Here is a 566,042-nt window from a genome sequence, read left to right on the forward strand (position 1 = left end):
TAATTGACTGATCAGTACTGAAATGCAATGTACCTTAGTAAGCCCTTAGAAGCTTCATACATCTTCTTGGTGTCTTCCTCAATGGCAGAGAATGAGGTTTCCTCCTGTGCTTCTGATGAGGAACACCACCAAGAAACTTCTCCCAGCATGGGGCTGGAAGAAGACTAGTGAAGTCTCCCAGGCAATGTGCAAAGATATAATTTCTTAAATCTATACATACAGAAAATCTGTTTCATAAACTTGTTTAAAACTAAACAGTTCTAAGGAGTTTAATGCATTCATAGTCACTGCTAGCTTTACTGTGCTTCATCTACTAGATGCTTCTCAAAGACCAGCTCCCCATAGCCTTTGCTGTAGCTGAATAGCATCTTATATAAGACTCTGCTGGAAGAAAGACTCTTACAGAACAGTGTCTTTGAGGTTTAGACAAATTCAGAAACCAATTTCTTTCTGGGCTAGATCCTACCTGACATAAGAAATGCACAGTACAATTTCTGATATAATTTTTAAGGGATGGAACTCAGTAGAATAATTCATTTCAGAACAAGGCCATGCCTTACGCCTTTGTGAAGGCTATTCCCATACTGTATTTCAGTTCTCAACTACTTTGTTTGCTCCTAGAAAAAATAAGACAGGATTTGGTCCATAATAGGAAATATGCCCTTTTTAAAAAACCACAGGCCATTTCATCAAAACTGCAGAAAAGACAAACAGGCCAAAATAACACCCTATGTTTGGGCAAAGAATGGAAAGTTTTAGCCTGAAAGGTGAATGCTGCTGAGAACTGTAGTCAAGTGAGAACAGAAGGCTTGGGATGGAGAATGTCACCTTTGTAATGACACAAACATGTCATTAAGAAAGAGGGCCTGGAAAACACGCACAAGAGGCACCAAAGCTGCGTTACAGACACACTGTCACAAGAGAAGTCCCCAGGTACATGCCTTTACACCTTGTTCCCAGCATGTATCACAAGCAGCTGGGGGCAAATAGGGGCACTCCCATCTCGAGGTTATTTTCTTACTCCACCTATGCACACTTGGAGGCAGCAGTGAACTCGAGTCTTTAGGCCCTCTACCTACCTCATATTTGCATCCAAAAAGCAAGTGTATGAAAGGAGCCTGTTGAAAAGCAGTTAGCGCCTTCCATTCTCCCCAGTCCGTCAGACAGCTTGTTATAACAAGGGTATTCGCTGCTGGTTCTCCATGGAATTAGTGTGCTCTAAAAAATCTCTGTGAAGACTGGGGAATAAACCAATACATTTAGCTGAAATTTGCAGTATGTCTCACTGAGATAATTTTTTCAGGAGCTGAAATACAATGAAGATCCTGTCTTGGGTATATTGGATATCATCAAGAAAACTTGGATCAATACAATGCTCAATTTTCTCCAGGATCTCCAACCTTGAAGAGACAGCTTTTCATAAGGCCTCAGATCTTGTTTAGGCTCATAAAATACGTGGGCAGATTTTCACGAAAAAAGCAAAAGTGCAGAGGGGAAAAAAGTTGGGTAGGAGCTACAGGATAATGAGCATTGCTGAGTATCTGATCATTCTTGAAATTCCCTCACACCCTAGGAGAACAGTTAACAGTTCCTGAAGAAAAAAAAAAAAAAAAAAAAAAGGAAAGAGAAATGTTTTTGCTGGTTAGGGCTATGTATTCTACTGTAACATAGCTATATTTCACATACCATGTGAATACCATGGAAAAATACCATGTTAGATACAAATTGTTTCATAGGGCATTAGACTGTTGCTAATATAAGATCTTTTACTGTGAGAGGTATATTGCAGTGGACATTTGTCCATCATTACGAACAAAATTAAATGAGGGTCTGTTTTAAAAATTACGTTGTGACGGGCTTAGCAACATGCAAAAGTGTAACAGGAAAGTTTGAACAGAATGCAAAGAAAGTAGAGGCATCTAGCAGAGTTTCAGAATCATTAAACTTTTGCTATTTTGGCAGAGATTTATTTTACACTTTATTTAGAGATTGTAATTATAATGTAAAGGCAGTACAGTCCTCAAGTTCCAGATATCCCTCAGGCTGGAGGAAAGATATTCCTGTAGGGTTTCTCTATCTTTCCGCTGTTACATTTAGCTTACATTTGGCATATAAGCTGTTAGCTCAGACAGTTTTTAAAAGATGTGCAAGAGGTAATATAAATATGCTCTGTTCTTAATTGAAAATGCAAAAGGCAGTAAAACATTTAGAGCTCTAAAAATGTAAAAGCTGGAACAAGAATAAATCCATTCATGTCATATAACATAAAAATGATCTCAAACCTGATATGTCAGTTAAAGTATCTGTCAAGGTGCCAAATACTTCAGGAGACATAGCACAAACTACACACGACAGTTCAACAGATACATACTTGGGGGAAAAAGTGGGGTCACATGCGCTTTTCTCCCATGCTTCTCAAGCTTGAACCCTCCAGGCAAGGAATAAAGACCGACCAAAATCCTGTTTGTTGCTATTTAATGGAAATGTAAGTGATGGAGTGAGTAGGAGGCTTCTGTTGGAAGATATGGAGATTAGTCTGCATAACCATAGGTGAATATCCTTTGGTGGGACCCATCACTGCACAGAAGTGAAATGCAGCAGCAACCTGTGCTGCACCTCCACTTTTGCCCAAGGACCTCCCACACAGGCTGGATGTCAACATCTGCTGCGCTGGTCACCACAGCTGTCTGTGAGACCACCACAAAGACTGAGGCATTAGTCCTGTTCTCTCTCTGCCCTCCAGACCACTCACGATCTATCTAATCTGAATTAATTTTTACAACTTTACTTCTATAGCTCCTGCCTCTCCCAGGCATAAAGGACAGCACCAGCCACACGTGTACCTTCCCTGCCCCCTCCAAAGGGGCTCAACTACAAATCCAGAACAGGACGAATTGGTCTGTCTTCTTCATTAAAAACATCCACCTAAGAACAGAAATGGCGACGTAACCTAATGCATCCAAAGCAGGGCCGTCACGCTGCTTTCATTCGCCTTGTTCAGAATTTCCCGTGTTTATTTGGAATCAGTATGTGGCCCATCCTTCCTGAAATGCCAGGCATCGAGATCTGCCTCACACTGCTCCCATCCTTCTCTAAGGTCAAACAAAGAGCTAGTGTTCACCAACGCATATCATTTTGTATTTTGCAGTAAGCGTGCAAGTTGGTTTCCAGCCACTCCACCCAAATGAAGCACATGGGCTTCCAGTTGTACAGAGTTTTATTGTGTGCTTTGTTATATAGACTGACATGTACTTCAAACTGCTGTGTTTTGCCTGGTTTTGCTAGGAAAACATGAGGGCTTGTGGGGTTTACAGGCAAACCTATCAACTGCCACATGTTGGCTGGAAAGGATTTAGAATCACAGCAAACCTTTGATGAACCTGGATTGAATTTCGAGTTTGCAATAAAACCTGTGAGTTTCCAGTGGTTTCAGGTTCTGTTGCAATCATTACATAACATCTCTAATTACAAGCTGCCATGCAAAAAAGAAAAACAAATTCAAAAATAGTTTAAAATACTTGGAGGAAATTATACTTATTTAAACAAAAATTCCAGCACTGGTGGCTTTATCTGTTATTCTAAGTACGCTTTTTAGAGTCCTAAGCCTCTGTAAATGGACGGACATTCGATGCTTTTACCGGTGCAGAATGTGGCCTTTATTAAATTGCATACCTTAAGCCTGGATCCGGCGAGAAGATCCTGCCTCGCAACGCGTGGCTGTCTGAATTGTGTATCTGCATACAGACCTGTTTGAAAGGTCAGGTTTATTACATGTGGAAATAATAGTGTAAACGGTAAGACTGTTTATTACAATTTCAGTTCCAATCAATGAGACTTTACTGGCATTATGAGCCAGACAAGTGTTGCTAAAGAGAGGGAAGGGTAAAAAAAAAAAAAAAAAAAAAAAAAAAAAAATCCGGGCTCGAAGATACAGCCAGCCTGTTTGATGCACGATGATAATGCAATGCTTGCAAGCCGATCTATCACGCGTATTTTTTTTTTTTTTTTTTTAAGCAGAAACAGCGAGCAAAACAAACCCTGGGCGGCTGGACTTTCCCCTTGCAAACAGTCCTGCCCGGGACGACCCCGACCCGCCGGCTCCCTGCCCCGGCCTGCCCGGCCGTGCCCTCCCCGCCCCGCAAGCGCTCCGAGGCTTCTCCTTTCCCGGCGGCGGCGGCGGCGGCGGCGGCGCGGCCTGCCGGGGCCGGGAGGCTGCGAGCGGCGGAGCCCCGCGCCCCTGCGCGCCGCGCCGAGCGGAGCCGAGCGGTGCCGAGCGGTGCCGGCTCCCGCGCCTGCAGCAGGAGGCGCTGCCGGGCGCCGCTCCGCCTGCGCCTGGGCTGCGGGCCGGAGTCCCACATTCCCCCTGCGAGGTGCCGGGGAGCGGGAGGGCTGGACGTGCGCGCTCGGCTCCTCCCTCCCCTGGCGCCCGGCAGCAAAGTAACTCCGGAGTACGCGGGAGGCTGCCGCGGCTGCTGCGCCCGTCGCGCCGCGGACGGCTGCCCGAGCGGGGCGCGGGGCGGGCGCGCAGCCCCGGGGCGCGGGGCGGCCCCTCTGCGCCGGGGGGCTCCCTGGCGAGGTGCCGCGGCGGGAGGGGCGGGCGAGGCGAGCTCCGCCCGCCGCCGCGGCGGCTCGGGGCAGCCGCGGCCTCTTTCCGAAACTTCTCCGCAAGTCGGCATGGGCGCGGGGGCCGGCGCCGCGGCCTCGCTGCCGCTCCTGGCGGCGCTCGCCCTGCTGGCCGGCTGCTCGCCCGCGCTGCTCGGCGCGGCGCGGGCCCAGCTCTCCGCAGGTGAGTTGCCGCTGGGCGGCGGGGCGGGCGGCGGCTGCCAGGTGAGGACGGGGCCGAGCGCGGCGGGGTCGGGGCCGGGGCCGGGGCGCGCTCCCGACCGGCCCCGCCGAGCGGCCGCGGTGCTGGCGGGGACGGCAGGCGCCTCGCAAACTCTTCTTCCTCCTCCTTCTCCTCCTCCCCTTCTCCTTCTCCTCCTCCTCCTCCAGCCCCGGCCCGCCTGCCAGGTAGCGTCGGTGCTCGCGGCGGGGCCGGAGCCGCTGCCGCCCCTTCTGCGCCCACCACCGTGTAACTTCTCCCCTGTCCGCGCTCGCCCCCGGCTGAGGGCCGCCGGCGCGTAGCTCCCCGCCGCCCCGAGGTGCGGGCGCCGGGCGGGCGGGCGGGCGGGGGCCGGGCCGCCCCCGGGCCCCCCGCAATCCTCCCCTGAAAGTAGGAGAGCGGGGAGGAGGCAGCCTGTGGGGCCGGCGTGTGTTTTGTTCGAAAGCCACCGATTCCTCGGCCCTTCCTGCCACCGCTCCGCGGAGACGGTGCGGGGATGCCCGCGGGGCCGGGCGGTGGGAGCGGGGGGCCGGGCCGGGGCGCGGCGCGGCGGTGACTTGGGTGCCGCTGGGACGCACCTGGATGCTGCCGCCTCGGTAGTTTATTCGCACTTTGTCTGCTCAGTACGAAACCGTAGGGCGTGCATGATTTTTTATTTTATTGTTTTTTTTAATCGTCTGTGGTGCACGAAGGAGTAGCTCAAATAGACTTCGGGCTCTTCTCTGCCGCTGTTCGGCTTTTTCGTAGCACTTGCGATTGCGCCGAGTGTGTCAGTTGGACGCGCTTTTTCATCCCTTTATCTTAGGAGATCGGTTGGAAAACTTGAGCTAGAAAGCTGCCGTTAATCAAAATATATGCGCTCGTGAGAGTTGGAAAGACTGTTTTCAGAAGGGCTGATGTGCAGTTAGGAGACGTTCTTTCTGGCCCTCCTGTAAATTAATTTTTAATTGAGAAGTTTGAGATGTGTCATTGTCAATTAAGAAATGTGCTGAAGCAATAAAAGAAATTGTGCTGGTCCAAACAGATTGCCTCTCTCCTATGTGGCTGACTTCAGTGTGTATAATTTAATATCTGCGTATCAGAATTGCAAGATTACGTAAGCATCTACAAGCCTTTTACCAGGGGAAAGGAAGGGTACCATATATACAGCTAGTGTGTTGTAGGAACAAATACAATGAAATATGCCAAAGTGTGTTTCAACTCTTTATTCAAAAAACATAAAAATGAGACCAGTGACTTTGTGTCACCGTAACTTGTCAGACTAATGTTAATGCCAAAGGTAACTCTTACGTGTAGATTTTTTACAAGCTTGTTTTCTAGCATAAAAAGGGTGGGAAGTTCTAATAAGTTGTACAGTCCATGATATTTCATGCTCCAAAATTGGAATGCAGCCCTTTTTGGAAATGAAAGTACAAAAAGTAAGGTTTGTACCTTGAGGTATGTGTTAAATTAAAAGGAGTGCTCAAGATCAGTCTGACCAGAGTAGGTGAAGCTTGTGAATGAGTTGAACAATAGTATCCAGGAAACAAGAGCTTTTTAAATTTTATTTATTTATTTTTCTTGTATGGCATGTCAGCAGCTAAAGACTCTTTTTTCTAAAAGAGTCCCAACAACCTTTTACTGGTCAGAGCTTTATTAATTGCAGGCTTGCTCAGACTTTGTTGAAGCTTTGGAGAAATATGTTTGTTGGTAGCTGATGCTGTCAGTATACTCAGTTTAAGGTATGATGCTCAGACTCTTTAGACCTTTTAAATCTGTTCTCTATCTATGTGTTAAAGAAGGGCTGTGTCCTACTGAACATTTACTTATGCTTAGACTTGAATGCTTTGCATTTAATAAGCAATATGAACTTTGTTTACTTGTTTTAAGCCAATCCCTGCCCTGTGTGTGGTCCCCCCCTTCCCCCCAAATGTCTGCTGATTAAATAACATCATCTTGATGTTAGGGGGTGCAGGGTGCAAAGGTTGGGGTCTGTATGCCCTTTACAGAGGGGGCCTCTCTGTAGCCTAGCATGAGATGTTTCTGTAGAAACTGCACACAGGAGCATTTATTTTCTTCATAGTAAGCTCCTCCGCTTTTAACAGGGCTACTGTTTTCCAAGCATTCTCCTTTGACTACCTTCCCCCCTCACCCGTCATACAAAAGCCTGTATGTTTCCACATTAAACTTAATCTAATTTGTTTGAGTATTCTTACTGTTTGAATCATAAGAATTTAAAACTGTATTAATTTTTCTTGTTCATTAACAAAGATGTTGATTCAATCCGAACCTTTCAAAAGTACTTCTCTTTCCAAGACTGCAATTTGATTTTCTTTCCTTGTTATGTTTTTTAATGATTTCATTTCTATTTTCCTTTTTTTATACCACTGAAACTGTGAATGTTGGTCAGGTCCAAGATTGTTCATATAGATTTTGATGTGTTTATTAAGGATCCAATCAACTTACAGAGTACAAGTGCTTTTAAAAGGTGACTGCCTTCCTAGTGTGTATGAGCTGGTTGTTACCTATTCTTCCTCATAACTTATTCTATGAAAGCAAATGCTACAGCAAGAGGGGGAACAGCAAATCAGGAGAAGGAGCAAGATCTTGCAGTTTGTTGCTATCTTAAAAATTGTGCATCATCTCCACCTCTCTGGCAAACAGTTGAAACACTGTGTATTTTCTCTTCCCCTACAGGTCTTAGAAAAAGCAAGCACACATCTTCCCCCCCCCCCCCCAAAAAAAAAAAAAAAAAAAAAAAGAGAAAAAGAAAAAAAAAAAAAAGAAAAGAGAGAAAGCAACTCCTAACCAGAACCCAGAGTGTAGTGTTTTCTGGTCTCTGTGTGGTGTTTCTTTACACTGCTTCTTTCCATGACCCTTCGACTTGGGTGTGTGCTTGTCAGAATCTAGGCCAAAATGTTTTGGCAGTGCCTACTTTGTCGAAGTCTAGCTATTCCTTATATAGCACGTTCTTTCATCTGTAACTCCTACAGTTTGATAAAGAACAAGTTCAGCTTGTTTTCACAAATTAATCATTCTAAACTTCTAACTTTTTTAGTATTATTTTGAGCAATTTCCATGTTTTCAAATGTAGAAGAGTGAAAAGTTTTTTTTTGTGTGTGTGTTTTTTTGTTGTTTTTTTTTTTTTTTTTTTTTTGAAAAACGCTGCCTGCTTGTCACCTAGCTCTGGTAGAAATCTTATGCGTTGCACTGCCTCAGGTGGTATCTTTGCAAGTGTGTGTGTGTGTTTAATATATTAAATAAAGGATATGAGAGTAAAAATCCTGGAAATGGCCCAGGCTATCTGAAGTTCTTTGTGCGATATTTCACAATACATGGATAAATAAGCATAAAAAGGAGGAGTGTATGTTTTGGTCCTTAAAGCCCTTGTATTACTGTAGTTATTTCTCAGACTTTCTCGGGCAAAGCAGTTCTTGCAACTCGTGGTGCCACAAATGAACAGGCAGGAGTTTTTTTGGATTAATCTCTTCTCCCCCTCCATGACAAAGGCAGAGGTACCCTAACTCAGAAATTTGATATTAGAAAATGGAAAATATTATTTGTTTTATAAAGATTTTGTAGTCTGATGTTTTTACCCATAGAAACATACCAAAATCATAATCAGTGTATCTCTATATTTTTTTAAAAATCATGTAATAGAAGAGATTCGGGAAATTAAGAAAATGTTGAAAAAAACCCCTAAGTGATTAAACTTAAATTAACCCTTTACTGCCAGAACAGCAAAAGTTATATCAGTCATATTTCATTCCTGAATGTGCTACAGTTTGTGTTATACAAGAGATGCTGGTGCAGGTAGGTGTATATGTATAAGAGACTTCTCAGTAGCTTTCCCCCACTCTTCATTCCAAGCTGTTAAAATGTATTGACAAATCATAAGGATGAGTGGAATTAAAAGCGAAGTTAGTTTCTCACTCTCACACCCTCCCCCCCAAATGTTTTACTTTCCTTCCTGCATTTAATTCTCTTTCATAGCACTAATAGTTCAGAGCTCGCTTGTCTACCTGTATTTCCAGGAATAGTACTGTTACAATTCTGAAATGTATATTAACTTTCAAAATGGAATTTAACTAGGAAAATGGCGTTGCAAGCACCCAGAACTCGGCAACCTTGGGAGTCCTGTTTAGTCCTCGTCATCTGAGAAATCGTGGTGTTGCTTGATCAATTGGCCAGCAATATGAACAGTGCATCTAAAACCAGGTAGATTTCTTGCCCCTATTTAAGATCTGCTTTAGATCTTTTTTTAGAAAAAAGCAGAGAGGGAAAAGAATAAAAAAGAAAACCTGCAGTGGAATGATCAAGTCAGAGGTGCACCTGGGCCAGTATCTGGTTTCTGAGTGAAGACACTGATTGGAGAGTGTAGATTTGGGCAAGTTGACAATGACTCCCCTTGCCTCTGCGGATAATATTCAATGCGTTGGTATTTAATGCCGTTAGTGGATTTGTTTTATCATGATTGTGCCTAGTAACGTCCTGAGCCTGTACAGCTTTTAGCATTCACATCATCCTGCGAAAAGGAATCTGCGTTGTGTGAAAAAACTATGGTCCTTTGTTTTCTGAATTTGCTAGTTTTAATTAATGTCTCCCAGCTCTTGTATTGAAAGGAATAGTTAATAATTGTTTCCAATTTACCGTCTTCATGCCACTCAATTTTTTCCTTTTCCATTCCACCCTCTCTCAACTATTCTTTTTCTAGTTTAAAAAGTCCAGTTACAGCCATTTTTTATAAATGCTACCATTTCATATATATATATGTATATAAATCTTTTATCAGCCTTCTCTTTCTTTTTCAGGTCTACTATATTGTGCAGAGTATCCAAGAGACAGCTGCCTGATGGGTTTATATAGTGCATAATGATGATTTTTATTATATTCTCCATCCATGTTGTGATCATTTCTGGCATTTGCTTTGCTTTTTTTGATTGATTTGAACCATTCCTAGTTGTGAGCTCTCATTTTTATGGAAGTATCTATTTTACTGATGGAGAGTTGAGATCTTTGGGTAAATTGATGGCCTCTGAGGTGGCTATATCAGTGGGCAGCAGGAGCTCCTGGAAGGGGAAGAGTCTTTAGCCAGTCCCTTTGGGGGATATAACTTCTAAACAAGGCTCTTGAAGGACCCGTATCCTTGTTTTGGTTGTTTGGGAAAGTTAATCTGTTTAATGCTTACCACTGTGGTTTCTCTCCTGTTTCTGAAAAGCTCATGATACAAGTGAGGTAAAAAGAGTTTATCCTCTTAAATGTAAGGAGCTGACAATATTTGGAGTAAAATACAGGAAATCTGGAACAGTGTTGCTTCTTGCTCAGGAGTCATTGTGAAGTCTGTGTATGTCCTCTTTAGCTGGAAGACCTTCAGATCCTGACTCTCAGGAAATGAGTGCATCACTAAGCTTTAGCTTTCTTTTACAATGGTGTCTATTTTGGGGGAATTCCTCCTCCTCCTCTTTTCCAGTACAGGTCCATAGTGCGTGTAACAGGAAACTTCCAAAACCATTGCTTCAGTCCTGATAACCGAGTCAGTCAGGAGGCCTCTCGTGTTTTCATGTGCTAATAGGATCCCTTCTGTCAAAGTTTATTATTGTCATGGGAAGACACCTTTGCAGTGCTGCTCCTGGAAGTGTACGCTCCGAATTGGAGCTTCAGGTGTGATCTCATGATTCCCTGAAGCCAACTGATGTCCAGCTGCAGCAGAGAGGGGCGCTTCCGTCGTTAGGATGGATCTCGCACACTTTTCCTGTGTTGGATCAGTAGGTTTAGCTTTATCTGAAACCTCCTGGGGCGAAGGCAGGGTTTGGGATTAGTTTCCCATTAATCTGTGGGTTTAACTGGTTTACGGATGTGTGACTGCATGAATTTGGTGTGTGGGAAGGTGAGGGGTGATGCTGGGGCCACCCTGCTTGGCAACCAGCTGTAATTGCAGCACAGCTGGCATAAAGTGAACGGCGCTCCGTTTTCAGCCGCGTTGGTGCCCCACGCGACTCACTGCGCAGCGCCTCCTGCGCTGGGGCAAATGCAAAGAAGGCCCCGAGAGGGATGGGAAACGAGGGCTGTCGCCGCCTCCAAAACGGCATGGGTTAGACGGGTGAAAGCACTTGGCGCTGCCTTCTATGTCATTGCTTTGTATACAGTCAGCCAGAGGTACGTCCAGGAGAGAAACCTTAATGCTTTAGGTAAACTGACCTTACATATGTTCTTTCATTATAACAGATGACTAGGCAGTTCATTGTATAAATGTATAAGCAAGAAGTGACTTATGAGCAGAGAGCAGGCACCGAGCAGAAGAGGGCTTGGAGGAGGTGACACATGCTAGAAGTAACCCATGCGCCGCCCCGCTTGGGCGGCAGCCTGACGGCTGCTGGAGCTGGTATTGGGCCCAGGCCCGTGCCTTCCCTGTCGTCTTTCTCCCGCGAGATCTGCGCTCGCCCCTTCCCGAGCGCCTGCGGCGGCGAGCGACCTGCCGTGACGGGAAGCTGCCGCGGGCTGCGCGGTGCCGGCCGGCCCGCGGGGAAGGGGCGTAAGCTGCCCTCTGCCCCTTGGTGTGCCGCTGGCTGAGCACTGGGGCAAGGGGGACGGGGGACCCCGCTGCTGCGCTGGCGGCTGCTTGGGTGGGCGCTGGGGCGCGCAGAGCGGGCGCGCGAGGAGTCAGCCTGCGAGCAGGCTCGTGGGGCTCCTTCGAAGCCTGCGGCGTTCACGCGCAGTTGTCCGTGAGATGCCTGGGTGTGGGTAGAAGAGAAAAATAACTATGGTTTCTAAAGCACAGCTGAGAGAGTAGAAGAGGAGGGGATGACAAGAATGCGAATTTTTTTTTGCTTGCAGCATCTCCTAAACGCGTTGTAGGACTTCACCAAGGCCTTGCTGCACCTCATTTTGTGAATCAGACAATCCACTACCTCGTGTTGCTTCCTAGTTAAGCATAGACGGTAGATGACTTTCAACTACATAGTTTAATACTATGCAAACTACATTGTTCAAAGTCACCTACAGTCAGTGCTTACCATATAGTTTAAAGTCATCTACTGTCTATGCTTACTGGGAAACTGTATAGTTGAAAGTCATATTTGTATTGCTAGAAGTTTTATAAATATTATTAGTTAACAAAATCATGCTGAATGCTTTTCCTAAACAATAAGTTATTAATATTTGTTTCAGCTCAATGCTATTAAGAAAACCCTGATGTAATAATAGCTGTTTGTTGTAGTTTTTTTAAATACACGCACACACAACCTCAAGTTTGGATTGTCAGCACTGGTTGCACGTGAAACTATTTTTAATCATTCTTTTTTTCCTTCTGAGTACTTAGCTGCTCTATAGTCATTAAAATTGTGGAAATAAGGTTATAGTTAACCATTATGAAGAATGTTTACACATTTAAGGAGCTAATTTTAGTTGATTTAGTATCTGATGTATTTCTGTAAATGAGTTGCATTTATCTGTTCAAAGGTAGAATAATCACAGGATAAAAGCTAAATGTTGATCTGTGCATTTGAAACAAGATAAATAGTTTGCTTTTGGTTCCTGAAATTTAATTTCCATAAAAGTTGGAATTTTTATTAATAAATTTCTACTTGGATTTCATTTAAGAATGTTTATTTGTTAATCCAATCAAATCTATTTTTTTTGTTGCTGTCACAGCCAAATCTTCGTCTGAGTCACCAGTGTCTTATTTTAAACAGTTTTAAAATACTGAACAGAATCTAATATACTGTCTAATATGAAAGCAATGAACTGTTGGCACAATACTGTTACATGTTTTATCTGAAGGGCCGTAGATCAAGGGTTTTGTAAAGTTGTTAATCAAGATAATTTCTATTGTTCATATATAAAATGGCTCTAGAACTGAAGCTAGTGAATTGAACCTTACCAAAGGGAATATATCCTTAAACTATTGGCTGAGTGGATAATCAGGCATGTGAGTCAATCTATTTGTTGAAAAACCCATAATATTTAACTGTATTCTGGAGTAAGTGCTATGTAGTAATAACATGAAGTATAAATGATGAAGTAGTCCCTGCTTAACAAACATCTGGGTTTCCATATAGGGGAGTACAGTGCTGGGCCCCGTCAAAAGGAAGGAAGGTCCCCCAAAATGACAGCAGACCTTAGAGCAGTTAGGCAACCTTGTACCAATATCTCTGAACCACTTTCTCAAGGAGAAGGAGTGATGGTGGGACCGTCACCATAATGGTGAACTTGTTCTTCTATGAGTACAAAGCTGGTCCGCATGAGGATTTTTGCTGGCGTAGCTGTATCTCTTAATATGTTTATATGCTTGTTTTTTCTAATACCTCTCTCACACCATTTTTAAGTGTAGATGAGGACTGAAAGAGATGCCTTGGTCTAGTTGTCAGGATTTTTTTTTTTTAATATGTGTGTTTTCCAGAAATTAGCTTTAATGTGTAGAAACTTCTTTTAAGTGAGAAGGTACTGTGCATAGGCTTGTCAGACATTTGTTCTCTTTAAGATCACATGTATATGGAGTTGGTTGATGCTTACCGAGTATATACCTCAGTAAGATTTGAGTGATTTAATTTATTGAGGATCAGTGCTGTGAAAAGATTAAGTTTTGTGCTCGATACTACAGAGAGTATGAAGTTATTTTTGTTAGCCAATGTGTGAAGGATTGGCTCCTTCAATCTGCCAGAATGTCATTTGCTTCTGCTACAATTTACTGAAAAAATGTGATTAGAAAGATTAATTGAATAGCAAAAGAAGCCTTTTTTCAACTACCATGTTGTGAACTTAATTTTACTGATTTATGAGGCACCATTGTATACTTTAAAACCAAGTTATGCTGCAATTAAATTATGGTATGTTCATTGTAATTATTACATACTGGTTACTATATTTATATTGAGGTTGAGTTGTATGCTTTTTTTGAAGTATATATAGTTATTCTGTAATAATAAAACTGGCTGGTGAATGTTAATCAGAAGAGGAAAAAGTCATGAAAAACAAATATGGTTGTATTTCATTTGAACTCAGAACAGCTTAAAACCATTCAGAGTGGATAGCTGACTTTTTAAATTGTTTATAAATACTATTTTTTTTGTTATTTTCAAACATAACTCATGTTTATTTGTGAATTTTGTAGTGTGACTTAGGATTCTTGTTGTTTTTTAAAAAAAATTACGTTTTCAAGCAATAAGCAGCAATATCTTGAAACTCTGAAATTTTAGGTTGTTTTTGTCATCTTAACTACAGTGAAAAATGAAAATTATAAGACCCGATTGAAACCTATTCTACAGCTATTGATTATAATTAAATGATAAAATATCAGATCAGAGCGTTCTTTTATCTGTATCATCTCTATGGTATTAGACAAGAGTAAGATTGAAATGGGGAATATATTGTCTAGATGTTTTTGAAATTACCCTATTTGCCCGTTCTTTGTAAATGTGAAAGCACTTATCAAATATGAGAACATTGAAGAAATTTGGCAGAGTTCATGAGTTCATAAAGCAGAGATAAGTACCGACTGCCGTCACAGTACTCTAAAAATGTTTTAAAAGGAAAACTTGTTAAAACCTACTAATCCAAATTACTGAGGGGAGTTTTATGGCTTATTCAACTTCTGACTCCTTTGCAGATGGAGTTTTTTGTACTTTTAGAGAAGAGATTTCCTCCGATTTCTCTCAAATTATTATGCTGAATCTGAGTGTTGTATATATTTTAAGTGGGTGATAAGTATATTAAAACATTGGCGTTATATCTTTTGCAGTGGTTTTCGTCACATCTTTTTCAGAAGAATGTAATGTTGATGGTATAAAAACTGAAGCATCCCAGGATCTCTGCCCACTCCCTCCAGAAGCAGGTTGTCGCATTCCCACTGCTCTTCTCTCATTCGCTCCCCATCTCTTTAAAAAAGAAATACTTGGCTTTCCTTGTTTTTGCTGGAAGAGTTCTTTGGTGACGTTAGTGGCTTTCATACCATAATAGCAGTGAGGCAAGGTATATATGAGTCCTTGTTCCAAAATGGATGTAAATATCATCAGACTTCTCAGCGGAAGTATTCCGTGCTGTATCTGTCTTTGTTCACTTGACAGTGTTTGTTGCATTCATTTTTCAGTTTTTTTAGGCTAGAAAATTTCCAGTGAAAGAGGCTTTCCTCTTGCCAAAGCAGAAATCTAATGAAATGGTCTTTTCAGTCTTTCCTTATTCAATTCAAAAAAGCCAAACAACAAATCCTTTTTGCAGTTAGTTTTTACTAGTAATCCATCCTGACCTACCTTGTGAAAATATTAAAAATTGCGAACTAATTCCACAGTCCTGCCAACTCTTCAGCATACGAATACTTTGTGTGTGTGGTCTTGTTTGGTGCAAAAGGTCTATTTATATTAAGCTTCTTGCATTTGTAAATCTCTGTGGGATTGGCTTTCCTCTTCCTTGGTGCATTTCCTTTCAAATAATAAAACAAATTATTAACAATACCCACCCCCAAGAAAGCTCTTCATCACCCTGCCACATACATATGTAACTATATAATGTACATGCCTATATAGCTGTAAAAAAAGGAGAAACTAGTTCCAAGTGAAAGCAAAATATTTGGAGCATAATGATCAGATTTTTGAATCAGTTGGAACAAAGCCAAGTAATGAAAAGGAATATAATTTCCTTGGTAAACACACACTAAATAAATGGGTGTGATGTAGTGTGATAACCAGAAAAATCCTCTTAGCTTTCTATGGTTTGACTGGAACCTGGCAGTGAGAAGTTGTCAGTCAACTTACATTACTTATAATATTTCTATTTTTTTTTAAACAATTATGTTGGTAGTTACTGAGTTCAGATGCTTTTGATAGCCAAGCTGTTCAGCTTTTATATTTTCCTTGACAAAGTGAGTTTAATTTGTTGATGCATCTTGCCTAAGTGGGGAGGTGTTGCATTCTAAGGTGCTGTGTTATTCTTGGTACTTTTTTGGTCTTGAAACATTGCTTTGAAATCCCTGTATGCTGATTTGGTTAAATACTAGGGGCTAGGTTAGGAGCTCTGGCTGAGTCACAGCGAAGGCATGAAGCGCTTCCCTGCCTGCAGTCCTTTCCAAGGACGAGCGAGTTCCTCGCCGCTTTGTATATCCCAAGTCTACACGGCAGCGGTTAAGCTACCAGCCTCAGTTTATAGTTTGTTTTAAACACATTCAAGTAGATAAACTAAACAGCTTTTTTCGGGGATGGTGTATGTTCCCTCTGTCTCACTTATCTGTGTTTCTTTGAGTTTATACTTCAAATATGCATTTCTTCTAGTGATTTATTGGCATTTCTGTCAACTCTTGGACAAGGAATTGTGTTAAGTGACCAGCATTTGGAAAGGGCAAGATTATGTTCTCATTTAGTGAGACTGCCCAGATGTGCTTTATGATCATTCAGAAGAGGAGAGGCTGTACATTACTTTCAAATTGACAGAAACCATGTATTTGAAAATCTTTAGTCTCAGTTTTATGGGCTACAGGATGAGGCTGTGAATCTGAAAGAGTAGCATTTGTGATTATTAATGACATTTGCAGACCTTGGAAATACTGAAATAATCTGTGCATGGCTTTGCATGGTGATAATATCCAGATGCTAACTATAAACATCTCTTTGCTGTTTGCTTGAGCATGGAAATGGAAATGAAAACAAGTATTAGATAGTTTGTGTTTCAGGGAAAGAGTCTTGGCCATCCGTCTCTTTAAACATGTCTTTTTCACTTGCCACATAAAGGTTGTCTTAAATAATATATAGGTTAGCCTTATTCTATGGTGTTAAATTTGAGAGAATTAGAAAAAAATCTATTTAATGGAACAGAACACATGATTTTGAAAAAAATCTGCACTGGGATGTGAAGTGCATATGCATTGCGAGTCTACACCTAAGGAACATTAGGTAACCAGGAACTGAAGCAAATGCCAAAGAAAATGCTCAGATTTAATTAGTTTAATATATTAGATAATCCCTAGGGGATACAGGAACAAGTGAATGAAGTTGGTAAATGCTTAGTTGTCTGAAAAATGAAATAAAAATCTGATTCACTTTTGAGGTGCTACTGCAATACAGATGTTGATTACATAATAGGTACTTAATCTGTTCTTACTAGATACTGCTCTCTTAGCACTGCATGTGTAGTGCTTGTAGCAAAATAACAAAAGTGTAGTGCATAATAGATTTTGAGGAGTTCTTAGCCTGAATGCCACTTTGAAAATAGGGAAAACATAGCAGAACCTTGCTGTGATTTACGAAGTATTGCATCGCTTTTTTCTTAATATGTCGAAATATGTATGATTATTTTTAATGCAATTTTTACTAATGCACTTCTGTCATAAGAAGAAAAACTGCTCATGTGTGTGTTGGAGGAGAAATTGTCTTGGGATCACACTTTTACAGTTTAAAACAAAGATCTTAAGCCGTAAAGGTCCCAGATCCTCTGCCGTGTTCTTCCAAGGGATCGTTTTACAGTTGTTTAGTTGAAGATTCAGTCCTGAGACAGTATTAATCTTGCAGCTATGCGAATAAAGCAAAGGAAGGGTTTGGAGGAGAAAGCGTAATATTAGAGAGAGGTAGAAGGAACTTTAAAGCTCTTATGAAAGCCCTGAAGTTGAGTTTCTTCGGTAAAGTGCCAGCGATCAATGGGCAGGAGAGTTGTCTTCTTTATAAGATGTGAAAGGTGGACTGGGAGTCGGAAGAATTCTCTGCTTGTTCCTGCTTTTCTAAGTATGTCAGGAATAACTCATGTGTTACCTGTCCTCTTGTTACACTGAGAGTTGTAGGTGAGTAGGCAGTAATATGTAAAATTCCAAACCATTCCAGTCATGCTATATGTTGATTTTTATTGCCAGATTAAACAGAACAGAAAAACAAACCAGTGTACTTGCATATGGGATGACAGGCTTCTTGCTTAAGGCTTCATTTCCTGTCTCCAAGTCCAGGGGTGTTTCAGTAACTTCCCTGATAGTTTCTCAGTTTCTTTCTGGCTTGTGCTCGGCCTTTGTTTTATTGGTATTTTTTGCTTTCGAATTAGAATATTTCTAGCCTCCAGCTTACTATATTAAAATGTCCTTGTCAAGGAGGAATCCAGGTAGAACTGGTTTTACTTTCTCATTCTTGTCTGAGAAATTTTGCATCTGAGAGTACTTGTCTCCTTTGTCACAGAATAATTCATTCCCTTCTTTTACATCCTCTCTTCCCTAACTATTTGTTTACAGTATCCCAACTTTAGTAATCAGGCATCTGATTAAATTTACATTTCTTTCTATTTATATGGGAGAAGAAAGAAAGAAAAGCAATAGATGACCTAAGCATTTAAACAAAATGGAGCCTTCTTATGTAAAAGATTACTTTAGCTCTGTTTAGGCCCGGAGAAGTTGCCACTTCTTCATACTTTTGAGGTTCAAAATACCATTAAAAAAAAAAAAAAAAAAGAAAGCCTAGACTTCAGAATTTCTCATGTCTTGGGGGAAGGGAAAAGTGGAGAAAGTATAATGACTTTAAGAAAACTCAAATTGTACATATGGAAAAATTGAAAGTTACAATTAGGAGGATTTGCCTTTAGCAATCTGTAAGTTAAAGTAAAAGTGATTGAATTTTCTATAAAAATATTTAGTAATGGATGTATAGCTCATAAATGGACCCAGTTGCTACTTGAGGAATGTGTTTTTACCTGGTAAAAAATATAAATACTATATTCTAGGTTTCCCTGGAGTATTTTTAATTTCTTTCAAATATGATTGATCCGGTCATGTAAAAAATAAAGTAGTTTGTTCTCAGACACAGTTCACGGATTCCGACATGAAGAAGTCTTGCAAGAGCAGCAGATGATAAAGTGTGTAGGAAAAGATGATATTCTTAATGGAGTGCTATAATCAGTGTTTGAAAACTGGCTAATGTATTACAGAAGATAGTGGCCTAGCAGATAGACAGCCATAAGGACCACGTATAAAAGTGTAGATGCATACTAAAATGAAATTCAAAGCTAGTACAAATGCTGTAAGGTATAATACTGTTTGTTTTTCAAAAATTTTATATGGAAGACTTGGAAAAACCACACACCAGGATAATAGTAGAAAGGCGTCCTTTTTAATTTAAGCTTTTAATTTCAATAGCTGTGAACTGAAACTTTTTGAAAAAAAAATTCCCAAGACAAAATAAGGGTATGTTTGGGTTGTCTGCACACTTACCTGCTAAGGCTTTTAGGCTCGAGCCGTTACAAGCTGCTACAGAGAGAAGAAGAAACATTTTGGCATTTTTAACTGTGAAACTAGTAACTGTCAAGGCAATTGGGTGTTGCTGTGCCTTAGGAAAAAGATGGCTGTATCTATACTGGCAAGTAATTTGGTGCTATAGATGCTGGGCACTAAATTAAAGTGATTTGAGATGCAAGGATCTGAGAACCATTATATGTGGTTTAGCTGAATAGGGTTATTCCAGATTAGATTTAGTCTTTTTCTGTGGGACTGAATGTCTCTAGTACACACTTAATTTGAAGTTTTCCAAAGGAGAAGCAGTGGTGTGCATTTCTGCAGATCTTGGGGGTATGACCCCGTGGCTGTGCCTGAGCTTCCCCGTGAAATGTTGGCACACTTAAGAAGCGGATCTCCAGAGCCGTTTTCCTCCGAATGTGGTCTAGTTCCTGTGTGCAAAACTATGTTGAGAAGCAAACTAATGCTTGGTAAGTGGAGGTAATCGTGGGATTTACTTTTCAGTGCTGTTTTGGACTGAGTTACTGATGTAGATATAGCTATTAATAACTGTTAGGGAGGGCTCTAGAAAGACCCCGTACAAGAGTGTATAAAAAATCAATGGGTCAAAAAGATGAAGAGAAATATGCTGTTAAGGAGTAGTAATAACTTGAAATAATAGAACTCTTACTCTTTCTATAAACATGCATCTATTTGTGTTTTGGATTTAACTGTTTGTCTAGAAAGGTGTAGGCAAGATTTTTCAAGTGGTGAGTAAAGGGGAGATGAAGATGGTGAAGTAAGAAGGCTTGTGCGTGTGGTATATATTATGGGTGTCACTAATTTGGTAGTGAGAATGTGATTATGTTTTCAGGACTGAGAAGCAAACCTTGCAGGGAAAACTGGAAGCTTGTTTAGATAGTGGAATTAAGGCCTCTGTTTGTACAAGGCTCTGTATTCAGTGGGAAGGGTGAAGATGAGGTCTTAAAATATTTGAGGCCAAATATAGTGCAAGTTTTTCTCCGATTCTGCTTTCCTCCTCTATGATTCTGATGTCCCCTATGATGGTAATATTTGAGAGACTTGAAATCTTAACTTTAGCTTCCGGATGTTCTTGGGGGGCATGTTGTTACCATAACCCTTATTTTGCAGAGGCACTGCACACTCGGAAACCGAGTTGATTGTTGTCAGTCAGAAAGTCTGTAGTAAGGCATTATACTTGAATTTCTTACGTTCTAACATATATTCTAACTTATGTGCTAGTTCATTGTCTAGTTAGAAGGTTATCCTGTCCTGAAGTGTGCAAATGAAAGTTAATATAAGGCAGGGCTGCATAAAATTAAACCTGATTGAGAAATTAATCCTTAATAAGGCAAGCATTATCAGTATGTCTGCAAACAGCAATGATGGCAGTGATGTCTATCTGTACAACTATGATTTTAAAAGAAATGGTTGGTAAAAGGGACAAAGCCAATAGTTTTTCTGCAAAAACATCTGTAAAGAGGAGGAGGAGGAAGAGAGAAGGGAGGTGGGTGAAGTAGAATACATTAAACTTGAAAGAGGAATATAAATCACAGGAAATTAGAATTAAAATAAGAATTGACCAAAAAGGGGGGAGCTGTGAGGTAGGGCCAGCTGAGATGTCTGCCTCTATAGAGATTAATATCTCACTATGTATGGAGACTCAGTTCTGGAAATGAGATTAAAACAAGAATTGACCAGAACCAAGAGATGAACCATTGCACCTTCACAGAGGTGTCCACCCCCGTGGAGATTAATATCACACAGAATAAGGAAAATTTGATTTGGAAGGAGGATAAACATGCATTTTCCATATTGAGGGGCTGATCTTATACCACTTGCATAGTAAATAGTCTGGATTTTCAGAGACTAACACTTTGTTGTCAAATAGGTTCTTCGAAGGCCATTTGAACTTCAGCAGGCTTAGCAACAAAAACTACTCTTTCGTATTTTATTAATGTTGCAAAGCAAATCACAGCAACTTCAGTCTTCTTATATTTAATCCTTTTTCTTATACAGTAAGTAATAAGCAGATCAGGTTTCTGCTTAAGCGATGAAAGATCGATGTCATTATTGACATATCAAACAGTTCTTTGTGTCTTTGTCATTTCGACAGCTCCTGAAAGCATGGAGTGTTTCAGAAGTTAGAGCTCTCTTGGGAAGGAGAGAAGTGAAAACTTCCCATAGTCTCTGTTTATCTGTTAGACAACCGTGTGATATATTTTATATTTAAAACTTTTAATATTAAACAACCTTTTTAAAAAAAGATAGGTAGGTTTGTGCTTATGCTTAGTTCCACTTTAACTTTATTCTGATTTATTAGGATGAATGTGTTCCTTTGACACTTCTCCTTCAATGTCTGCAGAAACTGAATTTCAGTCAACTCTTACTCAAAATTTGAGTATTCTCATTCATATTATTATGCACGAATCTGGGGAAAATTACATCTCAGGTGAAAGACTTTTTTTCCCTCCCCAGTTCCAAACTCTAAAGAGTAGTTGTTTCTTAGAATTCTCAAGCATACTCTTTTACTGAAGAAGTAAGAAGTAAGTCATCAGACTAGTGATCTCAAAGTAAAATTCTAGATGAGGTATAGCTAGTTGCACATTGGGGAAATTTAAAGGTGGAAAAAAAAATCAAATATTGCCCCCCAATTTTTTAAACTGTAGAACTGTCAGATGCATAGCTGGAAATCGTGCTGCTTTTGTTAATAAAGTAACTCTCAAAGGCATGCATTTTATCATTTTACTGGGCTCTCAATACAAGAGCATAATTGTAGTTCATACTATAGTAACGATATCTACTTTGCCGCCTGCTGCTGCCTTTTCATTTTCAATGCCAATTTTGTAACAGAGGATGGCCAGTGCCCCTAACTGTTTCTGACAGACACTGTCTGTTGTTGAAATGGCACGATTTTGCAGAGTAGATTGTGGCATCCCTTCATTCAATGGTAGCTGTGGCACGTGGTATCTTATTGCAAGCCCAAATTCTTTGGGGCAGATCATTTTATTTTGAATGGTGTCATGAAGAACATCAGTGCAAAGACAAGTCCTGGCAGAAGGAGTAATTGCAACCCATGCCTGGTTCAGGCTGGATAGCGGTCGAGTGGCCGCCCTGCTGAAAAGGACCTGGGCTGGATGGTTGGTTGAATATGAGCCAGAAGTTGTTGTGAATAAAGCAAGCTACATAGTGGGCTGTATTGAAGGAGTGTGGTCAGCAGATTGGGAGGAGATGTTGCCCCCTTCTCTTCAGCTATGGTGAAGTATGTTTGGAATATTGTGTCTGGTTTTGGGGTTCTTCCCCTGCTCAATTCAAGAGGGATGTAGAGAAACTGGAGAGTATTGACAGGAAGAGGAATTGGAGAGAAGAGAGCTGCCCCAGGTCAGGGACCTGAATGACGTGACCTATTCCTTCAGCAGCTGAAGGGAGCTGGGCTTGTTTAGTCTTCAGGATGAAGAGAGAGGGGATAATTTAATGGGAGTTTACAGTAACATGAAGGACAGTTATAAAGATGACAGAGACAAATTCTTTTTGATAATAGCAAATAATACAGTGAGGAGAAACAGCCACAAATTGCAGCTTGGGAGACTCAGATTGGATGTTAGCTAAAGTGGCTCACGTGGAGGGTGATGGAGCAGGAAAATGGGCTGGGAATTCCTATTCTCAAAGCCTCAGTTGGACAAAGCCACAGCCACCAGTGATCCATGTTGGTGATAGTCCTGCCCTGGGTGGGTGTTTGGCCTGGATGACCTCCAGAGGTGCCTTACAACCGACTTTCCTTTGATTCTAGGAAGAGGGGTGTAGACTGCAATTTCTTGGGGTGTGAGGACAGGTGGGCTGGCGTTCAAAATTCTCTGGCCTGGCAGAATGGCTGTTTGAGCTCTGCTCTTACCAGAGAGACTTTGTTCATAACGCTCTTTCCTGTTTCTTTGAACAGTCAAAATTTTCTTTTTTTTCCCTTCTAATGAGGTCATGCATTCTGCCTGCTAGCCCAGTATCAGAGGACTTTCTAAAAGTTGTTTTTGGAGATGGAGTGTGGGTTTGCAGAAATATCTGTGTCCATTCCCTCCCCCTCCCCCCAAAAAACAGTCAATTGATCAAGATTTTTGGTTCTTAAGTGATGCAGACTCATCTTACTCACAAATTTAAGTTGTGCTGGAAATTAAGCATGAGGACAGCTAGAGTTTGCAGTTGAACTGGCTGCTTCTGTTCTTTAGTAAGCATTTTGCTACTACGAAAGGATATTTGCAAGTTTTTCCATAAAATCTCCACTGTTGCACACAAAGAAATCCTTCAGTTGTATCCAATGGCACATTTTGAGGTGAAACCCTTCACATTATTAAAAGAGATGGCCAAGTGAAAGGCTGCCTTTCTGACTGAGTTTTCTGACTGATGCAGCAGTGACCTTAGATACATTGCATACTATTAGGCCCAGCCACAGTATTTCACATGACCTTTTTCCAAAGCACAGGTGAAGGTGACTTGTGTGTCTATTGACAATAAGGTTAGCTAATTCAAATTAAAAATGAATTTAAAACAGTTTAGTTAAATCATGTTAAACTGCTGTGTGGGCTGCTCTCATTCAGTATTAAAATCATTTTAATTCAGTTTAGCCTAATTCACCTTAGGAATAAATTAGGGTAAATCGGATTAAAGTAGACTTAATTCTGAAAAAGTAGCTACACGAGTTTTTCAAAGTGAAATAAATGACTTTAAAGTTAATTCAGACTAATTTTCATTATGTCCAGTGTGTCATCCTGAGGCACTTACACCTTGCCCTGAGAAGATTTTCATCTTAGTGAAGGAGCATTTCTTATATCCAAAGGGGGCAAGGAAGGGCAGGATTCACACATCTGAAGTCCCCCTTTTAATGTATGTGTGTGTGTGTGTCTGTATATACACACACATAGATGCACAGACACACATACAGAGCCTCTGTCTTGTCCTGCTGGGAAGCCTCTGAAGGCCATGTTGAGCCTTCTTCCTCAGTGAATCAGGGAGGTACATTTTAGTGTTCTCCGAATAGGTTACATCAGGCGAAGAAACTAGTTGGTATCTTTTGCTCAGTCAGATACGTGAGCAAAAGTGCATTATTACAAAAATGCATTATTTATTTGTGTGTATATATACATATATATGTATATATATATATATATATATATATACACACATTTTTTTTCTCCCCGGAAGACTTGGTGGGCTTTATCTTCAGTCTCAAAAATAGTTCAGATAGCTAATTAAAGTCTCTGATGATGTGATGATTTGCTTTGGGGCAATTCAGGGAGTAGTTAGGCTCAGCTGCCTGCTCCAGTAAGGCACAATGGAGGCTGTAACTGAGCCCGGGATGGCAGGGCGGGAAGTGTGTCCGCGCCTTTGTCACTCAATTTACAGCCTTGCTTCTGCTCAGATTGATGATGGCTAAAGATAATGTGCTGGGCTGTGACCTCCCTGGCTTAGGGCTCTGCTTCACAGTTTCTGTTGGCATTTGTTCAGCCAAGGGGGGAGTTAACTCTTTCAGCTGCTTTAACCAAGTCCAGTGGGAGCTGCAGTGTTAAATGCGCTGTATAGGCAGATTCTGAAAGGGATTAGTTTAAATCTGTTTGGAGCAGTATGCTCTGAAGTTATTACAGGAAACCTTTTCGTGGTGAAAAGCAAAAACCAAGCTACTGCTTACCAAAGAAAACATTCCCTGCATCTCCCAAACCTTCAAAGCCAAATAACCTACAAAATAACACCTTTGTGTGACACATTTGATGTGATGTATATTTGGGAAGTTAGCTTTATTCATAGTATCAATAATTTTTGTGTTTGAATATATTCAGAGTTTTTCATATTTGGGAAGGAAGTTTATATCTGCTTGTATTAGGTTTAATTTACTCTGAATTGAATCATTTTGGTGATGTTAGAAATGGAACATGCAACAGAAACGGCTTGTGTTCGAAGTGTGGGCTTTTAAAGAAAACCCCTTTCGTTGTCAGTGTAAAGCTTAAACGTGCATTTAGTGTGTTTTAAGGTAGTGATATCTTGTTCAGTTCCCTGGTGGTGTAAGTCACTAGTACAGACAGAATCATAGAATCAGTAAAGTTGGAAGGGACCTCTGGAGATCATCTAGTCCAACCCCCTTGCGCAGCAGGGTCACCAAGAGCATGTTAGACAGGGTTACATCCAGGCAGGCCTTGAGTATCTCCAGAGAAGGAGACTCCACAACCTCTCTGGGCAACCTGTTCCAGTGCTCCGTCACTCTCACAGGGAAGAAATTCCCCCTCACGGTCAGGCAGAACTTCCTGTGCCTCAACTTCTGCCCATTGCCTCTTGTTCTGTCAATCGGGACGACTGAAAAGAGTTTGTCCCCGTCCCCTGGACACCCTCCCTTCAGGTACTTGTACACATTGATAAGATCCCCCCTCAGTCTTCTCTTCCCCAGGCTGAAGAGGCTCAGCTCTCGCAGCCGTTCCTCGTAGGGCAGATGCTCCAGCCCTCTGATCATCTTTGTAGCCCTTTGCTGGACTCTCTCCAGTAGCTCCATGTCCCTCTTGTCCTGGGGAGCCCAGAACTGGACACAGGACTCGAGATGAGGCCTCCCCAGGGCTGAGTGGAGGGGCAGGATCACCTCCCTCGACCTGCTGGCAACAGTCATAGAATCACAGTAAGGTTGGAAGGGACCTCTGGAGATCCAACCCCCCTGCTCAAGCAGGGTCACCTACAGCATGTTCGACAGGGTTGTATCCAGGTGGGCCTTGAATATCTCCAGAGGAGACTCCACAACCTCCCTGGGCAGCCTGTTCCAGTGCTAAACAGTCTTCCTAGTGCACCCCAGGATACGATTGGCCTTCTTGGCCACAAGGGCACATTGCTGGCTCATGGTCAACTTGTCATCCACCAACACTCCCAGGTCCTTCTCTGCACAGCTGCTCTCCAGAAGGTCAGCCCCCAGCTTGTACTGGTGCCTGGGTTTTTTTTTTTCCCTAGGTGCGGGACTTTGCACTTGCCCTTGTTGAACCTCAGGAGGTTCCTCTCCGCCCAGCTCTCCAAGCTGTCCAGGTCTCTCTGAATGGCAGCACAGCCCTCAGTTGTATCAGCCGCTCCTCCCAGCTTGGTATCATCAGCAAACTTGCTGAGGAGGCACTCTGTCCCCTCATCCAGGTCACTGATGAAGAAGTTGAACAGGATGGGACCCAGTCCTGAGCCGTGGTTGATGCCACTAGCCACAGGCCTCCAACTAGACTCCATGCCACTTATGATGACCCCCTGAGCTCTGCCTTTCAGCCAGTTCTCAATCCACCTCACTGTCCACTCATCTAACCCACACTTCCTGAGCTTCCTATCCTTTTCTAAATGGTATCATAGCAATGACTTAATTATTTCACAGTGGTTTTTTTTTGATTTTAGCAGAAGCAATCTGCCTATATCTGTTCTACAATCCTAAAATACTGTCCTTGTACCAAAACCATGAGATGCTCTCAGACCAACCAGAGCTTTGGTCTTTCAGACAGGATCATTACAAAATTTTGTGGAAAATAGACCATTTAGTGCAGATTCACTGTAAAATTTTACAGAAGAGGAAATAATTTTGACTGGTTATGGTCTTGCTTGGTGTTTAGTTGGATGAACAGCAGATTAAAACTTCTTTTTTGCTTAAGCTGTCACAGAATTTGTCAGCGATTTCAATGGAGAAGTGCCGTGTTCGTTTACATGTAAAGATCACTCAATGTTGTTAAGACCACATTTAATATCATATTTAGTATATATGGAGGAATAGTCCTTGGTTTAAAATGTATTCAGTTCAGGATTGCGTAAGTCTAATGTTTGAGACTTCAGAGACTGTTGCGTTTTGCTCCCACCTTTATGTCCCCTGTATGTGTTACGTATTTTCTTGCTCTGTCACCCTCTGAACTGTCAGGTAAGCATCAAAGCCCGCTCCTTATTTACATGCTGCATTTTCAGTCTGATGAGGAATTTGATAGTGTTCTGAAAAACTGCAGTCTTTGCAACCTGTTGTTATAAAAATATACTCTGAAAGCAAATATGTAGAGAACTGCAAAATACTTGCTTCAAAATGCTTGAGAAACACCAGGAGCTTTGGCTCCTTCAGCTGTTTTATATGTGGAAAAACCCACCTCCCACTGATTGCTGCTGCACAACTCCCATTGAAGTGTTAGTACAGTTGACCCAGATCTGCTTTAGAGATTTTTGTACAGTACATCACTCCTGGTGATTCCTTGCCATGCAAAATTCCAGGAATAATGGCAGTTGAATAAGTTTACCCCTTTTACATTTATCAAATAAGGAAAACGCAGTTAATGAAAATGAAGAATGAATGAGAAGCCCACGAGCAAATGGAAGCACTGAAGCAAAGAGATTGCATTTAGTAAATTTTCCTCACAATTAAAAAAAAAAACAGTATTAATGCAGACAGTGCTCAAATTCAGCTCAGATATAGTATTCATTAGAGCTTGTTTTTTTTTAATGATGGCAGTGTATATATATATATATATATATATATATATATGTATATATAAACATGGAAATTCAAACTCTATTTTTAAATACTATCAGTGCTGCGTCTCATTGAACCTACTTGGAACTTCTTTCACAGTCCTTTGAATTTCTGGGAAAATACTTTTAATTTTAATGGTTGTTTCTTAGTCTTTTTGAACTGGCTGTTCTTAGAAAAGTTAAGCAAACCCTTTTCAGAAGACACTACGAGACTAGCCAAAGCAGTCAGAATAAATTTTGCGGTTTCCAGTTAAAACTTCTCTTCACGTTCCTGAAGAAATCTATCCCATTTTTGGCTTACTATTTTGAATGACACAAAAATTTCACAAGCTTTCAAGACTGTGTTTGTAAAACAATTCTGAATGCACTGGGTAGGCTCCCAGCTCACTAAAGCTGGGTTTGTTTAGAAAGAGGTCAAAACTAATTAAATGAAATTAAATTCTGTGTGGTTTTGTGTATTGGAGAATGTTCCATGTAGGATCCTGGAGCTTTCCCTGAATTCTGCAGTGGCAATATGTGCTGCTTGAACGAGCTGATTAACACTGCTGGCAGCACAAGTAGAGAGAAAACCTGAGGAGAAATTACGTTCAAGTGTGTAGCCAGTTTGCAATATGATACCAGTCTTTAAATTCCTCGAGCCAGATTAGTGTGATGTGCTTTATTCTTACAGATACGGGCCTTGGGGCTTTCTTCATTGTCAAGTAGCATGCGGGAGCCACAGTTCACTGGTGAGCCGTATGTGTTACGCGGATTACATACCTCTAGCTGGACAAGGAGGGGGGAAAAATGAGAAGCGTGAAGATTTTCGGTTTCCAGCAAGGTTCACGAAAGATCTTAATGTACAGAGTGGCAATTTTAAAGAGCGTTTGGCACTGTTAGATGAAGAAGAAAGAAAAAAAAGTCTGCTTACGTTTAGAAAGATTTGTACTTTCCTTCCCCTCTGTGTTTTCAGGAATGCTTTAATTAAACAAGAAATAGGCACTGACTATTTTAAGCTGTTACACCTGTTTTCACTTAAGCTATAGTTTCCTCTTTCTACTAGCAAGTCTGTGAATTAAACATAACTCTTGCTCTCTTTTATGGGAGACAACAATTTTAAAAGTCAACTGTAAAGTGCATGTATGTATACATATATAATAAAAACTTATAGTTTTCAGTATATTATTAAAAACAAACTTTTCTGATTCTTAGGCACTTTTTTGATTGCTTAACTCATGCAAACAGAAGGGGAACCAGAAGACAAAGCATGAGTAAATTGAAAAAGTTGGTTTCCGTGCTGGCAGATTGAAATGGCTGTTGTATTCCAGGGCTGCGTTTCTGTGTTTCTCAGACGGTCAGCTGCAGGCTGTACTCAACTGCAGATCTGTCTGATCTAGCATGTAGTTTGCAGCAGGTTTTATAGTGCTTTGGGGGGCGGGGGGGACTGGTGGGAAGGTGACTTACAGCCCAGCCAAAGTTTTGCAGCACCTGGAGGCAGGCGCTTAGGAGTCCTGGGGTTGCCCTCAACCAGAGACTGCAGCAGACAGGAGATGGCCCCAGGAGCGAACAAAGTTGCCCCTTTTGGCCGTCTCCTTCCCTTGCTGCTCATCCTGCCCAGGGGCTGCTCACAAATCCCCTGCAAAGGTCCTGGAAAAAAGGTGGGAAGAGACAGGCTGAGTCTTCTGACTTCGGAGCTACAGAGCACGGTATTGCTCACGGCGCCTTGAGGCTGCTGGGGGATCTGGTTTGGCCTCAACTTTTACATATAGATTTTGTGCTCTGGAAAGTAGGTGTTTATGGTAATTGTGTCTCCAGGCCAACTGCATTGCTATGAATGGAATGTGGAAGGAAGGTTATTTTTAGCTTTTCCGTATGCTTGAATAGACTTTGACTATTGTCTAAATAACTTCAAAATCTTAATAACGCGGTTGGCTTAAAAAGGTAAGCGGTTTGTTTTTGGTGTTTTCAGCAGCTATCTGAGGGATGAGTGATGAAGGGAACAAAGAAAATGTCTCATCTTCAGCTTTTAGGCAGCATCTGAAAGCGCATCCCAAGTAGATGTTACACCTAATTTGGTCTAATGGCAAGTTAGTCCTGTTTTTCTCCCTTGTATTGCACGTTTCCATTCCCTCTGGTCTGTGGCTATGGTAATCTGGGTAAGGCAACTACACTAGCAGATCTATGGGGTTTTTTTGTTTGTTTGTTGGGGGGGGAGGGGGAAGGGGAGTTGGTGAGGTGAGAAGTCAGAGCTTTGATGGCTTTAAGCTGGCCTGAAGTGATGCTCGCATGGCCTGTCCTTTCTCCTGTTCTCCTGGCACGAACCCACCTGTTCCTGGCTTGCCAGTTCAGCCTGACAGCCCAGCGGGAGAGCAGCGCCTGCGGCACAGGGGCGAGCAGGGGGAGGAAGGCCCGGCCACGGCGGGCACCGTGAGGGAGGAGGGGGGGACAAGGGGCTGCTTTGATGCTTTAACACCTGGTTTGAGCGTCTCAAAAAAGCTGTAATGTTACCTTAAAGGATTCTGCACGCGAGTGGTTGTGGTGAGGTTTTTGCTTAAAGCGATTAAAAGTAATTAAATCTGCGTCCCTTTCTTGACACAAAATGGCTATTTTTCCAGTTATAAATTATCTAGTAGTAGTTAGGCAGTGGTAACTTTCCTTGGGTAGCATGTCGAAACCTTCTTCTAAACATGAGCACAATATAGTTAGTAAGTCTGAGCAGCTTGGATGTGTTTTTCCTATTGCAATTTTTTTCCCCTCCATAGTCCTTTAGTGTTAGGCAAACGGGGAGGCAGTCTGCTGCTGAGGTTATTAACTTCATGCTGGAAGACTTGGAAAGGGAAGGCTAAGAAAATGATTGAAAAGAAATAATTTTATTTTTTGCTCAAGGTAACTGTGAAATCCCTTTTGATGGCATCAGTCCCATCTGAAGGTTTCTACGGTGCTATCTGTTCAGGAGTTAGATAGCAGCGCATGATAAGAGCGGGTCCGTAGGTTACTACGTGGTTAGTTAGAACCTTCTTTTTCTTAAACTGCTGGAAGTGCTGCTTATTCTAGATACATCATCCTAATTATAGCCTTCACTGTAATTACATATGTAGTATTATTAGGTGACATTAAAGATGCAAATGATCAACATTTATTATCTGCAAATTATTCTTTTTATCGTGGTTCTGTGGCTCTGTTTTCTGAATTCTTGGTCCTGTCACTGTTGTGGGGGGTATAGTTTGCTTCTGCTAATCATACTTTAATTTGATGGGTTCTTTGTGCCTTTTGGTGTGGATGCAAACAGGGGGACGATTATAACACTTTGAGCAGATCTGTACTTTTTTTGGAGAGAGTGAGGAAGGGTAGTGTTATAAAAACCCTAGAATTTATTAACTACGTAGTACAAAAAATATGCCTGTCTCTAACTATAGAGTTTTTATCTGTGATGCTCTGTTTTTTTTGGAGGAGTTCAATGCAGACAAGTGATGCTATTTAAGGTAATTCGGATAGTCCTATTAACAGGAATGTGCAGTTAGGAATGCTCTGTACTACCTTTTGGTGTTACCAGCAGCAGTATAATCCATTAACACGCTACCACATTTGTATTTACTAGAGTTGTTACTTAAAAAAATTAAAAAAAAATCACCAATGGCCTTTAAGGTTTATTTATAGAAGATTAGTCAGGAAATAACTTTTCTCATATTCAGTCCTGACCTTGGGAATGTAAACACCTGCTAGTATTTGGTTTTGACAGGCCACTCCTGCAGAAAATTATTATTTTTATCTCAAACTTCTTTCACTTGCATGTTAGCATTTTATGTTCCTATACCTAAGCTCAAAATCAGACTTCAGGCTTCAACGGCATTTAGAAAAGAGTCCTTATATAGAAAAGTACTCAGTGATCTTGCAAATGTGGGAAAGGAGTTGTAAAGTACAAACTTGATTTCTCCCCCCGCCCCATAGTGTTGCGACTATAACTAAAACAAAAATGAAAAGTTTTTGTGTTCCTGTTCTACGTGGTGCACATTAACCAGAATCTGCGTGGTGGTGTCTGATTCTCATAGCTGAGTCATTCATCTCCAGTTTGCAGCTGTGAAAAATTAAGGGGTTCTCGGAGATGTGAGAAGTGTACCTTAGAGAGGTTGCTGTGCTTGTAAGTAGAGTCTGGATTTGGGATTATGTCTTGATTATGTACAAGATAATGTACAAGAAAGGCCGAGTTATTGTCAGCTCTGTGTTAATTAGAGCAAATAGCTATTGAACAAGAGAGTTTTAAAAGAAAATGGGATCTCTGCCAGGAGACTATAACCTTTGGCAAGATGGTTGCAGAGGGGTTGGGAAGCAGGCAAGGTCAGTGTCTTTATAGACAGAGCAGCAAACATTCTAAATATGAGATTTTTAATTAACATTTTGCTACAAAATTACTGCTAGAGCTAAATTTCTGTACTTTCTTTTGAAACTTGCTGAAAGTTCGGAATGGGTTCTAGATCTCATAAGATGTTTGATTTTTTGCAGTCTTTTCCACTATTATGTAAGGCAGTACTTTAAGGCTTCTGGAGCATCTTGGAATAGATGCCTGCATTTTCTTATCCTTCCTTTTTAATTCATTTTTGTTACTCATTAAATCTATATAGGTCCCTTTGTTCAAGTCATGGACAGAAGATGAGACCAGTAGGACTTATTTAAACTATTTTTAATATTCCTGTGGCCATCAATACATTAGCTGAGTGCTTTATGAAAGCTAAGAAATTTGATGTTATAACCTCTCTGTTTTTCAATAATATTTGTGAGATTTAACACATTCTCTCAATGTGGGCAAATGAGGAACAGAATGCACATCAGAGGGAAAAAGAAGTAAAGTTGATCACATTTTACGTAATATAAATGCATTGTGAAATCTTGCACGTTACCAGTCAAAATACCTGTGTTGGAGGTAGTAGAAAAGTAGAAAACACAAAATTGCGGGTACTTATACACCATGTTTACAAACAACCTTTTGGAATTTAGAAGAGTGGCAATTGGTCCTTCTGGAAAAGTGGTTGTTTTAAGTTACCTAATTCTGATTAATACAGTTTCATCACAGGTAGACTTGCTTTCTCCCTTTTGGGTTTTGCAGTGGAGAAGAACCTCTAGCCATGATAAGCAAAGGTTATTTTCTTCTTCACTGACAACTGTCCTTTATCTGTGGAGGAAGCCTTTTGAGAACTTGCTGCTTGTGTTTCTCTTAACTGTATATCTTTCACTTCATCCATTTGACTTCTGTTTTTGCAAATAATGGAATAAAACTTTCAGGTTTTTCTAAACAGAAACTCAGTCTTAACTGCCTTTCTCTGAAGAGCTTATGATCTGAAACATCAGGCAAGCTGTGGATAAGTTGCTCAAATAAAGGAGGTTAAAAAAAAAAAAAAAAAGGATGAGCAGGGAAGAAAGTAGAATCTGCATCATGAAAACTCCTGATTTTAATTTCACATTTTAAATCATTTTTTATAAAACAAAGTTTAGTAGAAAACCTCTACTTGCCCATTGTAAGTAGTAATTTTTATGAGAAATAGGAAAGCTATACATACTGCAGGTTATGAATCAGTAATTTATGTCCAATGTGCATGCATATATGGATGGAATAACATAAATTAGTAGAGGAGATGAAAGTGCCGTTTTTCGTGGAGGTTGACTCTACAGGAGAGCGTTAATTTGGTAAACATTCTAGTCAAAGTCAACGCTAAGTCAAGCAGTAATTTATAAGAAACGGTCTCGTTTTTTGGAGAACGCCTAAAATGGGGTTTGACTTCCATCCCTCTTTGATTATTGCTGGTTTATGTTTCTTCCAGTCCCCCTTCACTCCCCCCCAGCAAGCATTCCAAAGATAGTCCAAAAATACTCTTGGGTAAAATCAACTTCAAGGCTCTAGAACACTTGCTGTAAGGAAGAGATTAGATTTGTTTGGACAGGAATGTAGAGTTGAGTTGCTTGTAGCGTGGTGTCATGCAAGTGCATGTAAATCGTTCTAACAAAAAGAGGTGGTCGCATTCTATGTGAGATGCGATGTTATAAAATCTATTTACATAGAGCAGCCTGTGTTGGAGATAGCTTGCAAGCATCTGAAATTTTATGATATTTTCTATTATGCTTATAAATTCCAAAAGTGTTTGTTGTAAGAATAGCAGTTGATTTTTACGGAGAATAAGTTCTTCTCTGTAATTGCTGTAAACTAATTATAAATGCAACATTATTCTGGATTGGACCACATAATAAATATTTTTTGCCAGATGTTTAAATGGTGTGATTTCACAGGTGTTGCACATATGGATTTTGTTTACGTACGGTCTTGGGTGGTAGTTCTAAGTTTGGTTAGGTACAACCAAAAGAAATGTGTCAGAAAAATGCCATTTGCTGTTTTTGAAAATGTAGTGTATTACTTTTCTAACTTAGAGCTTTCATTCTCTTGAAATGTAATGCTTTGTGTATGTAGTAACTTACACCTTTAAAGGTGTATCAGGCTTGTTTGCAGAAGTATATTTCTTTTGTAAATAATAAGTGACCAACTACAAGGAAATAAAATGATTAAAACAAAGTGGAGAAAAAGCTTTAAAGGCTTGAAGTAAATGCTTTACTCTTTCCTGCTTGTAGAATTGTAGAAAAGCACTTTTTTTTCTTTTTTTCTTTTCCTCTCTAATTGTTTGAGCATGGGCTTGAAGGAGGAATTTGTGTGTGTGTGTGTGTGTGTGTGTGTGTGTGTGTGTGTGTTTGTTTCCAAAATTTTTTGCTGTTTTCTGACTACCTGTAACCTATCTTAATGGCAGTTGGGGGAGATTCTGCCTGCTTTGCTTGCCACAGAGATGTTTAAACTCTGTGCTAGATTAGCTCATATAAAGTAGCTATAAAGTTGATCGAAAGCTGTAGACATCGTCACTCCTATGACCATCGAATATCTCTTGGTAGTGCAACCCATGATGGCTACTTTTGGGACCTTCAGGAAAGAGGGTGGCATGAAGAGCTCAGCAGATAGCTATATGTTCAGGTGAGCTTTCTCTGGCTTGCAGAGTCTAGACTCTTACTCTTGCTGTGGAGCAGGAGTTTTGTAGATAGTTGGTGTTTGACATGTAGAAACCTGCTTTATCCTTTCCCATTTCAGTAGAAATTAGTACAGCTTGGAAGAGATTCTTTTGTAGTATTGTGCTTTGCTTTCTTGCTGTGCTTCTGGAAACCAGTTGTCCTTAGCTTGTCAGACTTTAGATCCTTAATCTCTCTGAAGCCACAGTAGTATTATGTTACCACTTGTTTTGATTAAGCCTTTTTTCCTCCTTTGTGAAGGAAGTCAAAAAAGTTTAAGAAAGTATCCTTCACAATTGGTGAGTTTTTGATTTGTTGTTGGATTTTTTTTCAAGACAATCCTTTAATTTTCCTCTCTTTCCTGTGTCTCAAGTGAAAAACCTTCAAAATATTTTAGATTTAAATTTGTGTGTGCTTTAGTAGGTCTAACTGTGGCCAGGAGGTGGCAGTAAAAAACATATACAAAAACTATGTAAATTAAAACAAAGAAATCCAGGTATTCCATACTCCCTTTCCCTCTCTTTACACAGTCTGTGGACTTACTATTTTAAAATGTGTTTGTCTTCGTAATTGTGAGTTCATTTGCTTTAGTTCCTGGGGTTAGCTCTTTAAAATGCTGTATGTATTTAAGTGTTATTTTATTTATATTTTTGTTTTGTTTTGTTTCTTTTGAGCTCTTAGCCCGGACTAGAAAGAAGAGGGGTAAATACACATTACCAATGTGGATATTCTTTTAAATGAGGAGTATGTTACAGAGACAGCAAGTGACTGACTTATTTAAGATTGTTCAAGCTTTTTGATTCTAAATTCTGTATCTGTTGCCTGCAAAACTGGAACCTTTTTGGTTCAATTTTACCAGCCCTCCTCTCTTTGCAGAGGTTTACAGAAATTAATAAATGCTTGAGGTAGTGTGGAGTTGGAAAAATTTTTAAATTTATGGAAAACATGTTAGTTTCAGCCATTTTTTTTTAAAAAAGCTGGGAATTTGGAAGGTGAAATACCTTTTCTGTTCCTCCTAAGTCTTTCTGATTTTCTTTTCTTTTGCGTGGAGGAGGGGGAATGAAAATGTAATTTTTATTTGGCAAATTAATGAACCTCTGCAGCTAACTTTTGCTGCGCCTGAGTGGTGTTTCTCGCACTCTGTTTTATTAAGCCCACAGCATGTTTAGGAGGAACGATCTGGCCTACAGCTTTTCCCGCCGACGCTGGTGTTCCTCCACCAGGAGACTGCAGAGGTGCCCAGCGTGCAGTAGGATCTCCCTAGCGAAACATGCCTGATGCAAGCGGAAGAGAACGTGGTGCTCCTATTAAGTTCCAAAACTTCCCTTTGGAAAATACCCAGATCCTCCAATCTCAGTTCTTACCCTCTCCATCACAAAGTGCGGCTTGAACGTTTGAGCTGTCGGTCGAGCAAGCCCCTTTCCTGCGGCGCTGCGCTCCGCGGGAGCAGGCTTCTGCGGCGCGTCCAGGGAAGGGCCGGCGAAGCAAAGCGTGCCGGTGTTCGTACCAAACCCTGCCCTGTTTTGGGGAGGGAAGCTCCTTAGGTGCGTGCGCGTCGGTGCTTTCAGAGCGCGCGGGGAGGCTAGAGCGGGTCTCAGCCGCCTTCGGTGGCTGGGTGGCCCAAGGGGTGCTGCAGCCCTCCGCGTGCTGCGGGAGGAGAGGCTCGTGTGTGGGAAGGTACCTCCTGCAGTCAAGAACAACGTTATAGCGGGAGTGCAGAGTTAAGCGTGCGTGCTATCCCAATTCTTACATATTGGGACTATGCAGACTCTTTAAAAAATTTTGTCTATCAAAAAATTTTATCTGTCTAGTCACACCCAAAATGCTGTGATTCGGTAGCTTAAAATCACTTAAAACCAATATATGCAGAGAAACTTCAGTGCTAACTTTGACAGAAGTGCTCTGTATTTTGAATGGTATGTCTAGTGTTTAACTCCTGGGATTTTGGAAATTATTTCCAAGTCAGAGCCATAATTTGCATAATTCATTATTATTTAATAATTTTAATGCTTTATGTCTGTCACCTTCAGCTAGTGTTGAATGGTTTAACTACAGAAGAGCACAGCACTTTGGTTTTTGCTAGTTTTCCTCTTCTGCCTCTTTCCCTCCATTTTGATGTTTTGAAATACTCTTGAAAAGCTGGTCTGGAAAATTGATTTGCTGTTTGCGTTGGTTTAATACTTAACACTTGCTGTTTGTCCTGTGTGCTGCTAGCTGTGGAATGTTCTGCTGCAGTCAAGCTTGTGTTTTTTGACATGCGAAATACAGTGAGAAACTTCGTGAGAGAAGAGGATTTCCGTGTTTTTTTTCAGTATTTACTTTTTTGAAAGACGCTTTAACTTCAAGAGTAACGTTTCAGTACTTACATACGTAAGTGCTTTCTGTGACCTGGTATAACTTTCAAGGATTTCAAACTTGATAATTAATTGTATGTTCCACTTTATTAAGTTAAAACCAGTTTAGAACAATTAGAAACAAAAGTACTACTGCATTATTTTTGCTGCTTGCCTGCTATATTGCAGGAGAACCCAAGGTAGGATGGGTTATAAACTGAAGCATGCTAGGTATTGTAAAATCTAAGCAATTTGATTTATTGTCTTAACTGTTTTTTTTTCCCCTCTCCTTTTCCCTACGCTGTAGGGCAGAGTAAGTTACTTTCCTGCAAATTTGTTAGTTAATACTTTTATATTCACTATGCTATAATAAGGCTGACAGGCCTCCTAGGGAACTTGCTGCTTATTGCTAGTATATATTCTTAGGTGACTTGCAGTTATAGAGGCTCCTTCGTCAGAAGTGAGTAAAGGAAGTTCAGAGACGTATTTGGAACATTACTTGGTTATCTTGTGCTACAGGCATTATTTCTCTTTTAAAATAAGTCCTCTAAGGTTTTTTTATGCTGTTTTTAGCTGTTAAACTTGTTTTTCAGAAACAGAAAAAAATTATCTAGCAGCATTTTTTTTTAAAGTGTAACTTTATCAGCAGCTTCCAAGTATAAATCTTATTGATAATGTCACAAGGACCAGAGAATACTTTGAAGTGTTACTGTCCCTTTGAAACCTGTACCAAGAGTGCTGAGTTAGGAGACAAGAAGAGAAGGGAGCTTGGTAGTTGTTTGCGTGGATCTTCGGACTTGCCATGCTGAGTCTGGGAGAGACAAATGCCTAGTGGTAGGGCTTTGGAAGAAGTGAGTTGGTAAATGGAACTTTATTTGGGACTTAATAGGGGCAATTCACAATCTGTTGATGAAAAAGAAAATGTGGGGCTTAGAGCTTTGGACTGGGTGGTGTGCAAAATTACAAGTGTAGAATAAAATTTATATTTTTTAAAAAATTGAAAACTAACTCTGAGGCTCATAGCAACTGCTTTAAGAAATTGTTACTAAAATTGCAGACATACTCCCATTTTTGAGAGTCTGGGAGACATACAGAGTGTAAGCTACTTAAAGAAGTTCTGTGGGTCAGAGATAGTTTCCTAAGTGGTCTTAGGTCAATTGAAGCTTGTAGCAAGTGTAGAAGCAAACACCTTAAAGACAAAATTACCAACAGAGAAGTCACACCAGTAAATTATGTTGATGGGCTAAGGGCTATCATCAGTGGTTATTAACAGGATCAAAGAGTTCTCCAGGTATGTATTGGAGAGTTCTGACTGGGAATTAATAGTGTTATTGGATCTAGAATCTTAAAAACTGTCTTTTTGAAAATCCTTATATGGAAACTGCGGGAGGGAGGGGGAGTGCAAGAAACACCAGTTGGTTTCATTGGAGTCTGCGGTAGACAATGCAAAGCTTGGGTCCTCCTTGTGCTAGTAATGACTGTTATTTTTCAGCCTTTTACTGGGAGTGCATGTCATCCAGCACATGCAAAAGGTTATGAATGGAACGAATGCGTTCCTCAGTAGTATTGAGGCAGAGCTGGATGCTAATAAGGGCACGGACTTTGGAGGACAGTTTTTGTGACCTCTGCTGTGCCTGTAGGGCAACAGAGAGGATTTACTCCTGCAGCGTTTCTGAAATAATCTGATATGTCCAATAATACCACAAAAGCAATACGTTGCTGAAGGGAGCCTGCCAGAACGTCTCAGTCCACAAATTGCCTCATCAGCATTGTCTAGCTGAGCTCTACTGCCAGGAGAAAAACAGGTTTTGGCTGAGAGCAATTATAATGTAGTTAACAAGGAGGGTGCAGCTTAAAATCAGGCCTTGAGGGTAAAGTCCACTGTAAAAAGATTTTCAAAGTTTGTCAGAAGCGATGAGATAAAAAGATATCCTCTCGATAGAGGCATTCAGTGCAGTTAATCAAAGGAAGTAGTTACTATGAGGAGCAGCTGCTTCTGCCGAGTGATTTCAGAGACAAATGAAGAGTCGGAGTTGTGTGCTGAGGATAATGCTGCATTGCCCTCTAAGCAAGGGGCTTGTTTCCTCAAGACATTACCGAAATTCCTTCTGGTGTCACATAGCAGAGGAAAAAAGTGCTAAACCAAAGATGGTCTCACTGAACAATCTTAGTCATATTCACACACTTGTTTGTAATTTGAAAAGAAAAAAAAATCCCAAAGAATTACCCTGAAACAAAACAACCTCCCCCCTCCTCTTCAGTGGTGACTTGGGATGTATATTGACTGCAAACTGATTTCTAGGTACCTTGCCCTGAAGACATAGTGCATAAAATGCCAGGAGCAAAATATTTAGCAGGTTTTTGTTTAACTTGATTTGGAATATCCCCAGATGCTTTTTGATAATTACGGAGGCGGAATGCCTCATCAGTATTTTATTTATTATTTCTGCAAGAACTCAAGTTGTCTTTGTGTATTCAATGACTTCATTTGTTTGTGTATGACATAGGATAAACAACAATTTTTTGAGGATTTATGGTGCATGTAAATTATGAGTTGCCACAGTCTTTTCTCACTGTTAGTGAGACAGGCTTAGAGTCTTATCCCCAAAATAGGATGTTAGAAAGCTTTGTTTCCCTGCAAACCTGGAGAAATTGTAGCGGTTAGTGGACTCTGAAATCAGTACAGCATTTCAGCTTGTAGCAGAAAAGTTGGCGCAGAGGAACACTGAAAGACTTTCACTGCTGTTGGGGAGGACTTCAGTGCGGTCTTCGCTGTGCTTGGATTTGGTCCATTCATAGTAATCAGTGGTGTCTTCAAGGCTACTGAATACATGTGGCACAGATTTTAATGAGGTCATAAATTAAATGAGGCAAAGTTATATCTGGAATCAATTGTGAAGGCCTTGTGGGCCTATAAGGTGCATCTACTAGAGAAGGAAATTCGTGGCAGTTGTAGACCAGAGTGTTTCCTGTGGTGCATAGGGCCAAGCAAAATGCCTTTTCAGCTCTCAGAGGAACCAGAGCTAAATGATAAATTTAGAAGTACAGTGTGGTTACAGATCCTTTTAACTGTGGGAATTCAGCTGCATGAAAACAATGAGAAGAGGCATCTTCTGATGGCATCTGGTGGTAACAGGAATGGAAATTGGCACCTCAGGATAAAGGCCTGGCATGGGGTGATGCAGGGTAGTCCTAGAAAAATTACTGTTAGTGCATTAATTGTATAACGTCCACATTCTTGTTATTTCAACTACTGTTGAAATAGAAAAGGTAAGTTCAGTATTCTTGAAGAAATATTTTCAATGTATCTAAAAATAATTGTTACTAGGCTGGCTCTAGATTTAAACCTTCGATACTGGAAATTGGATTTTATTTTGGGTTATCTGCTGTCATCTTGGCCCAGAATACAGAGAACATCATATGTTTAAACTTGCAGTGCAGTCAGACTAATTACTACATTCTGTAGTTGGTTGTGTTGCATTCTTCTGTGGTTGTGACAGTGTCAGCACTGGCAGTGCATCTTTCTGTATACTTAAACTTCTCAAATGCTTGCTGTGTGTAACATAATATGTGAGCAGAACAGACTACCGGAATAATTTCATCAGGAGCTGATAACATATGTCAGTATAAGAATAAATTTTGGGGATTATTGTACTAGTTGCTATGGAAAATATGGAAAAAGAATATGGTGCTAAGTAGCCAAACAAGATAAAGTTGTCATCCTGTCATGTGTACTTTGATCCGTTATATAAATCGGTTGATTGTGATAGCAAATGAAATACCAGTTTTCAAATTCAGCTCCCATAGAGGCTGTGTGTGTACCAAAGATGAGCTTTAAGAATTGCCAGCTCCCCTACGCGCACAGCTGAAAGAACAACCAATGTAATGACATAACCAATCACAGAAAAGATGTGCCATTTTCAGCTGTGCCTCAGACCATGGAAATATGAAGAGGTTTGTGGTAGTCTTTGAAAGGGAAGAATTAACTGCTTAATTTTAAAGAGTATTAAATTATATTTAAAAAAGGTCAAGGTTAAATTTTTTTGAATTGGACCAACAATCACTTATCAGGTAATAGTGTAGTGTTTAATGTTTAGTTGTTTTTTTTTTTTTTTTTTTTTTTTTTTTTTAAGGAGATACTACCCTGTCTACAAATTAATGGAAACTAACAATTCATATTTGCTTTCAGTAAATAAGACTGTCATCTACTGCATAGTACGGGAAAACATGCTGCAGAGTAGTCAACCTTTGCTGGTGAATTACAGGAGATGCACTGCTTTTGTCAGTCTTGAATGCCTGGCAATGTTGAGGCTGTAAGTACCCTGCAATTGAAAGGTTCTTATTAGATAGTTCAGACACCAGTTACTTTTGTGCTTTATAGGAGATGCTTCCAATTATGGCTGTTAACCATCTTAAATAAAAAAAAAAAAAAAAGAATGACATGGGAATAATAGGTAGAAAATTTGAATGACTGAGTACTACTATTTTATTATTATTACAGTGCACTAGCGTTATGAAGTCTTACATGATCAGGTTATTGTTTGTGTACTAGAACAAAGTATACAAAGCTTGCTGCTTGTGTTACCTGAGAGGGGGAACAAGTGATTAAATCACAAATGTAACTATTCTGTCATGCTGTGTTCTCAAGATAAAATAAAAAAAGGAGGAAGAGGGCTCATCAGTAAAATCAATTGGCTTTGATATAACTGATGTCATGGTTTGATTCCAGTAAACAAAACTACTATAACCTCATTCAGTCACTTCCTAGGAACAATTTTTTTATTAGATGCATTATTGAAGGGCAGAAACCTGATACAGATCTAGATATGGATTTTTGGAGTGATATTGGGAGACTCACTAAAATGTTCATGCAGCCTTCAAAACTCATGAGAAATAGCTTTATGTTCAGATATTCTATCCAGATATTACTACTATTAATTTATCATATCCTTTTTCTGCTGTGAATACATCAGTCAAAATTTGTGTGGAAAGGCATTAGAGGAGACTACAGTAGTCTGTAATTTATAGATTAAGGTTTAGCTTCAAGTTGCTGTTGATTTTTAAAGAGATAAAACTTTTTTTTTAAATAGGTAAATTGAAATGCACAGGTGTTTATGTTTATCACTATATATTGTACATCTTTACCATTTTCAGAGATATACATGTTAAGCCAGGAAAAATGGTGTTTCCAGGATACACTTGTTACAGGGAAAAAAGTTCTTGTTCTAATGATTATCCTTTCTCTCTTTTTAAAGATTTATCTACCAGCATGTTAATATATAAAAGTAATGGCTTGTATGCAAATTGCAGACAGCACTTTGCCCATGATGTAGCAGTGGGCATTCTTGAGGGGGAAGACACCTAAAAAGATTCAAGTTCAGGTTTCATATTCAAGTCAGCTTCAAACTGGGTTGAGATTTTAATGAGTTGCTCTGAATTTTACTTAATTATGTTAATCAGAGGAATAGCTGAACAACAGCTATCTATTAAGCCATCCTAATGGCCATCATGTTAATAGCTAAAGGTTAAAGTACCAGGTAGTTTGTAGGTTTTATCGTTTTCCAAACTCTGTCTGTTGGTCTAGTAACAGGTTTTGTCTTTTCCCGGTGTACCTTGCGTTTCTTGAACTATGTACATGGCCTGTCCCACTGACTGTGTGCAGACGCTAACAGAAAGAGAATAAAGCATTTCCTACCAATTACTGATAGTACTCACGTAACGATATATTTGTTTTATGAAACATGCTTCTAGCTATATTCAACTTTCTTCTATTTTTGAATGTAGTGCTTAGAACGTTTCAAGTAAGTGTAGAACCATGCTTCTTCCCTGAATATTGTATAACTCAACCCTTTAACTGAGTATTTTCCAGTGAAATTGAAATATCCATGGTGATTGCCTGATAGAATGCCTGTAAGGATGAGTGTATATGCCTATCTCTCTCTTAAAAAAAAAAAAAAAAAAAAAAATCAGGATATAGGTCAAAAATACTCATATATCTATGTCCGTGATTTGTGCAGCTGTAGTAACAAGGACAAAGCGTAGAAATGTATGAGAAATATTATTGATTTGTCTTCTCAAATACAGAGTTTTCTCTTTCAATTTCTTAGCCCTTTGTTAGATTTCTGTTGTTTATAAGCAAAAGATTCTCTTTCTATACTTAAGCTAAAAGTTTGGAAGCTAAGAAAAGTAATCTTTCAGTAGGCCACTAATGTAGTTGTGCTTCCTACAGATGCCTTAAAAATGCCATCTTAAACTTCATGGAAGCAAGGAAGTTATCTGATTCTATTTGTAAAATAGCTGTGACTAGATGTATTCTTTTGGGGAAAGGTTAAAAAATCTTTTGTGGAAGGAGATGTATCATTCCACATAGGATATAATATTTACTTAAAGGAAATTTCTAGTGGAATCCCCAGGCAGATTAAGTCCACTCATTCTTGTTATATTAAGGTGGAGTCAGACTAATCTGGCTGCTACTCATCATGGTTAGGTGGTTATGGCCTCCAGCAGCTTGTTCTGCCTTGCAGCTCCTCTGCTTATACCTGGATGCTGTTACACTGGGTATTTAAAGTAAAATTTTTCTTCATCTTCCTTTTTTATTAAAAAAAAAAAAAAAAAAAAAAAAAACAGTGACACTTTTTTCTTCCTGTTTTATAGATGAGGAAATGGGAGAAGGAGGGTAAGGGACTCAGTAATGGTCATGAAAGGACCAGTGACAGAGGTAGGGTGGGTAGTGCACAATATAGGTCTAGAAGTGTGTTGAATTTGCATCATCTTCCTTTCTAAAACTTACTGAAGATTCATTTCCTTTCAGTATTCTGGAAGATTATAAAAGTGTTTACTTGCTCGTATGTGACCTGTGTTTTTCTCTCAATGAACAGGGCCCAGTGAGCAGAAGTGAACCTGTACAGCTACAGAAGGAAAGATTTAAGCTGTCTGTAAACAGATCTTTCCTCTTTTGCTTTATAGCAACAACAACAACAAATCCTGGCATCAATTTCGTATGATAGTAGGTTTATGAGAGTAGGAGGTTTTGCTAGGGAAATGGTGGTCTTGGAGAAGATGTCTGAATAATGTATTCTGTGTTTGCTACGTCATAAAAATCAGTTGTGTGCGCGTATTGCATATTGGTGCCAAAAAGGGAGGTTACTGTTTTGTGTCCAGTTCATTCATCATCTCTGGTGCTGGTGGAAGGAAGAAAGTGCAAGGGCAGGGACCACCTTTTTGGTGATGGTACCTGTTTGTGTGTATTGGCTTCGGCAGGGTTGCATATATAGATCTTGACAGACTTGAACACCTGTCAGTGTTGTTCTCCTGTATTCAAATTTAGCAACTAATACATTAGAAGATACGTTGGAAGATTGCCTAATTGCTAGTTTTATTTGCTTAGTTAGAAAGATTTGATTAAAATAGGATACGCTTAACTGAGTGGTTGCATACCTCTTCAAGGGAGGGGTGCCATTATCAGCTATTTATATAACAGTGAGAGTACATAGGAGAGTTGTAAATGCTGATATTTTTATTTTTTCCCCCAGGCTTTCAGATTAATAAGGATTTAAGCTGTCATCTCAGACAGATGATAAAAAGGATGCTATTGGTACTTTTCTGATAAAATGGGTAATAAAATTATTCAGCTCTGTAGTCACTGTTAAGTTTAACCTACCACTTGGGTATTTTGTGCTCAGGGTGAATGAGTATTGCAAACTGGAAATTGGAAGTGGGTAAATAGAGGGATTTTCATGGTTTTATTCATAGTTTGTGAGTGCATTGTAGAGATGTTCATAACTTGTTGTCTAAAATGATTTGATTACATTTCAGCTTGATGGCGAGTTCAGTGGAGTTTGGGTGCTGTTTGAGGAATAAGATGAATAGCCTGAGCAAACTCCTTTGGAGGTAGAATCTTTCTTGTATAGACTGCAGTTGTTTCAATTTTGCTGCACAGTTTCCAAGGAGAATCCCTATGTGATTCTTAGCTTGACGACCGGTTACTTGTTCATGTAGGATTGCTAAGAAAAGCTGGCTGTTAATGGAGCTACTTTTTCTTGCCTATGTGTTGCAGTTTCTGTGTAAAAACTGTTGCAGGTAGTTTGGGATAGTTAATTCTAGTAATGAATACATTTAAATATGAAGATATTTGCCTTCTTGCTTGGGATGTTGTCAGGCTTTTCAGAAACAAGTTTTTTGGCAATCCTATGTGTTAAAAAGGCAGATGTATGTAAAGCTACCTTGTATAAATTTGAGATTAATGTTTTGGTGGACAAAGGAAGTTGACAAAGCTATTGTGAGTTTAATTTTCTGTGAAGTATACCTATGGTAAATTCATCAAAAACTTGCTTCTGTGATACAGGTAACGGGTTAGCAGGATTTTCACTTTTACTATCACAACTTCTTAAATGGTTCTACTTCAGTAGTTTGAAAGTCATTAATATATGACTCTCTTGGTTGATAAGTGGAAAATGAGATGATGGAAGATGCTGGTTTGATTAATCCAAATTTATGTTCAGTTGCAGAAAAATTAAAGGATGAATACATGAAGGGTGGCTGAATCATCCTCTTGGCTTTGTAGGTTGTCTTCAGAAGAAACCATAGGGAACGATCACATGTGGAACTTTCCTCTCCTTGTTCCCATGTTGTTTTAGACCTTAAGGAGTAAATGAATGAATTGTCACCGTTACTCTCACAACTAGGAATATTAAATGTTAATTAAAAATGCTGCTTGTATAAACAAAACTTGATCCTAGTGGCTAATGCTATGTCCAATCTTATATAAACTTCTGTCATAGATTTAAAAAGTATTGATTGAATACCTTAGCTTTTTCTCACAAGACACCTATTATGAATTATTAAAAGTTAGGTTGTTTTCTTCTGGTTTCCTCTTTTCCAGCTTAAGAGGAAGAAATAATTAATGATCACATGCTGTCAAAAAATATCAGGCAGAATGCAAATAGGAAACATATATATATCTTTAAAGAGGGAAGAGGAACTAACCTTAACTCACAAACAGAAAAATCATGCAGTGTAAATTTCCTCTTTCTTTACACCCCCCGTTACGTTTAGGAGACATGTTGGTATCATGGGAGTGCTAAGTGTAAGATCAGAATAAATGAACCAAAGTCAGTGAGAGCAGAATCCAGTTCTAAATATTTAAAAATGAGTTCTAAGAGTGTTGATTTTATTCTTTTTATTGAGATGACTTAATACACAGAAGAGCTTATTGGGCCAAAATGTGGGTTTGAGAGTGAGAGAAATAAATTAGGGCTCTGAGAATTAGATTTTTTTTTTTTTTTAAATAAATATTCTGGCTTGTTAACTGTAACAGTTAAAGTAATACTTTGGTAACACAAAAATTATTACAGGAGTTTAGATGTCAGAGAGTGAAAGTACTACCAGATATAGTGTTACTTCATTTTTTTTTATGTCATTTTGGAAGAGGAAAAGGCCAATTCAGATAGAAATCCTGGATATTTAGAAGATTGTTTATTTAAGGGGGGGGAATAAGTTAGGATGGGAGAGAGAATTGTGTCTTGAACTTGCATTTGATATTTGAGCGTCCTTCTAGCAACTACTGTATACAGTTAGACTAGGTAACATCCCATCTATTTAAAGATACATGATGATTTATATCGGAGAGTTCTGGTGGTTCTGGTTTGGATTGCTTTCAGTATTTAGGCATCAGAGAAATGCAAGTCAACCACATTTTTCTCACCAGGAAGTCTTCTATACAGAAGATGTAAAGCTTGTTTCCCAACCTACCTTTTGCAGCCTGAAGGACTGAAAGGAGCTGTTGTGGGTGAGGGCAGCATCTGTCACGCATGGTGGCTCCGGATATTTTTGCTAACTGTTGTGATGGATGAGAACAGCATGGATTCTGCTATACCTTCCTTAGCGATAGAATAAAGAAAATAAGTACTATATTAATGTTTTTAATCTACTTCCTTCTCAGCTGTACTTTTTTTTTTTTTTTTTTTTTTTAATAAAAACTTCCCTGTATAACTAAAGGTATAGGTATTTGAACAAGTTGTCACAGGATAAGGTAGGGCATGAACGTGAAGCATGCCAATAACCGTAGCGCCTGTGTACTCAGTGTGTGCTGTGGTAAATATGAAACGACTGTAGCTCCTACTGGGTTATGTTGAAAAGGATTTAACGGATAGTCAAGGGAGTAGGTTCAGAAGGAGCAGGGACTGTTTTTTCCTTGTAATGTAGCGTATGCATGAAGAGGAGCTACTGGGGAGCAGCAACAGCTAGAAAGAAGAGGAAGCCCTGACTGGGTACTCACTGTGTCTGGTCCTGCACAGGAGGGAGATGATCCTGCACAAGACCTGTGCTGTTTTGATTGCAGAATATTCTTTTTTTCTATTTGGTGGTTCACTGAGAGACTTCAGTACTTTACAGTTCCTATACAGTTGACAGAAGTAACCCTCTGTTACTTCTGCTGTGAAATGGGGAGATATTTGAAAATATTGGTGTAAGAACAGCGAGCCACTTCCATAGTCAAATACCAAGCTGCATTGCATCTGTGATCCTCTAAGGAAAGGGTTTGAGAAAAAGATTTGTAAGATGGAAACTAATCTGGATAATGCATTTGTGAAATTGTTTGGGATGTTTTGACAATGAAGGGAGAAAAATTATATGAGTTTATGCGAGATAGTTATATGTGTAGGATTACTGAAGCAGCATCAGAAGGAAGGTTCTTATAGCTGTTCTCTTGTACTCAATATTCAGATGTGTGATGGTATTAGAGTACAAAGATGAATATTTTTTTTGGCTATGTTTTACAAATCAGGGTGATCATTAACACACCATTTCTAGTGAGCTGTAATCTGTCTTTTATTTGATCAGCTTGTTTATATCTGTAAGCTAGCTCTACAGGAGCTCTGCAGCTCTGATATGTTAGACAAGGCAAGGTGTAAAGAAATAGATGTGGTGGTGAAAGTGGAAGGGGGTGGTGCATGGTTTTAAAAAATTCAGTCTCATGAGGAACCTGTAACGTGTGTGGAAAAACTCGGTGTTGTGATGTCTTGGTGAAGCTAGACCTGTGATATAAATTCAGACTTCTCAGAAGATGATTCAAATCAATCAGCCTTGGATCTGGATTGTATTTCATGTAATGATTTGGTTCTACAGCATAAATTCACATGTTTTTGTCACACTTGTCATGTTGTTTTTTCACCAGATTACTGGAGGATGATTTTGACTGTAGTTACTTCTTGGGAAAGGCTATACGCTTAGCTGTCTGTCCTTTTTTTTTTTTTTCTTTTTTTGCTTTCTTTTTTTTTTCCTAAGCCTTTTGAGAGTATTATACTGCTGCCAGTAGCAAAAGCTTAGAGATTTTTTTTTTCACTCTAGAAGCCTAACCTAACTTAGGAGAACAATAAGAAATTGGATTTCATCTTTTTCGTCACACACTACCAGTGTACCCTGTGTCCTTTCACCTCTCCAGTGGTCCCTAATCAGTTCTATGACAAGTCTCCTGCCTTGTTTTAATTTCGTTCTTTACCAGAAGTTCTGGCTAGCAACTAATCTGAATGTTGATACAGGTACAAGAAGTGTCTTTTTTTTTTTTTTTTTTTTTTTAATGGTAGTAATGTATGTTTGAATTCTGCTAAGGACTCTTGAAATTGGGAAGGATAGTACTATGTTCTACTTGAACACTACAGGAACTTTTTGCACCCATTTGTGAAAGAAATCTTAGTGAAAGATTCAGTGATGTGGTAGCAGAAAGATGCTGAATGAAAACTTGCTGTTGAATTGTTCAGAATTTTGCTTTATGTGCATGATCTTGAAAAAGCAGCAAGACTTGTGCTGTTTTGATTGCAGAATATTTTTCTTTTCTATTTTGTGGTTCACTGAGAGAATTCAGTACTTTACAGTTCCTGTACCGTTGGCATATTTCATTTGTTTTTAGAGTCTGGAGTTCTGTTTTAAATCATTTCAAATTTTGATGGATGCTGGCTTTCAAAATTAAAATATGCAAGATAGGGCTGTATCTGATACAAAAGTGCTCTTTGCAAAGGAGATTATGAAATACAAAATAGGTGCTTTGCCTTCCATGTAAACTTGCTTAATCAGACTGGATGACTCTGCCAAATGCTTCAAGGAAGTCATCACTCAAACTTTGACTTTTTTGTTGGGGTGCGGGAAATGATCTGTGTTGTTACTCATTCTACTTAAGGCATAGATGTATCTCTTCGCAAGCCAACACCAGAATGACTGTACATAGAGGTATAATGTCCATAGGAGCTCATGGAGGTTGAATGCCAGCATTTTTCTACACTTGGTGAACAGGAGCTAACTAACAGTTAGAAGGAAGACTAGTTTTATGGATACAAAAAGCAGTGATGGTGATTTTCATGCTATGTGTAACAGAAGGCGTTTAATTAGGTTGCGAGTTTGCAGCGAGGTTTTTCTCAGTTTGTTTTTCATCAAGCCATAAATACCTTTATTCATGTAAAGATAGTTCTATTTGTACTTTAAGGAGCTAGTTTATGGAATAACAAAGCTGCCTGGGCTCATTTATATCTGGATGAGAGTGTGAGAATGTTCTTGGAGGGGAGAGAGGAGGCTTCTGTGGGTGGTTTTGTAGAATTACCAGCATTGGGTACTTAGTTTGTACCAACTGTATATTGGGATACCAGTGTTTTGTGTTGACTTTTTTTGTGAACAGATAGGTAGTACATATAGGAAAGAGTGACTGTTGCAGGAACCTGTCTCTTAAGCATAGAAATGTTATTTTACTAGTAAAATGTGAATCTTTTATTAACATTTAGATGTTAAATTTGTTATAGATTGAGGTAAGAGAAAACAGGAGGCTGGTTAGTAGAGTTTCTTTGACATTATTGAACATATTTGTTTTGGCAACATTTATCATCTCTCAGGGATCATCAAGCAAACTTTTCAAGCTTGCTGTATCAAAGTAACCTTGAAAAGGAAAAGATTCTAATAAATGGCCCTTCAGAAATGGTAACTACAAATGAAATACTTTGTCCTTCAATTCAAGTTAATGGATTACCTAGTTAATAAAGTTACCTAGTGACTTACCCTGGCTTGCTGTTGACCATGAGTGGGAAGGGAACATGTTAATGACAGCTATCGTTGTGTGTGAGATCGTCCTCTGTCCAGGCTAGGGTTGATGCTTGGTATTTTTCCATTAGCTGAAGGGGCAGATAGGGCTGTCGTAGTACTGAATGCTTGGTCTTGCATTTTATCGCCATGGTTGGGGAATGCCTCAGAGAATAGAAACACACTGTGGCACATGGTGTCTTGTCTGGTGTATTCCCTGCCTTAATGACTAGGAGCCCCTAATGCTGAATCTGAGCCAGCCCATTGCTCAAGTCGTTTCGCTGAGCTGTATTAACATTTTCTGTACAGGCAGGGCTTTTGTAAAGAACTTCCAAATAGTTGGATGCAGTCTGGGTGTTTTCAGCCGTATGTTACAAATACTTGATTGAGGAGTTTACCACTAGATTTCTTTTTTCTTGTTTCCTTTTTGAATAATGTAGTGACTGAAAAGATCAGGAGAAATATATTAATGAAAACACGTCTAATTTCTGTATGCAACATTAAGAATATCTGCGTAATATGTTGGTAGATAAGAAATGATAAGCAAAGCTACAGAGAGAATACTTTAGTAAGAAATACCTGTGGTATTTGTTTTGTTTTTTATTTTACCCTAGCCCCACCTGTGTAATATATAGGATGTTCACTGTTGATGAGATTGAGGGCAGAGATATTAAACTGTGGTATATAGCAGAAAGAGGAATCTATAAATAATCTATGTGTCTGAGCAATGCAAAGTGATGTTAAATGTCTAAGCATTTTCCTTTCACCTTTAGTGTAATCTTAAAGGTTATCTGTAACAAAGAGTATTTTCCAATGGAAACAAAATTTCTAAGCTGGAATATGTCCCTGTAGTAGTGTTTTTTCTACAAATGTGAAAGTGCTTCTACAAGGAGGGAGGGAAATGTGAAGAATCCAGGTGCTTTCAAGGTTAAGTACAAGTTTTCTAACTTTTCGGGCTGTAGAAGAAAATTGGTAAGGATTGCAAGGGCACAGACAAATGTTCTCTTCTGGCTGCAGCTTTCCTGACTGCTTTTGTAACTGCTGCCTACCGGGGACGATCGCCTTCTCGCCTCCTCTCCCTCCGCAGTTCACGTGTTTAGCCTTTGCCCCGTGCACCAGACCAGCTGGGCAGTTGCAGAGTGTGACAGTTTCCATAGTGAATCTCTGCCAGCTACATAATTTTATCTGAAAGAAGAAAGAATAGGAAGAGATAAAGTGAGCTGATCCCCCAGCAGCTGTAGGTGGGAGTGGGGAGGGATAGTCTCCGGTGGAAAGGTGCAAACTCTTGAACCCATGCTGCTGAAATTGGGCAAGATAGTGCAGCCTTACATAGGCTGCTGCAGTGCCTGCCTCAGCGTAGCAGCTGAACCGGTTCACACCCCAAAATCAGGGGTTTTCTAATTAGGACTAACTTAAATAAGGTATTTGAAATGGCAGCATTCTCTAAATGCTTTGGTTTATTTCAAGGATTGGAGAAATAAAGAGGAGGAGGGGTTGAGGGAAGGAGGAAGACAGGAAGTTATGGCTCTGGTGAGTCTACTGGTGTACGTCATGCACAGCCGGGGTCTCCCTCTCTGGGGAGAACTTGCGGCTGTGAGCTGTGTGTAGACTTGATGGCGAGATAGGATGTGTTTGCTTCAGAGATGCGGAAAGGGTTAGAGGGGTCTTTTTCTCCAAAAGTTGGAAAAATACTGCATCTTTTGTTCCTGAGGAAGGCTCCAGCTTTAGATTCAGTGATCTCTTTGACCACCGTGGAGAGAGCCAGCTTACGTGATATGACAAGTGCTGCAAACTTGCATAGACTCTTCCTCCTCTTTTGTGTGCGGGTGCGTGATTGATGCTTTTCATTGCTGATTCAGACAGCTGGCACTGTGGTGCTGAGGTGAGCTGGAGGGAGATTGTCAGGTTGCTTAAATCCCTCCGAAGCCTGGCGGCAGAGCTGTGCTGGAGGGAGAGGCAGTACAAATAGCGTGCAGCTGATTTTCCTTCCTTCTGCCCAGCCTGTGTCTTTGGGAGTCTGAAGGAGTTTGAGGGCAACACAAAGCAGTTCCGTGTGGGACAGTTAAGGAGTTAATGTGCTATATCTTAGTGTTACTATACTGGGGCTAAACAGATGGTGTAATTAGCCTACAGCGGTGAAGAGCTGTTTTTCTGTTAAGATAAAAGGAAGTAGTTGTGGGTGGTGGAAGAGTAGTTTTTTTAAATTGGCAGAGCCTAGAATATATTTATACAAATTCATGCATTTATACAAATATATGGAATGTATGGTTATGATAGTTCATTTCCAATTGCAATCTTTTTCTCTTTATATTTTTGTTTATTTAGTAGCTCTTAAGGGGAAAATATTTTGTTGAACTATTTTTCAACATTTTTACTAAGCACATCTGGAAGAGTTGAAGGAATTGAAAACAGACATTCCTTTTCTTGGCTAACAGTGATGCTATTGCTCTGCAGTGATGGCCAGGGAAATCCCACTTCCCTTTGTGTCTCCACAGCCTCCGTGGTGGGCTGTCAGTGATTTGGGAGGTTCTGTTCTTGATCGACCCATGTTACGGGTTTTTAACTCGCTCATTTTTCATTTCTGTTTGTGCTCCCTTTAACTTTTGGTTAGGATAGTTTAAAAAGGACAGGAACTATATATATATATTTATATATGTATATATATATATGTATATACACACACATACAGGAACAAAAAAAAAATATATATATATATATTTTTGTGTGTGTATATATATGTGTGTGTGTATATATATATTTGTATAGTTAATAAGACGAAGCAAGACAAATTTTGCAAACTACTTATTTGGAGTTATACAACTTCAAAAAGAAAACATCTAAATGAAAAAAAATAGTGGAATAAAATAAAAGAATGGCAACAGGAAGACAAAACAGGTTCCTGTTGGGAGAAAACGCAACTACAATTGATCAAGGTTCAGATTTGTTTTTTCTTCTAAGTAGTTTGGATCAGTTTTTCTTGCTTGTTAACAGGCATTAAGTCAGACATTGCTTTTCAAGCCCAGCTTGAATCCTAGATTGGTAGTGTCCTGATCTAGTTAATTCTGATTTTGGATGTTCTAGTAAAAAGGGTTCCTCAAATATCTTTTACAAAAGACAGTGTTGCTGAATTGAAAATGGGACAAAAATCATTGCTTTAGAGAATTTTTTTTTCCCCTTCTCCCTAGATTGTAGTTAGGTTTAGTGCATTTGCTAAAAGGAGGTGATTCTCTGTTATAGCTGTGGTAGCTTCTGCCAATCTTTAGAGATTTTAGTTTCTGCTGTTTACTCTCAGGAATCTGTGCCCTGCTTTATCCACCTGAGAATGTAATGTTTTTCTTCCCCTTCCCCCCAGTCTAAATTAAAGCATTATTTTATGAGTTTCCATTTTGTCTCATCTTTCTTGAGAGAGGAGGTGGGTGGGAAGGCTGTATTTTGGGTTTGTTCTGTCTTGTACCTTAAAATTTTGCTTCAGATGTGTCCAGTGGAATTATTTTTTGCTCAGCTTGTGATCTAAATGGCACCAGAAGATAGTCCACAAAATGATTATAAACTTCCTCCTATGAAAACTGCACATGTGTGTTTCCTTACATGGAAGAAATAAAAAAAAAAAGGGGGGGGGGGAAGGAAATAATAAATGAATATAAAAGCTTTATGTGCTAATCTATATTTAGATGTAAACAAACATCATTATAGCAACAGGACTAGATCCTTTCAGGGATAGTCGTCTTCTAAAAAAGATTGGTCTTTCCTTTGAAAGTCGTTGAGAAACACCGTACTAAAAATGATTTTCATGACATTACTGGATGTTTTTGTCCCCATGAATATCATGAATATCAGCCAGGTTTCTAATGCAAGAGTGTAGTGCTTTCTCTTGGTAGATAACCAGTATTATAGAACTTGCCATTTCTATGCAAAAATGGGAAATGGATATGTATAAGTGGATGAAGCCTCTTGGCACAATTTACTGCATAATTTTCATCTAGTTTTGTGTGTTCTAAACTGGCAAAGTTCAAACCGTAGCCCATTTCTGTTGCCTGATGTCAGATGTCTGCTCTCCTGGTCTTGGTTATATTCTCTGGACAGCTTGCTTGTGGGCAACAATGGCTCGGGTTGCCTGTTGCCCAGGCTGGGCTGCAGAGCTACTCCGGTGTGACAGGTGAAAGCACCTGAGGATAGTGAGAGAGGATTACAAAATCTACTACTGTTCTTATACTGACTCTTACTACTTCAAGGAGGACTATAGAATTACAGTCTTATAATTAATTATTATTTAATTTATTAAATATTATATATTTATGCATTTATTTATATTTATATATTTATTAGTAAATATTTATTAAATGTTATTAATTATAATTAATATATACAATCTTATTATTAATAATTATTATAATTATTGGGGGCAGGTTTAGCTCAGTTGGTTAGAGTGTGGTGCTGCTAATGCCAAGGTTGCGGGTTCAGTCCCTGTATGGGCTACGCTGAGGGTTGGACTAGATGATCTCCAGAGGTCCCTTCCAACCTTACCATCCTATGATCCTATGAATTAAGCGATACAGAGAGAGGAAGGGAAAAGGAATAGGAAGGCTTTTTTTCTTCCCTGGAATATTTCTGGTGTTCAGAGATGCACATGGAATATAATGTATCTTGTAGATGTTTTTGAAAGTTCACTTATATCCTACTTTTGAGAGAGATTTTCACAGTGTTTGAGATTTAGAGAGACAGACAGAGACAGAGACAGCTCTGGGTTTAGGCAAATGTTATTCCAAGTCACCTTTTCCCTCAGTTAAAAAAAAAAATAAAATAAAAGCGTGTGGAAGGATGTACACTTCTTCAGCTAGCTTTCTCCTTTTGTGAGGTTAGAAACCTGAGGAATAGTGATGACATTCATATTTATTTGGGAAAAGTATATTAGAAGATTTAAATAGACTTTTATCACAACTTTTTCTGGCATTGGAAAGTAGAGGTGTTCAATTGTCTTGCTGGTAGTCTGGATATTCTAGCAAGAGTTCTCATGTCAGGTATCACCACTACAGGCATCCTGGTGAACTGCAGATGGGGAGTCTGTCCTTCTGTTGCTGTCATGATTGCAAGCATGCTGTTCTTACTGCTAAATCTGCAGTTGTGTAACTGCAGGGCAAACTCGGAGTAGAGATTATTTATTTATTTATTCTTTTTTAAATTAAGGTCTAGGTTAAAATTTATTAGATAAAAATTGTTGTGCCACTGCTTCAGCTATTGAATTTTATAGTCTGCTGGCTTAATGTGTGTAATTTTCAGTTTTAAATGAAGATTTTTCTCAATACAAATAGATTTTTCATCTAAAGCCTTGCCTTGAATGTATTTTTGAGTTTAAAAAAATTGCAATTGGGAAAAAGTGTTTTTATGAGTTACAATTCTCCTGTATTGAGACTTACTGGAAAAACTCAGTGGCATTGCTTTTCTTGCTTGAAGATACATGGACTAGAGGCTTATGGATAGATAATGGATATGTAGTAAAAAGAAATCTATTTGTATCTGAATTGTCTCTAAAGAATGTATTTTTCTGCTTAATATACACTTCAGTCCCAAACAGTCTCCCTGATGCCCTAGAATAAGCACTTTGTTTATTTGCCAGAGTTACTCAATGTTCATATGTTGATACTCAAACTACGAAAGATTTTGCACTAGTTTCTTTCTACTAAGAGGAAGTACTTAGAAGGGACTAACAAATGTGGTAGTCTCTATTACACTTCTTTGCAGCTGAACAAATTCTTTAATTCACTGGAAGCTGTCTTCGATCTTCTTAAAACTCTCCATATAATCTTTCATCACTCCTTGAGGAACAGGAGAACTGTACTTTTTTTTTGTTTTTTTTTTTTTTTACTTTTGTATATTTTTATTTTTTCCGTGAAACAATTCCTAACAGTAGTTAGAAAATCTGAAGCTGAATCTTGAAGACTGAGGGAGCAACAGGAAGACAAGAAATTGTGCTTTTTGGTATATAACTCAACTGTCTCAAAGAATTTATGGCTGGTGAGTCATGCAGTATCTTACCTCCTTATCAATAAGAGCTAGTGCAGGTGAACTGTAGTCATGTTTTATGAGGGAATATAAAGATTTTTTTCCTCTAGAAAACCATAGTTTTACCAATGGTTAAATTAAATATTTATCTTTTTCAAGCACTAACTTTTGCAATAACTGTGTTACTGTGTTGTTTATTCAGTATAAAAGCCAGGTGTCTGTTTTGACAAACTGAAAAAAATCCAGGTAAATTTTCAAGGTTGAAACGCTGAACTTGATCTGTTCTGCTTTTTGTTCCTCCACAGTGGCATGTATATGAAACCAACTCTCAGCTTTTGGGGAACTGAGGTTGTGTCTTTGAAAAAAACAAGTTGCTTTATGAATAATACCTTGTAATATGATTCTTGAGATTCTGAAGGGCAATTCCAAGTCACTTCTGTTGAATTTATTTTTATCTTTAAATAAAGAGATTGTATTATGAAAATAAATAGACTGTTAGTGGCAAGAGCTCTATGCTGGAAACTTTCACTGGAAAACTTATATTATACCATAGTTAAAGACAATGTATTTTTTTTTTAGTAGCTAATGCTTACTCTTAAGCATATATGTGTGAGTTATTTTATAACAAAAATGTCACCAGTTACTGTTTTGAAATAGTTATCGTTGCTTAGTTTCCCAACTTGTTGAGTCTATCTTCCCTTCTTTTTTAACATGGCAATAAAATATGATCACACTAGCATTTTTCTAGTTAAAGATATTTGCTCTTATAGGAGGTGAGTTGAATAAAGTGCACTAACAGTATCCATTTATGTTTAGCTATGTTTAGATAGATTTCTGTGGCCACATTCAAGCTTCATTCAAGTTAGTGGAGCTATGTGAGGAAGCCAGAGTGGTCTTGCACAAAATTAGAGGTCGTCATCTGCTGCTGACGTGTGTAGATGTGCTTTTTTTAGTATTATACAGCTGCTTTACGGTAACATACAGTAACAATAGGTAGTGTTGAGACTTTTAATTTGCACCTTGTCCCCTCTCCCAAAGTGCACCTACACTGCCTAACTGGCTGAAGTTCCCCAGTAGACTGGGTAATATTTTAGTCCAGGTTATTCATGTAACTTTTATCCAGAGCTGCTCTCTCACTTCGACATGCCAGTGCTCCTTGCTGTTTTTATATCTGGGGACCTACCACAGTGATCTATCACTGTTTCCCAAGAGATTGGGAAAGTTGTACGGGATTGGAGTTCTTGCAAAAATCTGGAAAATATTAGCTGGCTGTAATCTGGGATGGAGGTTTGACAAAATTTTCAGGGTCCAAATGATATGAGCCATTTGAATAACTCTGATTTAAAAACAGTTAATGCGCTTTAAAATGTTTTCTATCTTAAGACCAATTCATGTTTTCCAAAGAAAACGTTCCTCCCATCTATTGCTCCTCCTCCCGTAGTCGGATCTCAAGCTTAAATCCTCTGAAAAATCAGAAGACCAGACTGGTTATTTAACATCATATGTTGACACCAAACTGCCATCCTTGATGTTGACACTCTTTTGGCATATAAATGTTACATAACCTTTCAATCCAGTGTTGATACTCTTAATTTCATAAATGAAAGAGCTGATGGGTGATGGAGAGCATGTGTGATAGTACATGTCTGGGGTTCTGGAGAGAAGGGAATGAGGATAATATTTTGGCCAGAACTCTGGGAATGTGGAGAACTGAGAGAATGTATTTTCTGGAACAGTTAAGAGGAGGATGATTCATAGGTGATGGTGTCTGGAATAGATAGTGAAAAGGATGAATCAGGAGGAAAAAGAAAAGTAATGAGGTTTATGGAGACCCTAGTTTAAGAGGGAGTATGAAAAGGATTACAAGGAAGTTTGGGCTGGGAGGGAGAAGGAGTAATATAAGAGAGCAGGTGTATAGCATTGATTTTTACTAGCAGAAACTATGAAAGAATGTTCTATGCTTGTAAACACTCAGATGAACTATCATCCTATTTTTATAGCACAGAAAAATGAACACTTCTCCTCCCTAACTTACTCCTGTTGTCTTTGCTAATTCTGCGTTCAGCTTTCAGTCACCTCTAGTGACTAGCAGGATGTCAGAATTTCCTTAGGAACTTTAATAGTGATTTCACAGAGACTTGTAAATGAATATACCTATTTATGGAAATTTTGAAACATTCTCAGGGCTTGACAAAGGGAAGTTTGTCATTTAAATTAATGTGTGTTGCCTTCAGGCTGAACAAACAATAAAGTGCTTTAACCTTGCGTGTTCTTATTTGGTACTAAAAGGCTTTTGTGAACTTAATTTAGACAAGTACTTAATGCTTGAGCTAATGCCACTTCAGACTTGTGGAAGTATCTGTACACATTTAATTTATTTAAGATTTACATTTGTAATAATGCACTCCATTTTCCATAGAACCACAGAACAGCAGAGGTTAGAAGGGACCTCTGGAGATCATGTCCCCCTATTGCAGGTTACTCAGGACCCTGTCCATACAGCTTTCAAATATCTCCAGAGAAGGAGACTCCACAACCTCTGTGGGCAACCTGTTCCAGTCCTCTGTCACCCTCATAGTAATGAAGTTTTTCCTTGTGTTCAGGTGGAGCTTCCTGTGCTTCAGTTTGTGCCCGTTGCCTCTCGTCCTGTCACTGGGCACCACCGAGAAGAGTCTGGCCCCATCTTCTTTTACGACTCTCCCTTCAGATATTTACACACGTTGGTGAGATTCCTCCCTGTCCATTCCTGAGTCTTCTATTTTCCAGGCTGTGCAGTTGCAGCTCTTTGTTCACCTGTGCAGGTCTCCTGCCTCTTCTGCTTGACTTCTTGCTCATTGGGATGGGCTATTCTTGAACTTGGAGGAGGTGATTCTTGAGTATCAACCAGCTTTCTTGGACCTCTCCTCCTTTTATGACCCTAACCTGTGAGTTTCCTCCAAGTAGGTTCCTGAAAAGGCCAAAGTTTGCTCTCTTGAAGGTCCAGGGTTGCAATGTTACTTATTGCCCTGCTTCCTCCGTGTAGGATCCTGAACTCCACCATCTCATGGTCACTGCAGCCAAGGCTGCCCCCAACCTTCGCATCTCCAACCAGCCCTTCCTTTTTTGTTAGTACAAGGTCCCGCAGCACACCTCTCCTCATTGGCTTCATCACCTGTATCAGGAAGTAACATCAGTGCTCTCTAGAAACCTCCTGGATTGCTCGTGGCTTACTATTTTGTGCTTCCAGTAGATAAAGTACCCCATGAGAACCAGGGCCTGTGACTGTGAGGCTACTTTCAACTGTTGGTAGAAGGCCTCATCAACTTCTTCCTGATCAAGTGGCTTGTAACAAATACAATAGTGTCACCCACCTTAGTTAGTTAATCCTTACCAATAAGCACGCTCATTCCCTCTCTCCCTCTCTCACTCCAAATATTTTGAGTTAGCCTGATAGGTGGACAGAGTATAGTTAGTAAGCTTGATTTGAATGACCATATAGTTTGCAGTGATGCTCTTGCTGTTTTTAGCTGAAGGCAGATTTCTGTAAAACTAACTTAAAGTACAACATTGCACATGTTCACATTGTGAGTGCTGTTTGCACTGTTCATATTCTTTTTATATTGCCTTCTATTTTGCAAAATTAAATGCTTTCTCTCTTTTCAGAGTATAGAGAAAAACTATTTTTAAGACTTATTTTCCATCTGTTGATTTATCTTATTAACAGAGATGAGGCACAGTGAGTGAGGTGGCAAGAAATACAGCAGTGCAAGATGGTATTTAATTCAGCTCAACAAATAAGAAAATTTTTAATTACCAATACATAGCTACTTCATTGAAAATTCTTAGGACTTAAACAAAAGCATCCTTCAATATTTATCTTAGTACTGATGTGCTTGGACAATTCTATCTGGAAGTATATTAGTAATTGTTAAAAATGAGAGGTGAGACTACCCTGTTGGTGATTTTTTTTTTTCTCCCCCTCTGCCTTACTATGGCAAAATGAAAACAAAAATTGTTCTTAATTATTCAGAATTTTTCTTCTTAAAGGTCTTTTTACATAACATTTCACTACAATTTAAACTGAGTTAATTGCTAAATGTTCTCTTTATAGGTATTTTCTGGCACAGTTTTGGAACACTATTTAAAAGCAGTGGAAAAAAGTCTCTACGTTTTTCTAGCTAAAATTGGCTCATACTGATTTCTCTGGATCTTAAACCAATATGCACATGAACACAAGGAAGAAGCAATATTTGTGGGTTTACCCATTCTGAAGAGAGATGGACTTCCTTAAATTACTGTAATTTCAGTGAGTTGTCCAACACCCAACCATCTCAGCCTTGTTTAACTTTTTCCACTGTTAAATCAACTTAATTGCATACTTGTCAATGTTTCCTCAGTGCACTACGGTAGTATTAACTCTTGTTGGTGTTGGTGTGCGGGTTTGCTTGGTTTAGGGAAGCAATACAGTCATTTGAGCTCTCTGGTCATCTGGAGAGCTGAAGCACCACAGTTTCCTGGGATATTTACAGGTTGACATGTTTTCATATTTTTAGACATGTAGGAGAAAATGGGGTACACCTAGAAAGTTGATTTCCTGACAGCAACGAAGTAGATGTGGTTTGCAACAAGAGCTATCTCTTTTCTGTAATGGCAGTGGGTTATCCTCGTCATCTCTGCTGCTGGAGTTTACTGGCAGGAATTTAATAGCCTACTTCTGGAATAGTGAAATTTTAGACCAGGAATGTTTCTTTCTCAATGCAACCACTGAGCAGAGCTGTGTATGCACAGAGTGGGGCAATGACTGCATTAGGTCAAGTCAAAAAGCCTGTCTTGCCCAGAGGTTATCTCTAAATGGTTATTGAAAGTGGATGCCCAGCAGAGAGTAAGAGCTAGTCAAGAGTGAGAAGAGCTATTCTCCCCCCTCTCCTGCAATACTATTTTCTTACATTCCAGTTATTTTCAGCTCATGGATTTCTGGAATCATATGTGGTTTCTATGTATTTAGAAAACTTCTGTGGATTTCTCCTCAGTGAACTTGTGTTGTGGTACATGTGTAAGCTTTTTCTGTTCATAGTGTTCTTAGGTAAGGAGTTTCAAAAGTTACTTCCCATGGTTTAGAGAACCTCCTCCGCTGGGTTGTTTTGAACCTGACACCACTGACTTTAACTGATATCTTGTAGCTCTTGTGTAAGAGAGAGTATACACTTTTATGTTGCTCCTAATTTTTGTAGATGTGTTACGTTCTATTTGCCAGACTAAGGAATCCTGGTTTTATTAGTAGTTCCTCATCAGAAACTGTTCCACACTTTTGACCTACTTCTTTTAACCTTCTGTACTGTTGTCTTTTTGAGATGGAGGGCTGAAACTGCACATTGGGCAGATGTGGGCAGATTCTGGGTTTGTAAGAAAGATGTTCTTTGTCTTGATCTTCACTTCTTTCCTAACAAATCCTAACATTTGATTTGCTTTTCTTTGAGTCTTCTTCAGCATTAACCCAATATTTTCTTAGAACTGTGTCTTACTGTGGATCTCACTGCTGATCAGAAGTAGTCAGCCCATATGAGTGCACTGTATTATACGAGAAGTTAGGATTGTAATTTGGATGCATATAATTTTCATTTCCCTCCACTGAGCCGTTAGTGGTCTAAAAGCTTGTGGAAACTGGCAACCCAGGCTGTTGTATTTGTGCTGGTCACCATTTTACGCAGGAAAATTTGAGTTGGCCCAAATTTGAAATTGAAATTTGCAAAACAAAAGATATTAAGTTGTCAATGTGTTAAAAAAATGTGTTAAAAAAGAAAAAAAAATACTAAAATAGCCAGAGTTTTTGAATGAATGGGTTGCCTGATCTGTAGTGGTCTCTCCAAGCATACATACGTACTCTTTGTAAGGTAGCTATTGCATGTAAGAGTCTTTAATTGAAAAAGATGTTGGGTCACCCTAGCAAGGGCTTATGACTAGTGTGAGAGTCCTCGTGTGCATTAAAGGGAGGCTGATGCTAGAACACCCTGGAAGCCTGTTCTTTCAAAATGTCCAGGATTTCACAGAATCACAGAATGGTTGAGATTGGAAGGAACCTCTGGAGATCATCTAGTCCAACCCCCTGCCCAAGCAGGGTCACCTAGAGCATGTTAGACCTGATCGTGTCCAGGTGAGTTCTGAATATCTCCAGAGAAGGAGACTCCACAGTCTCTCCGGACAACCTGTTCCAGTGCTCTGTCACTCTCACAGTGAAGAAGTTTTTCCTCATGTTCAGGTGGAACTTCCTGTGTTTCAGTTTGTGCCCATTGCTTCTTGTCGCCCTGTGTTGGACTCTCTCCAGTAGCTCCATGTCTCTCTCATGCTGGGGAGCCCAGAACTAGATGCAGTACTGGAGATGAGGCCTCTCCAGGGCTGAGCAGAGGAGCAGGATCACCTCCCTCGGCCTGCTGGCAACACTCTTCCTAATGCACCCAAGTTTCTCAGTTGTTTTCAGTAGGGTGACAGTATCTGTGACAACTGTGATTTAAGGTGAGTGGAAATCATTCATGTTCTTGTAGGTGAAAGTTTTGCTGATATTCTTCAACAAGTCAAGAAGTGGCTTAACTGACCAACTGCAAAAAAGTTTTGGAGTACATCTTTTCCAGCACAGACGTAAAGTAAGAACAATACTGTAGCACTGTTTCCTCATAGAGTTCAGTAATTCTTTGCATACAGTGCTCCCTATATACCTTTTTCCTTCTTTCCTCTTGTTTTGCTGTCTAATTTTGATTCAAGTCAGGCGGACTTGTGAAAGGATGGTATTGGTATCAGATGTCACACAGAGTGGATTTCTAGTGCTGTTGGCTCCTGGACAGATAATGAGCTGATTAAGTTGACCCTCAGAGTATTGGGCCAGCTCAACCTATGGATACTTTCTGTGAAGACATAAAAAGGGGGGTGTCCATTTCACTTCCTTAACCAGTAAGTCTTTCCTATATGCAAGTTACTACCCCTGTTCTGAATAAATACATTCAGTCAGCTGGAAATATGAAGTCTTGTCATTCACCACTGTGCTGTGACTTGAGAGAATGGTAGATGAAGAAGAGGATTAATACAGAATTTTAGAGGGACCTTAAACATGGGAACCTGCATAGCTGCATGTGCAAATCACCCTTTTTCTCTTTAAAGGACTTACTGAGGAACAATAAATAGTTATTTTGCCATTCAGCTATACGAAAAGATCCTATTTTTTGGGTAGGTTAGCAAGGCCATCCTTTGGAAGACATAACTTCAGTGGTAAGCACTGGTGTTCTAGACTTATAGCTATCAATGTTTTATTGCTTAAGATAGTTAAACAGAACAGTTCAGAGCTTGGGATGGAATTCTTAAGGTATGAGAAGTTATACATCTTGTGATTAAAAATTGATCATATTGGCTCATATTTGGAAACTACAGTGGTGACAGAGAAAGGTCTGTTCTTCCATGGAATTCTTGAAGCCACTTAAAAAATTTAGCAATTTTTCTCTTATCTCCATTGAGAGTTTCAGTTCTAGTGTCTGGGAACTTTGACATGCAGGTGGTTAATGTTGCAGTGTGTATGACTGGGTATGTTTTATTCCAGCAACTTATATTTAGTCAAAATATTTCAGAGGAGCACTAAGTTTAAAATTACATGCCTCTCTCCAAACCAGTATGGAAACTTTTTACACACGCTGCTATCAGAAGGTGAATTTTAGTTTTATTCCCTGCCTGTCCACGGCCTTTGAATAGCGCACCTGGGAGATAAATGGGAAGAGGGCAAATGAGAGACAGAGGACTGGGTCACGTCAGTTTACATCTGAAGCAGAAGCTGCAAGAACACTTTCCTGGAAATGCTTTTGCAGGATTCTTTGTAACAGTAACAATGATGGAAGACTCTTCTTGTTCGAGATCCAGAATCCTTGCTGTGATAATGGGGAGCAGCTTCTGCGACGTGTAGGAAACTGGAACCCTAGCCTAGGGTTTCTTCCATTTTTTTTTCCTGTCTGTGTGTCGTTGTCCAGTAGGAACTGGGTTATGCCTCTGTAAATGTTGCTGTTTCAAACTGTATCCGTTCTGGCACTGTAATGAAGCCATACTCTAACGAGACTGTCTGCTCAGGCGCTGCCTGAACACTCTCTTCTCTGTTTTGTTGCGATAAAGTCATGGCACTACCAGTTTTCGTATTATTCTTTGATCTTTATCTGATTCACTTTGGATGTCTTCACTGTATTCTGTATTACTGTCTGTTCAGCTCAGTGCTTGGATTGCCCAGAAGCTAGTGAAGCAGTACGTGTCGTGACACAGGAAAGATAAGTGTATTAAGTTGTAAAGATGCAGTTAAATGTCTGCCTGCTCTTCCCCACCTCCCCCCAGATTTTTTTTTTCCTTTCTAATTTTTTGCAATTGAAAGCCTAAAGCCCATCAGAGTGGGTGCTTATGGAGTACTGAAGTGTAGGGTATGAAGAAGGACCAATTCAGGTCAGGTCACAGTTTACAATACAGTATACAGATTACTGTAGTAGACTGGATGTTTGCTTACAGCTGGGTAGTTTCACAAACTTTAATTAAAAAGTGAGCAGGTGGTCGGCCCCGTCATTTACAGCATAGTGGTTTCTACATAGAACATCCTTTTTAAGGAGAACAAGCTGAGTGAGAGATTAGTGTTCAGTGAAGATGGAGGTTGTGAAATCCCTGCTCACCTCTGCTTACCCATTTGATGCTCTTTGTCTAGCTTAACCTGTTCTGTCTGGCCAAAACATGTCAAGATATTTTTTTACAGAACTTTGTTTAGAAAGCATTTATGTGGCGTACTCTTTCTATTATGGAATGACTATACTGGAAATAAAACTTCATGTAATAGTGTCTGTGACAGATTGAGAGGATTTGTAAACTTACAATTTTCCTCCAGTTTTGTGCGATTCTGTCATTGTCTGACGGCAGAATAGATTTCTGTGTGTTAGGCAAAACAAGACCTCTCTTTAAGACCTTTCTGTGAGAGGTCTTGCATTCAGCTGCTTGCAAGCTGCAACAGGTATTAGAGTTGATGGGGGGAAGGGAAAAAGTAGCTTAGGGGTCATGAAACAGTGCTAATTTCAAACCTTGTAATTTAGTTAAATTGAAACTTAACTACATTTAAATAGATGGGCTGTCAATTTATTTTCTATCCCAGACATACCAGCCTTCTGCTATTTGTTGTCTGTATTAAAGCCTTCTCAGTACTTGAGTTTGACAGCTTGCACGTGACTAGCATAGTGCAGCATTCCTTGGTTACAAGCTTTTCTTACTGGTGCTACACAGATGAAATATTATATGTGTATTCAGTAATTTGGAATTTGGGTTCTGTGGAATTAATTGACAAAATTAGACAAAATTAGACAAAACATGTGCAGGCCTGAATTTTGAATTTTTCTGTATTGTTTTTAGTCAAGTGACAATCCTATCTGAAGGAGCGGGAAGATGGTATAGTTAGGTGGATGCAGGAAAAAGTCGTGAGGAGAAGCCAGAGACGAGGGAACACATTATACCCACAGTGTAGCTGCTGCTTGCCCAGAAGGGTTTAGAGGGCCTTTGGGAACTGCATACCGTAAGCTGGTACCGCATCAGTGGAAGAGGCTGGTGGAGTCCTGTGTTTCTATTTATTTATTTATTTATTTATCTTTTCCTGGGTATTCAGGAATGTGTGAGGATTGCACATCATAGACCAAGTCTGGTGTGTTCAGCAGGGAGATTACAGAAGTGCTGGAGCTGTGCTAGCACTTCTTGCAAAGTTTTTGCAGATACAGCTCCAGTGATTGCAGCGGTACCCTAGATCGCAGTATTTCCCCCACAATGGTGAAGCTGGAAAAAAAAATTTTTTTGCAAGTGGCCTGGCTCTCAGTGGGGCTCTTCAGGGTGATTGGAGAGGAAATGTGAAGCAAAATGCTATTGTAGATGATCTTTATGCACATGAAGAGTGGTGGGGTTGAATGCGTGTTTAGAGGGAAGGAGTATTGTGCAGAAAAAGAGTTTTCTTTAGAGCCAGTAGGTTTAGACATCATGATTTCAGGTATTTTTTATCCTCATTTTAGAACTGTCTTTCCTTAAGTTTGTTTGCTTACTGTATAAAGATGAAGAGATGGCATTTTCCAAACAAAGGTGATTCTCCAAAATAAAGGAAAAAAAAAAAAAAGGTATTTCTAGGTACTTACTATAGTAAAGTATGATTTTCTTTTTGGTATTTATTGTCCTCAAGAGTATTTTCTCCTATTGGAGTTTGTGAGCGCTTGCTCCTTCTGGCTGATTTTGAATTAAAAATACATGTTCGAATATATTAAAAATAGAGGTGGAAAATAATTCTAATGCTTGCTAACTTCGTATTTAAAAATACTGGAATAGTGAAGAATACCTATACTGCCTGTGTGTACATGTACTTTACTTTTGCAGCATTTTCTAATTGACAGACTTGAAGTTATGATGAGCCTTTAAGGTTATTTTAAGTGTGCATTCTTCTCTGAAAATGCCACAGATCATACCCAACTGGTATGAATTTTTATTGGTGGTGGTTGCTTGCTAACAGTATTGTTTCTTCCTGTACAAAAATAAGGATGCCTTAGTTTGGCTTAATTTGTGAGTTATGATATTCACACTAATTCATTTTTTTAATTGACTGTTTTTAAAGCAGCCTGAGAGTAAAACCAGTCTCAATTTTATGCAGACTAAAAACCTTTGCATTCTTTTGTGTTTCCCTTTCTCTCTCCCTTTGTCCACGCTGGCGATTCAGAGCTTTGTTCTGTGCTTCATGGGAACGCACAGAAAACTCTTCATAGTGTTTTGTATGCTTTCCCTCCGTTTCCTCCCATTGCCTCCAGACTTGTATCAGTTCTTCTGTTCTCTACTACTTGCTCGAATGTCTTCCTTTTGGCTGCTTTGCCACTGTTGTCAGAGTAGCAGCTGCTAGTATTTCTCTGTTGTCATTTAAAAAAACCCCAGTTATATAATGTATTAAGTACTTAATTACGTTTGTCATTTGATTTTTATTGTAAAATCAATCTTAAAAGTATTTTAGTGGGGAAAAAACACTCCTCAGGAGGACAGCTGTAAATATATATATCTATATATATATATAAATATATAGATATATATATTTTGTGTGTGTGTGTCACAGTCACGAGGATTGAGCTAACTGGAAAAGGTAGTCTCAAAGCTTCTTGCATATTGAGGGTCAATCAGTCTGATATCCTCTACTAGATGAATTAAGGATGATATTTTTCTGGGCATGCTTCTAGTTCGTATTTGCTTTTAGCAGCAGGGGATCATCCTGGGATTCAGTTTTCTTTCCCTGCTAGTTAAAACTCTGTTTCAGTTGAGAGTTGTGTAGCCTTCTTTAATAAGCAGAGTAGCAATTATTCCTGTCTTTTTTTTCTTTTTTGAGTAATACGTTCTCCTTTAATATTTTTCTTCTTTTTATGATTTCTTTATTGTAGATATGTGCTGGATGGTGCCCTTTGTCAGGGCTTTTTTTGCTAATCTGTCAGAAAGAAAAAATACAGTCTGTGAGGACATGATTGCGTATACAATTTGTTGGAAGATTTCTCTTCATTTTAAGGGAGCGTGATGTAGGTTTTACCTGATGGCAGTTAAATTGTTTAGAGACTGCAGGCTTGTTTACATGCACCTCTATTTTTTTTCCCAATTACTCTTTAGAGTAAAATTTTACAAGTTGAACATCGATTATGTATTATTACACCAACGCAGACGACATGGTCTCTTGGCTTCCAGGTGGATCTTCATTAAAGGCATGCACACTTGTGTGTGCAGTGGTGGTGGGTGGTATCTTCTGGGGTGTTCCACCATACCAATACCCACATATAGTGCTGATGTTAAGGTGCTGCTCCCCCTGCTAGGTGAGGAGATGCTAGGAAGAGGGATGAGACGTGAAGGCCTGCGCCACTAATAATCTTGGAGGTTGATGGCAGAGGCCATTCTGCAACGGGCCCATGAAGAGCATCTCCTCATTTCCCACTGGTTGCCTTCCTCCCTGGTGTCCTCGCTCTCCTCTCAGGGCAAACGCCCCCGCTGTGACCACTCGTGCAATGGTCGTGTTTTGCTTCAGTGCTTTTCTTGAGGATTGGACAGTGAGGGTGTCTTACTCCTGTTCCCTACCCTCGCGCCTGGGAGCTGGAAGTGGTGACAGCAGGGGCACAGGTACACACGGCGGCTGGAGGGACGGGGTTCAGCGGAGCCACTCTAGGGCAGCTGTGTTGCAGATCCTTGGGTAGTTTTGGTATCCTTTAAATCCTGAATCATGCCGGTGCAGTGGTACTGATGGCTCCCACACCTAGTGCAAAAAATGGAAGTAGCCAAAATGTTAATGTTTATTGGCTTTGTCTTTACTTGGTTTGTTCATACCAATGCTTATCTATAATGTAGCATGCATAAAGACATAAAAATCTGTCATGATTACTGAACATCTGTACAGGCTGCTTTTGAGCACTTTTTTGATAAGACTCTTTGAAATGCTTGTTGACTATTTAAAATACCCCCAAAGGAATTTTGTATTCTGGAGATGTTTTATAAAACCAGTCCCAAATGTTTGAAGACAATGCTGGGCTTTGCAAAGCAGCTGTAGTGCCACTCTTGAGTCTGAAATATTATTTGTGCTCCTTTGCTTCCAGTAGGCATGTTGTGTGAGAGAGAAGCGAGCTGGAATCGTTATATATTAACTGTAAGTGATAAAATACATGTTAAATAAGCAGCACGTTAAGTATTCTCCCTTTGTATTGATGCTGACTTGAATTTGAATGCCTTCGACCATAAATCTTTTTTTTTTCCAGTTAGCCATTAGAGTTACAAATCGTTATTTAATGGATGGTGTATTAATGGACTTCACACCCTAATTACTGAAATTAGTGCCTTGCAAATGCAGTAGTCAATCAATGAATGAATGAGCTCGGTGGATCTTGAACTCTCTTCCATCCCTTTCACTGAACTGCCTCTGCTGTTCAGAACGTATCTCTCTTACAGATCTTTCTCTGGGTGTAAGTCCTACCTGTAATGCCATGTAGATATACCAGCTGTAAATACTTTGTCAGTGAACTCAACCTTGTTATGCAGTTGTTATCTTTAATTACTCTTTCGATGCTAATGGGAGAGTTTGTATAGTATAGATCTCTCTCCTTCACACCAGTACATACACACACCAGTGTATTTTTTTTCAGCGTACTCAGGGGTCCAGCTTTGCCATGTGTTGATTCTTGACAAACCCTGCTCTTTTTCGACTCTGGTCTTCCCTATCTTTATGTTGCATTACTGTAAAATCCTTACCCTATTTCACTACTATAAACTAGAATAAGAAACACCACTTAGCGGTAGTAGGAACTGGTAAAACCTTGTTTTCACCTGGATCTTCACTGCTGAACCAGTCGTCACAAATGTTGTATGTGTTAAGTCACTGAACACTTGCTTTCTTTTTATGTCTTTTTATGTCATTGCTTAAAATGTTCTGAATCATTGCTGAAAGTTTTTTTTTTCTCTTTTTTTAAAAAAAATCCAAGCCAGATAGACTTGAATGGGTGTTCAGTAAGGCAATATAATGCCTTCAAAAGACATCCATTTTCATAGAATCATAGAATCAGTAAGGCTGGAACGGACCTCTGGAGATCATCTAGTCCAGCCTCCCTCAGGTTGGGTCAGCAGGGTCACCTAGAGCATGTTAGACGGGGTTGCGTCCAGGCGAGTCCTGAAGATCTCCGGAGAAGGGGACTCCACAACCTCTCTGGGCAACCTGTGCCAGTGCTCCGTCACTCTCACAGGGAAGAAATTCCCCTTCACGGTCAGGCGGAACTTCCTGTGCCTCAATTTCTGCCCATTGCCTCTTGTCCTGTCACATGGGACAACTGAAAGAGTTTGTCCCCGTCCCCTTGACACCCTCCCTTCAGGTACTTGTACACATTGATAAGATCCCCCCTCAGTCTTCTCTTCCCCAGGCTGAAGAGGCCCAGCTCTCGCAGCCGTTCCTCATAGGGCAGGTGCTCCAGCCCTCTGATCATCTTTGTAGCCCTACGCTGGACTCTTTCCAATAGCTCCATGTCTCTCTTGTCCTGGGGAGCCCAGAACTGGACACAGTACTGCAGATGAGGCCTCTCCAGGGCTGAGTGGAGGGGCAGGATCACCTCCCTCGACCTGCTGGCAACACTCTGTCCAATGCACCCCAGGAGACCATTTGCCTTCTTGGCCACAAGGGCACATTGCTGGCTCATGGTCAACTTGTCATCCACCAGCACTCCCAGGTCCTTCTCTGCACAGCTGCTCTCCAGCAGGTCAGCCCCCAGCTTGTACTGGTGCCTTGGGTTATTTTTCCCTAGGTGCAGGACTCTGCACTTGCCCCTGTTGAACCTCATGAGGTTCCTCTCTGCCCGGCTCTCCAGCTTGTCCAGGTCTCTCTGAATGGCAGCACAGCTGTCTGCTGTGTCAGCCACTCCTCCCAGCTTGGGATCATCAGCAAACTTGCTGAGGAGGCACTCTGTCCCCTCATCCAGGTTACTGATGAAGAAGTTGGACAGGATGGGACCCAGCACTGAGCCCTGGGGGATGCCACTAGCCGCAGGCCTCCAACTGGACTCCATGCCACCGATGATGATGCTCTGAGCTCTGCCTTCCAGCCAGTTCTCAATCCACCTCACTGTCCACTTGTCTAACCCACACTTCCTGAGCTTATCTAGGAGGATGCTGTGGGAGACCGTGTCAAGCCTTGCTGAAGTCAAGGTACACAACATCCACTGCTCTTCTTCCCTCATCTACCCAGCCAGTTATGCCATCATTGAAGGCTATCAGATTGGTTAAACAGGATTCTCCCTTGGTGAATCCATGCTGGCTACTCCTGATCACCTTCTTCTCCTCCATATGTCTGGAGATGACATCCAGAATGAGCTGTTCCATCACCTTTCCAGGGATGGAGGTGAGGCTGACTGGCCTGTAGTTGTCTGGGTCCTCCTGCTTGCCCTTTTTGAAGACTGAAGTGACATTGGCTTTCTTCCACTCCTCAGGCACCTCTCCAGTTCTCCATGACCTTTCAAAGATGGTGGAGAGTGGCCTAGCAACAGCATCTGCCAGCTTCCTCCGTACCCGTGGGTGCATCCCATCTGGGCCCATGGATTTGTGGACGTCTAGCCTGCCCAGAAGGTCTTTAATCCTATCCTCCTCAACCAAAGGAAAGTCTTCCCTTCTCTAGACTCTCCCTCACGTCCAGTCTATGGGATTCCTGGGGGCTGCCCTTAGCAGTGAAGACTCAAGCAAAGAAGGCATTCGGTAATTCTGCCTTCTCTGTATCCCTTGTCACCGGGGCCCCCGCCCCTTTCAGTAGCAGGCCCACATTTTCCCTAGTCCTTCTCTTGCTGCTGATGTATTTGGAGAAGCCCTTCCTGTTGTCCTTGACATCCCTTGCCAGACTCAATTCCAGCTGGGCCTTAGCCTTCCTCGCCGCATCTCTGCATATTCTGACTGCATTCCTATAATTCTCCCAAGTTTCCTGTCCCTTCTTCCACAGTCTGTGTGCTTTCTTCTTCTGTCTGAATTTGGCCAAGAGCTCCTTGCTCACCCATGCAGGTCTCCTGCCCCTTTTGGTGCACTTCTTACTCATAGGGATGCACCGCTCTTGAGCTTGGAGGAAGTGATGTTTGAATACCAGCCAGCTCTCCTGGACCCCCCTTCCCTCTAGGGCCTTAACCCATGAGATTCCTCCAAGGAGGTCTCTGAAGAGCCCAACGTCTGCTCTTCTGAAGTCCAGGGTTGCAATCCTGCTTGTTGCCTTAATTCTTTCCTGCAGGATCCTGAACACCAGCATCTCATAGTCACTGCAGCCAAGGCTGCCCCCAACCTTCACATCTCTAATCAGTCCCTCTCTGTTGGTAAGGACAAGGTCCAGCAGGACACCCTTCCTCGTAGGTTCCTCCACCACTGGTGACAAGAAGTTATTATCAGTGCATTGCAGGAGCCTCCTGGACTGTTTGTGCCTTGCTGTGTAGCCCCTCCAGCAGATGTCAGGGTGGTTGAAGACCCCCATGAGAACCAGGGCCTGTGATCCTGAGGCTACTTCCAGCTGTCTATAGAAGGCCTCATCAACTTCCTCTTCCTGGCCTGTAGTAGACACCCACCACAGTGTCCCCCATGGTAGCCTGCCCTTTGATCTTTACCCATAAGCTCTCAACTGCCTCCTCCTCCTCCACCCTTAGGCAGAGCTCGATGCATTCCAGTTGTTCTCTCACATAAAGAGCAACTCCACCACCTCGCCTTCCTGGCCTGTTTCTCCTGAAAAGCACATAGCCATCCATGGCAGCATTCCAGTCATGTGAACTATCCCACCGTGTCTCTGTGATTGTAATGAGATCACGGCCCTGCGATCGCACACACATCTCCAGCTCCTCCTGTTTGTTCCCCATGCTGCGTGCATTGGTGTACAGGCATTGCAGAGAGGTGGTCATGCCTGCAGGTTTCCCAGGAAGGGTGTACGGGGGTCGCCCATAGCCATGTCCCAAACGCACATCCCCAGCTGCATGCACCCATCGGAGGCCCCCCAGCCCAACTTGTGTTTTGTTGTCTACCCTGTCTCTATGACACCTCCTCCCCCCTCCTGCCTAGTTTAAAGCCCTCTTTACTAGGCTGGCCAACATGTTTGCAAAGGCAAATGTGTCCTGCTTGGTGAGGTGAATCCCATCTCTCCCCACCAGTTGTTGGTCTTCAAACCATGTTCCATGGTCACAGAATCCAAAATCCCGTTGCCAACACCAGCGGTGTAGCCAGGTGTTGATTTGGAAAATCTTCCTACTCCTCCTCCCATGCCTCCCCCTAATTGGTAGGACCGATAAGAAGACCACCTGGGCTCCCAGACCCTTAACCGCTGTGCCCAAGGCCTTGAAGTCTTCTTTGATCGTTTCTGGTTTGTTCTCTGTATCGTTAGCACCCACATGAATTTTCATCCCTTCCCATGCGAATTGATCTAAATGTGCTGAGTAGCTTTTTAATGAGCCATAGGTTGTAGCCCATGCTGTGGTGTGTGTGTAACCCTCCTTCTCTCTTTGGCCAGTTTATCACAGAGCTGACACAACATCACTTTTTTAACATAGCTTCCAGTCAGTTGTTTTAAGGCCTTGGAAAAAGTCAGTACCAAGAGATACTGATAAGAAGGCAGGCTTTGCAAAAATGTTAGTGATAGATAGGAGTGCATTTGTACCCCTTTAGGCAAGCAGTCTCCTTGAATCACTGCAGTCTGCTCCAAGCGGGATGGAAAAAATGACCCTTGTAAATTAACTTTGTCTTGTCTTTTCTTTCTTTCTTTCTTTCTTTTTTTTTTTTTTTTTTTTTTTTTTTTAGCTAAAGCTATGTTTTTGCATTTGATTTTTTTAGCAGAGCCTTTGAATTTAGAACAAGCAAATGTGCTAGTGTTTCAAACGTGGGCTTCAAAGACCATGCTGGTTTTAGAAGTGAAATGTTTGTTGCCAGTATTTGGATGTTCTATATGCTTTGAGTCTGTGCTCTGAAATGATTGTATCTGCCATGGCCAGCTGTAGGTAGGTCAGATGCATCTATCAGCAAAACCATGGCTTTTTAAAGGAAGATATTAATACTTGATACCTATTAATATTATTAAGAGTTTATATCTCTGTATCTGTAAATGTATATGCGATAACCAATTTTATTAGCTTTGATAGGATATTAAAAAATGCGTGTAGCATAGTGCAATAAAACTATGATGCATATAGCTACATACTCTAAGAAACTATAAGAGAAAATTTTCAGTATTGCAGTAATTAATTAGTTACTGGTTCACTAATTTATCATTTCAAAATGAAGAATTTGTGTGTATGTGAAACAAGCAGAGTTGTAATGAAGAATTGAAACTGTTGTAAAAGCTAGTCATTGGTCTGAAGTTTTGTTAAAGGAAATAGCTAGTAAATCTGTATAAGTGAAAAATAGCGTTAACATAATGTGAAACCGATATAAAGCTGAAGATGAGTTATGTGCATATGTAAAGCAAAGAAGTTTACTGCAGAAGAATTTTGTGGGAGAAGTTTAACTTTTGATGTTATATACTGACCATGATGCCAGGATAAAGCATAGTTTGGCAGAACTTTCTTCTTCTTTTTTTTTTTTTTTTTTTTTTTTTTTTTTTTTTTTAAAAAAAAAAAAGAAATCTGTTGTGATTCCAGGTTGGCATTTGCATTTGTGAACCTTTTGGCATGGACAATTATTTCTGCTGCAGTGGATGTTTCTAGAAGTCTAGGTTTTGTTATGGGTTGTGCTGTCATATGATCATTTAACTGTCTTCTCCAGCTGCTATTGTAAATAGGTCTTGTGGTATGAGGCAGACTCTTATACCGGCAGTAATATACCAAATATGAAAAACCCAAAGCTTGCACAGTTGCAATGTAGAGATTTGACATGTGAAGGTGATCATCATTTTAGAATGATATTTAATCTCCATAGGTTATCTTTTATAGTCTTCTTCGTGCCTTAATCTGAATCTTTCCTATTGCATTCCTGCACTTATATGAAGGATGCTCAGTTTACTTACAAGTAAAGTAGATGATGGTCCTTGATTGTGAATTGATGTAATAATTAAATATTTCCAAAGTGTTTTGATACGGGGGAAAAAAAAATAAACTAAAAATCTTTTCCATGTCTTTTCTGCATCCTTCTTTCAGCCATATCTTGGCTCTGCTTTGAAATTTGATGAGCTGCTGGAAAAGTGGTCTTTGCTTTGCTTTGAAGCAATCTGCTATGAGACTTGTATTGACAGCACTTCGGACAAGAGACTGTCAGCTGTGCAGGCTCCAGTTTAGTAACTGTTTCTGAGGTTCTACAATTCTAGATATGATATTTAAGAAAAACTAGAAAAAGCATGGAAAGGCAGCTTTTTAAAATCATGATGAAGTCCAAAAATTACGCGCTTCAGATTTTTTTTGTTGCCAACAGGGCATTATTAATCTTTTTAAAATTGAATTCTTCTATGTAAAAAGCTGTTATTCATATCCTGTCTCTCCTGCCCTCCTCTTTTTTCCTTTTTCCTTTTTTTTTAAAAAAAGGATAAATGGTTGTTCTCAGGTGTAGAAGTTAGGTATCCTGTTTTTATTTATTTTTTTTAATTAAAATGTCTTTTTAAAGATGCTTAGGTACAGGTTTATTTCTTGCTGTTCAATCTGTTAAGGTGATTTTTGTCCTTTGTTTCTTTATAGTCTCATCAAAACTTTTATTGATGGTCATTAGAATTTTTATTTCTCCGTTTTCATGAAATGGACAGATAGGGCTGGATTCTGTAATCTCTGACTGATGCCAAGAGAAGGAGCAGCTGGAATGTCATGTTTCCATTTCTTCCAGGGCATTTAAAGTGGATTATTTTGCTTTTAGGGCAGTGTATGTTGAGAATTTTCTAACCGGTTTTAAAACTGGTTGGAGCAGTAGCATACATTGTGCTCTCTTTTCTTTCGTATAATGCTGCTTTGTCCAACCTGTTTACTGTAGAAATAATTAAGTAAAATGCCCCAAACTGTACAGTTATTACACTGCCTACTGCTTATCAAAGTCATTAGGAAATTTCTTGTTTTACTTGGAGCCCTCCCTATACAGTGGTACATTTAAAATAACTTTTGCGTTTATTTCTTCTTGTTTCAGTACAGCAGGTTGTTGTCAAGCACGCCTCCTTAAAGACCAGAGTGATTTGTAGGTATAAAAAAGACCTCCAAATTTGAGAGTTTTAATTTGAGGAACATTGAATGTAGGAGATAAAGTCTATTTGATGCATTTAGCTACTATTAAATTTAGTCCTAGTTGTCTTATATTGTGTATTAAGTTGGAGTTTTTTTTTTTTTCTTTAGCGAGAAACTACAAAAGAATGTTTTATGACTCTGAGCAGAGTATCTTAAGTCTTTGGGCCTCCTGCTGAAAGGGAAAGGATAATTATCTTCAAGTCCTAACACTGAGGAAGCCTTGTAATTTTTGTTGGCATTTTTCTTAATCTCTTCTCTCTAAAAACGTTTGACTGGAAACTTTTTGGCTAGACCTGGTGTAAAAACATTATTTTTTATTGCTTTTACAGTTTCCTTTTAGGTGCTCAAATCGTGTCTTATTTTGACAAGTGTTTAACATACAGCATACCAACACAACGTTTCTTCCTCCCTTTTTTTTTTTTTTAATAGGCTGTTACGGTCATGCTTTTCAGAGCTGATGACAGCTCTCAGCTGCAGTTCCTCCATCCGTATCACTTGTCCGGGATATGACCATACGGTATTTTTGCAAGAGGCACAAAGGAGCTTGCTCTGAATCTGAGGAGGTCCGGTTAGCTCTCGTCCAGGGGCCGTGCCGAGCAGCGCTGGGACTGGGCTAATTTGATCCCTTACCGGGGAGGCCTTGGCAGTTCGGGCCGGCCACCGCGTTGACGTCGGTACAAAGCTCTTCTCCGGCCCAGAGCATCCTCGAGGCAGATTTCTGCCAGCTTTGGAGCTGGGGCGAAGCGAGTCCTTGCCTGCCCCATGCAGCTACGCTTAGGTGCTGACAAAAGGCCGCTTTACCTTAACCCTGGTGGTTCGTGGTTGCACCAAATGGCAGAGCCTGGGAGGAGGCACTCGGCCTCCGCGTGCGTGGCTTCAGCGCCAGCTGCGATTTCGTCCCTCCGGTGAGGAGGAGCCCGCTCGCTCCGAGGAGCAGAGATTGCCGTTGTGTTTGCTGCTCGGGATGCCGTAGCTGGGACAGCTGCCTGGTGACGGCAGGATGGCTTGTCGTGTTAGAAAAGGGGACATTTCATGTTAGAGAGAGTCTTTGCTGTCCCCCCCCCGCCCCATAGAGTTAATTTTGTTCCTTCAGAGAAGGGATTGTAGATTTCCGTAACAGGCGGGATTTGCACATGGCTGTGAAACAAGACCGTTTCCAGCTAACTGGGGCAAACTGGAGTATGTTTTGAATCAGGGTGTAAGTGGGCTCAGTGTTCAGTACTCCATTAGCTGGATTCTAGCCTCAGAAACTAAAACAACTAAATTTTTCAAATGTCAGGTCAAAGAGAAAAAAAATGTATTAGAAACATAACAAGTTATAACCACAGTTCTTTTACCAGATGCTTTTATTGTTGTGGCTTCTAGAGTTTTTTAGATATAGGAGTCTGAATACTTTCTGGCAAAATGTTAATTAAAAAAAAAAAAAAAGAAAGAAGAAATATGAGGATGGTAAGGGAAGACTTCCAAATTTTAAGAGACTTATTTGAAGTTTAAAACTTTACTGTGGCATTTTTCCAGTTGTAAAAGTGGCATCGCTGAGAGGCTGAAGTGCCTTTTCATCTCAGGACAGAGTACAAAAATGTCTTCTGGAGGGAAAAGATAAATATCAGTGAAGACCTTTATAGTTCACAGAGAGTTGTAAAAACCCGTTGTGTAGATGTGGACTCGTTTGTTTGTCCTGCATGACAAATCTATCTGTCTGGTTGCTATTTGTTAGCTGTAGGCCTTTTAGGCTGCATCTATACTATCTTTATCAAAAGGCTGTTTAATCAAAAGGGCAAACTCAACGTTTTGTAGTCCTGAAGCAGTACTTTCTTCAGTGTTGTTCCTCCAGCGTTTAACTACGTCCAAGTCACAGGGAGCTCAGGCAAACTTTTTTTTTTTTAAGTCAACTTATGAATAATTAGTGTTTCTTTTCTGCTGGAAAAAAAGTAGAAATAATTGATTCTACTATCCGTTACCCACTGGTTGCTACTTAGGAGAAGTCTAAATCTAGTACGCAGATTTACCAAAGGTCTATGAATATGTTTTTAAGGAGTTAGAGAATATGAAGTATTAAGTCATATGTGAACTTTAGTGTTTTGCTTAGTTGCAAGTCCATTGGAATTGTTAAAATAGCAATAAAAATGTTCTGTGTCCCATAGGTGACCTTTGGTGGATGCATAGTGTAAAACAGCTTAGTTGAGTGACTTAAACAAACACAGGTATGTTCCACAAAAGCTGAACACGGGGGTTGTGAGTGTTGGTGGCACTGAAGCTGAAAGTCGTTTCTTGCCATCTGAAGGAAGAGCAGGGCTAGTGGGGACCTTATAATGCTGTCTAGCTTTGTCATACTCTGAGATAGGACTAAATACATCTGGGCTGCTTATGCCAAACACTTGTTCAATTTAATCTTAGAGTTTACAGAAAGGGCGATTCCTTGGTCCTTGCAGGGGGCTCCTGCCCTCCTGCACAGTCCCGCCTGCATCCCCATGCTGCAGGTGTGGCTTGTTGCTTTTTGCCCTAGCCTTTTTGCTTGGGGAAATCATTCTCCATGCTTTGAAATGCTGTATTGAGGCTACCCAGGCAAACCCAAGTTTTTAAGCTCTGTTGTGACTATCATGTCATTCTTGTTATTTTTCCCTGGCTGCATTTCCTTAATTCAACCAATTTCTTGAAATAATGGCACTTTAAAAAGCCCAGGCTGAGGCCATGCCTTGGCTAATGCCAACTGCTAATACCTTCTCAAATGGAAAAGTGCTGTTCTAAACATGCACATTTAGTTTGTAGGGCAGAATAAGCCTAGGGTTCTAATACTCTCCATTTTGGATTTTTGCTCTGATTAAAGAGTAAATTGTAGATGGAAAATTACAATTATTAGCATATAGACTCATAAGATGAAAGGCAAATGCAAAGGCTACATTTGGAAGAGGAAAATCTTATTGGAGAAATTTCCGTGGATTTACATTCAAAGCTTTGTGGTCCACTATTGCTGTGCATGTTATAGGGGAGAGATTCAGAAAGTGCTGGAAATTACTAGCTACTTCCTGTTACCCACTTTCCTACCTTTTTTGATTCTTCCCTCTCTATTTAGTCAGGAAAAAGGAGGTCTTAAGTGTAGAGTAAATTGCGTTTGAATCCCTATTGACCAGTCTATAAAATGATGACCATTGTGATTTATTATATTTTTAATTTGTTTTTGTTTGTTTTTTTAACTATTATTGCTTTTACTTATCAGTTAAAAGGATGAGTGATAAAGTAGGTGATAATATTGATGCTTATGTACATAGTGGAAGCTGCATGTTCTTAGTTTCTTCTAGAAAGTTTTTATACTTTCTGCATGATATCCAAGTATGCTGAACAGCTTTAGAATATAGAGTAGTTTTATGTAATTCTAGAAAAATAGAAATTTCAAAAATATTTTTGGCCTAGTTTTTGTACCAGCTTAAAGCTGACGATGTGCTGCGCTTTTCTCAGCTAGCAAATTGTGAAGCTGTGTAATAAATCACTGATGCATAACCAAAAGCGTGGCAGTGACCATCATCTCGGGAAGTTTAATGTTCTGACCCTCCAAAAAGCTTGATTGGTAGCAGCAGTGGCCCAGCGAGTAGCTGCTGCAGTCGTCGAAGGCAGCGAACCTTATGATGTATGGCGAGTTCGGAGAGGAATGGAGACAAGCCGCTGATTGATTGTTTATGAATTGTTAATCCACCCGATACTATCGCTTCTCGGAAAGCAGGCGCTGTGTACCACCTATTTCTCAGGAGAGATTTTGAAAACAAATGAACCTATAAGGATTCTTTTATTTTAATTTTTTTAAAAAAGCACAGCGCTGTAATATTGAGGAATAACCACCTGTGGTACAAAAAGGTGAAAGCTGGAACTGTTCTAGTTTTTACTGCACTCGGTTCTCATGAAAATACAATAGAGTACAAAGAAATGGAGTGGAATACTTTAAATAGAATAGGTGACATTTTTCAAGCCTTTTACTGTTAAAACAAAATAAGAGAAAACTGCCATATAGCACCAAAGCAGTAGCTGCTCCTATCTGATCACCAACCCTCCCTATATATAACAGAACAAGAGCAAGTGAAATGCTGAGCAGTGGCATGTATCAGGGCTGCAAAAAGTATCTTACTACTAGTGCCCCTGGGGGTATCATATTTTACTGAGTGCATTAGCTGTAAGTGTATTTGCTAATGTTTTGATTAATCCTAATATTGTTCATTTAATTAACCAAAATGATGCAGAAATTTACCTACTATTTGTTCCTCTGTTAGTATGATAATTAAAGTATTTTTTTCTGCAGAACAGTACTTAAAGGTTTCTTTGTGTAAATGAGTCAGCCTGGAGTTGACTAAAGCTTTTTATTTCTTGTGTAATTGGTATCTTTAGGCAGTGTCTTTGCATTGAGTGGCTGAAAACTTGCATCTTGAATTGGAAGTTTGACAGTGTATCTTTGATAATTTGTCACCAACTCATTAGCAACGGTGATTCTAACCACAAAATATTCTTTATTGACTTTTAGTTTTCAAACGTGCATTTGCTTTGATATCTATTGATGGCTTAGATAAAAAGAATTAAGTATGGTTTTGGATTTTTTTTTTTTGCTTGAAATTTTTTTTAAAAAAATACTAGTGTAACATCCAATGCACATTCACTAGTATGCTGCCCTTTCACATTTGAATATTTGTTCTTCAGTTCTCCTTGCCTTCTTTACTCCTGTTAATTTGAAGTAGGATGCTACTGATAAAGAGGAGCATCTCCTCTCCTACCTCTATTTTCATTTTAAGAGCCTGTTTTGAGGAAGGCTGCTGCTTTAAAAACATTATGAATAGCCCTGTATGCACAACTTTGTGCCTCAACAAAAATCTCCGTTAAAAAGTTCTTGTAAATTTAGCATTAGTCTGCACTTACGCCTACTGTGAGTATTTAATCCTGAGTAACATCTAAAGCTTATTTCACATTGTTTTTACATCTTTCAGCCCCAGGTGGTAGGAGAACTCTGAGGCAGACATCTGTCCTAAGGCACAACGGTGGTATTAGTGTAGTATTCCTTCACTTTTTATTCCTCTTCAGCTGACATTTTCTCTTTCTTAGAATTTTTTACATCAGCAGCGATGTTCAAGGCTCCTTCCCATAGGCTAAGTTGTATATTTATCAAAATGATGATGACTCTCTTCCTCTTAGCTAGCTGCTTAAATACGAGAATGGCAGTGTTTGCATCTTGTAGAAATGTAAGAGAATTTAATTTTCATGATGAAATGGCATTGTGAAAAGTGCACTTGTAAGTGTTCTTCAGCAGAAGTATGTCTGTGGTTACCTCAAACCATGACTACTTTATTGTCATAAAGCTAACTAATGAGTTTTGGACCTCAGTGAGGTGGCAGTTGTTTGGACTGATATTCACTGGGCAACTGTAATAATTTATTTTCTGCTGCTCCCTATGTGGGATTTGATGATGATAATGTCATTTCTAATTCCTAAATAACGGCTACTTTAATGGATTTTTTCCTCATTAGATATGATATTTGTTTTGCCTAGAGGTACTTAAAAGTATTATTGACTGTAATTTTTTTAATTGTAATTTTGGGGGTGAATACACAAAACTAGAAAACTTGACATACTACATTTGTTTTGTTTTTTTTTTCCTAGAAGCACCTTTTCTGAATAATACAAACTGAACACTATTTTTTGAAACTTAAAAAAAAACTCCCCAAAACAAAACAAGAATGTTCTTCTTTCTCCTTTTCTTCAAGGTCTACAGCTAGGAATATGAATTTCTTTAGAGGAAAGGAAAATGAAACTCAAGCAATTAGTGCAGCATATGAATTGGTACCAGGAGATCTAAAGGTGACCTGAAAATGTTGATTGAATGAACATAATCTTAACTCCTTTACAGCTGGTCAATTTAGAAACAACTAAAATCAGATGCTACTTCACTTTCTTTCTGAAATTTGAGTTACGGATTTTTGTTTTGCTACACCTGAAAGTGTGAAAGAAGTGACGGTGTCAAAGGATGAAGATGTCCACTTTTTCCTGTGGAGGAGAAAACACAAAGCTTTTTTAATGCTTATCAGACTAACATTTATACTGAAAAATATTTGGCCTAGTGTAAAGTATATGTAGTCCTTTTTTTTCTCTCCTGCCACGTTAACAGTTTCGAAATATCTTTCAATACTTTTAAAATACGTGTTTGGTTTTTTTTGCTTTTTCCCCCTGAGCTAGGTGGGAGGTCTGGGAATTTGACCCAGATTATTAAAGACCATCATATCCTAGCTGCATATTCTATTCTGCTATCCTATATCTTTATCCTTAAGTATACATTAAAAAAAAAAAATAAACACTCTCATCCATCATTATACTTTGTAAACAGACAGAATGTTAGGGTAGATAACTGGTCTCAACTCATTCAAGACATGCAACTTTCTGATCATATTACAATTATGCAGTTAATAGTAATAAAATAAACAGTAAATATAATAATAAAAAAGTGTTTTCTGGCAGTCAATCCCTTTCATTTTGTGTGTTCCCTGTTAACTAGCAATTTAACACTTTTCATTTCTAAAACTTTTCCTCTTTTTCAGAGATTTTTAGTATTCCAGTTTATAGATTGAATGTGGGAAAAACAATTATGATTTCAGATTTCTAAGGTAGATTGATTAGGAAAATGGAGGTAGAAAAACTTTTCTGGTAACATCAATACCAGTGTGACTGGTAGATGTACAGAAATCAAACCTGAGCAATTCTGGAAAAGAAATGTCTTGGGTTAGTGCCTGACCTCTTTGGGCTGGGGGCTGCCTTGTGTGAGGCTGCCACTTGCCTTGTTGGGGCTGGGAGCCACCATTCCTCCCTTGCACCCGGGCCTACTACAGTGCCTCTGTACCCAGGGGGCTGCCTGTGACCCCTGCGGAAATGGTCCAGGAGGATCCAGAAGGGACCAGCAAGGTAAGAACCTGGTTGCTGAATGCCATCTTGCCCTCTTCCAGCATGTCCCGTTATTCCTTCCAGTTAAGTTGGTTGTGTCTGACAAAGAGCAGTGTGACAAAGCCGTCAGTAAGAGATCTGGGTACAAAAAGTCAGATGAGCTTTCAGTCTTTGTGACAATTTTAGCTAATGTATTTTCAAAGTGAGCACATGGCAGAGCAGTGTGACTCAGCAGTGGCAGCTGGGGTAGAGATGCCATCTGTAGTCTGAAATGACACTCATAGTAAAGCAGAGTTGCATGATAGCTAACTACGGGTAGGGTAGGTGGACCCAAAATGGTACGTGGTACTCAGCTGTTTAGTAGCAGAGATCGAGAGCAGATGTCCAGAGAACGTGAGTGATCCCTAGGTAGATCCAATACTCCTGCCATGTAGACAATTAGGATGTGTTTTGGTTTGGGCAGAGGGGATTGCATTCAGTTTTAGCAGATAGCTGTGGTAAATGAGACCTGCTGAGAGAGAACAGATGTGGGTTGTTTTGGTAGAGTCCTTTTTTGGAAATGCTCAGCGACCAAGGCCCCAAAGCATTGCTAGAGATGGAAAATGTGCCAACTGCAGTACAACTCAGCTGTAGCTGCCAGTCTGGATTTCCTGGTGCCCTCTGGGTTAGAAAAGGATAAAGATTAGGTACCCAAACAGATGTCATCAGTGTAGTTATCTGTGCTGATGTACTGTACGGAGTTAAGGGTAACATTGATTAATGGTTAAAAAAAAAAAAAAAAGGAGCGTTAGACCTCATATAGACTTAAGATCTATTCAGTAGAGTTGTTCTTGTAGGCACTGCAAACTGACAGGTTACAAGCATGTTTCACAGCTGAAATAAATTACCTAGGGATTATTGTGTATAGGTTTGTTAGTAGACTCTCTTGATACACTGTCTGAGTAGAACAACAGCATATCAGTCATGAATACTTGCCAGTAAATATTTGTGAAATGGGTTGTCAAAATGAGAAGTTCAACAAAAAGCCAGTGCTAAAACTTAGCTCTGTCTTGTTGGCTACTGAATGAGGTTGATTATTTGAGTACCTTAGAGCAAATTCTGAACAGAGATTTGGTTCTACACAATATATTTTTAAGGTTTTAAAGGGTTTTAAATATTTTAAAGGGTATTGTTTATGTCAGTAGAAGATAATTGTTTTCCTTTGTGAAAATGTTGTGGACAAGCAAAAAGCTGAATTTATAGGACCAAGATAGTATTGATGTGGCTCAATGCCACCTGCATATCAGTGAATACTGTACTGCAGCATGCATCTCCTTCTAGATCGCAGTGTATTTGTAGATACATTGATTTTAAAAAGAAGCTTTGCTATATGAATAGGTTCCAAAACTGTTGCAAAATCAAGGCACTCTCTCAGAACTTAATACAATTGCATTTGTACTGCTTTGTCTGCCAAGACAACTCTGGATAAAACTAATTTGGACTGTAGAATCAAGCCTGTTTTCTATGAAACTGGACTATATGAAGAGCAGCCCAAAGGTGAATGAGCACCCCAGTTCATGCAAGACAAAAGACTCTACCTGCAATCCAAAGGAGGGCTGGTCTCCACCGAATTGTATTTTCCCTGCAATTTGATATATGAGAATAAAGTGCATGTAAATGTTGCAAGGAATTGTCTGCGATGAAAAGTACTGACAAAGTCCAGCTCTTTCTATTTTAGTAGAGAAGAAGCACTAGCAAAGTCTGTCTGTCTGTCTGTCTCTCTCTCTCTCTCTCTTTTATTCTATTCTCTCTTCGACTGGTGCAAGCAGCGTAAGACTGTAGGTGGAATAAGACTATTGGCCACTTGATTTGGCTTTACTAATCTTCAGCTAAGCTAGCAGTTCGTGCTCAATCCCTGAGATGGCATCGGAGCAGCTGTAGCTGGACTCTCTTTTTAAGGACCAATTGTAGCTTGTTAACTGACTCCGCTTTTGTGCCTTGCCAGGTGGGCCATTCTGACCTTAAGCAGATGCTTTGGCAATTTAATTTTTGCAGTGGAGACCTGGGCAGCTGAAAGCAGTATTCTTAGCCAACCAAATGGTGTGCCTGCTGATAGTTGACATTGGACGCTCCAGCGCCTTGCTCTATGCATGTCTACACACCTTATTCCTGATGACAAACTCCTGTCACTTCATTTCCCTGGTGCTTGTTTGACCCCTCAATCCCATCCCTGCACTCAGATTGTTTAAATGGGCTAAAACTGAGAAAAACAAATCCAGCAGCAACCAAAATGGGTAGTTCTCTTAACAGTTACTGCTGCTAGTTTTGTTGAGTTGAATTGGCTGGCTTTCTGTAAGTGGGCTTAAGCAGTGAATGGTTACAAAAATATGTTACTTATGTTAAAATGGAGAGAGGAAGTGAAAGTGGAATGCAGCCAAATCGATGGGCTGTAAAAAGAGTCTTTTTAGTAGAACCATGAATAGATAACAGTGGGAGAAGATGCATTTGTGAAGGGCATAGAGGATTTGCTGAAGTGATTGGGTTAAGGAGAGATGAAAGCTGGAAGAGAGTTACGCTTATTACTTATTCTTCAAAAATCAGACATACCTGAAGGAAAGGGCATAGAAAGAGGCCTAAATGTAGACGAGAGCAATGGACGGCAATGTCTGCAGTGCTTGAGAAAAGAGGTGCTGACCTGAGATCAAGACTGGAGAAAAGCAGAGTAAAAGGCTTTTGTAGCTGTTTTGCGCTGCTCATGATAGCCTGATGTTGTCAGAAGGACATGCTGAGATGTGGTTTAGGTGGATAGAGAGGACTTTGGAATAAGGACTTTGGTAGGTTGAAAGCAGTTGTATGGAGATAATGTTTGCAAATGTGCTTTTTTTGGTGAAGTTGTCCAGAGATGAGATGTAGCTGAGAAGACCTGGAGCCTGTCTTTGTCCCTTTGAAGAGTCCATAGACATTCAGAGTTACAGGATGAAAATCTAAAGAAGACAATCTTATACTGCCCAGTGGGTGACATGAATTTGTGCTTTAAATTTAAAAAGCAATTTTTAATAATCTGCCACTTATTTTTCATTCCTTGTAAAAGTGAGGTTGACCTGCTGATATGAATAGTATGAATAAAGCTCCCCCTCTCCCTCTGCACCATTGTATATGTGTATGGGATGGGCTGTGATATGCCAAAAATTGGTAGGAGGAACCATGTGCTGTTGATCACATCTGGAGGCTGTTGTTTTATTGCAAATTATGTATATCCCTCTGGTACTGAAGTGTTTCAATTTAAAACCAGCAAAATTTTATTATGCTTGTTGCTTTATTCATTGCATCCACATTATATGTTGGTTATTAAATATTGATTTTTATATTGTATTAAACATTATGATAGTTTCCTTGGTTTTTGTTCCCTATGAAGCAAGTTTTTTCTGACTGTATTGCTATGCATTATGTTCTGTATTTTAACCTTGAAATGATAGCTTGATAATGCAGAGCCATTTTTTAGCTTTTTTTAAGCTATAGTATTTAATTTTTAGGTAATTTTTAGCTTTCTTTAAGCTATAGTACAGAAAAATAAGAAACTTATTGTCCACTGAAATAGTTTACATTTATTCTCTCAGGTTAAAAGAAAAATTAAACATGAAGCTCTTCAGACCTTTTCTTTATTTATTTATTCCCTCCCCTTTCCCCGGAGGTTTTCACTGTCTGTTGAGAAATAGTATGACTTCTAACTCATTCTTGGTCTCCTGATACTTTTGGAAGTCTATCCAGCTGCCTCACATCCTTCCTCTCCTTAGCAGGCTGCCTCTTTTTAGGTACAGGCATGCCAAAAAGTGAAGATTTTCTTTCATACACCCTTTTCTGCCATCTTTATCTTTTACCAGTGTATTCACAAGAAAGATATTGTGAATACAAAGGTATGCAATATTTGCACAAATTCTGGTTGGATGTGTAAATGCTTTGTCTATTTTGAAGTGTGAAGCTAGTATGAAGAGCAAATCTTGACAGTTTTTAAATAGGAATGGAGAGAAGGGAAGATATTTTGTATTCTTAGGAGTGGACCATATGGAAGACTTGAAACGCAGCGTCCTTTTCAGAGTCTAGCTGGGGTTGTGATTGCAGCCTCAGTTACCAAGTTGTCAGTGCTATTTGGTGGAAAAAAAAGTTACTGCAGGATTATACATATACATACGTGGTTGATAATTACTGAGCAAAACGTGTGTGCCTTTTATGTTACAAAGTCAGGACTACATCGACATCATGAACTTATTCTCAGAACCATCTGTAGCTGTTCCCTTGTAGAGGCCTGTTCATATAGACTCCTCTGCCCTGGCCAGTACATCAAGGATTGCACATGACAAGAAAGACTGATAGGGAATTACCAGCAGAAACCTTCAGATATTAGGCTACTTAAAACAGTGCATACTTAGGATAAAATTTCTTCCAATTTCTTTGCTATTGATCTATGTTGCAGTATACTAATACTCTTTCTATCTTATTCTCTTCCGTTCAACAAAATATCCTTCCCTCCCTTTCTCCTTAATTTGTTGTGTCTCGTTTTTGCTCCCTGAGATAGTTAATCCTCAAAATAAAATCAAGTAGTTACAGCTTAATTTTGTTGAAGAAGGGGAAAATAGTTGGAATATACAATAGCGTATGTTGGACCAAAGACTGATTTAGCCCAGTATCTTTTCTCCAAATGCGATTGACTAGAAAAAAGTATAAGAACAGGGCAAATCTGAAGGTGTGCTTCCCCAAAATACTGTCTCAGCTCCAATATGTGTTGTTATTTTTTTGAGCTAAAAGTACTCTCTGTGTATTTAGTAGCTCTCAGCTGATATCAGCCTCTCCTTGACTCTCTGTAGGCTTCAAGCAACTATATATCCTGTGGCAGGGAGTCCCACAGCTTGAAACTGCAGTGTTCGGTCTTGATCCAGATACCTCAAAACTTGGTTGGAAGCCCTGTAATATTTGTATAGAAGAAGGGTGGTTGATCTCTATTCTCCTCGATGTGTCACTAAGCAGACGTCTGTCATATCTCCTCTGTCATCTCTGGCTGAAAAATCATAGTCCATTAAATTATGCCTAATACTTTGAACATCCTATGATTATTTATATTGACTCTTTGCAAAGTCTTTTCCGTTTCTACTATAAACCTTATGAGATGGGAGACCAGAACTAGACATCATGTATGGATGTGGCTGCTCCACAAGTTTATATTGTTGCAAAGAGATGTTTTCAATCTTCTTTTCATTCTGTATCATTCCTAACTTTTGAATTGTCTTTTTGACTAATATTAAGCATCAAACTGATGCTTTCATGAAAAAGATTTATTTCAGCCCTAAAACCTTATGCCTGAATGGTAATTTGGCATAGGCACTCCAAGCCTGTTATTGGTAGGCTATCAGTGCCTACTAAGAGTTTTCAGTCATAGTTTTTCTTGTACTTGACTTCTGTGCAACATATAGCATAGAGTTCATAGAATCATAGAGTTAGTAAGATTGGAAAGGACCTCTGCAGATCATCTAGTCCAACCCTCAAGCGAGTGTCGCCTATAGGGATTGAACCTGTGACCTTGGCATTAGTAGCACCACACTCTAACCAACTGAGTTAAACCTAACCCCCCATAAAGAGACACATTTTATTTACGTGCTGAAACTGTAAGAGTGTGGGGCTTATGCTTCTCTGCTCTCTTTATTGTGCTGTGAGCACTATGGCATCAGGACATGGGCAAATGATTGGCTATGAAATGCTGCTGCTTCACTGCATGGTCGAGGGTAGGATTCGTCTAATCTTTAGGTTTACCTATTATATATATATATCTACGTATATATTAGATATCTATTGTTTCACAATGAATATTTCTCAATTTAACTAGGGCATTAACTGCAAAGGTGCTGTGTATTTCTGATGCAAAAAGATTTAACTTTCAGTTTAGCAGTGATTGTGTGCGTGTGAAGATAATCTTTTGATCTCAGTATCACACGTTACCTTCTCTCATTCATTTGCCTGAGTTTTATGATTCACTGCTTGCATAATTCTTCATGTACCTTGATGTCATTTCTTGAAGGATCTCTTCTGAGAGGTCCTTGTCATCCTCCTCCTATGACTGGATTTATTCCATGACTGAACTCTTCAATCATCTCTCCTCTTTCTCGGACTTACCTCCTTCTGCAGCTTCAGAAATGACCTTCTGTAATAGCTTATGTTGCTTTCAGTATCAGAGCTTTTCCCACATCCTTGTGTTTAATTTGATCTCTCTTTTTCCAAGACCATTTACGATTTTATACATAGTCTTATCAAAAAATTCATTTTTAAAATAAAAACACTATGCATAATATGCATAAATATAGTTTTCCAGTAACTTTTTTTAACAATTATAATTTGCTACCTGAGTCTCCTGCTTTGTCAAAACTTCCTTTTTTTTTCCTTTTCTTCCCTACTGCTTACACCATCCCCATTTTCCTTTTCCTTAGAAAGGTCGGTGAAAGGCCGGTAAATATCTGTCTGCCCAACCCTGTCAATGGCAGAAATGGGGAGTAATCTTCCTGTACTAGTGCTCACCTCCTCCTGTGAAATCCTCTGCTTTCTTGTTTGCCATAATCTCATGTGAGGACTTTGTTCTCGTGTTCCTTGAGCTCTCTTTATGATCCGGTCTGTATAACTTGCACACTCTTCCCCTTTTGCTCATTTGTTTGTCTTGCTTCTGCAGTGATACTGTAATAATTTACGATAGTCTCTGCTTTCCTCAGATAAGAATCTTCACTGTGTTTGAGTGGCTGCTCCTACTCTCCAGCTGGAAACTCTCATTTTCATCTGTTGAGCAAAATTTTGACACCTGTATCAGCTCTTGATATAGGATGTTTTTTAAAACACATTTTTAAAATAACTTATTTTTTCCCTGTCAACATATTTTAAGGTTACACTGTCAAAGTTTTAAAAGGGTAGCTAGTGTAGTTGGTCTTACTTTTCCCATTGAATATCTGACATGAATAGTATAGCTAAAATTTTACCTGTAAACCTTTTTTTTTCTTCTTCCAAGTCCTTCCTTCAGCTTTTTTATTGGAAAACAGAATACAAATGCTACTGCTCTGAATCTACAGAAAATTTTGTCATTTAATGTAATGACTGTAGAGTTGTCTTCGTTCAGTCTACTGAGTTTAATCTTCTTCTTCTCCATTAACGTTCAACAGTGTGTTGTGAGAACATTTAGGAGAAATGCTGGAGACTGCAGTATCTATATAATGTTTTTTTATAAATAAGTACTAATAGTGTCTTGAGGAAAGGGATTTTTTTCAGAAATAGAAATGTAAGGCTACTTCACTTATCCATAAATAATCAACGTGTTTAATTTCATTTTGGACCTTTCAGTTGTGTCTTCCTTGAAGTCATAGAATTTGCATGCTGGCATTTTAATGACTATCAGTGTAGTCGTGAGAATATTTATTAACATAAAGTACATGATTTTTCCCCCCACTTATTTGTATTCAAATGATGAGATTGCTTGTCACCAGTGTAACTGGTCAAAAGTCTGCTCAGTGCACAGCAGGAATACTAAAGTTTCAAGCTTTTGAGCCAAAATATCAAATGGCTTTGGTATTTTGCAGATGTTGACTTTTTTTTATTATTCCATGAAATTATGAAGACTTCTAAACATAACTATAATCAGTTATGTTTTAGGTAATGAATTCTAGTACTATGAAATAAGATACTTTCACGAAGAATAAAAATATTGTTAGTATTTAGTATGATTTCTCTGTAATAAAGGATGACCTGTAGTTTTCCTTGAGTACTGCTGTTTTCATGGTAATATTTTAATTAAATAGTGTCTCAGAACTTCTACCTTTTTAGATGCCCTAGGTTAATTTAGATTATGTCTTAGTAGGTAGTACTGAACATAAAGACTTTAAGATAAATCATTATATTTTATTCTCAAATAGCGATAATGGCAATTCACAGTATATTCCTATTAGGTATCTGAATGCTCTGTAATCAGGGTGCTTTAAAATAGTTGTAACGTAAAGAAATAATGTAACACCTGTGGAAGATAAAGAGGCATGCTGTGATAGATGCAAGTAAATTAATGTGGTAGGTGGGTGATTTTAAAAGCAAACCCTGTTCCTGGATGTATGTCTGACAAAAGACCTGATATAGCACGTTTATCCTCTTTAAGCCTTAAATTCACCAATCAGTATTAGGAGAAAATTTTTCTTGGGACTTTTATCTGACACCCTAGATAAACATAATTTTGTACCAGGTTCTTACCATGGAGCTATCTACTTTGATAGATTTAGAGCTAGTCATTATGCTTTTACAGCAGGTGGTGGAAAAAAAATAAAAGCATGCTGTTGAATAAAAAGAGCAGATTGTTCCAACTAGTTATTTGCACTGGATGAGAAGAGAGTATTTCATTCTTGATGTGACACCTTCATACATATGAGTCCCCAAGAAGCCATCGGTAACTGATTCCTTTATAAAGGGAAAGTTATGGTGGAGAAAGTTTGTTGTGTGATCATAGTACAACTGTTTTCTCCATACTTAAATTTTTTCCCACTAAACATTTTACTATTTGAATTTCTGGGTTCATAACCAGCTTTCTAAAATACAGGAGCATGAATGAAATTTAAGATGCTACCAGTATATTTTGGATTTTGCATAGTACCAGTAGTAGTCAGTTGCAATAATACTTCTCTGAAATAAACTGTAAAGATGTCTTATTTCTACCACCGTTCTATTTATGCTATTTTATGTCAGAAAAAAATCCTTTACAATGCTGATTGATTTTAGAAATCATCTTCATTTCCATAGCCTAGTTATTAAAAAAAATAAAACAAAACAAAAAAAAACCCCAAGTACTCCCGTTTTCCCTCTCCATCCCTACCCCAACACCAGACTGCAGCTTTCTTTTGTTACTTTCTGCTATTAGAAACTTAGTGTCAGGTCTTGGTGAGAATGTGCTTGGGAGTTCTAGTGGATAATGACGGTTACTATAGGAGACTTCATAATAAGGTCTTCATTCCTTTCATTCTTTTTCATTCCATTCACTTTTTTATACTCATTTTTTTGGTCTTTATTTTTAGTATTCTAGAAGGGTGACATCAGACAAAGTAACATGTTCAGTCTCTGGACTTCAGAAAGTATTTCAGCCTTTCCCTTTCCCAACGCGTGACGCTTTTCTTTGAAGATAGGATAAAGCATGGCCGTTAAATATATGCTATTCTTCACCAGCCAGTTTTACCAACTAGTATTCATTTTATTACTATTTAATATATATATATATGTATTTTTTAGCATTTGGAACAGGTTGCCCAGAGAGGTTGTGGAGACCCACCTGGACATGATCCTGTCTAACATGTTCTAGGTGACCCTGCTTGAGCAGGAGGGAGTTGGACTAGATGATCTCCAGAGGTCCCTTCCAACCTCAACTATGCTGTGATTTGAAATACTTTTAGTGCTGTTGTTTTTTTGAGTATATTTTAAAGGGCATTGGAATTGTTAGGGTCTAATTAAATATGAAAACTGACTTACAGAGTTTTTAGGTGGTATGTGGGAATATAGCTTGTTTTATCTAATAGGTGATAGATCTCTAGTATAGCATCCCTATAATGCCATTCTTAATAACTTTTCCAGGTGTGTGAAATTTTGGTATACAGAAGAGATGCCACTGGCTGCTTCTATTATAATTGGTAAAACTGGCATAAAGGTTTCTAGAAACCGTATGACTGTAATGAGAACCCTTGTGTCATTAGATCAAGATGATTAGTTTGAAATTTGAGTCTGTTTTTTTTTCTTCTTCTGAGTTGTTGATTTGGGAGGCCACAGGAAAGTTGTACTGGTCTTCTGCATTATCAGTGGGAGTTACTGATGCACGCTTGTCTTCCAGTCTTTAGCATATCCATGTTTTAACCTGATGGAAAACTAGTTCTACTGTTCTTTCCTGGATTGATATGCAAGGATGTAAAAGAAATCAAAATCCCAGAGTGGTGCCAGAACTGAGTATTGCTGCTAAAGAAATATCACAGTAATGTTTTAAAAAAAAAAAAAGTGCAATTTGTATCTTTTAAATAGCTTTTTATAGGTGATGTGTAAACCTGACCATGTCATCTGTGTTAAATTTAAGTTAATCTTAAGGATTTTAAGATTAATTTTAAAATTAAATTTAGGTAAATCTTAATGACCTTGCCATTTAGTGGAGCTTTAATTTCTTTCTGTAGGGTTTAGCATAGGATATTCATCTCCTTATAATGAACATGTAAGATTCTGTCTTTTATAAATGAAAATGGACACGTACTCAGGAAATTTTTATGAGGCTAGCATGATTTATCATATCTCTTTTAGAAGGATGTTGGGAAGGAATGTGTGAGTATCCTAGGTGTTTTTAAGCTGAAGCGAGTAACACAGTGAAGCTTTAGGAAAAAAGATATTAGAAACAGCAAACTGTTGATTTGTTTGGTTTTTGTGGAATGTAAATGCTTCCCAAATGCTTCCTCAAGAACTGAATAAATTTGATTGACCAAAAATGCAGTTCACCATTTAGCAAAACAAGTGTCTGGATTTAAAACTCCTTCCATTTTACTAGATTATGATAGCTGTAGGTCCAATTCTGCTGTTAAGATGTTTGCTCCTGATGGACTTCACTTTTGCGAAGCCATCAGCACTTCCTCGCGGGTGGCTGTGGCCTCGGTCAGCCCAGGCTGCTGTATCGCTTTGGTCCCCGCTGCTGTCTTGACCTCAAGAACGATGGTAGAAACCTGGGGGAGGCTCGAGTAGTTGGTGTAGGCTTAGGTACCGCGCGGTCCAAGGGCGCTTGAGTGTCGGTGTTGCGTGTGTGGAAGCTGCACAGGGATGTGCAAGTTGGTGTTTGTAGCGTTGGTAGGTCTGTGCAAATACCAGCAGCAGAGTGCTGTTGGAGATAAACTAGTTGCAGGCTAAGCATCAGGTAAAGGAATGCCATGGGTGTAGGTGGTGGGGCAGTGGTTGGTGGTGAGATACGTTTGACTGAGATGTTTTGGGGAAAGTTGCAGTTGCCTGAGTTGGAGGTTTGTAGACTATTAGCAAATTAGCCTCAAAGAACTGGGCAGCAAGTATCACGGAAGTGCAGTTGATTTCAGCTGCTGCATTCCACTGGCAGATACTGATCCTTCACCAAGGGAGTCCACTTTCTGCTTCGAGCAATACTATTACATTATTTTGAGTACTGGCAAAATAGTCACATTAGGGTGCTGAGAATCCTTACCTACAGTGCATTTTTTGTCAAATTTATTTTTATGTTTGACTGGTTAAAGATTGATGTGTCTACAATGTATATATGTATATAGTAATCTATAAATGTAATACATGTATGTATGTATATAGTTTTGAATCAATGATTGGGAACAGAACATCAGTTCTGCAGATTTCATCCACCTATCATCTCTTGTCTTTGTGTGCTCCATGCGACATATTATGATGAGTTTATCGCTTAGTACCCTGAGTTACTGAAATAGCCCTGTTAAATCAGAGAAGGGGAGATCCAAATTTGTTCATACTTGGAGTCACAGAAAATCTGCAAAGGATTTACAAATGCTTAGTCTGTCTCATAATATTACATTGGATAAATGGCTACAGCACTGGCTTTTACTTTACTTACCTTGAAATGTCCTGTATTTGTGGCTAAGAAGAGGAAGTGTAGCTGATGAGAGGAAGTGTGTTGGTTTAAGCAGTTCTCATATAAGGCGGATTTTTGTAGCAGGTCAATAATTCACCTTGATAAACTTTGTTTGTGTGCATGCGATGCGTGGCCCTTGCTTGCTTTGCTGATACAGTAGGGATGTGCTACCCGCGGCGCGGGTGGGATTAACAGGCTCGTTGTTATTACTAATCAGAACCATGGTAAGTAAAATTAATAGTGGGCACAAAGATGAGCAATTAAGAGCATTCATCTTCCAAATGAATCTACAAGATCCATTGGTAGTTTAAATTTATATACTGAGGGCACTTAGACCATTAAAAAGGGTAATGGGTGCCCTGCAGGCATGTGTTGCAAAGCCGTATGTCATTTTGGTGCTCTGACAGCAGACAGTGATAGCTTCCCTTTAAGGGAAACTGCTATTCATTTATCAATTAAATGTCTAAGGAAATGTACAGTTTTGCTGTAGAATGATCATAGCAGTGTATTGTAAGTTAAATCAAAGGACAAGATTTATGTTTTAAGCCTTTCTGGCTTTATCATGATGGATGTTAATTAGAAAAGTCTCTTGGTGGTAATAGGGCATTGGAACTGGAACTTTTAAAGGCATAAATGATTCTCTGGCACACAAATATTTCTCCTTTTTGTGCTTTGTGATCTTGGACAGTGACGCTGATGTAGCAGTCAGCTTGGTGCAGGACATGAAATGTTGGTTCGATGGTTTTGTTGTTGTGCTTCTGTTGTTGCAGCAAAATGTATGAGAAGGTTTTGCTGAAGTGGGAATAGAGCTGAATATGAAGTTTTAAGATTTTTTTGGGGTACAGGGAGTTAACTGGAAAGTTTAGAATATATTTTTTCCTCATTGTGTTCTCCTTACTAGCTAAAACTGCTTAACCCTTAGTCCTAGCAGTGTCCTGGAATGAGTATCTGACAATGGTTTTGTAGAAGCAGAATTAGCTAAAACTTACGCTGTTTTTTCGGTTGTTCAAAATGACAAATACTCGGAACTGTGGGAATTAAGTTGTCTCTTTCTGAATGTGGTATATAATCTCAATTTTGGAACAGAGTTTCTCCTGAATTTTTTTAGTAAAAAAAGACTTTTCCTTCCTCAAATATGAATACTTTAGTTTTTCAGGCAATCTGTGTCTTAGGTAAAATTTGAGTACCCGTTTTGAGCAGGTAAAAATATTTTATGCTCAATTTGAAATGTGTGTCCAGTCCTTATTCTCTGAGCACGGACTGAAACTTTGTGTTCATTCTCCTCCTTTTCCACCTCCACCACGGTTTTCTCTGAGTTTATCGTGGATTGGCGAGACCCTTTCAGGCTGGTGCAAGTATTCTCTGTTGCTGCAACAGAGGTGACTCATTCTATAGTTAAACTTGAATTTGCTATAATAAGGATTTTTTGTGTGTGTGTTTGTTTTGATCTGTAATAGTTGTCCTGTATTTTGCGTTTAAAAATATGAGATAGGCAGTGAAGTTGAAACAAATGATCTTCTAGAAAGACTTCTCGAAAGACCTGGCTTACTTAACAACATGATTTTTGGTTGTAACAGCGGCAGTAGTCAGTTGGATTAATGTGCCCAAACTACTGAGAACAGGGAGGAGAAGGTGCAAGAAATATCCTTCCCCCTCCTTACTTCTGAGAGCTATTTATAATCCCAAGGACAATTTACCAAGAGTTGGGGATAACAGATGCTACTAAGCTGTATGCATTACATCTGTATTTTCTTGTGTTTACACTGTACTTTTTCTTCCACCAGACTGTCTTGATTCCTTTTTTTTTCTGTCTCTGTCATTGATCTCTTTCTCTGATCATTGTATTTCCTTCTCCTTTTTTACCTAGAGTGGAGAATGTAATTAATTTACTGAATGAGGCACAGTAGATATTACTGCATTACAAAGGATTTTTTTTTGTTTAACTCTCTTTAACCTTCCTCTTTCTCCCTGTCACTTTTCTTAACAACTTTTGTTGAAAGATTTTTATATCTGTTATTTATGTAACCCTGAAAAAGAGCCTTTAGTTGGTGTTCTGTTATGCTGGATTGATTTAATAAAGTAAGATCATCAAATTCATTCTGCAGTAATTATTTCATTTCTGAGTAATTTTAATTACATTGTCTGAGTGCTTTTCTTTTGGGGACAGCCTTTATTCCCTTAGGAGGTGTTCAAACTTCTTATGGTACATCAGGGGTGTTGATTTACACCTTTTCTAGTCTAGTCCATTTGTTTTTCTGTTTTGTTCCCCTTGGTCTAGGTAACCTGTTGCTTTTTGTTGCGCGGACACTGGACCAGGTTTCATGTAGGCCTCCGTGCCTCAACCTGTGATTTTTTTGCTCTGAGGGAACTTGGCTGTGTAAAGCAGAGAGGTTTTAGAGAGAAGAACGTGGATGAGGTGCCGGAGGAGCTCAGCTTTGCGCAGGCAAGCTTGCGAACTGGGCCGTAGGCTATGCGGGCTCCACAGTCGTCGTTGCAGTACCCAGGAGGAACACCTCTGTTTGAGTCTTGGAAGACCTTTGCTTTTAAATAAATGTAGAATTTGTAACTAACAACAAGTTTCTCTCCTAGGGGGATGTACATTTGATGATGGTCCAGGACCCTGTGATTACCACCAAGACCTGTATGATGACTTTGACTGGGTACACGTCAGTGCTCAAGAGCCTCACTATTTGCCACCCGAGATGCCTCAAGGTGAGAAACGGCACACGCTGAAGTGTTTCTCTTTTAAGGAAACCTTGCTGAGTACGGTGTCAAGGCCATACTCTCTGCTTTTCCCTTCCAGCTTGATAACAGAGATAATAAAATTGAATAGAAAGCGGTAAATGTAATCACAATTCTTGGTAATTGAGAAACCTTCTTAGGAAAAATCCCCTCTTAAGGATGGGGGAATGGGGAAGGGAGAAAGGTAGTAGTAATCTGTTTTTTATTTCATGTGGAATTCCTATTGACTCATAATGAAATTTTACATCTTAAATGGCAACTGATACAGTGATTGAATCATCAAGGTATTTATAAAACAAATGGGAGAAAAAAAGTTACATAGAAAAAAACCTATACTGAACCACCCTTCCATCTCCACCCTACCTGCTCATCATCTGAAGATAATCAGGAAAGCTTTGATTTATGGAAATATTGTCATTGTTAATTACTATTTAGGACAGGTAATGAATATCTGAAGAGGTACAGCCTACAATGACCTTGTCTGCTCACCTTTGATGAATAGCTTAATCGGTGCTTCCCAGACAGCATGATATGCTGGGAAAATGAAAGCGTTTGAAATTCAACTACACTTTCCAATTAATAGTACATTAAGTAATTAATCATGCAGAGGAGGAAAAAAGGTCATGGCTATTTTATTTGTATCTAAAAGGGTTTGTAGAGTGAGGTATGTGTGGAGAAGTAGTAGGAAATGTTGCCACACAGAAGCAACCTAACCTCTTCACCATTTCTTCCCCTGCTTTTTATACATTGTTGTGCATTATTAATGGTTGTTAGTGTGTATAATTTTACTTTTTGACTACTAATTAGCCAGTTTCTCCCTACTGTGGTGTCACTGATATAAGTGACTGTTACCAACCCCCATGTTTTACAAGTGCCACGCTTTATTTGATGGACTGCTTAGTGACTCAAGTTTGCATGTGGAAGAGTAAGTTTTAGCCCTGAAATATCTGCATTTCATGATGATGGTGGTCTTGTATTAAATAATTCAAAATGAGCTCTCCCCTAGGAAGGCAGAAATTGGTTACTTTTCAGGTCACATTTTTCAGAGTCTACGTGTTTGTTAAAATGATGTGGGTATTTTAATTACAGTGGAAGCACTATTTTGTAAAAATTTTGTATTCTCAGATTTCAGGTGCACCTTGTATAGAGGAACAGCAATTTGAGGAATTTTGTTTTGAATGAATCTAAATGACAAGATAGCTTTTTATTGCATCACCCAAATAACTTACCTGTCATCCTTAGGCAATTTTCAGCATGAAATGACACAGTGCTCTCTGACTTTGACACCTAATTTCTGTTCAGTTCTGCTGCAGCCCCATTTCCTGGTGCCGCTCGCTCTTTGTTTGGGGTGTACTTTCCTCTCTTGAGTGTAGTGTGCATGTGTATTCTTCTGGAGGAAACTGTTTTTTAACATATATATGTAAAATCGTAGTTGCTTAATCAAATTCAGCAGAGCAAATGGATGTGTAGGAGATATTCCAAAGCAAATACAAAATAGGCTTCCTTTTTCTTTTTCCTTTTTTTTTAATTGAAATATTATACTTTTTGGATTACTGTTTAAAACTTAATATTTGATTGTTGTGATTCTAGACTCAGAGTGAGCAGACTGTCTTGTCTGATGAGATGCCATTAAAAAGTTTAGAGACTTCAGACTCTGAAGATCCATGCCGTGTCCAAATGCTTAAGCTCTTGTGTGTTTGAAATAGCACAGTCCTCAAATTTAAATCAACTGTAGGAATGTAACACAGTTCAAATATAAACACTGAATTCCGTCAGTGGGTCGAAAGAGGTGGAGCAGTTTCAAGCTAAAGCACAGGAGATACTATGTGTGGTAATCTGCCTTGTGTTTTTCTAACACGGCAGACTCAAGCTGACTGTGGTTGAAACGGGGCTAGGAAGCAGTCTGCCGCTTGGGAAGAAGTTATCAAAGTAGAATAAGATGTGGTAATGAAGGTATATGTAAAGTTAAAATATTACTACTTTCACTTTGAAAAAATCTGTCTTTCTAAGCTGTTAATACAAGTCAGAAATCTCTTAGCATCCAGTTTTTACTGTGCAGTCTGAGAGCTGGAGAAAGGAAGGGGTGCACAGGAAAAGCCGATCAGGGCAGAAAATGAAACACTAGACTAGGGGCTGTTTTCTGTCTGCTTGTTCTTCTCAGACTTTGTTATCCTCTGAAAAGTGACAAAGCTCTTTAATCTGTACATTGAAGTCCTTCGGGGATGTCCTTTGTGGTATTTGCTGTAAAGCACCCCTCATCTTGCATGTCTCTTTGGAATCTTATACAGTGCCTTGGCCTTAGTGTGAAGACTACATATAGCCCTGTACAGCTTTATTCTGGAAAAAGCACTGCTACTACCAGTTTTTTAAAAGGTCATACCCTTAAGCTGAGTATGCAGCTTTCAGAGCTCTAACTTGATCAGATTTGCCCAGAACCATTATAATCGAGAGGACTCAAATTTCAAATGTCAATTTTCAGTCTTCAGTAGCTTCAGAAGGTCTTTTTTTTTGAAAAAAAAAAAAGATAAAAATGGAAAAAGGGACGAATTTGAACAAACTTGTGTTTTTCTTTTGATTCAAGCGTAGAAAGCTTTAACTCAATGTTTTGTTTTGGAGAAGGATGAATGATGGGAAGTTTCAGACCTAAAGGCAGATGTTTTGGAGTGCTATGAAAAATGTGAAAACTGGTCATAATGGAAAGCATTTCTCATTTAGAAACAGTCATCCTTAGTGGTAGGGACAAGTATAATTACCTCTGAGTAATTAACCAACTTCAGAATTCCTTTTATATTGGCCTACATTTTATTTCTCAAATTTTGAGCAAAGGCAAAAGACACACATCTTCTGATATTTTATTTTCTGGGAAAAATGAGTGCAGTGCATGATGATTAATTTAGAAATAAGAGTACTTAGAGCAGGTTCTTGTAAATTGTTTGAACTGCAGCTCACATGATAAAATCTTTGGATTACTTACTGGAAAACAATCGATATCCAACTTTCAGTTTATACGATGATGTAAAAATGACTGTGCTAGATCAGACTGTATGTCTACTGTTTCTAAGAGTGACCATTGCCAGTTGCAGAGAAAAATATAAAAGTAGGACAAATTACTAATGATAATTCCATAGAATATTCTCCCAGTTTCTAGCTATTTGGTGTTTAGGAATTTCCTCGAGCAGAAGTAGTCTGTATCGTTAACATCCTCAATAAATTGATACTTTGCCCCTATCAGTTTTGTCTTACTGCATCTAGATCTCTTGAAGACTTCTAGTATCTACCATGTCCTGTGGCAGAGTGCCAGCATATGCTACAAATCCTGTAAAGAAGTGGCTCCTCATACTTCTTTTGAACCTGCTCATGCTATTTCTGTTTGATACATGTTGGCCTCTTGTAGTGTAATGGCAAGTGAGCAAAGCTGATTCGTACTTGCCTTCTGCATGCCATTTTATTTTTATACATTTTAGCAAAATATAACCCCCTTCTCTCACCAGCATTTGTTCTAGATTGAATGGTCCAAGGCTATTTAGTTGTTCCTTATGTAGAAGCTATTCTGTAATTCTTAATTTTCATTTTGTGTGGGGCAGAGTTGGTGACCAAGCATTCTATTTTTGTAGACATGGTAACAAAAATGAATTCCAAGTATTTACTTGATATCTTTGTATGTGTGAAAAGAGACATCTCCTGTATGTTGAAGCAAATCCTTTAGAGCACGCATGTGTTATCAGATATATAACTGATATACATTATACAATACAGGATAGAAATTAGAGAATGCTGCTAAGATGAAATCTAGTTTTGGCTGTGGATCTTCCCTGTTATTTTAGGGACTGTTCATTACATGTGGATAACTTCTGTTTTGTAGAATACTTTCTAAATGAATAATAGTGCCCTCTTATTAGTATGGTGGGGGATATGTGAAGGGGTGATTTTATCCATATTAATGTATTTACTGTTGCTTTTACCCTTAGATAAAGAATATAGTTTATTTACCTTGTTTGTTTTTCCCTTTAAAAGCAGCACTACTTTGAGGCTATACAAGGTTAGGGCATGAGAGCCTGTAATAGGTTGCATGATGGGGAGCCACTTAATGAAGGACTTTTTTTAATGTAAGGGCTATTACCCTCCTGGATACAAATGCAATTTGAAGAATGTCTAAATTGTAATGGTCAACAGGGACATGCTGAGATGAACATCTTGTTTCTGATCTTTCAGATGGATGATGTGTCTAGGTTGAGTGTGTGCTAATTTTTTTTGAATTAGTCTTCTAAAAATAAAGGGAAATACTTAGGAAAATAAAGTAACAGTAGTGGGGAATTCCTCAGTTGCACTTGATGTCTAACATGAATAAAAGAGAAGAATACAGATTAAATCTCTAAAGATGTGCCTTAATGTTAGAGTACGTTTCACAAATGCGATATCTATTTTTTTTTTTTACAGTGAAGAATATTACTGAAATTAATTTTGACTTTGCAGAAATTTCTTAAGATTTTACATGTTACCCAATTTTAAAGAACAAAAGTAAATTCACCGCTGTTTTGGAGAAAAGAATAATGAACCTAACAGTCCTGAACACTAAAACTTGGCAGATTCTAGTTTAGGCTGATGCTCTGGATTCTGTAGCTAAAAACTGCACAGTTAGTTTAGAACTGAGAACACGCACTAGGAAGGGCAATGCAAGTGAGAGGAAGTGTGTTGATGAGTAATGTTAGATCATACTTTCACAGTATTTTCGTTTATGTGGCTCTTGGGCAGAACGTCCTTGGCTGCTGGTTTCCCATTCCCTATCATGTCCTTTACAGGGACATTCTCATGTTGTTCCCTGCGCTCTCAGTTGCTCAGATATGCATGTGGTTATGCAGTACGTCAGGTTAGGGAACTAGAGTGGGTTAAAAATAATAACCCAGAAGAAGAATGAAGCATTTAGCACAGATCCATTCATTGTGCAGCTGTAAAAAGAGTTGTTAAGCTGGTGCAGCCAATGAGGTGGCATGGGAACCGGTGGTGTGGGTGGGTACAGGGGTTGTGTAAACCTCTGAGGCTTGGGAAAAAAATACACATCAGAATTACACCCCTAGATTTACATGCAGCTTTAATTTTCCCATACAGATAGCACTGTGATATTTGTTATGATCTGGAAGGTCAGTTATGTGCTATTTAAGTTCTCCCTTTTACAGAAAGGAAATAGCTTTTGTGTCACCTGCATGACCCAAAATGAGTTTCTGCACAGGACCGGTGTAAGTGTTTATGAAGTGTATAAATGAGAAAGGGGAGCCAACATGTCATGAAATTTGTGCTTTAATACAGATTTTGTATGAACATGGCTCGGGAAGGAGAGCTGTAATGTGAAGATCATACAGATAAGACTTTTGGCCTTTTACTTCACTTAAAACTGTATTTTCTCCTGTAGAAATGAAACTACCTTAAATTGTGTGGTTATGTATGGGTAAAGTAAGACAAGTGTTACTCTGAAACAGTATCGGGGAAAGCTGGATATTTGGGGGGGGGGGGCTGTTGAAAAAGAGATTTCTACAAGTAGCAGGATGACACTCAGCATATTACAAATTACTAAACCTTTTCTTGGAGACATTGATCAACAAATGATGCGCTAGCTTGCTATTTTGCACTACAGAAGAGTAGTTTGAAAGGGAATACTTTTGGGGAGAACAGGTGTTTTTTCAGTAGACAAACTAAAAAAGTTTACGAGCCTGCTAAACGGTTGACAAGTGACTTCCTGTGTTTTTACTGCTGTATGGCTAGCATTACCAGTCTAAAGATAAAAGATCAGAGAAACGATGCATAAAGATGTATATATTATATATATATATATCCTATATATATATAAAAGATATATATATTTTATATATATATCCTATATATATATTTTTTTTTTTTTCTAATCCTTAGATTGGCAGATGCAGTAAGGGAAGTTAGTCATTTCAATCTATAAGTGATCATAGGAAGCTTATCTGGGTCATTAAGCTGTGAAGTAAATTGTAAAAGCTTGGGATCTGTGTTTGGGACTGTCAAGAAGTTTTGTTTGCATCTCCTTTTAAATTTCTGCGTGTGATAGGGTAGGTATGTTTTCTGTAAACTGAAAGAATTATTTTCTTATTTACAAGCTTCAGTCTTTTCATAAACTCCTTGGCCCTGTAAGTTAACTAATGCTTGTTTCCTCTTTGACTTACCAGTATACTACAGAGCTGAAATTTTTGATATACTTTCTTTAAGTTTGATCATAAAAATATCTTTTACTCCTTTTCTTAAGAAATCATCCCTCTCGGGGTTATTGAATGTTTGTCTTACTTGAGAGTAGCATCTTTAACAGAAAGAAGCCTTCCCTGTTAGAGCAGTGCAATTAATGTCTACCAAAAGAACACCTGTAAGCATCCTGATCCTATTTCCCTAGCTTAGTACAGTATGTTAATCAATCTATTGACCAACTCCAAGGATTCCCTGTTGTTCTCAAGCACACTTAACTTAGAATAAAGTGAAGAGAGAAGCAGTGCAAAGAAGGCTTTGTGGGTAATGCAAAGTGTAGCCGTGCTTTTGTGCGTTTAGGTAAGCCTTCCCCTACCCCCAGAGATGCAGACATGGGATTAAGAATAAGGTTTCAGTAGAAATAACCTTCACAAATGGATGAAGTATACATACTGATTTCTCATTCATTGAAACAAATGGATTTATTCTGTTTTCTTTGGATAGTAAAAGAAGGAACACTTAATCTTTTTATTTGCTATGTTTCACCTTCATGACCAGCTGCTATCTCTGTTTGAATGTAGAGCTGTTGGTAACAGCGTATGTGTTTTTTTTTTTTTTTTAATTTTTCCTTAAAGTTATAATACTCTTTTGTTCAGCCATACCTCTGTGGTGTGATATGGATTACCATTAAGCTTATTTGGTCTAGCATAATTTATTTTTTTACTTGCATGTATCTGTCAAATGATATATTTACCTGTATCAATTACGTTTTAGAATCTGTTAGATTGTAACTTATAACCAAATTCCAATGGAAGCTGTCGGAAATGCTACTTTCTGAGGGACTGTTTCTTCTCTTCCTTCTTTTCTTCTCTTTTCCCCCTTCAATATTTGAAGTTTATTAGTTTTGATTGTCTCTGCAGCTAGAGTAATAAATTAAGATGAGAATTTTGTTTGCTACAGATAGAATTCTGAAGAAGTTCATTAATCTTGGGCAAATCTACCTTTCCATGCTGGTATCAAAAGTTAGAGGAATTATCATGTGCCAGTTGCTTTCACAGCATTGATAATAGTATTCTTGCTCTTGATGCAGGTTAGCCCTTTTCTCTCCTTCTGATATCAGTATTACGAGAGGTTCAAATGTTATTGATCATCTCTGCAACGCTGTGGGGAAGAAATGACCAGTTCTTGTCAGCTCGTACCACTATTACTTAGAAGTCCTGGGTGTAAGTGAAGCTGTTTCTTTGGCTTATGTTCAGTCAGCTGCTACTTAGGGGAGCTGTAAAAGGAATTAGTTGAAGCTACTATCTTGATAGCCTTGTATAGGGTGAACAAAAGGCAAAATGGTCCTGTTCCAGCCTTTCAGAGTTGATGAGAAAACATTATTAGCTTGGAAGGACTTCTAAATGATTTCAGATATTTAGTGCCCAAAGTGTGCAAGATAGGAAGCCCAAAGCACAACTGAGGAAGAGCACTTGATGACTTCTCACTACTTTTCCACATGGCCCGTCTTAGTTTTGAGTACTTGTCTTTGCCTGTTGTTATCGTGTCATTGTCCTATCATCGCTTTCTCTCTGTGCTTGCATATATATATATATATATATATATATATATATATATATATATATATGTATTTATGTATATATGTATGTATATGTTTCTGAAAGTAACATTTGCTTGGCCTTTACATTTTTTTTGTTTATCTTGGCGTGTAGCGGAGTGCCACATCTGAACTAATGTATGGTGCTTCTCATGTGGCTTCATTTAGCTCAAAGCATGGGCATGACTCGCTCACTTCTGCCCACTAAGCATGGTGCAAGTATATCTGGTAGTTTTGTACCTTCTCTGATTGACATACTTTGGCTGGACTCTTTAATGGAAAAGATAGAAAGAGGGCAAATATTATATGTGAACTTATTTTGTATTTATAGGGCCATTTCAATTTTCTGTAAGTCTAGGTGGACTCTTTCCTTCCCTTCTTTCCACCGGTCACGTGTTTCTGGCTGCTTCTGCTCATTACTCTGGTATTGCTGTAGGTTGACCTGCCTGGGAACCCTATTGCTCTGCTTCTCCCTCCACCCACCCAAGTATAATTTTTAGCAGCCCGAATGAATGTCAGATTCAAGTAACTGTGTAATGACAGCCTCTACTGTAGGAGGAGATGTGGAAGAAGCTAGGCTAGAAGTAGGAGAAAGAGGTAAAACAATTTTACTGCAGCGAGCAGAGAAAGTAAAAACAGGGTCTGGGAACTATTTGGGGAAAGAGTGAAGGAATAACACCATGATATATGAAAAAGAATAGTGTGAAGATGAGAAGGATGAGGACCTAAAATAAGCATGATTAATGTACAGTAGTTTATAGTGATGCAAACTGGTCAACTGACATTTTTTACCAATAATCTTCAGAAATACCACGTACAAGCAGAGGTAAAGGTGTTAGAGTGACCCTTTGCCTGGGTACCTCATGATCTGAGGGGCTATCTCCCCTTTCCCATGGTAACTTCTCACTTTCATACATCAGTGAAGAAGCTGCTTGGAAGTGTAAGCAAAGCTGTGAGCTACTTTCAATTCACAGCCCACCTCCCCTTCTAATACAAGACCTGTTATGCTACTGGAAATTAATGTCTAAATAACCTGTGTACCCATAACCAGAAAAGTGGTAACAAAGGAATGGTAGAAGTAATGCCTATGACAAGATTAACAAATGAGCAAGATGAGGTAAAATTCAGAAGGCTGCATAATAGCAACAAAACAGTGAAAAGCAATACATTTTCCTCCACTTTTTTTTTTCCACATACACTGAGATTTTACTGTCTGCTTAAATATTGATTTCTGAGCTCTAACTCTTTTGCAGCTCAGTAAGTAATTTATGTCCCTTTGTGCTTTTGCTGCAAGTTGGTGCTGATGCAGCATTCGTTGATGTTTGTTAATGGTAACTAAAGCCACAGTAATTATGAAACTGTATTATTGTACAGAACTGATTTTGAATAAATTGAGAAGATCTGAAAAATTTTTCTTAGGTCACGGTGGACCAAAGAAACAACTGTATTCAGGAAATGGTGAGATTTTTAATTTGGGTGTTTTCATCATTAGTTTGTATAGCTAGATACCTGTTCAAATTTCCATTACCAAGCTAACCAAGAGGCTTGTTGTATCCTTTTATTTCCCCTTTTTTTTTTTTTTCCATGCCTGCTGGTAATATTTTGTTCTCTTTCTCACCTTTTATATATAGATATTTTGAAAAAGCAAATCCCTCATATTGAGGGTCACACAAACCTCATTTGCAAGCATGTAGGCTGCAAAGAGGCTGCTGCTTAGGTGGATTTATTTGTGAAGGAACAGGGTTATGTCAAGTATAGGAACAGATTCCGTGGTATGTTGGTTTGACTGATGCAATGCGTTTTTTCGGAATGTACTGGATCTGAATCTTGCTTGATCATTAGCTTGGGTGATATTGATGCCTTAGATATGGTGACATCCAAAACTATCTTCCTTTCTTCCTATCCCCTCCTGAACTTGGAAGCCTAAGTCCCTTTTCATTCTGTTTTAGTGCAGATTACAGAATGTTATTCAGAAACTATATCTATGAAGAACATGAACCACTAGAAAAAAATGTTGCTTTTAAAAAGCAGTGCAGGTTTTCATGCCAAAATGTGGTTGCTTCTGTCCAAAGGTGGGTGGATTTCAATCAGATTTAAACTGTAGTTTAAATTAACGAGTAAGAAGCCTTGAATTAGATCATACATTTTTAACTTGCATTTGCATTTTACGTAGTTAGTGTCTATTTTGGAAAAGAAAGAAAAAAAATCTAAATATATATATTGCCCTGTACCCTTTCAAAGGACTGCTGCCCTGTTCAAGAAGCCCCAGATCTGTCAGTTGTGTCACAGGTTGCCTGTGTACCAAAAACTACTTGAACTCTAGGAAGAGTGATGTTTGAGTTTTGTAATGCACAGTGAGAAGCTGAATTTTCCTGGGAAGTATTTGAAATCCCTAGCTTTTCCTTTCCTAAGGAGGTACGACTGGGAACATGCATAGCAGGGAGGGCCAGTACTTGCTTCTGCCCAAAGAGAGAGGAGAGGTGTGTTACAGGGCGGCACTTTGCATGCTTAAGGAAGTGATAAGCCCTTCTCCCCATCCCCTCTTTTCAGTGCATATGCTTGCAGTTTGTTTGGCTTACTCCCATTTCAGTGCAAGAGCTTGAGCCTCATTTGATACCCATACAGCACAGGTGCTGGTTTCTTAGGACCTATTTCTGAAGCATGCTGGCTGGTCTGTTCTAAGAAGAAACTTGCAGGCAGGTGCTGAGAGCTTTCTGTAGATAGGCAGGTAATGGCCATGTTTCTTCAAGTCTGGTGTTACCCAAATGGGACAAACCTCTGACACTATTGCTTCTGGGCAAGTGTCCTTCAGTGTCCCCTCAGTCCCACACCTCATGACGCATGTGTGCTGAGGCATTATGCTATAATTGTATCTCTTTGGTGGATGCAGAATATCCCTTTTATTATTTCCAATAGCTTGTACTGAAGAAAAAATGCATGTGGGCAGTGGTAGTCAGCAGAGGTACGGAGGGAAATTGGACTGCAAACAGGACAGTGTGGGTATAAGCCTGTGTGCTCAGGTGGATGCTGAGCCTGGTTACATGGACAAAGCAAGTTGTCACCAGTTCCCTCAGAGGTTGAGATTCACTTGCTGTGCTACTCGTAAAGATAGGGATAGACACAGTGATGCAGAATCAAAGCAAGAGTTTCTAAGTGTAAGCAGAAAGAAAAGAGATTCCTGTGAAGTCTTGAAATCCACAGGCTGATAGGTCACTTGTAGCAGAGTAGTGCATCAGTAGAAGAGTGTACAGAAGACAAATATCCTGCCAGACAGCTATGAAAACTCCAGTCCATGTTTTCACTGAATGTTTTAAATCTGTCCTACCAGACTCGGAAAAAAATGCTGGGTATCAGGATGCTACTTTGTCTGGGAAGGTAGAATTAAGAAATACTTTGAACTAATAAAAGCCCAAGGGCTAGATTCCTTTCCTCATTTTTTTTATGTACTTCTGTTTTTTCCCTTTATTTCATGAAGGGAAGATGCATTTAGTTCTTGTTTTGTTTCCAGGGAAGTAGCTTTTAAAGCTCTCAACTGTCTACAGTCTCAGCTGTCTGCAGTTTAAAATCACAGTTTCAGAAAAAATGGATAAAAATACAAGTCTTACAGGTACACTTACAATGCACAGTCCAGAACTATCCAGAGACACTCTAGGTAATCCTGAGCTCCAGAAGGAGCAAGGTCATCCAGGCTCTCTCCCTGCTATCAAGTTAGCTTGGGTGTATGTTGCCCTGGGGCTGCTGTACTGGTTCAGGGACATGTGCACAGCACAGTGCTGGGAAGACGTGCTTGTTTTCATGCATCTACTAGGTTGTGTGGAAAGTGTATGTACCAAAATACTGATTGCCAGGGGTTCCTTGAGTATTTTGTTAATGCTTCAGTATTTTGCAGTTTGAAAAGAGAACAAAACCAAATAAAAGAACTTCCTCTATTTCTTTTGTCTGTCTAAAAAGCAGCTGTCAGGATGTAAGAACTGTTTACTGTAGTTTGGATCAAACCATTTTTTACTCCCTTGAGGGAGAAAAACTAGCCATATTTAAACAGGAGTCAGACAAACTGTACTGTTTTAGAGAAAGACAACAAACAGTATGAACTAAGCTTTTCTGTTGTGCTTTTGTTTTTTTTTTCTTAACTACTTCCCATGAATGAGAAATCAACAAATGCCTCACATTCAGACATAAGAAACTATCCTTCTAATTCGTTTTTCCTCTTTGATATAGCTCATGTCTGCTAGACCAGCTTTTACCTTCCATCTGCTTCTCCCACCGTGTGTGTATGCGTGTGTGTGTGTGAGAGAGAGAGAGATCTAACTTGTGGACTTTCTTTAAACAAAGAAAGAAAAACTGCAACTGAATGACATCTGCAGTGCCCGTAGTGAGTTTCCCACGTTGCTTCCTATGCTCTTTGTGTGAATTCTGTTGATTACAGTGGTTGGGAGCAAGTTGCTTTAGCAGCAGGTTTGGTGGGTGGGCTCCTCTTATGAGTTTACTCCTGATACAGGGAGAGCTCTGCTTTCTAGTGAGATTGCAGTTGCAGGTAGATTTTAAGCTGATATAAGCCTAATTGCAAAATTAGACTGCACTTTCACAGGTTATAGTGAGCTAGTCTTAATACCTTACTGTTGCTGAAACGGGATTATTCTGCTCCCCTCCCTTTCCTTCCTGGACTCTATGTTTCAGCTAGCTTTCATAGCTGACTTTATTCATCAGATCTCACTGAGGGCTGATATAACTCATTATCCCAGAGAAAATGGTGTTGTTTTTCTGGATTCAGCTGGCTTAGTGAACTGAGTTGACTCATGGAAAGGTCTGTCAAGCACCAGAGCCAGCAGCACAAGAGGATGAAGGAGCTGGGAGGAGGAAAGCCATAAAAAGGAGAAAAGAAGCAGGCAGGGAGCTGTTAGGTTATGCCACTGGTTTGTGAACGGCAGTTTGTGTTTTCAGTTTAATGATAAATATAATCTTAATTTCTACCCTCTGAGCCCAGACTTTTGCATTGCTCACTTCTGTCAGTGCCATTGTATTGAATCATGTATGAAACCAAGAGATGAGTAGGTTCAGCTTGTTGATCTGTTAGACGATGGATTCATGCCCTTGCCCTCCCCAGATAGAGTATGCGTTATGTGGAAAACCAGATAAAAGCTGCTTTGGAGATTTGAGCCGGGTATGTATTCCAAAACTTTGAATGTATTGATAATTTGATTTGATGCAAAACATTCTCCATTGGACTTCATTAAATACATTAAAAAGTGATGGTTACCTGGGAGCAGGTGACTGTAAAGAGCAAAGTGCAGTGTCAAAGAAATGCAGTTTACTCAGTAAAAAGGCTAGTATTACATAGCTTGAAGTAATTGTGGGCAATAGTATACAATGAACACTTTAGACATAAATATATGGATAATCTTCACATGATCCCCTCCAGAATAAACAAATTTTTCAATCCTAGGAAAGTTCATCTAATATTAAAAGAAAAAAAAGAATTATCGTGTGCATTTATTTTTATATAAAACTCATTTTGCTCATAGTATACATAATTAGATTCATATATACTTTATTTATGTAGAATTATATTCAGATAATCCTGTAAAATTTATTTAAAAGATTTGATTAAGGAGGTTAGAGAACAGCAACAAAACAGTAGATTACTTGTGGCTGATGTGATTGTATGGCTGTTTTGTGTCACCTTCAAAAGGTTGTGCCACCTGGAGGAGGTTTCTCCAGACTGGAAAAAGGGAAATATTGCACCCATCCTTGAGAAGGGCAAGAAGGAGAATCCGGGGATCTACAGACTGGCCAGCCTCACTGCAGCTGCTGGGAAGATGATGAAGCAAATCCTTCTGGAAATAATTTGCAAATATGTGGAGGAATGAGTAGGGGATTTGGAGCAGCTGACATAGGTTTATCAATGACAAATCATGCCTGACCAGCCTCTCTGCTTTTTCTGATGCTGCTGTGTGTACAAGAGGAGGGAGGCGGATGTTGACTTTATCTATGCTTTGACACTTTGACACAGTCTCCCATAATTTCCTTATCACCAGACTGGTGAGATATGGGCTGTTTAAGTGAACGATAAGGTGGATGAAAAATTAATTGAGTTGCCAGCTCAGAGAATTGTGATCAAGGGTGCAAAGTCCAACTGGTGGCCAGGAACTTCTGGGATCCCTCAGGGACAAATACTATTCAACGTCCTCAATAGCTAGAGGGCAGGGCTACTACTTGGAAGGACTTGGACAGGCTAGAGAGATGGGCTGACAGGAATCTCATGCAGTTCATGAAAGGGAAATGCCAAGTCCTGCACCTGGGGAAGAGTGACACTGTGCTGCAGTACAGTCTGGGGGCCAAATGCTGGAAAGCAACTTTGCAGAAAAGGCCATGATGGACACCAAGTTGACCATGAGCCAGCAGTGTGCCTTGCAGCTAGGAAGGCCAACAGCATCCTGGGCTGCATCATGAACAGCGTTGCCAGCAGGTCAAGGGAGGTGGTCCAGCACTTGGAGTGTTGGATGCAGGTCTGGGCTCCCAGTACAAGAGAGGGATGGATATACCGGAATGGGTCTGGGAAAGGCTATGAAACTGGTGAGTGTGTGGGGCACAGGATGTCTGAGGAGAGGCTGAGGGAGATCTGCTCAGCCTGGAGAAAAGATGGCTTGGGGAGACCATATCTAAAACTACTCAGTTGGAAGATATAGAAAAGGTGGTGTCAGATGCTTCTTAGAGGTGCACAACGATGGGATGAGAGACAGTGGACACAAGTTGGTACTTGGGAAATTCCAACTGGATGTTAGGAGAGAGTTTTTACCATGAGGCTGGTCAAATAGAGATGCTTGGAGGCTGTGTGGGATCCCTGACCTTGAAGATGTTCAAGGCATGGTTAGCTTGCTCTAGTTGATCCTGATTTGTGCAAGGGTTAGGACTAGAAGGAGCTTCAGACATTCCTACCAACCTAAACTATTTTGTGATTCTATGAAAGGATGTATATGAAGCTGCTGATAAAAATGAGTATAAATCAGAGATTAGAAAATAAAGATGGTACAAACAAAAAAAATTGAGATGAGCAATAGAGAAAGTTATGTGAGTATCTGTCTGCCATAGGTCAGTATTAGGCAATGGTAATATAGCAGAAGACAAAAGTATTCAGTTCAAAGTTTTGCTTAGAAACAGGCAGGAGGCAATACTCTGTGCTCAACAGCATACTTTATTCTCCCCCTAGTAATTGGGATATCAAACAACAACTGGTGAAAATAAATACATTTTTGATCTGTAGGACATTATAATTTGCATGCGGGACCCTTTAACCTTTGGATAAAACTTCTGATTGTAAACTTTTCCTAGCCATTGATATTAATATTTAAAGGTAGCTAGGAGTTTTTAGAAGACTATAGATTATTCAAATTTTTGTGCTTTTTTTGATTGTGAGTTAGTTATATGAGTTAGGATTTTTTGGAAGATTAAAAATGAATCAAAACATTTTTTACCATTAAAAAAATATGCTTGTGAACTAGCTGATGTAATATTGTCATTGTAACAGCATAATGGGAAAAATGATGCAAATGCAGTCAGTGTAAGTGGAAATACAAAGGTGGTAGCATAACCACATTTCTTTATGAAGAATATGTTTGTAAATAGAATAATCCTTGTTTTGATGCCTCTGTATACAGTTAGACAGTTATGACCAAAGCATATTTGTGGGACTGTGGCTTGAAAAGCAATGATTGACAGGATTTTGAGGGTCATAGACCATTTTACAGCCATGCATGGATGTAAATACTGTTGGAGTATAAACTTTTGGTGGACAGATACTATTGCATCTGCAGTGAGTGTTTGTCCTGCACTATTGTCCATTAAAAAAAAAAAATGCTGACATTGGAAAGGTATAGAACAGAGCTGTAGGGAAGGTTAAGAATTTTGGAAAGGTGATATTAAAGCAGCATGAACTTTTCAATAAATCTAAGAAATTTGAGCTCACATGAGGATGGCCAGAATGTAGCTGCATTAGGAAAAGATTGAATTGGTGACAGCTATTTAATACAGCCAATGAACACGTTACATCTAGTGACTGGAATTAGAAGTTACATAAATTTTCTCTACCGCTGTATTTTTTTCTCAGCAAGGAAAGTTGATACTTAAAAATTTTGGTTGGCATAGGTTTTGTTTGCTGCTTGTTTTTATCTTACTTTAGTTTTCAGTGACTCTGATTTTCAGACCTTGTTTTTATAGTTGGTTTACATATTTATCAATCTCCACGTATGTGGTAGCAAACCACAGAAATAGCTGTTCAAAGTGGAGAAGTGATTTTATGTACCTGTGCTATGAGGGTGCAAAATGAGTAAACAGGTGGAAGACAGCTCCTTGCCTTTCTTGAGAAGAATTTATTTAGTATTTGTTTCCAGGAAGTTGCTTGGAGGAAAGGCTTTATTTTTAGATATGTAGAGCCTGTAACGGGGGTGGCCAAAGCTTTCAGGTTTCAAGCTGGGAAATTATGATGTGGCACTGTGTTTCCTTGAGCTGGGATCATTGCTGCCTCCCACCCCAAGAGCCCACTTCTCCTCCGCTCTACTGCTTTCTCCCATTTTATTTCCTCAAACCAACTCTCCACCCATACCACTTGCCCACTGCACTGAGATAGGTTTTCCTTGACTCCAAGCCTGATTTGGCGGTGAGGTCTCGGTTGATGACCACGTGTGCTTCATCATGTCTGTCAGCAAACAGGTCCTCAGAGTGGCAGTGGGACCTGATGGTACAGCTAGAGTCGTGCTTCAAACACATTGGTAGTGCTTCAGCATCTGCCTTTTCCTTGGCAACTGGTTGTTAGATGTGTGATTCCCCCGGTGTGGGAGGTGGCAGCAGTGTGACATGGGGAGAGGTGTGTCTCCTCCAGGCACCCGCGATGGGGCTTGCTTGCTGGGACTGTGCCTCTGCCCACTGGGTGCCCAGCACAGGCCCTAAGAAATGGAGAGGAGACTCTGCGGGGCTACAGGGGATGATAAGATGTAGTATAGCTATTCCATATGCTACCATTACGTGTGTATTTAAGAAGTATTTTGATAAGGCTTTAATAAGAAAACAGCTTATCAAACAATCTGAAATTGCTCAAACAGTACAGCCAGTTTCCTCACTCGGCGGTCTCATGTGCAAGAAGCAGGTCTGTTTTAGAGGTAGTAATATTTTGCAGTTTCAACCTCTTTAAGATAGAGGAGCAAGCAGAGTGTTTTCCCTGCCATCTTGACAGCTCTGGCAGGTAGGTGTTTTGGTGAGCAGGCTTTTCATTAAAACATGAGTTTGAGCAGATCCCTCCAGCAGCTTTCCCAGTGTCAGTTAATGAATTACAAGAAGGCAAGTGAGAATCGCAGTTAAGGGTTGGTGAAGCTTTCGTTCTTTCCATGAGTAAATTGGAAATGGTAGCTTTTTGGGGAGAGCAACATGTTGTCTCAATACAGCATGCAGTGTTTTCTGGTTACTGTGAGCAACAAATAATGATGGTATGAAGGGGAACAGGTAAGCAAGGCATGGTTCAGGTCTTTGCTAAGTGCTTCCTATTGACTTTTGAAAGGGCAACTAGGAGAAACCTACTCTGCTTTTTTAAGTAAGTCATGTGCTGGCCATTACTGGATTGCTTGGAGACATTGGGAGACTTTCCTGCTGGGAGAAACTTTCAAGTATATCTGATTTTAAATACGTGCATATTTACCTTCCATGTGCTTTGATAGCTTTTCTTAACATGCTTCCTGTTAACAAAGATATTTGCATTTAAATGTTTGTCTCTTTGCCTCCCATCTGCTCTGTTTCTTTGATCTTTAACTGAAATCCCAGTTATGACAGCGTTTGTGACTGTATCACTTTCATTCCCGAAGGAAATTGTGGTTTCACTCGTACAGCATCTGACTTCACTGCAACAATGTACAAAAAGATGCAGTTTAAGTTTTAACTAACTTCTTGTAGCTACCTGATCTGTGCAAAGAATCAGATTTCACATTTGAGAATGTAAGTGGGGAACAGGAAAGCATTACTGTTTTGAGCCTGCTTGAGCAGGGAGGTTGGACTAGATGATCTCCAGAAATGCCTTCCAACCTTGCCAATTCTGTGATTCCCTATCTTTATTCAACCTGTTATTGAACTGGAAGGAGATGCGTGATGAAGTGTTTTCTACATCGTTTAAGTCTCCAGTACTAGTTGCCATAAGAAGTAGGTACTGAGTTTAACAGATGGATGAAATTTGGTAATTACAAATCTTACGTTTTTCAAGTATGGAGAGGCTATGTTGTTTTATCTTTTACTCAGGTGTACTCCATTGAGCTTTACTAAGAAATTTTGTTTAAACCAGAAAGAATATAAACTAGTTGTAAAATCAAACAAACAAACAAGAAAACCCCCAAACCTTTGTTTCTTGGAGGAAAAAAAAAATCTGCAGGCCAGAATCTGATGGAAATAAAACATGCTATTTTAAAAGTAGGCTAGAAAATGATGATTTCTTTAAAGGTTTAAGGGTTTCTGTAATTTGCTTCCTCCCAATTGTGTAGATATTGCCCAGGATACCGTAGTATGTTCATGGAAGAAGTTATGCATAATCTGTTAAAATACAGATTTGGAGGAGGGAGAGGAGATGTGTCAGGACGGTAGTCCTACTGAACATAAACATTACCACCACCACCACCCCCAAAAATAAAAAAGCCCTAACAATATATTGTTTTACATGTCCATGACTTGTCTTCTTTCAATTAAAAGTGCAACGTGACTTGCTAGAAAGTCTACTTAAATTTTTTAGGCGTGTGAGAGTTACAATGGAGAAAACTGACTTAAGGAAACTGAAGACTGAATATTAGCTGAAAGTGAAAATCTGTAATGTATTTTCCCTTCTAGCTTCATCCTTCTCAAATATAAACTATTAATGTGGAACTCAAAAATTAATTTCATGATTTACTTGCCTTAAAATTCTAAGGGAGATTGGATATTTAAATAGAAAGGCAAATCCAGAATTAACTAATCTACAACTGGAAGTAATAGTCAGTATCTTTTCTTCAATACATTTAATCTATTCTATTAAACAGTAGATGGGAGTTTTATTGACAGGATTACAAGCCCTCGAAGGCGAGGGGTGGAACGTATAAAATGTTTATGAAAACTGCCCCAAAAAGTTGAAATTTTGTTTATAAGTTCTTTTGAAATCAAATTTGAGAAATTAAAATAGGAAGGAGTGTTTTTAGCATGGACTGCTGCATTTTTGTATTTTCCATTACTGAGTTCAGCTCCTATACTGTTCTGTCCTCAGATCCTTTCCAAAAATACTAGAGAAAGTGTTTCATGCTAAACATTAATCAAAAGTTAATTTTAATTCATGATTTACTGCAACAAAGGCTTCATTCTGTAAAGTCATCAGCATATTAGTTTTATATAAGATCTAAAATGCTATAGATCTTAAAAAAGGAAAAAAAAAAAAAGAAAAATACTTTGATCAAAGATCTGAACTTGAAACATGTATACTAATTTTTCCCATGTCTGGAGTTGATAGGAAGGAGAAGAGTTTTCCGCATTAAATAAGCATGTGAATTTTAATGTTTTTAAAAACCTACCCTATTTTGTATACTTCTCTAGCTCCTTTGTACTTGATTGAAATTTGTAATAGGAAGAAAAATTACATATAATGATGTTTGTCTTTGACCTTCTATGTTAATTAAAATGATAACTATCTTTATTTCATCACCTAAATGATGAAAAATGTTGATTTTTGTACTTTATGATTTCTTAGCCATCCTCTACCCTTTTTTTTCTCTCTTTTCCCATCCCTCTCCTGCTCTCTTGAAATGCTTTAAACTCACCTTATGTATGTAGGCACAAGGTCATATGGTAAAAGGACATCCAAAATTGCTGCGAGATGACTTCGGTGTTTGCAATCTGTTTGTTTGCTTACATTACTGCGTATGTACAAGCTCTTTAGGATTGTAGTATCCCCTTCCTGTCATTCCCTCCCCCAAGTACCTTCATATGTGCTAAATGAGACTGATGAGACTTTGCTGCACTAAGGAAGCCTAAGGCAACAGAACAGCCAAGCATTTTTCATACATATTTGCTCTGCATATCAAAAAAATTAATGACTCAAGTTTTAATCTTCTCTCAATCTGATGAGATGCCAACCATTTGCAGAATTCTTAATTGACCTTTGAAATATAAATCAAGGAGTTATTCACCAAATTAATTCTAGTGAAAGCATCCTTGAAGACCAAAGTCTTCATGAATAGGTGAACATGTGGGAACACAATGTAAATAAAATGACCTAGAGTTTGCTGGATGATTTTTGGCTCTTTATTTACAGAAGACTGACTAATATCTAATGATTAAGAATTGTACCTATTGCTTTATAAGCAAAAGCATAAAAAAAGTTAATGTTATTGTGATATACGGCCAAATTTGAGTTGGCAGTGTATTTGATCTTGGATTTGTTGTCCCATCATAATGAAGGAGAACAGAGACATTCAATGAATTTCTGGCTCAGATTTTCTTCTGGTAAAATCAATGCAGTGCCAGAACTGGTTCTCAGTATTTGTTACTGGCTTTTGCTGAAAACTGTATGTGTATGCTTGTTGAAGATAACATATAAATTTTTATTTTACGTTATTCTAAGTTAAGAAATGTAGGCCAAGTCTCTTGATGCTGGTCGCTTCGTAAGATAATGGCCTATCTTTGAATTTTGAATAAAATGAAAGGCTAGATCACCAACAGAAATAATTAGATTTTTTTTTTTTTTTTTTTTTTTTTTTTTTTTAACCAAGAACAGATATTTTGCTCTTAAAAGATTCTTGCTGTGCTCAAGAGTTCTCTCTTGGGCGCCTGCTTAAATATGCAACTCTTACTTGATGCTTCATTTTTAGTGTTGGTCTCTCTTTGATCTGGTGGGTTGCATGCTTAACATGAGCACTGTGTTACTTTTCTCCACATCTGACCAAATGAACAATCCTAGGCACCAGTGAACGAGGAAGGCTTGAATCTACTTTTCTCATCCTCCATAACAGGAGGCTCTTTTAAAAAAGATTTGCTGCCTTTTCTCACAGCAAGGCAAGGGAATTAGGAGCTTTTACATCTCTGAAAGTACTGTCAGGCTCTTTCAGATTGTGGTCTCTGTGTATGGAAACAGATTTGGTTTTGTCTAGACCTCAACTGGGAGCAAGACTAGAATCTCACTGGAAAAATTATTTTGCTCTTAAATGTTCCATAGCTGTTACGACTCTTGTGTTACTTTTCCCATCTGATACAGGCAATGTTACTCACAGTTAGGCTGACTCAGGCAAAGTGTGTTCATCTCGATGTCAGTTTTTTTTTTTAATCACAATTTTAGCATGATTTTTTCTGATGGATTTCTCATGTTGGCATTGTTAATTTATTTAGTTTCCTGGGGCAACACAGACAGTTTTATTACTGTTACTGCTTTTCATTATAATGAAAATCCTACAAAGTAGCGTGCATGTCAATATTGGAGATTTATAGGAGACAGAGAGGAGAGAAGGGTGGGTTTGTTCAAAATTTCTTCATTCTTTGTCTAAGCTTTTTAATTTAAAGATAACTGTAAAAGTAGATCATTTTATGTGATTTAATCTACTCTGAGATGGTACAAGTTTGTAGATTGTAGAAGGTAAGTATAATTTTATTTTAGTGTTTTTGGAGTTTGAGGTTTATGACTTGCCATATTGTATTAAGTGTATGCATAAATTGCAGTGCATTGTGCAGTTAACTTGCATGATGTAGTAATTTCAAGTCTTTAAGCAGTTTATTAAGGAACTGAGAAATTGGAGATTTTTTACTATCCAAGAGAAGAGAACATAATTAAAGGAGGCAGAAACCCACATTTATAAGATATATGGCACATCTGGCTTGGGTGAGGATAATATGTTTGTTTGGCTGTGGGAATGCCTGCAATTGTATCTGCGAATCTGACACAGTAGGAGTTTAGCTAATGAGGTTGCCTAGCAAAAAGTGCATCAGGAGGAAGTCAGGGTTAAAAATAAGCATACATATGAAGAGAGAGCAAAAGATTTATAATGGATGTAGAAGTGTTCCAAGTTGCTATGGCAACTAACATTTTAGACCCATAATTACATGATAACAATGCTGCCAATCCTAAATAGATTGCTTTTTTGTTATGATTTTTCTTACATATCTTTTCAAAAAAATGTATCTTGAAATATTTTCAAAAATATTCAATATTTTAAATACTCCTTAAATGATCATGTAAGGTCTATGTATTTTCCCTTATGTAGAACTACAGTAAACTAGAAAATAAAACTTAATAACATAAATCTGAAAAATAAAACACAGGAAGATCTTGTGTGATTTTGATATCAAAGCTAACTTTTGTTTGTTTAAACCTGCAAAATAGATATAAAAATCCTAGCTTAGACTTAATTCATGGGGTTTTCTAACTTTTCAAGGCAAGTTACTCATGCTGTTTCCCACTAAATTTTCCCCAGAGAATAAAACCTTTGAAAAGACACAGAAATAATGACCAGAACGTGTTGTGTAGGGAAAGTAGATCTGTTTTGTTCCTGCTATCTGTTGAAGCCAAGTGTTTCAGAAATTCTCTATAATAGATGGTATGAGAAATTAAATACAGTTAGCTTGGAGTTACAACTCTTCCAGGAGTGAAGAAAACTTTTAAATAGGAGCCTTTCTCATAACCAGATTTGACTATGTTTTGGCTCTTGAAAACTTAATATGGCATGTCGTTGTTTTAAGATTTGGCATAAAAATTTGATAATTTTTGATAATAAAACAGTAACTGTGACATATACATTTACTATTTATAAGCTGTACTGGAGTGGGTATTATTTGTCATAGCCTAACTTAAGGCAATTATTTTAGTCTCTCTCCTTTTTTTTTTTTTTTTAATAAAATGGGCTGCACCAAAGCGATGGTAGTTCTGTAATCTGAGAAGAGTGTGAAGGTGTTGAAGTCAACCCCAGGAAATTAAACTGCTCTAAGTGTGTGGTAAAGTACTGCCCTCTAACTTTCCTTCAGGAAGAGCTTTGGTAGGGCACTGAGGTTTAGGGCAAGGTGTCATTCTGCCCCTCTCAAAAATGGTGAAATTGTTATCTCAGCTCAATTAAGCGCTTTCGTGACACTTAGAGCGCACTGTCTTGCTCCCTGGCTGACAAGTTTTTCCTGATCAAGAAGCAAGTAATGCAGGTGTACTGAATTCTTCTCCCTGCTCAGATTACTCTGCAATGTGGTGTCTTCACTCATCCAACCCTTCAATTTATTTCACAGATGTGGAAAGATTGAGCTGTACAATTTGCTTGGAAATCAGTGAAACTTAAATTATTCAAGTTTTACGTGAAATTCTAGTGGTGTTGCAGAAGACTGAATTATGTTCTCCCATAATTTATGAAAGTTTCTGCTATTATCACGAAATTGTAGGATTTGTATTCCCACCGTGGCAAAGACAAGCAGTTGCTTAACATTTCTGAGCCTGGGTTCATAAGTATTACTTGGAATAATGTGATCAAAACTATTTACTCCCCAATTTTTCTATTAATTACATATTTTAGAACAGTATAAAAATAATTGCTCTTGGGATATGTTTATTATATAATATGAGTATGTGTGTAAAGTGGTCACATTATTTTTTTCTCACAGTTTGAAGAGTAGGGAATTAAGCTGGAAAGAAAGGTGACATCCTGACAGTCTGACAGGAATGGCTTTAGTTGTGAATTCAAGCTTGGTTAGCCATAACTGGAGAGTGAGGTTACTGGTAATGCTTAAGGATTTATTTTTTTTATAGAATGTAGTAAATCATGCCCCAGTGAGAAAAATAGGAAAGACAACAAACCCTGGAACATTAAATGTAATATTGCAATAAGCTGTCCAAGACAGATTTTTAGTAGTAGCTTGCTAAAAGCATAGAAGTTAATTAAAACCCTCCACTATTTGAGGGATGTCAGAAGGTAAGAGCTTGTTGGGGAGAATAATTCAAGGAATAAAAGGCCGATTCCAGATAACCTTATTGCAGGGAAGCTGAATTATTTGAGTTATTTGAGTGTGTATAAATGATAGAGGTGATCATGGATTTTTTTTCATATCAGAACTGTTGTTTACAGCTCTGTTTGTAGGAAGTGTCAGCAGTGTATACTATCAATTGTAAGGAATCAGCAGCAACAGAGAGTAATGCTCCAAGAAATTGAAAGAAACTTCAATTTGAAATTATGGAAAAAAGAGTCTTGACCACTGCTAACACTGCAGCGTGAGAGAACTGCAAGGTGGCAAATCATATGCTAGCCTTAAAAAAGGACTAGAATATCTTGGATATAAAACAGCTAATGATCACAGTGGGAGAAGTTATCAGTAAGACTTCCTAAGTGTATGTCCCGTAACCTTTGCTTTCTGTATCAGAAGTGTCTTGTAAAGTGGGGCATATTCTGGGATTAAAAAGATTTCCATGTGAAGTAAAGTTATCCAGAATGGTGAAAACTGTTGCTTATTCCGGACAGCTGTAGAAGACTCTCATTGAGTGACTAGATGTTAAATAGTAAGCTCGGCTAAGTATTAAAGTGTGGAAAGCACAGTACTCCAAATGAGTGTCACAACTCAGGAATAAGTCTTAGTTTGCTGTAAAACGTGCTTGGCAAGTGGTGAGCAAAGTATTATGTGTCTGTCACTGGGAAATATACTGCATGGGAAAACAAAAAGCATTTATTAAGTTGAAACAAGAAATTTTCAGCCTTGTACTGTATGTGGATTCTGCCCAGTGGAAAGAGCAGGAAGAGACTGGTCTTAGTACATCCGTTACAAAATAGGGGAAAAAAAGATTGACAGTGGCTAGCACTCCCTTGTCCTAAGCAATTGCTGGCAACGCTTAAATGTGCGTTGCACATCACTGTGCCTGCGCAGCCAAGTACTGATTAAGGGAGGAGCTGGTCTGAGAGTGATGGGTCCTTGCTAAGGTTCTTCCACTCCAGCCTGGTTTTACTAGAATTCCTTTTGCAGAGCTATAGCTGTATGTGCACTGCTGTTCAGTAACAGCTAAAATACTGTTCTAGGAAAGAGCAGTAGCTTTGCAACTGTTTTTAAATCTCTTTCCATAGCATTCACTTTCACTAATTTGCTCTGTTACTGTGACCCAACAGGCCATGTATTACTCGCTTTAGGAGATTGTGGTCAGGGTGGTGGCGGGCGTGGGTTGACGGAATTTTTGTGTCCAAAGTGGCTGTATAAATCCACGGTGTTTTCATCTTTCAGCATGATTAGAACTGAAATAAGTATTATCTGAAAGGATATAACAGATCTAAAAAGATAAAGAAGAAAAAATGAAAGAGAAATAGAGTGATAACTTTGTGTTCCTACTTTTACTTGAAGATGGTGAATTTTGGAAAATAGTAATTGGACAAGAAAGGCAAGAGAGCTTGTGTGTTAGAGATTATATAAAGTTCGTGAAAGATACAGACTATAGGAATACAGAACAATTGATAGCTTTTTCTCAGAATATCAGAAGTAGGGTGAGACAGAGAAATTGCACAGCAGGTCACAGCAAACATGTTTTCACATAATAAAACATTTTGATGGACATATGTATAGCTGGATTAAAACAAATGCTGGATAAGTTCATGAACAATAGGATTCTTAGCACAATAATTGATTTATAAAGTGTGGCTCCTGGAGTTCCTGATCTACTTGATGAAAGCTGGGAGAATGAACAAGGGAAATCATTACTTCTTTTCCTGTGCTGCTCCTTATGCATCTAAAGTGGCTGTTGTCACATTTTTTATGTTCTTTTAATGTTTCATTAAAGAATATGAGAGGTGATTTTCAGATTTTCCACTTCTTTCTCTGGCTGTATCAAGGCAAGACATGGAGAGAATGCTGCTTTGGGGGGTAATGTCTTTGTAATTGTGTCTGACTTTAAAGTGCCTTTGGGAAGCACAGTCATTGGCATGCTAGGCCAATATTCAGTTTTTGATTTTACTGGGAGGTGGGCTGGGTATGGAGTGGTAAGGGATCAAAGGTGAGGAAAAAATAGCCTTAAAGCAGCTGGTGAAGCTGCTGTCTTTAAGTGGCTCCCTGCAACTTTCACTCCTTTCCAAGCAATAGGTATGGAAATTACCTAAAAGCTGTGGCTGTTTCTGTGGTTGGTAGTAACAGGAGTAAGAGGACCTAATTATTCTCAATTTTATACTGAATGGCTTAGAGAAGCTTAACTAGAAGGACAAAGAGGTGCACAGAACTAGTTTTTGGGGTAGCTTTATCACTGATGTTACTGAAAAAAGATTATTGTACTTAAGGAGAGTAGACTCAGAATTGGTTCTTTAGAAGAAATGTGGATTATTACAGGACTATTGTTACTCAGATACTACCTTCCGAAGGGTGTAGGGCCTTTTGGGGTTAATGGTCCTGTTCGTTTGTACAACACCTTCAGCATTTTGGATTAAGGATTTTTGCACAAGAAACTCAGATGGGAATGAGGAGGCTGCATTGCTTTTATGAAGCAGAATCTGATTTTATTTATTTTCTGTGCATGTTGCATAGTTCTGTGGTATCTTCAAATTTATAGAAATCTCAGTAATCAGAAAAGTATAAATCACTGATTAGCTTTTTTATGTAGATGAGACTACTGTTTTCTGCTTAGAATTGCTTAAAATGTATTTTTATGATAACAAGATGCAACTGAAACAATATAATTTAAAAATGCTTTTAAGGTAATCATTCTCTCTCTTTTTCTCTTTTCCTTTTTTTTTTTTAATTTTCCTTCCTTTCTCTTCACTGGAGAGAAAAAATGGGCAAAGTAAGAGAAAGTGAAAGGCAGGAAAGCAACACCCATTTTTTTCATTCATTCAAGAAATGAATTTTGATTCAGATTAAAATAGTTTGTGAAAAAATAAAAACAAAAGTGTTGGCAAGATGCCTAACTGTAAATGGATAAACGTGTTTTGCATCCCTTTCCTCTAGACAGAGGATTGGATTTGACAGTTTCGCAGAGAGTTAGTTTATGAGCAAAGACTCTGGCCATTTTTCTTGCCATGAATATCTTCTCCATCTCGTTGAAAATTTAGGCAATGACAGACAGGTTCTGAAATCAGTGATGTAAGAGAGATGCACCTCCAAACACAACAGGGTTAGCACCTCCAGGAGAGCATTAACAGGGGAGAAGAAACTGGTAGCCAGCTTCTAGGAAGTCATGCACCCCAGAGTTAACTTATTATATACCGTATAGGCTTTCAAAATAGTAACGTATTTCTGTATATGCTACCTGTTGTTTTGCACCTGAAAAGTAAACTTACAAGTAACTTAGGAAAAGAATATAGTCTGTTTTTATGCCACTATGTGATCTTTCTGAAGAACATCTTTCTTTCTTGTTTCTCTGCATTGTTTTTCCTGTTACGAAGTTTCTAAGTTTAGATCGTAGTCCTTCAGGTTAAGGCACAAGTTTGTTTGTACAGAAATAGCCATGCTCACTCAGATTCTCCTATAATTCCTTTTCTAAATAAATATTTTTAAGCTGAGAGTAGCATGGGCTCCTTGGGTTACGTGTGGGAAACTATGGGTAGAGCTGAGGTGTGGAACTAACAAGCTGAGCTGGAGCTCGATGAGGATGGGTCTCCAGCAAGTGTCTTCAGTACCTGTGAGCTCAGGCAGCTCACTGTTTTTAGAGTATGTTCATATATGTTTTGAGGGATTTGTCTTGTTTCTTAACTACTAAAATATATCGATCGGCCAACTGGAAGTAATAAATCATAGTAAAAGTAGATTGAAAAATACAGTCGTAGTTTTTATGTTGTGTGAGTGCTTGGAAGCTTGAGTGAAAGCTCGAGCATGTATCCTTCCTTGTCACTGGAAGTGGTCTGGAGAGCGTTCATGCTAAAGAGAAGAATAACTTTTTTACAAGTTGTAATTTCACAAGTTCTTAGTTTAGCATTTTGCACTATTTTTTTGCAAAAAGAATTTATCCAGTAATAAAATTAAGCTGTAATCAGTTGCTCTATTAGATTGAAATGACAAATCTCATAGCTACGTGGGTTTTTATTTTTTGTTCTTTTTAAGACTTTATCAATGACTGGTCTCATGAAATACTGGTCAAAATTGTTTTTAGTGTATTACTGACAGCCTTTGTTGATGTATTTCCCGTCTTCCTCACACTTTTGCTTTCTGCAAACTTTTACTGAGAATGCAAATTCTTAGGTATTTTTCAGAAGGAGTTGAGATTCACCTGGGAGTCCAGACTTGCGAAAACTAGCTTGAGGTCTCGTATGAATAGTCTTTTGTGTATTATATAGCTGGGGTGGGAGATGGGTAAATACTTGATATATTTAAGGTAACACATAAGACCAAATTCAGCCTCATGTTGCATTTGCCTACGTGAGTAGAGTGTTGTGTATTGAGCAGATTATGTTAGTGAAGCATTGTGCGTGGAAAAATACTGTTCTCTGGCTTGTTGAGGAAGACTCTAGATTTGCACGGATGCCTCTGATTTAAACCCACAAAGACATGTTACAGGCTTTCTCCATCTGTGTATCTGAGCAAGTAGATCAGAGATTCATAATAGAACTAGAAATTAAAGTGGGAAGGAAAATAATACAAAAGAGAATCTCCAGTCTTCATTGTACTAATTCCACGGTCTTTATAACCTGACAAATGTTGTATTTTGCTTAACCATCTGTTTCTTTAGAAAAAGCTGGCAACATTGTTGACTGTGTTGTTGTACCTTTAAAATGTTAACGTGTTTGAGAAGCTTGTACTTTACAAAAATATCGGTAGCATTGATAGGACTGCTAATTTGTTTGGGAGTTGAATATCATGCACTGGTATGCATTTTGAGATGTGAGAAACGGCAAAGCAAGCTTGGCATTGTTTTCAGTTCTTTCCTCAGCTCTTCCATAAGGACTCGGAGAGGAACAAAGAACATTTAGAAGAATTGAGTCAAAGCCTAGATGCGTCCTTCTCCCTTCAGTCCTTCCTTGGGGGGAGGAGGGGAGGGCTGGAGGAGAGACTGGAGCTAGCTTGTAAAATTGAGTGTTTTAAGGTTACTTTTACTGCTCCTGACGCATCTGAGGTTGTTAATAGTACTGAGGTTTAGGTATGTAGCTGTCAACTAAGACTGAAGGAGTTGGTCCCAGTGTAGTCTTCTGTGTTGCTTATGCATCTATTTACGTAGAACAAAAACCTTTAAGTACTTTGTTTTTACTGCTTTTCACTTAATAGCTTCTCTACTGAAATTAAAGCAATATGAGAGTGTTTTGTATGATGCAGATATTACCTTTAAGTGCACTGAAGTCACTGAATTGATGTTATTCACCAAAGAATTATATTGCTAAATATTTGCTATCACTGCAGTCCTGAATTTGAATTGCTAGCCTACGGGTGGAAGGCTTCACTTCCTGAACATGGGTGAGATTTGTGCATAAATGAATGTATCTTGAAACTGTTGAAGTAATGTCTCAAGGATGTGTTATTTTTGGGGAAAAAATGATGCTTTTCCAGATCAAGGCCTGCCTGGATGCAACCCTGTCTAACCTTGCTGAGCGGGGAGGTTGGACTAGATGATCTCCAGAGGTCCCTTCCAACCTTATTGATTCTATGATTCTATGATTTAATGTGCAAAATCATTTAGCTTAAACTCTGTTTCAGGAGAGCTGTAGGATCATGCATCATTGTCTTTGATTATTTTATTATATAAAAAGGTTTCGATGTGTGCAGTGGGTTTGGAGGGGAACCAGTTCAACATATGGGTTTCCAGGACGTAGAGTTGATGAGTTTGTCTAGTTCCCTAAGGAATCTGGATTTTTTTTTTTAATGAACTGCTGGTGTACCATTAACAAATGTCTGACCCATCCAGGGTATTTCAGATTGTGTATCTGTTCAAGAAATATTTAAAATTCATACTCATCAAAGTATAGCTGAGTCGCAAACAGGTACCAAATCCTGTCCATGAGGATTTTCCAAACGCTTCTGAGTCTATGATTATGCCTTCCTCTTATGTTTTCCTCACCTTTCTTGTTACCTTCTCCCAAGCTAACATAAATCTTGTATACTCTGTTCTTTTGATTTAGTAAACTCATTGCAACACAGAAATCGTTCAGTAATTTTAATGGTACTTTTAATGTAATTTCCAGAAACAAATCAATTAATGATTACTTACTTGAAGTATCAAGCTCTGTTTTTTTGAGCAGGTAAGTATAATAGAAAACAGATCACATCTCTGTTTTGTACAAAGTGGTATAAACTACTCACAATGTGTAACTGGATTAGTGAAGTTTTGTACTGCTTAGCACTAGTTGAAGTATAACTGTCTCTCTTGAACCTCTTTCTTCCTCCTCCTCTGTCATTTTAACAGCTGGAATCTTACATGCAACTCTTTAATTCTTGCCAATTCATGTTTTATAACTGCACTGCAACCTTTTCTATTACTCTCCTCTCCTTTGATATCCCTTTTTTGCATGTAACGCTCTTGTTCTCCATGGCTTTGAGATGCCTCTCAGCATTGTGTCCTAAGCAGTCTCACAGAGTGTTACTAACTGCCCCACTGATAAATTAAAGATGACTGTCTTCTAGGGCTGATTACGTGAACTGTTGCTGAGCGTGCCCCAGCCTGATGGCTGCTGCCCTTTTAACAAAGCCCATCTGGCTTTTTGTTTGTTTGGTTTGTTGTTTTTTCCATTCAATTGTGCCTTTCCTCTCACATTTTTATATTCATTTTCATCTTTACTATTTCATCTGGTTTTGTGATACTTCTTTCCCTAGCATGTTTGGTCTGATTTTGTGATTAGCTTCAGGATGATGAAAGCTATATTTATGCGTTAGTTTTTAGTGAATTTACTTTCACTAAGTACCCCTGCACTTTGCTGGTCCTGGGCAATAATGTTCTTGCCATAGGAGTGTGAAGTAAGTAGCGGAACAGAGCTCACATGTAAGGAGAAGCACGTACTCCTGTAGTGCCTCATCCCTTCGTGATGAGTGGGAACGAGTAGAAGCAAACAAGGCTAACAGAGAACTGTGTAGTATTAAATGTATCTATTAAATTGTTTGGCTAACTTATAGAAATAATTAGTAACAATATTGGAAATGTCCAGCTGTATAATTATACGTGTGTGTGCATGTTACTGTTTTGTTCCTACCTCAGCTTAATTATACAGCACCTAAAACAGTTCCTACAAGGCAAAGATGGTTTCTGACGGGGCAGTGAAGGGTTCTGAGATGACACGGGGTTGCCGCAGCTCCTTTCGTTACGGCGGGTACCTCACGTTCGTGTGTTACACGGCTCAGTTTGGGATGAGAGGCTAACAGTGGGAGCCGTGCTACGTGAGTCAATGGAAATGCTGCAATACGCTGCTGAATGCGAGTCTGTCTTCCTTCTGCCAGCATGGCACCTCCGGTAGTGGTATGATTTATCGGCGTAGAATTCTCTTGCTTTATCGGTGTGATGCCCCTGTCAGTCTAGAATAAATAATCACATTTTTAAGGCTTTCATTGAAGGTGAAACTTTGTAGCTTTTGCTTTTCTGAAGATGAGAGGAATTTTTTAATTGTTAAAAATGATTAAAATAACTATCCAAATAATTTTATGTTATGATAACAGTAAGGCACTGATCACTAAGAGTAGCAAGTGTGCTGGCTGACCTTTGAATTAAAGGATAAGTTGTGGCAGATATTAAAATTTTGTTCCAGTGATAGTTTTCCATCCTCAGAATTATACCAACCTGTAGCTTTGAACTTAAGTATAATATGATTTGGATAAAATTATCATTCCTTTTTTCTTTCCTTTTTTCCTTCCCCTCCCCCCCCCCCTTGGAATCTTCCAATACATTAGGTATAGTGTAATTTGGAAGCTTTAGCATTCCCAAGCAAATGTTAATTTGTCAGAAATTAATATGTTCACTGAATATAAACTACAAAAATAAATGATGACTATTAGTTGCTATGAGACATGTAGAATAGAATAAGTTCTGGCAAAAGAGAGAAGCGTGAAATGAAAGAGATTGGAGTGATTGTCCTAGACTGTGGGCATCTGGCTTTAGATAGGTGTAGGTATTATGTGTATTTGATATATTCTTTCCTTAGCTTCAGCCTCCCGTGTTCCTGTACACCCACAGTCTCTGAAGGTGCCTTTTGTGTAGAGCTATTGAGTCTTGTAGCAGAGAGGCATTTCTCTTGATAATTCTAGCAGTATGCGTCATTTTATATGCTGATTTTTATCACATATTGTTCAATTTGGTTCATTAAAATTAAACATCGTTGAATACTTTCATAACCACCTGCACTGCTTTAATTCCTGTTTTGCGAAATGACTGAGCCATAAGTCTTGCTGCAAGTCTTGCCTCTCCTTTGATATGTTGCACATTACAAAAATGTTGATTATATTAAAGAGGAAAAAAATGTATCCTGCTTCCAAAATACATCTTACATTTATCTATGTATTATTTTTACTCTGATCAAGTTTCTTAAGAGATTTGTGACTAAAATGGTAATTAGTACCTGACATCAAAAGAAATGAATGTTTTTATTAGCTGTATACACTTTGAAAATTATTTTTAGTTTCTGAAACTATTTAAGGTTTTACGTTTTGCTTTTTGTTCAGACGAGTAGTTAAAACAGCCCAAGCTCTACAATTCATTTGTTCATTTGAGTCACTGTCTCTTCCCCCCCCCCCCCCCATTTATTTATATTTCATACAGTAATGAGAGCATTGTAGAAAGGAATGGGGGAAATTGAGATTGGAGATGTATAGAGCTGGAATGACTTTTTGCACTTATGTTCAGTGGATCCCTTTTTCAGAGGAGGACCTCATTTCCTCTCCATCTCCAGTCACGCCTTCAGTTACTAGCCACTTTACAAATGACTAAACAAAAAAGTCTCCAAACCATTGATTCTTATACAAATCACAAGAACATTTGTAAGTCATTTCTATTGTATTTAATTTGTAGTTGATGAATTAACACACCAAAAGAAAAGAGCTGTGTTACACTAGACTTTGTGTTAATATGGACAACTTTTCCAGAGCTATGAGTTTCTCTGTTTACCTACCATAGCTGATATTTTAATAGGTTGTACCCAAAGAAAACCTGGTGCTTTTTCTCAGTTAATTGATGATCTCATTTGCTCTTGGGTCCCGTTTGCCTGGCCATTGGTGTGCCCATGTGTGTTATTTTATTCCCAAGTTGTTATTGGGGTGAACCATGTAGTTGCTTCCTTCCAAGACAAAGCCGGCGGTATCTCTGAGCCCTGCCCTTGACTGGCAGAGCAGATACTGCTCTGTTTGAGTTTGGGCCGCACATGGTCCACCAGTACCATTTCAGCCTGAAATGTCAGGCTTGGGCATGCATCAACATCTTTGGTGTCATGCTATAAAAGCCACTAAAATGTGGCCCCTTTTCCCCCAGCCCCCAGCGTGCTGAACTGGAAAAGCACCAGGAAGGCAGTGGGGGAAGGTCTCAGAGCTGTGGAAGTGGTGCTCAGGCTTGGGGGAGAGCGAACCGAGTGTGACAACGTGGGTGACCCGTAGCTGCAGAGGCTGGCTGCCCAGTCTGATGGAGATACCTGTGAGTGCCGTGGGTGCAGGCTGGTCACTGAGCCCCAAGGCTGGGGGTTAGTTGCAGGTTTGGTTGACTGTGGCAGCGCAGCTATAGTCATTGAAACGGAGCCTCCTTTGTTCTGCAGTGATGGTCTTCCATTTTCTTCAGCTACTTAACTGTCTTTTAACATGACAGTAAATTATATGTGGTAGTGAGCAAAGGTATGTGTGTTGGAGAGTATGGAGAACAACCTTTGGAAGCTGAAAACCAAATGTCATGTATTTAATGAAATGCGAATTCGTTTCTCTGAATATTAGAGGTGAAAAGAATGAAGCAGTATATATCATGTGTCTTAACCTATGACACTTATTCTGTTAAACTTCAGGGGGAAAAGAAAGTCCTGATGAAACTGCCGTGCAGTAGATGAAAAGCTGTTTGGAAAACCAATAGTGGCCAGTTGTTCTTAATGTTTTCATTAGTGTCACGGTTGATGGAATACCAAGTGTGTTCTATGAAATTGCTGAGGATGGCCAGGTTACCAAGCCTGCTCGCCTGTTTGAGGAAAGGTGTAGAGTTCAAAATGATTATGACAGATTGGAGTATTAATCAAGGGGAAATGAAAAACAAAAAAAAAAAAAATATAATTCAGCAAAATTGGCTGTGCATGCAACTCCACCATTGGGTGGAATAATCAGCAGCATGAATACAAGATGAAGTTGTAGATCTGCACATGCAGTTTTCATTAATTGTTGTGAATTACTAGTTAAATGTGAGTCAATATTGTTGAACTGTTATCCAAAAGACAGCCCATCAGATTGGTTTGTATAGGACATTGCACGTTAAAAAAAAATATATATATATATATATAATATATATATATATATATAAAAATGTATAATTATGTGATATTTTATATATATATATAAATATAATAGACACACACAGATATCTATCTATCTATCTATATATATATATAAATAGTCTCTTTTTTCCCCAGAGGCCTCATCTGGTACTTGTATTCAAGCTGGAGCATGGAAGGGTGACAGAGGGCTGGACATATCCTTTGTGGGAAGACTGAGAAAATTAGGATTGTCATTTTTTTATAGGAGGGAAAACTTAAAGGAAGTAGAAATCTTCATGAAGTAAAGCATTACTACAGAGAGGAAGGTGGTAACTCATTCTTCATGTCAGCTGGTGATAGGTTTAAAAAGTAATAATCTTAAATTGCAATGAGAAAGATCCGGGTTAGAGTTTAGCAAAAACATTAATTAAATTCTGGATTTGACTGCTTAATAGCTGTGTCATAAAGATTCTGCTAACTACTGTCACTGTTAACTTTTTTTCCCCTAAAATCTCTCTATGTGTATAAATGCCAGGAGAAGTCTTCTGTGTGTGAGAAAAGAACCTGTCAGCTAACAGTACACAGACTCTCTTTCCTGTATTTTTAATCTATTTGGGGGGGGGGGGGGGAAGAGTCTAAACTCTTCCTCCTCCACCCCTTTACTGTGAATTTCCATTCTGTATAGGGAAGATTATGCTTAGCTCTTGGTCAGTCTTATAAGGAATGATAATTAAAGAATAAGAGTAAATAAAACTGTATTTTTTAGAAATTGCTTTGTCTCGATTAACAGTTATGCTGTGTGCCAGATTTGTTTGATTTCACTTCGTAGAAATGTGCATTTTTAGAAAAAGTTTAGTATTAAAAGACTTGATATTATACTATAGTCTATTATTAATTTATCTTCATTTCCTGAGATATTTCTTGATGCTTGATTCTGAGTATCTTATTTGGAAATTCAGAGTATTTTAAGGCAGAATTAAGATTCATAATTGTTAACAATTTTGAAGTTTCTATATGGTTTAAGCTAATTCCAAGTTTGAAGGAAAAGTTTTAGACACTAAAATTGTACTCTCTTCATTACTACATCGTCTTAGTTCAGTATAAATTATACATTCCCTTAGGAAGTACAAGGACAAAAAACTTTATTTAAAAGCTTAATTGCAATTTAAAGAAAAGAAAATTAAATAGATCCTTTAACAACTTAATACAGTGGTACCATACTCCATAGCTGAAGGAACCAGAATGTGGAAGTGAAATAACTTAATCACAAAAGAAATTTGCGTGAAATTAGGTTTGAAACACGGGTTCAGTTGCTAGTCTTAATGATTAAGTGTGCTGTTTGATTTATGAATATTGATATTAAAAAAAAATCACTAATTGTCTGAAACTGAGACCAGATTCTGGTCCCTCAGATGATACATTTTTGAGTGGAATTCTCCATTTCTGTGTTCTTTAGAACTTCAGGTTAGTAGCTGCAACATCAGCTGGTACCAGACAGTAGCTGGTAACCTCATGCAATGAGAAGAATGTTTTAAGGGCTCAGGCAAGTGTATTAGTATATTTTGTTGGTGTTGTGAGCTTTAGTATTCAAAATAAAGGAGAATTTAAATAGCATTCGCATATATAGGATAGTTGTTTGGAGAGAAAATTTGATTTCAAATTTTAATTAATTGGAAAGTGAGTATTAAGAGGAAAGGTCTTATAAACTGACATTTCTTTGTTTCAAACCTTGCTTCTGAGAACAAAATAAAAACCGTCCAAACTCCATTAATAGCTCTGAATTTAGTTTTCTCTAAAACAGCAATACTAGTTTACATGCAGTCTTTCTTGTTGATGTCCCTTCCATTGCTGAATGCCCAATTATTTCTTTCAGAATAGTGTCAAAAATACTAGAATGTTAGCATGTATGATTTTTATAATAGATAGGGTTGTTTCCCTCCATCACAAAAGCATTTCACTGTAGAAGAAACACGGTGTGGACTTGCGTGTAAAACCAATTGAGCTGCTAATATAATTTGAGAGGCAAGGCTTATAGGGAGGAAATTCTTTTTTATAAGAACAACTGGTTCATATGGAAAATGTGATGAGCTCTCAGGCATGCTAGCTGCTATCTTAGAGATGCAGCAAACATAAAAACTAAGTACAGGTTATAATCGTTACTCTGGATGTAATGTATTAATGCTAATCAGTTTAAATATTAGGGAAGGAAGAGTAGTTGACATCTGTGAAATGGAGAGCAGTTAGCAAGAGGTGAAGCATAAGGAAAATTGTCACACATCGTAAAACCCATGTGTCTGTTTTAGCTACGAGTTTCAGGACCTACCTAGAAATTCCAATCTTTGAACTTAGGTTTTTAATGTATTTCGTAGGCCTCCCTTGGGTATTAAGGCAAATGTTTTAACTATGTTTTGAGGGTTTTTGGCCTGTGCATTTTTCTGTCCTTTTTATTGTCTATATAAGTTAATTTGCATGACAAAGTTTGTTTGTTTGTTTGGTATTTTTTAATTTAATCTGTTATCCATGGCATTTAATATGGCAGATTATGCATCTCATATTCTTGGATAGTATTCCTCAATATTATTATTATTTTTTTTTTAGTATGTAGGATCTGTAGATTTGTGTGTCTTCTTTTTAGATTGTGTGTGGTTATTTATTATGGTTATCACAGAAATACATTATAGAGCTTTTTGCACTTGTTATTCATAATTAAACTAGGCTTTGCAAGACCAGCATCACAGTCAGTAACTGAAAAATGAAAATAAATTCTAGAAGTAGCTGTTTGTAGACATACCTTTTTAGCTTTTTCCTTCTGTCTTTTCCTGTCTATGCAAAATTTAGAACTTTATTGAGCTTTCAGTATTAATGTACCATGCTTGTTACATCCCTTAAAATTTTATTTATTATTTGTTACAAATACATACACCTGTCAGTGGTTGATGGTCCAAAGGCAATCTAAAACTATTCCTTTGAAATAATAAACCTTAAGTGTTATGATATATTTCCTTAAGCAACTAGTTAAGTTCACTAAATAGTATTGCAATTGATGGAGACATGACTTCTGGTTATTCTGAACTGGAACATGAATTGCTACAAAGTAGGTACTTCAGAGTGGAGGATAGATGGTATTTTGAAGAGTGGGTAACAGAAGAAGGTCTATCTTCTAAATATATAGATAAGCATTTTTCAGAGATCTATTTTATTTGTTTCTGAAATAGGTATCACCAGTAGTAAAATTGGATCTTAATTCATATTTTGCATCTAATAAAACTCTACACAAGTAAAACGAAGTAAAAAGAAACTGAACATAAAAGGTGATTCTTCAGTTAGCTGTCTGCAGCCTGATGTTGCATATGGTAATGATTAAGGCTTCTGAGCTTTCATTTAACTCTTTTAAGAAAAGTGACTTCATTTCTGTACGAGTAGCAGCTTCTGCTTTCTCTCGTGTCTTGAGTTGGCTCCGGTGCTTGTTGGACCGTTCCAGGAGTCGATTCCTTTCAGTCACCTAGAATGAAAGAAATCAAATTTTGTCATCTGCGGCCCTCGCCCTGGTCGAGGGCCGGGAATGGGGGGTAGTTTTCTGCTGGGTTGGTTGGAGGGTTGATTTGGCTGATGCGAGGGTGCAGGGAGCCCAGGAGAAGAGGGGACGGGGCATGCCTGCGCCCCGGGAGGAGCAAGACCCGTGCGCGCAGCGGCAAGGAGCTTTAGCTCTCCTCAGCGGGCTTGGGCGAATTCTGGGTAAGGCCGTTTCCGTGTCCCTTAGCGAAGTTATGGTTTGAACCTCAATTTAAGGCCACGTAATATACCAAAGAACTACAAAAATGCCTGGCTTTCATGATTTCTATAACGCTGCCTGTCTTAGCATCCTTTCAATGCTTTCAAGTTTCTCTTTAATTTCATTTCAAGTAAGTAATGTCCAGCAAAGGAAGTGGATTGATTTGATCTCTCTCTGCTTATAACCTGGTCGGTAAAGAAGAGCGTGGCTCTTTCGTTAACATGTGAAAATCCAAATGCCCTGTAGCCTGAGGACCTGAGCGTTCAGTTTGTGTTCAGCAGGGGTGGTAACACGGTGTTGTTGCAGCGTGTGGTCCCATAGGTGGGCGCACAGTAGTGGACACTGGTCATTTATCCCCAAGCGCCTGTCATAAAAAAAATTGCGTGGAACCAAACCGATGCTTAAGGGAGGCATTTGTCTGTTTAATCAACTGTCGTGGCTAATCTTATCCGGCCAGTTAAAAATAGAGCAATTAATAGCAATGGCAAAACAAAACTTATTCCAGCTGTTTTTGGCACCTGTATTTCATATGATGAAGTTTGTTGTAGGTGCCTGTGTGTGGTTGGAGGTGTGTGCGCTCACAGGGACGACGTTTTGCCAGGAGTTACGGAGTGCAGTCGCTGCTTGTCCTGGAACAGCCGCTACTTAAACACCTTTCTCGTCGTCTGTAGGCTATGCAGGCGTGAATGGCTCCTGCTTCTGTGATATCCCAGTTAGATGACTTAATGCTGGGTTGATACTATTCTAGAATTGGAAGTTTCTTGGTGTTTGTGTTTACTTTCTTCCAGACAAGATAGCTGGGCCAATGCATGCTGCTGCTTGTGCAATCAGATCAGCAATTTGATGACGGAGAAGATGAAGAGCCATCGTGCCACTGTCCCTGGCATATTTATGATTTTAAAACAGAACCTCAGACAACTCAGTAAGCCAGTTACTGTTATGTTCATCCTAGCCACCTGTTCATGGATGCTGACTTTAAAAATTCATGACTGAGCGCCTTGTTTAACTCCCAAATAAGATGCAACGATGCCACTTGCCTTTCGGTTACATAGACACAGTTTACTGTTCAGTAACACTACTCATCCATAAGTTTGCTTGATGCACCGTAACAAATACCATTTTCTGTATGCTTTGTTGGAAGAGGCTGTTCAAGGGAGCATGTCTTAAGATAAATGTTCTTTTGTACAGACCCTGCAAGCTTCCATCACAGATTTCGGTTGCTGCCATTTTTTCGACTCAGATCTTTGGAATACTCAGATTTTTCGAATACTTAGAGCCTATGTATTCCTTAAAAACCCGTAATAAGAAAAGGTGGAGTGAAAAGACAAATTGTTGTACCTCAAAAAGTGGTATCCGATCATGTTTTGTTTCTCTGCATCAGTACAAACAAATCCAGAGGAAGTTGATTTTATGTGCAAGAAAAATAGGATTTCAGAAACTACAAGAGTGTATATTTCTCATGTATATTTGTATGTAAAATGTTGATAAGGCGACTGGAACTTTTGTAGCTGTTATAGCTGTTAGGCTGAGCAATGATTTTTTCAGTCCAAACTTTCGAGTTTTGCTCCAAAGTGGTTCTGGGAAATAGGCTTCATACCTTCAAAAGCACTCTTCTTTCTATTTTTTTTTGATTAGTAGATTTTTTTCTTAGTGTGGTAATGGAGCAGAGAAGCCGTTAGTGGTGGTGGTGTCATGCTGAAAGTTACTAGGTGATGATACTGTCACAGAGCTGTGGTTCCCATGATGCTAATTCTGCCTCTAACGCGGAGCTGCTTTGATCCACCTTGCCTGGCTCAGTGTTACTCTGTGTTGCCTGGGCATGCTGTCTCGCTGTTGCTTTACCCCTGGCCTTGAGGAAACTGGGGGAATGCCAGTTATGTGACCTTGCCGCAGACAGTGCTTTTGGCCTGATACTGTACGAGATGAGGGACAGAGCACCGTTTCCCGTGGTATGAGGTTGAAGTGCCTTTGCAGCAAGATCGGGAAGCTTGTTAGTCCGTAAGAGCAAGTTGCTGTGTTTGAATGAGTACTCCCTGGCTTTATTTAGACGGTGTAATTTTATAACCCGTTTCGGTTTGGTTCTTTTAATAATTTTTGGTATATTTGGAAAAAAGGATGGGTCACGTCTCCAAAAATCTCTACTCTGTCTTCCCACCTGACTTTTTTTTTTTTTTTTTTTTTTTTTGTCTTTGCAGTAGTAAATTCAGACGTTTAGTCTTGTCCTGACTTGCATCTGAGCTGTGGAGTCTTGGCAGCGAGCCATGTGGTGAAGCTGAAATCAGTAATCCTAATTTTTTTTTTTCCTCTCTCTTTCATTTTTGACAGTTTGTAAAGAAATTGAGACAGGCTTCAACAATTTGAGTGCTGTGTAGGGGAACAGTACACCAAGCAAGTGGAAGTGTGTGGAAAGATACCTCTGATTCATAAACATTTGAAGAAATTTTGGGGACTTCTTGTGCTGTTTCAGTAATAATGTTATTGACGTAAACTTTTTTTTTTTTTTTAACAAAAGCAGCTGACTGTCAGATACATCAGGATATAATGATATAGAATACTTTGAACATGTTTTAAGAGGGATTTAAAGTTATTTCTAGTAACACTCCTTCTGTGAGCCAATCAAAACTGTTTCCCAGTTAAATTGTTCATAGATTCTTACCAATGTCAGTTATTCAAATCTGAATATTAAGGCGTGAAACCAAACTATGGGGACAGTGCATCAATATTAAAGAAGATATATTGTCTGTAGTTTTTCTTCATAATTTTATTTCATACTGCTTTTCTCTGTATTCAGATGGAGCAGATCATTAACTAAAATGGTATTTTATTTTTTTTAATCCCAGGGAAAATGATTATCTAGAATACGTTTGATTTATTCATTGGAATTTTTAAAATGTAAATATGTGTAAGCAAAATGTGTGGGAAGTGTGCATTTTCTGTGAATTAATGTACAAGCTTATGAACTTTTCTGTTCAATCTACTTCCAGATGCAAACCTGTTTCTGTATTTCATTGAGGATTATAATGTTGTGTAGCAGTTATTGAAAAATGAATTCAAAAGGTCATGTAGTTCTGAGCCTTAGGATAGTGCACGTATGTATATGCCTTACATGAAGTGAATGAAATCTCTTCTTTTGACTCAATGGGGTAGACTTTCTTTACCTTTTTATTTATTTATTTATATTTTTGTGAATCTATTTAAACTTTTTATTACTTCCTATTATAGTAGAAATATATCACCTTCTTTCCATCAGCAGACTGCAAAGTTGAATCCAATTCTGTCTCCATAAATCTAGTTGCATATGAAATTTAGAACTTCCTAATTATTATGTTCACCTGAAGGAGACACAGTAATGTCAGAAGAATTGAAGGAGCGCAGGAGCGAGCAGAGGAGTTACCAGAGAGTGCCCTCCAAACGGAGATTGTCTGATGATGACGAAGGGAAGAGGATTTACAGGAGTTGAAGACCAGACTGCTGAAAATAGCAAGTTTCACACTTGACAAAGAAGCTCGATTTTTAGGGAGCAAGAAAGTGGGAGAAAATAATTTGATCAGAAAACTGATCTGCCATGTTTGGTACATTGCAGCAGGCGTATTTTATTTAAGGATACTTTTTGGTCTTAGCCTGATTTCTGACTTGGACTTAACTGTCAGATGATAAGAAAGCTTGGTTTTCAGTGGGGGATAAAACTAAGGCTTTTCCCAATTAATTAGTTACATAATGAATTTATTCTGAAATAGTCTGAAATAATCTGTGCTGGCCACTGAGCTAGGATGTTGAGGTCAATTGTTATCAAAGTAGATTAAATGTAATGAAAGAAATGAGATATATACAACTATATTTAATAATGTGACTAGGAAGTAGTCTGATATCCCTCATTCTGTGCCTATGCAGGTGCCTTCTAGAGAGTTAATGATGAAGGTTTAAATGGTGTGCTGAACGTGCATCAAAATTTCCCTGAAACTTAGCTGCTAAAGTTGAATTCTTGGCATGAGCTCACCAAAGGTTGAGGAGGCAATATTATTTAAATATTTCATAAGTTGAGGCTTCTGTTCCATGTGGCAGAGACTTGTATTGACCTTTTTGCTGTTATTACATCGATAATATTAGGGGCTATTAATTTGCAAATAAATGGCAGGGACTTCAGAGGAGAAAAGCAAAAAGTAGACAGTGGAGTTTGATATAGAGAAATGCAAAAATGTCTATAAATAGGAAAAATAAGACCAAGTTTTCTGTGAGAAAGAAAACTTTTCAAATGCATTTTAAAGAATGTAAACTCTATTGATGGAGAAGACTCTTGGGAGTTACTAAAAGGAGAATGAAGAAACATAAATGTCAAACTACATGTTGCGAGGAAAATTGTACTGATGAGTTGTGATAAATTTTCTGTTCGTTCTACTGTCAGAGTAGCTAAAGTCTTCTCTCTTGGGCTCTGTGAGAAGAGGCAGAGAAAGCAACAAGTAGGAGCAGTGGCTCTTCACCCAGGTGTAAAGGATGACTTTGGATATTTTTTTTTACAATAATTACTTTTTTTTTCTAATTTCTTACAGCATCACCCAAAGATGAAATCCTTCCTTGTGGGAAATGGATTCTGACTTGCAGGGAAAAAAAATGAACTTGTTTTTTCATGCTAAGCTTCTGTGCCTTCAGGGTGCAAAATATGTAGTGAGGCAACTCACTTGCATTGATTTGCTTCTTGTAAAGTCCTAGTGGAGATAGAGCACAAGTCCGTTTGTATTTGGTTGTATGTGGTTCTCCCCCTCTGCCCCCCTTCTTGTCTGTAAGGGATGTATGCGTATATAGTGTTTTGCTTCTGCTTGTGCTTGACCTGACAGGGCAACGTGATGGTAAAAATCACAGAGCATGTCTCCATTGGGATTTAAGAAAATAAATATTATATGCAGCGCCTAACTGAAGTTACATGGCAGTAGCTAACTGCTAATGTTTACCTTTTTGGCAGTGAAGACAGCCAAATTTCGTTAATGAAAATGTATTACATTCTAAATATTTAGCTCTAACAGCTGCCCTAAATTCTCACCGAGAATCTCAAGTAGTGTTTGTTTAATCTTAGGGATTAATAAGCGTGTGAATATCTCCCTTGCTTATACTTAGCATTTCTGCCAAGTTCAATAATGTCTCTTGCATAACTTTTGATCTGCTGTCGTCTCATTATTTCTCTCTGTTTTAATGTTAAATATCTGGGTAGTCATTCCCTGTTGTTTAAAGTGGCTTTCTGAAGTATGCTTACCACCTCTTGCTTTTGTACTTTGCCCATATTACAGCTAAAAATATTCCAAGTTATTGGTTAGCTCTGTTAAGTAGCCTGTTGGCTGTATTGTCATCGCTTTATTAAATACAGTTATTAATTGAAGGTTTTTGACTTGGTAATAATATATTATTGTGGACTTGTTTCCTGGGTATATGATTTTTTTTAATTCATTTATGTCTAAATTTCAGAATTCCTACATTTCTACATAAATGTTATCTGCCAATTTGCATGGTCAGTTGAGCATTATATTGCAATTCTGCTGTATGTAGGAAAAGGTCACGTGTTTGCCTGACTTCACCTGGGGTTTCTGTGTGCTCATATCTGCATGTACACTTGAGTGTAGGTCACCTTTGAAAATTTTTTTCTTAATATTACATATTTCCATGCTTGTTTGAGTATTGTTGAGACACTTTCAAAATTTATGATTTTGTAGTTTCTTCTCATAAACTCTATGCTATCTGAGTTTTCATTAGACTTATAATTCGAAAACTTTTGTTTGGAACACTATTATTTCTATAATTTCTATTATTCATGTTAACGTGGCCTCTTTTAAAGCATGTCATGAAAATTTGTATTACATACATCTTACTACTATATATTATTTGTAATGCTAAAGGCACTGTATAAAAAAAATCTAGAAAAAAATATCTAGGACTTAAGTTTTACCATAGACTTAATAGAGTAACGTATTACTAGCATGTATAGATGGAGGATAAAAAAAAAAAAAAGACAAAAAGACCTTTTACTCTCATTCTAATGTATAACATATACTTATAAAAAACCCTACTTTTCTTATAAAAGGTGTAAGAAGATATTTCCTGTGTTTTCCAAAGATACAAATTTGATGGATAGTTTACTTTGGCGTTGGTTTCTGATTTTCTTGGAGTAGGCGGAGGGCTGAGGAGGCAGTGAGGCTGTGCACATTCATGGGATATAGCCTGTTAAGAAGCTTGAAAAGGGGAGAGAGGAGAAATAGTTTGCAAAATGCTGAACAGATGCCTTGGCTTTGAGACAAATAGTTTACGAATGCTGTCTGGAGCATTTCATGAAATCCTGTAGGACTAATGTATGTAGATAGATATATGCAAATTTACTCTTAAGTGTTTTGAAATGCTGAAAAATAAAGTCGAAAAAATAGAGTGCTATTAAATGTGTTGGTATGTTGAAAAATGTAGGTGGTTGAAGCTTCCAAAGGCTATGGCAGATTATCTTAGTATAAGAGCAAGATCTCAAAATATTTTTGGTTTGTTTATTGTTGTTTGGTTTGCGATTTTCTTTTCTTCCTAATAGTTTTTTCTCAAGAAAAAAAAATCAAAAATTCTGCCCAATTCAATTCTTCCTTCTGCTTCTTCGCTCCCCTACTTGGCCTCCTCCAGAATAAATTGGAGGATTTATCTGTTTCCCAGGCTTAGCTTTAAAAATGTTATAATAAATACATATTTTGTTTGGGGAAAAATCATTGCTTATTGTCTGTTGCTTAAAAGCAACAGAAGCCTAGAGGAAGTGTAGATGGCTAAAGAGAATCTGAGCTCTTGTATAAACCGGTCTTTGTTAACTTCTCACTGAGCCTTTTCCAGCTCTCATGTAGAAAACAAAAATTGTCAACATGTAACTTCCTCCACCTCAAATGTACAGTATTTATTGCCAAAATTATGAAAATGTTATTTTGTATTGTGTTAATCATGAATAATCAGGTGCTTATGATAAAGACTACAAACAAGCTTGTAACTAAATTTATTCTGGAGTCAAGTGTCACAACAGCTGTACACCAGTGGAGATGGTTTAGAAATACTTTTTTGAACGGCTGATATGCAGTTATCGATTAATAGATATTTATTTTTTTCTTACACTCTAATCATTAAAGGTTCCTAATAACAGCAAACCTAAATAGCCTAAAGCAATTCTTCTATGTCTTTGTAAATGAATATTAGTTGCGAAGAGATGGTGATAGTGTCAGATTCTCTGTTAAAAAAAAAAAAATCCAATAATGGGTTTTGTGGGGCTATCTAAATACTAACTAGGTGCTTGGTTGTGTTGTATAGTGGTTTTCTTTACACTCTTTTTATTTTTATTTCAAGATTAATATGAAGAAAAGATACCAGCCCTACACAAAGTGATTTCATTCTATAGTGTTGTCTACTTTCTCTTCTGTTAGAAATTTTTTTAGCACAGCGTTGTTTTACAAGCTGGTAACTTGGAGTGTCACATAGATGACTTAAAAATAGATTTGTTTATTCTTTTTCTTTTTTTAACTACTTATATTGAAATGTTCATCTTTTTTTGAACAATTACTTGTCGATAATCTTGACAATACCTCGAACATATTTTCAAAATGGTTAGTACAACTGTTTAGGATGTGTTAGAACACAAGATTTCCTTGTTGCATAGAAATCAAAAGATGAAATAAAAAAGATGTACATAAAAGTAATAAATCATACAAATACATACATCACAGAAGGTTTTCCATCAATAATATACTTATTCCTGCACGTATTTCTCAGGACTGATGTAGGATTGCTCATTCGGACAAGTGCCAAAAATGTAAGATTATTTTTTTTTGATTTAGTTGAATTTTCAGGTGGATTTCTGTAGTTCTGATGGATTTCATCAGGTGTATGTCACAGGAAGAAGGGTTCTGTACAACTGTGCTCTTTAAGATTGGAAGTTGAAGCAAAACCTGTCAATGTGAAGCTCCGGAGTCATTAGGCAAGGGTGAATATAATTCTGGGTTAGGAAATTTTCCTGTGGCCAGGACTAAGATTCTGGACTGTGCTGGATTTTATGTTGGCTGGTTGCAAAGTTTCACCGAACACTGGGTGTTCTTGGTTCCTTCACTGGCTGCCCTGATGATAGGGTGTTGCTGTTCTTAAAGTGAAGCTGGTATAGGGACAGGAGACACTAAAATAGGCAGGTGGTTCTCTCTTTACTGTCCGTTCTACAGAGCAGCAAGACAAACTGTCTTAGGATTGTGTCTTGTACCACCTTTTCTGACTTCTGATTTTCACTTTCTGCCAGTGTAGCTAGATATGCTCAGTTTTTTTCTGTCTTCTATGTACTTGTAAGATAAATGTACAAGATGGGACCCTTTCCAGCAATAGAAACCTCTGTTATCCCCTTCTTGTCCCTCAAACTGATTGACAAGTGAAGCGACAAACCCAGCTTTTCAAGACTTCTAATGTGGCTCACACCACACTGGGAAGAAAGTGAGCTTTTGTTTCTATTGCGTACCAATTTTGCATACCAAAATTCAAGTTTACTTCTTGATCTGGATAATGTTGAGCAAGGTCTTGTAAAGCAGTACTGAGAAGTATGGATCTTATTATTCCTTATTTGTCATTTAGAGGACACTGGTGGAGCCAGATAGGAGATTTTTGGCCTCAGCATCCTCAGAATAATGATGATTTCATGCTTCTGCCATTACATTTAGGAAGAAGATACAATGGTCACGCAAACACGCTTGAGCTGCAATTTGCTTTTGAATTCGAAGCAAATACGCACAGACATTTACTCAGTCCCTCTGTGGTCTTATTCCCAACTGATTCCAATCTGACGCTAAAATAGGAGCCAGAAATGTTTGTAGGTAGAAGCAGAGAGGTCTTCAAAGATACATGATGTCTTCTGTGTGCATCACTATTCTGTTTATATGAGCTCCTGTAATATCACTTCAGTGATACTGTAGGTGTTTTATAGCCTGCTGGATTTCTTGCTACCTCTGTATATTCTGTACTTTGTTTGGAATTTTATTAGAGAATTTGGAACCTGAAGTTTGAACATTTTCCATCCTTTTCACAGTGAACAGTCTATTGCCTGGTATTTTTCTGTGTTCTTACTCCTGTTTGGTTTTGTTTTTCTCCTCTCCTCCCCTTTAGGATCATACATGATCGTGATTTCATCAGACCATGACCCTGGAGAAAAGACTCGACTCCAGCTTCCGACGATGAAGGAAAATGATACTCACTGTATCGATTTCAGCTACCTTTTGTATAGCAAGAACGGAGCAAACCCAGGAACGCTGAACATTCTCGTCCGAGTGAACAAAGGGCCCCTGGCTAATCCCATCTGGAACGTCACCGGCTCCACCGGCAAAGACTGGCTTCGAGCAGAGCTGGCTGTCAGCACTTTCTGGCCAAATGAGTATCAGGTAAGCCTGTAATAATTGTCACCTCATCATAAGGTCAACAGTTAGGTCCTATACACTTGTTTGCGTTTGTGTTGGTCTCTTCTTCTTGAGTATTTTTCCAGTGTCCTTAAAAAAAAAAAAAGATTGTTCTGTTTGGAATAAATACTTACTTGGGGATGAGCATTTTTTTAAAAGATGTAATTGTTCAAAGATATCTATTATTGTATAGTAGAACAAGTGACCAGTAAAAGAGCCTCATTAAAAGAAATGGAAAGGTTTAAGTACAGGAACATCACAAATGATAAACTCCAAAAGATGAATTGCCCCTGGAACTGTAATTTGTACCTGTCTTCCTTCCTCTTTTGGATATGCCTGTGATACTGTATCTAATTACATGACTGTAAACTGTTTTTTCCACATGATATTTGCTTCATTTGCCGTGCAGACGGGATGGTGCTCACCTAATGAGCAGCTGCTCAGGATGTGTTTTTTTTTCTTTTTCTGTGTTTGTTCACTATGGGACAAAACCACCTGCAGTGTAGGGCTGTTGTTTAGCGAGCAAAATCATCTTGTTATTACTAGATGTTGTTATTTGATTTGTTTGATTAACCTTCGAAAGCAACTGCAGCTGTTTCACTTGGTGGGCATTTGATGTGAAGGATGAATCACATACCCAGGCATTTCTGTCCTTGTGTGGAAGGAGGGGAAGAGCTGTATTAGCTGCGCTAGCGTAAACTGGCTGGTAAATCATGAGGCGTTATCTCGAAATTGTACAGAGCGCTTACGGGCCTCCGTCTAACGATGGTTCAGGTGATTAGAGCTCTTGCAAACAGTTTGGATGTCTAGACTGATTCTCTAATGAAGCAAAATGGTCTCTTTACTAATGGTTTGCTTGAAGAGGGGTATTGTAGGAATGTTTCTTAAAATACCTTGTCTAAGGTTCTCTGCAATTGCTCACCATCAAAATAATCTCCATGAAAAATTGACATGAGTGCAATTGCTAGCAATCTTATTTATAAGGTAAAACCTGTTACCTTTCAGCATTTTAATTTTTTTCTTCAGTTTTCATTTCCCTGTTTTATAATATTTTTATATATAAAGGAATTTAAATTCCCAGTGACACTGAAACTATGTGAAATTTGATTTAAAGATCTGAAACCTAATTTCATAAAGCTTCCTTCTGATGAGGTTTTTTTATTAACCCTTTTCCATTCCTAGATAGTAGCTTTTGGTGTGCTAAAAAAAGGAAGAAAAATCTGGTGCCTTTTATAGCAGTCTAGTAGTAATCACGTATAGCAGTATTGTGTGCAGTAAATCAGGTTTCTGCTGACAGATGGCTGGGCTTGACAATGAGATTGGTGGTTGGGGCCTTATCTTAGCAACATAGCCATTTTTCACTTACGTTATAGACTTTACATTATCCCTCTACGGACTGTGCTTAAACTTGTTCTTTTCCTTGCTCAGTCATCCAGTGGAATATTAAAACCATGTGTAATACAGTTAATTTGTAAATTAAGAACAAATCTGGAGTACGGCTGGATTCCTGTTGGTGCAAACTGCCATGGTTTGTGTACAACTTGCAGTTGTTTTATAAACAGGAGAGAAAATATGCACGCTGTTTGCGCACGGCTGCGTCTTTGCTCAGATCATGTTGATATTTTTGTGGTCCTGAGTGGTCCTTTGAGGCCTCAAAGATAACACAGCTCTTTGTGTGTGTGTGTGTGTGTGTGTGTGTGTGTGTGTGTTCCCCACCCCTTAATACGAGTTTTGAGTTGAGTTATTCTGCAGCGTGGAACTCTTCCTTTTCCTTATGGATATTCTTTGTTACAGAGCTTTAGCTCGTAGCCTTGTCACTTGCTGATCTGCCTCTTGGTCTGTGCAAGCAGCGAAGGAAAATATGCAACAATTTTAAAACAAGGTAAAAGATGTTCTTGGACTAAAACTGAAATGGGATCGCTGCCCATACAAGCAAGGTCACTTTTGCTGAAGTTCATTGAGGAGCAGAGCTGTTTACATAGACTTTGTTAATCAGGTCAGCTTCGGTATGATGTCCTTCATTTTTGAGTGAGGGAAGAGTGCAGCGATTATAAGGGAGTGACTGACACAGGCTATGTTCTAAGAAGTCCTCTATGGCGAGTTGGCAGTTAGCAGAATGATTGTGTTAATAATGTTAATTTGGAGTTGCACCTGGGTTAATTAGCTCCTAGAAAGCATTTCTGTGCTCTGCTGTGCTGGTCCAGCTTTATTGCTTCCTGTTCAACTAGCTCCGTGTTTTTGCATGTCACTGTATTCCTCCATATAGATACAGCTTAGGCATTTTTGGATGGAGTGAGTATATCTTCTTACTTTAGGGAATTTTTAAAATAATCCCTTTACTTGCCTGCCTTTATATTCTCTCAAGTGATATTTTCTGGCAAAACATAGTAATGTTTATTATGATAGCTTAACTGGATCAACCTGAACTTTCATTTAACTTTTTAACCTGTGTCTGACAGTAGGTAGCAGTGGAAGCTTATAGAAGAGTTCATGAACAGGCCAAACTCGCAGTGATGCTTCCCCAGAATAGACTTCCAGTCTGGAGCTAATTTATGGTCAAGAAATTTGAGCTTGAGAGCTGAGGGTAATGCCTTTGTGTACTTTAATTCTGTTTCAGTCCAGTTGCATTTTTGCACTCGTATAAGCTTTGGGTAGCTGCACTATGTGTGACGTGAAAGTCTACACGTTAACTACGCATTTGGCCTGTTCCCATGCATTTCTACAGTGCGGGGCCTGTGGTTTTTCTGTTGTCATATTTGGTACTCAGGAAGTTTCTGCAGTCCTGTAATGATACAATCTGCCTTCTCTGTCCTGCTAGCAGGGCATCAGCGTCTTTTATCTGTTTGTTTAACATGTAGATGAACTGTCTAGGAAAAGTGTTTAGTTACAGAATCCCTTGGGACTGAAGACATGACTTGATTTTGATCTTTGTTAGCTCTGGATCTTATTTTATCATTCTATTGGAAATATGCCACCTTTGACCTGACCAAAGTCTACTTTAAAGGAAATATATATTGGGATTTTTATTATTTAAATTTTGTGTGGGAGTTTTGTCTCTTTTTTTGTTCTTGTTCATTGCTACTGTAGCTAATTAGTTTATGTTAGTGAAGATGTTTATTCCTTTCTGGATTCATTGCTTTGTCTAATGCTTCTGTTCGTTTTTCTAAGTTCCCTCCCACTTTGTACAGTAGGAATTGCCCAGCTGCTGATGACTGTCTGCTGCTCCTGTCGCAGTCATTTCCCAATTTGAGGCTCTCCTCCCCTCCCTTTTCTCCCCCCCCCCCTTTTTTTTTCTCTAATTGAAGACTATTTTACAGGATTCCCTTATTCGTTCTTTGCTCTGCGTGCATGCATGCGTGTGTGTGTCTTCTTCATCCCCCGAGCAAATTTGTTTTGCTCCCGTAGTTCTGAAATCCTTGCTAAGTCTCCACCCATGAAGCCCACTTTGCAATGTGAGCCATAGACTTTGGGGTTTCAGTTTTATATTACGTCTTTCTAGTTTGTATAACTTTTGATCAGAAATTGATAAAGACAGCTCTTAACTTGGAACTACAAATATCAAACTTGGTAAAAATGAATTATTTGCTTTCTTTATGCATCTTTAAAACTTAATTACACAATAATGTTGCTCTATAATTTCATTAACAGACTGGCTAAGATATATGCTTGATAGGAGTGATCGTTACACTTGGAAGTAACGATCCCACTGACAAACTAAAAATACCGAAGTGCTCTAAACAGAAGTTTTTTCATCAGTTCAGGAAGACTGGTAATGCATTGCCATTAATAAAGTGCAGGAAAACTCTAGAAAGCTAAACGATCTCATTGCTGAATTGTGAATGCTGATTTGGATAATGAATCTGTCTTTTATTTTAATATTGGTAATTTATAGGATTTATGAGAGTTTAAATAGCTTAGAGATCTTGGAGAATTATTTTCCTTTATGATCTTAAAAGGTCTTGAAACAATAACAGGTTTATAACAGGAGGTTGGCAAACTGATTGAAGATTCACTAATAGTATATACATCTGGACCAAATGCCAGGTAAGGGAAGAAACAGATTTCCTGTGAAATATAAAACTGGTTGCCTTTTTGGATGTAGTAAAATCAGATTCCTTGGTTTATTCCATGCTTGCAGAGTGCTATGAACAAGCTGCACGTGGAAAAGATTAGGAAAGCAGGGAACTTCATCTGATTTTAGTCGGTTGGTGCAGCTGAAGAAGGGAAAGCAGTGAGTGAAATGCTAGTAGAAAATAAAGAACAACATGCTGCCTGTGCAAACTACAGAGAACCAAGAATTCACAATATTACAAACCTACCAAAAAAAAAAGAAAAAAAAAATCAAGCCAGCGCCTCTTCCCCCCACCAAAACTCCCGCTTCCTATGTGTAAGACCGTTCCTCTTCATTCTGTGCAGCCTCCAACCTTGAAATATGTAGAATAAAGAAAGTCTGAAGAAAAACAAAAGCATTCCAAAGAATTAGTATTTCAAATGATTTTATTGAAAATATTAGGATACAGAAAGTGACTTAATACTGCAAAGATAGTGCACGAGCAAAACATGTCAATAATGTAATTTTGTTGACTTAATGGGTTAGAATTGTACAGAAAGTCTTATGCTTGGCATTTTTAAGAAACACTTACAGGTAGCCAGTCAGTTTAGAGATAGAGCTTGCCCTAAGTCTTGGACATTAAGCTGTGTGAAACTCAAAGTCTTGTTGTGGGAGCCTCGGCACGAACAAGGGTTCAGTGCCAGAAGAATCAGAGCTGTAGGTATGTGTAAGGGAAATGCTCAAGCTTCTTTGACCTGCCAAAAGAATCAAGGGAATACAGTAAAGGTATGCAAAACCCGTGCTTGGCATGAAGAGGAGGAGTAGGAATTCACTGTTGACATCCTCTTTCAACACAAGAATTTGGGACCAGAAAACGAGGCTGGTGGTCACCAGACTGAAGGGAAACAACAGGAGGCGGCTTATGGAGGAGGAGGAAGAAGGAGGTAGACATGCAAAAGCCTGTGTCAGAAGCGGCTGTTGTGAATGCCAGAAGAGTATATGGGTTTAAGGAGACACTGGGAAAGTTTTTGGAAGAGATCTGTTGGAAATCAGTAACTAGTCAGACAAGCACAGACAACCCATTGAGCTGAAAGGCATAGCTGAAGATGTGAAAACTGCTTTGGGGAATGAGAAAGTATTGTGTATTCTTGCCCTGTTCTTACTGTGTGTGTGACGTGTGTGTATCTAATTGCTAATAAAAATCTGCATCACCATTTAGCAATTGGATGCTTTCTTAATTTGTCTCCATTTTCTTAGGCAGAATAGATGTCCTTTTTACGTTCTGTAGTTACCTAGACCAGTCTGATCTTATTCTGTTACATTTTTTGTTCTGACTGTAAAAATAATAATAAAAAAAAAAACATTTCCTCTACCATGACCAGCCCGTTTCTTTATTCCTGTTGTTAATGCCTTTCAATCTAAGTTGGACTAACAGACTTTTGTTAGAGAAAACTTAATTTTTAAATTCTAATGAAAGTCTACAGCAGTCTATCAGCATTACAATATATTCTCTGTCATTCTCTGATCTATTTTTGAGATAAAAAGTCTTTTTACTTTTGTTTTATAAAGCCCCTCATCCAGTGATGTTTTTGTCCATGACTTGGCATTCTAGATACTACTAAAGATTTATAGTAGGCCAGCTGAACAGTGTTGTAAAATGAATCAGCAAAAGCCATGCTGTTATTTTGAAGCAAGACTGGCTCAATTAACTTTTACAAGAGTAGATTAGACTTTAAAAATGAAATTCTGGAATCATTGTGATGGACACCGTCAAATATCTGTATCGACTGGATTTCGCTCTTGAGAAATCTTTTGGAAAATTTTCATGGGGAAGCAAAAGTACTAATGTGAGAGGCAGTCAGATGGAAAATAATCTCTCAGTAGGAATGTCTTAATGAGCAAGTGTTAGATAAAGATACAGGCATAGCAATCAGAGAAAAGGGAAGAGTCAACTTTGTTGGCATAAGTAAAAGGAGTTCCACTTAAGGTGATGGATGATGTATTAACTGAGCTTGAGCTACCAGAGCCATAGGTGGGAGGAGAAATCCAAGGTATGAAGAAATTCTTCACATATGTATTTTATCTTTTCCCTTGACTGTTGACTTGTATTCAGGCCTTTAAATTTAGACATTAGCATATTCCTTTAAGGATTTTATACATTGTCTCTTTTGTAACTTCTAGAAAGAATGTTATTAAGCCATGTCAGCACCATTATCAATTATATAAAATACCACACATTCCATTTGGGACTTTTATTTACTTTTCACTTGTTTTTGAGTTTGTGGAAGAACTGTTTTTGATATGTGCAAATTACATAGCTTGGTTGTATTTGTATAGGCTTTTCACGTTCCACCTTTACGATCATTAGAATGACTCTGAGCACAGGTTTCTTCATTCATAAATTTGCCTCATGTGAATCTGTACCATGATGGTTTCTTCCAGTTTCTAAGTATTCTAACAAATAGAAAATTATTCAGAACTGTTGTTTTGGTAAATGGCTAAAATTTTTTCTAGCAGAGGTTAAAAGAATGGCTTAGTAAAATGAGATTGTTGATCCAATAAAGCTAGTCAACTTTGTAAGTAAAGAAAATAGCATTAAGATTTATTAATCTGAGACAGATAGCTTTTGTTCTTAAACCTGCAACTGCTTATTTGATAAGTAGTGTTAAGTCAGTGAAATGCTTTTTATATAGGTGCATCATTTTCTAGTATCCTTTTTTTTTTTGGAATAATTTCATTGAGAATACTTCTTGGCTCTTAAGAATTTAAGATGACTGGCTGTAACTTATTTTTTTCCTAGTTCATCAATATACTATATGGATCTTTTTTTTTCTTAACTGTTGAAGCTTTCATCAATTAAAAGCTTGGTTAACTATCTTGGCATTTTATTACTACTGTAATAATGATGCAAAATTGGACTCCTTTAGAATTATAACGAAATATGAACAAAGTTGCTTTTTTCTCAGAAATGTGTTGCAAACCACTAAGTGTTTTCCCGACTGTTACTTCCTAGATAATGCTTCATCAAAAGACTTTTTTCCTTTATACGGTTTATTGAAGACTTACTCCAAAAAATGCATTTTGTAATGAATGTTCTTGCTACTTCTCAAATGCTTGTAAGTACAAACAAAGTATCTTCTTATTTAAGCATTAGGATACACATAAAAGTGTGCAAGCCTATCTATCATATTTCGGTCTTACTTCTTATAAGTTGTTTATCAGTTTGGTGAGGACAAAGAAAGATTAAGTTCCAACAGAGAGATTACCAGCAACATTTTAATAATTTAGTTCTGTAGATCACAAAGCACTTTCAGCTTTCAAAGGCCTCCAGCTAGTCTTCAAACTGGAGAATTCGAGTGCTCAGAGTCGAAGTGAACATTGCCCGGACAAGCACAGCCATGACAGTGGGATGCTGGTCTCCAGGTCTGCAGTTGCACTGTAAGCATTGGAGATGTCGTGGAAGCCCTTTCTAAGTCTTTTTTTCTTAGAACTTACAATGCTGGTTTTGGCTGTTTGTTCAGATATAGGGGGAATTTCAGAAATATCTGTTCTGCTGGCTAGCCATAATGTGTTTTGTGTCATTCTGGGATAACTGATTGGTAAGCGTAGGACTGAGCTGAAGTTTAGTAGCTGATGCTGGTAGAGGAGAGAAGAACTGGTGGTAGTATATGATCTCCCTTCTGCCCACCCCCCTTTCCCTTTTTAGGAATGTTTTTAGTTATCAGCATGTTAGAACTTTTTAATTGTCATATGAAAGATGTAAATAGTAACTTTCTTAGCTTGATGAGTTTAATTTGCTTAGCCTATTTTGGAGATAACTAATTTGTTTTTGGGCATGCTACATTAAAAAAGAAAAAATATGAGAATTCAGTATCAAAAAAATTTTACAATTTAAGATAGAAAAAGAGAGGATGTTGTTTAGCAAATGAAGGCTATCAAACTTGACTAAATCTTTGCCCCAAGATGTAGTTCTCCATCATAGGCAAAGAAGGCTCTGTCTCCACAACATGCTGAAATCCCACTTCAGTAGTCAGAATAAGAAATGAGTTTAGTTTTCTTGCTTTTTGCAAGCTAAGGTTTCTGAACAGTAATTTACATTGCTCTGTCCTTAGTCCTGTGCTAAGGAAAGAATGAACATACAGCATTTAAAGCCAGAGTTACTGTATGTCTCAAAAAGACAATTTTAGCAACTTAGCTCTTCACCAATAGCAGCAAATAGCACACTTACCAAGGTTTACTCCTCCTCTTTTCTTTTTCTTTCTTTGAGCTTTTCAGTGTTGTCTTTTCCACTGCTTTGCTTTCTGTTATATTATAGATTAGGGGTAGCTTTCTTTTGTTGCACTGTGCTCTGGCTTTCTTCTGCTAAATATATCATCTGAACTTAAAACTAGTGTAGAATGTCTGGACAGCAGTGGAGTACTCTGAGAAATTGTGTGGCTGTACATACAAGACATATATATTTTTTCCCCCTTCTTCCTGTGAATAACCCAGCTTCCATGAAGTTGATGAGTATTTTGACTTTTTTCACTCTTTGCTACAAGATAATGAATATCTGCACAGCAAGGTGACCAAAATTTAGTGGATGGTTCTGAAGGCAATGAAAAATTTTGGATGCTAATGTACTGTATGAACGAATGTCTTAAATTAACTGTAGTTGTCTTAAAGTCTCAGATGGAGAACTAGCTGTCTGTAAATTCACGGACTTACTTTGGAGATAAATATGCCGTGTGTTTAGCCAGCTAAGGCTGATGAAATATGTGGCTTTAACACCAATGTTTTTCCAGAAAGCATTCCACTTGTCAGTAAAATGGTATGCAAATTTTATTTTAACCCTGATTACAAAGATTATGAAAAGCCTGTACTCCCAGTTGTACGGAAGGATCTGTCAAGCAGTCAAATATAAAATACACTATTGCTAATCAGCTACCTTTGAGTACCTGATTCGATTTTTCAGAATTACAGAATTAACTTAAATTCTGATATGTAAATAAATAGGTTTTGGGTGGTTCTTTTTGTCAAGAGTTTTCTTTTTTTTTAGGATTTTTGTCTATACGTCTATACTTCGGAGACATAATCGCTTGTTACATGAGAAGCTCAAATTTTGTCATCTTTTTAACAGTGTTTTGCAAGGTCTTGTCCTTTTCTAAGAAAAATTGTGAATATCACACTATCAGGGGAGCTGGCAATGATATACTTTCCCACCCCACTGCTCTTAAAATACATTTTTATTCACATGAGAAGTGAAATGAATGAAAAAGCTCTATGACAGAAATCGGTGATATATGCTTGAAGTAGATGATTAAAGGAAAACAGAAACTGGTATTACTTTATTTCATTATATAGGTTCTGAAAGGGTTCAGAGTAATAAATTGTGCTCTGCTAGGGATTTCCAGGCTACTCATAAGTGAAAATAAATAAAATAAAAATTATGAAATAAAATATTGAATCTGTATCAAAAGGCTCATTCAAATCTCTGAGGTTCAAAAACTGGGACCCAATCAGCCTCCAAATTTATGTGCCTGGAACAGTCAGTGACAGCAAAACTTCGACTTAAAAGCCTGAACTCATCAATGGTAAGATACATTGTCAGGTATTTTTTTCCTATGAAACATTGTATACTTCTAGGTGTCTGGATTTTTTTTTCCCCTAATGATGCCTGTGTTGAAAAAAATATTGAGAATTGTGAAGCTACATATCCCCTTTTTTTGTCCTTTTTCTGCCTTTCATCATTTAGAGCAAGGTGAAGTTCTCTAGAGGAAACTTGTTTTCAGTTTATAGCATGGTGTGCACAATGTGTGTGTGTTTTTTTTTTTTTGTTTTTTTTTTTTTTTTTTTTTTTTTCCCCCCCAATGTTTTCTTTTTCCAGTGCTAAATGGTGAACAGGCCTGGGGCTTGAAGTAAAGTCCAAAAGATTTTTTTTCTATCCAGAGAAGTATCTAATATGAATCCCTTGCTGACTGGTGTTATGACCTCTTCACAGGGAGATAAATACCTCATATGTTTTTAATTCTCTCTGCCCTGTATGTACTTCTCTTCTATCGTTTAGACTTTTTTCGAGGTGACATTGACAAACCAACGGAGATTGTTGCTCTGAAGGAAAAAGTATTTAAAATTCAACTGGGGGGGGGGGAGTGTATGAATTCTAAGATCATGCTGCAATCAATTATATTCAAGGTCCCTGTATTTAAAAAGAGGAAATCAACCCCTGCAGAGCTGAATTTTCCTCTTTTCTAAAAGATGTTACAGAGGAGTTTAAAGAGCATCCTGTTCCCCCGGTCTTGCCCCTTACCCCTTCCCTTGCCCCCCTTTGCACAGCCCAGCAGGTAACGCTCCAGGCTCAAAGCCAGAGCTGTTGCACTGTCGCCTTTGTGGACATCTTGTTTTGTTCTATGAGAAATCAGTCTTATCCTCGGTCAGTTGTGCATCTCCTTCCCTGTTTTTTTTTTCTTTTTCTTTTTTTTTTTTTTTTAATATATCTTTATGTGCAACTCTTAGAAGGTCTATAGACACAGTGTAAAATATGTTGGAGTGGATTGCTTCAGCAAAGTACCTGGTCGAGCTAGGCGAAACCCTGTGCAACCCTCTAAGTCAAACTGTATTATTATTTTTTTTTCCTGTTTTTTAATATCCTCAGGGTCTACTAGTCCTGTGGTCCACAAGACTTTTTCACATATCATTTGCTTTTGGGGCTATGGCTCTGCAGCTGGAACCTTTTCTGTTTTAAGGTTTACAGGTGCTTGCTGTGATTTTGTTGGTGGGCACACCGGGGTTACAGCTTCTCTGCCTGTGTCTCAACTGAGTCACCATGAACAGAAACCAGAACAGTAGCTCTTCCCTTGCACTGAGCTGGGACAGTTCGTTAATGCTTGTCAACTGCAAGGCAAAGAAATATTTTCCGTTCTGGTGGAGAGGTCAGGTTTTGCGGCTATCTCTGCTAATGCAGAATAGAGGAATTCAAAGTTGTGGCAGTGTCATGCCGCTTCTGCGGTTGCTTGCAGTGCGACGGTTGTTGTCTTTACAAGGGGATTTGTATTGTGCCTATGTGAGTGAGCTTTGGAAATTTCATAACATCAGTTTTTAGGTTTAAGTCATCAGCTTTTTGGCGAGGAGAACAAATTTGACAGTTATGGCAAAATGTTGGCAGATAGTGAATTTGTCTCACAGAACCTGTATTTTTCAGTAGATCTTGTCTGTTGAAGGCAGATTTTTTTTTCAATTCTCTTTATTATTTATTTATTTATGTATTTTTATTATTTTTGTTTTTATTGTGCTACATAGATGTGCACCAAGACTGAAATTTCATTGCAGAAGATTTTAGATATTCAAATGCAACAGATACAAGGTTATCACCTGGAGGGAGTAGAGGTTTTCTGCTGTTTAAAGAATAAAATCATTTGCAAGCAAGGAAAGCATATTTTTTCAATCTGAATGACTTTATGAAAAGCCTTTTTTTTGTTTGTTTGTTTTTTTTGTTCTTATAGCGCTAGCCTTCCCTATGCAATTTTGAAGTACTGGAAGAGGTGTCAAATGTCAGGGATTTTGTGTTGGCAAAAATGGCATTCCTGAACATTAAGGCAGAATGAAAAAGGCTTTGTGACTCAGTGGAGATGCTGGTTTACAGGGGCTCTTCCTATCTCACTGCTTTTGGGGGAAGGGAGAAGAAATGGGTAGAGGCTGGGGTTTTCTGGGGCAGCTGCATGCTAGAGTATGTCCAGCCTGCTCTGCCAGCAAGAGAAGAAAAAAGAGAGAGGCACGAGAGAGTATATGGTATCCTTCAGCTGCCAAACTTCAGCAACAAAATACCTTGTGTCTAGAGCATGGCTGTGACTGATGGCTGCCCTTGGAGCTTATACTGTGTTCACATCATACGGTAATTTTGATGATTAATTGACTTGGCTGGACTTGATGAACTTCAGAATCAGTTATTTCCTAGCTTTAAATAGTAATATTGGTGTTTTTAGTCATTAAAGTCTGATGCCAAATAGCAGCAGTGAAGAAATTTGGTATTTTATCTGAAAATGTTTAAAAAATAAAAACAAACCTACCAGTACTCTCAGTAGCTTTGTGGACTTTAAGGCGGGAATGGATGTAATCTTTCTTTTTTTTTTTTCCTTTTTTCTTTCTTTCTTTCTTTTTTTCTGTGAGTTTAAAGGCATGCATGCTCACGTGTGCACCATCATGACTCTACCTCCATTTGCCTTTACCATGGCTTTGTGTGTGCACAGAGCAGTAAAACGAAGACACTGGTGCGGGGTCCTTGCTCTGCTCTCTGTGCACGGGTGAAGGCCAGGAGGACGGCGAAGCTGCTGCCTCGTGCCCCCTCCCACGCGGTGCTCTTCCCGCTGCCCGAGCACAGCTCCCGGCCCTTGTGGGATCGCGCGTTTCCAGCGTGGCATTTGGGCTTCTCCTTCGGCAGAACAAATCTGCGCTGCCCATTACTCTGTGCTCTCGAAGAGCAAACCCAAACATCGATAGGCTTCTTGAAAATGCAGGTGGGAGAAAAGAAAACAAGATCCATGTCTTTCTACCCTGATAAAGCAGAGGGACAACAAGATCCTGGTACCATCTTTGTAGGGTTAATTTTTTTTCTATCAATCCTAAAAACAGACTAACAGTCGATTGCTCAGTTTTCCACTGCTACTAGTGAGGGTAGTATGAAGTTACCATGTCAGTCAACAATTTCTCGTACGCATCAACTGAATTCTTAAGCTATTTAGTAATATATCAAAAACTGATAAGTTATCAATGTGTCAATGTTTTCTTTATTTCTTTTCTTTCTCATATGGGTTAAAATGTCAAGCAACTTGCATTGGAGTCAGGTTTGTATGTTAGGAATGAATACCTTTCTGGTAGATACTAGATCGTAGCACTAGGCAAGTTGTGTTTTGTATAAGTTAACATTTAGAACATTTAGAAATCACAAAGTTGGAATTTGTGTGTTTGGCATATTTCTGTATTAAAATCAAAACTGACACAGACCAAATCTGGTAACGGGTCTGCCTGTACATGCATGCATGTATGTGCGTGCATGTGTCTGCTCTTTTTTTTTAAGGATTAAAATTTTTTAAGGATTTTCTTTTTAAGGATTTAAAAAAAAAGAAGCTTAAAGTAAACCATGATCTTTGCTTGTGGACTGGCTTGTGAGATGCTTAGCACCACAGATATTTGAACAATGAAAGGAACAAAGTCGAACCATAGTTAGTTGTCTGTTTTTATTTTTTTTTTTTTTCCCTTAAGGAGCCGCAAAATCAGATGTACTTATCTTTTTATAGCATCGAATTCAGTCTGAATTACATTGCTCGAGTGTTGATTTATTACTAACTTGCCCAAAGCATAACATGTGGAATAACTAATTTATTTCAAAAAGCTATGTGGCTCTTCCAGTTTTACGTCTATCTCGATTAAGATATCTTGGAGAAATAGAACATGGCTTGCATTTCAATATATTATTTGTTTACATATGTTAGATAAATATTGTATAATGCTTTGAAGGAGAAAAATACGTTAAGTAGATGTTTTGTCACAACAAAAAAGTCAAACTAGACACAGTTGCTTTGGCTGCAGCTTCATAGAATTGTTTGTTAGGTTCAATATGTTTGATTGAAGAAGTACCCCAAAACTAGCAATTTTTTTCCTTTTCAAAATTTGAACAATTCATGATTTTAGTAAATTTCTATTTTTATTGAAGTTTATTTTTCATTACTATTTCTGTCAATGGTGCTTTGTGTGGTGAAGCAATATTAAAAAATGTGCTTGCTTCAAGACCTCGTTGACCTGTGCTCTGATACAAAGTGGAGAAGTCTGTTAAAATACAGATGTTTGATTCAAGAGTATTTTATTTTGATTCCCCTTTTGATTCAAGAGTGTTTTATTTTGAGCATGTGTATTTGTTACTCATTCTCAAAATGGAGTGGCAACATCGGTAGTATAAACATTAAGCCTAGAGGTTTTGTCCTGTATGAATCTGAAAATTTCAATTTAGTATAGGTACAGATAGCTTTTTATAACCTTATTTAGAGTTATAATTTTGCTCAAGGTAAAGGTATAACTAAAGTAAGTGATTTTCTCAATTTAATTAGATTTTTAATAGTATTAGATAAACTAACCACCCATCTTTAAGTAATAATAATAATAATTTTGCTGCAGTAAGACTGCTACAGTGTTAAAACTGGTTCTGCAAGTGCTGTGTACAGTTAAGATTGCAATCCATTCCGTAGAACTCAACCTCTGTGGAAACCACATATTGGTAACTTTACTTAATGGACATTATTTGACTAACACTCATTTCAAATTGTTTTGCTTTCATAATAGTCTTTTATGGTAAGTTTGAGGCTTCTTCCAAAGGAAATTCTCCCCCAAACTAACCCAGCAGCAAGAAAACAAAGGCGTTTTGTGCCAGACGAGCGGGCTGATGGGGCGCGTTGGAAAGTCTGCCGGTTCCCTGAATGGGTGCGAGAGAGGAGCAGGGTTGGAAGCCGGGGCGGGAGGAAGTGAGCGAGTGGTTTGGTTTGGGGGCGAGGGGGCTTCAGCACTGTTGAACCCATGGCTCAGCTCTCCGATGTCTTCAGCACCATGGCCCGCGCACGCTTGCTTGACTGAGGCCACAGCAAAGCTACCCGAGACTTGTAACTTGACCCGTCACTCAGCAAGTCATCATAGCAATTTGCACTAAAACAAAAGGATTATTTTCTGCTTAAGATTTGAGAGATTACTTTCTCAGGTGTGGTTTGTAGAAAGGCTTGTGCTAGTGCTGTTAGAGGTTCAGGCAGATCTCCAGTCTTCTTGCTGGGAGAAAGAATTTTCTAAACCTGAAACAAGTGCAAGCTGCTGCAGGCGTTTTCCTCAGAAACCTGCAGGCAGATGCAGAAGTGATTAAATCTCCGGGAAGGCTCTGAACGTGCGTGGTGGCGGAGCGCGAACTGTGGGCACCGGACACCTTGTCCGGGATCAGAGCCGCGCTCAGAGCCTCGTCGGCTAACGGCCCGTCCCATCCTCTCTGCCGGGCAGAGAGGAAGTTTCACAATTTGAATATTTTTTCATAGACTCAGTTTATTCCAGAGGGAGAATAGAGCCATATTTTCAAAGGCTGCACAGGTAAAGTCTGTTGCTGGGAATTCAACTTGTCTGTATAAAAGCGTTGAGTTCAAATAAATTTTTTGCATTTCTTGGAGATTGCAAGGTCAAGATAAATCTGAGCATACAAAAAATGATTCAAGCCTAATAGATAATAAAGGTGAACTTTCCGTTGACATCTCCTTTATAGTTTAGAATCAGCATAGTTTATTAAAGAAGGTGACATAGTTTGTATTTAATTTAAAACATGATTTAATTTAACTGCTCCACTTTCATTAGTTTAATTATTATAATTATAAATGTAGTAAATTTTCATGGTGTAGAAAGGAGCATTATAGTAGATCTTAACTGCTTCTCTAAATTCTTTGTTTTCATGTAAATATTGTGATTCCAGTTGATGCACTTTTTATGATTATTGTTTAATGCTTAGATTTTTATAGGTATTTCCTCAGTTAGTGGCATAGTGATGATATTTAAGTGATAATTAAAGTTTACAATTAAGTACTGTAGAAGCTGTTTTATCTCTGTTCTAGTATAGTTACAACATGAAGTTAACAATTTAGGGGATGAGGAAAAAGTTTGGTTATAAAGCTGACAAAAAATTTCTGCAGAAATATGCATTGCATTTGGGAAGAAAAGCTTTTGTAGGTTTATTCTTTTTTTCCTGCAACATTTTCAATAAATCATGAAGATTGGTTGCTGAGTGATTGTTCTAGAGTTAAGTTTTTCAGAAAAAGTTTAATATTCTTCTGACATGTTCCAGAAAGAATATTCACAGATCCTATTTAAAATAAAACTAGGATCTGCAGGTTTTATTGGCAAATCCAGATGTGATTATTGGTGTACTTTTAATCTGTTTTCATTTATTGTTGTTTCCTTTGCCAGCTAATATACTTAAGCCTTGATTTTCTTTGTATTAGGAGGACATATCAAGTACCTGCCATTTAATGCAAATTCCCACATAGCAGCTTGAAATAATTCCTATTTACTTACCCACATTCCCATGGCAGGTAGGAGTAATTAAAGTCGCCTTTAAAGATGATGTTTTAGTTTCTCCTTTAGGCTTTCTTCCCCAAGCCAATTAAAATGAAAAATACCTTCTTTGTCGTGCCCCCCTCCTGCCCGAGTTGCTGTGTTATCCCTTCTCCTTCCTCCTTTCTTGGCAGTAGCTTCATACACAGCCTAAGACACATCTTCTGCCAAATTACACAAGATTCAAACTTCTGGCAGCCGCCTTCTGCCTTCTCCTCCTCTTTGTCTTGTACTTAATTCACAGATTTGTCATCTGTATTACGGTGCTCAGTATTTTAATATTTCAAATGAATCCTCGCTGTTTGTCTCAGCTGAGAAATTTCTTGCTCCAGACTTGCCTATTTTTCTGTAAAAGGGTTCTTCTTACTGTGCTTATTTCTAAGGTGTCTTTTTAAGAATGATCCGTACTGAATCAATGTGCTACTGCTTGGTACAGACCAAGCAAAAACACGGTCCCCGAATCCGGTAGGAATGCCGGCTGGGTCACGAATTGCTCCGTTTGTTCTGGTTAGCTGCAGCATCCCAGAACATCTGTTTCCTGGACTGAAATGCAAACTGTTTCTAAGAACTGTTCCTTGATAGCCCATTTAGATATTTTATAAACTGTTATTTTAGTCATGTCTTGCAGGCCTAGACGCATTACGGAAACTAGCCCTTTAGATTGTTTGGTAACATATATTTGATATTTAAATGCTTCACCGCACTGGCTCTCAGTTGTCAGTTTTACACAGGAAAAAAAAAAGATGAGGTCTGCCATAGAGGTAATGATCATCAGTACCTTCCCAGTGAAATCAAACCTGACACAGCTGTATAAACCCAAGTTAGGAATAAAACACGGTCAAAACACAGTATAGCTTGGTCTCTGACAGACAACTAAATTGATAGGGTGGAACTACAAGTTTCAGAAGTGCCTGTAGCCAGCTGTGCGAATGGTGTTACAAAAGCAGAAGGACGCAGTCTGAGCTCGGCTGTTCAAAGGGGTGACACAGTCGACATGCAAGTTTGGTGAGCAGAGCACTGGGGGACGGACTCACGGTCCCTGTGCGTCATCTTAGCGCACCAAAGGACTCATATGCAGTTACAGTGAGCTCGATACGTAGCTGGAAGATAAAGGATTATTCATAATTCTAAGCAACTTGCATGCTGAAAAAGATTTTTGTTGCAAACTGTTTCAACTTAACGTGCATTTTCATGCAATGAACCATGAGAATTAATGAGAGTTTATTTAAAAATAGCATAATGAGTATATTTCATAAGTGTATCTGCTGTATGAAACTGGAGTCCATAGCACTAAGTTAATGTGCCATATGTAATGCCATTTCACAGCTGTGAGACTTAAAACAATTTTTTCACCAATTATGAGCAGTGTAGATCAACTTAAGTTGCATTTAGCATCTATATGCCTTTAAACTGCTATATATTCTGATGTTCTTATGTGCCCTTTGAATGTGCACTTGGAAAAAATAGCAAACTATTGTTGCCTTGTGGGCCAGATGGCCAGCTGGTACTTAGGGTTTTTCTGGGCTCCTTTCAGGAGAAATTGCCTTTCACAAGTCAGGGCCATACTGACTAGCTTCCTGCAGGATTGACTTCAGTGGAGTCCAGTGTGTTGTATTTTTGTTTGGTTTTCAGTTTGCTGAACAGGAGTCTTTGGCTGCTCTTTGTTTTCTCTTAAAAAAATCTCACAGGGTAGCAGTTGACATCTTTCATTTTACAATCTCCTCCATGAGCAAAAAAAAATCATTACTCCAAGCGTGTGGATGTAAGTAGCGTGCGATCATGTCATTTTGGTTCAGATTATTTTCACTTACTCAAGAGGCCAAGGCAGGAAAGGTCTGAGACGACAGTAGCGCTGAACTGAGAGCTCATCTAGGCTGCAAACAGTTTACAGTTTGTCATTCAAAAAGGCAATTGAACTACAGTGAAAAAGCAGATACTTTTCTCAAGATAAAAGAAACCCATTTAGTAGCAATGCCATTCTTTTTCCAATAGGTTTAATCTGATTTCCTAACTAATGTGAAGCATACCAGTAGAAAGACTCTGCTAATGGCTATGTGTATCTGCCCACGTAGCTACACTTGCTGGACATGTAGTTTCTGCTCCCTCCAATTCCTGAAGGACAAAGCCATCCTGGCAGGTTTTAGAGCGTGTAGACAATGGTAAATACATAAGGAGATTCTTTTCTGATGAAGACAGTGGATGGGTCTATATTTAGTTATTCAAGAAAACCCATTATTATGTGGCTCTTTATATGGGCATTCTTATTTCAGAATATGGTATTTCTGCACGCTTTCACCATTAGTTCAGAGTGAATGCCCTCACCTTGTGTCCCGAGTACCTCTCCATGTAGACAAGACTGTAGTATTTCCTGATGAGTGTAAATACATATTTATCCAAGTATCTGAAGATGTTAACAGATGGCAGATGGAAGTAAAAACATACTGTGTGTGCTGCTGCTTCTTCCTGCAGTCTTCCTTCCTTTTCCATTTTGGGAAACCAGACAGAGAATTATCATATGTTCTTGAAGAGTGGATAAAACTGCTCTGCCAATGAACTTTCGAACACCATGCTTTCAGCACAAGAGTTTTAATGTTCTCATGGCTTTGCAGATTTGGAAAATCTTAAATAACAATTTTAAGAAAAACATTATAGCAACCTCTTGTCAGCTATTCAAAGTAGATTATAGATAAAATTCACAAGACGATGTCAATCAGTGTTCAAATGATTTTTTTGTCCATTTGAGTAGAGAAGTACTTAGTTCTCCTGATGTTGTAAAGATGTTAAAATACTGTATAGAACAGTGATTTTTTTAAAAGCAATTTTGAGGGAGTTGTGGGTTCTTGAATCCCTAGTTATTTTTCAGAGGGGACAAGGGAAAAACTTCTACAATTGAAGCATATTGAATAATTTTTGTTTTTTACATTTAAAGTTTATCTAAGACAATGGGTCATTTGAAAGTACTTGTGCTTCTTTTTTAATATGAAAAACTTTTCAGGAGATTGAGGGTGATAGTAATTTGAAAGGTAAAACACTTTTGACATTTTATTTATTCCCATCTCTTAAAGTTAGTGTGAGCTGCAGCTGTTCTTGAGCAACTTGCCTAGGAGTAGCTTCCCTGTATGTTCAACTTTTCTGGTTTGCTGGGGACCTGTTTGCTTTTTTGAAGTATTTCAGTCTTATATTACTTTATTATTATTCTGTTCACATGAAAACTTTCTTTTTTCATTTGAAAGAAAGGTTTAGTGAACATTGCATAAAGATGATAGGAATGGTTCAGTGATTTCATTGTTCTGCATCTTCCCTAAGTTAGAACGTCTCTTCAGAGAAGTAACTCTTCAGCTTTTTCTATGAGAAAGCTTCATGCACCCACTTACCTGGTCTAAGGAGCTGGAAACCCCATGGGTGCAATTTGAAAGAGGAGAATAGCACAGGCAGATTAGAATTGATAGAGAACTGATGTTCAGAAATTCTAGAAATTACTGTTTGGAGATAATAACTGGAGATAACAACTTCACTTACTGAGGAAGTAGGAAAACTGTTAGGGTCATTGCTGTAAAAGGAGGAAGTTGAACCTACCTCGAGTTTCTTATAAGTTTACATGTTCCCCTAAACATGATCCTCAGTATGGGTCAGCTACAGTCATCTTAGCCATAGATAGAAGTCAGCATTTCCCAGTGTTTAGTAGGGAAGTATTACCTGCTCAGAGGGAAATATGCGGTTGCTTTGTTTGTAATTCCAATCTTGTTATTGTCCTGGAAAGATAAATATATCAAAGTTGTAAAAATTCAACAGAAGTTTTTTTTTCTGCTTGCTAGAAATGAGGGCAGTGTTACTAGCTCAAGAGCCCAGCAAGCTGTATTTGTAACTGTGCAGTGCCACTGCTTACTGTGTGCTCACTTTGGCATTCATAGGACCAGCAAGCCGATTTAACTCATCGGACTGGCAATTTGATTTGGCGTCTGGTAAGATTTGATGAGTTTTTACGCTGGCAGTAATGCAGGGAGTGGACTGCGCAGGCAGGAGCATTGAGATCAAAGAGTGAAGCCAGCCCTTGCTGATGTCAGGAAGGTGCTATTTGGGTCAGCTGCTTGTTAAGAGGTTGCCAAAGTTATCCAAACTTGAGGAAAGCTCTTTTTCTTTGGCTTTGAAGTTTGTGTGTTAGAATTCATTAGTCCATTTAAAGAGATGTATTTTAGCTTGTCTGCAAATTGCGAACGTTTCTTAACATGATCAAAAGCTGAAAACTCTACACTTGTTGCAATCATGATGCTTGTTAAGCCTATGAAGGATCTAAAATTACCTCCATGAATAGCATGTGTATTCTTCAGTATTTCTTTCCTCTGTTTTATGGAGCAAGTAACAATCTACTCTTGGGGCTCTAAAAGAAGTACTGTTTCATATTTTTATATCTTAAAAATTAAACGTTCTGTGTTAACAGGTGACACTTTTGTAGTGTGTGCTGTCTTACAGAGATCCCTTAATAAACATCAGACAGTGTCTTAAGCTGTTCACTTTAAGAACCTTGCCCCATGTTAAAAAGGGCTTTAAAATGCAGATGGGCTGGTTGCTCTCAGAAAATTTCAGAAAGGTCATTTAAATCTGATGCATCAAAATAATACCAAATTGTATATGTTGATCTGGAAAAAATAAATTTTTGCTGTATGTCATACCAATATGCTTTTAAACATAATCTCCACTTTTTACTTCTTCAAGGCTTTGACACTCAAATTATTATTTTACAGCATTACTATTACTCTCTAAAGTAATAGTAACTACTACTATCTAAGATTTCTTTTCAAAAAACCTTAAACCTTTAAAAGCATTTGGAAGTAGCACTTACCATGTAGTAAGGATGGGAAAGCTGATATGTAATAAACTACAATTAGCAGCTTCCTTCATAAGTTTTCAAAAGACAGCTTTAAGTGTGCTTTTTATATTTAGAATGTAAAAAGAGAGAACTCCCGTGCTGAAGCCTGTTTATTAAGTGTGGGGCAATTGCATTCTTGTCCCTCCTTGAAGAATGCTGAAGAACTGAAAATGGAGTGTTGCAGTAGACAACTGCTGTGGCTTGCTTGTGGCAGAGGAAATGTCAAGTCCATAGTTTAGATTAAGCATCACTTTCGATTCAACGAACATTAGAGAATACAACAACTGAAAACCAGTTTCTCTTGGGACCTTTCAGAGATTTTAATTATTATCAGCCACAGTATCTAATGACGTTCTATCACTATGCCCTGTTCTACTTTCTCCAATGCACAGAAGCTTTTACTCTGGTGTCTGACCATATTAAATATAATCATCTTTGTCATAGTAACCAAGCCTTTATAATATTTTATTGCTAAGGGTTTTGTTAAAATGAAGATAAAGTACACTTAATTATTTTTTTAAATGAAGATGAACTACACGTAATTAGTATTTTTTTTTAATTAGTATGTCTTCTCATGAGCTTGTTTCCCCCCACTTCCCTGGTTTTCTGACGCACAATTTTGTGTTGAATCCATAGGTTCATTTCCACATTATATTTCCTCTACTAACATTTTAATAAAGTGTGAAAAGTTCAGAAGAAAAAAAATACAAATCTCTTTGAGAAATATTCCAGTAATATTCTGTCTTTTCATAAGAAGATATTGGCAGAATCTTTTGTTCACAAACAAATAGCTCACTGTAGGGGCTGTAACTAGGTGCAAGGGATGTGCACCAATTCATTTAGGGTGGCATCAGGCTTTCAAAAACTTGATTCATTCTCCTAAAAGCATGACATGATGATTTTCAAAGAAGCCCCCTTGAAAAGTGAAACACACTGTGAGCCTGATTAGGTGAAGTATTACGCTAGAACTTTGCTCCTGACCTGACCAGGGTAGTGACTACTAATAGTATCTGCTATGCTAATAATACTGGCAAATGGAGTAAATATTAATGTGCAATGCAAATTGCACTCCTATAAATGGTTATTTCTTGAGGTAACTAGTCAGAAAACCTACTGAACAGAAACCTAAGCCTAGCAGAGGACCGAATTTGAAATATTATCATCTGCCTAGTTATTCTGTAGGAGTGTTCCTGTTGTGTTCAGTTCAGCATCCTTGGGGGTTAGGTTTAGCTTGGTTGGTTACAGCGTGGTGCTAATAGTGCCAAGGTTGTGGGTTCAATCCCCGTATGGGCCACTCGCTTGAGAGTTGGACTAGATGATCTCCAGAGGTCCCTTCCAACCTTATCGTTTCTGTGGTTCTATGATTCTCACTGGAGTGGACGTATCTCCTTTCTGCAACTACGATGAAGGCAAGATTGTACATTGAAAGGAGCAGCTAAAGGTTAAAGCAATTGCAGGGGATGTCGACCAACCCTCTTGTGTAAGAGAGGTCAAGAATAAGCGTAAGAGGAACAGGAATTTCCTGATGCCACTAAAACCTAAAGCTGTTACGGTTTTAAGACAGAGTAAAGGTGGCTGTTACAAGAAAAATGACATCTTTTAAATAGCGGAGTTCATGTCCTAATGAGAGTAATAAAAAAAGGAATGAGATTTGACAAGTTAAATGTAAAACACAGCAGGCCCCAAATGTTAAAGACTAAATTAAAAATAAAATCACTGCCCACCTCTCCCCCCCATGTCAATCAAAAATGGAAAGCCTGACAGAACTTAAGAGCCACAAAGGATTTAGATGTAGTAGGAGTTCTCAGGAAGGGCAAAATCATTGCAAGTTAAATTTTTGCATTAGTATTTCTTGTAGAGCGGCTTGTGAGGGTCTATACATTGGAGATCTATTTTACAGGGGGAGGTCAGAAGAGTTGTGTCAAATTTAAATAGAGGAGAAGAGCTAATAGAGAAAAGTAATAGCATGAACATTGGCTTGCTAAGACCAGATAGAATTCATCTTAACTCACATATCAAATTTCTGCACTGATGGTGCTTAAATCAACCTCTGTATCAGAGAAGTAGAAAGGAATGCATGTAATACTGATCTTCCTCTTTTCCTTGAAAATTGAAAAGCTCTAGATTATAGGTTTCTTTGTTTAACAAGTTGGTGGAAACAAAATTAAAAGAAGTAGAATTAGCTGAGAGGTAAGTGTACAGAAATGGGATATACTGAAGCTGGCATGGCTTTTATAGAAAGATATTATGCCTTTTAGATTTTTGATTTCCTTGAAAGGAATCATGGATTGATGGATGAAATGGGTAAGGATGATTCAGTTGATATTTCTGTGGATTAGATAAAAAAAAAAAAAATTGAATAAGATTATTTGCCAAGACTTTTATTTACTTACTGTGAAATAGGACAAAAGGACAACTAAGACTTTAGTTGCTTATAAAATAGGAAGTTATGCGTAGGAATAAAATTTACCACCATATGATGGGAAGGTGCGGGGAAGAACTGCTACTGGAGTTTCAAAGGGATCTGTTCTGGAAGCTCTGCTGTTCAGCATCATCACGGATGAATTAGAAAAGGAGATAGTTAAGGAAGAGGCAAGCTTCTTCGGATAATTCAAAATTATTTTCGATACTGAAAACCAAGATTGTCTGTGAAGAGCTCCAGAAATGTCTCTTCCAGACAGACAAGAACCTGCTGGATAAAATATAATGTCAAAAACATGGTGAAATAGATGATGGACGGGAGAAAGAACTCCCAAGTCTTAATTTGTCATGATGATCACAGTGACATGCCAGCTGATGCCAGCAGAAAAGAAGTAGAAGGACCTGGGAGTGCTGGTGGATGACAAATTGACCATGAGCCAGCAATGTGCCCGTGTGGCCAAGAAGGCCAACGGTCTCCTGGGGTGCATTAGGAAGAGTGTTGCCAACAGGTTGAGGGTGGTGGTCCTGCCCCTCTAGTCAGCCTTGGGGAAGCCTCATCTGGAGTCCTGTGTCCAGTTCTGGGCTCCCCACGACAAGAGAGACATGGAGCTACTGGAGAGAGTCCAGCGTAGGGCTACAAAGATGATCAGAGGGCTGGAGCATCTGCCCTATGAGGGACGGCTGCGAGAGCTGGGCCTCTTCAGCCTGGGGAAGAGAAGACTGAGGGGGGATCTCATCAATGTGTACAAGTATCTGAAGGGAAGGTGTTGAGGGGACAGGGACAAACTGTTTTCCGTTGTCCCGTGTGACAGGACAAGAGGCAATGGGCAGAAATTGAAGCACAGGAAGTTCTGCCAGACCGTGAGGGGGAATTTCTTCCCTGTGAGAGTGATGGAGCACTGGCACAGGTTGCCCAGAGAGGTTGTGGAGTCTCCTTCTCTGGAGATCTTCAAGGCCTGCCTGGACGCAGCCCTGTCTACCATGCTCTAGGTGACCCTGCTGAGCAGGGAGGTTGGACTAGATGGTCTCCAGAGGTCCCTTCCAACCTTACCCATTCTGTGATTCTGTGATACTCTCTTATGTCAGATGCTTTCCCATTTTTCTTTAAAAATCTGTCAGTAGTCTTGTATACGAGTTGTCTTGGTTCTTCATGAATGAAGTAGAGCAGTTTAAATGGGAGGAATCAAATTACTATCCTTGAAGAGTTTTTCAGAGAACAGCAAAAGGTACTTTACCCTTTGCAGAAAGGATAAGAGAGGCAGGTAGGAGGCTGGGGAAACCTGTTTTTTCTAAAAAAAAAAAAAAAAAAAAAAAAAAAAAAGAGGAAAGATAAAAGCCCATGATAGGTTTAGGAAGTAGTTAAAAAAAAAAAAAAAAAAAAAGTCTTGTACATCTACCTTCATGTGCAGCTTGACTTGATTTGAAATGAGAATAATTAGACTCAAAGACATCATCTTAAATGTGATGGATACTTCTGTTATGAAATGTCTTTCTTATGAAGTTACTTAATAAAACTGATTTGGCCGCTAACCTGTGAAGAGGACACTACCCTTTGGTTTGTTGGTGATGCTTAATTGTCAAGTGACCTGACCTCATTTTATTGCTGAAACTATTTGTTAATGGTCTAGGTGTTTGTTCCCCCCACCCCTCCCTAGACTTTGGTCTTACTAGTCAAAAGGGCAGCTAAGTCAAGAAAGACACCAAATGAGTAGCTGTACAAATTCTTCTGAGTTCACTATAAAAATTGTTCATTTTCAACTGTCTTTAGATTGGATTTAAATTTTAAAAATAACATCTGGTAGTCCTTGTTATAAACAGGGGAATTAAAATGGTGTTTTTCTTGACTTTATATGTATAAGGCCATATCATATGTTTGTATAGCTCTTATCTAACATATGAATAATACTGTTATTCACATTTTGGTGTTGGAATACAGTTTTCAATGGTTAGTTTTTGGAGATGACATGGAAATCTCTATATGCCATTTCTTCTCTGTTTACACTTTCTTCAGGCCATGTTCACTAAGAAACTTAACTTCCGCAAACTACTGTAAGCATGATTTAACCCTGCACCAATTTTAAGATCTGTTATAGCACTGACAATTTTGATGTGGGCCTCTCATTGTCTTTTTCAGTAAAAGCACTGCTGGAAAATGAAAAAATACTTTGTTTTTGTTTTTGTTTTTTAAGCTGAGTAGATTTTCTGTTACATGAATTGATTAATTTGTCTGCTCTTCACTGAGTGTAAGGGACTTGAAAGTAAATAAAAACTGAATGATCCTACATAGAAGTATTCTCGATTTAGTAGTTTTGATATATGGATATTTAAGAGTGAATGTTTGAGGATACACTGGACTACAAAGTATCTTCAGAATCAGTGGGCTTTTTTTAGCACGCTAGTGAGAGTAATAGTTTGCATTAGAGCTCTGTAAAGTGGTGCAAGCATGAGATGCTCTACTGATAAAATCATTCAGATACAGAGTGCCCTGCTGAAGAAAAGCCATGTGGAAGTAAGCACACTGTGTCAGGAGCAGTCCCTTTAATAATACTGCTGTTTTTTTTCCTTTCAAATAAAAATGTGTAGTAATTATAAAGTAGCCCTTTATTGCATTTATTGTGTATTTACAGTTATGTAATATTCTGCATCAGTAATTGACTATATTTGGTTCCTGAGGATGAGTACGTGTTTAGTTACTTAATTTCTTAAGGATAAAGGATTAACATTGGCCCAGCTAATCTTTTTTCGTATTTACTTGATCCGTAATAGAGGCAGAAAGGCATTTGAAGAAAGATTTATAGTGAGATGCTGCTATGTCTTGGGGTTGTACAGTCTGTAGAGGTATGTTTCAAGACTTAATGATTATTTAGCATAAACCGGGTACCCTAGTCTTTCCTTCTGGTAAGAAGATAAAAAGTCATGAAAAGTCTTTTTTGGATATGAGATGCAGAGCTTTTTGTATGTTGCACTAAGACTTACCTAAAAAGTTCCACTATGCATTTTACTTTACTGAATTTTATATGCTACCTGTTAATTTGTATCGTTATATTCAGAAAGTTAATTGTAATGAAAATAGTACGCTTTCTTTTGTCCTGAGGACCCCCAAATGGGGTGTAGCTGATATTAGTGCGAATACAGGAATACAGGAATCTTAAAACTGTCTTATAGTGTCTTGAAATCTTTCATTTTGCCAGAGATGGTGGTAGTAAGACAATAAACGGAAAAAACTATGTGTGCGATGTCTGTTTAGACCCAGGCACATTCATAGTAAATTACTGAGTTCACACTGAAAGCATTTTCCATAGAAGTGCATCCTGGATTTAAGAACTGAGGCATTCAGCTGCTTACAGTATGGCAGTAAATGAAAGATAAACAGGAAGGGGGAAGAGAAGTCCAGACTGTTAGCAAGGGCTTGTTCTGCATACCTCTCGGGCCCAGGATGAATGGCACCCGAGCTGCCAGGATACTCTGACATCCACTGAACTTGCTGTTCTGCAAATGCCTTGCATTTTTTACACCTCCAAAGCCCTCTTTACAGCGCAGAGATGGATTGCACAGTTTTTCCTCCTCTTAGTTTGCATTGTCCTTATTCATCACTTACTTTTGTCAGGGCCGTGATGTTTGGCTTTGTTTTTTGTGCACAGGATTGACTAAGCTTAAGCCAAGGATAGCTGGATGTGCCGAAGGACAACACGACTATTACTCAATATGTCGTGTTCACCGTTATGAAATGGTAATCATTGTAGAACAGAAATGCTTTTGACTAGGCCTGACGTATCACTGCTTGCCATGATCAAAATGAAAGCCAGCTATTGCCAAGCCACGTTGGTTATTTCACATTCAAAATATAGAGGAGAAACTGTCCTCTGAGGTATCATTAAGTTATAGCTATCAGCAAATGCTGTTCTTTTAAAGGTAATCTCTGAATATTTATAATATGCTGGGAGAGGTGTTACACTTAGTTAATGAAATATTTTCCTTTTACCACCTGTGAACATAGGAGCTGACTGAAAAAAATCACTGATTCATCTTTCTATTTCTCTAAGCAAGGTGTGCAAGAGTGCAAAGGTAGTTTTAGTAAATGTTAGGAAATATATTAAAAAGAATAGCTTTTGTGTGATGTTTGTTTTTAAAGAATTTAATCTGGGTACAGCTGCTGTGTTCAAATGTCAGGAGCTGAGGTATAAAGTAAACCCAGGCAAAGAACTAAATCTACTGTTCAGATTTACAGTTCCAGATTGCTTTTCAGAAGTAATAAAGTCTTGATGCTTTTGCTGACAGATGATTGACTGATACTCTCTAGAGCATCACACCATTGTGAAACAGAAGATGTAATCACACAAGTTTTCTTAAAAGCTCCTAAGTCCCCTTTATTTAATATTTTATTGGTGTTGGTTATTCTTCAGGTTATTTTTCACGTCAGTTGCACAAAAATAACTCATACTTGCCTGAGTGATTAAATACAAAATTCAGTGTTTGGTGTTTCAGTTTAGGATAGTGAGAAAAAGGCAGAGCATCAGACAGCGCATCTTTGCCTGTGTGTGTGTATTCTGGTATCTGGTTTCAAAGCCTGATAACATGTGGACTTTCATCAGGCTTTTGCAATTGGTAAGTCTCCTGCCCCGGGTTTGTGGCAGATTGGTGACTGCAAAAACAGGCCTGTCACACTTCACTGAGAAAACACAATCATTGGTGCTGTGCAAACACCTCGAGAGACAAGATCTACCCGGAACCTTTGGAATCCGAATAGCCGGGGTATGTAACCAGGAATCCTGGAAACCGTGGGCTGAGGTTTGGGTAACAAAAGGTCTCTTATCTGTTCCCACACCTACTTGCAGCTGCGAGGAGGTCAGGGTCTGAAACACGCAGTTGAAGTCTTGGAAGCAAAGAGAAATCCTGGATTTCAAGTTATTTTCAGGAGATCACTTATGCTAAGTTTTCTTTGTGCAGCCTGTTCATATCAAGTGAGAGTGGAAATTGCCCGCTTCGTGTGAAGTGCATATGTGCGTGTCCGGGGGTGGGAAGAGAGTTGAATTTACAGCTGTAGGTGGAACAGAAATGGAAAAGGGCAGAATAACTTAGAAAAATATTAGCAGTTGGGAGAGCACCAGCAAAGAAGCAACCAAGAAAAATACGGATCTCCAGTTTCTAAGCTGATTAGAGACAAAATGTTAGAAGAGCATCTGAGAGACATGACCAATACAAAAAACTAATGAAATCTGTGATTTGTATCTTCTGAAAATTTTTGATACTAACTATCGTATTAATGGATGCTGAGTAAAACCTTGTTCTTTCGGAAGGTGATCTGAGGGTAATGAGTGTGTGTTTTTTCCTCCCTGTTTGGTGATGCCCATTTTCATGTTTGGTTCATGAGGCAGAGTAGAATCAGCGGAAGCAGGATTAGTACTGACTGCCTCTTACTCTGCTGTCTGTGCTGCCTTCTGATATATTCAATATCTTGTTTACCAGCCTTATTGTTGTATTTATTTCATTCATGTCCTGATCTTTCATTTTCATTCAGCTGCCCAAACTGTAAAAACTTGCCTACTGCACCAGAAGTTTACCCACTATTTTACATTTCTATATCAAAAAGCAGTAGAAGCATGTTTGAGTGTCCAGCTTTTAGGACGTTGTCATAAATGACATCTGGTGCTTTTTTTTCCCTGAATTTTCATTTTTCCACAAAATTCTTTGAAAATATGAAAAAAAAATTACCTTTTTTGGGGTGTGAATAAGCAGGTTCCTTACGAAGTTTGACCAAAGTTTTTCACAATGTGACCAAAGGGAGTCCTTAAAAGATTAAAAATAAAAGATAAATAAAAATGATACTTTATCCAACCTTAAAATGTTGGCCTGTATGCCTTTATGACTGTTTTAGTGCCTAGCATTGCCAGCAGTGTAAAACAGAACTGCTCTGGTTGTTTCTTTGGGTATTCCAGGCTCTGTGGTCCAACTGTGGCAGAGCACATCGCTCTGCACTTGTGACCAACCTCAAGGGACATCCTGAGGGAAGATCTAGAAAAACATAGTGCTGAGGAAGTCAAGTGCAGTCAATTTGTAAAAAGGACAATAAGATGACTTGCCAGGTGAAGTTGGAAGTGGTTCTTAGTTTTGTCTGAGAGTAGAATTTGGGGAATGTAGTTTTGCTTGGACTCAAGGAGTGGAAGACAAATCAGGGAAATGGAAGTGGGAAATTTCAAACTGGGAAACATCTTTGTTGAAATTAGGTTTGAAAATGAGAGTTATGAAAGATGGAGTTATAGTCAGAGGGAGTATTGTTTAAAATCTGTGGGCTGAGCATATTCTGTTGGGTGAGGTAGGAAAAACAGGGAGATGAGAGAGGCTGGAATACAAAAAGCTGTTAAGAAACATCTAATAGAGGGAAATAATGTGAGAAGGAAAGGAAGGGCAAAGAGAAGTTTGTATATTCTCTTGCATGAGGGGGAGATTGTACTTCTTTTTTTCTGAAATTATCTTATTTTCTTTCTTTTTTTCCTTTGGAAAGCTGTTAAAGTGTTATTTAAAGACATGTGGAGGAGCTGTTAAGGGATATCTGTATTAAAATAAAGGATGCACTAAAGTTAGTTTAAAAGTGTCATGTATAATTTAGGTAGAATGTTGTGCAGATATACCTTGAGTTACATTTTTCTTTTTGTGGAATAAAAGAGCACGTTCAGCACTGTAGGTCAGGTGCTGGTATAAAAATGTGCAGTTGATAGTTATTAATCAGATGCTGCCAGAAAGTGTGGGAAGGAGAGCCAACAGTTAGGTGGAAAGAGTGGGGAAATGAGAGGGAGAGAAGAGAGGAATCTGGTATTTTCATGTGAATCAGTTGAGCAATTAAAGAAAACTTTATTTTGACAACTCTTCACAAGACATTTCTGTATAATCCAGATTACTGGCTCCAAATGCTTTGCTGCTGTATGTGTAAGAAAATATCTGAAAGTGCTAGTGCTGCAAATAGCATCCAAGAGTTTGACAGTTTTTCTGCATTTGCTTGATAAACCTAATTAGTGTAAACAAGACACAAAGCCCTATTTATTGTGTGTGATTCGTATCTCTTCTAAATTCCGTGTATAGGCACAAATAAACAGATTGATGCATACATCTATATGTAAGTTACTAAATAAAGAGGTGTTTTACTATCATACCATTAGACTCATTGTTTTCTTCTTAAGACTAGCTCAAAGATCTCCTAAAAGACCTATTTTTATGTTGTAGTTAAAAAAAAAACATGAGTTTTTCATGGACAGTTTTTAGATTGAAGTTGTTAAACTTTGTGTTAATGCAAATTAATTTGCTAAGGAAAGCATCAGTAGATGTTTGAAGATACCTTTTGTGATTTCACCAGGGCTGCTAAGAAAAGACGTACAATTTTATATTTTATTTTTCTCTGTTAGCTGATGTAGTACATGTAGTGAGTAATGATACTTGTTTCTAGCTTGTGGTTGACTCCGGTGATGTTTGTTGTTGAAATATGTTGTATATATCATGTTGAACTTTGCATTACAGTTTCAACCTTGTGATTTTATTTAAATATTCAGTGAAACTTGATGTCTAGAAGAAAAATTCTAACTAGACATCAAAACTGTAGCTTTTTATAGAGATAAATTTTCATTAATTTTTGTAACTCTTTAGGATTGTGAAAATAAATATTTTTGAGTGTGAGCATAAAGTAAATGTAAATTCCTTGGTGATCTTTGTGAATATAAATTTACATGGACATTCTAGTAAGAATTTTACCTAATGCTAGAGAATTTACTGCAGGGACACTGGCACTTCCTTCAGTATCTCTAGTATGGTGGAGTATTATACTCTTGGCTTCTGGCTTGGATTTGTCTGGGGTTCTTAAGGTTGTTTTTTGATGTTGAGAATGATTTCTGGCCTGCGGTAAGAGTAAAAGATCGTCCACAAACATCTGTAAACTGAACAAGATAATAATTGCCTGTGGCTACAGAAGCCTGAATCTGGTGACTTGGTATCACGTACGTGAAATGCCCCACGTGGAACACAATGCAGCATAGTAGATACAGGCATAACCAGATCCACTGGTAGGACAGTGCCTTCTCTTTTCCTTCCTCCTGCCGCGAGGGGAAAAGAGCAGCTGAAATACAGGTTTTGACTTTCCTGTAATTGCCAATGGCACATTCCTTAATAACTTACAGTGGCTTACAATAATGAAAGATGAACCTTGAGAGCAGAGATTATAAAATGTGTTTGTTTTGGGATAAAAGTTTATCTTGAGAAGGTTACTAGTAAGGACGTCCTTCTCCGTTTTCTGCTTATTGTAGATATAGTTTGTAATTTTATGAGGTAAAAGGTTAATATTCATCTATGCAATCTTTTCCTGCCATTTAGTAACCCATCTATTACAAAACAAATTTATAGGAGCATTAAAAATATGTGCTTCAAATTAAAAGAAACTATGGTAGAATGTTTGTTCTGTTAGTTATAAAACTTAAGCTATTTGAAGAATAATAATTGCTTGGTGCTTCATAGCTGTTTTTCAGAACTAATTAAAAAAAGTTGGTGCTTTATCTTTGTTGTTCTGAAAAAGTTCAAAGGATGTGAGTATGAATGGTGCTTAGTTTCTTCTGGCTTTCAAGAGACAATATTCTTTCTGATTGCGTACTATGGTTGTGAATATTTTTGTCCTCTCCTTTCTATGGAGAAAAATGAAAGTATTCATGCACAGTACCAGAGATCATGAGCATTACTCATTTTGGTAGCAAAAATCACTGAAACAGTGGCTTATGAGGGACGCATATAGAGGAAACAAAGAATATTGGCTCAGTATTAATCTTCAACACTTAAAATTAAAACTGATTTTGTTTCAGAATGAAGGATGGGCCCTTTTCTCTTGAATTTAAGGATTCATTATTCTTTTTTTTGTTTGTTCATTTTGTTTGCTTAAAGGCTTGTTGTTCTAGGAGTTGCCTTTGCAGATTGATCAGTAGAGGGGAGGTAGAAGACAAAAGGATAAATAAGAATTTAGCAGGTATTTTCAAGAAAAGGTTTTAAGGGTGGCTGAGGGAGGTTCTCCTCCTCGGTCAGGATCTTTCTTTTCTTGTTAACTAGTGTATTTCTCTGATGTGCCTAATTTTATCTGTCAGTAACTCATCTTCTCCACTTTGATTCCCTTTCATTTGCTTAGCTACTTAACACCATCTTGATGTTCCATACTTCTTGCAAACTTAGAATATAAAGTGAATAAGCTGTAGCTTTCAGTTCCAAATAAATGGAAAAACCTGAAAGGATTCTGTATTTAATCCTCTTATTAATGACACTGTGTCTGAAAGCCCTAACAATATCTAAGAAAAATATGGCTGGAAGAGCCCTTCCCATTTATTATAACATTTGCCTTTGGCCCTTGATAGGGAGAAATATATCTGTATCATTCCTGAGAGGCGTTCATCTTCCTAATTTCATAGATGTTCCATGGCAGACTCCACAGCCGTCTCTTCCAGATCTTTACAACTCATTTGTGACTTAAAACTACTTTTTAAAGGGAATGCTTCCTTGTCACTGTCTCAAATGCAAGTTCTTGCTTTAACTAGGAAATTAGGAAATTAATCTGACTTGTCTGGTTTCATTAAGCAAGGCATATGAAATTGCACAGAACCAAGTAATAGTGACAGTTTAAATGATTTCAACTTTACTAGTCTAGTATTTTGAGAAATGGAAGACAATTTTCAGAGAAAGAGTTATTCAAATGGAATCTATAAAATTCCTTTTAAGGACAATGGGGTTGTGAATTTAACATCTGGTTTATCTTGAATTCCTTTTTTAATGGCTTTTCTCCTCAATCATACATCCTGTCTCACTGAAGCCAAAAGAGAATACTTGTCAAAATCATCAAAAGTTGGTCCCAAGTGTATACCCGAGATGTGACATGCAATTCCAGTGTACAGGGAGGTCGGTTGATATACTTGGAAAGCTTCAGTTGAGGTCATTTTTTGTATATATATTTATAAGGTTTTTGTACAGCTGGCTGTCATCTTCTGTGTTTGTCGAGCACCTGTATGTTGTGGTTAATGCAAAAATTCAGAGAATAAAATAACAATATCTGCAGAGTTTTGATGTGGAATGCTGTTGTCGCATCTGGAAATACATTTTGTGAAGAACATGCTAGGGTAATCTATTACACAAATAGTGCTATTTCTCAAATCAGTATAGGCTGCTTCTTACTCAGTGAGTATCTCCCTGGCACTGTTAGGCGTAACCTGTCAAACCTGTCAACCTGTCGCGAGTTAGTTGCCTTTCCTTTTATATGAAGTTTCCTTCCTTGGTGTTTTTTGTTCTGTATTTATTAAACAGGTGGAAATCTGCCCCTGACTTGCAACGGAACGTGTTTGGGTCCCAGCTTTCCTGAGTTAAGCCCCGTCAGGCTTATGCCGCGTGCTCTTCCTGGAGAGCCGGAGCAGGGGCATAGCGCAGGCTGGGCTCTTAGGGGCCTGTGGTTGCTCCTGTGCCGTGGGTGGCTGTCGTGATTCAGGACAACCAGGTGTCCTTCCCCACTGACTTCTGCCGGCAGCTCTTCTCCGTGCTCATGTGAGCAGCATCCTATGGTCAGGCCTCATCTGACTTTTTTTTTTTTTTTTTTTTTGAGTTTTTTTCTCTGAAATAAGCTAAGTATCCCCCTCACACACACACTCTTCCCCCCCCAAAAGGCCAATACTGTTCTACACTTTGCTGTAAATAGATCTCTCACAAGAACCACCATTTGTTCAAAAATACATGTTTTCATTTTGTGTTTTTACACTTCAGTTGCTTTTTGGGTGGAACCAATTTTCAAGCAAGCTGAATATGAACCTTCTCTAAGGAAGTGGCAAAGGATGATGGTTTTATATTTTCATTTATTTGAGTTTTACTGTAGAGAAGCAGTATTGAAAAGAAACAAGAGAGCAAGTTATGTACCAGTTAGCAGTCTGAGTGGTGGATAGTGGATTTAGAAAGTGGTTTTGAACAGCATCTTAGCTGGGAGCAAGCCGACTGCATGGTTATAGGTTTGACATGCAAGGCTGTTATATTGGCTGGTATTCTGAAAATAAGAATTTTAGATATTATTCTTTTTTTTCAGTATTTTCTAGAAGAAATTGTTTTAGGCAGCAGTATGTGGATGCAACTTGAACCTATGAATTTTGTCTGTTGGTATCTTTCTTTTTTGTTGGCTTGTTTTTTTGCTGCTCGTCATACACTAGTTCTGTGATGGTGTCATTTTGTTGATTGGATATGGAAAATATCCAGTGGTTGGAAAACTGAGCATTTTATTCATCTATATAGTAATCATGTAGCTAGTACTTCCAGCATTAAAAGGTTCTGATTACTGACTGTTTTTGGATAAATAAGCTTTGAGAAAGAGCTTTGTAACAAAATCTTTTTTCCTCCAGGATAGGGATTCCCAAAGGACCCTGAAAGGCTAAACATGCCAGTCTCTATACCCTACTCCAAGCTTAGGAAAGTATAGTGGCATCACGCCAAACTTGTACAGCCTCTTGTATAGCCAGCCTCTTTTTCCAGTAGCTACCCATGTCTAGAAGGACTGCTTCTGTCCTCCTGGAAAACTTTTTTGGAAGATGTGTATTTTCTCAGAGTTTTGGTCTATCATGACAAAAAGTGAAGTATTGTGTACTTTTTGCGGTTCTTAGCTTGTGGTGGCTCTTATCTCTGTCGTCCCGGTTTGAGGCTTTAAATGTCATGATTTACAATACTAGCAATGGTTCTGTTGCCCGTGGCTAAAGGTTCAAAGTATCCTGCTTTTCATGTAGTACTATTTTTATTTTTAAATCTCAATAATTAAGACATCTCACCCTTAGTTTATTGAAGATCTTATATCTACAGACTATTAAGCATAGTTTTTCAATTTTTTTCAACTATTTCAGTCAAGTGTGGAATGGATTTTTTTTTCCTAAGACCATAAGTATTCTAAGGTGATAAACTGCTAGTGCTCCAAAGCCCAAAGAGCTGCAATTCTTTTGTGTGTGATACTTCATCCAGACGTTCTCCAGGCATGACCCTGGAAATGTTTAGCTTAAGCAATTTAGGAGAAATAAGCATAGATAAATGGAAAGATGTGATGTTTTTTGCAGTCTTCCTAACTTTCAAAACAGGGACCTCCAGGGTCCCTGTTACATCTCTATCTTCTCCTGCATGAGATAATTCTGCCATAGAGTCCCTTTTAAAGGTTTATTATACCCCGTCATAATTATGTGTTTTGCTGCAGTGTGTTTGTCGTTGGTGGAGGTAGCTCTCCTCTTGTTCACATCAGCTCACCTAAAGGTCACCTACAGTACTTCACATGTAAGAGGTACTGTGAGGGTTTTATTGCTGGTATTGAGTAGATGAGCTGCACAAAAGAGTAAGAGAGAAGCTGGCTTACAACTAGAAAATTCTCTGAGGATTACCCTTTGGGGACCCCCGATGTGTTTGGTATTGGAAGCATCCCTGGCTTCTGCTTCTCAAGGTGCCCTGCAGTGCTGCTTTATGACCTCTGGCAGGGTCCCCTGGCAGAGCTGGTGGGCACGTTTCCTAGGAGGTTCCTGGCCAGAGAAGGTGAGCTGAGATGAATCTTGGTGTATAGGTTTCCCAGTCTTTGGGGGACCTTATATACATATTTGGAGGTGAGAGCTGGTGTGTAGGTCAAGGTTCCCTTTGAACGACTGAGACAGTTGAAGAATCTGTGAACATTTGCTGACCAGCTCCGTTGGTAAGGTGAGAACAAGAACCTGGCCTTTACTCCTTTGTTTTTAAACCTCAGAAGATGCATTAGTGGGCAACAAGAAGTAATAGGGTGTTATCTAACCAGCAGAATTTAGATTCCAAAGTTTTCACTGTAGTGTTTTATTTACTGTGTTGAAAATCCTCCTGGGCCCTGTCAGCTGAGAAGCCTGCCTCACAGCATTACTAAAGCATTCAAATGGAAGTAATTATGTTTTCATGGTTTCTAAATTAGTTCAGCAAAATTATCTATAACTTTCAGAAGGGAAATACGTCCTATATTAACAACATTTTTTAAATATGAGGTAAAAATTCTAGATATCCCTTCCACCTGTTTGTTTTCAGCTAGCTTTCGTTAAGCCTTTTTTTGTTCAATATATATTATTTTCATGTTTAGGTTTTTATTGTATTAGTAGTTAAAATTTTTGTTTAATGTTTAAGATCATCTTTAACACTGCAGAAACATTAGATAGAATTAAAAGCTTGTCAATTAATATAATTTGTTAATATTGTATCATTTTATATATAGTTGGTCTTCCTGTTCATGGTTTTTCATCTGCAGAGGGTTGTTTTGTTGCAAAACTTCATTGTTTAATCTTTGCCGATTTTGACTGGACTGTATGTGGAGTTGCTGTACTGCACTTTCACAAAAATTAAAATAACAAAGAAATGTATAAGGTCAAAAAAGTAAAACATTTAAAATTTTACATTTTAGATTCTTATGAAAGATTTTTCAGAGTTTTCTAAAACTGGTGACGTTAATAATACTCCCACTGCTTCATTTGGCTCTTTTAAATTCATTTCTTCTTCATTTGGTTTATTCACCAGCTGAATAGAAATGGTGTGGGAGCTGCCAAGAATAGATCAAAATACGTACTATCAGGATTTTGAGTACTGAAACAGGGAGAGGAGACCGCGGTTTCAAGTCATTTTGGCCTCAAGTTGAGGTTCTTTTTTTACTGTAGTCTGTCCCAAACATGATACCTTCTATTTCCATATAGTTCTCTAATGCACCTTTCCAATGTGCATTGGAATTAATCCATTTAAAAGTGTTATTTCAGGTAATTAAGCTGGTAGAAGCCCTCCTATAGCTGGACAGATGTGAATTGAATGCTTTGTGAAGACTACAAAGGTCTTTACTAATTGTGGAAACCCATCCCAAATTTCTTTTCAGCTCTTTTTAATTAGAGGCTATTTTGCTGTATTCTAATTAATGTATGGAAGTTTGTTTCATAAATATGATTACCTGAGAAGACTCTCATCAAAACTTTGGGAGATTCAGGCATTCATCTGTATCGCAAGTAGTCAGATCAGTCGAGTATCAAAGGAACAATGAAATTCTCTGAATTTATACTTAAATGCCCTGTTTTGTGGTGATGGTGGTGTCTGGTTTATATTGGGTAAATCACTTTTACAAAATCCGCAGAGAATTCTATTCTATGGCCAGGTAGGCATCACATAAAGCAACAAATGGCATGTTGAATTGCTGAATCTAGGGCTGTGGAAATTAACTATGAATGGATTTTTTTTAGAAAATAGGTATGAGAGCCAAAAATAGAGGGAGGCAGAGGAACTGTTGTGCAGAGTAGCCCCAGAGGTGGTGTATTTTTCTGAAAGATGGAAGATCTATTCTTTGCTCTCATGGCTGCTGGAGCAGGGCTGTAAAGCCAGGTGGTTAGCCTCCGTGGAGCATAGCCTAGTTATGACAGTTTTGGGTTTTTCATGTGAATCTTTCTTCTCTGCTGTGTGCACACAAAGAAGTTTGATGTAAAACATGCATTGGAGCAAGACTCCAGTCTGACCTTCCCATAACCAGGTTGAGCTCTGTAAGCATTGGGCTATAGAGACGTTGTTCCTCTTCCTCAGCTCCCTTTCTTGCTTTTACTCACTAGGGATTCTTTGGAAATGCTTATTTGGATCACTGACTCAAACATGATAATAAGGAAAATACCTACATTTTGGATCTTGCTAAGACTAAGGTACTTAGGAGTTTGATGAGCCTGTCCTTAGGTAGTTTTGCACGTGCTTGTGAGGGCAGGCTTAGTCTTTATAGAGATCATAAGATACTATGTTAGATCTGTACAGGAATGTGGAGATTTGAGCAGTTCTTAAGTACCAAACTTTAGCAGCTAAATCCCTTTATGGGTCTCTATTACAATAATTAATAATTTTTTTTGCATTCAAATTCTGTTAAACTGTTATTCACAAATGTTTATTTCTGGAATAATACTAGGTGAAGAGTGGTTGTCACCATTTGCATTTTAGAACTGGGATGTGAAAGCAAAGTATGTGCTATTTTGAACTACCTTATCTGAGATAACTAAAATCATCTGGATTTTTTGCTGCACGTTGTATATCATATATTCAAGGTGACCTCAGGCTGAGTGTCAAACTTGGAGCCCTTTAAAAGGGGTCAGCAAGTGTTTACATAAGGGTGATCTGGTTGATACAGGCAACTTGCATTTCCAAAAGACTTTTGACAACGTCCCTCAGCAAAAGCTTATAGTGAAACTAAGCTGCCATTCCATGAAAAGAAAGATACTTCCCTAGACAGATAATTGTTTAAAAGAGAAGGTAAGAATAAATGGTCAATGTGCCCAGAAGAAAATGCCAGGGGAATCCTGTAAAGATTTGTGTTTTTCAACATGTTCATAAATGATCAGAGTAGGTGCAGAGAATAGTGAAATGAGAAAACTTGCAGGTGAAAGTGACTTTAGGCTAGCGAGAACAGTAGCTGATTGTGAAGACCTGCAGAAGGACCATAGAAGAATGAGAGTCTGCATAGTAAAATGGCAGGCATATTTTAATGTAGAGATATAAAATAGTGCACGTTGAATAAAATCCTAATTTTGCACACAGAATGGTGGGCTCTGAGTTTACCATTAGCACTCAGCAGCAAGATCATAGGATTCATAAAAACGTCAGCTGAAAGCCCAGTGATGATCAAAAAAAGCAAGTTAAGTGTTAGGAATTGTGAAGGATGGAGTACAGAATAAATTGAATAATGATATTACGCTGTTGTATAAATCCGTGATTCACCTCCATCTTGATTACTGTGTACCAGTTCCACTCTTGTTATCCTGAGAGATCCTGAATTATCCTGAGTTAGGAGGAGGTTCGGAGATGGATAATGAGGATAACTGAAGAAAGGGAGTATCTTCTATATGCAGACTGACCAAGTGATCCAGGACTTCTCAAACTTAAACAAAACAGCTTGGGAACATACAAGAGAAGTCTACAAAGTCATGAATAATATAGCAGCATGATTTGTCACTGATTTGAGTAATTAAAGACAGCCACATAGAAAACAGACAAATAGTGTTGGCTTTTGATGCTGTCAATAAGAGATCTGTGGATTTGCCCAAATGACCCTGTAGTTTCTAAACGTTTGCATGGCTTTTGTGGGAAAATTAGCAAATATATGGATGAGAGATGCATTGCAGGTTGCTAAATACACAAAAGCATGTTCAGTACAGGGACTTTGACATATTTTTGTTTGCATCTGAATTTAGGCACTTCAAAAACAAGGATACAATTTTATTTGGAAAAGGTCAGTGTAGGAAACTATTCAAGCATCACATAGGAACTCAGTAGAAAATTCAGGGATCAAGACTAATTCCTCTGAGTAGCATATAGCTTACTTGAGTTTTCAGCATTACCCATTCTCATTCATTGCACTGACTCCTGTATCAAATGAGACAAGATAACTGTCTCCAGAACTCTTCTGTATAGAAGTCTGATTGATCACCAGAGAACAGTCTATCCTAACCATTAAATGAAGCAAATGTCTCAAAATATACTGTATGAGGATGCAATTAAATTTATAATAAGAGAAAGGACGTTTCTGGTTGCATAGGGAACTCGTGTTGTTGACTAGAGTGATAATCTGAATTATTTTTCAGCTAAAATACAAGCATTTTTGTCATTATTTATAGAACTGTAAACTGAACAGCAGTTCAGACTAGCTGGCAGGATTCACTCCCAAGTTTATCCATTAGGATAAACTTACTCTGGTGAAAAAGTAGTTGAACTCTCTGTTCTTTTCTCAAATGCTATGTGTGCATGTGAGAAAGAGAGAACTACCTCAGTTTCTGATCTAACTTCTCAGCGTTTTAATTTGCTGTCTTTTTCTATATAAGCAATTTCTTTTTTCCATTTCCCATTCTAAATGTGAGGAGGTATTATCAAATTAAAACATGAAGAGAATCTCATAACTTAGCTACATCTTTTACAATATAGTGTCTGTAGTTATGAATGCTTCACATCTGTATTTAGACTGCTTATGGATATTAATAAAAATAATGTAGCACCCCATGTGTGAAATCTCAGCTCTCTAATCTCTCTCTCCTTCTAATCACTCTATTTTCCTTGGTCTTGCTTTGTAAGCATTACTCCCTACAGCGCTCTGTAGGTTTCTCACCTTTTCCCATTTTTCAGTGCTCTCTTCTCGTGGGTCTCTCCATTCCTCCCAGTGAACTTTACTTCTTTTGATAGCTTTTCACTCTTGAAGAGGTGGTGGTGAGGAGCAAGTTACCTTTCTTGGAACATAGGACCTTTAATCTGGAGGAGGCAGAAAAAAAAAGTATATTCCCACCCATGTCCCAAAGAAGGTAATTGCTCTGTGTCTATCCTCCTTTCCCCTCCTCCCAGAGTAGGAAGCTATCAACATACAGAGGAAGGATGGATGCATATTTACATGATGTTAAGGTTCCCTGGGAGCTGGATCAAAGTTATTGCCAAATGAATTAGTAACAACCCTATTCAGAACTAGATATAAATTTAATCTACTGTGTTTAATATTTCTTAGTTGAGCTTTGAAAAGCAAAGACTTTTCAGAGTTTATTCATGTATGTGATAGGATTTTTTTTTTTTTTTTTTTTTTTTTTAATGTAGTAAAGCAGTATGAATCTTGACAATAAATTTGTTCTGGTCAATTTGACATTGTTTTGCCACTTCTGTAGCAACAGACAGCTCCGTCCTCAAGAGCAACCCAAAACCAATTCTTACTACTGCTTGTCTGAAGTGAGACAAGAAGTTGGGATATGAACATGATCTCTTCATTTGCACCACACAGCAATTTCCCTATTGCCTTACCAGAATAAAGAATGAAGTTAACTGCTACTACATAAATCTTATGCTATAGCTCTTTTCATTGCCACTGGGGAGTGCTGAACTATTTTTGTGCTGCTGCATCTTTTTTGGTTTTTTTTTGGCAGTTATACTGTAGAAGATTACAGGAGAAAGTGGACTACTCATACAAGAATACAAATTTTGTTAAAATTGTTGGTCATTTGTGTAGTGTGATGTTGAAACTATCTGAAAGTAAAGGGTTTTTTTCAGAATTGAATCATATTTATATGTTTAGTGCAGTGAAAATAGTATGCAATTAATGAGGTAATAAACATACTTTTCTGATGTACCATAAGCAGCAAATCCAAAATCTTGTGTTTGAATGGTATGGAACTACAATACATTTAAGTAATAAATATTCTGTTCAGTTGTCAAACCCAGTAGCAACTTCAACTAAATGAAAAAGCAGTGTGTCTTATATCTACACGCTTGCCATTGTGGGAATTCTGTAGAAATGAGTGTTGTAAACATTTTTTCTTTCATTTTGACAGGTAATATTTGAAGCTGAAGTCTCAGATGGGAGAAATGGCTACATTGCCATTGATGACATCCAGGTTCTGAGTTACCCTTGTGGTAAGTAATGATTAAGAGCTGCATTTTTCTCTGTCTTTTCAGAACACATTTGATAGTGCTGTAGACTGCTGAGTTTTCATCACTTGATCACTGATGTCCTTTGTTCCTTCAGTCGTATTTCTATTGCAACTTCCAGGGGAAAATGTAGTATTGCGGTAGTGATTTACCTAGGTAAAATCTTTTTCTGCCATAAAGTATTCCATGAATACAAAAGCCTAAAGCTTTTATTCAGCACTAGTCTTTATTTGTAAGTAGTTGGCGTGCATAATCAAAATAGGTTTTAATATTAATGTGTAATTCACTGATTACAGCAAGCTTACTTGGCAGGTGCATGTTGCAGGTTTGTTAGGTTTCATGCCCCTGTTCTTTTCTTCTCTTTTTTCATCAAATTTTTTTTTCGTGGACAAAACAGGTTGAAAGAAAAATACTGCTTCCAGCTACTGAAGGGTTGATCTTTTTGAGACATGCTTCAGGCATTTACATTTGCTTTTCTGTGCTTAATCTCAAGGAAGAACTACACACATGCAAACACAAGTTGTATGAATTCTAATGTGGTACTAATGGAAAGGTGTGAGGAAGAAATCAATATGTGTACTTCAGTCATTTGTTACCACCATTCTGTTTGTTAATTTGGTTCTATTCCGCTCTTCCTTACTTTGCCCTAGATGTCCCCTTTCTAAAATAATTTTATTGTAGTGTTTTTTTAAAAAATTAAAAACCTCGTGGTTTTTAATTTAATTGCTTTCCAAAAAGACGATAGTACAATAAAACCCACAAAATTGGCTGAAATATGCCAAATAATAAAGTTGCAAGTACAATCTCACATTTTATTATCTTCTCCCTCTAAATCTCTCATTGGCTCCCAAGCTGAAGGGGATGTTTGAGCTATCTACCTTTTTGTATTTCAGCCAACATGGTTATATGATTTCTGTACTCAGCAAAACTCTGCTTCAGTATCTGGTTTTTGTTTTGTGTGAAATAAGTGACAAAACAAAAGGCACTTGACTACAGCCATGAGAGCAGATTATCAGAATGATGCAGTATTCAGATAAGCTCTTTTTTTGTTAATGATGTTTAAACCCTATTCTTTCCAAATTGCTGCCACTTTTTTGTTTCTTTGTTTGTAAGCACCAGTTAATGGTAGTTCTACTACTGTTTTAGCTAGTAGTTTTTGAGAAAGGGACATGTGAGAGCTATGTAGCATATCTTTCCCTCCAATTTGTCTGTTGACTTTTTTACCTCTGAAAAATCCTTCAGGTGATTGTGCCACAGAGCTTTCCTAGGGGCTTTGCCAATATAGGGAACAGATTTGTACCGAAATGGCACAAGTAGTTTCATTAAGTAAAATAATAGAGCTCAAAGTTACGTTGCATGTAATCTGGATAATATCTACCTTTTTACCTGAGCCCTATCCTGCTAATTGGCTTCTTCTCAGTATGACAGATTTCATATAATAGAAATACTTTGGGATAATTTTTGTAATGTGCTACTGGCATTTTGGCATTTGATCTCCTCCTTTTGGCTTTGATTTGTAAAAGACTTTATAATAACTCATGTACGACATAAAGTAGTAGAATCACCGGGGAGAAGGGAAAGAACTAGAAGCACTCTTTCTTCTTGAACTGAGATGAAACAAATCATTTTCTTTCTTCTGTTTCTGTTTTTAACCAAAAGTTGTTATAATATGCATCTTTGGGGAGATAATAACATTGCTGAGACTTTTAAAAAAAGATAATAAGCATTGTTTGTAATTTTTGTTTTCCACATCTGCAGATAAATCTCCACATTTCTTGAGGCTGGGGGATGTAGAGGTCAATGCCGGGCAGAACGCTACATTTCAATGCATTGCTACGGGGAGGGATGCAGTGAATAACAAGTTATGGCTCCAGGTAAGGCCAACTCATCCCAGGCTATCCAGCTGGAGGACAAGCTTGTTTCTGGAAGTGAAATATTTAAATTCCTAAGCCTTTTTTCTTCTGCATGTAAACTGCTTAGTTGAAGTAAAATTTTAATTTGATTAAATGGAGAAACATATAAACAATTTTCTTGGTTTAAAATTAGAAAACTGGAATGGACAATGGATAAAGGTTTTTCTTTAAGCCTTTGTGGTCCTTCTCTACCTGCAATCAACACCATTGTGTCAAAATTTGTTAGCAGCAAATACATATAATCAGCATTTGATATCTAGTTAAACACAGATGTAATAATAAGCTGTCATAATTTTGAGAATGATTTCATCATAAAAATTATAATGGGTGCCTTGGCCAAGCAGGTGGCAGAAGGAATGTGACTGTGTGTGTTATGTGCATGTGTAAGTGTATCTCATTTTCTCAACAGCACTTTTAATACGACAGCATAAAAGTAACTGCTACATGCTGCCTGTGTGTGTGTCTCACCATAGTGGCAGGGGGGAGGACTTCAATTTCTATCATTATGTAATTATTAGAAGTATGTATATTTAACCTGAGGTGACTAAAGCCAGATTTGTTTTTCCTCACTGCAGAAAATTTTAAGCTTTTTTGAGGATTTGTGGGGCAGATTGCTTATAGTTAAGTAGATTGGTTAGAAGGATTGCAGAGGTTTGTGCTTACCACTTTAAAACTGTTACTTTGCAGCTTGACATAGATAAAAATTCAGTTTAGTTGCATGTATGCCTTTATGTGTGCAGTTCAGAGAGTCGATGCTTAAGGCATACGTAAAACCTATCTGATTTGTAATGGTTTTCAGATATGGCCTTTAGAACAGAACTCTTGTTTTCTTTCAAAAAATGTGTATTTCAATACACTTTCAGACCTTCATAATATATGTATTTTTGCCAAACTTAATGCTTTGAAGTGAACTATAATCAGTTCTTCCCAATCTGTTTGAATTCTTTTTTAAGAAATAATGGAGCTGACAGATCTTGAGCAACAGTTGCATATAGGCATGTGAGAAACTTGGAGTTTCAAAGGGAGAGTCTTTTAAATGGATAGAATGAGATGGGAAAAAATTGGATGGTAGGTAAAATACTTTGCTGGACAAATATGCTACAATACCAAACCTCACACAAATCTAGCAGTAACTGCATTTTATTTAGTAAAAAGGGATCTTATCGGTAGGAATTACCTGTTTTTCATGTCTTTGAGTAGCACCTTGTTTAAACAGAGCAAATATAAAATGCATTCTTTGAGGAAGAGGAATCCAATTGCAAGCCCTTGCCTAACTGAGTGCATAAAGCATGCAAAATGAACCTGGATTAATATATCAAAGGCAAGGCTATAACAATAGGAGCATGCAAGAAACAAGGTAAAGCACCACCTTGGACAATTGGTCAGAAAGGCCTGGGGGAGGCAGGCAGCTGGAATTCTTCCATACCACTCGCGCCTCGCAGGCAGGTAACTTTGACGGATTACCCTGTCTAACTTTCCCTCCCTCGAGGAGCCCAGTTAGCAGCCAGAACAACTCAGAAAACATATGTTTTGTCCCTTCTTGGGGTTTTGTATGCGTGCACATGTCACAGAAATGGGTGCTTTCTAATAGCATAAAAGATGACGATTCTTTTGCTGGATGAGGAATGGACGTTCCCTTTGACCTTCGGGTAATTCTACTCTTATGAAGCGCGCTGATATTCTTGAAGATAACTTGCTACTGAGTGTGTATGCTTGGGTTTAGATTCCTGTTTTCCCTTAAACGGTGCCAAATATTCACCAGTTTAAAGGTGACACGTATTTCTTCTTCCTTCCTCATAATTCCAAGCCTCTGTTTTATTTTCCCAACGTAAGTGCAAATTCTCAACTTTAGCTATCTGAACTTCCTTCACTAAACAGGTAACATAGCAAGTTACTGCTCCTGTTGTGCACAACTAGTAGTGAATAGAGTCTCTTAATGAAAACCCGAGGGGAGGTTCACTTTAACCTTTGACCAAACCAGAGATTCAAAGTCTGAGCACCCAGGAAGAAACAACCATCAGATCAAATCAAATGCCTAAGTAATTGTTTTTGAGAGCCCTGAGCTGAAACATTCCAGGAATGTATTTTTCTCATAACAACAAAAGCTACTACAAGAAAACATAAAATAAAATGAAATGCGAAAAAAGATGCTTTCAAAGTACACTATGCTAAAGAAAATAACTTTTTGTGATGTTTTTATTGAAAGAGAAGAGATATTTCCTTTAAAAAACAGCAAAAAATGCTAGTAAAATGTATTCTTTGGTAAGTAAAGATCCAAAGTGCAATCTGGGACACTGGGACTTTTTATGTCTGCAATTATCTAAGATCCCATTTGCTTGCATTGAAATAATAGAGTTTTACAGTGAGAGCCTTCATTAGCAGATGTGCTGGTGCTCTCTGGCTGTCTCAGTCCTCTCTTTAGAGAGGGCTAGAGTAAAGCAGGCAGTGGGAAACAAAAACCAGGTGCCTGGCTCTGCCTTGCCAATCGTGCTGTCAGGCTGCGAGGGAAGTCCCACAGCTGTGCAAGCCAGGCTTAGGCTGAGCTGCCACAATCTGAGCTTGTCTCTCCCTGCCCCTTCTGCCTACTAACCCTGGAGCTTTTTCAGCTGTCCAGTAAGTCAGTTCAGGAAACTGAGCTGGCTGAAAAAGAATTCGAGTGGGGTTTTTTTAGGGGGGGGAGAGGCAAGGAGAGAAGAGAATTGGTGTTTTTTTTTAATTTATTTTTTATCTTAATTTTCGCCTGCATCACTGAACTATATAAGCAGTGTTGACATGTAGGAGAAGGTGAGAATGACCGGTCAGAAGCAGGAAGGAAGACTTGCTGCAGTGTGAACTTAAGTAAAAGTCATCCCAGTAGCATGACCTGTTGCAGTGTCCTGTGTCAACTTTAATTTTCTAGTTGTTGGGGAAAAGCCCTAATAGTACATCGAATGATCTGTGTAGACGCACATTTGCATGTTTCCGTTTCTCTCTGTTTAAATAAGTGCACATACCTTTGTGCGGCTGAAACTAAAAATAGATGAGAATAGGTACAGCATTTCAATACACTGATTCTTTTGTGTTTATTACTGTAACATGAGTCTTTTCATCAGCTCAGATGATATTCTGTAAATGTATTTCTATAAACATTTCAGACAAATAGAAATTAACATTGAATTAAACTTCCGCTGGCCTTCATGCGCTTAGATTTTGTTCTTGCTTGTTTGCTTTTAGATTGTATCTGGTCTCATGTCCCCTTTCATATCCCCCCCACTCCGCCCTACATTTTGCAGCCACTGGACCACGGTCTGGGACAGCCAGAGTTCTGACACTGAAAGATAAGCAGTAAAGATAACACAAGTTTTTTTAAAAGTTGCACCTGCATTAATAGAAAACAAATATTTGCATAGATAAAGAAATCTAACTGGCTGAATAAGAGGATCTGAAACATACCTTTCGTGAGAGGGCGAATACTAGATGTGGGAGCAGAAGGACAGACATGCAGCTCAATTTTTTTTTTTGCTTTACAACATAATATAATATCAAATCTGTCGCACTTTTTTACTGAAGCATTTTCTTTGTGCTCCCTAATTATTGACAAATTCTGAAAGAGATTCAAAATCCATAGGTTTTGTTTGAAGTATTGATTTTTTTTTCCTTTTAAAATAGATTAAGTCTTGGTGTGTATCCTCCTTTTGCCAACCCACAGATCTTTTGATTGTAATGCTGCTGTTTCTCCCGCCTCCCCCCCTACATATCTTTTTCCCTCTTCTTAAAATTTCTACTGTGGAGAGAAAATAACATTTGTAGTTCAGTGCCACCATATGCACTGAGGCATTTGGGTTGTATGATAGGAACCTACAAGCCAGAGGTGGTAACCCTACATTTCTACATGCACAAAAGGGACATTTTCAAGTGAAAATGTATGCCTTTTGGTGCTTCAGTTTGCTTTGTCTTTAAAATTTCAGAAGTTAACAGTAATACTTGCTGAAAATGCTTTAATACAAGAAATGAACATAAGTGTGTGTGAATGTATTTATAATCTTAAATGGTTTGATGTAGCGTATGAGAAAAAGTTGATCAGTTGTTGCCTACTTCTGCTAATTTTCTCTTATTTTTTCAGTATATGAATTGCCTTTCTTTGAAAGGACACTTTTCTCTGGAATAACATTTATTTCATTTATTAAATTTTGTGCACCTTGCTTCTTTGTTCATTTGTTCTTTGTTGATTTGTTGAATTAGTATAATTAGAATCCCTTTTGATTCTGCTTTTTTTTTTTCCTTTGAAATACCATGCATTCCAGTGGAGTTATGTGAATAAATAACTTTGCAAACAAGAGTCACATTAATCCTGGCTTCTGGATGGATACATGTTAAATATTAAATATTTGAAAGAGTAGTGCACATAGAGAACATTCTAACATTGAAATGCAAACATGGCGGGGGGAATCTGTTTGATTATTTGATTTTCCTATTGTGTGAAGAAAGCTTCCACAGTTTTAAGCTTCATTTCATTATTACTAGGTGTGGAAATAGAATCGCCTGAGTAGAATAAATAATGTTTCAGTACGCAAAGAGCCTAGAAAGCATTGTGCGTATTGTCCGGCGTGTGTTCTGTGACTCTAATAGGAATATCAGAGCAATAGGGTTTTTTGCATAATGGGGCTGTGTTTTAACTGCTTCCTGAGCTGGGAACAATTGTGACTCCCACAAGCCCGGTACGATTTGCAGTGTCTTATCGGTGTCCAGTTTAACTGGACACTTGCACAGTGCAGAGAATAGAGCCCTTTGCTAGAACATCTGCTAAACCATATGTCTTGGCACCTGGTTCAGTAGGAGATAACTGCAGAGCTAATGAGTCCATCCATCATTGCTGAGCTTCGCATTAACGTGGCATTGGATTAGGGAAAGCGGCTTGTTCTGGCTTTGCAGGCGAGCGTGTTTTGCCACGGTCTCTGGTGGTGCCATTTGCTTTGGCGAATCTCAAATCGGAAGGGGGTACGACACGCGTTTAAAAGTTTAAAACGCCACTGGTAATCCCGGGGAGACTGTCATCAGAGCCGTGGAAGGGGGCCGATCTGTCGGTGATAGCGGTAGGTGCTGGCTAAGGGCCGCACCGCCGGGCTGCCAAGGCTGGCGAGGCGGCGCTGCCTTCGCCCGCGGAGAGGCTTATCAGCGTTAATGCAGCGTGATGCATCTCCTCGCGCAGCCAGAGGAAAATGCCGTTCCTTGTGGAACAACACAGAATTAAAGCAATTGCCTGAAAGCAATAATTGAAAAAGTGAAGTTAAAAAGCATTATGGAAAATAAAATGCAAATTGCTGTAAAAACAATGGAGTGAGGCTGACCTCCCAGCAATACTAACTGTTACCGGGTGATGAAGGATCGCCTGTGCCACTGGGCCAGGACGGCTCAAACAAATGGCTGTATAACGCTCCCTTTCTGCAGGAAACTCTTGTAACCCCGAAGGCCTTGTTTGCCAGGATGGCGAGTTTTGGTATTGTTTTAGAATCGGATGGGTAGCTGTCATGGCTCTTTCAATGTTTTTCTTGCGAAGTACGGCGTATATGCACTCTGTAAAAGGTCTTTGGATGGAGCCCTTGTAAATGGTATGCTGAGATGTTGCCTTGAAGTAGATCATTGTATGGGACTAATACGCTATTAAGAAATTCAAAGTGGAGAGTGCATGCGAGAACTTCTGCTTGTAGCAGCGGATTGAGGGACACAGCGTTGCATGTGTTTTTCTTTGTTTTGCTTTTTTTTTTTTTTTTTTTTTTTTTTTTGAAAGGGTGGTGTTTCCTCTAATAGGATGGAAGTTGTGCCATGCTATTCCATGGGAAAAGAGGTTTTTTGGTTTGCTTTTATGAAATGAACATTAAAAAATAGTAATTTAGGGATCAAAATGAAAGATTTTGGTTTTTAGATTTTTTAGTCCTCTTGTTTTAAACGGAAGTTGAATTCAGACTGCAACTTTTCCCTTCTGAACATAAATATTTTCAGAAATTTTTGCTTTTTTCACAACATTGTTATGCCTAAGCAGAATCCAGCCTGAATTTACAAGTAGCTTTGCAGAAATTATATATTTTGGAGAACTTTCTATTTGCTTGCTCTTTCTTCTGTATTGAGAAGTTGAATGTGTGGATCATTATTCAGCACTGGGGTTTTGGGAGAGGACCTCGGGCCTCAGGCATAAACCATTTAGCTGCAGGCAAGTGTTTGGAATCTCTCAAATATATATATTTATGTAATAGGAGGTCATGTCAAATTTAATTTTATTTTGTTCTAATTAGCGTATTTTTACTTAGAGTTTTTCATAATTTTCTAATCTAACTTTACATTTTGAGGTCCCATTACATTATGATGCAGTTAATTCGTTAAGATATTGTCTTTAATTTGATGATGAAGCATTTGCTCTTAAATTGCACCTGCTGCTCACAATTTTCGTGACTTTTGAAGAATGATTTTTGTTAGTTTGAATAGATTTTTTACAACTGCTGAAAGTTGAGGGAGAACTGAGGAGACTTTTGAGTGTTGTATATATAATATGTACATATGATCTAAAGAAAGTTCAGAAAAGGTGTATTCAAACACCTTGTTAGCCCCCTCGGGATTTCAGCTGAGGAGTATGATGTAGATTTTTGGTAACTCCCTGGTTTGCTTTTTGCTGTTGCCATTAAAGTGAATGAAGTTAGTTAGGCCAACGTGTCTTGAGGAGAAATCAAAGCTGCAATGTCTTATGGAGGCTTTGGGGTGGAGGGGGACAACCCCTCCCGGTGGCCTGTCCTTGTAGACTGAAAGCTGCTCCGGAGCGGTATACTTCTGAGGAGTTACTGCATGCCCACCCCTCGCCTTCGTGACACGGGGTGCAGCGGACTTGTATCATCAGTGTCATCCTCGTAAAACACCTGCTGACTTGTGACAATAAATATTATTGAACACGGATACTGAACCTTACTTTCTAAGTTAGTAAAAAGCCACTCAAGTCTAGGTGATCCTACCTGTATCTTGATTACTAACAATGGTAAATGGCATATAAGTTCTCCTTTTGTTAGACTTAAGGATTGCACAGAAACTTTGCTTCCCTGATTTTTCTCATTCTTAGTTGCTTTTACTTATGGAAATGTGCTTTTGAAAGTGAGCCACAGATTCTGGTAGCATAGAGGGCAGCACTCATCTTTTACAGTGGCTCGTCTGTCTGATCCACACTTTTGCCTCAGCACATTTGCTCTCTGATAGACATTGTTTTTTAAAACATTTTTCGAAGATGCGTGAAAAGATGTCTTAAAGTCATATACATAGCTACTTTTAAATGATTAAGGTGATTTAACATACACTTATTCTGTCACACGCTGCTGACTCCTCCACTGCTATAAAGAATATCCACCAGTGAAAATACAGTATTCATAAGTTCATATTTGATATTCTTCTGCTAACTTGTTTCACAAATGCTTTTTTTTTTTTTTTTTTTTTAATCTTTCACTCTGTATTCATCTTTGATGTGATCTATGGCATTTAACCCTGTATGAACCGTTCTCCCTCTCTCCCTCCTTTATTTATTAACCTCTTGGATAAATATGGCAATTTCTTCTAGGTCCCCAGTCATTTTACCTTTCAGCAACACCCCATACCATAATTCTGCCCTAGTTAATTTAGTCCTCCAGCCTTTGTAGCTACCAGTCATTTAGTTTACGCTGGAGTCTTTGGAGTCATCATCCATGTAGGTCTTCCCTACGGATGCTGGTGTAGCTGAGGTTGGAGCATCAGCCCTTGGCGAGCTGTGCTGCAGGATCCTCTGGGATGCTGCTGGAGGTCAGGTCGTGACCATATGTAACATGCGGGATCTTTTTTCTCCTGCTGCCATTTTGCAGTTTGCTGTTACAACAACTGCTGCGGGAATTTTATTTCAACTTGAAATGTTTTGGATTTTGCTCTCTGTGCAAAGTCCTGGTAGTATTTCTTGAAGCATTTAGCAGCTTAAACCCGTGAAAATCAGATACATGAAATCAGTACATGCTCATAAAAATGTACTGTTATAAATCCTCTGATCACTGGGTCCTTTAAGTCTATTAATCAGTGCATTCAGGTTGTCTCCTTCTCAGCAGTGTGAAGCGCTATAAGGAGCCCCATGCCCTAATTTGCTCAAATAGCTGTGAGATTTTAGGAATTACTAAAGGATAAAATCATCTACGATATGTGGCTCCTTTTAGAGAAGGGTAAAAGTACCTGCTAAGAAATTTTTGAAGAACTTTGTGATATGGGTCTTCTGTAATTTTTTGGCAAATTCTTCCTGCCACTGTCCTTTCCTAACTAATCAGTTTTTTTTTAGACTGACGAGATGAATGCTGTAGTTTAGTGTGCTCTACTCAAGGTGATACGGACTTTCAGTCATTGTAGTCAGCATTTGAATTTCAGTGTATACTGTTATTTTAAAGGAAATTCTTCATTCATAAACCATAACTTTTTGAAAAAATCTTTTTAAATATATATTTTGTTGCATGTGTTGGATTAGATTGAAAATAAACTATCTCTAAACTGTCCAGAGAAAACAAATATGGATTTTATTTGTGTAATGGAATTGCTGGGGACACTGTAGAATAGATTTTGCTATTCTGTCTCCATTGGATTTTATTATCTTAAAGTAAGTTAGGATTGCCACCTATGAAGGGCCAGATGGCTCTGAATTAGATTACTTCAGGAGAACCATTACTTTCTTCAGTAGGAAGTTCAGTGCAGCATGGGGGGAATTGAGCTACTCCTAAGTGAGTAAGACAGAGCAACAGAAGTGTGTGTGCAAATCTAAGGCATTAAAAGTGATCCTGAATTTTTCTTTATGGTTGTAGTGTGCAGGATAGAATTCGTCTCATCATATTTATTCAAAATCTTCAGTGTATATTTTCATATATTTTCATGAGAAAAAGCTGTGTTGCTTTTTCTACAAAGAAGTGAATGCATGGTTCTTTGGAAAGTAGGATCTTCCTCTTTTTTTTTATATTTGGGAAGACCAGCAAGTTAAAGCAGGTTATATTATATTTGTACTTAAAAAAAAAAAAAAGTATTTCATACTTTCTTCTTAAAAAAAAAAAAGTTCACCACCTCGGACTGTATACTAAGGAAAAGATTGGACTATCTAGGCATATTTATCAAACAGGTACACTTCCATTTTTCGTTCCTTTTAAATACAGATTGCTTAGGCTAAAATCACGTATTTGTGAATAAAATCAGCTGCAAAAATCCCGCTTGTTTGGTCATTTTCTCTTTTGTAAGTGAGGAAAAATTTTTCTTTGTTTTCTCCGTATAGTAAGTTTTAAAGACTCAAGAATGCACGAAGACATTTGTGAAGAACATTGTATTGAAACAGGTTTTTCTGGCGGTTCTGCTTTCTATAAGGTGGCCTTGGTTTGGAGATTATATTCTAAATGCTGCAAAAACATATTCTGTGTGTGTCATAAAGTGCCAGATAGCAACACACAGGTGAAATAAAGGAAGCCTGGCTGTTATTTGTGTTGTTTCTTCTTTTTTCCTTCATGATTATTTTTGTTTTATTTTTCCAAGACATCTTTTGGCAGAGACCGTGCATTACTGCTGGCCTCCAAAATGTCCTCATTCAACCCTTCTCCCTCTTGAAAAAAAAAAAAAAAAAAAACAAAACCAAAGCTAAACAGCGTGTCTCACTTCGCGCGCGGTGGGTGAGCCTCTGAGGGTCTGGGGAGCGTATTCTTTGCAAATCCGCATGTCCGCGGGCCGTCAGCGGGTGCGAGCCCCCCGAGCCGTGCCGCTCTGCTGCCCTCGAGCCGAGCCGCGATCCCACCGCTGGGGCGGCGGGGGGCTGCCGAAGCCACGCGGGGGTAGCTGCAGCCCCAGCGCTGACGGCTCTTGCTCTCCGGAGGCCTCCCAGCGCCGAGCGGAGAGGCGAGGAGGAGACGCAGCGTCAGCCGTGCTTGTTAGCGCTGGAAAAAAACTTGTTTCAAGGTGTTTACGCTAAGAAAGGGACGGGGATGTGTGAGGTTGAACTGTCCGGGCTGATAAAAATCACTGGCATGAAGAGGGAAAAGGGAGGAAAAAAAAAATCGAGGTTAGACATCAACATGGAAATTTATGGCATGTTATTGTCACTTAAAATAAAAAAAAGAAAAACTTTTTAACTGGAAAAATTGAGAGAAGTAAATAGGTTTTAAATCTATATTATGAAATTAGAAATGCAACTGAATTCTAGCAGGTAAATAAGTTGTTCAAATTCTACAAGATCCACTCACGTTTCATTTCATGTTTATTAAATGCTTAATTTCTTTCCTGAGAGAGAAGAGAGAAATTTTAAGCTAGTTGTTAGTTTACCTGCTTGTTTTTTAAACAGAGTAGACTTTAGTGTCTGGTTTTTAGTACAGATGTTCTTAAAATAAATTACTGCCTGAAAATAAATATAGATGTTAAATAATTTTTATAAAATCATATTCCTATGAAACTAAAAATAACCCCAGAGCCTTAGATCGTAGAGCCTTAGGTTTGAAGTTATACCTTTAAAAGCCTGAAATGCCAGAGATAAGGGAGATTTTTTTTTACGTGCTCATGTATCTTTTAATCAACTGTTTACTGCATGTAGTTCTCTGTGAGGCCCACAGTTATTTTTTAAGAAAGGAAAAAGATCTGACTGGTGACCTCTTCTAAATGAGCAATTCAGGGTTATCAAATCAGACAGCAAGGGACTGGAGGAACCAAGGATAACACAGGGTACAGCCATTACCTATTAGTATAACTCCACATTAATTTTAAATTGAATTTTTAAAACCTAATTGAGCAGCATTTTCAAGCTCTGTTCAGTGTGAGCAGGACATAAATTGAAACAAGTATCTGCCAGAAGCCCTCTAATAAGCAGAGAGCACTGCTGCCTTTCTTCCCTTTCTTTTAAAATCAGCAGTAGTGCCCCGACATTACAAAGAAAAGTTTAATTAAAAGATCATGGCAGTGCAGCTGGGCTCGGACTGCCTAATGGCTCACCAGTGTAAGACAGACGTACTGAAATGAATGCAGGGCATTTTCTTCAGCGTGTATTTTTAGGTGAGAAATCTCTTCTGCTTGAACTTCTGATCATTTTAATGACTGAAAAATACTTTAATGGGTAAACTTTACGTGAAGATAGACTTTGAAGACGTGATTGCACAGTTGGATTCACAAGCAAAATCGTAATACAGAGAAATTTGAGCCAGAACTCTAAGTCTTGTAAGATAAAGGAGTAGGAAATCACTAGTGTAAATAGCAAAGAAAATCCTAGGTCTTGTTGTTGGAGTAGAGCTGTGAAGCTGTTTAAATTTCTTTTTTGATTAATTGCTCTAAAAGCACTTCATTATTTTGTTTAAAATTAGAAGCCCAGTTCACTTTACTTCTCTGGCATTAAGCATGTAAACTAGCTGAAGTAAGCAATTTTCAGCTTGGGAAAGTAAATTATTTTACAAAACAAGCTTTCTGATACGCTTCTCCGCTGCTGGCCGAGAGCTTTACAAGGAGAGTTAAAGCACTGGACTTAATGAAGGGAGGGCCTTAATTTTAGAAAAATGTCTCTGATGCTTATTTTTCTGTCTTCATGGTAGGACAAACAAGGATCGTTGTACTACCTGAGTTACTGCGATCGTTCCTCATACGGCATCCGATGTAACAGTGTGCCTCTATTTAGTATCTTTTGCTGGGCCGCGCTAACAATTTTGTGCCAAGTTTGTGTCTCCTGGAAGAACGGCCACTTCCCAGGTTTCTTCATGCTGTAAGGATCAGAGCATGCACGGTGGCAGAGCACAAGAGGCAGGAAGGGAAGGGAAGGAAGTGCCATGGGCTTTTATGTATTTTACTTCTTTTAGGGCAGCAGAGCCAGGTTTTATATTAAGTTACCATGCTGGAGAGTTCAGGTGATGACTTGTTTAAGCCTCTGATCAAAACTAAGGGGGAAAGGTAGCTAGAAAAATCCTGCTTTCAAATCGAGCTTTCGCTCTCAGGGGCTGCTAGCCAAGGGGAGGAGAGAGGCGTTTCTTACAAAAGCGGTGTGATGGGGCAGCGTTTCAGAATCTCATTGCACCTTGAGGTCCCAGTAAGGCCTCTCGTTTGTACCAGTCTTTAAAAATGGTAACAAACTTCCTTGGCTCTGCGGTTATGAGATGGAGGAGGGAGCCCGTACGGGCCCGGGGTACCTTGGCTGAGCTGCGGTGGATGCCCGCTCGCAAATGCCTAACCTTCGCTGCTTTTGCCGTGCAAACACCACTTTGGATAACATCCACGTCATGAGTGGGCTTTTGACAGTTGAGGGCAAGTGGTTTTGGTTTAGGGAGGAGCTGTCTGAGTACCCTTTGGAAGCATCTCGTATTTTCTTTCTGGGATCTTTTCTCACTTTTTTGCATCTGACTATTTTCTGGTTCAGTCCCATGGGCTCAGCACATCTCTGGACATAGTGACAGTCCTTGGTGGCTCCCTGCCATTTCTGACAAAACAGCAAAAAGAAAGAAAGGGGGAAAAAAAAAAAAAAAAGACAAGGGGACCTGGGTAGGTCTTTCCAACCATCATGAAATAAGGAAGACTCGAACCGACACAACTGCTGTTGATAAGGGCGACGGCATGGTCCATGTGGTGGAGTATCAGTAGGGTGAAGGAGGCTGAAATCTGCCAGTCTTACTAATGAGCATGTTCACACAAGGGCTGCAAGGAAGTGCTCTGTGACCGCTGCAAGAAAGACAGCAGAAGCTAAAAATCACCCGCTTAAGCTTTCTTACTAGTTAAAAGGAATACTGCGTAGAGTGAGCGTGAAGCAGCACTGACTCCCGCACTAGTCTACAGCAAAAGTATTTAAAGTGATTAACTGACGCTACGATCACAAACGGTAGATGTAAAATAAGGTGTTTTAGTATTATGAATTACTCCTGACTGTGATGGTTAAAGACCGGTTAATATACACGTGCAGCATAACTCATTTCCCTTTTCTCCCCTCTGTATTTTGCCACAGGCTTTCAGGTTATTAAACTCTGTGGCTCAGTCGTACTGGTTCTTGTATTAGACAGAAAGCTCCGAGTTTAAGACCTCAGTGATGTTCCTCATTTCAGGGGTTGATTAGAGCTAAAAATCTCCGTGGGAGGTCACGTTTTGCTGCAGATGGAGCAGAGCAGGCAATGTAGTTACAGAGGGACATTACAGTGGCTTTCTGGTGACTGCACAAAGCTGAGCATCCAGAAGCAGTATTCTGGTCTGGGAATAGCATGTAGTTGATCCACAGGGGAGAGAAGGGAAGTTGTTTATAGACAGTGGTGGGCGTTTCTTTATTTTATTGTTTTTTCTTACATTAATTTTGGGGGGAGGGTCTGGTTTTTTTTGATTAAAATTAAAATTCAGCTCATACGGGTCGAGATGAGGAGAAGGTGTCATATAAATGGCAAATCTGTTTCTGCTCTAATGACACATACCCCAATCAACTCTAGAAGAACTGAATTTTTCAGTGATTTTTGGTAGTTATGATTTTTTCAGAACTCTGCAAGCCCTTGCTAAATTAAATGTATCATTTCCCTTTTAGCAGTTCCTTTCCCTCCTCTTTTTATTTCAACTGGCTTTAGATAGATGGTGCATTGTATAAGAAAGGTACAGTTTCAGAAGGTATTGAATTTGGATAGATAAAAGGTAAGCATTAGTAAGGAAACATTGGCTAGTTAATAAAAAATAGCTGGTGGAAACTTGTGGAATCCCTCTATGCCAAGTTTATTTTTTTTTAATTATTATTTTATTTAATTTTTTTTATGATGCACCAATATATCTCTTGTAATTTTATTCTAAAGTTGAATGAATTTTCTCAGGATTGCAGCTGCTCCTCCTAGGCTCTCGTAGGCAGTTGAGTAAGGTGTGCTCAGGCTTGTGTGGCAGTGTGAACCTCTGACCATGGTTTCCTCCTCGAAACTTGATTCTGAAACGCTTTTGAATACCTGCCTGTCTCTTCATTGGCCCTCATTGCTGTGCAATTCTACCAGGGGAAGGTGGCACTGGGAGATGCATCTGGGGTCTTTTTACATGCTGTTTGTATGATAATCCTGATAAATGTCTTTGTGTTCTTACAAGATACCTCTGCATTGGTTTCTCTTATTTTCAGAGAAGAAATGGGGAAGATATTCCAGTTGCTCAGACTAAAAATATCAATCACAGAAGATTTGCTGCTACCTTTAAGTTGCAAGAAGTGACAAAAACTGACCAGGATTTATACCGCTGTGTAACTCAGTCAGAGAGAGGTTCTGGAGTGTCAAATTTTGCTCAACTTATTGTTCGAGGTAAAGTTTTAATTTTATCCAATTAAATGGTCTTAATGCTAATGCTTTCTACTTACACCTTCATCTGAACTTATTATACAAATGTAGCAGTACAAGGCTCCTGAAACGGTCATAAAACAGGACTACGGTTAGCTTAATTTCTAACTTTTAAAATATAGAATGCCTCCGTATAAAACCCCTAATCTTTTAATGCATGCAACTTGCCCATATGCAATTCAGCAGATGTTGTTTGTTGAACTTAAGGTGAAAACTGATTAACATTTCATAAATATTTTTACAGATATGAGAGAATCCACTGTAGGTAGGTTCCCTTTTAAAATCCATTGCCTTGAGCAGACTGGTAGTACAGCAAATAACACATTGTTCTGTTACCTGGGAGACAGGTATATGAAAATAGTTTTAAACTTTCCCCTTACCCAAGGATTAAAAGCATTATGGAGATTTTCCTGTGATGACTTCTGACCTGTGGAGTAGGAGGAAAGGAAAAGGAAAGGAAAACTTGCTTTTCCACTCCAAAGATTTTTTTCATTGCAGTTCGTTCAGAAGTCTGTTGGAGTGCAACCATGGCTTAAGCATGGAGATGTGGAGCTGGCCATATATTTTATTCCTTTTGTGTCCTTGAAGCAGGAAAACTGACTGGCAAAGGATGTGGTTGAATATAAGAACATGCAGTTCAGTTCTCATTTCTGAAATGCACTTGCTCTTTTCCCTGGGATAAATCATTAAGCCTCCCTGTACCTAATTGTATCACCTGTAAAATTACCCTCTTCACCTACCTCGTAGGTTTGTAGTGAAGCTTAATGTTTTCAAGTGTGTAGGGGAAGTTCAATGGTGTGCAAAATCGGACTGTGCTGCTGCTGCCTGGTGTGGGGCAGTTTTGGCCAGGCAAGTTATATGCCTATATTTGGCCTATAATGCAGGTATAAGGTGTCCTAACAGGCTCTCACTTGACCCATTGGTCCAGCAAGAGGCGATTTATTCTGTAGTCATCTGGGATCAGCTATTGTATCTGCAACTGGGACAGGGAATCCATCCTCAGCTTGTATAAGTAAAGAAAACACAGTAAATGCTCTAAGATATTTGATTTTTGATTTTGACTGGCAGATGTCTCTCTTCCTGAGAGACCAGTTGATTGAAGTCAAGTAGGTTTTATAGCTTCAGTGTAGCACCAGTAAAAAATGGCCCTGTTGAACATACATGGGTTTAGACAATACGTTAACAGGTTGTTTTGTTCTGTAGATGTACTCTTTTGTCTAGCAAAGTGCAAGAAAATCTTCAACCTAACATAATAAAATGAGTCCTGTTGAAATATGAAAATTGACTTTCTCACTTACTGCCAGGAAAGCAAGACAATTGGATGTATTTATCCAGTAAATGACAGATTTTTTAATTAAAAAAGAGCAATAAAGCAGTGTTAGAAATAGTATTTCTTTCAGAAAGCAGGTAACAATATTGAACTTCAGAGTGCTGTCTTTTTAAATGGAGAATATTGTCCAGCTGAGAAGCTTGGGTCATTTAATAGAGAATACCATCTTTATAGCTTAAGACATAACTTGTTAGCTAGCTCTACACAGAGCAGCTACATAGGTTTTATATTTTAAGGCTGATTTTAATTTACTACTGTGTGTTATTTCTGCATTAGAAACACAAATATTTTAACTTTTTTTATATCTCAAGGGAAAAAATAGTGTTCCAGAAACATTTTCATATATTCAACATCATGGTAAAGAAAAAAGATATATGTTTTATAGTAGGAATTATTGGTTGCTATTCTATTTGAAAAGCAATATACAGTAATATATTTTCTTGTTTGTCTGGATAACCACTAAATAAATCTTGTTAGCCAAAAAAACATACCCTCAGGGATCAGCTACCCTGGTGTTAAAACTGTACTGAAAATTAACCATAATGACAGGTCCTATATCTCAGTGGCACTTTAAAGCTGACATCCTGCTACATGGATACAAAAGATGGTAATTTTAAAGGAAATTTTTGGGCCACTGATATGAATTGCCTTTAATAAGAGCTGGCATAGTATTGCCCATTGTCAAAGATGACCCAGGGGTAAGAGTTTATTAGTGCATTTCCGTCTAAACCAAAAGTGACAGGGCATGCTTGGGGCCTTTTTGTTGCTGTTTGTAGCAAATGAAAATTTCACTGCAGAATTCTCATGCTGAAGAGTATTGATCTGTGTGTTCTCGCAGCCAGAGGAGGAAAAAAATGCGCTGAGACACAATTTACTTTGTCATGGCTTTAGTATTGCTTCCAGATCATTTTGAGTAATGATCAGGTCTTTGGTTTGTAGAAGCCAAACATTATTGACAAGAGTTGTTATTAAATAGCGAGAAATGAAGAACAGCAGTTGTTGCTCAATAACTCAAAGTTTTAAAGTTACCTGGCAGAGAACTTTGTGTATTCCATGTCTGTACAGACATGTGGTGGTGTAGTACAGGCGCAGAGGCATCTGACAATTTTCTGATGAAGAGTCTGTAAGTTAGCCTTAGTAATGAAAATTTCCACTTGCATTATTTACATCATATTGAAGCATCATTATTTTATTTTGAACAAAGCAAGCAGGAGAATTGCTTTCTGTTGAGTTCTGAACTTTATCATAGAGGTAGGGACCAGCGAGGTATGGTATACTATCAAAGGTCCAGAAAGGCATGCCTTGGCTACTTCAACTCTAATTTCTGCTACAAAAAAATAAGACTAGCACGGGATTTGTAATTCAATTGCAACATTTTACCAAACCTAGTTTCAGTCAGTAGTTTAATGTCTCACCCTTACTTTGACAATCCTCAGCTTTCAGCTCAGTGGCTACGTTGTATTGATTTTTAGAGGGTTTCTATGGCATTGCTATCATTCCTGGATACATGTAGAAGGAGCTCTCCCTTTCCTCTACCCTTCTTTTTACCAGGAGCTTGCTACTGTTGTTACTGTTGGTTGACTTACCCTCTTGAATAGGTCCTTCAGCTTAATCCTCTGTTATATTTTCCTGTGCCTGGTGAATTGGCAATTTCTGGGAAGACAATTTGTTGAAGTCTTGGCAGTTGTCTTCACTGGAGCTTTAGGGAGATGATGGGAGGAAAAATAGCTGTGATGTATGTAAAAAGTAAACAAGAAGAGACTGACAGTTTCTTTCTTTTAATTGCTTTGAGAGCAGATATATCATGCTCTCAAAGTCCTTCTGCTCCTTTTACTACTTATCATAGAATCATAGAAAATAAGTGCCCCAAAAACATCACCTCTGCCAATGGCTGGTGTACGTGTGTGGTGTATATAAGGGTATAGATACCCCAATACCAGGTGGCATTGCCCTCTTTACTCAGTAGAGATCTTTGCACTGTAACAAATTCTTATCCTGTATCATAGCTTGGAATATTTAGTCTACTGAAGTTTTGCCAACTTGAGTTTTCTGCATCAGAAAGCAAGCTAGTTTTCATCACAGCAGTTGTGGTCAAGTTCTTAGTTGACTTTGCATGTTAAAAGCAGCTATCAGGAGGAGCTAAAACTAGTGCTGCTTTCTGCTTGAAATGTCTCCGCTCTGTCCTAAAACATCTTTGAGATGATGTCCCAAACAATGCTATTATTAATTACACTTTGTTTAAAGTGTTTGCATGCTTTTCTGAGTTTGTTTTCCTTTAAAATAGCTATGTGTCCCTAGCAGAATAATTGTGCAGAAGTTCTTGTATGCTGTCAAATACTGCAAAATCATCAGGAAATCCAGTGCATTTTATTTCATGTAATGAATCTTGCACAGATTACTTTGAAGAAAATGTAGGTTATTGTATCCTGAATATGGACATGACATGGAAGAAATATCAGCAAAAAGCTCAGAATATTTGCATCAGCTGTAATGTTCATTAATAATCTATGACTACCTCCATATATGTCTGGTTCTGCTAATATGTTCTTAAGTTTTATTGAAGTTATAACAAATGTTGATGTTCTCACTGGGTGAATGTAGGATTCTTTTCTCTCTCTCTCTCTCTCTCTCTCTTTTTTAATCCAACCCAAACTACATCTACCTTAATTTATAGCTCCAATATGGGATTGTCTTCATGTCCCTAATATCTCCAAATTAGAAGACAAAAGAAAGGCCGCTTTCCTCCAGATATTTTCCTCTTCCATGTTCTGACCATTCTCCTAGGAATCGGAATAACTTTTGGTAAACTGACCTAAGTGTGTATCTGTGTGTTAATTAATGAGGTTATTTTATTTCTGGTATTTGCTTTGACTTTGTAAGTGGTCTCTCTTCCAAGTATTTTAGTGGGAAATTTGGAGGAGTTTGTGGCGATGCTCGACTTTGTTACCCTTCCTGGGCTTTATTTACCATCAGGAGCAGTTCTTACAGTGGAAGTAAGTCTGTCTCTGGTATTTTTGCCTCTCTTATCTGTAATCTTTTAAAGGATTTTTTTAAAAATCCAGTAAATTTAAATGATCCGCTGCTTATGCCAGAACATTTTGAAGATGGAGTTGGTACCTGGCAAATACTTCTCATGAGGGTATTTTTTTTCTCTTACAAGAAAACTCCTTCTGTTTGAGAAAGCTGTTGTGGATTGAAATTCTGCTTTCCAAATTTTATTAGTACTTGTTTTATTTATCTGAAAAACATGAAATATTTGGACATGTTAACAGTGTGTGTCCTGATTATTGCCACCTGTTTTAGTTATTCAGTACAGTAGTGGGCTTAAAAATATGCATATCTAATGACGTGAAGAGCAGTAGCTGGCAGACTGAGGAAAATGCATTATGTACCCTGAATGTTGTTTATGTACTCCCTGCTTGCAAACAGGTTAACTCTTTTTGTACAAATTGTGTGCAGTGACCCATACCTCTGTCTCACAGTATTAAGTTCTCTCAGTCTTTTGAATAGTAGATTTTTTTTTTGCCTCTGGGCATACCACCATCAGTTCCTTAAATACTAGACAAATCAGCTTTGTTAGCTGTGCTTTGTAATGTGTTCAAAATTCAATTCCACATGAGGCAGGGTGGCCACTTGTATAGGACTTTGTGCAGTAACTTTGAGGAGTCACCTCATCTTGAGCAGGGTCTTTGGGTGTGTGTTTCACTGACTTGCAGAGCAGGGGGGGAAATAGGGAGAGAGATTCAGCAGTCTGAGATGCTGAAATATGTGGGCTTTACATTGTTATCTTGGCTAAATGCCCTTGTGGACTGCCGTAGTTTTTGGCAAATTTTTTAGTTGTGTGAATCAAGAGTCATGTGGCTACTATGCCTGCTTCATAAGTCATGTCTCTGGAGATTATTAGTACTGTTATTCTGTCTTAATCTGGAGAGCCTCAGCTCATCTTCAAGACTGCCTTTTATCTCACGTTTCCCAGCCCCGCTTTCATAGTTGTATCCTTGTAGGAAAAGCAGATCTATGTAATCTATGAATGACCTTGCAGATATAAGAAGTCATTTAGCATCTTTTTTTCTAAAGATCTTTCTAAACCTCATTGATAAAACAGGAGATGTATGTTGGCTGAATATTTCATCCTTCAAGGATTCCAGGATGCATTTAACTTCCTTTTTTTTGTGATAGCCTCTAATTTTAATTTCTTTGCCATATTTATCTACCTTAAGCAGGTCTAACACAGGATTTTTTCTGTTCTAAATCCTGTTTCTTACAGTAGATGAACAGGAGCAGTCACCTTGAAGCCAAATCCTGCCTCTTTTACACAAGAAAATGGAACAAGAACATAGGAAAAACCTCAGTAAGTCAATAAATTGAGGTCAATAAATACCTCAACATCAATAAATTGAGCTAGATAAGAGTCTCAAGCTCATCACGTATTTACCATATCAAAAAGAGTAGGATTTCTGAAAGGCTTTCTCATCGGGCAAGTCTTTTGTACAGGAAGCTCTATTCATCTCCTTCATTAAGCCAATATTTGACTCCAATTTGTGTTCTTAGGTGCACTGTCCTTTTTCTTTAGAAAGCTGTTGGAAAGTTGCTTCTCCTGGAGAAGCAGGACAAAAGTAGCTTTGACTTCATTTTTAAAAGCAGCCAAAGAGACTTAGATTCCTAAAAGCTAACAGGAACATGTGTCATTTGGAACAGGCCTAATGCTGTCTTTCCATTTGAAGGATCCTGGCTGGGTAGGGGTATATTTGAAATACCTAGATTTTTTGTAACAGTCGGTTTAATTGCAGTTATTCATTTTTATTTCTGTCTTTTGAGAGAGGTGCATCTGGTTCAAAATCTTTTACCTGCGTACATGATTTTTAAAGATTTTTTAGTTCTTTAGCAAAGCCTTGTGTTCTTGACATTTGGGCATTGTGTCCAGTGTTCTGGACACAGCTATCCCATTGCTTCGTCCTAGTGTTGGCATAGTTTGGATGGAAGGTGTTTCTATTTCCTTATAATCTTGAAATCCTTCTACAGTAAACTATTACTTTGTTGTAGTTCTCTGATTTGCTCTTCAGGGAGATCTGAAACATATAAGGAAAATCACGTTTTGCTTTTATCTCTCAAGAGATGAGTTTTGTACTGCTTGACATCATCTGGATTAATATTCTCATTTGGCAAAAGCTACATTTTCCTGTACTGATACACATTTTTTTATTGTTTTTGCTTGAACTTTGAGCTGATGAAATTGAGTCAGAGCAGAGGTCTGACAGCTTCATGGTCTGCTTGCAGCTGGGCTCAGTAGCTGGTGCTTGGAGAAAAGTACTGGAGAAGAGTGAGCATAAGGGTGCGCTGCACTTACATTGGATCTTAGCTTCCACGTGTCTTCTGCTTCTGGACATTATGGTGTCATGCCTTAGTTTCTCATTCACGGAGAAAATGTCCACATATAGAGCAGAGGGGTAAAATATAGAGATACAGGGAGAATACTGCTAGTATTCTGTAAAACAGAGATACTGCTAGTCTCTTTTTTTTTTCTTGAAAGTATGCTGTTTGCTTTTAAGGCAAATTGTAAAGGCACAATGCCAGTCCTGAGAGTTTATCAGATATTAGCAAAATAGAAAATTAATGGCTATGTTAAAGAAGCTGTTGACTGTGCAAGGTGCTGAAGCCCATATAAGGTCTTTTTCTTATCACTGGTTTAATTATATAATTCCTAACTTATCAAATTCAATTCTGTCTCACTACTCATGGATAAGAATGGCTCAAGTATAACCACTTGTGCCAAAGTACAGCTTTAAAACTTCTGTAGGGTTGGGCATACTTGCTAAATATCTTTATATGAGTCAGAGTTAACTTAAAAATCACCTATGAAAATATGCATTCAGGAACCAAGAGAGATTAGTGAAACAATCTGTTACTCTTTTCCTTTGCTGTTAACCTTGCACATTAGAAAGCATTCTGTATATCATTTGATTTGCTATCTCTGTATGTGTTCTGTTAGTTCCTTCTGTTTGAGTACCTTATCCTAGTAGAAACAGAAGATATGGAGAACATAAAAACAAAACAAAACACTCTCCCCTCGCACACCCACCTGTCAAATCACAAGAAGGAGAAAAGGAGCATGAGGAGACTGGAGTATGGGAGATTAAGTTTACTGAATTAATTCTGTGCAAGAGGCACTGTCTGTAGTTTTCATTGCCTGGCATATATTTTTACCTGTCCTCTGTGGTGGCCTCTGGCTTAGATTTCTAAGTGGAAACTATCAGGGTAAAGCAAGTAGGAGGAGGAGGAGAAAGAGAAGAAGGCCAAGGATGCTTGTAATTAGCCAGACTGATTATTGACTATGGACATTTTTATTTATTTTGAGCATTGCTCTCATATATTTGAAGCTAATAAAGCCTTAGACAGTTGATCACTTCCAGAACTATAAGATGTTTTTCCTGTATCTTTACTATTAGATGTGACATTATTTTGTGTACCATTAAGTCGAATCCTACTTCCATAATGCGTACTTGGCAAAGCTGTCTGTGGAAAGGAACTTGTACTGTCTCTGGTTCTCTGAAGGTTGCTTCCAACTGTGTACATGTAAATATTTTAGTCTGGATCAGGAATGTGCTTTGAAAGCAAATCTCCGGATTGTCCCCCCTTTACTGGGCCTTTGTTTACATCAGAAAATGTAAACTGTAAATGTAGGTGAAAGTAAAATCAAAGATATCCACCTAATACACCCAAGTTGCCAGCAGGCATTCACTCTGTGGGACCAGAATAGTGCTCCTCCAAAATAAAGCTGCCTGAAGTGCGTATAGAGGGACCGTTGGGTACTCCACAGTGACTACCTCTTTCTACACACCTGCTGCAGTTGTGCTGAACTGCTTGCCAGCACAGTATACAGCAATGCTGTCAGTCTGTGAACCATTTTTTCGGTCCACTAAGATTGGGAAAGGTGTGCTTGAAGGTACTGATGACTCCGAACTTCTGGGTTTTCTGGGGATTCTCTCCAGTAGCTCCATGTCTCTCTCGTCCTGGGGAGCCCAGAACTGGACACAGGACTCCAGATGTGTCCTCTCCAGGGCTGAGTAGAGGGGCAGGATCACTTCCCTCCAGCTGCTGGCAACACTCTTCCTAATGCACCCCGGATGCCATTGGCCTTCTTGGCCACAAGGGCACATTGCTGGCTCATGGTCAACTTGTCATCCACCAGCACTCCCGGGTCCTTCTCTGCAGAGCTGCTCTCCAGCAGGTCAGCCCCCAGCTTGTACTGGTGCCTGGGGTTATTTTTCCCTAGGTGCGGGACTCTGCACTTGCCCCTGTTGAACCTCAGGAGGTTCCTCTCTGCCCAGCTCTCCAGCCTGTCCAGGTCTCTCTGAATGGCAGCACAGCCCCCAGGTGTGTCAGCCACTCCTCCCAGCTTGGTATCACCAGCAAACTTGCTGAGGAGGCACTCTGTCCCCTCATCCAGGTCATTGATGAACAGGTTGAACAAGACTGGCTCTAGTACTGAGCCCTGGGGAACACCACTAGCTACAGGCCTCAGTAAACCTCAAGCTAGGGTGCTAGTGAGGGCTGAGTTATTCAAGTCCCTTGCCTTTTGACTTGGAGGTTTTTCTCCTCCTGCGTAGCTGCCAGTGGCATTAGATGCTAGACCTCTTTCTGAAGTTGCAACGTCTCTCTCTCACTAGTAAAGCCAGCTATTTCTCCCCTCATAAAATTAAGGCAGCAGACACTTGCAGTGCTGATGATGCTGTTGGTGATTTTGTGTGTTAATAACTTTTAAAAAATGAGGGAAGATTAAGGAGAATTGCAAACATGACATTGGGCAGCTGAAGCTTGGTTGTCGTATATATGATTCTGGTTTTACCATATAGGGTCAGAACAGAATTGAATTCCTTGTCCAGTTTTTAAAAATATTTCATGTTACTTTCACGAAACAGTGCTGATCCACAGAAGCTAAAAATAATGTTGTAAATGTAATGTTGTAAAATGCTATTAAATGTGTTTAGGAAGGCAGCTGTCTTTGGATTTTAGAGATACAGCTTTAAATCAGTTGGTGTATTCTTGTGTGTCTGTTAAGCCGGAGAACCAAGACAGTGCTGCAATTTATATATGTATAAACAGCTTATCAGGCAGTTCATGAAAAAGTTACCTTATACCATCGATGCACTTCAGACAGTAGGCTGCTGCCGAAAGAAAATACTTCCCATCTGTCTTCTGACCCTTGCTCCTTGTGCCAGTGTAAGTACTCCTGCTGCAGTGCTCCATCGCTGTGTCCCTGATTTAACACATGAAAAGGGTATGGAGGGTACCCCCCCACACACACCCTGTCTTGGACACTTTTCTGCCTTGTTAGAGAGTTAAATCAGCTCACAGAGGTGTCCGAGTGCTAGAGTGGGCCCAGGGTAAGTGACAGGAGCTCAGAGCATGGAGGAGGGCAGGAGGTGGGACCTCTCCTTCTTAGCAGGAAATGAGCTATTTTTCTTCTTGCTGGATCTTATGGAAACCTCACTGATATTTGGCAATAAAATAAATACAGCCTTAGGGTCCCTATTACTGGATCAAAAACACCTGAAGCCCCATAATGCATAGTGCTGACCTGGGATGAACTCAGCCTGTGGCAGTCACAGAAAAGTTAGCTGTATGCCAGCAGGCTCAACGCCGGGTCTGGGAAATGTTTATTGGTGGCATTCTCCCTTTATGGCAGATTAGGTATTATTTGCCCTCTTACAGGCAGCATTAGCTGTGTAGCATGTGCTCTGCCTAATACAGCAAAAGCAAGATATGATGCAGCCTCGCTTAGCCCAGATCAAAATTGCATTTCTGGTGATGCTACAGATGTGGTATTAATGACCGTGTAAGTGTGGTCTCACTGCCTGGGTGTTGTCCTATGCCTCAGTCATTTTCTCATAGTGCTGCATATTGGGAAGTTGCTTAGGTAAATTCTAAACAGCGGATACAAAACATTCGAAAACTTAAAAGTGGAATTCATGTGAATAGTGGAATCCCTATTCGCCTTTAGACTGTGGGAAACCCAGTACAAAGGAAAAGAAAAATGCAGGAATAAAACTCTCACACAGGTAAAACTTTAGAGTGGAAATAAGGAGGATTTGTTTGTATCTTTGTGTCTGTATTTTATCCAGGTATAATGACATAAAGATCATCTGCAAATAACTTAATTTTCTCATCTTAATCTGAGATGTCTTCAGACTGCCCCACCATACTAGTATTGTATTTCACTTGGTTAATTCCCCTTACAGTGTCTGGTCTGCCTGCACATTTATTTAAATCAAATGTTTCATTTGAATACTGCAGCTCAGGATAGTCTGTCTCAGTTTAAATGCCACTGACGTTAGCAGGAAGGTTAAGACAATATTTACTTAGGGGTAGACAAAGTTCCCTTACCTGCCATCATTTTACAGTCTGGGGGAGGGGAGAAGCCCCTCCAGATTTGACATCTCTATGTATTGTGCAAGGCTGTTAAAAAGCGTGCTGATGACTAGATGCATGGTAATGATGAAAAGGAGTGCATTTGGAATTCAACATAGATGGTATAAAATGCAAGGTGTCACAGAAGCCATATATTAAAGGGAATTTGAATTGGAAACTGAATCCCAACCTGCCACTGGGGGCATTTTGATCATTTTGATTTATTAAACTTTTATAACAGCATTCAGATGAAGCTGAATTAAAACGCTTAGTCTTGGGTGGTTTACGATACCCAAGTCATCATACTAGTGAAGTCTTGCCATGATCAATGTAGAGTTAATCTAAGTTTCTTCCTGAATGCAGAGTACCCCTTTGTGCTTTTAGCATGTATTTAAAAAATCTACTAGCGTTCTAATACTGAATCACTTAACAAAAATACAAAGTCAAGCGACTCCTGGCATTAATTTTCAATTGCATTTGAGTAAATCTTACAATTAAATTGTAGCTGTATGAGTAGCAATTGCATATATATTTTCACATACTTATTTTATATATTGATAAATTTAAATGCATTGCAAAATAGCTATCAATGGAAATAGAGCATTTTTTCCTTGAAAATGGGTCATATTCCAAAAAGGTACAAGACCCTTGCATTGCAGTGCTGATCATCTCCCTGCTTCAGCAACCATACATAGCCTTACTGAGCACTGGCTCTGCAATAAAAAGAAATCAATTACTGTTAGTGTGGCACTGTAGGTTAAAGGCATTACAGGTTCACACTCAGTTTTGCAGCAGGGAGATGATACTTAGCTACAAATGGGGAATGATGCAAAAGATGGATGAGACAGAGTTCAAGGAGCAGTAATGTGAGGGTCTGGCACTATCATTCCAAGCTGTCTCAGAAACATGATGGATGGCTTGGTGGCAAGAAGCAAAGTAGCACATGATGAGAGATTCATCTCCAGATTTTGAGCTGCTGCATGCTGTCTACCTGTTGGTATTCTTGTGGCATAATGATTCCTGATGTGTTATGAAGAGCTAAATTACTGTACTTATGCAACTAAACTGGTATGTTGAATTTAGTAACCTGGATTTTTGGCAGCTGCTAAAACAGCAAGTAGCGTATCAAACACTCCTGCACATTGTAAATTTAATTACCTCATATTTATGCATAGTAGTTGGTGACAGGATCTTGTAAGCTATGCTAATATGGTAGGTAATTTGTTACCTCCAGAAATCACTTTCCATGTGCCTTCTGATCATTATCATGAAACATGATAAACGATCTAGCCCATGAGGTGTAAATGAAAATGAAATAGATAATTGGATTCTATGTCTAAATTGTGGCTAGAATAGTTGTTGCAATTATAATTGAATTTATCTCATAAAAATATGCTTTGCAAGGTACCAGTGACCTTTAATCATCTTGGTTGAGGTGTTATTTGAGAATAATTTTAAAAAGATTACAAAAAGTTTACTCAGAATAGTTTGAATAGAAGTTTTTTTTTCTTTCCTAAACATTTTAAGTATTTGTCTGTTTAATAGTTCATCGTGGAAATCAGAACAGGATTATCCTTCAGTCTTAACTGCTGGAAGATAGTATATTTGTAGAATTATGTAGAATATAATGAGAAACATAACTGCCTTTCTTGAAGAGCAGGGAAGCTTAGCTAAATACAGAAAGGAAGATTTCTTCCTGCTGAGATAGTGTTGAATTTGGATGTACTGGTTTGGTAGAGAGGTTGGCCTTGAGACTGATAAGCAGCTGAAACAGGCAGGTCTTGAAGAAGATTTAGAGAGAGTGTTGTAAGGAAAATGAATGTGTTTCCCCCAGTTACATGTGTGCTGCTAATGGCACAACCAGTTGGACAACTGAAGAGGAAGAGGTGAGACTGTTTTGTTGGGACTGAATTTTTAGCTCTTCCCTAAACTTTGTGTAATTTGGAGGAAAATTGTTTTGTGTGAAGGACCTCATCTTCATCAGCACATTCCTTATATATATTTGTGTCCTTTTTCTTACCTATTTAAAAGCTTTTTTTTTTTTTTTTTTACCTTGTAAAAACTGCAGTGCCAAACATTTTGAGTTTGCTATCCCAGATGATGTCTAGACATGCTAAAAAAATGCAATTTTTTATTATCTGGATTCTTTACTGGTAAGTGAAAGAGAAGATTCCCACTGTTGAGCTCATGGTCTAAACTGAGATGAACCTTAGTGAATTTGTGTTAGTGAAAGTTAGTTAAAGTACCTCCCTAGATACAAAAAATTGTCAAGAAGTGACTTAGAAAAACTATGAGTCTTTTCTAGTTTTAGGGAAAAAAGAGAGCCAAATAAAAATTACGAGGAGGAGGAGTGGTAAGGAAAAATCTCTCAATGATCAGGGCATATGCATGCGCTTCCAGAATGCTCCTTTGACTCTCCGAGAAGGGTTATGGTAGGACTTCTTACAGAATGTATGTTGAATAGATACTATTTGAAAGGCTTAAACTTGACATGCTGTTGATTGAAGGCTCATTAAATGGTCAGATGAGGGATGGTATTATTATTCAGAATGAAAGTCCTAACTTTGTCTTGTTTAATTTGAGTACATAAATAAAAGTAAAAAGTAATTTGAAATATTTTAGAGGTTATGTTTAGATTTTTTCCCAAATAAGCAGATCACAACTTAACTGAACTTAAGCTTTATTTGAAATTGCCAAGCATTGCATAAAATAATTTCTGTAACTTTTTTTCCCATGTTTTTGACCATTCGTATTAATTTTTTCTCCTTGTATATATTTTATGGTGGATTCCATAAGCCACGTGGAATTGTACCTGTTAACTGGACACTAGAGAGCAGTTTACATTGCTCATGTCATATGAAAGTGTGTTTGTTTAGTCAATCAGGATTAGTGTATCCTATTGCTTATTTGATCTATTTTGCTAAACATAAGAATTAATTCTTACAAAATTTACTGCTTTTTTTTACTTGAGTTTGGAAGTTCACAATAGACAAGAAAATTTCAGACTTTAGTCTTACACTGGCATCCTCATTATAACAATTGTTTTTTAAAGCTTGAGTTATAAAGGCTACTGCTTTGGAAGGGAGATTCAAGTCAGCCAAGTGCTATTCTTTGGCTTAAAAACTGAGATTTCAGTGTTTTAATTTTTAATGCTTTATATATATATATATATATATATATTTACTTCATTATAACTTTGCAATATGCTGACAGAATATGCAAATATCTGGAGTAGTCACTTACTCTGACTTTCTGTTTCTCTGGGATGAGCTGACTTACACATCCTGGAGTAAACAAAATACATCGAGTGTGGTAAAGCTGGTGATTTCTTGTTACACCTCCAGGCCACAGGAATATTTTCTCCTCCTCTTTTCTTCAGGATAGAAAAGAGCAGTATATAAAACACTGCTTCATGCTGGCAGCTGGGCTGGGTATTTTCAAACAAGTGGATACATTAGTAGCGGGTTTTTTTGTTTTTTGTTTGTTTTTTTAAGTGGAATGGTGCCGCACTTCTTTCACGTAAGTGTAGCATGGCACTTGGTCAGCTTAGTGGACTAAGGAGGAGGAGAGCTCTCTGATGTTCCAGCAGGTGGTAGCTGATAGGCTCATGTCAACCTTCATACAGCCTACAGTTTCCTCTTGAAAAACATCCTCTAATATTTCTATGCCTTTCTATGCCTTTTTTATTTTTCTATTTTTGTAGAGTGGGGATGGGATTATTACTTAGCTCACAGTGATGGGAAAGGCATGAGTTCAGACTCTGGGGAGAAGAAATGCAGCATATCTACAGATGACTTTCCAGTGTCCTCAGACCAACTTTTGCGGACTTCTGGGATGTCTGATCACAAGAGAAAGCGAAACCCTCCACAGTTTTCCCCAGTATAATAATGACTGGAGCAACAATTCTTGCTAAGCTTTTGAACCAGTTAAAGTAGCTTAGATCAAATTAATGGAACTCAGCATTTTGCTAGTGGATAAGCCAAAGTCCTTGCTTGTCTGTGATGTTTTTCTTCATTTTGCTTTTACTCGGGTGAAACAAGGCACATGTTCCAAGAAGCTGATAAAATAGACAATTCTGGAAAAAACCTTGCTACAAACTTGTATCAGCATTTCTACAGAGATATTTTTCTTCTACTTGTTCCAGGAGAAGCTTTAGCCTATTATTTAAAGCAAGTGGCTTGAACCTTACTACCGTGATGATTCTGGCAACTCACTGACTGTTGCCCTCTAAGTTGCATTGTACGTCCTCTAAAACCAAGCTGTCTGGCCTGTGCTCTTACCCAAGAAAATAAAACCAAATTAGCTTTGCTTCTAATTTTCAGTGAGCCTTACAAGGCTGCTTAAAGCAGCACTGAGAATATGTGGCTCTCCTTGCAGTCACTGCAGCAGAGGGATTTGTCTCACTAGTTTTCTCACGCTTCTTAACTCCTTGTGTTGGCTGTCCTTCAGCAAGTAGCCAAGTGATGTGGCACATGCTGGCAGCGTGCAGTTAATTCCCTTCTCTGCTAGGTTTCATGAGTATGGTATGCTGCAATCCTCAGTTTTACCACGGCCTTCTCTCTTTACCTTTCTTTGGGTTCCTCTGTTTGACATTCTGCACTGTGATTTACCTTGGTCATCTTTTGTGTCCCATCTGCCGGTAGCTGCTTTTATTAGTGAAGCCGAGCAACTGAGAAAATGCTGACAGTTTGCATGTGCCAAAGAAAAGACAATCAAGTCATTGAAAGGTAGTTAAAAAGTGTATTTTGGTAGAAACAATAGTTCCTTTTCTGAAGGATTTCATAAAGAGAATGTAATTGGACACTTCAGGAAAAATACAGGACTATATCTGCCTGGCTGCAAACATATTTAAAATATATTCTGGGTTTAGGCCCAGTAACTCTTCTTCTTTTCTGAGATTTGTCATTGTTCCATATTAAAATGTACCCCCACCTCTTCATTTTTCCTTTTTACAACCTAAGAAACAGTTGAAGTTAAAGAACTTAATACCATTTCAGGAATCTGTTTGATCTTTCTTTGGTATTTCTCATTCAACGTGGTTGCCTGATGAAATATTTGATGAATTTTATTATTCTTAGGAATGTCTCAAATACTTGACCCACAAGTAGGTGGATTTTGCAGCGGAAAGAATTATGCCCCAGTGACATTTCTTTCCTCTCTGAATTTCCCTCATTATCAATGACGTTTTCACAATTAGAAACAAAGTGATCCTCCTGTTTTACATATATTAAAGAACTGTTTGGGGAAGCACAGGTAGGCTCTTTTCAAGCCAGGCTAAGTGGCTACTTCAAAAAGTTCACCAACCAACTTTCTAGAGTTGCAAACAGATAAGAATGGCTTACTTTAAGTTTTAATTCAACAGTTGCCATTTTTGTAAAAAAACAAAAATAGGATATGAATGTTATGCTTTCCAGCTGGAACCAGAAAGTGTTAAAATCCGTAATGAAAGGAGGAGGATATTCTTTCTTTGAAGCTGAACATTTTGAACAGCTGCTACTACTTACTTAAAAAAAAGAGAAAAAAATGTGTGCTAAGCACTATATGGTAGGTGCAAACTGTCTCTTCATTAAGGAAACCCTGTCTCTTAAGACATTTGCACCATTAGGACTTCCAGTAATTAAGACAAACTATATTTCAGCAAAAAGACAGCCTTCTGCCAACTGACTAAGCAGATGCCAAGTGGAAGCAAATGAAACTAAGCTGAGCTCTCAAGCAGCTAGCAGAAATTAATGCACCAGGTACCTGCAGTCTGTTTCCTGCATATGTCAATTCAGTGTCCTTGCATTTCCTGCACTTCCAGTTCTTCAGACTTTCAGGATTTTGGCACCTGAGGGTGCTTTCTTGAAACCTGCAGGGGTTTATCATCTACCTGGAAATGTTCATGGAATTCCTCTGTGAGATGACAAATCATGGAGTTCTGGAATTTCAGGCAATTGCAAGAGAAACACTAAAGTGATCCTAAAGGCAAGAATCGTTTTCTGATTCAACACTTTGGGGTACAGTGGAGTCCTTCCCTAGGACCTGTTCTCAGCAAAGATCTGGCACTAATCAATCATCAAATTTCCTCTGATTTCAACCCAGTTTCTTAAAGGTGTGTCTCCATACTGCCATAATTAGTGAAACTTCCTGATATGTGAAGGAGTTTTCCGGACATTTTATTTTTGATTTTTATATGATTTGTAAACATGTTCAAATACAGATTTTCTTTCACCCTCCTTGGAATAAGTAGGCATGGCCAAAGCTTGCATATATGCCTCAGTGTCTGATGTTAAAGCAGAGGTACCAAATGAGGTGGACCTACTCCTCGTTCCTCTCTCTGGCTCACAGTTGTGTGCTATTACTGCTTTCTTCCACTAGTACTGTGCTCATCTAATGCTGCTGTGCACTGGCTGGAGAGCTCAATTAACAAAAAACAAATACAGTAGAATGAAGTGGATAGTTTTATGGCAGGACAGTTTTCTAACAGTAGAACCATCAGTCTGGGAAAGATGAAAAGACTACAAAGGAGGCACCTCCTAACAGTGTGGTCATCTATGTTTGCTTAGCTGTAATGTGAAATCTCACCCTCAGTTTGCTTTGGAAGCGGATTAAACTCAACTGCAAAAATCTTTGTGCCTACAGGGAAATTTGGTGTGGAATGGTTCTCAAAAGAAATGCCACTGGTTATTTTTCAGTAGCTGCTTTGTATGAACGTGCCCACTGAAGACTTTATAAAACAGAGAGGGGCTGACAGGAGATACTAGTATGTAGTATCATGTATATGTGTGACAAGCCCACATATCTTGTCATAGAAGAGGAGATAGACAGATACCTGAATGATGGCCTGTAGTGTTAAAGCCAGCCTTAAATAGAAAAATCCATGGTAAAATGTGGATAACACAAATAACAACCTAAAATCTTAGGTTGTTAAGAAAAGGAAGAATTGGACTTGGTATGGAAGAAGAAGGAATTCACTCACACAGACTTTGAAAGAAAGAGAAATGTTTCGCTTAAACTGAATGCCAAAATCAATTCAAGTTTAGAATACTAATCAGTAAAGAGCATAAGTACAGTAATGTTTGTAGTGGCTTTTCCACAATATCCTAATGAAGTAAACCTTGAAGTAAGTTAATATGCTTTATATACAACCATAGTACCTGAATATGGGTATGACTGCAGTGTGGAAAAGCAAACATATCTGGGTTATACCACAGTAATAAATCATGAGTAACAAAATAAAGTTATGAACACATCACTGCACTGTTATAAAGTATATGTGAAATTTTCATCTACACCAAATCCTTAAAAAAAGAAAAAGAAAGTGTCTGGTTATGGTGTTAGGTGTAATTCAAGTCACTCAAAAAGACAGGGACATTTGAAAGGAAGCAGGTAAACAGCAAGCATGGTTAAAGTGAGTATAATTCAAAGGAGAAGGGAAAAGGCAATACAAAGGCAGTAGTATTACACTGAAGAATAAAAGTGTATGAAAATGGTTGAAATAAGGTCCAGACTAAAGACACAACTGCCTTTTGTTGTTCCAAACTGCAGTTGTTTTGTTTTGTTTTGTTCTTTTTACAGCCAGTTAATATACGGTATAAGTGACACAGGGCATTAGCAGAACAGCCTATTAAATAATTTGAGAAAAATTAGACAACATTTCAAAGAAAATATTTGGGTGCTCTAGTGTTTTCAAGGTAGCTTGTGCTTCAGGGATGTTACAGGCCCCCTTCCATTATACACTTTTATCTTTCACTGAGAGAGAAGTGATAAATAATTTAGGCCGCCAAAAGTATAAACACCACAGGGTTAGAATACTTACCGGTGGGGGAACTATTTTATCCTAACTGTGAAACAAAGGCTGACAGCAGGGCAAAACATTTTGCCTTGGCAATAGTGGCTGTAGACAAGTGACAATTTTATCTTCTTTTAAGGTATTTATCAAATCTAAGCCCCAGTTATACTCTGGGATTACTGGACTGAGTTGGCCTGCAGTGAGAAGAAATGTCAAAGGAGTTCATACAAGCTATTTTACTTGCTGACTTTATTTACCTTAGCTGTTTATTTTTTCCCACGTTAAAGAGATGTTGGGATGGGAGAAAAACAGTGTTTCATGTGTGTTAGGTACGTGGGATAACAGTGTAGGTATAACACAAGCACATTCTTCTTACTAATTCTTTATATAACATTAACCACTGAAGTATGTAAATGAAGAGAAAATTATTCTCTCTCTCTCTCTCTCTCTTTTTTTTTTTTTTTTTTTTTTAGGCTAGTTTTCACTATTTTAACTCCTCAAAGTAGCTTTGTTTTAAAATCCAAAGCTTTCTAGTCAAGCATTAGAAAGAAACTTCACCATTTATAATAAAATGGGAAGGAAGTGCATCTACCATTCACATTTTGAAAGAAGAGAAAGGGTAAGTTGGTACATTTGTAGTTTTAGGCAGAGGGCACTCGTCTGGAATTGGTTGAAGCCCATATTCACATCTTGTCCAATGCTCAATCAGTAAGTTGAGCACTACTGGTCTTTCTCTGGACAACATGACAACAATTTAAGGCAGTACTAATACTGGGCCAAAAATCCACTTTGTTTAGTATTTAAGCTTAGCAGAATATGCAAGAATGGATGTTATGTACCTTCATTTTTCATTGCGAGAACTAGCAGGTCATTCTATATTCATCTTTTTTGTGCCACTTGCACTTTTAAACCTCTAGCATGCATTGCCTCAATCATCTTTCTTTCATGTTGAATAATCCAGATTTATTTAATATCTCCATGCATAAATGTTGCCCTAAGTCTCTGATAACCTCCTTGCCCTTTTCTATTTCTTCTCTTCTAGCCCATCCTGTAGGACATATGAAGACCCGATCTGTATGCATAGTTAAAGATGTGAGCATCTTTATGGGTTTATACAGTGGCATATGGTGTTATGCTTTGTTTTATGTTCTTTTCCTAAAAATTCCCTTTGTCTTAGCAGGCTTTTTGTCTGATGATGAGCACTGAGGTGATATTTTCATGAAATTCTCTACAGGGATATTATTTCTGTCTGATTATACTATTTCAGAGTGCCTATGGGATCTCCTCTGTCATGCACTTCTTTGTATTTATCAACTTCAAGTTCATTTACCATTTTATTTCCCAACACTTTAGTATCTTAAGGAAAATGAGACATGCTGGATGTATCTATCTGCCAAAATATTGCCACCATAAATTGAAATACAGCTGTGCTAATTGGAGCCATGACTAAAGACCGTGTGTTCTTCCTGACCTTCTCGGTAGACATATGACTTAATGAATGTGCTGTAGCAACTGGTTCAGCTTCAAAAGCAGTAACCGAGAGACTCTTCTGAGAGTGCCTGTAGCCTGGAGGCTAAAACACTCCCCTGGGAAATGGGAACTCTTTGCTCGAGTCCTTGCTCTGTTTCAGTCAGACAAGAGGAATGAATATGGAACTTCCTTTTCTGAGAGATTAAATGAGCCACTTCTCTACAGACACAATCCTGAATGGTGTTCTGAATGTTAGGTAAATGTTATCTATCTGTGGATGCAGTCACGTGAGTCTGACATGAAAAGTCAAAACTTTTGGTTATGAAAATACTAATATAAATATTTCTGATTTTTTTGTGTATGTGTATGTCTTTTCAGCTATTTGCTGAATTTGGACCAATTTTCTTTCTTTTCCCCCCTCCTTTCTTAACACAAAACATTCTTTCCTTTTATTGTTTTGCTCTCTCAGAATGCCCAAGCCCATAACTCAGCTATCTGTCCTGTTCCATTCTCAAAGGGAAGGAAGATTTTTGTATGAGGAGTTACTCTGTTTTCAGTTTCTAAGCTCCTGCATTTAGGAAACCATAGAGGTGTGTGTGTGATTAGCATGTGGTGCCTCTATATACTTGGCTGTAACTGAAGTTAATACTTGTTTCCTGCACTTGTGTGGCATACTTGGGGAATATTTGAGGATTGGAGAAGAATTAGCTTTGTACTCATGGTCACCTCCCCTCCGAATTTGCACTGGACATGAGCACTAAGGGGAAGCATTTGTACCCTGCGAGGGAGCCTCACAAGTGAGGAAAAGATGCTGTGCCAAACTGTTGACACAGAGGCCTTAGAGAGAAGTGTCTAATGTTTCAGTTCCATAGCAAAACTGATAATTTCTTGAAGTAAAGCAGTCTTTGAACAGAAATGCTGTTTTGAACAAAAGAGGTAAGGTCTGGGGGATATATTTAAATGTCAAAATGCAACATTGGGACTTGTTATGCTTGGAAAGAAGCTTACCAAGTTACATACACATATAGTGATACAGCAGCTGAAGTAGGGTTCAGTGGGGCAACTTGATCAGTCTTCTGACTGAGTGGACAAAACTATTTTTTCCAAGTCCACCTTTAAGACAAGGGTAGCAAGTTGCATGAGAAAGATTTCCTCGTACTTGCAGTTATAATTAAGGGGGGAAAAAGTATACGTATATACATTTTCATATGTGTGTGTGTGTTTCTATACATACATGTGTGTACACACACACACACACTCATGTATATGTTTGTATACATAGATACATACATATGTATTTCCTCCAAAGGGAACTGAAATATCAGAAGGCTGAAGCAGGGTTCTGGAATCTGGCAGGAAGAATCGTGATTTTCTTTGTCTTCATGAAAATCTGTTCTGATTTGCAGTATTTAAAATATTTGGAAGAAAAGTTACTAGCTTTATGTATTATGGCCAACAAAGTTTGCTGATAAAATTATACAACATTTTTCCTCATGGTGACATCCTTTTGTTACAGATATCTATGTAAAGTTTTTTTAAAGTACTGCTCCTTTTTGTTTAATTGTTAATGCAGTGGCATCTGATTTTGATTTTTGTCTCCAAGTGCTGCTGTAGTATGCTCCTAGCAGCTTGGTTCAGCATGCAGAACCAAACACAGACGAAATGTCTGTATGCACAGGCAATCTAAATTTAATAAATAACATAGTTTTCTTGTGTAGTCTTTGAAGGTAGCAATCTCCATAATAGTGTATATTATTATAAACTATATTATTAACCGTAGGTCTTGTGTTTGGAGAGGAAAGCTGTACCATCCAATTTCTGCCCTAGTAATTTTTTCTCTTCTCATTATTTCTGTAGTATGGTTGATTTTGTTTGCCTTTCTTATGTGAATACACAATCCTAGTTACTGAACTTCCAGTGTGCTAGCTCAGGCTGAAGAGCTGTTGATTAGCATCATATTCAGGAATTAAAACTTTCAGCAGAAGAATAATAAGCTCTAACTTTCTCAGGTTTACTCATCTAATACTTAATAGACTTACAGCGATTAAAATAAAGTAACCAAAATGAATGAAAATTATGTTCTTGTAACTTAGCCATTAAATATAAGCTTATTTATTTCAAGTATTAAAGCTGTGAATAGGTGGAATTCAGCTTAGCTAACTGAGTGAAGGCAGTATATAGAAATTGTTGTTTGTCTTGCTCTGTATTTGAGATCCACAGCTTCAGTTCAGCTTTCAGTATCAAAATTCCTGTCTGTTAAAACACTGAATTTAAACAGAGAGATAGGTTAACAAAATGTAAAAACACAACGGTACAAGGTCACCCCTGTTCAAATTCTAAGAATCCATCTAAGTTGGGATTCTTTATCAACAAGTGCCCATAAGAAGAAATATAGGGAAGAGGAAGAGCATGATAAGCACATATAACATTTCCTCTGATTTCCCACTCTTAGTTTCTCATTCCTTTCAGCGATGGAGAGTGCCTGAGCTTGGTTTGTTTTGTCTGATAAGTCATTTTCTTGTAGCCACAGCATCCTTTGGCAAAGAGTTCCATGAGTCTAGTGCCTTCCTATGCATGAAGACCACTTTCTTTAGTCTATTTATGAATCTGCCTTCTGCTAGCTTCATTTCATGACCTCTGTTTGCTGCGTTAGGATTCAATTATTCTGTCTTTTCCAACATTTGTCTCCAATAACTTGTGATTTTGTAGAGCTCTGTTTTATGACAGATCATTTTTTCAGGCTGAAGAGGCCTAGCCTACTCAGTTGTTCCTCATCTGAGTGCTGTTCCATGATTACAATCACTCTTGTTGCCCTTTTCTGAATCATTTCCATTTGCCTTCTTTTTCAAAGACAAATATTATATAATCCAATTTTGCTAGACCAACTAAAAAAGCCCCTAACCCAGCTTGTCCTCTCAGCAGTTAATTTGTTCTCATACTGTAAATGAAATGCTCACCTCTCTCAGTTAGATCTAAATAAAAATTTCATCCATTCATCCATTCATTCATCCATTTCTACTTTATGTGCCTGTGTTATCAAAACTCTTCGTAAGTCATCATATTTTGTTCGTACTATTAAAGAAGCATACATCATAATGTATGTCTCATTAGCCTGCAGATGAAGCAGTGAGGATTTTTGTTCTGTTTCGTTTTCCTAGAAAGCTCTTCTAGTTGCGGAAGAACTCTCTTAATCGTGGTCAGAATCCATATGGCGTTGAGGAGGTGGGCAGCTGCTTCCTTTGCATCATTTTGTAGGTGTTTCTTACTGTCTGCTTGGGCAATGTAGTTGCTTCCTTTTGATCACCTCTTTCTCCCCTTTTAGAAGGTTAGTTTTCAGCAGAAAGCTGTGCAGATTTAATATCTAGCATCTGCTGAAAAGGCAGTCTCAATCCTTGCCCTCCCTTTTCCACTCTCTCAAGCACCTGGACTTGTGCTCATGCTGCTGCTTCTGTGCCGACTCTGACTCTTGTCTGAATCCACTGGGAGCACCTTCAGGGACCTAGAAAAGCAGGAAACCTTCTCATTCCCCCTCAACACACCCAAGTGACTAGTTTAAGCCTAAATTGGCTTAGCTCTGATGAGCATAGATGTGTGGCACTGCAAGGGAGAGGGCAGGATGCATAGCTGATGGTGAGGAGGGGAGGAGCATCTATAGCAAGAAACCGTGGTGTAAGATTTAACCAAGCGTGTTTCCATTTTGGTGTCTGTTGGTTCATTGCGTAGTTTGAAGTAAGCTTTCTGAAATTAGCCCTCCTTTTCTGTCATTCCAGTGGGCTGCCTTCTGGCATTTTTGGCAAGAAATATTTGGACATGCTGTAATAAGAAATGTAAAGACATTGCTGGTAGGAACATCCAAACATGTCTTGAAGAAAGGTTATGAATAGAAATAGATGTGTTTGAATGAGAAAAGAATTCCTCAAAAATAGAATAAGTTTGCTCAAGAATGATAGAGTCTCTCTTTTTTTTTTTCCTTAGACTTGAATAGTCTGAGTACACACACAGTTTCTAGGTCATGATTACCCCATAACCCATATAGTAAATTGTATCCATTCTTCCTTTTATGGTAGCATAGAAATGCTGATGGAAAATGTTTTAACTAATAGCCTAATAAAATGGGATACCCGAGGAAGAACTTTGGAGAAGTTTTATTTTTTATCTTCTATAAATACTAAAGTGGAAGTTTCTAAGTTTGTCTTGGTTCCTTCTGCATTTTTAAGAATCGTGGTGCATCTTACCTTGGCAATATGGTGTGTGAGCTGCTTTACTTTCTTCTCCCACCTCCATGAGTCAAGGTCTAGGGCTGGGGTTGTGTTTGCAGAAAAAATTCAATCTATGCTTATGATGCATAGCTTTCTACATTGGGTGGATGAAGTAACCCAAAACAGGAAGAAAGAGAAACAGTGGAGGAGGAACATGGGCCCCAGGATGCTGCTGGGGCGATGAAGTGGAAGGGAGAAGAGTGCAAGGCTAGGCCAGGTAGCAGCCTTGAGCATGTAATGTGACATATAACCTTGGGAATGTACAAACAGCCTGCAGGCAGCTGGCAGTCATATGTAAAGACTTAAGTAGGTACTACATGGCAGTAGCAAGTCTGGGAATACTAATGGAATCTCAGGGACCAGTGGCTTGTCAGGATGGGAAAGGTGAGCAGGTATATGACAGAATATGGGAGGACTGGAGAGGTGAGAAATGCATGACTCACTTTTTACATGCTTCTGTAATCACTATTAAATGAAACTGCGAATGTTTGGAAACCTAAGTCATGTCAGTGATCTCCCTCAACTACAGGCTTTTTGTATTTCGGCTCCCTTGTGGTATAGCGATGTATGCAGCTCAGCGCACTTAGAGTATGATACAGTTCTGAACTCCCTGACCATAATATTGTCCCAGTAACATGTGGAACATTTCTCTATCATTTAAAAGGCATGCAGGGAAGTGGGGAAAAAATTTTGGATTAGTTATGGCCAAATGTAGTGCATCTTTCTGAGTGAGACGTACTGAAGTGTTTCCGGACATGCAAGTCCCGAACAGGAGGGTTGATCGATACCAGGCAATGTGCAGTTCCCTCAGCTGGCACTGTAGTGTGATCAGTTAGGTGCTAAACTGCTCCACATACCACTTCCCTATTAAAAAAGAAAGTTCCACCTCATCTAAGAAGTGCAGCTAGACTGCATATCTGTGGTAGGACAGAAGGCATACACTGAATTCCAGGAGTCTTGAGTGCTTATTTATTGATTTATTTATTAGCTTTAAGTTTTATAGAGGAGTAAGTTAGTAAGGCATAACTTGGTGACAGTGAGTTTTCTTTATATGTGTGGGTGTGTCACTGATTTATACTGAAATGCTCCATTTTACTGCAGATGTTTGAAGTAATTTAATAATTCTTTTTGTTAGATATAAATATGTCACTCTGACTTTTTTAGTATATATACCTTTCAGAGTTTCTATACCTAGTTTGTATTGGTAATAAACTAAATGTAAGCATGACTAGCATCAACAGATATAAAAGCAATGCAAAAATCTTAATTTTTTTGGCCTAGCTAGACTTGAAATTAAAAAAAATAGTAGTTGAGAGGAAGGAAGGAAGAGAAAATAATATTCCTATTACATAACTATGGATATAGAAGAAAATCCTGGTGTTCCTAGAAGAATATTTTGTCATTCTTCAGGTAGTCTTTCCCTAATGTCTTGTTCTACTTCTTCTGTTTATTCACGGCATGTAGAGAAGCACAGAGGTTGCAGTATTGTCAAATATCCCATTGCAAAGCCTTGTAGAGGTGAGAGTAATGCTTTCTGGGGTGGTACCAATTTTTGAAGGTGGCATTCAATTGTTCTTAACCTGCTGGTTCCTGATAATGAAGCAGATAAAGTATTTCCTATCAAAAATAATCTCGATGTTGAGAGCTCAAGGAAATTGCTGATACGTGTGGATAATAAAGTTGTAATAATCAAGTCTTTGCATCAAACATATCTATAGCTGACTCAATTACACTGAGCTTTTTTTTTCCTTAAGGTTCGAATGTCTTCTCACTACAGGCACCACTTTTTCTTATATGTCATATTTATTTCTGTGTGAATGTACTGCATAAATGTCTTTACCATAATGCAGTCTGACAAAATATGTCATACTCTTTTAATTGATTCCCATGGTAGCATGACCTACTATCACTTAATAAATAGGCATGTGTTTTGTTTAAAAGTTGTGTAGAGAGATGACATGCTTCAGTTTTTAGGATGACTTTTTGTGTAAGCTGAGCATGAGCTTAACCTTGTTTACAGTTTCTGCTGACAATACTAAAGCTGCACACTGTTCTTTTTATTTAAAGGAAGATAATAAAATGAATGCAGTGGTATTTCAAATCAAGGTGAATAAAATGCCATGGTGATGCATAGGATATGAAATCGCTGTGCAGAAGTTAGCAGTTTTCACTGTTGAAATAATTCTTCTTATTTCAGCACTTTAGGTGGTCAGTAACTGCCGTGTCACTTAGATTAAATACATTTTAGCTGCATGAGCTTGCACACTTTGTACTTGATACATAGACTTGATATATTATGCAGGTGCTCAAAGACAAATCTGCAGGTTGGTGAACTTGTGACGTAGTATCCCCATTTGCAGACTCAAAATTAGACATGATATGGTCAAATATGTCAGTATCCTAACTAAGCCATTGTCCTGAGCTCGCCGCTCCATTTGCCATTTCTGTTGTGTTTTTCTACTGATTCCTTATATAATATCCTGAATTTTACTGTTACAGATATTTATTTTTGAATGTTTAAAACATTATTTCAGTTTCTCCATTTCAAGTAGTAAAAGACAATGAAAATTTTTTGTGGGTCAGATAAATCACTTGATACAACCTGGTCACCAAGCTATTGCTTAGAAAGAATTCTTTTGTTCCGGACAACTAACTCTTTTAATTAAATAGTAACATTTTGTAGGTATTCTCTATCAACATCATGACTATCAACCTGTGCCAGATGCTGGATCGTTGTGATGAATTGTATTTTAAAGCCACACAGAGAATATTTCTTGGGTCTTAGAAAATAACTCTGTATAAGAATTCAGGTGCTGGAAAAATAGTTGAAGGTTTGTGGGAGAATGCTAGATCACAAGCTGTTCAAGTTTCTCCACACAGTTACCATCATTTATGGTCCCAGGACAGCAGCTGAGATAAGTCTGAATTAGCTTTTTATTATCTTTGGAAACATGTAATAGGAAGCTTGCAGTAATTTAGAATGCTTACCTGTGAAAGCCTACAAATTTCTACCTGATTTTATGAAATTGTTTTATGGTATAATATACTATAAGCCAGTTACTTGCTAATGAAAGTTTTTGCTGGCTTCTCCTCAATATACTTATGAGGGGAGAAGTTGTTAACCTGCATAAGCAATAGGAAACCACAGTGACTGCTGTTCTCTGAGTTGCCTCTGGAAGGCAGAGATGGGAGCAATTGAAACTCTTCTATTAGAAAAAATAACAGAGTAGAAAAATAACGCTGTTGTTAAAATGAGTTAAACTTGAGAGAGAAGCTTCTGATGATTGCAAAAAGGAAGGGAAAATTTGTTGCAGGAGCTATAGGTAAGTTCAAGAGCAAATAGAGAAGCCAATAAATGGCTTTGGGAGGTATCCATTAAAGCCTGAAGAATACCCAGGGCTTGTGAACACTGCAAGGGATTGAATTGCAGCCGGTGTGAGGTTTGTTGTATGAATCTCTAACTAGTGCGTTTAGACTTGGAGTGGTGTAGATGTTTTAAAAATGCCTCTGAGATCTCTGCTTATTATTTCAGCCATTGTGGACAGGTTAAGCAAGTGTGCCCTATCTGCTGTCCTGAGAGTCCCCCTCAGCCAAGTCTTGGCTGCCTTTGCCTCTGGGCACTCGTGATGGCCAGGATCAGCACAGTGGTTCGGTGGTGGCAGCTTACACCCCACTGGCAGTGCACAACCAGTAGCCCACTGAGGTGACGGTGTAGGAAGGTGGTAGACAGACGTGCTACCCTTGAGAAAGAAGAGCTTGGGAGCAGGCTGGGAACAGCAAGCCAGATTGAGGTGGCAGCTGCCTCTAACCCCTCTATTTTTTCACAGGCAACACGGAAGCAACTGAAAACTGCCTTGTGCATGTGCTCGGTTATTCTGGCAGTTTTCAGAAGCGTCAGATCTCTTGTGCAGGAGTGGATCTGCGTTGCTGATGCGTAATATGCCTGGCAAAGATAAGCTTAGGCTTACTCTCCTCCTCTGCCACAGAATAAGGCAAACTACCAAGATGCAAAAATTGAGCACGACTGGGTTGAAAGCATAAGCTAAAATCCCATGAGCTAAGCCTGTAACAACGGCATTTCTCTACTTAAGGATACTCATATGCATGCATCTTTGAATTGATTAATTAGGACTGCCCCATTCCAGCTTTTGTTTATTGGATTTCCCGTGTGTATTTTTGACTAGTGGCTAGAAGGTCTCAAAGTAATGTACATCTAGGCATGTATTGTCAGTAATGCAGAAAAGTAAAATATAAATTAGAAGTGTCAGCTGTTTTTTTATTTTATTTTATTTTATTTTATTTTTTTCCCTGAAGCCCAGTAGAGTTTTCAGTTTTCATTAATGAACTACCCTCAGTGCACTGGGAGATCTCTTTGATGCGTACCTTGTTATTTTTTTTTAAATCTGTTTGTCTTCTGTGTATTATATAACAAAGCCAGTAAGGACTTAAATGCTCACTAGAGGAGGTATATACAGGGTGAGAGACTGAACTGTGGGTATTGTCTAGGTTATTGCTGCAAGAAAGTGAAAACTTGGCCTTGTTGGGAATTTGGAAATAAACTGTAGAGATTTTCTGTGCTTCACAGGTTCATGATACCTCTACTTTTAGTCGGCTCTTGGAATCCCTAAATCCCTGCATTAACCTTTTTTTTAATTGGTAGAAAAGTTGGTAGAAGGCTATCTCATAAGGTAAGTGCTTCTTTCTGTAATGCTACTCCTACGATATGGCATAGCTCTCTGTTTGTAACAGTGCAGCATAGGTTTTGTTGGCACAGAGGGCAAGAGATCTTGATAGGGTGTCAAATCAGTATCTTTGACAGCTCTTTAGAAGACTGCCAGCATATCTTCCAGGCAGGTATAAGTCTAAAAGAATTTATTTTCTTAAACTTCTTTTTTTCCTAACAGAGCAGTACTTCATACCCATTTAAGAAAGTTGAATGAAAATATTTCTATTACATATTAAAGATATCATGTGCAATAATTTTTCTTTTAAAAAAGAAGTGCAATATTTTTGCTGAAAAGTCTCCATTTGTTCTAATACTTAAACTTTTCATAGCTCATTTTATGTGACCTTCTTCATGACCACATAATTTCATCCAGTTGTGCTTCTTTGGAGCCTTACATATTATTATTGTCTTCTATTTTATCCTTGAAGTATAATTTATAAGAAGGCATCCGACCCTGAGTGAAAACTCTCATAGAATATAGACTTTCCTATAATATTAGTAGCTATTATTATTCAGTTATTATTCTCACTCTTAAATTTATGGCTCAACACCATATTTGAATTTAAGCCTTCAGTCACTGCTTCCTGTTAATGCTTTTTTTTCCCTTGGATTAACCAACTTTTCAGACTGAGAATTTTATTTCCTTGCAAGTACTTGACTGCTGTAATTCCTTCTGCTAAATCTCATACATTTTCTCTAACTTTTAAACAAACGTTCATGCTTCTTCAGTTTTTCAATATTTTTTAAAATGTGTGAATCCTAAAACCATATGTAATCTTCCAGGATAGGAATAGTATTGAAACAGTATTCATGGCACCTAAAATTGGAAGCCTGCTTGTGCATGCTGTTCCAGCTCAGCGCCGTGGGCCTTATGCTGCAGCTTTGCCGCAACATTGCTTGGTGCCACTTGGAGCATGTGGCAGAGCCACCAGAATAGTTGTGCATAGGGTTATGCTCATCTTAATAATAGCTAATAGTTAATAATAGTTATGCTTATGGCATACAGGGATCTTCACTTGGGCCTCTACCCTTCAAGAAACCTTAGGTGTCCCAAACTGTATTCCCTAGTGTCCCAGGTCCCAGGAAGCTTATTGTTGCCAAGCTCATGCTCTAAATATATGTGGCCAGTGTGAGTAAGGTGCTGGACCCAGAGCTCTTACAAGCAACATCTGGACATACCTGAACAGCTTTGTAGGAAATAACTGTTTCCCTGGGGGAAAAGGAAAAAAAAAAAAGGTCTTTGATCCAGGTGGGAGTTGAATCAATGTTGAGTCACCTGCAAAGGCATCTCCATTGTGCTCCCCAGTGCATTCAGTATTGTCTATATTTCTCTGATTTTTTCTGTTTCCGTAAGTTAAGAAAAAATTAAAGATAATTTTGGATTTCTTTTTTTATTTACCCACTTTCTTGGTAGCTTAAGGTTTTATTAAGACATCCAGATTTTAACTTCTGGAGGGATGAGGCTGATATTGTTGGGCATTTTAACTAAATGAATACTTTGTCATTAAATGTAGAAGCTATGCCTTTTATAAATAATTCCTATTATATGCATTAGATTAAATAGATGATGCTCATCATCATACCAGCTGCATTACTTCATGTAAGGTATTTGACAGAGAAGATGGAACATGTGCTGTGACTGGAACAAGGCCACATTGAACACGTGAGCAGAGGAACTTTGCAGGACATTGGTGTGTGCGAGAGGGGGAATGGAAAGTCCTGGGAATGAAAGGCTATGCCTGTCTTGAATGTTCGGGCTGTGTGGTGACCCCCAAAACCTCCAAAATCTTTGTGCTCTGAGCAAGAAAAGTGTCTTCTGTGTTTGATTCATTTTATGCTCAGTAACACATGACTTTATAGAAATCAGATTTTATCAGGCATGCCTCCAGTGTCAGCCTTTCCTTCTAAGTGGAAGAAGCTGTAGGATTCTGTTTTAGTTTGAGTATTCTTTTTTTGCTTTGAACTGATCATTAATGGAATAGGATTACCACTAAAATACTAATGAAATTTTCTTCCTCTATTTTAAATTTAGGATATGGTTAGTTTCAGAGGAGCACATAGTAGTGCCCTTGTCATGCAGACTGGCTAAATAATTTTAAGCAACATCATATGTATACATTATTTGACAATTTAGGAAATTTTATGCATACTAGTTAGTATACTAATAACACTACTGGCTTTTTCTGGGTGTTTATTCTGTCTATGAATATATAGCTATTTACATGCAATGTTTAATATTAAGAATATGACACAACTATTTAACTGTAAGAAAACTTATAGCAGGGGTTGATGCTGCATGCTCACTCTAGTCATCAGTGCCTAAATATCACAGTACATTTAATACATAATGTCATACACATACTGATGTGAGCATAATGTACTGCTAGTAGCTCAGCAGAATAGGAACTTTGTACTGATGAAATGTCAGTCTTAATTTTTGATTAACTTAGCCGTGGGCATTTTATGTCAAAACCAGAATTGGCCAAATACTGCAAAATGCTATGCATGAAAATACTTTCATGTCTTTAATATCTTGTAGATGTACAAGTGCTCTTTTTATATAGTCTTTCAGATGTGTTAGTGGCCATGCATACTGGCAGGGATTTCATCAGATTTGCTAACTTTAAGCAGAGTCTAAAAATATAGTCAGAAAATGAGTCTGTAATTAAACAAGTCACACTTGAAACGAGTTTCTAAAGTTTGTGCTTAGCAAAGGAAGAAATATAACTTACCATGCAGGGAGTTCATTTGAACTATTTGCATCTGTGTTTGAAATATCTATTGAAACAGTGACTCTCCTGACTGACTAATAAGCCATCCATAGGTTGAAACATTTTTGCATATAAGATTGCTCTGAACTTTTGTGGTTATTCTGAAACAGCTCATGGTCAAGAAAAGTAGAACTATATTCACTGAAAATTGCTTACTAGGAACACTGCTTGCCTTGGCTGTGAATAGACTTCATGCATCTTTTTTCTTTTCATACCATGCATAACAGGATTTTAATTCTAGACAGGCTGTCTTTCCAGGACACTCCATAACTGTGTTATTTATTTGGTGGAGCCAGATTATTAGGATGAAAAGCCAGAAACATCATTTCCTTGAAGGATCTGAATTGTGCTGAAAACCCACCGATAGAGTAGTATTGTGTACATGTGATATTTGCTATGGAGATGGTAACCAAAGCATTAATGATGGCTTTGATCTTATTTCTAATTTTATTAGTGGTATTTTTTAAGCGATAAAAGTTTCAAGTTACTGTATATATAAAAAAGAAATTATGCAATTTGAAATTATAATTTGGAAATATTTGATGGATCTGGTTATAGAATAATGAATGAGCATAATTAATAGAAAGTTAATTGGTAACATCGGAAAAGTTTATCTGGTAGATTGGGATTGCATGCTTCAGTTGATACTTAGTGTACTTTTGGGATTTCTGGTTGCACCACACCTCTAGTTGTGATAGTATATTATATTATGAAGAATATTAATAATGCTGCAGAACAATTACTTGTTCATTTGCTAACTGATTAAAATTCATGCATAATTTATTGGAACAGGGAGAGACTATATAAATAAGTCTCCTTGTCCTCAAGAGCTTAAAAACAAAATACATATGCTAATATAAGAATATGCTTTACTTCTAACATAAAAATTTAATATGCAATGGTATATTAGTCTCATTAATGTGAGGTTTTATTTGTAATAATCATGCGCTTAATCAAAGTATATACTTCTAAACATAGCCTCATGTTTAATAGGTTTCGAACTCAGAGTTGGTACTGTATCATCCTCATCAACATTTATATTTTCTGCTATAATATACACTGACCTTAGAATTCATTAGTTTGACATTTAATGTGTTAGTTCCACAGCAAATAAACTGCCCTCATTAAGCCTGGTTGCATTGCTGAGCTTTGATTCAGGCAGGGGTCTAAATTAGTTCATATGCTTTTTCTTTCCTTATTTTTTTTTCTTTTTTTTTGGCCAAAACAGAGTAAACTATGTTAATAATTAATGGAGATACTTTATGAAGTACTGTATATCCAAAGTGAGAAACTGGGACATCTAGAAGCATTCACATTTTTACTCTAGGAGAACAAAATGAAATCCAGAGGTGGGCCATCATAGAAAATTCACAGATTCCCTTGTATCCAAACTGAGTAGTTTGATATGCAACTAATTTAGAAGAAAAGTCAGTAAGAAATGCTTTTGTGGCAAAATGTGGGAAGTTGATAAATTTACTGTTGGGAGCCAATTCTTGCAAGAAATCTTTACTGCTGGACCCAGAGAACCAGGGAGTTCTCACTCAAAACTTCACCGTGAAGTGATGGCAGGACCTAACAGGAGGTCTGGAGGCCATCAGAGGGCCCTTCTAGGTCATGACTCATCCTACACTATTTAAATGACATTGGTACGGTCTTTCCTGAGAAGCAGAAGACGTGCAATGCTTGTGTTCATTAGCTTCTGTTGCAGAGGGAGATAGTGGGGAGAATGGTGATGAGAAAGGCTCACGTCTAGGGAAATCTTAAGGTCTGGGATTAGATGTTATTTTTATGTGCTGGCCATCAGCTCTCTCTACCTGCTTAGAATTGCCACGTTGTTAGTTCTGCATCGCTACTGTGTGAAACCCCTCTGTGCATTGAATTTAGCATTGTTGCCTAATTAACTGAAACAAATTAGTTGAAATATGAGCCATCTGGAATGAAAATGAACCTTCCATGTTTATCAGTGGATTCATTTTATTAGAAAAGTACATGATGCTTGTGATTATTTCTTAAAATAAATCGCACTTAGGCAATGTGCTACTTTAGGCAAATGTTTCTCAGGGTAAGGGAGATTTTACCTTCCCCATTTGGCCTCTTTCGTTACCTTTTCACTTGCAGATGTGCTGAAATACTTGGGGGTAGGCTGACTGGAACAGAGGAAGACAAAAGGCATCGTGCATCCTATTGTTTGAGTTGCTAAATCAGTAGCAAGTTATATAAGAATAAAGTATTTTTTGTATTATTGCTATGTATCTTTATTGTGTCATTCTCCAGCAAATTTTGCTCAGTTTTGAGTTATTCTGAATGCCTTTGATGTATGTCCATATCTTTTACTGTAATTGCATCTGATGGATTTCAAGTGAACTGCGGTGATACTCATTTTAAAAATACTCTTTACAGGATTAGCATATAATGCTATTGGCAACTATTTCTGTACGTGACTTTCAATAAAGCGAGTTTCGTCTCTCAACATCTTGAATTATTGGCCTATTAAAATACATGTATGAACGTTAACCTGGACTTTTTTTCAGAAAATGTGTTACAAAATAGGAATTTATAAGTCAGATCAGGGTTTCTTTGGGTCCCCAACCCAGATTTTTAAATGGGAGAAATAACATTGCTGAGGTGCTGGCGGTGCTCCACTCATTCCCGTCAACTGAAATATTTCTCAGCTTGTCTTAAGTTGATATAGCTTTGATTTTTTACTTTCAAGTTTTTAGATCTCTGCTGATGAAAACCTGACAACTTTATGCTGAAAGAGTTCTCCTCTTAATGAGTTTTCAGCTTTTGTTTTATTGACGGCGTTTTTTTGTATTTATTTCCCCACAGAGCCCCCTCGGCCAATAGCACCCCCCCAGCTGCTTGGTGTTGGGCCTACGTATCTGCTAATACAGCTCAATGCAAACTCAATCATTGGCGATGGACCTATTATTCTGAAAGAAGTGGAGTACCGCATGACGTCTGGGACCTGGACAGAAACCCATGCTGTCAACGCACCGACTTACAAGCTCTGGCACTTGGACCCAGACACTGAATATGAGATTCGGGTCCTGCTCACCAGACCAGGAGAAGGTGGAACTGGACAGCCGGGGCCTCCACTCATCACCAGAACCAAATGTGCAGGTAAGTTTGCTCTTTCGCGCTCTCTCCTATTTAGTGGTTTTGTGAGTTTGTCAGCTGTGCGTGGGCCAACGCACATTTGTTTTTTCTGTGTCTCCTGGTTTGCCTTGTTACTCTCTTGGTTCCCATTTGCTGTTCATAACAAATGGGACTGTAGAAAGCTTAAGAAAGTCTTTTACTTCTCTTTAGGAAAAGATAGACACCTCATGATTTCTGGAAAGGACAAGCTGCCCGTTTTTCATTTCATGTTTACACTTGCATTTTAAATTCTACTTAAAAGAACTCACATAGAAAAATAATCTGTTTAAGAAACAGAATTTTACAAAAATGTAGTGTCCTTTGGTGTTTACTTTTTCTTTTGCAGAGAGGGTATGCGTGGCCTGCCAGAGGCCGTGGCCAGCTTCTAAAGTGCAAATATTAATAGAGTTTTCTCCCTTCTCCATCTTCTATTTACCACCAGCGCAGTTACGAGTGTTGCAGAAACTTGCTGTCTGCTTCTGGTTTTTAGAGTGCCCCTTTATGGCCAGCACCAAGAAGTTTAAGCTGTGTCAGTTTGCGTTAGATGCTGTGCTTTGTAATGCTACTTATTTTAATCTCAACTTTCATAAAAAAAGAAATACAATACCTGCCTCTCATAGTTGCAGAAGAAAAAAATTGTAGACTTGAACATCAAACCAGGAGACAAATAAAAGGAAATTAAATTGTGATTTTTTTTTTTCTAATCTAAAGATGTTTAGGGCCTGATTTCTGATATTTGAAAGTCTGCACTATGTTTGATATAGCAAAGAGTGCTGATAAGCACCTATTCAAAACTACTTTAAAGTAGTAAGAAGGAAGAACTGCAATGGTGCTCAGTTCCGTGCACTGTTTGTGTGTGCATGTATGTATATATAAAATAGAAATATAAATATTTTTTTTTCACACACTTGTCTCAGACCTCAGTTGGACATCTATTTAATTCGTATCTAAGCTTATATGATCACTCATTTTGTTTACTTAGAGAAAAGGCTGGTGTCTGGATGGCAGGCTGATACTGCAAGTGTCCTCTATACTTGATACTGCAAGTGGGCTATAGCAATAAGTATAAATCCCTGAAAATTAGCCAGTCCATTTTGTTATTTTGTTTTGAATTGGGCATAATTCTGTTGGAAGCTGAAGCACACTACTCATTTAATCCTTTAACCAGTAGCTGTCAGCTGGGGCAATTCTGTAACCAAAGGCAGTTTTGAAATTTGTGATCTTATTTATAATTTAGTCTTTCTCTCCTGTGAAATGAAAAGATTTTTGTGTCCATCTCAGTTCAGATCACAGCTGTTGAGATCTGAGTAAGGTTAAAGCACTGATTTATGGTTCTGAATCGTATTAGCCGTTGTTCTGAAAAAGTACATTAGAAATTTGAAACAATTTCTGTTTTAAAAAGAGTGAGCCAAAGCTAACAAATCCAAAATGCTTTTTTCCCAGTGCTAGAAAAATATAATTTTATTTATGCAGTGTTTATGACAGACTCAAGCTTTCTAATGGGAAAGGGAAAGAAAGGAGGTCATGATTTATGTGAAGTTTTGACATCTTTTTAGCAAACAGGGGAAACAAAGAGTTGTGAGTGTGATTGGATGTGATTTTAAAAAATATTTATTTTATTTTTTTTTTAACACTCACATATAAAGCACCCAAATCTAATCTGATTTGAGACAAAATTTCAACTCAATTCACTATGAATTAAACTACATTAAAAAAAAAACTTTTAAAGAAAAAGTCCAAACTTTTGTGACAATGTTAGTTGCATAATAAAATCTCAAGCTGTTTACCTTGCAGTAAGACTAGTTCATCTTATTCCAGAAAAGTGGAGGTAAATATATACTATTATTAACCATTTTCTATTTAGAGCAAATGAATCAGCAAGGGTTTAGGGAGACTGAAGAATTTTGCTTAACATCAGGGAATGGGTCCTTGATGGGATCAGGCCGAATAGCAGATCTCTGTTCTTCCTTGTCACCTGTCTGACTGTGAAGACTGATGCTCCTTGTCCTCCCAGGACTTTTGTAAGGCAACAGCAAGGGCCCTCAAAGCAATATGAAATTGAAACCAGTGCTTTGCTTTTCCTTTTTCTTTTTTTTTCCTTTTTCTTTTTTTTTTTTTTGTATTTACTCTTTGAAGGCAAACCACAAACAAAACTTAGTGTCTTCAGAAAGATTTATAAGAAAAGGTAAAGCTAATAATGAAATACCTAACACTGCAATCTCTTTTGCTACTGGTATTGTGCTAGTGACTGGCAGGTGATTTGCTCTACAATATTAGATGACATCTCAGCAGCAATATCTACTTTCTGAAGGTTCTTCAATTATTCCTAATTCTTGCTACTGACAAGATCACTTATTTTTCAGACAGATATCCTTATTCTCTTTCCTGTCAATGTTCTTCGTCAATTTTGTCTTTCCATAAGTTTTGTGAGTATTAGTTCAAATTTTGAAACAAATTATAATTGATTATCTGTTCAGTGTCAAATGGAGTGATGGGGAAAAAATGAATTTTCAGAGTGAATTTTGACTGCTCTCTATATGGATTAAAAAGCACACATTACTGAACATTGATCTGATGAATTTTTAATGTTTATGTGCCAACTGCCAGTGATAGCTACCTCACAGACACATCAATAAGAGTAGGTTAGTATTCTACTTTCTGTTTATTTTATATCTAGTGTAGATATTAGCGTTATTGTGGAATGAAGATTAAAAATGATTTTTCACATAATTCATTTAGTATTTATAATTTCATGACATTTCATAACAACATACTATTGCTCTGTTAGCCTGTGTTTTGCTGGAGCTGTATCCTACCTTTAAGCAATTTGAGCAATGACTGTACTCATCTCGATATCAGACACGCACTTTTATTATTAGGTATTGAGAGTATTTCTGTCTTCCTAATAGCAAAAACAACGTCTGGAGACTTGTTTAGTAAATGTTTCCAATAATGCTAAACCCAGCTGATTTCTAACAAAGGGATAATTCTTTCATTAGTTAAAAGTCTTGCAAAAATCCGTTTAGGTAACTGGAATTTCCTGGGTAATCTTTCCTGTGCTGAAGTGAAGCGACTGCGCTTTACTGAAACACTTGTAGGTGGTTTTGTCATTTTGCAGGCATATATATGCCATTAAAGACAGTTCGGAGCAGCGGGGTATACGATACAACGGAGCGTTTCTGAACAACTGAGCTGAGGCTAAAACGCGCTGAGCAAAACGTTACTTTCCTCCCGTATCCCCCAGCCTGCTGCATCCTCTTTGCTGCTGTTCGGAGGCGCAGCCGAAGCATTTGCTGAGCGCACCGGGGTGTCGCAGGGTGCCTGGGCGTGTGCAGCCCCCCATCGCGGGCGCCAGAGGCTCCTGGCATGGCACGGCACGGCACGGGCGCGCGTGGCCGCGCAGCTGCGTGTCCTGCTGGAAATACCTCGTGGAGCCGGGTCGTCCGCTTCGTCAGCTCCAAGTTGGAAGTTGTTCAGTCGTGTTGGCTGCTGCCTCTGGGTAACAGCTCAGGTTTTCATCAGTTTTATGATTCACTGCTGTTTTAGTGGCAGAGGAGGTCAATAGCTCAGCCTCTCCAGAGCTTATTGTATGTGCGTGGCAGAACCGATCTCGCCTGCTTCACTGAAGTTCAACGCCAGGATGTGATCTCCAGTGAAACCTGAAGATTTGCAGAGCAGTCGCAGAAAAAGTGCTGTGTCTTTCCCCACAGATATTATGATTTTTGTAAACTTTTGTCTATATTTTATTTGTTTGGCAATAAAATGAGTAAGGTGGAGAGTAGGCTTTACACTGCTGGTTACAGCTTTCTCAGAGCTGAGAACGGAACAAAATATATTGATATTGCTGCTGCTGCTGCGGTTAGTGTTTTACTGCTGTCCCGAATAGTTATCGGTCCCAAAGACCTGCTTTATCGGTAGCAGTCAGTGGTGAGGCTCAGAGCGGAGAGTCTTGCTCCGTGGTGCCCTGCTGCCTTACGGCTTGCCTTCGGTTAAGCGCTCGGGAGCTGCATTGCTCTCTGGTCTTTTTTGGGAGGTGGAATGTCGGTTTGCAGTTTGCACATTTATTAATTTTGAAAAACAAAACAAAACAAAACAAACAAAAAAAAAACAGGACAGTCCTGAGTTCCCCTGCAGCATGGAAAAGTAAAACATGGGGAAATGTTCAAAAACAAAAATAAGCTTAAGTGTTTTTTTCATTTTCTTAGGAATTTTAACAGAGGGACCCCAGCGATGTTGACACTGAGAAATGCGCTTTGCATGGCCATCTGGAGAATTAGTGTTGTTCAGGTTACATAAAAATTGTATTTGTTTTTGAAAACAAGTGGAGTGACAGGGGACAGTGCAGTGCAAAATTTGCTTGTGCTGATGTGGGATGCCCGCAGTGGTACTCTGCTTGGCATTGCTCGCCCTGTAATGGGATGTTCAAGGTGGGGAGCTTAAGTTACACATTTTACTGTGTGCTGTACAGGAAAATGTAGTATGTTGGTGTGTAAGGCGTGGGGCTTGTAAAACTGAATGTAGTCAAAATCACAGAGCAGTTTTGGAAGCTCCAGGGTGTCAGAGGTAGTAAGAAAATACGGCAATGAATGTATAAGCTGTGCGCTTCCCTTGCGACTGTTGAAGTAGTGCATCTTAAATTCTTATTTAAATCTTTGGGAGCTAATAAAAGTGCAGATAAATGTATAATTCTCAGTAGTTTAAATCAAACACAATTTTTCACAAAGTTGAGTGGTCAGGGAGCAAATATTTACCTGTATAGCAAAATCTTAAGGTTTCAAAGAAAATCTTTACCCTTTTCTCTTGAAGTAAATGATATTCAGGTAGAGAGTTACAACATAATTGAAAAAGGAGCCTAAATACATTTTGAACACTTAAATTACATATTTTTATTATTCATATTTCTGTTGTTTATAACTTGAGCACTTTGTTAGAATAAACTAAAATGAAGAATGACTTGAAACTAAACAAATATGTCTTTTTTTTTAATTACTTTACATTTGTCATTGCAGAAGTGCCCACGTTACACCAATATTTATAAGTTGCTGTTGTTTTTACGAATGTGTTTGGCACTCATAACCATTTCTGGGCTTTTGGCCATGTGGTAATTGGAAGCATTTTAGATCTCACTAGAAGATGCCGAGTGACCTTTTCTCTTGTTCCATGTAGGTTTACCAGTTGGCCGTGATACGGAAAAGGTATTTAAACGCTTGAGCAAGTCTGGGCTAAGGAGCTTAATCATACTGCTGTTGGGACTGGATAGCAGAACGAGACACTTGTTGCTGAGAGGGCGTCTCACAGAGCAGCGACGCTTTCTGTGCTGCTTGCCCCTGTTGGGATAGCCATGCCGCGCGTAGCGTCCTACCGATGCGCGTGCCCGTAGGAAGGGACCGTAGCGCAGCGGAGTCACCTGGCAGGAGAGCAGTCGCGTTGCCTCGCCAAACTCTTGGCCGGGTCCTGGTTGTGTGGGGTCACGGTCAGCAGTAAATCGTGTCCCGCCGTGGCGCGGGGGCGGGAGAGCCGTTTCTGCGCGCGGTGACCTCTCCCTCCTCAGCGGCCGCGGGGCCGCGGCGCGGGTCGTCGCCGTACAGCGACTCGGTGGCTCAGCGCGAAGCTCCCTCCGCTGCGTCTTCCCGGTAACGCTAGCGGACCAGCCCAGGGTCCCGCGTGGGAGGACGGCTGCCCTGCGGGCCGGGGGAGGAAGGGAGCGGCTGCGGCTCCCCGCAGCTCCCGCCTGGCAGCGCCCCGTCCCGCGGCCGGTTCCTTCTCGTCTCCCGACTCACCTGGGGCTGTTCGGCCGCCTTTGCCGGAGCAGAGAGCGCCGCAGCGCTGCGACCTCGGCGATTTATCCAAAGCGCGCGCGCGAGGCTAGTCGATAGATCACGTTTCGGAGAGGAGCACTGTCTGCGGCAAGCAAACGTATTGCAGTGCATTAATCCACGGCCACCGTTCCCGCCGTAAACGAGCGGACGTGGGTAGTAATTCATCCTGCAGCAATGGAAAATGCTAGGCGTGCACCCTGGCCAGATAATGCAGGTCCTGCTTGTAATTTCTCCAGAGTTTGGGCATTCATATTTGCAAGTTTTGCAGTCTGCGTTTGCTTCTGAAGAACGTGTCTGCAGGTTAAAATAATCTCCTTTCAAAGACTGTAGCTCTTTCCTGAACTATGACTTTTAATTTCAACTGGAAAAAAAAAAAAAAGCTTTTTTGAATATGATTCATTAGTGTGCTCAATATGTTAATTTAGATTGCCTTCATATTTAAAGTACCTCAGTTTTTAAGGGTATAATATTCCTGTTACAGTGATTGAGGATTGGTAAGTACCTAAATAAAACTGGGTTTTGACACCTGCAGTTTTAAAGGACTGGCTTTTGTTGTGCTCTCATTTTTTCACGCTATTAAAAATTAAACAGGGAATATTTTAATAGGGTGTTAGAAGCTGCTGTGGTCACTGCAGCATTTCAGCGTGCAGTTTTGGAAGCACGGTGCAGCTGAGGGGCCGTTAGCAGAGCGGTGCGGCGCCCGGGGCTGCGGAGGAAAGCAGGGCTGGCCGGCTGTGCTGGGGCGGGGATGGCGATGAGACTTCCCAGAGGTATTCACTGCTCTCCGTCCCTCTCTCTGTCCGGCTGTGTGGCCTTCTCCTCCCAGGCTAGTACAGAGAGATGCCATGCCATCCACGCTGGTGTGAGATCTGGATAAAGCTCCAGGTAACATCCCCCCAGGATTAGGAAGAGGCTTCCCAAAAGCCCTCGTTCGTATTCGCGTTGGCTCTTTTGGCCTTATTTTGCAAGATGCGTCTTTATTCTGCTCTGAGATTTTCTTCTTTCTTCTTGCAACTTTGTTTTACAAAAATGCAGGTAGTACTGTTCTTTCCTCCTAAATTGAACCTGGACTGACTGAGACAGAACTGAATGCATTTTGTTTTCTTCATTTTAATTTCTCAGTAAATCTTCCTGCTGGCACTGAGAGGAGGAACAGGCCAGATGATGTTTTTGTGTGGTATGATAATGAAATAGCTTCCATTGCAACAATAGATTGAGGAGGATATTAAACAACAGCTGTTGTCAAGTCACACATCAGGAAATCAGTAGGTCTGATCAGTAGATTTTAGAACGGCTTGTCAAGGCTCTTATTGTGACCTGTTTTCGTTTCCTAGATTGAAAACAAAAAAAGCCCAAACATCAGACAGCTGGGGAAGTCTTGGGATGTTCCAAAAGATTGGAAAAGTATCATTAACAAAACTCTTATAACGGATCAGGCTCACCCAGTTAATTAAAGGCTTGTCATCTTGACTTGAATTCTAAACAGAAAAATTGGACAGCCAATACAAGGGTTGATTAATGAAGAATTAAGAAAGTAACATAATTAGAGACAGACATCAGGTTTATGGAATACTGATCTTGTCAGAATAACTTGTTTTTTTAAAAATTAGGTTGCAGATCTTGTTAATAAAGGCAATATAGTTCTTCTGTAATGCATTTAATTTGATATAAAACATTTTGATTAAGAAAACAAACTCAAATGGATGGCTGATGTGTGATGATGGCTGATCTAAAACATACTGATAGATGAACATTTCTATTTCAGTCATATCAGGATCAATTTTATGCTATTTATGAAGAAAATATAACTACTGTTCAACTTGGCAGATGGCAAAAGACTATGAAAATGGTAAATAACAAAGAATTGAGATACTAATTTACAGTAGTTTGACTCGGCTGCTGTTAATCTACATTTCAGGTTGGCCAGTTGTAGTATTACAAAAATAGACTGTATTTATAGAGTAGGAGAAGTAGAAACTCAATCACAAAGCGCAGGGATAACTGAACTGTCAGTTGGGTGCTGAAGCTGAAACAGCTAATGCTGTCCTTGGTTGTATAACTGGAGCAAAGCTTCTCACCCTCACTTTAATTTTGGAGAATGTTTTAAAGCTTTTGAAGTTGCGTATTTGAAATAGCCTGCCAAATTGGTTTACTTCTGACTTAGGCCCTACTCTTTCTCTACCCCCTCAAGTCTGTGTCGCATCCCATTCTGTGGAGTTGAAAATATGTTATTACACAAGAGGTTATTGTTAGGATGAATAAGAAAGGAAAATAAAGGAACTCTAAAGAAAGAAACTTTAAAACTTAAAATCCTGAAACGATACCTTGCTGTGAAGGAGGTGATGGGACCACAACTAAGACTGCTTTTGTAGCTGCAGATGTGATTGTAGGCAATGATTTGTCATGTGAGTGAAAATCATACCTAGGTTTTCCTTGTTGCACATCTCCAACCCTGTTCTATGAATATGGGCATGCCATTTCTTTTGTATACTAATATATTTCATCTCGAATTATCTTTTTCAATTATTTCATGTTATGTGTTTCATTTTTCAGGCCATTATTAAATGCTGAAATCTATTTCATTACTCTTGGAAATGGCAGCACATTTAAATATCATTCAGATAATTAAACATTTCAGATATTAACAGTACCACAAGCACGGATTTTGCAGTTTATTACCTTTATTCTACGGAATTATGCTCAATGCAAGGGAGCGGTGAACATATATTTGGGAATGTGCCCTCTTTTCTCTGCCAAGTGAACTTTACCAATTAAGCCAAAATGTCAGAGCCTGGTTATGGCACAGAATAGAAAGTGCTGCATTCTCCGTTTAGGACTTGGAGCAGTTCAGGTGGTTACAATTAAGTAGACTATTTCAGTCACACCACACTTCCTCCAAGTCATGATCTTAGGACGTAGCCCTGAACTGCCATTCAAGAAATCTGAATTCAGTTTGGGGCTTTTTTGCCACATTTAACAAATCAGTCAACTTCGTATCAGTGCCGTTTAGAAAGTGGGATTAATATGCACATTTTGCCAGGAATGTCCGTCATATTAATTTACCTTACATGTTCTTTTCAGAAAAACAGGTCTCTTACTGTTATTGTGCTTGCTGAGGTGAGATCTTGATTTCATCTCAATACTTTCCACGGATAAATAGTATATAATCAGAGTTTAGTACAATAAAGATCATATGTTGGAAAGTAAATTTTTATTGATTCAGTAACAAATTTTGTAGCTGATGTAATTTTATGGTCTTGTGGAGCTAACCCCCTTGAAAATGGACTAGTACCACTGCTTTGCCTTCAACCAACATTTCTTTGTGTCAGTACATGCAGGTTCTACTCTCAGTGTACAGTTTATATGACAAGAGAAAAAAATATAACAATCATGTATAGAAATGAGTTGAGATCAACTTTTTCCTGAAGTAAATATCTTCTGTGACTGTTCTTGCACTTGCCTCCTATCCTCTGAATGGCTGTAATTAAGGAGCCTGCTCGCTGCACACGTTCCTTTCTTTCTGTGTCACTTCACCTCTAAGACATCTTGCGTTGCCATTGCCAAGTTTTCTTTTTCTGTTGCTCAGGATTTTGGAACACAACCTCTGAACCCGGCTTGCTTTCTTTCCCTTCCATTCTCTTCCTTCCCTTCAGCCAAGAAACAAAATGAAAAGTTGGAAAAAAATATACAGATATTTCTGTCTAAGCAATGGATGGGGGAATGACTAATACATTATAGAAACTATTCATGTTGTATAAATGTTCTTGAGAAGGTGCATAGATCCCATGGTAATGCATACAATATAAGAACCTGTACAGAACAGAATCAAGAAAATTTTTCATTGTTATAAATGATCTTATCTAGCTGTAATCGGAAGGTGTAGTGATGCATATTTGGAAGCTAAATAAAGAAGGTAGACATTTTTCACTGCTGTTTTACTGATGAGTAAAACATATACCCTTAGTTTCTACAGTGAGGGAAAAATGCAGAACAGTAATATTGAATAGAAATCAATAAACATATATATCCATAGTCTTTATATCTTAGGTGAATTATTTAGTCCTAGATTTACTGGTTGTTGTGTTCTTTAAAGTCAGTTGACAAATGTAAAAAAGTACTTGTTTTTTTCCTCCTTCCCCATAGTGGAAGCAAAAGTGCTGCCACACTTCAGCATTGCCCTCACAAGTCAGCTTACTGTCTCAATGTTTGAGAAAGGATCTGCGAATTTGAGATCGGAATTCTGCCTGAGTCTCTGTGTTACTATCTGTAATGGTTGCTGGACTCCAGGTGATCTGAATATCTCTTCAAAATACATTTTCGTTTCCAACGTGTGATGTTTCAGCTAGGCTATTACAATCCGCACAGATCGGAGTCTGTAGAAGGCGCACTCTGTATTTTAATTATTTTAATTTGAAAATATTCCTTGTGGACAGACTTAAATTGGGAAATGTTGGTTGTTTTGGTTGCACACTTTGTTCTCCTAAAATTAATCTCTTAGATGCTTTGCATATTCTCTCAGCATATACATATGTACCCATGTATATGTTCTTTTTTCTCCCTCTGAAGAGCAGCATTCTGCACCAGCATGTTTGGGGGGGGCTCTCAGGTGTTTTGGGCATACCTCCTTCCACCAATGGAGACAATCATACAGGACTGGAAATAAATTAGCAGGAGTTGTAATAAATGACCAAAAAAAAAAAAAAAAAAAAGACAAAAAACCCCCAACACCCTCTTAGCTTTTACAGTATGATCTTTCATCCTCAGTTGGCAAAAATCTGCTTTCAAGTCACCTACTCTTACTCTCACCTTCCTTATTGCCATGTTTCATCGTATGCTTTATCAGGTCTACCTGGGCTTGGGGTGAGGGTTACATATTGCATAATGCTGACACTTCATGGAAGAAACTGTCTTTTGTCTCAGGTACTGGAGGTCTGTATTTTGGAGTGGAGTTTGCTGAGTTATTTTCTGCTTAAGCTCTACATGCACAGAATAATCATTAGAAAAAATGAGACTTTCAGTGCATCTTCCCTAATAGAAAGAGGTTCTTCTCAGCGGATGTGATGTCATTTAAAAAAATGTGAAAATTGTTTCATATGCTTTGGGGGCTTGAAACTGTAATAATTCTCTTTATTGAGAGATTGTAATCTATCTCTGCATTTAGCCACATCAGGAAATACTCTCCTTTTTGAGGAATGAGAACATAGAAGAGTACAGCTCTGACCTGGGGAGACTGAGCATTCATGTGCAGATGTGCAACGTTATGAAGTAGAGCTCCCACGTAGCAGTTGGCCTGTAGTGTTTTAATTTCTTTGGGTAAAGTGTAACTTCATGCTTTGTAAAGTGAGTGTCTTGCTATTTAGCAAGGGACAAAGCGTAATGTCATCACTTGAGAGATGTATTCGCAGCTTGGACAGGTGATATTTAAGGAGCCTGAAGAGAGAGATGACCTGGCAGTGTAACAAGACATATCACAAGTGACTGTCTCAGAAAGAATGAGAACAAGATAGACAATTTCCATTACTCCTCAGTGTTAAGGTGAGCTAGCGTTATCCCCTAAACAGCCACATGCTCCAAGCAATAATCATGCACTGTCTTCTTCTATACTAATATGAAAGTGGAATTCAATCTCTTTGACACATATTGCTTCAGCTTCGGACTTGTCAAGTTGTTTCTCTGCTGGTACTCAGCTAATATATAGTGAATGGGCTTTGTATACTGACTGAAATGGGAAAATAGTTATCCAGTTTCCTTTGAGGCTTGCTGCAGAGGTGTCTGGAATATACTTTTTGGTACCCTATGTGTTACTGTAGATTGTAAAAACCGTGAAGCTTCAAGGCCCTTCTTCAAACTGGCTACTCTTTTGGTTCTGCAGTCTGAGCAGAGAAGCCTGTTTAGGTATGTGCTAATTCCCATAATTGTTTGGAGAAAGGCAATCCTTTTCCCCTGTCTCCCCAGTGGTGCATATGTATGCACTGTTTTTTATTGCAGAGTTTCACAGGTTTTTTAACTTCTTAGTAGGAATATGTTTTTGCAATAGCTGATAAGAGGCTGCACATTTCCTGTATCAGTCAAATGCTGCCTTTCTCGAATCAAAAGATGATGGTATTCACTGTCATTGATACTCTGCAATATTGATGAAAAATATTTCATAGTAAACTTGCTTTAATTTTGAATGTATAAAATACTACTATTGCAACTGTTGTATTTCTGCTTATATAAGAAGAAATTAAATTAGTAATTGAGAGTATCTGTGAAAATGAGGAATTGCTTTTCTCTGTGATATAAAAAAGCTGCAGTAATAATAAGAGCAGTCCAATTGCTTGCTGCTTTCTCTTTACCTTGGCCTGGAACCAACCCATTATTCCCATATTTGAAGGATCTAAAAACTTCAAATACCAGTTTTGAACTGAATATAAATGAAATTTTAAAATATCGACATCTTCTGCATAAGCAGAATGGGTTTTTTAGCAACTGAACATGTGCTCAATGTGTTTGTTTATGTGTTTCTGTTCTGCCTTTTTTTTTTTTTTTTTTTTTTACATTCACGGAGCAGTATGTAGCATGTCTGTATTTCTGTATTAGTACAGAAATCTGGCAGATAAGTACCCTAGCATGTGCTGATTCAAACAATAAATTGTAAAGCTAACTATTACAACAAGCTTCTATAGCTTGTAAGTCAGGAAAATGTTCAGCGTTGTTCTCTGGAGAATGTCTACTTGACTGTTTCTCCATATAAAATCTATCTGAGGATCATGCAGCAATACATAGAGATGCTGCACTTCATTATTTTCTGCAGCTGTCAGTAAAAAAATATTCTCTGATATGTCTTTTATGATTTAGTATAATTGTGTAAACAATATATATAAGGATTGCAGGCAAGGTGCATGCACAGTTGCATTTCTTACAGAAGAAATTTCTTATTCAGACTTTGCCACCTACATTTATCTGCATTATATTTTTATGCCTATATTATTCCATATTGCCTTAAGGAAAGTGGAATTAGATCATGTGTTTAAATGTAGTATCATAATGAGTAAGTAAATTGAATTAAGCTTGTTACTGATATTTCAAAGGTAGAATTTCTAACCCAGATACTTGCTTTTGCTCTCTTTACTATAATGTAACTTTTGTGCATATAATTTGCTAAAAACAACAACAGACAAAAAATCCTTTAAATCTTTCATTTGAAAGTTTCTACTGGCAGATAGAGAAGAAGAAAATGCATAAAAAATGCATTTTGACATTAAAAAGAGAATTATTTGCCTTAAAATGCATAAAACATACACAAACTTAAATTGCTTGAATTTGCACATTTTAAAGCATTATTCCGTGACTGATGCTTATTAGCTAAGGTAGAGCATTGCTTCAGTGTAGTAGGCTTCACCTTTATTTGTTTAGTAAGCAAAATCACTTTAGAACAATTATCCCGTCCAACCCTGAAAAGACCTGAGAGATTTTCTTTTGTTGAGGGAAGGGTTAGCAAGAGATTTCTGATTTACTTTCTATGACACATGTATTTCATCTCTCTCCTAAGATCTTGGATGCAAAGCAAGTCAGAAACGACCAGTTCTGTTTCCTTGTGACTTCTCGTCTTTTGGACTGTGTAGTCTACGTCCACCTCTTCAGTCTCTAGGACTGTGTGTGTGTGTGTATTGTTTTGTTGTGGTTTTGGTGCATCTTTAAATCAATTTCTTTCTGGCAGTGGGTAGCCTTTGGATTTGTGCTCGTAGTATTGCTGTGTAAATACTGAGACTTACTAGAATGCCTGCTAAATCTCTGGAAGTGCTGACCCTCAGGCCTTTTGCTTTGTCTGAAGGGTTCTTCTGCTCCCTTGACAGTTGCACACTGACAGAGCAAATCTCAGAAAAGGCGAGATCAGCATTTGCTTACCAAAACTATTCCTCCCCATCTTCTTCTTTGTCAGCATCATCTGAAGTGCTTATACAAGAGGACAGCCTTTTCTACTTTAAAAATAAATAGATAGAAAGAGTGAGATGGAGAGAGATCTTGAAATGCTATCTTGAAATCCTATCCCTCCTATCTTTTAGATTCTCTCAGGAATAGACTCTTTGATGGATTTTTACCCTTAGATAGCTACTAAAGCTCTCCTCTGTCAGCCTCGAGGCTTTGTCACGCAGCTTGTGTTGTCTGGCAAGGTTATAGATTCTGTTTTTTTTTTTCCTTTACAAGGTCACTAATGCGAGGAGGTAATTTGTGGCCTCCCAGCTCTTTCAGGAGACGGTCTGTGGAGCAGACACTATTCTGGGCTGGAGGGAGCAGAGGACACCAAGAAGGTGATGAGAAGATCCTGAGGTGGACCCAATTTTAGCAACTGAGATCCACTGGGTTGAAAAGCTGGGGAAGAGATTAAGGCACTGCAGGGCACAAGAACCAACTGATTTTAACCTGTCCCTTGCAAATGCTTGCTCTTCCCCTTGGGCAGCAGGAAGTCTGGCATGCACTCCTGGCACTAACTGCATGGGAGGACTAGACAGAGAGTAACTCATCCTCAAAGCCTTGGTCGGGAAGCAGCCTGTGGGAATGAGGTGTAGTGTATCTTATCTGCTCCATGCCTTTTGTGTGGAAGACTGTTGGAAGCCATGGATGGTAGAACCAACAATAGTTCCTGAAGGAGTCATGGTGAAATACATGTTTCAAAATCAGACGTTTTTACCTACCTGCTTAGCAAAACAAAACAAAACAAAACAGAGCAGACCAATATCCTCTGCTATGTGTAAGGATGGGAAGAGAGCTAGCTTTGTTTGGAAGCTTTTGCATTGAACTAAAATTTTGAGATACCTGTTTCTTTCCACCAGTTGCTTGTGAATGGTACTCACCCTTCATAGGTGTTGTTGGACATGATTTCTGTGAAAAGGTCTGGAAGAAATGGAGACAGCTTTGTTTTGAGATGGAATACCATATATAGAGATATGCAAACACATAGGGATGTGTTAATATATGTATTTATAATTAAGAATATGCTGATTTCAAGAAAAATACTCTAAGAGCTTTGTTAAAGATTATTTCAGTACACTGGAACATTTCTGTTCATTGTTGTAACATCTTTAATAGCTGGTTAGGTTGTTAAAACCATTTTTTCTCCCTGTGGGTGTATTACAGTAGATACGAAGGAAAAAATCCACCCTTCCAGTATTGTATGTACTTGAAAAAATAGACCAAGCTATACCTGTAGCTGCCAGCTATAATTTGTAAAGTAGTGATTTATTTTCAACTGCATTTTCCAAATGATCCTCTCTCTGGCACTGCTCATAGTCATGTATGGATCTTAATCAGTCGTGAGTTCAGCTTGCTGTCTAGAGGCAGAAGGATGGAGTTGTGGGTATGGTTATTTTTAGAGGTAAGATACTTTGATTGTTACGTAAATAAGGTGTCTTCCACTGAAGAGAGCTCTGTGAACAGTGGGAGAGCATTAACATACAAAGGTATGAAAATCTGAAGGAACTACAAGCCATTTGATAATGCATTTTGGTGCTTAGATTTGCTTACCGGTATCAGAATTACAGTCTGAGGGTCATGGGCAGATCTTGCATGCAGATTTCAGCTCTTACCATATGGCAATGTTGTGTCATACCCTCTTAGATACTATAATGTGTCTTTATAAATGCATTTAAATTAAAAATGCTGTTGAGAGAAAGGAATGTTTAATTTAAACATTTGTGTCAGAGAATTCTATCAATCCTAAGGTGCCTATCCAACATCTTCTGGGTTAAGCTGGTCTCCAGATTTATGGTCAAAAGGGAATCCTCTCTTCTGGTCAAAGTGGCAAAGCTTTTAAGAGGAGACTTGTATATTCGTTGGTATACTTTATATATACCAGTTCCTTTGATATAGCATTGGTAGTTCATGAAAACTTCCTGAATAGCATTTTGTTCTGACTGGAGTATAACTGAGTAGATACATGCCAGCTGAGTTATTGTCGTTATTGAAATTGCAGGTAATTTCAGTTTTCCAAGTACATGTTTAATGATGTTTCCCTTGTGAGCGATGTTTAGTGATCTTTTCAAAACCAAGCTCCTACTGAGGCATGGCTAGTGAAACCTGACCTTGAAATGATAATGCAAGCCCTGCCGAAGATTAATTGCTGTTAGTGTTTTCTCTGCTATTTGATTTTTAATGAATAAAGATCTGTTATGAGTTTCTATGTTTTTTGTAGACAGGATGCAAGTTTGTTCTTTTTTAATTTTTCACAGATTTATAATTTGACTGCTTATGGTGCAGATTATTGAAGACATCCTTTAAGGACTGTTTTGTTTTGTAAAGACTCATTATAAAACAAATAGGAAATACAGTGGTGTAATAGCATTTAGGAGCTTACTTCATCAGTTCTGTATTATATTTGTAAGACACATAAACAGAATACCATTTTTGCATTAGTTTAATTTAATGATGTTCTTATGGAAAAAACTGTGCAAGGCTAATTTATGTTGACAAAGGCAATATAGAAGTATTTTATAATAAGAAAGGCACTAATACAGCATACAAGAAATCAATTTCATATTACATTTTTGTATAATTAAGTAAAGTGCTTGCTTCCATTTTTTCTTATGACAGCCTGTAAGGCTGTATTTTTTGCACTCTTGTAGTTGGTGTTTAAATTGAAAAGCATATTTGATTAAAAAAATGTTTGCTACCAAGTATACTAATAAAATTGGCAATAAAGTAATTTAGCTTTATATATTTTACTATTAAGTAGAAATAATTCTTGTATTGATTTTGTTTCCTTGTTGCTGTTATTTTAATTACAATATTGGATATATTTCCACATTTGAAACATAAGATTACTTAACTTTATTTAGTCTAAAGTTAAGGGATATTAGATAAAACTGAAAGCACTTAGTTTCATCTCATATTCCACTTAAGCATTTACATCTATGGATGTAGTCTACATGAATCAAAGGAAAGCTGTAGTTGTGTTCTTTGCATGAAGAACCCAAACTGCGCTAGTAATATACATAATAATTTTACAACTATGATTTTCATGTCTTTATATAGTTTTTGTCCTCTGCTGACATGGTAAAAGAAACACACTATTGAAAGAAGAGGGTTCCTACCATTCCCTGTCTTGTTAATAAACTCATAGTGGAAAAGAAACGAGAAACCACCATATTCAGAATTGTCTTACTTAAAGTAGCAGCCTATGATTGACTGTTTCAGTTCAATGTTCAGTTCAAGAATCTTCAGCTGTGCCTGATTTTTAAAGGGCGTGTTCAGCACTTTCTGAAAATAAAGAGAAGGAGCTCTCTAAATCACAGCTTCCTGAGCTTTTTCTGTTTTGTGATTTTTATGATTTTATCCTTTGCTTTAAGCATAAATAGAATGAAACCGCACGCTTGGCTTAAAATAGAACATAAATCCATCAAATACCTTGTGCTATGAAACAGCTTTACAACTCTAGATATAACCAAACCTTTAGATAATTGGGTGTGCAGAACAGTCTCACTGGGTATGATCTGTTTGTTTCAAAAGTTTATTTGGAAATGTTGTCTCGTTATATTTGGACTCACTAGAAAACTTTGCATTTGGAGAATATTGTATTTCTTTGGTAGAATGTTCAGCCTAGTGCTAAAGATTTATTATTAATACTCAAAAATGTGCAAGCAGTTCCGCTTTCAACATGCAAAACTGAGGTCATGAAATGCTCAGGGAATTACATACACTTTCAAAATGTAGAGACTCCGCTGCCATGATTATTCTTGAGAGGTATTGTCTTACGATTCCTATTAGGGAGAATACAATTTATAATTGTATGAATTTTACTTCTGTTTTGTTTCTATATTTGTGCTGTGAAGAACTTTGCTTCAGTATACTTTTATAAAGTCATTGGCTGTGCTAGTTATAATTGTAAAAATACTTCTTGTCAAATTCGTAAGTTCCAAAAAGCTGGTTTTTGTCTTTCTAAATAATACAGTTCAGGCAGTTGAAGGCAGTTTAATCATGAAGGTAACTAGTTTGTTTTTCCACCAGTTCCTATTCTTGCAGTGTAATTTCCACAGAAAATAAGAATTGAAGCAAGGGTATAGAATACCATTAGATTTCAGTTATCTCAAGGAACTAAGATGTGGATTGATCGAAAGAGAGCAGATTGAATTACTGTAAATGTGATAGAGGTAATAAACGAATGCAGTAATTTCCTGTAAAAGAAGCCTACTTTTTGAAAGGTGAAGTTTGCTCATTCTACTGAAATGTGAAAACAGCAAAATTTAAATAACACTTTGAGTTTTATTCCTTTTGCGTCAAAAATGGAAAAAAGTGCCAGAAAAAAAAAAACTAATTGAAATAATCAACTTCTGAGATGTTAACAGTACCAAATAGCAAGAAATACCAATGTTTGCTACCTAGAGTGCCTGGAAAATCACCAATAATGTACTGTATGATATTATGGAAAGCACAGTCCCTATGTATCTCATGTCTGTAGATCTTAAATACTATGATAATTTGGGTTTTTATCAGAAAGATTTCCTTTTTCTTTTCTATGCTTTCAATCCTAAAGAGCTATAGTGCTTGCAAAGCTTTATGACAGCAGGTGATCCAGGTCATAGTAAGTGGTCCCCCAGTTCTGAAAAACAAGCAGTAATATGGGATCTGCCATGTGAATGGCTGAGACAGCCTCACTCAGACCAACAAGAAAATAAAATCAATCTGGGTAGACTACTGAATGTGATTTTTCAAAAGTGTGGAGGAACTTCACTCGTAAGGACATAAATCAGAATTGTGTCTCAGTGCTTCTGAAAAGCCCATTGAGTTCCGTTTTTATCTTGGAGTGTTTTTTCCTGAATACTGGTGGTCTTCTCTTTAAAAACAAACATGCAAAGCTTAAATTCCTTGCCTAGTTCTAATAATTTTACCGTATTTCATTACTGTATTTTGATTGCAAACTTTGCCATACATATAGATGGCTTGAGGCACTAGTGTTCCTCGTCATCTTACCATTATCCCTCCCTGAGGTAGGATCTCCTCTCCTTCCCTAGCCTTCCTTACAGTGGAGATAGCAGAAAAGATCACATAAGGTCTCTTTGCCTACTGCAACACAGAGTCAGCCATGTGCATTAACGTGAACCCACCTTGTTGGTGATTTAATTGAAGCTGCTAGATTTTTTTCGGTGACAAAAATGAGATCTGTTCATTGTGCTGGTTGAGATTGGGGTGGGGGGGGAGAAAATTGCTGGCTGACAAGCACTAGCTAACTGCTGGAGTGGAAATACTTTCAGTTGCTGTACCAAAAAAATTGATTATACGTCTTTCCTTCCACTTGGACATATATCTGCAAGGGTGTGTTCTGTCTAGATCTTAAAATATGTGTATTTTAAAATTATTTGTTGCTAGGGATGAAGTAGGGGATGATATTAAAATTATTTGTGATGGAGCTGGCCTGGAGAGAGTAATACATGCCAACGAGCACAAGCAGTAAAACTAGCATGAAAAGTCAAGCTCCTGGTTTCCAGCTTCATGCTCAGTCCTCTAGTAAAACTGGTGATATCATTGTTAATATAATGCAGTAGGTCAAATTCTTTCATAACCATGAACTACTGTGCTGGATTTTTGATGTGTTCTAAATGTTACAGTGATGCCAAGAATCCTATCGTAAAGTAACTGTGCAGTCTTCCCAGGGCATAACACATAATTAATTGAGCTAGAGTTTTTGCTTGCGCTTCAAAAATAAGAAAATCGTTGCACTGAGAAAAGAAATGTCATGATCATTTAACAGGATCTGTTGCCTAAGCTGTAGACATCAGGCCCTTATCAACCCATCTGATTTAGTCTGTAAACCAGCTATTGCCCCCAAACGGTTCAACATTAATTACTGCTTGTAATTTTTTTTACTGCTAATTTGAAAATAATGAACATACAGTGCTTAGAAACAATTAACTGTGTAACACCAGTCTTTACTGTTTTCATTTCTGTAGCATGTAGGAGTTGATTTGGCTTTTTCTTGAGCAGAATTGTCCTGCCGTAGAGGTCTATAACAGAACTAATTTGCTTGAGATGTGGTTAGATTTACCCCAGCCACCACAGACTTGTATGTGTTTTCTTCCTGTTCTGAATTCACAGATACAACAGAAAACAAAAATTACTCTTCTCCTTCCTCTCCTCCCTCCCTCTTTCCTCCTCCCCTCCAAAAAAAAACCCATATGTCTTTTGGAATAGGTTCTGAATTCACGTTAGCAATGTGACTTAACCTGTGCCTTATGCTTTTGAATAGGTTGGGCCAAGAAGGAGGAGTGTGGGTGGGTGTCTCGTGCTTTTTGTGTCTTTTATTTACCTAGGAAAGAAGCTATGAAGGCTTGCTTTCAGCTCTCCCGTGTTGCAACGTCGGGTGCGGTGTGAAGAGCGGCGACGAGGCAAGGCTCCCCCGTGTTTCTTTGAGCAGCGGTCTGAGGGTGCCTGTCGTTCAGCTATCTAACCTGCTCCCCCTTCTCTCTCTAGGCATTAACCTTAAGTGTTTAGAAGTTAATGGCCTGTTTTACAAGTCTAAGTGTTCATAGAGATGGGATATTAAGTTATTAAATGTACTTCGCTGTTACAACTAAACCTCAAGTTGTGCTCAATAAATAACCACACAATTTGTTAGTTTAAATTAAATGCCTCTATGTTTCTTCTGCCTCTGCAGTGCTTGTTATGTTAGGAATTGTGCTGAAATGTGAATCCAGTAAACATCAGCATAAATCTCTCGCCTTCCACTTGAGAGAGTGGAAGAAGTACAGATCATCAGGTTTTTTCCTTGAAAACAGAAATTTCAGAATTAACAGATTAAAGAAGATATGTTCAATAACAGTGAGTTCTGGCAAGACCCTTGTATGCCCCTGTCAAGCCTCACTGAATTTCATCTTACGTTTTAAAATTTTCTAAGAGTTAAATTTGAATTGAAGCTAATGTTACTGACAAGAGGAAAATAGAAGCAATTGGTTTGCACTAAACAAGTTTGAATGGTTGTTAATGTGAATGACTTTCAGGCAGTGAATGTCAGAGAACAGTAGATTACTTTCTTTACCTCGGGCATTTTAAACCATCTCCTGTGGTAGGCCTGACATTATTATTATTTTTTTTTTTTTCCTCCTCTTGAACACGGGAAGCAAAGTAATTGGAGTCTGGTAATTTCAGCCCATGGCTGATGAAGATAAATCATAACGAGCCGCTGGAATACGCGCTGACAATCCACATAGGGCTCCTGGAGCACGAACCCGCCGCGCTCATGCATTATTCAGGTTTTGTTTCCTTCGGATTCGTATTCCGGAAGGCCCCTGGAAGTGTTAATTACGAAGCCAGCCACCGTTTGTTTGCTCCGAAGAAATTCCGCGCGGTAAAGCGGCTGTTTCCGAGCGCGTTAGCGCCGCTCCTCCGTCTCGCTCGCCGCTCCTCGGGGAAGCGCCCCCCGCTCCCGGACCTGCCGCCGGCAGCGGGGGTTCGGCCGGAGACCGGCCTGGGCTGCGGGGAGGGGGGGACCGCGGGGGGACCGCCGCGTGGCTGCCCCAGCTTCTGCCCTTGAATCCGAGCAGGCACGGAGTTTTCCTCCCACAGCAAATTACCCAGCAGGCAGATTGACTCACTTCTGTGGTCTCAATTGCACTCGTAGTAGCGCTTGATGAAATTGTTTATGCAAATAGTGTATTAAGTGAAAGACACTGTATTGATCAAAGCTATTTTCTTGTTTTGATGCAATTCATCCAGTAGTGTCAGCGGAGGAAAAATATTGGGAGCCTAAATATTTAATTTGGCGGTTTCAAAATGAAATGGCTCCTCTTCTTTGATTTTGAAACAATGTTTTGTTTTAAAATTGAGCTAAGTTAAATTTTTAAAAGGATTTAAAAAAACTACCAGGCAACAAATATATTGTGTCACATCTAGGGAAAAGTTTTACTGAATTATAAACTTTTTTCTTCTTTTGAATTGAAAATATCTCACAGCTCTATCTGAGTATTCCTTGGGGTCGTACGCAGCATCATTTCATTTGAAACCTTTATACTTTGTTTTCTTCCATCTTTTTTTCACATGCAGGGAATAGTTCACTGCCACTCATAATTTTCAGGGGACCTGAAAATACAAAGCAAGAGAGTGAGCATTTTTCTCCAGTGGGGGAAGCCTTCTCCTCTTCTGATTCTGGACCAAGCTACTCAGTGTTTCTGTTTGAAGTTTTCAACTCATTACCCACTTGTTGTCAAACGCCCTTACTATATTTATAAGGGGTGTTTACGTGAAGAAAAGCCCCTCTGCTTGCAAGGAAAGGAGGGAATCACTTATCCTGTTGTGTAGTAGGGAAAAAAAACAAACTAAAAAACCCCAAAGAAGTGATTCACAGCTCTTCTGGCCTCCCCATTCAGCACTACCAAATTCAGTGTTCAACTGTGTTTGGCCTTCTGAATTTTTGCTGCAAGAGCTGTGGAAAGACGACTCTCAGTTTGTCAGGCCCTCTCTAAAACTGCCGTTTTGTGCCTGGAAGGCTCCATTTGGTTTTGAATTCTTGGACTGGTCTGCAAAATCAGCGTATTTGGCTCTACTGTTGCCGTCTATTTGAAAGGACTGTTTGCACATACCCAAGCCTTTATTTTGGGGCTAGCTCAGTGGAGATGATGTAGCCGTCTGTGATCTCTGCCAACCAAACCAAGTTTAACTGGCAGTCGGAAATTGGTGCTGGCATGTAGATTTAACATTGTCGTGTGAGCGACTGGTGATTACTCGATAGCTTCATCTAATGTACCTTTCAAGAATTGTTGGTATTCCAGTATATGCAGTCTGGTAAGTTAGAATAAGGGATTCTGACCCGAAGCAAATTTGATCTTAACGTTTGCATCTGTTTTTTTACAGAGTTCTTAGAACCCGATAAGTGTTGTGATTTTTAGCTCTCTTGGTTGAATCACATTGTTTGACATCTCAGAACTTTACATTTTTGTGAGGGACTGGTAGTTGCTAGGAAGAACCAATATATTTAATAAAAAGTAGTTCAGCCACTGCTTTGGAAAAAAAAATAGTTATCTGAAACTAGAAGAGTGAAAGTCCAGTTTCAAAATGTTAGTCATCAGGAAGAAAATCTATGTCATAAATTCCAAATCTGCTTTTTTCTGGCCACTGAATTCATCACAATTTGTCATTACATCACATTGAAAAGAAGACTGTGTTTTAAGTAGTATGTACTGGCAAAACTGACCACTTTATAGAAAGGTTTTAAAGGTATTTTTGAAGTTCTTTCTGATACGTGCCTTTTAAAATGATTTGCTATGTAAAGTTGTAAAAGTTTGGGAAAATACATATATTATGTTTGAAGATATGCATTAATGTGAATTGCAGTGCCAGACTCATATATAATAAGCCTGTATTGTTTCATGCTTGGCCAAATACTTTTATGTTGGAGAACAATATGCCAGTGAACATAAAAACAAATGAAAGGGGAAGAAGCAAGAGGAAATACATATATTTAATGAACAAGAGATAGGTCTCATGTCAATTCAGTTAAGTAATGGATCCACTGTTTCTAATGGTTGGTACTAAACCAAATACTTAAACAGACCTCAGCAGGCAATGAGGACATGATATGACTTTAAATAAGCATTAAACTATAGTATTTTAAATGGTTTGCTGCTATAATCATAAAATATAGGATTATCTGTTAGGACTATGTGGAGAAATAGAGTGAGTGAGAACAGACTGAAATGTATTTGCTTGCATCTGTGTACAAACTGGGAGTTTCTAATATCTCTCATACTAATTGTCAGCATTCAAAAGGAGACTTTTGTCATAAGACCTACTGCTCACACACACGAAAGTTGGTGAGATTATTATAGTCTTTTTTTTGTATCCTGTTTTTCCAAAATACTGTTACGAATAAGAGAACTTGTTTTCTTTTGTTTTTTTATGAGTATCCTGGTCTCTTCTACTGTATAAATTTAGCTGTGACGTGAGACTTTTGCATTTGATCTCTCAATCTATTGTCATTGAAATGAAGGGTATACCACAAATTCTTGCTTTTGGCATTTGATGACTGTTTCAGAAGGAAAGAGAGGTGAAAAAGAAACATCTTTGAAGCAGATCAAAAAAAAAGCATGTTGGAATTGTTGTACTAGGGAAGCTGTTTTACAAGTACTTAAAAAGATTATTGCATTAAATTCCATAAATAGGTTCATTAGTGCTATATATAATAACAATTCTAACTAGTTTTAGTTACATTTTTAACATGATCTAAGAATGGAACTTCAGCATTAATTGTGCCCTCATTTATTACTTCTAATACATGGTTAACTTCTTTGCTAATACCCAAGTCAGCATTTGAGTCAGCAAAAATATTAATGATTAATAATATATGGCTTTTAAGATGATCTTGTGACAAATAGTTAAAATTAAATGTGTGGTATGTGTTCTTAAGTTAGGCAGCGCTTCAGTTAAACTTTAGCTCTCATTGAAACCTGTTTCACAGTCTTTGATTCTAAGCTATTTCTGGATACAATGTGAAATCATGAATGGAATAAGTCTGTATTGGGAAAAAGAAGAATTCACATCTTGAAAACTCAGCCTGAGTTGTAACCTGATGGAAAAGGGGACAACTAACAGGTGTTTCAAGCCCTTCCTTCTATAACTGCAGCAAAGAGTTACAAACAGTAGGAAAGTAGTCACAAAGTAGCTTTATTTTTAGAGTAGCTCATTCTGGAGCGTGTTGATGGTCTTCACATTTTTTGTTTACTTCTGAAATGGAATCTGTGGATAAAACTACATTCCAGAGATGTGAAGTATGCAGCACTCACATAAGACATGTGAGTGACAAATTAATCAGGAAAAGAGCTCAAGATGAAGGTAAAAACATGGAATAATTTGTGATTTTTCTGAGCTGTCTACATTTTTTTTTTCTTTTTGGGGGTAGAGGAGGGAGTGTCCCAGGATGAGGAGAGGATTTTGAATAGAGTCTTGATTAGAGACCAAATGGCTTAAATTTATCTGACAAACTACTTGGATAAACTACTAGGAGATCCACAATTTACCACAGATAAAACAGTAAATGTGTCGGATAAGATACAATATTGGGAGCAGACTTAAATTTCTGGAGAAGAAAAAGCTCCGATGGGGAGTATTAGAGAAAATCCAAAGTAGTGACATTCTTAAGATGGAAAAGCAAGCAGAACTCATCAGTACAATCTATGGAAAACACAAAGACTGTGGTGCACAAGATGGGTTATCTACAAAGGTACTTGTAGACTAGAAATATGGTTGTGGAGCCATCCTGGAACGTTTCTCCAAAGCGTTTTTGGAGCGCTGATGGTCTATGGGATACTGCAAGGGGCGCTTCAGACAATAATGACAAAATAGAAGAAGGAAACACAACCATGTATACATATGTGCTGCCTCACACATGGACTAGCAAACAAAAAAATAAGGAGAAAATAATAACAGTTTCCAAAAGTTAGCCTACTTTGTATTTGGGAATCAGCAAAAGTCATAGAGCCAACACAGTGCAAAGCAGTCTTTTCCCTGTCTGCCTGTCTGCTCCCAGGCTAAGCAATTCTTCAGATACTACAAAGTGAAAAACTTGAGCCTTAATCTGGAGCATTTGATGAAAATGCAGGAAAGCGAAGGCTGAACTTAAAATGACATACAACCCAAAGAAAAACAGCTAATATCTTAATAAATCTGTAAAGAGCTATGATTTCTCAGGAGTGATTTCTCTCAAATGGTTGCCGATCATTTTCTTTTGTAATGTCAACAGTTAGGACTTTCCAGGGCAATCTCTATGATGCAGGAAGCTGCGGGTGGAGGAATGGTCTCACAAGATGCATGCTGAAACTAGATGCTACCTTCTAAATAGATCAGTAAGTAGTTGAATGAGTGTGGAAGAGCTTGGGTGATTTCTGAGCAGCGCCTGTTACTGAGCAAGCCGGCCAGAGCGTTCCAAAAGAGGCTTTCCTCAGGGAGCAACCTTATTGCTAGGAAATGCCTGTCTAATGCTGTTTGAGAGGTTTCGTTCCTTGCCTGTTCTTTTTGTCATTGTGTGTATCTTTTGCTCTCCAGCCAGGGAATTATTGTGAATAAAGGGTCATAAGAGAGGAGAACCTAATTTGCTCTGCCCTCAAGAGATGCTCTGTGTAAATAAAGAGAGATAATGGAAAACTACCTCCTGTCCTGAAAAGTTAATATGAATGACTCATGGGTGGAGGCACAACCAGTATTTGAAGGAGAATTTTGTGACAGTGACTAATCTTCTTTTCTTTGTAAGAAGGCAGAGGTGCCATGCAGAATACTGAGGCTCCCTCAGATTTCTTTTTCCTTTATTTAATTCTAAAAGTAAGGAGAGTTGGAGCAGAATTCTTTCATAAACTCTTGTGCCTTGGAAAAGTGCTATTTTAACATTGCTGCTGCTTCTTTCTAAAATTCAGTGTATCTTGTCTCAGAGCTCTACCCTGTCTGTCTTCCCTGAGGAATAAGAAATAAATGGGGAACTTGCAAGGTCAAAGACTCCACAGTATAGAAATCTGCTTCTTTTGTTTAATAATCCAAGTATATATTTCCTGCCTCTTTCGATATTCAGTGAAGATACATAAAGGCTAAATGCAGTGGAAATGGAGCTTACAGCAAGTTTCTAAGGTAAAAACATGTGTACATATAACAGAACTTGGAAGGTGAATATTATCTTTCATCCAGAGATCACAATCTACTATGTGTACATTTGGGATTGCAGCTGAGGCTAGCTGGACAGTGAGATTCAAAGTTCCTGTCTGTCTGTCCTCTTTTTTTAAAAAAAGTCCTCATCATTTTGATTGCTTTGGCTTGGGGGTGTGTGGGGATGGAGGGAGTTGTGAAAATGCCCTTTTGGCGGGGGGGGGGGGGGGGGGGGGGAGGGGGAGGGGGACATTGGAAGAAAGGTGAGTGACTACATCGCTTGCATTTAAAGAAACAAGGAAGGGAGTGAATCTCACTTGCTCCAAACCAAGTGCATCAGGCAGTCATAGAGTCCAGTTTCTTCTAGTGCTGTTATGACCATTCGGTGCCTACACTTTTGTATCTTTTAAATTCATGTGAACAACTTGTTTGATGTAGCAGCAGAAAGCTGCCGTTCTTAGGTCAGTGCAGAGCAAAATGCTACTGATAGAGCTGCTTTATACTTAGCAAAAAATACCTTACATTATTTGCAAAGCAGCAGTTGCTGTAAGCTGTGTTTTTCTGGAGATCTGTCTTTTGTCCAGCTTTACATTTATAGTTCTGATGTTCACTTGCGCCACACAGTATGTTTATTGTTGTCTTGGAGGCTACTGATCTTGAATTGAGCAAAGAAAAACTTTCTGTGGGTTTTTGGCTCCCAGGCATGATTTTTTAAGAGAATTTCTAATTTCTAAATATGTACATATTGATAACTGATCTTGATCTACATGCCTTAACTGATACGCCCTTCACTGACCTTTCTAAAGTTTTATAGCTCATCTGTAGAAGTTTCCCGCAGATTCCTTAGACGATATTATTTGAATGGTCTGCTAAGTTTCCCTGCCCCTAGCAGTTGATTTAGAAATCTTTGACTTTCAGCAGGGAGGCGGAGAAGAGCGGCTTGGCCTGTGTATGAGTGCTGATCAAAAGCAAGTTGGCTGCTCACGGACACGCATGCTCTGCCAAGTGGAACTGAGCTTTTGAGTCCTGCCAGACCTCGTCTATCCTCGTAGGGAGAGCAGGGACTGTGTTTTCTTTGTTTTGGTTGGCCTTCATATGAAGCTGTCTGAAACTGCGTTGTGTTTATTAGCATGTACTCAGACTAATTTTAGCAAGCATATGAATTAATACTTGAAAATTGTTAACGCAGTATGTTTTTTGGCTTTCGTCAGAGTATTTTATCGGAATTTTGCTCCTGCCAAAGGACATCAAGCTTCAAAACAATCGATATACGCTGTACATTGGTACAAATTACTGAAGAAACCACCAGGAGAAAATTATTTCTTTTATCCTATATTACAGTTGCATCTTAAGTGATTATTCTCTGCCTCGGTGATCCAAGAATTTAGTGATGAGTCTGCAATATTTTGATGGTATTGTATTTTTCATTAGAATACATTATTAAAGGATAAGAATTTAGAGACCAGCCTGTGATTCAAATGCCATCTTTGGTTGGCAATGTTATAAAAATACTGTTTAGAGACTTTTCAGCCAGTGTTGTGCAATATTGGTTTTGCTGGCTGTGAAATAATTGACTTCTGCAGTAGTTCTTGTGTATGTACTCCATGGGCTTGCTTATGTGGGACTTCTTCAAGAAGTCCTTTATAATTACAAGCCATTATCCCCCTCAGCAAATGGTTATGAAGCAGTTTTTAGACTAGGAGACCAGTTTATGAATGAATAAATAATATCCGTTTGGTTTGAGGAGGGAGAAAGACTCAAAGTGGGAGTAGGACAGTCAGGCAGAAAGTAAAACTAGAATCCCCCCCAGTCCCTTGCGATATTTATACTGTCTAAGAGAATGGAAGCCCCATCTGCCATTATCATTGTTAAATATTCTATCCTGAGACCAAAATGTGTACATTTTGGCCTGACGTTTTCTCTATAGAATATGCAAAGTAGGTGGGGAGCTGTAAGTGAAAATATATACATGTGTATGTATACACACACATAAATGTATTTATACACATATATACACACACACATACACATTAGGGTTTTTCTAGTGAGCAAATAAATACTCAGTTTCTGAAAATCAGATTGTTCTGTATGTGGCAGATGGTGCATTTTAAGGAGCACGTCATTTATTCCAGGAACGTTAGGACAAAGAATAGTTTGATGTTCATGTCTAAATTGTAATGGAATTTAACATCTGCACCGTGTGCTTTTTGGGAAGGGTTAGTGGGGAAGATCTCTCAACTCTGATTGATATTGTGCTGGATTACTGAGGGATATGAACATCACATAGCTTCGGAATCATATCTTGGGAGCTTGTAAACTGAACGCAAGGATAATTTTTATGCTTCCCAGTAATCATGTATATGTGGGCAAAAGTTAACTGACGGACAAATAATGCAGAAGGCAGCCTGACATTGGTTTCACAGCAGTATTTAGTGTCAACACTCTTTAAGCTAACTTTGTGTGGAGTTTCCTGCTGGCTGGTTTTTGAAAGCCAGATAAGTTCCTTGACTGGGTTCACAGCACAACGTGTATGAACGCAGTTATGTCCATGCCACTGTGGAAGTAATGTCGAAAAACCAGGAGCCACAGTGGGTGACCATGTGTGCAGTCGAGATCTCTCGTGCCAGTTTGGAAGCCCTTGTATCATTTCACCCAGAGTGTGGAGAAACAGAGTGAGAGCATACTTACACAAATCTAGTGGGAAAGAGAAATAGGTGCTGCTTAAAATTCCCAGTTAGCTTTTTGTTTCAATAATAATCAAGAGATACTGAATCCGTGATGTCCACAAAACTCTTGCTGGAAGAAAAGCAGCCTTTCTATTGGGCAGGGGAGTTTAAGAATAGAGATCAGAATATAATTAGAACAGTAGAAAATGTTAATAGTTCTTTGCTTGCAGTTTTTGGAACAAGCTTTTAGAAATGGTTCTACATAACAAAAGAATTTGTTGAAAATGTGGGAATTCACAAATTGGTTCCTAAGTCATTAAAAAAGCATGGTTAACTCATGTTGCAGAAGCAGTGACTGTTGCATAGGTGGGTATCTCATGATGCATTTTTTAAGTGACTAAAGACTTCACAATTAAGCTGAACAATGAACTACTAAAGCATCAGTGCAGACGGGTTATTCACAGAAATACCCAGTGAAACTGTATTCCACAGTATAGAAAATTGCGTTTTGTTTTGCTCAGAGGCCCCTTACTCTGAGAGGAGCATGATCTTATTTAAAAGAGGACATTTTAGAGTGTTGCTATTGTAATATTATTGCAGCTTGCTCTTCATCTGGTTAGGAATTACTTTTTGTTCAGGAACATGCCCCAGCTACAGAAGCTTAAAACTAAATTTTAACTTACAAAGTAATAACTTTGCAGTTGAATATAAATTGTTGGAGTTATAATAAACAATTGCTGCTCACTTGTAACAAATGTAGCTCCAAGGCATGGCACAAAACATATTTTAAAAAGAAAGTGCCTAACCATTGTTTTCATAGTTTCGGTGGTACCCACAGAGAAAACATTGTTTTGTTTTCCTGTCTGCAGTGTGGTAGGCTGCCCATCTGCTGCTTGGGGAGTCACAAAATGATTACAGGAGGGGACAGAGGACTTTTCAACCATAAAAATACGTCAGTGCATGTTTAGTTTCATCACCAACAGCACCTAATTTAATAAAAAGATTACGGAGAGATCTCAACAGAGAAGATTTTCTCTTTTGGATAGTTCTCAAAACTGGCCTTTATTTATACAAGAAAAAAAGTAATTAAGGATTTATATGATATGATTTGATGTAGATTTATACAGATCTACAACAGAGTGAATATATACTGTGCATGCTTAGTGTAGCAGTTGGACAGCTGTGCAAACTGCGATAAGTAACAAATAAACCATGAGTGTGTTTTGTTAAAATTTGTGGTGTTTTCTGATTGCTCAGAAACTAATGCCTACCTTAAATATATCCTGTTGGTTGATTTACAGTGCACACAACCTGATCCTGGAAAGCAGCATTCTTTCAGAATGATGATGTGTTCTTTACCCTCGGTAAATCTTTGAATTTTGTCAGAAAGTTAGCATGGGCTGTTTTTGCTCTCTTTAATTTGACCTTGTAAAAAATTAAGAAGTTTTTATTTTAGTTTTGTTTTAGGGGTGGAGCTTCTCCTGTCAAGTTGTCGTCTATTTAAAGCCCTTAAAAGCCCTGAACAAATTTAATTACATATCTCTCTGTGACTGTTCATTTCCAGCAAGCTAGTGTCAGCTTTCCTTTTTGAACTTTAATAAGGGGGATTGCTCTGTAATCTCATGCTGTTTGTTCCCCCTCTGGCTGAGTGGTCAACCTCTTACAGCTGTAACCCCTTCTCTGCTGGATCTTCTGAGGAGATTTTGAATAAGTGTGACATTAAGGAGGACCACTTAGTTCCTTGTAAAACAGTTACTTGAGTGCCAAGAGTCATAATGCCTTTAATAGGAGTTTTAGTAGCATTTAGAAGCTTCTGAGTCATTTATTGGATATTAAAGGGTACTTCTGAGGCTACCAGCAGTGTGGACAATAAGGGCATCTTTTGTGGAAAGGCCTTTCATGAAAGTTAAATATAACTAGACTAGCTGATATATTCCACAGTCTATTTTCTTTCAGGTCTCTTATTAATGCTCAGTTGGTTCGCGTGAGATGAGTTTCCGACAACGTTTAGAAGACTGTTACAGAAAAAGTCGTTCAGAAACCCCCCTCTGAATGTGGTACACACTGCAGGGATATGACATCTCTTTTGTATTGTTTGTTTTCGAATATCTCACTCTTCACTAACTGATCTTGTTTTTCATGGCACAGGCAACTTTGAAGTAGTCTTTGTCATATAAAACAAAGGTATAGAATTTAATACAAAAGCTGTAAGATAGCATTTCTGAAAAAGCACCTTAGTGACTCTCAAGCCCCGAGGGTCTGAACTGCTTTTTAATTATTTTTTTGTGCATTTGTCAGAATTTCTCTGGTTTGGATTGTGATCATTCTAAAAAATTCAAATGACATTATCATTAAATCCCAACCCTGCAAAGAAAAATGTCTGTAGCTATTCATTTGAGTAGCCCCAGCAGAATTACCAGAAATTTAAATGAGTTCTGTGTTTATGTAAGGTTAAGACCAAGGAGACCAAAGATGTTGCTAGCCATGTTGAATGGAGTATTTTATGGATACAGAAATGGTTTCTGAAAGGGTAAACCTTTAGTAGTCATCCTGTCAGAGTTGTCTGAATGCAGTAACAAAATAAAGAAGAAAAGATACATGCCATTTATTTTAACTTCCAGTAGGTTCTTAATAAAGTCTCTCCCAAGGTGTGCTGAAAGAAACTGGTAAAAGTGAAGGGTAGGACTACTACGATGAAATAGCAAGCGGTGAGTAAACTAAATGGCCAGTTCTTACCATGGAAAGAAATGGACACCCTTAACGTTTAAAGGCAACAGTAATATGTATAAATTGTATGTTCTATCTCCTTTTTAAAAGAAGAATTTTAAGCAGAAATCTTTACGAGGACTACTTCTGATATTGAACATTATGAAGTGAAATGCTCTGAAACAGCATATTCCATGTTGGTTTTCTGCAGTGACAGAAGTTGTTCAAAAGAGACCTGCCTTCTCAGTCATGCCCATCTACTTCCTTGTCCGATGGTAGTGTTCAATAAATGCCCTAAGTAAACCAGTGTAAGCTGACACTTTTGCCAAAAGAGGTCCCTCTCCTACTGCTTTTCCTGCCCAATCCTGTTCCTCTGTTAAGCTGCGCAGGTCTCAGGGTGGCAAAGCAGATCAGAGCAATATAACTCCTCTTGACAGTCTGACCCTTCCAGTGAGATCATCTCCCTGAACTAGCTCACCATGTCGTCTGTGCTTGCCCTAGCATCCCCATCAGCAAGACCAAGTTACTTAGGTTTGAAGTCTTTGCCTGAGACAGTGCATTTAGCCTGGGTCCACCTGCCTTCAAAAAGCAAAGCTTCATAAATAGATTGGAACTGAAAAGGCAACAGGAAATATTAATGAACAAAAGGATCGATTACTAATCTATTTTTTAATCTGCGACACTGACTTTTGATTACCATCCTTGGCTGTCCTAACCTACCAGTCTGGTAAGTTTATCACAGTTAGCCTTATTTTGCACATGAAACAGTGACTAAAGGTATCCAAAATAACTAGTGACTAATGAATAACTTTATTCAAAGAAAAAAATCTCTGTTTTGTAACATGACTTCCCTAAAATATCCCAATGATTGTTATTTTTAAAGACAGTGGGCGGTATTTGAGAGACAGCAAAGAGCACCTGCACCAAGTCAGGAACCCCATGGGATTTTCACTTTTCCTCCTGTGCTGCTGCTCCCAGAGAACAGAAAATCTATGCTGAAGTTTTAGTGGTAAAAGGAAGAGCTGGATCTTTTTACCTGAATTGGCCGATGTTTGCATGATGGAATTGTCTGTAAGCCCTCAAAGGGGTGAGATTCAGTTTACATAAGGAAGTATGAAGTAAAATTGTGTTATGCCTAGCTTGTCCGTGATGAACACCTAGAACATGTTCTCTTCTTGCTTTGAAAAATATCTTTTGAGTTGTTACTCCTGAAGTGGTTGTAGTAAGCTCAGGTAAGCTTAAAGAGGCAGAGTTGGATGTTGTACATGGGATTATGGAGCTCAGGCTTAGGAGGGAAGCTGTAGCTCTTGTCTTCTCTCCACTCTGCTCTGCCTGCCTCCTTTACATGACATTTATCGTCCTTTCCACGGGATATTTGGGAAGAGCCATGCTGCCAGGTTGCTGCTGGGGGAGATGGAGAAATATGCCTCGCTGCTTGGTAGCACCCTCAGCCTTTTTGGTTTTGGAGCCCCCTGGTCAGATCTGGCTGGTTAATAGGCTAATCAGTGTGTGAAGCAAGAGAGTGAAGAGAACGAGCGACTACTTGTGCTCTGGCAAGAGGCTAGGAAATCAGACCTAAGGGAAGGCTAAACTCCCTGTGTTAAATTCATGCCTGATTTGGATTACACGGTTTAATGGTTCAGGCTTAAGGTTCAGTGAGTTTGTAGTTTCTAGTCTAGTAGAGTTCAAAAGCAGAGTGAGATTTTGTGTGCTACTGAGAGTGAACTATCCAAAGAGGACAGAATTATTGTTTTCTGGACATAAAAATTGAACAATCTTTCTGATAAATACAACTGCTATTGTGTGCAGTGTTTCCATAAATCAAAATACCACTAGGGACAGAACAGGACATTATTGAAAGGATTTAAATACTTTTTACATTGATTTTCCTAAGTTGTCCGCTTAAGAGCAAAAAGCAATAGAGAAAGAAATATAGCACTTAATGGATATTTAGACCATTTAACCTATTCTGTAGATTGACTACTGAAGAAACTTCTCTGTGCTAATCAGAGATATGTAATTTGAACACTTCTCTCCCGTACTTTTTGTTATCTTGGAATATGGTTTACGGTGATGCTTTTGACTCTGTAGCTGCAAACAGGTCCAGAGAAAGAAATCAGGTGTAGTATTTGTTCAGAAATGTTACTAGTTCTGCAGATGGTTACCATAACAGGAAGAAACTCTGAGAAGGTAGATGAGTCTGTCTGTCATTTCTCTCCTTTTTTCCCGTGTTATCCCCTATGAAACATACCCTTTCCACCTCAGCCTTTGACAGCTCACTCTTGTGTGTGTTTTTTTTAATTTTTAGTATTTAGTGATCCACTAAGTATCTTCTTACTGTCTTCTTGTCCTTTCCCTTGTAAATCACAGCTTTCTAAATGGCTATGCACTCCCCTAGTTGTTGATCAGGCCACACTGCAGTCCAGCTTTGGCCAAACCTCCCACAGTCCCACAGTTGCTGTTGGCCAACCCAGTTAGATTCCTTGTCTCTTTAGTTCTGAAATGCCTTGCTTCTTTAACACAACCAGAGGTGATGAGCACCCTGATTTTGTATCACCTGGTTCTCCTGAGATTACATTTTAAGTTAGTTTCTTGGCCTCTTTTGACTTGAACTCTCAAGAAGAGCAGCAGCAAAATCTGAGCTCACTTTAGGGAGAAAGAGCATGCTAATATCCTGGCACTCACATGGGCAGGTGGTACAAAGAAGAGCTTATGCCTTTGAGTAGCATTTTGGATATCCTGGTCCCACAAAGGAAGCGAGGATAGTAGTCCAAGATTGTTCTACAGGAAAAGGATATAGTAGATCTCAGATTTAGGAAATCTGAGAGAAATCATAGGTTATCAGCACTATCCCTGTGCCCTTTTGCAGAAGCCAGCTACCTGCAAATAATTTGCTTTGATGGAGGGGATGGATACACTTGAAAGGGTAAATATGGAGCTATGGAGACTATTCACCATGACTGGTCCTGTGAACTAATCCTAAGGTGTGTGCAAAAGAGTACATTAGAACATCAAACCCCATTAGAAGAGAAAGGTGGGCTGGATCCTCGGTAGAAATATATTGTGTACCCCTACCAACCACACTATGTTTCAGGGTAAGCATGAAGATTTGGGAATGCTTAGAAGTATTGATTTTTTTTTTAATAGGGAGAATTTCTTAACCTACATATTAAAGGAGACTGTAGCATGTTCAAATGAGTGTTTTACTTAACTACGTATGTTACTTAATCATACTTAAGTGTGATTAACACCCTTTGAAGGATTTCTCTCCAGGTTCCTATTCATATTATGTCTGCGCAACAGACATGATCTGGTAAACCTGGGCAAGTTTAAACCAGCCAGTTTGTGTCCTGATGGGAAAGGGTATTGCTGAAGGAGCAGGGTGGTCTACAACTGCTGCAAAACCTCTTATATATCTGGGAAAATTCTGAGGGTTCCTACTTGTGCTGATGTCTCTGCTGCCCCTGGTCTTACAGAAGTACCTGTGCTTAAAAACAAGATGTAGTCAAGCACCATCACATGTTGGACCACGGCATGGATATCACCTGAGTTTTCAAATAAAGCGAGCTGTTATGAATGCTTTATGTGAAAATAAATGAGCAAACTTGAGGCCCTAAAAAAAAAACTTCACATTCCAAATCTCCCATCAACAGCTTCAGAATCCTAAAAATGTCTTTTCTGTCAGGCTCACTAAATCCTTTCTCTTGGAATGAGAACAGTCTTCAAGTTTATTACTCTCCCCCCCCCAACTATCTACTGTTTGTCTATTCTGCATTTTACAGGGAGCAATACCATTCTTATTGGTATTTATTACAGGTATTTACCTTTCCATTAAATTATGTCTAATTTGGAGAAGAAAAAGGGCAAGTGATGAGTGTAATGAAAGTTGTGAATCTGTGCTAAAACAGAATTGCTTCAGAGCTGAGAATCTGAAAGCCAAATCTGTTCCTTCAGTGCACTTCTGGCATTTTTGCTAATTTGCATACAAGAGTTAAAATTTAGCCTAGACTGAAGAAACACAGAAGCTATAACTCAAAAGATAACAATGAGACTGAGTGAAGCAAGAGATTTGCTAATTATAACAAAACAGGGAGAATATTTCCATTTTTGGCCCTCCAGTGGATGTATTTTACGCTGTTCATTTGTACTGAAAAATGTTCCTGTTCGAAGCAATTGCACGGCGCTTGTAGATTTTGCAAACAAGATATGAAACTAGCTAAAGAAAGAATATTAAAGTATTAATTCTACATCTTGTCATTGCCTCAGCAAACATTTGCAAATGCAACAGTTAAGAAGCACTAGTTTACTGTGAATTTGTCCATATGTTGTAATTCCAAAAAAAACAAATTTAATGGAGCAGAATTACAACCAATGCTAATTTCCACTCCAGCTCACTTACCATATAATTTTTTCCTGAAATTGTATTCCTATTTCTGAAATAGTATTAGAATGTCAAAGTACTTTATGATACTTGCTAATATGCTGTGAATTATCACTGTGAACAACACTAATACTAATATTCACTAATATTTATTCCAGCTAATTATACTGGTACATGTTTTTCTTCATTTTTAAGTCATTGACTTCTTGTTCGCAGATTGACAATGGCTTTCTTCTGTATTGCAGAAAAAAATCATCTTTTTTTTTTTTTCTCTCTTAAATGCAATAGGGCTCCTCTGTGCTATACCCAGAGCAAATGTGAGGAAAAGAGGCTAGTCCTTACTGCAAAGAATTTAGAAACTTCCGTTTAAAATAAGACATTGTTAGAGGTACACGTGAAAATGCAAGGAACCATGGAAACATTGTTGGCTCGACCATCTTAGCTTAATGGTTATATATATTTTTTGGAGGCTTTGTGACCAGGAAGGTTTTTGGATGAGGAATAAGAAGGCTTTTATTTGTTATGGGGACCTGGACCAAAGCCACCTGGAGAAAGCACAGAGGAACTTGGATAACGCTATTACCTATTTCATGGTTGTGGCCCTATCAGAGGTGGAGCCAACATGGGACCGGATGAGGTGGGAGAAGGGAGGGCTGAGTTGAGGAGGGGAGATGTGAAGGGAAATACACCAGAATACAAACCAGTCCAACCCTTGTGACAGCTGAGTTTCTGACTCATAGGAGATGATCAAATTTCTCTGCTTTTGTTGCCAGCTGCCAAAGCTTTTTCAATATGTCTTTGGTGGAATCAATGTTCAGCTGACAAAGTAGCCTCACTACACGACGTAATTTAAAAGTGGCTTTTGTGAATTCATGTCAGTTCTATGGAAGAGGAAATAGATATGAGTATTCATTCCATAATTCCACTCCAGTCCATTCTGCTTTTTAAGAGCTTGCTGTAGTACCTTTCGCTCTGATGTTGATTTGACAAAAGACATGATCGATAAATATTGCAAAATTTAGCATGTTTTTAATATCAAGAACATTTCAATTCATTAACATTTAGTCTTTTTGTCGTGCTACTACAAACCCACAAAGAAGTGGTGTTTATTAAAGTATCTGTTGATTTAACTCTTCACTAAAACTACTATTTTTGTCTTGGAAAATAGTGTGTGAACATACATAGTAAGACAGTCTTGGCTTTGACTGTACTGATAACAACCAGCAGTATGTTCTTGAGGTTACTTGATGAATCAGAATGCCCCTATAATTCTTTTACAATGGACTGTAAATATAAAGTTTTCTATTGTCAAACCATGGTAATCTATTAGTAAAAATAAATACATGGAAATACAGCAACTGACACAGTCCTTTGTTTAGATTAAAATCTTTTTTTTTTGTGTGTGTGTGTGTGTGTGTATGTGCATTGGGATACATAATAGTCTTTTTATGAGCTAAACTCTGATACAACTTCCAGATTTTTATGGTGCAAAGAAGTCTAGTGCATTGACAAGTAATAATATGGTACCTGGTAACTATATAGAAAGAATATTGATATTTCTTTGATTGCTGTGGGCTATCCTATTATCTGTATTGAAAAAAGTCATGCATTTTTATTTCATTTTGCAGCTAGGTCATGTCTAAAATGTGAATATAAACACCAATTCTGAAGAAATCGATTGTTTCAAAATGAAGAAGAATAACTGATTTATTCTGGTGACAGCTCTGAAGATAAATGCTGTGCAGAAGTCACATGAATGCATAGTATTACATTTGGTTGGCTAATGGACCTTTCATAAAATAGGGAGGATGACTGCCTCTTTCTCCTGTTTGATTTTTTTTTCCTTAAATAATTTTTATTTTTGAAAATTGGGGAAATTTGTGCTTCTTAGCTTTTCTCCTTCTTGGATTTCCTTCCTGCTTCTGGTAACTCCTTGTTAACCTCACAGTTGAAGAAAAAATCTGCTTAGTTTCTGCTTTATATTCTCCTAAAAATTTATAATGTATATCATATTTTACTCAGAACTCTAAGGCACATTCTTGTAAATGTAATATTTATGTACTCTTTGAGATATTTATATTCATAACTCTGGCTGTGTTTTGTGCTTTGTTTTGCTTGCATGGGTAAGAGTAGTGATGGATTCGCTCACCCTAGATGATATTTATTCCTTTTACTTCATTACACGTAATCCACCTGTGCTAGATCTTAAGGTCTGTGTACACTTTATACTCTACTAGAGAGCTTATCAGCCTCTCTGCAGGCAGCTCGATTTGAATTTTAAAACTGAAAATGAATGAATTTGTGCTGCTTTTTGAGCTTATACACAGAGCTACTCCTGCACCCTCCTATCGGTGTGGTAACTGGAGGATGGAGCTCAAGGTTGTGGGTTGTTGGTGATTGCAGCTGAAGGGTTTGTGATTTCATTCTGATCAGCAGCTACCTCTACTATTATTTTCTCTGCCCTTCCCTGACCTCTTCTTCCCCCTTATGAGAAAGTCTGAGATTCTTTGGATAGGATAAAGACATCAGGAAGTACAAGAGAAATCAGTACTTTTAGTTTTAAACAGTCGAAGTCCAGGCCAAACTGTATGAGGTACAAATACTGTTCATGTAAATCGTTTGCTTCATTATCCTCACGCTCAGCTTCCAAGTCAAAGAGCTGTTCAGGAAGCTGTCAAACATCACTGGACTTTCTTAGGTGTAGCCTAAATTTCTATATTTTCTTTATGATGCATGCACAGGGTCATGGTAACATACAAGTTTTTGAAAATCAAGTCAAATTCAACTTCTAATGCATTTAGCCTGTAACTTCATCAGTTATAGTGCAATAATGCGCTCAAGCTAACCAACACTGAGGCATTTTAGGGATGGTATTTATTCTAGAATTCTAAAGCACATAGAGGTACTTTTGCTGATTAAATTAGCTGTTTAAAGAAAGGAACAATTCATCAAAACTATACTCAGTTTCTTAATATAATGGATTTTCTCTACCAAAAGACATTGCACGTGAGGTATGTTGACATATAAGGTAAAATATGACTTAATTGGACATGTAAGGCACTTGCTCAATTCTAAGAAAATGCTACTAATATACCTGATCTTTCACTCTGTAAATGAGGCTACATAGCAGTGCAAGGCAGCTGATTGTTCTTGAGCTCTTTTTTTTTTTTTTTTTTTTTTTTTTAAAAAAAAATGTTTCTAGTCTGCTAGCTAGCTGTCCAGAGTTTAGGCTGATATCCTTGATGGACTGGATTATTGGTACTTCCTTCCGTACTCTCATGGGCTTCGTAGGGTTTATGAAGAGAATTTCCACTGCAGTCTTTAAGCAAGGGAGAAATAAGTCTGCTGCAAAACATTTTTAAGTATTCTTCAGTATCTCTAATAACTGAGCTGCAAGCATTATCTTCCGTGCCTGGTTTGCTTTAACACCACTTGAGTGACTGTCAAGTCAGAGAATGCCATCTCCTTTGTGTCATCCTCCTCTCTGGGTACTGAAGGAGCTGCTTGCAAACTCTTCTTCCTCCTGTGGAATTGAGGCTGCCTTTCTTCCTGCAGAAATTTTAAGCAGCATAAAGGACAAGCATGGTATTAAAGCAGAAATTTTTTTTAGTCCCTTATTCTGACTTTTTTGATCAAGGAAGATGCTTTATAAAATGTTGAGTAGACAGAGCAGCCAGAGCCAGAGAGGAGAGAACACAAGAATGACGCGTATATGCTACTTATCATCCAGTGCTTTTCTTACCAAATTGTGATTTCTTGATGAATTGCACAGGTAGAGATCATTCATTTTTTGTTCAAGAAGAAATAGTTTGTCTTCAAAAATTCTCTCCAATATGTTTCAATATTGTAAAACTCATAGCTTTATATTTCCAGTTTTGTCAAATAGAATATCCATTATTTTGGAATACATTTTTATTTTCATGTTCTTCATATTTATTCTTTAATGCACCTAAAGCTTTATTAAATACAGATCTGACTGTGACCTATGCTATTTTTCATGAAGGGTAACTTAATCTGTTGTGTTTTATTGAAATTAATTGAATTAATACTACTTTTTGCTTAACTGGCCTCATATTAGTCTTGCAAGAGAGGTGGAAGTGAGAAGAAATTTCTTGAAAATTATCATCAATTCTTTCTTAAACAGACATGATAGTTATGTTGCTTCACCCCAGATTGAGGTCCCCCTCCTGTGGAAATAGGCCTTCTTAAAAAAAAAATAATAAATAAATAAATAAAATAAAATAAAATAAAAATACAGAATTTTGTATGTTTCCCTTCTTTTTTATCTTGGTGCTCAACTAATTTCTCCTTAAATTTTTTAACTTGCTTTGTAGTCACAAGTACATTTTCATATGATAAACAATGATATCCTCTTTCTTCTTCTTCTTCTTCTTCTTTTTTTTTTTTTTTTTTTGGTCATTTCAAGATCAAAGCAGGCAGTAATAGCAAAAAAGTTAACTCATTTGATAGAGCACCCTTAGCTTTACTTCTTGAGCATTTGTGTGTGTGTATGTAGGTATAATTAACATAATGTAATATGTTTTTTATGATAGAAATACCAGTCTCTTTAGTTAGTATGTGTGTGGGTGGGGAAGGCATGGTTAGTTGTTGGTTGGTTTCCCTGCCATTATATTTGATCTCCAAGAAATAGTTACCTTGCTCTAAGTTTCTAGTTTTATAGTCCAGAAAATAAAATGTGCTGCAAAACTGAGGTACAGAAATGGGTTGGGGTATATTAATCTTAATGCCTAGAAGAGTTTTTATGTAGCATAAATTTTGTCTTAAGTGGCTAATGATTTGAAGGAGTCTTGAATAAATGAAGAAAAGTCATTAGCTTATTGGTGCACTCGTACTGGGTTAAGTGATAGGATACTTTCCATTCTGTACAGCATAATTTTGTTGAGGAGAGAAATTGCAGGGTACGTTTTGCCATGTTGTGTTTTTGTGGTAGCTGATTGTAATTATTGTTCATGGGGTTAGTGAAGTTAATTTTTATACGAAGGAGATATGTAATCTTCCTAGCTATATAATGCAAGACATGTTCGGCTGTCACTGATGCATTTAAGTTTCATTAGAGGGAATTGTTTATCCTGATTGGATAGAACTGTGACATGCTTGAAAGGAAAGCAGAGGGGTAAGGCTGTGTGCTTATGGCAGCACACTCCACATTCATGCAGGGTTTTAAAAAGGAAACAGTCTGCAAAGTTGTGCTTTGATTGGTATTTTCCTTTGCCTCCTCATTTCATTTTGGCTCCTAGCTACCAGTTGCTTCCCATGACATTCATAGTAGGAAGAAGAGACTTTAGTTCTTTGGCATTCCCAGAGTTGGTAGCTTCTCATGCCATTCGTTTCTCAGCCCTGTGACTTCTGTCATCTAATAGTGAATCCGTAGGACTTGACTACTAAACTCTGTGGCTATTAATAAAATAAATTAAGTGTGACACAGGCTGCAAGTAAGATGTCTTTTCTAGACTGAAAGGGAAGAGGAACCTCTAAAGTACTTGTTCCTCCAAGTAAAATACTGAGCAGCCTTTTGGAAAATACCAAGCCTGGTTCTCAGAGCGAGCAGTAAAACTGAATTGGATTAGCCAATGTTAACGGCAGTTGTTAATGGATACATATCATTTGCACAACCACAGCATTTGGGAATCCTGGTGGGTGTCTGTCTTGCTACTTGCTGTACAAGCAAGTGAACGACAGCGTATGTTCTTCAAAAGTGAAACGAAGGATGAATCTGGCTTCTGCTCCTCCCAGTACACTCACGTTTATCCCTTGAACATGCAGACACACAGTTTAACTGAGCAAAGCAAACATCCTTACATGCTAAGAAAAAGCAGCTACTAAGGGCTGTTCTGATGGAGATGCTGATATGAATAACTCTGAAAATGTAGCGGACTTCGATGGCATTAATTTTTTTGGAAGCCTATTTATCTATCTTCTAGCCTAGAATTTAGATTTTGGAATTGGCCTTGTAATGAGTCAGTTTTATATTGGAGAAATTCTTCCTGTCCAGTAATTAGTTAAAAAAAGTTTAAAAAGAAAAAAAAAGAAAAAAAACACTGATTCTCTTTTTCTGTAGGTAACATTTTCATTAAAAAGAATCATGTTTGTATCACTATGTAAAAAGTGCTTTGAAAGGAGCATTTCAAATGTGCACAAAAGTGTAGTAGAGCTATATAGTTTATTGATGTTTTCGGGCAACAGGGAAAGCTCCACAGGCACTTTAAATGTCACATGTTACATTTATCTCTTAAATAGTAGGTTAAGGGAGAAAGGAGACATCTTACCTTCTTTCTCATGAACCTTTGTATAATTTCACTTTTTCCTAGCTCATTGGTATTTTAGAAATAAGGTAGTTTGTTAGCTGACCTGTGGGACTCCAAGATCAAAAAGCTAAATGGTCCTTTCAAAAATTTGCCATTTTTTTTCCTCAAGAACATTGAGATAAGGAAATGCAAACTCGGTTGTTCTGGTCAGAATAATTACAAACGTTATTTTATCAATCCATCAACACTAATTTGTTATACTTGCCCAGTAAATATCAGCAAAGAGCTATTCAGTTATTCTTTCTGCACTCTTGTCTTGACTCTGCATCTAGTTATAGACCTGTTTCTTCTTTATTAGCCATGCAGTGACATTGAAAATAAATTAGTGTTAAAATTCAGAGCAGTCTGGTGTCAAACATTAACTTTAAGGAAAACCACATGTATTCTCTTTAATCAGTAAGTCAGCTTAAATATTAGCCAGCATTCCCCCTGTCCTTCCTTACCCCTAACTAAAATTGTGCAGTCATGATTTATTTTTTCACAGTCTTCAAATTCTATGTGGAAACAGCCATACCTTTGAAAAAAAATAATTTTTAAGTCCGTAGAATTTTGAAACATCTATAACATTACTTTTTAACATTGCACAATTTCTTTTTATTGCTTATCTTAAGATACCATGCTGAGTTATAATGAAGTACTTTGTCATTTTTGGCTGCATTTTTGAGCTTTAAAGAAAGAATGCATATGCACGAATGAACCTAATTTATTTAAATGTTTTGTATATGTTCTATTCTGCAGGATAATATTTTACTTTGTGCAAAAGATCAGAGTAAACAAGAGCAGCTAATAACGCTTCTGAATCCAGCTGTGAAACTTCACCACATCAGTTACCTCTAATTTAATGTAATTAAGCCAAGCTAGAGATATATTCTTTGTGTTTAAATGGTCAACTATACTTTATTCGTAAGACAAGAAGAAGGACGTTTCTCCTGCTTCTCAGTTACTTACGTGCATATTTCTTATGTATACAGTATGTACTTTTTGATCAAAAAATTCTGCTGTGGCACCTAAGGGATGACTTTATATTTCCTGCCTGATTCCTTCTTTTTTGAGAAAAGTACACTCTTCAGCTATAACTTCAATGAGGTAGGAGTGCTGTTATCTGTTACAGAGGTCAATGTTGAGAGAAACTTTCAAGAGGAAAACAGCTAGTTTCACCACTGACGCCTAGTTAATTGATTATGAGCATCCAAATGACTCTGCCTCATGCACATATCCAGCAGAGTGCATTCGTAATCTGCCAGAGTTTCCTATTGATCGCCGTTAGGTCAGGTTTCCCTTCAAACCCTCACCATTAGCAGTTCATGTTTAGTTACCAAGGAAAGGAGTTATTCCTGTCTGGCACATCTCAGATTTGGAAACTTGCCATAATTGAAAACACCCACTTGTCTTCCAGTGCTTGAAAAAATGCCAGAGTTAGAACTGCTTTTAATTATACAAAGGCTGCCGCTATTACTTGATCTTTTGCATAACATATCCATTGTGGGTTTCTACTTTTATGTAGGATGGATTTTCTCCAAAGAGAAGATCTTACTAATCACTGTATTTTGTCATTTGTCCATGCAGAGCAGCATTCGGTCCATAAATATAAGTGAAAATTTAACAGTAGACAACTGATAATGAAAGTTTCTGTTATTGTAAGACTTGCTCTTGCAAAATAGATACAGATTTCCTAAGAAATTTAACTAAAGCAATGCTACATTTTTCCAATGAGAAGAGAAAATGTGCAGTGATGTATATTTTACGATGTATTATTCCTGCTGTTTCATTAACTTTAGGACTGGATCCCCTCAACATCAGCGTAATTGTGTTGGATTCTGCTGTAGTCCATTTCAGTGTAAAGTATCAACAAATTTCTGTATGCAGGTTTGAAGGAATCTGGAAACTAACGGTTTGTGTAACATCTATTCTTAAAATTCTGCTTCTGCCTCTAGTCCCATGAAAAACTATGGTTTATGAATCTCTACAGTTATATAAGAGGATAAAGATTAGTAAAAATCTTGCTATTTCTCTTTAAGAAATATTCCATGAAGAATCATCCCTGTTCTAACAAGGCTAGAGCTTTGACTTCAGCATATATTTTAAAAGCAAACTTTGGATTTATATTCTCACTGTTCTGAATTTTCTTCCTTTTGCTTGCTTTGTGCATTTTGTTCTAATGTTGAGTTGAGAAAGTGACTTGTGGGATAATCCGTCCTGTACTTTTGGGGGGGTGATATTGGAAAGTATCTTTCCACTGATCAAATTACACCCATAAAAGCAGTCCTTTGGGATGTGCTACATGAGCTAGAAATGGATTCTCTCTGGTTTACCTGCATGGTAAAAAAAACAGACAAAAAAAAAGTTCCTATCCTCAAATATACTCAAGGAACTTATTATCTAAAGATAATTTTTTAATGAAAGTCTTTTCTGGACTTCATTTCATATTACAGTTGTCTGTCCATGTCAAAGGTTAGTCTATGTTATAAGCATGTGAACAAAGACAAAATTTGAAGTATGAGGTAAAATTCTCAGCTAAGTCTTGTGTTTCTGGTCAAAGCTGAATATATTGTCCATTTAATGTGGATAATATCCACATGTAGGTGCATCTTTTGTCAAAATATATTGCCAAGAGATGCGTGCACATAGAAGGCAGAGAATAAGGGTGAATGACATTCTTTGAAATTAATGGAACATGCTTTGTTATTACAAAGATACCCAAAGCTTTTGACTTAGGTATCAGTGTGATACCAATACATAAATACCAATAGGTCTCAATAGGTCTGAGACAACAGATCTTACTGATTAAAAACCATGCTGCATTGAAAAAGGCACCATCCTAACGGAATTGTTATAACCTCTTGCTATGCAGTAGATGTTGAGCTGTATATTCAGGATTGTTAGGACAGCTGGCTGGATGTGACATTATCTGATGACACTCAGAAAACACTTGAACATAAAAAGATATGGAGAAATGCTTCATTGATTTCCTTGGATGGCTTTTTTTTTCCTTTCTTTCACAGTATAACCATGATTAATATACTCAACTAACTTGTCTTTTATCAGGACACATAAAGACTAAAGGGAAGATGCCTGTGGAGGAAGGAAGTATAAGAAATCCTAATAAAACATACAGATTTTTCCTAGCACTCTTATCTTTTACTGAAGATCATAAAATTTAATTTAGAATTATATTTGGTAGTATATGTGCTTGAGAAGTTTAGTTCTTGACTGAACTTCATAAAACTCCATTTTTAAGTGGAAATTGTGTCTTTTAACAAAACTAATACAGAGTAAAAGTAAGCAGGAATTACTGTATGAGATTATGTTTACCAAAATGACTGGCAGTTTCCATTTTTTACAGGAAAGTTTATTTGCCCTGTTTCTGGTTGCATTTAATGTTGGATTTAAATCTTCTATGCAGCCAAAAGAAGTTAGAGATTTTCTGAAAAGAATGCTAAAGGGTATAGGTTTTGTCTACATTAAAAATATAGAATATGGTGCCTCTGAGCTTTCTAGCAAGGACTTGACTCTTTGCAAAGGATTTGTCCAGGGAGTGGCTTTTTCTTTTCCTTTGAGAATGTTGTTGTGAGTCTTTAAAATACCACATCTCAGTAGGGATGTCTCTTAGCAGAGACTCACTGAAAACTTAAAATCTACATTACATTAGGCATGATGCTGGTCAGTACTGTAAGGGGCTGAACAGATCTCTATTACTGGAAACAGTTTCCATCTAGATATTGAAGAAGAGTAGGACAGGCCTGCAGCCCCCTGTGCTCTTCACAGCCCAGTAGTTTCCTGGCATCATGGGAAAGTAGTAGAAAGAGGAACAAGGGTTCAGCCTGGAAAATGGGGAGAAAACTGTGGCAGAAAACATGTATAAAGGGGAACAGAGACTGAAGATTATTTAATGTCAATAGAGCATATGTTGAACAAGTTTTGAAAGGCAGCGACTCAAAGGATCCAACGGTAGGGGCTGGAAATAGATGGGCAAGAGATGAGGGGAGTGGGGTCTACTAAGAGGGGAAAAGATGGGCAAGGTTAGAGAGTTGGAGCAGAAACAGCAAATACTGGAGAGAGGAATCTAGAGGCATGACCAGGGCCACAAAGATGATTAAGAAGTTATAGTATCTCTCAGATGAGAAGAGGCTGAAAGACTTGGGACTATTTAGTCTGGAGAAGAGAAGGATCCGGAGAAGGATCTTTTCAGTGTGTACCTGATTGAGGGAGATTAAAGATAGAGACAAACTCTGCTAACAGAGTTTGCAGGTTTACAGTGACGGGACAAGAGGTAATGGCCACAAATTGAAATACTGGAACTTCCATTTAAACATAAGAAAAGTTTTTTATTATGAAACACTGGGTCAAGCACTGAAACAGATTTCCAAGGGATAGTAGAGTCTCCATCCTTGAAGATATTCAAAACCTGACTCAGCATGGTCCTGAGCAGCTTCCTCTAGCTGACCCTGCTCTGAGCAGAGGGGTCAGACTAGATGACCTCCAGAGGTCCCTTCCAACCTCAGCTATTCTGCAATTTGGTGGCTAAGGCAAACTGAAAAGCTAGGGCTATGAAGAGAAGCTTGGATTCAGAGCAGAAGAGGCTATGCAGGAGAAATAGAACTGGAAAGAGGAGTGAAGCCAGTGAAAAAGTCAGGGGAAAAAATAGATTTGGGTGATGGATAGCCTAGAGGATAGATAAGAAAGGATCAGATTTAGGGAAAACTTGAGAAGTGAGCCTGAAACATTGTCCAGGGTTGCTGCATGTCACCATTCTTCAAATGCCAGCAAGAATTACAAACTCCTGACATTAGAATGTCTTGTCCCACCAAAGTGATAGTCCATAAAATCGTCACTGAGTCTTCACTCCCTCCCTATTGCCCCATTGATTCAAAGCTACAAGTGTCTCTGCTGAGGAATTGAAAGCTCAAAAACTACTGATGATTCTAGTGGATATCTGCATAATGGCACAAATTGTTCTTTGAAGAAAAAAAAGTTGTGAAAGTCAAGCCTTCATTAGTTAGAAAATGCCAGATTTTGATTGCCAGTGCAATCTCTTACTTGTTCCTCTTCAGGGTCTGCACTGAGATAATGTGCAATTGTCCCATTAGGAGCAATCTTTAGCTCATTCACTGAAGAGGATGATTGGGCTCTGGGGTGTCTACTAAAGGAATCAGTTATTTAGTGAAGGGGTCTCTTGGAAGTAGGACTCTTACTGGATTTGTAGAAAGTTGAAGCTTACTAGCAAATAAGGCAAAAGATTTCAGGAAGAGAAAGAATAGCTTTTGGTATGAGAACTTGAGTACTGCTCTCAAAAACCTGGATTCTCTGGAAATTTCTGTGTGATGCTAGGTAGGTCTTGCTTAAAGCAGATGTTTCACAAGTGAATGTTAATAAAGTGTCATGTGGGCCCCTGCACTGGGATCCTAAGGAGTAACCTAGAGAAGTGCTGATTTTTCTCAGCTGCAACTATAGTCGACGGCAACTTCACGCTCGATGTAAGGAAAACTGCAAAATATTTAGCAGCAGTAGCGCTGTTGCGTTTGTGATGGCTAGTCATATAGTGAGGTAGATTTATGAGAAAAAAATGATGTAATTTATTAGACCTACTAGTATACCTGGAAAAAACTAGCAAACCTTTGGGTGTGCAAGCCCTTGCTCAGAAGGAAAAGCTCTGTCTTTGCAAAAGCACTTAGCTTGTAGGCTAATGAGGCTTGTTGAGAACAAGGCTAAAATACCTGCTCATTCACCTAGCACTTCTCATCCTGTCTTTTGAAAGAGGGAGGCATATTCTGGGGAAGAATGGGTTCTTGACTTAAAAAATGAATAAAGTTGCTGTAACTTGTTTTCTGTCCATATAATACAGTATTTATATCTTTAGTTATGCACCAACATGACATGCAAATAGGAAAATAATGCATAGTTATCTATTTTGGCATATGGAAGGAAATAATAGGAACTAAGAAGGCTAGCATCAAATTTATCTATTAATTACTAAAATGTCTTAAGTGAATGTAGTTCAATTCTAAGCTTGATAACTTTCCTGAATTCATTTTCAGTCTTACTGTCTTTAACGATATGAAAAATTCCTGTGGTGATTGGTAATGAAAACTTTTATTCTTTTAGCTGAGCTAGTTTTACATACTGTAAGCAAGCATGTTTAAAAGCATTTTTCTGGCTCTATTCATACCAGACTGAGTTTTGCCAATTTCTTCACTGAATCTCTAGTTTCAGACTAGTTTTCTCTGTCCTCCTTTTGAATCAGTGTTTAGTCCACTACCTTTTTCTCAGCTACCTCTGAGCATTTGGTTCTTGGCAGAGTGCCCATCAGTGCTTGTTCTCACCAAATTCAATTCATCCAGCTTTAAAGTGACACTTACGTGAGAAAAAGAGAAAACTAGTATCAAAATAAGTGGTAAGAGCAATAGAAGCATAGCTAGAAAGTTAAAGCTTGAGCACATAGTTGTTGGTGATATATTTTTGATACTCACTGAAATCCCCTTAATTTTTTAAAACCTTGCTGAAAGAGTCCCAGCGTGTGACTTCAATTTCTTTTTCTTTTCTTTAGCAAAAGTTTCATCCTTTAGCAAGCTGTCTTTACACAGGGAGTCTCTGAGTAATGGGGAGAGTCCTTTACAATTATGGTCCAGGGCTTGCTTTGTTTGTACGTTTAGGCATCCTTTTAACGTATTGTTAATTATGGGGTGACTCCCTTATAAATTGCAGTACTTAATTAAATTTATAATTGATCCAAATAAAAGGTATTTATTTTTCTCCTAATTTGTATGAAAGCATTATTTGCAAATTTCGGGAAGATTTTGGAGGCATCTGATATCTTTGTGGTGTGTACAAGCAGATAGCATTGGCATGCTTAGATTTGGTGATCAACCTTCACATGAGTATGGTAAGCTTTTACCTAACCCATTGCATTACTGTCTGAGCAGGCTTTTCTCCCATCAGAGCTTAGCTGTGCGAGCTCAAAGCCAGCACTGAGTTGACAGCCGATGGGGGTCCCATCCCATCAGGGACCCTGGGGAGAGGCTCCCAGACAGCTGCAGGGAAGCCCCCACCTGTGGCCCCCACCTACCATGACCACCCATCCCACCCCCGCAGCAGTGCCTAACGCCTGGGGCTGGGGCTGCCCCAACTACCTCCCTCCTGTGCTCTGCTCCCGCATGGGTGATGGGATGGGTGTGGGAGCCTCTAGCCCGCACGGCACCCTGATACAACCACTGGAAAGTTTTCATTGACTTTTCAAAGGGAGCCATTCCCTATCCTGCCTTCTTTAGCCACTTTTCCTCTAGGAGGATGGAAGCCTATTTCAAGTGATCTTAGCAGGACAACTCACATTTCTAGCTCAGCTCTTTCAGGAAGCGCTGCAGTACTTGGGCTGCAGGCTGTGCACCACCTTTCGCCCTGGAAACTGTGATGGGGTATTGCAGCCAAGAGAGGTGAGGAAGCTTAAGAAATGCAGGATCTCTACTAGAAATGAGGACGACATTACCTGCCTATTTACCAGCCTGAATCCAGGAAGAATGTTGCAGTCCAGATCTAGACTAGATTTTTTTTTTGTAGCTGCTTTCTCAGAATTATGGGCAATATAATAACTCGCTATAGTTTGTCAACCAATAAAAATACAGAGTAGCTGCAAATTAGAGTAAGTGGATTTGTCTGAATTTATTTCTTCAGATTTTGAGTTGAATTGTTAGAAAAAAAACCTACTTTTATGTTACATCTCAGCATGTATCCAGTATAAGGATGCTACTGATTTTCTTTAAGTTGAGTTTACGTTCGTCATTAAAAATACCAACATTTGCCTGATATCTAGAGCTGCTGTCTTGCAGGGGGGAGATTAACATTAGTCGTACCTGTCCCATATTTCCTGGGCTTTTGGGGCCCACCAGGTTATATTCCATATGCCTGTGCAGCTGCTATCCTTCACCACACTGGGTTAGAAACACTGTTCCAGCTCTTTGAACTTGATCGCCAACAGAGTTCAACTGCAAATTCCAGATTAATGTTCAAGCAGCTGGGGAAATTTTTAGGCAGAGAAAGGTCAGCAGTTTTGAACAGTGTGGAATATAGCCAGCTGTGAAGATGGAGGAGATAAAGATGGGACTGACTTTATTGTACCATCTTATAAATTGATTTCTGTGAGATGACAACTATCCTCACACTTGCATGAATCTTTTATGCATATTTCTTGCCTACTGTTTGTTTTAATGATATATTTATACAAGAGTTTTTTTAAAGTTAAATTTCCCTTCAATTAAAGTTCAGGATTTTTCTCCAAGATAGAAAAAAGTGAAATTATGTCCATATTTAATTTCAGTGAATGCAAATATTACTAGTTAAAATAATAATTTAAATGTTCAAATGATGAGAACCTATTTTATATTTCAATATTACATTCTGCCTGGGGACAACTTTTCCTGCAGTGCTGGGTTAGCAGCAGCACTTTGGTTTGCATTGTAATGGCTGCTTATTTGCAATGGAAAGTCAGAGAGGTAATCTTAGAAACATGAAAATCTGCATTAAAAGTTTCAGAATAATTTAGGATGCTGTTCTCCAAAATATGCACACACAGCACCATTTTCTCCTGTCCCTGATACTAAAGCATTTTCAGGAGAGTTTTGCTCTGTGTTTCAGTAAGACATTTTATTTTTCCTCATTTCATTTTTCTTAGATTCTCTGTAGTAGGATGCAGTTTGCTAGGGACAAGGTGACTGTATGTGTGTGCAGAGTAGGAAGCCATGTGAGATGTCTGAAGACCTGGAGTAGGCGTACATTTACTGCCTTCATGCCCTCAGTTTCTGCTACTAAGGCTGTGAGCATGAGCAGCTCAGCAAGGGGAAGCTTGCCTTACTGCCAGCCTTTGCCCTTTACCTCTCCTAGAGCAAGGGCAGAGGGAGGCTGGAGACAAGCCATAGTAGAGTGTTCCTGCCTTGCTCCTGCTTTTAGTAGCACCAGGAGCAGGAGGGAGTTCCATTCTGAACTTGTTTGGGCTGGGATGCTGATGTCAGGTCAGTAAACCCTCGGAGGCCATGGGAAACTAGCTCTGAGGTGTGTGGGCAGGTGATCGCTAAAGATCCCCTCCAAAGCCCCCTCTACCACTTTACCTTTTTCTGGAATCCTGTAGGTTTCTTCTGAGCATGACTCGCTGATACATACCTGGAACTTGTCCTGTCTCTGCCATATTTATTTTGTATTTTGGTCACAACCACCAAAGACAATGTAAGTTATATCTTCTGTTATCCTTGGAGAGCAGCAAAATTCAATTTTCTGCAAAATATTAAAACAGCCCAAACTGGGTGTCATTGGTAGGTGATTTAGAAGGATTACATAACTCTCCTCCACATCTTCCAACTAAATAGCTCCCTCCATATCTTCCAACTCATCAGCTTCCTTTCTTTTCCCCTATCCAGCTGTGCCTGTTGCTGACAGATGATGCATGTGCCTCTACTGGAATCATCCCATTTGGCTTTATTGCTGTTATCCAGCATGTACAGGCTGAGGAGGTGGCTAGTGCTAACTGGCTTTTCATCTTGTTGAGCTGCTACAAAAATCTGGCCTCATGCACAACCACGTTGTTGCGTTGTGGGACGCATCAACAGTGGCTTCGTTCTGCCCGAACACAAGCATAGCGTTTTTGAAAGCTATTAAAAAGTTTTTAGATGTCAAGTAAATGTATATGATTAAATAAGTGATTCAACTGGTATAATTAACAGATGGCAGAAACAATTATATATTCATATTTCAGGCCAACAACATTTGGTAGATATAATTACTATACAGGTGTTAACTGCCCTTGTATCACGAAATGAGATGTCTCTAAACACTAGAGGTACTCTGCAAAGTGACTTGTGCTTATAAACTTACAAGGAGGTTAACGGCTCTCCTTTCACATGTGGTGAAATTCTAAATTCAGCTCCTCAGTCTGATGCCGAATCCAAGAAATGGAAGCGAAGGGGAAGAGCAGGTGCTATATAATCTCTACACTGATTTCTGGGAAAAGACACCAAACATTACAGTGTGTTTAAAATTCACTTTGACGTTTTGAGAGATACAAAGTCCAAATAGGCAGTCATTCAGGGAGGGAGAGACAGCTGGTATGAAAAATTCCTTTGAATTTTTCAAAATTACTTTTCTTTCCCCTCATATGTAGAAGAGTAAATTGCATGTAATTTGGATTGGATTCTAGTGCAGATTGTGATGACTTGTAGCCAGGAGAAGAGCAAAAATGAATAAGTAGGTTGTAAGTTTATGGCCATTTTGTAACTCATTTTTTTAATACAAATGAAAAGTATTAACACACTATGAGTTTTATGTAATAAAGTTTGGCAAAGCTGAGAAATTGCATATGTAGAAGCACTTATAGAAGAAACAGTTTCTCTTTCTTGAAGATTCTTTGTTTTATGGGTTAAATATAACATTATTAATGAAAAAGAACTACAAAAATCTATGGAAAATTAAATATTTTTCATTTGCACATAAATATGAAATTAATAAAAACGTTACAATTTCCATGGATGAAGGGGATAAGTAATACAGTCAAGAGCAGGAGTGGATCCTTAATTTTTGCCTTTCCTGATTTTTGGTAGTAAGAACTATCAAAAAGCAGGATTTATTTCCATACTCTCATTTCAGCATTGTGTAATGTTAGATTAAGGCAATTAGCTAAAACTTGTTTTGGTTTTGTGTCAATCATTGGTATTTATTAAACAGTTTTAGATCGCTTAAACCCTAACTTAGAAGTTTGCATTTAATATGTGCCCATTCAAAGGAGTATGCTTACAGGCACAGCTTGAGCTTGGGTTGGCGCTGGTCGCGGTTTTCAGCTGTGTTTGGGCGCGCAGTAGTGGTCCTCTTGGAGGAGGGGGTAGGGGGGAGAGGGAGTGGAAGCGCTGTTGAAGGGGGAGGAAACGAGTACGTGAACTTTGCAACATCAACTGAAGTGCATGTAGAGTGAGAAATCCTAGTGTTTGGCGGCACTACCAGCTGAGCGCTGTAACACGGCTGGTGTATTTTTGTGCAGTATAAAAGCCTGCTCCTCTGCCTTAAAATGTTTCTTTCTTTGGTAAGCTTTGCAGTGCTAAAAATGCCACTTACCTTACTCTTGTTATGCAGAGGTGCAGCAAACAGCAGAAGGTCAACAGTGGCTGTCAAGAATATCAAGAGAATAATTGTAGCAGCTTCATGGTGTATCAGATGTGAAGGCTTTTATTTAATAAGTGTGTATGTGGGGTAGCTGGGAAGTAAATACCAAATGCAAAACAAATGCCTCGTGAAAGGCATGTAAGAGGCCTTGTTTTATTTTTACTCTTTTGGGTTTGTTGCTCTTACTAGCTCAATTGTTTTTTGGGGTTCATCTGTTGCAGCAGTAGGTGTTTCATCTCTTCTATCTCTGATTATATATTTTTGGCAGTTTTGAAATATCTGAACATCTGAGTTGGTTAGAAATCACCTTAATTTCTTTCATAACCTTAAATAGTATTTTTTTTTATTTTTATTCTAGCCAAACAGCACAGAAAAGTAGCATTTCAGGAAGAAGGCATTCTATGCCCAAGTGGTTTTAGAGTGTAACATAGTCCAAAACTGCAAGGCTGTCCTCAGCATGCAGTGTTAGATCTTCTTTGAACTGGTTTGATGAATGCTGTTTGACTTACTAGTTTTATGTTAGTGGCAAACAGGATTGCTGATAGTTTACTGTTTTCTTGTTATATATGAGAAGATAAAATAATGCTATGGACTTGATCCTGTGTGTCTGGGGAAGGGGAAGAAATGTTTGTTATGTACTAGAAAGCTTGAAAATGTAAGGCAATATGAAATAAAAGTAAAAAAAAATGAAATCTGACTAAAAAAACACTACACTCCAAATTTTGGAAGAGGTTAAAACAGACAATTTTTTCTCTGCTTTTAATTTTTTGTTAAGGGAATGTGAAACTAAATGTTTGGATTGCTTTTTTTATCATTTGTTATCATCAACTATAATAAACTTTTCAGGGCAACTGCTTGTAACAAAGTTTCATTATGCAATGAGAACATAACGAAATTAACTAATTAAAGCTTGAATTGAGCAATCCAGATAACTATGTAATTTAATGCTAAATGAAAATTGTTTTCTAACATCTTAGCATTAAGAGGATCTGCTGAATCTACCTTCAGGGTTAGGAAGCACCTACTGATTTTTAACTACTGTATATCCTGAAATACAGCTTTCTTATATGGACTTGTGTTTTTATTTCTTTTATACTTCCAGTAATTATGGCTAAAAATCCTAACTTGCACTAGCTGTAGGAAGCAAAATTGACTTCTGTTATGATTTCTTTAGGGTTCTTTTCCTTAATAAAGACATTATGATATTTCTTAGTGAATAAATGTAAAGTGTAGAGCTGTGTACGTGCATTGGGATGTTGTTTATAAACAGAATATGAATCAGCTGAAAATATGTCAGCTATTGTTTAAGTAAAGCTAAGATTACTTGCAATACAAAATAGCATTCTGCCATTTGCCTGTTTGGCTTTATCGGACTGGCATTCAGAGATAGAATGGGCTAAAAAAACAGGCAATTTTGGAAACAAAGTATGAGAGCATTTATATTTCTTAATTATGCACTATCCTAGAGAATGAATGAATTTTCTATAAAGGTAATTTAATTTAAATTATTCCATATTTACATTACATTATTACCTATTTATTAGATATTTGCCTTATTTACATTGCCATTTTGCAAAGCATTAATTTGTTCTAACTGTGTTTTGGGGAAAAAAATAAGTTAGTTCAGTATTTTTCTCATACAGCAAGTTACACTGTGGATAGCACACCTGTGCAATGTTCGTATACCAAACTGGTGTTTGATATTGCTAATAGCATATAAAATGGCATCAGAGAAGGCTTTTCAGGAAACTTGGTAACTGTAATGTGAGAGATAGTACCTATTAAATAGCTGCATGATACAGATGGAAATAAATATCTCATTCTTCAAATGGTTTGATTCTGAAATGGGATCGTTAATAAGTGTTCAATATACTGACTATCTACTGGAGGAGGTGAATTAGAAGGTTGGCTAAATTGACCACTGAATAATTCCTTCATTTAGTAAAAAGTAAAAATGTTCAGAGGAATTTATAGAAGCTGCTTTATAAAGGTTAGTTGATTATCAATATATCGACAAATGAAGTTCTAAGTGGGTGAGATAAAGTACAAGGAATAATTTAAAGTACTTGTACACTGGATTGTGGATTAGCTGTAACCTTAGCTCATAGGATTTTTTCTGAGGTGTTTGGAAAGTTCAGCAGTATGCCGTTATTAGATATTTTGTCTTGATTTACCTAGAATTCAGCGTGAAGTTGGAGAGGTTGAAGTCTTGGGAAATCTTTTAAATGTGTTAATTCAGGTCAGACTCTGAAATTTCCTCTGCTGGAATTTTATTTTATTTAAGGCTTATTTAATTCAGCATCTAGTATGTTGACAAAAAATCAATTTAACAGCGTGTGTATTGATTTATAATATCTGTTTGTAAGAGTAAAGGAGAGAGGATGAGTAGACCAGCCACTTGTTCATGCAGCGCAGCCTTAAGATTGTCTGAAGCTAAAGTGCATTTCCTGTCTGCGTGGGGTGTCTTATTTTGGTGCAGGAGGGGAGCGGGAGGCAGAAACCCTCCTGGTGTCTCAGTCATAATCCTCAGAGCAGTGTAATGTCCTGCCTGGTTTTATCCTTGAGAGACGTGAACTTTCCCAAGATCACAGAATCACAGAATGGTTGAGGTTGGAAGGCGCCTCTGGAGATCACCTAGTCCAACCCTCCTACTCAAGCAGGGTCACCTAGAGCCCGGGATTGTGTCCAGTCAGGTTTTGAATATCTCTGGGCAACCTGTTCCAGTGTTGCCCCTTTTAGACCAAATCCCTGCAAACGTGGCAGAGGCAGGAGAGGTCGTGGTGCCGGGCCCTGGGATTTGACTCGGGGACCTGAGTTAGGGGCTGTTTTCCCATCAAAAGACCTGATGCTGACTATATTCCCTGGCGTCCAACCTCCTGTGCAACAACATAATGCGGAGGGAGTCCTCCATGTGATTTTTGAGGACAATTGATCACCCTTCCTGATGAAAGTGAGCCAGACGGCGGAGAGACTGAAGTACATTGTTGCTAATTTTTAAAATGCTTTTCTGATTGTTGTGAAGAATATAAACGTATTTTGTGATATTTTTATGTTCACCATGCGTGTCTCTGCTCCCTATTTTTTATTTGTGAATCAAAATGGAAAATACATTAAAATTTTGCCTTGCTCAGAGAAACAAGGCATCTGAAATTGCTGGCAACTTTGTTAGATCAGATCAAGGCAGAGAAGTGTTTTTTGTCCAGCTGCAGTACTAGAATCCAAGGCACCTTTGCCTCTAATGTGGGACATGTTTGGAGCGTGAGGACTGAGGGAGCCAAGTGGGGCAGGAGAAAGAGGAAGCAGAAAGACATGGGGTGCCAGGGTCTACTGGAGACTCCAACGAGCTGTCCAGCACCACCACTCGCAGAAAGACTCTGAGCACCATCACTGATGACGACTTTGCTAAAATAGTATTACAAAGGAAAACTTATTGTATTTATCCAAAAGGTTAAGAAATGTGGGCCTGGATCTAATTTTGTACTGCTTATTTTGTTGTGCAAAGCTAATTTCAGAACAAGTTTGGCTGGTTCTCTTGGGCTAGTAGGCTTCACAAAGGTACTGCACTTTCAGGCTCAGTCCAAGTCTAAAAAGACCTAGGGCTCATTGCTGTGCCTAACTCACATCTGGGCTAAGGAAGACAGGGAAAAGCAAGCAACTAGGGTTAAGAAACCCCCTTTGTCTGAACCCACAGCGGTAACCTGTAAATTTCTAATGCATTTTTGTCTTCTAAGCACTGAAATGATGATTATGCCAGGAGATAGGTTGGAAAGGCAAAAAAGCTACTGTAGATGAGTGAAAGGAGATTAGCTGAACCCCTCTACTTTTATTTTAGTTGTGTTGATATTCATTTAGATATTCGAGTTACTTGGCTTTGAAAACACTGAAGAAAAACAAACAAAACTGCTAGTGAAATCCCAATAGTCTCTCTCTCTCTCTCTTTTTTTTTTTTTTTTTTTTTTTTTTTCCTCCTGATTGGAAACTGCAGGGACATTTGAAATGGGCAAGGGGATTAGGTTTTGGAGAGGTGTCTGTATGTTTGGCCTCTGACTCTAATTCAAGTTGTCCTTGGGGAAACTTTGGTGTCCTTCAGTAAGACACTGGTCTTTAGGAAAGAATTGTATGATTGTTTTTTGCACTCAAGCCTGACTTCTTTTTTGTGTTGTTTATATAGGGACGCAGCACGCCCCACTCTCCTGCTGCATTGACACTCTCTGCTGTTTTTGTTTTTGAGGAGTTTTGTGCAGTTGTTAATTATGCCATATTTTAATTCATCTATACATACATATTCGTAATTTAGGGCTCTGAGCAAAGCAAACTAGTGAAAATGTTTGCAGATAAGATCAGCTGACCTTTATTTGAGCCTGTCCTTTAGTTTTACAGCGTTGCAGTATTATGGTAGTGTTTTGAGCTATTGCATTATTTTGTGAAATGCTGCTTGTCCGAATTTTGTAAACGTTTTTTATGAAATTGCTTTGAGATTTAAGCTTGTTTTGAGTTTTTTTTTTTTTTTTTTTTGCTTTTTTTCGTTTTCCCCTCTAGTTGTTTAAAATACAGATTTTGTATAGATACTATGGGCTACTATTTGCATATAAATACAAATAAATGCAATATTTGTACAATATTTGTTACAATATTTGAAAGTTGTACAGCAAAATCGAAAAGAATTTGGGGGACGTAGATAAGCAGTCAACAATAGTTCTTGGTATAATACTACACCACAAAAGTGAGTAGCAGCTAGAAGGAAAGATGTCATTTTATGGGTGTCACTAGTACTGATATATCACATGCAGATCAGGTGTACATGCTTTGAAAAGACTGATGAAAATGGAGGAATGCAGAGAAGAGCCACAACAGGAGTCAAGTGTTTAAAATACAGTCTTATAGTCACTGATTTAAAAGAGCTCAATCATTTAAGACTATAAGAGGAAAGGTTGGGAGGTGATGACTGCAGCTGTAGAGTATATAAGGGGAAAGAATATCAGGTTCAAAAGGTCTCTCTAACCTAGAGGAGGAAAAATATAAGAATCACTAATGCTGCATGCTGACACCAAGCTCATTCAAATTAGAAGTAAGGCGCACTTATTTATCTTTAACAGTGAGGCTATTAATCATTGGAACAAATTACTAAGGAAAGTGGTAGAAACAGACAATTGCCATAAATTATAACTCCCTTAGGAATTATTATTGGATTCAGTTATTGGTTTTACCAAAGAGGCATTTTATGGAATCCAAATACATTATCTGAAGGAAATTGAAGTCAAGCAGTAGCACAAGCCACATAATGCTAGGATATTATCAGCTATGCAATATCAAAGCATAATCATAATTGTAATCATAGCTAGACATAGCTCAGGCATAGCTCAGACATTTGCTTTTACTTCATACTTCATAACAGTATCGTTAAAGTGATTTCTCAACCTCATCTATTTTTCCCCCTTTTTCTTTCAAAGAAAATTAAAGTAGTTGGGTTTTCGTACTGAAATGGAGATGAGGGTAATAGATGCTTTAAAACTTTACCTACCTTTGCTAGTAGAATATATTTTTCTGTTGCCAACATAATCTGGCATCTTTTGGCTTTGTTACTTGTCCTCCCCTAGCACTAAATGTTATAATCAGACTTTTAGTCCGCTGTATAAAAGTCAGATTCCAACCAGTTCTGTTAAAGTCAAAGCCATTTCCTTTGCAGGCCATTGTATTTAAACTATTTTTTTTACTAGTCTATGGATAACCTGCCCTTCAGATATTTTATATTTAGATAAATTTGGATTGATGTAGGATCTATTAGACATAATAAAAACAAAGATACATGAAATAATTAAAATCAACTCGGAAAGTATTTTGGACACTTTCCATGATAGCAGTTTTCTCAACACATTATTCTGTCATGGTCTAATCAAGATAACTAGGCAAAGATGAGTGTTCAGAGCCAACAACAGCAAAGAAATCAACCAGACATTTCAGAAAAATTTCCTTGAGGCTTTTTGTATCTAGGAAGAAATATAAATTAAAATTTAAAGTAGTTTAGAGAAAGAAAAAAAAAAAAGGACTAACAAACACTTCAGCAAATGAAAGCAACTTCATTTCATAAGCTGTGTTTCAGTTAGGCAATACCATTTGTGTCTAAAAGAAGACAAGCAATCTGTTGTCCACTTGGAACAAATAGCTACCAGTTGTTGGACTTCTGCAATGCCTTGTATATATTTCTTTTCAGTCACTCAGTACTTGTTAGAGCATGGATTATATTCTTTGCTTTGAAATTCCTATAGCCCTAGTGACTTTTAATCTAAAACAATGCAGGAATTATGCTAGAAATACAACTTGTGCTCCTTCTTTTCAGACTCTCCTTCCTGTGAACCGTGTGTCACTTAGGTAAGCCTAAGTGCCTATTGTAGCCTGGCAGAAATAACTGATGAGAGAATTCATTACAAAATGGGCTAGTTCTCTGTCTCAGCTAACTGGCTCGATTTAAATGGTTACTGTGAAAGTCATATCTTCTATCAGTCTCTTGAATCTCTGTATAAAAACCTTTGCTAAAAACCAATTAGTGCTGGTTACTTGTTCTGTTATAATGCTGAAAAGAGTAGCATAATAGTGTAGCAGGTAAAAAAGGGACCAAGAACATGTATTCCATTAATCATAGTAGTGATTATAATGGTAGAACAGATCAGAAAAGAAGGATATTAACCAGTTCCTCAGAAGACTCTGATGTGTGATTTTGTCTGTAAATTTAAACATTGGCTTAAGTGCCATATACATTTAGTTTTAAAATGTTGGCCTTTCCCATCATTTTTTTTTTCAATTTCATTAAGAAACAAAGTCAATGGACTTAGCTGTCTCACTGAACACTTGTGGTGATTGAGTAAAAACCAACCCAATTTCTCCAAAAACAAAAAGCAGCATATTTCTAGCAACTAGATACAGTAATCTAATGGTTGGACAAGACGACCCACGTCTGTTTTTGTTTAGACAACTGCTCCTTGCCAAACTTTTCAAAATAATGAAAGAATATATGCAGACTAGAGAACAGTGAATTGATCAGTTCTGTTCTCTAGCATCAGGAGCTGTGGGAAGATGAAAGCTAAATTATTCTAACATTTTTTTGCACATTTAACTAAATACCACAGTTAAAATAGTGTCTTCTTCATAATAAGTAATGCTTCTGATATTCTGGGAAATGCGAAGTTGTATATCAAATTATATAGCAAGATGAAATTTAAGTGAAGTGCTTGTGGTGCAGCCATGTAACAGAGTCTGGTGCCAAATGCTGTGAAGGCAGATTCAAAACAACTTATGAGTTTCTTTAGGGAACCATGAAATTCTTTGCTCTTCTGAAGTCTTGTTCCAAACATCAAATAGTTAGAAGTCAGCCCAAGCCTTGAAGTTGCATTTATATCTTCTATCTACAGGTATATGTATTTTCCATACAGGTTGCCCTGAAAGGAAGTAAAATCTCCATCCTTGGAGATATTCAGTAGTAGTCTGGACACGTCCTTGAGCAACCTGGTAGAATTGCTTTGGGTAGGGCATTGAGGTAGTTGACCTCCGGAGGTCCCTTCCAACCTAAATTGCTCTATGATGCTGTAATTCAGTATCCCTCCCAGATATCCAACTCAAAGGCAACAAATGAAGGAGTGTGGAGAAAGCTAACAGGTATTTATTGTTTTGTTCCTCCTAGCACGTCATTGTTGTATCTCAAATTATTATTAATTTCACCTAGGTATTAAAGTAGCAGTTGGTTGTAGGAAGGCAATAGCTGCCATAGGCTTAAGGTTCAATTCAAGGAGAAAGTCAGAAGTCGATTATGGGGAAGATGGCCATTGTGAGATGAAGGCTGCCATTGCTAGCAAGGCGGGCATGAATATGAATAGAGTGATCGTGAAAGGGAATGACAAAGCTGTCAAGAATCAGGCATATTTGGAATGTAAGTCAAAAAAATCATTTCATTACCAGTCATGAAAGTTTACAAGCCAACTCTGAGGAGTTTTGTAATTTTGGAGGTACGGGAAATTTTTAATCCTGCAAATTTTCTAAGTTGTTGATACAAATTGTGAACTGGTAGATGGATTGTAGTGAGAGGAGGAGATGGTTGTAGATTTTCGATACATTATGCCGGTCTCCAAGAGGTTAACATACAGAAGAAAAAATTATATAGGAAAGGAGCTCTAAAAAATGCCTGATACATACTCAGCAGAATTTTAAAGCCTTTCAGCAATAAGTTGAGAGGAAGGAATTGTTCTTTTTTTTTTTTCTTAGACATTTATTGCACTCAACAATAAATCTGTTATAAGTGACATAATGCTGGTGTCCAGCAATTAGCCCACACATCCGAATTATACTATGTGTGCCAGTGTGGCCTTGACTTGACTAGCTGGCAGCCTTTCCCTTTTGTATTCTATTGTGATTGTATGATGACAGTGATTCAGCATGTACAATGTGGGCATAAAAAAATAATTTAATGCTCTACTTACTCAGCAAGCATGATTGACACTCTCTTGGGTGACTGTTAGAGTAGTGCTGGTCTGAATGTAACATCAGCAGTTGTTCGGTTGTAAGAGTGAAGCCAATACAACTGTGCTAATACAGTACCTTTTTGAGAGGTAAAATGTGGTAAAATTATTGAGTATGATTGGCAGCTTGAACTAGATAGCTATCTGGATAGATATCTAGAATAACAAAGCACATAGTAAACTGTGGTGATTCCTTTTGCAAGTGAGGAACTAATCCTTTATGTTTGCCTGTGAATAGAAACTAAGTTTGTTGGTTTTGCATTTAATGACACCACCTGTTCCATGTAAAGCAAGATCAATTGCTCATTAATTAATCACATTATTTTTACAAAGCATCCCATTTTAAAATCACTATAAGTTGCCATCAACAGCATCTAAAATTATTTTTCTTTTGCTCCTTCGACAAAAAGTTTGTCTACTTTTTATTTTGTCACTGATCTCATTTTACAGTTGGTGATTTTTCAGTAGTATTTCAGTATCGTGGGATCATGGAATGAAACAGAAGTGTTCAGAGTAAGTTTGAAAAGAGAAAATTATATTTCTAAAATAAATTACTTTGTTTTGTTGTAGGATGAGCTGTTTTATATTTTCCAAATTTCTGCTTAGAGAGAAAACAATAGCTTTGAGAAACACTGGCTAACTGAAAGTAAAGCAGCAGGAGATTTTTCTTAGAGTATTTTATGCAACTAAATGTTAAAAAGAAATACATTATTTAGATTTCACAGCATACTTTAGCAAGCACTTCCCCAGCATGCCAGTGCCTCCATTTGTGAGTCGGCTTTTCGTTGCTTTGGCATTCTTTGCAGCAAGGTCCCCATTTCGTGATACAGGAAAGGTGCTTGTGAATTCAGTTCTGCAGGCCTTCCTCCTTGTGAGCAAAGGCATCTCTGGTAACAAAAAGCTCTGCGGGAGTAGGTCCCAATTCCCCAAATGGCCTTGCAAACATTTGTAGCCAAATGATGGTAGAAAAGAGAATTGATACCATATGAATTCTGCTCAGAGAGTGCAAGTCAACATAAAAAAACAAATATTCCTTATAATCTTTTTCCTTGTTAAAAACAAACGTTTTAAAGAACTACTCAGACAAATCGCCTTCCCTTGGAAATTAACAAGATTAGACTATTTTAAATGAGTATTTCACATTAGGAAATCATGAACAGCACTTTCCCTGTTTACTCAAGAATAGTTTTTTTTTCTTGATTTCATGAAGGGACGGTTGAATTGAAATTCTTGTGTGCTTAAATTGCACAGAAACTTGGTGGTATAAAATATTTGTTAAACAATATCAGCTTGCGATGTGCTGGAGACATGAAGAAAAAGGACTTTACATTTAAAATAATGGGCTCCTTAAACTGGGAGACGTGTTACATTCTGTTAGTGAATTGTCATTGGTCGTTGACCAAGGTTTTCAGAAGTTTTCTAGGTGCATTTAGTAGGGTTTTCACGGGTGCCTGAGTGACCTTAGGTGCCACTGGATTGAAATTCAAAGGTGTTAAAATTCATAGGAGTCAAGTAACTAACTTCAAAAATAATTTGCCTGTTTGGATCTTACCTGCAAAAGAGAGTTCTAAGTACCTCTGAAAATAATTCTTTATCTTCTTCAAGATTTTAATGTCAGAAGAACTCATTTTTATCAACCTACTTTATTTTTGTCCACATTGAAGAAGAAAACAAGCTTGCTTAAATTTTCAACTTGGAATCTTGATTTTAGTGAACCAAGAAAAAAATGAAGCTAGATGGCTAAATAAATTTGAAAATATTTAAGGAAAACCTTTTCAGTACAACAGAAGCTAAAAGTTTTGACATTTAGAAGGAAAAAAGATAAAAATCAGTATTGTTTCCTTGGAAGGACCAGACACAGGCAACAAATACATTAGATGACATTGTGATAGATTTATGAAGTTTCTGTTGATTTTATTTTTTCCTGTTCATCCTGCTTATAATTTTAAAATCATCATGCCTTAATTCATGTGCATTTCCAGAGAGTTCATTTGCATTTTTTAAAATCGTTTAAATCTGTAACTGTAACTTTAGACCTTAATGTAGTTCTACAATATTTTAACAATATATCTTAAGTAACTCTGTTTTTAAGAAGAACAATAATTTTAAAGGTGTTTGTCCCTGAGTTTTATAAATCTATCTTTTATTCACATCACAGTGAGACTTCAGTAGATCAGAATCTCCAGCTCAGATCTTTATAGTAGACTGATAGCAACTATTGTTGAATATATCTTGTTCATCTATAATTTAAATGCGAGAACCATATCAGCAATAGATGAACAGTGTTCCGGGAGGGGAAGACTGAGATATGCTGTAGAACCGAGTACCATCTACAGATGATAAAGAACTGATAAATTCTGATTTACTTGAAAACAGACGTGTATGACACAGCTGAGTAGGACTCAGAAATAATATAACAAGGTGTGTTGTTAGCAACATTGTGTGTCATTTATGCTATAGTTTTAAGCCACTTCTTTGGGAATTTTTGATTTTATCAGGTTTTATCATATAAATCACATTTACATATATATATATATATATATAATTTAGTTTCACTAAGTGTACAGACAGGGGACGCTAGGTGCATTTTATCAGATGACGAGTTTTATATGAATGCAGGGAGTGGCATAATGAGCTAAACATTATGACAGCAGGCTAAAAAATGTCTGCTATAAGACTCCATGTGATATATGCATATGAATGTGTCTGCATATGTGTGTGTGTGTGTGTATATATATATATATATGTATCTATCTATCTACCTATCTTTCTTTCTAAACAGTTTTAAGACAGTTTCATGATTATTCCTTGCAGTTTTCAAATTCTTAGTCATCTGAAATGAACATGATGAATTCAATATCTGGATCTCTCTTGTGTGTAACTGTTTATTTATTATTACAACCTGTGGTCTGTATTTGGCCACATTATCTCATAGGATGCTTTCTTCGTAGTGCTGAATGGTTAGGTTCATTGTTAAGGAGGGTAAAATCTGAATATCTGTGTGTATAAATACATATTTATTTTGTGTGTGTGTGTGTGTATATATATATATATGTATATATACATATATATTATATGTATAAAATTATTTCCAGATTAGGTCTTCTGTTCTGTTTTATTGTATCCATGCATCTAATTTTTAAGTTGAAGGTTCATTTTTGCCATTATTGTTAGTTTTGTAATTCAGAAATTACTTTAGACAATTAATCTTTTCAACTGGAGTCCTGGACAGATTTCCTTGGAATTTTGTAATGTTTTATGTCAGGCTTTCCCTATGTTTACTGCTCTAGCTTGATGCTTGTCGACATGCTGATTCCTGTTTAACAGCACTAGAGATGTTTTGTTCGTCTAGAGGAATGAGTTTAAAGAGGTCACACCAGCATTTCCTCTCTCCTCCTTGGCTATATATCTCCTTTTAATTTAAACTCAAAATAAAAAAAATGAAGTGGGATTTCTGCAGCTAAGCTAAATTGGAGAAATCGATGGAATTTATTATCAAGGGATATCTAATCTCTAAAGCTAATACAAGAGTTCACAGCTATTGATTACATGTGAAGGATATACAAACCGTTAATCATGCATGGAGGCAATAGAATAAACATAACATCAAGAGGGAACGGACAAGTAATTGTCAGTAGTGCAGTTATATTTCATCTATTTACTATACCTCTGAAGCAAAGGACAGCTATATTTTGCATCCAAGAAGGTATGTCCTAAAATATATTGAATATCTTCTCATTGCTACTGAAACTACTGTAGTACAGCTGATTATCTGTGTAATAATTCAGATGTTTTCTTCAGCTTCCAGAAGTATGTGTTCAATAAGAAATTTGTAAGTTGACTTAATAAGTCAGTCACTAGATTAAATGAAAGGAGAAAAAGCTCACGGATTTTCCTGCAGTCACGTTATAGCCTTCATTTGCAACAAAATAAATCCATGGTGCCATTGCTCCTTTTATTCTGGCTGCATATTTTATATGAGGAATAGAAGAATGTACTAGATATATGGAAGGCATTTTTTGTGTTTACGTATGTATTTGTTTTTTACTGTGTATGTTTACTGGGTAAAGGAGATGCCCAGAAATCCCTTCTGTTTTTACAGTGGAAATACATCCCTGTTAATTTTTCAGTTTCTGTTGTCTAACTGCTGAAATTACTTCAAATTGTACTCTTTCTTTCAACTTCATTTGAATTCTCTTTCTTTGATGTTGACTATTTCTTAATGCTTCCAACTTTTAAAAGATTAAAGACCTGACTTTTCAAATTTGGCTGCCTAAAGTCAGGGAATCACTGACATAGCACAAGGTACTTCAGTTAGACCTTCCAACCTGCATTTACATCTATGACAGGTGTCCTGATATTTTATGTTCTGAGTATGAGGGGTAAACTGTGTATCTAGAATAAAAATATTATTCCAATAACTTAGGAAAACTCTGCATTGTCCCAGTTAGTAATAGGATTTTTATGTGATTTTTGCACTTGCACACGAGTGGGCATTTTTTTTACCTTTAACTTGAACTGGCCTTTAACTCTAACTTGAAATGAATGAAATCTGCCTAAGTTAGAGCGATGAGACTTGAATAGGATTTACAGGATTTTTTCCCTCATAAGAGAAAGAGGTATTCAAGGAAATTAAACTGAAATGCATGACATTCTTGGGATGTCTGAATAAATTGGATCTTCCTGTATTACCATCATACTGTTAAATAACATATGCTCTTATGTCAGCTTCAGGATCCGTTTTCTCTAGAAGTTTCTGGAGAAACTCACCTTTCTTTTAGAAGTTTTACAGCTATTAAGTTTTTCCACCCCCACAACCATATTCAAACAGGTGAATTTCTACCCTACCACCTATACCTGGTTTCAGGTTGAGTTGCTGTAGGTAGTTCCCTGGCAAGGGCTTCACTTACGCAGGCGCAATCATCTCAGAAGGGCGTAGGTTCTCCACATGGGATTTGCAGTGAAATTTAGGCATTTTGAGTATGGCTTGGATTCGTTAGGGGTTGAGTCTGAGCTAAGTTCTTCTGGATTTGTAGAGTAATAATCCCTGAAATTCAGTGTCTTCATCATGTATGTTATAAAACAGATCACTTTACCTAGCAATCCTTTAACTTTGTTGATAACCTGTCTTATCAGGATGCTACTTTTGTTTCTTGCCCTCTTGTAAATGACTTGGCCTAGATTTTTCTAGTGGAGGCTGTGAGATACTGCATCAGTGCTTTAGCTTTGGTAACAAGCACATTTTCACAGAAAATCTCTTCATTGTCTCCAGTTACTACAGTTTGATTTGCAATGCAGAGATGTCTCTGTATTGCAGACACGTTGCCATGAAACCAAACTGCAAAATATGTCCCAGGGGTGTATCCAGCATGCTCCAACCACTAAAGGACATTCCATTCAAGGGTCCAAACTACGGCTAGTAAAAGACTACGTAATGTTTATAGCATGGATGTCAAATCCCAAGCACCAACAGGTTTATTGTACACATGCACTGCCATTACAGCATGTCTCTTGCTGATGTAGATGCAGCCACTGGGTGAGAGTCATCTGAGCAGCGGTAGATGTCCACCTCTGAGTTGTCACCGCTGCCTTCTTGGTCAGAGGAGAACTGCATGATTTTAAGGAACAATTTCTCCCCTCCTAAAGTAGATATGTAAGTTAGCTGAATCATGCTCCACACATGCTTTTTAAAATCCCTCTAACCATAAATGGAGTTTCGATGGCTAATTTAAAAGTACATACCTATATACTAGATATTTAAAATCAAGAGACTGATGCTCAAGGGTACCTTAACAGACAGTAGATCACCCACAGAAATACAGAAGTGATTATGGTTGATGTACTTTCTTGTTCAGACTTTAATCTTCTTTTGAAATTTATGCTAGTTCTAGTCCAGTCCTTTTCGACAAATGATACGCTTTTATATAAAGCAATCTTAACTGAATTTATGGCGTGAGGGAACATAATCAGTATCTATACAAAATCTTTTTTCATGATTGATTGCTAACTAATAACAAAAGTAGTAATTGAGAATAATGCAATTGAAATGGGCTAGTGAGGTAACGTTGTTTATTTGTTTCTTCTTATTGTGCTTTTGACAGCTGTTCTGTTCTTGATGATTTATGCTTTGTCTAGTGCTTTTCACTCATACCACTCTTATATGCTCTTATCAGCAGTCTTTTTAGAAGCGATTCTTTACAGCAGCAGGACTGTAACATTTTTTGAATTTTGGGAACATTTTGTTTTTGAAGGACCTTGCATGAAGCAAGGAAGCAGCAGGAGCAACAGTGACATCGAAGAATAATCCTCTTTTATTTCCCACATGCCGAGGTGAGACCCATCCTGGAAAGGTCAGGAGAAGCCACAGGACAGAGTGGAGTGGCTCATTTTCTCCTAAAGTAAAGTCTAGGGAATTCCAGTGGCTGTTCAGACAGAATATTTGCAGAAGAATGAGGGCATATTTTTCCTATGTCATTTTTATTTTAGAATGTCAGGGCAAGATAATTAAAAGAGCCTCTGTCAGAAACACTTGTTTTAAATTACAAGACTGCTGTCTGAAATCAAATTGACTCTACTCTTTTAATATTTGTCATACATTTGCTTTTGTATATCAGAGTCTTTATTTAATATAACCCTCATATCCCTCTACTGTTCCCTCAAAACATACATGAATTTATGCAATGCATCTCACCCTCCAAGACCTAAGTTTCTTGCAGTTAGTTTTCTCCTTCTGTGTCACCAATCAAATTGACCTGGGTTGCTGTTAAAATTAACATGAGTTTCAGTCAGTGTAGTTAAAATAGAAATACGAAGTCAGCTCCTGAGGGTAATGCCGTACTAGAAAGAGTTCAAGAGAAGAGAATCAAAAAATCAACCTTGATTAAAGAGTTATATACACTGACAGTATACACTGAATGACAGTATATGCTGGTATTCAAGGAGCACTGCCTTTTTATCTGAAGAGTGTTCTCGTGCTTTAAAATTTGTCTTATTGTTTTCCATTTCTACAGTGTTTTATCTACTGGTCAGTAAACCTATTCCCTTTCCCCCACCGATAAATGGAATTGAAACTGCATTGCAATCAACATTTAGGATTTCTGATGAAAGGTAGCAAAAGCAGAGGAACTTGCCAGACTTTGGTATCCTGATTCTATGGGCTTTTTGTCACAGCACTGGGACATCTGTTTTTCTCTGACTGACAGGAGGGTAATAAGTTTTATCATTAAAAATTGGTTCTGAGGAAATGCATACTCTGGCCTTATTTCTTTTGTATCTATGAGGGCTTTTGTTTTCACTGCCATCTCTGTATAAATGAAGATAATCGCTACACAGAGGCTCAGATATTGACCTGTCATATCACGTGTTGCTTATCAAGCAGTGAAGAAATTGAATTTCATTTTATCTGCTATCTGGAGCTTCATATTAAATTATCCTGCAGTTGAGAGGTGGTATGGGGTCAATAGGTTCTGTCTCTTTTGCCATCTATCCCTGGATTATTAACCTTTGGAGAATTACTAAAGCTGTTCTTTATTTTATCCTGTAAAGTTAGGTTAAATTTTCTTGATCCATAAATTGTTGCAAGTGAATGCCACAAGCATGTAATGCACTAGTTAGTGCAGTTCCTGAATAGGGAATGAGGAACTGGTATAAATGTAGAGATCTCATCGGTTATTCTGGTTTCTTTTCTATTCTTTTGAATTCCTTGTAGCGCTTCTACTTTTTTAATTGGTTCAGGAAATGTAACAACAGTCAGACTGGGTGACAGGTCTGAGTTAGAGAGTGATAGCCAGTGTTCATGTGCCAAGAGATAAAGGGGATGAGGAGGAAGATAACTGAGTTCAGTTTTCCCAGCTGTTGGGAGCTGAAGGCAGAGAGAGAGGCCGGCTGTAAGCAGAGGCGGGAGTTTCTGGAGATCCGCGGGGAGGTTGTAGCAGCAGCAGCGTGGGCAGGAGGTGTTAGAGGTGAGTATGCTCTGAGGAGAGGTTAAAGAGGATGATGCTGTGGGTTTGATAGGGAAAATCATTATTGATGATTAACCAGTGTGACTACAGTGAAGGAGGAAAAGACATAAGGTGAAGCAAGGAGATATATTGATACAGATATATATAATTCAGTAAACAGATGCTGACATTACCAACATGGGTGTCAGAAAAGGAGCACTAGCTAGCTAAACTGGAAAGTGGCAGAGCTGCAGGGAAAAGAAGTTAATTCTCATTAAGATCATCTGCAGAGCTCTCTCCCTATGAAGTCAGTGGAAGTTGTTGTGGAGGACCCTGTGATAATGAATTAAAGCATGTGGATATTGGTGAAGTGGTGGTCAAGGAAGGACAAAAGGAGGGAAGTTGAAGAAGGCAAAGGTATTTGTTGGGGGTGATATATGAAAAAAAAAAGATTTTTCGTTCATTTAGCCTAACCTAAATTACTGTGTAACTACCATATTACCCAGTTGGCCCCTTCAGTCTGCATCTAGAACTGGGTTGAACTCTTCCTCCCTCAATCTCTCATATGAACACTGAATTACATGTTCTCACTGATTCAAAGACCAAAAACCAAAACCTCCCAAGCCCTCCACATGGCTTGTTGCCATGTTTCTCTTGGAGGACATGACTCTGCCAGTCAGGATGTTCCTGTTTAAGACTCTGAAATAGTCATGGAGTACTGAGTTTCTCTCAACAGCAGAAGTGCTTAAGCACTTTCTGCTGCCACCACGAAGAAGTGCCTCCAGTGTTAAATGCATTTTCTATTGGAGAGGAAGACTTGAAAAAATAGATTCTGAATAAACCCCCAAATTTTAAATGAAAAAAAAGATTTGATGTAAAAATTAATCCTCAAATGTGTTGCTTCACTCTAATTCAAAACTCAAAATCAAGAAACCTTTAAAAATGTTCCCCTCATTAAAACAGATTCAGACCGTGAATCTTGGGTGTGGGCAAGTCACACAATTGTTTTTCAAATAACTTGTCCTTGTGCTCAGCTATTCACCTTTTACCTGGGCAGAGTTATCCTTTCAAGCTTGTTCTGCTAAAATCAGTGTAAACTTCTTTAAGAACAAGCTGGAGCTGAGTTGCTGGCAGGGGAGCGAAGGACGCGAAGCGCAAAGGCGATCTCCGAGCTGCCGGGGCCGATAGCCAGTGCTGTCCGGTGGCGGAAGCACCAGTGGCCTGGGAGCTGCCGGGCGCTGCTTAGTTTCGGCTTTGGCAGTAAATTGCCCTGTGGCTTTGTGCAAGCTGTTGACCTTTCTGTGTCTTTTCCTCAGCGCTGAGAAGGATTAAAAAACGCTTACCTTTCTCAGGGAGGCAATTGGTAAATTAACAACTGGAAAACATCAAGTGCTTTCTGCCATTGTTAGTGCTGTTGAAACTCCTGCAGATAGGTTAAGAAATGAGTAGATACCTTGAGGGAGTCCTATTTCTTTCCTCTTTGGAAGGGGAGGTACTGGTTTTGTATAGATTAATTCAACAAGGCAGTGAGAAGTCGTGAGTTTGGATAGCTATGTGCTTTAGATGCAAGTTCTAGATATGAGTGAAATAGGAAAGGTGGGGAAAAAGCAAGTGGGAAGGTGGAATGTAGGTGAATTTACCAGAATTAGTAGTTTTGAAAGAATATCCATAGATCAGAAAAAAGTTGAAATGAAGTCAAAATAGGATGAAGAAAATGTTTCAATAAAATGCAATCCCTTAAGTGTTACGGGGGAAAGGGAGAAATGTCAAGTGAGCTCTTCCTTTTGTCCCCATCCAGAATAAAATTATTACTAATGACATGCTGAGATTTTTGGGAAACCTACTAAAAAATTCAGCAGCCTTTCCTCAAGAAAAATAATTACTGGGAGATTGCTTTCTACTGAGGTCTTACAGATGGAGGCTTTGCGGTGTGATAGTTTAAAACAATTAGACTTTACCTCCAGAGATCCCTGAGATGAAGGTTGTCCAAAGGCAAGGGTAAAATTTTGTTTTTAAAGCATCATTTTAGCAGCAGTGGGACAGTTGGCAGAGTTTACTCTGCAGACTATAATTACCATCTCAATATTGCAGAAGTTGGTTAATTTCTGCCAAAGAACGGAATAGTTGTGAGAAAGTGCGATCACGCTCTGTCTTTCATTCTTTCCTTTTTGACACGTGAATAAAGGATGCTTTTCAATATCTCCTCTGATACTGTCATACATTTGTAAAGTTTGCATAGAATTGTAAAATAATTTTTCTGCAAGATTACCAAAGCTCTTTTTTTTTTTGTTCTTTTTTGAAAATCCTGTATGGCATAGTGGGAATGCATTTTAAGTCTTGATGTGAAAAAAGTGAGATGAAATTCAGTGCATTTTCTGTTACTGATGAAACTAATCTTAAGACATTGGTTTAGAATTATTAATTTAGAAATTAATAGTTTAAAACCTCACAGCCAAATATCTGTTTTGAATTTCTAGTAAATTTTAAATTCAGGTTGGAATTCTGTCTGTAATAGAGTGGGGGGTTGGAGACATAACCTGGATTAGTAGAATAAAGAGGGAATTATTAAATGAAGGATCAGTCGCTTTTAGAAAGAAAAATAAGCACACCGTACAATACTTCCTTGGCGAAGGAGATATATTTACTCTTCTAGGCCTCAAATTATAACCATTTCTTTTAGTGTCATTCGTATCAAAAAAGGCCAGTAAATTTTTCCTGTTCAGTGCTGCTCTTCCTCTGAGACACCTGAATTTGTTTTTTTTTTCTGTGCACTTGCAGTGGCTAAAGGAACGCTGATTGTCTGAAGACTCTTATTAGATCCTTCAGAAGACCTTCTATGTTGCTACTTTTTTTATGACTACCACACACTTATGTCTGTACTTGCTAAAGCACTACCCATCTTTTACTTTATAAAACTCCTTCTTTCTCCTTCTCTTCACGCCTCTTCTCTCTCAAGGACCTATTCAGTGGTATCTTTCAGCTTTCAATCTTTATTGTCACAATGTAGAATACGTTCAGAAACCTACTGCCCAGCAAGTCTGTTTTTCCATTTGTATTTTTCACCATGTGTGTGGTTAATCAGCACTTAGGGCAAAGGAGGCATACATGTTCAAAATTCGGAAAGAGAAGGACTGCTCATGGAAACAAACAAGCCTGATTTTTAATCCTTAACAGTCGTTGTGTTTCTAGAAATACCTTTATCCTATATTTAGAATTTTTTTGTTTTGGTGCTTGAAACTAAATGTTTGTGGTTTGTCTTGCAAACTGCATCCTGACTAGATTACACTGATTCACGTTTCCTCATTCCAAGATACCATCTGTGCTTTTGGCTGATTGTTAGCTTGGTTGGGACTCTCATTTCATAAATGCAAGTTACACGGGAGAGTTAATCCTAGAAAGAGAAATCCTTTATTTCACTTGCTTGGATAATCTCAATTGGTCTGACCTTACACCAGCAAGGGCACGAAGCTGAAGCTGTACCTCAAGGAGGCTTTATTTTCTCTGGCAAACAACTATATGATAGTTAGGTAGCAGGATATAGGGATTCTCTCGGTATAATCTAGTGAAACTCTAGTATATATAGTCATGGTCATGATTTTCATTGTGTAATCATTTTAATTAAGTTCAACAATAAAAGTTAGTCTTGCATGAGGAATGAATGTACTACAGAGACAATGAAAGATTGACGACAGCTTGGGGAGTATCACATATTCTGCTGGTGGAAATCCAACAGTGGAGAGCAGTTGAGCTTGGCTCAGTGATCACCAGCACAGAGAAAATCCGTGAAAAGTTATGGTGTTTGAAAGAAGGCAGGATACAACAGGAATATCCAAAAGCATTTTTGTAATATTTCTGAAGTTTTTTGTTTGGGTGAATTACCTTATTACTAAAATGATAAACATTGATTAATATCTGCATCATTTTTGTGACTGTTAGTTTAGTAAGGTAATTAGTGTAATTAGAATACAGCATTGCTTGGTGGTATCATAAATCATAGCGCAGTGAATGTTGGTTCTTCACGACTGTGATATATTATCTAATTTACTCAGGTAAAAAAAAGTTAAGGAGAAATCAAGAAAGGAAGCTAGGGAGCTCTTGGCTCTTGGTCACTCTTCTGGCATCTGCTGTCTGTGTTTTCAATTGCTTTGAATTGCTGCATTGTTAATTAAAAGTTCCTTTTTTTTTTTTTTTTTTTTTTTTAATGAAGTCTTAATCCTTGGTTGAAACCTGCAAAGAAATGTTTCAGAAGAATGAAGTAAAAACATAGAGACTGTGACATTTTTTTTTCTTTTCCCCCTTCAGGGTACCTTGTACAAAGCATCCAGTTTGTGAATGGGTTTGTGTAAGTTTGTGTTTATTGAGTGTCTGCTTTGCTTCCATGTTTCTCTGCATATTACCTAACAATTTACAGCTCAGTACAAGCATGAAGAACATTAACAACACTTTTCCTCATTATAATCTGTTTTCTAGAGCCTATGAGAACACCAAAAACCTTAAAGATCGCTGAAATCCAGGCCAGACACATTGCTGTGGACTGGGAATCACTGGGGTACAACATCACTCGGTGCCACACTTTCAACGTCACCATATGCTACCACTACTTCTGTGGGCACAACGAGAGCAAGGCTGACTGCTTGGACATGGACCCCAAAGCACCCCAGCACGTTGTGGATCACCTGCCTCCTTACACCAATGTCAGCCTCAAAATGATCTTAACCAACCCCGAAGGGAGGAAGGAAAGCGAGGAGACTATTATTCAGACAGATGAAGATGGTATGTGTAAATACTATTATGGAAATTATGTCTAAGTCTGCTCCAGACAGGTGGAAGGAAATGACTTTGTGTGTTATAATATGTCTCCCAAAGGTTGGAAGTTCTGTTCTATTAGTGTATTAATTAGCCCACAACAGTAGCTTTAAAAATATTTCAGCTGTCACTCTGCATATATTGCCCAAACTGACCATGTAGCTCAAGTCATACTGAGTATCTCTTGCAGGAAAGAGGAGGATGGGATCTCTTTCATTCAAAAAATATGCTATTACAGGTAACAAGAAACATGTGATGGTGTTACCTGAAGGCTTTTGCAGAATATTAGGTATACTATTTGAAAATGGAATTAATTTCTGTAGATGATATTTAAGTATTCAGTTTGATGTTAAGATTCTGTTCTATAAAACCCAATATATTTGAGCAATAATTTTATTTTAGATTGCATTATGTAGTATTTGTTAACTGTTTGAAAACACCTGGCAGATTAAAGTAATATTTTGACAACTCATCTTTAACTGCTCTTGATAAAATTTCATTGACAAGACAGCTTAACTTGCCTTAGTTGGAGAAAAATAAAGAATAGATGTAGATCTTGATGATGATATTCAATGATTAAACTATGAATCTTGATATAAAAGAAGCAAAAAGAGATATTTACCCTAACAGCGTTAAACCTGTGGAAGTAAAGAGCCATTTTAGTTTCCATATTTTTTATTTATATTTCATTGAAATATTGACAACAACAAAATGAGAAAAGACACTGCTATAGGTTAAAAAAAAAAAAGATGATGATGAGTGTTTGGACTAATATAACATGTAGATGCCTAAAAAGACAAAACTGAAACAAATACAGTGTGTTTACTTGCCTTAAAAAAAAGGAGGGATGGGAGGAGTGAGAATAGGTGTTTGCTTATGGGTAACAACCAAGGTTAGAATCTGGTGGCACTTTTTTATCATGCATTCAATATTACAAGAAATGAAAGAAGAATATGTTCACTGTTGCAATAAACGAGGGTGAACAGCTTATTAAATAGCCAGGGTATGAGGAGCTGTAGAGAACTACTGAGATGTAGAGAGATGTAGATGCATCATGTGAGGATTTATTGACAAATACAGAATTAGAGTATTTCATGCAAATCAAATTTTAGCATTAGTCTTTATAAGGAAGTGCTGAATATAAGCCATAATGAATTCTTACTATATCTAGACATATATTCTAGATATTTATGGTTGCTATTTTCCATGAGTTTAAAAAAAAAAGTAATATTGCTAGGTCTATAAATAATGGCTTTCTTTTTCTTTTTAACTGTATTTTAAGAAAGATCGGGGTTTCTGATAACCTTCATCCAGTTAGATGTGCAGAAATGGTGGCTGGTCATTACTGTAGTGTTTGTCAAGATCAGAGTCAAGTGCATATTCTTTGTCTTCTGTTTTTATTTTGGATTACTCATGGAAAATGATACTCACTAAGCAGGTTTTGGTCTCAGGCCAATATACCAGTGTGGTGTCTGTAAACTTGTCTAGACATAGTTTTGCTATTAGAGGTGTTTCCCTCGTAGTTTAAAAGAAATCTCACACAATGAGCAGAAGTTGCTACAGTAAACTATTTTAAGCAGATGTTGTTTTCAAGGAAGAATTAATACATTTTAAAAGGCATCTATATTTAGACATGCTGCTGATAATGATGCTCATGAGCTGAAAATAACCTCTTGTGAGTCTCAGTAATACTATTGGGAATAAGACACATTTTTTTTACAACTGTGCAGTCTAGTTTATGACTATAAAATATATGTCCATTTTGTGATGTGTTTCAAGATGCAGCTCAAGATCGCATGCAGGCAATTAACAATAGCGAGGGCTCCTAACCGCTGTTTTCTTTTCTCATCTTCTGTCTTTTCCATTTTGCCCTTAATCTCTGTTGCTTTATCTGTCTTCCCCATACCTTTCGTCTTCCTGTTGCTTCTCCTCTTCTTTGCAGCTCTCTCCTTGTGTTATCTCCCCTCCTCTTTTCTTCTCTTTCTTCGTTCCAGTCATCTGGTTTCATCATGCTTTTTAGGTGTTCTGCAAGGAGCTTTACACATTTTTGAACTTTTGGGATTCCCCAAACACAGAAGATTGTGTACTTTTGTGGGGCTCTGGTGTGGGACACTGGATTTCTGGTTGTGTTTCACAAAGGTTCACAATTACATGATGCTGAGCAGCTGAGTTGGGGGCTTCCAGAAATGGTCAGACCTGTCAGACCTCTGAGCAGTAACTGAGCAGTGTGTGGCACCAGGAGCAGAATTAACTCAGGAAACAGTTAGTAGAAGGACCGAATACTTTTCTCAAGCTCTGCATCAGACCTTTGGCACTGTGAGTGACAACTGAAGAAAGGCTTTAATAGTGTTTAATTCAGTATCTGCAAGAAAGCAAAGCCAGAAAAAATCAGACAATCTGAAACTAGTGAAAAAATAGAAACTAAAAAAGAACCCGAAAAACAAAATTTCTGACTACAGCTAGCTTGGTAAATTTAAGTATTTTTATTTAAGTTGGATAGATGGAATTAATTTTTAAAGTATATTATAGTAATTTGAGAAGACCTGCATTCCACATAAAACGAAACGCTTGAGTGATGTATTATTAAGCAGCTTGTACAGAAGGAAAAGCAGAGAATTTTGTGACTGATTTACAAGTCTTTCACTTTCTCACAGTCTTTCAATTTTGGGAGACTGCACATCGCTACTAAGATTTGGAACAAAGCTCTTTGTGAGTCCCCAAAGACTCAGGATTATCTGTGCCATGACAAGCACTCACCTGTTTGTAGTGCATTATGTAGGAGGCCGACAGTGTTTGGAGGACTTGATAAAGGAAGACGAGAGGAGGGCTTGCACAGCCTGGGGAGCCGTACGTGCTGGGCAAAGACCACGTTTGGCGTTTTGAAGCTATGCAAACGGCACTTTCATTCACTTTGCATGAATGAGCAGAGCGTACACGTTCTTGAGGTAGTATGTTGACAAGGGTACTCCCGACTCAATGGGATCCTTTTTAAGAGCAGAGGAAGGTAAATAGAATTAAAGCAAATAAATGGTTCTTTAATTTTTAATCGAGAAACAGATGCAAAGGACTCTGGATTAACAGGAGCGGTGACATTAGCTCTGTGAAAGCAGCTACAGAGAAAGCAAATGCTGAAACTCATGATATTCAATGATGATTTTATAACTAGTAAGGGAGTCTGTAAGGTAGCAGCAGGCAAAAAACTAATTGAAAAAGCTCACTTGTAATAGGATAAGTACCCATTACTGGTTTAAAGTATACCAGAGCTTTGGTCTCAACCAAAGGACATACTCATTGAACACAAATCAGGCTTCCTGATGTTTCAGAGCGGATGGCTCATTCGGCTCTGTGTAAAGATATCTAGAGATAAATGTAGGGTTTTAAACACCAAGTGTCCCACTCCTGGGAAAACTGCAGATATGTCATCAATCTAGTAAACAGCAGAGAAAAGAAGTAAAAGTTACAGTGATAGGACAAAAACTAAAAAATTAAAACGCTTTGTATACTGTCCAAAGGTGTGAAAAGGTAATACCTTCAAGCAAATGCAAGAGGGAACATTTTATGGAAGTAGTTGACATCCACTATTTTTCCATGTTTGAAAGCAGGGCTGTAAGTTGCCCTTAGAAAAAAGTAGAATATATATGTTTTTTTCACATTCAGTTCATCATTTGCTATGAGAAGCATTGTTTCCTTTATGTTTTTTCAAGCTGTTCTGGCACCCCAGGAAAATACTGGGGGGAAAAAAGTAGAAAAAATGTTTTGATCTAAGGAGGTAAACAAACAAAAAAATGCTTCCGGGAGCTTTGGAAAAAGATAGATGTAGAACTCTACTAGTAACATTGTAAAAGTAACAAAAATAGCACACCTGGGAGAAAAGTTAATGCAGCAAGATGAACAGGCAGTACGTCTGATGCAGTAAAGGAGAGCTACAAAGATTTCTTGAAATGGCAAACTGTCTCAAAAAATATGTAACTAATCGAGCTGAGTGACAAGTACATGGATGTCAAGTGGATGTGGTATACTAATTTTATTGGAAAGAAAATGACATATGGATACAGTTGATAAAGAGAAACCGATGACTTAAAAACTCTGGTAAAAGATACAGTTTTAAATTGTCCATAAGTGCCTCCACTCAAGACATTGACCTCAGCCCTTGATCAAAAAGGGAGACTAGTGACCTACATGCCATGAGCAGTGGCAAAATCTAATATCAACATAGTCAAATAAGGAAGGAAGCTTTACATCGTTAGCACTAGCAAATGGAAACTCATCATAAATGACCTTCTGCCATTGAGAAATGAGCCAGTAAAACCTATTTCTCTTTCAGTTCATGAAAATAACCTCAATTATTTTTTTCAGATGCGTAGGTAAGATTTGCTAAGGAAATACATTTCTGAGAGATAAAAAAGCGATTGCAGAAGGACGCTCGAGCACTTCAAAAATACAGTGGAGCAAAGTCAAGAGCTACTTCAATCACATGCTAGTTTGAATTCATTCTTCTTTTTCTGCCTTGCAAAATATCTGTTTGGTCTCACACTGCTAAGGACGATCTCTGCAGAAAATGTTCATTGAGACAGCTCAGTAGCTATCCTCCACTATCAGTTTAAGACAGAGTAAACAAGTTTTTTTTAAAGACATCAGAAAAGATGGCTTGAGAGAAATTAAGGAAAACATTGAAATTATTAGTTATTCAAGTCAGTCAGAGATTTACTTTAAGCTTACACTGAATGAACAACAAATTAAATAAGCTGCTTAAACATATTGTAGACACTGGAAATACAATCTAGGTTTTATATTAATAGCTCAGGGAAAATTGGCCGTGCTACACAATTATTTACACTGACTGAAACAACTTCATACTTTCATTTCCGTTAAACACCTAACTAGACTCTTTATGGCTGAAAAAAGTGATACTGCTCATGAGATTCTTTTTGGAAGTGGTGTGTTTGAGGTAGTAGTGCCTGAAAGTAGGCTGAATTAGTGGCTATTTGTTTAAGCAGTTTGCAATGGAATAGAGGTTACACTTGTGCCTACTAGTTACCACTGCGCCCAACCTCTGCGCGGGTTGAAAACAGCAGCCGCATATTGAACTGCGTATTGCTATGGAAGTCGTAGGTTGCCATCTTGTGAGTGTGCGATGTTATCTTGCCCCTAAGTGGCTAAACGTTTCCAAATTCAGGGAAAGAGGAGGACAGAAACCAGCATTTAGTAGGAAACGGCTTTAAGCAAAAATCTACATTCAGACGTAGGCGATCCAGCCCTGGAATTCAGCAGACCCAAAGCTGACTAATTTATCCCTGTTTGACATTTTGCACTGGTGTCTGTGGTGAGTCCTGGCACCTCTGAGACTAATTAACCACTGTCAATTAGCTTCGTTAGTAGCTTCGTTGCAAACGTTTAAGCATCTATATTCGCTACGTTAATAATTTTATGTTGGATGGGAGGTCCTAGAGCCTGAAAAGCCGCAGGCGCGAGCCAGTCGCGGCAGGTTTCCGTAAGGCAGATGATAACGTGGGGCACCGCTGGCGGGCTCGAGCGGCGTCCCCGCACGCCAGCAGCCTCCGCCGGGCTCTGGGCTTTCCCTGCGCCGGTGCTGCGGGAGGAAGAGCCTCAGCTACCCAGCCGGTACCGGAGAGCAGCGGGGCCGTGTGCGAGACTATCGATACTCCATCGGCTTGCTTCTCGGTAGCGTAGTACTTCACTGCAGATGGTGTAAATCGAGTGTTTTCTGAAGAACTCACTTTTATGACCTCCTCTGGTATAAATACAGTAAAGACTAGTAATTTCTGACAGAGCCGTTCTGAATTTATTCTTTTTTTTTTATTATTATTATTACACGGCATACAGGTACAATGGTAAATCTTAGCCTGTTTTCCCCCTGGATAGAGTAAATGTAATGGTGAGCCATTTTAATTGCTTGTAACACTTAAATACGAGAACAGATTGACTTTTACCTTCTCCTGAAAGTGAACATCTACCTTTAGAGGAGGACTGTAAGTTTCTTGCTGATGCACTTTACTTTTTGAGTACCACAGAGGAATTTTTCCCACTATAACTATGAATATATCTCCTTAAAGCCTTCGCTGTAGAGCATAATAATACTCTGCATGGCTTTCACAGTGCATAATAATAATAAAAATACTCTGTTTACATGCACTTTCATTATTTTGTAGCAGGAAAACTAAAGCAATATAAATCCATTTTTATAGTGCTTGGTGTCAGTTAATACATTGTTCTTCCAGAAGTAATGTACTGTAATATAAATTCCCTGTTAAGTTGGTGCAGAACATGGTTTAACTGACACTATTTATGAATAACAATTTATTTGTGGCTGTGACATAATTTAATGCAAAAATTTATTGCTATAAAATGAATTGGTCTAATGTCAGATTGATGGATTGTGATTTTATTATGCATAATATTTGTAAAAGTTTGCCATACTACCTGTACATAGAAGAAAAGATTATCAGCTATTCACGATACAAATATATAGCTTCATTAAAAGGGCCCTGGAGATGCATGTAAATCCTGAAAGAAGAGCTTGTGATGTTTTCACTATAAATCCTTGCTGAAATTCCCCTTGAATTTGTTTTATGTTACTTCCGTATGTGTCTTACATCTCATATACACACATATATATATTTCTTTAGGAAAAAACATTTTTTGCTTAAGCTACAGGTCTCCTGTGAAAATCATTGTCCGGTTAAAACTGCCTAACTGATTTCACTTCTTTAGGTATGTGTAAATCTTGACTTGCTGGAAGTTTAACATAGAATAATGTATATCAAAGCAAGAACATGCCCTGTTAGTGTTGCTGAAAGCCACGCTTCGTAAGATCGATAGGTGGAAAGAAAATCAATGGGACCAGAATCTTTTTAAAGAAATGTTTCAGAGGCCAAATTTGAGATTCCAACTCCTGTAAAAGCTACTTACGTTTTTTAAATTACTCTGGAAACTGGCCATTCATAGGGAATCTTAAGTAATGTACTTCGCTTTAATATACACTTGCGGGAGTCTTTCGTGGTTTAATTTAGTATTTCCTATTCATAGCTACGAAGGGCGAAGCGAGAGCTTGCTTGGAAAGTGGGAGCTGACAAGGCAGCTAAGAAGTACGGTAGTGAGCTCTCGGGGCTTGGGGCAGGCGTGTACGAGCTTCTAGAAAAGCTATTTCGTCTTTTGGGCTGTTTGTGATGAGGCTTCTGAAAGCTGTTAGCAACAGAAAGATAACATTTACCTAACTGCGTGTCACCTGAGTGCTTGCTAAATATTATATAAAAGGGAAGGCTTTTAACGCTGCTTTTGAAAGAAGCAGCTTGAAGTTTTTCCTAAGACCTTAGGGTCTCTCCAAGAGTCTTAAGGAACAGACGGGAAAGTGGCAGCCTAAGTGGAAAGATGCGTTTTGAGTTTTCAAATTAATGTTGCCTGGAGGTTTGGTTTGTTTTCTTTTGTTTAATACTTTAACTCTTTTTTCTTATTATTTCAATGTCTAATACGGGCCCTGAGGACTAAGACGTTCTATGATAAAATCACAAATGTGTCAGTGTGCTTGTTACTCGGACTAACCTAACCGATGAGTTTGTGCACTTGCCCACAGACACTGTGTTCTGCGAGGAAATTCCTTTACTTCTTTTTCTCTCTTTCCTCCCTTCCCTTTGTCCCTTTGCTGAAATTGTGCAAATAAAAGGCATTTTACTTCAGTTGAACTGGAAAATGGAAGGGAGGAGATAATTTCAGACCCACCAAAATACGTCCTTCAAAATAAAACGAAACTTTTCATTCCCTTTTCTAGGCATTTGGAGTTTTGTTTGTAATTCCAACAGGATTCTTGAATAGTTGCAGTTGATCCCAAGCTTCATTTTTGGATGAATTTGTGGGTTGTGGTGAGGTGTGTGGTAATTACTGTTCTCTGTTTCTGGGCACTTGCTCTCCTTCGCGTTCTGACCTTGTTTTTCCCAGAATTGCCAGCAAGATGATCGTTGCCGTGCTGGCTTTTGTTCTTGTGCCCTTCTTATGCCAGTGGGAAGAGAAGCATGAAACTAAGTGGGATCGTGTAGTTCCAGTCAGTTTAACATTGCTGCTGCCACAAGCAAAGAATTTTATGGCGCAGGAGAAGAGAACACGATCGTGTGATGCGATGAGCCTGTAGGCTTCCCCCACCGGGAGACTGAAACAGAAATACAGCCTTCACGCAACGCAAAGCCCTACACAGCCCTGCACCCAGTTTTAGCTGAATAGAAAGCAACACAGAGTGTTTTTGCGGGTTTTTGAGAATTGGGTCTATTTTCTTTTTACTTCAAATGCTTTAACATGCTTTAATAGCGAATTCCTTGTTCTGTGTGCATGCCCCAGTGCCATCGTGTGCTCTCACACGCAGACGCGTGCGTGCACACGCAAACGTGTACCCATCCTCTGGGGAAAAAGCCCATGCATCGGAGTGTGTTCATACCCCGTTAGCGACGCAGAGAGGAAAACGGTAGGGCGTTCCCACGGAAAACAAAGCGATGCCTCCAGCAAAGCTGTGAAGGCGGCAGACAGCACAGAGGGGCTGTCGTGGCTTATCAGCCCTTACCCACTACCCGCTCTGCGTCAGTGCGCTGAAGCAAAACAGTACTGTATGATTTTAGTTAACTTCTCCTAAGTCTTTGCTTAACAGATGGACGAACAGTTTCTATGAAGCTCTCATCTGTTTATTTGTGGGCTTCTTTGACTCCATGAATTTGTTATTAATGTACCAAATTATGTTGCTTGTACCAGGGGTCAGCTCATCATTTATAGTTTCTTGCAGATGGAAATAAATCCTACTACTGGGACAGACCACTCAGTCCTTGGTGCTGCTAATACAGTGCCTTCCACTTCCTTTCATCCAGTAATTTTTAATTTATTTTTCGTCTGTGTAAATCTTCAATATGCTTTGAAAATTATTATACAGGAAATGTCATGTGTGAGGCTCAGTGAATGTTGCATTGAAGAAAATAAACTAATTAAGAAGGGAAGAGAAATATATATCCTCATATTTAAATAGAGGTGACAGGTTGAAAGACTGCAGGTTTGACAAGTTTGGCTTTTGGGGGAAGGGATTTATTGTGTTGGTTTTGTTAGTTATTTTCTGGAAATGCACTTAGCCTTATCCCTCTCTTTCAAAATGTATGTCTCCAAATCTAGGCGAGTTTCTGTGGTTAAAAAGGAACCATATGTATAGGGAGAAATATTCTGTAAGCTGAAACAGGAGATAGCAAAGTGCTCGCATCTGGTGTTGACGAGATTACCAGGTACTGTGAATCACTCAGGCAAAGGGGCCTGAGATGACATTTTAAACTTTTTATTACAGCAGGGACATTGGTTACATTACAATAAGAAAGTAGGGTCATCTTAATATGGTTCAGTTCAAAGCTTTGAAAATATCTTTTATTGGAAAGGTTTGAAGTAAGCGGTTTTGATCCTTCTGCCGCATGAACGTTTTAGTCCTTGAAAGAAGTGGCAGCTGAGCTGCTGCGCTTTCCCCATTCCCAGCCCCCTTTTTAAACAAAGATTTCTTTTTAATACAATGGATCATAAGGTGATGTGGCTGAAAACTGTTTTGTGAGCATCTCTCTCATTTGGAAGATGGTGTATAACATATGCTGTCCTGACCTTTGATTTTCCTTTTTAAAAGGATTTTAAAACCATGTAGTCCATGTCCTTAGATGTGCTTATTACAGAATTCAGTGATGTTCCCTGAACACCTGAAGTCAGAATCTAGCTTGAACTATTTCCCCCGGCAGTATTACAAGACACTTTGACTTTGCATAAGGTCTTTGAAAACCATATTTGGGGATAGCATTCCAACTTCTTGCTCTGTCTGCTCTGTGAATGACAAAATCCTCTTTGAAGTGCATTTTCATACTCTCTACCCCTCTCTTTTACATGTGACTGGATGTTAATAAGAATTGCTCCATGTTGGCTTTTGGTTTTCATAGGATGGTCTGCCATCTCTTTAGTAGGTCTGTCTCTTGAATTTCCTATTTTACTAAAGTTTTGTTTTGTTTGTAGTGCCAGGCCCCATCCCTGCCAAGTCAGTGAAGGGAACTCCTTTTGAAGATAAGATCTTCCTCAACTGGAAGGAACCCATGGATCCGAATGGCATCATTACTCAGTATGAGGTAACTGCCCAGGAGCATGGGGTAGAGCTGGGAATGGGAGAAGAAGGGTGGCTGATGGTAGGCTTCTGCTCTGTAAGCAGCTGTTATATGCTACTACCATTTAGAGAGGACTGGAATTCCCTAGTGACTAAGATTTCAAAATTCATAATTACAATGCAGACATTGTTGGCTGACTTGTAAAGTAGCTTTAGCATCGGAGTGTATCGGATGTTGCTACCCACGTGTGAGTTGCTCATTTTAAAAGCCTGTATTATTAGTATACATCCTTCCAAAGCCAAGACAGCCATGATCTGTGGAACTTGCTTGTTGCAAGAGAAGATTACACAAAAAGTAAGATGATTATTACATTTTTAAGCATTGCGAGATATTCAGATATCAGTCTTGAAGGAAACCTGCATATGTATTCTATTTAAAGTGTATTTAGTGTGTGAGCCTTCTGGGGACCTGTGCAGGAGACTCACAGGAAACATTTTTAAAATGAACAGGTTGAGGAGCAATCACCATCCTCTCTATCACTCCTTTTTTAAGGAAACAGAATAATTTTGTGTAGCAGTGACTTACAGGAAAAAGACAAACCAACTGACACTAGACTGTTTTGGACAGCATTTAAGCATGATTATTAGAACACGAGGGCAAGGTATTACAGGAAGTGAAAAATAAAGGGTTTTTGGTGGAGGTTGGGAGGATTGGGGCAGGGGCTAACTTAAATGCTACACTAAAAATTTCTATATATGAACTAAAATCAGGAGGAAAGAGAAGATAGGAGGAGTATGTGTATGCCCTCACAAGTGAAGCGGACTATACAGCAATACATACCAAGTTCTCTTGGTATCCCCAAGATAGTTGTGAAACTTGGTGAACATACGACTTTTCTGTCCTTTCCATCTTAACAAACTTAATCATTGTGCCAAAAACTGCAATAAAATTTGAGGAACTTTCATTTTCACAGGTCAGCTATAGCAGTATACGGTCATTTGATCCTGCAGTTCCAGTTGCAGGACCTCCACAAACCGTGTCAAAGCTCTGGAACAGTACACACCATGTCTTCTCACACTTGCACCCTGGTACTACTTACCAGTTCTTTATCCGTGCAAGCACTGTCAAAGGGTTTGGACCAGCCACCACAATCAATGTAACAACCAACATTTCAGGTAAATAAATAAATAAAGGAAATATATAAAGCTGGGAGATGGGGAGAATGTTCACTGGTTTTACAAACTTTTCTGGTAAGACTTGAAAAATCAGGTGATTTTAGAAAAAGCCTGTCATATTCTGAAAGCAATTTTAACGTTAGTGAAAATGTTTTTGGGTGCATTTTCCTAACAGTAGTATAAATTCTGGGATAAACTCTTGCATCAGGTGGAAACTATACACCCACAGTTTTTGAATGTTTGATTTTGTATTATACTGTGTTTTCATCCAAAGATTTAAAAGGGCTTTACAAACCTTAACTAACTGAGCCTTATAGCACTCCATAAGCTACTAAATACTATGTTTGTTTTGCAGATTAGTAAAGTGAGATGCAGAAAATTAACAGACTTACTCAAAGTGACACCACTTAACAGCAAACAGCTGTAACAGAATTTATTTACTCACTCTTCTTGCTTTATGCTATACAGCTGTCTCGTGCCATTCTGCACAACTGATACTTTTTACAAAGCAATGTGTACATTTGTGCATCAAGATTGATGCTGCACACAAATGTACTGAAAATTCTAGGGAAAAAAAAGTCATGTGGAACGTGTTAGTATTTTTATTTTGTTAAATTTCTGTATTCTCAAAGAATAAGCTGGTATCTTATGTATTTGATAGCAGTAGATAAGTCAATGCCATATCTAGAGAGACTGCTGATCTGACAGAGAGACAGGATGACTCCAGAACTTAGCAGAGAGTGGAGAAGGAAGTCATTTAAAAAAGTGAAATAGCACAAAGTATGCTATTTCCCTTATTACCTACAATAATGAGACTTAAATTTTTCTAGAAAGAGAGATTAGTACTGTGTTGGAGTATATCTAGCATTTCAGTGGGAAACCCTACTCACCCGGTCAACTTACCCAGTTTTCAAAAACATCCACATAAATCAAAATGTGAGAAAACTGAAAGCACAGCTTTCTGAATTGAACTGTGCAGCAAGTTAAAATCTACAGTTGTAGCTGCCTGGAACAATTTGTGGAGTTCCATCATGGCCTGTCATGGCCTATTAGTTTTTCTTCTCTCAATTAATTCCACATACACACACACACACACAAAAAAAAAACCCCAAAAACAAAAACAAAAAAAACTAAAAACCGAGCATTTCTTTTCACTGAGCTATTAGACTATTTTGAAATCTAGTATATTACTCTGATTTTTGTCAGGTCTTTCTGTTTCTTCACAGCAAATTCCAGATCACAAGCTCTTGGGGAAAGTCCAATTAATGGCGTACATGTGTACATGTCATCTAATTATGAAGTTGACCCTCTTTGTAGGGGAAAACAATGTAACTGTGTAGTATCTTGATAATATGTCTATTGCCCAGATGTATCACTATTTTGAGAAATAAGCACCTTCACATGTTTGGATTATTCAACGTGTTGAGGTTTCCTTAGATATGTCCTCACTTTCCAACCAGAAATTTTAGGGATTTGATATGTTTTTCTAGAATCCAGTCTGCTGCATTTCCCAGACACAATAAGGGGCCATACTAGTTGGTAAAATACAATTATTAGCAAAGCTTAAAAGAGGGCTATGACATTCTTCCTGTCTGAATTTCACCCTGTTATTTATCTTCCTTTATGCAAAACTGTTGTCTAGTATTGCTCCGCACAAATGATACTTTTTACAAAGCAATGTATGTGTTTCAGAAATTCTTTATTTCAATGAGGAATGAAGAGATTCCTTTCAACCAAACTTACAAGTGATTACCATGATCCCAGTGATCATGGGGTAAATAGTAATTTATAAGTGAAAATTCAATAAATAATAAGATTCTCTAAGAAAAGAGCAATATTTTTGTGTGTCTGGGATCTGGGACTAATGAAACACTGCTTTTAATCTTCAATTGTTCTTCTTTTGATATATTATCTTAAAATTATTATGACTTAAATGATTGATATCCTGCTAGTAAACATCTTTAATGTGATAATTCATTTTAAAATACACTGATATTATTTAATAAGGGTACATCTACATGTTAAAAAAATGCAGTTAGTTTTCAAACTTTTTGAAAATCAGTATTCAAAAGAAATCTATTATTTTCAGAATCACAGAAAATCCTCTTTCTTTCCTTGCACTAGAGCTGCCATTAGCAACAGCATTACCAGTAAGGTCTGTGACAGGCTTGTGGAGGTGGATTAAAATTCGGTGACTGAAGCTATCGTCTACCCCAGCCATCCAGCCCAGAACAAATATTGCTGCCCTGAAAGCCTAACAGCCTTTCCATTAGCGTGTTAGTTCCTGATGCTTCTAATTTGGCTTTGATTTTATTTATTTTTTTTAACACGCTGGGCTGAAAACTGCAGTGGTTTAGAAACTGGTTCGTGAATGGATCAGTTGTCCGTGGTTAGAGCAGGAAGGAGAAATGGGCCTGGGAGCAGACTCACCCATCTAGTTTTAATCCACAGATTCACATCTGTTACTGCCTAATTCTCCTGCAGTCTAGTTAGTATTGGTCTGGTCTCTCTTGAGAGCTAAAAGGAGATGTTAAAGGCTGCTAAATTGTTGGAGAATCCAAAATGGAGGAAATAGAGGTGGCTCTTGAAGACATACTTGCTTGAGAGGTACCCAGAGAGAGGCAAAAGGGGATTTTATAGTTTCAGGTTTCCTCCCTCTGTTCCTATCCTTCTTGAATAACCCTGTCTAATTGAATAAGTGTAATGATTTGAGTGGGAGTAGTTAGGGATAAGGGTTATCAATTGCTTGTGAAGTCCCAGCTATGCACTTCTGAAAGACTGTGCCTGCCTGGAAAATTGTTAAAAAGACTCATATAGCTAGTGAAGATCATGGCTTTGTACAATTCCGTGAACAACCAAAATCTCATGAAAATTCAAAATGTTTTCACTGATTTCTCATTCTTTTCCTTCCCACTCACCATTAACCAGCTCCCACTTTACCGGATTATGAAGGCATCGACGCATCCCTCAATGAAACTGCTACCACAATTACGGTACTGTTGAGACCAGCACAGGCCAAAGGTGCTCCTATCAGGTAAAAAATGCAGGAAGAGATTCTGTATTTGATCATATGTTGCTTAGCAGCTAATAAAGCTGTTCATTTCCAAGCAACATTCCTTTGACATTGCTGTTGTTTTACTTACCTAGACTGAGTCTACCAATAGACCTGTAATTAATAAGAGAATATTCTTTATGGTTTTTTAAAGATATTCATGACTTGAGTCATCTGGCTGGCTGTCCTGCTTAATGTAAGGGCCCCAGGACCACCTTCTATGCATTATCATTTCATTTTACTTTCTCTTGGTGTCTCTGAAATACGAGGTTAAAGGTATTTGTCAGAAAGTGGATTTGAAAATAACACTTCCTCTGCAGTACTTCAAATCAGCTATTTTATAGCATATATGTATGATTGGAAAATTGGAAGCTCTGAGGAAGTGGGGGAATAATAGTCAGGAATACAAACTATTTGACCTTTCTTCTCTCGGAGTGCTTCTTATTAGAAATCACATAGCAAGCTATTAAATTTTATTTGGTGCATCCCATAATCATGTTTAAATGTTTCATTTATGTTAACTTTGAGGGGTCTTTCCCTTTCTGCTCTCTATTGAGAGATAATATAATTCTGTTTGCAAAGAATAATCTATATCAAAATTTTTGTGATGTTATTTGATTCCATTTGTGTTTTACCGATACTGCTGCATCAGGAAGATTCCGCCACAGGATGGACTAATTGGGGGTTCATTAACTGCAGAGTATTGGAACATTTTCATGCTCTTAGCCTTGTGACACTTCAGAGAAATACAGGCTAATGCATTTCATCCTGTGTTATGTAAGTCAGTTGTTATGGCTCAGCTGATGTTGAGTAATGTGCCCAAGCCCTAAAAGTACAGGAAAATAAACTGTTCCTCAACTCTCATTTTATTAACATGTTTTCCCTGGATATCATAGGATTGAGTCACATACCCATAGTCATTTCTGTACGCTCACCCTACATTGTCATAGGTCAACATTTCAGTATTTCAGGTGCCTAGGTACAGAGGCACTCAAAGTGGAGCATAAGGAGGTTTCCCTTGAGAGATCCTTATGATTGATAGGACCAAGTTATTTATTTTTATCCTTTGTTAAGTGATCATCCAGATTCATCCCCCTATAGGAGATACTGAGTTGTTATATTCATAAATAAAATGCCCATAAATGCCCATACATCGTTAGTTTCTGACAGATTGCCTGAGAGGAAACCTAAGATCCTTTTTTTGGTGGGAAGAATGCTAAAATGATTGCATTCAGTATAGGACTTAGAATCCTAAAATAGAGTTTATGTGGAGGTGATACAGTAGTAACCAGACCTATGATCTGAAAGTGGTCCCAAGTTATGCAGCTGCTTAAACTCACTACTCAAATACTACGTTTTTGTGCCTGGTTCCCTGAGGGGGCTGATCTGGTAGCCTCCAACCGTGACTGGGATCTGCTGAGGGTGGTGCGTGCAGATCTTTTCTGCACGCGCTGGAGTGCAGCGAATGTGTGCGGGGAGCAGTGGTTTCCTGCCTTTGGTCCCGTGGCTGCCCCCGAGGAGGGTTAATCGCACGTCCCAGGTTTCTGCCCCGGGGATTTCTCTCACGGGCTGGTGGAAGGATGAGATGTGGCTAGACACTTGCATGTACCTAGCGCAGTGAGCTCCGGTGCCGCCCCGTTGTACTTGCCAGCAAGTTACTGACTGCAGAGCAGACCTGCACCACAACACCCCACATTTAGGCTCTCAAAATGTTCCTTACAGCCTCCTCCTCAGTTGTATAGCCTGACTTTGTCATTGCGACCTAGGGAAGCAGTAGAAAGGACCTATGAATTAACAATTAACTGATAATTTAATAGGGAGAGTTTGATAGATTATTAATAACTGTTGTTTTGAGTATGTTGTCAAAGAGGCATGCATCTTTCTTTCTGTCTCCCTTCTTTCCGCTTTAATTAGTTCCTAAGAGATTCCATTAACATACTAACATCAGGAGACCAAGGAAATAAGCCCTTCACCAAAACCAGAGAGCTGAGTTTTATTCTTAAAACAAATACTATAATGAATTGCAGCTAGTTTTAGAACTAAATTAGATTGGAGAGTGGACAGCTCTGTGTTAAATTAGAGGCACCGTGGGCAATCCAGAGACTGTCGTGGTGGCCATGAACTTCTGAATGCTTGATGTGATGGAGGTGCTGTTCAGACATATAATATGTGGAAAGGGGATCACTGTGTGCAGAGAAAGAGCCAGAATTAAAACCAGAGTTGCATTATGGTCCTCCTGAGTTGCTAGTCTTACAGTCACATTCATTTTATATATAAAATACACTGTATTCAGTAAAACATTGTTTTTTATAAATACTATTATCAGTTGGTTGGAAAAAAATAATAGAACTTCTTTCACTGACTTTTTGATCGTTACTGCTCAGGAATAATGTGATGGTGATGAAATAATAATAGCACATGATATTTAGTTGGCTCTATACTGACCTATGCTCAATAAAGAGAATTGAAACAAAATAGTAAAGCTAAATATATGATACACTAAGAGGAAAAAGAGAATGATGTATTCCTTGCCAAAGATGTAAGAATTGACTTTAGTATAAAAGTGAGGGAGAGTAATACTTAATACACAACTCTACATTAGTGGCCTGTGAACTTCATATACTCATACCAAGTGCCCCAGGTGCAAAGCCAGCCAGGAAAGATTTTTTTTCGTTGTTTCTCAGCAACAATGTATAGTGAAGACTGATATGATATACCACAGGCAGATACTATACAAAATTACAGTTTATATATACATTTTACAAACTTAAATGAAAATAGCAGCATAAAAGTTTTCTCTTTTAGAATATTGCCAAATGTTGTTAACCCATATAGTGTGCTGGTTACTGTAAACATGTGTAGCCAAATCCCCAAATAAAAAGGTTGGTTTTCAGATCTGAAGTTTAACTGATGTGCATCAAAGCTTGGTGAACCTTTTCTGTCCTCATCAAAATAATGTCAAAAGTAATTATGGAATAAAGAAATTAAAACCTGTAGCTTACATTGCGAGCTCTTTATCTGACTAAAGCAGTGCAAAAGCAAGCTAGCCAATGTCATCACTTTTATGACCACCATTCATGGTTTGGATTGGTTTTCAGTTTAAATAATGACCTTAATCCAGAAAGATTCTGCAAATCCAGCCCGTGATTTGCAGCTGTTTTATTCCTTGTTCCAAAGGAGAAGTATTCTCCAGGGAATGCACAGGACATTATCTTGTCCCCTTTGATGATGTTATGGATACTGCAACCCATTACATTTCAGCAGCATTTCAATGGGGGTATGAAATGTAGCCCACTGAAATTCTGAATTGATTCAATGGGTTTCACTGAACTTTATGACCAGTTTTAGCGAAACGTTACTCCAGTCACACTGCAGTAGCGTTTCCATAACAAGCCTGTCTTGCCATCTTAATGAATGCTACTAGGCAGGTGGGAAGAAACACGTCTCCTTGCCTGCTGCTGTGATCGAGCAGAGAAGGGACTCAGATCTTGGTCTCTAACATCAAACTGAAGAGGCTGGCTTATTGAAGGGGGTTTGTTTGTACCCCATCCTCTAATACCGCAAGCTGTAGAAAGTTAAAAGATCACTTTGTCTCATAGCAGTAGGTCCATATTAAACCAGACAAACAGAAAGCTTATAGTCTTTTATACCATTTTGCTTTTACAAACAGAATTATACTGTAATCAGGTTTTTTTGTACCTCTGCATCAAGACAGCCCCCAGGAAACAGATGTTCCTTAACCTAAGTGAAACCTACGGGTGACTGTCAATCGCTTCTTTAAGACACTCCATGCCATTGTCATCACCATTGTAAACCTGACGATAATCATATTTTGCCTGTCAAATGTTATTTTGTAATCTGTGGTTTTCTTTATGACCTCCTGAAGTTTCAAACCAAGTTACAAATGAGAAATGCAAAGGGAGGCTGAGCTGGTGGCTCATCATGAAGCATGTGCTGTGCCACTATCAATCTAGTGGAGTAGATCCCAGTCAGGGGCATCAGCGGTGCTTCAGTGATTCATTTGAAGACATGATTTGTCACTGCAGTTTTTCTAAAGCATCCCAGTGGAGCACCAGCAAAACAATCTTTCATGCATTCTGCTTTCGAATTCTAAATTTATATGCAAAATATGAAGAACTTGTTTCAGAATCAGTTTAGGCAACTTTTTAAAAATAAGAGTTTTTTTTGTTTGTTTGTTTTTTTTTTTTTTTTTTTTAATCCATTTGGGAATGTGTTTCCTATACCTCAGTATATGTAAATTCAGTCTGTTTTCATTTTACAGCAAGTCTAATTATGGGAATCATAGGAGAGAGAAACTAAAACGTAGTTGTCAGTTGGACCTCCAGGAGTTCAGCTTGTAACTTGGGTTGTTGGTTGGTCTGGCACATGTCAAAGGAGAAGGTGCTGCATCTTTGCTGGACGTGTAGAAAGAAATCTGGTATAAAGCCTGGTCAGAATAAGGCTAAAGGATGAACAATTTGTGTTCACCACTGCAGTCCCCACTTGAGAGTCTGGGTTTTTAGAGAGGGGTGAAAAGAAGGGGTTAAGATTTGTTGGCAGGGGCCTCTTAGATTGTTCTTGATCATTTTGGTCAACAGAGAAGTCCTGTTCAGGTTCTCCTAAGTAAAGAAAAACATTTTGACATCAGAAAAGTAATTTATTCATGCCAAATCTCAACTCAAGAGCTCCTAACTCTTCAACACTTTCTCCACTTTCCTGGCAGTCTTAGACAACTGTTCAGAGTTTATGTTCACAACGACTTATGTAACAGGTCCTGAAACTTGTATTACTCTTTAAAATAGTTCAAGATTTTTTTATAGTCATCTGGGAAAAGGAATATTGTCATCCAGGTTTTCCACCCCTCCCTTTTTCTTTCTCTCTCATTTGTTCCTCCTTTTGGTGAACTGCAAGAACTTTGGCTTCTTTTTTTCGCATTCTCTTACACTAGAGTATCCTTATCCTAACACTGTTATGTGTAGGTATGGTAACAGTGTTGCTTTGGAACCCCTATCGTGTTAGTAAATGGATTTAAGCAGATGGCATCGCAAAGGTCCCCTTATGTAAATGATTGTATTCCTATATGCTTGTTAGCAAATAACGTTGCATGAAAAACACTGCCAGAGCCCCTTTCCAAAGAGAGTAGATGTTACTTTTATTTAACATTTTACATGAAAAATTAAATAATGACTACTTGGAGACTTTGAAGATTTTCTCTTTCTTTGCTCATTATGGAGCATAAAATTTATTTAGGAAGAATGCTATTTTCCTTCACTAAAAATAATTATATAGCTGCAGATATCTAAAATAGGCACATTTATTTTGCATTTTTCACATTTTGTAGTGTTTTCAATTTTAGGCACCAAAAGGCATTATTTTGGAAGTTTTTTTTTTCTTTCCTTTTTTTTATGAGATCTCATTTAAATTATGGAAGTTACTCTGTTTGAAAAATTTTCAAAACATTCACATTTTACTGAGATCTCCTGCTGAAAATTTACAATTTATGTCAGATTCATAAAATGCTGCAATATTTTCAAAGATACTTACCTAATATTTAATTTTTCTCATGGGCTTCATCTTTTATTTTTGGTTTGTTTCAGTCTTTAAAGAGATATGCCCCATTAAAAAAAAAAGATTCCCCTACCCTATAAAATGGGGGAAAAAAGGATTGATTTTGAAACTGTGCTAAATCTCAGCTTTTGAGCTGAATGACAAACCAGGATATTCCAGAGGATGCTTGCCTCAGACACGTGTGACTATTGCACTGTCCTTCCGCTCTCCCTGCAGGCTTTATTCTTGTAAGTTGGCAGGGTATTGCAGATGACAAGTTTCCTGCTCCCCTGGCACTTCAGAGAGTAGAATTTGTGTCAATCCGAGTCCTTTGGCAGCTCACAAGAAAAAGACTGCAGAATAGATGGAGTAAAAACACAATGTCTGCATTCCCAGTACACTAAATTGGTTGGTTGCCCAGTCCAGGAGCTGTGATTTTAACCCTGTCTGGTTCCAGGGCAGGCTGTCTCTGGCACACCAGTTGTAATTTCTTGCCTTGGAACATTAGAAAGAAAAAAAAAATTTTTTTGTATATTACATCCTGTCAAGTTTGTAGAATATTGATGCTTTTATGTTTTTTACTAGTACATTAATTTTTGAAGCATAAAGAAAGATTCTGGGTACACAAGGGTCATGCGGAAGTGATTTGTTGTTGCAGGCTACATTAACTGGACGTAGTTAATACATAGAGGTTACCGCAGAAGATGATTTATGGCCCAGCTCAGCTCTCAGACAGTTTATGAGAACCAGAGATCTCTGGAACTAAGTCATTATTTTTTTTTTTTTAACATTCTTCTTTTTTCCTAGAGTTACAAAATTGAGGTGACTTTGTGGAATTCCTCTTGGACACTTTTGAAGGGAAGACACTTTTGACACTTTTCTCCTTAATTTTTTAGTTGGTAGGAAAGGGTAATGCTAACCTCCTCTTTCAGCCTGAGAAAGAAGTGAGACCAGAATCTTTTTTCAGATTTTTTTTCTTTTTTTTTCTTCTGTCCTTTCTTCCATTCCTCAGAATCATACTTCATCTTTGCCACTGCAGTTATTAGGTTTTCTGGAACAGTAGTAACAGAGAAAATTGACAAAATAATTTAACGCTGCCCCATAAGTTCTGATAGAAGGACTGTCTTTGCCTTTGCCTGTAGGGCTCCCTGCAGCAATGCAGTGACACTTCCAGAACTTTGGTCAATTTTACTTTTTCTGTTTAGAAAGCTTTAAAACAAAACCAAAACAGGCAGTTCTGTCAATTTAATTGAATTCCTCCAGGTCTTGTCTGCATGCATATTTTCCTACTAATCCTGGTAACAAGGTGATTGTTTTGATAATGTCCTCCAATATATCTGCATATAAATGAGAAATTGTGTGTGTGTGTACATACACATACATACTTTTTCTAAAACCTGAAAAGATCTGGGGTGAAGGGGGGGGGAGGTTCTTTCCTTATAAACTGAAAAATTCCCTCCTGTTCTCAGTATGTATGTTCTGCAGAGCAGTGAAAGCTGGTAATGAGTTGGTAACATAGCGCAGTTATGTAGTTCCCCTGAAGGAGCAAGAGAAATTATAATTACCCCTTCTATTTCGAGAAGGTGATTTTGAAAAGTGACCAAGCTGTGGACCATTTCAAGATAGGTATGGGGGGAGAGGGGAGGCTTAGGATGGTGTTTTAATAGTCCGAATGCCATCTGCTTCAGCAATTTGTAACATTTTATCATTGACAACTGCAGAGGAATGAGGCAGTCTATTTTGGTGGAGTGGACAGATTTCTGTCCATCTGTGCTTGCATTACAGCATGTCACTTGTACTTTGGATCTGCCTAGCTTTGAGCCAAGATAGAAGCCACAGCAAGGTCAAGAGGTGGAGAAGCCTGTCAGCACGTTCTGTCTCTAATGATATGACAACTGCAAATTGGTGCTTCAAGAGCAGCCTCGAGGCAGTCATTATGTTGGGCCTTGAAGCTGAGGTTTCTCTAATATCAAAGGAAAATGCTACCTTCGGATGCTTCCGATTAGCAAAGAGTTTAATTTGTTGTAATTTAAAGTCAGATTCATTCCTAGGTTTCTTTAAAGGAAAAAAAAAAGTCCAAATTGTTGTTAGGAGGTTTTGGCTCATGCTGTTGTTCCAGGAAAAAATGGGTGCTGCTGCTTTCCCACGTCTAAATTAATAGCTCTGCTATACTTCAGACCACCTTCTCTGCGTCTTTTTCTTCGCAGTTTACACAAAGCAGTTGGGTTAATGTTTTTATGGGACCTGAGAGTTGACCGTAACGGGTGACCTTACAGACCTCCTTTTCCTCTGTTCCGGTAGTGCCTACCAGATTGTTGTTGAGGAGCTGCACCCACACCGAACAAAGCGAGAAACAGGTGCGATGGAGTGCTACCAAGTCCCTGTCACTTACCAAACTGCTCTTAGCGGAGGATCGCCGTACTATTTTGCTGCTGAACTGCCTCCTGGAAACCTGCCCGAACCAGCCCCTTTCACCGTGGGTGACAACAGGACTTACCAGGGTTTCTGGAACCCACCGCTGGCTCCTCGGAAAGGCTACAACATCTATTTCCAGGCCATGAGCAGCGTTGAGAAGGTAAGCGTCAGCCCGTCGCTTTCTCCTGGACGGAGTCAGACATGCCTGTGGTGACAATTAGGACTGTCAGAATTAGGCACAGTCGGTGCTGGCAAGAGCAGCGTGCTAACCCCTGCGCTGGCTTCGGCACGGGAACAACGTGGCAGCGTGCCATTCATATTTCACACTACTCCTGTATCATAGTAACTGTTACTAGATGAGAATTTAATGCATCTCATAGTAATAGTCTTTTACAGCGCTGAAATAATTCCGGTGTTGTGATTCTGCCTCCTCACTAAATAACATCCACAATCCTTTCCCCGATTCTCAGTACTTGCACACTTCAGAAGATTAAATTACGGCAGGATAAGCAGAACAGGGGCTGCTCGGCAGGCTAATAAGCCGTTATAACTTCCTGAGACTCTCACACCAAACATCAAAAAAAAAAAAAAAAAAGGAAAAAAAATCATTGAGCAAAAGTAACCCCAGACCCACAGTGCGTTCGAGAGAGTCTTTACAAAAAGGTCTGCTTCAGCACCGTGCTACCGCTGCGCAACGCAGGTGTGGCTGTCGCTCACCTTCATTACCTCCTTAGCGTTTCGTTTTTAACTGTGTGCTTGAGTAGCGCCGCTGACTCTGTATGTATATGGCAGGGAAAAAAAGCTGCAGGAAGTTAAATACCGCAGTGGGCTCCAGGGGTGAAAAACAACGTGGCTCTGCAAGCTCCGTGCTTCTGCTCTTGAACCATTTTTTCTCTTGTAAATGAAAAATGGGTGAGTGAACTGTGAGGGGAGAAAAGGTGGCAGGCACAGGAATTTGAGATATTTAAAAATGTAAATTTTACATGTATATTTTAGATAACTGAAGGAAATTGCCCTATTATGTCTATAAGAGTCCCGGTATGAAGTATCCAGGCAGGTTAGAAAGGAGCTGCCTGATACACAGATAGATTGATAGCAGGCGATACTCACCAGAGCCATCTGAAAGAAATAGAAGCCATTTTTATCCTTATATTTGGATTTCTGCTGTGACTAAACAAATCATAGCTAAAAAATGGCTTTGCCATTGAGCCCTTTGAATATAATCTCACCTTATACCTATGGTTATGAAAATTGCACATGCCTCCAATAAGAATGGGCAAAAAAAGCAGTAACAAATGAAACTGTATACTGGAGCTGCTTGAACACAGGGGACTTTATCGAATGGGAGAGACTATTTCCTATTTCTAGTTCTTACCTGCAGACCTGCATGAAACAAAGGAAAATAAAAGGCAGCTGTCAGATACTCGATCATATTTCCCTCGCTTTCTACCTGTAATTCCTTTAGCTTTTGCTGGCTTCCTGCAGACTAAATTGTACAGAAATAGATGTTTCATTCAGCAAGAAACAAATGCGGGGAGGGGGGAGATAGAGAGGAGCAAAATGAAAAATATTAAACACAAGAATAGATCTTTGTTTTGCCTTTTACATTTTGACAGATAAGTAAAAGTTGAGAGAAGAACGAAATATTTTTATCTTTAACTTGATTGCAGTTTGTGGAAGAGTTTTAATCTAAAACGTTTCTCTCTGGTGTGATTCAAAACTTTGGATCAGATTTCTGCTTCCAGGGAGGCTTCGGGGAAGGTTGTGCCGGGAGGAGTTTTGCACAGCCGTCTGCGAGGACGTGGATATAGCAGTTGTGAGCCAGCCTCTGAGCTACAGAATATTTAAGCATGGGCTTGACTGTAAGCCAGTGTGATCATTGAAATATTCAAGGGGAAGTAAAGTGTGTTCTGTGAAATAATCTGTTGGGATTGGGATGAGGGTTAGAGTATGATCTTCACAGACATTTTAAAAAGAAGTGGGCAAGTAAATCCAATAACTGAGGAGGGTGCTAGTTAGGTAAGATTATCGTGGTAAATGTTGCAGGGCTTTTGTTTAGGTTGAAAGATCCATCTTCATGGAATATTTATGTTAAGTCTCAACTCACAATTTTGCATATTCTTTACGTACTGTGTTTACAAAACACCATAGACATATTTGAATTATTATTCAGAAATCTTCAAGAGGAGAGAGATCCCAGGAAATGTATCTGGGGAGGCAATGCTTGGGGGCTGGAAGGATTAGAAGCACATTTTATAGAATGAAACTGTCATTATCAATTTTCTAATTACATGCTAATATTGTTTAGAATGATCTAATACAGCAGCAGCTGCATCCTCTCACGCAACCTTATGCGATTCCTGTTTGCCTTTAAAACGATTACACATTGTGCAAAAAGATCAGAAAGCCCATTTGTGCCTGAACCTCTTTTTTGAAGTTGCCCCCACTGTGCATAATGAAATTGTTTCTCTATTTGTTGATTTGTTTCACTTGCTGCCCAAACCTGTGGCGGAGGGGGAAGGAAAACATACAAAAATTGTCTTTCGATCTTTCGAAGTGCACTACAGTCATTTTTCCTGGGGAGATTATATAGGCTGTAGATTAACTATGTCACATGTGAGGAGCTACCTGAGCTGGTTCTAAGCTAGTGCCAAACCTGGCTGCGCAGGGGAGCACATTGCGGACACGCTTGGGGTGGCTCCATTCAAGACGGTCTGGATGCAGCAGGACAAATTAGTTTGGACACAGTGCTGAACAAATGTATCTTCTTTGTGGCACGGCGCTGCTTGAGGTCGACACTGGCGCAGAATTTCAGTGCCATGGAATAAATAGGATCCCTAATTCTCCCCTTTTCTCCACTGCACCCTTTCTCTGTGTTCGAATGGGCATAATTTCCATTTGATTTGAACTAGCTGTAATTTTGCTGTGTCTGGAATGTCCTGCACCTTTTCTCCCCTTCATTATCCTGGATAGTACAGATCAATGTCTAGAAAGGTATCATCCAGCTTACAGCTTTTGTCAAGGCAAGATTACTCAGCTTTCCTCACTAGTAAGCCCCAGACCTTGAGCTGCTTTGTTCAATTGCCCCCAGTTCTAGGACTGATTTGTGAAATGGGAAGGGGGAGAAAAACAAACATGGTCTGACTGTATTTTCTTTAATTTTCCCTTCTCAACAGGAAACCAAAACTCAGTGCGTTCGAATAGCTACGAAAGGTAAGAGGCTTGTCCCTCCAAGCAAAGGTTTCATGGTAGCTTGCTTTGGAACTAATAAAATGTAATGTGGGGGAGTTTCTGTTAAATGTGTGAACCAGAGCCAGTACTGTCCCAGTATTTTGAACCACTTGATTGTCCGGAGATGTAATGGGCTATTACTGTTCTTTCGTATTAGGCCAAGACAGTACTGTTCTGGCAATACGCAGAATTTAGACAAATAAGTAGTGCCTTTTCTTTTGTTTGTGTGTTTGAGGATCTCATTTTTAGCAGCTTGAACACTGTAGGCAGCAGATAGGCGGATTGAGTACTAGAAAGCACCTACGGTTAAACTATCTGTTATGCTAACAAATTGTTTCCAAGCATCGGTGATGTAGACTTTTCCTGGGTTTTTTTTGCATGTGAATCAAGACACAATAGTTAATTTTCATAGGTAAGAGCCCAGACTGTAGGATAGGCATGGGAGAGAGCTGATTTGAGGAAGGCCAGCATTTTTAACAGCGAGCGAGGCCCAGGGCTAAGATGACTGCATAGCTGTGAGAACAAATCATATTGACCCCATATACAGCAGGTTAATCACATACTGTTCGCTCAAAAACACTGCTTCATCTTCAAATGAGGATTTAGCTGTTCTGCTTATTGCTGTCTCTTGCTCGGACTGTATTTGTAGCCATTCCTTTCGGTTGCTTGATCGTGTCAACATTAGAGTTGTTTGACAGACTGCAGTGGCATAAAGAAGCCAGGACCCTACAGATGCTGGGGCAGTGTGCCACGGAGACCCAGCACGGCTCGCAGTGTCTGCTTCTAATTCTGTATTGATATTCAGCATAAGAACAACTTGGAGATTCAAGCAGGCAGGCATTTGAAGTACTGCTGCGGCACATCGGCATCATCTTTTCAATTATTTCTTTCAATTTAAAACTTGTTCCAATTAAAAGCTGATGCCTCTAACAAGATGGTGGCAACAAAATGTTTTCTGGAAAAACTGGAAAGTAAAATGTACATCTCAAGATTGGTTAATGTTTTCATCAAGTGAGCTAAGCTTAATAAAAACAGGGAGTTCAAATGGTGAGCTGGCTTCTGTGAAAAGTACATCAGCATTATCTTTCTTATGTTCACCTGACAAAATTAAATGTTTGAATTAAATTTATTCACATGAACAAATATTTATGTACCATAAGCATATAGTGCTAGGATTTGAGGCAAGGGAGAGTCTTAAAAGGATCTGAAATACCCTAAGATACTGCAGAAATGTGGAGTGACAGATGGGAGAGCAGTGGTCTCTTCCATCATGAATGAACTGGATAGTAATAACAAAATGCGGAAGTAATTCACCTGGCTTATGAGAAAATTACTTTTTACTTAGCCATATTCTGTCCACTGATCACAAAGCAGTGTTTGCGAGAGCATGAGCCCTGGTGGTAGTTGCGTATGAGCCTTTCCGTGCCGTAACAGCCCCGTGCGCCCGAGTGCCTGGGGAGTCAGAAGGAACGGGGAAATCGGGAGCAAGTTTCCTTCCGTAGTGATATAAATCTTGGCTTTGCCAGCATCGCTAAAGACAAGTTTTCCTGAAGTATCTCCGTTGCTTTGTATGGCAGTACTTCAGTGTGGACCTGAAGAACAGTGTGTTTTCTCTGAGTTTATTTTAATTGATAAATGTGGAAGGTGGGCAAAGGCAGCCCCGTAAAATAATCTCTTCTCTTGCTCAGAAGAAACGCTTTTAGCGGGGCAGTGTCACTTCAAAGTTGCATATATTCACACATCTTCAGCTGAGTTATGTTCATATATTCTAAATGGCTTTTTGAAAACTGATACTGAAGTCTTTTCCTGTGTTTTCATCATAAAAATAATGCTATAATTTGCTGTCCTTGAAGAAAAGCATACTTACTGTATTGTTTCATTTATATATTTATCTGGTTACCTTTAGTGACATTTTTAGTTTGCTTTCAGTCATTGACCGAGGAGAACTCTGGCTATGTTTGTTTGGCCTCTCCGTTAAGAATATTTTGTTTCATGGAATAAATATATTCATAGGGAAACAGGAACTATTTCACTTTGTCTAGTGCCCTCCTAGTAAATCTAAGTTATTCTTTCAAAATCTAGTTAATTAACTAAACTATGGATTCGGTTATAAAAGTTGTGCCTAGCTCTGTGTCATGTCCTGTGACTTGAAGCAGACCACAGTTAGCCAATCAAAATGAAATTTTGCTTTGAACTTGTTGAAAAGGCATTTAAAAGACATAAAGACCTTGTGAGGGGAGGATTAAAAGTGCACTTAAAGGCAAGAAAAAAAATTCCCTGGTAGTGAAATTCAGGATTAAAACCAATGTTAGGAATATAGTCAATCATTCTCATCTCTTACTTCATAGAAAGGCCTGGTTTGAACTAATTTTTCTATTATGTCTCGTAGTTGAATAGTCTGTATTTTACAACTCCTGTTTCACACTGATAAGATATAGAGACGGAAAAAAATATAGTAGTAGTGTCATGGTTTGGTGCTGAGGAAGTTCATATCCCTGAAAATGTAATCTTGATAATTTAACTTTCTTAGATGTGCTATTTCCCTGACTAATTTTTTTGCTTGGCCAATTCCCATTAACATAATCTATGTATTCTTTAATGCACTAAGGGCTTTGCCCATATCATTCCCAAAGGTTGCCATATACCTTTGAGAATTGATTCAATAGTTTATTCATTGGTATCAAACTAATGAAAGTCAGCAAATTTAACTTGGAGCTCTCATATTTTTTTCGCTCAGCAAGTTCTGGGTGCAGTGTTCTCTTACACTGCTGATAACAAAATGCACTGAAATGTGAACTCATCTAAAAGATGGTGCCAAATCATGGCTAAAGCATGTTGCTACTTTCGATGCATCTTAAAAAACATTTTCATCATAAGCTGAGTCTTACTGGTGTCTGATATAGATACACTGAGTTAATTTTTCATGGAAGCAAATACTGGAATAGCAACAGTTCTGAGCAGTTCCTGTGTACTTCCACCTCACGGATGAATGCCCGTGTGATCTGCTGATGACCTTGATTTAGGGTGATGGTAGGATTCCCCCTTCTCTGGACACCTGTTCTCACAAAGCTTGTAAGAATTAAATGACTTTGTGACTATTGCCCTTGTGCCAATAGGACTGACTGGGCCAGAGAGAGTCCCGTGTTTCTAAATGTGGTGGAAAGGGTGTGGAAATTGCACATGTACACAATCTGACCACATAAGCTTTGATTCTTTGGGAAACCAGGCTAAAAGTAATCCCTTGTGACCCAGGCGGGGAGTAGAACATGCCTAGAGCACCATTTCCATTACAAGTATAGCACCATAGATTTATGAAATAAACTATTTTAATTCCTTGGATACTTTCAGTCAATATTGCCCTCCTCTGTCAACCTTAATTTCCTTCCCATTCAAATTCTTTTAGTAACCAATGATCAGCATCAATTTCTTTAACAAAAGGGTTCATAGTTCTCTACCTCATTACTTTTTAAATCTAAGTAGTAGCATTGTCGTGCCTCCAGGAATCTGGTTTCTTACTCATGTAGTAGCTGAGGAAGAAGAAAAAAGAATCTTGCTTTCCTAAGTGCAGAGAAGGATAAAGAAACTAAGGTAGTAGGTCAGATATTCATAAGGAACTGAAGGATGGCAATATTGCTAGGAAATGTGTGTTATTCAGCAGCCTTGCATGTAATTTCCTAAAGAAAATTCTCAAACTTACTAAAATTAATTTGAGAAGGCAGAGTTCAGTGCGAAGTATGCCTATGTTGTAATGAATAGGTGACAACTGAACCTGCCTGACCGATGTATTGCCAAACAAGTGAGTAACAGATATACCATTTCTATAACAGACTGAAAACATTTCAAACTAACACATTACGTTGATGACTGATCAGTCACATCTTCGAGTTGAGTTTGAAAGTATAAAAATTTGAATGGATTTCCACTAGCGCACTACATTGGCATTTCATTTTACAATCTTAAATTTTTATTGACTGCAAAGGGAACGAAACTAGATTAATATGGTTGTAGAAGAGGGATGCTTCAAAATATTTAACTTGTAAATAGACATTTAAGAGGACAGAAGGGACAGCAGAGCTGTTATTAGGCAGAGAATTATGAAGTTGACATTTGAGGCTAACACTAATTTGTTTGTATTTTTTAGGATTTTTTTTTTTTTGTTGTTTAGAAGATCAGAGAAAAATATTGAAAAATTAATTAGAGAAAAACCTAGTATGGCAGTAAATAAGTAAGTGATGAGACTGGCTGCGTTATCCCGAAGTATTTAGAAAGAATAAATGTAATCCACGGCTTCTCCCCCACTTTTGCAATGTGAACTTCATCGCTTCCAAAATTATTTTCCCCTGTGGTTTTCATTTGTATTACTAGTTGAGGCAAAGTAGAAACTCTTCATCTCTATGCACGCTTGGTTCATGCAGATGGATGAAAATGCCATTTGAGATGATGTGCATCTGGAAGTAATTGTGAAGTAGTATAAAATGACTTTTTAATCTGATTTGAGAAATAAAAAGGTCTGGGTGGTAACGTTTCAACTGCAAGTGTGTATTTAGTCCACCATCATTATTGCTCTGAATTCATTCCCACAGCACTTGGGGATAGATCCAAGGGGTTTAGATGTCAATTGGAGTCTTTTCACTGACATTAATGTGCTTTGGATTAGGTCTTTAGAAGTCATAAATTTGTCTAGACCATAATTATTTCCTTGAGATTGTTCCTGACGATGTTTCTGCTCCTAAGGGAAATTTCCTAAAAGGGAAATTTGTGAAAGTCAAATTGTCTCATGTAACAGGATGCTCAGATATGCCTGTGTTACTGATTAATACACAAACAAGAGAAACAAGGGAAGATATCAGATGCTAAACATACATGAAATGAAAGTCCTTTTATTTTTCTTTTTATGTTTGGGTCAGCATTCCTAAAATGATTTTTAGCTATACCACCATTGAGACCTAAATAGTGATCTAAATTTAGAAAAGAATGTAGATGTTGCCTGAATCATGTTTTTACTTTCGTTCATTCATAGCAAAAAAACCCCCCAAAACTAGGATAATTAAATTTCCATGGTCTTTTATGTAATATCTGTGAGTTGAAGAACTCTCACAGAGGAAATTTTTACTGATTTGCTGAGATTTCCAGAGATGGAAACAGAATTTTTGCATTGCATGTTTTCCTTTTCTCTATATGAAAAAGCAATAAATCACTGTAGCCACATCTGCCAATTTTGGTAAGTGATGATCTTGTTGGCAAATAAAAAGAAATAATTGTTTGATGGAATATTTGGTAACGATTATAAAAATGCAGTAATTGAGGGATATTTCCAGCAATCCAGAAGGAAGGCCTAAAATGTGCATAAATTCACATATGTGAGGATAGTAACACAACTGTGGAGTTGAAGTTACTAAAATTTGATTTAAATAAAAAGGGATTTAATATTTTTAAATGTAACAGTAGAATTGAAGTGAAGCAACATGACTGATAGGCATGGAGAAAAATTTTAAGAGAATGTGCATCCCATTCTTAATTATAAGACATTGAAGACAAGTATTCTTTTTTGCATGTTGCTTGACATCTCTAAGAAATGAGGGTTCCTTCTAGGGGAAGAGCAAAAGAAATCTAAATTACTTCCTTTCTTTTTCATGTCTGAGGCATTGCTTGAGGTTATGAAAATTCAGTTATCTTGATAGAAGACACATATAAGAAAAACAGCAAAGAGAAATGTCTAAAAATTACCTTGTATGCATTTACAGGGAGAAAAAAAAAAAAAGCCAACATTCTGCAATCTGTTACTTTCCCTGTTCCTAGCTAAACAGTTCTAGAAAGATACAGAATTTATTCCTATTTATAATCCTCTGTAGTAGCTTCTGAACCATTTATTTTAACTATATTTGAAAGTAACTATGAACAGAAATAGTTTCAAGTCTCCTAGCCACTTTCCTAAGCATTCAAGAATATGGGTTTATTCCTATGTTTTGGAAGAGGAGTGGACTGATTTTAGAAACAAAAGTTTCGTAGATCAATAAATCTAATAAGTATATTGAATAAATCTAGTAGCTTTTATAGAAAACATTGTTTTTAAGCATGTTGTAAATGAATGGGTTTATTACAGTATTAAGTTAGTATTAAATTTTATTTCAGTTTGAATGTATTAGTCTTTTTAAAATAAGTAAATTTGTAAGAAGAAACACGAATGATAAGAATTTAGCATGTTAAAAGTAGCAACCACTAGAATGAAGAAATCTTGTGTCCAAAGATTTGATAAATACTAGTTTTCCTTGGTTTTGAAATGTTTCAATATTTTGGGATAGATTCTTAATATTTAACTTTTCAATCTTCTTATAGTATTTGCAGGGTCTTAGGAACCTTAATGGAACAAAGAATAAGACTTCAGGTAGAGTATTCTAGTTTATATATAAACATTAGAGAATGAATGTTAATATAATTCCTACTTTTAAGTGGGGGAGCAGCATCTCAGCATATATGCTCTTCTAGCAAGTGCCCGGCTTCTCAGGTCTCTTCAGCTTCTATGAACATTACTTCATAAATCAGATTTTGGGCGTTGAATATGTTGCATCCATTGTTAAAGAATATGGAGACGTAAACGTAAAAATTTACAGTTCTTACTAAAATTATTAAACTTTTAACTCCAATAAAAAACCCTAATTCCCTGTGTAGTAGACATGCAATTAAAATGACCTTTCGCTTTTCCATTTGCTAGTACTGCAATTTTTTTGCTTTGATTTTATCTCACCTTTCTTCTGTTCCTTTTCTTTCATCATTTATTACCTACCTTTTCTTGTATCTTTATATTCTTTGTGTCATAGTTAAGGTAATTTTTTGGACTTAAGTAATTCTACAAGCAGTTAGAGAAGGCAAACTCTTGTCATCAGCTGATAGAACGGCACTTATCAGCCCTATTCCACCCAGACAGTCTGTGTCCACTTTCATTTTACATTGCGATTAGCTGTACCATTGGGCAGGACAGTCTTGCGATGCCAGGGCTTGAAGAACATGTGAGATGGAGCGGATAGAGATTGCAGCTCGTGACATCCAGCCACAGGTATCTGGTGCACACGTTTGGCCCAGGAGTGGCTGTAGTGTGGCTTATCTGGGCCACAGTGGATCATTAGAGCAGCTCCGAAAAGGGACGATGCTGTTTCTTCAAAGAAGGGAGGAGAAAAGGGTCTCGAAGAATTACTGATTCTGTTTTCATCTGGTCAGTGTTCTTCAGCAAGAACAAAGTTTCTCTGCATGAGTGGGCATGTCAGAAGAAAAAGGCTGACAATCCAGAATAGGCTTTACTGTACACATCATTGACATGCAAGTTGAGCTCTATACCCAATAAAACAAACAATTGCTGATGCTCAAAATATCCCTACATACAATTATCATGACACCATTGTTAGTGCCAGGGCAGAAATGCAATTCAAATTAATTCAAAATCAGTCATACTTGAAGCCGTTTCCATGAAACGATACACTATATTGGGAGAATTTAATATGTATGTTTATTGTATTTGAAAGTTTACAGGCAAGTCCTAGGTTATTTTGGAAGTGGTAATGAAAACTTGAATGGCACTCTAGTAGCGATGTTATGCTGTGAACACTAGCTAGTTGTCAGTATCCCAGAGCTCTGACATGCAATCATACAGAAGACATGGTAGATACATTCAGTTTTGAAATAGTAGCATCTTCCTTACTATGCTATAGCATGACAATGCAGCATTGGGGAAGTAAAAGTATTATCGAAGTCTTGTGTGTGGCAGATTGAGGATATTATCATTAATAATGAGGAGTTGATGTCTGTAGATCACGCTGATAAGCCAACTCTGGGAAAGAATCAAATTCACTGAAAGACTATATGACTGATGGTCACAGAGCTGGTGGAAAAGTGACAGCCAGCCACTCATTGCTATCCCTGCTAGAAGTTTCTGATCTCATTTAGATTACCCAAAATAAACAATCTTAACATAGTCAATCAAACTAATGTAAAATGATTCCTAGGTTTGAAAAATTGCACAAGCAGTTGTGAAAGCAGAGCAGAAGTGACAGTATATGCTTGTGAGAAGTGATGAAGGGTGAGGGGTGGTAATGCCTTCACCAACTTCAAGTGCAGCCAGAAGGTCTACACAGAGATCATATGATTTAAAACTCCTAGAATAAATTGAAGCTCAAGATCAAAGCTGCTTTAATCTAAATACAAAAAAGTCCCTAAAATATTTTATCAGTATGCAACATCTCAGTGCAGAGATGGCCATCTTTACAGTTACTGATCATCATATTAACAGCTACCTAACAACGAGATATTTTGAAACAAGATAAAATATTTTGGAGCAGTCAAGCTGCTTACTGTGCATCTGGACAGGAAATATGGGCAGGGCTTTGTGTCAGAAAAAAGTGATGCGCAAGGAACAGCAGAAGAACTGTAGCAACATCTGAATCAGAAATGTGCTTATCAATCGTTGAAAACAGTGTATGGCCCTGACATCAGCATCACCGTGCTTCTGTGTTACTAATCAAGCATTTTTAACTAAACAAAAGGAAATTCCTCATCATTGTCTTGAACATTACAACAGCTTATTAAACTGTTTGCTTGTCATCTCTGACAAAGTGCTAAATGAAGTTCTACAGCTAATTGTCTTGAAACAAGGAACAGCATTGCCAAGTGTAGTAGCGCTTCTTAAACACTGTTAAATGTGTTTCAGAGCAAGTCAGTATGCTTGAATGGCAACACTGCCAAATTACTCAAATGCAGAGACTGATGCTTTGTCAGCTGTGCGAGGAGCTGATTGCTCTGGAGTTCACAAGTACAAACTTTGCTTTCTTCTCTGACAGGAAATTGTATGATAACCAAAACATTTTCCAAAAGGCCCTCCATTCTGGAAGGTCCATCTGCATATCCATCTGGTCAAGGTACTGCTGAAGTGATTTTTGTAGCCAGGTAATTTCGAAGTGTGTAGAGTGGAATTACAACCCTTTATGTGGTTTTCAATCCTGTCAGCTTTGGAAGTGTGTAGAGGTTTTGTGCAAATTCAGCAATCGGAAAAGGATTATGAATATTCTCTGCATTTCACAGCAATGTGGTGATAAAGGTTCTTGATCAGGATGGGCTTCCAGAACCCATTACTGTTGAAGAGGTCACAAAACAAATTGCATCCTTTGCCACTTTTGATTAACATTTGATTTGTTTAGTCAACAGGAAAGGTATCCGCATTCAATACCATATAGCTGGCAGAATATTTAACCTGAACATTAAATCAAAGGTCACATATCTGCTGACTTGTGTTACTTACTCTTTGCTGATGACTGAGTATTGGTTATTCCCACATATGTAAGCAGACAACACATATTGACTATTTCAGCCCCTCTGCCAAGTGATTTGGCCAGGCCATTAACATAGAAAAGACCTGCTCTAACCTTCTTGTGGTGGAAAATACCCTGAGGTAGTAGCGTGCACTGACAATATATCACTGAAATTTGTGAGAACAGCTCTGCTACTTCAGCAGCTTGTTTTCAGAACACCACAGTTGTCAGCAGTCATGCAAGCCAATACAGCATTTAGGACTTTAAAACAGCATGTCTGAGATAAGAGGCATCTGGCTTCAAACAAAAGTAGAAGTCCATTGTGCAGTAGTTGTTGCCACTCTTTGTATGGCTGCAAAACTTGGACCAGTTATGGTCTCTGCATCAAGCACCCCAGCCATTTCCAATGGGCTGCTTTTGTGCACTTGTAGCTAGAAAACTGCAGGATGTTACCTTGAATGCTGCGCTCTTAAATTGCTGTCAGCAATTTAAGCTCTGAATGTCAGCTCTGAAGCAAAACTACAATAGGTCCAGTTACACCAAACTGAGTTCTGACGTTGGACAACAGATTGCCTTAAGCCAGATTCTATGGCCAGTTAAAATGCAGAAAAAGCTCAGAGGTAGGATAATGAGATGTTTAATGGGCAAGTTTAAGGCAAATCCTAGGTTACGTATCATCAGTTTCACAGTATGTGAGATTATGGCTGAAGATTTTCTGCTCTGACAGAGAATAGGTACCTATGCCATCATATCTTGCAACCAAAACCAGAATGACGCTGTATGGCGTAAGTGGATATGGTGGTGAAAGAGATGACATCTGTACACTTTGCAATGCCAAGAAAATGAGACACTTTTTGTGAAAATAAAACTAAATCCTTATCTATTTACGTTAAGAGGCTTCATAATTGCTCACTTTCTATCCCTGATTCTGTCTTAATTTGTGAATTTGCCATTTCAAAGTGCTAATTTTGGGAGGTTTAAGTCATATTTTTTGTAAGTCAGGTGAGGTAAAGGTTTTTTTTAATATCTTTGACAGTAAATCTTATTGTTGGGACTACTAGACAATAATAAGAAAAACAGATTGTGACTATTTTCAAGAACTTTTGAAGGTGCTTTTGCTCATATGTTCATGTTTGTAACAACAGTGGAAGGAGTCCTCTCTTTCCTCTCTTTCCATATGAGGTGCTATATAATTACTGCTGTTAAAATTGCCTAAATGTATGGAAGGCAATTGATTTGTACAAGTACAGACATTTTTTAACGTGTACCTTAGTTTTTATGCACACTATCACCATCCAGATTTTCTAAATTGTCTACCACATTCATTGACAAATTACAGTAGAAAATCTGTTTGTGCCTTTGCTGTTACCAACTATTTGTATTTTTCAGCTTGGGTCATGCCACAAATGTAGAGGGGAATGGATGGTAGCTGTTTGCAACAGGCTCTACCCATTTGTAAATCTACTGACTTCTTATTTTGCTTTTGGACAGAATTTAGAAAACTTCGTTCTGAGTGCCTGGTGATTTAAGGACTAAGAGATGGCAAGCTGAATCTCGTTATATGATTGTCCAAATATGAAAGCTGGTAATTTGGATTCTGTTGTGTAAAAGGTTATTGCTTACTATGCATAAGCTCTGGGGTGTGATGTTGTTTAGCCAAATCAAACAGCTTTATTAATATAGGTAGAATTCAAGCCTTACTGAGAAGCTTTATCAGTCTCAGAAAGTGAAGTCAATTTGCGTATGCAGGGAATTGAGCAACAGAAATTACAGCCTCTTGCATGCTCATCTGAATAGTAGTGATGAAATTCAGAGAATGTAATTTTGTAGCCATGGAACAGAAACAGCTGAAAAATGAAGTATTACCCATAACATTTTGAGAAGTACAAATCTTTTATACTTTATTGTTAAGTAACAGTTTTAGAAAAATACAATTACTTATGTAAAACAATTTGTTTTGGTGGAGGAGGAGATCTGTGGTGTGTGAATAGAACATAATCTATCATCTTGATAGATCACGGATGTGCAGTGCTGCAGCATTTACGGCCCCGTTGTCTGACTTGCAGAACCTGAACTGCAGGGCAGCGTGTTCTGTTGCTCGTGCCAGGACACCTGCATCTTCTTGTGTCTGTGATAAGAAGAGCTTAGTAGAACCATTGTTCTTCAGGGACAGGGTAGTTGCATCGTGTTTTGAATATGGTTTGAGGAAATCGGGCTACTTCTAGATTTAATAGCGGACTGATGGCCCAGCTGTTGAAGCTGGGCTGGACAGACTTCTTGCCCATAGCTTGGTGGAGACAAGGAGCAGCAGCCTGGGTCCAAGTGCTACCTGCTGCATACAACGAGTGTGCACTGCCTCATCCGCCAGCCAGTCCATAGAACTGGCAAGTGGTTTGGGCAGATATGTAGCACGTCTTGTGTAGCTGGGCCCTCAGAATAAACCTGTGCGAGGGAGTCCGATCTTGGGATCTAACCTGTGTTGCTGCTGAGATAAGGTCAAGCTGCTAGAATGATAGAACGGTGACAGCTCCAATCCTCAGACTGGGAATAATTAGGAAGCATCCATCTGCCTAAGGGGACACTTTACTAGTTTTTCAAAATGACAAGACTGAGTGACGACTGCTTTTATCAAGTGATAAAACTTCTTAAAATACTACTACTTTCATGTTTAAACTGCTTCCTCAACCTCTCTCTTTCTCTCTCTCTCTCTCTTCAAAGCAAAACATAAAGGCTATACTGCATATTTAGTTCAGCCATGGATGGAGGGTCTTTGAGCCCTGTATTTAGTTGTATTTCATCAAGCTAAATTTTGCCATTACCATCACTGACCACTACATAGTAAGAAATAAAAGATTTTCAACAAATCATCTTAAAGATACCTGCCATACTTGATTTGAGTAGATGGAGTATTGAAAGCTCTGACAGTAACATTCTTCAATTATCATCATCATTGATTCTGATCATTGACTTCATCACTGAAGTTTGACAGTTTTAAGGTCTTACTTTGTTAAAAATATAACTTTAGCTTTTTTGAGGCATTCAGAGGGTAATTTTGAAGACTGATTTTTCTAGAAAAACAGACATGGTAATAGCAGTAGATATTTAAATGTATTGCTTTATCAGTTTAGTCAACATCATTTTGGTGTGAATAAGCTAGAGCAGTTCTGTATCCCAACTCTAATCCAAGTGTTTCTTGGAGACCACCTTTAGAGATAACAGGAAATGCACTGGTACTGATTTCATCCTGCTACATAGCACATAATAGTCATTCAGTGTGTAATTTTCTATGAAATGGATGTGCGGTTAAGAAGGTAGCATACAATTGTCATTGCTCATTTGTTCAGCTAAGAGAAAGAAATACAATAATGCAGGATAAGCTGACTGTAAGACTTTAAGACTTTATCTTTTTTCCTCCCCTCTCAAGATGTAGCTGTTTCCTGTTTGACTATGGTTAAGGTAGTTAGAACTGATTTATACTGTGTGGTGAATTCTATCTAACCAGAAAAAAAAAAAAAAAAAAAAAAAAACCAGTGCAGATTTGTTAACTCGAGAAACATAACAGAAACATAAATGAAAAATCCTGAAATAGAAACTAAATATGGATTTAGGATTGTTAGCCAACAAAAAAGTTTTTTTTATCATGCCAATGTTTATGTAATATTAGTTTTGAGAAGCATCGTATTTATTTTGAGAAATCTAGTCGTCTTTATCTCCAGACTGGATGCCTAACTAGATGTTTTACAGCAAAGTAAGAGAAGATGTCATCATAATGAACACTAAAAACAATACTTACATGATCTGGTAAGCGTGAACTGGCTGGAGTTTAGCTTTTGATGTTTACATTTCTCTAACCTATTTTTAACTTGGTTAAAATCTTTGAAGACGTGTTTCTATTTTTGCATGAGAAATATGAAATACAAATGTGTGCTTTCTGCTCGTACTGTCTTTTTCAAAAGCATTGTGTTCTTTATGAATATATTGTTGTTATTGATACCTAGTTTAAACATGATGTATTTCTCGTGGAAGTTATTTATTACAAAAAAAAAAAAAAGTTCTTGTTTCCATTATGATACTGTTTTCATTATGCCTGTGTTCTTTGCATGGTATATCAAGAGCTTCTTTTCTGTGAACAAAACAGCTTGTTTCTTTAACAACACGTTGTTAAAGTAATAAAAATTAGCATTGTAACTTGATTTTCAGCAAACAAGCAATGCAAATCAAAAATTGTCAGGATACAGAGGAGCACGTATTTTCTTGTACCTGAATGGTTTCCTACATTTCTTGAGATACAAATTCAAGGCTGAAACCTGGAACTATCTTAGTTCATTTTGCTGTCTAGATATAGAGTCCTCCTTTGGAAGTGGACATCTATCTCATCAGAATCAGTTTGGGGGGCTTTGGATGGAGGATTGCTGTGCTGTGTTTTTTAAATTAAGGAACAAAACAAAAATGCAGGTATTTTGCCCATTTAAAGTGAGCATATTATTATTGCAGTTGTGTGCATGTTGGACAGTAACTTAAAAAATAATAATAGGCACCTACTGTTTTTTTAATACTCTGAGGACTTTCCTTTTAAGATCTGGCTTTTATTGCATATACTTAGTTTCTCCACTTTCTAGTAATGTGATTATTAGTAAATCCTCACGGGTAGTATTGAAGAAAGATGCTGTCTTATGGATACTTTGAGATTTTTGAGACAAAAAAGGGTGCAATATCAGAATTGGTAATAATCCAGTCACCATAAAGTGCACACGCATCACAATAGGAATGTAAGAAAGTAACATATTTAAGTTAAAAGAAATTTCATATTTAAAAAGTATATACAGTGAAATACTTTTCTTACGAGTGAGTCTGCAGTGCTTACTTGATATGGTCACTGTAAAGATGTTTTCTGTTTTTCTCCTTAGAGTGAATGTGAACACATCAACATTGAACTTAACCACAAGTAGTATATGGATTGCATTTAACCCCAGATATGTTTTAGACTTTGTGTGTTTTTTATCATGATGATACAAATTTATAAATCCTTAATGTTCTTAATGCCACCCATATGTTCTTCTGAAATCCTCAGAAATCTGTAAAAATAAAAATCAAGAAGATAGTTATGAGGTCAGAAAGCCGAAAACAACCCTAAGCCAGTCTAACAGCTAAAGATCTGTTGGCTGGATCCTAATATTCCTAAACCTCTGGCATAACAATTACTGCCTTTTAGAACTCATCCCATCATATCTGGGCATCTTAAATCACTTTACAGAAATAAAATAAAATAAAATGAAATGCTCTACTGCTAAATAGAAGGCATGACTCTGGCATCTGTGCTACTGCCCCAAGTGCTACCCTTCTGTGCCACACTCAGCAGGAGCTTTTCTTAGATTTGTGCTTCTGGGCATAAGGACAATTGGAAGTCATTTGGAGATGCCAGTTGTCCTCGTTTTTTCTTTTATCCATATCCACTGTCAGTTGCTAGGAATAATACTAGTTTTACTCCTAAGTCAGATTGCATCATGTGTATTTTAGAGTTTTGGAAGGCAACCGAGGGAAGCCATGACAAGCATTAGCATGTGTGCATATACGTGTGTTTTCCCCTGACAGAAGGTGCTCTTATCTGATCCTCAGCCTGCACAAAAGCTCTGTCTCAGGCTGTTACATACACTTGCCTTGTACATGGCTGAAGACTAGGCAGAGGCAATCTGATGCTCTCTTGGTTTATAGGCTTTCCATTTCCATTTGAAAACTAAGATCTTTAAAAAGTGCAGGTCAGTGCTAGTTTTGAGGCTACTATGCCAGTGGGAGCAAGGATTTCTGCTAGTCCTTCTCTCTTTTGTCGTTAGCCTTTTGTTAGGCAGCAATTGCTTTCCGCCTTTCACACCAACTATTCATGTTGCTGGGTTTTATTTTTCCATCCACTGTAAGTAAACTGATGCACCAGTACAGCATTATAATGAATTTCTATTTGGTTAGGCAAAAGTTGGATTGTCGTGAGTAATCGAATTACTCCTCTGGAGACAGGACTTCTAAGTAAAGTGATGAGGTGAAGCGATTACAGCTGTAACCCTTACAAGCATAAAAAGATGTGTTATGCTAATCCTTTGTGAATGGCTTGAATTGAAAGTGAGGGGAATAAAAGGAGTGCTCTTGGAAGAAGAAGGGGGTATGAAAGGACTACTGTGACATTTATTCCCCTTTCATTCATATTCTGTTGCTATAGAAGAAAAGTAGCGGTAAACTGGAGTGCTTTACCTTTCAAGTCTGTCATTCAAATCATTTAATCTTAAGCTGCCTGAACTACTGTGCAAAAATAATAAAAAAAATAGAAAGAGGAAGGATGGGTGTAGCAAAAAGAAATGTGTGAAGAAGTACCAATAAGTGTTGGTTGCTTTTCTTTAGGTTGTTAAACCTGGTCTGACCTTATCTTACCTTGGTGTAAAAACAGCAGAGTGGAAAGGAAGCAGTGAGGAAAGTATAATTTACACAAAACATTACCTTTATGTGAAAATATTTACAGTCCAAGTGTAAGAACCTTGTTACCCCCAGGCTAGTTTCAAACTTGACAAGCTTGAGTTATTTTCTTTTTAGTTTTTTTTTCTCCTGTTTAACTCCTGTAAACAGGAGTGTTTTAAATAGGTCTACTCTGTCTCAAATTAATACCTGAAAAGACTTCTGAAGGATCATCTAGAAGGAGAGAGAGCATGTGAATTATTGTAGTGATTAGCTGAATAGAGCAGTGTAAACAGCTTTTGGTTAACTGAAGAAGAAATAATAACTTTTAGTTTTTAGATGACCAAGCTGAATGTAAATGGCCAATGGTATAAAGGTATGTTATTGGGCTTTTTTAGCTTCTTTCAGGATTTCAAACAGTTTTCGTGGTTGCTCACTTTTTCTATCCCTCTATTATTCTCTAAGAATATTTCCATTTTATGGCCATAGTTGTCAGCATACTATCTTTCCAAGAAGAACTTTGGAGAAAGTATGGGCAAAATTCCTGTGTTTGCCCACGGGGATGATTCAAATACAGTGTTCTGAAAGTTTCGTATAAATGAAATCCTCCAATAACTCTAAGGTGGGAAGAAACACTGATGAATGCAGGGCGTGTAGCTGTTTATTTTTCTCTATCAAGCACCTGAAACTACGGGGAGTTTAACAGCAGAGTCTTTGAAGGAAAAGGGAAAAATTAACAATTTCCAGAGCTACTTTGTGCTTGCATCCCTCTAAATTCCTTGAGTTCAGGCTCCTTGGAAAGATGCCTTTCCTCACTCTTTTACCATTTGGCCCACATCCTACTTGAACTTTCATAGTTACTAACCAAGGTGAAAGACCTATTTTCACTTTAGAAGTGGTTTTCAAATGATTCTTGTTTGTTGGTCATGGCTGGAGTTGACCCTTTTGTACAGAGACCCCAGTTGGAAAATGAAGTGGTAGCCCACGGCTGAACCTAACTTGGACTCATTCTAATCTAAACTGTAGTCTTCACTCATCTAACATTAGACAGTAACAAAATCCCAGTTAAACCTTTGTCAGAAGAACATTCGATAGGCCAAAGCTGTGGGAAAGGGCTTTGCAAAATGCAGAGCGGGGATCTCTTGTTATTGCCATCCAACTGCAGTAAGGCACGTATGACAGCAAGGCTATGGGAGGGACTCTTCATGCAAATATGTCATATGATATACAATATGTAATAACTTTTTCAGGGTACTAGTTACATTCACTTTATGAATTATATTGATACTTACCGGATTTTGGAGCAAGCGTCTGGCTCTTCAAGTCAGTCCGCTTTCTCATGTTTATTAATGAGTGCTTTTTACATAATTCATCATACTTAATTAGTTTCTGCTGAGAGAATCAGCTTCTTCCTGTGTAAGGGCTTCCGCGAAAGCTTTCTGACTCTCTTCCGCAGCACTTCTGGTTTCCCTGGCAGGGAGAGTCGACTTCTGCCAGCCTGCAGGGATTCAGGGCGCTGCTGCTCAGCTGACGGGCGGCTTCGGATCTGTCTGCTCTAGTCCTGGCATTTCGCACAGCAGCATGTGGAGACTTCAAAAAGCATTTAAAACTGCTTTAGTCACCAGGACATTAGCCTTAACTTGCTGGTACCTGTCTGAAAGAACACACCGCTTTAAAAAGCTTAATCTTTTAGGGCTACGAGATGAAGACAGTTAGGCTTCTAGCAAATATAGAGTTTGAATTTGGCTCTTGCTTCCTCTGAGTTTTTCGATCACCAAGTACAATCACCAAATCTTAAATATTAATGGTATTTTTAACCTTGCCAAGAGTTAAGATCAGTGTAAAAGGGTTCGAGGCAATGAGCATTATTTTGAATCAAAGTTAACTTAGTAAATACTATTAAGTCAATGACCTGGGTGAGAATAAAATTTGGTTAGTGTATTACTGTGTAGTAAAATGTAATTTCCAGTGTTTTACTCTTTCTTGAAAAAGGCTTTACGAGCTCTCAGTAAAGAGATATACAATTGCTGTTATATAGAAAGTATCATCTGGTGGTGGTACTGATTTAATAAATATATACAATATCTTTGAAGGAGTAATCAAGTATTTTTTGGTTAGTGTGAGCAAATACATCTTGCTGTAAATGAATGTAGATAAGATATTTTTGCATAAGGTTTTACTGGGAGCGTAGAGCCAGTACATTGAAATAACTGAGGAGCAATTTTGCAATAAGTATTGCTTTTATGTGTGATAGTCCTTAAGTTGTCATGTTTGTTCACTATATTTGATGAAGCAGAAAATGAAGAGATTTGATGTGATCCTTTCTTTTATTTGTTTGGTTTTTTTAGACTAGTTGGACCACTCTGTCTATACTGACATAGCCCCACTGATTTCAACTGAAGATCTATTCTCAGATGCATAGGTAGCTGTTTGGTTTCCCAGATCTCAAAGGAGTAATTGATTGTAAAAAAAAAAAAAAAAAAAAAGTGAAGCAAACTGGAATATACTGGTTTTAAAAAATAGTTCACTAGTATGCGAGTGTAAACTCCTCTGGTGTTCACATTACAAATAACAACAATTTTAAAATAAGTAAACAGACTCTAAAATTTGATCCTCACTTTACTTGCATAAAGGCTTAATCTCATTTTGATGTGTGCATTTGGTCAGTGAAGATTACCTTAAGAAATAAATTCTTAATGCTGAGAAGAAAAGTAAGTATACAGGCTTAAAAAGCTTGTAAAAAGTAGCAGGATTAAAACAGTATAGAAATTGAGGGTTTAGGTGCAGGAGTTTGGGGGAAGGAAAGCTAAATGGTAAGGTCTGCAGCGATATTTTTCTGCTAAGTAGAAGTTTTTTAGAAGGTATTTTGCTCACTTCAGTTCCTTCTTTGTTTTTTTTAAACTGCAAAGTAAGAGAGAAAGAAAGAGAAGGGTGACTATTTGTTACATATAGCGTTGAAGAAAAAGTAGCAGTGACCAGAGTAATACATATCACAAGGAGGTTGATCTGTAAATCACTACACACAGAGCTGACAGCGCATTGTAGCCATGATTTGTAGTGCTATTTGTGTTCTTGTTCTGCCTATCTCACAAAAAGGCAGACAATTTATGTATGCAGAGTTATGTGGCGGTGCACAGTTAGGTGGTAGTAGTGGTGTGGGAGAATGTGTAGAGCATCTTGAACTCTCATTGCTGCCCAGCCCAAAAAATGACCTTTCTAAAATGCACAAAGCGGTGTTTTTAACAGGCCAGTGACCATGCCTTTTGAAAGAGGATGAGAAAGAAGCCTTCTCTTTTCCTCACAGAGATCCATGTTTGGTTTCACTTCTCTGCCTATCTGTTTTCCAGGCATTTCTTTCTTTTCTGGTTTCCCTTGCTGTTAAATTTATCATGTTTCTGTTTTTCCATTCTATATTTTCATTCTTCTGTCAGACAAAAGGCAGCTCCTTTAACTGCAAGGTGTCTCTCCACTGCTAAACCCTAAATCATTGCTATCTTGTCTCCACGCTCACTTTGTTATGGTAAGGTATCTCCCAACCTGGGAGGCTCCTGGAGAGAAGTCCACAGGAAAATGAGAGCAATCCAGGGAAGAACTCAATCAAGTGCTATAGCAAATATATATATATGTGTGTATATATATATATATATATATATATATATATATATATTTTTTTAAGTAGGAAGTAGGCATATAAATTGAAGCCTAGAACAATGCTTTTTATCCTATTCCCCAGTATATGCAGCTTCAGTACATCAAGATGTTTGCTGGTGAGGAAGGATGAACTCAGCTGTTGTCCCTTCTCTGCTATTTGTAGACATTGCCATTTCGCAGGTTGGCTAATATGTTTCCTCAGGTGCATGTTTTGTTATAAACATGGTCAACAAATACAATAGTAGGTCAGAGTTTTCACAGTTGCTCAAGTCACCTGAAGATTGGTTTTGGTTGCTGTTTTGGTTACTGTGGCTGAATGTGGCAGAGTGACTTCCCATATGTAAGTAAGTCTGAAAATTTGGCTGGCTGTCTCTAAAAAACCTGATAGATAGCATTGTCCTTTCTTCGCTGATCTTTAAGTAAGAAAAAGCTAAAGTGATTCATTCATTAAAATCATATCAAATCGGTCACAAAGCGAAGCCATTTTTGACTTACTTGAAGAAAGGAAAGGCCAATTTCACTGTGGCTAACCAGGAATATCTGCTTATAGAATCATAGAATCAGTAAGGTAGGAAGGGACCTCTGGAGACCATCTAGTCCAACCTCCCTGCTCAGCAGGGTCACCTCGAGCATGTTAGACAGGGTTGCATCCAGGCAGGCCTTGAAAATCTCCAGAGAAGGAGACTCCACAACCTCTCTGGGCAACCTGGTCCAGTGCTCCGTCACTCTCACAGGGAAGAAATTCCCCCTCACGGTCAGGTGGAACTTCCTGTGCTTCAATTCCTGCCCATTGCCTCTTGTCCTGTCACACGGGACAACTGAAAAGAGTTTGTCCCCGTCCCCTTGACACCCTTCCTTCAGGTACTTGTACACATTGATAAGATCCCCCCTCAGTCTTCTCTTCCCCAGGCTGAAGAGACCCAGCTCTCACAGCCGTTCCTCACAGGGCAGGTGCTCCAGCCCTCTGATCATCTTTGTAGCCCTACGCTGGACTCTCTCCAGTAGCTCCATGTCTCTCTTGTCCTGGGGAGCCCAGAACTGGACACAGGACTCGAGATGAGTACTTGAGATGAGTTATAAGTGGTAGCTCACACACTGGAGTGATCTGTGTGTTTTCGAGTCACATTTTGCCTAAGATAAGATTTAGATGAGATATAAATGAGTCCCTTGGTCTGCGTCTCTGAACACTGGAGCACATTGTTTTCATGCTATTCTTTAATTTGGTTTTCAATCTTGGTTTAAAATGCAAATTTGTTTTTGCTCAGTGTTAGACAAAGCATATATTGATGTCTCAATATAGGTATTTTTGCCACCTCATCTGCGAGAGTTCTTTGTACTCCTTCAGTCTAAGGTGATTTTCTTCTCTGAATCAGACATGTTTTAATCAGATCACAACTAGTTAAAAACTCTAAAACCAGATTTAAAGCATAAATGTCAGTACTGTAATCTTCTTTGCCAGCAACCCATTATATAAATCACAATACAATATTTGTGTGTTATAGTTAGCTTCATTTATTTTGGTTTCCTTGTGGGTTTGAAACTTCTACTAGATATATTTTTTTTCTTTTTTTTTTTCATTTGATTCAGCTGTATTTTCCCTAGGAAGCTAGTTGGGAAAGCAACAGCCCAAGGCATTTCCAATACAGAGCATCTAATTTCATCCTCTGGATAAAAACAACTAAATGCTCCACTACCTACAAAACATGCAACCAAGGGGACCACAAATCCACTTTCAAACTGATATCTCTTAGTTCTGCATACTGCACAATAGAGTATTACTTTTCATACAGCCTGACTGCCTTTTGTCATGGTAAGCTTTGTGCAATTAAAAACTGATTCATCTTTACTTTTTATGAACCAGTGTAATACCAGATATGAGAAATTCATCTGACTTTAATCATCTAGGCTCCTTATTACATTTAGTTCCCCTATCACTGTATTTTGTGAGTATTTTCCTGATTAATGGAAATAACAAAATGCCTCTTATTTCTTTTGGAACAGATTGATTACAGTTTAAGATTTGAAGGCAACAAGGATTATGTATGAAAAGAAAAAAAGAGGAATCAATGAAGCCAAATGATCAGAAAGTGGCAGTACACATTAACAGTCGTCTGTCTTGCAAGAGTGTGTTCTCTCCTGCAGTCCTCCTGACTGCCTCCTCTTTCTCCTGGTTAAAAGTTTCTTTGAAATATTACTAACAAAGGGAGATGTGGCTGTGGAAAGAGAGGCAATGATATAGTACAACAGGCTTTTAATGTCATTACAGGTCCTGGTTTGAGCTGACTGGCCAATGGTAATCAACCTAGAGTTGGTTAGTGTACATCAATGTATTTTTTCGTACAGCCCTCTTTTCATTATGTGAATGTTTTCACAGTGCTTATGACTCCAACTCTAGATGTCAGATGCAGTAAACAAGCCTGTAAACAGGCTTGCCACTTCTTAGAAGGCGTTTGAGGCTTAGGCATATGTTTGTTTTGGTTCGAGGAGCTGAAGATGTGAGAGCTTCCATGCAGCCTATTGAAGGCTATCATCGTCTTCAGAGCACATAGACTAGAGTATGCAATCAGTACATCTTTGATGTTTTGGTGCAAAATCAGCTGGCCTAGCTTAAAGTACTGACATAAGACCTTTCAAGTTTGTTTGGATCGGGAGATTTATGAGCAATTGGATAGTTAAGGTAATGACTGAGACAGAGCTTGCAGCCTGCTGTGCTGTAGTGGGAGGCTCAGTAATATCTTCAGCTAGTCCAGCTAGATTTGGAAGCAGGTATTTGCCTTTCCCTTAAATTTCCAGACATCCAGCTATTTGGAGAACTGTTAGAGCTAGGGAGTTCAGGAGAACCTCAAGAGGTTTGATCATAGAATCACAGAATCAGTAAGGTTGGAAGGGACCTCTGGAGATCATCTAGTCCAACCTCCCTGCTCAAGCAGGGTCACCTAGAGCATGTTAGACAGGGTTGCATCCAGGCGAGCCTTGAGTATCTCCAGAGAAGGAGACTCCACAACCTCTCTGGGCAACCTGGTCCAGTGCTCCGTCACTCTCACAGGGAAGAAATTCCCCCTCACGGTCAGGCGGAACTTCCTGTGCTTCAATTTCTGCCCATTGCCTCTTGTCCTGTCACACGGGACAACTGAAAAGAGTTTGTCCCCGTCCCCTTGACACCCTCCCTTCAGGTACTTGTACACATTGATGAGATCCCCCCTCAGTCTTCTCTTCCCCAGGCTGAAGAGGCCCAGCTCTCACAGCCGTTCCTCAGAGGGCAGGTGCTCCAGCCCTCTGATCATCCTCGTAGCCCTACGCTGGACTCTCTCCAGTAGCTCCATGTCCCTCTTGTCCTGGGGAGCCCAGAACTGGACACAGGACTCCAGATGAGGCTTCCTCAGGGCAGAGTAGAGGGGCAGGATTACCTCCCTCAACCTGCTGGCAACACTCTGCCCAATGCACCCCAGGAGACCATTGGCCTTCTTGGCCACAAGGGCACATTGCTGGCTCACGGTAACCTTATCATCCTGCAGCACTCCCAGGTCCTTCTCTGCAGAGCTGCTCTCCAGCAGGTCAGCCCCCAGCTTGTACTGGTGCCTAGGGTTATTTCTCCCTAGGTGCAGGACTCTGCACTTGCCCTTGTTGAACCTCAGGAGGTTCCTCCCCAGCCATATCTTCAGCCTGTCCAGGTCTCTCTGAATGGCACCACAGCCCCCTGGTGTGTCAGCCGCTCCTCCCAGCTTGGTATCATCAGCAAACTTGCCTAGGAGGCACTCTGTCCCCTCATCAGTACTGAGCCCTGGGGGACGCCACTAGCCACAGGCCTCCAACTAGACTCCACGCCACTGATGACGACCCTCTGAGCTCTGCCTTTCAGCCAGTTCTCAATCCACCTCACTGTCCACTTGTCTAACCCACACTTCCTGAGCTAACCTACACTTCCTGAGCTTGATGGATCTAACCATGAGAGCTGATGCCCTTCAAAGACAAGATTTTAAAGAAAAGGAAAGCTTTCTGACACCATTGTTGTGCTTCACATCCTATGTTGTTTCTCACCTTTCCCAGTGGATTCATAGGGATGCTGAATAATTTAAGGAAAGTATTGTATTAGCTGAAGAAGCTGCAAAAATTTTTTATAGGTAGAAGAGTAGAATTCGTGTGAAAGATGCCATCTTTGAATACTTAGGGTATTTATATTTACCTTTTTACTTTGTTTGAAGAAGTACCAAATATTATAGGAATCATGATAAAATCCTGAAGGCTGGCAGTAGTGACAGTATCAAATGTAGTTGCAGTATGCTGTATATTGAAGTTCAACTGAGAAGAATCTGGGATGCTAATAACTAATGCGTACTATTAAAGACTAGTTTTGGACAAGGTACTTGATTAAAACTATGAGGGGTTGGATATAGGATGCCTCTTTGTTCTGTTCCTAGCACTGTATAGTCTTTAGTCTATGTGGTTTTGGAAAGACCTAATTTCAAAGAAAGAATTAATAATTAATTTTAATAGAGCTTCTATGTGTTTTATCACCTTTTTTTGAAGGGAAAAGGGAAACACTTCATTTCTGTTCCTTCTCATTGCCTTTGTCTTTTGATACTGTCCTAGATGTTATTAGTATTGCATTTGCTCTAAGAATTTTTTATCACAGGAAAATTCTGTATTTTGATCTAATGTAGGTTGTAGGAGTGTAGGCTGAGGTAAGACTTTGCAATTTTGTGGGGAAGGAGAGGTGAGCTATCCTTTCTTTCTTCGTGTAATTGCATAGGTCTTTAGTAAATCTGCAGTTCATATACTGCTGGTAAATTATCACTTACAATTTTTATAGTTTCTTAAATTAACTGAAGGTATTCACAGAATGTTGTTTTTTCCAATAAAAATTGCAAAATAGAGCATTAGATATTTGATAGTAATATTTTTTCCCATAAAACATATTGTGTGCAAAATATGTTTGTATATAATGGTTATCATTATGTACTTTCTTTATTAGATTTCTTATGTTACATTCCACAGATTTCCAGCAGAGTGGAAAGGCGCATAAAGATGTGCTATTTTGTTTTATAATAAATTTATTTCCAAGTTTAATTCTGAGCTAACAGGCTATGTAAGAGTAATTGTTAAAAACGTAGGATTTCTTATATTCTTTTGCATAACTGGAATTTTAGAATTAGCCATTTGAAAATTGATTTTAAAATGTTTTTGAAAGCAGGCTTTTATTTTAGGTTAGAACTTAAAAGTTGATTAATTTGTAATGTACTCTATTTCTAACAATGTTTTTCTGAAAAGTTAATATACGGCTGTATTAACAAAAGACCAGCTGTCTTTATATGTTTTCAATTAAATAAATACTGTAACAGTTCCAGCAGCAGACTCCATTATGTAAAGGCAGTAATCACAGTGACCTTAGGAAATGATAGCAGTCCATCCAACAAATCCATGTTTAAAGGTCTATTAGAACATTAGGGGACCTTTCTCATCCTTTTCCAAGGAAAAAAAAAAAAAAAAAAAAAAAAGGAAAAACAGTATTTTAGACTACATTTTGTAAGGCTAATACTTTGTAGTGTTCATGTTATGTATTTCCCTAACTTCTTTTAGGTAACCTTTTCAAGATCTATTAACTTACACTAATTAATTGCATTTGCTCTAAGAATTTTTGTGAGTGGTGGGTTTGGGGGAGTTGTTTGTTCGTTTTTTTCTGCTGTCAAACTTTACCTCCCAAAAACTATTTGAACAGGATTTTTTTAATATAAATCTCAAGATTTGATTTGAGTCCATTGGCTACTGAAAGAACTGCACCTAATGGCTCAAGAGAATCATATTCTGAAAAACTGATTTTTTTGAAGACACAGAAATCAACCTGATTTTTTTTCTTAAAAAAAAAAAAAAAGCAAAGAAAAGAATTAAGTCTCTCTCTTAATGTTTCCAGCATTCAAAATGTACAGTTGTTATTGAATGAGAGCTGATACTTTGAGAAATGCGCTTAGTATTGCCAGCTTCTTGGATTTTAGTAGATCTTGTAGCTTTCCAAAACCTGAGTTCTAGAACATATTAGAATCTTCATTTTTTCAGGTTAAGAGTTTAGTCATTGTGATGTTGGTGACAATTTTGAAGTGATGACCTGAGAGAACCCACACTTGCACAATCCTAGAATGTGTTACAGGTTGGGTTGTTTGTTTGTCTTTTACTGAAAGATTTGTTCTCATTCGTTTTGGAGGTAATGTAGGACAGAAGAGAAGGAAGAAAGAAGGCATGGATTTTAAAGAAAGACTTTAGTTTTTCCATGGGATATATTTTGACTGTGTAAACATAGCTGTAGTTTAAGATCATTTGTTCTGTGTTTTGGAGGTGAAAATCCCAGAGGAAGGCAAAGCCCTGACTGGACCTAATAATGTACCATGGCCGAAAAGGGTCTCCCGTCCCATCTCTTCGCCAGAGATGCTGCAGCATGCTAAAAGGTTGCTTTCATCTGCCCTTGGAGTTTGCTGCTCCAGTGTGCTTTGAGAGGTGGCATTTCAGAAGCCCATTTTATCATCTCATGTCCTGTCCTGGTTGAAAAAACTGAGCTAGAAACTGACAGCTGACAGTGTAACTTCGACTCATCTCCCTGTGTAAAATCTTTGTCATGATCACCATTCATATTAACCCAGAGCTTTTTATTTCCTTATTCTGTGGATTTAGCATGGGCTTTTAATATTCCATAAGCAATACGACTGAAGTTTTCAGCTACAGACGAAGTGGTTGTTCCTTCCATTACCATTTGAGCTATTCTGAATCTTGGGCAAAACGTTTGTTGTGACAGTGCTGGGCAAACGGCACTTCGAAGGTTCTCCACAGTCCCTGCAGAATCTACTTTGGTTAGTAGTATAGCCATGATGCCATATAGTGCTGTGGCTACCTAAAAAACACACTTACTTCCCAGGTTTTTGAGCCGGTCCTACCAAGCCCAATCCACTTTTGCATCAGTGAGCCAGCTCACTCAAAACCAACTTAGTTATGTCTACATCAACTGCTGTCTCTTGCATTAGGATAATAAATTGCAAACTGACAGCTGTACAACCTGTATAACCTGTATATTTTAAGTTGCACTGAAGATCTTCATTCCCTATACCTGAGTCCTGTCCTTGCAGTATTGTGAAAGATATCCAAGTATTCACAAAGTACAAGTGCAAGTGGCAGATGTAGGAGAAATGTGCTGAAGGCAGTGATCTGTTCATTTAATATGACCTGAGGAGCAGCAGGGTAGAGATCGTGGCTGGAACATTGTCTCCTCAGCATTGTTCCTGGTTTAGTTCTGTTCATCTGCACATGTCCAAGGTTTCACACTTTGTGAGACAAGCCAGTTCAGCACTTTTTCGCTCGATACTTCCTCAGTCTTTTAAGGTCAGCTCTTTCATAATTGGTTATAAATTTGTGGACGTTACCGTTTTCAAAGTAATCATTGTGAATTTAAAATGCTTCTCCTTGTAAGAACCTTGTTGGAACCTTGTGAGTCTTCTTTAACTCTAGTACTGTTCTCTAGTAGCCAAAGATACCTGATTCCCTTGCCTCTGTTTTCCTTGTAGCTTCCTACTAAAGTAGTACCAGTCAATCAGTGGGCTGATTTGAAAGTCCAGAGAGTAGGAAAGATGAGACTGATTTTTTGTGATTGTAAGTGGCATATCAAAACAATATGTATCTACATTTGTGAAGGCTTACTAATGCCAGTCAGGAGACCAGTCCTTTATATACATATATATGTAAAACATGTATAGAACATATTGGAATTTCCAGGTAGCATTCTCATTATTATATGGCATGATATGCTGTGCTAGTTTGCTTAATTAAAGTAACAGTGCATATAAATATTTATAAGCTGCATGTTGATTGTTTAACAATCATCAAATAACATGAGCTCAGGGTGTTTTTCTGTTATCTGGAAGCAGGGTGTGTAAGCAGGTGGCCAGCTGTTTACATGGTACCGTATTTGTATGTGGACCACCTGTGGGACTCTGTGCTTACCTTCTCTGAACACCTTATGCCATCTCAAATCTAACCAAACGTTAGCCTGAAGCTGTAGTTACTTTATCTTTGCACATGGAGGCATGTTTTGGGAAGGGTAAGAAATCTCGTTTGGGAGGAGCTGGAGGCACCCATGGAGCAGTGTCTGTAGGCTCCATTTCTGCAGTGATGACCTTTTACGGAGAGAACAGCAATACCTGCTGTTTTCGATACGGGGGCTAATCTTATAATACCACAAAGCTTCGGGGTCTAGGCATAGCTGTTAGCTTTGGTAAGGCTTTCGCCCTTGCCCGTGCACAGGAGCACACGTGAGGACGAGGTCTGGCCTCTCGATGTTGCAACAGCAAGTGAGGCAGCAGCCCCCAATTTTTCCATTGGCGTCACCTCATTCTGCCTCTCTTTGAGCACTGGTGTGGAGCAGGGAAGCTGCTCCTGGCCGGGCTTCCCCTTCGGCTCTGGATCCAGAGGAACTGACCGAACTCTTTTCCCTGGGGCTACTGCAGACCCTGGTTTCCATGGTGATACAGATGTGCCTGACACTTCAAAGCACAGTGCAGGGAACCATGTTTTTGGTTCAGAAACAAATTTTTGTTGTTAATTCTGCTGCCCTATGAAGAAATAATTCAGAGTCCTCAAAGCAACAGCTTAGATATACCCAAGCTCTAGCAAATGCATAGCATCGCTTCACCTTCCAGAAGAGGAGCTCATTGGAAGACATTGTGGGGACTCCTCTGTTCCCAGTAAATGCTTCCAGCTGTGCATCCAGCTTGTGACTTCTTCTTTCCAAAAGGCAGGCCAGCTGTCTAGCAAGCTGTGACTCACATGGGCCTGGAAGATCCTATGAGCTGTGGGCACTGGTCACTAGAACAAGTGGCACCTCTCATTCCCATTCCCTGCTCCCTGTAGGAAAACGTTCGAGTCTTTTCGTCAGGTTGAATCAGTTGAGACTTTTTTTTTTTTTTTTTTTTTTTTTTTTTAACGAGAGTTAGAGTGAAAGGGATTAAGAATCTTCTCTCTCTAAACTTGAATTCATTAACTGACTTTCAGGCTTTTAAAAATATCTTCAGTTATGCAATGATTAGCATTGTGGCAAAGCAATAGCAAACCAAAACTGATATAGGCAGAATGGTCTTTTGGGCAGATGATTAAAACACAAGGCAGACCAATCTGAAAAAATATTTACCAGAGAATCTCTCTGTCTCCTCAAAGAGCCCTTTTCTCAGGTGGTAGACTGACGTATTGCCAGAGCGGGATGGAGCACCAGTTTCATTTGATGTTATCCTGACGCTACCTTGTCTTTTCTGTTTTTAATTAAAAGTTTTTGAAAGCCACGTAACAAAAGTGCAGAACAGATTATCTTGAACAGACTTATTTTGAATATCAAGCTATGCAGCAATGACACTAGTTTGCGAGAATTCAAAGATCTGCCACAAACAGAAATTAGCATTCAAAGAAAATACAGTGTAATAAAATAGCAGCTTTAATCTTGTATAAAACAGAGTTTCTCCCCTAACTCAGACAAAGGAAACCTGGTGTAAAATGCTGTGGATGTTAAGAGTCAGGCAGTATTTTGAGGAGGTTATGTGTAAAATCTTGTTCAAAATCTCTGATTTAAAAACTGGCTATTCACGAAATTGTGCCATACAAGCAGCCCTGCAAAATCCTTCCAGAATTTTCTACTTGAATAATTTTGTTTGGATGAGAGAGTAGAATATCATTATCTTTATTCCAACAGCATCTCCATAGGAAGGTGTAGGTGAACAGATTTTATGCTGAGTCTCATAAATTTTCTGACAATTTCGCAAGGCTGTGCGTAAATTCTGAGCTACAGAAGGAAGGAGAAGACAGGAAAGCAATATGTGCCGTGACTGGATTCCTTATTCTAGGGTTTACTTTAAGAATTAAGTATAGTTATTAAGCAAACACTCAATTTTAGAAGGGAGGGTTGGATTTTTTTAACATAGGTTCAATTAAAAACTTTATAAAAATTTTAGAGGAAATAAGTACATTAGAAATTTATGCAAATAAAATGTATTCAGTTTGCTGATTGGTTTTAAGTGGAGGACTCTAACTCACTGATTTTTTAGAATTTTATTATCCTTGGGAGAGTTACACCAATCCTACTCTAATTTAGTGCTCTTCACAGTTGAAGTTCATAGTGCTGTTATGGAAGTCAACGGCCTAGATTTTTTCCTTTAGGATTTATAAAACTGAGGAAAACTGGTTTTTATGTGGTAATGATTATTGGCAATCCACAGAGCCAAAATCGCTTGATGAGGTATTTTCTAAATTTTGTGAATGGGACTGTGTAATATGATCGCTGTTATTGTTCAGTAGAGAATGAATATGTTGCTGAATCAAATTAATCTCTCCCAATCCAGCTGATAAATCATTTGAATAGACAGGTATACCTATAGAGGGGAAAACAGTGTAGTCGCCCTCAATTCAGATTAGAAACTTATATTTCAAATTTTTATGCAAGATGCCTTTGCACTCTTTCAAAACAGCAGGAATATCTCTATTGGTAAAGATTTATAGGACCAAATTGTGAAAAATATAGTAACAGAAAGAAGTGCAAGGATGTTGTAAAGATGACCAGTTGACCTTTTATATGCCTTATTAGAGTAAGCCTGGCCAAAGGAATGGCCGATACAGTGTCTATTTTTCTAGAATCATCTTCCTGTTGCTAAATTATATTCTTTTTTCAAGTTGATAAAGCCTCTTTTAATACAGCCTGCTGCTCAGTGTATAAAAAAATTCCAACACTAGATTACTGGAAAGAAATGTTAGGAATGAGGAAAGCAGATTTTTTTAAAAAATATTTTTAATAATTCTAATGAATTTTTACATTATCTAGAAATACATGCTTGAAAATTGAATTATTTTTATATTCAGATTCACAGAAGAGAGACTGTGAAGTCATTATCTAGTCTTACATGGGATGCTTTGTTAGCATTAATCTAGGAAAGTCATTTTCCATGAAAAAATGGAGAAAAATGGATGAAAAAATTTTAAATATTTTTAACATACAGTGAAAAAGAGGTGCATCATAAAGGAAAGTGTTATGAGTGAAAAGACAGATCTAGCTGACTGGCCCTTAGGAATCTACATGAAATTTCAAACCAATGAATTTTCAAAAATGAAAAAAGAAATGGTTTGTGTTTTCATTGAATTCATGAAGAATAACACACACTCAGATGAGAACCAACATGAAAATCTTAACCTGAAAACTGTAGTGGTATTCGTATAGTTGAGTTGCTTTTGTATGGCAAAAACACTCTTGTGTTCAGCCTATAAAAGAATGACGTCAGTGAAAGGAAAATCCTACCAATCTAGAGCAAATAGTTTAGAAGATACAGAGATCAAATTTTCAACTAAGCAGAATTTCTGCTGCAACTCTAGTCCCTTGAACAGTTAGGAACAAGAAGACACTATCTTACAGCAGCAGTTTAACATATAAGCACAAGGTTTCTATATTCTTATCCTTTGCACGTACGTATACATGTGCACTCACACGTGCCTGTTGTGATACCCTCAAGTCTGGAACGTGGTGCTGTGTCTCTAGCAGGGCTGCATGATTCTAAGTCTGCATATGCTCCTACCCAACCAAAATTTTTGCAGTTGCCACAATTGCAGGAACACTGCTGCACAAGCACCACCTAAGTAACTCAATTATATACACAGATTTAAAAAATTTTCTGTGTAAATTTTATTCTTCATATATTTCATTTTGTTGCGGGCACAGGTACTTTCTTAGCCCAGAAGAAGGAATGGATCAATGAAATAATAAAATTAATAAATCAATAATAAAATAAGCTATCAAAATAAAACACAAATGATATGAAATACTTTCAGATTCCTAAATTTCATTAAATTGGTCTGTTACATTCACTGACATCCTTAAAACACCACACCATGTTGCATACAGTGCACACACATGCACAAATAATATGTGATTTTAGATCTATAATTGCTTTGAATTATATCCAGATGTAACAGAGAATGCATACATTGTTTGTGTTGGAAAGGTAGAGAGTAGAATGCTGGCTTAATTTAAGTCAAAGGAATTGTACTGTTGATATCTGAGAAAGGGGTAGCATTTTGCCCATAGCTTTTAGCATTTTGGATAGATGAGACTCAGCCACTGGTTATATGCTTGCTTAGTCTGTTGCTTTGCAATATCATTTCTCTCGCCTGCTTTAAGACTTTGTGTTATGTTTCCAATGGGCAGTAGGTTTATCTCCTAGCAGTATTAAAGCGGTGTGAGTTATTGTGATTTTAGATCTATAATTGCTTTGAATTATATCCAGATGTAACAGAGAATGCATACATTGTTTGTGTTGGAAAGGTAGAGAGTAGAATGCTGGCTTAATTTAAGTCAAAGGAATTGTACTGTTGATACCTGAGAAAGGGGTAGCATTTTGCCCATAGCTTTTAGCATTTTGGATAGATGAGACTCAGCCACTGGTTATATGCTTGCTTAGTCTGTTGCTTTGCAATATCATTTCTCTCGCCTGCTTTAAGACTTTGTGTTATGTTTCCAATGGGCAGTAGGTTTATCTCCTAGCAGTATTAAAGCGGTGTGAGTTATTGCCTCTTATTTCATAGCCCTTAATGTAATAAAACTGCAGTAAATGAACAAGCAGTTGATATTCTCCCGGCTCTCAGCTGTTGTTCTGAACACCTGGACAGAAAGCTCTATTTTGAACATTTACCAAAAATCTGAACCCAATTATTTTGTACAGAATATTTAATAAAACACTGCTGCCTAAGTTAGGAGAATAACTGAACTCCTTTAGTTACCTTTCTTAAAGATTTACACAGATGAATATATCTGTGTAAAGTAAGGTAATTTCTCTGAATGAAATAACATCATGAGTGGCCAAGAAGTATTTTGAAACAATATTCTGAGAAACACCTATATTACAACTTGATGTAATAAGTAATAAACATTGTATTGTTCTCTCCAAAGATGTATGTTACAAATCTCTAATTTTTTACCCTGTACTCCCTCAGCTGTCACTAATATTCCCATGAAAACACGACCATCCTTATCGTGGCCCAAAGCCTGTTCTTTGGTTGTATTTGAGTATACAAGTTCTGAAGTGCATGTTCAGGTTACATCTAAGCCTTGTGATTCATATTTTTTTGTCTCTCAAAGACCTGACCTTAAACCTCGATCGGCACAACTGCCTTATTCAGGCCTTTGCTTTTGCAGCTTGGCTAGTTTTTACCTTTCCTTGGCCAAAGCTACCCTCTTATACTCATGTTGCACCCGTGGCGATTCAGAATACAGTAACTATTGCTGTGTTCCAGCATGCTCCTCTCTCTACCCTTCCCAGGTCCTCACTGTTTCTCAGTATCCTGTGTCAAATGTGATTTTTCCCATTGACATTTAAGACCATTTATAGTTTAGCTTTGATTGGCCTTTGATTCTACTTGTTATCAAATGTTCATGTTTAGCATATCCAACCCAGCTAACCATGGATTGCCCCTTGATTCATTTTTACTGTTGAGGACCTTGAACGTCACCTTCTTTCAGTTACACCTCAAAAGTCATTCCTGCCGTTTCCTCTCTGAGCAGTCTTGTGTGTTTGTCTGACATTAATTCTAGTTTGCAGGTGTACGTATGTGTGCGCAGGTACGCATGCACCCGCTCCTTATCTGATCCTTACTCAATGACACATGTAATATCAGCAAAATATCTAGTACTGTGTCCACGCTGGTTTTGTATGCAAATGTGCATACAGGCATGTATTTACACAAAGGAGGAAGCAGTTAGTATTTCTCAATGGATGTAGTTCAAGCTGTAAGGAAGAAAGATGGTTATGATGATGAAGTCTGATGATGATGACGATGGTGATTAAAGCACTGCCTGAGCTCTAGCTTTCTAATTAGCGGAAGATAGCACATGCCTAACTCAGAAAGCTGTTCTGAGGATAGACTGTTAGTAAGCAGTCAGATAGTGCTGAGATGGAGAATACAGAAACAAGTAACAATTATTTAAAACAGCAGCACGATCCTTCTCCCAAGAGGAATTAGTCATGCTGCACGTTGAACCACAGGCAGAAACTTTCTGAGTAAGAGGGTCAAATCAGAAAGTATTAAGTAATATTTGTCATTGGGATTAGCTTATGCTACTTTTCTGAAGGGAATGTTAAGCGTATTTTTAAGGGGGTGATAGTCTTTCTCTGGTGCGGCTTTCCCTAGTTTTTCGTTTTATTTTTTTTGATTGTTTATTGAGAAGCTTTTTAGTTTCAGGGTAAAGAATATTTTGTGTGCAATGACGTAGGCATGATACCAACAACTTTTAACTACAACATGTGCAGCTGCCGTGAGGTTAAGCGGAATCTCCTACGTTCCAGCTGGGGAATAGGAAGGGAACAGGTCAGAAACAGAGGGGAGAAGAAGTGCGTGTGCTCACGCCTCCTAGCAGGGGAAAGACAAAATACTAAGCCACAGGGTTAGAAAGTAAGAAAGAACTGGAAAACTGAAGAGCTGTCTGCTGTTTTACAGGTAAACTCCTCATGGGATTTTACCCCTGGCTGAAACTTATATGTACTCCTAGATGTTTTCACTAGGCTGAAAAATCCCATGTTCCTAATCCTTTGTATATTAGACTGTGAAGAAAAAAGGTGTAGACTGAATGACTGTGCACTTTGAAATACTGTTTTCCTCTCTACTGTAACCTGTGGCCTCAGCCCACTTCGCTGTGTTACAGTGGTTTCATTTCTGCAAAGAACAGTGATTTTTTTTCAGGATTTATAAACAGAAATAAAGCTACTGCTGGCTCGAAGCTTGGATTTGTGCGTGGCCTTATACGGAGGATCAAATTTCCATGTCAGACTTATGACAAAAGAGATTTACAATGCAGAATGCAGATCTCAGGCTAGATGCTATAAGGTAGATTATAAGGGTGGACTGAAATTGGGTAGAAGAGAGAAGAAGGACTGGAGTTTAGGGTGCTAGCTGGGACTGGGAGAACTTGGTTATCTCCTTCACTATTCCATTTTAGGTATTCCATCTTTAATATGTGAAAAATAACAGTAAAGGAAGGGATGATGATTGAGTTGATCGGATCACCTCTATAAAAGCATGCTTCCACTTCATAATGCCACAACTTGTTTGGAAATCTAGATGCATATACACTTCTTATTTACATACATGATTTTTTTCTATATATATGCACACACAAGTATAAATAAATTATACACACACACACACACTCTATACCTGTATATACACATGTCTATACTTGGTATTGCAAATGTGTATGGTGTGTATATTGAAATTTATAGTATGTTCATATGCATATACATACATGTATAAACATATGATGCATGTGTCTGTTGTTTGGCTGCTTTTAGCATACATACATTTTTGGAAATTATTGCCAATAATAATTTTCAAGTCTCTAGTACTCACACGTTTAAGCAACTTCTTTTCTGATTCATTTAGCAGCAGCAACAGAAGAACCGGAGGTGATTCCAGATCCTGCTAAACAGACAGATCGAGTGGTGAAAATAGCAGGAATAAGCGCTGGAATTCTAGTGTTCATCCTACTTCTCCTCGTTGTCGTATTGATTGTCAAAAAAAGGTAAGAAAATTATCTGTGCTGATATCTCGTCCTTTCCCCATGTTGAACAGTGATAACTAAATGGTTGGTTTTTTACAGGTCATTTAAAAAAAAGTTTCAGGAGCAATAACTGACATCTAGGTTTTGGATGGGTTCGTTGTATTTCCTGTTGTTTCTCCTCTGATTCTTGTAATGGATATATGGAGAGGATTATTTTATATTTGGGATCTAATAGCTATCCATTTTTCTCACATTTACTCACTTCCAGGTAGTTTTAAATTGGAGTTGGGTGAATGTACATTAAATGGGTGGAATTAAATGGATCCTCTTTTTTTTTTTTTTTTTTTTTTTTAGGGAAAAAAAAAGAATTTACTGCACTTTTCATGTTGTAATCACCTAATGAATTTGATGTTTTGTATGAGTTATTTGTATCTGTATGTTGTCCAGCTTGCAAAATACTGTAATTTTATACCTTTCTGTTCTTGTGAACCTACACTTTTTTCTTAAAAATCATACTATATCACTATAAAATTATGTAGTGAGTCCTTAATGCATGAAATTGTTTAAAAGTGTATTAATATGAATGAATTTTAGTTTTAATTCATTCTTAGAAAATAATCAATGGCGCCATCTTCTGGGATTCTAAAATGTTAACTCAGCACTAAACGCTAATATGTAGATTGTGCTCCGCTGTTGCTTGTTCAATTTTTAAAAGAATGTTGACTTTCCAGTACTTATGACCCTTTTAACCTGCCATAAAATTTCATAATCCAGTTCTATAAATCTGTATTCATAGCACTGTAGCTACTAATATAAACAGATTTCTGTGCATCCTTTCTCTGCCCAGTCCCTTTCACAATGCCCAAACTGATTCATCTTGGAGTGAGAGAGACCTTTGTCTTCCAGTGGTTTGTGCACTGCATTCCTTTTCTTTTTGCAGATTTCTTAATAAACAATATATTTGTAAATGTTGCAATATGTTGCTTAGAAATGTAGCTTTCTATGATTTTTAAAGATTAAGAAAACATTAAAATTGTGCCTAAGATCATACTATATGTTGTAATTACTGGTTACCATTAGATTTTTTTAATTTATTGCCTCTTTACAATTATCCCTGGAGATATATAACTTGGAGAAGAAACGTCTGCATTAGAAACATTAGGTATGCCTATAGTGTTCTGTGTTAGTTAGCTACATATGTGATTTTTCCCAAAAGTGCTTTTACTTTTCTCTGTTGTTTACCTTTGTGGTTGAGAACTGACACATATGCAAAAGGTCCAGCTCATCATATGCAAAAAGCCATACAATCAGGCGATTTGTTTGCACAACTTCTGAAGAACAAAAACAACAAGAAGTTGTTTTTCAGCTTTCAAGAGGAAATATCTATTTTATGTAATTATTGCAAGATATGGGCTGGCGAGTATCATCTTCTCACTGTATGTTGCAGAGGTCCCCTCATGTTCAATAAAAGACTGTGTGTGAGTGTGTGTGACTGCCACTATATATATATATATATGTCAGTCACTTCCACTTGGGATTGACTGGCTTTGCAGGTTAAAAAAGAAAATGTAAACATTCATTGCGTTCTTGTTTACTTTCCTTTTTACTTCTTGCATTCAGAGTCCTTTTAGACTTGTACTTTCACTGTTGAATTGTTTGATGAAAGTAATTATATCAGTGAACTGATACTTTAAAAATTTCCATTTCTCCCCCCACTCCTGTCTCTGAACCAGGCAGTACCCTGTTAGAAACTCTATTTGATCATCTTTCTAAAGTACATAACATACCTAAACTCCTATTTTGCATTCAGAGTACTTGGAAAATTAACCTGTTTAATGAATCTTTAATGTTTGGTGATTTTTCATCATGATAGTTTAATTAGTTGTCTATTGAGTATATTATAGGTGTGTCATTTTCCCCCCCTTAGGGAAAGTGGGCAATTTTTTTGTATTAGCTTTAGTCAAGGTCACTTATGAAAAGTGTAGAAAACCTTTGTATACCAGAGTTAATTCAGTCCATCTGGAGAATCAGAGCAAAATCTATAATAAGGCCAGGAGCAGTTGTACTAACACGGACACGTTCACACATACATAAACACACTTCAGTTAGTTGTGGCGGGACTGAAAACTGACCAGTTTTGATCATCTTTGGTAGCGTTCATATCCACTGATCCATAATGTAGTATCCCTTTTGGTATCTGAATTGACCACAACTTATTACATGGAAAAGTCAATAAAAAGATGGTTTATGCATTTTCATTGGTTTATTAAGTCTCATGCACAGACATAGATACTTAAATCTGATTAAATGTGGCATTACATTTTATTGAAAAATGGAGTACTAAGCAGTTTTATTCATGAGCTTGAGATGTTTTATGCTTTGCCTGATCATTTTGTACAAATTGGTTTAAAGTTCTACTGAATGAGACTCTTACTGGCTCTTACAGAGATTTCCTTGAGTAATCAAACCAGCTAAGAAAAGGGATACTGCATCTTTAATGAGCAATGCCATTTTTATTTTTTAATCATTGTTGGACTATTTCCAAGTGTACTTCATTTCCTTCTGTTTGTTTACCTTCCATATTTTTAATGCTCAGCATGAATACATCATCATTTTCAATTGTAAGATTTTAAAATATAAAACATATATTTGCATTCAGGAAATGTGTGGTATATATGTCAGTACACACATGTATCAGTTGTAAATGTGCATTCTCTATAATGTGTGTACTCATATAGCTACATACAATACATATACGAACATATATGTATGCACCTGTGTACTGATAAAGAATTTAAAATGAATGATATGAAATTTAGCTGTTCTCTGATTAAGTGTATTTATTAATTTAATCTTTATTTTTGTAACTGAAAAGTAAAAAGCATCATTTACTGCACAAGATTTGTACACAGCTGTTCATTTGTCATGACATTTAGGTGGTAGTCATTATATTATGCTGAACTGCATGTTGAAAATACACGATCCATTTAATTTTCAAATTTTTGGCAATAAATGAAATCTCAGCATGTAATTTTCTCAAGTGATCTTTCTAAAAACCAAACCATTTTTATATGCTAGTGTCTTTTTTTTTTTTTTTTTATTGCATGGCAAAGTAAGGCTAGTTAATGCATGAGCAAGTTGAAATGCTAACCAAAGAAACATGAATTTTTTCAATTTTTTTTTAAACGCACATTTCTCTGCTTTATTGAATGTGACAGAGTCACGCTTTTCATTCACCATTGCTTCTCTTTTTCCACTGTCTGTGATTTGCTTGCCAGGAGGAGCTACTATTCTTACTCCTACTATCTGTAAGTAGAATACGGGTGACTTACTATTTTACGTGTTTTAAAGATGCAGTATCCCTTTTTAAAAAAGAAAAATAGTCTTTATAGTTTTCCTAGAGCTTTATTGATAGTTACCTTTCATTAGTGTCAGGTTTGAAAAAGTTGCTTGTGTCATTGTTTCTGTTATTCTTACCTTTTTTTTTTTTTTAAAGGGATATTGTATTTATTATTGTATATTGAGAGTTTTGCTTTTTGCAAGTTTTCCCCATAACTATCATTTTATTTGATTGTAATCATGATTTAATTTACATTATGATTCACAGTGACACATCACACAAAAAAATCTATTATAATGGCTACCCCATTTATTAAGTAGATAACTGCTTGTAAATCACACATTATTCTTCCTGAACGTGTCAGTTGAGAAGTGATCCTGCTCAGCACTTTTTTTTATGCAAATCATAGTCAGGTGTCAGTCCTTTACAAATATGTCTCTGTCCTATCAGTGGAAGAGCAGCATGTTTGCTGCTCTAGGTAGCAACATTTGGGGATTTTTATTCTTTACAGGAAGGTCTTCTGTACAGAGATCTTCATCTGTTGCTTGCGAGGTGCCCTGCACACACATTTTAAAGCAGTGATCTCGATTGTATAGCACTGGTTTGCAGACAGTTTTGCTTCAGTGTAGCAAAATTGATTTGTTTGTATGTGTTGACTAAATGAGTTTTTGTGAGGGCTGCAATTGCTTCAGCTGTGACTGAGCAAAGCAGTTGCACACATTCTTAAATTTAAATAAATGCATAAAGCCCTTGACTTCAGAGAAGGATCTAAGAATGCACTCAAGTACTTTGATGAGCTGGTGGTGTCTGATAATGATGCTCGTCCACATTTTGAAGCAGATTTGTTGACTTCTTTAAATAAACTTAAAACTAAAAAAAGCTAAGATGGCTTAGCTAACTGCCAGTCCCTGGTTTATTGTAACAAATTATAATTTCCTTGTTAAATAACAATTGCTTCAGCTAGAGATAATTAGCTGCACAGTTTGGTACTGTGATAGAGCACTTTTCCCCTCTAGCTCCCACTGAACCACCCACCTGCCCAGGTTCGTGCAACCGGATCCTTTAGCACATACTGAGAATCATTTACACTTCTGTCAGCCGCGAGTACTTGCATAATGATTTGCCTAGTTATCCTGAAGGGTAGACTGCATGTGCCTTTAGCTGGGTGAGGGAAGAAAAAAAAACCCTTAAAAAGAAAGAAAGAAAGAAAAGTCAAACCTACAGGGAAGTCAGGAGCTGTTAAACAATAAAACTGTCCTTACCCTTCCCAGCTTTGGGTTGTGGTGCTCAAACACAATAGGCCTCTTCAGAAGTTGAAGCAGAGCGTAAGAATTAGAAACTAACTACTGTAATAAGCTAATAACTTGAAAGCATTAATGGCTGTTGATTTATTTAGCATAGCTAGCAGGTTTTGTTACAAAGTGATGCTTCAAAGAGGGGCTTAATATAGTTGAGAGATGAGATGTAATAGTCTTTTTGTTCCATTCCTGAGGTGGCTTTAGAAAAATAGGATCTTTCCAAGCAAGAGAAGCTTTCAGTGTATGGAGAATATTTGAAGGGCTTTGAAACTTAAAGAACAGTCTGAACTAGAAATGCCAGTTTTGTGAAAGCTTTGATAGTATTAGAACCCAGTTATAAAGCGCAAGCAGTTTTGGATTGGGAACTTCTATTTGTATTCATTTAAAACATTTGTTCAACCAGAGTACTGTTTAAACCAACTTTTGTTAAGTATTCTAAAGATGAACATGTGGAGTAAACATTATAAAATACAGCATTTTAGGGGGACATCCAACTGCTGCTCATTTTTATTTTTCAGTGAACAACTAGCATATACAAAATTCTCATGTACAACACAAGGCTTTGATGAAAAATAATAAGTTTAGAAACCACCTTTGATATTTCTGTAACAAGGGTGTTATTAAGTAGTAATTAACCAAGTAGTCAATCTATAAAACGTAGGGGAAAAAAATCAAGATGAGGAGTTTGATTAATGAAAGAATATTCGTTGTTCTCAGTCGTGTCTTACTTTGTCCATCTGTAGTCTGGTTTGTGGCCCCCGTGTTGAATCAAGACTGTTAAATCAAGAAACAGCCCTCTAACACAGGGGAAGAAAATGTGCAAAACAAAGTGCTCCCTCCCCCAGAAAACAGCACAAGTCGTTTCCCTGTTTTTTCTGTGGATGTCCCAGGATGTAAGAAATGTATGAATTCGTAATTCATCCTAGCATGCTTTTTGTCAACTATTAGAATGCAGCACAAAACATTAGAAGTTATCAGAGAATACAAGAAAGAGGTGGCAGTCCTTTTATCCAGAGAAATGTAAGATAAACACTGTAAAAACTCTTACCGGGATATTTGATTCTGTTTTATGCATAAGAAGCTCATGAAGCTAAGCTGTGTTTTAAAGATATATTTTTGAGAATGCATTATTTTCAGTGAAGAATGTCTGTTATGTGGTGTCCAGTTTACCCAAATAAGCAAGTTGGTTATCTATTATATTGCAGTCAGAGCTTCAGAAAAGAATAGGAAGAAGAGATTAAGAGTACAAAATAATGTAACGTATGTTACAGATTCTTAAAGAACTAAGGTGCACTTTACGCTAATATTTCTCTGACGAATACTTCATACTACTTCAGATGAATGCATCGAGAGCATTAGGCTTAAAATAATTATTAAAGTCTACTGCCTGCTTCCACCTGATTTCTGAGGACAGTGAAAGTCACTTCCAGTTCTTCATCAAAAGGAAAGAATTGAGAGATATTTCCTAAGAGTGCACTTTAAGGGCACTGGCTGTTAATTTGGGGATTTAGTTATACAGCTTAGCATGGTACTGATGTAGGTGTGATAAATTCAGTGTATAGTTTGTTAATGCCAAAATTTAAAATGTTCCCAAACTGCATTGTAGACATTTAAAAAAATATTTTTGTAAGAACAAAATCTTAGGATCAGGAACAAAATTGATGTGATATCATGTAGTATCTTACATGCTAGATGGGAGGAACAGTTTTAATGTAAAAGGTAATATGTATCCACACTGAATAATTACATTTGTTTTATTGTTTCACAGTATTTTTTGACTAACAAAGTAATTTAGATGGTTAAATGGTTTCTTCCTAACAAGGAAAGCAAGTGCAATGAATTACCTATTTATAAGATCAAAACACAGATTTAAATGGAGATGGTTGATAAAACTGTATGCACAGATGCTTATTTATAATTTCAGTTAAAATGTAATTATATTCTCTAATTTGTTTATATTAGTATAATTACTCTACAGGAGCAAAAATATTGCCAGGGTACAGTTAGAACTTCCCTTACAACATTTGTGAGTGTAAAACACATGATCATGAACTCTTCTATAGCAGGATGCATAATTTATAAATCTCACACTGGAAAATGTGTGCTTATGAAAATCAGCCAGACTTTGCAGTCCCTCTTGCTCACTCAGGACCTTAGATGATTATTATTGTAAGCATTGACATTTCATCAAAAATTAAGGTGCCTTGGGTTTTTTTTTTTGGCTGGGCAGCAAACTTGCTAAGAAGCGCAAAGATGCTATGGGGACCACCCGACAAGAGATGACACACATGGTGAATGCGATGGATAGGAGTTATGCTGACCAGAGCACCTTGCATGCCGAAGATCCCCTTTCAATCACATTTATGGACTCTCATAACTTCAGCCCCAGATGTAAGTACAGCAATGATAGATCTTCCAGAGTGTAGTTGCATGTAGGAACGGGAAAGCAATTTATTCTACTTTTTCAGGAAAATTATTCTAAACTCTACATATTCTAGGAGCTCTGGTAAACATGGAGGTTGAATTTGAGTGTTCATATATTATCTTTATTGGGGTATGGCCAATTATTTAAATGTATAGAAGTAATTTGGATATGCATTGGTACTGTTTCCGGAAACTTTCTGTTATATGTCAATTAAATTCTGAAGTATAGTTTTTCCTTATGAGGATATTTAGTATCAATATATTAAATATTGCTAGTTTAAACAATGTCTGTAATGAATGATAATATAAGATCCAAATTAATTTATTTCTTTTGGCAGTCGGGATATTGTAACAGAATGAAGCTGCCAATTTTTGTTGCTATTTTCTGAAGTTTTAGAATAAGCTTGATACATCTTCAGATTTGCTCTGTATTTTATTTCTTTGTTGTAGACTTGCCAGATGTCTGGTTTTGACAAAGGCAATTTGGGTTTCTGAATGTTAAATGTCTGGCTTAGAGCTACCATTAAGAATTCCAGCTACGCTGGGTCCACAGCATCCGCAGTATGGCTTGTGCAAAAGCAAGATACTCCACTGACAAACGCTGAGTATCTCAGGCACAGGGTGTGAGTTACGGAGGGGACATGACTCTGCCATGAAGGGGGCAGGAATCAGGCCTTCTGAAAGCAGCGTGGACTTCTGAGTTTGGCTTTAATCAGATCTATCTAGCCTGGGCAGCTTCTAAATTGCACAGTTTTGGGAACACCACCCTCCTCCCATCTCCCTTCTCCTCCTTCACATCCTACCTGCAGTCTTCACATAAGGTTCCTTCCCTTAAAGTTAAGTTCTTTCCTAATCGCTATACTGTTATAAGAGAAACAGAGTTTGGAGGAGTGTTATTCTCCAGGTTATCGAAGCTTAGAAGGCTACAGAGTGGTAGCTTTTTAAGTATTGTGTAACCAGTTATAAATGGGAGTTTAGTATCAGCCTGTGTTGACCAGATGAGTTTAAGTTCTCCTAATAGTTTTTGTGCACAGTTTTGGCTAGAACTGTTTGAAAATTCTCCAAAGTTTGATGTCTCGTTGGCATTGAAATTTGTGGAGACAGCTTTACAAAGCCAGTTTGATTTGGATTAAGCTGTGGTGGATCCCAGGCAAAGTATCCATCGGGAACCACCGTGGCTATTAGTGAGCCGGGGCTACCAGGCACTTGGGCAGCCTTCTGCACGGACTGACGTGAAGCCAAGAGCTCGTGAGCCTCAGCCACCACAGCTATCCTGGTTGGCTGGCAAAGAAGTTTGGCATCACTGTTTTCCAGCTTCCTAGGTACGTGATTTTTTGGGATGTTTGAGGATTCAGTTCTCTTGACCATCATCTATTCTGGGGCAAGGAGCCCTTCAGGCTTCCAGGGCTTCCTGCTCTGGGACAAACTATGATGCGGAGTGCCTGAGAAATGAAGCTCAATGTTGTCTCACAGAGCCTTTGACATTTTAATTTTTTTGTTCCAGGTTGGAACAAAACTGTATTCTGGATTCTGTCATTCCTGTCTAAAACAGCATATTTTTCTCTACATGGTTCTAGTTGTGATACAAATGATAAAATTCTATGAATTTTATTCAGACATCTGCATCTGTATATCGGTGTTTTTCCTACATTCATCAAGAGAAATATCTTTCGTATTACACATAGAAAAGCTATTAAATGTAAATATGAATATAATTTTCTGAATTACTTGGAAGACTTTAAAGGAATACCATTTTATTTAGAGCTGAATTTTTCAAATATTATACGAGAGCATGGGTTGAAAAAGAAAGGGGTCGGTTCTATGAATGTGAACCTTTATTGTGAAGCAAAAGAACAATAAGTAAAGGAGGAGAGCTTTCAAAAACTGAAGTGTATGTGATGTCTTTTTTATTTCATTTCAATAAGAATCCCTTTGCCATTTCTGAAGTCCAAAATCACTGCCTTTCATTCTTCTTTTATTCAGGATGCATTCTTGAACTCTGTATTCATTCTATTTTTCTGTTGTAACAAAATTAATGGGATTTAGTTATCACTTGGAATTTCATTCTAAGTATATTGTTTTTATGGTTAAAATACACACATTGAGGGTAATGTATTTCTTCATGAGCTTTGTTTTCCTACAGTGCCCAATGATCCACTTGTGCCGACAGCTGTGTTAGGTGAGGACCCTAGTCCTTCATTACCCATTCCTGCATGAGTTTCATCTCCTTGCATGGTTGAATGTTGAAACAGCTTGTTCTATGTAAAAGATAGCTATGCTGTTACCAGACAATATTCAACTCTACACTCAGTTTATCAATTCCAAATTAAACTTGAATGTTTTATTTTAAAAACAGTATATATTCTCATTAAGAAATTATTCGTGGTCTGTGCTAATTGAAGAATAAATGAGGAAATAGGTAGATCTGACATACTAAAATATTTAATCTTGAAGCATTCAAAGTAATTCCAAATGAACTGACACATGAAAGTAAAACTCTCCTAAAAGATAGATATAAATAAAGTACAGTTCCATGTTATTATTCGGCACCCAAAGCTCAAATTTCTAAAGTAATGAGAATGAAAAGTAAGAAGAAAAAGAAGAAAATCCTGTAGTGTCTAAGAAGAAGTAACTCTATTTGCAGCTTCTTTACAAATATTCCTCTACTGGTATGTTAATTTTGTATTTTAATTGGCTGTAATTAGGAAAGTTTCTCAACTTTGTGATTACTTTAAAAAGAAGAACAGATGTTGGAAATGGCCGGTCTCTTTATTACTGTGTCACATGTGACATTGAATGAATTTGCTTTAAGAGGTAAAACAACAACAACAAAAAAAAGGTGAAAATGTAGTTTATACTAAGATTCTTGGTGTCATAAATATAATGAATAGTATATAATGAAATTTTAAATTTCAGAAAGTTGCTGAGGTTATTTTAGGGTAAGAAATAAATGCCAAGAAGTGGACGTGAATATAAGCTGAGATTGAAAATTAGAGTCCTAGAGATAAAGCTTAAAGAGACGTTGAGACAACTTCATCCATCCTCTGATTTGAGATGAGGTAGTATACCTATAACCCAGACTGTTCCTGAAATTTATCTAAGTGGTTTTAAAAATTTTCAGTGAAGAGAATTCTGCTCTTGCAGTGGCATGTTCTAGTGCCTTACTCCTAAAAGCTTCTCCTAACTAGACTAATCTAGACTAAATCTTCATTGCTGTAAATTGAACCGTTTTCTTTTGACAGACTCATACAAAATGTGGAGAACAACACATTGCTGTCCTTTTAAGTCTTTCACACCTTGAAAGGCTTTCATGTTCTCTTCTTAACTGGCTCTCTCTCAGTTGAACTAAAGAAAATTCTTTTAGCCATTATCTTATAGCTGATGTTTTTTCTAAACATTTTATCATTCTTTTGCTCTGAACACTTTCTAACTTGTAGCTCTAAGTCTTAAATTATGATGTCCCAGATCATGTGCATTTCTCCAGGAGAAGTCTCAGTACTGAGTAGAGTGGAATAGTTACCCCTCGTGTCCTGCCTATAACACCCCCTCTTACCTGAAACGTATTTTGTCCTTTTTACTGCAGTCATGTTGCTGACTCGTACTGAGCTTGTGATCCACTAAAATCCCAGTTGTCGTTAAGTAGTCTGTTACTCCATTTTGTAGTTATATGTTTGAGTTATTTCTCTTTCCTGTACGCATCACGTTGCATTCTTTGTTTAATTCACCCTCTTGATTTTTGCATTGTTTCTCAAATAATCAAGACAGCTTTTATATCTGATCTTGTACTTCCAAAGCACTTGTGGTGCCTTCCCACTCGGTACATTCGGCTTATCACTGAATCTTCTATCTTGTTGTCCAAATTACAGGTAAAAATATTAATGTAAAGTAGACCCAGGAGGAGCTTCTGGAGAGCTTTGTTTTAAAGTGTCCCCTAGGACTGACAGCAAATCATTTTTTGTTACTTTGTGAATGGTCTTTTGGTCCTTTTCAAACAGGTGTATACTCACCATGTGGAAATTCTATTAAGTCTGTACGCCACTCGTTTCTTTTTGATAATGTTGCAAATTATGTTCTCACGACTGTAATAGATGTCAGGTATGTTAGTGCATTAGAAAGTTTATAACCATCAGAGCAGTTAGATGCTGGAGCATTCATGTTTGAGGCCCCAAAACACCCAACTAGGAAGTTTAAGAAGAGTTTATGAAGAAATGAAATGACATGGTTGCATGAAAGAGCAAAGGATTAGATTCTGAATACTTACCAGAATTAATTATTAATCAAGTGAATAATAGTTTATTTTAAAATAGTTTTTTTTTCCTGAAATGCTTTAAGGCTTCTCATATCCTTTAGTATTGTTTCAATCTCCTAAAATCGGCATTAGTAATGATGTCCAGTGATACTTGTAATGCTATTCCTAGGTTACGTTTAGGCTAAGTATGTTTTCTGATATCCAAAAGTTAATCTGTTGGCTCTGCGTTGTGACAGACAACTGTGAATAGCAAGCCCTAGGAGTTAAGTGAAGAACAGTTTAATAGTTCCTCTTTGTGTTTCCAGGTGTTGGTGATGGTGGTGTTTTGTGTGTGATAGTCTACTGATGCAGGCAAAGCATTGCTCATTGGAAGAGAGAAATTTTTTCATTAGGTTTACTGAAATAGTGGAGAGAAGCAGACAAGCTTTTGGGCACCCCATAAAGAAGGGGTTGGGTGTCTTTAAGTTCATTCCTTTTGAAGTAGATCAGTGGGCCTGTTCCTTCTCCGTATAAACTTTACTTTGTTTAACACCACAGTACAGTTTCCTTCTGTTTTTATATTTACACATGAGCAAAATTTTATGGGCCCTTAATTATAGCAAATGTTATTTTATATGAAACTGTTATTGCTTTGTAACTGTACTAGATTTCATTTTCTTCATTTTTAGGTTATTAATGTTGCACTCCATTACGTGTGCATTAGCATTAAGCTAGTATGACAATTTTGCTTTTCTCAATTCCCTATCATTACATTGATGGCATAATTTGGCCCTTACATTTTTAAATCTGATTTCATTGTTACCTATTGTGAAGCTTTAACAACTTTTAATGTCATTTTTCTTTTAGTCTTTTTTTTAATATCGCCTAAAATAAATTTCTTATGTTTTGTTCATGTTATTTTTTGCTGCTTCAATGGGTTAAAGTGCCTATTACTGGTAAGTATACTGCAAGGAATGGGGAGAACTGTTTGAAACGTGTATGGTTTCATATACGTAACATTACTATAAAAAGTTACTGGTACATGTCACTCACATTATTAGGCAGTTTAATGAGGCATAAATGTACTCAATTTAGCAGCTTGCGTGACAGTTCAAAGAGCCAGGTTACTTACTAGGAGCTCCCACTTCTTACAGCATTAACAAGTTTTGCATTTTTGGCAGAATTGTAGAAAATCCATTCTTGGGTTTTCCATTTTCTTCCTAGAGTGTTTTACTTTCTACTCTGAACTCTTTGGAAGGAAAACGATGAACTGATTGCAGAATCAGTAGCGTATGAGTAGAAGCACCTGAGGGGTCAGATACTCACTTCTCACTTCTGTAGTTTTTTTCCAAAAAAGTTTTCAATGAGATGTTTTTTCCCTGTGTAAAGCCATTTGAATTGCTGATTGCTAGTATTAAAAAAAATGCTTCACTCAAGGGATTGACTAAATGTGATCACTTCATGCAGTTTTGAAGTTTAGTTTTGATAAAAAGGATTATTATAAAATAGGACATTGGAGGGGAGTTTGTTCTTCATGCAGAGTAAAAACCATAGCTGAACTCAACACACTTTTTCTATTTTAGTCTCTATATTTTCTCCACTTATTCTTTACTTAGTTTTTCTATTAAAGCATTAAAATGACAACTCTGAAGTGTTGATTCTTCTTTCCAAATAGAGATAGTGTTCTGAAGTCCTAGCATAATTGCTTCTGTTTTTCACTGTGATCTCAATTTACTGTTTGTTGGCGTTAGACAAATAATGTGCTGATACTGCTATGGAGTTTTTCTAATTTATTGTTTAAGATGCAGTATTGCTGTTGATACATACTACCTGTAAAAAAGTTACTTTGAGGTGATAGAGACTGGAGTTCCCAAGTACATGAATGTCGTAAAGTTCTGTATTTTCAAATAAAATGCCCTTCAGACATCTTTATTGCAGGATGAGAAATTGCAAACTTTTGTATGTGTTTGCAGTTAAATTGCTTTATGCACATTACAGTATTTATGTGCAGGATAGTAGTTTGCATTCTCAGAAATCAGAAAATTTGAAGGAAAAGGCTTGAGAGTAGATGTTGACGTGAGTATGTCAGTGGGTGCTATTGCCATGCTGGTACCTAATTCATCCATTTCTTGTAAACACAGATGAAAACCACAGTGCAACAGCAGAGTCCAGTCGCCTTCTGGACGTCCCTCGTTACCTCTGCGAAGGCACAGAATCCCCATACCAGACTGGGCAGCTGCACCCTGCCATCAGGGTGGCTGATTTACTGCAGCATATTAACCTAATGAAGACCTCTGACAGCTACGGGTTTAAAGAGGAATATGAGGTGAGATCTTCAGCAGTTTACTTGCAAAACATTTTGCAAGGAAAAATCCCTTTGAAAGGTACTGCATTTTGTTTGCATTGAGTTACAAAAGAATGGAACTAAACGTAATGGGATGAATTAAAAAATAAAGATAAGTAGGCATTAGATTCTCAAATGTATCCCAAAAGTGAAAAAGTGAGTGAAGTCCCAATGGTTTGCACTACTGCAGGTTACAATTGCCTGGAAAAAAAACCTAACTATATTCTTTAAGGCATAGGAGACATGCTGCTGAATCTTTTTAAAGTATTACAAGAAGTTGCCACTGTTTTGTTGGCACTCCTAGTGATTTATTACAACATCTTGGTTGGGCAACAGTGGAACTGAGAGTCCATCTGAGAAGCAGAAAAGAAGTACCAATGGCAGTAGCTTCTTTAACAGTTCTAATGAGACCTGTCTGAGCATGTCTACTTACATCCTTAATTTAAAAGTGAAAACAAAAATTTCCCAGCACTGAAGGTGAAAGATGAGTTCAGACTCATTTCACCTCTGATCTCTGAATCTGTTGAGATTCTGTGGGGTTAGGATATGAGGCAGTACACATGGTAAAACGTGAATGATACCACCAAAGTCACATGCAATACAGCTAGGTTTAAAATGAGTTTTATCTGAGTAGGTCATCTGTTGTGATTCAATTTTGAACTTTCTGTTCTTCCTAAAGCTGTGTCTCCTGTAACATAACAGCCAGATTAAATAAATATATTTTTTTTAAATAAAGTTATTTTCTTTTCCTCTGTTTACTTAAATACCTTTTCTTATGCTCTGCCTAACTTTAGGGCTGAGTGCAAGTATCAACTGCAGGGAAGTATCAAGCTGGGGGAAAAGTTGTCCCTGATTCCATTTAAAGTGTTGCCTGTTCTCTATTTCTTATATAATTATACATGTCATCTTTGCCCTTATTGGGCTCCTGAAGGCACATTTAAGTTTTGTTCCTATGGCTATTGTGTACTTTCTGAAATTAGCCTACCTGAGTAGAGAGAGTACCTGCACCATCTGTAAAATATCTATGGATGATGAATTAAAAACTGAGGAGGAATAAAAGCTTCCTCTATCATTACTAGGGCATAAAACTCTTAAGAAGAGTTAGAAAATGTAAAATAATTTTGCTACTGGCTGGAGGAAGGGGTGTATAGGAAAACAACATATTTGCAGAGGAGGTTTCCTAATTGCTATATGGGAAGAAATGTCATTGTATCATTGTATGAAGCAATATGAGGAAAGTAATGCAGTATTGTAGTAAACAGGCTAATGTATTGTGATGTCTTGTAAGAAGGGTCTACCTGTGTTTTCTCAGCTTACTGTTGTTCCACCATAACAGGGACATCCATGCATGTCCACCCTTCCAGGGTTTGAAATCCCCCTGTAGTCCATCACCGACTTACCCATTGACCTTAGCAGTCCCAATGAGAGAGAAAGTCTCCCTTTTGCTCTAGATACATTTCTATATCGTAGTGCAGCCTGGGTGACCAGTGCAGACAAGCAAAACTGAACTTCCTTTGTGGAAGAGAAGTTATTTTAACCTATGGATTAATTTTAATGAAAAGTTAATGGTCCCACTGATTTCTTTTGGAACATTTTTCTTTACAGAGTTTTTTTGAGGGACAGTCGGCTTCTTGGGATGTTGCTAAGAAGGATCAAAACAGAACAAAGAACCGCTATGGAAACATCATAGCATGTAAGTATCAGCACGCTTGCTTTTAGTGACAAACGTAGTCATGTATTACTTGAGCACTGTTCTCTTTCTTGAAAAATGTATGGGGGCATACCCAGCTCTCGCAGCCGTTCCTCATAGGGCAGGTACTCCAGCCCTCTGTTCATCTTTGTAGCCCTACGCTGGACTCTCTCCAGTAGCTCCATGTCTCTCTTGTCCCGGGGAGCCCAGAACTGGACACAGGACTCGAGATGAGGCCTCCCCGGGGCTGAGTAGAGGGGCAGGATCACCTCCCTCAACCTGCTGGCAACACTCTGCCTAATGCACTCCAGGATGCCATTGGCCTTCTTGGCCACAAGGGCACATTGCTGGCTCAAATTCTGTGGTAGTTTTCTACAGGTATAATTTATTTCAGATTATTCTGACTGCTTCAAAACTTTTTTACATCTCGTGATTTATAGCTGATACCTCTGAACTGCAGTTGTTTAAAAGTGGTGCATTTTACAGAGGTGATTAAGGTCAGAGAGTTCTGACTCCTGTCTTTAGGCATAAAGTGTCAATAGTTCAGATTCATCCTCTGGGATAATGCAGTTTATTACTATTTTACAAAGGCTATTGAACATGTAGGAACGAGGTTACTGGAGAAGCCGTTGAACAGATGGTGCTACCTGTTATTCGGATCCAGGTGGTAGAAGGTGTGTTGCTGATGGCTACACTGTGACTTTCTTTTTTCTTGTGTTTCAATATGAACTTAAGCAGGCTGAGGTGGAAGTAAAGAAGCAGTAACCAGGACTTTGGGATTTCTGGATTGCCATCGGTGCAGCTGATTTTGAAAGAGACTTTGAGCAAGTGACATGGATTCTTGTTGTCTGTTAACCACATGTAATGATGTGGCACCTGTCAGCTAGACTTAATGAAGCTTAATTCATGTTTTTGAAGTAATTGAAGCCCTCAGACAAAATGGTTCTTTGCAATTCTGTGTGAATACTTACCATTTAAGGGTTGTAAATAATTAGGTGCTTGTGCCAGCTGATTTTGGCTTTCTAGACAACTTTCTGTGGTATCTCACTTAAAAATCATGCTTAAAAGAAACACCATAACCACTTTTGGTTTTTGCAGATGACCACTCCCGGGTGATTTTGCAACCTGTTGAGGATGATCCGTCTTCAGATTACATTAATGCCAACTACATAGATGTGAGTGGATTGTGCAGCTTTTTCTCTTTCATTTTACCACCTTCTCTCTACGTGAAACTTTCTGCATGTTCTACCTAGAAATTTATTGAAAGCTTTCTTTTATTAAGAACAAAATGTACACTTTCCTTGTTCTGCGTCCTAGTACTCACTGACATTGTTGTGCTTTCTTTCACATCTGACTTTGGTTTGGGCTGTAGATTTGGCTGTACAGGGATGTAAGTACCACTATATGTGAATAACAGCATCCTATTGTAAATATTTAATATAGATATTGTTATTAATTACTTTATTCTTCTATTTTTATCACTAGATATCTATGCATGCCTCATCTAATTTCTCATCTGTTCCTTTAAAAAACGTCCTTTTGTGTGAATATTTTTGTACCTGTTTTGAAAAGATAATTTAGACTTTTAACATAGCTTTGAATATTCTTAAATAAATGAGGCATACCTGTGTGTTAAAGAAAAATTGCTGTTCACTTTTTTTTTTTTTTTTTTTTGATGGTTTGGTTACAAGCTTTTATTTTCCCCCTCCCATTTTTGTGTGAGAAACTGGATAGTATGCTGTACTGTAGTTGTTTTGAAAATGTATCTTGTGAAGTAGTTTTAATATATGTTTGGGAATAGGAAGGGGTTGATGGCCTTTTGGCTGTTGTCTGTTTTGTTGAAAGGGTTTAGCAGTGTAGACAAACTTTATGTTTAGCTGATGTTTGTCTTCAGGCACCAATTTGGTTATTATAGTGTGTATACACAAACATATATATAAATATTTTGAAGTAAGAGAAGTTTCCTCACTTCTGCTCCAGAAAACTCTTCTCAAATTTGAAATTCCATACTTCAATTAAAATGTGAATTAAAATAAAATTTGATAGGAACAGGAAATTTGAACAATTTCTGCTCTGTTATGATTAACAAAATACAACTTTATTTAACTGCAGAATTCCAAGTAGTTTGAAAAATACTGAAATAGCTAGTGCAAGTGTTCTAAAACACATGTCTTTGGTTACTTTTCTTTATAATTGCACCTTACTAATTTGTCATGTCCACTGTTAGTTTATAAATTATTTAAGACCCTCTAGATCTTTCAGAATATAAAAGTTTAGCTACAGGTATTGTCTTTTTATTTTGATGTTTTTATATGGCAATCTCTGTGATGTGTAGGCCCATGATGTTTTGCCTGGGGCTTTAAACAAGAAAAGTCTCCCTGATTTGTAATAATTCCAGATCCCTGAGAACATTGTTTTTCCTATTCAGAAGTAAATAGGATCTCATTATAACCAGAGAAGAAGGCTACAAGTTAAAACTGGCACTTTGCAATTTTAAAGTGATACTTTTATCTTGTTCTGGGAAGCATTACTGAGTGTAAAAAAGCATAGCCCAGTATTCCACTTTCATAATTTGAAGTTGGGCTTGATCTAAAGAACTCTAGGAGACAGTTTTTAGTAATTTGATGTAATCTTGGCCTCTTCTAAAGTCAAGGATAAAATACACAGAAGTCTTTTCGTAAGCCCCAGAGGAAGATGTTCTCACTCTACACAGGATAATGAAGCAGTCCATGGAAAAGGGGTATAAACACCTTGGGTACAGTGAAATCCTTCAGTTTAGTAGCAGCAAATGAATGCTAGGAATACAAGGACTCAAGATCCCCTGTAATGCAATACTTGAATCAAACTGTAACCTAATAAATAATTGGCGTTATTTCTCTCATTGTGAAATTCTGTATTGTTTTCTCACCAGCAATACTCAAGTTTCCTTGTCTTCATGGCTACCATTATGTTGCTGCTGGTCAAAATATATTCTCAATGATTTCATCAAGGGCAGAATCTCTTTGTCTTGTAGTTTGTATGCGGGTGATTGACACTTAAATGTGTGCAATATAGCTAGCCGTGGAATATGTCCCGCTAACTGTAAAGGCTTGGTTGTGCAGGGTTATCTATATATATGTATGTGTATATTCATGTGTGTGTTTGTGTATCATGTAGAGTATAATACATGCACACTCTATATAGTCTTGCAAATATGTTGCAGAAGATTCTGTTTCTGTAGGACCCTGATTTAGTGCCCATATCACACTGTTCAGCTCTAGCATTGGAAAGATCTGTCCTTGCTATTTATGGCTTGGGTATATACCTCTTTGTGCCTTGCAATCATTACTTATTTATAAGAAAACAAAAGATGTGTATTCATTTCACATTTGTATGAGTTGGGAATGATGATTGACTATTGAGATAATCTGGAGGCAAAGATAATTTGTACTAAATTTTAAATAAATGACCCAATGTATTGAGCTGGGGAGATAATGTGAATACAAGACTAATTTATAGGGCTAGTGACCTGTCTAGAATTCCCCTTCCTGGTATACTACAATGTCTGTTCCAGTGAGATGTTATTTCCATTTTATCTGTTACCATTCAAACCTTTTCAGCATTAACAGTCTTTTTTTGCTTTTGAGCTTCATGCTGCTCTTAAATATTGGTTTGTTCTGAAAAGGTTGTCTAGAGCTAACAATTCTGTAGTACGTTATGCTTTTATTTTCCCCTCTCTGTTAGTATTATGATATTCAAACCAACTTATATTGCTGTTCTAGGGATATCAGAGACCAAGTCACTACATTGCAACCCAAGGTAAGAATCTGCCAGCATAAGTCAAATCTAAAACACGTTCATGGTGATGTTCAGCAGAGTTTTGGTAAAATGGGAGTAGGTGAAAATAAAGCATATCCAATATTGTGATTTGTTGTCTTGTGTTATGATAAATCAGCATACCATGTTCAGATAGAATGTGAATAAATGCAAAAATTGCACTAATTTGTCATGTTAATTAGATATTGAGTAACTCTTTCAGTGATAAATTCAGTTGATAAAGTCAATAGCTACAACTGTAAATTCCAATTACGAAGATGAATAGAGAATTGAGGCAGTGGACAGAGAAGAGAAGTTTCAAGCTGCCTTGAGGCATTTTTGTTTCCATATTACAATGTATTATTTTACTGTTTAGGATTTAGTCCAAGATTCAGACTGTGAAGATAGTAAGGATAAATTAAAAACTATCTCAGCAAATCTAGGTTAAAAAAAGGACAAAGAGGAGCAAAGCCTTTTTGTAGAAATAAGAGAAGAAAATCTTTATAGTATAACTGCTAAAAAAAAAAAAGGTGTGTGTGGGAGGGGAGTAGAAGAAGAAAAAGTTACATTTGGAAGTTAGTCATTTTGTATTTCTGATTGATCTTCTCAAAATGAGGAAAAACAGCCTGGTCTGTGATTGCACTGAAGTATCAGAGGCTATGAATTACAGTAGGAATAATTAGATTTAGATGTGTCATTACTTGGTGTGTGAGTATAATCAGATAGCTGGCTGCTAATCTCTTGTAATGTGTGCCTTCGGTTGACCGGGGGGTGCTCACAAAAAGGCAGACTAAAAGCCTGTCGTGAAACAGGATGTTTACAACTCTGTCCACATTTTCTTTATTTTTGTCTAAGTGCTCTCTAGAACAGCCTCTTTCTGTGGCAGTTCAGTCCGCAGTTGTAGTCTGAGAGCTGTTTCAGCATGGGAAGCGGTTACGTGCCCTGCACACACCGTAACGTGCAACTTGATCACTGCCTGACTTTGCAGCCTGTGATCTGGCGTAAGGAGGAGCGTGTCTGAGTCTTCGGACGTGCGTGTCCTACCCGCGCTACAGCTGACGGTACCGCTGCGCTGTGGTCAGGGACCCTTTCCTGAAAGGGTTACGGCCGTATAAAAGCCACTGCCCCTCGCGTGGACGTTTCACGCCTCGGCAGCAGAGCAGGAGGCAAAGCTGACATGAATACTTCCCATTTGCTCCTCAGAAAAGTAGTGAAGTTAGTTTAAGCGCCCTTTGGTGGCAAGTTTAAATGCCCTTCAGTGACAATTTTGCCTGCACGCTTTGCAGGGAGCGAGGTGGGAAGTGCCCGCAACCTTTTCCACCAGCCTTTCTCGCTGATATTTCGCTCCAGTGCAGGTACACCTTCAGGGGCCATCTGAAGAAACTCGCGCTTGGCACGTTATTTAACAAACGTAAAACAAAATTAGAAATTTAACAGTGTGTGACTACATCTACAGTTGTGTTCCTGTACTTTTCAAGCTGCTTCTGGTGTTTTCCTGTGTAAAACACCTGCTTTTAATATCTTTCAAGTGGCAATTCAGTTAAACTGAGAAGCTTCAGCATTGGTTAGAAATAACAGTACAATTTAGAAACTGGGATGGTGGTATGATTATGTGGTTTTGTGAAGCTTTCATCTTTGAGCAAATGCATTTGTGTATGTCAGCTCCACAAAGTACCGATTTTTATTTTTATTGCTTGTTTTGACTGTTCTGTTATTACATAATATTAGCTGGCATTTTTCTTTCAGGTCCAGTTCACGAGACTGTATATGATTTTTGGAGAATGATATGGCAGGAGCAATCAGCTTGTGTTGTGATGGTCACAAATTTAGTTGAAGTTGGGAGAGTAAGTTTTCTTCTTTTTTCCCTGCTTTTTTATGCTACTCTTCAAAAGAAAAACCTACTGACAAATGATAGTATTAGCAGAATGTGGGAGTGTCTTGCGAAGCACAGCCCTAGTATCCTAAAAGGAGAAAAAAGAGGGAAGCTCGTAGCCCACACGTTCTTGAGGGTTAGAGTAGTGTGTAAAAACAAAGCAAACTTTTGAAGAGCCACCACAGAAGACTGATGCAGTGTTACTTTATGAGTAGTGAGTCTGAATCCAGAATTCATAATTCAGCAAAAAGGTTTTGTACATTAGGTCACTCAAATGAGCCTAGCAAGTGGATGAGAGATGTTTCAATATCAATGGCTAGAAATCAGCAAGTTATTTACAGTTTAGCATTGACTCATGCCTTGGAGAGTAATCTAAAATATACAAGATTACTTACAACAGTTTGATTACTGGTGTGAAATGCATCCCATTTTAATAGAAGTGGAAAATGTCTTCCATAGCTCAGCACTAAAAAGCGCTCATTTAGAAATGAATTTGGCATCTGAGTGCAGCTGTGTAAAATGGCATAAACTCCTTGCAAAATAGCACTTAACTTGATAGAACAACTATTAGACTTGAGCCATGACAAGTCACTTGAATGCAGGATCATTTTGGAAATAAGGACATAAGTGTGATATAATGCAAAACATGCAATAACGCTTTCTCAAGCTTTTATTACTCTTCGGTGTAAGATGCCTTTGTGTTTTGTGTTTAGGTCAAGTGCTACAAGTATTGGCCTGACGACACAGAAGTTTATGGCGACTTTAAAGTGACTTGCGTAGAGATGGAGCCACTTGCAGAGTACGTCGTCAGGACGTTCACTCTAGGAAGGGTAAGCACATTTCCGAAGGCATCAGTGAAATACCATTCCCTCTTAACAAGGCGTATGCAGGAGAGTATGTTTGGACAGGATCCCGTAGAAGAACAAATCCCTCTGTCTACTTAAGAGGTCCACAGCATAGGCAGCCTTACCTCAGTGTGGGAGTAATGCACTGCCTCAGGGCTGTCCAGACATGCACATCACTGTGGAATTCAGAATTGCCAAAAAGTGTTGACAGCTGCCCTCCCCTCTCCTGTATTTGCCTCTCCTCTGTCCACGAGCTTCCAGCTTGGCTGAGGTACTGCACTGTGAACTGTTGTGCCTATCATTCCCCTCCGCCTGTGCTGCTTTGACACAAGTGATTGCAGCTCAGTCAATCGCACTCGATCAAAGAATGAAATGAGTCAATATAAGATCTGTGATACAGTTGTAGTCTTCTGGTAAATCATTGTACCTGCCTGCAAAAGTTGCAGACCATTGCCTTAACCGGCAAAACTTGTGAAAATCTGTGTAAATTTTATGTAAGTATGGGGGGGGGGCGGAGAATCTAGTGGTGCAAAAGTAACATAGTCTTATAGCAACTGTAAGAATGATGAATTTCAAAAGCGAAAAAAAAAATACAGTAACACCTTTAAGCCTTGTATGTAAAGCTTTATGTGAAAGCCTCATGTTAAAAGATAGCAGGAAAGGTAGTTTCTGCTCTTGATAAAGGATGTCTGGCAGTTTTGGAGCCAGATTGATATTCTGTTGTAAAAGATGTCTTCTTTTAAAGCTGGAATGCTGTGTTCTTTGCTTTAAGTATTTGTTGAAAGCTGAAATGATGAAGACGGCATGCAGATTCTAACAGTGTTATCACTGTTTGATTCAGAGGAAGTATTTTGAATTTTGTAACTTTTTTTTTTTTTTTTTTTGCCTTTTACAGAGGGGTTACAATGAAATCCGTGAAGTTAAACAGTTTCATTTCACTGGCTGGCCAGATCATGGAGTTCCTTACAATGCCACAGGCCTACTTTCATTTATACGGAGAGTCAAATTATCTAACCCTCCTAGTGCAGGGCCTATTGTTGTACATTGCAGGTGTGTACAGAAGAGGTAGATTCATTTTCCACAGTTTCATATGTGAGCCTTTATACTAGTCTGTTGTGAAACATTCCTCATTTTTGAAGTGTTTTGTTTTTGTTGTTCTGGTTTTGAATTGCCTAATTCACACTGCAAGCAGTAGGATTAGGCTGTCTACAGCAACATTCAAAAATAATTTGATTCTAGTCCAGCCTTTCTAAATAGAATAGTTGGAGATGTTCTTTCTTCCTGCAAGAGCTGCATTAGCTAAATCATGGGCTTCAGGCTATCGTTTTATGACAGCACTCTAGAATGAAGTGTAGTTACAGCTACTTTGATAGTTTGGTGTTATATATAATGTTTAAGCAGATTATTAATTTAAATCTAAGTAAACAAGTAGATGAATGAAGATGCAGTGAGGATAATGGCAGCAAATACAGCATATTGTTTCCATGTAAGCTTTGCACGGTTTGTATTTTGGGACAGAATCCAAATAGAATTTTCTACCAGAACCATCAAATGTTTAATTACATTCTGCAGACAGAATTACTAATCTTGTTCAGATTTTAAGATTTCACTCTGAAAAAACTGTCTATAGCTTTATATAAAAACAAAATAAATCAAGAGAAAATCTTTTGCATGACAGCAAATGTGCTGCCTAGACTGATTTAGTGTTTGACTGTAAACTTGAGTTTCATACTGTAGTATTTCACTTTAAAATTATCCTTAGTCTTATCAAATAAAGAGAAGATCTGCTGTATTTTGAACTATATAAGCTTAATCATCCTCCTAATTTCAGCTTAACTAACAATTTTTTTTTACTGTAAGTATTGATCTGGATGATAAATTTTTTGCTATTACTTAGTGGATGAAAACTGGTTCACCTCGAAAGATTTAAAAGACATTATGAAGAAGAGGAGAGAAGATAAAAGATTAGGTAACGGTTGTGATGAAAGAAGATTGAATGGCTTTATGAAAGATCTTTTTTTATGAAAGGCAAATGTATAAAGTTTGTGGATGTTTTCATGGGAATATTCTTAACGATATTTACTGATTATTTTTAGTGCTGGTGCTGGACGAACAGGCTGTTATATTGTCATTGATATCATGTTAGATATGGCAGAAAGAGAAGGTGTTGTGGACATCTACAACTGTGTCAAAGCCTTACGGTCCCGTCGCATCAACATGGTACAGACAGAGGTACGGCGCTTTCCCTTCCCGCACCTGGTGCTTTTGCAAATTGACTAGATCAGAATTTTGCTGCCACTTTGAAAACGGCAAACTCCTGGCAGTGGGCTTGATGGGGGGTTACCTCCGTTAGGAGGCATTCCTGATTGCAAACAGCTCCCAGAACCAGGACGCTGCAGCAAACCTGCCAGCTCTTTCTGTCTTCATGCACGAGTACCTGCCTAACTTTGTAATGAAAGGAAAAGCAAAGGGAGATTATTTTTTAGGCAAGGCCCTACCATAGGTCTGTCTGGCATATCTACCCCAGCCCCAGAACCTGTAATTCCAGGAAGGTAATTCCAAAGTTGGAATTTCACCGTATTGCTACCAGTTTTAAATCCACTTTATCTGTAATTTTGATTTGCCTCTGGGCCCTTTTATCTGCTTCATCCTCCCTTTTCAACTTAGTTCTAACTTGCTTTATTAACTTCCTTGCCAAACCCTTTTCTTTTCTACCCTTTTTGTCTTTTCTCTTGCTTCCAGCAACCCCACTGAAAAACATTGCCCTAGTTATGAATCTGTAATAGCTCCCATTCTGCCACTTCAATATCATTGAGCTGCCACAGAAACTTAGATTGCCATCTCCCTTTCCTGTCCTTGGTGTGGACATATTTCCCTCAAAAATAACCATTTGCAGATCCCTGCAGTTGGCACTCAGGCATGTCAATGTAATTTGGTGCAGTTTTTACTCCATGCTGCAAACTGTGGCAGTTCAGGAATTAATAAATGTTCCCATTCAACTCTCCCTTCTGCAGGGTCAATAACCTTTGGGAAATGTGTGGAGTGGACTGTTTCAGTGTGACTGCTTCAACTATCCCAGTTTAATCTGCTGTTGCGTGTGAATCATTTCCTTCCTGTTTCTCTCTCTCCCTTTGCCTCTTATTTCTCATCTTGTCTCATAGGTTCAAACCTATGCAACAAAACAGAGCTGTAATTGCAGCACGTTTTCGTGGTGGTAATCTAGACGACAGCAACAGCAACAGCTAGGGATGTGTGTAAAGCAGCACAGGCTATATAGCCAGGATACAACCATGATCCTTGCACGTGGACTTTTGTTACAGGCACACGTTAAAGTTTGTGGTGTTTTAGCCTCATTGTTGTCCATAGTATTTAGAGGAAGCTGGCACAGTTCACACAGTTTGCTATACAGACAAAACAGATACCTATTCTTAACTTCTGAGGCAAGTTAATAGCATATGTGCAGTGCAAAGAATGACAGGAGACCTGGTTGAAAGAAGGACTCAGAATATCTCAAGATAGGCCAGGAAAAAATCGTGACACTGTCCCTATTGGGATGCACTTGAGTTTATTACTAACCTAGAGCCAGCTGTCAGAAAATTGATGTACTAGCTTGCATACATGTAAGGAGAATGCAGCATGCCAAATAATTGCTAATCACAGGTAGTTCTTGCAGCATTTTACACTTTCTGCTGAAAGACTGAAAGCTATTTTAAAGAAGAAAATGAGTAAGGATAGCAAGTCCCTGGCATACACACAGAAACCCAAAAGCACCACAAGAAAACTGAAAACGCCCCATTAAGTAAATTGCTTAACTTGTGTTCCTAAGTTTTACTGAGCTTAAATTACCTCTGAAGAAAACATCCTGACTAACTGTGTCCCAGGTACGACGAGAGTTTGTTATACTAAATCATTATTTAATGGTTGATGGACACCACCTTGAATGAAATCAATAATGTAGCAAGTGATGTGCATATCTTAAAGGAAGGAAAGATCCTTTGTTTCTCAATGGCATTAATTTTGTTTTTCTCTTCATAATTTGGTAGGAGCAGTACATCTTTATTCATGACGCCATTCTAGAAGCTTGCCTGTGTGGAGAAACTGCCATTCCTGTCTGTGAATTCAAAGCTGCGTATTTTGATATGATTAGAATAGACTCTCAGACAAACTCTTCACATCTCAAAGATGAATTTCAGGTATTTGCAGTTCCTCCTAACTCTTCATGTAACAACAACTTTACCGCCCCTGGCTACATTTAACTTATTTTAAGGGAAAGGCTTTTCATATCACATATATGTAATGTTTCATCCCTTTCTTTTGTTCCACAAAATAAAGCACCCATGTTTACATACTTTGCAGTCGTTTTTAAACATGGAATACCTTTCTCTGAATAAAATTGAAATAATTATCTGGCTAGAATAAAGAGCACTGACTAGGGAACTGAGAGAGTTTTAGCTTGCATTTGCACAGCAAAGGCACAATCCTTTGGGGCTCCAAAACATCCTCTTTGCTTTTTTCCTTTTGGAAGGCATGGTGGCACCCATTCAGTAGCACAGGCAGTGCCTTTTGCACATGCAGTGTCAATCCTCTTGAAAAACCCAAGCCAATCTAGCAAAAAGACCAAAGCTCTTATTTGCTAATGATTCTTTGTGGTTTCCCACTTTGCAACGTTTAAAATTAATAACTCGATGAATGCTGAGACCGTTGCTTCTGAGTTAGACGTGCTGGAGCGTGACGTCGGCCTCCTCTGTTCCCTAGACGCTGAATTCGGTGACCCCTCGCCTGCAAGCTGAGGACTGCAGCATAGCCTGCTTGCCAAGGAATCACGACAAGAACCGCTTCATGGATATGCTGCCACCTGACAGATGTCTGCCTTTCTTAATTACTATTGATGGGGAGAGCAGCAACTATATCAATGCTGCTCTTATGGACGTAAGAGACTATCTCCTTTGTCTGCATAGTGTGCCGTGAAAAGCTGTGTAATAGGAGAGAGAGCGCTTGCGGGTTTAAGAAAGGGGAATTCTTTCTTACTGTAGTGCCCATTAAAACAGTCTTAAGGAAGGGCAGGAGGGGGGAATGGGTAACCTCCCCCCTCCCCAGCCCCCCACCAGCTTGTGTTGCTTCATCAGAAGGTTTGATATCTTAGTATTCTGCATCCTCGTGTGACTCGCTGGAAATCTCTTCTTTTTCAATAGCATTGTAGAAAGCCCTGGTCTCCAGCCCTCCGAATCTCAGATCTCAGCAGGATCTCATAAATCTGCTGTTTGTTGGAAAATAGAGGCTACCCACCTGAGCCTTAGGTTACCGTTGTTATTTTAGGAAAAAGGCTATGTGTGTTGAGGGAGGAAAGATAGAGGAAGAGGAAAAATACATTTCTTTGGCAGATTTAGAGACAGGGGATTTTTTGGTGCTCATATTTTAAACTGTAGCTTTTAAAGATTCTTGGAGTTTGAGTGATGGTGATACCATTAGGGAAAAAGGTGAATTAATGGAAAGAGCAGAGATGAACTCGTTTATAGGTGTCTGATCAATAATACAGTGCATCACACAGGTGCTGTCATGTGTCTTTACCATTAGCATTTCCAAATGCTCCTAAAGCCATGTTTACAGTAAACATCCAAAAAAGTGGCCTGATTTTCAGAGTATCTCACTTTCCTCAAAAAAAGAATTACTTTCAGAAACTGAGGTGTCAAGAAGAGATGCTGAAATGAAATGGGAACTAGCAGTAGCAGTCATCAGGACTAAATGGTATTAGTCCTGGAGGTTCTGTCTGAGCGAGGAGACACTTAAACCGCTAGCAAAATGCAGTCCCTGATCTCACAATTAGCTATTGTGCCAGGAAAATAGAGAAGTAGCATGTGTGAGTCCAATCTATTAGAGAGTCACTGGGGCTGAATGGATGAATTACAGAGCAGCGAGCAGAATTTTGGTAGCAACTAAACTGTTCAAAATTGCAGTTAAAATTACATTAAACACCTGGACAAAGTGGATGTGATATGGAGCAAGCACCTCAGCTGCGCAGAGGAGCGTACTTTGGGGAGAAAGGGAGACAACGCAGGCTGAAAGGCTGCGTGGCAGGAAGATGCTGAGTGTGTGAGAGAAACAAAAAGCAAAAGCAATTTATTAATGGATGAACAATCAGCAGCAAGTATGGAAAGACAGAAATGGTAGTAACATAAAAAGAGACCAGCACTGCTTGTAGTTCTAAAAGGAATAAAAAGCAGCAAAATTAAGCATATGCATTACCGTAAGGGAACATAACACGGCTATAAATGCAGGGTAAAAATTGTGGGTAATAGAAGCTTTTTCTTACCCTTTTTGTTCTGTTTTTATAATGCTCTTTTATTCAGAGAGTAGGACCCTAGAGCTGGGCGAGAAGAGGAGGATTTACAAAGCAAAAGAGAAATTGAAACCTTTCTTTTTCCTCAGTGTACTGTGTCCCTATCTTTCCCCATAAAGGTGTTTGCTTCCCAGTGTGACAGCAGATATCCTGTGTGTTCTTTTTGAAAACCTATCAGAACCTCAGTACATTCTCTTGTCTCCAGAAGGTCCAGAAATGGGGAAGAGGGCTAGGAAAGCATCAGCTAATACATGTTTTATTCCTTTAAAATATAAGGGAAGAATTTAGAGTAGCTGTCCATCTTCTCTCTTTGCTCCCTGGACAGATCTAGGAAGTAGGACACAGGCTGCATGCCCACACTGCTATCTGGACTTGCTTCCTGCATTAGAGAAAGGTAGCAAATTATAAGGGGTAAAAATTTGCCATCCTCCTTACTCTCTTGTCAAATAAGGACTGATCCTAAAGACATCATTTGGTTAATTTGTTATCTTCACAATTTATAGCAAGTGAAGGGTGAATAAAAGTTGGGTTTTTCTTTCTTTCTTTCTGGGCCTCAAACTGTGCTCTTCAAGGATATGTCAGTATACTACACGTGAAAATCCCTGATCTCCTCTGTTATTAGTTAATCTGAACCAACCTGTGTAGGGCTGAAAATCCCTATTTGCAGTTATGTATACTGCAGTGTACAGAAAATAGAATTGGCTATCATGAGAGAAAAATGGTACTTTTGCCTAAGCACATCATCCAGGTATTTAACTTCTGCTCTCTGGAGCAGAAGTTAAAGTGGAAATTAGCCCCAGTAATCTTGGTGCTCAGTTCTTCAGTCCAGTAAAAGTTGTCATAAGGTAGGCATCTAGTCCCAGTACATTGTCAGCCAATGCACTGCTGCTTTCCTCTCTGACTTTGTTATTCCTGTAGCCTCCTTCTTTCAAAACAGCAGTACTGCTTACAGATAGGGACCATAAAATGTGAAGAGTTCTAGCAGAGGAATTAAAAGGTTTTTGTTTGATGGTAGAGCTTTGGAGAGCTTTCTTGAAAGTCTGCTTGATATTATCTCAAAGATAAAGCTTTACTGAACAGTGAGAACTGTTCAGACCTCCTAAGAAAAAGGTGGTGATCCTGTGGTTGTGGCACTGAAGTAGAACTAGAGATTGAGCTTAATCCCCAGTTCAGTAACAGAGTTCATGTGTAACCTGGTGCAAATTTGCTAATCTTCTGAGACCTCTGTATCCCTCGCTATAACACAGGGAGCAAGCTTTCTGTTAGGTCTCCCTGACGCAGTGATAAAAGCCAAATTACCCAAGTCTCAGCTCAGCAAAGCCTGAAGAGCCTCTTCAGTGTCATGTGCGTGTCTGAACTTAAACAGAACTTAGGCCTATAACAAAGCAGAACACAGACCCGAGCGGAGCAGCCTCTTTGTTCTTGCTTGAGACGACAATGTATTTTTAACAACAGCTTTGATGATATCTGGTGTATTTGATGTCACAGCTTTGTTCCGTTTATGTTATTTCTGTTGCAGAGTTTGCATGGAAGTCATGAAGTACTTCTTCTACCAGTGCTAATAAAATCATTTGCTTTTACAGAGCTACAGGCAGCCAGCAGCTTTTATTGTCACGCAACATCCTTTACCAAACACTGTGAAAGATTTCTGGAGATTAGTGTATGACTATGGCTGTACTTCTCTTGTGATGTTAAATGAAGTCGACTTAGCACAGGTTAGTCTGCAGTTTGATTTTGCCACCTACAGTGGTATGCATAAATCACTTCGGACGCTCTACCCCATCGAAGTGTAGAGCAGCGCACTTACTGTACAGTTACCCTGCTGCTCTGCTTCAGAGACTAACATTAGATGCTCAGTGAGGTGCGATGTCTGCAGTGGAATAAGACAGTGCTGATGTTGTAACTTAGCTTTTGATTGTGCTCATTTTGCTCTGGCGCAGGGCTGCCCACAATACTGGCCTGAAGAGGGAATGCTGAGGTACGGCCCCATTCAAGTGGAGTGCATGTCTTGTTCCATGGATTGCGATGTAGTAAACCGAATTTTCAGGATATGCAATCTAACAAGAGTAAGCTTTATCATAACAATATTTAACTGTTTTTAATACTATCTAGGGTATTGAGGTTTTTTCTTTTAAATGGTATTAACATTCTTAAGACATTAACCAGAAAAGAGTTGAGCATTGATGTCTAATGCTGGCTTCTAGTACTTTTCTTCAGCTACGTAGTAAGCAAAGAGAGCATTAAAGTGAATGGCTGTAGTTCTATAATGTTATCTGGTGGCCACAAGATGTATTAGAAGTATTCTAAGTTTGTTCTCTGTGCAGTGAAAGAAAAATCCTGGTAATGAACATATAACGCCTGGTATTTAATTCGTAGCTTTCATAAGACATTGTGTGTGATGAATCAGGAACTGAAGGACCTACGGTGCCTATATAACCAGCACCTTCTTCATTTTAAGGTGCAAGAACCACAGCCTAGAAGACTGTGACACTCTACAAAAGAGTGTGAAAAAACTCTGAAAGTTCATCTAGCTCTAAAGGCTTCTGCATCGCTTTGCCTCAGCCTACATTTACCATCATTTCCTCAGCTTCAGTAACCATGCCAGTCCTGCATGCTTCGTAGTTCTTTCACACATTACACCCTGTGTCTTTTTGCTGGCCTACATTGCTTCACTTTCAGCGTCTCCTCAAACCCTGTTTGGCAGACAGTGTCACCTTCTCCAGATCACCTCTGTAAATCACTTTTTTATGTTGTCAACAGGTACAGAGTTATAGTTGTACATGGCACAACTATACAGTTATCTGTACAGTTAACCAGCAGTCTGGTTAAATTACCCTTGCTCCTTATATCTGTCATTTAATTCTGAACTTGTAGACCACCAATTGTGACTTTCAGTATGCTTTTAACTTTCATTAATGTTGAAAGGTAGCCATGAGGAAAGCAGAAATTGCTGTATTTACAAAGTTTCCCCCCCCCCCTTTTGGTAATACTTTGATTTTTCCAACACCAAAGGTCAGTTTGCATGCAGCTAATATTTTATCCAAACCTGTTATTCATTTATGTTCAAAGCTAAGAAAAATCTTTCCAGCTTTTCTTACTCTATTTCAAAACTACAGGAGGTTAAGGTGTAGGTACACTGGTAAATATTATGCCATAACACATTTTCTGTTTTATGTTGAGATTTCCTCGTTTCTTTTAGATTCACTTCTTATTTTCTCTTTTCCTGTAATTTAACAGTGATGCTTTTAATAGATTATTGATGCTAAGGGTGAATACGCAGAACTGAGGGAATTTATCCATTTACAGGAAGTCAGGATGAGTTACATTACTGATTGATAAACTATGATGTTGTTTCAATGTTGTTATTATTTTTTTTAAGCTTTAATTCTGTTCCTTGAGTCCGAGTTGTATGAATTCACAGAGAGCCTGCCATGCAACATATATACATGTTGGAATCTGTCCATAATGTAAACACTTAAGTTTCAAGTTAATTTTCTATTTTAGTTTTCTAAACCTACCTGTGAAGGTGCTATATTGACCTAAAGCCCTTTCTTTTCCCTCAGCCACAAGAGGGCTATCTGATGGTCCAGCAGTTCCAGTATTTGGGATGGGCTTCTCATAGAGATGTGCCAGCTTCCAAGAGATCCTTCTTGAAGCTAATTCTCCAAGTTGAAAAATGGCAAGAGGAATGTGAAGAGGGTGAGGGCCGGACCATCATTCATTGCCTGTAAGTAGTTTTGGCAAAGTCAGTTGCTGCTCCTCAAACCAATGCTTATATACTAGTTCTTATTTTAAGCTCCAGCAGTATTCTAATAGCTACATTCTTTTGCATATGTCCTTGTATCTTAAAAATAATAAAAAATAATAACAAAAAAGTACCTTTAGTGTTGTAGATCAGCCTTTGGTCAACTTTCAGGTCTATGTCAAGTCAAAGTACCATGGGAAGGAGTATTGTGGATATGATACTGCAGTGATAATGTGTATTGTTTCCTTCTGTATATAATAGCATGCTTTCCAAGTACCAAATGTGTACAGATTAATTTCTTCTGTACAGTTTAATTTGTTTTTTGCAAGTTGTCAGTGCTGAATGCCAATTGATTATTTTTCATGTACCTCTTGCATATCTTCTGTTTTTTCCAAAAAGGCTGTTATATTTTGAGTTTTTTTAGATTGAAATCTATGGCTGTGTGAAATCAGAGAAATGTTCTGTAATGTAGTAAGTGATCCTAAAATATTGTTGGCAAATGACCAGTGGCTGCTTATTTAGTCTGATATTTAAGTACTCAGTTCATTAAACATGTTACCAGCAAAATTGCATCTAAAAAAGAGTTGGCTTGGGGGTTGAAAAGGCAATATCTTTTCCTCCCTGAACAGAGAATGACCAGTCTCTTTCACACCTTACTTAAAATTTAAAACTTAGAAATTGAACATTCCTACTTCCTTTAAAAAAGGCTTCTATTTAAATGCTCAGAATTACCTTGTGACTGCAGTAACATTTGGGAACCCTTTCTGCCCACCCTTTCACAGTATCCATGAGACCATCTGGCTAATTTAAACTTAACAAGAAAAAGTGCCTATCCTAATTTCTTTGAAGTGAAGTTTAAGACAGTTTGGAAGTTTTCCCAGAGGTCAACAAGATATCAAATCAGTGATGCCCCAGCATTACTCTGGCTTCATAATCCTGCTACCTGAGGGTGATTTAAATGAGTCTCCTAAAATTAAATGGAAAATGTTGCACTTGCAGTTGAATTTGGGTTTTAATTTTGAATGCCTATGTAAACTAGGCTATAGCATAGCTGGGTGGAGTGGTGGACTTCAAGGGCAGAGTTCATAGTAAGTTATTGAGTGCAAGGTCGGAAATAGCAAATGTCTCAGTTCGAACCCACTGGAGCTTCAAGGAGATAGCTGAGGATTGATCTCCTTCTGGAAGTCATGCTTACAAAATGAAAGAACTGGTATACCTATCAAGTGTTCTTCTATGCAGTTGTGATATTTAATCAGTTATTTTCCTTGTGCATAGAAATGGTGGTGGCCGCAGCGGGATGTTCTGTGCCATAGGCATCGTGGTCGAAATGGTAAAAAGACAGAACGTGGTTGATGTTTTCCATGCTGTGAAGACTTTGCGGAACAGCAAGCCCAACATGGTCGAAACTCCGGTAAGTGCAGCTCGCTGAGGTTAACTCGGAGAACTGAGCAGCCAGAGGACTACGGAGCTCGGTGCCCAGTGTTGGCTCCTGCGGGAGCGCTCCTGCCTGTGCCCGAAGCTCTTTGGGCTGCTGTGTGAGCGATGCACTGAGTCCCGCATTCACAAAACAGCACAACCTACCTTGGACTTCAGTTGAAACGGACCTGTTTCTTGGGTTTTTAGTCTGCTATTGCAGTATATACTCAACAGAGGCTGGTTATGATTCTTACCATAAGCATAATGTTGGGATATGTTACATCCTGTTGTGGAAATTTATTGTATGTACCACTAGTTAGCATCGTAAGAAGCTACGTTACTTTTTTTGTAGTGGTTCAGCGCTTTTCACAGAAAACATTCTGAATTAACAGAATGCACTTTAGTGTCTCAAAATAACTTGGAGTATTTGAAGCGAAGTTGCAGCATGTTCCGTTCACACAAACCATCTTGAAATTTTACAAAGCTTTTCCCTTCTTCGTAGGAGTAAGCTGTAAAGTCCAGATGAGTAGCTGGAGATATGAATATTTTACTTCTTAATAACAGCTGCTGTTTTGGAAGCTGAATAACGATATATGTCTTGTCATTCAGATTTCCTGTAGTTGAAATAATATCTCAGAACTTTAAAATCAAAGACATTGTGTCTAGTGTGTTGGAGATTAATATATAAGCAATATAAACCTGAATTAGCAAAGCAATGAGACTAAATGTAATATTTTTATGTGCGCTACTGGAACTCAAAATCACCTTCTGATGATTCTTTTTACCTAGAGTATGAACACTTATCAATCCATGTGATCGCTTCAGTCACCCAAACTGAAAGTTGTGGAAAGTCCTTTAAAAAAATCATTAATCTCTTGAGTGGATTTTTCCCTTCTGATAGCTGAATGTGAAAGCAGGTTAGACAGTGTTTTGGTGTTTCTGCCATTTGACTCTCACGCTGCCAGCAGCCAGTGTCACTTTTCAGCCAGATGGCTGCCTGCAGCATAAAATTCGGAGATGCCAATTGAAATTAAAAATGTTTTGCAGTTTATACATAGTGAAAATTGCTTCTGACCTTGTGAACTTGCATAGTGAAGCAAAGTGGCTGTAGCTGCCTTTTCACATACTGCCCTTTTTCCAGGTGTCAGCATTTGCTAAGGATCAAGTAGATTCTGTGGCATGATTTGCTTAATTATTGTTTATCACTTCCATCCATTGGCACTAGATAAATTTAAAAGATAGATAGTTAAAATATTAACAGCTCATCCTGTAGCAGCAGTAGTATCAGTCTAGTTATTGCTGGGTTTGCTGCAAATACGTTACACTCTGCTGTGCTGTAGACGTCTGAGACACAGCATATTGAATTGCTGCCTGGATTTCAGTTTACTGCTGTGAGGAAAACGGGTCAGAGCACATGGAAAATTACTTGTGTTGCTGTAAAGAGAAGCCAAGGTATATTGTGTATGTTTCTGATAAATGATCTGTAAACTCGTATTTAGTTTCAAAATGGTCCTGAATTCCATTGTAGCTTTAATCTGTAGTTACTGAATTTCTGTAGCTAGGTGCTTCTGTGTTGTATGGGGTTTTATTCAGAACTCTTGAACAGCAGCAGCTGTTGAGTCGTTAGTTAGAAAACAAACCAGGAAAACCAATATAACATTGTCATGTGCCCTACATTCAGCAAGATGATCAGATAACAAAAATGAGCAGCGCAATAAAACCTTTAAGATATCCCCACCACTTCCTGCCAATGGATCACACTGGCTTACTTTGCAAGCACAAATAAATCACGAGAGCGGGTTCATTTTGTTTAATTGTAAGGGCAGCAGGGATGGAATTCATTTCGTTGTTTTTTCCTCTCCTTACTGCCTTCTCCTCTCTCCTTCCCCCTTCCTGTCCCCAGGTACCGGCTCTGCACAGCCGTCTTATTAAGGAGAAATATTAAGCACGAGGAGGTTTGGAGCTTTACTGCTTTTAACTCCTCTTTTAAATGTGTGTTGCAATCTCTGCCATTACGTTAGCTCCACTGTAAAAGTGGGCTGCGGGCCCAGAGCAGCTTTGTATCATAGCTCAGTATTCCCAAGCTATTAGCATCAAGCAGCAGTCACTAGTGGTAGCTACTAAATATCGGCTAACGTAAACATAAATTAGGGTTGAGGTTCTTCACGGCAAGAATGCTCTGGCTGATAACAAGAACTTCTCGAGCTCGATAACTAGTTCAGAAGCTGAAAAAAAAATCAGGGAAGGAAATCATTGCATTTCGTAGTCAGTTTTTCTTTCCACATTGTTGGTTAGGTTAAGTTTTTAAATCAGAACTAGTAATATAGCTGTGTAATAGAAAAAAATAAAAAACCCAAGTATGTCAGACTTGAAGAAGAAATTGCACAGCAGTTAACAGAGTATTCTTGTTTGCAGATATCACTGCTCTTTACTATTTTAGAAATGTGATTTAATTTTTTTCTGTTTTTTTTTTTTCTTTTTTTTCCTTTTTCTCCTTATAGGAGCAATATCGTTTCTGCTACGATGTGGCACTGGAGTACCTGGAATCTTCTTAGTTAGAATGGATGTGATAAAGTTCACCAAATATATGAATCTCAATAAGCTGTTTTGACAACAGTTCTTGATCCTGTGAAGAAAGATTTTAGGGGAAGAGGGGGGAGGGGGATTTTAAATTTTAAATGCAAAGTATTTTTCATATGAAGTTGTGTATCTTAATAAAAGAACTCAATCTGTTTCTATGCCTGTATACAGTATCAACATTTAGTGCCACATAAATACTGTTTAATGAAAAACAGAGTCAGAAGAGATTTGCGCAAATTAGGACTTTTCAGTGTTTGTATATGCAGCCGTCTCTCAATTATGGTAGAGCGACCATCTGTTGCATGTATCAATATTTCCTATATGGTATTAATTTTCTTTCTTTTTCTTTTGATACATTGTTAAAGTAAAATAACAGTGCAGATTGATAGTAAGGTTCATTCTTTATACGTTTCAAGTGTTGCATATATATATATATTATATATAGTAAAAAACTGGCTTATTTTGTTTTAATGTGCAATGATGGCTGGATCACATAAAGATCTTTATAAAGAAACTTAAACATAAGCCAAAGACTCAAGTGTAAATATGTCTATATGGAGAAAGCACATGTATTTATTGTTTACTTGCATTCCTTTTTTGATGGCTGAAAAAAGAAAAATCATTTTTCTTGAAGAAAGCTTTTTTTGCTGAAATCAAGTGTAAACAATTTTTGTAGTTTATTTTTTGTATGTTTTAGTGTAAGTAGGAGACATACTTTTTATGCATAGACCAAGAAACATTGGTATAGTGGTTTTGTTGTGTACATGCTTGTGATTCAGATCCATGTAAACAACTCACTTATAGAAGGTCTTTAACTGCAGGACCAAAATCAAAACATTTTGCTGAAAATGTATAGTTTTTCACAGTTGCATTAGTTAAATACTGATCAAAAGACTCTAAATGGAAGGACACACATCAGAATGGCCTTGCCTATGACTTGCACAATATTGGAAGTAATTTTTAAGCACCATTATGATTTTAAGAGAACCAATTGTTTAAAAAAAATATTCAAGCACAGATCAAAAGGACAACTACCAGGCAACAAGATGGCACTAGGTATGCCCTTCAGGGTAAAGGGGATTTGTTTAGCAAATTGTAAAATTAAGCAATGTTTATTTTGATGTTTACAAACATGTAAGCGCTGCTTCCCGAGAAAGCAAAATTTGAATAAAACAATGCCAGATTCTGATTATGGTGATGGTGTACAAGGTATTACTGTGCTTTTGCTTAGTTTGTATCCATTTGTTCACAAGTTTTCATACATTTTGCCAACCAGAATCGTTCCAGCCACTTGTTGGTCTTTTTTTAGAAATGATAGTAAAAATAATATGGTGCTTATAAATATTATGTAAAGTAAGAGTGAATTAAACTTTTATTTAAAGATTATTTTATATCATTTCCTATTTTGATAACTTCTTACTTATTGTCATTGATAAGGAATCGTTCTTGTCTTGAAAGAGCTACATGTTTGGATAAGGAAGATCTGAAAAAAAAATCATACTTTTTTTTCACTTCAGTTTTTCACTTCAGTATTTCAAAGAGTATGTGGAAAGTATCCATTTCATCTCCATGAAAACAAGACCCAAACATAAAGTTTCTTTCTTTACTTTGGATATATGGACCAGTCCAATACTGTAAATGGCTGAGAGGAAATGTTTAAACAGTTATTACTTTTCAGATTTTTTCAGTGCCCCTATCCATATTGTATATATTGTATACAAAGCTTCCAGAGCTTAAAAAAAAAAAAAACAAAAAAAACAAAAAAAAACAGAAAATTAGATTATTTTCTTACCAGTGCTAGTTCCTGCCTGAGAAAAGCAAGCTAAACAAGTCAGGTATGAAAACATTTACTAGATTTGTCATCTTAATATTAAAGAAAAGAGAATTATAAGTAAGTTGCATGCAATAGAATTGTAACATCCCCCATCTTTTATTATGAGGCCTTGGAACTTTAAATGGCATTCAGCTAAATTGGTTATCATAATGTTATATATGTCATCTGAAGCTACCTGTCTGCTCCCCATAATCAGTGGAGGCAAAACAGCACCTCCACAGACTGATTCATCCCACCTGTTAGGCATCTGCTTGGAATTAAGTGAATTAGACTCTCAAAGAGCCTTCCTCCTTTGACTGTAAAGGATGTTGAAAAGATTACACTAGTCTAAAAGTTTTGTCTAATTTTGCAATAGTAAGATGGGGTGGATAGCTCTTAGGACTGCGAAATGCGAAAGCTAGAATTCTGTACTGACCAGAACATTTTGTTACTATTTCTTTCTTGACCAGAAATGTGACATTATTTGTTATTTGGCTGAATTAATAGTTATTTGCAAGGACACCATCCATCTTGGGGATGGTGGTGTCCATCCCTGCCAGAATTCATAGTGTTCAACAAGGTCTTTGGGTCTGATTTCCCTTGTGCATCGAGCACAAATAGTACAAATGCCAGCACCGACCGTGGTATCACAGCACACTGGAACAGAAAGGATACTGTGCCTACACAGGAACTCTGCCTAGTTATTCGGGTATTTTGACAGTCACGTAGTTTCTGTAACTCAAGAGATCCTGGCAACTGAATGAGCTTTGCAGTAGCTAATAATTGAAAAACTTGTGGGAAATTTCTCTTTGCAAGGCCTGGGAAAAGTATGAGGAGGAAATGGACTGTGGTACATGAGAAGCACCTCAGAAATAGCCACCTCCAGTAATCATATATCTTGGTGTCCTTTAGGCAAAACATAATATTAAAAGCAGCTACTTAGAACAAATTCAGAAAGAGGCAGGCTGCTTTCATCACGCCAGTTCTTTCCCTTCTCTTATCTCACGCAGTGGCAACAAATATCAGCTTTGTTTTCTGGGAGCATCAACTCTGTTCCCCAGGGTAGATGCTGCTCCAGTATCCTTTTCTTGTGCCTATTCAAGACACAAGAACAAAAGGTGGGGAGACTATGCAAATCTGCCTGGGAGGTAGAAGAGGCATTTCTCATAAACAGAGTGTGTAGTGGAGGGAGAAAAGGATTCCCTCCTTTGGGCCCTTGAAGAAGGAAATGTTTACTCCTTGAGGCAGTGAAAAGCAACCAGTGCCAGTATCAGGACCCACCAACAGCTGCTGTCCTAGAGGAATCCATGGATTTCAAGACTTCTTCTCAAAATCTTTCTGTTGGCTACCATCCTTATTGAAATATTAGTATAGACATGGCCATGTGGTGACAAGCTGCAAGCTCCTGCATTCTGCTTTCCTCAGGACCAATATATAAATGGTTCGTACAAGGTGAGCAAATGGGCACCAAGTCAGAATACAAAGAAGAGCCACAAAGGACGTCATCCATGGAGGAGTGTGTGGTGATTCAAATTTGAAATGAGTGAAGTTGAAACTGATTTAATGTCACATAGTGAAAGAGGAATTAAGAGAGTGTGGAAGTTCCCCCAAATGTGACTGTTCTGTGCGAGAAGTTATTCTTTGCTCTAAAACTGAGAAGTGATGATTGCAGTGTCCTCTCTGTAGCTGGTAGTGAAAGAAATTTTGAATGTTATTTTGATAGCTTTGGGCACTTTCCTATCAAACAGTAACCAAAGAGGGGTGTGTTCAAACTACCTGGATACTCCTTAAATAGATATATTTTAGGATCCAACACTGAAGGACTATATCAGGCCTCAAGCACCCTAAGTCTTTGGGAGTGCCTAAAACTGAGTGATACCCCTGTCTTAAAGAGTGAAGTTCAACAAGAGCTACTAAATATCTGCAGCCTGTATGAAGGAAGAGAGAGCCTTTCTTTTTACTTTAGCTCTGTGAGTTTGCCTTCCCGAGTTCATAGTGACCCAGCTCCAGCAGAAGAAGGTGTGAAGAGACCCGGTTTTTGAAATCTTCTCCAGGAGCTGACAGATCACCCCTTGGCTGGTTGATGAGGTCCTAGAATTTTCATTTCCTTCTTTCTGGGTAAATGCTGTCATCAAGAAACAATGGTATTGAAAGAGGCTTCACCTTCCTGGAAAGCTGCCACAGGCATTAGCTTGAAGCTTAGTATCCTTAGTGTATGCAAGCAGTTAATGGGATTTATTGCATTCAAGATAAAAGAATTATGTAGCTTATGGTATGTCTTCACCCTGCCCAAGGTACTACATTAAGAAACAACATTCCTTAGTGAAACATGAAAGTAAAAGCTACTACAGGAGTTTACTTATGTGCTGTTTCAAATAGTTTAACAATTTCCAAAATGTAAGCTCTAAAAAGGTGAGGCGAGGAAGCAACAGTAGGCAAGTGCTGTGTCATTGAACCTCCAAAGTGAATTGAAATGACGAGAAAGGGGCAGTCTAAGAGAAATTGTTGCAGAATCACTGCATGGCCAGGACACCTGGACTGATAAGCGACTACACAAAGGGCCTTTTTTAAGCTTCATCCTGCTGTGTCAGAAGAAACCCTGAGATCTTGAAATAAATGTAAAAGCTGCTTTTATAGTGCCCTGCTCTGTTCTGAAAAGTAACTCATTTTCTGCTGTACTTTCCTGTATCATGTAGAGGTCTGAATTGAGTTAAGTGATCCTAATCTCACAAAGAAACCTTTGTGGTGGTTTATTGCTAGTGCTCTTCCTTTGTTAACTAGGCAAAGTCTTGTAGCCTTTGCAGATCCAGGATACGCAAATCTGATACCTGTGCATATTCACTCATGTCTTTACCCTCTTGAGTTAAGTAATCTGTTAAAAGCAGTTTCTGTACATTGAGATTTTCCGAGTATTCATAGATTTAGTCCCATAAACTTCAATTAAATGCAGCAAAACTTTGCCTTTATTATTTTTAAATTTAATAATAAGGGCTTGGTTTAAACAAAATCCGGGACAGAGACAATATAGAAGAGGTGTTTCTGGATTATTTTAAATTTCCGGGATGTTTCTCTCTTTAAACTTGACTGAAAGAACAATGTGCGATGGTGGTTGCTGGCTGGCATATGTATTATTTTGGCTGCTTTTTTCAGAAATGCATTATTTCCCTACTGCTGGGTTTGGATTCCTAATTTATGCAGAGATGATTGACAGGTATGATGACAGGCACAATAGGATGCTTAGCTAATAATAATGTTTATTAACTATGTCTTGGCCAACAAAGAACAGATGTTTTTTGTGCCTTGTTGAGATTCAAAAGCTTGGTTTCAGTAGTCTTTTGTAACCCCTTCCAGCTTTCATCTGGGTCAGAAAATAGTCCTTGACTTTACAAATTATATCAAGATAAGTAAAATCCCCATATGCTGAGTGATTTTTCACCTTCCCACTAAGTAAGCTGAAAAAAAAATGAAGACTACGTTAAAAAAAGCAGCAGTAAACCCTCTCTTTTGGATAAAACAACACTGAACCAAAACATGTATTTTTGCAAGCTTTGGAATATCATGGAGCTTTTTGGAAATGAGCACAAAATGGCATCTGGCAAAACACAATACCTCCAGCCTGTGAGAGTACGTGCATGTTTTTCTGCCAGGTGCACGGCAGTGTGAGCTCTCTCCATTTTAATGTGGAAAACTTTTGTCTTTCTTTTGTGTACCTAATCATCTGTAGAACAACAGTAACTGAAATGACAGGGTATTTAGCCGAGTCCTAAAATTTTGAAGAAAGTTACTGTCTTTTTCTACTGTGATGGCAAACGTGAAACTAGAGATTATAAAAATCATAGATATAGGAAGCAGTGGTACTGCTACAACTTTTTCAGGTGCACAAAATTGCATTATTGAAACGTCGGCTGATGCAGTTTAAACTGTTAAATAGGTGGCTACTTAGTTTTATCTTCTGAAATGATCAAGGTTTCCAGTTTACCTGCCCTGAAGAAATACGGCAGTGTTTGAACAGTACTTCTCACAGGTCAGACAGCTTCAGGGATAAGGATGAGAACAGAAAGCACTAAGCATAGCATAGGTTCATTTAATATTTCTCTTCCAGCAAGATGAGCTGGTTCAGCTAGTGTGACAGCGAGCTGTAATTACAGCTGTGAGAAAATAACTGTGTGGTTTTGTCTGTGGCAAAGGCTTTTAAAATTTTCTTAAAAAAAAAAAAAAAAAAAAAAAAAAAAAAAGTAGTGCTGGCTTTGTTTCTGCTTTACTGTGCCTTCCTTTCAGGTACTTGTTTACTTCAAATAATATCCTTGCTTAATACAGACCCTTTCTATGATGACAGTGCTTTAAAAAGTCAGACACACAGTCTGTAGCACCCTCTATTTCAAATACGAGTAAACTGTTTGTATGACTTAAAGGTATCACATAGAGATATGATAGATGCTATAGTGCATTCAGGAAAGAATTGGAATGGGCAGAGGCCTAGGGAATAGATCTTGTGCTTTTGCCCAGGAGGATTTATAAGCTTTGTGCAAGAGAAAGAGAATAAAATAACCAGTTAATTGATCAGGTCAAGCATGATTATAGGGACCATCACCAGTTCTCTGGTTACTTGGATAACAGCAGAGAAGGTACTGGTATTGAACATAAGCATGGGCAGGATGGAGAGTATCCAAAATTTAGACCAAGTGGGGTTTTCCCAAAAGTTTTTCTCCAAAAATATTTTTCAGTTTAGATGGTACAGTAGTCCTTGTATGTCTCTGCTCTCCTACTCTTTCTTCAGATTCTATGTCTTAGCCCAGGCCAAAGTGAAGCAGGCAAGCATGGGACATATAGTATTATCTCCACAATGCATTCCAACCTTTTAGCAGAAATATTTCACATTTCTAATAGCTGGACCCAACACATCCCATCCTCTGGTCTGACATTAGCCAAGATCTCTTGGCATCTCTGAAAGCAGGTGCCTTGCTGTTTGTCATTTAACATCTGATAAGAGTGTTAAGCAGGATGACAATAAATTAATTACAAAGGGGAATAAATGCAGCTGCTCCTTTGCCCTTTTGATTGCTCTTCTGGGTGGGGAGGAGGTGTAAAAGCCTATTCCTTCCCAATTCTTAAGAAAGAGGTCTGTGGGCTTCAAAAGCAATGTGAAACAGCACAGGAAAAGGTTTGGTTAGTGTTGTGTTTAGGTGTGTTTGATTAGAAGAAAAAGATTAACACAAAAATGTATAGGAGGGGTTTGTTAACTCAGTAGAAGATCCTAGGCTAAGGGAAGAGAAGTAGAAATATTTGGGGTTTAGGTAATCAGAACACAGGTAAAACTGGTATTTCTGTTGTAGTGGTTGCTGAATGTGCTGTGCTGCAGTAAAGTTATTTGAAAATACAACTTAAACATTAATGAGTGAAGGGAGATGTGGCAAAAATCAATTTCCATGCCCCTAGCTTCCAGTAGTGCTATGCTAGCAGGCATCTGCGTGGGAACGAGGAGGTTTGCTTTTGTCTCTTTGCCATAATGCTGAGTTAAAACACCCAGCCCAGAGGACAGGATTCAGAAATACAGTGTGTTAGGAAGACGGTAACTGTCCAAATGAGGGGAGGGCCAGCCTGACTGCAGGCATCTCTTGAATTGACTGCTCTTTTAGCTACTGTCCAAGGGAGGAGAGAACCATGGTACAGACAGTGTCCTCCTGTGAAGCAGGAATACCACAGGTTGCAGCATACTGGTGGGGGCTGATCATAGGGTGGAGCTGGATGAGCAAGAGGTTCTGGTTATCTGCTAGTTTTAAGAGGCTGTACAGCATCCTCAACTGCACATTAAAAAAATAAATCAGCAAATTTTCTTTTTTTTTTTTTTTCTTTTTTTTTTTTTTTTTTTCAACCTTTGGGCTGTTTCTGCTGTAACGCTTCTTGCTTTGGTTTTATTTTATCCTCTCTTTGATTAAGACTTTCAGTGTTTGGATTTCATTTCTTTTTTTTTTCTTTTTTTTCTTTTTAAAAAGTGCCCTCCTTTATATGATGTACTTAAATTTTCTGTGGCAAGCATGTCTTCAGCTACATTATGTTGGTGGGCAGAATACAGAAAAAGAAATAAGCAAAATATGTTATTTGTAAAAGTGGACTTTGCTGTAAGTGATGGCTTTGCAAATTTAAAATGTTATCCCATAACCATGGGAAGTCTGTTTGAATTAATATGTTGACATAATTCTACAAGAACACTTACAAATGCATTCCTCAAAGAGATATGAAGGGAGCTGCCGACTGTCATTGCTCAAGATGTGTCTAGCTATTCGTGCCGGCTGTTCGTTAGATCTTATAGGGTGCTCAGCACCAGGATGCCCATAGCAGGCGTGAGGGGCCAAGGGTGCTGAGCAGCCCCACAGGCTCTCAGCACCTGCCAGCTTCGGGCCGCTGAAGCAGCACAGGAAGGAGCAGTGAGGAAAAGTGTCCAACTGCTGTGCTGTGTATTTCACCCATGAGAACATGTGCTATGAACACATTGAAGGAGATGCCCAAGGGTCACAAATGCTCTTGGATGTCAAATGAATGTGGATGCAACAAACTGAAAATGAGATGAAACGCTGGCAGAAGGACTTAAACTCTGACGTGAGAGCCCCAGGATGTTTCCTTACAGACTGTTTGAAATCTCAGATAATTTAAATTAAGTCTGTAGAGAAGGATGAGGGGAAAGGGCCTTGGCAGGATCTCAGCATATGTTCCATATTGCAGATTATCTATGAGAAGAAATGGATGCAGTATATGCTACTCAGTAACTTACCACTACATGTGAACTGTAATGAGATTTATTAAGCATTGGAAGGGCAGACAGGAGAGATGGTGAAGCTTTGGGATTGAGTAGCTTAATAGAAAAGGGTTAAAACACACACCAGAGAAGTTAAAGCAAATGCTACCTGTGGGTTCTTCAAGAAAAAAGATGGGTTTTGGAGTCTTTTTATAGGTTGTTCTTGAGAAGAGACCCTGTGTTTCTTCCTCCTCCACAGCTGAGAAGACAGGCTCATTGGCCAATTTGATTAGAAAATACAGTTGTGTTCCAGCAGTTCTTTTCTTCCCAAATTAGTCTCTGAAAGCTAACCCTCTCTCAGTCAGAAGTGTGCTGCATGCTGTTAGTGAACTTCTCATTTCTAGTAGTTTACCACAAAAAATGACATAGAGCGTAGCATTGGAAAAAGGTGTCTTTTGCCAACTATTAGTCATTAAAAGTACATGTTTCTCTGTTGTGTGAGGCAGAAAATGGCACATGCTGCCAGTGAGGATGTTAGAGTGGTTTTGGTGACAAACCAGCTTGTAGACAACACTATTCTTGAACAGGGAGAAGTGGGGTGGGAAAACAGTAGGGTGCTGGGGCTTCTCTTTGCTTGCCCCAAAGCAAAGATACTTTCTTTAGCATAGTCCCAGATTTTTGCATGACCAAATTTACCTGATTTTGCATTATTTCGAAAACTAAAGTCTAATTGCACTGGGACCATTACCTGAAGCCAGATAACTCTATAACTGATAAGTAAAAATAAGCGTATGACAACAAAATAGAGCATTAGCATTAGCTTATGCCAAAATGCAGACACGTCTCGCCACCTCCCCAGGATCTGGTCTAATGAGAACAGACTGAGAGCTCCCTTGGCTCCCTGCTCTCTGCACTGGCTGAAGTTCTGGCAGGTGCCAGGCAGCGAGTCTACTGCCTGTTCCCATAAAATGAGTCTTCAGCTGTTCTTTATTTCAGAACTCAGTTTTCCACAGCTTAGACTTTTTCAAATCCCTTCATCTATGTTTAGTTCCCTGGTGTATTTCCAAAAAAAACTGTGGGAGCAAGGGTCACCAATTACTAAAAAAAAATCTTTATACTACTTCTTCCTAAGAAAGAGCAAGGGACATCTGGCACGTGGCCATAGGGTGCAGATCAGTCGAGCAGCAAATGCAACTAAAGCTTTTATACGGCAAAGCAGTACTAACCAATATGCCTTGCAGCAGAGTAATAGCAATGCCTTGAAAAAGGTAGGAGACTAGAATCAATTTAACTGACATGTTGGCAAGCGTTAACTGCTCTTTCTGTGGAGCCTTGATTCCTTGATGAATACCCAGTTCTGCTGTGGAAATGGTATGCTTTTAGACTGAGCTTTGTAAACAGAGTGGAAATAATCGCAATTAATATTTTTCTCAAACTTTCAAAGCTCTGTTCATATTCAGGCCAATAAAATGGTGTGCTTGCTGAATTGCATCTTTCTCTGCACCATTTTTTAGAAAAATTCCCATTAATGGTTAAAAAACTTGCTTGTTTTTGTAGGCATTTTTAAATGGCAGCTGATATTCCTGTTGAATAAAAATGGGCAAATATCTTCAGTGCCACCGCTTCACAATTAATTTGAAAGTCAGACAAGTTTGTCATTTAAGATAAATATTGAGCATGACAAAAAAAATCGAGGTAACTATTATTAAAATAGTATCTTTGTTTATTTCTTGGCTATTTAGACTAAACTCTGGGTTCTAATGCTCACATAAAAATCAGTTATTAGTGTTCTTTCTTTCTATAAAGGAGACATTAGAGAGGGAGGAAGTGTGAGATGCCAGTTTTCATTCTAGTTTTGTTAAAGCTCTTTGCTGTCAGGGAAAGTCAAACAGTTTTGCTTCCCTTCTGTAGAAAATTGTCAGTTGATAGGTGAAACTTCAGGAATAATTAGTGAAAGTAGATGTGTAAATTCCACTGGGGAAATCAATCTTTCACAAATATATTTAAATGAATTCAGTGTCCTTTTCTTTGAACAGTGGCAGGGTGCAAAAATTTATTTTGGATTCCTTTAACAGCATCTAGAAGCCTACATTGCCTCTTTAAAAATAAATTACAGCACACCCCACTCAAGAAACCACAAAGGGAGGGAGTGATATTTAAAATTAATTCAAAAAATTTCTCCAACATGTCTCCAGCTGTCAAAAATGCATTGAAGATATGCCAAACATATTTCAAAACACTCTTTTGTAATTTTAAGGTATCTCTAGTAATTTTTACTGCCAAAGTAAATCTTTAATGGTCCTGTACTTCTCTCTAAAACTGTGATGTCGTCGTCGTCTTTTTTTTTTAAAAAACTCACACTTTCCTTCTCCCCACAAGAAAACAATGCACAGAAAGCAGATGAAATCCGCAGGGGTGGTTGGGGTTGTTGCTGTTGTTGCTGTGTTTTTTTTTTTTTTTTTTTTTTTTTTAAGAAAGAATAGAAAACTAGTTCTGTGGTGGCAGCACTCAGGTTAGAGAGAGCTGGGCTATGGAGAGGGCATTGGAGATCTGGACACAATTCATGGCTCTGCCATAGATTTTCCTTACAACCTTGGATAAGTCATAATTTCTCTGCTTTGGGTCTCCCCTGCAAAGCAATGTCTCAGAGTGAGTACAGAAGTTAGAAGCTAGAAATGTGTGATATTTGCTTAGCTATAGAAATGTTGGTAATTAAAAAAAAAAAAAAAAAAAGGGGGGTCCCAAGTATGGCCCATTTTGTATGAACATTAACCATTTTGACAGGTGGTTCTTTGTACTGGAAAGGCCCAGAATGCCTGATATATTAAAATTTGCATTCTACTTTATCTTCAAATTATTTTCTAAATGTGTAGAAATCTATCCTCTTGAAGGCAGGTAACATTAATTAATATCTGTCAATAGATGGAGGAATTTTTAGCTTGAGATTTTGAGTCAATACAAATGCAGGGCTTAGAAATTTCAGTCACACCAGTCTCTTTGTGGTTGACTAATATGTTAACAGAACTGCCTCTGCAGCACTTGAACCTTCCAAGGTTTTTTCAATGTCAAATTCCTACACAGTGCCAAAACTCAAAATATTTTTATTAAGATCATGATGCTAATTGACTTACCAAGAGAAGGAGAGAGGGTCCTGGAGATATGTTTTCCATAGTTTACTGATGTACTCAAAGCAATTAATCCTTGTTTAAGAAACTTTGAGAAATGCATGTCAGTATTCTTTACAGGAGTGTAACTTAAAACAGCACTATCAGCAAAGTGTTTCTATGGGAAGCTGTAACCAATGGAAAGCTATAAATTCCTTATTAAGAATATACTCCAACCTCTATTAAAATCAATGGAAAGACCTTTCTGACTCCAGTAGGTATAGAATCAGTCAATTAAATGTAGGAAATACCCACAGGTTATTATTGTTCAGTCCATAAAAATAGTCAGCCAAAAACTTATTATTTTTTCAGAAGGTGATGTTTGTGCATATGTTTCAGTTCTTTTAAAAGCACTGGGGGATCTTGGTTCTTCAATAGACTGTTCACTAGAGTCATGCATTGGCAAACATCCCTCTAGGCTCAGGAGCTTTTACTAGCAGGCATTGTTCCACATCTACTAAGCCACTTAAATTTCATACTAAGAGCATGTCTAAGATCTCTCTGCTGAGCCATAGGGCAATGTCGAAGAACCCAAAATGGGTTCTTTTTGGTCTTGAAAACAAAGAGAAGTTCACAATACAATCACAGGATATTAAAATGTTCCAAGTTTTTAAGACCAGAAGAAGCCATCGCAATTCCGCATAGCTTTGTCTGCATAGCAAAGGTGTTAGCATTTTCATCCAGTCATTTCTATATCAACTCAAAAATTTGGAGCTGAGCAAGACAGTATCTTTAGAAGGGCAAATTTTATCTTTGTCTAAGGGCTTTGACTAACAGTGAAGTAGTATAAAGCCCAGTGGTTAACCATCCATGTTCTTAAATATGGCTACTTATTTCAAGTTTTAGCTTCTGCAGGATCTTGCTATGTCTTTGTATGCAGAATTGAAAAGCCCTCTACGAAAAGCAAATCATCCAAAGGTGAATATCAGCAGGGCTGCATGTAGAAGTTGGAATGTTAAAAAACAAACAAACAAACAAAAAAAAAACCCTCCTTTTTGATTACTGAAGTATGAGGTATTTCACAAAGGTGGAAATTAGAAGCAATTGTTGCAGATGCCATAGGATAAATTACTTAAACGTTATGCTATCAAGAGCTTATGTTTCTTTGGAAGGAATGATTTCAGTCTTTTGGAGGTGACAGTCCAGCTTTACTGAGGAAGCGAGCCTCCCCTATACATAGGGAAAGCTTGCGCACAGAGATCCATTATCATGTTGTAGCTCTGCATTGGCAATTAGATCTTTAGCTGATTCAAACCCTGGCTCTCTGGGACTTCCAACAGGCAAGGCATTGTATGGTTTGGACTTTTTGTGTATGATGGGGGCAAGTGATGAAAAAGCAATCATCTACTGAGATCATCAGTTTATGCTATACAGGCTGTTGTGAAGAAACTGCTGTTGGCTGAGTGTCCATTACTGCTCAAATGGGCTATAAAAAACCTGTGAGATCCTGCCAGAGCTGGTGCTGCCTGAGAGGGGAACGTCCCAGACACTGAAATCTCTGATTCGTGCCGGCTTCCTCTCTGAAGTGGCCTCACTGTGATACTGTTCAGCCCTACTTAGCTATTGAGCCAGTCGACTCACATAAACGATGGTGACATTACAGCTGATCTCCTCCTATGGGAATGGATGTCCTATCTCTTTTTCTTTATCTGAACTGCTCTTGATGGTGTTTTACAGTGCTATATTTAGTCTCGACCTAAATGCCCCAAGTGTCCACTTGTTCCCTTGGGAGATTATTTCACAGCTCAATGCACTTGTGTCAAGGAGAATTCCCTACAGTTTAGTCCGACTTTATCTTTAATGACAGGTGGAGTTTCCACCTTACACTGGGAAAAAAAAGTGCACACACACACACACACACACACACACTGAACTTCCTGTAATACCGTCAGTTTGATTCAAGTGGTAGAATAACTGTTCAATATAAATCTCCGTCACATCTGCCTCCCAAGTCTTAACTGTTCCCAGTTACCCTGAAGCATCCACCTCTTTGGAATTATTGTTCTGCCAGCTCAAATATCAAACACATTTCCCTTGTTATAAACACAAGAGAAACACAACTCAATAAATTGGGCATATCTCCCTGCCGACTTACATTCCCAGGAGAAACTTGATGCCTGGTTTCATATTTACAGGATCATTTTAAAAAGATTCCCTTCAGCCAGCTCAGCTAATGCTGTGGTTATACTGAGAATGGGCTAAGCTTAAAAACAAGAGAGTCACAAAAATTCACAAATTTGGTATTGATTTTATCTGAAAACTTCAAACATTATTTTGGCTTCATGAAAATGGGTACGTAAAACAAATGAGTGTTGTCAGCATTCTGGAAAAATATTCCTGGGAACAGTTTTGCAGCTTCTGTACTTTATCCACTCTTCTGAGTTAGCTAACCACTACTTTTTAGGCTTATTCCCCTACAGCTAGTTCATGGCCACCCCCAAGGGCACAACATGAGGAGTTACATATGTGGTGAAGAGGGCATGCTGCCCTGCAGCCCCAGTTCCTGTCCATGCACGTGTCCTGCATGGCCTAAGAGGCTGCCCATGGCTGCATGGTGACTCCCAGCTGCTTTGGCACTTGCAGGTCTCAGTGCTGGGGTCGACCTTCAGCTTGGTGTTCGCTGGAGGGGGTGGAGTGACCAAACGAAATACTGCTTCCCTGCAGGACCTAGGGAATGGGGAGGTGCCTATAAACTCTTTGATTATGCAGAAGTCTGAAAAGGAGGTGTGATAAGGAGAGATTTGTGACCTCTGTTCTTTCAGTATGGGAAGAACATGTTCAGATTTTGCCTCCTCTCAGTCCAGTCTACATGGATTTTACCCAGTTTATCTTCAGTATTGAAACTACAGTTGAGTGAAATGAATTTTTCCAAGTCAAGATCCTCCTGCAAATTTAATCTCTGATATGATAACTCAAAAAAGTGACCTCTTTTTACCAGCAGTTCAGGATGATGCTGTGACAGTCTTCCACTTCAGGATGAAAGATGATTTGAAAATGGCAGATGATTTTTCCCCCCTACACTTTGCATTGCACACCAAACTGGAAAAAGTTCCTGCAGAGCACTGAGGAAAACAGATCACTGTTTCTCATTTGCCACTTTAGGTGCTAACAGAGATTAGGGATCCTCTGGTAACACATGAACAGTGGGTGGCATTACTGATTTGGATTGCAATTTTGGAAGAGCGTACATACATATTTATATATAGACGTTCTCTCATAGCAACTAAGTGGGTTTTGTTAGATTTTGTGGCGAAAAGCTGGTCTTCACACACCTGGAGGAGCCCCAAGGAGCAATGGCAGGTGGAGGGACCCCAGTCACATCCAGGCCTGTCTCAAGGGAGGTCTCAGCCCCAAAAGGCTCCCATCTGCACCCGAGGGGGTACACAGAGTACAGAGGGTACACATATATATATATATATATGTGTGTGTGTGTGTATATATATATACATATATGTATATATATATATATATATACATACATAGTATATGTGTGTTTTGCATTTGTGCCTCCTGGGAATACAAGCTCAGGCTCACTGCTGGTTGGACCTGGGGTCATGGAGCTTTGGCAACCTCATCTCTGTTGTGTTACCAGACTTGGCAACCCCAACAGGTTTTGTTTTGATTTTTCTTGTACAAGATGCCATACCTCTTTGTACATTTGCTTTCCTGGGGTCAAGCAATTTTGAAACTAGTTGCTAATTTTTACATCTATTTGCAGTCCATGATAAATGGTATTTGTGGTGGTGTTCTTGGCAGTCTTATCGAGTCAAAGTGCCAAATAATATAAGTGAATTTAGGACCATTAAAAAGTGGCCTTAAGACATCTTTTTCCATAGATAAAAACCGTGTGGATAGGTGAAGTCCACCTCCTAGTAATGACAAAATATCTGACCACCTGAGTAGGAGTACAGTAAAAAACTGCCTTTGATTTGTCAGAATTGCTCACTTTTGGTTTTTAATCATATAAAGCTGTCCCACCTAAATAGCTGAAACCAGTCATGCACTTCAGTGCTTTGCACCCTAAAAGAACAAGCTTTTTACAGTGTGGCTCTTCTGATTACCACAATACCACCAAATGTGAGTAATATTTCCTCTGCTCTCTCCCACATAAATTAGATTTGCTTAATTTTAGGCGTGTGTTGTTGGGAGGAAGGAAGGAAGGGTCTTTTGTGTTGAAACAGTCAACGAGTAGTTGGCTGTGCATATTCTCCTGTCGCTCCTCGACCCACAGTCTTGCTTGGCTGCAGCACCTGCAAAGTTAACAACTGGCAGTAGTGAGCTCTGCACCTGCAGCCTCCCTGCTCAACCCCCTCTTCGCTCTCTCTAGAGCAACATTTGCTAAGATCAAGTAACAAACTCTGCCCAGCTCCCGCCTTGCGCCTTAGAAACCTGGGTGCCTGCTGTTAGCATTTTATCTTTCAATATATGAGCAAGCTTATATTCTCTCCTGTACATATAGATGTAACACAGCTAAAGAGCCGTTAGAAAATACGCAACTGGTTTTCACGCTCCCCATTTTGTCCTCATGCTTCCTGCTTTCCCTGACACCTTTGGGAGCCAGGCGAGCAGCTGTAGGGACCATGCAATCACAGTCACTTCAGTTTTTGTGGTGACCTGATTCTGCTGCTTGTTTGCTGCACGGTCTTGCTCTTCTGAGGAGTCTTGCTGAAATAACAGCACTTGATAAGGCTGATAATAGTGGAGCAGGGAGCAGATCTGGGGGTTTGCCCTCCATGCAGTCTGATTTTCGCATGGTACTGAGTGGTAGCCTCCTAAAATTCATTCCTTATTGCAGCATCTCAGATTTGAACCTCTCTCCCCAAAAAATCATTGGTCTCATTAGAAAAATCATGACCATCTTGCATAACTGCATTCTTGTTTAATGCCCATTTGCATGACAAAAAGTAATTTGTATTCTATTTTTATTTCTTAAACCCAGCTACAATATTTAACACAGCAAAAAGCATCAGAACAAAAGGGTTTCATTTTGTCTCTTCTTAAGGTGTTTGTGGTTTTGAAGAGAATAAATAGTAAACTATTTTGTTCTGTTCCCCCCCCCCCAAAAAAAAAAAAGTGATGGTTTTTCCTGCTTTAGGCAGGGTTGATATAGCCGATATAGCTTCTTTTCATGAGATCAGTATTTCCAGGCAGCGAATCAATAGCCGTCATCAATGAGATGGAGTTCTGTAGCAAATCCTCCTGCCCTCGCTGAAGTTCAGTATCCGTACTGAACAGTATCCATAGCAACCCCCGGCACTTCTCAGAGCCCGCCGCGGCACCTGCACAGGCACAGGTAGCGAACGCCTCCCGGCTGGCGGCCGCTCTCGGAGTTTCGCTCGCGCGGTGTCTTGCCTCCCACCTAACCCTCCGACTCTCAGCCTGAGCAAGAGGCCACCAAAGTGAAACACCAGAAGTACCTCCCTCGTCCTCTTTACCCCTCCCTCCCCTCGGTGACGGAGCCTGATGGCTCTCCCAGGCGCAGCATGTAGGAAGCTGTCAGTGTTGCTACCTTGACAAGTTTTTTCCTGGTCTTTAAGTACTAAACTCACATGTTGCCTTGCTGCGGACCATGGCATCTACTCTGGAGAAGTTCATTCATTCCTTGGACCCCAGAGCCCTCCCCAGGGTCCTCCAAATCCAGTCAGGCATCTATTTCCAAGGTGAGCTTTGGTTGCATTTTGGCAAGGATTTTAGAGTCTGTCTTTGACATTAGGGCCCTCTTGAGACAAGGATGAGGGGGATATGCAGAGGGATGGTGCTGCTGATCTGCTGTCCTTGCAGTTTCCCACCAGTTGCAAATTCCCCTTTGAAGAAAGAACTGTGATGATCAGTGCCTTTGGAGGTGTCTTTGTATGGAGTACACCTCACCTTCTCATAGGCAGAGAGGAGAGCAGGCTTTCCTATAGCTGTAGACAGTCCTCAACGTATCCTGGAAAGAGTCCTGGAATGAGTCATAAACTGGCTTTGTACTTGCACAGAGCTGTCAGTCTAGCAGTCTCACATCACATCACAGAGGTTAGTTGATTAAGTCTAGCACTGGTCTTCTGGGATTGGCAAGGAGCAGTGCTCTCTGTATTAGAAACAGAGAAACTGAGAGACTGGAACGTGACTGTGAGGGACAAGAAGGAAAAGCATTTTCCTGAAGTTCTGCCCTGCGTATAAGGGTCCTTCTCAGTGGCAACAATAGAAAGGGATGTGTTTGAGCCAGACATGAGCATCGCAGGGGCGATGTTTTGCTAGATTTGCCTTATCTATCTCCATGAGATTGTTTTATGCTATTTTTATTGTTGGGCTCTGCTTGTACATGAGGCGCAGTGAAAGGATAGAAAAGAGGCTTGCACTGGAGGGAAAAATTTTTGAACTTGTTCAGGGTGTGGACTGACAGTAAAAATGCCATGTAGTGTTTAGTCAAGCCTATCTATCAATTAAGGAAAAAAGTTATCTCCCTTCCAGTGCAGCTCAGTGGCTTGAGGAAGGACTAGGCAAGAACCCTATGCAAATAGGACTATGCAATGAATAAGCATTATAAATTCCTGCCAGCCAGAGGTGAGAAAGGGAAACTTAGAGCTGCACGAGATAAAACAGAGAGGGCTTTACGAAATGAGCTAAAGCTATATCTGCTTCAGGATTCGCAATATCTGCCTTTATGTTAATCTAAAATTCTCATGCTTCTCTGCAGCAGGAGAGACAATGTGGCTACCATTAACTGTGGCCATGGAAAATCTGCAACCACTGAGCTTACCTGTGGTTGGAGTGGGTAGATTCCTTCTCTCCAGCACTCACAACTACAGTCCTCTTGAGGAGGGAAATAAAACCTAAGCTGCTATCATAGTGCTCCTAATTGCCTGTCCTGGCTGCTTTAGAAACTGCCTAGGACATGCAGTTCTTACTGATGTGCCACTGAAGTAGCATTCTGGGAAACAAACTTGACCAAAATTACTAATAACTTCTGAAAATGTGATTTTCTGCCCTTTCCTCATTTTGAAATGTGACCTGTTTATATTTTCCATTTTAAAATGGGCCAAGAATTTGATTTCAACCTGAAAGGAATTAAAATCTTGCTGAAAATATTACTGTGTAAGGGAGGAAGAATGGAATTTATTTCAACTAAAAGCCAGAAGAAAATTTCTTAAGTTAGAGTAGCCATCATATTTACCTCTTTCCATACACCTACGCAGCAGAAGGAATATAAATTGTGTGTGGCTATACGTAAGTATATGTACATATGAAAACAAAATACCATGATGAATTCGTAGTAGCCCAGCTGTTGGCAGGTTGTATATCCAGAGTTGCTTCAGTTTGTGTCCTGCTGCTAATGGATGTAAAGCTCAGACCACTTTGTCTTCAGAGTTGAGGTATTTCAGTACATGCTTCAATTTACTGTGCAGGCATATGCCACGCTTGAGAACAAGTAAACAACCGAGACTCCAGTGTAGGATATGAGCCATTCTGTGATAGCCTCCTCTCATTCCCTTGACGAGGAAAAGGCTATTGCTGATAACTGCCTGTAGTAAAAGAGCCTGTGCAGCCTTGGGAAGGGGTGGTAGTGTGCCGTGCAGACCCAGAAATGTTTGCACTAAAAGCTGGACCCCTTGTGCTGCTCTTGTGCTTCTTAAACCTTCGGCAGTGCAAACTCTTCTGCCCTCTGCTCTAGGGGCTTCCACTCTGTTATGCTTGTACACTTTTCCAACAGCAAGCTATATGCAATGCTAATACGCCTCCAGATATTTCTTGCTTATACAGTGAGCAGGTCACTGATAAAGAAGTGCTACTTGGCTCCCTCTTCTAACAAAATGACCTATCCCTAAACGCCTAGAAACACTGATGTCCGCTAATATGCTTGTATTTTTTCCTCTCTCTTCTTTGCTTTCATGGAAGTTTGAGTTGCTGTCTGCCTGAAAGGTTTGCAGGATCTAGGGCTACAAAGGTCTTCTTGGGCCTACCTCTCCCAGATCTTTCCTGAGTGCTTTGCTTCCCTCTGTGCCTTGCAGCAGAAGTGAACACAGTGTTCTGTGATTGCATTATGATTTATATTGCCTTTTCTGAAGCGAGAGCAGTGCTTCAGACAGAGTCAGAAGTAGCTTTTTCCTCTTATATTACTAAACAGGAGAGTGCACCACTTTGTACAGTCTGAATTTCCATTAGGACAACCATTCTTTAGTCCTTCCTTGGATAGTTTTTTCCGCTTAACAACCTTTTTGCTTTCTCTTATCACATCCAATATACCAGCACTCACATTCTGGATAATGGCAGGTCTATTGACAGGGAACATGGGTTTATTGCTTAGTTGCAGGGATCAAATCAGAGCATTTGTGTGCTGATTTTACTAGCTGCCAACCCTCTATGAAATCAGCCTAGCCAGCTGATTCTTGCTTGGATTAGCTATTTTATGCTTCAGGTTTCAGTGACTCTTAACGCATTCTTAGTAGACCATGCAGATAGGAAGGCAAGAGATTTATTTTTAAAGCATTACAGTGTTGGGTCTGTTTGAAACTGATCAATCACAAGGGATGAATAAGCTTCTAGGATAAAAAAAAAATTAAAATAATGAGAATCTACACATTGGGGATGCTATGTGTGTTGTCCTCTCCACACCAAAAAATGCAGGGTTTCTTAATGTCAGGTTGAGCAGCTACTCAACAGAGTGTCAAATGCAATAAATAAATAACTAATAAATCCGTTGGAGCTGTCAAATCAAAGCTGTACCAACCAACCAATGAAGGCTGTGGTAAGGAGACAGCAGAGAGCTTAATTTATTCTGTAGCCTTATGAGATGATACACTGGTATGCTATGGAGATGAACCTTCCTTTATTCAATCTGCAAGCAACGTTATCTTTAAACTGCATTTAGTTTTAGATGATTCTGCAAACACACAACTTGCAAATTTGCCTCGCTGCTTTTGAGAGAGTTTCAGTAGCTCTGAAAGTATGAGCCTTTAGAAGGATAGATGTACTTTTTCCATGCGAGGAGATCCTTTAGAAGCTGCCCTGTCAGGCTCCAGGGTGAGAGTGGAATTTGCTTGCCCTTGGGCAGAAGTGATTAAAACAAGTGAAAGTTGTAGAAGATCCCATTCTGCCTTCATACCTATGTAGCACCAAATACTATCTAGGTGTCTGTTTTTAGATGTGGGCCCACCTATTGCAACCCACAGAGGAGAATAACTTGGAAACTTGTGCTGTTTGCACCCACTCAACCAATAGTTTCTCTGTAGGCCTATACAAAATGATGTTCCTGCTACTGTTAAAGAATTTATGATTCATTTAACTGTAGTTGCCAAAAATGCAAATGGGCTGGAATACATAGACCCTGTTTCAATTCAAAATACTTTATTCTAGAGAGGCTAAAGGTGATTGAACTTGGACTTTGTATATCTTTTGCCATTGGTGATGAACGCTGAGATCTAGCCACCTCTCTGAGGAACAGCTCTTCTCTGTTCCTGGCTTGAAACACAAGATCTGTTTTCCCTGAGATAATACCAGTTGTGAAACTGCAGCATTTTTCACACTGTGTCTGGACTTTGGAGTGAGCTGAAGTGCTACCCTGTTTGCCTCGGGCTTGATAGCTAAGATTTGAGGAGCTTGGGCATACCCCCATGTTCGTAGCCTCCTTTCCTTCCACTAGCGTGCGGTGGCGTAGTCAGAGACCCGGTCTATAGTCACTATCTACAACTGTTTGTGCCATTGCACACAGGACTGAATGCAAAAATAGCACTTGCCTTACATGGCTTATCTCCTTAGAACGAACATGTTTGGGTTTTTCAGCAATAACCCGAGTTCTTCCGAAGTGTTTTTGCTTCATCACACTCAAAGGGTCATACAGAAGTGGGGAAATGGTCATCATCCCCCTTTTGGAAACAGGAGGATAGGTGAGAGGAAAGGGTGGCTCTGCCAAGCCCAGGGATGTCACTCCAGGCAGTTTTTTGGGGCTCTGCTGTTCACTGTTCTTGTCCTAACATTTACTGCTACAGAAACTGGGTAGCTGAATAACTGAAGGAAATGGGAAGGTTGATTATAAAATGAGAGCAAGTTTGTCGGATACAAATATCTTGGTAATCAGCAGTGATTAGAAAGAAACTATAATACAGACTGAAGTACATGACAATTTAATAGTTCATTAAAATATGTTATTAGAAAATTAAACTACTGAAACTCCACTGGAAACTGGTTTGATTGACTGAATGTCTTTCTTTGAATATGTTAGTAAATATTGATGCTTAGTGAGCTGAGTACTGTATTGCCGGTGGTTTTTACAGATAGCGGGCAAGTATGGGCTTTCATCTTTATGTTGCAAAAATTATGTCTGTTTTAATACTGATATAATTATTTTATGGATAATTGAATTTAATATTCTTCAGGCTTAATTTAACCAGTGGTAGGATAGTAAAAAGTGCCAAACTTTAATAGTGAAAAATGTGGACCTAATCAAGACAGCTACTCTGTCGGTGTTTCGTGCCGCTCACTATGTTCTCTACCTGCAGTCTCACCATTTTTGTTTTGCCTGACCACAGATCCCACACTGCCTTGTTTTATTCCCCAGAAGCCAAATGCACACATCAGTGATGTGATTAGGGCCCCAAGGATTGGAATTTGTCCAGTACAAAGTAGCTCCTCAGTGCAGTTTGGGTGTTCAAAAGCAGTATGTGTGTTGCGTAAGCCGCAGTGCCAGAATGCCTCCTCTTTACGGCTGACCCGTGAGACTTGTCAGGAAGCTTTATGCTGTCTGCTTTTTTATGGTCAGAAGGACTTTTTAAGCCAGCAGCCTCCAACTCTGCAGGTTGGGAGTGCAATGAAGAAGCAGGCTATAAATGCAATGCTGCTCTCTGTGCTCCCTTTCAAGGGGATCTGGAAAGCGCCAGTCCTGTCATTGCTAGGATAAAAGTGGTGGGAAAAGACAACAGTAGGGTCACGTATACATCCACGGTTAACATCCTCTGAGCCTGATCCTTCTAGACCCAGAATTAAGATGCTCAACATTGCCAGGTGCAAATGCTGTCTCTGAGTGGTAGTTTGCTACTCTGACAGCCGTATATAGAGGCAATGCTAAACAAAGCACTTGGGGATGCACTGATTCTTTGAAGAATGTGAATAGCTCCATTTAAAAACTCTCTTAGGTGAGCCATAAAGCACATGAACATGCTTAGGCTCATGGTTCCTCTTGGTTTTCCTTTGCTTGTTGCAAATCTATGCCTGCTTGCTGTCTCTGCAGTTTCAATTTCACCCTTTCTGCTTCTGTTACTGGGAAACAGCATCTTTCCAGAGTGCAATTCTGTGAGCCTTTCAGGGCAGTGATGGATTCAGCTGGCCATCAGCAGAGCCCTGGAACCAATTATGAAAAGTCTTGTTAATCCTGTAACAGCAGTTAGGCAAACTAAATACAAGAAGAAACCGTGTATGTCAAGCCTCAGCTGCTCAAGTTCTAATTTAGACAAGAAATAACTCTCAACACTAGTAGTTAGAAAATGATCATGTAGGATGGAGTACTTTTTTTTTAAAAAAAAACTAATTTCACAACAACCTAGAAGGAACAAATCCTGCTTTCCTTATCAGTGTGAAAAGCCAATAAGTCAATGAAAATGGAAGGTTATGTCATCTGTAATACATATGAATTAAATAAGCAAGCTGCCTCTTCATGGCTATCAAAGGTGCTTTTTCTTTAGAAAATACAATTTAAATAGGGGCTAAAACAAGAACAACATTTAACAGCTTTGATGAAGGCAATTAGAGTTGTACATCTTAGAGGTGGAGGATCAATACGAATAACCTCTGCATTTACTGGGTGGAGTCTTATCTGAGTGAAAGCCAAAAGGAAAATTATACATGAAATAGTAGAAATACATTGTACAGTGCTTGCCCTTGCTAATTTGACCCATTTTTACAGATATAGAAGCCAAATTTGTCTGTGAAAGTCGAAGAGTTTTTTTTTTTTACCGTGAACATTGTTGCTTCCCTTCTCCTTGATTCAGCAGTTAAGAGCCAGATCCCTAGGTGCAGCAGGAGTAACAGACTGTATGACTTCTCTTCAGTGGTCAGTAGTCAGAGCATGTTGGTACATTTTCTCTTTCTATTAATATGTACCACTGAAACTCTCCTGTACTTGTTCAGACTGCTTCGAAAACATGTTTTATTCTGAACAAGAAGGAAAGTGCCTTTCAGTGAATGTAATATGAGAACAAAACCTAACTTTTATGGGTCAAATATTGCTCATTTTATTCACATCACTGCCCTCAGTGGGATGACTCATCCCAATACAGCGAGAAAAATCTGACCCTCTGTAGCTGGAATTCATGGGGAAGCTGTTTTGAGTGTCTTCTTGTGGGCTTTTTCTTTCAGCAACATTCAGCCTTTCTGTGGATGGCATAGGGGGTGGATACAATATCCAAATTGTCTGGCCTATTTCACGAAGCAGAGATCAATCCCCTGCCTTAAGTTGCCCTCGAAGTGCTGGTTCACTGCAGCAAAGAGCAGTGCCCCTGCTTGTTCTTGCACTCAGACCTCAAGGGATGAAGGAACGAGGTCTGTGGGAGCAGGACCCATGTTCCCCTACACATAAACCTTCCTCCTTTAAAAATGCCAAGACACCTTTCACAAACTCAGAGACAGTGGGCTCTGGGGAGAGGAGGAGACAGCCATAGGAAGTTAGAGGGGAGGGAAGATGCTGGGATAAATGTCTCATGATATGCTGGTCCATGACCATGTTGCTGAAGTAGTTTTTCCTTTTTTTTTTCCCTCCCAAGTAACTAGTGATCAGTGCATGGGAAAACATGGTGTTAGTTTCTATTAGCTGTTTCTCATTAGCTGCATTGGACTGAGGTTGATGGGACAACGGGGCTGTCATCTTGTTGGAGGAAGGTGCTTAAATACATTTCCAAATTCGTGCTCAACTCTCTAGCCTGATCCAACTTAATTTAAACATCTTGCTTAAATCCAGTGCAACAAAGCATATGTTTGCTGTTAAACATATACTTAAATGCCTTGAATAAACATACCTTAAGTAAAAGTAAGTATTACTGCAAAGAAAATGGATGAGACTAAATAAATCACAAACTGCTGCTGTTCAAAAGCAGCTTTCAGCATTCTCCTCATTAATGCAGTAATTCCGACTTGTGAGGGTAAAACCAACAAAAGGTCAAAGATGTTGCATTTGGAACTGTGGTTTCACTTGCTCTTTCCATTATAGTGGGTGCTGCACACATAAAAGCTGTGCTGCCACATGCAGAGTGTGAGCCCTCTGGATAGATGAGAATCAGAAAAAGAAAAAAAAAAAAAGCCGTAAACCCATCAGGAAAGAAATAAATCAGAAACTGCAGAAGTAATTTTTTTAAAAATTCCATTTTGATTGAAATGGCTTAAAGCATTTGACATTTAAAGTTTGACTTTGTATGGCAAAAGATAAATCTTCAGCCTTTGTTTTTTGATGGTTTTGTGCTGGCAAAAATCATACCCTTTGCAGCTTAATTAGATACGATCAAGATGGGATGTCCATTTCTGAACAGCTGTTTGAAGGATATTTACCTCCATGACAATTCAGCAGCAAGCCCTCTTGGAGGATTTGTGCCCCAGACTGACCAAATCAGCAGGTTTTTGTAGCTTAGACTCATGTTAAAAAATGAAGTCCTGTCATGCAGCCCAGTGAGTTGCTCCATCACTTGATGGGAGATTTACTATAGGAATGCCTGCTGCCTGTGCCCACTGTCACCACCACTAGCCCTGGGCCTCTGGAGAATTCTGTGGGCACAGTAGGGTTCAACTTCTACATGGGTGCACCTTTTGGAGGTGCAAGGAAGTGGCGGATAAAAGCCAGAGAGCTGGTTCATGCTCTTTGTAGTCACAGTCTGGGGTTGGGGAGAGAAGCTGGAGGCATGCTTTATGCTTTGCCTGCCATTGTGAATATAATTTTCAGCCTCTTTTTATCCACCCCTCTCCACCCCTCAATGTTAGCTTGTTTTAGTGTGGAAAGTCCAGGATACAGATTATCATCTTTGGTGCTCAGGAGATGTGTGAGTGAAAAAAAACCCAGTACCTTCTCACTGTCAGAAATTCAGGTTGCTTTTCCCTACTGCTTAATCAGAGCATAATATGACTTACTGATAAACAAAACTCTACTCCCCACAACTTTAAAATAGATTTATCTTCTTGATAAAGAGCATAAACTCTGAAGGATTGGCTAACCCCTAAATAATGCCCATAAAGAATGCTATCTCTTTTAGTGACACTAATTATAGGTACATTATGCCCTTCATATTACTTTGAGAGCCTGCAACAGCTTTAATATAACTGTGATTTCAGTTGAGCTGTGTTGTAGCAGAAGCAGGCTATTGTAATTCTGACTGACTGACTATTCCAGGGGGTCATGTCTTTATATGAAAGCAGAACCATCTTGCCAGCCACTGAAATGTAGTCACCTCTGATCTGGGAAGACAGCACCCATATGGGCAACTGATGACAACATAATAGTGGAGAAAGGAGCATTTGGAGAAGGACACTGGGACAAAGTTCTACTCTTTCAAAATGTGTCAAGGCATCTTTCATCTGCTTGCATAGCAGCCAGGTTCCTGCTTCTTTGGATCGTCTTTCAAAGACTTCTCAGTCTGCCAACTGCGACGAATTCGGTGGGTGCTACTGAGAGATGAAAGGCAGAATTTTTTCCTTCAAGGATTCAGACTCATGGAGCTAGGGAGTCAGTGCCTAGTGTTTGGCCTGCAAAGCCTTTTGGTTTTGTTAGGAGAAAAAGTTGGTCTTTGTTAGGAGAAAAAATGAATCGGGGCTATTTGGAAGTGCTTAGCAGAACCCTGTAGCAGACAGGATATTAGACTGGGAGTCAGCCAGTCTGGGTTCAAATTCCAGCTCTGCTGAATGATCCTCTGCATGACCCTTGCCAGGTCTTTTGTCTTCATTACATCACTTTCCCTGGGCCTCCTTGCTGAAGTGCCTAGAGGTTTGCGAGGAGAGGGAGTTAGGTAAGGATGATAGATTACTACTATTTAGTCACTGACTTAACTTTGAGCCATGCTTCCTGTTGTCATCAGTGCAACATTCACCCTTAGAGCAGTCACCACACAAGACTGAGCTGTGAGGAAGGAAAAGGGCAATATTAATTATATGTTTGCTATTCTAGAGTGTATTATAAAATATTTCTCTCAATTGTATCTCATATGCCATGTCATGAAGAACGACATGATCCATCTCAGGCATTCATTGTATTTTTAATTTATACTGTTGTTTCTCATGTGAAAAGACTCTTCTTGTACCTATGAGAAATAAATCAAATAAAGAAGGGCTTATGATAGGGATGAGGGTGGTGAAGCTGCTTAACATTTTAGGAAAGATGGAGGAAAAAGATACTGAACGAATTGTTATGGTTGCTTTGATGTGATCACAGCAGCTGCTAATATGGATTGTCAAACTAGAGATGAGCTTATAAAAGGATATAAATGTGTTTTTCATTGAACAAAGTAGCAATCCAAAAAAGGTGGTTTCAAAGGCAACAAGCTCTTTAATTACAGCCTTCAGGGGCATTGTTTGATCACCGTAAATAAGCTGCTTTACTCTAGGTTTTGCTAAAATGTTTTTTGCATTATATTGCATACATCTTTCTCAAATCAAAAAGACTTAGTCCTTAAGGTTACTGGATTTACATTTTCAATATATCTTACACTTTCTTTGTGGCTTAAATGGGAAAAACACTGGGACTTTATGTGCAACAACAAACAAATGTACTAAAAGAGCCATTTTATTTTATTTTTCAATATATTGTATGTGGGGGTCCACACCACACAGCTAAAGTAAAATCTTTCAAGTTTACACTGTTGCACAGCAGGTATGTTCACAACATTTTAAGACTAATTATCCTGGCTTTTAACGGAAAGAGAATTTTTATTGTCCCTTTTGAAAACCATGTAGTTTCCCTCCCTCCCTTTTAACAGCACAAATATTTGCTGCAAAAGCCTAGATGACAAATCACACAGGTAACAGTTTTCTTGTCTGAATGTAATCTTCATTGTACTATTCCAGGCAAACCGCCAAGCAAGGGCTAAAATCAGGGCTAAGGCAATATAGTTGCAGACAAATGTGTGATTATAATCAATACTATATGTACAATCGTACCCCTCCCAGAATTAATCTGTTCTTGAATGGCTAGCAAAGTTACATTTTTTAATGATTTCTTTTTAACCTAGTATCACTAAAAATGAGGCTTCTGCAATTGTGCGCTCAGTCTGCTGGCCATCCTCCTCCCAGCTTCCGATGCTTGTAATCTTTCTACCTCTTAGTCTGTTTCAAATGAATCTGATAAAGGAGGAGAGACCATGTGGTAATTAAGGCCCATCAGTATGGAAATTTGGGTGGGCATCTACCTGTTTATCAGCATGCACACACACACACACACACACACACACACACACACACACACACACACCCCGATCTATCTGCTCATATTTACGAATATTGCCACGGCTGGTCTCTGACTTTGTTAACTGATGGAGAAATGTAGCAATGTGTGTCAGTTACTCTGTGTTTATTCAAGCTGTCTAATCAGCTCCTCTTCTGGGTCGTGTCTTAGGATGAAAGGTACTTTCCTCTGGCCATGAATCCTGCTGTACTTGGGCACTCTCCACTTCTATGCTGTTAAGAGCGTCTCTACCACTCAGAAGACTTAAAACATCCTTCCTAACTGCTTAATTCCCTTTCCCTTCTCAATGAGGCCAAAAATATGGCTTTTTTTTCTTTTGCCTTTTTATATTAAAGAACACGTTCACTTTCCTTGATAATAGTACAAAGCATTATCTTTGCCAGTGGATTCTGTATCCACTAACAGTTTATTTCTTTGATGGAAGGACACTTGTCTCCTGTAATTCTTGATTTTTTTTCTTACTCAAACCTGTGACTTTTTAAGTCTTAATTTTAATATTGTTTTTTTCCCTAGAACTGATGCCTTTAGATGCATGATCCATTTGCTTTCTGCAACAATCTTATGTTTTGTTCTAATGAAAGACCCTGGGAGCTGAAGTGCTGCAGCAGCCCTGTATGTCAGTTCTGTGCACATTCTTTCAGTGGCTTGTAGTTTGGCATTTATAATCCATCTTTTCCTGAATGCATTATCTTGGCCCTTGATGTTTGCAAGAGAGCCTGCAGCTCCATGTAATGCTTTTTGTAGACTCCAGCTTGAACTCCATATGCTTATCTGCCTCAGGTACTTTATCTCTTTTATGAGTGCAGATTTCTGTTTTCTTGTGTATTTTACCCTTTTCTTGTCATGTTTCAGATTCTCTGCCATCTCTGCAGTGCCAGACCACCATTCACCCTCTAGACCGTTTTATGTATTTCTTATTTTTTGAAAATTCTAATTTCTTTGTCAAAGGCTAATTTTTGGGTTGTCCAGTCATCTTTTTTTGAGTGTTTGGCAGAAGTAGCTAGCCTCTTCTCATGGATATTGCCATTGGCTCTTCAGCCTTGGACCTGTCAAAAACCGATCAGTGTTTTCACTTTTTTGCTAGCTCTATTTATACTTTCTATTTTGTGGTGGAAGATAGGACTTCTCAAACTCTCTGCGGAACAATTTACAGTTAACCTATTGTGCCTGTGGAAAGCAGATTGGATACAAGTAGTAAGTCCTTCAGAACCAACCATAATCAGAAACAGGGCCCTCCTCTGACTCTCCTTTTTATTTCTTGATGCACTCTGCTGTGGATACAGATTGAAGATCGAAATAGTGGTTAATCTTCAATCATACAATTTTTTTGGAGATGTTCAATCTCTTAATTGCTCAGTTCTTCCCCTCAGGGCATTTGCTTAGTTTGCTCTACTCCAGTTACTACTTTATTTGAAAGTCACCCAAAGTCAGTGAGGCCACCAGAAGACTGACTCATCCTGTCTCTATGCTCTTACGGATCAGCACTGCCTAGCATGTAGGCGCACAGTGGGTCCCAACTGGATCTAGTGAAAGGCTTACAAAAAGCTGTCTAGCGAAGATGAAAGCAAATGTGCCTGGAGCCCATAATTAGTCAGTGTAGTTACTTTCAGATGGTAAATGGTTTCTAGGGGTCTCTTTTCAAGTGAGGTAATTTGGAGTGGCCAGCTGTAAATCTACAATGAACAAAAAAGATTCAAGAAGCAATGAGCTAGCATTTTGGCTATGTTTTTGCAAATATTCATTCAGGGAGCAAGAATATTGGAATCCTTTGCTCATCTTTCCATGTTTCTATAATGCAGAGTCCATCATATTGGGTCTTCTGGGATTCCCTCTATCTAATAATACTGTGGTTGCCTGTGATCTCTGTACTGTGTCTGATGAAAGGAAGGAGGTACTTCAGCACAAAAGGAATATTACCCTCGTCACGACTGTTCAATCTTTCTCCCTCTCTCACTCTAATATGAAATAAGTATTGCATATATACTTTTCTGACTGTCATAAAATATCCTATGGAGCTCAGCTAAAGCAATGAGAGCTATGATAATTCCTCATGTGTTTGTTAGAGCAGCAGCCAGGCTACTGATGGGAGCTGTAGCAATATCCAGTGAAGACAGCTGAGTTAGTCAATGTTGAATTGCTTGGGGGCTAAAGGGAGAGCAAACAACTATGCAGTGTATTTACAGTAAGAAAAACAGATTGTTCTTTTATAGTTAAAGGTTAGTAGCTCTCCTGGTTTTCTGCTTAGTACTAGATTAGCTGAAAGACTGCATCAACAGCACGTTCTTTCACCTGACTGTGGTTAATATATGTGAGCATGATGCTAAGCATCATGCTGATGTGCAACAGAAAGTCTGTAGCCTGCTGGGGAGTTTGGAGTCTAAATATACCAGTCCCCTTGATCCTGTGTAGAAGACGCAATTGCATGTTGCCACCTCCAGCTTGCCAAAAGCATCTGCCACGTAACTTTTTGTCTAGATTCCCCTTGCACAGGGGTGAAAGTACCTGTCATCGGTACCTACATCGGTACCTGTCTTCCTCAGGGTAGCATCTGGGGATTTCCTGATGGCCATGTCAATTGCAAGAGAAATCCACAGGCAACAGAAAAGTTTGCTCAGACATTATTTTACAATAGAATAAACTTAATCAGTTACTCAATGTTACTGTTATTTATTTTCCTGTCTTGACACAAAGCTGTTGCCTGTGTGGTGCTCCTCAGAGACTTTCAGTTCAGGCTAACGTCAGAATGACTTTTCCTGAGGTTGGTGTCTCAGTGACATCCAGTGAGGTGGGGGTGGTGGCAGTGAAGTGCTTGTCTCCTGCAAGGGCTGCAGTAGAGTTGATAATTACATCCCAGACTTGTTAGGCCAGGGATATGGTTGTGTCTGGAATTAACCTTTAGTGAACATTAGGAAAAAATTGCCAGACTAATAGTTGCATTTCTGATAGGACACTTGGCAAAAAAAAAAAAAAAAAAAAAAGACAGAGCTTTTCTTTCCACCTAACAAGGAAGCCATGCAGTAGATATTGTTACTTTCTATAGGTAGTGAGTTCTGCAAGCAATGGCAATAGCTGAATACAGACTGTCTCAATTATTGAAAGCTGCTGTATAGCCGAAAGTCCAGTTTTAAATATCTCTCATTGCTTGAGACCATTCTAGTTTACCCAGATTAAAAGGGGAAAGGAAAAAAAAAAAAAAAGAAAAAAGAAAAAGAAAGCTTTGAAGAAGATGCAAGAAAGGGCTACTGGAAGGATTGTAGAAGGTTAAAACTATCTTCTCAGAGGAAATTAAGAGAACTTGTTTCTTGTAGGTTTTCATCAAAAATATGTGTAGGGAAGGGACAAAATTAACTTGTAAATAGTTTTGGAGAGAAAGGAATGAAAATGAGAGAAGAAAAATGTATTCAAGCAGATGAACAATGTTAGAAGTAGAGCAAAGAAGTACATGCAGCAAAAACAGTGTTTCCAAAACAGTAGAAATGAGAATAAGGTTTCTCACCATGAAGGAAATGACGTTCTGCACTGAGATTCCAGAAAGAGCATTTTCAAATAATTTCAGAAGGAGATTAATAAATTCAAGGAAGGAATTGCACAGCATCAGAAGAACTGATGCTGGCATTAAAGTTAACATTTGGGATGAGAGGCTTTCTGTGTTCAATTTAATGCTATCTACAAATGGAATTGAAAGAAGACTTAATCCTCATGTGTTTGCTGCACTGCCTTTATATAATTAATTAATCCCATGCCTCAAAGCTTCTGCTAATCTCCTCCAGGGGCCAGGGAGAATTTTCCGTCTTCTGCATAACTTGGTTTTTGTTTTGATTTCATTTTATTTTCTTTTTTTTCCCTTCCTCCTCTGAAACAGCAGAGATTGGCCACAGCTAGGCCAGAAAAGGTATATGGTAGGGTGAGCTGGCATCCCAGGTTTTGCTGAAGAATCTCTGAAATGCTTGATTGGGTTGTCTTGTTCATACACTCAAAAATTAAACTTCTGAACATCACAGACAACAGAAGAACCCTTTTTTTTTTTTTTTTGCCAGGGAAGAACCAGTAGTTTCTAGGAGAGCTTTCTTCTGCTACAGCATGGGGCAGGGGCCACTTCCTAGGATTACTGCTGAGAAGTTATCAGCTTTCACATTTCTTGTACATTCTTGAGATTTCATGTTACTGTAGAAATTTCAAAACTTGGTTGCATTTTGTCATCTTCTGATCTCTCTCAGGGCATCTCGCAGAGTCTGTGTTTTCTGTCCTTTGTTGCGGTCTGTTGTTTTCTATAGGGTATGCTGTATGCCTTGCACTGTGCACAGGGACCTTTCCTGCCTCAGTTCCACTGCCTGCTGTTTTGCTGAGGCTGTCCTTGGTGACCCAGGTGGACCCATGCTCAGAGTCATTCCATTTCAAAATCATAACTTTGAAATGCTGGTCCTTGCCGGTATGGAGACATATATCTAAGAACAATGTACAGGGCTTAGAGATAACTGAAGTCATGAGATGGATTTGCTTGTGACACTAAGGAAGAAGATTAGAATCAGGTTATTAATGTAGATTAAGGATATTTCATACAATTTTTTAAAGGTATTTTTGCTTTCATTCAAAGAGATGAGGATTTTTGAAAAAAATTGGAGAAAAAAGCTTAATATCACTTTTCTTTCCTTTTGTATTTCTTTTCAGGCTCCATCTATGAAATGTTTGGAAATGAATGCTGCCTGTCAACAGGAGAAGTGATTAAAGTTATTGGGTTCAAAATTAATAAGCTCATAGCAAGTATCTGTGAGAATAATGAAGACAGCCAGTTTTCAGCCAAAGTGGAATTACCACTGAATTTTCCTGGTATAGTATTTCATGAATACATGTTTTTGAGGAATTATAACCCTGAGTAATCACCTTTGTTCCTTTTATTGATTTGCTGTCTTGATTGATATTTGTCTGAAGTTACAGCGTAGCTGTCAAGGGTACAGTTTTACCAGATGGCACAAGATACATCAAATCATTTTTAAATTTCAACTCTTACAGCTCTCTTTCATGCCTGGATAGAAATTATTATTGCTAAAATTTTAAGTAGTAATGCTTTCTGCACTTCAGATCACTCGACTTTAAAGAGTTGTGAAACCGTCTTTTCAATTAGTTGAGACTTTGGCAAACTTTGAGCTGAAGTTCTTGCTGTGTACTCAGGCTATAATTTATTTATTGATGATGTAGTATTACTGTATTGTTCTGAATGTAAAATATTTAAAATAATTTGCTATACTTTGTTTATATTTTAATTATTTATTTTAATTCAGATGGCCAAATTGGATAATCCATGCCTGGGAACAAGATTAGGGGAGAATGGATTTATTTTTTTTTTTCTGCTAGAAAAAGTTTAGGCTATTCTGTAGAGAAGTCCCAAGATGGCCACTGTTTGGAGCATTGACCTGAAATTTGGCTTCTGGTACGATGATACTTAAGACATGTCTTCTTCTGTTATGTGACCTTGTTAAGGAGAACTGGCCAAAACCTTCTTTTTCAGCAACTCTTATATGTCATGTTTATTTATTTTTCAATTCTGCTTTCATCTGAGTTCCTCTACGGTTAGGGCCCAGGCTTTATGAAATAGGAAAATGACTGAAAAGCAGAAGGGGAAGCACTGGACTCTCTCTCTCTGTATGTGTGTGTGTGTGTGTGCACGCGTGCACTTATTGGGGAGGAAATAGGGGAAGCAAGTGAGGTTAGAAAATTGGTAAGGAAAGATTTGGCTTAGATCTGGGAGCAAGGCAGAAGGATAAAGCCCTGATATGCAAAGAGCTGGGACTGGAAATGGGGGCAGAGTGAGGAATCCGCATCACGGGGCTACAGACCCCCACAATACACATGTTGGGGGATTTCTTATGCTGAAAGAGATGACAGGAGCCCGAATCCCCCCCCGGGTCTCCCCAGGTGAGGGGGCTGGAGAGGGGGAGCTGAGGGAGGAGGCCAGCAGGCCTTGGGGATGGTGCCCGGGCTGGAGCTGCTCCGAGAGAGGCAGTGAGGTGCTTGCAGTTGGGAATGCCGGAGAGGGTGCGCAGGACGGCACTTCACCCCTGGGGCAGGGCTCCTCGGCCATTCGCACGGTGGTGCAGTGCCTTCCCCTGCTATAAGGAACAAATATATGGAGGTCCTAAACCCGTGGCACTTCAGTGGTCTGTGTGAACATCTGAGAGGATGCCAAATGATGGAATTTCATGGTGAAAGGAATGTGTGTGTGTATTTTTTTTTTTTTTTTTTTAACACAGTACCTTACATGCATACATACAAAAATATGTAACAGTAGCAATAGTACTAGGAGAGTATTCAGGTATTCATATTTGCAAGATGGCAGCTGTCAGAGTAAGGTTGTCTGTGCAAGGGAGACAGTCAAGGTCTATAGGAAATTGTGGAGAACTCCCAGATCATTATTCTCCCACAAGTCCATGTCACACTTGCTACCCACTTCCACCTTCTTTAGCAAATGAGACAGGGACCTGGAAGATGACAAGTGTTTTCACTACCTCACTCTGCTTTAGTCCCAAACCACAGTCTAGTTAGCGTGCTGGATGAGGCAGCATGCGTATAGAAAAAAATAGCACATAAACATTTAATTAACACTGTATTGTAATGCACGCATATTGGAGGCTACATTAATGCTGCACAGGGAAACATAATATGGATATCTGCTAATGTTCGAATGCTTGACTTAGTCAGCTCCTTGATGGTCTTCTAACGTACTGCTGCGAATATGCTGATGTGCGCACATGCATATATATTGTTTAGGTTATGCCAGTATCCAAACTGTTACACATATTTTTGCAGCAGAAAGCAAGGCCTACCTCTTGATCCAAGTAAATGTAAAAACACATAGGAGTTCACTGTTTCATCTGAATTCCTCAGGAAAATATTTTCTGCCATGCCTTCATTTTCCATCTCCAAAATATAGATTTCTCCCTGAAGTAGTCCTATGCATCAATTTCTGTTTCCCAGTGGATCCTCACTTTGCTTTCATGTTTTTCTTATCCAGTAAATAAGATACGTTTGTATGACCATTTGTTAAAAGACTTTTTTTAGAACACGTACCATTTTCAAGCACTGATAGGGCCCAGACGTAGCCATCAAAGACATTTTAATTATTTGTGGCTATCTAGAGATATTAAAGTACTGCTGTATTGTGAACTCTCTAGATACTTTGTATTTTTCTTGAATTCTAAGCTTCTTTGCTATTAAAATTTATTCTATCACTATAGGAGGTTATATTTGAACTATTGATTGGCAGGGGGTTGAACACTGGAATCCTAAAACATCCAACACAATTGAGTGATAAAAGTAATCCTACATTTATTAATGTTGAATCTCCTGATTTTTAGGACAGAGTGACTTGTCGTTTCAAATACTTCAACTTGGTGATCTCAGATTTGCTGGCAATCAACTGATCAATTTTACAACTTAATGATATGCTGTCCTCTCAAGCACATGCACTGGAACAGGTTGCCCAGAGAGGTTGTGGAGTCTCCTTCTCTGGAGATATTCAAGGCCTGCTTGGATGCAACCCTGTCTAACATGCTCTAAGTGACCCTGCTGAGTGGGGAGGTTGGACTAGATGATCTCCAGAGGTCCCTTCTAACCTTATTGATCCTATGAGCCTGTGTTTAAATTCAGTGTAAGCACTACATTTGCATGCATACCTACAAATGCTCACAAATAGTATTCTAGAAACCTGGGTATTCTTTTCTGCATTAACTTATTTCACCAGAAATGTAAATTCAGTGTTCATTTTGCTACAGTTCATCATTGCTATCCTCCACATGATAGGTAGGATTGAAGAGCAGCAGGTTATAATATCACTTCTTATTAGCCCAACAGGGAGCACTGCTGTCTCTGTCTCTTTCCCGCATGCATATGCATCCTTTTCCACTCGAGTTCCTTTCGGAAAGATGAAACTCTGTCATCTAATTTATTTCGTAGCTAAAGAATGATTGTGCTTTACAAAGTTAACCTGTCTCACACTGTTTTTTGACCTTTCTCCATTTATAAAGCTGTCACTCTATTACACTTACGATCTGAATGAAACATCATATTAGGTTGTTGCTGGCTTGGCCCATCTCTAGAACAAAACACAGAATGGAATTGGAGTTGATCTTTTTACGCTGTCACTGATTGACTTCAGTAGAAATCTCATTGGGTCTGTAGAACTCTGGCATTGTGTTTATATTGTACTTAGAGTGTTCACTTGGCCATGCTGATGTAAAGAAACCTTTTGTTTTAATGTTATTTTCGATTTCCTTTATTGTGAGTTATCATTTCCATCAAATGGGCCCATTTATCCTTTCACTATGCATACTGGCATAAGTAAGCAACAATTCTATTCAGGTTACATGGAGGATAACATCTTTGTGAGAGAAGCATTGGCTTTAAACAAGCTTTTCTCTTTGTCTTTCAGAACGTATTTGCAATCTACAGAATTTCTTTTTTCTACTCTGGCAAATCAGATTCTAGATAAAGGCCTAATCTGGCCTTTGCATTAGAGAAATCACTGCAACCGCAAGTTCACTATCTGTGTTATTTCATTTTAGTCTCATTCTAATAATTTGTTCTTTTTCATGCTTCAGAAGGCCAGGCTATTCTTTCTGTACTCATACACTGGACCAAAAAAAAAAAAAAAAAAAAAAATCTTCTGTTCTTTTAGATACTTCAGTAACTGCATCTAACAGCATTTTGCACCACAATTTTCACTACTAACAAGTTGTCACAGATGGACAATTTACACATCTGAACTATGTGCTAACACAAATGATTTCCTTTTATTTCTTAATACTCCTTGTTCTGCAAAAAATATTGCTGTGTTCTCTATCTTCTCAGTGCTATGACAGTTGCCACTGCTCACTCCTACAGGCCACAAGACAGGGGACCTGTCCATGACCATGCAGCACATGAGTGAAAGAACTGGCATTAAACATGGGAAGGTTCATCTTGATATGAGTTAAAATGCTGCCAGTCTGAAAGAAACCACTTGGAGTTAGTGGAGTGAACTCCCTGTAAAACAGTGACAGCAAAATCAGTCCCTAGGCCTCCAAGCCAAGGGTGATGCCTACTATACTGCTTTTATGCAGTGAAACTTATCAGTTGAGGAGGGGTAGTGAGGAGCTGGAAGGGACCAATGGCTCTGAAAATTCACCTGATTTCTTACCTTATCTTCACATCAGCATGGTTGACACTGGGAAGGTAGTGGAGAAAACCTCCTTCAATCTGGGGAGAGAAAAAAGCAGCAGGAGACAAAGGGATGAGAGCAAGGGGTCAGCCTTTGGGAGAGGAAGGGGAGAGGATGATGCTGGAGCGGATGAAGGGGAGGAGGGAGGGCAGTCGGCATGAGAGAAAAGAGGAACGGCAATCAAGGCAGCTCCAAAGAAGCTGGAAATGAACTCTTCCCTTTCTTCTGCTTTATTTTGGGCAATAGAAACTGCTAGAGTAGTACAAAGGGTCTTTCTGCTTTATTTTCCTTGAAAGCTACTAGGTGAGTCTTACTGCTGCTTTTCTCTTGTTTTGTTTTTGTTTTTGTTGTTTTTTTCCCCCTGTGGGGAAGAGAAGAAAAAGAGAGAATGAAAAGGACAGTCCTTTACTTCAGGACTCTAATGGAGGCTGAAAATGAGAAGTCTATAAAACTACAGGGAGATACGCTTTATCACTCCCTAACTAGTACGAGAGCCACATGTTATTCTGTAAAAAGATGTTTCCTAGAAACATGCTTTGCCATAGGACTAAATGGGTGATCCTCAGACCTTCTTTTCTCTCATACCAGTAAAAATAACTTTTAAAAATCTCTCAGCCCCCTCACCCTTCATCATATTTATATACACCGATGCCTAAAGCATGTTCTGAAAGTTGGGGAGTGATTAGGTTTGGGGCTGACTAATCATAATGCTATAGCTAGACAGGTGAAATCCCATTAAGTGTAAAAGACTGTCATTATTATGTATGTATAGATGTTCCTCTCTCTCTCTCTCTCTCTATTTTTCCCCAAACTATTGGGGAATTGGTTGCAGATCATATTATATTTAGAAAGCAGATCTATGTGAGCAATAATGCCAGCTCTCAATATGCCAGCTGGACCTTTTGCCAGATTCTCTATTTCCTTCTATTTCTCCCTCTCAGATGTCCACCTAGCTGTCTTAGAAAAGTCTGAGTGAATTTAAGTCATTCATTTTATGATTTATGAAAGAGTACAAAAATATTTGTTTGACCTCAAAATGTCCTAACTTTAGCATCTCAGACTTGCCATATGTCTCCTACTCCAGAGGATTTGTCACTATGTTAGGTTTGGAAAACATTTGGTTTTGTAATTTGATTCATAATGACTTTAATGAGATTATGAATAGTTCCAGATAGTAGTTTTCTAAAGACATTTCTCCATGAAAAACAAATAAAAATAAATATATAAATATCATAGCAAGGAGGATATTTGTGGGAAGACCCCATGGCAGATTTTGACAGTTAGTTAGGAACAACAGTGACTTTCACCTGTCACATCAGAATAACTTTTTACATATTCACCTCTTATCTGCAGAAAAAGAAACATATGGAACTTTACATTCTCATAAGCATAAACAGGTGGCTATTAGGTGCCTTTAATTCATTGACCTTATCAGTACAGAAGGTCACTATGCAAGTCCATATGGTTCTTTAGTTGTCTATGCAAGCATTCTGTTACTGAAATTAAGAAGACCAGCAGAATGGAAGATGAAGATTTTTCTGCTCCAAACCCTGACAAAGTCAGCCTGCCTGGGCCCGAGGGGATAATCAATTGTCTAGTTTTGTATGAGACCTGATAATTACACTTCCATATGAAGCCTGCTTTCCAACACAGACTGCTCATCAGTTTATTGCTGATATAGCTGCCTTCCAAACAGCTCAGTCGTCCCGGGGAAATTGGTAGAGTCTGAGTCTAGTGTCAAACTCCCAAAGGAGAGGAATGTTTCTCATACCTGTGCCTTGCCAAATAGTCTCAACTGCAAATGTTTTTTTAATATGATTTATGGAGGCTTTTTAACATACTTCTGAATGTTTTCTAGGGGCAGTACATGTGCTCTTCTCTGGCAGATGGGTAAACATAGTTATTGCCTTTGGGATACATCATATGTACTTTGAATACACTTTTTTTTTAAGGAAGAATGCTCCTATTCCCTTCACCAGGGTCTTGTCACTAATATTTTGTAAATGCTGATGAACCAAGTTTGTCTTGATCTACATTGATAGCTCCAGCAGTGATAGGACTGGGGAAGCTAACTTGCTTGTTGATAATGATATTAAAAACAGCTGTGGGAAATGTTAAGCATACTAGTAAGAAAGAAAAGCGTGTTTAAGTTGTGTTGGTGCAACTACATTCATGGATGCAGATTTGCTGCAACCTAGAAAAAAATCTGGAGGCTTTCCCATAGTGCTGCGGTGAGGACATACGTATAGAGGATATATTTGCACAAGCACAATAATTTCACATAGGAAAAGCTTACTATCATGCAGACAACTGTCAAAGTACAGAAGTGTGGAAAACAGTTACATAGGCACAATTAGTGACTATTTCTGCAATAAATCAAATAGCTTACTGTTTAGGCTGCTAATGGAGCTGTTAGTTGCCACAGTTACTAGTGGTCTCATGGGATACTCAGAACCAAACATGCCCAATCTGGTAATAAATTCAGTTAAAAGCTATTCAACATACAGAATCTTAATGGCATATTCTTTAACAACAACGGTGTAAAAGCTATCAAGTGAATGTAGCAGTTTCTGTTACAGTAGACTTCAGATCACAGTGATTCTGTGGCAAAAAAAAATGGCTGTTTTGGTGGTGGGAAGGGTTTGATGTATCCTGGTTTTAGGAATATAATCTTAGGAGGCTCCTTCTTAAGAAACCTCTCCATGCAGGCTTCTCAATGGTGTCAGTACAAGAGTTTGTGTGGGATGGGTGAAAGGGTGAAACTGGGTAAAGGAACTGGTCTGGGAGAAAATGAGCAATCTGGAGGTTATTTTTAACCAAAGCAATTCTTCAACCTAATTTGTTAAACAGTCCCTCAATTAGGGGAAGTGTAGAGAGGGGAGTAAGCGAGCTTCTTCCCAGCTTCCAGCAGGCAGGTGGAAGGAGATGACCCATTCAAAGCAGCACCGCTCCTGAACAAAATGCACCAAGTGCTGCCTGAATTCGTGGCCCGAATGTGCCCAACTCGCGTGAGGTGCATGACTCTCACCAAGCTATGTGGACTGGCTGTGCATTACAGCCAACATTGTGGGGGCTGCCAGGCTCATTGCTCTGGAGGAGAGCAAAAAGCTCTCCAGTGGTGGGCCAGCACGCTGCTCGCTTGAAGCTGCAGAACCAGGCTCTGTGCACCAGCAGTGTCCTGCCTCGCTGAGATCATGGTTCGTGCCTGGGAAGCCTGTCTTTTTCTCACGCTCTCGTTCCCATGAGAAGGGAGCCATGACCCATTTGGCCCCAATTCCCACACTCAGTGACTAGGGTGGAAGGGATGCATGCTGTAGATGTATCTAACCCCTTGTCCAGACATGGTATAAACCGCTCATGAGATGTGGAGCTACCACAAAAGTCTCTATCAGTGATGGACAACATTTCTTGAGGCCCATGCCATTATTCCTGCATAACTGTAACAGTGGGAGCTTTCCTTGAAGGCAAGGATGCTGTACACTTTGTATGGTCCATAGGAGGCAAAAATGTGTAGCAGTAGGGCCCTGGCTTTTCTGGCTGGTTGCCTTTTGGTCAAGGAAGCAAAAACAAAAAAAAACAAAACAAAAAAAATTATCTTCCTAGGAGCTTGGCTTTGTCACTGTTAATTTGTGGGGCCCCCCTGCCTTGCAGACCCGGCCTAGGAGTAACCTCTACGTTCAGTTCGGTTCACTAGGAAGTGAACCTTAGTCTATGATTGTTCTAGAAAGCTGCAATATAATTCCATGAGGCAGCGTTCACATTGCTGCATCCTGAGAAGGAGACAGCTTAATCACCCAGCTCAGCTAAGCCCCACTGTTTAGTCCTCTAAACTGTCTACTTCATCTTCCTCCTATGGAAACACTCACACAAATACAGAAATGTACACATTTTTCTTGCTGTGTGGACTCTTAATGAGACAGCTCCAAGGGGCATGATTAACATGAAATAATAATGTCCCTAGGGGTTAGGGAAGCTCAAATGCAGATTCTGCATTGCAGTATTTCAGCGCTTTAATTGTCTTGTGAGAGTCACCCTGCTTCTAGGCCCAAACTGTGAATTACTCCATCTGGTGGCCCGGGCTATCAGTTGTGCTAAAATCAAATTCCCTTGCTCAGTCCTCTCTACAGGTGCTATTTTTTACGTGCGTGCTCTTTCTTCAAGTAGATTTGGTCTAGAAATCCCCAGTCTGCATGTATAAGTACAGGTAGGGTGGATTTTTAGGAGGTAACTTTATCTTGCATTTCACTGATCATGTTAGCATTGCTCTTCCTCATACGATATCCACATTTATTTCTTAAAGGCTGGTTTCCTGAGATGATAGATAGGAATTTGAGATAATTTGTCTTTCTTTCTTTTTTTTTTCTGTAGCAAAGAAACTAACATTTTTCTTTTTATCATGGATGTAAACACTTCAGATTTTTTTTTTTTTGCTGTGGAGTAGAAAGGGCTACTTCCAGCAATCTATATTTTGTATCATGTAGTTGATTTTATCTTTATAGAGTCACATTTCTAGAAACAGAATTATCAGCCACAAATTATTTGATATGCTTTGATCATCATTCACAATCTAAAATATGGCATAGAATCATAGAATCAGTCAGGTTGGAAGGGACCTCCAGAGATCATCTAGTCCAACCTCCCTGCTCAGCAGGGTCACCTAGAGCATGGTAGACAGGGTTGCGTCCAGGCGGGCCTTGAAGATCTCCAGAGAAGGAGACTCCACAGCCTCTCTGGGCAACCTGTGCCGGGGCTCTGTCACTCTCCCAGGGAAGAAATTCCCCCTCACGGTCAGGCGGAACTTCCTGGGCTTCAATTTCTGCCCATTGCCTCTTGTCCTGTCACACAGGACAACTGAAAAGAGTTTGTCCCTGTCCCCTCGACACCCTCTGCTTTGTATATATATATTTTTCTTTTTATAACTCAGCTTTTCTTTTCCTAGGTCTTTATAAGGTTGTAGCCGATAAAACTCCATACCTCGGCACTGAGGAAATTACCAGAAAAGTCTCTATTGGGCCAACACGATTTGGCCATCCAAGTTTCTACTGCCCTGAGGATATAAAACTGGCAAACCTCACCATCAAACATGGTGAGCAGATCACCTTCAGCTCCGTGGAAGAGGTCAACGGAACGATGGCTGTGAACTGTGGTGTGGTCAGAAATAACAAGTCTCATTCCTTTACTTTGCCCCTTTCGCAAGAAGGAAAATTCTATGAGTGTGAAGATGACCAGATATACACCCTGAAAGAAATTGCAGAATGGAAAATCCCTAAGAGCAGAAAGCGGATTGTGAAACTTTCCAGTACTTTACACATGTGGGAATCCTCTAGTCCACTTCCTGCGAATTTTAATGGCTGCTTGATGCTCACACCTGTCTATGAAGTACAGGCAGTAATGAAATGTAAGTAAGAACCAGTCCGTGATGCTCTTAAATGCACATAAGTTGCTCAGAATTCAGTTATAGGCATGAATTTTGGCCAAGAATTCCTGAATCATATTTACCACTGCTGCTAGTTTCAAGATTACAAAACACAAAAATAATACTATCATTTTTGTTTCCTCTATCATCCCTTAATTCATATAATTTCCTTGAATTTCTTTCTGTTGCCATTTAATTGATACTAATATTACTACGATTAAATCATCTTTGAAAGGAAAACACATTGTCAAGTGAAAAAGCTGACTTAGGATTTCAGTTCAGTTCTCAGATTCTCTTATTTTGAATTTCAGACTTTCACCATGGAGAAGCCATTTGGTCATTTGTGGCTCTGGCTAGCAATTAGAGAATAGGTACAGATATAGGTTGTAATATACTTAGCCACTGTTTATGAACTGCATTTCTTTTTCAGATTCAGAGTGCTGCAGAAAGCAAAACAATGTTATTTTACTCCATTGCAGAAAGATCTGTCAATAGAATGTAAACAGAAAGACTCATGGACAATTTCTGAAATCTCTAGGTTTGAGGAAATGGAAAAGAGTTAGAAAAGTAATATCCTTAAGCTGTAATTTGTGTATGCATTTTTACATTTTTAAAGAAGAAGAAGAAGAAATACTGTTTTGGCCATGACAAGTCAATATTGTTCTGTTTTCTCTACCAAAAAGGCCAAAACTGCTGGGTTCTGTTCTTACCAATGTTTATAGTCATGCCTTACTTTAAACTTGTTACTGAAATTAGTCATGGAAATAAAATTAGAAGATGTGGAAGGGTATGAATACACAGTGAAATGCTCCTGAGTTATCGTGGCTTGTAGAGCTAAGCAGCAGTAATGAGCCATGTGTGCATGCACAGCCTACCCTGCAAAAAAAAAAAAAAAATAGCTTAAGCCAAAAACTTTGACCTTGGTTCTGAGGCTGAGGGCAGCCCAGGCAGTAGATGGAAACTTGCTACCCTTCTACTTTTCGGTGCCCCCATACTTTTAACATTTGCACAATAGGAACTTAGCTTTTGGGAAGGTTTTTGCTGCCTGTTGCCTTTACTAGAAGTATGCTAGTTAGCTCCGTAAAAAATTAAATCCTTTTAGTAATGTCATTCATCAGGATATTAAGCAGGAACTCTTTCTTTTCACCCTGGAGTTTTTTCCTGGAGAATGACATACGTAAATGGATAAAAGTACACAAAAAGGAAATAAGGTAGGCGGTGACTGTTAGAACAATATACTGTAATTGCTAAATGCTTCTCATGAGATATTGCACTGTGTTTGCTAGCAAGTTTAATGTACAAGTTTGGAATGTACAACTTCATGGATTAAAATACTTAGTTTTACTAGTCCTGCAACAGGATCTCCTTAGGTGTATTCCTATGCCCCCTTAGCTATAGGTGCAGGATTAATAAAAATTAATTTAATGTTTCTAAAAGTTTTTCAGAAGATTTGGTGATGTTAAGTATGCATTTGTGTCTGATAAGAAGGAGAATTGATTACATTTTCACCGGCTGTGGGCAGGAATCCTTTATACTTCCCATTCTTAATAATGAACAAAATTATGTATCTGGAATTCCCTCAACAGCTCACAGAAAAATTTCATTTTCAGTAATCATTCCTCTTTCAGGGACATTCCCTCATGGTGTTTAGGCTATTTGTCACCTGAAGATGTTAATATGACAAGAGCAGAGAGGGAATAAACAGATCCTGAATCACTGACATACTATTCTGTCATACAAAATGTCTTATAGTGGTTTAAGAATTTTAAAGAATGAAAGAATAAATTTTAGGTTTAAGAAAAAGATATTGGTATATCCTTCTATAAGGAAGTGTGAATCCAGGATATACTATACACTGTGTGCAGATCTAAGCAAAGTAAGTCTTAATGAAGAGGATCATTAAATAATATTTGCTTGTTAAATTTTACTGTCCTGGTCAGTGATCTGTGGTGTTACTGATCTGGAGCCAAACTCTTAAACAAGCTTTAATTGTATAGTCAGTTTTGTGCTTGGAAGTTTTGCATCTAACATTTTGCAAGTTCAGCTGTGATAAAGGAGTTGTTGTTTCCTGTCAGATCATTAAATGCAGTGGCTTGGTTCTGACAATAAATAAAATCAGACGCCTCAGAAAAAAATGCAAGGGTTTGACAGAGGACCGTTGTAGGAAAAATGTCTTCATTCATTCATAGTAAACTTACACTTTGTTATACAAAGGTTATACAAAAAATGATACTATTTTTTCATAATTATAGATTTTTTTATTCTTATAAATAGCATTTTTTTTCCTACCAGATTGGACATATTAATAACTTGTGCTAATGAGTTCTTAATGCTGCCCATTTCTCGGGAGAAACCATAAGTTACTATGAAATAAAAGAATAGAAATACAAGTTGTACGTAATAAAAAGAGTTTGATAAGAGGAATAGCTGAGGTAAACTTGGAGGTGCTGTGAGAAAGACAGTGAACTAGATTTTCCTCTTCCCTTTTCTTAGCCTTTTGTTCATTTGTACATCTTTTTCTCATATCATCCTGTCTCTCTCTTCCTCCATGAGGTCTCCTGCATGTCAGATTGAAATAGGCACACTTTGACTGGCACTGTCAACAACGCTAGCACACAAAGAGTTGCACAACACCTCCGAGAAGGTCTTTTACACGTTTGGCCTGCAGCGCATATATTTTTTTTATTTCAATGTCAGATTGGAAAAAAAAATGAATGTGTTTCTTTTTCTTTCTAGTTCGAAAGGATATAGTTCATATCCTCTCAGATCTGGATGTTGAAGTCAAGGATATAACAGATTGTTATGATATTAGCTCTTTTCTTCAGCCACTGTCTTTGGAAGATGTATTTAAGAGAACAAGCAAGGAATTTCCTGTGGTTGCTGAGATAATGGAAGGCCCCCAAGGAAGCCAGAAGCCTTATAATTTATTGTGTACAGGGAAACAGATTGTCATCTACAAAAAGTACCAGGCAAAAAGAGTCCTCGCCTCTGAGATCAGAAGTGATTCCCCAAAAAGACATTTTTTAATCCCTATGAGCTACAAAGGGAAGTTCAAGAGAAGACCTCGGGAGTTTCCAACTGCCTATGACTTAGAGATAGCAAGAAGTGAAAAGGAGCAGCTTCATGTTGTAGCAACTAAAGCCTTTGATTCTCCCCATAAAGAGCTTTTTTCTGTTTCAGTTGGAGATCAGTTTCTACTTCAGCAATGCCAGACCAGTGAAGTTCTGTATGAGGAAAGAAAGAAAGTTGTAGACGTTTTAGCTTGTGAACAAATACTAAGTGATACCTATAAGAAAGTGCTCCTCCCTATGTATATGGAAGGTGGCTTTGTGGAGGTGATTCATGACAAGAAACAGTACCAGCTTTCGGAGATTTGCAAAGAATTCCATTTGCCTTTTAATGTCAAAGTGTCTGTGAGGGATCTTTCCATTGGGAATGATGTTTTGGCTGCTCTGCCTGGTCTGCAGCTTGAAGAAGAAATCACAGACTTTTATTTGCTGATTAGTAGTGTCAACAGTCCAGTGGATAGCTGGGAGATTCCTGTGTATCGCTTAAACATGACAGTCCATTTGCTCAGCAAAGATGTCCAAACAGTTATACCCCCTGTACCTAAGACAATAGTGGAAGAGATCAGTGAAGAGCAATACTACATGGTGCGAAGATACGAAAACCAGACCCTATATCCACCACCCAGGCCTCCCAAAAATCCAACAGCACTCACATCAAACCCTCTTTTTGCAGTACCGACACAAGCGGTATCTGATGTACTACAGGCCCCAAAGGTAAGGCATCATATCTTTTCCTTTGTCTGAATCAGTTACAATCACAGGTCACTTTATGTGAGTTTATAGTCTGTATTTCACTTGTGTATCCATATGGCTTGCAATTCCCCGTAACAGGCAAATTAGCCATTTTAGACAACAATAGCTAAAATCTCCAGTGTGCATTAATTGAGCCATGAAAAACAATGGAATCATGCCGACGCACAGCAGAAAGCTTGGCCTGGTAATTTTGGATGGATAAACCTTTATTGAACCTGTGCAAAAGTAAAGAGAGATGCTTAAAGTGGCTGTGTTTAAATGTTTATTGAGGGGAACCATCTGTTTTCGTGATACATGTAAAGAGAATTTTGTTCACCTGGAAATAGCAGAATTATGTTCACAGAAAGTCAGGTTGTATAGATATTTTTGGCTGCATATTTTCGCACGTACCCAAGAGGCAAATAGATTTGGAGTAAAAAGGGCAGCTGTTTTAGAACAGCATTTGATGATCAGAAAAAAAGTGTTCCTCCTAGGACAGTTTCCTTAGTAGCAGTTAACCAAAGCCACTGCACTTGTTCATTAATTTTCTTGCTTATATTGAAAAAACTATTAAACCAAGGTGCCTCTGGACTTCAACAAGAGAGACCATCAGAAGGTACATAACTTACATGATAGTTTCTCTCTTTTATGTGCAAAGGCAAAATCCTCTGCAGGGGAAAAAAAGGGAAATGTTGGAAACTTTTTCAGGAAATAGTTATGCTGCTGAGGCCTCAGAATGTGACTCTAGGGTGCTTGTGCTGCACTTTAAATGCAATGTAATTCATGGAATTATATTTTGGGGCTTCTGGGAAATGTTATTTTTTGTGTTGCTGTCAAATAAAGGTCCCACTGTAATGACACTGGAAGGGAAGTATTTCCTTACCTGCTGAGTGTGTTTGTTGCTTTAGCACCAATTCCAGGAGCCTGCACAGGTCTGCACTCCACATAGGTCCTAGTAGATGGTTACAACAGTTCATAGCAGAAGTGAATGGTAAGGTGCGTCCCTCAGATAAGGGTAATACAGCAAAAAGCTGTGCTTTTTCTTCCGTCTGTGCTTGTGCTATGAAAACCTTTCTGCTTGTTCGTGCTTGAACACTGTAGCAGCTTAAACAAACCATTTGGTTAAGTTAGTGTGAATAAACAAGAAACTGGGCCTTGGAGCAAACTGGAAGCCTTCAGCCTGGTGGTGGCTCAAGCTAGAGAACTGAGGAAGAATTCCCCCACTGTTGTGTTTCTGGTGTAACTGTACCTTTGGTCAGAAGAACTCAGACTGCTTGCTGTAACTGATGACTGCGTGTAGACACCAGCAAGTACGTGCTGACTTGTGCAGGCTAGATTTGTGCAGGAGAGAATATTTTCTTGAATAGGGAGACAGCAATTAGCATAAGAGAGGGATGAGTTCAAGTTGCCATGCACATTCATGAGTGAGAATGACCTTAGACTGCAGCTGTCCAGACAGAGAAACACATCCAGGCAGACTGTTACAGAGGACATCTTTTTGTCATATGCTTGTTATAAATAAATAACAAATTACAGTTAGAATGCTTAGCCTTATGCAGATTTGTAAATCCCCTTCCCTGGAAAGGTGAAACAAGTAGAACTCCCTTATTCATAAGATTAAACACCTTGAGCTTTCATGTAATAGGTTTAAAGTCGCACAGAATGCATTATCTCTTCCATCTCGAGCACAGCAAATCCTCTGAGAGGACGCAGATCTTAGCTGATAGGCTCTGCTCTGGCCTTTCAGTCAGTGACAGCAATAGGAAAGGCTGCATTTTCTTCTCAGGGATGTCTGAGGGTCCAGAAAGTTGGAGGCTGAGCCAAAATGATAAATGGCTCGCTTTTTGCATATTTTGTGACTATGCCTAGACATATTTGCATGAATAACAGACAAGAGTCCTAATCAGCCAAACTTAAGCTTGACAAGGTGGCAGCCTGGAATAAGCTTTAGGATTGCGTGAATTGCCATGCTTCTTCTGCAGGCAGCACCCTGCTTGGGGCTTAGAGAGTTCTGGTTGCTTGCAGGAGGGTGGTGAATGGGTAATTTTTGAGTGAGGATCAAGCTGTGCTCTTTGTTTTTCATTTTCAAGGTGAATATCAATGCAAAATAGTCAGCACATGAACAGTGCTTGCATCTTTGAGGCAGTGTTTTTCTTTTCCACTGGCTGGGAAACTCCACTTGGTTTGGTACGCTGGAATTAAATACTTCTGCTCTATTAGTCCATAGAGGACTAAAATCTGGCTGTTTTATGTCAATACCTGAGGATGCTCTGCCCAGGTGGGTCACTGCTAGCAAGTGCTTGTACTTTGATTGCCTCTTAGCTCTTCCAGCACGGTTGTGAGGGGAGAGTGGCTCCAGCTGACTTTGCCTGCTCTTTCCTGACCTTGATGAGGGAAAACTAATGCCAGGAGTGGGACTACATAGTGTATGTTTCACTGTGTACTTTTAGCCATGTTAGTCACTGAATTGGATAAAATTAGCAGCCAGTATGGACAGGAAATTTCTGTGAACCTGAGATGAGTGTAAGCGCTGCTTTTGTACCCATGCACGGGGGAATACTGCAGCGATGGGCATGTGTGCACAGTTCGGCACGGCAAAGTCCAGAGACATCAGATAAATCCTCAAGTACAATATAGCTGCATTAACAAAGATCTCTGCCCAACCTCGTTACAGGGCTAATTAAGTTGGCTCAGCTTCTGCTGACACAGCTTTCAACTCTAGAGCCTGGGGATCTCTTTTTTCTCCCCTCCGCAGTGCAGTGTGGACTTTCCCTTTGCCTCTCATCTGACCATTTAGTCTGGATAAGAAACACCCAAATCACATAGGTCTGCAGTTTTTTTATTAGGTATTAGTTGAATAAGGAGTGGGAAAAAAAAACATAAAAACCTATATGCAAACTAAATCAAGGAAATGAAATAGCATATATCAAACCATCAGATTAATCTGATAGAATGATCAAACTCTATCTAATAAAGGACACCACAAACCCTGCACTCTTTGTACCCGCTCACCCCAAGGCCACAGGTGACAGAATGACTGCATGCTTTGTCTAATGGTAAAGCTTAGGGCAGTAGCAGTCATTCACAAGGCATGCACATTTCCCACACTTGAGTCACTGAAATAAAGTCCTTAAAGGGTTCTAACTGCCAGGTCAGATTAAATAGTTTAAGCGATGTCTGATTTTTAAAGTAGCCTAGAAAATGGGAATGAGCTAATAAACCCCTAGTTGTTAATGCCACTGCTTTCAGAATGGGGCATCTCACACTTGCCAAGAAGTTCTGGGAGAGAAATTTTCATAGGGGGAGCCAGATAGGACATCACCTTCTTGGAATTAAAATTCATTTAAGAAGAACAAACCAAGCAAGTATTTGTAGGCTCTTTTCAAAGTTAGGACCACTGTGGTGAAGGTAACAAACAATTTTCATGTGATAACTCCAGAGTAATGTTTCAGGTGCGACCCCAGACAGAAGAGGCTTGAAATTCGTTTTCAAAATTTCCTTTATGCTTTTTATCAGCTACTAACAATTAATGTGTCTTTCCTTCCCTTGGGAGGATTCAAAGCCCAGTAAGTTTTAAGCTTCCTTTTTGCTTATCAGAATTACGCTTTCAGCTGTGAAGCTGATACAGTAATATGTGATCTACAGATTGTAATAAATTATAGCTAACATAGCTCAAGTTTCAAGCAGTAAATATCCTACAGATTTAGGAAGCTGTTAATATATGTTCTTTCACGTTTTTTTCTAAACTGAAACCAACTAGAAAGGTCCCTTTGGCAAATATTGCTAAAAACATGTGAATAGTGAGGGGATTGTAATCAACACATGGAAAGCCACAACCTAGTCCTGGTAATCCCAATACTCTAAGGGCACTAAGGGCACTGCTTGCGAGAATTCGAAGAGGGAGTATTTGCCCCTCTGATAAAGAGTAAGAGAGTTTAGCTCCATCCAGGGCTATTTTCAGTGGTCTGCTTAGGCATGTATCTAGCCTGAGGAGTATTAGTACCAGTAGAGTGCTTACAAGGTTCAAGTTAAGTTTGCCTTTAAATACCTTTATAAATGTGGAACTGGAAAAGTCAGTCACAGTCAGTAATCTGCTGAGCTCTAGCAAGCAAGCAAGAGATTCCAGCAGGCGAAACTGGAATTTAATAAAATGGCAAGTATCAGGGCATGATAGTTAATCGTCATTCAGTGCTAAGGTCCATTATCCTTCAAAAAGTCATTACAGTGTTATGATATCGGGAACTTTCTTGCTTTCTTGCTTTTTATTTCAAAATTAAAATGAAAGAAAAATTATCACTTCCATCTGGCTTTGCAGTTCTACAAACTGAACTACTGAAATCTGCCATTAACATATTTATCGCATCTGTCTTCACAGCAAAATGAAGACTTATCTGGAATTAAATTGATAAGACGTAAGCCACATTTTTCAGCAAATGAGTTTTCCTGCAGCGCCTCCTTTCCTTCCTCCTAATTATTTCTTTTCTGCTTCCAAAGCATTTTTCATGGTTTTGAGGCCTTTCTATAGCTGGCTGAATACAGATATTTCTGCTGTGCAACAAGACACTAAACTTCCTAAATAAATACATAGAATAGAAAATCCATGCAGGGAAACCAGTAAGAAATAGGTGAGAACAGAGTTCAGAGATCAGTAATCTTTTGGTACAAGAAACAAGGGAGAAAATCACAATCTGTTAGCAGATGCAAATATACATGTGAAAACGTAAGAACTTAAGTTTCTGCCTGACAAAAGCAGCATTGTGGCTCCTGAGGCTGCAGCTGGGCTTCCTGTTCCTTTCCCTTTTCTCTCTGTCCCCACCAAAGAGGAAGTTCCCATCCTCCTGGAGTCTCACCGTCCCCCTGGCCCCCATATATCATTTCTCCCTAGCAGTTTCCAAGAGCTTTGTAAGTCCGTAATGATTATAATGGGAAGGCTGGAAACACTGCCCATTCAGATTTATGATTCACAGTGTCCCAGGTTCTGGATGTCTCCTGCCGTCTATAGCCTTTCCCCAGCCCGGCCTCTACTGGTGAGTCAGGCTCCAAATCTCCCATGCTCTTTCATGCTGCAGGTTCCTCCAAGCCCCACATCCAGTCTGTGCTGCAGGATGCTTTTCCTTCTAAACACGCAGTGCTATGTATGCCTGATTTCCTCAGACCTATATCCCTCTGGTGCCTCAGCTCTGCACTTGTCTTGTGTCCTTCAGCTGTCAGCTTGTGTGACCTTGGTTCCTCAGTCTGCTGGTCTATTCTACTGCTTTCAGCCAGGTTTCCTCTTTCTTGCTTCTTCCCAGAACATCTCTTCCTCTTGCTCTTCTCTCATACAGTGAGCTGAAGCCAAGGCCACAGATGTATAGGGTGGAAGCTGCAAGACTTTCCAAATTATTCATGGGGTTTCATCTCCTTCCGCAACAGCGTAACAGGGGCTCTTGCTCCAAACCTCAGCAGAGCAGTGGTCTTCACCTAAGTTTTTAGTAGCAAAGCTGGAGTGAGCGGTAGGTGGTGTCAGCCACTTAATTCTCTTTTATAGGCTGGACAGGCCCAGTTGAAGGACTTGATATGGGTGTTCTGTCGCAGCGATTGTTACATCTTTGTCTGTACCCTGGGGCTTGTGACCAGGTCCCAGGAACCCTATGTGAAACCTGACGCCATACTGGGCTGAGGCCTGCACATGTGCCATCTTTCCTCGTGTCCTGTGTTTCTGTGCAAAAGAAACAAAGCAATGGTGGCTGGAGAAGAGCTTGGATCTGGATGACCAGGGAACAGAATGGCCAGGTCATCTACTGCATTTGTATGAGCCAGCTGGAAGGGGTTAGAGAAGCAAGAGAATGGAGAGTTGGTATTAAAATCCTTTTCTTTTTTTTTTTTTTATGATATCAGAAGCTTAGTATTTCCAGAGAGAATCATCAAGTCTTTAGTAGGCACTTATTGTGGATTGATGTCACTCTCAAAAACAAGATAAAATTGGGAAGATAGCAATGTGCCTGCCAGGAGGATAGGCAGTAGATAATTGTCTGAGAAACTAGCAGGGCAATCTGAGGTGTAAGTCTCCTTGCAGAAAGTCATTACTGCTACAGGAATTGCTGATATAGTACATGAAATTAAGGAAGGTACTGATGAACATTTGGATATGCTGACTGATGTAAATGCCAACTGGTGAAAAGCAATTTGCTTAATTTAGAGCTAAAAATGAATGACTTGGAGAACAAAGAGAGAAGGAATATCAAAAATTAAAAAGAAGCCCAGAAGAAATAAAAAAATGAATGACAGAAAAATATGGAACCTCTGATAAGAGAAAGGAAAATCCTGTATATAGGGTTTGAGCCAAAAGCCATTGATATCAAAGCAGAATTGGCTGGCATGTATTTTTTTAATCCTGCAGAAAATACATAACAAACACATCTATTTGGATATTCAAAAATTAAGTCAAAAATTAAAAAATTCCAATTTGACTGTAGCAGGATAATTCTCTCTCTCAAAAAAAAAACAAACAAAAAAAAACCAAACAAACAAAAAAAACAAACAAGAAAAAAACAAAATGCAAGGCTCTGAAATAGATTGTTTAGCTTGGTTCCAAGCAGTCTGACTTCCCACAAAGGCTGTTCTCCAGACTGCATTGTATCATTCTTGCCTTTCTCCTTATGGCATCAACTCCGTAGAAGACTCCACAGCTGGCTGTTGAAGTGCAGCCCATTCCGGCCTGAATTTTGGTCTGTTCTGGACTCCACAAAAGGTTTTCTGTATTGAAAGGTATTCTGTATTGAACTGGCCAGAGTAAATCTGCACTGCAATGAATTTCCTGTGAGAAATACAGTTTCCATAGTATTACCATGCCCACCTCCATGCCCACCTCCTAGCAGCAGCAGTGACCCGGCTGGTACGCTCCAGGAGCTCCCCTCGGAGGTGGGTCCTTAAACTTCAGGCTGGTGCCAGACTCTTGACATCACTATTTAAACGTGTCTGGGGACTTTCCTGGGCTCTGGGGCAAACTTTGCATGGCATGGTTGATGCAACTCTTCAAGTTTCCAGATATATGAGGCTGCTTGCAGACTGCATACTGGGAATAGGCCATGGGGTATTCCAATTCCCAGACCATGCCCAGAAAATGCTTGGGAAAATGCTAGCTGGCACAGGCCAGAATTGGGCATGGGAGTGTTTACAGGCAATATTTAATCAGCTAGTGTTGATATAGTCTCTGTTGCAGCCAGGAAAGTCCAAGGGTCCTGCGCCTAGGAAGCTGGCTAGCTGATAGGATTTGAAATGTAAGAGACAAGACTCCAGGTCTTCCAATTTCTGAAAACTTGATTTTCTAGTGGATAATCATAGGCACTTACTGTGCAGTAGTACAAATGGGGCAGTGCTGAGGGGTTTCATGCGCAGCTATGGGATTGCCTGTTAAGAATGGAATACCAGCTATGTAACTGGAGGATAAGGTTAACTGAGTAAGAGAGCTGTGTGTTCAAGTGAAATGCAGGGACAAATATGGCTGTCTGCCAACCTTAAAGTACCTCATTAAAAAAAAAAATAAAAAAAAAAAATAAAAAAGGTGCTCATCAGACTCACTGAGGTACTAAATGAGATCAATGTGAAAGAAAGCACTGACATTTCTTATTTAAGTTATGCCTTCCTTTCGAAACTCAAGCTTTTGCAATGCTGTCAGAACTGGGCCTGAGTGAAAGCATCCCAGAAGGCTGGAATTATGCTCTGAGATATTTTGCCCAATGAAATGAAATAAGAAAGTTGCTGTAAGTGTGACAGCAGGGTCAAATCCCAAAGGACCTGCGAACAAGCCTAACATTTTCCAGAGAGTCTTCACAGTGAGGAATTGAATGATTATCAGAAAACAGAGAATGCTGTGGAGAGATTAATCAAATAATACATTAAAATTTGTAAAGAAGCACAAAGTTCTGGGGCTTTTTCTCTCTGCTTTTAGAAACTGTTAGTAGATAGCTATGAAATAAAAAGTATGGTGATAATAAAATGAATGTAGTGGCGTTTATCCATTGTTATGTGAGGGACTCTATAAAGGCTGAAACATAGTGGTTGATGTCTGCACAGAGAGAATGAATTTCCCTTCTTTATGGATAGAGAGCTATAATTTACACTCAGCTTTTTCAAGGTTGATACAACATTTTGTTGTTGTTCTACCTCAGGATATGAAATAATTTTACAAGTAGATATTTTAAATGGTAGTATGTTGAGGTTCAGATTTTCTTCCTACCTTTCTTCCTTCCTTCCTTCCTTTCTCTCTCTCTCTCTCTCTCTTTCTTTCTTAAAATAACAAGATTTACACAGGTAACAAGGTTTGAGGAGGCCCAGCGTATTGTGTAGTTATAGCTACTGTGATTACACAGTGGTCATACCACTGGAAGATCTGGCTTGCAACGGCTGTAGGCAGTGACTTGTTTCAATGGGCCACCTGGAATAGTGTGATGGAGTCTTAACAGGGGATGACTTGATATCCGAATCACTGAAGAAAAAAAGGAAAGAAAGAAGACTCTTTCGTAGTTTGTGGTATGCGTCTGCTGGACAATACTGGGGCTAAAAAGCTGCTGAGAACCTCCAGTAAAGTGGATTCTGGAGTAGCTCTAAGGGGAAGACTGGGAGAGACAGTGACTGATATGATGAGTGAGGCTGAAACCTGCTGAATAAAACAGGATAATGCTACTCAAAGTATCATTTTGTTTTTACTTTAAATTTAAAAGTTTCTGAAAAAGCAAATAGTATTTTATATGTGAAATGAAAAAATGGTGTCTGGAAACTACTTTTACCAGTCCGTTTTGAATATGATGCGGTATATGTAAGTCTTGCAATGCTGAAAGAGAATGGAGTGGCTGAGTTTGCTTGGAAATTGCAATCGTTTGAAGACAGATGTGCCAAGCCATCGAACATCAGCTTTACAGGAAATTCTGGCCATGTGAGGAATGGTGTTTGCAGGAGCTCCGTGGATCTGGCTTAAGTTCCCTCTTCAGCCACATGCTTCTTCCTTGACACTAGACAAATCACGTAACTATCATTGCCTCAAGGCATGAAGATACTGCTTGTACAAAGTTAGGGCATGGATTTACAGCTCATTAGTTACTTTATAAGGATGCTTTAGTCTCAGGTAAATGCAAGATACATTTCAGGAAGGGTCAGAGCTTCTTCACATTTACTCTGGAGCAATAACCTCATAGACAGTTGCCATGGAGTAGTTAATGAGCTGTAAATCCACACTCGCTTACTTTGTAGCAACTGGTTCATGTAGCTGTCTCATCTGTCTGTGAAAAAATGGGACATAATGCTTTCTTTTCTCATCTTGGGTATTTATAGAGACAGGCATCATTTTAGCATTTATTTATAAAGCATTTTGTGCATTGGCTGCTACTATAATAGGAACAACAATAACAACATAAAAATACTAGCAACAATGAAATTCCAAGACACAAGTATGTTTTAACCTTGGTTACAAGTTTTTAGATGAATATTACTTTACAGAAGAGATGCAGAGAGAAACTCACTGTCAATCTAGGACAGCTAAATTCTGAAATGGGTGTATCTGAAAGAGGAGGAAATGAAAAAAGAGATGTGAATTTGTCCTCTTTAATATTGCAGGGTGTTAACTTTGAGGCTCATTAACACATTTGTAAGTTTGATCTTTTGTTAACCACTTCATAGTACATTCTTATAGTAAGTGATAGCCTTTGTGCTTGCCTATCATGTATTTCCAGTGTCTTAAGTCTTGGCTTCACCTCATGGCTTACAAAACATAGCCTTTAGTTTCAGGACATGAGGAGTTATGGATAGAAATAAAGACACTTTCCAGAATGCCTGTGTAAATTTCCCAGGTGTGTTGGACTTTGACAGATTAAACTAAAAGTTGCATGTTGAAGGTCAGCTTATGCAAGCATGCAAGGTGTCAGCAAGAGCAGAAAATGAGGAAAGAGACTGTTACTGTATGGGTTATATATGCATGGTTTTTCTTATTGATAGATAGTATTTGGACAAAAAGTAGTTGGACCTAACTGATGATGTTTAAATACATGTTGACCTGAAAGGCCATTTTTCCAAGTCAGCCCTAGCACACAGTTTGAACAGCCAAATCATTTGTATTACTTGCGTAGATTGAGCAGCACCACCATTCGGATGGAAGAGAGGATTAAGGAGGGAGGCTAGGAAGGTGATACTGAGAACTAATGAAATAGAAAAATGAGATATCCAGTTATCCTCTATCAAATTGTGAAATGGGACAGGAAAGCAGAATGTTTGTAAGATGGAGGGAATTGCATTTTTGTTGTGAGAAGGCTTTTACAAAGGAGAGGGTTTTTCTTTTAAAAAAGTATTTTCCCCTTGTAAATATGCTAATTCTTTACTCTCCTGTCTTAGTTTCTCTCGCAAAAAAAGAAAAAGTAGTGTTCTGGAGAAAAAAAAAAACACCTATTCTGCTTGAACCACACAATGATTTTAAAATGTTTCTTTACACTGTAATGACATGAAATACCTAGTGTTTAATTTACTCCTTTGCACCTCCCAGAACACAGATTGGCCAGAAAGGTTTTGGTTTGCCTCCTGCTTTTACTCCATACATTCAACATCTGACTGTGTGGACACCCAGGCTACAAACCTCCTACACTACAGAAATTCCCTTTCTGCCTTCATAGTTTAAGCAATAAGATGTAGATGAGGATGCAAAAATACTGAAGACAGGAGAAAAACAGAAATTAACTTCTAAAGCAGCAAGGTTAGATTTTGCATAAGGCTTTTTGCTTGTTGGCGACTTCAGAAAATACAGAGATAAAATTCTCTCATGAAGTATTGAAACTGCTGCTGCCCCATTTGAACACTTGTATGTGAGAAGAGATCTCCCTCTACCCTCCAAAATGGAAAGTAAACCTTGTTATGAATGTTATAAGTTATTGAATAATAATATGTCAGTGTTCTGATGCTGCTATTGTTGAACCTAAATGAAAAACCTTATTAATCATGGATTTGACAGCTCATTCAGTTATAATAATGTTTCCTGTCAATCCAAGCTCTCATTATAATTGGATCTTACTTAAAAAGAAAGATGCTCCATTGACTGCTCAGATGTAGGAAAATACAGGTTTGAAAATGAAAATATCAGTCTGAATACTGTTTCCAGGAAACCTACTTATGCATGTACAAGTCAGAAAACACTTTAATCCTTGCTGTGTGTCACATTTCGACGTTACTATAATAAGATTCTCGTACTGACTAGGTACCAACTCCAGAATCCTGACAGGGAAAGAGTAAATAAAACTTTTTCTCAGGGGTGGTGGTATATCTTCACTACAACCCTGTTGCCATGAATAAGCCGAAATAGATGGCTTGCCTATATGACGAAGTGTGCAAGACTATGAATTTCAGTTAATTTGCTTCTCTGCATGGCCTGTTTTGTGGACACTCAGTGTACAGTAAGTATTAGATGTTTTATTTGGTATTGAGAGAGGATTAAGTTGGCCAAGGCACTCTACTGTGCTATAGGAGTGTTTGCAAAGAGAGTTACTGGCAAAGAACTGTAAACTCATGCCCTAACTTACTGTGCTCTGTCTTTATAAACATGCCCAGAGACAAGACAAGCAGCTGAGAAGGTTATGAAGGCAGAAAAATATTCAGACTGAGACTAAAAGCGCTTGGAAGAGCATCTCAGATAAGTGCTGGTTAGAAGAGACTCTGTAGGCCAAGCCCCGCAGACTGCGTATCGGAGGCCCTGATCCCACAGGTGTAACAAAAGGAGGTGGTGTACTTCTGTGGGGGCCACAGCTCACCAAGCACACAGGAGCCACAGGGTACAAATAAATTAAACCGCATTTGAAAAATGAGGAGTTTGTGGAAAACGCCCTTTTCAAGGGCAGTTGGAATGCTAATTCCCAGAAAATGTTCTAGTTTACAGATAAAGCATTGTGGCTACAATAAATAGGAACTTGAAATAGTTTTCCAAGGTATAGTATAATGCCAGCAAACATAGAGAGGCTGTATATTTTCTTCACTGTCTAGTAGGAGAAGTAGCAAACAGTAATCTGATGACATCAGGGCTATGTAGGGATCAGAATGAGGATGTGAACTGGGGAAGATAATCTGAGGTTTATAGAAAGAAATAGGAAATCATAGGGGACCTGAAGATGTAGTTTTTGATGCAGTTAGTTTTGAAGAAAATAGAAGTCAGAAAGAAACACCGAGTTCCTCAGAGAGAAAATAAAGAGGCAAGGTAGCTGATGTGAAGCTGTTACAGTTGACGTAAAGGGTATTGCAAGTCCGTTTGCAGTTCTCAGTTTGGGCACGTATGTATTTGACTGGTTAACTGATGGACAAACAAATTTACATCAGCTTTAAGCAACCTCTGCCCCCCTTCAGAACACACAGTTTGGGGTCACAACATGCTGGGATATCAGAGCTATTTGATTATTTGTAGTAGCAACAGTGAACATTTTTCTACAGTGTCCCAAGAGTCTTCACTCATGACGTGACTTGCAGGTCTGGGGGGAAGGGGGGCTAGAAGGCCAGTAGTCACAACTAGAGCAAAGCTAGTCTTCCTCAAAATATCTGTTGAAAAAGTTCTTCCTAAAAATCAAATGATAACAAGAAGAAATACTCTGGTGTAGGATAAGAATGATTTAGAGATAAACTAAACATTCAATAATGCTGTTAACATCTAGTAGGCTTTGGCTATGGAGACAAAATCATGAAATTATTTTAATTAGTTAATACTTGGCTTGTGTCCCCCAAAATTTGGTATTTGGGTGTGAAAATTCATGAATGTCTAGTGTTCTGTGAATTAATGTGCTATTCTTGGAAATTCACATGCCCTGCTGTGATGAAATGTCTGATTTTCAGAGTACATATAAGTTGTACCTCGTAAGGCCTATATGTTTAAAGTACTGAAATTCAGTGCACAAGTGTAAGGGCCTATTGTTTGTGTGTTTGATCTTGTCCTAGGTATGAACATCAGGAACAAAAGTGTAGGCAATCTTTTTTCCCTCAATGGCTCAACCAGCTAAGGCACAGAAGGAAGAACAAGCTGCAGCCCACACCACAATTTAGTAGCCTTCCTGAGACATTATGCTTTCTTCTATTATTTGTCTTCAATCAGTGCAGCTCAGCACCATCTTTTACTTTGTTTTGTGCCAAGCAGAAGCAGCCTAGCCTTCGATGAGACTGCAGTGGCTGAGAGAAACAAAGACAAGGCTGAGAATGGAAGTGCTGCAAATGCTAACTGGAATAAAATTCTGTGAGAAATTGGAAAGGGTTTGTTCTGGTTTTGTTGCTGTGCATTCTTTTTTTTTTTAAGTTGTATGCATGAAGGAGTGATTTTTCATCTCTCAATGAATAAATGAAAGTCAAGATTTGTTACTGGCAAACAGTTAGTATCAAAGGGAATTTCTCATATTAATAAAGTGGAAAGATCATTCAGTCACAAACCAGAGGTTGTCATATGCCTCTGCAACCTCTCACATAGCACTAATTTATGGAGGTTGCACAATAGTTTGTAAAGTGCTTATTAGCATAAAAAAAGTAAAATTTGCAATGCAACTATGTAATTCATGTGATGGAATAATATTTCAAATATTTTTTGCAATGTATAACTTGATCAGCTTCTGTTGTATGCATAAAATTAATATTTATATTCATGGGAGATCTGTGAGAAGGTCAACTAGGAGACATTTTAATCTATGTTTTCAATTTGTGGCTATATGGTTATAGTAATAAATCATAGAGGCTTTCAAAAGTAACAACAACAACAACAATAATATATGATTCTAAAATTTCTATGGACTACAGATTAAACTAATTTGTTTCTCTTGAGCACCTAAATATATTTTATTTATTTATTGGTTGTGATCGCTTATGTAATTACAGAAAGAGATTTGATACCCAATGGTATAAAATGTATATGCCAACAATTTCAAATTAAAGGGTGCTTTTAGATGATTTTAAAAGACACATTGCCAGGTACTGCTTTCATCTTTTTTCAAAAACCCCATGTAAATCCAATTTTGTGCCCTGACTGTAGGTACAGGATCGTTGTAGTAACACAATGACAGTCTGCAACATTAATTTATTGATTTAAAAAATCTCTGAGAAGTGTTTTATGAATTCAGCAGTGTTTATACATTATATGCGTTCCTATCCAAAATGTCGTACTTGGGCTTGTTCAACACATAGTGTAGTTCAGGCGTAACCACAAATACTGCAGTATGAAAATGCCTGTCAGAACGTGTGTTTGTTTTTTTTTCTGTCTGAAACAGTTCATTAGACAATGCCATACTTTTTCCTTTCTGAAACCCAAGCTATGAACACTGTTTCTCTAGCTGCTCAGCTGTGAATGTATTTTGACTGTGTTCTGTCTCAGGCTGCCTGCACTCAGATAGATAGACCTCCTGGGACATATGCAGGCTTGGTTTAGTAGAATAAAGCTCCATTTGCCTTAATGGAGTTGGAACCTCTTCCAATAAGTATGAATTTGGTGGGGGGGTTTTGAGGGAGGAAAATGGCAGGCACGCTCCGTCCTGATGAGTGAGCATGTCTGCAGCACTTGAGGAGCTGGGTCAGCCCAGCTCCATCCAAAGACACCCTTGCTTAGGTACCCACGTGTGCACCATGTCTCCAAGCTCTTGTAATGGCCGATACTCTCAGCAGCGCTTAGAGACCTGAGTGGCTACTTTGGGGTTAGCCAAACCACCTTTTGGCTGTATTGAAGAGGTTTCCTGACATAATCAAAGCAAGGATGTGCAGAGCGAGTAGATAAGCATAAGTGGAAACATACTTCTATGATGTGCCTTAATCTGGAGCTGAATTCTGCCTGCATCTGTGGTGCTGTTTTTAACCCAAAGTGAATGGCAAGCAATTCTTTTTCACACCAGAGCTGTGACTAACCCCCTGCGCAGAGAAAGGGTCACTACGTTATGGCTGGGACACACGAAAGGCCCACAGGCAGTTCAGGCAAAGCCCCAACGCTGCGGCTACATGACTTGGCTGCTGTAGGCTGCACTGGCACAGGGTCTGATGGATGAGCTGATCCTCTGGTTTAGCAGGCAGTGACTTGTCAGGGAGAGCTGAGCCTTTTATGCTCCCATATCATCCAGGAACCTACAGCATGCCCACCTCTAATGGAAAAATGATCTCAGCCCTCAAAGGGCTGTTATCATTCCCAACTGATGAGCTGCTCTAGCGCCTTGTTTTTTTGGCTCTCCCAAGTATGTGCCATGTGTCTTGGTCTCTCAGGTTTATTCAGGAGTCTCATGAGGTCTGGAAATTTGGCCATATGTGTATATAGGATGAAGTTCATTCCTGCACAGAGACCAGATATAAATGCGATGTGATTTTTCGTGTAGCTCCTCAAAATAAAGGTTTGAGGATTCATTCTCTCCTGTTGCACACCTTTTTATTGCTACTAAAGTGAGAAGCTATTCGGCATAATGTAGAATTAATTATATTAGAGATTTCCTTATTAGGGCTGAGAAAACATAGTGTTTTTCAGTTTGTTTTTTTAATATATGCAGTTATGCCAATTTCCTTCTTTTGATAAAGAGAAAAAGAAAGAATTCAAATACAAGATAGTCTTCCTCTATCAAATTGCATTATCAATAATGGAAGAGTACACTGGATTGTAAGATGGGTAACAAATCCTTGTTTTCATCCAGCACTTGTGGTGAGCTGTTGTAGCTCTTTTTAAAATTATAACAGACAGGGATGAGGAGCTCCATGCATGTTTCAAAGGCATGAGAAAGGCTGACCACTCAGAATTGAGAGCTATGGGGTTTTTTCTTATCCAATACTCTTATTTGAAACAGATTGTGTTTACTTAAGAGCTGAATCTTTGTTTAAAGTCCTGAAATTCTTGAAGAGTCCACTTTGCCCTCTGCAAACATGCACAATTAATTAGAAAGATGAAAGGTGTTTATTTTGACAGTGTAGCCCCATAGCATGTCCTATGTTTTTCTTATAAAAAGATGAATAGCAAGGGGATTTCTGAAACGTTCATCTTCACTCCCAGTGAACATGTTAAGTAGCAGCTTGAATTAAAAAATAATTCCAGTAAGCTTTTAATACCTTTATTGTGACAAAGAAAACTTTAATTGCATCAACTTACATTTGAATAATCCATTTACAGTAGCAGAAATATTTATGGTTTTGTACTCCTGCCATGAATTCTGACTCTAGTGTATTGAAACATTGCGCATGTCAGTGTGTCTGTTTAGCTGTTTTAGACTGGAAAAGAGCTGGGTTGTATTGTGGTTTTCCATTCCTATTGGAACAGAAACTCTAACAGTTGTCCCTCATAAAATTCTGCCCCGCATATACAGGCTTGTATAATTGACTAGGTCTCTCCTCTCCTCTCCGCTGCACTCCGCTCTCTTCAATATTGCCAGCTATACCACTATAGGAGAAATCAAAGCTATAATCTAGAATGATTTTTGATTTTTGGAGTTTTCTTTTCTTTTTTGACTATTATGAATCTGGACTCATTCTTGCTCCTCCCACAAACATCTTACTATATTGAACTGCTTTGATGTAATTCACTTCTGCCTAGTCTAATGAAAAATATAGTATTCATCCAGCCAAAAGTTCTTAGTCACTTAGCCCATGTTTTATACCTTACAGTAAATGAGATGATATAAAATTCCTGTTTAACAAATTGATTAGTCTGGGAGAATATCAATATCATTCAAGTTGCAGAACCTGACTGGCAAATAAAATGTTCCCAGTAAAGTGAATTTTGTAAAAGTCCAGAGGATGAAGCACTTGTTACTGCCTCTGTTTAAAAGCATCAACTAGTCTCTTACTACTGCAAATATTTTTCTCTTTAAATAATCAAAAATATATGTTTTAACTCAATATCCTTCATATATTTCTTGCTTGTTTAATCTGCTTTTTATGGGTTCATTTTGATACTTCTCAAGAAAGAAGAATGCGTTATTAGTATTCTAAAAAAAACAGAAACAGGAGTGAAAAAATAGGAGCATAGATACTGGCTTCCCAGCATTCACAAGGAACAAGTCACAAATGAACTGACTTAATGCACATCAGCAGGTAAAACTACCATTACCTTCCAGAGTCTCCTGAGAAGAGGAAAAAAAAAGTAATCTTGTATCACCTTTGAAGGACCATCAATGTACCATTTAAAGATGAATAGCCCAGTTGTAATCTCTCTGTTTGATGGAATCATAACTGGCTGCGATAAAATACAAATGCTTTGGCTCCAAGGCAATGTTGAATGCAGCTGTGTCATTGAGTCCTGTGATCTTGACGAACAGCATCATGGATTCTCTTTAAGAATTTAGAGGCATGATTCCTTCTGGCTATAATTTGTACTTTATTTATTTCTTTATTTATTTTTTGGACAGGGCTTTAAATTCCATTACAGCAAAAATTAATATTTTACCACTCTTTTGTGACTGATACCCATTCTGGTAGGAGATTACTTTCCATTTATGGTTACTAACAGAACATATCAATGATGTGAGCAGTGTGCACATGCCTGCTGTACTGCTTGTTGCTTCTCTTTGGGAAGAGTCACGTTATCCACCAAGAAATCTGAAAGCTCAGAAAATACACTCTGATAATAATTAATAGAAAAGGTAAGGAACTTTTGTCTTTAATGTGAGCAGTTTTAATTTTTAAGACCATTTTCCTTTTTGGTGTTTGTGGGCTTTAAAGTCAAAATTGCACAAGGGTTATGTAAACAGCCAGGATGCCTTGATTATGGAATCCCCGTGTCCTACACAGCTTGTTCCTGTGTTCCTCTGCTTAAGAGCTACAAGATCTATTCCCATGGCTTTGTGAAGCTACGTGTGGATTCTCCAGATCTACAGATGTTGTGAAATCATTTACTCACAGGAGATGCCCAGAGGATTAATAATTTAAATAAGAAGAGTGAGGACTGGGTTGATCTTCTACAGGGAAAAAAAAAAAAAAAAAAAAAAAAAGCCTTTTCCTCCACACTATTTCCCTTCTGGTGCATTTTGGCATAAATAATTCCTCCACAGTTAGTGGAGCTGTGCTAATTTATACCCTCAGAGGATCTGGTCTCAAAAGTCTAATTTAGATGACAACGCTGAAGTACCATTTTTATTTGTATGTAAAGTACCAGGCACTCAAATAGTAGGGTGCCATTAAATTATTTCTAGAATATAAATTGCCATTTGGAAGGCTTGCTCTTGGGTAAAATTACATCTTTTTGTGTGACTTAAGGCAGATGCAATGAGTTAATCTAAACAGCTCCTCTTCACTTCCCTAATTTTTTCCTCTTTTCTATCCCCCATCTCTCCTCTGTTGGGCAGACCTTCTCTGCTAGATCTGACTGAAATAAATACATCCTTAGATGGTAACTCATGTATTTCATTGCAATATTCCCTGTGCTCTGAATGGCCTTGTAAGAAAATGAGGTAGTAGGACATAAAACTGGTCGATGTCAGTTACAGCTCCTGGGGCAGCTAAAAGTGGGATGATACGAAGACTATTTAAGTCATCTAAGCTCCCTCTTTTCCAGCTGTAAGTTTTTTGCTGCACAGCACAGAGTTTCACTCAGGAATTTCTGATTAAATTTTGACCGATTTGACAACAGTATTGTCTGCAGACTGGACATGTAACCATTAATGGGGCGCTTAATTATAACCACATAGTTCTGATTTTCAGGTCTTATATTGTTTGGTTGAGGCTGTGCTCTGTTTTTCTCAGTCAGTTTTCTCCCCAGTGTTAAAAAGTGGTGTGTTTGTGCCAGCTGTACCTAAGGCATGTTTCCACAGAGCCCAAGCCCAGCTGGAGAACCTCCTAGAGCTCTGACTCTGCCACTCTTGCACGTTAGCCTTTACATCTGACCAAATCAGCTTAGAGTCAGCAGGACAGCTGTGCAAGTACGTATGCAGAACAGGGCTGCCTACTGTGCAAACACTGAAAAAAAGAGATGATCCTTGCTGAAAGAACTTATCTAAAAAAAAAAATGGGGAAAAATAAACAAGGTTAAAGCTTGTGTTAATGTAACTGAAATGGAAAGCTTGTGTACCCTGTACAGATGATATGGACAGCAAGGGAAGCGATGAAGTAACCCTACTGCTTACTAGTATTTGATTCTGTGCCTGTCATTTAATCTAGATACTCATCAATGCTTACCTGCCTTACAGCCCAGTGGAATATAATGTACTGCATTCTGGTTTTTATTCTGTGTCAGTCGGGCTCCCATGGTGTCTCTGCTAACACGGTGAGCCAGTTGGTCATTACCATCGTAGTGACTGGAATATATGGTGAACCCTCACAAAAGGCAACTCTTTGTCTTTAGGAATCAGTTTTAAGTTTTCTCAGAGTTTCTGATATAACTGTGTTCAGATACATCACCCTTCTTCAAGGTCGTTGTTTTTTGATGATAGACAGAAAGGTTACTGGAGACAGGATTCATTCGATAGTAGATACAGAAATGAAAAGAGCACATTCTTCTTTATTGGCAGAAACTATTTAAACGAACTCATCTTTGAATCCTTAATTGAGTGGAATTTTTCTAATTTCAGACCTATGCTTCATTTAGAAGGTTTCCAGCATTCTGTATTTAAAATGTGTATATTTTATAAATATATAAGTGCGTGTGTGTGTGTTCGTATTTCATGAAGACAAATGGATTAAGCTAAGATTTTATTTTTCAATTTTGGTTTTGTATCAGTTATATATAAGGACTGTGAAAGTATAATACAGAAGAGAAGAGAGAAAAAAACAGTGCTAGCTAGGTTTGTGGGGTGGTATTTAATGCGATGGCAGCTGTTCGTAGATTCAGTTTCTAGGCAGCTGGAGGGTTACTGACATCTAGGGACTTGATTTGACCAATCACTGGAAAATAGGAGTGGGACATTTGGATAAAATGACATTCCACTAGAAAATGGTGTAATAGTAAAGACCCCTTGCATGGATCTTTACAGCCCTTTTGGAGGGAGAGTCCAGAGGTCTTTGAGCCCTGCAGAAGCATGCAGGGAGCAGTAGTCCGAGCACGGACATCCTTACTTTCTAAATAGGTAAAATAGGGAAAGCACGACAGAAGGGACAGACAACAGATGACTTGCCTGCAGTCACACAGCAGGATAGTGGCTAGGTTTCTTGGCTAGCAAACCTACTTTGTCCTGAACTAAATCTCTGGACATGAATTTTTCTCTGTCGTCTTTGGGGAAAAAGACAGACTTGGATCCTAAACATAAAGTTTGTCAAGCCATCAGCCTACAAGCTGAATTTGCAACAACTGTAGTATTTTTCTAGGTCAACTAGGTTTCTAGGTTTGTTGTTCAGGTTGAATTAATGCTGTCCTTGGAAGGATGCACTTTTCATGTGGGTATAGTGTGTCCTTCTAAATCTATATCAAAGCCTAGAGAGAAAATCTGTATTACAATAGGCTTGTGAAATACTATTCAGTATTATTTTTACAAAATTATTCTGAGGTGGCTAGAGATGACCACTACATAGCTCTTTCTTGAATGACCCCCACTCTTGTACTGATAGCAGGAACAAGTTTGCCACCTTAGTCCTCTGGATGCTCATCCTCATCCCCTGTTTATGGCAGAAAGATAAAATACAACAGTTTAGAAAAAATCCTGAAGCAAGTGATTGCTGTACTTAGTCCTTCAACTCTTCAAGAGACCAGCATTTGACAATGAATGTTATGACTGTCTCTGCCCCAGAACCTTAATTTCCATGATGATCAAGAGGAGTTGAAGTCAGAGAACTACCTGAAATGAAGCATTTTGATTAGGAATGAAATAAACATTTCTAACAGACTGAAGTTAACAGAAAATATTTGAAGTAGGCAAAAAGGTTATTTTAGCAAAGGATGAAGACCGTCCTGCATCACTGCTTTAATCCCTGGTCTGGTCAGACTGTTTTCTCTGAGGTACACTGCTCAAGCTTGACCTGCTGTGAGGTGACAGCACAGCAAAATCTCAAAAGCCTGGGAACTACATGATAATGCTCCCTCGTGCTGTGGTGTCATTCAGTGTAGATCTAAAAAGGTGGCCCATACCTTCATTTTCCAGATAGGGAAAAAAATCAGATATTAATTGCTTGAAGGGAGCTGTGCAAGGGCTGCTGCAGCAGGTGGTAGAACCATGTCGAATCCCCATCCCCTGTCGAAGTTGTTGGCTCCCCTGCTCCCTGTAAGTGGTACCGATCGACCGCGTTTTCTCCCCGACACTGTGAGATGTGTAAATGACTTCACAGCCACGGAGAATCAGCAACAGAGACAAGGCAAGTGGTTCTGTTCCTATCTCTATAAATTATCTGTTAAAATCTGATGAGCTGTTGAGGTATATTGTTAGAGCTTGACCAGACTGCTGATTTTATGTCTGTAATGCTGTGCTCAATAAAGTAACACCTAGCTAAAACTCAAAATCCACAAAGGACCTTTGATTTTCTTTGGTCTTCAGGAAAGTGACCTAATAATTACCAAGTGAAAGCAGAAAGATATTAGTTGGTGCATTTCTAACAAAGAATATATAACTAAATAAACCTTTTCATCTCTAAGAAGAAAAGCATCATTGATTCTCATGTATTTACTGTGCTGCTTGAATCTGGGTTGATTTCCTTACATTTACCACTAGCAAGACAAAAGTAGTCGTCAGGAGCAAAAGATGTGCAAGACTGGAAGAAAACACACTATATTAATGACATGTACTCAGAAGAGAGCCTATTACAGTATCTGTCCTCTCTCCTGTGTCACTGCAGAGCTAAAAGTGATTGATAATAACCTTGTAGTACTGTACAATTTGCCTATAACTTTATAGTTGCAGTCATGACGTTGATCTACAGTTAAATGAGATAATTCCTGTGTGCTATCTTGCTTCCCTGCCAGGCGCAATGTACCAGTTGTATCTGTAAAGTCACAAAAAAATGAATACCTACTCACATCCAGAGTCTTATAGAGAAGTTTTAGATGGTTACATTATGAAGTTGTTATAAAGAACATTCTTAAGTTTGTAAGAGAAATATGCTGATGACTATCTAAATCGAGAATATTCTATCGTAATACTACTTTTATCAGTAGTATATTTTATAGCATTTACTTTCTACTTCTCATATTCTATATGAATTTCATATTCTATATGAATATTGTGAACCATTTTTAATGAAAATAAGGGATTTTTATAACTGTAGACTTATTAATATTGAATTCTAAGTTATGGGAAAATGTTTATTTAACATTTAATAAATTAAACTGCAAAACTGATAACTAGTAAAAATATTGAACCAAACTGGTTCAAAATACAAGATCTTTATGCTTTTTTACTTTAAACACATTTACTGTAGATGAGAATTAGAGCTGTTAGAAATTTTATTGGAAAATTCCACGGAAATTCTGTTTTGGAACAGAAAGCAGGGAGTTCAGTTAAGACCTCCTGAAAAACGCAAAAAGATATGTGTAGATTTTTCATCTAACTTCTTCTCATCTGGATTAGATAGCGGTAGAAAAGGAGGATTGCTTAGGTGAAAGGGCTGCCCAAAATGAGCATGCTTAATCCCTGCCATTTTCATGCACAGCTGAAAACACGTTATGCCTATACCAAGAAAAAAAAAGCAGCCTCCCTTTCACTCTGAGTTGCAACTAGCATTTGGTTTTCTGCAAACCTCAAGCTTCAAATGAAGCAATTGGGTCAGGAAACCACACAGACGACCTGCTGGAAAGGTTTGCTAAAACCTGAGCGCAGTGAAACTCCCTGGTTTCAAAGGGCTCTGTGCAGAAAGTGTGGGTTCTTATTCCTCCCTAGGTCTAATTCTTATGTACCCTGAAGTCTTTCTGCTCTGCCTGATGTAAAATGTGGCCTTCCGGCTAGGAGCCAGGTACTGTTTTACAGGGCTTCCCTCTCCCATTGCTAACATGCTTGTTATAGGACTGTCTGAATGGGCTCGGAGGAGTCAGGAGTTGCTGCCTCAGCATTGATCTATATTGATCTCTGTCCGACTTGGACAGAGGCATCATAGGCAACCTTAGACTGCCTGAGACACAACTTCTTAATTCAAAAAGTGTTGTTTCCAAGATTTCAGCCAAGAATGCTGAATTTGAGATTGCCTGTCTTAGGAAACAAATAGTGCTGAAATGACGGCTTTCACTGGCAAGCCATTTGTTCATCTGGGTGTTGTGTCATCTAGAAACTGTTACTATCTCACAGATGCTGTTTGATGGTTCCTGTGAAATGAATGAGATTTTAGCCCAATTCCAGGTAGTCAGAGATTTTTCTCTCAAGAGCCATTGTCACATGCAGTGCTGCCTGCTATTGAGTTTATTAACTATCCAAGGAGCTGAAATAAGTGTTGTAGGGTGAGGCTAACCTGAGATCTGTATTATTTATATACATTTTAAAATGTCACCAGGCACCCGGAAAGCATAGATGGATTTGTTAGTTTTGAAGCTTTATACACCTACGTAAATGAAAGACTACTGAAGCACAGAATTAATGAGAATAAGTAGTACATTCTTCTTTTATCAGCTTTCTCATAAATCCTCAAAAAAACAAATAAATAAATGATACCAAGTTATTTTCTTTATTTATTATTTAAATTTTGGCACACCCACAATGTTAAACATCGACTTCATGTGTAAAAATATAGTTCCTTCTCAGAATACTGTTCAGTTTAAAATATACAGGATTTGTGCATCTGATAGATTATTCAACTATGTTCTATGATTTTCTTAGTATCAAAACGTGCTTTGCTGTAGAAAACGTACAGTCCAAAGCTCTGATCTTGCCAGGTCTTAGGCTTGTACAATACCACGGCGAGTTTTTCCCCTTGCCAAAGTAGGATTATTCACTGCAGTAAACTTGAGTACGTGTCAAAGTGTTGGCAGGGTCAAAGCCTCTAAGACTCTGCTCCTGCAAACACTCACACGTGTGCAGCTTTACTCACATGATTATGCACATGGATTTTAAAAGGACTAATTTACTTCAGCTGATCAGGTCTTTTTCATGTATTTGTCTCACTGGGGCCTGAAGATAACAATAATCAAAACCAAGCAAATGCTTTTGAGAGTTGGGGTTGCTTTCGTTAAATGCTCAGCATGCCCTTTCTCAACCAACTCGAAGGAACCGTCAACCAGCACACCGTTCCGGGACTTACTAGGGCTCAGTTCACTTCAGGTTTGCCGTTTCATTTCAGCTCAGACGATTTTGCTTCTGCCACATGGTCTCTTTCTGTGCACAATCTACAGCATTTTTCGTTTCTTCATGGTAGCAGCCAAAGGTGTGCTGCGACCCAGTCTCTCTGATACGGGAACATTTTTGCATTGATTCGATGCTGTGCCCCGTTACGGCACTGCAATTCCATGGGCTGTCTTTTTGGTGAAAGAAACAAACAAACGAAAAAAAGCATCTCTGGAGAGAGAAATCGCTTCTCGTGGCTGATGGTGGCGAATCCTTCCCCAGCCCTCGTGTTTGTTCTGGCGGGCTGAGCTGAGCTGTTCTCCAAGGCAGCGGTTATTAACTCACTTCAGCCAAAAGGCTTGCCTCCTCCTTTCCTATCTGCCACTATTTTGCAAACTAGACAAAGAAAAGGAAGGAGGATTGCAGGTCAGCAGTCACTTCGTCTGAGGAGAAGGAAAGGCCTGCTCCTGACAACGCTGCCAGGTTAATCAGACATGCTGTCTTTGCACTGCTGGAGCCAAAGGAGAGCGCTGGGGTTAGCGGCTCTGGGAACCCAGCCCACGCCGCTGCCTGCGAGCTCCTCTGCGGCAGGTGAGGAGCAGCTCCTTTCTCTGAGGACTCCATCAGGCAAAGAAACTGCTGTGCCAGCTCTGCAGGATGGCAGGCACGCTGGAGGCAGCGGATGGAGGCAGCCAGCTCCTCTGGAAGAGAACCCGAACGGCCACGGTTGCCTGCTAGAGCCCTACCTTCTTGCTCTAACGCTGCACTCACTCTGCATGTCCTGCGTGGGTGGTGGTGGGTGGCACAGCCCCTGGCTGCATGAGGAAACTCTGCCTCTGCTTCAGCGGGTTGTGACCAGGGTGAGAAAACCAGGGTGTGATGGACAAGCTGTGCTCCCACTTGGTGCTTTACTCATTACCCATCACTGTCAGTTGCAGCCCCAGAGCCCTTCCTAGCAAAGACATGCACTCCATTTTTCTGTTTGAAATATTTTTTTTTTAATTTGGTCCTGGAAACTTCTGTTTGCTCTGCAGACATATACTCCAGAAGTGTATGTATTAAAGAGGTGAAACAGGTGAGCTACAATCGTGGGTCACAGAAGGCTGCAGCAAGAGTAAAATAAACAAGATTTGACTACAAATAGAGAATTCACCCAATGCCAATAGTACTTTCTATACTTTAGTTGACTTAGTAAGAATAAGTCAATGAATTTGTCTGGAATCTGACTGAATTTCAGAGCTGGATAAAATATAATTGCATGTACCCTCTGGCTATGAAATAGTCCAAGGAATGTGTACAGGTGTCTGTCAATGGGAATTTTTCTTTTCTCCCATGCAAAAGTACTTCAGAACTCCTCTAGTTTTGCTGCCATTGGAGTTGTGCTAAAGAGCTAAATATCTGTGCTGTACTCAGGATTACTGTAGAATATCCTATGTGTAGCTCATGTGGCATCAGGATGAGGCAGCCAAGTGACGCACAGGACCAGTGGTTTGGCGTAAAGTGCATGCATGTTATGACCCCCTCGGTCAACTTTGTATTAACACAATTTATTTGCACTTCTGCCAGGGGATGCTGAAGTGCAACAGGTCATTGTAGAGTTTTGGGGTTGCTGATTTTTTCCAGAGTATTTATGTATATCTGGTTGGCTTGTGCAGAGTGAATAAATTCACTCTTTTAAGACAGAAAAGTTATGCAGATAGATTTTTATTTAAACTATAAAATCTTCCTTAGTGGCTGAAATGGTTTTGTGGAAGCAATGTAAAAAAGTTTTGAATAGTACAGAAGCTATCAGTCTCATAGCTGCTGTTTAACTGTACTGCCTTCAGCATCATTTGCTTTCCCAACTTGTTATCAGACTGAAAACAAGATTAGTCTTTAACCCATAATGGCTACTTCTAGATCAGCTGAATGTAATCACATCACCTAGAGGAAAGTGGAATCAGCCAAAATCAGTATATATGTCAGGACTGGACTTATCCAAAGGTTTCTACTAATGAAAGCTCCACTAATAATCGGCATGTGATGGATATATCCTTTAGGGTAGTCTAGGCTGCATGTTTGAACTTGATAACAGTGAGAAAGTCTTCTTACTTGTGCAGGTTATAGGACTAAAAATATTACCTCTCAAGACTGACACAAGATTGATGTCATAGTATTCTCTTTTAAAAAAAGTTCTGTGGGCTTGCTCAGGGTCATCTCAATTTCTGTTTCGTGAGAAGAAAGTATTCACACCAGAGAAAGAGACTCTGCTGACCATCTGAATGCTGAAGCAAAGCTACAGGAGAAGATAGCACTACATTGTTAAAGGCTAGTTGCTGAATTGAAAGGCAAATGAAGAAATAAGCATAGTGAAAAGACTGAATGAGATCAAATTTTAGGCTGCGGAAATACAAGCTTTTTAAACTCCCAAGTTAATTCAGTGAACTGAGAAACTAAAACCACCCTACATGATCAAACTCATGAGAGATGCACAATTCTTTGCCCTCAGAGGACTTCACTGAAATCTACTTTCTTGTCAAGAAATGGTTCCAAGCATTATCCACAAAACAGTTATTCATTTGATTAAAGAATATTCTATCTTGATGTACCTGTGGTCATTTTGGCAAAGCCTTCTGAAGATGTGTGAAAACGTGTCTTCACAGCCTAGAGTTCAACAGGAGTGTGGAGCAGGACTATTCATGCCAGAAGTTGCTAATGCATTGGTCAGCTGCACAAGCACTAGGAAAAAAAAAAAAAAAAAAAAAAAAAAAAAAAAAAAAAAAAAAAAAAAAAGAAAAAGAAAAAGAAATAAAAAGTGGCACTGTGGATGTCGTCTTTGGCTTTGGAAACGTATTTTGGAAATTATTTGTTATTCTGCTTAGAAATTTTTAAGAGCTTGGACATATCCTGAACATGAATGAATGTGAACTGGAGGAAAACAATATCCACTTTCAGGTCTGCATAATCACTTATGTCTTCTGCAGGATGACTGAACTAACTGAAGTATTATCTGAGTATAATAAGATTTTAAGACAAATGTATACTTACCAGGGCTGAAATTTCACACTTTCCTATGTTGAGCTACTATACTCAACAATGAATAGGTGAGAGGAGAAGAAGAAACTATTTAGTGAGATTAATGAAATACTGATTTGCCCATTTTAATGCAAGCAAGCTATCCATTATTATAGCTGAAGAGAGCTGTAGAGAGGAATTGTCCCATGTCAGAAAGAGACAAGCAGTGAAAGAAGACCTATTTGTTAAGCATGTTATCTGACAAACAAAAAAATCTACCTTAAAGGTCTAAAAATTGCCTAGATATTTAAATATCTCCTAGACTTTTCTGTGTCTATCCAAAACACATCACTATTGGTGACTCCCATGAAAACATCTTGTTTCTCTTAATTTTTTGGCAATATTTGCAATGCTTCAATGTTTACTTGATGGATTATCATTTCTGATGAACCATATTTACCACTATAACTGAGGTAAGAACATTGTCACTGGTAGATGGACTATCAAGCCAGCTGCTTATGACTGAGAGCATGACTGCACACGTGAAAACATGACAACCAGTGGGCTGATACCTGTTTGGTTTGAACTCACATTTTTGGTCATTTTTTTCAGCTTTGCAGTCAGTGCCAGGAGAGCTCATCTAGATACAAGGTAGGTCTTGATCAAGAGAAGCCTGGATAGCTCAGCTGGGAGAGCATCAGACTTTTAATCTGAGGGTCCAGGGTTCAAGCCCCTGTTCAGGCAACAGTCTTGCTGTTTACAACTCAATGCCTTCTCTGTTGCTTAGTAAGTTGTGCCCCCAAGCTCTGGACAAGAGCAGGTGGATCCTTAGAGCCATAAACAGACCCCTTGGGGTAGTGAGGTGGTTCTCACATCTGCTTTACATGCTGAAGGTCCTGGATTCAAGCCCCAGAGGAACCAGCATGAGGAAATCTTTGGGAGGTTGGACTAGATGATTTCCAGAGGTCCCTTCCAATCTTACTGATTCTGTGATATCTGTGATTATGCAGTGCGCTGAGAACATAAGCACAGAATTTCCTCAGGAAATTAGAAAGAAGGAAAGATCTTTAAGCAAGGGCCGATATTCCCTAAGGGCTGTGTGAGGGCATTAGCAAGACCATCAAATGCAGTATTTTCATTTACCATGTGATTCATCCCTTTGTCTCCGTAGAAAATACTTTCCTGTCCTGTATGATATGTCCATAAGGTCAGAGCAATGAACATAAATTGCTTACACCTTCAACTTTGTCGTAATATTCCTGATGCTGTGTGGGACTTGACCAGTTTCATCTGACCAGTCAGATGTCAGGTACCTTCTCATGTCCCAGGACAGTGCTTGCTATTTTGAGCCAAGCAGTCTTGAAAAATCAAGCGATTAAGGTTGAAAACTGGCCACAGCTCAGAATTCCTCGGAGTGCTTCTCTACCCCTTGCAAAACATTTGTGCCATTCCTGATTCACTTCAAACCCTTGCAGAGAGTATTGAGGCTCCAGGAGTATCATGAAAGCACAAAGTGACATTGGCCTGCATTCGTGAATGGGTAGTGCTGTACCTCTGCTAAGCCTTTTAACAGCTTAAATCCCTGGTGCTCTTCAAGAACAGTAATATAATGGCATGGGGTAATGAAAAAAGAAAAAAAGGCAACACAGAACTCCACTTTAGCCAGTCCACCTCAGCTGCCAGCGTGCATCATCACAGGTCTGTCGAAGAGGGATTGTTTGCTCTGAACTCCTGTATTGGCAGTTTGTCAGAGCAAATACACTCTGCACCTTTTGCCAGGAGCTGGGATGGAGTATCTAAAAAAAATTTCACATTGTTTCCTTGTTATATGTGTTGCTTATCAACCATACAATATAAATATGTAGCATTTACAAGGGATAGGGAGAGGAAGAGATGGTGAACACTCTGGATGTCAGTTTTCTGCTCTCTTTCTTAAATACTCTGTTTCAAATGTGGAATAGTACATTCATTAGGTTTATAAAAAATGTAATTTATTTTCTGGCTGAAATAACTTTGAGCAATTATATACAGGAAAAAAATACTTCTGCGGTGACTTTCTCTTTCTTCTCTCCCATGTGTTTTTTCCCCTTTTTTTTAATATATTTTGTATTTGTGGTGGAACAATTCTAGACTTAGATGATTGTGCGTAAGCCTTTCTCATCTGATTTAGCTCTACTTTGAGTGTGGAAGTGCATATAATTTTAAAAGGCAATATTGGGAGGATTTTAGTTTACCTGAAATGTAGCTATAACTTAGACCATAGTTCTGCCGTACAGATAGTAGGAACATTTTTATGTTCACGTTTTTAACAGTATTCTAAATAAACAGAATATGTTGAAAATGAGTAACTGCAATCTCCAGAATAGTTCCTTTAGGAGCATCAGAAAAGATTGTCAAGGATACCACCACAGACACCACCAATGAGGAAACCACCTAACTGCCACATAAACACCAGGGGAAGGAATAGGAGGCAAAACACTATTGTGCTGTAGTAAGAGCCAGTGGTATGGCACATACTTATGTATATATATATACAATGAACAGTTAGGAACTAACTCATCACACATTAATATGAACATATGTGCTAAGTTCTGGCATCCACAATACAATATACAATGCACAGTGCTTGAATATGCACCTTTCCTCTGCTATAAAGCATTTCTTAGCGTGTGAGCAAAGTACCATAATCACTGCTTTAAGACCATGGGAATACCAGATCTGTCCAACATCAACTCTGTAGAAGGAACACAGAATGGAATGGATGTGATAAAAAAATGAAAAAAATCTTATGTTGTGAGCACAAGAGATTAATTCTCATCCTCGCAGCTTAGTACTGAAGCAACTCGATGTTTGAATCTGCAGCCTGGCTCTGAAGTCAGTCATTGACCTCAACTAGCGGTTCTCCATGATCATAGCCCAGGGAGAGCTCTTGGACCTCGTAGCTCCAGCACCCCAAAGGATGGTGATGATAATGGAAGAGGGATGAGAAGCAAAAGTGAGACTACTGTATCACACAAAATTTTAGTTTTGGTATCAGAGAGGGAATGCTCTTACAAGCTGATCCTTCCCTTCCCTTCCCTTCCCTTTTGTTCCCTGCTGTGAAATGAGGAAATTCAAAATCTGAATTACTAGCTGTTGACTTTTTATCAGACTAGACTGAAATGTCCCTTTTTAATAGTAATGATACATACCTGTGATTACAAATGATTTTTACATGTGATGATGAGTAAGTCGTTCTTTGCTCGAGGGAAGGCACTTCACAGTTTGCTAGATGTTCCAGAATTTAAACTTTCTTTCTGATGAGAAAGAATCCAGCTCTTCCCCAGTACATTTTTCAAAACTGACAACAAACCAAAAGCCCTGTAATGGAGCCAGGTTTGCAGGCCACCAGTGTGAAGTTTGACACAGCTGTGAGTGAATTCAGTGTCAGAACTTTGAAATTATATCAGAGAAAAAGGAAAAAATGAGGAAAGTAAAAAAATGGGGCAGAATATTTTCTATCTTCTTTTCACCAAAATAACACTTGCTTCTACTGGGCAAACTGAAATATTTATATACTCATACCCCTGTGTACATTTTAATATATTTTTATATATATAAATATGTGAGAAGGCAAATTCTTGAAGGGATTCAAAGTTACCAAAATACCTGTTAGAATAGGAATGTGTTTTACTAATAAAATAAGCTATTTTTCCTTTCACTCTGACTGTTACATTCTCCACTGTGTCCTGGAAACCAGATGATTTTGAAAAAACAAAGAGCCAGATTCTGAATTGAGTTATGATTGAGTAAATCCAAAATAGCTCTTTTGGACTGCAGGGAGTGACTTCAGATTTACACCTAGTTTCTGAGATCAGAATCTACTCAGAAGTATTTAATTCCTACCAATGTGATGTCCTGCTGCTTTACTGAGGCTGCTGTCTGCCACACACAGCATTTTCTGTCATTCAGTGAGAGGAAGCACAGTGTGAGCTCTGCAGCTGGACTTGCAGACTAATGCTAGGAAGGGCAGCACAGCAGTAAGAACTTGAAAACAATTTATTTTAAAAATCTTGCTCTCCCCCTGCTCTCCACAGGGTCACAATTACAGGAAATAGGACAGGATACATTCAGACCAAGGGGAGTCAGAACAAGGCTGGAAGTGTATCAGGAGTTCAAGGGGAGATTGGACAAAAACTTGGAAGAGAGACCCCTTTGAGGGTTGTTAAATAGACAAACCACATCAAACTCAGGAAATTCCCTGAGCAGAAAATAGTTAGGGACTGAGAGTGTATTTGGAGGTGGCAGCTAGTCCTGCTCTGTTCTTACTTGTCCTTGGTGTCTGCATATTGTGACAGTGGAGAAAAGATACCGAGAGAGATGTATTCTTGGTCTGAAACAGTATGGCTATTATTTCATTTTTAGGGGAACAAAAGATTTGAGGATTGAGGGAGAGACAGTTATGAGAACGATGCAGCTCAGGGTGCCTGATTTGAGATTCTGTTTCAGGAGCTACCGGAAGTTTCAGTTTTTTTCACTTGGTTCCAGTTCCAATTTTCCGCACACTAGATTGAACTCACGTTCACGTTGACTTCAGCATTCAGATTTCATTCTGTTGAGTAGATTCCATCTGCAGTTTGGCAAACCTGCAGATAATTAGCTCTCCCTTGCAATTAAATTTCCAGTTAATGTCCCATTAAGATAAATGAGAAGAGTTCACATCTTTTGCTCAAGCGGTGATTTCGCAAAATACAACATTTCATAGTCTTTGAACAAACAAGCATGTCCATTCACTCAGGCAAAATGTATTTGTAGTACAGGAGCAGATCTTAATTATTTACACCTTTGGAACATTTTTTCTCCCAAGAACTTCAGTTTTTAGTGGATGAACAGACAAAGGAAAGAAAGAAAGCCTGCTTTGGGGTTAAGGTGTCCAGCTCCCCATCAGACAACGGGGCTCTGTTCTGGCTTCGGTTCACACTTGCCTTTCTCATACGGTGAGTGTCACGGAAACCAAAAATGTTCATAGGTGGCTACTAACTGCTTTTCATTGTCCAACTTGAGACAGCTGAGGCCTAATTTCTATAGCTGTGGCTGTGGCTGAAATCAACGGGCAAGGTGGCTACGCAGTGCCGTTGGCGCTGAAGGTGCTGTGATGAGGCAGGCTGTCTGCAGAGGTGACAGCAGGGTGCACTTGACAAGTTCCTATTCCCCTTTCAAAGCTGTATGGAAAAGGGCATGTTTCAATTTGCCAGCATGTAAAAGGCAGAAAATAATACTTATTTGTCTTGTGTCTAACTATTTCCTCCCTGTGCAATGTGTTGAATTAAGAAAGTGTGGTATAATGCTAAGTACTCAGAAAAAACAGGTTTTAGATGCAGACGTATCTGCAGAAACAAATATCATGCAAACATGCACTTCAGGGTAAAGATAAATAAAACTCTGCTCTCTGCTGTGAGGCTCTGGGAAATGAGTCCTTTCCCCTTTATGTATTTACCAGGGAAGGGAGAGGAAAGAGATGGAGCTGGAAGCCCATTATGCAATTCTGTATTTTGCATTTTGAATTATTACTAAATAGATTTAAAAATATCCGTTTTGATTTGCAACATTAATAGCAAAAGACGTAAGCCTGGTGGTTTTGTGCTTGCTATATACAGAACTGTTTCATCCCAGGCCGCTCAGGGATGTCCTACATAATTTTCCATTCTCTTTTGCTTGTATACATACAGAGCAGCAGAAAAAAACACAGGAAAAAGAGGCTCACAATTCTAGTAACCCACTGGCAATAAGGATCTTTTAGTAGAAAAGCTTCATTTTAAAGGCTCTGGAGAGAGCCTATACCTATTCTATTCCATCTTGGAACAGATTTTTGGAAAAAAAAATCCCATCTAACAAGAACTGGTTAAATAAGTACTGTAAGCAGTGAATGAGTACATGAAAGTCTCTGGATTACAAACAAAAAGCCTGAGGCTCTGAAATTCTGAATGAAGCAAAGAATTTTACTAGAATATTAGAATGGCACACACTTGCATGGGGTTTTTTTGATAATATTAAGCAAATTATTTTACCGCAGTCAGGTGCTGAACCGTGGGAACAGTCTGGGAAGAGCAACAGTATTTAATTACCTCCTTAAAGCCTTCATGAAATTTCTTTGAAAAATTTGTACCATGCTCGTACAATAGCTGTTCTGTAAAGGTCATCCTGTTGGTTGGATCCCCTTTTCCCCACCATTTGACACTCCCTCCTCCAAATCGTTACATCTCAGCCTGTTTAATTATCAGATTTCAACATTTCACAGCATATTGTTGCCCTCAGAAATGATCAAATCTGATGAAGAATATTTTCTTTCGGCCTAGTCCTAGATATGACTGCAAAATTTGTTTTTCTTGTGGTATGGTTTTAAATAGGAGAAAGGATGTTCCAGAAGTAGAAGTCTTTGTCAGATGAGAGTCTGTATGCTAAGTTTTTGCCTACTGCTTTACTGTTGAATTGTAAGCCCTTACAATGAAGTTTTAAGTGCAAATGCTCAGCTGGAGTTGCTGGAATAAGCCAGGGAATACAGCCATCTAGTGGCTACCTACTATTCCTTCCCATCTCAGTCAGCCTCTTTGGTTACCCCTAAAAACGGGCAAAACCCCGAAGCAGAATATTTTGTTGTGTTCTTATGGAAATGTCATTTCCTTCGCAGTTTATTCTTTTTTAGGTAGCATGTCACTGTAATATACTCACAGATAAAGTGCATACTGGGTAAAACTCTGAATGTTCCATGTGCCTGTTGATTTCTCTAAGACAATTCAATTCCATATTTTATTTGATTTTCTTTTGGTAGAATTGGATCTAGCTAGAATATGACATTCTGTTTTGTTTCATTTTTAAAATCAGAATATTTTCATTCAAGCTCTGAACATGGATAAACTAATTCTTTTCTACTTTTAGGAAAATATTTATCATGACTTCATTGCATAGCATCTCCTCTTTAATCCTGGAAAATCCCAGACTACTGACAATGAATGTCAAATTAATTGTGATGTTGTAGCCAGGTATAAAAAGGGCCTTGTAAAGGGGTGTTAGTTAAGAATTTGAACCCTGATCAAAAAAACAGTAATTTAACCAGTGGTTCCATGTCCCCTTTAGGTAAACTATCTAATTCAAATTTGTTCCTGCCTTTGAGGCAAAGTAACCTTGACCTCTTCTTTGGCAAAAGCAGTTCTTTTTTAGTTTATAGTGCCTTATGAGCTCTGCAGGCAAATAATAATTCTCTAAAGTGCTCCTGTCCTGTATGTTAATGAGGCTCAATAGGGATCCTCTTTATTGCCTATGGCCATTCTGAAACGTCTTCTAACTAGCTCTTCTCCTTTTCCACAGCCCAGTGGACTGTGGAAAATGAAGGCTTGATATCTTGCCCTGGAATCAGTGCAATGGGGAAGACAGTTAAAATTCTTCACAACCACATCATGGACCCTTGTCAGTATTTTTAACTATAGGTACAGTGTGCCCTTGCAAAAATTATCTCGATGTGCAAGATAAGTTGGCTCACCAGTCGATCATGCAAAAAGTCTATCTTGGGATACAAATGAGTAATAATCAAAAAGTAATTGTTTCCTTTCAAGTGGAATAATTCAGTCCTGACCGTCTGCTATAATAATGCAAATTTCCCATGAGATGTCAGGAGTTTCCAGTAGTGTATTCCCATTATTTGAATTCATGCTTCCCATCTGTTACATGGAAAAGCCCATTCCTTTGCCCATTCATGTTGTGGGTGAAATTTTATATTTACTAACAATGGTGTAAATCTGGACTGAAGTATTTTGAAGAAATGTAGCCATTCCAATTTGCACTTCTGCAAGCCAGCAGAGTATTTGGATCTGTGGTTCAGGATAATCTATGGACCTTACACTTATCCTGGTTTTATGAGAGGCAAAACCTGGGACTCTTCTCTGATTCACTACAGTGCTAATTTTTGGTGTGGAAAGTGATGTAAATGTAATAAAAGTTGGAGTAAAATGATCATTATCGGTGAAAGGTGTCATCCTGTGAGTTACCCTGAGACTCATTAAGTCTTCTCTATAAAACAGCAAATATGATCTCCCTGTCTCACTTAGACTGATAGTTCTCTCTCTACCCTTCTCTTATCATTACTCTATAATATCCAGCAAAATACTAAAAGCTAAAGCTACATAAAACCTGATTTGGGCTTCCCCATGAATACACTGCCATATGACTCTCCTGCAGAATCTTCTTTTGTAGCTTGATAAATTGCCTGTTTTGTTTGGAAACAGTGAAATGTGTGTGGACTACAAAACCATTTATCACACTCTCCTTCTCTGTATGTTTTTTTTCTAGTGGAAAGGTACGTGAAGCAATTAAGCATTTTACAGATAAATATACCAGTGCAGTATATGCCAAAGCAAAGATATATGTTTAGAGCTTTGGCTTGAGTTTCTGAAGGCAGCAAAGAGTGCCACTCCAAGTTGTCTTAAAAGATTGCAGTAAAAGGTTTATGATCTGTATCTAGTAGCATGGGTGACTCATAATAAATGTACTCCAAAGGTGTAGTGCCATGTCCAGCACTGATTGCTCCGACAAAAGAATCTCCTTCTTCACTAGGGTCATTTGTAATCATATAACAGCTTGACTTTCTGTCTGGAAAGTCATAGTTTTGTCAGACTGGTTTATGCCACTGCATCTTTCACAGCATTATCAGACTATGACAGCTGTTGGTTTCATATTTACTCCCACATTTTTCAGTTCTTTAAACAAATGTTGTTTCTCCTTCTTTACTCTAAATGTTCTAGATGCTATTGAGGCTTTCTTTCTCTTAAAAAAAAAAAAAACACACACACACACACAAAAAAAATACCAAAAGCAACCAAAACAGTTATGTGTATCACAAACACAAAAATAATTTTTTAAAACTGATATTACAGTTTTTTTTTTCTTTCCTGCTTGAAGAACTTCTTTTTCTACTATTTGGTCTCAGTGGTTGCTACTAGCATTATTGGAGTCCCCCCCATCCCCCCCCCCCCCAAAAAAAAAAAAAAAAAAAAAAAACCACCTCTCGGGTTATAATCTTATTTTACTGAGCAGTTGTGACTAAATAGTGCTCTCTCAGGTAGGTGTGGTATATGAATTGCCTTCAGCAGCTTTGGGTTGTTTCTTGCAAAGAATTAGAAATTTCAAGATCTCGTCCCTCACTGATTATAATTTGACTTCAGTAAGAGGAGGGATTAAGCATACTAGAACTCTTTGGCCAGAAGAGGTGATTCAGGAGAGAGATCACACATGCCTGTCTTCTGAGTTATTTATGGATAATGAGTACATGCGGGGATGTAATGGTCAGTGCTTAACTATTGAGGTAAAATGCCTAGTTCACAAAACCGTAGCTGTTAGTTGGATTTTCCAAATGTCGAGATTTGGATTTTCCTCATGAGTAGTCCATTATAATGAATGACCATAGTTCAGATCATGATGTTTTAAACTTAATCAGTGTTTGTTCTGGCAGTAACATTATTGAAAACCATGACTGATATCCTCACTCTAAACTGGTGTAACAGTGATTTCATGCATTAGGAAATACTGTGCTATTAGTCCTACCTAATATTTGGAAGAAAACTGTACCTCTGTTTTTCATATAGTCTAAAATTGTACCTTATCTATGTTTTTCTTAGTCCATTTGTTATCTATAGCTCTATTAAGAACATTAAAGTATTATATCAGATTTCAGTCTATACTGAAGTGACAATTCAGTTTCTGTTCCCCAGTTTGTTCTTAAATGTTTGAGTTCTGCATATTGTAATTTATTTGCAGAGTGCCTTGGGGAACCGTTGTATCACAGTGTGAGGTTTTGCTGAATGACTGGTAAGATTTGCACAAACTTCAGTCACATTCTTTGTAATGAGGGGACTTCTCCCTTTTGACACCAAGGCTTTTTCTTAAGTTAGTTAAGACAATGCAAAATAAATAATCTGTACATACTCATCCGTAGTACCAATTACTAGGTTTAATATATTAAAAAAGGAGCTGATTAGAAAAGAATAACAATATTGAAAATACTTCATTTTTTATGCTATTTGCATTAGGGTTCCCTAACAACATAAAAGCTGACTTGTGAGGGGAAGGGTTTTTGTATGTTATATATCCTTGGTAGCTTAAACTCAGGAATAGTCTGCCTACGAATAACAGTGTTTCCCATGCCCCTTTCGTTTGTACTCAAACAATTCTGAATGATACTGAGGATGTAACAAGCTTAGTGAAAGCTTTGAAAGTTATTTTTGTCTAAACATATATTGTCCCTGAACAGAAAGTGGAAATTTCTCAGTATTTGGCTGTAAAGTGTGAGTTCATATGCCAGTTGGTATAGGCATGTTTAGGTGCAGTTCATCAAGACAAGACGGGCCACACACTGCTGGTGAAAAAAGACAAAGCTCCTACAATTTCAGGGAAGCTATTCCACTATATGCCAGCCACAGCTGTATGTCCCAGTTTGAACAAACAATATCCTTTCCATTAGGTTATTTTTTCTTCTTTGCTGTTAAGAATTTCTTTTGACATTTCTGTCCTCTTTGCAAACTACTCCTCAGTAGTATTTCTTTTTATACGGATCCTGGAAGTCTTTGTGAATTTTATCACTGCTTAAAGCTTTGCTTGATATCAGAGATTCTTTTGCAATCAAGAACAGCTGTACCTAAGATTGTACAGCCTGTGCTGCACTAACTTGCATCAAATACTGTAACTCAGTTGACCCCTGCAGACAGGACTTTCAGTGTTTATTTCAGAAAATGGAGATAATTGCTGCAGGTTTGTCTAACTGAAAAACAAGGGTCCTCCACTGATGTCATGCTATGCCACTGAGGAAAAATTTCCATACATTTTACGGATTTCATCTTCAGTTGTTCTGCTTAAAATACTATCTCAAATTTCCTATTTCAGTTACCAATGGCTTTTTTTTTGCTTGCTGATATCTCTTTCCAAATGGACATCTTGTCATAAAATGTGGTCTCGTGTTATGTTTTCCCAAAGCATGGGCTGATTTTGAACAGATCAGACACTACTACTGTGTGACTACTGTCAGTTTAACTAACGTCACTTTCTGTCTCTGAATAGGATGGCTTTAACATTGCTGATGAAAAATCTAAATTAGATTTTGAATGGATAATCCTTTTTTTTTTTTTTTCAAAAAAGACACTTCCTAATATGGTGATTGCAGTTGGATTGTAACTACACTGCAGTTAGTGTATAGTTTCAATAAAGATTCACTTTCTGATACTTTTAATTGACATTTATACAGGTGGTTTGTACAAGTGAAAAATATGCACACAATGGAAAATATTTATGATATAAATACCTCACCATTAAAAAATCCTGAATTATAAAAGTGTATATACAAAGCATGAAATTTAAGGAGTTACAATCACATAATTTTCCTTCTGCAACGTAACAACGCTAATTAATGAGGCTATAATTTTCTATTCCTACCATCTAACTGTGCTAACCGTGGTATGAAAGCTACTGGGTAAGTTTAATTGAAATGTCAGGCATTATATGATTTTGTAATGTACTATATAATAGAACTCATTAAATTAATGAACAATACAGTAGAAATACTTCATCAGAAAAAAATCTTTATCAACAGAAAGGGATACATAAATCTCCATTCTGCGCATTTGCACAGCCATATATCCACACAAAGAGAAAGGAGACTAGAGAGATGTCTTAAGGGTAATTTTTTCACCTATAGTGCCATCTGGTCGTGCTAGTTTGTGATGTACATGTCTCAAAGACAAGCACTGGTGGTAAGCGTGACTGATAACTTATTTTGACAAACAGAAAATTTGTGGTTAAAATTCAAAGAAGTGCCCCAAAGAATGATCCTCTTACTTGTCACATTTGTGAATGTATCCAGTCTGGAGTAACAATTTACATGTGAAATCAAAATGCTTTTCTATGTAATTTCAGAATTTCTGTGAAGACACCACCAAGAAATTCTGCTCAAATCAAGCTGCTGACGTTTCAGAATTACAAGTTAGTTGTCAAAATGATTTGATGCACCATGAGAAAGAGAAGGATGTGACTAGGACAGCTACATTAGTGGTAACCAGTGAAATGAAAGGTCAGTTAAGCTTTATGATTTGAGTATAATTAATATAACAAAACCTAACCCTAGCCTTGATAAATAATTTACACGCAGGATTAACTTGCATGATTTCATTTGGAATCTGTGGATTAGTCAAAAGGGATAAAATGTGAGCTTCTCTGTTCTTCCACTATAAATGCCATAAGGCAATTTCATCTGAGCTCTCAACAGAAGCATGGTATTAAACTCTGTTTGACACTGCTGCATGAATATTCAGTAGTTTTCAGGAGTCGATTTGTATGGAAAAAATGCAGTTTCCTTTTACTTTAGGACTCTACACATCATCTGTTCTAAAAAATGCTGATTCCAGCATTGAAGATGAGCAAGCAATTTACATTAAAGATGCAAGAATTTCTTCAAGTCACGTTTTCGTGTTTTGAAGAAAAAGTGGTATTGAGCAAATTACTTGACCATTGTTTTCAAAGTCACCCTTTCCTTAGATTTCCCAAGTATCTTTGATAACTGCTGAAGTTTTCTACTTACCTTTCAACTTTTCCCTTTCTCAGTACGCATTGAAGTTGAGAAGCTAAATGATATGAGGACACATCCAAAGACTGTGAAGTTAATATAAAAAATTCAGTTGATTTCACTAGTCTGTCAGTCATGGGCTATATCTGAAATATGAACATATCACATTAATTGCAGCACTGGAACATTTGGAGAACTAGGGCATAAGTATTCAGTGCCATCGCATTTGTTAACTGATATTTGATATTAATATAAAACTTTTTCTTTATTGTGTAGCACTCCCAAAAATGACAGTCTGTATATTTTAAACCATTCTCACTGAGACTCCTCCAAATGCAAATTAAATAGCTTTTTTTTAGTGAAGAATCACTGTAGCATGTTGAATATCCAGCATTTCTCATGGCTGTGAAAGCTGATTATTTGGGGACAGATTTTCAAATGGTATTTTGGTATCTGACTGCTTCTAAAAGATAATATTAAATTTGTTATTTTGTGGCTTCAAAAATCTCCCTGTAGGCTCCATTTTGTCAGTGCTTAATGATTTGATTAGATTCTGTAGCAGTGAATGGTGAAAGTTTCCACATTGCCAGCTGTGGAGAATGATATCCTCCATTTAAACCACAGAACAGAAATAATACCCAGATGGGTTGATGATTGGTCTTGTGCCAAGGGTACCACTTGCAGAATACTGGGGCTTGACTTTGAAAACTGTTGTTCATGCAACAGAGATCAGTTGGATCAACTATATGGATTAATTTCTGTGGGGTAAGGCAGGCATGAGAGATGGGGAGGGATGCACCTGGAGAAAACATGCCTAAGCCATCCTTACTTAAAGAAGTCAGGCTTGCAATTTGTGCCGAGGGCTGGCTTTTCCACAACTGCAGAACTTCGTGCTTGTGTAGCTGCTTTACCTTGTTGTGTACCTCACAGACATGGAAAGCAACATGGGCTGATGTCATGTAACAGTTTTATAAACAAGATTTTTCAAAGATTTTTCTGAACCCAGCAGCTCAGTTCAGCCCACTCGTGTAGTGACAAGGACTACCTTACAGTCACTTCCTGTGCCTCTGCTACAGGAGCAATGCAGTAGTTTCTAAACTGAGCACCCCTGGTTGAAAAAAAAGAAGTCTGGAGATACTGTCACTAACATTTCAGTTCAGCAACAGCATTAGAAGGTGGCTGTTCTTTTCATTCTTTATGTTGGAACCATCTTCCTAGTTTGAGACTTTGTTTCTGCTTTTGCATCTACATACAGCCATAAAACTAGCTGGTGATTGTGTCATTTTAGCTAGTGCTGAATCACCTTTTCCTTCTCTACAGGGTAGCTTTAAGGCATGAGGGGAAAGGGCCCCCCCCCACTAGATGTGAATTGAGATCTCAAAGTGAAAAGAAGCAATAGACAGTATGAACAGAGGCTTATTAACTGATCTTAAGAAGTACTTGCATTAATGCAGGATCTGTTGTGTCTTCAACAAGTAGAAGGCTTCCTATCCTGTTTCTGAAGGCTTGCTGGGACACTAGTTAGTCTTCACCTCATGCATTGGGATTGCTGACTCTGTCACTGTCAGGATGCTCAAGCTGTAAGAGCAGCACTCAAGTGTTTAATGTTTTAGACAGACAGACATGCTTCCTGTCTTTCTTACTTTCTTCCAGTGATCGAGTCTGTTTCATTGGATCAGTTACCACGGCAGGATGCTACTTTGGACTTGCACTTTACCTCTCTAGCCTGGAATGACTTGCAAAGTTTTTATGATTCTCAGGGTTTTATAGAATCACAGAAGAGCTGAGGCCGGAAGGGACCTCTGGGGATCCTTTAGTCTAACCCTTCTGCTCAGAGTTGGGTAAGCTAGAGCTGCCCACAGCTGTGTTCAGCTGAGTTTCAGATATCTTCAAAGATATTCTGTAGCTCCTCTGTGAAACCTGTACCAGTATTTGACCACGCTCACAGTAAAAGAAGTGTTCTCACATTTAAATGGAATTTCTCATGTTTCAGTTTGTTCCATTGCCTTTTGTTCTATCACTGGGGACCACTGAGAAAAGTGTGCCTCTATCTTCTTCACATCCTCCCGTTAGATATTTATAACACTGGTGTCTCCTGAGCCTTCTCTCCTCCAAGCTTGAGAAGCTCCAGCTCTCCCAGTATCTGTTCCAGTCCCTTAATCATCTTCATGGCCCTTTGCTGTACCTGTTCCAGTATGTCCATATCTTTCTTGTATTGAAAAGCCCAGTACAAGATATCTTGCACTGGAGAGCCCAGTACAAGCCCAGTACCATATCATTGGTTACTCTAGTGGCTTCTGGGAACTGTGTCCCAGGGTGTATCACCGCTACCACTAAGGACATCTGCGCTGATCTAAGCAGAGTTGTTAGCTCTTCTGTACAAACTGCTGTGCCTATCGGCTGCCTCCGTTACCTGTGCTCTGGCCCAGCACTTTCATAGGTCTTTTCCTAGAACCTGCTAAAATGGTGCTTGACTCTCCTCGATCAAGAGTCACCTGTGAACAAAAGCTGAAAACGCTCATGTGTCAAGAAGAGCTGACAGAGCTCGATAGAAGCTGCTTGAGCTTACTAGGAGTCACAGCCTCCTGCAGCTATCCCTACCCAGCAGCAGCAGTTACCCTGGGTTTTTTCAGAGTTTCCAGAAGTCCCCTGACAGTCTCAAACAATGTCACCAGAAGATCAAGAGGATCTCGGCCCAGAGTCCAGAAACTGCTGCACAAATTGCTCTGTTTGTCGACTGGCTCAGTTAGCGGCACTGACAGCGAAGTTTCTGTCTTCTTCTTCACACTGCCCATCTTTCTTGTTAGCTCATGCGGCTTGCAACTTTGGGCACTAGAAAACAGTCTTTTTGCAGCTACTATTAATTTGGATCTTTTACTTATTATCATTTATTTGACTGAAACCTCTAGCTCCCTAGGTATGTTTCAGTAAATCAAGGCAATGTTTTTTATTGTTAATCTGCCCTGGTAAGATTCTCTGAGTATTTTCTATTTTTTTATTCATTCTGGGCCAATAGTCTTGAACCTTATTTATATGTCTTCAATAAACCTTTTTTAGAATCTCCAATAGCATTTGATTTTGATTTGCTATTTTTCACTTTTTAGTACATTCTTCTTAGCTAATTCATTTGTTTTTAATTCCAAAATACTATACTCATCAAGGAAGCTTGTTCTAGTGACCTTTTCAAGTGTTAAATTATCCTGTCTTAATTTTTCCTTTATTGCCTTTGGGCTTCATCCCATTAAGAAAAGATCCTATCCTTTAATATATTATCCCTCCTGTGAAAGCACAGAGTTTTCTTATCTCGTGGTTGACACCCACTAATCAATTGTAACAGTAGATTACTGACTGAATGCTTCTTGCTTCCAGTAGAAATATTTCTTTTAAACTTTAGGTATCAAATGGACTCATGATTTTTTTCTGTTTCACTGAGTTTACAACTAAGGACCTGTGCTTTGCAAGTAGCCATAAGTGTATGCCCCAAAATATTAGAGAAAACATGGTATTAGTGCTGCTGAATGCTTACTGGCCTCTGGTCCTGCAAAGATTTAAAGCATTAACTCTTCCCATCTATTCCAGTTCCTAGCACTGTTCCTGATTTCAAACCCAGTGGGTATCTCCACTGCCTTACTGCTCACAAAAGGTGCAATTAGTTAATTTTTTAAGCTCATCCTATATACTATCCTGTCTTAGACTGCTCACAGCAGTAGACCAGATAAAGAATAGCTTTTATTCACTGAGAGTTTTCAAACAACTCTTAGTACCTCTGTTTAGCACATATATAGAAAATTAAGCTGTACTGTCATAAAGTTCTTTGTTTTACAAGGTTAGGAAACTGTGTCATCTTTAGTTGCATGGGGATATACTCCAAGGCATACTGCCTAAATCTGAGTGTAGCATGAGTTAAAAGTTTGACATGAACAAGCTTAACTTAGACCAAAGAGCAGTGATGGATATGCTGATACACTCAAATCAAAGCTAAAGGTTTTTCTGGATAATGTGTGTTAATATAGTCATAATTATTTGTCTTAATGCAAAAATAGCTGGATAATTATAGAGGAGATTGGATTAGGGAATATAGCAGGTCTTCCTGGCTGGTCGAGGGATCCCCAGAAGTCCACTGTTGCATGCAGCAAGCCTGACTGTTCCAGAGAGTATATTCTGCTGTGCCAATTCACAGGACAATGGATTAGAAAACATGTCAAGACTAATAATACAGACATACTCCTGTGGGTTCTGAGTGGGAGTAACTGCACCATTTACTGACTAATCTTTAAACTTCTGCTAGTGAATGTTAAGCCATCCTCCAAAGCACCAACCTGTTTCAAATTCCTAATAGGGATATTGAATCTGTGCTGTCAGAGAAACCGATTACAGATTAAATTACTATGTCTTACCAGAGGCCAGATAATTCTGAAAAGCAAAATAACATGTTTTTCTTTCAGTTTTAAGGTCTCTGCTATGTCCTTGCAGAATTCTGTCAATAAAGATAGGATTTATTATCTTTATTTCTATTCTATCTATTCTATTCTATTTCCATAAACTGCATCTTTTTACCCTGTTGCAGTTAAACCTGAATTGGCCAATGAAGATATTATCTTATTTTACTATGTTTTAATTTGTCTGGGTTTAAATTCATTAAAAATACTGACAATATCTGTAGAATCATAACTCTAGTCTGAAATCTGTTATATCCATTTGTTTTGCTTAACCTTGACATTTATTTTAAGTGGAGTTTCTAAAGCATTACCTAATCTTCTTGCTAGTGGCTTATGTTTCTGGAATCATTACATTCTGTAATAAAAAAGCATTTACATTGATTTTGCTTATTTATGTCAGGATATTTCTGGGCAGATATTTATATTTTCTGACTTTAGGCATCTGATTTAGGAGGCTAGTGTGCTGAAAAAAAGAGAAAGTGGAAGAGGCCTTCTGACTGCAATTTGGGATTTACATATAACACACACTAACTTTGATAATGAACATAATTTTAGAAATTTCTGCAAAAAGACCCCAAACATAGAATTCTCAATTAATTTTGAAAAAGCCCCTCTGTCTTTGGTGATATCACAGGGAATGCATACTATTGTTCTAAATTAGATGCATAGGAATAAGCAATATGAATTAAGATTCCTATACCATGCACATGTATGAAAATTCTCTTCAGCTTCTACCCTTTGGCTTCATCTTTGATTAGGCTAAAACTGTTACATTCTTACAACTATCTTTCAAAAAAAAAAAAAAAAAAGTAAAAAAGTACATTTCTTCCTGATTTTTGAGCCACACAAAACTTATTCTTGGGTGACATATCTCCTGAATTAAGTTTAAAAGAAAGAAAGAAAAACAGATAAAGAAATGACTTAAAATTACATTTAATAGGATGGTAAGTATATTTCTGCAGATTATATTTAAAGATTTTCAGTCTATTTTCTTCTTAACTAAACTCCAGGTTGTCACATTGCAGGGGAAAGAAAGCACGGACTCTGAGGTTTCCCTTATTTATTATGTGTAACAGGTTTTAACTGCAGTAATACTGCAATATTCCAGGTAGGAATTTATAGAAATAAGTACAAGGAGGAGGAGTTGCAGGATTATTTGCAGGGTTGCTAAAGGTGACCGACACGCTATGCATTGGTCACCTCTCCTGCTTTCTGCCTGGGCCTTCCCAGCTGTGTGAGTGTGCGTGCGTGCGTGCGTGCGTGTGTATGTGTGTGTGTGTAGTCTTGCATGAGGCCCTTCTCCTTCTTTTGCAGTAATGTATGATGGGACCATTTCTCCCAGGTGACCTGCCTGAGTGCATGAGCCTTTGCATACTGAGGGCTTAAACACAGGAGCTTCACTCCGCTCTGAGGAAGAATTGCTTTGCAGACAACTTCAATTCACAGGCTGTTCAGCTCACAGGAGCTCAATGGCAGATTATCCTTCTGCCTTTCCTATGCCAGAGACTGTCCTTCTGCTTTTTTCCAAGGATTTCAGGAAGAAGGGTCTGTCTGTTATGCAACACATGGGATCCGGTTGTCACACATCCTTCTCAAGAATCCATATTACTCCTTGCATTACAGTCAAGTCAGTCAACTTCCAATGTGAAGTGAGCAATGCTGATAGCAGCTGAAGCAACAGTACATCCTGTAGCTCCGGAACAGCACAATGTTTTAACAACCTTTAATCTTAACTGAAGTAATGCAGTTGTTTAAACTTGCAGCAGCTATTTCTCATCCGTAAGAGTTATTTACATGCTGAAGATTTATTTTACAAAAAAAGAAGAAATAGTGCAACAGTTGGAATTCATGATTAAAAGACTTGGATAAAATTAAGAAGATAAATTAGAAAAGAAGTGACGAAGAAGAAAATTTAAAATTACAGAGACAGCAAAAGAAATCGACAGCTGCATCCTACAGGAAATTTAAATATTTTTAAGAAATTAGACTGAAGATTAAATCTACATAATGATTTCTACATAATGATTTAGTGGATTCCAGAAGGATATAAATACTAACTACACATGAATTTTAACCCTGCAGTGTATATAGCACTTCACGGTTTTTAAAGATATGCTAAATCATCAAGTGAACAAATGGTTGATGGATACCAGCTGAGGGAACAGTCCATTAGTTTTACTGGCTCTGATTCCACTATCACTCAATAGCTTTCAGTAGCACTCTTTAAGGAATTAGTTCTTGTTCGTAGGAGAGTTAGAACTGGGCCCACAGCAAATAAAACACTACTGTTCGTAACAATACTTTGGATTTACTCACATGCTCTGCAGTTCTGTATGTTTTCAGTTCAATGATGTTCAGAAAGAAAGGCATGATTCTGCCTTGTGTAATTCACAGCAGGAGAAGCAGCATAGTAATTCACAGTAATTCAATTCACAGTATTTCTAATGTTAGGCATACACACTGCATGTTATTAATGTGTCTGATTGTTAATTCCTGCATCATAAATTCTGAACTGAGATGCCTTACCACAGCTATAAACCTCTGTTGTGGTCATGGCCAGGGGCTTTTTGGTGTGCAGTCTTGTACATACCTGAGTTTGGGTTCCTAGCAATGGTTGCATTTTAGTGATGGTCCTGATAGGTTGGGTTGCATTCTGTTGTCTGCATTTTGAGGAAATGAAGAATGGAAGGTTATAACAACTGTTTATGACCTTGAAGTTCATGAAAGAATAGCGAGTATGTTCAGAAAAAAACCAAACCCGGTCCACTCAAGGATATGAGTGAGATAAATGAAAAATCTTAGTCTCCAGAGAACTCTCTTCCCACCAGAAAGGCTAACAAAATTATACAAATTGTTCCAGGAAGAGCAGAATTAATTAAATTTGGTTTAGTAAGGATTCAGGTCTGTTGTCCCCTACTGTTTCTCTCCCCCCCTTCCTTCCCTGATAATAACCAAAGCTCTCCTTATGGCACTGCTATGAAATGAAGAAGAGCAGGTCTGGAGCTATCTGTGTGTTGAGTGGTCAATGAATACGCACATGCTGATTTATCCTGCTGCCTGCTGCCAAAAGGAGTATGTAACAGCTGTGTTCTGCACGCCTTTCTTTCAATAGAGGAATTAATCTGAGTCTCTCTTTATAATCATGCACTTATTTTCACAAAATTTGAGAGTTCTGCCTCTTTTTCTTGTAAGTTGGCAAACCCCCCTTAGTAAGTACGGGAGAGACTGACAGAAGGATAGACAACATTATGACATGAGTCTTTTCCTTAGGAGGCAAAGATGGTATATTTGATGCACTAATTTAGTGTTGATACTAATGTTTTTTTTCAAACAAAGAAGCAAATTGATTTAGATCTGATTTCAGAGTTCAGTATTCCCTTAAGATCATTCAACTTGTCCCAATCCTTGCCTAATGCTGGCAACTGAAGTGTAAATATATACGTATCAGCAGGCATCCTACACTGGTTTGGGATTGGGGACATCTGTAGTTTGGTCTGGCCTGATGGCATTAATTTCCTTTCTCCTTGAGCTGTCTTACCTAGAAGCATACCATTTTGTTTGCATGTGTTTAGTAAAGAAAGTCTAGCTGTGCTTTACACCCATATTAGCAAGTCTAAGTGCACAGACAAAATTTCCCTTGCTGAATCATAAGGATTAGCTTATTCCTGCAGTATCTGTTTTATTCATGAGTTTACTTTTACTAATATCAAACACAGCCAACTTGCAAATGAACAACAAATCTAGAAATGTTTATTTAGAAGATAGTGGCTAAATGTATGAGTGAAATCTTCATTAAATTTCTCATCATAGTTTTTCTTCCTTTTGGTGCTTAGATATAGAAATACATTGCTAATTTACTTGGTCCTAGAAAGAAGCAGGAGGACTTATGGGTAAATTCACCCATGAGAAACTCTGTGCTGCTGGGGCTAGGCAGCTGCCTGAAGTCTGTCTTGACAAACATAGACAGTATTTCAGGCCTTAAAAAAAAATCCATAATCCATGAAGGAGCAGATCACAACTTCAGAAGGAACTGGATCCTGCCCAGTTTTTCAGGGATGTGCATCTCAGCCACTGAGAGTCTGAGCAGGAACACGAGTGGGATTGGTGACCGATGAGAAGATATACAGCTATTTTCTCTGTGAAGGGAAGCACGGTGGCCTCAAGAATAAGCACGGGAAGATTCTTCTTTGATAAGTGCAGCCTCATAAGGAAGGAGCTATTTGATAAGTGTGGCCTTGCTGGATCAGATAGGCTGTGAAGGCTTCTATACACTTGCAAGTTGTTTCAGGTCACAAGGTAGCCTAAGATCTAAATAGGAACAGGTGTTTCAAAAGCAGTGTTTCACACTGTTTTGCCATTCCAGGTGAGACCTCTGGCTTTTCAAACATGATATCCTCTCTGTGCTGTAGATCACTATGTTCAGGATAGATATCCCATGCACTGTCCCAAATTCAAACCCCTGGAGCAAACACAGCTGAGTGACATGAGCTCCACCATAGGCTGCTGGTGCTTGCAGACTGCTGCTATGTCAGATGTGCTGCAGTGATATTGGCCAAGGCAACGATGCTGATGGAAGTGAGAAATTATTTCTGCACGAATTTTCCTTTGAGCAGCTCTGCTAAATATATGACATTATGACAAACCTGAGCTGGGGGGCTGCTGCTGAAAGGAGCACCCCTGTTGCCTGGCTTCAGCCACTTAGGATCCTTGGAAAAATGAGAAAAGCGAGAATGTTGTTTCCTTTGCTTTTCACATTTGTGCTCCTTTCAGGGCAAGGGCAGAACCTGCCATTTCCTTACACTTTCTGTTTGCTAATTATTTAGGTCTGACAAATAAGGCACTTGGAAAGTGTGAGAGAGAAAAGGAACTGCAAGAAGAGCACGACTATGACTATGTGGATGAAAACATAATTGAAAACATAAGAAAAGTATTTCAAGACACCACAATTGGAAATAAGAATGTAGTCTTTGAAGAAAAAAGGTAAGTGCGTCCTATGATCATTATGGATGTAAACAAACGCAGTCAGAGTGATTTTCTGACTCATAATCACTGTTCTTCAAAATAAGATAGGGAGCCGTCATTGTTGCAAGCATATGTTTTGTGAACGACTCAGGAAGGGTTCCTCTGATGTTAACACTACCAGTTGTGAGCCACTGCCACTCCCAGGGATGTCATCTTTGTCAAAGTGGTACCTCCTGTTGTCCTGGGGATATAACTGCACAGGCAAGGCCAGACTTATAGGTGAAGACAAAATCTTAACTAGACAATTATAGTTATAAAAAGACATGAAGACTCAAAGAAAGCCTTTGTATCTGAAAGCTTATCTAATTTTTTCCATTTGTACCAATTTGATTCAACAGAAGTTAAACTCTGAATACAAACCTTGTTCTCTCTTTGACAGCAGATGCCATGTAATGCATAATTAAGGTTTGTCCCTTTAAAAAAGCTTCCGGGGAATTTTTTGTATTTCCACTGAATCTCTGTGTTCTGCTCTAGCAGCATCTGTGCCAGACTTCACCAACTTAAAGTGCTAGTGAAGAGGGCCTTTGCTTCACAGAAGCTCCAAGCATCATTTCCAGCTAAGAACAAATTGGATTTTTATCTAGGTCTGAGTGTAAGCTAAACTCTTTTCACTCATAGTTGAATATTCTATGAACGTTTCTTTATTTAGGTGAACTGCTTCTCTTGTTAAGAGAAATCTCTGAAAACCCAGCAAGGCCTGAAAGGTTTCAACAGTTGGAAAGATATAATTTATTATGAAGTGATGCTTTATTTCAAAATGTACTTTGTTTTTATTTTAAAATGACATTTCCATTCTGTTTGAACTAGACAATGCACTGGATCTGAAATGAGTACGGATATTTTTTTCTTTTCTTTTCTTTTTTTTTTTTTTGGAACATACCCACCTCACACCAAATGGCAGAAAACAGATATACCACTGAGTAGGAGCAGAACTGTCTTGAAACATGACACAACAGCAGGTTGATCCCCTCAATTTCACCATCCAGTATTCCCCAAATAATGACTCCTAACAATTTTCTGTCTCAGTCATTCTGCTTGTCTCCCCCCTTCTCACTAAATTCTCTAAATTCAGCACAAAGAGTGACTTTCGGTGAGGACTTGAGGGGGTAGTGGTGTTTTCCCCATCTCTGCACGCCTAGGTAAATGGCCTCTCCTCCAACCCTGGCAGTGGTACATTGCAGCTTGTTCTGATTTACCTAGTAATTTCCATGCCTTGCAGGGCAAGGTGTGGTATCACCTGCTTGCAGCCACAGAAGTTAAAAAGTTACAGGAAAGGCTGTCAGAAGAGGCAAAGTAGGACACTTCATACAATGCATGACTTCCTCAGTCCATATGCCGCTGAGGATGGGAACTTGTTATAGAGCGTAAACAAGGCTAGAAGGAGAGAAAGAGAAAACAAAACTCTCTTTTTGACTAAAATAGCCATGTTGACAATACACGTTAAGGCAAAAATACATTTTCAAGAAGCAATGTATGCCTAGAGACTGGAGAATCGGCCCCTAATTATGTTGCTTACTGTCGTGGCATCAGCTCTTCAACCCCCCGCCCTTTAAACTCCCTATCAGTGGAGGAGAGGTGACACTTTGTTAGTTGTCTAGTTTGAGGGCTTTAGCAAAACATGAAAGAAAAGGCCTTTGCTGCTGCTAGGGAGATCCCTCTCTGTCTTGGATTATCAAACAGTCCCATAAATTGTGGCCTTTCGTGGATGCCACTGTCCAGTTGGCCCTCTAAGATCATTAGAAAGCCAAAGAGCCCTTAGCTCTTCTGGCTTGCGGATCTCCTCCCCAATCATCAGAAATTCTCCATTATGACTTTTATCTAGCATTTAAAATTTATGTCAAGCTTCTGCCCATGTGCTTTTGTGAGTATTTTGAGAAATATGGTTATGATTTAAGCATATGAAGCTAACCTTTAATGTGCGCAAAAACAGAGTTGTAAAATTGATAAAACCTTAGAATCAGCTTTTGAACATGCATGCCATACAGCAGTTGAAAAGGCCTTTAAAAAAACAACTTAGCTGTTTTAGGCTTAGCTAATCAAATAATGAAAAAAAAATTGCCTCTTGCATCTCTGTCAAATGCTTAACATCCCGTCATATTAGTTCTACCTCAAGAACTCTTTCAGTTAACTCTTTCCCATCCGTGATCTTGCTCTTCTTTAGGACCTGTATGTCTTCAGTGACATTCTTCTTTAATTTTTTTGGAATATATGAATGAAATATATTGACCCAAATTGCATTAGATCAGTTAATAGGAAAAAAAATATTAATGAAGTACAAACACAAACCTTAACAGTCAGGCATACTTTAAGAAAAGCAGTACTCATTATTTTCAATATTTCATCTATGACTAAAAAAAAATCCTTCCACAAACAGGGCCAAAGCATGCCAGGATGATACTAGTAAGAACTAATCCTCATCCCGAACAGAAGGGAGAAATAAAGAACAGAGATTTGCCTCAAGTCATTGCTATGTTAATTTTAATAGAATAAATGTACCCAGAGGGTCAATGATGGTAACATGACCTCATCACTGCAGAACAATAAGCAATTAAACAAGTGATTTGACTACAGAGGCCTCAGCTTGCTATAGCAACAACTACTATTAACATATTTTAATCTTTCTTTAAAGAGTCAAAAGAAAGGAAAGAAAAAGCAACCCAAAGCATTTAAAATGCATCCAATGGACCTTTCTTTTTAATGACATCATGAGTTTCTTTCCTTTCATTGCCATTTTTTTAATAAGAAGCCCTTTCAGTTTGGCAGTCTTTTAGGAGGCATTAAAGACTGTAATAACTGTTTTTCTTGGACATGAGAGAAGTTTACTGAAAGGAGCTGGAAGAGCTCTGATGATGCTATAATCACTCATCTCATGTCCTTGAAAAGAAAAATGAGACAGAGGCAAGCAGAAGTGACAAGAACAGAACATCAAAACAGAGAACACAGTGTCTGTCTCAAGTGCTGATCGTTGCTGTTAACCTCCTGGCTGGAGATAGACAGAAACAGCAGGTCCAGAAACACGAAGAGCTGAAAATGTGCATGGGTGTCAGGCTGCTTCAGGACATTGCTCTCTAGACTTGAACTTCACATGAGTGCTGTCAAAGAATGGTCTTATTTGACTAAGCCCAGGCACTTATTAAATGAGCCAAAAAGAGAAGAAGTAGAAAAGAGAAAGAAATGAAGTAGAGAATGAAAGAACTAATGGGGAAAATGTTAGTAACAGGAAACAAATACTGTATTTTGGTCCTGGTAGTGCTTAGTTAAAGTTGGTAGTAGCAGGTGGTCCCACTGTCAAAGCAGGTTGCCTTTTCAGGTCAGGAAAATGAAAGCCCAACAGTATTATGATGGGATGCAAATCCCTGACATAGGACAGAGGAGCAGCCATGGTGATAGGTCTGAGTCCTGACATAGCTATCTTTCAGGCATCAATGCTTCCACTAAATCTTCATTTTTAAGATCTCCAAAAGACACTTGTTATTGGAATAGTCCTTATTAATGAGGCCTAATTTCTTTAACACTCCCACTTTAGTCCATTAATTCCTGACTTTGTTCTCTTCTTACCATGAGCTTAACAATGGAGATGCTTTTGTTTAAACAAATTACATCTTTTATTTTTAACTTGTACTGATTTCCTGTAAGTAATTGTATGAAACAGACTGAGGTGGAGCACTTTCTACCTTGTATATATCTTTTTATAGTGTGGCAGAGCTGGGAATAGAGCCCATTGGCTAAGTCTGAATAGCATATTGCCATTAAATTCAGCAAACAATCAGGACTTCCCCCCAGGCCTGCAGATCTTTTACTTTAGCCTGACAGCCCACTGGCTGGAGTTGGGAGCCTAAAAATTGAGTTTCTGTTTTCCTGGGTCCAGTAGACCAGCAACACTACAAAGGCTTCATTGATGTAGTTATGCTGGAGAAATAAGGGGCAAACTCTTCACTGGAGTCACAGCTTATACAGCCTGTATAGGTTAAATATTTCCCTTTACAGCATAAGCTCTGCTAGTAACAGAACAATTTACTGATATGAGTTTCATGCACTTAGGCAAAGTTGCTGGCATAGCTGTGTCAGAATCATATATTAGCTTTATTTTTGCTGTAGTCTCAGGATTGCTGGTATAATTGGACTGACAAACCATTTTATGGCACAGATGAGCCCTAACTCAGAGCCATTAATTTGACTCAAGAGATCATTCACCTGCACTCCCTGTGTAATTTTTACATCCAAATGAAAAGGTTTCCTGTTTCACCCTGCAATTTTATTTTGTTTGTTTTCAGAGACATCTGAAGCAGAATAATTCTGAAATTAACCAGAAAAAAATGGAAAGTTCCGTACTTCATGTATTAAGATCGACTGCAGTTATTAAAAAAAGCTGCTCAAGAAAATGCGTCCTTCTTCTGTCTCACGAAGAGCATATAAGGCTGTAATTCAACTATAATAATCCCCTGAGAAACTAGACTGCCTACTTAGTCCTAAATAAGAAGTCAAACCAGCTAATGTCTTATGACCCTGTGAAGGGACAAAATTCTTCATGTACGTATTTATTCATGAATTCAGACAATAATGCCAAGCCAAATCCCTCATTCTTATTGCACCTGAAATACCTCTTGATCTTCTGAACCACTGTAAGGCATATGTGAAAGGAATATCCCTTACTGAAACAGCTGCTCCACTGTTTTGTTTGCTTTCTGGAGGAGGGAAGGATAGACAGGGAAATGAAGGGTTGCCTAAAGTGAACCTCCATTTCTTTACCCAGTGATATATGCTCCAGGTTAAGGCTCAAAACTGCAATGGGCCAGATTCTGCCACTCTTTCAGATGATGAGTCATTGCGCTAGTGGTGCTGTTTCACAAATAATTCATCCATGGAAAGTAATGCTACTTCTCCCAGAGGGAAGTGCTCTTTAATGGGACCAAAAGTGTCCAAAGCAAGTAATGCTGCTGTCTCCATAACCCCTTGCAGACCTGTATTTACCTAGAATCACACTAGACCTGTGGAATTTGCCTTAGGTTCTTTAATCAAGGAGCAAATTGCTGAAAACACAACCACAGTGAAAGGACAGAACTGGGAGCAGAAGAATTGTCCATGACAGCCATCCTAACTGAGAAAAAGGAACATGCTGTCCACTTTAAGAGGTGCAGGAAGGAGCAGTGCTGAAGAGTGTCTCCTACTTCTCCTGGTACCTTGCACTCTCGTCCTTCAAGTAGTTGGGGGAAACAGGCAACACCTCCTGTCTCTCTGCTTCATATGCAAACAGTAAAGACTACTCAAGTAGAGTGAGGTCACAGGAAGGACAATAGAAGGTCTTTCTTCTAAAAAAAAAAAAAAAAAAAAAAAAAAAAGGCAACATGTTTTATTCAAAGGATTTCCTGTCCCTTTATAATTCTGCTGGAAAATAAGAGGCTGATTATATAAACATGGTATCTGAAAGTATACAAAATCTCCTTGCTCGGAGTGTGAGAGATCTTCCTTCATGCCCTGCCTCTAGTCTGTGTGTGCTGAGCAGCTATGATGAGAGGTTCTGTTTACATGGATGAGCATCTCTAAAACACCTTGCAGTGAATACACAATCAGTGCTGATATTATAGCAGCCATATTCCCGTCTGAGATTGCTGTGTACCTTGCAAGTCACACATGAGCTGCACAGGTACAGAGCACGTGACATGTTTCAGAGGTGTCAGACCTACTCCACAGGTACTCACAGAGCTGGTCTGTGTATGCAGAGTGAGTCTGATACCCATCATCTATGGCACATAAGTGTAATAACTGTGCAGTGCTTGCATAGTGAATGCTGTATATCTAGAAGCATTAGATCTAGAGCATCCGCGTGTACCTTTGGCAGTGTTTTCATTTTCACTGAAAATTTTTGAGAACTGATGTGTAAATATGCAGTTGATGTGCCAAGAGTTTCTAGTCTCACAGCAGCTCTGTCAAAGTGGTATACCCAGAAATCCCAGACAACTATGAAATACTAAGACTTTTCCCAGATAGTTTTAGAGTGAAGAAGGGGAACACATTTGGAAAGCTTAGACATACTGTATTTTCAGTCTTACCAGGGAAGCAGTAAGCTTTAGTAAGCAAGCCCTTACTGAAACATGGTAGCGTACTTTAAAGAAAAACACCTTTCAAGCTGACAGTATGGTACATTCAGACTTGATCATTAAAATCCCACTGAATGGTTAATGATCATTAATGCAAATAAATTTAGAATTTCTTTATATTGTTTTACTTCAATGTATTTAATATAAATGTTCATCCTCATTAAAATCAGTTACAATCCAAGTATAAAGTATATTGCTGAGAGTGCTTTGATACCATGCCCATGCAGCATACATTATTTTGCATATCATTAGTTAATTTTGGGGGGTTGTAGGTGTGTAAGAAACTTGTAACTGACTGACACGTTGCTTGTGGGTATCTGAAATACATTTTAAACACTTTGCACAGAAATCCACATTTCTCTGTGTAGCAGCTCATAACTGTCCAGTTTGTTATGCCAGCAAATCCAGTCTGGTGTGTGAATAAAATTAATTTGTTCTGTGTTTTACTGACTTTCTTTTATTTTTCTGCTGAATGTGATGTTGTCCTCTTCTGGGCCTGAGAGAGATGTTATGTCACTTCACTCAAATGCCAGAAGCCTGAGTTTTGTAGCTAGAAAGGTAGAGAATGCGGCCATTGGTAATAACGTTACCAGCAGCTTGAGGTGGGCTGTCTTTCCCCTCTACTCAGCACTGATGAGGCCATACCTGGAGTACTGGGTCCAAGTTCTCCAGTACAAGAAAGACACGGAGCTACTGGAGCAAGTCCAGCAAAGGGTTACAGAGTTGTTTAAGGGACTAGAACATCTGTCAGATGAGGAGAGGCTGAGAGCTGGGACTGTTCAGCTGGAGAACAGAAGGCTCAGGCGATCTTATCAATGTGTGTTAATACGTAGTAGGGAGTGCAGTAAAGAAGACAGCCAGACTCTTCTCAGTGGTTCCCAATGACAGGACAAGAGGCAGTGGACACAAACTGCAATACAGGAAATGCCATTTAAATGTCACTGCGGAGCTGGCCAACATCAGAATAGGTTGCCCAGAGAGATGGTAGAGTCTCAGTTCCTTGCAGATATTCAAAACTTGACTAGATATGGTCCAGAGAAGCTTGCTCTAAGTGACCATGTTCTGGACAAGGGAGCTGGACTACATGATCTCCAGAGGCCCCTTTCAACCTCAACTATTTTGTAATTCTGAGATTATTGCTGCACAGTAGTCATGTGAGACTGAAAAATCTGGGCTCTTCTTAGTTCCGTTAGTTGTCAGGATGAGTAAGGACATTGTGGGATGCAGCTATTTTCATGGCAAACCTAAGCTTCTTTCAAACATACTATAAAAGCATTTGTGATGCTGTTTGTGAACAAAAGATTTATCAGCCATTTTTGCAATATTTTCCCTTTAAAGTGCTTCTAAAGAAACAAAATCCCTTCTTTACATAGATTTGGTCACATAAAGAATGTAATTTTGCCACCCTTGTCATGTCTGACAGTCCTGTCTTACATATTCAGCCTCACTGGGTTCAATGAGTTTTACTCATATGAGTAAAGGTGGCAGAATTTTATGAGCCTTGTAAATACATCAGTTGCAGAGACCTCTCCAGTATCTTTTCCTTAGGCGCATGAGCCAACATCATATCCTATCACGTGAAAGAGAACTAGCCTGGCAGTTCAGCTTATATGACACAGCAGGACAGTGGCATTTGCATTAAGTTATTGGTGTGGAACAGAGCCTGTGGTGCTGTGCTGCAAGTACAAGAGATACAGACTTGCTGGGGAAAGTGCAGGGGAGTGAAGAGGCATTAAGATCCTAGAAAAAGGATCATGTTCAGTGCTTAAGACTTAATAAGTGTTATGACTGCCTTATGCTATACAGATGACCACAGTGATTTCGCACTGCTTGCCAATGTATGTTTGGAAAAGCTGTAATGTTGCCATGTTCCCAGACATTATGGCTCAATAAGATTGTATTTAAGAGGGGAAGGTCATTTTCAGTTGAACACAGACCACAATCACCATGCCTGGAGAGAATACAAATGTATTTAAATAATAAGGTATTTGCTTTGCAAAAGATTGGCATAAGCTTTTGCACAGACCTGTTAGCTTAAAGGCTTATCTCATTTAATGCTAAGGAGTATTTCCACTGTGTTCTCACTGAAGGCCCATTTGTACATGGAGCTCCTCAGCAATAGCTGTTTCTGCAGCTCTCCATGTGTACATAAGCTCTTAGTGAGACAGTATTTTCTATTTGGATGATCAACATCCTCATTTTTTATATACCCAGTCTTTGTGCTTGGTAAGATAAGAAGAATCTTCTCCCAGCATTCTTTTTAAATGCCAAAACCCCTTTTGTTTAAATACAACGTGCTCCTTCTGTATGTGTCAAATAAATCCTTATCTATGATACTCCTCCCAGTAAGAAGCTGCTGTTTATTCTTGCTATCTTTTCATTTAATGCATTTGATACTTTTGCTACCTCTCCTAAGTCTGCCTGAGTGTTTTCCTAATGTTTTTCACTTTGATGTTCCTGTACCGTGTTAACTTTCAACTTCTTGACAACATATTAAATTTGATAGTCTCTGAAGAGAAAAAGTTTTCTTGCTTCTACTTCATGGATTAGTGGCAGGGTTGTTGCAGATTTTTATTATTATTATTATTTTCCTCCCTCCTTGTTTTTTTAATGTATCTGTGTGCTAAGAGTGTTCTTCAGCTTTGCAATAGTACATCTCATTGTTTTACTAGCTTCCTGTCACTTTTCTTGTTTTTTCTTTTAATTTTCTATTTTCCAGGATACCCCTTTATGACTCTCTTGGACTGATAAATTACGAGGGTCTGGATTTAAGTGCTCATTGTTAGCCTCTGAGTAGCTACATCAGAGGAAGGATTATTCCACATTTGCCTTGCTTCTCCTGGTCTTTCCTTAACTGACCATTAACAGTCACTGTCAGAGATGAGATACCAGGCAAAAAAGGACTTTAGTCAGGCCCAGTCAGGCGACTTTTATACTCTTATTTAACTTAAAAAGTCTCCTGTGTGTTAAGATTTGGCAGTATGTGGAAATGGCTAAGCAATGACTTAAGAGCCTGATCCTGTCGGGATTTTTAGAAATGCTTTTGTGTATAAGCGCTTATCCCTGTGTTCTCTTTGCAAATGCCTCTGTGGCTTTGGGAGCAGCAGCAGCTGCAGCTGGCGGCTCAGGCCAGCTTTGGCGAAGCAGCAGAGCCTGCTTTGCTCTTCTTAGGAGAGTCGCAGAAATTATATGCTTGCTTTCTTGCAAATACATTAGTTCCTTCATAGTCTCCCTGGTCCTTTTGGAACAAATGAAGAGGCTGAAAGAGGGCTTAGGGAGATTATCCCGTGAGGCATTTCATTTATGATTTAAGTAAAAAGAATCTCCTTTTTCCGCCTTATTCCATTGGAGTAAGATGCAGCTACATGCTTTTCTTAGATTCAGTGGTCACATCTGTTAGTATTTATGGGCCTAACCTTGCACAAAAGGAGAGGTAGAAACATAGCCTTTTTTGTAAAACTAAGCATTTTTTTCTCCAGTCACCAAGGCTGGTTTATATTCATTTTATTTGTTCTACCACACCTGCCGCAGTCCTCCCCTGCAAACATTCGCACAAATGGCTCATGTAACTCCTTGGTATAGTTACAAAGGGTTGAAGAAGGAAGTGGGAGACACTATAGATTTACCTCCATTGCAATTTCTGTCCTGGAGAGTTTGGCTAGGAATGAATCAGTAAAAAACAAAACAAAACAAAAATCACACTACCTTTCATTTTCAAGATAAACATGTTACATAAATTGGGTCACATTTTAAGTAGGCATAAATACCTTGTACCAAATCTTGATGTAACTCTGCCTCCCTTCCTTGTCCTCTGAACACTATTAAGAGGACTCTGACCTTCAACACTTCCCAGCCTAAGTGACATTTTCCAGCTGGCACAGTCTGGCAGCTCTACCAGCCCTGAGATCCTGTGTGTTCTCCTCAAAATCTTTACCAGCCTGTGCCTCCGGCAGTGTGACGCTTCACTTAGTGCAACACCTTGTGGCCTGTTTTGTCTCATCTCTAGCACAGAAGGTTAGATCCAAAAGAAGGTTATGTTCAGATCTACAAACATTCTCAAATTTTTTAAATTCTACTGGAAGCAATGGATATTAGGTGCCAAAACACCTCTGTGGATCTGGGCTGTAAGTGCTGCAAACTTAGTTAAAACGGGGCACAGCAAGTGCTCAGATGTTCAGCTTCACTGCAAATTTGAAATGGCAGTGGAAGAGTAGGAATCAAGCAGGGAATTTTCTCCAAAAATTAAGTTGAAGCAGATTTCACAGCTTTTCCAAGTGTCTTCTGTTTGCACTTAGTATATGGAAACTCAACATGAGATCCAAAACAGGCTATTTGCTGCTCCTGGAACCGCTGAGTTGAGGTAAGGGAAATGTTGCAAAACCAATGTATCTTGAATCTAACCCCTCCTGGCAGTCAAAATTCGAAGTCCACTGCTCAGAAGACCCTGCTGGAGGGGGGTCAGTCAACATACCCTGTTCTGAAAATGTAATTGAGTAGTTTGTTTTGAGAAATGTTGGTCTTTTTTATGTTGTACCCCAACACTTAAAATACTTATACAAATGTAAAAGTATAGTATTTGTTTAAAAGTCTAGAAATACTTTGTCTTCTCTCTGGGAGGGTCCAAATCTACATCTACTGCTGCTTTCCAGCAAAGCCTCCTAACTGCCAGGTTAAAGGCTGCTGTGGGCAAGAACAACTTTGACCTTCTTCCACACACAGCTGGTGTGGAGGCGAGTGCTTTTTCCTTCTGGAAATAATCAATTTGCCATGGACATTGGGGGTGAGATTTTGCCTCCTGGCTTTTAGATCTTTCATCCTGCACCAAATGACTGAAAGAAGCTCTAGCTGCTTCAGTAACAACTGTGCAAGGACTTTTGCAGCCTGGGACCTCTGGAGGGCAGCTGTTGAGGTTGCCCTTAAAAACTCACTAGCACTTAATTTTGCTTTAGAGAATGTGGGTTGGAAGGGAAGAGTGCCCAAATAATTCTGCATAGATTAGGGGTTATAGAAAAGGGGGGAATCCAATTCCTGCTAGAAAGGTTGTTTCAGGCCTTTCTGCTAATGATGTTTTTGCATGTAGGTCCTGTAAGCCCCTATGTCATGATGCCTAAGCAAGCTGAAGATATAACTGCTAGTATCTTCTCACAGCTCCATGAAGAAAGAGGTAGCGTAAAGAAGAAGGGTAGACAAACAAGCTATATTTGCTGAAGAGGTCAGCACTTACTTTATGTCCATTATGTCTAGGACAGTATTCATTAAAGAACAGGTCTGTTTTGGGGATGGGTTCAATACAGCAATGGTATTCCTAATTGTAAATGTATAGACAAGGACAACAACTCCTGCATGGGCTAGAACCGCACATCTTTGAGAGACTAGGAACTGACCTGCCTAAAATGAGCCTGGATGACCCAATTGTGAGCAGCCGCAGGAGAAGACAGTGATCCCCCATCAGCCATGTGCAGCTGTGGAAGGAGAGCTGGTTTCAGCACTACTGCCAAAACTTCTTGGATGGTCAGGTTCTTTCCTGGTATATTTTTATTTTCCTGAGTATTTTTTTTTATCATGTACTGATTTCTAACCTTCTCTGGCTCCTGAAGTTTTTTGTTTCAATCCTTTTGGGCTCATTATTTGCAAATGTGTAATACAGTTTAACTTCCTGGCTTTCTGGAGCTACACATGTGAAAAGCAGGAGAGCAGAGTTCACATCCTCAAACTAAGGCTGGTTAAGCAAACTTCCCTCACTTTGCTGGTCTTCCTTTCTGAGCAAACCCCTACTTTGCTAGTTCTCAACTTTTTCTAGCTCTAGTCTGCAAGCAAATTCTTCCAGCGCTCTCACATCTTCCTCCAGAGGCATCCCACTGTCTGTATCGACACTGCCTTCTCCTGGTGCTTTTTTCTCTGCTTAGTTTCGTACTAAGCCACATCTGTTCTGTTCCAAGATAGCTGGATCTGTTCTGCTTGTTGGAATCCACCATCCTGTGATTTGCCTAAGCTTTTCTGTGTGGCTCGGCCAGTCCCAAGCACGGTTGCTGGTCAGCTCCCAAAGCCTTTTCTTGGCTGACTGGCATGTTGTGTCAGGAAAGACAAAGTGTCTGAAACAGGTAGGCACCCAGTGCTATATTAAAAAGACAGCTCTTTTTCAGAGTAATGAAATCATTTCCTAATACTGTCCTAAATTCGGGTAAGGAATATTAGCTTATAAAAAAAGGGCTTTGCAAATATCCTCTCAAGTGCAGCAGTACAGCCTTGTTGCCAGCATTTGTGTTAATGGCTTTTTGTTTTCTCAAAGCCTATCCGAGGTTAAATCTAAGTTAACCACAGAAAAGGTCAAAAATTATTTTAAACTTTTTGGGAGCACAATTAACTTAATATTTTAACAGCTGGCAGCTGCGGTAATTACTTTTAGATTATACGTAAAGTCTGTTGAAATATAATTACTCTGATCTATGAACCAGGTAATTAAGGTAAAAACTCCCACATTTTCTTAGACCTCATTAACTTATTTCCTTTGAAAATTGTTAGCTAATGATGATACATTAAGAGTTTATCCATAAAATGACAATGAATAATTGAAATCTTTGTCCTGGGACATTAAAGGACAGAATAGTGTTTAACTGCTGAATGTCTTGATAATTATTTCTTAATTTATAGTGCAAATATCATACAAGTTTTGAGAGAAAGGACCAATAAAACTTGGAAAGTGACACAGAAAGACAACTATAATTTTCTTTTCCTTTTATTTACTTGATATGTAGCTAATAATTCAGGACTTCTGAAGTTTGGAAATCCCTGAGAAGCTTATGGACCTCCACCTGCTGACGCTTCCATACTTTTTTGAGTTGGACTAGAAGTATAAGCAGACACTAAGTGTGTCTTTAAGTACTGGAGGACCATAGCACCTGACCACTTGACATGGAAACTGCTGGAGTTTTAGCAGTCTTTCATGTTCCTGATTTGGGTTTTCTCAGGGCTCCCTTGCATAGCTTATACATGGCAATATGCTACAGCAGCAGGCTCAAGGGCTGCTTTTGAGGTCCTAGAGCTGCTTAAAAGCCCCAAAATGCTGTGCACTGAGGCTCTGCCTGCAGCTTACTCCTTCTTCCCCAACACAGTGCTTGTATGATAGCTGGATAGTGAGTTTTCAAGGGCAACCTCAACTGCTGCCCTCCAGAGGTCCCAGGTTGCAAGAGTCCTTGCACAGTTGATACTGAAGCAGCTAGAGCTTCTTTCAGTCATTTGGTGCAGGATGAAAGATCTAAAAGCCAGGAGGCAAAATCTCACCCCCAATGTCCATGGCAAATTGATTATTGTACTTAAGTCAGAAAGGCTATTTCAGGAAGTTATATGGAAACCATTACAATGAATACAGATGAAGAGCATTACCTGAGCATAACAGGGTAAAACTATGTGCCCCAACAGAAGAGTCAATGACACATGTGATTCTCCTCCTGAGTTAGGGGCTCATTGAGAGCCCTGGGCCATGTAAAGGACAGAGTTAGCAATTGAGATGCTAGGTGCAACTGAAGTGGTGCGGGGCAGCCCTAAACCAATAGCAAAATAAAGCTAGTTTCTATTAGTTTGGCTTATGATTCTGATAAGACTTGTGTTATTCTGAACTGTGCTGAAGCACAAGTTATAACCTGGTGGGATGCAGCAGGCACTGACTGCATTGCCATTCTCTTCTTCCCATCACAGAAAGGTAATTTGTCATGCCTGCCCTCCAGGGGAAGTTGTCAGAGGACAGAGGCTTCAAATCAGCAGATTTCCTAGGAAAATTCATCCTTTGTCTGTCTGTAGGCTCCTTGTCCCACTTGCCCTCAGCCTCTGGTGCCAAGTTATTATAATTAATTCTCAGTATTGTGTTATCACCCATAAGACCGTGATTCGCATCTGGGGCTGAATGTGCTAGGCACAGTGAGAAATCATAGTGCAAACCCATCTCTTCCTCAATAAGTCAAGTTTAATGTAGGACAAGCTGCAATAGGAAGGGGTACACATGGGGAAAGGGAAAAGAAACCTTTGACTATACAGACTACATAATCACAAAATTGATAGGTAGAAAAATGCTTTCTTAGATAAGCGAAGTGAATTGACTGCTGGTACAGCTGTTGTGGAATAAGATCACTGGATTCAGGACTTCTCAGGACTGGCTCCACTGTACAGAGTGGTGCAAAACATCATAGAGAGACAATCCATTTGTATTGAAATATTTGATTTGAAAAGTTTCAAATTTGGTTGCAGCTGGCATGTAAAATAACAATTCTGGTGGAAAAATGTCAAGTCGATGCATTGGTTTTGGATCCCAGTTTTAAAAAAAAGTTATAGATAATTATTTGTTAGACTGTCAGGAACATGAAAAATTACATATTTGGTAGGATTTGTGTGTATAGAGAAAAAACAGTTTGAAACAGAATATAATCTGTCTTTGTTTAATTTTGTCCCCAATAATGATACACTATTTATAAAGTACAAATAACTAATAAAGTCAGATCTTATGTGAGGCATTTTATTTATAAGGAAAGGAGTGAAATAATGAGCTGATTAGAAAAACTAAGGATAAAAATGTCGATCCAATAGGAGAGAGAAGCACACATGGCTACTTACTGTGTGAAATTATCAAGACCAGATTACCAGATTCATAGCTTCTAAAAGATTAGATCAATCAGTGTTGGAACTGCTTTTTGTCAAGAAAGTGGGTGCTGTCAGATCACCTCCCTTCAGATCATTATATATTCCCATTGGATTAAAACTTCGGCTCATAACCAAGTCTTCAATCAGTTTTCGGCCCACTTCTCTTCCTGCTTCAGTAGACATAGCCTTTTGCCAGAGCTTCAGCAGCAATCCTCCTTGGGAAGAAACACAATGTGACATTGTCAAATTAACATGAAACGCACGCAGCTCGCAGCACACAAATTAACATGAAGCACACGCCTGGTAACGAACACCTACCACTCTCCTGTGGACAGTAAAATGGGGACAAAGCTGAAACAGGCTGATGGGGTAATAATTGCCTACAACTGTGTAAGGAGACACAGACCATTCATTCACCTCAGGATCCTTTGTATTGATTGACAACTGGGCTTGTTCCCTTGTCATCAGTGTGGCAAGTCCAAATGATTGAAGACAGATGCTAGGGTCTTGTTCTGCAACTGTACAGAGCTCCCTAGCTTACGAATGGCCTGTTAGTTATAATCATGTGCTTCTTTGTTTTTTACTCTAAATCTGCCAAGGTTTTGCACTTCTGGCCAGCTTGGCCTCAGGCTACAGAGGCAGATGATCCTAATCCTTTCAACCAGGCTGTAAGTAGTGGCTTTCTATGGAAGTGTGCCTGGCCAGTCTAGTATTAGCACCAAATGACAGGATTTTCACTGCCTGTCCATCACTTCTGTCAGTATTGATCTTCATGATTTCCTTTCCATGAAGGAAATCTGAGAGGGAAGAAAAGGCCACTAGGAAGCAAAGAGGAGCTTAATGGGGGCTTAATAGGAGGTTAAAGAGGACCATGACCTCATTGCAATTACAGAGACATGGTAGGATAGCTTGCATGACTGGAACACTGTCGTGGGTGGCTATGTGCCTTTTAGGAAAGAGAGGCCAGGAAGGTGAGGTGGTGGAGTTGCTCTTTATGTGAGAGAGCAGCTGGAATGCATTGAGCTCTGCCTAGGGGTGGTGGAGGAGGAGGCAGTTGAGAGTTTATGGGTAAAGATCAAAGGGCAGGCTAACACGGGGGACACTGTTGTGGGTGTCTACTACAGGCCACCTGACCAGGAAGAGAAAGTTGATGAGGCCTTCTACAGAAAGCTGGAGGTAGCCTCACGATCACAGGCCCTGGTTTTCACGGAGGACTTCAACCACCTTGACATCTGCTGGAAGTACTACACAGCTAGACATAGACAGTCCAGGAGGTTCCCGCAATGCATTGATGATAACTTCTTGTCACAAATGGTGGAGGAGCCTACGAGGAAGGGTGTCCTGCTGGACCTTGTCCTTACCAACAGAGAGGGACTGGTTAGAGATGTGAAGGTTGGGGGCAGCCTTGGCTGCAGTGACCATGGGATGGTGGAGCTCAGGATCCTGCAGGAAAGAATTAAGACAACAAGCAGGATTGCAACCCTGGACTTCAGAAGAGCAGACGTTGGGCTCTTCAGAGACCTCCTTGGAGGAATCTCATGGGTTAAGGCCCTAGAAGGAAGGGGGGTCCAGGAGAGCTGGCTAATATTCAAACATCACTTCCTCCAAGCACAAGAGCGGTGCATCCCTATGAGTAAGAAGTGCAGCAAAAGGGGCAGGAGACCTGCATGGGTGAGCAAGGAGCTCTTGGCCAAATTCAGACAGAAGAAGAAAGCACACAGACTGTGGAAGAAGGGACAGGAAACTTGGGAGAATTATAGGAATGCAAACAGAGTATGTAGAGATGTTGCGAGGAAGGCTAAGGCCCTGTTGGAAATGAGTCTGGCAAGGGATGTCAAGGACAACAGGAAGGGCTTCTTCAAATACATCAGCAGCAAGAGAAGGACTAGGGAAAATGTGGGCCCGCTACTGAATGGGGCGGGGGCCCTGGTGACAAGGGATACAGAGAAGGCAGAATTACTGAATGCCTTCTTTGCTTCAGTCTTCGCTGCTAAGGGCAGCCCTCAAGAATCCCAGAGCCTGGAGACAAAGGAGAAAGTCTGGAGAAGGGAAGACTTTCCTTTGGTTGAGGAGAGACCTTCTGGGCAGGCTAGACGTCCACAAATCCATGGGCCTAGATGGGATGCACCCATGGGTACTGAGGAAGCTGGCAGATGTTGTTGCCAGGCTGCTCTCCATCATCTTTGAAAAGTCATGGAGAACTGGAGAGGTATCTGAGGACTGGAAGAAAGCCAATCTTCAAGAAGGGCAAGAAGGACGACCCAGGCAACTATAGGCTGGTCAGCCTCACCTCCATCCCTGGAAAGGTGATGGAACAGCTCATTCTGGATGTCATCTCCAGACATATGGAGGAAAAGAAGGTGATCAGGAGCAGCCAGCATGGATTCACCAAGCGGAAATCCTGCCTAACCAATCTGATAGCCTTCTATGATGGAATGACTGGCTGGGTAGATGAGGGAAGAGCAGTGGACGTTTTGTACCTCAACTTCAGCAAGGCTTTTGACACTGTCTCCCCCAACATCCTCCTAGAGAAGCTCAGGAAGTGTGAGTTAGATAAGTGGACAGTGAGGTGGATTGACAACTGTCTGAAAGGCAGAGCCCAGAGGGTCATCATCAGTGGTGCGGAGTCCAGTTGGAGGTCTGTGGCTAGTGGCATCAACCACAGCTCAGGACTGGGTCCCATCCTGTTCAACTTCTTCATCAATGACCTGGATGAGGGGACAGAGTGCCTCCTCAGCAAGTTTGCTGATGATACCAAGCTGGGAGGAGCAGCTGACACACCTGAGGGCTGTGCTGACATTCAGAGAGACCTGGACAGGCTGGAGAGCTGGGCAGAGAGGAACCTCCTGAGGTTCAACAAGGGCAGGTGCAGGGTCCTGCACCTAGGGAGAAATAACCCTAGGCAGCAGTACAAGCTGGGGGCTGACCTTCTGTAGAGCAGCTGTGCAGAGAAGGACCTGGTAGTGTTGGTGGATGACAAGTTGACCATGAGCCAGCAATGTGCCCTTGTGGCCAAGAAGGCCAATGGTCTCCTTGGGTGCATTGGGCAGAGTGTTGCCAGCAGGTCGAGGGAGGTGATCCTGCCCCTCTCCTCAGCCCTGGGGAGGCTTCATCTCGAGTGCTGCGTCCAGTTCTGGGCTCCCCAGGACAAGAGAGACATGGAGCTACTGGAGAGAGTCCAGCATAGGGCTACGAAGATGATCAGAGGGCTGGAGCACCTGCCCTATGAGGAACGGCTGCGAGAGCTGGGCCTCTTCAGCCTGGGGAAGAGAAGACTGAGGGGGGATCTTATCAATGTGTACAAGTACCTGAAGGGAGGGTGTCAAGGGGACGGGGACAAACTCTTTTCAGTTGTCCCATGTGACAGGACAAGAGGCAATGGGCAGAAATTGAAGCACAGGAAGTTCCGTCTGAATGTGAGGGGGAATTTCTTCCCTATGAGAGTGATGGAGCACTGGCACAGGTTGCCCAGAGAGGTTGTGGAGTCTCCTTCTCTGGAGATCTTCAAGGCCTACCTGCATGCAGCCCTGTCTACCATGCTCTAGGTGACCCTGCTTGAGCAGGGAGGTTGGACTAGATGGTCTCCAGAGGTCCCTTCCAACCTTACTGATTCTATGATTAATCAATCTCCTGCAAAAGAAGCTTCTGTTTAAAATTGGCAACACCAAATAACTTAATTCTAATAGAATTTTACCAGGGAGGTGGAGAGTTAAGAGAAGGCAGCAAACAGCCCTCTTGCTTACCCTAGCAATCAAGTGAAAGCTTATGCTGCTCCAGGCAATCAGATGAGAACAGCAGGAAAGGTCCAAGGTGGCAAGGCTTCTGCCTTTTTACCTTGGGATTTCAGTGAGGGGGAGAGCACAAAAAAGTAAAGCTTCTGTCTCTGTCACTCAAGAGGCTTTAGAGGTAGCACAGCACTCTCTGAGTGCAGCTCCCGGCTAGATGGAGAGAGGCAGGCAGGAGAAAATAAGGAGTAATCAGACTTGGAAACAAAAAATCAAATCTCACTCTAGGTTGGACAAGATCACATTCTGTGAGGCACTCCATCTGCCACTGAAGTTTCCAGCACCAGAAGAGCCCTCTACACCTCAGAGGATGTATTCAAAACTTTGAAGCACCTAACTACTAAAGCAGGATGTCACACTTTGTCACATAACTTTTACTGCAATAAGACCTAGTACTTCAGTTCCCTGCTCAGCTGTGGACCCAGATCCAAGTCAAATATAGTCTGAAGCTCCATTTTTGATCTGCAAAGCAGTCATCAGGTTGAGTTAGCTAGCATTTATCTCTCAGCTGAATACAAAGTCCATCCCTTCATTGCAGAGACAGAGAAATCCCTGGCCTGCAGTGCTGAGTTTTCCACCTACAAACTTCGTTGTTCACGGCCTGCACTCACATGAAACTTCTCCGTTCCTCGCTTCCAGCTGTTGTCTTCAGCATCTATGCCTTTTTTTCTCCCTTGCCACTCTGCTGCCCTTGCACTCAGGTCCCCGTTGCCCCTCGCTCTGATGCGTTGTGGTCTCTGCTTGCTAGTCATGCTTTTCGCTGCCTTGCCTCCCCTCTCATCATGGGGACAGATACTGGAGATAGCTATAGAAACCTGCGCTGCGGGAGGGATTGCTAGGCATGAGGCAGAGCTGTAAAGGTGCCTTGGTCAGACCACCAGGCTTCCCTCAATTTGTGTGGAAGATGTAAGAGAAGCACTCGGTGGCGTGAGGATGCTCTTTTGTAATACTAACAGCTTCATTGAACAGCTTTTGTTTCAGTTAAAAATACATTTAGCAGGAGAATTTTCACTGAAATATATAGGCAGAAGAAAGAGATCATGAAAGAAATGCCACAGCTCTGGATAATCATTTTATGATGTAAACATCCCACATTTTATATTGTATTTTCACTTCAAGATGCAAAATAGATTTTGTCTGTTAAAAAAAAAAAAAAAAGTAGTGGCTGAATCAACTGAAGTTGAGCGAAACTATAGAAGGCTGTAATTCTACATGTCACCGCTGGATGGTGATGCACAACTTATTTTAGTCAAAGCGGTGTAGCTGAGATTGTCTAACAAGATAGTTTACTGGGGCAGATTGTATTTTTTATTATACCAAAGACTGTGAGAAAAAAAAAAAAAAAAAAACAGAGAATACTTTTGGGCACATAAACTGTTGTTCATGATCATTTGCCTATTTTTTCTAATGATTCCAGCTGATCTAACAACTTCATTTACAGCCTTAATGGTTTCAGATTTATCTGGTGAAATGTAAACTAGTTTTTGTGTTTCTATACTTCCTTTGAAAGCTGGAGGAAAAAAAAAATGTTAAACCATCTGCTCCAGCAGATGATGCATTTATCTCACGTGAAATCCTCAACACATTTCCTCAGTTTCACCTTGAGTTGCATTTAGTGAATTGTTTATATATGATTTTATTTTTATTGTACTATGTTATTAATACCATCTAGGAAGTGATTGTACTATTTTATATTAAAAGTCATGGTAATTATGGGGAGAAATGTTTACAGAGAATAAGATACAAAGTATATATGGACTAATATTTGTAGATCAGACTATACCTGTTAATTCATTTGTCTTGTGAAGAGCACTCAGAGAAAGCAAGACTTTGTTTTGTTGCGGACTGAAGTCAGTAATGAATGGGAAAACATCCCCTTCAGCAAGAATCCTCTGGGGCAGGAAAGCCTGGAAGTCGTTTATATTCTGCAAGTCTGTAGAGAAATGCGTGGCTGCAATGAAATCCACACCATTAGCCCAGTCTTCTCCAAAATTTGCTTCTGGATCAGAGAGATATTTTAAACTGAAAGAAATCAAAATGAAAAATTAATAGATAATTGAAATCCACTGTAGAACTCATTAGTCTACTATTAATCCTGAATGTGCTTTTTCAGTATAAAATCGTGAGCAGTCTCAATGTCACAGTGTCTTAAAGTCACCTTCATCCTTTTATACCTAATTTCTCCTGGTATCCCTGCCCCTAGGCCAGTTTTGCCAGAGCTCCTGACTTGGACCCCGGTTTCCTAACTGGAAACAGCATCTTATTTTAAGCATGTGGTTTCCTAACTGGAAACAGCATCTTATTTTAAGCATGTGGCGTGGTGTGGCTCGCCAGTGCCAGCCTGGACAGCCTGCAGTGCAGGAGCTGCAGCTCACTGCTGTGCAGACCTTGGCATCAGGATGTCCTCTGCTCTGAGAAAACTGAAGAGCAGAGGTTAAAGATCTGTGAATCAGGTGCCCGATGAGTGAGAAAGCTCACATCATTGACTTCGGTTAGATATTATCCTTACGAAGAAGCAAAGAAGTGGTGAAGGTCTCCTATTGACTATGTCTCTTACCTGTCCTGGAACTTGGGTAAAGCGTAAGCAATGGATAACGTGTGCGCCTTCCACATGTGACTGAGGGCATCATCCAGTTTGAAAGAGGATTGTGTTGTAGGGTTCGCAGCTTTTTGCTCTGTAGATAATAGATACTACAGCAATAGGGGGGAAGACGACAGAGAAATAGTGGGGTTTTTTTTAAGGCGAATTTCAAAATTATGCACATAGCTCATACTTTCAGAATTTTGCACATTGTTCACAAAACGGTAAGTTTGCAAACTGAATAAAATTGCTTTTCAGTAGCTAAAATGTGTAGCTTTTACTTTCTAAGTAACACTGATATTTGACATAGGGAGAAGAAGGTGATCAATATAGATGTACAGCGTAAATTCATATCCCCATTGAATTTAATGGGATTTGCCTTTCTTTGCTTTCAACTGACCAAGTAATTCACTCATATGATTTAGGTGTTCAGTTACAATAATTCTGTGGACTTTTGTGTCTGAGTGCCATGGAAGCTTCCATACTACAATAGTTGGATTCCTTGAAACACTTTTCATTCTCTTTTCAGCTGCAATTGATCAAGATTTTCAGAAAATAAGTGGCTCCTAATGGCTGTCATTAAGGCTATCCAAGAAGTAGACCTTTTGTAGTAGTTTTCTGAACATATTGTTTGGGAAAAAGAATCTTAAGAAAATAAATATATATAGTGACAGATCCCATCCTGGCCTTTATAATCACTACCTATACTTGGAGCTGCCAGGAGGGCTTATGGTTTAAATTTTCTGATCACTCTTATTTCACCGCTAATAAAAGTGTTGAACAAAGAATAGCTATTAAATCTATCGAGTAAGAAATCTATGGAGTAAGAAATCTGTGGAGAGTAAGAAATGTCCTTGACATGTTCAGGATTAGATAACAACTGATGGAGTGAAGAAGAAAAAAAACATTTGTAAGAATAAGTGTCCGTCTGAAGGAAGGTTCCACATTTTCATTTTTTTTTAATATTAGCAAGAATAAATAAATCCTATAAAACTATCATAAGGACATGTCTCAAGGGTAGTGTTCTGTCTCACATGCTTATTTTGCATTGCTAGTATAAGCAATATTGTAACATTGGAAGTATAACTACTAGCACTACAGTCTCTTGGGACACCTTCCAAACTACAAGATTATTTTGAAAGGAAGGAAAAAATCCACACCCTGTAAAAATCCTGGACTTCTCATCTCTATCTCACTTAATGCCATCCTTCTCATATTTCCTGCTTATTACTTCTGTATCATACTGTTATTGACAGCAAACTAAGCTCTCTGAATCTTACAAACAGTAATAATAATTTTAAGGTAATATTCTGGCATCTTTTGCTCCAAAATATGAAAATACAAAATTATTTACTTCAAAATAGGCCTTCCACTCATCCATGAGCTTGGGAATGCGAGAACGGCAGTCAGCAACACTATAACAAAAATCAGCTCTTTGCTCCTCTGGTGGTAATATTTCTATCTCATATGGCAACTCTCCAAAGAGGCCAGCTTCCACTGCACTCAGAAAAGGTATAATAGCCAGGTAGTAATTCATACCTGTAGCAATAATTAAAAAAGAAAAGATGTTAACCACAATCAAATGAAAAGTTTCTGCATGAAAAAACAAGCATTCCCTAAAACCAAATGCAAGTCTTTCAAATTGCCACTGACACAACTGTGTTCAGCAACAGGGACATTTGTGCAGAAATGAACTAATGGTGGTATCTGTATTGATTTAGATAGAATTTATAATAGTCTTTTATATATTGCTCATCAATAACCTTGCATGAGCTGACAGTGTGCTGTACTTTACAAGAAGGGATACACAACTGGAAAAAATAGGTCTCTGTAGGTTGTAATGGAAAGGACATTAAATGCCTCTCAAATTCTGGGTGCCAACTAAGCACAGAAAGTAAACTTTAAAGTGAAAAAAAGAGACTCCAGGAATACCATCTACATAAAAAGCTCTGTAAGCATCCTACGCATATAAAAAAGAAAAAGGCAAATATTAGAGATATTTTAACATAAAAGGGATTTTAAACATTAAATCTTCTTGCAAATAACCTCAATAGATTTGATTATATTTATTTTAGGATACTGGCTTCCTTTGTTCTGATCCTTCGGTTAGAGCACTCACCCAGCCTGTAGGCGACCCAGGTTCAGTCCCTACCTCTGCCTGACCACACCTCCTGTGAAAGTGGCCATATGGCTTACTAGATAGTCTTCATGTGGAAGGAAAATTTCAAATTCTCCCCTTAATTCTGTCCCCTTGTTTGTAAAAAAAAAAAAAAAAAAAAGAAAGAAAAAAGAAATGTTTAGTAACTTTCAGTGAAGGAAAGCCTGGAGTCCAGATGTTCTACCTCTTGGATGAGTAGTCATTTGCACGTGTTTGTGGTTGGGATCACTGACTGCCTATGTATTTTGTACACAGTTTCAGCAGTAAGGACCAAAAACTTTGCTGCCTATCAGCTGTCACTGTCCTACTTATGGGAAAAAAAATTGTTCCACCTCCTCTAAGTGGGTCTCACAGGGAGTGGTAGACAATGCAAGAACAAATGCACGGCCAGTGAAAAGAGCCAAACAAACATCCCAGTTACCCAAAGATGTTCTCTAGCTGGGAGTCATTGCTATGCTAGGTCTTGCTTCTTGTTCACTGTTTTCACGAGAAGTGTTGAAATCTGGACTTCACATCAGAAAATACTTGTGTTCTTTTAAAAGTGCCTGCATACATTATGTATTTATGCCTGCCTGGGGACTCAGAGAACAGAAAATAATGCAAAAAGGGAATATACTGAATATAATTCCAGGGGAAGAGACAAAACATCTTAGGCAACAGTCTTACAGGGAGTATTAATGTCAACTTCTGGTTTAGCTTCATTCCTGTCTTGGTATGACTACGTGGGCGGCAGAGGGCTGGCCTGAAGACACACCAAAAGCACTCACATCCTTAGAACAGTAAGAGACATTTCAGTATACTCTGAAAGACTTTTGGAGTGCTCCTGCTGTCATAAGATGAAAAGGCTGAGTTTATACATTTTCTGGAGGCAGCAAAATCAATGTTACATGGAAGTGTACTTTTTAGAAGTAAGCGAGGAACAGGAATGAAAGCACTAAGAAAATAAAGAAAGTTTCTGTTTCAGAGAGGTTATCTGCTTGTGCAGCAATGACCATTCTTACTCAATCACTGTCTGAGACACCTTCCTCCAGTGTATCTAGCACTCATCACCCTCAGAGATAGGAAATCAAACTGAATGGTTGCACCAAGTATTGCAATGACCTTTGGTTTTACTCTAAATTTAAATATTTAATTTACTCTGCACTTACGTCTGATCACATGAAGATATATACATTTAATTTCTGGCTCGCTGCCTGAAGCTTTATGCAGCCTCTACAACAAATCAACCGTGTGGCAGGGAGGGATGAAGCCGCCCACGGTAGCTTGCCAGCAGGTCTCATGGAACAGGAGGAGGACTTGTGACAGGAGAATCCGAGCAGGGAAGCAAAGGCAATGAAGAACAGAAGTAATAGAGGGAAAAAATGCTAAAGGATAAAAAAGGAGAGGTTGCCCTCTAGGAAGGGAAAGAACACGGAAACTGAAAGACTGATAAGGGCTTTTACTTCCTAAAAAGAGATTTTTGTCATGTTATTGCCTTTAAATAGAAGTATTGATTGTCAGCTATATGTCAGGGTTGTCCCTTTTTCCTCCCATCCTGCTTGTCAGTTCTATTTCTGAAAAAGTAGAGAATAAACTTTCCAAAAGGGCCTGAGTTCCAGTTTCAGGAAAAAAAAAGAAAAAAAAAAAGTATAACAAAATTGGCTTTTGCTCAGATAAAAAAATTGAAATTGTAGATTTTTTAAAATAAAGTTCATTCAGCTTTGAAAAAATGTCAGCAAAAACATCTTCTGGAGGTTTCTATTTAGCGTGACTGGAATACATGACTCAGTTTGGGTGTAGGCACATTAATTATGCATTTTTGTTTCATCAGATGAGAAAATGTAATTGTTCTTTATGTTTTCTCCATGGCTCAAGAACAACAAATTGGCAATATTGTTTTGTAAGACCAGCTCTGTGGAAATCTAGCTACACATTGTTGTTATACTGTGTACCGTATAGGTATCGACTGTAAAAAATACCACAGGAAAATAAGATCGTTAAAAGAGTGTTAAAATCATTAACATTAAGAATTAACCTTAACATTAAGAACATTAAAATCCTCAGTCAGCAAACTGAACTGTCAAGGTTCTTGCTAGAGCAAATGCACAGCCTGTGAGACAGAGCACATTGTAGCATTGGTGGTCCTTCTATAGATGCTAAAAATGCCGTCGAGTGGACTACCTTATCTGATGATAAATGGATACCCTTGAGTTGCATGGGAAATTCCAGATCACACTCTTTCCTCTTCTGCAAGGCTCTTGGCCTAAAAGTTGATAGGCCTATTTTTCCCTTTCTGCATGAAAACCTGGGTATGGTACACTCCCATGCATTCTTATTCCTGCTACAATTCTGGCACAGGGTGTAGTAGATCTACCTTTACGTCCCACAGGGGAAAAAGGTACTCTGCCACATTTGCTAGGAAGGATGCAAATTGTACATATGGCTGAGTTAGTTCACATTTAGTCTTTCAGTAGAGTTTGTCCCTTTGCCTTTTCTTTGCACTGTCTAGTGCAAAGATTCCAAATTTGATACCACCATCTTTGTGAATGCACTGGCTCCTATAATGCTTAATATTTGCTTAGGTGCAATGGATAAACTCGTTCTCCAGTTACACCAGAGATACACATTTTTACTACTAAAATGCTGATGTGCTTCTTCCTGCAAGAAACTGTGTAAACCATCTAAACCAGTTACTTGATCCCTTCAGTTCATCAAAAATATCCCAAAATTGTGGATATCTCTATTTCAGAAGAGCTGTTTGAATTAATTGGATGCGTATTTTTAGAGACGTTGAGACTGTCACTGGGAGTAGCACCTGAAATTCTGATCTTTACACCCATTTCTCCCTCTCTCTGTCTTCAATCTGCTGCTATTTATTGCAATACTGTTAGATTTTTAATACGATTTCAGCCCACTAGAAATCCAAAGACAGTATTAAAGTGAACATTAATTATCTTATAACTCATGTATGCCAGCTGAAATTATTAATAGAGTTTCAGCTGGATACTTGAAAGCCCACTGCATAAATGCTGTCAATGTAATGAAGATAATGAAATTATTTGGGTATCATGGGCACAAAGTCTCCCTTTATTTTCCCCTCTGCAGTCAATTGTGAAGGTACAAACGAAGGCTGGAAAGTCTGGCCAAGTTTATGTTATCAAGAATCACAAAGATTCCTACTTGTCTATCTTGCGCTAAGTTTTAGTTCAAAGTACCAATGTTTAAACTGAAAAAATTTGACCTGGAGTAATTGAAAAATGCCATCTTTACAAATGTCCACTAATATAGATATCCATCATGGTATTTCCCACATGTTTTTCCATACATTTTTGAAATGCAAACATCTTTTAAGGTTGAGAATTTGCTTTTTTTTTTCTTTATTTTTCAGAAAAGTTATCAAAGTCAGTTAATTTTAATTTACTCAATCATATCTAGATGTCATACTGAAATTTTTTGATGGAGAGTTATGTAACACTGAAATTAATTTCTAATATAGAAGTTCAAGTGGATGAAAGATTCTGAATTGCCATCTGGGTCATTAATCATATTTTGGAGAAAAGTAGTATAACAGTAAATACTTACAGGCCCACCAGCTTCTTACAGATATGCACAGAAGGTCTCCAGCTTCATAGCCACAGGAAGTCACACTGGAAGGATCTGCTAATCTGCCTGAAAAATGGAATAACATAACAAATACTTCTCAATATTTTTCACACAAAAACCCCTCTGAGACCAAAAAAACTTATATGAGTAAAGCAGGCAGAATTTTGTTCAGAGAAGCAAAACAAATACTGTTGTTCTACTTTGTAAACTACTGTTCCTACAGTAGTTGAATTTCTCAGTCAAAACTTCATGCAGTGTATAGCAATTTGACTGTGCTTTACAGTTCAATTTATTGCTCAATGGAAAAGTATTCTGAGAATTTATGAAACTGTCTGAAAATAGGGCATCACAGAATCACAGAATGAGTAAGATTGGAAGGGACCTCTGGAGACCATCTAGTCCAACCTCCCTGCTCAAGCAGGGTCACCTAGAGCATGGTAGACAGCGTTGCATCCAGGCAGGCCTTGAAGATCTCCAGGGAAGGAGACTCCACAACCTCTCTGGGCAACCTGTGCCAGTGCTCCATCACTCTCACAGTGAAGAAATTCCCCCTCACGGTCTGGCAGAACTTCCTGTGCTTCAATTCCTGCCCATTGCCTCTTGTCCTGTCACATGGGACAACTGAAAAGAGTTTGTCCCCGTCCCCTTGACACCATCCCTTCAGGTACTTGTACACATTGATAAGATCCCCCCTCAGTCTTCTCTTCCCCAGGCTGAAGAGGCCCAGCTCTCGCAGCCGTTCCTCACAGGGCAGGTGCTCCAGCCCTCTGATCATCTTCGTAGCCCTATGCTGGACTCTCTCCAGTAGCTCCATGTCTCTCTTGTCCTGGGGAGCCCAGAACTGGACGCAGCACTCGAGATGAAGCCTCCCCAGGGCTGAGGAGAGGGGCAGGATCACCTCCCTCGACCTGCTGGCAACACTCTGCCCAATGCACCCAAGGAGACCATTGGCCTTCTTGGCCACAAGGGCACATTGCTGGCTCATGGTCAACTTGTCATCCACCAACACTACCAGGTCCTTCTCTGCACAGCTGCTCTACAGAAGGTCAGCCCCCAGCTTGTACTGCTGCCTAGGGTTATTTCTCCCTAGGTGCAGGACCCTGCACCTGCCCTTGTTGAACCTCAGGAGGTTCCTCTCTGCCCAGCTCTCCAGCCTGTCCAGGTCTCTCTGAATGTCAGCACAGCCCTCAGGTGTGTCAGCTGCTCCTCCCAGCTTGGTATCATCAGCAAACTTGCTGAGGAGGCACTCTGTCCCCTCATCCAGGTCATTGATGAAGAAGTTGAACAGGATGGGACCCAGTCCTGAGCCGTGGTTGATGCCACTAGCCACAGGCCTCCAACTGGACTCCGCACCACTGAGGACAACCCTCTGAGCTCTGCCTTTCAGCCAGTTCTCAATCCACCTGATATTTTTATAGAGATATAAATACACATGCACGTACGGACATACACAAAAGCAAAACTGGTGTATTTTTGATAGTGGTAAGGCTGCTAATGTAGGAGAACTATTCAATGAGCAGAGCAGCACAAATGTAATGTGCTGGTAATTGTCTCACCTAATTGGCTGATATGATACAGAATCCCTTCCAGTTTAACCAGGCATACGAACATGCTTTTACTGTTAAGCTGAACATACAAATATTGTTGTATCTGGTTAGCAGAGGTTACAAGCATTTACATTTTCACAAATGTGCAAGACATTTCACAATGATTCATGAAGTCATGGAATGGCATATTTAACTTTAAGCACATGACATGGAGAAATAGCTTAACTCATCACAGCACTTAGATATGTATATTCTGCAAATACGTGAGTATTCATGTAGTGAGTCAGAAAGCCTGCTTTAGGTGTATGACATGCAATTACCATGATCAGGTCCAATGACATGAGCTGTTCCAGACAGTCACAAACTGCCCTGCAGAGCAGGCAGTCTCTGAAGGCTGAGCCATTTAGGTCAAACTCCATGACATTCTTTAACAACCAGATTTTGTGGTGAGGCACCTGATGCTTTTTTTCAGGATACATTTTCTCGGGAAGAAGAGATGATCCTGAATCACCTGCATACAAATTATCCTAATTATCATTTCCAGCTGACTGGATGAAGCTTGTGGGCTTGGGCATACTAGCTGCTCAAACTTATGGCTTTCAGTAGCAGACCACTGAGAGCAGGAGCTTGCAGTAGAGAGAAGTGCACATTGTTGAAACCGGATATTTTTTTGAGTGTGTGAAAATGGATATTTCTAAGGTTTAGTGAAAACTTTTTTCTGCTAGCTTCTACTTCCACACAGGGCACAAGGAGCAGCAGCAGTTCACTGACGTGCAAAGGGGATGAAGGGGGAAAGATGAAGGAAAAGAAAAAAAAAAAAAGAATACAAAATACTTCAGAAGAATCACACTTGAAATTTATTGAGGATTGTTAGTCTAAGTATTTCTGAGAAAACGGAGTCCTGAGCAGTATCAGTAATAACTGCAGGATGTATCTAAATTTTTTGGCATTAGAAACACTAACCTTCCTTCTAGCTCTCTACTCTTGGTTTTATCTGCATTGTTGCATCCTGTTCCCTGAGCTGAACATGAGAGTTATTTCTGTCCTGATGTCTATCCAAGCTATTCCAGTCTTTCTCTGTATTAACAGTGCTTCTCAGCTTTGTTAGCAAGTTTATGCAATTTCATTAACAATATTTTTATGCTATTTTTTTTTTTTGTGGCAAGGTTTTAATCAGAAACCTAATACAATTGTTCTCAGGAATGATAACTAAGAGCTCTGAGTGTGTCCTCCATTAGTTGTACACTACCCTTAGAAGCACTCAACACTAAACTCTCATTTAGCTCTTCCCTTACCAGATTTACAATTCCTCTAGCCATTCTCAATTTGTGAAGTGTAACTAGGAACTTTCTTTCAACACTTTGACTTTATAGTGGAAGGAAATGCATTTCTGGATTTTAGTCATTGTTTCTACTGCAAATTTAGGCAAATATTGATTTAATTTTTAAGTCCATTATTGTAAATATATGTGTTGTTCTTATTATTTAGTAGCTTCATTTCTTATTTTATGGTTTATGTATAAAATCATATCCATAAAAATGTATTGGATCTGTCGTTCAGCAATATCTGAGGCCAGCAATATTTTTTCTCAATTCTGTATGTAACAAGTCAGTATTTTCCATAATGACCTTAATTCTGGTAATATGTATACTTTTGGTAGCATTGTACACATAGCTATCCGTACTCAGATCCAACTTCAGGTGTGGGGAAGATTCCACCATCTCCATATTGTTGTGTTTTCCTAAATAATTTTGATCTTCCATCTACTCTATTCCTTATTCTTTACTGTCTAGCACGTCATTAAGATGGAATGGCATTCTGTTTTTCATACTTATAATTTTCATCTTTTCTCAGCAACATAAAACTTTCATGACCAGAGAGGACCGTGGATGCAACATATTTCACTTGCTCTTTCAGGGAGTCCTGTTGTCCTGTGCTATGAATTCAAATCCTCCACTTGACTGCCCAGATTCATTACGTTAATACACAAAAGCTTCAGTCACTTTTTGCTGTTCTAACCTGGCTGCCTACCTGGATTACACTGACTAGAGTAGGGCTAGTGCACACACCAAAAGCAAGGCTAGTGCTTACACCAGTAAGGGTACTGTACACATCAAAATTTTGTCTCTTCTTTCCCCCTTATCCACCTATCCCTCAACATACTTCTCAGTTCCAGCCATGTCAAGCTCTGTCTCAAAACCTGGCACCCCTCATGTCTTGCGGGAGTCAATCCATCAAGAAAAGTCCTCTGCCACTGACTACTTGCCAGTACTGAAATTTCCCTTACATTACATTAACACAACTTGAACTCTCTGATGGCCTTTATTATCTTGTCCTACTTTCATCAGATCCTCTTCCACTAGGATCTAGAAGAAGCAAATCATTCCACCAAAGATAGTCCAAACTTCTTTCTTTCCTGAGCTTCTTTCCTAGAACCATAGTCATCTTTGAACACTTCTTGCATTGACATGGCCATGTCATTTGTTGCACTATCAAGAAAGATCATTATTTTTCCCTTTTTCTCCTTTCTTCCTCTTTTTCAGGCTCTGGCTGTACTCTTTAGGCAAGCAGTGCGCCATTTTCTCTGGGGACACATGGTGGTGAATTCAGCAGGCTTTCCAGAAACAACCCGAGTCATACAGGCTGACATGCTGATACGCATGATTTCCTTCTGTTCCTATTCCTGTTAGCAGAATATTTTTTCCTGTGTTTTCTATATAACCTCCTATGTATCATTCTTTCTTCTTCTCAGTCCAGTCTTTGATATTTTCTTCTCCTATTAGTCCTTAACTTAACTTTCTTTTTGCAAGGCTTTTTTACCTGTCTTCTGTTCCTGGCTACTATTCTTTATATACTATATATACTATTCTCCAATGCAACAAATGCTATTTCTCCTTCTACAATTTTTTCTTATCCTTCTGATCACGTCATTTCCAAAATAAGACTCCTTGTCTAAGGATCAATTCTCTTACTCTTTGACAAGCAACAGTAGACCTTTACCCATCTGTGCCTCCAGGTGCAAAGCTTCCTCTCGCCCTCTGTGGCACTCATCTCTATTTGGGAACTGTAACTGCCATCAGGCACATCTTCACTTAGAGATGAGGCCATACTACATAAATAGACTGCTTTCAGCAGATTTTCACTCTTGTGCAGCTCTTGCAACCAGTCATCTTTGTCCTTGCCAGATGCTGGGTCAGCTCTTCTGCTGTATCCTATATACAAAGAAGGACAGGGACAAAGCCTACCTAAACTCCAAACACATTTTTCTTGCTGCTGTCTGTTTATCAACTAGTTATCTGCTTGGACTTGGCTTATTCTACCTCTTTTTACTTAGTAATTAGTTTTCCATGCTGGCAGCCTTCGTTCACCACCAGCTGTAGGATCTCCATCTTTTCTCCATATAGCTTCAGCCAAACCACCACCTCACAGGACTATAGATTGCAGCCAGTAAACTGAACAACCGGCATAGAGATACATTTGCTTATCAGTATTTGCTTATATGTAGGCAGAAAGAAGGATTGGGGAAGAGAAGACTGAGGGGGGAATCTTATCAATGTCTACAAGTACCTGAAGGGAGGGTGTCAAGGGGATGGGGACAAATTCTTTTCAGTTGTCCCATGTGACAGGACAAGAGTCAACAAGCACAAACTGAACCACGGGAAGTTCTGCCTGAATGTGAAGAGGAATTTCTTCCCTGTGAGAGTGACGGAGCACTGGGACGGGTTGCCCAGAGAGGTTGTCAAGTCTCCTTCTCTGAAGATATTCAAGGCCTGCCTGGATGCAGCCCTGTCTAACATGCTCTAGGTGACCCTGCTGAGCAGGGGGGTTGGACTAGATGATCTCCAGAGGTCCCTTCCAACCTTACCGATTCTATGATTCTATGATTTACCACGAGACACAAGTTCCAACAAGCATTGCTGATTATTATTCTCTTCTCCTTGCTTTTTTCTGGTTGCCAGAATAGGGTTAATTAGTTAACTCCAGCTTTGAATGGAAGGCTTTACTGTGTGTGAAGCAGAGCGCAGGAGAACACGTTTTCTGATAATGCTCTTGATAAGATGTTGCAGCCTTAACTTCAAAGGACCTTTCACACATGACATGGCCAAACAAAAAACAAGGATGAGGGCCCCACATAGCAATCAGCTTTTGTAAAATGAACTACAAGAATTTGGACCTCATTAGAAATATCCAGAAAAACACAGGTGGTAAAATAAAATGTACATATTTTAAAAAAACATATTTAAAATATGCCTACTTTAAACTCATCTGAAAGGGTAAAAAGTGGAACAAATTCTGAGTGGAGAAGTCGATTTTCAATCATCTGTCTTTCAAATGAAACTCAAACCACTGACAAAAGACCATAAAACCAATAGATTAAAGAAAAAACAATAGTTAATAATTTAAGAACAGTACTGCAAAGCGCAGGCCCTAAAATTTAGCTGCAATTATCAGGAATAACTGGGATACATTTTCAAAAATTTTCAGAAAACTGCAATATTTCCCACTTCATGTGATCTATTAGTATTTCTTAACTACAATCTTTCTGGATTCTGATCAGGTCTATGTGTAATAATAGCCTTTCCTATCAGAAAGTTCAGTATCTATTGTTCAGTTACGCAAGAGTATTGCCTTCATTGAGAAATTCTCTTTCAAATCATCATCTTAGCAGAGTATGTCAACATTTAGACTGTCTGAGGCTGTACTGGGCTTGCAAAATAGAAACCTTGTAAGTAATAACCCAGAGTGGGTCTGGTAAACATTTAGCTGTTTCTGCTGCTTAAGGATATAATTCATACCTGTGTGAAATTGCCAGCCGTGCTGCAATGGCAATCCCCAGAGTATATTGCCAGAATTTTGGGATCCAAAAGCAGTAAAATATTTGGCTGAAGAGTTTAGCAAATTCTTATACACTCCCAGTCGTTCTCGGTAGTTCCAAGCATTGATGACAATTTTGTTGCCTTCTACTGGGTAATCCAGTAGGTTTTCAGGGGCAGAATCCCACAGAGGGGGATAGACGTCTTCTCTGGTGGCATCTTTTCCTCTCTGTGCTCTTGCAATCTCTGAATTCAGTGTAGCAGTTGCTACAAGAAGGAGAATACGTACGCCAAAGTATGCCCACATTGTGAAGGTCTGTGAGCTAGGTGTTTGTGGCCACAAGGCTTTTATTATGAAAGAAGAGGGCTGGACAAAAAGAGTGACTCAAACAGAATAGGTCTCCTGTCTCCTTCCTTCTTTCCCATGAGCCTGACGTGGCATTGCCAGATTAGCAAACTGTGTAATACTCAAACCTCTGTCTTCCCATTGAGAGCTGGGGAGAAATAGTCCACAATATACATTTAGCCCCCAGTCCAGAGCCCACTCACCTGAAAGGTCATTGTGTCACAGTACTGGTTGTATAGTAGCATTATATATCCTTTTGTCTATGTATTTCTTACTAGCTGTCATCTTCCCATTTCCCTATCTAGTTCTTTAGCATAAACAGTGGACAACAATATTACAGAGCTCAAACCTATAATACACATGGCGGTGGGGTGGTGAGTCAGAAAGCTGGGTCTGACAGCTTTATCTTTGGCCTTGAGGTAGCTGCATGCTCCCTTGCTGGCAAAGTGCATGGGGCAGCATCCAAATCCTACAAATGTTTGGAGCAACAAATTCAGCCTGATTCCAGGCTATATAACAGCTAGCTAGCTGTATTTTGCATGTTTGTTTGTTTTTGCAGAAATGGCCATTATAAAGACTAAAAAACTCCATGATCTTGTAGACTCCAAAAGGAAGTAAAACACAATTGTCATAGCAACTTTACCTCATCTACTTCTGGGGTTTTATAATTTTCATCTGCTTTTTCTTACACACACAACTGTTGCTAAAGAGCAGTTATCAGATATGTCATTTCTTATCTCTGCAGTCCTTCTTTCACATGAGAAAAACTACAAGTGTTTATTTTCTTTTAAGTAATTTTATGAGTTTCAGTCAGGTTTTGCATGTTAAAGGTTATATTAAACAATACATGGGATTAGAGCAAGATGACGTTGACTGCAGACCTCTGACAGTACATATGAGAGCAATATATGAGTTTAATTCAGAAATTTTCCATCTTTTTTATTCTGCGAAGGAGACATTCCAGTAAATAAGAATCCAAAAGTTGCTTTTTTAAAAAATAAACTCCTACATATAACTAAAATATTTTTACTGCAACCTATTAGAATTCATTGTATAGATCTTACAGCATTTTCCCACTTGTATACATGAACAAATATACTGCTAAATTTTTTGTGAGACTTTAAAGGCAACTTTCCATTGAAAAATCTCTGCACTGGAGTTTCAACTCCTGTTGGTTTCCATCCCTGAGTGGATGTGAGGATTCCTGTAATGACAGCTGGACTTAAGTAGTGTCAGTTGACGGGTATTGAGTCATGTCATCGCTCCAGAGATACCAACATTTTAAATGAGTAGAAGGTTAAGGAAGACTATGAATAATATCAGCATCACTATTTTAATCATCAGTCTCTTAATAAGTACTTACCTTACTAGTTACTCAGTAGTGTTCTGTTTTTACAGACCTCAGAGCAAAAGCAAGTCCTGGAAAAGTTTATGGATAGTGATAGACAGTAATTTCAGGACTGATATGTAGTAGTTACCAAGTTTCATGAGAGAACACTGTAGTTTTCAGATGGACTACAGCGTTTGCCTCAAGATAACTCCCAAAATGCTAATAAGCAGCAATACAAAACTAGATTAGGTAAGGTGAGGTATTAACAGCACCATTCTGTTGTCGGCGGAGAAAAGCAGGCCATTGATAAGAAGCTTATCAAACAATACTTGTTATCATTTATGTTGTCATTGTCCTAATGTCATGTCCCAAGTTATGTAACAGCTAGGCAGCTAATAAGTTAGTTGTGTGGTGTACAGTCAATGCTGAGAGAGATACACCTCCAGAAAGTGATACATCCCATCTTAATAAAGGTTCCTGAGGTGCTGACAGAAATTTCTTTCTAGATAGGCCATCATCTTTCCATTCACGACAGATGAAGTTTAAACAACTATAGGTCTTTCTTTCAAACAGTTACAGTCAAGTGAGTTGACTCTTACCTTTAAAGGGTATACTGTTTGGAATACAACAGTACATGGAAGTCAAACGAGCAGAAAAAGCCATGTGTTTGAAGGCTGTACAATACCAAAGGATCCTTAGCATGTGCAAGCAAGGAGAGTATTCACCAGGACTTTGTCCAGCAGTCTAACAGAAATAAAGACATCTTCCAATGAAGTGGACTGCAAGAAGAAATGGCAGCCCATATGTGCTCCCAAACCTATTAAAACATAGAAATCCTTAGTCCTCACAAGACACTGAGGAAGAAACTGAGAAGCTGCTAAAGAAGAGACATCATTTGACTCACTGGAAAAAAAACTAGAACTCATACACAGCTTTGCAGGTGAGAAACCTTCAGGTAACCTAAAGATGGCCCTTTCTTTCAGTCACATAAGGCAGCATTTAAGAGAAAGGTGCACTCAATCTTATTAAGGGCAAATGTCCTTGGAGGAAGAAGAATGAATTTTGATCTGGATGGGATAGTAGCCACCTGGCACCCTTCACTATGCCCTTCCCATTTGCATGAGCAACTATGAGTGCTTCTGGACTATGAGCAATAGTGACACTGCCGTTCCAGGATAAACTAGACCACACTGCAGCTGAAGACATTCGTGATGTATTTTACTTGGATAAACCTGTAGCAGTGTACATATTTAGTTTGCTTACCAGTCTCTGTGCTATTGTCTACAGTTATTTCTCTGAACAGATTTTCTACTTCTTTTTGTCACAGGCCTTTGTTATTTGGCAGGGAGGATCTTTATGGCTTCAGTGCTCCTCAGCAAAATCCCATGACATGGCTATAAAAGGGTGTTTCAATTCCTACCTCACTTCTCTTAGGTGTGTTTGTAAGGAAAGATCATCAGTCAAAGGTCATGGCCATGTGGGTGGACTCCACCACTAATTCAGTGTTGCAGGTTGTGCTGACAGCATCTGGAAACTGAGTGAAGGTTATAATGTATGTGTAGTGGAGAAAGCTGGAGGTGCTGTATCCTCATATCTTGGCTCCTCCATGCATTCTTGGGCTTAACATTTCTCCTCCTTTGGAAAACATCATTCTCATGTTATCTCTTCCTCCTATTTCTCTGTCTGCAAATAGCCTAAGTTACCTGTTAATTCTGCCTCTCCAAGCAGAGTAACCTGTGTTGCAGTTCCTGAAGATTCAGGTTTTAAGCTGTGCTTATAATTTTGTTTGATCAAAGAAGGTCATAATATAATACTTGTCTTCAAAAGAGAAAAACAAAAACAAAAAACCTATCTTCAGAATTAGAAAAACAGAAAAACACGAAAAAGAGCTTCATGAAAAATAAATTAAAAAACTGAAAATGAATAATGCTCCTAATCAAAATCAAACCCTTCTACAGTAGAAAATACTAGATCAATCATTGTATGGAATATGCAATATGAAAATTTTCTTTCTCAGATTAAGTAGTCATTTTTTCATGAGGCTAGTTGGATGAATTGCTGGCTGGATAAATGGCCACCAAGACTGGTATAAATCCAACAGTGTCAGAGTTCCAATGGCTAATTTTAAATGAAAATTAACTTCTTGAAAGGTAAACATAATGATTTGGAGGTCAATTCTTCACACAAGATATGGAGTGGGTATCAATACTTTCCCATATGTAGTCTCTCAGATCAGAATGCTCCTCTGGATTGACTGAGTTTACTACAAATATCGCTGCTGCAGTACCAGTGTTAAGGTATATGCGAAAGATGCTGTTCTACTGTGTATCTCTCAAGCTACAGGAAAATTTGAGTCAACCTATATTTTTAGGCTGTCTGTTAACTCCAGGGTGAGCTTTAAAGATCATCTTTAATCACTTTCATAATGATTCTGTGGAAGTGTGTAGAGAATTGGCTGGACGAGCATGGATATCAGGCCGTGCAAATGAGCAACCCTGACTTGCTGATATGGAGTAACCTTGGAGACACCTTGAAGGACAAGTAATGAGGGAGTAAGAATGAATGCTGTGTAAAAACAGGATGAAGGGGTTGGCGAGACGGGACAGTGAATATGTGGATAGCCAATAGCACAGAGCTTTGTGGCGTGAACTATAGTAGTAAGCCAATTAGATATAGCCAGCTGGATGCTTGAGCGTGTGAACAGCATACGATGGTATATAAGCAGGTTAAGTTGCTGAAATAAACGGATCATATTGCTAGCTCATATTGGGTCGTCTTATGATTCCGCAAGCCCGCCTCCGACAAGTGGCGCCCGAACAGGGACCCCGAAGATATAAGTGAATCTGCTTTCTACGAGAGCTGGAGGAAAGGCCGTGTGCGCACTAAAGAGGAATTCGTGCAGCTGCCCTCCGAGTGCCGGTAAGACCGCTGATCCTTGCCATAGAGATGGAACGAGAAGCGGCAATACAGTTATTGACAGAATTCCTCGCTAAGCGAGAGGCGCCCGTCTCTACTAAGAAGTTACTTGCCCTCTGTGAATGGGCTAGGGGGCATGTACATTTAAGCGACCCCACCTTGGTATTTAGTGTTGGTGAATGGCGGGAGGTGATCAATGCCCTGCAGAAATATCAGGCAGAAAAAAGGGTCGCATGTGCCGCATCGGCAATGCTGGGGGATCGCCCCTCGGAAACCTCTCCCGCAGTTACTCCCTCACGGCTTTTTGCGAGCCCGTCCTCCGCAGGAGGAATGGAGGTTCCTGTGGCTGAGAGCGCAGCGGAGATAAGGGCAAAAGCGGCTCAGAGCCAGGCAGAGCAGGAGGGGCAGACTTCTCGTTTGGACGAAGGCCAAGGGGGCCCTTGTTGCCGTCCCTCTGCACCGCCTCTGCCAGAGAACAAGAATAGTGATAATGAAGGGAAAACAGCTGGGGCACGGAGTGCGCATGCGGAAACTGAGGAGGAGGACCGCTTCCTTGACCCCCCTCCTTCATCGCGGTTGCGCCGCTCAGGGCCTCGGCCTTCAGACCATCTGTTGGAGGAAGTTACTCGGCGCATGAGCAATTTGCAAGCCGGAGAAGTGGGTGATGTGCCTGTTATCTCTTCTGGCGGAGTGCAATTAAAGCCCTTGAATACACAACATCGGTGGTCAGGGGTGATCCGCGATGCCCTTTTGGAGGGTGAGTGGCAGGCCGCCACTGCCTGTCCTCCCTCCGCCTTCCCTGTGACTGTTACGAATGCAGGTGGTCAAGCCACCGCTAGATATCACCCCTTCGAGTGGAAGTTGATGCAGCAAATTCGCAATACAGTTGCTACCTATGGATTACACGGAGAGCCGTCACGACAAATGATTACGTATTTGTTTGCCTTAAATGTCATGACACCGGATGACTGTGTTTCGGTGGCAAAACTGGTGTTGACACCGGCGCAGTTTCTCCTGTGGGAACGATATTGGGAGGAGGGCTGTCGCAAGGTGGTCAACACGCCGAGGCCACAAACTGATCCCCTGCGAGATGTCACCTTGGATATGCTGATGGGCAAAGGAATTTACGCTGCCGCTGCTCAACAACTGCAGTTTCCGGTGGATTTCCACAACGCCTCTGCCGAAGCAGCTAAAAACGCGCTGTGGAGGGTGCCGATGGAAAAGAGGCCACCCAGTTGGGCTACATTGCGTCAAGGAGTCCAGGAGCCCTTTGACTCCTTTATCAACAAGCTCGTGGCGTCTATTGAGGCGTCTCACGAGATCGGGGAGGGGGTCAAGGAACAGTTGTTGCGTGCTTTTGCATTTGAGAATGCGAATGCGAAAACGAAAATGTTGCTAAGCACCTTGCCTAGGAGTGCCACGCTCTTGGAGATGCTGGAGAGAGTAGCTGATTCTGGCCTCCAGCAGCAAGCTGCGTTTGTGTCTGAGGCGGTCACCGCTGCTGTTAAACAGCAGAGCAAATCGCTTGCGGAAGCAGTGGCGCAGCAGACACAGGCGCTTGCCGCTGCCTTACAGGGCCCAGCCCAGCAGCAGAGGCCTCGTAACTTAGGGGCTTGCTTCTGCTGTGGGAAACCGGGCCACACCCGGAAACAATGCAGGGAGGCACAGTGTGGTGTGAGGACTGTCACAGTGACACTCACGCCTCTGCTGCGTGTCGGCGGCCGGGAAACGGCTTGCGGAGCGCGAAGGGGGGTCGCGCGCAGACAACAATAACCCCTCCTCCGGCTCCAGTGGTTGGGGGACTCCAGCCACTGCCGGGAGCTTGGGGTGCGACCTGGCAACAGCAGTAGAAATCACCCTGATTGACACCAGGCCACAGAAAATTCCAACAGGGTGGCACAAGCCGCCTGATCGAGTGGGAGGCCTTTTGTTAGGCCGCTTCTCAGCCGGCTTGAAGGGCATCGTTGTATGCCCTGGGGTTCTTGATGCTGATTATACGGGTCAGGTTTGGATAGTAGCATATACTCTAACTCCTCCCATTTTTATACCAAGGGGAAGTAAAATTGCCCAAATAGTCCCATTTCCGCAGTTATTAGCAGAATTGACCAATCCTGCACAACTTCGAGAGTTGCCCCAGCGGGGAAATGCTGGGTTTGGAAGTACTGACCCACTAGCTTGTCTAACTCTAAACATGAACCGTAGACCGACGGTCTCGGTGCAGGTAAATTATGCCGGTGAGCAGCGGTACTTTTGCCTGCTGTTGGACACAGGAGCTGATGTTACGATCATGTCGGCCGCGGTTTGGCCCACACTCTGGCCAGTTCGTCTGTCTCCGGATGCAATTGTGGGTGTGGGGGGATCAGCTCAAGCCATGGTAACTTTGCAGCCTGCGGAGCTGATCCTTGAGCAATGCAGGGCCCGGGTACTCCTTACTGTCCTGCCACTACCTGAAGGGGTCAATGTGCTGGTGGGATGGGAGTGCCTCACAATATGGGGAGTTGTTTGTAGCGGCCGCCTTGCAGCCCATCCGTCAAGCATGGCCGCAAGCAATCATTTATCATTATATGGATGACATTTTAGTAGCCCAGGCTGCTCCCTTTTCACACCATCAAAGCAAATATTTGCATGATACGTTACTGGCCAGAGGATTACAGGTTGCTCCAGAAAAGATACAGGTTACCAGCCCATGGAAATATTTGGGATGGCACATTAGTGATACTATGGTCAGACCACAAAAGGTTACACTGACGACTGCCGTCCACACCCTACAGGATGCACAGAAACTTATGGGAGATTTACAATGGGTCAGGGCCGTAGTAGGCATTCGAAACGAGGAGCTGGAGCCTCTTCGCGCCTTATTAAAGGGCTCGGATCCAGCTACCCCTGTCCGTTTGTCTATGGCACAACAAGCTTGTTTACAGCACTTAACGGATTTAGTTACATCACGATGGGCGTCTCGTCGGTTTGAAGACGAGCCATATAGGCTTGTCGTACTGTTATCTGCGACTTCAGTGTGTGCAGTCATCATGCAGTGGCAAAAGAAAAAAGAGGGAGATGTGATAGCGGTTTTGGAATGGGTATTTCTCCCTCTCCAACTGAAGCGTAGTATTGTTACATGCCTGGAGCAAGTAGGGGAAGTGATTAGAAAAGGACGGGATAGGCTGGTGGCCATCACCGGACAGGAGCCCGATACAATTCACATACCAATGGCACAAGCAGATTTGGAATGGGTGCTGCGCCACTCCACGGCGCTGCAACTGTCACTCCTAGGCTGGCCAGGATTACTGTCTACCCATGTGCCTAATGGGAAGGAGAGCGGATTTTTCCAGTCACAAACATGGGCGGGCAAGCCGCTATTTTCAGAGCGGCCACTTCAAAATGCCGTTACCGCCTTCACAGATGCAGGAAAAGCCAGTAGAAAGGCTGCCGTTGTGTGGCAGGACAGGGGGCGTTGGCAGCATCAGGTCCTCCCGGCAGTGGCGGGAGACAGTTTGCAGACATTGGAGTTAGCAGCAGTTTGTTGGGCAGTGACTCACTGGATGCACATACCACTGAATGTGGTTACGGATTCATTGTACGTAGCTGGTGTTGTTCAGTGGATTAAAGATGCTGTGCTCAGGCAGGTACATAACGCTAGGTTGCTTGCCCTATTTATTCAGTTGCAACAAGCCTTACGGCAAAGATCGCAAATGTATTGTATTATTCATGTACGGAGTCATCAAACGATGGAAGGTTTAGGGTTAGGTAATCACCTGGCAGATCAATTGGTTAGCATGGCTATTCAACCCCTAAATCAGTATGAGGTGGCGCAGGCCTCACACAATCAGTTTCATCAGAATGCCAAAGGCCTTAGTAGACAATTCTCTCTCACGATTACCGAGGCACAGGGCATTGTGCGTACCTGTCCACAATGCAGCCATCATGGACCAGGGTTAGGGATAGGAGTCAATCTGAGAGGTTTGAAAGCCCTGGAGCTTTGGCAAATGGATATTACCCATATTGTTAGCTTTGGGAGATTGAAATATGTGCATGTTATGGTAGATACATTTTCGAGATTCATTTGGGCCACAGCACAGCCGGGAGAAAAAACCTTACATGTCCGCAAACACCTGACACAGTGCATGGCGATCATGGGGGTTCCACAACATATAAAGACTGATAATGGCCCTGCCTACACTAGTAATACCACACGTCAATTTATGATGCACTGGGGAATTAGGCATATGACAGGGCTACCAAATTCACCAACAGGCCAAGCTATCGTTGAACGGGCTAATAGAACCCTGAAAACCTATCTGCAAAAGTATTCTGACATAATAGACGCTAAAGAGCGGTTGGATAAGACCTTGTTTGTGTTGAATCACTTGTGCATTTTCGGGGATTCCGAGGTTCCTCTTGTGGTGGTTCACAATCAGCATGTACAACAAGCGGTGACACCACGGGTGGCCAAGGTGTTGTATCAGAATCCATGAACTGGAATTTGGGAAGGACCTGCAGAGATTGTGTATGTTGGAAGAGGTTACATGTGTGTTTCTACCCCCTCAGGTCCACTAAGGGTGCCCAGCAAATGGACTAAGGCCTCCACCACTGAAAGGCATCAAGCAGACGTCTCCAATCACGATGGGCTGGGTCAATCCGCTGATACTCTGGCTCATCTGCTTGGAGGCCCAGACGCTGCTTGTTGAGGCACTAACAAACATTGATGTGAGACAGAATCTGTGCATTACTTGGGCTAATCGTACTGGACAGTCCAACTTTTGCCTTTCCGTGGTGTCTGCTACAGATCCCTTTAGAATGTGTCTGGTAGAAGTTCCCACTTTTAGGATCTAGTATTTTAAGCCATTTAGCATTCACAATTGTAGTCAATCCCTAAACGTAAGCCATTGTGCAGCAATTGATTTTTTACTATTGGCGCAAGGACATGGATGTGAGGACTTTGAGGGAATGTGTTGCTTGAACCTGTCAGATCACAGTGAATCTATCCACAAGAAGATTTGGTGGCTACAAGATCATACGAAGAAAATACAACAAGAGCATGGACTTTTGGATGGGTGGCTACATGGTTTGTTTGGCCCTTTGCCTCAATGGTTGTTAAGTTTGATCAAAGAACTATTGTGGATAGCAGTTGTGCTGTGTTTAGTGGGTGTATTCCTCTGTATTACTTTTAGTTGTGTTAAGCGGATGCTCTCCCAGGCTCTTCAACAAGTTTGGGTTGCTCAAAAGAAAAACGGGGGAATTGTAGAGAATTGGCTGGACGAGCATGGATATCAGGCCGTGCAAATGAGCAACCCTGACTTGCTGATATGGAGTAACCTTGGAGACACCTTGAAGGACAAGTAATGAGGGAGTAAGAATGAATGCTGTGTAAAAACAGGATGAAGGGGTTGGCGAGACGGGACAGTGAATATGTGGATAGCCAATAGCACAGAGCTTTGTGGCGTGAACTATAGTAGTAAGCCAATTAGATATAGCCAGCTGGATGCTTGAGCGTGTGAACAGCATACGATGGTATATAAGCAGGTTAAGTTGCTGAAATAAACGGATCATATTGCTAGCTCATATTGGGTCGTCTTATGATTCCGCAAGCCCGCCTTCGACAGAAGTGCATTTGTCTTGTTGATTACTTTAGATGGTACCATAGCTTTCACGTGTTTTTTGCTGATCTCAGAAGGTGAAGGTTGTGGTGGGTTAAACTAATTGTAGACTTAGGTATCTATAGTACTCAGCACCTACAGATAAGGTCTTCATCGGCACCTTTTCAGTAATATTTACCATAAAAGACTTTGATCTGCAATCTTAGCTTTATAAGCTAAGCTCATTTGTCTGAGGCAGATATAAAAAAATCACTCAGTGAAATATATATTTAAGATAAGGTGAAATCAAAATAGATATATTACTGAAAGCCTCAGGGTTGTAAAAAAATTGTCTAATGTAGAAAGATGGCAAAATTTCAATATATTTAGTTTGTCTACAGAGATAGTTACAGAGCTAAATCTGTGTATAATTTCAAGTAAATCTTTTGCTGATAGTGAAAAGATAAACTGCAGTAAAAAGTAACACAATCACATTCTGAGTTGGCTTTATTTCAATCTTTCATTAATTATGCATCCATTTATTAGACAAATTAATTGAAATCTCTCTCATTTTCATCTAATTAAAATGTGATGCTAAAAACAATAAGTGGAATAACTATTTAGAAAAAAAATTAGCATAATGCAAAGATCCATTAAAAAAAAAATCACATACATGCAAAGCAGTAGCTAGATGTTAGCTTGTCCAGATTATCTGATGTGATGTAGGCAAAATAACAGAATTCGATAGACTCTTGCACTGAAACCACTTTTTTTCAGTTGAAAGAGATAAATAATGGATCCAAAAAATTCAGGAGATATTTTCACCTCTTCAAACTCAGAAACTTCAGAGGTAATTTTCATAGAACTGTGATCCATCTTCTTCTAGCTGCAGCCATTTTTCCTTGGAAGGAAAAAAAATGGAAGGGAAAGGAAAGAAGGTTTCTTGCAAGAAAACAAAGTGGAGCTAGCAAAAATGTTTCTCAGATAAATAAATTAGGTTTTATTGTGTAAGCAGGCAAAATAAGTTTTAGTACAAGATATCTCTTAAGAAACGGAATAACATTTTGAAAGTAAAAAATGGAAGGTATAAATCATCCTTATATTTATTGCCTAATTCTACGTCTGTTATTGGAAAGAATAACACTTTTGTTTCTAATTGATATTCTGGGTTGGTATAGAACAGCGTAACTTGGTTCTGCTGTTCCATTCACCATGACAGCGGGACTAAGGGTGATTTTCAAGAAAAACAAATTTCAGGCTTGTTTAGAGAACTGTGAATAACTTGCTATAAACAAATATCAAACATAACTCTTTTAAAAAGATGTATACCTAATATTTACTTCCCACATCATATGAGTCATGCCTGAAACAAAAACATGGTACTGTGGATGAGAAAAGGTATGTAGAGTGAAAATAAATGCATAGATAGGTGTTAAAAGAGAAAGAAATTACTGGGTATTGAAAGGCACTTGTCAATAATACTGGAGAATGAAGCTGATATTACCTTGAAATGTGATCTATTGACAGTATGTGGAGAGATGCGACACCATGAAGTTGAGAGATGACAGAGCACATTTCTTTAAAAAAGAATATTTTTGTGGAAAACATATTTCTATTGTCCATTTTTTCATGCCCTTTGTTCACTTTTCTTCACTGTTGTTTCTTTTTAGATCACATCCCAGACTGCATTACCTGGAAGCTCCCAGGAACACTGCTGGTGAAATTTCTCACAGACCATGAATTCGTAGACACATATCAATTCCATAATAGCGGTATTCAATGTATAGTCATTCGTGCAAAATTTAGATGATGCATTCGTCTGTGTACAAAGTACTTGCTCACTGATATGAGGATGTAAGAACTAATGGCATGATATTTCCTGATAGCTGACAGCTATCTGATTATATTACCCAGTAAACATAAACATGATTGCTAAATACTGCAAGGTTTCATGCTCTGGATCAATAATGAAAATGCTGGTTGCATACAACAAGGCAACTTTTGTAGCACAGGGCTTTATAATCCATTGCCTGTTGTCACAGAAAAGTCAGGCCTTGGATTTTCAAAGGGATGCAAGAAAAACTGATGTTTTACTTTAGGCAGGTTTGAAAGGAATCCCTTTTAATTCCCTAGGCATTCCTGCCAGATTAGGACTTCCAAGAACTCACTGATTCCACACAAAAAAATGTCCAGTTTCCCACGTATTCCTGACCTCCTTGGAAGTACCATTTCATCAAATTAACAAGGCACATGCATCTTGAATCATATTTAACTGCCTATCAGAAAGATGGGAGTAATCCCTGTAAAAAGAAAATATGAGTGTCAACCCCAGCTTTCTGCCCTTTTGCCACAGTGATGTGAAACACAAGCTGAGTTCCTCTTCTCACTGCCTGCGCCATTGCACTGCTTTCGCTCTGCGGTCCGTACAGGGAGACACAACACGGTGTTTGCACACAGCGGAGGGTACACGGTGAGAAATGGCCCCACGGAAAGGGCTGGGTGCCTCGGCAGCAGGAGGTCCCGAGCTGCAGGGTCTGGTCTAGCAGTGACCTCCCAGAGCTGCTCTCCTGCTGTGCCACCACGGAGGGGAAGGCAGCAGCTCTTCTCCTTGGGAATAAAGGTCGCCTCTCCTGGAAAATGGTGAGATCTTAGAGACACATAGGAGTGTCACTGGCAGAGGCACCAGATCCCTTGATGGTGTAACTGTCCTGTACCTTATGGTATAAAGAAGTTTTTTAATGTAGCCTAAATTTAAATGAAGGTCTGGGGGAAGCTTCCTTGCCTCACTATTGACCTCACTACAGTCTAATTTATGCATACTTATGTAGTCAGGCAGAACCCGAAGAATCTTAAGCTTTCAAGAAAGAGGCAAAAGACAAAAAAAATCTTCCAGAACAGTGATCATAAAGAGTCAAGTTTTAAAGACAGCAGGTTTCTGAAATCTGTGATTTTATGAGGCATTTTGTTCTAACTAATCTAATTATAAAGCTCAGCCTTGGAGCCAGAAGACTGTCCTGATTCTGTGCCTCTGAAGAAGTAGTTTGAAAATGTTGTAAGTTACAGTTTATTTTGTCAAATAGAATTGATGACAGTAAATGCAATATCAGAATTAAAGGTAGGTACTGATCCTGGGCTGTTAACATCCCAGTGTTAAAAATGACACACAAAAATTCTTTGGGTTCAGCTCATTTGCAGTAAAACTTGTGATAATGCATCTGATATGCTTGTTCTACAGTTGTCAAGGCTAACACCTCATAACTTAATGGCCTATTTCTTCCTTAGAGACCAAAGACTGACAGATGGAAATAAAGAATTCACATACTTTGTGTTTTGAAATCTGACAAAATAAGGATGGTGGAATTGTAGCTTGCTGTAGGTTTGTATATGACCACTAGATGATGCTATGTAACTTTTCAATCTGCTACTTTCAAATATATTTAAAAGAAAAAAAACCATCACCAGACTGGAATACAACATGTTTTTAACATGCACACATGCACAAAATCCAAATCCAAATCTTAGCATCTAAGTAAAAAAAAAAAAAAAAAAAAAAAAAAAAAAATCTCATCCCAGTTAGTATCTGTTGACAGATGGATGCCGTGAGAGGGTTTTAGGGTCTCCTTGTGCTGAATAAAAATACTGTGGCAATGTGATATGCAATGATATTGAACAGACCTCTAACAGTAAAGATTTGCTCAAACTATGATAAAAGAGTAACTTTGCCCAGCAATTTTTATGCTGGATCAGATATCCTCTGTTTTCCTGCAGCCAGGATAAAGCCTTAAGCCAGCATAAACATCATATGTCATACTTAAATCAGCTTGCTCTTGACCTAGATGAAACTTGTTCTTCCAGGTGATGAGGTAGAGAACAGGATGGGCATCGATGCACAGAGAACCCCAGCCAGAAAGAGGGACTCATGGCCAAATCCTCACTAGATATTCTTATCATAAAGTGCATCTTTGAAACCTGTATGTAACAGCTGGCCTGCTGTATGATTTATATTTTGGATTGAGCAAGGCAGTAAATATGTTTATTTTTCGTCATTATAGATCAAGATAGAAGAGTTTGAGGTATTAAAGAAGGGGACTAAGAAACACTGCAAGGCAGAATGTGGCAACTCACCAAGCCTCTGTTCACTGTGTGGCCGAGAAAAAGGCTCTGAAGGCACTCTGACTTCTCCTATTTTTCCTATAAGAAAATGCTATAAGATAAAGTTTATTTTTCCTCTGTTGATCTCCACGATATTTGTAGATGATCCTTGTGTGTGATATTTTTTATACATTTTAGATTCTTGCATCATTATTCAAAGGCAAACCAATTAGTGAATCTGAGTCTCAGGATGGATATTGCTATATAGATGAGGCCTTGTCCATATATAAATGACTTTTTTCAGAAAGCCTGAAGGGAAGAATCTTTAATTTTGCCGTCTGCAAAGTGGACTAGCAGCTGGTCCTGCCTTAGAGAAGTATTGATCCATGTGGTTTTTCAGAGCTCCCTAGTCAGGGGATGCTGCCAGTGCACTAATGCACTAATCAGGCAGTCAAAGAAATAACTCTGCCATCATAGATGTGCTGATTTCACATCACCAGACCAGGTCACCATTATCTTGTGACAGTCTGAAACAGACTAATTGAAAGGGTGATTGATAAGGGCACATGGACTTGAGCTATGATTTAAACTTGTCTGAAGGATAACTTGATACTGTGTCAAAGTTTTTGTAGAGATTGCAAAACTTAGCATTAAACAGTTCAACCAAACTCTATGAAACACCTGCAAAAGGTAAGGGGTCTAAACAAAACTAATTCTTTTTCTGCATTTTTTGGTCATTTTTTATATTGCAGTAGTAAAAAGCAGTCTCAGTCATATTCCAGGACCTGATTTTGCAAAACACTACTTAAACATAGGTCCATCCACTAGATGAATGAACAATAAATTTCTAATTTTCAAGCATGTGATTGACTCAAGCTTTATAAAACTTTGATTGAGTATTACAGGACTTAGTGGATACAATTACCTATTTTTTCAGTATTAATATATTTAGTCAATTTGCCCCTTTACTTACAGTTAAAATGTACGAATACAGTTAGATTATGTCAATTTTACTTGGCACCATTTACTTATTGCTTGCTTTCAAATGACACCAGATAATATCTTAGTAGTCTCTTTGCTTTTCACACGCTGTTTCTAGAATCACCTGCTCCATCCTCTTTAATACTATTAATTACAGCATACTGTTAATAAGAATATTTATTAATATTATTGATATTTTACAGTGAAATGACAGAAAGTGTTTTCATTCCTTAGTCATTACGACACATAAATGTATATGTGTATTTTTCTGTTATTTTATATCAGAAAATAATTATGCCTGTACAAGAAATACTCTGCATAGCATAAAAGTCTTATGGCATTTTACTAATTTCTGAGCTAGGAATCATAGCGCTCTTTCCTAGTTCTGTGTCAGATCTGCAAAAAGAAAATCAAAATAGATTCAATATTTTAAAAATAGATTCAATATTAGAGGCCATTTTTGTTTGGCCACGAATGTGTCCCTTTTCTCTCATGTTGCTGTGCTTTCTTTGCGTTCGCCTTTACAAGAGCCTGCAGCAATTCTATTACTGGTGCACACAGTGTGCTTGCCCTTTCAGGATATCTAGAGAGAAAGAAGGATTTGTACGAGCTAATTTCTTTGGAAGTGGATTTAATATTAAGACAGTACTTGCTTGGTCATACACCAAACAGAAACCCCCTACACACAGCGCTGTTTAATACACGAAGTCAGATGTATAAATATGGAAATGTTCTTCTGCTCTTATTATCTTTCCAATCCTGCTTCTTCTTGCTGCCTCTCTCTCCCCACACTCTTCCTGAAGCTGCAAGTGCTGGCTGTGCTCTTTCTTCCTTTTGGTTAGACCAGAGGAAGATTACCCATGGACACTTGGACACCTGCTCTGCTTTTCTTGGGGATTTCTTGCCTTTTAACAACTTTTGACAAAATACTCCATTTGCTTACCTGAAGTCTTCACGGTTAACTGCCGATGTGCTTAGTCACAGAACAGATGTTACTCTTACTTCAGTAGTGCAGGTAGTTGGTGTGGGTAGAAGGGAAAAAATAAGAGAAAGTGAGAAAACGAATCATAAATCCCTTGATTTCTGATCTAAAGTCAAGAGACAACATGCTGCAAGTAGATACAGTATCCAGAAAATGTGTTATTAAACATCCTATAGTGAATACAGTGAAGAAAAAGACACAGCAATTCCACTTGTATGCACCTAACTCTTACTTCTAATCGTATTTATCACTCGTTCTTATTGCAGCTGCTTTTCATCTACCATTTATGCTGAAGAATAAAAGTCATAAACATACATACAGAAAACAAAAGATACAGGGCTGAGTTTAGCAATCTTCTGCTGTTAAGATTCTTCGGGGCCCAGTATCTCAAATGGCAGATTCCGATTCCGGTTCCCGTTGTGGGGGCAATTTGTGTGGCCCTTGCCTGGCCTCAGAAGGGTGCCTTTTCCTGCATTCCTGCATGAGTTCCTCTGCTTTCCCAGATCCCATACCTTCCTCCTCTCCTCCTGACAGCTCAGGAAGCACCAGCAGCAATCTAAGACGGCCCAAGAGAGATGGAGCAGCCTGTTGCAAGATTACTCAATTAAAAAGGAGCAGGCCCGGATAAAATTACTCAGCTGTTTTCCATGAAAATGTGTGGGTTTTGGGGAAATCGTCCAGCAGAAGTCAGCAAAATGTAATTGAGCAATCCTGCTCGAGGCAATCACCGCTGTAACAAAGATATGTTTTCAAATAAGATGCAATAAACAGCTATGAAAACTGATACTGTTGTAGAAGAGAAAAAAAGAGCTATGTGTAACAGTAAGAGTTTATCATACTTGAATTTTAGCATTATCAGGATTAGAGTATAGGATTTTATAATGCTCTACTTGAGCCTGAGAGCAACTCTGGTCTCTGCCAGTTCAGTATCGTTGTAAGACTGTAACTAGTGAATAGAAGCTACTGGCTCTTTGATACAAACAGGAGCAATTCTGCCTTATATTTTAATTCTCGGCTGTTTATTGTGATTTTAAGATCACACTTGCATCAGGAATGTTTCAGTATACTGATGAACTTTCGTACTTCTTCCCTGTAAATACTTTCAGCTTCCTGTGATGGGAAATAATGCTTGCCCATCATTTTCCATTTTATCAGTATTAATTCAACATTGAACATCTGTCTTATAGTTTTCTTCTGTGCACCTCTAAGTGCTTTGTCAGAGAGATAAAGCTAAATCACAGTTGATCAGGAGATCAACATCCTCCTTTGTGTATATGGGGAAATTATTAGATTTTTCCAAGAATGATGCTGGTAGAAAGACTCTGTATTACGTGAAGTTGTAAAGATGAGACTGTTTCATAATATCCTATTTTACAGAATCACAACATTGTTTTTGGTTGCATTATGCAGACAACACCCAAAGTGCAATCCAGTCTACTGCTTTGTTATAGTTAAGAAGCTCTCACAAATGGCCTAAAAAATGCAGCTGAAAGGCTATAAAAATAAACATAATCAAATCAGATTTGTACTTCACGGTTAAGATTCCCAATGGCTCACAAAACATCCTGCAATGAGAGAGGCCATCACTGCAGTAAGTAGTTGAAGAGCAGTTTCTTACGTACACTGAAAGAGAGAGATTCTGGACTCAAAAGGAGTTTTCAGTTATGTCTTTTGTGGGCTTTAATGATAGTGGAACTTTCCACACTACACTTTTCCATGCTTCAAGCTGTTAAAAGTGTGATAAACCTACATAACCAAAAGAAATCTGGGATTGTGCTTCTGTTTATTTAGGTAGTTTTAAAAATTATTATGGATTAATGGAAAGTGCATGCAAATGAAAAGTGTGTATGAATCCATTTTTTTTTTCAAAAGACAAAACTCAATCTTTTCTGAGAGAAGGGACTTAACTTCCCTGAATTAATCTGTTTTTCATAGCTTTTCCAGGGATTAAATCTCAAGGATGGGAGGTGAAGAGAGAACAGCAACCATTATTATCACTTTAGGAGACTGCAATACACTCAAAGTCACATGATAAGCTCAGCACCATAGAGAAGATCAGGATGCATTTCTCTGATCTATGCATGAGGGGCCCTTTTCAGTAAATGCAGTACTTCCTATCAGAAGAAAAGCTTTTTATAAAATTAGAAATATCTGCTTTCTTGAAAAAAGTGAATTTTATTTTGCTTATATGTTTTGTGTCATGCAAATATTTCTTACATACAAAGACAGTAAAGACAGTCTTTACTTTAACAAAGTTCTTTTTAAGATCACATTTTGGAAATTTGTAGTACAATTCATTATTGTTATATACAGAATTTTGCATGGTATTTTTATGAGGCATTTCAAATGAACAGGACACTGGGTTTTTCTAACCCACAATGGACATAATTACTGATGGGAAAAGATGTACCAACTTTACATCACTTAATTTAGTAAAGATTCTAAACTAACTCTGTCAGTATTCAAATCATTGTGAATGTTCCTTTGCCACCTTAGAGAAGACATTGGGTGAAATGGCCACTACATCTGGGGCAGGCTGTTTTAGTGACAGTGTGAGGTTTGCTCTTGACTTCAGCAGAGCCGAGATTTCATTCCAGAGGATTAGTTGGTAAATTTTAAAGAGAAAATGAAAATTCCATAATAAGAAGTTTTGCTGCTTCTTACACACTCTTCTCACACAATTATGAGACAATTTGGAGCAGAGAATAAGATGAGCTCTGAGAGAGTGGATCACGTATTTTTTGTGAGCCTGACCTTATAGCGAGTATGTTTATGTGCCTTCTGTGGACAGAATGGAACCTATGGGACATGCTCTCACAGACACATATTTCATTGAAAACTAATTAGTTAGACCAAACAGAAGCACACGGATTTATTGCCGACCTTGCTGAGACAGACAGCATGTTAACAAAGCACCTTAGATTCAGAGAAAGAGAGAGAGAGAGAGGTGTTAGTTCATTCAGGGCCGTTTTCTACTTAAAGGCATTATCTTAAGCTTTAGGTACCCTTTAATCGGAGTCTCTAGTGCCTCAGATCAATAAAGGATTATTTCGGATCTGTCCTGTAACGTTCGGATTCTCCATGAGCAGCAGCATCAAGTGGCCAGTGTTTGCACATTACTATAGCAATATGACACTGAGCCTCTGGGCTGATTTGTGTTCTCACTTGCACTGATGTTACCCCATTGAGCCTGATTGCTACTTCCTCTTAATAGATTTATATCAGAGTAAAGGTATTGTGTTGAATAACATTACTCCAATGGGACTCAAAATAGTATCAAGCTAGTAGAGCCTTGTCTCTCACGTGAATCTACAAAATGCAAAGTGTACATGAGAGAGTTAAGGTTGAGAAGCATAGTTGCCATAGGGGACTTACCCCACAAGAATTTGATCTCTAGTATTTGAATTTTTCCTATTGTCTGTGGCTATCAAAGAAGCTACAAAGGTAACATGCTTATTCCTGTGGTTTCCCAGACTCCTCCTTAGAAATGCTCCTTCCTCTTTCCTACTTTCTCTCCCTGCCCCCACCAGGCAATGTTTGCATGGAAAGAGTGCCAAGTGCTGTGCGCAAGAGAGGCTGGAGCTGCTTGATGAGGTGACATGTGGTTGATGTCACCATAGAAACTGTGACTCCAGCCTCATTCACACAAAAAACTGCTCTCAGGCAGCCCAGAAAGTGAACAGAAGCTATTGTGGGTATAATAAGACAGCCTATCAAAACTGTCTGTAGTTCAAGACCTTATAAAGCAATATCAGTGCACAAAAGGAGGGATATTTAGGATGAATCATTCTCTCACTTGCTGTTCTCACATGCAGTCCCTTAATCAGAAGCCATGCAATGAACCTGCTAATATTTACCTCTTGAAACACCTGCAGATCCCTTTTTCTATACAGGCAGTGCTTAAATGTACGTGGTGGAAAAAGATACCTGATTTTAATACTTCAATATGTGCCAGAACATCTCTAATTCCTCAAAAAGCAATAGGGCATTATGTAAGAAGCTGACAACATAATGGACATGAAAAGGTCCAACAAATTGGTAACCAAAGGATCTGATTCACCACTGATTTATTAATTTTTAACTTGTATGAGTACAGTGATTTTTCCATGGCCTTTACAAATATAAATTAACAAATAAAATGTCAAGCTCTGCTGTGGGATTCCAGAAACAGTGAGTATAGTTTCTTATATAGCCATCATATTCAAAAGCACTGAGAGGTAGAAATTAAAACTTGGTCCTAAATGCCTGTAAGAATTTAGCATAAGTCATTTTGAAAACATGATGAGCGGAGAGAAGCTTGCTGACATTTTCAAAAGTTCATAGTCCAGGAGTTACCTCTGTAAATGGCATTAAGCTCACAAATAACTTGAGATATGTACAAAAATCACTGACTGTGACATGCAAGTTATCATAAATAAATTATTACCAGGGGAAATAAAGACAAAATTAAAAGAAGGATTATCACTAAGAAGATAATAATGAGGAGATAGCTTTTCAGGAGGCACTAAAGATGGAAAGGCAACATGATGGAAAGGCTTGTCTAAAACTAGCTCTTGGTAAAACTAAGATGAATTTTTGCATCTGGAAGCTTAAGTGTATGGTTATGTGACACCACTTGCTAGTTAGAATTACAAGGTACATAGTTCTAGCCTAGACAACTACACACATCCATTCATTAGCAAAACAAGCATCCCAAATTAACAAAAAAGAAATAAAAATTAAATTAACATTAAATGAAGAATAAATTAAAATCCCCAAGTCACTCAGCTAACAAAATGTAGACCATTTCCTCACCTATTTCTTCTCTTCAGCCCTGCCTTTTGAAGGCAAGGGCCTAAATGCACTAGTAATCACAGGGAAGTGGGCACCTGCGTGCCTTTAAAGTTGTGGAGCTTCCTTTTACTCTTACTTGACTGATGCAATGACCGGTTGCCGGACTGTGATGGAACAAGGAAGAAAAATCACCGACTGCAGAGACCTCAAGAAAAGACTGTGCCTTGTTAGTCACCAGGTGTATGGGACTGGGATTACCCCGTTTCTTCCAATCTCCCTTTAGACCTAGAGGAAGGGCTTCATAAATGCCCCTAGATGCAGGAACTGCTGCTGTCATGTACTTTTAGCTGTGGAGCACAACGGGCTAAGACACTCTGTGACCTGCTTGAGCAAGTCTAAAGGTGAGATCTTTAGACATTCAGGGTGAGTAGCAAAACCCTCACACTTGCAAGCGGGCCACCCTCAGCACCATGCACAGCTTGTGACTGGCCACTTGCACACAGGCAGACCGTGGGGTGCAACCTGCTCATGACTAACTTTGTTTTAAGAGCATAAAAGTAGTGCTAGAGAAGAGGTCTGGGGTCTATACACCTCTATATTTGCATATTGAGTTTGAAATCCTGCCCTGGAACTGGCTGTTTGAATATACTGGTAATATATTAGGGCCCAGATAAGAACACTGTTTTCTTTAGCAATCAGTCAACATATTATTTAAATGCAGTAGAACAAAGAACGAGATTGCTTAATCTAGAGAAATACCATATTTTAGCTTTCATTCCTCCAGTTTTCACTATAAAATTATCTGTACAGTTACTGGCACATTAACCTCATTATGAAATTAATGAGCTTTAGATACAAATGTGATATTTAACCTGTGCAGATGTATGTATGTGTAATAGGATTTCCTGCAAGTTTGGTATAATCCTAGCTTCTGAATATGGAAAATGATGCATGTGGAGTTACAGGAAATGCAATGATAGAGAAAGATTGATTTTTCAATGTAAATAAAATCTTAAGTCCCATATTCATGACTGTTATTTCTAAAACAAATCATTCTGATAACATGTGGAAAACAAAAACCAAGAGAGGTAGAGAGAGAGGTAGAGGTCGTTTTCTCATTAGAAATGGTTGAGAGGCACTGGCCTGTTTCAAGGCATGCTCAATTCTGTCATCATTTCAGAACAATAGGTACGATTGATTTCTATAGGAATAAAAAGCAAGAAAATAAAACTTCCTGCAGCCTTATGAAGGGCTGAATGAAAGGTTTGACTGCAAATGCAGAACCAAGATTTCATTTCATAAGAATTGGGTTCTAATAAACAGCAGACCTAATTTCACTTATTTTTATTCTCCATTGACAGTGCCAAGGACTCCATTAATTTTAATTATAATTTCAATTTTTATTCCTCCTCACTCTATGTGAGGCTGAGAATCTGTGCAGCTAATAAATGCAGGAATGAAGCTTTACCTAAGATGTGTGTGACACAATGCATGACATGCAGACTTCCTGAACTGGGATATAAGAAGCAGACCGTTAAATGAATGAAGGCTGAAGCCAGTGGATGAGATCCAGCTGCTTCCTTTAAGTAGCACTGAAAAGCAGGACAACTTACTTCCCTTATTTTGATGATTTCTCAACTAGAGTACAGATGGTGTAGCTGTCCCAGCAGTGAGGCATCCTGGGCTCTTTTTCCTTGGGTGCTGTGGGGTATGAGGATGTGGATGAACAGAAGGTGCCCCTGCAATAAGCCACACTACAGTTGTTTCTGGTTGAGGGGCAGCAGTTCAAGAGGAGGAGGAGGAGAAGAAAGAGAGACATGACAGCCAGGATTGCTATTATTTTATATAATGATCTGGCCAAATGTGTATATCAAAGTATGGGTGCTTCAGTAAAGCAGTCAGTGCTGCTAGCACTTGCTTCTATTTGAGTTGTACGCATTTAAAGTGTTTGTTCCTTAGCTTTGCTTTTGCATCAAAGTGTAATCCCTCTTTCATATAAAGCCTTCTTCTTTTTGAAATGTCATGATTTGGTGCAGTGCAATTCTGCTGTGCAGTAAGTCTGGAAGGCTTTTCTATTTCCACATAAATAAGAAAGCAGAGCAGTGATAAAGTACTCATTGTTCATCTTTAAATTACTGCTCGGTACAATAGACCTTTTAGACAGGGCCTTTTAGACAAAGTAATAGAAGATGGTGAGTTAAAATCTCAAATTTTGAAATTTCTAGGGATAGAGAAAAAGGAGACTGGACTCGGTATGAGTAGTCATATTGGGCACATCCCTTTTGGCAGAGAGATAAGGCGTGGCTGGTGCAGGAGGGGCAGTTGCAAGCCCAGGAGCTATCACAGCGTACTGCAGCAGCTCCCCTCTCTGCCCACAGCATGGTCCAGGGAGAGAGGAGGGGAAAAGCAATGTGGCCAAAGTACAGCAACCAAATGCCATCCAGCAAGCCTCATGGAAAAGCATCCTCTCCATTGGAAACAAGGAGGAGGCTTTGCAAATCTGTTTTTAAAGTATTCTTTGCTGAATATTAGGAGGTCATGGCTAGGCCCTACTTCTAGGGTGTTACATAAAGCAATTCTCATCTTTACCTTAGAAAGAGTACCTATATGGTTTACACTGAAGCTCTTTTGGGGGAGAAATTCTCCCTCTTCTTTCTCTTCTCCTCCTCTGCTAGTTCAGTGCCCTTCCATCTTTTGCACAAATGCAACAAAATACATTTGCAGGCTGGGTGAAGAAATCTCTCTCTATGTGAGCAAGTGATAATGGGGACCAGAATGTAAAATATTTACAATTCTATTTTTGGTCAAAATACCTTTAGTTATTGAAAGCAAAAAACCCCAGTAAGTACTGAAAAAGGTATATGTATGCTATATCAGGGTATCACAGGTTGCTGAGGATCTACATGACATAAAATCCAAGCCAGAAGAATAAAAAAGAAAGGAAGAAAAGGCAGAGAAAAGAGAGAAGCAAAATTAAAGGGTGATATATGACAATACAGGAATTATCATACTGAGCCAGACCAAAGATCTTTTTAGCTTACTAATGGGTATCAGATTGTGGTCAACAGTGGATGCAACAAGAGAACACAAAGATACATAATGATTATTTATTCCAGGCAATTTCCCAGAACAAAAAATTGGCAGCCCAGAGATTTCCTGAGTCAAAGGTTTTGGCTTTGTTGCTCTCAATGGATTTTTCTTCTGTGACTTTGTTTAATTACTTTTTAAACTCACTCCAATTTTATATTCACAGCATCCGGTGACAGGGAGTTTTGCAGTTTAACCACATTACTTGTTTCTTTCATTCACATTTGAATCTTTGCACTACTTGCATAGGAACAGACAGTGAATAATAGTGAACATTTTACCCTCCTTTTGCTACTAAAGGGTGCAGGGATCTGCATCACATTTCTCCTCCATCATCCTTTTTCCAGCCTGAAAGCTCCTACCATAGCTAGTCTTTCCTCATATGGAGCCATTGCAGAACCTTATTGGCCATCTCTGTACCTCCATCATGCCCTACTTGAGATAGGGGGATCAGAACTGCACTCAATAATCAAAATTGAGCCATACCATGGAATTATACTGGGGGAATAATGATGTTTCCTGCTTTGTTCACTACCCCTACATAAATAATTTATAATATTTGACTTCTTTTTGAGCCAATGTATTTATGGAACTGTTCAGCACCATGCCACGGTTTCACTCCTGAATGGTAATAGTCAGCTGAGAGCCCCCTGTTTTCAGTGTAAAGATCAGATGCTCCATTCTGTGCATCATTTCCTTCCTCAGCTTTCTTTCTGGAGAACCTGCAGCAAAATCTGATCCTAAATGGAACTTTTACTGTATTAACATTTCTGTATATGGTAGAAAAAATCCTAATGGAAATACAGCTTTTAACAGCAAAATGGATAGTTTGTATAGATTATACCTATTCCTCTCAAATAGTAAATGATACAAGTAGAAGATGTTTATACCCATGTCAATTTTTATAACTGTCTCATCGCAGGAGTTTCAATCAAAATAGAAATATCGTATATAGTAATAATATCAACAATACCAAATGGTGCTAAGATATGGGCAAAAAATTCTAGTGTAAGATTGGCCTGTAATATCAGACTTAAGACTCGATGATATGTCTGAAGACTTTGTTTCCATTTGGGCATTAGTCTAAGAGAAGAGGGATCTGTATCTTTCCAACAGCACAATCAAGCTCTTTACAGTTATCACTTCTCTTTTTTATTTTAGAATAGAAAGGCCATCCCGATAAGAGCAAGGGAGCAGAAAAGATGATAACTGCTATTCAGTGCTTTAAGCTAGGGATTGCTGTGCTTTTCCTTCTGGAGGCTATTGCATAGACCAAACATTATGTTACTGTCATAGTCTCACTTCCATTATTCTGTAAATTCACTAAGACAAGGAGTCCAGATCTTCTCTAGCAACAGCTATCCACCATTTTCTTAGGAGTACTACACCATACTGGATTTATTTCTCAGCTCTGTCTCAGTAAACATTTTGTGTTTTCACTTCTCATATTTCAACCACTTACTCTAGTTGATATGATTGCAGACTGCATTTATGGTAGCTTTCAAAAGCTTAATTTAAATCATTAAGTGTTATGAATTCAAAAAGTAGTCTTTCATCATCCCAGTGTTTTTCTTCTTCAGTATAATTATTCCATCTCCTCCTTTCTGACTATCCCCAACTCATCACATCTATATATAAACATTTTGTACAGTCCCTAGCCTCAAAGCTGAAGGACATGCAGATAGGGGGAGCATCTTTCCATGTCTCCACTCTTGCCACCAGTTATCCTACTCCAGGGGATGCACACAGACCTTTCCCTGAGGATCATACGTACATACACTCACACGTGCACATGCATACAGATATATGCATATATATACGTGTGTGTGTGTGTGTACATATACAAGTATATAAGTATACATATACATAATATGTATCTGCAATGTATATGTGTGTTAATACACACAAATAAATGCATGTGTATGTGCATGTATAGATGCATATGTGTACATACATACATATCCATGGTATGTTTATTGGTATACCAACAAACATTATTTTACTGTCACCACCAAGTGGGTGTTCTCCTGTGCCTCTGCATCCCCCTCGGTAGGTGTTGACCTACTCCCCAGGTGCGAACTTCACACCTCCCTGGCCATGGCCCTTCAGGCTCCAAATCCACAGGTTATTATCCCAGCCTGGAACACCCTCCCTCGAGCTGGAGCAAAGTGTTCTGCCCCCTGGCCGCCCCTCACTCTGCCCCGATGGGAGAAAGCACTTCCCACCTCAGGACTTGAAATGGAGCCTGCCCCCTGCCTAAGCACTGCTTCCCCTTATTTTTTTACACACACACGCACACACACACACGCACACACACACACGAGTGGGTCCCTGACACTTCCACGCATAGCCATCAGATGGGAATACTCCCTCTATTTGCCATTTTAACCTTTTCGGAGGGCACAGCCTTTTTCTTTCTTTTTTTTTCCTGTTTGTTTTTGTCTGTAATTGGAAGAGACTTTAAGTACAAAGTATTAAGACCCATCTACAGTGGTAAGAGCAAAGATAAATTCACCTCATGATCAGGAAATGAAATAAACAGATGAAATCCCTTCAGGTTATAAAGATGACTTTACGTCTTTTTTTTTTTTTTTTCCCCGCCCAAGATACTAGTACACGGTAAATAGCACGTTATTCCTTCTATTCATACAAACAAATAACAACAGGGGATTATCTTCAATAGAACAGAATGATTTGCCTTTGTTTCTACCTTTCCGAGTCGTAGCAGGCTTTTGTCAATGAGCTGCAATAAGGATTCGCTACACTTCGAGCGCAGATAAAGGAACCGAACAAAGGAAAATCCTGTTATCCTCCTGCTGCTGATGCAGAAGGCGCCTGGCATCCCTGCCTGTTCAGAGCAGGCTCCCCTAACGGGGACGCTAAATAATTGATCAGAATCGATTGCTGGGATGAATTGGGAAGGAAAAAAAGGCGCATCCCTTGCCAGCAGCCTGCTCCTTCCCCGTTTGCGCTGTAATCCAATTCCACCATGTGCAGACAGACAAGGGGACGCAACTCAGCTTTCAGGCCTGGGCGGGGTTCTCGCCGTTTAATCTTTTCTTTTCTCTTCCCTTCGCTGCTTTCCTCCCTCCCCCACTTTCCGTCTCCCAGGCCCAGTGAGGTCAGCTCATGAATATTGCTTCATTTTCCTGAGAGGCTCTGGCAGCGCTGGGTACCTCGTGTGCGGGTGCTTGTCCCTCTGTGCATGCATTTCGCCAGCCCAGCAACAGACAAAAGTGGTGGTGAGTAATGCGGCTGCTTTTTATTCAAGCCCCCTTTTTCTTTTTTTCCTTCTTTTTCCTTAAAGAAAGGGAACGCTACCCGGGATCCGCGTCCAGCAGAACTGCCAAGTAGGAAGAGGCACCTGCGAAAACCCTCCGGCGCCTCTAAAATCCGGACAAAAGGCAGAAGTGCTGGGAAGCCCGAGAGCCCGGGGACGAAGGGAGCGCCGCGAGCGGGGCCGGGGAGGCCGGCCCAGCCCGGCCGCTGCCCCGCCGGGACACCCGCGCCGGCGGGCGGAGCCTCTGGGCTTCTCCCTTTTCTTGCTGCCCTCTATTTATGTATTTTTTTTTTCCGCCTTGGCAGCTGTTCCCAACAGGAAAACCTGCAGAGGCGCAACGTCCTGTCGCCTCTTTGAAACGCCACGTGGTTTTGCCTCCGGAGAGGAGATTGTGTTGCGGAGTTTTGTGAGGACGGAGATTTCAGACTCGGGCTCAAACGTGATTTTGGTTGTGCCGTTAAAAAAAAAAAAAAAAAAAAAAAAAAAACAGCCAGCTGAACTGTAGGCGGTAGCTGGTCCTGGAGCCGGGGGCATGCATGGTTCAGGTCATGTTCCTGGCAGATCTCTGCTGAGCCTGATGACTTTGCTGCAGTGAAACTTCACGAAGAGATCCAGGTAGAGTGTAGGGTTCCCTTTTTCTTTATTTTAATTTTGAATGATAGATAAAAATCATAATACTGAGTAAGGTACAGGATCCATGCTGAGTCCTGACTTTTTGCAGTTTTTTTAGGTCTGTATTTCAAGATTGATATTTTATACCCATGCAGCTCTGAACAACAGCAGTTTGGGGATTCTATTTGTGGTTATCAGTAGAGATGTAAACCAAATCCTTTATAAAGTGTTGTGATGACCCGTATAGGTTCTGAAAATTTTTCTCTCCCACACTCCCCTTTCGTTGCGTGGGAAGTTTCTGCAAAATTACATTCGTTTGAGCATTAATTTTCAGAGCATTGGTTAAGATCAGTGTGGTAGATGACAGTGCGTTTGACTGGAAACCCTGTGCCCCTGCCAGTGAGCACAGGGTAAGTGTAATGTCATTGTCTAACATGTTCCAGGGGGAAACCATTTGTTAGGGTATGAGATACTGTTTGTACTGACCTTGCCCTGTTGAGTTTCTTTCTTTATTCCCTTTTGACCCACAGCTACAGTTAATTTCAAATCATTAGCCATGCTAGGAATGTGGTAATTTCTACTTTTGCCCACATTGTCCCTTTAAGGACATTTAAATAAAGGCTTTATGAAAACAGTTTATGGAGGATAGCTATTATTTTCAGACTATATTAAGAAGCATCTTTCTAGCATGATATGGCATTTAACAGCCCCTTTTTTAATATTCTGTTGTGACCATGAAAATTCTAGCTTTGCCAATACGGGCAAAAATTGTCATCCAAACACCCTGAGATGTACACCACATAACATCTGGTACTCAGGGTG

General features: G+C 38.8%; 3 protein-coding genes and 1 non-coding gene across 6 annotated transcripts; 3 read left to right on the plus strand and 1 right to left on the minus strand.

The window, feature by feature from the left end:
* Nucleotides 1–96,747: 96,747 nt before the first annotated feature.
* On the plus strand, nucleotides 96,748–409,581 carry PTPRK (protein tyrosine phosphatase receptor type K). 3 transcript variants are annotated; one of them, XM_062572568.1, is made up of 30 exons: nucleotides 96,748–96,829; nucleotides 143,880–144,151; nucleotides 185,946–186,027; nucleotides 187,801–187,916; nucleotides 202,039–202,213; nucleotides 236,814–237,107; nucleotides 311,666–311,968; nucleotides 322,028–322,137; nucleotides 323,087–323,288; nucleotides 326,217–326,322; nucleotides 334,189–334,462; nucleotides 337,479–337,515; nucleotides 372,360–372,495; nucleotides 379,343–379,503; nucleotides 381,680–381,715; nucleotides 385,906–386,090; nucleotides 387,714–387,801; nucleotides 388,897–388,973; nucleotides 391,560–391,596; nucleotides 393,340–393,437; nucleotides 394,180–394,296; nucleotides 395,207–395,361; nucleotides 396,408–396,543; nucleotides 398,355–398,504; nucleotides 399,067–399,240; nucleotides 402,232–402,363; nucleotides 402,589–402,714; nucleotides 404,212–404,375; nucleotides 405,669–405,804; nucleotides 408,311–409,581. In XM_062572568.1, the coding sequence occupies exons 1-30, from the start codon at nucleotides 96,820–96,822 to the stop codon at nucleotides 408,362–408,364; spliced, it is 4,143 nt and encodes a 1,380-aa protein (XP_062428552.1). In that variant the 5' UTR covers nucleotides 96,748–96,819; the 3' UTR covers nucleotides 408,365–409,581. The 3 variants fall into 3 exon arrangements, with proteins under 3 accessions (XP_062428552.1, XP_062428554.1, XP_062428553.1); XM_062572570.1 differs by lacking the exons at nucleotides 96,748–96,829; nucleotides 143,880–144,151; nucleotides 185,946–186,027; nucleotides 202,039–202,213 and having other exon boundaries at nucleotides 187,824–187,916; nucleotides 372,357–372,495; XM_062572569.1 differs by lacking the exons at nucleotides 96,748–96,829; nucleotides 143,880–144,151; nucleotides 185,946–186,027; nucleotides 187,801–187,916; nucleotides 202,039–202,213 and adding an exon at nucleotides 207,880–207,930 and having other exon boundaries at nucleotides 372,357–372,495.
* Nucleotides 409,582–425,668: 16,087 nt separating this feature from the next.
* On the plus strand, nucleotides 425,669–510,542 carry THEMIS (thymocyte selection associated). The gene is made up of 8 exons (XM_062570913.1): nucleotides 425,669–425,759; nucleotides 441,176–441,334; nucleotides 450,640–451,098; nucleotides 453,853–454,898; nucleotides 493,946–494,099; nucleotides 503,337–503,352; nucleotides 503,888–504,010; nucleotides 508,327–510,542. The coding sequence occupies exons 1-8, from the start codon at nucleotides 425,669–425,671 to the stop codon at nucleotides 508,334–508,336; spliced, it is 2,058 nt and encodes a 685-aa protein (XP_062426897.1). The 3' UTR covers nucleotides 508,337–510,542.
* Nucleotides 482,683–482,755, plus strand: TRNAK-UUU (transfer RNA lysine (anticodon UUU)). Its single transcript has one exon. It is a non-coding gene; the product is annotated as a tRNA-Lys (tRNA).
* An 8,325-nt stretch (nucleotides 510,543–518,867) lies between the features above and the next one.
* Nucleotides 518,868–545,673, minus strand: C3H6orf58 (chromosome 3 C6orf58 homolog). Its single transcript, XM_062570914.1, is given in 8 exon segments — nucleotides 518,868–518,891; nucleotides 518,893–518,996; nucleotides 524,350–524,588; nucleotides 525,124–525,257; nucleotides 526,502–526,686; nucleotides 530,867–530,953; nucleotides 537,231–537,571; nucleotides 545,660–545,673. Coding segments are annotated over 8 exon segments (1,128 nt in total).
* Between the last annotated feature and the right edge of the window lie 20,369 nt (nucleotides 545,674–566,042).

This window comes from Rhea pennata, chromosome 3 (genome assembly GCF_028389875.1).
Source record: "Rhea pennata isolate bPtePen1 chromosome 3, bPtePen1.pri, whole genome shotgun sequence".
NCBI classification, from domain to species: Eukaryota; Metazoa; Chordata; class Aves; order Rheiformes; family Rheidae; genus Rhea; species Rhea pennata.

What these genes read in the sequence shown, in the direction of transcription:
- PTPRK (XM_062572568.1), top strand. An exon ending in CGTTCGAATAGCTACGAAAG is followed by an intron (nt 337,516 to 372,359) that starts GTAAGAGGCTTG and finishes TTCATTTAGCAG; the next exon opens with CAGCAACAGAAGAACCGGAG. An exon ending in CGGACCATCATTCATTGCCT is followed by an intron (nt 404,376 to 405,668) that starts GTAAGTAGTTTT and finishes CCTTGTGCATAG; the next exon opens with AAATGGTGGTGGCCGCAGCG.
- THEMIS (XM_062570913.1), top strand. Translation starts at nt 425,669, where the DNA reads ATGGCATCTACTCTGGAGAAGTTCATTCATTCCTTGGACCCCAGAGCC. An exon ending in AGTACAGGCAGTAATGAAAT is followed by an intron (nt 451,099 to 453,852) that starts GTAAGTAAGAAC and finishes TTTTCTTTCTAG; the next exon opens with TTCGAAAGGATATAGTTCAT. An exon ending in ATGTACTACAGGCCCCAAAG is followed by an intron (nt 454,899 to 493,945) that starts GTAAGGCATCAT and finishes ATGTAATTTCAG; the next exon opens with AATTTCTGTGAAGACACCAC.